The 458678-nt window shown below is 42.9% G+C and overlaps 4 protein-coding genes and 1 pseudogene across 13 annotated transcripts; all 5 read right to left on the bottom strand.

The window, feature by feature from the left end:
* Nucleotides 1-6378: 6378 nt before the first annotated feature.
* LOC128840618 (inter-alpha-trypsin inhibitor heavy chain H4-like) lies at nucleotides 6379-50160 on the bottom strand. 5 transcript variants are annotated; one of them, XM_054034845.1, is made up of 23 exons: nucleotides 50072-50160; nucleotides 40809-40969; nucleotides 40219-40323; nucleotides 38073-38235; nucleotides 37861-37971; nucleotides 36985-37113; nucleotides 35263-35379; nucleotides 33557-33725; nucleotides 32195-32320; nucleotides 30294-30475; nucleotides 29007-29189; nucleotides 28025-28164; nucleotides 27289-27446; nucleotides 26767-26799; nucleotides 25470-25538; nucleotides 17750-17776; nucleotides 17081-17125; nucleotides 16364-16399; nucleotides 12795-12908; nucleotides 11975-12149; nucleotides 9983-10137; nucleotides 7801-7903; nucleotides 6379-7062 (listed from the first exon to the last, which is right to left on the bottom strand). In XM_054034845.1, the coding sequence occupies exons 1-23, from the start codon at nucleotides 50144-50146 to the stop codon at nucleotides 6987-6989; spliced, it is 2652 nt and encodes an 883-aa protein (XP_053890820.1). In that variant the 5' UTR covers nucleotides 50147-50160; the 3' UTR covers nucleotides 6379-6986. The 5 variants fall into 5 exon arrangements, with proteins under 5 accessions (XP_053890820.1, XP_053890821.1, XP_053890822.1 ...); XM_054034846.1 differs by having other exon boundaries at nucleotides 25476-25538; XM_054034847.1 differs by lacking the exon at nucleotides 16364-16399.
* Nucleotides 50161-58587: 8427 nt separating this feature from the next.
* Nucleotides 58588-155319, bottom strand: LOC128840324 (inter-alpha-trypsin inhibitor heavy chain H3-like; annotated as a pseudogene).
* Nucleotides 155320-162338: 7019 nt separating this feature from the next.
* On the bottom strand, nucleotides 162339-168653 carry MUSTN1 (musculoskeletal, embryonic nuclear protein 1). The gene is made up of 3 exons (XM_054034439.1): nucleotides 168376-168653; nucleotides 164034-164154; nucleotides 162339-162916 (listed from the first exon to the last, which is right to left on the bottom strand). The coding sequence occupies exons 1-3, from the start codon at nucleotides 168382-168384 to the stop codon at nucleotides 162810-162812; spliced, it is 237 nt and encodes a 78-aa protein (XP_053890414.1). The 5' UTR covers nucleotides 168385-168653; the 3' UTR covers nucleotides 162339-162809.
* Nucleotides 168654-174971: 6318 nt separating this feature from the next.
* On the bottom strand, nucleotides 174972-269126 carry STIMATE (STIM activating enhancer). Its single transcript, XM_054034438.1, has 8 exons — nucleotides 268881-269126; nucleotides 212835-212883; nucleotides 207213-207308; nucleotides 202664-202785; nucleotides 187116-187228; nucleotides 184597-184674; nucleotides 183760-183909; nucleotides 174972-179148 (listed from the first exon to the last, which is right to left on the bottom strand). Exons 1-8 carry the CDS (start codon nucleotides 269047-269049, stop codon nucleotides 179035-179037), a joined length of 891 nt encoding a protein of 296 aa, XP_053890413.1. The 5' UTR covers nucleotides 269050-269126; the 3' UTR covers nucleotides 174972-179034.
* A 9656-nt stretch (nucleotides 269127-278782) lies between these two features.
* Nucleotides 278783-451294, bottom strand: SFMBT1 (Scm like with four mbt domains 1). 6 transcript variants are annotated; one of them, XM_054034860.1, is made up of 22 exons: nucleotides 451278-451294; nucleotides 351384-351437; nucleotides 350471-350627; nucleotides 332995-333089; nucleotides 318758-318998; nucleotides 316343-316431; nucleotides 314931-315177; nucleotides 312770-312867; nucleotides 311183-311284; nucleotides 308663-308813; nucleotides 306250-306332; nucleotides 304910-305036; nucleotides 303200-303313; nucleotides 301864-301906; nucleotides 300513-300577; nucleotides 296059-296198; nucleotides 292508-292617; nucleotides 290417-290592; nucleotides 289480-289658; nucleotides 288875-289120; nucleotides 287410-287538; nucleotides 278783-284771 (listed from the first exon to the last, which is right to left on the bottom strand). In XM_054034860.1, the coding sequence occupies exons 3-22, from the start codon at nucleotides 350496-350498 to the stop codon at nucleotides 284631-284633; spliced, it is 2604 nt and encodes an 867-aa protein (XP_053890835.1). In that variant the 5' UTR covers nucleotides 350499-350627; nucleotides 351384-351437; nucleotides 451278-451294; the 3' UTR covers nucleotides 278783-284630. The 6 variants fall into 6 exon arrangements, with proteins under 6 accessions (XP_053890835.1, XP_053890834.1, XP_053890837.1 ...); XM_054034859.1 differs by lacking the exon at nucleotides 451278-451294 and adding an exon at nucleotides 435806-435875; XM_054034862.1 differs by lacking the exons at nucleotides 332995-333089; nucleotides 451278-451294 and adding an exon at nucleotides 435806-435875.
* Nucleotides 451295-458678: the final 7384 nt, after the last annotated feature.

Here is a 458678-nt window from a genome sequence, read left to right as displayed (position 1 = left end):
ATCATGTGCCAGCAATGCCCCTCTGCCATGTACATTGGCCAAACCGGACAGTCCCTCCGCAAAAGAATAAATGGACACAAATCGGACATCAGGAATGGTAACATACACAAGCCAGTAAGTGAACACTTCAATCTTCCTGGTCATTCTATCACAGATTTAAAAGTCACTGTCATTGAACAAAAAAACTTCAGAAACAGACTTCAAAGAGAAACAGCAGAACTAAAATTCATTTGCAAATTCAACACCATTAATCTGGGCTTGAATAGGGACTGGGAGTGGCTGGCTCACTACAGAAGCAGCTTTTCCTCTCCTGGAATTGACACCTCCTCATCTATTATTGGGAGTGGACTACATCCACCCTGATTGAATTGGCCTTGTCAACACTGGTTCGCCACTTGTGAAGTAACTCCCTGCTCTCCATGTGTCTGTATATAATGCCTGCATCTGTAGCTTTCACTCTATGCATCCGAAGAAGTGAGGTTTTTACTCACGAAAGCTTATGCCCAAATAAATCTGTTAGTCTTTAAGGTGCCACCAGACTCTTTGTTGTTTTGGAAAAAACAGCAATTTTTCAAAGAGTTTCTAGGTTTTTTATTTTATTTTATTTTGCACAGAGCTAGAGATCAAATTCTTGGTGTGATGCAGGTCAAAACAGTCCAAGTCTGTCAAGTTTTATCTAAGGTAATGGATGGCAACCACTAAATCTTTGGGGGAGACAAATAGAGAATAGCATGCATGTACCAATAAAAAAAAAGAAAACAGCCTTTATTAGTGTTAGATGGGCAGGGCCGGCTCCAGGCACCAGCCCAGCAAGCAGGTGCTTGGGGCGGCCAACGGAGAGGGGCGGCACGTCCGGCTCTTTGGCAGCGGGTCCCTCACTCCCTCTCGGAGCGAAGGACCAGCCGCCGAAGACTGAAGCAGCGGCAGTAGAGCTGATCGCGATCATGGCTTTTTTTTTTTTTTTTTGCTGCTTGGGGCGGCAAAAACCCTTGAGCCGGCCCTATAGATGTGATCAGGGCCGACTCTAGGCACCAGCAAAACAAGCTGGTGCTTGGGGCGGCACATTTTTAGGGGCGGCATGGCTGGCGCCAGAATGCCGCCCCTAAAAATGTGCCCCGGCCGCCCTAGCTCACCTCCGCTGCTGCTGCCACGGCGCGCGAAACAGCTGATTCGCGCGCCGCTACTCGCCCTCCCTCCCAGGCTCTCAAGTCTGGGAGGGAGGGGGAGCAGCAGCGCGTGAATCAGCTGTTTCGCGCACAGCAGCGGCTCGGGGTCTCCCCCTCCCTCCCAGGCTCTCAAACCTGGGAGGGAGGGGGAGATCCCGAGCGGCCGTTTCGCGCGCCGCTGGTCCCCTTCCCTCCCAGACTTGAGAGCCTGGGAGAGGGGGGGAGAAGCGGCGCCTGCGCCGCGGCCACTCGGAGTCTCCCCCTCCCTCCCAGGCTCTCAAACCTGGGAGGGAGGGGGAGATCCCGAGCGGCTGTGGCGCGCGAAACAGCTGTTTCGCGTGCCGCTGCTCCCCCTCCCTCCCAGACTTGAGAGCCGGGGGGGGAGGAGGCAGGGCTGGGGATTTGGGGAAGGGGTGGAGTTGAGGCGGGGCCGGGGGTGGGGTAATTAAAGAAGTGGGGGGCGGCCAAAATTGTTTTTGCTTTGGGCGGCAAAAATCGTAGAGCCGGCCCTGGATGTGATCCTGTGGGAGAGAGTGAATGGCTGTGAAAGGAGGTCAAAAGAGTACATTTAAGTAACTGTGGGGTTGGCAGCGTACAGGTATTTGTGTTAACAGGGTGTATTGGGGCATTGCTTAAAGAGAACAGAGTTAAGGTTGCATAGGCAACATTAATATAGTTTTTTGCCATTGAATTTCCATTCTTTTTTTTAATGGCTAAGAGTCAAATTTTTAATCAGATCAGCTATAAAGGCTGATAAAGATAAATGGAAAGCAGTTGAAAAATCACACTAAACCATATACTAGTCTAAAATAAGTCAAGGGTAAATTTCCCTTCTCTAGTTAGACTAAAGGAGAAGAGGTAACTTTTAGGATTATGTAGGGAGGAAGAAGGGGGTCTGCCACACAACCCAAAGTTTCTGCCTCTAACAACTTGTCAAAGTTAGATTCAGGACTCACAGTGTGTCAGACCACTCTGTTTTATTAGCCCAGTGCTCTGCTAATAACACCCAGATAATGTGAGCACCCTCCAAGACCCACACTACCTTATTTTATACAGATAAAAAGGGAGCGAACTTAACAAGTGGACAAAGAAAGCAGAACTGACACATTTACCGAGGCTAGACATACATATTCAATTTTCTTACTAACTTTTACAGATCTCTGGCTGATGTTCCACCATTAGCTTAAGCTGACTCATTGTTTATGCCTTAGTGTTCCTTTTCCTGACACCTGTATTTCAGCATTCCTTATTTCTGCTTAAAGGTACATATAGCATTTCTTTAATCCATTCTATTTTTACAATATAATTCATTCTACTTTCACAAACTCTAGCCAGTGAAAAAAATAGAAGGAGCAGCACCGATGAACAACCCCACCCCTCCCTTCTATTTTTCTGCCTGCCACCCTTTGTTTTAAAACTTGCACTCTGTAAATCAGGCGTGAAGACTACAGTGAACCAATGCAGTTACACCACTGTAAAACCAGGACAAGAGCAGAATCAGGTTCCCCATATCTAAACTATGCTCCCCTGCTGCTATGTGAGGGATGGGGGGACATGTTTTCTGAGGGCTACTGGCAGCCTAACCTGCAGGAAGGAAGAAACTACCACAGCAGCATTTTCTCTCCCCTGCAGGGAGTGCTGCATGGACACTGCACAGAGCTGCCCCCGGTACCTGTTATCTCTCCCACCCCAAACCCACTTACTTCATCCACTATAATGGCAGCAGGAAGACAGCAAGTGAGGGAGAAAGGGAAACGGGAAAGAGAGGGTTGTGGGTGTGTGGAGTGTCAGGGAATGGTGAGTGAAGGAGAGAGGGGAAACGTGAGAACAAATGCATGCAAGGTGAGGACAGTGGGGAGGGGTGTTGCCAGGCCACATTGAGTGTATATGAGGTGGAGCGAGGGGAGGCAGGTAAGGGAGAGCACATTAGGGCTTGAGAGGTGAAAGAGTTAGGGAGAAAGCCGGTGAGGGTGAGTGCATGCAAGGGCCTTCGGAGAGGGGAAGAGGTTATGCTTGCCGAGGGAGAAACCAGTGAGTGCATGCCAGGCAAAGAGAATGGGTGAGGGTACAGGCATGTGAGATGAGGGGGTTGGTGGTACCAGGGTGTCATGACTATAAAGGGAAGGGGGTAACAGCTGTCCTGTATACAGTACTATAAAATCCCTCCTGGCCAGAGACTCCAAAATCCTTTTCCCTGTAAAGGGTTAAGAAGCTCAGGTAACCTGACTGACATCTGACCCAAAGGACCAATAAGGGGACAAGATACTTTCAAATCTTGGGGGGGGGGGAAGGCTTTTGTTTGTGCTCTTTGTTTTGGGAGTTCGTTCGCTCTTGGGACTGAGAGGGACCAGACATCAATCCAGGTTCTCCACATCTTTTAAACAAGTCTCTCCTATTTCAAACTTGTAAGTAAATAGCCAGGCAAGGCGTCTTAGTTTTACTTTGTTTTCTCAACTTGTAAATGTACCTTTTACTAGAGTGTTTATCTTTGTTTGCTGTACTTTGAACCTAAAACTAGAGGGGAGTCCTTTGAGCTCTTTAAGTTTGATTACCCTGTAAAGTTATTTTCCATACTGATTTTACAGAGATGATTTTTACCTTTTTCTTTAATTAAAAGCCTTCTTTTTAAGAACCTGATTGATTTTTCCTTGTTTTTAGATCCAAGGGGTTTGGATCTGTATTCACCAGGAGTTGATGGGAGGAGGGGAATGGTTAATTTCTCCTTGTTTTAAGATCCAAGGGGTTTGGATCTGTATTCACCAGGGAATGGGTGAAAGGTTTCTCAAGGCTTCCCAGGGAAGGGAATTAGCTTGAGATGGTGGCAGCGGACCAGAGCTAAGCTGGTAGTTAAGCTTAGAAGTCGTCATGCAGGCCCCCACATTGTACCCTAAAGTTCAAAGTGGGGATACAGCCTTGACACAGGGCAAAGACGCAGGTGTGCAAGGTGAGGTGGGAACCAGGAGACCAGGGTGAGTGTATTGGAGAGGGGGGAACTGGGCATGGGGAAGAGGGCTTGGGGGGGAAACCACAAGAGTGTGAGAGAGCAGGGATGACTAGTGTGTGTGGCTATGCGGTGACTAAGTGGTTAGTGCATGTATGTGCATGTGAGGAAGGTGCTGACTGAGGGGTGTGGGTGAGGGGGCTAAGGGATAGGGATCCCAGTGAGGGTGCACGCATGTGTGGTGAGAGGGGGGTCAGAACTGGGTTAGAAATAAGGTGCAAATTGTTAACAGTGAGGGTTATAAATAGTAAAAATAATGGAAACATTTTTAAAGATTGAAATAGATAGAAATCTGGGTCTGAGGGCACACAAGGACTGTAATAAAAACTGAAGGAAAAAAGATGAAAATCATATTATAGAAGAATAAAATGGAGGACAAGAAAAGAAATGGGAAAGAATGAAGTCAGCCATGGAAACAAGAAAGATTATTTTATATTAAATTAGCTTGATTCAGAATTTTGATTCTATAAGTTAATGGTTATTAGGCTGAGGAAAAAAACTAACATTTTCTCTCAGGTGTTGGACTGGAAGGGTTGAGAGTGTCCAAATGCACCCACCCACTCAGCCTGAGCAATTATGGGGCACAAGGCAATGTGGGACCCAACTATATCTTCAGTTTCCTGTTTAATCTGTGGGGATGAATCAGCCTTCTAGAGGTAAGAGGCAAAATGTATGTGTCATCAGCTCATTGTGGCTGAGTTGTCAGGTGTGAGCATATCCTCAGCACCTCTCAGCTGTCTCTGACTAACCTGGAGCAGCCTGACAACCCTTTCCCAGGAAAACGTTGTTATTACAAATTCATTCTCTGGTCTATGAGACATAGGAAAGAACTATTTCTGCAGGGGACTGCTGAACATGACTATGCCCATCTCACAATGACCTTGAGGCAGAGAATTGTTGAGCAGTTTTCCCACAACTGCATTCAACTCTCACTCCACTACCAGCTGATTCAGTGTGGTTTAAGAGGGAAACAGGCGATATCAGAGCAGAGAGAGTACACAGATGTATCAGTGCATGGAGACAAGAGAAGGGTGGGACTTACTTTAATTTTCTTTTCTGCATCAAACAAAAGTTTCTCTTTTCTTTGCTGCCTCCCCCCCAGATCCCCATTTTCTCATTATATAGTTACACCTATGGATATTGGTGTTTCTTGCTGTCAACAGACAGTTAAAGTGAAAGAGGGTCTGTGTTTTGCTAGATGCCCCATATATGAGTGGGAGCAGTGTATTTGCAATAAGTCAATTGATAATATTTCCAGTATGAACTAGTATCAATGTTATGTAATGCACTGAGGTTAATCCCAATATTTCCCATTCTTTGTATTTTTTAGTGAACTTACAGTAGATAAATTGTGGTCTGTTCTGTCAAACTGCATGCTGTTGTATATGTAATAGTTCATTTTGTGCATATTACCATGATTGCACAAGCAGCTCAGGTAATGGTACCCAATCACTGTGTGTGTACATTTCTTAAAATACTGGACCTAAAATTATATCTGTTTACAAAATTATTTGTATCAATGTTTTTGTCTAGAAATTCTCTCTCTTTTTATAAATGATTTTAAAATAATGATGTGTGAAATCTAGCTATAGATTGACTATATTTTGTATGTGATGGAAAGATTGCCTCCCACAAACTTTAAAAAAAATGCAGGCTCATGACAAAGTATTTTGGGGTTCAAGGGTCTGTACAGATTGAAATTCTAAAGACATGATGATTTTGAAATATCTCTACAAAAATAGTTTGAAGAGCTAGGGTAAAATATTCAAAAGTTTCTAAGTGACTTAGGAGCCTATGTCTCATTTTCAAAAGTGACTTAGGTATTTAGTCCTAATGGAAATGGACCTTAAACTCAAGTAACTAGACAGTTTTGAAAATGTTACCTTTACAAATTATGCCTTATTTTAACATGTCCAATAGTTGTGAAACATCTTCCAGTAGTTGTGAAATATCATATCAAACTTTGCCAAAAAATATCCATGCTAGATTGCAAGCCAGAAAAATTATGCTTTTTTGTTCCTGAAAGTTAGAAGGGTGGAGGAATTTGAAATTAGGTTTGAAAGGTGACTAAATAAAATAATTTACAATCTTAATTATTAATCCAGCCTCTACTATAGATTCGTAAGAGATAACTTGTCATCATTCGTGTTATTGCTGCAAAATATCACAATTTTTGAACATTATGTTTAAAAAACTAACTTACAATCAGAGGAAATTCAGCAAAGCTTTGTATTTCTTCCACAGTTCAGTCAATACGAGAGAACTGGTAAAGGCAATACTACTCTTATACTTAGTTCATGTGCCAGGAAGCACTTAGTAATGAGACAACAGTATGAATTATAAGCAAAAATAAAAGCATGAACATACATTTTAGAAAACCATTATTAGTGTATTCCTTGTATTGCAACTCTAGTACAACACTATCATCCCTTCTCAGTGCTACTGAACTCTTGTTTTCAAACACATTTGATTAGCTGGTGTAACTGTTCTTCATTATTACTCCCAAATCTGAAACTGTTCATCATATAGCATGTCTTCTTTTGTCCACTGTTGCACTGTTTTATTCTTTATTCTTTACATACATTTTCAATACATCTTATAACCAAATATACTATAAATCCTTTAAAATTACATAAAAAGCAAACTCCAAGTTCCCAATTATTAAGTATAATTACAATATTTCAGAGGTAACATTATTTTTGACATATATATATATATTAGCAAGCAAAGCTGAAAGATTATTATGTATAAGTGAAATTAAGTCAGAAGTGTCTGAAACATCATCATTTTACTGTTTCCTTTCCCCCAAGTGTTTTTCTTTAGGGAGTTATATGTAATGACCAGCAGGAAATAGTACCAGTGGCGGACTCTAGCCTGTAATCTTTCTTGTATTTTCTGAAACAAAAAGCAAAACAACTGATGAAGAAAACATTCAAACTTTAGGCCACCATACTCCAATCAAATCTGTGTGGGTTGAACCTTATGCCTGCAGAGACTGCCTTTGCAGTCACTGGGGCTGTGTACAGGTACAAGAGGTTCACCCACACCAACCTGATGATAGTACTGAGACCTTATTTTGAATTGCATCTTTCATACAAATGGTATCTCAAAATGCTTGAAAGTTTGTATAAAATAAACAGACCAATTTTGAATTGGATTCCTGAAGCAAGTAGAATGCCAGTGATGAAATGAGAATGGGAGGAGAAATGGAGGGTTTTTTAACTGCATTTATTTGCTAACAAAACTAACAAAAAATGCACCTATTTAATGCTCTGAGCCATATGCCCATTCATTATACATCTACAAACAACCAATATCCAACAAGTTGAAACCCCTCCCAAACTAGGAAACAAATAAGGCTTGTGAGATCAACAAATTCAAGCTGTCGCAAACCATTGGACGACTTACTCTAATGATTCAATTGACATTGTTTAAGACAACTATTACTGCAACCAAACACTTTTTAAATTGTTGAATTTGATCTAATCTCCAGCATGTTTGCCACTGATATGTAGTTTTAACCCACTAAATCCTTGAGGCGTCTCTGATTGAATACAGAATATTAAAACAAATTAAGTCGCATAAATAAAGCATATATTCCTCCCTCTCCCACACACCCCTGGTTCATTTTACCTGGTAACTCTATGCTTTTGTCCATGAACACTGAGGACTCTTTCATCCTCTCCCTGACTTGCTCCAGGGTTACTTTCCAAATGTGTATCAAAATAAAACTGACCTTCGAAACACAAAAACAAAAATATTTAAAAATCACATTTATCAGAAAACTTTTAAAAATATATATTTTAGTTCATTGAATCAGAACAGCTGGTATGGCTCCAGGGTAAGTAGTTGTTCAGTCTGCCTGAGAAAATACTAGCTGCTCCATGTAATTCAATTGTAGTAGTCATACAAACCAACAATAAAAGGCATATGATGGAAGTTTTCTGAATACTGAAAAGCAGCTCCCTTGTTTCAGAAGTCATTCTCTTTGATCCTAGATACTTATCTAGGATTCTTACGATCCCAGGACCAAATGCTCCTAACAGATTCACACATAATATATGGAGATATACCTATCTCATAGAACTGGAAGGGACCTTGAAAGGTCATCAAGTCCAGTCCCCTGCCTTCACTAGCAGGACCAAGTACTGTCCCTGACAAGTTTGTTTGTTTGTTTTGCGCCCCAGATCCCTAAATGGCCCCCTCAAGGATTGAGCTCACAACCCTGAGTTTAGCAGACCAATGCTCAAACCACTGAGCTATCCCTCCCCCCTTACACCCTTACACTCACACAGTACCCCATTGACTCCTATATATACATTTATTTGTCTCTAGCTTTGGGATATACCACGTCTTTCTGTCTGAAAAAGATTTTTGGACAATATATTTTAAGGAAAGGTGTTTTTTTTCTCCTTTAGATTTACATCAGGTTGAGATGTTTGGGTGTTTTCTGTGGTGGAGAAAGGGAAAACACATGATGTGCTCCTAATTTTATTTTGTGACTTTCATAATCAAGAGCCTGCATAGGCAATTAATTCATTATTTTATATCAAAAGTACTTGCTGTACACAGTACATTATCTCACTGTAGATTCAGGAGTTAGGCTTTTGCTGTTCAGAAAGTCTGGCTTTTCTGAAGTTGGCCACAAAAGTTTTATATAAGTCCATCCCTGAATGTACCATTTCTTAAAGGAAATATAGCACTATAGCGTGGTCTAAGGACAAGACTCTGTTCCAGAAGGCTCCAGAACATCACAGAGCTGAGTCTGGATTGCTCCGTTACAGAAGCATGATATTGGGTGATGAAATTAGGTTACTGGACCAAATCCAGAGCTCCTTCCTCAGGCAAACTCCCCTGGACTTCAGCGAACTCATGTTGATTATTCATTGATTTTAATGAGACTTGCCAAAGCACAAACCTAGTAAGATCTGAGTAAGGAGCTCAAGAGTTTGCTCAAGGAAATCAAAGTTAAGGACTCAGAAATATCTAATTGATAGGCACATTTTTAGATGGAATTGACGATTAATCAGAAAATGAGTAAGTACGTGTAGAAATATAGATAAATTTTCCACTTGCCTGTGGAAAAGTTTGCTTTTCACCATTTGAATATCTACCAGATAAAAATACCTTTTCGAACACCAGACATCTGGGCACAAGGACTTTAATAATCCCACATGGGTGCTATCCAAGCACTGAAAGAAGGCTGGAGCACTATATAAACTATTTAGAGATGGCAGATCACTTGTGATGCCTCTTGGCTCCACCTGTACTTAAACCACCAATTAAAAATATAGTATTAGACAGTGTAGTAATTGAGGTGAAAAGTGTCAGATTTTCTAATGCTAAGAGCTAAAGCATTTTGCATTTGTGCTCAGCAATGGGAAACATTAACACCTGGTAAAGAAGAACAACATACTGATACAGTAGGATTTTGCATTTCAGCATTGCTGGATTATTTGTACACACCATTATTATTATTTGTAGGCTATTTATAGGCTTTTCTGTGGTGCTCATCAATCTTGTAACTGAGCACCTCACACACATTGACACATTTATCCTCTATGTCACTGTGACATACAGATGTATTATTATCATCCCCATTTTACTAGTCAGGGACTAGGGCACAAAAGCCTAAATATTTTCTATGGGAAATCAATAAAAGAAGTAAGAAGAGCAGAATTTAGCCCAGAGGAATTTAATGACTTGCCCAAATTGGCTGAATTGGGAACAGAACTCAGATCTCCATTTCAATAATTTAACTGCAACACCAGCTTTCCCTTCCTAGGCCATACTACACTACTTGGATGATACATACCAAGAAGTCCACTGGCTTTGTCAGAAAAATGGTCAGTGTCCATGAAATATAATCCAAGGAAACGATTTGGAGACTTTACAAAAGCAATTTTTATTGTGATGTTGTCAGATGCTGACATTGTAAGACTTCTTTCCTTTTCAACTGCAATCTTCAGCCTAGGAAAAAAAGCAATCCTGTTTTTTCTCAGAAAAATGTTAAGATACTGATATAATGCTTGAGTATTTGGTGGCAGTATTATTATTTGCATTACTGTTGTGCCTAGGAGGCCTAGTCATGCATCAGGACCTGATTTATTGTATATATGCTGCTGTCCTTTGTAATCAGGTTTTTTTATGCACTAAACTTGAACTGAGGTCACAATTTCTATTCAGCAAAATGTACAGTAATTTGCTTCCTCCCACACATGCCCTAAAATACACATAAACTAATATAGTTTACAGAAAAAATGTTAAATTAGCAGGATTTTTTGCTAGTGAACGTGCCTTTTTGCTCATGACAAAAAACTGCTTGGAGAAGAGGGAAAAGAATGTGCTTTTTAATGATTTTAATAATGGAAAAAAGTACAATATACAAAATATGGATGAAAATTTAGAGATTCAGATACTTGTCAAAATTCTCTTGGGTATTTTACAAGAATAGTCTCCCATACGATATTCAGGACCTGACTTTCTTGCTGTAGTTTATTACTTCTGATTCTTACCCTACATGGATTTGGAAATTATAGATGTCCATCATTATTATTTTCTTTTTAAAAAGCCACATGAATTCAAGAAGCTTATATCTGATCTTAACAGAGGTGAGCCTGAACCAAACAGCCATAATCTGAAGACACCCAAAGTTGAGCGGATTTAAATCCAGATTTTCACTTATAGCTGGCCCCTTGCTACAATGATCCAAATGAAACCCCTAAATCCCAATACCTCTAAGGGTTATAAAAATGTAGGTCTTGGTCTAAATGTTGAGAAATCTAGCACTTAATTAAGGGGTCCATCCTGTGTGTGTGACATAAATCCAGCACACTTGCAGGCCTTGTCTAGATAGACTGCAAGGAAATTTTGAGCAACTCACTTTGCAACTTTTGTTCTTGTCCACAACTGGTCTTTGAGATGTATATTAGTTAACCAAAGGAACCAAGAGAATTGGATGTCTAGAGTCTCCTTTTGAATTCATATCTTTTGTGTGTTGGTAAGGTATGCTAACTAAATCAGTTAAACTAAATCCAATAATAAAATTTAAAACACAGTTCTCAAACAGCAGAAATGTATTAAAATTACAGATACTTATACAAAACTATCTGCACCATTCACTCATACTGTCAAAGGCCTAAACATATTTTTTTAGGAATAAGATAGGTTAAATTTTAGGAATGAGAAAATCTCAGCTTTTTTAAAAACAACTTATTTATGAACGTGCATTATACTTTAATAATTGTACTTTTATATGTGATCTCTGATTGGGTGAAGCACACAGTAAATTTGCTATCAACCAATAAGACTGTAATAATACAATAAACACAGAGTGAGAGCAACTGGTTGACTTTGCTGCACCAAAATCCACTAGATGAAAAAATAAAATTGACAGCAATCTTTCAGTAAATTAAGAATAAAGGCTTTTCAAATAAAACGTTGTTGGATCAAAGTCTCTTTCTGGGAAGATAAATATTTTGACTCCTAACTAGGAGTAGACAGAAACTATTTATTACCCTATGAAAATGTTTCATTCTATTGACATGAGGCTGGGTTTTAAAAACCCAATCTCTTCCTTTCGCACCTGCAACGTGTAGGTACAAATAATTACAGGCCTCGGTTAGGTTAGTTAATTGCCTAACTACCAGATATCTTGACACAGTCAGGTAGACATCTAAGATACATAACTTGGGTCTAAGGTTATTTGAATCCAGAAAATCATAACTGTACAAATGAAGACAGAGTTAGGTGAAAATCAGACTCTCTCTCTCTTAAATAAAGGAAAATGCATAAAGACATTTCTTACCCCTGGATTGTAGAGGAAGCAGACTTTTTCCATGGGAGTTTGGTGGTATGACCGCCATAGCTCAGCACAGTGCCTTCCTTTGATACATGGAGTTGCACATGAGGATCCAGGTTGATAATTTCAAACAGCACAAAGTGATTTCTATTTCTCCCAAGCTTACCAGTCACAGAGATTCCTGAAAGTGCCATTAATGTAGACTAGTCAAGGGACACAATATTAATAATAAGTAAAAAACCAAACCAAAACAAAAAAGCTATTGTTACAGCTCTTCTGTAAGTGTGTTGTATTTAAGGGGCCAAAATTCAGCTCCTGGGCTGCATCCTGCTCCAATTTCCTATCCACATTTGCAGAATTTACTCTCCAGAAGTCCTCTATGGCCACAGTAATGGAAAAGTCATTTGGGGCCAACGGTAATGGCCAGCATATATGCCCCCTGACCTGCAGGCATATATGTCTTGCGCAGATTACTCTTGACCTTGGCAGCAACAGGCTGCCTGGCCAATGGTGCCTGGAGGGAGCCATAGCCCATGGGAGCATAAGCCCACATTAATTTGACTGATGGATTAATGTGTGTGCATGTCTGCACTAGAAACATTAGAGCCTGAATCTGTTAAGATATACTGGTGTATAGTAAAGCTTAGGGACATGCACAAGTCCCAGAATTTGTATTCATAACCAGAAGCCTCAGCAGGTTGGCCAGGAGGAGGAGCCTGCAAAGACACTAATCAAACCTACCCTTTTGGTGAAAATGTTTTGTTGATAAGTTCCTAACCAGCAATAGTTACCTGTTTATATTATATGTAAGATTTGGCAATCTCACCTTTGGCAGGATCTGATATTAGGTTTATGTAAGCTTGTGGCTGACCATCAATATTTAAACAAATGACATCATTTTGTCTGGGCAGTTGAAAGAGGAAATGTGGGTATTCGTTGGCTAAAAACAGAGAGAGAGAGAGAGAGAGAGAGCTCTTAATGTTAATAAAAAAAATCCTAATAGTGCTGATATTGCAAGTGTTAGTAGTATTGAGTCAATCGGTTCTACAAAGAATGCCCTTCTAGAATGTGGGGAATGGAATTCTAGTTAGGACTGAGAACAAAAAGGGTTGTGTAAATGAGTAGTTTTCTATAGTTCTGAGGGGCTGGTGTTGTAGAGGGGTAGAATATTTATTTTGTATTTTTAATTTACTACATACGTGCATAATTAAACTTTAGGCAAAGTCCAAAGAATTACAAACACATTATTGTAAAAATCAATATGCAACTAAATGTATAAGGTGGCTACATAGGGTTGCCAACTGTCTAATTGCACAAACCCAAACACCTTGCCCCACCCCTGGCCCACTCCTTCCCTGAGGCCATGCCCTGCCCCTTCTCCGAAGCCCTGCCCCCACTCACTCCATCCCCCCTCCCTCCGTCACTTGCTCTCTGCCACCCTCACTCAATTTCACCCAGCTTGGGCAGGAGCTGGGGTTTGGGAGAGGGTGTGGGCTGGGGGATGGGGCCGAGGGGTTTGGAGTGTGGAAGGGGACTCTGGGATGAGCCTGGGGCAGGGGTTCAGGTGCAGGCTCCGGTAGCGAGTTTGGGTGCGGGAGGGAGCTGAGGGCTCAGGCAGGGGGTTGGGGTGTGGGAGGGGGGATGGGCTCTGGGAGGGAGTTTGGGTGTGGGAGGGAGCTGAGGGCTCAGGCAGGGGGTTGGGGTGTGGGAGGGGGGATGGGCTCTGGGAGGGAGTTTGGGTGCGGGAGGGAGCTGAGGGCTCAGGCAGGGGGTTGGGGTGTGGGAGGGGGGATGGGCTCTGGGAGGGAGTTTGGGTGCGGGAGGGAGCTGAGGGCTCAGGCAGGGGGTTGGGGTGTGGGAGGGGGGATGGGCTCTGGGAGGGAGCTTGGGTGCGGGAGGGAGCTGAGGGCTCAGGCAGGGGGTTGGGGTGTGGGAGGGGGGATGGGCTCTGGGAGGGAGTTTGGGTGTGGGAGGGAGCTGAGGGCTCAGGCAGGGGGTTGGGGTGTGGGAGGGGGGATGGGCTCTGGGAGGGAGTTTGGGTGTGGGAGGGAGCTGAGGGCTCAGGCAGGGGGTTGGGGTGTGGGAGGGGGGATGGGCTCCGGGAGGGAGTTTGGGTGTGGGAGGGAGCTGAGGGCTCAGGCAGGGGGTTGGGGTGTGGGAGGGGGGATGGGCTCTGGGAGGGAGCTTGGGTGCGGGAGGAGGCTCAGGGCTGGGGCAGGGGATTGAGGAGCAGGAGGAGGTAAGGGGTGTAGTCTCTGGCCGGGCAGTGCTTACCTCGGGTGGCTCCCGGAAGCGATTGGCATGTCCAGCTCCTAGGCTCAGGGGCAGCAAGGTGGCTCTGCTCGCTGCCCCTGCTTGCAGGCACCGCCCCTACAGCTGCCATTGGCCCACGGTTCCTGGCCAATGGGAGCTGCGGAGTTGGCGCTCAGGATGGGGGCAGCACACAGAGATCCCCTGGCCACCCCTCTGCCTAGAAGCCGAACATGCCGGCCGCTTCTGGGAGCAGCATAGACCCAGGGCAGGTAAAGAGCCTGCCTTAGCCCCATTGTGCTGCCGACCGGACTTTGGCCTATTAAAATCTCCCGGATTGCCTTTAATAGTCACCGTGAGATTGAGGCCAATTCCAGGAGACTCCCGGCCAATCCAGGAGGATTGGCAACCCTATGGCTATATGGTGTCATTGAGTTTTAAACAAAAGCCATAACTGAAATCAACCATGTATCATCAAATTATAGAGGTGCTGATAAGCAATTCTATAGTTAAAAGACACGTTAATTTTTTTATTTAAAGTAGGATTAAAATCCACTAATTCCACAATTCATTGACAGAATATAGCCTCCACACTTAGCATAATTATTGTTCAATCTATTACTTTTTAAATAAAAGAGTTACTTTTACAGAGAAAGTAATTAAAAATAAAGAAATAAAATATTGTTCAGTGGACACATCCAATTCCTTGAAATCACACATACACAATCATAACTCTAACTTTAGGTGGGGATTTTCTTTTGTTTTCTTAAAAAAAAAACACATTAAAGATTTTTAAAGTAAAAGTCTATGGGAAAGATAACTTAAACTTCAACATCGGCAAGATTAATGTGTGCATTTGACTGCAATTCTGAGGATGCATTGATTATTGGAGTTGAAAGGGAGTTCATTCTGGAGTTGACAAGTCTGAGCATGTGATTGGGTGTTGTAATGTTTGTGTGGCAAAGAACATGCATTAAGGTTGAGCTGAATGTTAATATCATCTTTACTGGTGATTTCCTTGATGTTTAGTGATCACATAGATAGGAAATATATCAAGTAACCTTAACTGTAAATTAGAGATGTTTTTATTTTGGGAAATATAATATTGACATCATCTTTTGGTCTGCATACCATTGTGAACATGCAAGGCAGAATTTATGCAAGTCATGTATACACAAACTGTGTCTCACAATATGAGAGAGAAAATGGAATGATATTACTATCTATTGTATTAGAAATGGTATTTGATCACATAATTAGAAACTGTGCTTCTGATTCTGCTCACTTACACCAATTTAACACCAATGAATTTAAGAGAGCTAGCTCCTGATGTACAGCAGCAAAAGTAAGATCAGAATTAGGCTACATATCATGCATATGCACAAAGGCTAGATTTAGCATTACATACCACCTTAACTTTGGTACATACCACCTTAACTTTGGCATTTCCTGATTTTGGGGGGCTTATACATCATAATCTTTATCAACTCCTATGGAAGCTTGTTTCATTCCATGTGTGCCTTAGGAGATGGGTCTACTGAGGGGAGGGGAAATAAGTATTTTTCTTTTCAGACAAGACAAAAGACCTGGCTCTTCTTTCCACTTAAGTCAATAGCAAAACTTCTGTGACTGCAGAGGAAACAGCATCAAGCTCCAAAATGGTAAGCAGAGAAACTAAGTTTCAAGAATATTTAGTACAAACAGTGAAGAATAAAAAAGATATATAAAATGATAAATTATTATCTGGTTTGAGCAGGGAGCTAAGAGACAGGACTTCTTGGTGATTGACTATTCATGTGACTTTGGACAAACCCCTTAATTTTTCTTTGTCTGAGTTTAAACTATATGTAAAAAGGGAATAATATTACCTAACTCCATTCCAGGGATGTAGTGAAGATTAATTTACTTACGGTTTGTAAAGATCTTTAACAGCTTCATGAGAAAAATGTATTATATTATTTATGCTGAATAAAAGCAAAATCAGCTTGTTTTCCTGATACAATCAAGGTGCCTATTCAATAGGTACATTTCTCAGTGTTTTCACCTTATGGAGTTTTGTTGATGTGTTAATTGTAGTGAGCAACATGTAGCTTGTTTTGTCAACATTTAGAGTTTTAAAGCAATATTATAACATATATTACTTACTAAGAAGCTGTGGGGTTGTTTGAACAGTCCTGAAAACTAAAATGTTTAAAATTTAGATGAACATTCCAGTAAAACATTTTTTTCATTTGAAATATTTAATAAGGGACAATATTGTACCAAAGAATTTTAAGCAGAACTCTCCACTGATTTCAAGAGAGTTCTGTTTAAAAATAAATGCCACAATATGGCCCAAGGAAAAACAACATATCACATTAGACTTTTGATGTTCAGGGCTAAAACCCTGTTAGAAAGGGCTTGGAAATGTTGTATTTGTGCTAGTTCCATTTAGTGCTGGTGAATGGTCCTGGATTAACAGACCTGAAAATTTAAGTTGTGTGTCCACAAAAGAGAAAGAACATGGACACCAACATAGTAATCTACCCCACTAAAGTGTATCTCTCAACCTGATCTGGACAGACCACTGTTTCGAGATGAGAAGGTAGTACAGTGTTCATGCACGTTCCATTCTTTTAGTCTATACTGGGACCGAAACCAATGTTTTCAATTATTGCCAATTGTAATGGTGGATTTTTTGTGATTTGGATTCCTTCTTACTAGGAACAAATAAGTACACCTAAAAACAGAACAGTTACCAGGTGGTGGTAATTTTTGGTCACTGCCACTTGGGATAGATTAGTTCAATGACTAGAAATAAGAGATCACCCATTGTTTCATCAATTCCGAGTCATCCAGTTAAAATTAATTCTTATAACTTACTGTCTGGTGATTGTTCTGTCACGTCTAACAGTATAGCTCTTTGACCTAATATATTGAAAGAAGAGACCAAAATTTAGAAGATTTTTAAAAATTGGCATTAGTATTATTAAGCAAATAGTTTTTAAATTTTCTGTTTATGGCATATTGCCCACATTTCTGTCCCTCTCCATCCTGTAGTTGTGGGTCCGACCTATATTATAGAGAGGATCTCTCAGGGAGAAGAGATGTATTCTTTCCCCTCTTCAGCCCATGGGGCAGCACTGGGTCTGCACCATGACTGCAGCTCTGAATCTGCAATAGTATTTGCAGCTCTTGTTCCCTCCCCACATGAGGAAATGGCTAGTGGATTCACTGATCATCCATGCAGCCCCTTTACAGTGGTCTTGAACCAGGACCCCACTCCATGCACAGCAAAACTGCACCAGATCCACTGAGCTGTGGATCTGAGGACAAAATATGCCACTAAGAAAAGTTTGAAATTATTAGTGATAAAAACAAATAACTAGGTCCACTATGATTAAAGATCATGAACTGTAATCGTGTCCTCAAATAGTCATCTATAAAATATGTCAGTGCAAAGTCATTGAGAAAGGATGATGTTGGGTGGGAATCCTGCTCCATATGTCTCCAGGGTAAAGAAGACAGTAACAACAAAACAAAGTAACTTACCAGTTTTCGGTACTCTCTGAATGTAATCTAAAACATGAGGATTTAAGAACAAGATTCAGTGACCACCCAATGCAAAATATTATGAATGAAGCAGTTTCTATGAGAAAATCTCTCCCACCCTTGCGTGTGTTCATACTTTAATTGTAAAGTACCCTTTCCTCCAAACTTTCAGATGGTCCCCTGAATGCATGCAGACGTTCTGGCTTTTGTGTCCTGATCCTACAAAGCCTCCTGCATAGATCTGAATTCCCTGCACCCTCATAGGCCACAGTGAAAGCTGAGGGCATTCAGCCCCTGGCAGGATGCAGAACAATGGTGCAATTTCTGGTTTTATGAAGCTAAATGCACTCCAGTTCCCACTTGTTTTCTGTATCAATGTCTTTTGCTGGCTTGAATTGCTGTGGCTTTGGGGTCACTCAGCTACTTCAGTGCCTCTGTGATTTAGAGTAACTTGAATGTCTTGCTGCTTACACAGTAGTAATTTCAGTTCTTGATTTTTAAATTACATTAAAAATGATGAACTTGAAGCTGTAAGTTCACTCACCCCTTGCTAGAGAAACATCAAAATATCGATCACTTCTTACTGGCGAGGAAAAGTTCAATAATTTAAAAGAATTCTGCATTCTTTCTTATCAATTTCAGAACCAGAACTCAAGGTGGGTGTGGGATGTTTTTTTTATTCCCAAATGAAGGTCCTTGTGCATTATACAAGAGCAGGGTTAAGGCTGCTGTGGCAATTTAACTCTATATTTCTTAACTTATGTGACTAAACCCTAAAAGAAATTTTCATTAATATAATTGTTGTATATAGCTTATATTTATTTTCTTTGGACAGCTAGGTGACTTGAGGAGCAAGGGCTGATCCAAAGAAATACCAGTGTTCCATATTTCAGTCATTGATAACACATTTTGGTTCCTAGTGTAACCCATTCGCAGGTTGGCAGGTTGACAAGTTTGGTTTTGGTAGCTGAAGATTAAAAACCAATAGCTGAAGTGGCAGGGGCAGGAAGATCTGAATTCTATCCCAGCTGCCATGAGTTCTGAATGACTCTGGCATACAGCAGAGTCCTAAGTGGACATGGATTTACTTCCGATCCATATAGTCTCCTTTTACTGTTTAAATAGTTTTCAGAGCACAGAAGTTGCCATCCCAAATTAGTTCAGCAGTCCATCTAGTCCAATATCTGTTCTCTAATTGTGATCAGTACCAGGTGCTTTGGAGGATGGCATGAAAGCTCCACCGTAGATAACTATGCACCAACATATATCTGCATGGGAGAAGTTTTTCCTAACTCCAGACACCTAATGTCTATATGTCCCTTATATATTTTTATCCTATCACATGTAGCTACTAGAGTTCTCCTTATCTATATAAATGTCTAATTCTTTAAAAAAAAATCTTTCAAAACTCTGGGTTTCAATTATATCTTGTGGCAACAATGCACAATTTGATATGCCATGTACTGTCTTTTCAAGTTGCATGTACAACCGAATCCAGAACTGTGGATGAGTCCTATGTATTTCCCCAGTTACATCTGTCAAAAATAGGTATCCCGAGTGATGTTATATCTCACTTTGTAGACAAGTCTGGTATTCATATAGCAGATGAAATCTATTCCCTGTGTGGGTTAAACTATGTCTAAAACCTTGAATTGTGTTTATTACTGGCATTTATTTTCTTCAACTTACTTGTAAAGCTTTATCGATTTTATTTTCAGAGGTTTTAAATATTAGTAATTTTTAAAAATAGGAAAATTACTTTAAAATACTATTTTGTCCTAAATATATATGCCTGTAGATCATATTCTGTTGGTAAATTAGTATCAAATAAACATCCACAATCATCATCATAAACATGAGACTGAAATGTGTTTTTTAAGCCTGATGTTGATTTAAACCTTTATATGATTATTTTAAGCAAACAAACAAACAGATAATTAAGAGATTAGCGTACTGGTGAGAATACTAACGGGATAAGCATGCAGGCCTCCATCGTTAGTAAATGGAGAAAGATAATACCATGTCTGAATTACATTTCAAGCTAGCATGATGCTTCTTATTGGTAGCATTTTAAAAATGAGATATTTCTTACTACTGTTGCTCTCTTCTTCTCCTTCCCCCAGAAAATACACAACATTTTTTACTGACATCTATTGAGGTTTCATGTGTCTCTATTTGCACTTGTCACTGCAAAATATAGGGTTGACTATGTGCCCACTCATCCCTAGCTAAGTGCAGAAAAGTTGAGGAAATGAAGGTGTCATGAACATACAGCTAAGGGTAGCATAAAATCCCTCCTTTACCTGTAAAGAGTTAAGAAGCTCAAATAACCTGGTTGGCACCTGACCAAAAGGACCAATAAGGGGAGAAGATACTTTCAAATTTGTGGGGGAAGATTTTTGCTGTGTGCTCTGTTGTTGTTCTCTCTGAGACAAAGAGAGAGACCAAGCAAGTAATCCAGCTCCTACTGAAATGATACATCTAATATTACAGAAAGAGTAAGTAATAGCAAGGAAATGTGTTAGATTATTTTTTGTTTTAGCTTGTGAATTTTCCCTATGCTAAGAGGGAGGTTTATTCCTGTTTTTTTGTAACTTTAAAGTTTTGCCTAGAGGGGAATCCTCTGTGTTTTAAATCTTATTACCCTGTAAAATTACCTTCCATCTTGATTTTACAGAGGTGCTTCTTTTACATTTTTCTTTATAATAAAGTTCTGTTTTTAAGAATCTGGTCTGTGCTCACCTTGGTTACCTATTTGGTTGGTATACTATTCTCAAGCCTCCCCAGGAAAGGGGGTGAAGAGGGTTGTGAGGATATTTTGGGGAAACAGGAACTCCAAGTGGTCCTTTTCCTCAATCTTTGTCTAACTCACTTGGTGGTGGCAGCATACCGTCTAAGGGCAAGGAAGAATTTGTGCCTTGGGGAAGTTTTAACCTAAGCTGGTAGAAATAAGCTTAGGGGGTCTTTCATGCAGGTCCCGCATCTGTACCCTAGAGTTTAGAGTGGGGAGGGAACCCTGACAGAAGGGAAGCCTAATCTCTTAGAAGTGGAGAAAGCTCTATTAAATAACACTGTAGGAAACCATTCTGCAGTGAAACTAAATGGGTGACACTCTGTATCTGAGGGGAACACCCTGCATCCCCATGTTCATCCTAATAAAATGATTGTGTGGTATCCAATGCAAAGTTTGTCATGTTGGATGTCTTCGGGAGGCTCATGATGCACTGAGCATTGTTGTTATGGTAATGTTATAGTAACGTTATAGGTTGTAATTTCATGTCTATAGTTATGAGGCTGAAAATGTGTCCTCATGGCTTAAAACAAGCCCAGGCAAAACTCTCCAGGAACAGAGGGGCAGTTCACACCTCATCAGGGCATGCATGGGACAAACTCAGCCCAGCCTCACAGGAACAAAGGACACTGGCCTAGGCAGCAACAAAGGATCTGTTGGATTCTTGAGTGAGTCACCCACCCCCCTTCCCTTGGTCAGTCAGGGACTAATGAGGTAATGCTCATCTGACCCTGAAGGGTGGGGGCGCAAAGTCAAAAGGGAAGAAAAGAACATGATAAAAGGAAGAGACATTTGCCATGCTGGCTCTCTCTTCCACCTCCATCTACAGACCTCACCACCAAGCGACTGAAGCACTGATCAAAGGGGAGAGCTTGGCTGAAGGGCAACCCAGCCAGCCTGTGATGAGAAGCATCTGAGTTTGTAAGGGCACTGAAAGTGTTAATATCAGCTTAGAATGCGGTTTGCTTTTATTTCAATTGACCAAATCTGACTTGTTGTGCTTTGATTTATAATCACTTAAAATCTATCTTTGTAGTTCATAAATTTGTTTGTTTATTCTACGTGAAGCAGTGCATTTGGTTTGAAGCATGTCATGAACAAGCCTGGTGTATATCAATTTCTTTGTTAAATTGATGAACTGATATAAGCTTGCAGCATCCAGTGGACATAACTGGACACTGCAAGATGGACGTTCCTAGGGTTGTAGCTGGGACCGGAGATATTAGCTAGTGTCATTCAGTTGCACATTCCAAGGAGTAGCTTGGTTTGAGCATTGGCCTGCTAAATCCAGGGTTGTGAGCTCAATCCTTAAGGGGGCCATTTAGGGATCTGGGGTAAAAAAAATAGTTGGGAATTGGTCCTGCTTTGAGCAGGGGGTTGAACTAGATGACCTCCTGAGGTCCCTTCCAACCCTGATATTCTATGATTCTATGATATGCCAGAGGCTGTGCGTGAACAGCCCAGGAGTGGGGGTTCTCACAGCAGAGCAGAGTAAGACTGGCTCCCAGAGTCAAGGATTGGAGTGATCTAGCAGATCACTGGTCCTAGGGTTACCATATCTATTAAATAAAAAAGAGGACCCTCCACGGGCCCTGGCCCCACCCATTTCCCCACCCCCAGTCCCGCCCCAACTCCGCCCCTTCCCGCCCCCTCCTCCCTCCCACTCCCAGCCACGGGGAAAGGGCTGCCTGAGTGCTACCGGCTTCATGGTTTGCCGGGCAGCCCCCAGACCCTGCGCCCCCGGCCGGCGCTTGCCCAGCGCAGCTGGAGCCCGGGAGGGGAAGCGCTCAGCCGGGGGTGCAGGGTCTGGAGGCTGCCCGGCAAACTGTGAAGCCGGTAGCACTTGGGCTTCGGGCAGCCCCCTTGCCTCCGGACCCTGCGCGGCTGGGATCCGGAGGCAAGGGGGGCTGCCTGAAGCCCATAGCGCTCAGGCAGCTCGGCTCTTAAACAGAGCCGAAGAGTCAGGGGAGGAGCAGAGCCGCCATTTTCCTGGACATGTTCGGCTTTTTGGCAATTCCTCCCGGACGGGGGTTTGAGTGCCGAAAAGCCGGACATGTCCGGGAAAAAGAGGACGTATGGTAACCCTACTGGTCCAAATAACACCAGGGGAACATCACAGTGGTCTGTAGGTTTTTCCATCGCTTACTTTTGTGGTGCTATAATTTTTGGGTATGAAAAAAACAACCAAAAAAACTAAGGCATGATTTTACATGACTAGTATTGCTTGTTCAATAGGCCCAAAACTGATATAACAAGGGTGCTGCAAATCAGAATAGAGGTACATTGATCGAGCTGTGCAGGTACACTAGGAATGCTGTAAGCCAGGAAGGGGATATATTAAGAAAGAAAAGTGTGGGGAAAGTTTACAATGTGACTAATAGACTATCACAGGCTGACTGGCTGAATTGTAATATGGTGTTCCATAACAAGAGGTGGTAATATGATTTAAAAATAAGATTTATTAACAAATTAAAATAAATCCTAACCAAGCCAAAAGAAACATGGGTAAAGTTTCCCTCATTTACTGCAGAATAATCAAGTTCTTTATGATCAATTTTTGAGATTGTCCTCAAAAAGCTATCTTTTCCTATGTTTTTACTGCAGGAAGTTCCATATCAGAAGACTCGTGCTGCCTCAGGTTCTACTGACTGGGAATTGCTGCACTTGTGACTTTCAGTTAGTCACAACTAGGCTAGCAAGAAGAGACAAGTGAGGAAGGATTTGATAGCAGCCTTCAACTAGCTGAAAGGGGGTTCCAAGGAGGATGGAGCTAGGCTGTTCTCAGTGGCGGCAGATGACAGAACAAGGAGCAATGGTCTCAAGTTGCAGTGCAGGAGATCTAGGTTGGATATCAGGAAAAACTATTTCACTAGGAGGGTGGTAAAGCACTGGAATGGGTTACCTAGGGAGGTGGTGGAATCTCCATCCTTAGAGGTTTTTAAGGCCCAGTTTGACAAAGCCCTGGCTGTGATGATTTAGTTGGGGTTGGTCCTGCTTGAGCAGAGGGTTGGAGTAGATGACCTCCTGAGGTCCCTTCCAACCCTGATATTCTATGATTCTATGATAATGGCTGCTTATAGCTAGGAAGTAAATGGTAGAGTCAAATCCTTTCTACTCCCAGCCACTGAGGAAAACACTATTTCTCTCCACTTCAGAGAAGGGGAAAAAAACAAACCGGAGATAATATCTTTTATATGGAACACAAATCTTTCTTTTCAACTTTAGCTGAGCTGCAGTCCCACTGCACCATTCAGTAGCCCATATAACATGGGGAGAAAGAGTTTAGGGGGAAGTTAAGAAAGAATACAGTGCTGTAACAGTGTAGAGAAAAAGCAAGAAAAAGAGTAAGTCACCTTTCATTCCCATTCTTCATTCCAATTCCTTGCCATGCAAACACATGGTAAACAATTCCCAAATAAGAATAAAAATTAATAATTAATGGGAAAATATCCTCAGTGTCTTGAGGAGAGGAAGGAATAGAAGTCTCATCCTCCTACTTCCAGATCACTACTCTCAGAGTTCCCTAAACAAGACACAGGATGGCAAGAAAACCTCATTCCTTACTCTGCCATGCCCTGAAAGCTCTCATTCCCCAGATAAGTAAAAGTTCCTATTAAGGCCACCTTTTCTATGGCTTGCTTCAAACCAGTATTATTTGTTCCTTGCTTTCGGCAGTAGTAAGTAAAAATAAGTAATTAAAAAAAAATACAAAAATTCTAAAACATATTCTCATGTAACTGCCAAAGTAACTGTAGATGCTACAGATTATATCTCTGAATTGCTTCCAGAAGATAAAATAAGTTATAGAGATTTCCTCTATTCCAAAACTAGTTAATTATAAGACTGCTCTATGTGAGAAAATATCACCATTGCAAATTGCAATGCTGTTCGTTTCAGTTACACCAGTGAAGCAAGATGACAAACAGCACTCACTGCAGGGTTCTCATGGATCCCAGCACAGGTCCCACCAGCTGTCAATAAAGAAGTCACTGAAGACAGTGGAGGGGGACTGTGAGATTACACCAAATGAACCAATGCTATAGTAATGCTAGGACTTAATGGCCACATTGCAGCAGCACAGTATAACCAGATGCAGGACATACAATGTTGGGGAGACTTGCTCTGAATAAGTATTAAGGTGCTGGTAACACTTGTGCACCATCCTGGCAACTTGTGCTTATGGAGAGGAGGGGACAGATTCATATACAGTGCAAAGATTGCACCACCCCAATTCAGGGGATGTGAGAGCTGGTGCAGTCCCCAGGCAAGTTAGGAGAGCCCTGAGAACTGTCCTCCCACAGTTTCACTGCCCTTGTGGTTTTTGCAGAGGTGCAAAATTGCAAAGGCACACGTCTGCCCCAACCATGCCTCCTCCCTGTCCCAATATGTCCCTCCCTTTGGCCCACGCCTGCCTATCTGGCACAGAGGGGTTGTAGCACAAACATCAAATCTGACCAGAAGTGTGTTTGAAATGGTGATGACAGTGGAAAATTTCTCCAGTATAGACCAGCCTAGCAAGACTAGAAGATCTGGGTTGCAATGTAGGGCATGACTATTAAAACAACAGATACAAGTTTTCCCAAGAATGTATAGGTCCAATTCTGCTATTAAAATTAATTTTGACTTCAATGGAAGCAGCACCAAGATCTGTCTGTGCCCTGTGTAAATTAGACCTAAAATCTTGAAGTGTATTGATTAATAGAATTAACTTTTTATGAGCTAGCAAACCCACAGTTTTCATTTGAAACATGCAACTTTCAGAGAACTTTTTAACTGTTTTTAATACAAATGGGTTAAGATTTTAGAACAAAATATATATCTAATTTTTCACTACAATCAGAATCACAAACATGAGATTTAAATGTTTGAATACTTTAGATTATTATTTAAAGAAATAATCTCAATAGTTGGAAAAGTAAGATAACTTACACATACTCTCATCATGAAGCCTTCTGAAACTTAAGGATTTCGCTATATGGCTTTTTGAGAGTTTGTTACCTGGTGGCAGAAAATACAGTCAATACCATTTATCACTTCAAAAGTTTTTTTAACTCTTGTTAATATTCATATGAGTAAAGGCTACAGGACCAGCCCTAAAAGCACTAGAAAGAGAGACTTCCTACTTTGGGGGCTAGATTATTCTTACCACTCCCTATGTGGAGGTTGTTGCTTTCTGTTGTTCATAGTTCACATTTTACCCCTATTTCAATTATACATTTCCCAGTATCAAAATGTTTCCTCAAATAAAAGACAAAACCTCATTTTAATATTTCACAGCTAATAGGACCAAATCTGAGCCTATTCATGTGTCTCTAGAAACAACAAGGGGAATCCACACTTCGTTGCTTCTGTAGGCCAACCTCATTGCACCCCCCAATGCTTCCTTGCATCCCTCCATTCTTCCCCTGGAAGCTCCCTGTCTGCCACCTCCTCATCCTCCTTTATTTCCAGGACTCTCTGGAATGCCCCACTTTCTCATGCCAGCCTCTGTGTTCTCCTGTTGCCCCATGGAGAGAGTCTCTTATCATTATGTCAGATTGCCAGGGTCTGCTATTTTCCTCCACACGCAAGAGTCTGCATGCACAGCCATTCCCCACTTAAACCATACCCCCTAATTTTCCATTTTCCTTCTTTCCACCATACCAGGGCATCTGTATTCTCCCCTTCCCCCCATGCCAGGTTACCTATTCCCCCCTCCCCCGCCCTGTGCCAGGGGATCTTTTGGCCCCACCCTACTCCCCGGCAATTTCCCCCTTTCCCCACCATTATTATTTCTTTTCATTGTGTCTGGGAGATAAATCATTCAGAGTGTCAACATGTTAAACTCTGTTGGGATGGGCAGAGATGAGTTAGGGTGTTGTTATGCTGGATGATGTTAATGGGCACCATCAACCAGTTCTTTGACCTATAGACAGCTGCAGAAGTGCCTTAAACTGCGGCTCTACTAAACAGATGGCAGGAGCTCCATGTGTCCCCCGTTTTCCCTCTTTTGGTTTTCCAGTTTTCCCCCATATCAGTATGTCTGTGCTCATTCATGCCTAGAACATTCTTTGAAATTTTGAAATTAATCAGATGCAGCATTCAAAAGTTAACACTTTACAGACAGACAAATTTTCCTGTGCTTCCCCATGTAGACAAGCCCAGAGAACTGCTATGAAGTTGCGTGGAAAGCCTCAAAAGCTCGGCCAATTAAGGAAAAATTACTTGAAGAGCTGAGATCGCTTACCTGAAAATCCAGTAAATCTTGACTTCTCATTATCTAGACAGAGGAGTGATGACAGATTAGGATCATACTTCAACCACCAGTTGCTGATGTACTCAAATGTGTTTTAGTAAACAGGAAAATTGGGGGAAATAGGAGGGGTTCATTGTCTGAATACCATGGTAAAGAATTTGTTTTAAGAGATTGTAGATGTAGTAGACAAAAGCCCTATAAGAAGTGACATTCTTTCTAGTCTCTCTCTTTATTTACTAGTTTCAGTTTAATCAGAGAGAGAAATGAGCAAGATTTTCTTGAAGTGGGCAGGGAAGGAACTTCAGCAATAAGCATTTGCTCAGTATTAATTCATGTAATTAACTACTTATTTACTATTCCCCCTCCATTTAAATAGTAGTCTGAAATTAGACTTGCGGTGTGTAACCTGGTTTACATCATTACCACTGAAAATTAGATCATGGAGATAATGGATCTGCAACTATTGATTGTATTGTTTGTAACTGAAATAGGATCATTCCAAATTGAATTTACCAGATTCAGCTGGTTTGTTTGCCAGCTGGAGTTTCTGTTGATCATCAGGTTTGGTGACCACCATGGAAGTGAGAGGTGTAACAAAACTGTACTTCATAGATAGCTCCAAAGCTCGAGCCACCTGCAGGTTTTTCTGCTGTTCCTCTTGAGCTGAAATACTAATGTTGGCATTCATGACTTAAAAAAATAAAGTGAACTTTTCAGCTGAGTACTAGTTAGGGGTCCTCAAACTTTCTCCTAGGGATTTTCTAGTAACTTTAAATATGAGTAGTCCCATTAGAATAACTCAAATATTCATGCCTATACAATTATGCCCATGCTCATGTGTTTGTGTGTCAGGGCCTCTGTAATTACAAGTAAACATACAAGTGGACCTTGAAAATGCATGATTTATGGACATACCTCAATCATTTGCAGTTGGCAACACCTACACTAGATATATACTTGACTGTACTATGGAAGCTCAGTATAGTCCATATAAATAAATACTATAGCATTTCACAATAATAATCCCAAACACAGCAGCATATAACACTGTCAAACTGCAAAGTATTGGATCATTATTATACAGTCCTGAAGTATTCTTTTCACTGGGTATATTTTTTAAGGCTATGTGCAGGAATATTCACACTTTCCTTTCCCATCATGTGAATAAAGAATCTATGGTTTGTTTTTATGAAGAAGTTTATAAATTCATAATACACAACATGAGGATTTTATTAGCTTATTAGCTTACGATTTTTCTAGCAGCTGTTGAATGGTTAAGTAAGCCCACAATCTCTCAATGAAATTTCCAAAAATGTACTTCTGATGTTGAAATACTTTCTCCTTTTCTCTTACATTTGCTTCCTCCTTAAAAATCAGGTTACTAGTATGCTGAGAGAGAGAGAGAGATTGACCCTCAAGAGACAATTTAAAGACAATAATATTTTTAAGTTTCAAGACCTTACCCAGTTCAAAAATAATTTATTTAAAAGATCCTGAAAAGACCAAGCAAAAAAAATTGATGTCAGCTATAGGATACTTTTTCCCCAATGAAATTTCTTAGTGTTTGGATAGCAGGCAGCTGGTTACAATATTTACAATAAAACTGCCCTGCCATATTTAAAGTGCACCAGTGTTAAACTATTTAAATTCAATTAGTTATAATAAGTCAATACATACCATCAGAGAGCTACATTCCGTACTAGATGGGTGTTATCTTATTCTCAGTTTAGCTGCCGGAATTATCAAAAAATCTCACTCTTTACACGATTAATTAAAATGATATTTTAACAAGATATATGCCTCAATGGAATATAACAACTTAGATCTCAAATACCCATGAAATAATTTCTAGTCATAACTGAATAACTTTCAGAAGCTCCAGGAAGACTAAAAGAAGGAACAGCTAATAGGACATAATAGATGCTCTATTTGTGCCACATTAGTGATTACACTATTTAATTATACTCATATCTGACATTTCTTCTTCCCAAGCTATTCTTTATAAATAAACCACTGTTTAGAACATGTGGTGATACTTTATGGACCAACAGAACCTCTCTCTGGTCTGTACATATCAGAAGCAGAGGTGAACATAAAATATATACAAGATATTTTTAATTTTTTTTATTGATGTACAGAAGAGACCATGGAAATTTCAAGAATATGCCCCTTACAGTATATGTACAAATTTCTCTTTGTGTAGAAAACTCTCAGGACTTATAAGTACTTACTGACTGAGCTTGAATTTCCACTGGCAAAACATCAAGTTCATTGTCAATTCTTCCAGCTACCACAATTTCAGAACCATCAAAAAACAGTTTGAAACTGTTCTGAGTTAATTCCAGGATGGAATTTTCTGCATACTGTATTTCAATATCCTTTAATATGGGAGTAGCCACTTCTTGATAAAAGCTCTAGAGAGAGAGAGAGAGACCAAGTGATTGTATAACTAACTGTAAGTAAGTAACCTGTCAAATATTTAAACACATCTCAAAAGACCTGGTGTTTATTTTTCTCTTCCTACAAAACTATATTAGGAACTCCCTTTATACTCTGCCTCGTCTATTATCATATATGACTGGATTTACATTGGATTTGGATTTCCATGGATAGCGACACAGGGAATCTGGTGGATTACCTGTGGCATCACAAATTCTGTTTCACCGGTGTGCTACTTTAATTTCAGAATTTAAGGGTGACTACATTTCACATTCTGACTAGTGATGAGGGGGAACTTCAATAGGCTCCAAGGTTCAGTTCAGATGGGCACATAGAAACACAAATACATATCTGATTCACTTGGAGCTGCATAATGGAAACTTCACAAAATAAGCCTTTTTGGCAAGGGTTAGTGAAGTTATTTTTCTGATCAGACAAGCAATTCCACATAAGCTATATTTCTTATGGTAATCTGGTACTTCAGTATCCATCCAGAACTAAAAAATAAAGGCATATGGAGAGGGGTATGGATCAAACTTTTTCAAACATTTAGAAAACTTTCAGGTCAGTTTATTGGTGAAAGTTTATAGTTGAGCTTGACCAATGTGCTCCTGTGCTGTGTATCAAATTATAGGCTGGATGCCTAGAGTTTTGGATAGTTATCTTTTTTGTTTTAGAAACAGAAATAAATAAAAGTAAAAAATCTGAACCAGGAATCAACATTTCTACAGAATCATTTCTATTAAAGAATGTATCTTTCAGAAACACTAAATGACAGATTTAATCTCTTCACACAAAATTAAAATTTTTCACTCATTTGCCTAGAAGAGATGAGAGAATTTCAAGATTTGGCCCTGTGTATGCCACAAACGTTTTCGTTCACTCTAAAAACTGGCCTTTCATTTGGACACAAAATTTGAGGAGAAAACAGATACAACTTTTTGCTCTCTTTGAGAGCCCACAAAGGTTTTCATTTGTGTTGGTCTCACAGTTAAGAGTTTCATGGCATGCCTTTAGTTGATTTAAATAGGCCAGAGTCACTAGTTAATATGTTTCCTAAATTATTAACAGAACCCTACCTGGAGCTGCAAATCTGAATCAGAGTCCTCGTATATACGACGAGCTATTCCTCCATTATCTAGGGCCATCTTCTCAAGGAACTTGTAACTGACATCAAAACCAAAGCCAAGGCAATAGAGGACATATTTTCCTTTGATAGCCTTCTGTATATTTTGTTGAATTATTTCAACATCTTGAACACCTGTTATTAAAAAAATGAAAATACAGTGTGTGTGAATGAGAGAGAGAGAGAGAGAAAGAAAGAAAGAATATGTGTTTGTGTATATATACAGAGAGAGAGAGGGAGGGAGGGAGGGTTTTTTTTAAATATAGAAAGACAGCAATGAGATGTACTGAAATTTTTGCTTCAAAAGTCTTACAAATAATTCAAAGTGAAACTTTAAAAAAAATAAGTTGTTGAATTCTGCTTAGTTGAGGATGAAAATACCACTCTGCTTTCTCAGCAACTGGGTCTAATTCTCCACCTAATACACTCATGAAACACCTATTACTATTATTCAGATCACTCCAGTTACATACAGTGTTTTACAAAATACATGGGTTAGACAAGACTCTGTCTCAAGGAACTTACAAATTGAGTTGGACAGCTACAATACAAACAATTAAAGATGGAGGCACAGGGATGGAGATGGAAGTCATTAACAGAAATTATACATATATATTTATATATAGAGAAAATAAATTAGCTCATAGGCAATCCAGATGAACTGTGATTTAAAAACTTCATTGGTTCTCTAACTGCCCCCATTTAGCCATCACTGTGGTCACTGGATTGAAGCTTTTCATACAACACGATATTCAAAATCACTAAGGGCCAATCCTGGAACCTCTCCTCATGTGAGCAATCCCATTGATTTAGTGTCACATGATGAGTCAGGAACAGAATTAAGGTCTTCAGATTCCCAGTCTCCTGCTTTAACTACTAGACCAGCACTATCTTAAGTTATGTAGTAATATTATGGGACAAAGGTAATTTCCCCATCTTTTTAATCTTTTAATTTTGTTTTTAGTTAAAAAAAAAGTCATTTGGATTGTGAGAGTTAGTAGACAGGCCTACCACTTATGGGTTTTGCATATACAGGGGTCATGGGTTGACTCTATCTTGCAGTCATTGAAAAGAAGCAGATGCCTCATGCAAAACTTTGAAAATCTTTGTTCAGAAACAATTCTGCTCATTTCAGGGCCCACGATTTCAGTGTTTTCTTTTCTAGTTGCTTAAGGAAATTAGCATGAAAACAGAATATTTTGTTTCTTAAGGACTCATCTGAACTTGGTGCATGTTTCTTACATGTCATAATTGCTTAATTGTGTCATCAGAATTAGCTGTTTAATTACTTTCTCACATCATAATCCCCCCATCTTGTGATATCACAGTGAGTTGCTAATTAAGATCAAAATTCACAAAAGATTACAGAATAAAAGGTACTATTAAAATATACAGTCAGATTTTGGGAAGTGAGGAGAAAGTGTTGTAACCTAAGCCCAAAAGGATGCACACATATAGTACACAAACACAGCACTGATGTGTGCCCATGGTTTACCTTTAAGTATGTTGCCTTCAGGTTTCAACCATACACAGCTAGCCTGCCTCACCTCTCACAGACTGTAAATTGCACAAGGGATTGTGTTTAGATTGTGTTTCTTGTCAAAGGGTTTACGCTCAAACATGCAGATTATTGCCACCATCTCAAGTTCAGCTCTTTCCACGTTCCTTTCATGTATAGTTTGTAGAAGTAGCCTTTCTCCAGATTTTGAGTGGACCAAGAATAGGTGAGAATTTCCATCCCACTTCTGGGCGTGGGTTTTCTAGTATACAGACCATGTACAACAACTACCAGAATGTCAATGTAAAAGATGCATAATTAGGGGAAGGGGAATTGCCTTATTGTGATTAACTTACCAACAGTGGGTTGACCATCTGTCAGCAAAATTATCATGGAAATGCTGTGTGCTTGCAATATCTCAGCATAGTTGGCCTTATCCAGCGTATTTGCTGCAGTCAGTAGGGCATTGTTGATATCTGTTCCTGCAACAGAGAAAATACACACGATTCTACATCTAAAAACAATCAAAAGAACCCAATCAGTTCACCTCAGTTTTAAAGAGGCATTTGACTGGATTTAAAAAAATTATAAAAGGTGGCGAATTTTTAGAGAGAGAGGATGATTTGAGCTTTTAAGTTACTTGGTTTGCTAATGATGGGTTATATTGAATTGTACATTAGTTATTCTGGGGTATTCTGTGAAGAGGAACATAGACAGGGGCCCTTTTTTAGAGTTTCAGCCGATCCATATAAAATAACTACCAGTATCTGTGAGACCAGAATTTAAGAAATGTTACTTGGATTCATTTGAGGAGTCTAAGGATTGTGCTGCTCACTGATGGTCTACATTGATAACAAATGCTGAGGCCTGAACATTCAATCAAGTGTAAAACAAAATTAATAGCAGTAGAATAGAAAGTAAAATAAACTTTTGGGCATCACTGTTCACTAATGGTTATATTAACCTTTTGCCTATAAAATAGAGCTGTATGAGAACTGGAATTTCCATTTTACAGAAAATTCTGTGATTTTCAAATTTGTTTTTTGTTGCAAATCAGAACAAAACATCAATTTTCCAAATTTCCTTTGAAACCAACTTTTTGAAAAATTTCTGTTTCAAGTCAATTGAAATGTTGCATTTAAATTGACTTTATTTTTTAAAATTTTATTATATATTATAATGTTATAGAAAATAAAATATACCTTTAAAAGTTCTTTCAAAATGGAAAATTGAAACATTCCATTCTAATAAGGTGAACCTTATCAAAACAGTTCATTTCAATTATTTTTAAATTAAATATTGTGACCATTTCAATTTTGACATATTGGCCTTTTCTGAGGAAAAATGTTCTACTGGAAAATTTTCAACTAGCTCTATTATAAACAATCACATATATAAAAAGGAAAAACTCCCTTATACCTTACATTTCATAACTATAGTGGGACATCTGTATATGTGCATATAACAGTTTACTTGCCAGTTGATCTTATTAATGTAAACAGTCTTCTTGTCCCTTTTCATCCCTAGTATTTGTTAAAAAATAACTAGTACTTCCTGTTTAAAATTAGTGTGTAAACTCTTTGAGACAGGTATCATATCTTATTTGTTCTGAAAAGTGCCATATAACATAAATTAATAACAACAGTTTGTTCTAGGAGTTATTTCACATATTCTGTGGTGAGTGTCTATGTTTAAAAGTATTTAGATATCATCTTTACCTCCACGAGCCATAACAGTTTTAACATATCTTTTAGCACTTTCCACATTTTGTCCAGTTGCTTGTAACAAAGTATTCTTCCATTCAGTAACCAGGCTATTAAAGGTTATTAAACTAAAATGATCTTCAGGTCTGAGGTCTTCCAAAATCTTCAGGAGGGCATCTCTTGTCTGTTAAAAAGTGGGGGGAAAGTGTATTTTATCAGAATTTGAATTTAAAATGGAGCTGCAGCTTATTAAGATACCTTTATTTTTGCTGCATAGTTTATTTTAAATAATGAGGTTTCTCTTCAGAAGAACGTAACATATTACAAGTACAATATTTGTTTGTGTTATACACCTGAGTGCAAATGTTGTAATTCACTTTGTCAGTGGCTTCAAATTTATAAACTTTGGCTCATATATAGTTGAATAAGGAAGAATCTCTTGATATGTAAATCCAACCCTTAGGACAAGGATACATTAGAGACATAATCTAAACTTTCCTTGTACACATCTAGTTTTGCCAACTCTTGCAATTTTATTGCAAGTCTCATCATATTTGATGTTGTTCTTAACTCCCAGCTGCTGAAATCAAGACACTGCAGGAGAATCTCAGCTTCCATTTTAAAACAATTTCTGATTCCCATGGTTGTGGAAAAATTAAAGCTTGAAAACATGAAGTGAATGAACTTAGTAAAGCTTCAGAAATCAGAAGGCAAATAAAAAGAACCCCAATTTTTTAAAATTGTAATTTTAAGCCAGTTTCATAATTTTAGGGGGTTGACTCATTTTTATTTTTTTTTACTTTTTGGGTTGGCAGTACTGCACAGCTAAACACCAACTTCTGTGACAGTGCCATTATCACTTTATTATGCAAATTGTTCTTCTCTCTGATCATCTTTACAGAAAAAAGCATGGGCCATAACCAGCCCTGGTGTAAATCAGTGAATTTGCACCCACTGTATTTGGTCCTGTGTGTTTATTCACTTGAGTAACGGCTAAAAGGATTGGGTCCTAAAATATGCAAAGCTTACACAACCATTTCAGTAACTTATTCTGGAGAAGGAGGAGAAGAAGGAAGTCACTGTAATACTGTTTGTTTCAAGGACTGGTCACTGAAGCTAGGGTGGAATGGCTTTGAAAATTGGAATATGAGGTGGAGGATCAGGGCATTTGTTAGGACTCCATAGTAACTTTATCTTTCAATTTGAGGCCATTGCAGGTGACTTAATCTTGTAACTGTTACTGATGCAAATACTCTACTGAAGCCCAGTTCTGCTCCCAGTGAAGTCAATGAGTAAAACTTCCACTGGCTTCATTCCACTGTGATCTTATTTGTTCCCACTTTTATTAAAAGAAAACAAAAATACTAAAGCAAAATTTTTCATATGCGAACAACTAAGTTAGAAAGCTAGAACTTTATTAAGATGAGATATCTATAACAACAGCCATGTTAGGAAGGGGTTAAACTTTAAAATTATCAAGTTAATAAAGTTGCATGTGCATATTTCCAAGAGCAAGATGGCTTCTAGCCTCTGAAAATGTTGCATGTCTACAGGAGTAGCATGAGTTTTAAAACTGAACATCACTGTTATTTCCTAGCGTGCTGCTGGTACATGAAGCACCTTTAGAAATTACAGTGGAATCATCAGCTTTTATTTATACAATAGCACAGACACTGTGAATAAATATACAAATGGAATTCTGTATTTAAGAAGTGAGTTACCTGTTCAATTTTTCTGCCTGACATAGAGCCACTTTGATCTACAACAAAGATGACATTTTTGGGAAATGTTGGCATTTCACTAGGTGCAAAGTAATGCACGAAATACCCATTTACGATCTGAAACAGAAAAAAGTTAATACATATAATTTACATCTTGCATTATTGTGACACAGCCACAGGATCAGATCCAACATCCGCTTACTAGTCTTCTAGACAAATCCAAACTGTATTTCCTCAAAATAATTGTTGAAACATAAGTTTTAAAGAAAAACACCACCATCTGTATAGTGTAATTCAAAAGACAATCATATCCTGTTTTCTCTACTACATTCAATGGGACTATGCAATTCTTAAGAAGGGTGCTCTTCCATGATAAACACAATTTTATCAGGACAATTAAGGTCAAACATCTAAGCTTTGTCAAAACAAACTTTTACAAAACCCAACATCAAAAAATAGGTTTCCTTAGACTTCTCTTGCAAAACATTAAAAAAAAAAAAAGATTCGTTTTGAAAGACATAACATTACCCTATGGTGTTTGCAACCTAAATTTTACAGTATCCTGCAAACACAGAATAAACAGAAAATGAAACTGACTAGAAATAAAATTGAAATTGACTAGTCTGTTTTCATTGCCCTGACTTAAAAAAAGCAGAGTAAACAAAACAATAAAAATGATTAAATGTAAATTAAGTTTTTAACATTTTGTATTAATAATCCAAGAGGTTGTTAGCAACACTATTGGGGAGAAGGAAGTGAGTCTTGCTCCAGCAGTGGAGCAAGAAGGACCTAGTTGCCTGGTAGAGACAGGGGTACCTTGGACAGAGCAGTACTGGGAAAGGGCAGGCTGAGCTGGGGAGCCCTGGCCTGGCGACCTCCCAGGCTGAGGTCTTGTGGCAAAGGCCTGAGGAGGTATTAGGGCTGCAGGGAGGCAGCCAGGGCAAAAAAAGGCAGCCGGTCCAACCCCCTTGCCAGTGATGAGTGGCCATTTCAGACTGCAGTTTGCCCCTGAGAGAAGGGGTTAGATGACGACTGGCAGTAGCCACTGAGGCAAGGTGGGTATAGGGGGTTGGGGGCTCCCTGGGGAGGGGAGACCCAGAGTGTGGGGACACTGCCGTGGGGCAGCACCCCAAGGTAAGGGGCACTGTGGTCCGGGAGGGACGCGGGGCCTGATCTGGTGGAGATAAAGGAACTGCAGAGGGACAGGTAAGGACAGGGGAGAAACCGGCCAGAGGAGGGCACTCCTGAGCTGGATGAGCTAATTCCCGGACTGGCCAGCAGGAGGCGCCGCACTGGTGAGTGTCCTGCCCTGTTACAAGGGCATGTGTTGGTCCACAAACTTTTTAAACAGATCTGTTCTTTTATAACAAAAATCTTATTAAAATTGTTTTACAACGTAAATAGAGATAAATGTAGTATATACACAAGTAATTACTGTTTAACAATTGTCTACATCAAATTCAGCTAATCTCATTTACAACAAAGACTGGCAAGTAATCCTTAGGTCTGCCAGCATTTGAAAATCCCCTTTACAGAAAAAGAGCATGATGCAATATAAGACTAATTTGTCAATGGATGGTGCTTTCTGGGTTTACTGATTACCTTCAACTCCACCTCACTCTGGATTGGTGACTACACTTTTTAATTGTACTATAGCACTTTCAGAATCTATCAACCCATGATGATCTCTCTCATTTGCACTTCCAGACGTATATTTGTTACCTGTATATCTCCTGCACTGACACTCCTTTTAACATCGTAACGTATGATAAAGTCTCCATCTAGGAGAGTTTCCTCAAGTTCAGGACTCTTCTTTTGTTGAACTATTGTTGGTTTAAATAAAATATGAGCCTGAAAATTAAACACAAAAGCAACTAAACTAAGATTAATCACAAAAATAAATAGCAACTAACAATAACAGATAAATTTCTATTAGCATTACTTGAAAGGTAGAGAAATATGCCCGTCTGGCCGAAACCTTGAGAGCTAAGGGTTACCAGGTCCAGACACATGCACTGATCATCAGAGCCTTAGGGGCATGCAACCCCAGTAACGAGTGAGTGCTGAGAGAATGCGGAATCAGTCAACGCTACGCTCAGCTGATGTGGCAACTCATGGTGTCGGATGCCATCAGGTGGTCGAGGGACATCTACATAGAACACATAACTGGACATTGGCAATACCAGGAGGAATGAGCTGGAGTGCCGATGAGAAGCGCAGTCAGGAAAGTAACAAATACTTTCCTCATGGATTGTATTTTCTAAATGGACAACCAACCTAATTCTCAATTACTGAGGACAATCTTCACTCATTGATATATTTTGCTTTCCACAACCAAATCTCTGTACAACTTTTCATGAGTGATGTACCCAAATATTCAGATTCTAATATCTAAACTGTATTCTTAAATCTATTCACCTAAATTTGGGTTATTGCTGATTATGTACTCTAGGTATCATGTGACTTTTAAAAACTAACTTTATATTTGTGGATAATCTAAGCACTATACCCAGATGTACAGACACTCTTTTCCCAACCTATGTATTATATAATTTTTTTAACGTTAGCTTTAATATAATTTTCCTGATGATGTTTTACCTTGGTCTCATTCTGCACCTTTGTAAGAGCTTCAGTTAACTCATTTGTCATAAAGGTGCTGTCAGTTTCCAGGAAGTTTATACCCTGGGGTTCAAAGATGTGGACATCAATCTGAAGGAAAGAAGGAAAATAGGTTAGCGTCATTTGGCAGCTGCAGGGCTGCCCAAACAAGGTAGCGCCATTTATTCCTAAAGCCTCTAGGTGTAGCTTACCTGAAAGTGTTTAACAAGCTGCTTGGGTCTGACCTTAAATAACAATTCATACCTCCCCAGCTGTCGCTTCAACAACTCCTCATATATCAGCTCAAAGGTAACCTTACTGTCTGATGCAACGTTGACTGAAACATGAAACTGCTCTAGTTTCCTTCCAGTGGTTCTGAAAATAAGCAAAATTGACATTTAGCTTTTTACTGTGATATTTTCAGGGGATATTGCCAAAGTTTCCATTTGTCTGAGTTAAAGAGTGGTCAAGTGGCACAGCCAAGGAGAGAGAGGTCACTTTATTTAATGTAAATAAGACTTGTTCACATCCCACGGAGAGTTACTTACCATTTCAAAGTTTTTAGTGTACAGTATCTATTCTATATGTAGGAGATGAGTTTAGATTTGTAGTAGAAACCTAGAGGCACTGGTGGTTGGAATTAATGCCAGTGGCGGTAGGATTGAATAACTGGAAGCCTAGACTGAATATTCTCCTCCAGTGCAATGTTGCCTAAAGTTCTGAAGCAGTGTTAGGTCTTGAACCTACAATGGGTTATGCCTGCGCATGCTGTTACACCCCAGTGTAGCCCATAGAGCTTTCTATCCAACCACATTTCTGGGTGGACTATGAATAATTCCCCTTGCTGCACTTATTGCTTAGATCAATTTTAATCTAGTAACTCTTTATTCTGTGTAAGAGACAGGGTTTTTTTTCATTTTGCCATGGATTCGAAACACATTTTGGTGGTATCCATTTTTCACCTGAGTGTTTAGCCAAAATTTAGGGTCCTGCAGGTTGCTTCATTAGGAAGAGAAATTAATGATGGAGCCATGTATTTCTTTGATGCAATCCTGTTTATTTACAAATAATGCACCAAGTCCTTGTTCCTTGAACTCAGGGGGAAATCAAACAGCTGGAGATATTTCCTTTGCTCAACTTTCCAAGCCAGTACTTAGCCTCCAAAAGCTCTCTCTAGGCTTTTTCTTAGGGCTGTGTACCCAGAGCTTGTTTTGCCATCTCCTTGGCGTTCTGCTCATTCTCTGAGGCCATGTCTACACTACCACCTATGTTGGCAAAACTTATGTCACTCCGGGATGTGAATAAAACACTCCCCTGAGTGACATAAGTTTTGCTGGCATAAGTGGAGATGTGCCTAGCTACTGCCACTTGTTGGAGGTAGTTTAATTCTGATGACAGGAGCGGGGCCAGCTCCAGGCACCAGTGCAGCAAGCAGGTGCTTGGGGCGGCCCATGGAAGGGGGCGGCATATCTGGGTCTTCAGTGGCAATTTGGCGGAGGGGCCCTTGGTCACTCTCGGAGGGAAGGACCTGCCATTGAAGAATTCAGAGGTGGTGGTAGAGCTGCCGTCGAAATGCCGCCAATCTGATCGCGGCTTTTTTTTTTTTGCTTTTTTTTTGCCGCTTGGGGTGGCAAAAACGCTGGAGCCAGCCCTGGATAGGAGAGATCTCCCCCATCAGCATAGAGGGCTACATGAGAGATCTTACACTGGTGCAGCTGCATCAGTACAGCTGTGCCACTCTAAGGTCTCTACTGTAGACAGAACCTTAGGCTATGTCTACACTGGCAATTGAGCAACAAAACTTTTGTCATTCAGAGGTGCTAAACCCTTCCCCCTCCAAAAAAGACAAAAGTTTTGCCGCGGCGAGTCTCAGTGTGAATAGTGCGTTGTTGGTAGGAGTGTTCCCCTGTCAACAACGTAAACGCCGCTCGTTGAGGGTGGAAGTATTTTGTTGGCAAAAGTGCCAACAAACAACTGCCCAACTTTTAGCAACACGGCTGTGTCGACATGGCTATTTCACTAAAAGCTGTGTAGTGTAGACAAAGCCTTAGTCTGTTTCTGTGGTGTTTCTTGCTGCTTCACCACGCCCCCCTCCAATCCAATCTCCTGCCTCTGAATTTATCAGATCACAGTAGAACTCCCTCACCTCTGCAGGATTAACTCCTACTCCAGCCCTGCATGTGGCTTTGTTTTGGACAGAGCCCCCTATTCAATTGTTTCAGCTATCTATTCCATAAGGGATCTCAATTGCTTCATACATTTCTTCTGAATGCATTAGTTTCAATGCAGTTTAACCCAATCTATAATATTGAAACTGAAAATCAGAGGAAATAATAGTGAATCAGAACTGCTGCTTACTTGACAAGGCCGGCACTTTGACCATGTGAAACCGCAATGTCATATTGCTCTTGTGCAGATGCTTTCTCCTTTATTGTTCCTGGATATGTTTCTCCATCAATTGACCTAAAATGTTTTAAAATATTAAAACAAAGAGGTGGGCTTTGCTGGTCTGTGGAAGAGGAAGGGGGAATACCGAAAACCACAGGGCATCGGGCACAGGAAGCCCTTACGTCTCACCTCCCTCCAATCATCATAGCTCACTAGGGTGCCATGGTGTCATTGTCTTTGTGCCTACACACTCAGACACCCTTTGATGAGGTTAGAGGTCATGCAGCAGGAATATCAAGCAGCATTGACCTCTTGAAATTTCTGCAATAAAATATGCCATCTTGCAAGGATATAAAAAACCTTGCACAGCAGGCAGGCTAATTTATTGAACATCACTGTATTATATCCAACTTTCATTCTCAACTTTTTCAGTCTGCAGACTACACCTGGTTTTTCCACAATGTTACACTCAGTGTATCATCAGAAAGGTGCACTGATGTTTTAATACACCACAGAGGGAGACCCACATTATTAGTATTAGATGTAGCAGAACAGCCTACATGCTGAAGTTAGTGATGAAAGCTGTCTTAGGTAATTCCACTTCAAAAACAGCCTCCTGGGATTCATTAACCTTGTTGACAAGTCTGCTGGTGATAACTGTATGAGCAAATCGAGATGTAACCGTAGATTCCACATGCAGGCTGTAGATTTCAATGGCATTCTGGAAAAAAAAAAGAAACATCTAAATAGACAGGGTGGTGAAATTCAGCCACCACATAATGAAATGAGGATCAAATAGTGAGGGGTTCAGAGGCTGGTGTAATAGTCAGCTCTCTAGAAGCAGCAGTGGGCTGTCAGCTTCCTGTCTGAGGTAAGAGAGTTGAGACTAATGGAAAAGGCAGACTGATCCTATTTTAAAAGGCAAAACAGAATTAATCATCTGTGGCTTCAACTGAGGATCGCACAAGGTGTCATGCTGATGACCATGATCTCTACAAGATTTTCCACTCAATTTGCAATAACAGTGAGTCCTGTTATTTTCCATTCAAAATCCATGATCAAGCTTGCCCTTTATTCACATCCCCATAATAACCAATTCTATTGTACATAAAACTGTGGCCTGTTCTGCATAAGTTATTCCACAGAGGGCGTTAGCTGAACAGTAAACCATTCTGAAATCTCTTCCCTTCTCGGGTGATTATGATGCTGGACAACTACCTGACCCGACCACTAGTAGAGGACTTGGCTTACAGAATTAGACGCCCTGTTGATGCCCCTTTAAGTATTTGGCCCAGAGAGCCAGACTGTCTTCCTTGTTTTTAATCCTCTCTCTCTCAAGTAGGACTTAGCTGCACATTTTGCAACCCAGTAGCTTTTGGTCACATGTGACGTTTGGCAGGTTAGAGCCCTGTGTGGGCTGTCTTCTCTGTTTGCACAGACAGAAAGTGCCCTTGAAATGCACCTATTTCAAACTATTTAACTCTTTCCAAACCAATAATGGTAAGAAAAAAATTGCTGTTTTACAACTTCAACCCAGCTACCTTAACAGGCTTTCCCTGTGAAAATTTCATCAAGGAGCTCCACTGGGAAATTCTTGGGATGTTATTGTTTTATTAAAGATGTTTTTCCATATGTGATGTGGGGCTGTAGGCTGATCCAAAAGAATTTGTCAGTGTGTGGGTGAGAGTGTTTCCGCAACATGAATGGAAAGATTTAAGTCAGAATTCAGCAGCCACAGCATTTTTTGATAAGCAGAGTCATGATAAGACTGTAAATATAAGTTGAATCACAACCAACAGCATCTTTAAGAGTTAGTAGCAAAATTGCATATAAAATAAAAAGTTTAGTGTCTAAAATGGATGCAGATATATCTTTTTACTTCTCCAAACTGAACCTGCAAATCTTTTAAATTGCTAGTTGATTATTAATTAAAATAATCATTCACCTCTATATTTTGCTCACCAATACATAGCATCCATTTTAAAGCTGTCAGTTTCTTCACAGTCAAGGGCATGTCTTCATGACAAGTTTTAATCACATTTGAACATAATTGTGAACAGTTGAGTTAGATAAGCTTACAGTATGCTGACCACAATTTAGCAGTCAGCCAACATCATAGACCCAGGACATGTTGTGCTCAGCATCCTGTCAGCTATAAAGCAATTCAAAACACCCAGGAATAAATAATGTGTTGCCTCTTGCTGGTTCTATAGCTGTTGCCAGAAATGTGTAGACATCAGCTAAGATAATGGTGTACAAACAAAGATATTTGGCAAGATAAACAACTTCAGAATATTTATAGGATGGAGGAGGAAGCAATGTGATTGGCGAATTAAGATTTCAATCCACACTGTTATGGGACAATGACTAGTAACGATCATGCTATCATCTAGAAAGTACATCATGTATATCAACAAATTAAATTGTGATGAATTAACTCACTGTTGTCATAAACAGACTACAAATTGTGCCTGTACCCCTGTTTGCTCCACCTAACAGCAAAGGGTTAAAAACTTTCCCCTGCACTGCCCTCCTGCCCCCCATAGATTGCCTGAAGTGCTGCCACTGAATTCAAAGAATAAGCCAAACTAAGTGTAATCCAGGAGGTATTGGCCGCGTTGCCCACAACATTTTGGCACCTGAGGCGGGGAGCTAAAATTATGCCTCCATGCCCCCTCGCTTAGGCCAAAGCTTTGAAAGGTCTCAATTCTGCCTTCTTCCTGTTCTACTCCTCTCATGGTACTGCTCTGCTACCTACCCCAATAAACAGGGCCGGCTCCAGGCACCAGCATTCCAAGCAGGTGCTTGGGGCGGCAATCTGCAAGGGGCGGTAGTCCGTGTGTTTTTGCCGCCCCAAGCAGCGCGCCGAATTGCCGCCGCGGATGGCGGAGGCAGTCCATGTGCTGTTAGGGCGGTACACGCGTTTCCGTGGCGGCGGCAATTCGGCAGCAGCTTCTATGTTCAGCTGCCCGCAGCGGCAATTCAGCGGCTTCTGTCTTCTGGCTGAAGACAGAAGATGCTGCCGAATTGTCACCGCTGTGGAAACGTGTGTGCCGCCCTAACGGCACACGGATTGCCCCCGCTGTCCGCAGTGGCAATTCGGCGCGCTGCTTGGGGCAACCAAAATAGTAGAGCCGGCCCTGCCAATAAAGGAGAACAACTTAAAATGCCTTGTTCAAAAATTTTAAGTAACACTTAACTTTCAAACGCCTGAACAGCAAATGTAACTTTTCTTGTCTGCATAGTAAACACTGGCATTTTTATCTGTTTGAATAATCAAAGTGGTGCTTTCCGTGCCTTCTTGGTTGCAAAGATTTGAACTCTTCCTGAAGGTCCACAGTCTGGGCCAGCTCATGCTCTATTGAGATGGTTGCAAGGCTGACCAGCCTCTCCTGTGTCATTGTGGAGCGTAGATGTGTTTTTATTAACTTCAGCTTGGAGAAGCTGCATTCTCCACTGGCAACTGTTACAGGAAGTGTTAGAAGTATGCGCAGAGCAACAAAAGCATTTGGAAAGAGGGTGGTCATCTTATATTCCAGAACAGCCTTTGGAGTTGATCCTGCTGAAATGTATCTTGAAAGGGCTTTCAGTTCATCACGTAAATCACTTGCATCAATATCGCGCATGTCATCATGTGTCAACACTATCTCCAGTGCCCTGCATTGCTCGTGTAGGTCTTCTTCAGGTATAGTGAGGAGTTTTGGAATATCATACAACATCCCAAATATACTGCTGTGTTCCTTGAGCTGTGTGAAACGTTCTTCAACTGACTGTATTACACGATCTAGCACCTGGTTAAAGAATTCAACTTTGAATTGTTGTTTGGGGTCTCTTATGGGATTATCCCATGCCTCATAATCAAAATGTCTTCTTCTTCGGTGACTCTTGAAGGGGTGGGAAAATAGCTTCAGTGTGAAGTTCCTCTGCCAACTTCTGTGCACTCTTCAGAACATTTTGAAATCTCTCATCTGACCGGTCAGAGTGTAGGTATGACTTTGCTTTGTCCAGTTGTTCCATTGCTCCAGATATATCAAGGTCAACACCTTGGAGTCTCTTGCTTACAACATTTATTTCAAACAGTATGTCATGCCACAACACTAAGCCACACAGAAATTTGAAGTTATGGATGTTTCTGGTAACTCCATTTCTCTCTGCCACTATTCTCCCACAAACAGTTCCTGTCATAGCATTATCCTCCATAATGGCAACTATTGCATCATCTATCTTCCCAATTTGGTGTCTGATAGGCTTTATCGCCTCCACTCAACTTTCCCATTGTGTGGCACTCAGTGGTTTCAGTGTCAGGGAGGATGTTCCCAGATGTCGCTTCAAAATTTGCCATCGATGAGTTGATGCAGAGAAAAATACATAGATGCTTTGAATTACATTAAAAAATTCAGCAGCCTCACTAGAAGCTGATGCTGCATCACTGACCACCAAGTTCAATGAATGAGAACTGCATGGGACAAAAAAAGCTTGAGGGTTTAACTCTCAGATCTGTGTTTGCACTCCTCTGTTCTTTCCTCTCATGTTGGCACCATTATCGTAGCTCTGACCTCTCATGTCAGCTATCGCAATTCCTGTATCTTCCAGCTTTTTAAGAAGCACATTTGTCATACCAGCTCCTGTAGTATCATCAATGTCAATAAATTCTAGAAAATGCTCTCTGACAGTCACCATTGCAGGGACATTTTCACTAGGTTCTGTTGTTATTACAAAACGCACCATTAAAGTCATTTGTTCCATATGGCTGATGTTGGGTGTGCAGTCCAAAATAACAGAGTAATATCTTGCTGACTTCCGATCTGTCACAATCTTCTGTTTGACTTTTGTTGCCAGTAACTGTATGATCTCATTTTGAATTGTTTTTCCAAGGTAGTGGTGTGTGTACATTTCTTGGGTGGTGACTCTTTTTAGATGCTTCTGGAGCATAGCATCAAACTCAGCCATCAGCTCCACAATTTTAAGGAAGTTTCCATTGTTTGGCACAAACAGCTGATCTGAAGTGCCACGCAGGCTAGGTTTTGGGTAGCAAGCATTCTCACAACGGCAATGAGCTTTTTCAGAACATTTTGCCAGTAAAGAGACTCTGATGCAATCTTCTCTTGATGCTGATCATCTATGGTGGCCTTTAACCTTAGTCTCATCTTTCCATCTATGGAATGCTCTCTGGTGATTTGCTGCCTTCTCATGGTATGCCAGATTTCTACCCAGATTTTTCCAGTCCTTTGTTCCTGTAGAACCCAATGTGGCTAGAACAGTAGACTAGAAGAGTTTGCAACAAAAACAGTATGCAGCATTCTGGGTTTTTGAGTACATAAGCCATGGCCTCTCCACTTTATCACCATTGGGGATTTCATGGCAGTAACATGTTGGATGGAAACTTCTATTTCCATTGTCTTTGGGGAACATGAAGTTTTTCACTTGCTGTGGCCCAGGCAGTACAAGGAAGTCCCTCAGGCTACTGCTCAAGTGGGTCCACAGTCCTGGATCATCTAGACTTAAGGAACTAAACTCAGCAGCAGCTGTTTCTTGCGCCTCCACCACACTATTCTCTGATCTACACTTTTCTTCAGGAATGTGCATGGTTACATCCATTTGAGATGGAGATATGGATGCGGCAGTAGTTGCCAGGTCTCCTGCACTCTGACTAACTGGAAGATCAGGCATCTCCTCACCACTCACATCCTCACTGGGGCGGGAAGGCTCACCGTGAACATTTGTGTCTATGTATCTCAGGAGAGCTCCTTCCTGCTTAGATAGAAAAGCTTCCTTTGCTTGCTTTCTTTTTCTGAATGCTGCCCCAGAGGGGCGTTTTCTTCTTTCACTCATGACTGCTGTTCTGTACCAGCTATAGCGGCTCTCAACACTCAGTTGAAGAGGACAAATAAGCAGGCTGGTAGCAGGGCCTGAGTGAGGGAAGATATCAGCGTCTTAAGGGCCTAACTGGCTCCGACTACTTCAGTTGACTGCCTGTTCTCCTCAAGTGGGTTCAGGGAAGCAGCAGGAAACAGGAAGCTCTCTGAGTAGCTGGTGTTAATCAGTCCAGGCTCCTGGGGGTGCTAGAGAGGTACATAAGAGGCTCCTCCTCCTCTCTCTCCCTGCAGCTACTGCTGCTTTCTGTTATTCCCTTTCACCGTTTCTCCTGTCTGCCTGTTATGTGTCTTGTGCCCTCCTTCCCAGGGCCGGCTTTAGGCCGATTCAGACGATTCGGCTGAATTGGGCCCCGCGCCAAGAGGGCCCCGCGCTGCAGCTGTTCACCCCACCCCCAGCTCACTTCCCCCTCCTCCCCTCCCCTGCACGCCCCGCCCCCTCCCCTGCTTCCCACGAATCTCTGATTCGCGGGAAGTCTGAGACTAAGCAGCAGGGGCGGGCCGGCCGGCAGCACAAGGTAAGCTGGGGTGGGGGCGGGAGAAGGGCTCCGGGGAGGCGCGGCCCGTTCCCGCAGGCCCCAGCACGGCCCCCGTGGCCCGGCTCCGGCCCGGTCCCCGCGGCTCGGGCCCCCCCATCCCCCCCCGCGGCGCGGCTCGGGGCCCCCCCGGCCCCCCCGGCGGTGCGGCTGGACTCGGGGCCCCCCGGCCCCCCTGCGGCGCGGCGTGGCTTGGCTCCGGGCCCCCCGGCCCCCCTGCGGCGCGGCACGGCTGGGCTCGGGTCCCCCCCGGCCCCCCTGCGGCGCGGCACGGCTGGGCTCGGGTCCCCCCCGGCCCCCCTGCGGCGCGGCACGGCTCGGCTCGGGTCCCCCCCGGCCCCCCGGCGGCGCGGCTCGGCTCGGCTCGGGTCCCCCCCGGCGGCGCGGCTCGGCGCCCCCCGGCCCCCCTGCGGCGCGGCTGGACTCGGGGCCCCCCGGCCCCCCTGCGGCGCGGCTGGGCTCGGGTCCCCCCCGGACCCCCCCGGCGGCGCGGCTCGGCTCGGGTCCCCCCCGGCCCCCCGGCGGCGCGGCTCGGCTCGGGGCCCCCCCGGCGGCGCGGCTCGGCTCGGGGCCCCCCTGCGGCGCGGCTGGACTCGGGGCCCCCCGGCCCCCCTGCGGCGCGGCTGGACTCGGGGCCCCCCGGCCCCCCTGCGGCGCGGCTGGGCTCGGGGCCCCCCGGCCCCCCTGCGGCGCGGCTGGGCTCGGGGCCCCCCGGCCCCCCTGCGGCGCGGCTGGGCTCGGGGCCCCCCCGGACCCCCCCCGGCGGCGCGGCTCGGCTCGGGGCCCCCCCGGCCACCCCTGGCGGCGCGGGGCCCCCCCGGCCCCCCTGGCGGCGCGGGGCCCCCCCGGCCCCCCCCGGCGCGGCTCAGGTCCTGGGGGCGGGGCTTGCAGCAAGCCCCGCCCCCAGGAATCGGGCCCCGCTCTTGCTAAAGCCGGCCCTGCTCCTTCCTCCAGCACAGCACTCCACCATCTCTGTGCATCTAGAGCAGAGAGAAGACATGCACCGGCAGCAGACACAATTTTCTACACTCTGGGTCCTAGTGGCGCCCCCCCCCACAGTCTGGTACCTGAGGCGGACGCCTCAGTTCGCCTCATGGTAAGGCCAGCCCTGGGTATTGGACAGTGTTCCAAGCCATCTTCATGAAAAACATGACAGTCAAATAAAAACATATGAGACAATTATGAAAAAAATCACAGGTATATCTCTCCTCTTTCTCTCTCTTTTGGCTGCTGGATATTACCTTTTGTTTCACTGTTGTCCTGTCCCTTAACCTCTGTGGTCCCTAAATTAAAGCAAGTGTTGTGTCAATATGAAGGACCACCCAAGCAAGGGGGGTCCAAATAATTGTATTTAGCAAATACATACAACATGCAAGGCCCAGCTGTGTATACACACTGTTGCTCTGGCTAGCTTCTGGAAGACAGTGAGCACCACTAGAGGGCTCAAACCTTTTAAAGAATTAACAATCCTATCACTACACCAGTGGTTCTCAACCTTTCCAGACTACTTGTACCCCTTTGTAGGAGTCTGATTTGTCTTGAGTACCCCAAATTTCACCTCACTTAAAAACTACTTGCTTACAAATCAGAAATAAAAATACAAAAGTGTCACAGTACACTATTACTGAAAAATTGCTTACCTTCTCATTTTTACCATATAATTATAAAATAAATTGATTGGAATATAAATATTGTACTTACATTTCAGTGTGATACTTGAGCCTGTTTTTCACTTTTGAGCCTGTCTGAAGGCCAAGCCCCAGGCAGTGGGACTGATGCATGTAACTTAGCTTTGCATGGGCCCCTGTGATGTGCGGCCCTGGCAATTGCCCTGCTTGCTGGCCCTGCACTTGCGATCCCCTAAACCCATCCCATGACACCCCTGGGCTGCAACACCCATGAGAAACATTGATCTAGATGAGTTAAATACCCCCTGGAAGACCTCTGCACACCTCCAGGGGTACACCTACCCCTGGTTGAGACCCACTGCACTACACCATCATTGCAACAACTACTGCTCATAAGTACTGTCTTAATTCACAGTCAGTGACAGAGAGATCTAAATGGAACACCACACTGAGGAGAGCAGCTGCTGTGAGATGGTCACAGTTCTCAAATGCTGAGGCCCTTGGCTTCTTGCCTTGCTGCTCACTTGAAGCAAATTCCACCTGTTACTCTTCACAGAAATCAGAGTTACTGTGGCAAAACAAAATAGTCAGTTGCCCCAATGCGCACACAACCTGTTATAGAGTCATGTCAAAGAAAGGAAGGAGCAGGGTGGAGCTCTGCTGTGCCAATCCTCAGATGGTGTATGGACCACCACAATGGGCATAAATTAGCAGAGATTCTCAACCTATTTACCATTGTGGGCCACACCCAATACTACCTCTGTGGCCCTGAGGATGTCACATAGGCCGCAGCTGTGTGCTGATTGGGCTGCAAGTGGCCCATGGGCCACAGGTTGAGAACCTCTCAATTAGAGCAATCCCAAGACTGCTCTAACTCATACCACAGCCAGCACACAGACTGGCCCACAGAACCAGGGTGCTGGTCAGACCACCTCCCTTTGCCCTCCATTCAATGAATCTCACATGCAGAAGAGAATTTAGCCAGTGTCTACCAGAAGGCATCATTAGAGAGCAATTCCTGAACTTTTTTTTACTCCCTCCAGCCACAAGGCTAAGAACATCACCCCCTCTGCAATGTTCCCTGATACCTAGCATCCCAGGAAGCAGAAGGGCAACTTTCACAACCACACCTTCTTTTTTAAAAGCAACCATCAATACAGCATGTTGTGCACTCCACAGGAAAATTGTTTTATAACCATTTGTGAGATTTTCCAATGTTAGGAGTTCATTTTATCATCAGAAATAAAGAACAAACATTTAAACATGTTTTCTAAAATTTATCTTACTTTTAATTAGTCCATTTACCCCACCCTTTGATATATTTGTGACTTTACATTAAACACATTTTCAGCTTCAAAGTAATAAAAGAAACGAATTGCCTTCCTCCTTCACATCCCATGGAAACTAATTATTTCCTCTAAAGAAGCTAGCAATTTAATGGGCCAAATTCAGCCCTGATGTAAGCAGTTGCAACTCCATTGAACTTACTCCACAAGACCCAATAGGTCTCCCTCCAAGACTGGTCACACAAATTGATATTTAACATTTCCAGGGAAAAATGTGATCAGACAAATCTGTAAATCCTTTAATTCCTACTTACATTTCAACAGACCAGAAGAAAGTCCTTGTCACACCACAGTGTATATGTGTACACAGTGTGGCTAATGGTTCCAACATAAATGAGCTGCATTACATGACTGAAAACTGAAAATTCATTCATCACTTACATTCTGTTGAAAAGTTAGACCAGCTCACACATGCTCTCAGTAACAAACAAACTAAATACCTTGTGATCAGTATTTTCTGCTAATACTATAAGTGAGGAAATGACCAGCAGTGCGACAAGTGCTTGCTCTTCCATTTTGGAAACACCAGATCTCAAAATGAAAACCTATTTACTAGATTTAGTTAATGAATAACTAGTATCTGGGTTATGTAGAAATTCTCGGAAGACCGTAAACCTAATATTTACACAATAAACACTGTAAATAACTCGGATCATTAAAAGCATCTTTTCCTAATGGATTTTTTGTTTGGAAGTATTATGATCCTAACATTTCTTTTATGGGACCCATACATCTAGGGGCCACATTTAACAGGTTCCAGTATATTACCTGCTCAAACTTAGCTTTCAAACTGTCTATTAATATCATAGAACTTACACACATATATGGTATCAAAAGGTGACTGCATCTTTTTGTGTGCCTGGATATGTGAAATTGTTATAACCCTTTGCACTTCTATAGCACCTTTCCTTTAAAGGGTCTCAAAACATTTCAGAAATAAGGCATACCACACATGTAGGAGGTTAACGAAATAGTAGGCCATTATTTTTACAGATAAGCTGAGACAACAAAGAAAAAATAACTTGTCAGAGGTCATACAGTATGTCATTAGTAGCGCTAGGAATACAACCAGGAGTCATAACTAACCACTAGTTCTTCATTGAGTGCTTGTTCATGTCCATTCTAATCAGGTGTATGCGCGCGCACGTGCACAGTAGCCAGAAGCAGGGCCGGCTCCAGGCACCAGCCGACCAAGCATGTGCTTGGGGCGGCACCTTGGGGCAGGGCGGCCCTCGATTTTTTATTTTATTTTATTTTATTTTGTATTCGGCAGCGCGGCGCTCGGAGCAGGGGCGGGGGCTTTGGGCGGCGTGGTGCTGGGAGGGCGGGGCTTTGGGCAGCGCGGTGCTCGGAGGGGGGGCAGGCGCTTTGGGTGGCGCAGTGCTCAGAGGGGGGCGGGGGCTTTGGGCAGCGCTCGGAGGGAGGGAGGGGCTTAGGGCAGTGTGGTGCTTGGGGGCGGGGTCTTGGGGGAGTGGGGTCTGGCGCGGTGCGGCGCTCGGAAGGGGGGCGGGGGCTTCAGGCGGTGCGGCGCTTGGAGGGGGGCGGGGCTTCAGGCGGCACGGGGCTGGGGGCGCGGGGCTTCGGGCGGTGTGGCGCTGGGGGAGGCGGGGATTTCGGCAGTGCTCGTGGGAGGTGGGTGGGTACGGCAGGGCGGCTCTCTTCTTTTTTGCCTGGGGAAGCAAAAAAGTTAGAGCCGGCCCTGGCCAGAAGATTTTTGCCCTAGCAGCATTCTTTAGATCGGCCTGTGTGCTCCCTGGAGTTGCTCCTTCATGGTGCTCAATATAGAGCCCTGCTGACCCACCACCCCCTCAGTTCCTTCTTACCGTCAGTGACGGTTAGCTGGAACGCCCCATAGCCCTTGCTTAGCAAGCGCTTTTATCTCCGTTATTGTACATATTTCTTCATGGCTAAGGGCATGCCAAAGAGTGACCCCGATGCTTCTTATTTAAGGTGTCTAGGGGAAGGTCACCAAAAGGACCGGTGTAGGATCTGCCACAAATTCCATCCCAGAACTATAAAAGAAAGGGAACAGCGGCTTAAGGTTTTCCTAATGGAGGCAGCTCTTCACCCCCACTCAGATCCGGGGTCAGGGGATCCCGTACCCAGCATGTCCTCGTCAACATGGAGTGCCCGGGCACTGTCATCTTGGGAACCGGTGCCGAGAAAGGACTCCTCCCGAGATGCTCGGCACCAGTGTGGCTCCTCCCGAGGCCAATCAGCAGCCAGGCACCGGTCTCAGTTGCTGGTGCCTCAGAAGAAAAAGAAGCCAGAGAGGGAGCGTTCTCTCCCAGCCAAATCTAAGGAGCTGATGGCTGTGAGATCCCAGTAGAGCCACAGCACCAGGTCCCCGGGCAGGGCTGCAGCGACTCCTGCCCAGGCAAGGCAGTTAATTTCTGGCCCAGAGCACTCACTGGACCCTACTGGCAGCAACTGCCACTCTCCTCGACACTGGAGACTTTTGAGGCGGCTCAAGACTTGCTATGTCTCACAGCTCCGTTCTCATCCCCTAGGACAGAGGATGCTCCGTCTCCGTCTGCACTACTGTGACCCCAGGTACAATCAAGAGGGAAGCCAGTGATGATGTCCCGGCGCTCTTCTTCTCCACGGCACCCTCTGGCACCGGCACCTCCGGAGAGAGAGCCCAGTCAGTCCCTGAGTTCCCGACAATTGGTGCCCCGAGGCTTGGCTCCTCCATGGTCTTCCTTTTCAAAGACTTCGGAGTTGGAGTAAGACTCTTACCGCTCCGATAAGAGCAGGAACAGGAGGTCCAGGTCAGTGTGAGACACAGGGCCAGTGCAACCATTTAGGCAAACTAGGTGGCCGTTTAGGGCGCCTAGTGGTTGGGGGTGCCTAAAAGCCTGCTCAGGCGAGGAGGTGGAGTGGAGGTGAGCTGGGGTGAGGGGGGTGCGGGGAGGGCCGCCCACAGTAACAGGGGGGCACACAGGGGAATCACTCCCTGACCCAGATCACCTCCACTCTGCCTCCTCTGCTGAGCACACAGCCCTCGCTCTAAGTCTCCTCCAATCGGCGCCGCAAGCCTGCGAGGGGAGGAGAATTAGATCGGCGCCGGCATGCTCAGCAGAGGAGGCGGAGCTGAGGTGAGCTGGGCCGGGCTCCCCAGGCAGGGTTAGCTGCTGCGGCGGGGGTCTCCCCAGGCGGGGTTAGCTGCCGCAAAGGGAGGGGGCTCCCCGGGCGGGGTTAGCTGTCGCAGAGCAGGGGCTCCCCAGGCAGGGTTAGCTTTTGTGGGGAGTCTCCCCAGGCGGGGTTAGCTGCTGTGGAGGCGGGTTACCCGGGCGGGGTTAGCTTCCACGGAGGGGAGGTAGCTGCTGTGGGGTTGGGGGTGGTGGGCTTCCCAGGTGGGGAGCTGGGTTAGCTGGAGGGGTAGGGGGGCAAGGTGGAAGTTTCACCTAGGGCGCGAAACTTCCTTGCACCAGGCCTGGTGAGAGAGACGGGCTTTCCTGGTGCCATGGCTGCTGCAGTGGCAGAACCCATCTCAGTGGCCCTTCTGGACTCCCTGGGCCTTTCACCAGAACCAGGGAAGGAGCCAAGGATCCCGCTCAGCAGCGACTTTGATTGCTTCGGCCACCTTTATTCCACCGGCTGAGCAACCAGCCACTGAACCACCACTACCGATGTCGAAGCCATTGGCTGCGGCACTGTCGCCAGCACTGGCTTCGGGACCAGCTTCGGCACCAGCTTTGGCTTCAGTGGCACCGCTATTACTGGCGCTGGCTCCCGCACCACCAACAGAACCGACAGCGGCGCCGATGCTGACATTGGCACCGAGTTCAGTGCTGACAGCCACAGCACCAAGCACAGCATCATACGCATTGGCACCTGCCTGGGATTCCCCAAGAGTCACAGGACCTCTTGGGTGCAGATGGCAGAGTGCAGTTGCCATGCTGTGGGGCTTCCTCCTTGTCACCAGATGAGGGTCTGGCGGGCACCGCCATAGCTCCAGCATTCAAAGACAATCGGATGTTGCAGAAAAACAACCTTTCGAAGGTGTGATCGAGGACGATGCACCAGAGCAAGAACTGGATCTACCCTGCCTTACCCTTTCGTCCCGACTATCCCCTTTCTACCATGCATGGTCCTGTATCACTTTGGACTGCTGGGTGCTCCGCACAGTAGCGAAGGGATACTCCATCCAATTCTGTGCCATCCCACCCTTCCACTCCCCTTCCCCATCCCTCTTCAGGGACCCCTCTCATGAGCTACTCCTTATACAGGAGGTTCACTTGCTCCTTTTGCTAGGGGCAGTGGAAGAGGTTCCTCAGGAGCAGAATGACAAGGGCTTCTATTCCTGGTATTTCCTAATACTGAAAGCCAAGGGTGGGCTCAGGCCCATCCTAGACCTGCGAGAACCCAACAGGTTTGTGAAGAAACTCAGTTTATCTGGTCTCTCTGTCACCCCTTCTGTGGATCCAGGAGTCTGGTATGTTGGCCTCAACTTGAAGGACACGTACTTTCACATAGCAATAACTCCATCCCACAGAAAATACCTCAGGTTTGTGGTGAACAGCACCACTACCAGTTCACTGTCCTCCCGTTCGGCCTGTCGGTGGCACCTTGAGTGTTCACCAAGTGCATGGCAGTCGTGGCAGTGTTCCTGCGCAGGCGACGGGTGCAGGTGTTCCCATACCTCGATGAATGGCTGATCAAGGGCCAATCCAGGGCTCAAGCGGAGGCACAAGTCAACTTTATAAGAACAACGTTCGATGAACTGGACCTTCCTGTCAGTATGGAGAAATCGACTCTGGCCCTGTTCCGTGGATAGGGTTCAGAGGGGCAGTACTGGATTTGAGACAGGCCAGGGCATACCTCCCGGAAGCGAGGTTTTGGCCTCTGAACAACATCATTCAAAGTCTCAGGCAGATTCCCACCACTACAGCAAGGAATTGCCTGAAATTGCTAGGACACATGGTGGCTTGTACCTACGTAGTACAGCATGCCAGACTCAGACTTCGACCTCTTCAGTCGTGGCTAGTGTTAGTGTATCAGCCAGTCCAGGACAGTTTGGACAGGATAGTAACCCTGCCTCACCTGGTATTAGACTCCTTCCTGTGGTGGCTTAACCCACAAGTAGGAGGTGCAGGAGTCCCCTTCACCAGCGCTCACCCGTCCCTCTTCTGAGTGATGAATGCATCAGCTCTGAGCTGGGAAGCATATTTGGGAGAACTCAGAACACAAGACCTCTGGTCTCAGGTGCAACTCGCTCTCCTCATCAATGCCAGAGAGCTGAGAGTGGTATGCCTGGCGTGCCAGACTTTCCGAGCCCACTTAATAGGGAGATGTGTATCAGTTATGACGGACAACACCACGGCAATGTTCTATATCAACAAACAGGGGGGTGCACATTCCTCTCCCCTGTGCCAGGAAGCCCTCACGCTGTGGGACTTCTGTGTAGAGCACTCAATACATCTGCAAGCATCGTACCTTCCTGGAGTCAGAACGAGTTGGCAAACTACCTCAGCAGGTCATTCCACGGCCACGAGTGGTCCCTTCACCTGGACGTGGCAAACTCAATCTTCCATCAGTGGGGCTTTCCCCAGATAGACCTGCTTGCCACGCAACACAACAGGAAGTGCCAGCAGTTTTGCTCCTTCCTGAACCACAGCCCGGGCTCCATCACGGACACATTCCTTCTCCCATGGAGAGGCCATCAACTGTATGCCTTTCCGCCCATTCCGCTCATTCACAAGGAACTCCTCAAGATATGGAGGGAACAAGCTTCGGTGCTATTGATTGCTCCAGCCTGGCCCCACCAGCACTGGCATTCATCACTCCTGGAAATGTCCAGTGAAAGTTCCAGTCTCCTTGCTGCTCTTCCTGGACTTACTAACTCAGGATCACGGCCATTTCCAACACCCGAACCTCGAGTCGCTGCACCTCATGGTGTGGAAGCTCTATGACTGAATCCCTACAGAGCTCTCTTGCTCGGATCAGGTTAGACAAGTCCTCATTGGCAGTAGAAAACCCTCCACAGAGCCACATACCTTGCCAAGTGGAAGAGATTTTCAATCTGGTCAGCGCAGCACCGCTCACCTCCGTGCCACTTATATTAGACTATATCCACTACCTCAAGCAGCAGAGCTGTCCATGTCATCAATAAGGGTTCATTTGGCCGCCATCTCTGCCTTTCACCCGGGGCAGAGGACCGCTTGGTCTTTGCTAACCCTATGGTCAGTCGTTTCCTTAAAGGTCTCAACAGGCTATACCTGCATGTCCGGCAGCCTGTCCCGGCTTGGGACCTCAATCTGGTCCTTTCCAGACTCATGGGACCACTCTTTGAACCTTTGGCGACATGCTCCCTGCTCTCTCTCATACAAAGTAGCGTTTCTGGTAGCGATACCCTCAGCCAGAAGGGTATCTGAGCTCAAGGCCCTGACATCAGAGACCCCTTACACTATGTTCTATAAGGACAAGGTTCAGCTCAAGCCCCACCCAGCTTTCTTCCTGAAGGTTGTCTCCCAGTTTCACATCAACCAGGACATCTTCCTCCCAGTATTCCATCTTAAGCCTCACTCGAGCACAGGGCCGGCTCCAGGGTTTTTGCCGCCCCAAGTGGCAAAAAAAAAAAAAAAAAAAAAAAAAGCTGCGATCGCGATCTGCGGCAGCAATTCGGCAGGAGGTCCTTCGCGCCAAGCAGGAGTGAGGGACCATCTGCCGAATTGCCGCCGAATAGCTGGACGTGCCGCCCCTCTCCAGAGTGGCCGTCCCAAGCACCTGCTTGGCAAGCTGGTGCCTGGAGCCGGCCCTGCTCGAGCATCAGGGAGCAAAGGCTTCACTCATTAGATGTCCGCAGAACGCTAGCCTTCTACATCGAGAGAATGAAGCCGTTCTGACAGTTGGTCCAGTAATTCATGGATTTGATGAACAGGATGCAATGTCTTCCTATCTCTTCTCAGCAAATTTCCTTATGGATCACGTCCTGCATCTGTGAGTGCTACAGTCTGGCAAAGATGCCCGCTCCTCTGATCACTGTGCACTCCACCAGGGCTCAGGCCTCTTCAACGGCATTCCTGGAGCAGGTTCCCATCCCGGAAATCTGCAGAGCAGCAACATGGTCCTCCATACACACTTTCACCAGGCACTATGCAATCACCCAGCAGGCCAGAGATTATGCGGCCTTTGGAAGAGCAGTGCTCCAATCAGTGGACAATTCCGACCCCACCTCCTGAACTTGGGCTTGTGAGTCACCTGATTGGAATGGACATGAACAAGCAATCAAAAAAGAAAAAAACCGGTTACTCACGTTCTCGTAACTGTTGTTCTTCAAGATGTGTTGTTCATGTCCATTCCAATATCCACCCTCCCCTACCTCTCTGTCAGAGTAGCCGTCAAGAAGGAACTGACAGGGTGGTGGGTCGGCAGGGCTCTATATTGAGCGCCATAAAGGCGTGACTCCAGGTGGCACCCAGGCCGACCCGATGGATACAAATGACCAGCCTTGTTCCCCCAGGAATGTGCATCTTGTACCATCCAGCACACTACTGAACAATGCAAACTCACAGAAAGTCCATCATTTCCTCAAAGGAAAATGATACATGTACCAGCTTTGTTATCCCAAATGGAGTTTCCCACACACTCTAATCCAAACACATTGGTTAAGGTAAAACAATAAGATAAGTTTATTAACTCCAGAAAGATAGATTTTAAGTGATTACAAGTGATGATGCATAAAAGTCATGATTGGTTATAAAAGAGTAATACGCAAGCTAATACCTAATTTAACGAGGTAAGTGAACTTAAAAACAAAGGTTTTGTCTCACCATATGCTGTTGTAAATTTCACAGGCTGGGTCTCCTTTTCAGCCTGGGATCACTCCCCCTTAATTCAGTCGATGTCATGATGTCATGAGCAGAGATGGGAGGAGAAGAGGTGAAATGGATGCCACTGTCTCTCTCTCTCTTATACCACACTCCCATTTTTGAGGATTACCCCTCCCTGGGGTGCAAGTGACAAGTAGTCTCTTGTGGATGTGAGGATTGAACAGTCTCTGTGATGAAATGTAAATTTCTTGTTTATCCCTTCCATTGCTGAAGAATGGCTGCTTAAACCGGTGATAACTTTAACACCTGGCTGGGTTGCTAGTGTTTCTTTGTCTCTGAAAAACTGGTTTGGGCCTGCTTTTCTAACTCTGGAACATGTTACAGCAATGTTATACAGTATAAACTTATAACTTTACATACAATGTTGATACACATATTTTACCAGCACAATAATGTTCAGCAGAAGATGATGTTTTAAATGATATCTCTTTCACAAGGCATACTTTGTACAAAATTTATCATAGTCTTGTAAAATTGATGACCATAAAAGTATAGACTGTCACAACATCCCTTTCCCCATCTTGAATTATTCCAGTTCTGGAACTGCTTAAAGGTTTACCAATGCAATTAAATCTTGTCCTGCAACACCTCCAATTATTCCAGTCCTTCTCCCCTTCCGCAACTCTGCCACTAATGCTCCTCTGTTTAGACCAGGCATCAGGAATCAAGTCACTTTGTATTATCTTGTAGAACACTTGGGAAAACAAGTACATATTTCTGAGTTGTAAAGCCATAATATTATGCCAGTGTTATAAATGATGCATGTATGGAAATTAGATGCATGTCTCTTGAAAAGTAAAGTACAATTTAAAAGTCTTCTGTTAATCTTAATTTTATGTTAAAATTGCGAAATACAGCTTTTATGTTCATGGATGAATGTTTAATGTTACATATGATGTTTGACACTGTGCATGGAACCATCCCAATTGTTGGTGCATGAGGGATTAAACTTTTTCTGAGAATCCAGAAGCCTTGCAGTAGCTGTCAGCTGTCCACCATTTAAGCTTAGTAAGAAAACAGGAGCTCCTGGAAATAGCATAGATACCTGATTCCCAAAGGGGCAGGAGAAAATGAGTGATGAAAGGGTAAGGGATGCCTCTGAACAGTAAAATCTATCCTACATGTTGAGACTTTCATCTAACAGAAGCTCCTTTTCTCTTTGCATAGAAGGCTGTGCAGACATGAATGCACCATGCTGCCCTGTCAGGTGAATAAGAATCAAGTGGTGCAGATTCCTTTCCTGGTGTGACTAGCTACCCACATTGACTGGGCCACCAGGCACAACTAGTGGGCACAATTCTGTTCCGACTGGAGTTTATGCACGTTTTGTCATTGACATTAATGTGAGCAGGAGCAGATCTCACAGTCTATAATCGAAGCAAACATATAAACATTATACTAGATGTACACATGCCGCTGGCCAAATGCAGACAAAATTACTATCCAGATCATAATATTTACTCAAAAGTGATTAGTGAGACATGCCATATGCGTCAAAGTTGGGAAAGTATCAAAGAATAAAAACTGCAGCAATCAGCTTCATTTAATAATGAGTCAAAGCAACTTTATTTCTCTGTATTGTTTTCTTGTAGTTAACTCTTTCTTGGTTATTAGGAAGCATTTTATTTAAAGTATGAGATTGCACATGTAAGTTTGTTGCTTAGTTAATAAATGGTGTGCTAAATAGGTTGGAAACAATATAATTGGTGTGAGCTCTATCAATCAGTCCTGTACCATTGTTATGAATAAACCAACAGGGGATGATTGTTCCATGACTGGGGTCTTTTCCATAATATTTCTCACTAACCCTGAAATAAAGACAAAAAGCATGAATTAACTAAAATAATAGTACTTTGTAATGTGATGCATCTCTGATTCTGAATCTATCTGTGATTTTAGTAATTTTACCAGGTTTGTCTTTGTATAAATTCTTTAGACTAGTATTTACCTATGAATACAGTAGCAGTCTTTGTCTACACTTGCAACTAAACCATGCTGGATCCATTCAGTTGGTACCTTCTAGGCAACAACAGGTAGTTTTTCTAGTGTAAACAGGGTTTAAGTGGCTTTTCCATGGTCAAACAGCAAGTCTGTTGCATAATCAGGAATATGTAGCTAAATAATTGTAAGGAGAGGTTATAATTTTGTTGTATGTATTGCACCTTTGTAGTTGTAAGATTCCTGCCTGTTCACTTGGGGAAGAGTGCTGTGCTGTGATGGAGATTCTTACAGAAGAAGACTCTCGCACTGTGCTCTGTTCTCTCAGGGAGACTACCGGTATTGTGTTACTTGTCTTTTATGGAAAAAAGAACTGAACCCAGTCCTTTACTGTAACAGCTAGAGAATTTTCCTATCTCCCTCTCCCCCAAATTACAGATCTTTTCAGGGTAGGGAAGTATCTCCTAATAATTTGGTTACCTAGTTACTGTCAGTTTATTGTTTTTGACAATCATTGTGGCATGTGGTTTCTCGGGGTCAGATCCAGGACGGATGTCAAAAACTTCAAAATCAATGTGCTGGAAAAACTGTCCTGAAAAGAAGGGGAGAAAATACAATATCAAAAACTGCTGTTAAATTAACTGATGGCTATAAGCTACTTTTGATACATACAAGGAGGTATAACTAGCAGTGAGTGGATGAAATTGAGAGAAGGAAATTTTGAAATTCCCAGAAAAACTTCATAATGGGGAGCTCTGTTAGTCTATGGCATACTCTTCCAAGAGAAGTAGTAGAATCCCATTCTTGAGACATTTAAAACTAGCCTGGACAAAGCACAAGAAAATATACTGTAGGGAAAACTTTTTGCACTTACACCAAGAGGATGAGCTAAATGTGATCTATTAGGTCATCTCCATTTGTAATTTCTTTGAGTTTAAGACATGGGCTATAGACAATCTCTCACAAAACATGTTTTCATATTCTCAGTTTTTTCCATAATGCAGTTTTTTATTGAAGTTATAGCCCTACATCCCATTTTTATTTTTAATATACAAACTAGGACCAGATACAATGAAAGAGTTAATATATAGGAGGTGATACTTTAAAAATATTCTGTACATCTTAGCTCTGAGAATGTGGACACATGATTACTTTTCCCTAAATCAATCAGTTTGGAAAATGTCAGTCTTTTAAATTAAGGTAGTGTTCATCCATTTCAATGGATGTGAATTCCTACCTAATAAGCCATGGGTGTGTTCAGACACCTTGTGACTATCCAGCATGTACAATCCTAGGAAATCGTGGTGTATAGGATGCTTCTTCCACACTCGATGCAAAACGACAATAAAAGTTACACCATCTCTGAATGAAAGCACTAGCTTCTTTCCCCTGTTTATCTCCATAGTCAAACTGCAGCAGGACAACTGTTCATTTTTGGTTTTCAGCATTTAATATTGTGGACAATAAGTTAACTAACAGACCAAGGAGTTTATGGAAAATCCATCTGGCAGAGTAACATGGGTGTTTTTTTTTAACAAAACTTTCTGAAGATCCATAAATCAAACAAGTGATGCTTAATATGTGGTAGCAAAGAGTTCAAGAATGAAGAGACTAAAACCTCAATCCTGCAACTGTATGCACACACACATACTCCTGTGCTCATCTGGAGCTCCGCTGAAGTCAATGGGGTTCCATGCCAATGCAGAGGTCTACATGTTTGTAGGTAGCTGCAGGATCATACCGTTCATATCTTAGATCCTAATTCAGGAAAGCATCCTTGTTTGGGATAGTACTTAAACATATGCTCAACTAAGTGTGTGCAGAAGTGCTTTCTTGAATCAGCGCCTAACAGTATGGAAACAAGCAATTGAATGCGTGAATAGGGTACGTGGCTTCCAAGGATTTGTTAATCAGATTGCCACTGCCATCAGCCTTAATTACATTTACATACTAATGTTTTCATAAGTTTGAACATTCTTGAACAATCAAGAATGGGCTTTTGTGTTGTACTTTACCCTTCTTGTTGTAGGGTGATTGTATCAGCCAGGGAAAAGTGTCTGTCTGCCATTTTGGAGGGTGATTTTTTCAGTCATTATTTCTATTTTTAAATCCAGTTGTGTATTTACAATCCCAAGTTTTCCAATATATGGTTTTTGGATCTGTGCATTGTTGCTGACTTTCTTTTTTCCAATAAGCTGCCCATTAACTGTGATGCCTGTTATAAAGGAACAAAATGTGCTATTACTGTACAGATAGATTCTGATCAGGAAATACTGAGGAATGACGTGGAGAAGGAAAGTACTATGCAGCTGAACCATTTTGTAGAATAATTTCCAATCCTTTCACTGGCTACCAATTTACTACTCCACCTTTCTCTCCTTCAGTCTCTGGCCTGTATTTCTTTTCATTTTGGCCTCTCCTGCACACGAAGCTTTAGACCACTGACATAGCAGTTGCATTAGGCAGCATTAGTTTAGCAAGATTCAGGTGGTATATCACTGAAGGAGATGGATGAGCAGAATGCCTCCAGCTGGTTTAGTGGGTGGGAGACTTGATTGGATCCAGAAGGCGCCAGACAGCTTTGGAATGAAATGGGGAGTGTTTGCAGGAGTAGGCATTTCCTTCCCAGGGACACTTCTCCACCCTTTGACCAGCCAAAGGGAGAAGGGATCGTTCCCCATGATCATCAATTTAAACTCTTGCCGGAGATTTCTCAAGCCTCTTGTCCCATTTTATCTAAACCCACACTCCCTCCCCGTAGTTAGATAGCATAGGAACTGGTTTTTTTAGGATGCCTTGGGATCACCTGTTTTAGGGGGCGGGAAGGAATTTTTCCTATTCAGGCCAAAGGGCTGAGGCCTGGTAGGTTTTTGTCATCTTCCTTACAGTATCATGGAGACACAGTTAATCTGAATAGGAAAAGGACTTAGAAATTGAATGTTAAGAATTGGTAGGAATATTTAGCTTATTGTAACTTGAGGCCAGTGTCCAATGCAGATAAAAGGCCAGCCTCTAGAAATAAGAGACCTGGGATTTTGCTGGTAGACCTTAGGAAAAGGAGAGACCTGAAGTCTTCACAGACCAAAGTCCTTTTTTCTGTCCTCTTTGCTGCAGGGAATGTGAGGGCTGAATCCTAGGGGTAGGCAGTGGAGAGTTCAACTTATTCATAAATGATCTGGGAAAAGGGGTAAACAGTGAGGTGGCAAAATTTGCAGATGATACAAAATTACTCAAGTTAGTTAAGACCCCCCGCAGACTGCGAATAGCTACAAAAGGATCTCTCAAAACTGGGTGACTGGGCAACAAAATGGCAGATGAAATTTCATGTTGATAAATGCAAAGTAATGCACACTGGAAAGCATAATCCCAACTATACATATAAAATGATGGGGTATAAATTAGCTGTTACCACTCAAGAAAGAGATCTTGGAGTCATTGTGGATAGTTCTCTGAAAACATCCACTCAATGTGCAGTGGCAGTCAAAAAAGCAAACAGAATGCTGGGAATAATTAAGAAAGGGATAGATAATCGGACAGAAAATATCATGTTGCCTCTATATAAATCCATGGTACACCCACATCTTGAATACTGTGTGCAGATGTGGTCGCCCCATCTCAAAAAAGATTTATTGGAATTGGAAAAGGTTCAGAAAAGGGCAAAAATTATTAGGGGTATGGAACGGCTTCCATATGAGAAGAGATTAATAAGACTGGGACTTTTCAGTTTGGAAAAGAGACGGCTAAGGGGAGATATGATTGAGGTCTATAAAATCATGACTGGTGTAGAGAAAGTATATAAGGAAGTGTTGTTTACTACTTCTCATAACACAAGAACTAGGGGTCACCAAATGAAATTAATAGGCAGCAGGTTTAAAACAAATAAAAGGAAGTATTTCTTCATACAACACACAGTCAACCTGTGGAACTCCTTGCCAGAGGATGTTGTGAAGGCCAAGATCTTAACAGGGTTCAAAAAAGAACTAGATAAATTCATGGAGGATAGGTCCATCAATGGCTATTAGCCAGGATGGGCAGGAATGGTGTCCCCAGCCTCTGTTTGCCAGAAGCTGGGAATGGGCCACAGGGGATGGATCACTTGATGATTACCTGTTCTGGTCATTCCCTCTGGGACACCTGGCACTGGCTACTGTCGGAAGACAGAATACTGGGCTAGACGGACCTTTGGTCTGACCCAGTAGGGCCATTTTTATGTTCTTATGTATGTTCTTATTTATGGGCTATATCAGAGTTTCTCAAATGGGTCCACAGACCCCTGGGGGTCGCGAGGGTACGCTGCAAGTCAGGCCCAGGACTGCTGGCCCCACTGATCAACTCCTCCTCCTTCCTCCCAGTGCCTCCTGCATGCCGCAGAATAGCTGTTCAGTGCTGTGCAGGAGGTGCTAAGAGGGAGGGGGAGGAGCAGGGATGGGGCGCGCTCAGGGGAGGGAGTGGAAAGAGGTGGGAACGAGGAGACGTGGCGGTGGAGAGGGCGGGAAGAGGGGGGCGGGGTGGCACCTTGGGGGAAAGGGTGGAGTGGGGCCAGGGCCTAGGGCTGAGTGGGGGGGTTGAGGGTCTGCAAAAATTGTAAATCAAAATGGGGGTCCTTCTGTTGCTAAAGTTTGAGAACCACTGGGCTATATGATAGGAGCCCTGTAAACCCTCACTGGACCCACTTAAATGCCTAGTATGGGGATATGTGGCAGATAAACCTCACTCCTGGGAGAAGTGTTAATAAAGTTAGTGCTGCTGCTTAAATCCATCCCTGTATTTGTCCTCATTCACTTGCATATCCCAAACAACACATTTTATCTGGAAGTAGACAGGTACTGGTGGTACTACGTGTTTTTTCTCAGTTCAGAATCAAAATTATTTCTCATCCTTTCCCTCCTGGACTTTTTGCCCTTTTACTTTAGATAAATATTAACTCACCTGTATCAGGGTCTTTTACTAGGTTTAACACCACACCTGGATCTAAATTGATATTGAAGCAAAGATGGTCTTTTTTCTGTGTCACTTCTATAAGGAAATGTGGATCTCCATCAACTGCACACACATTACAATGTCTCAGATTAAATGACTTACAAAAGCAGCCTCTCAGTGATAGAGAAACAGTAAGTTATGGCTGAGATAATTAGTAATTAGACTCTTCACCCAATGACATTCACTGGAAGTGCAACAAAGAAGAACAAAATAGATGTGAACAAAATCCCAGACATCTGTTGGGAAAACAATACAGTACGAACAAAGACTAAACTGGGGGGAAGTGCTGGACCCAGACTAAAGGGATTTTTAGCCTGTGAATGGAACAACAGGGGTTTATAAGCTGTAAGCCAGCACAGCTTGCCCCTTAAGAGCCTGCAGCCTACTTGTATCATCATTTAGGGTGAGAATTTGCTATTCATATCCAATCTCTTTAGTATATTAAGCTTAGTTTGCGTGTTTTGTTTATTTGCTAGGTAATTTGCTTTGATCTGTTTGCTATCCCTTATAATCACTTAAAATCTATCTTTTGTAGTTAATAAACTTGTTTTTGCTTTGTCTAAAACCAGTGTGTGTATATGTCCTCTTCACATTGAGGGAGGGGGTGAATTTCATGAGCTTATGCTGTACAGTTCCCAGTGCAGTGCAAGATGTTATAATTTTGGGTTTACACTCCAGAGAGGAGGTATGTGCCGTAAGAACTGGGAGGTGCCCTAGCTGTGCCTTCCCATGCAGGAGCTGGTTAAAGAACCTGCCGGCATGTAACTGCAGCTGGGTCTGTCCCTACCTGTATGTATTGTGGCAAAAGTGCAGGCTGGAGCCTGGGAGAGCTTGGCAGGCTGGTTACAGCAGTACAGTGTAAAGTGAGCCCAAGCTGGTGGGTCAGGGGGGCTCAGTGGTATCCCAGTTCCAGGTGGCACCCCAAGGGGGACCCATCAGAGAAACAACAACAGAAAATATGGAAATGACAGAAGTGCTAAATGCCTTCTTTGTTGTGGTGTTCACCAAAACGGTTAATAGCAATTGGATGTCTAACATAGTGATTACCAGTGAATGAGGTAGGATCGGAGGCTAAAATGAGGTAGGCTCTGAGGCTAAAATGTGGTTCTGTTCTTAAAATGTACTTGCCTGTAAAAATGGCATTCATGTTTAACATGTTTTAGTGATTCCAAATCAAGTGTGTACAGCTTACAAAGAGAAAGATGTATTTTCTAATTGCCAGATTTGCAACGTCAACCTGAGATCTGAGAGTCGAGTACAGTTCTTTTCAACTTGTGTATCATTTGATTTTGCCAAAAAAATTAGACTGTCAGTTGCACCTGTGAAACCCCTTGACTTCCAAAGATGCACTTAGTGATACCTGCACAACCCCACTATCTTCAGTCGTGTCGCAGAACTGTTACCTTGAAACTTACTGACAAATTCTGTTGAGTATGCACAAGCTGAAGTAGAATCAGCAGCTGACTTTCTTAGCTGTTTGACTCTCCATGGCTAACAGGAGTAACTTTGTTACCAAAGAGGGTAGATATGACTCTGAATACACAATAGGAACAGTTATGTTAAGTAAAATGGTGTAATTTTGCACAGTCACTTTAGAATAGCACTTCAAGCTACATAAATTATGTTACACAGTACAGAAAGTGTGTTATATGTTGTCTTGAAGTGTTTGCTTTTATTTCCCATTAACATCTCTATCTTTGGTATCTAAACACTTATGAATTACATAAGCACACATTATTCCTATAGTTTTGATAATGGTTTTATTGTGCCTTCATTCATGTTGAAAAGTTCTTATGTTACTGGTATCAACATTAACTTGAAGTCATTTTCACAATACCTATACCCCAGGTAAAATTAACTTTCTTTTAAGAGCATTGTGATGACATCACATATTTGTTCTTGAAAAAGGGAGAACTGTGTATGGTTTTTGTAGGTATGTTTAAAAAAAGACAACTTACCAGAGTTTGCCTTTGAAGGGTAACTATACTGAATAGAAGTATCTGACAGATTGGAAAAAAAAAAGTTAGATGACTCAAAATGATTTTAAACTGGCATCTTTTGAAGTTTAAAATAGTCCCCCACCACCACACCCCTTTCAAGCTTCAGACAAGCTTTCTGAAATGGTATTGGATATCATTTTGTCTTGTCTACATTACTGCTTAAACCATTTTTACTACTGTTTCAAGGGGATCTGTTGATGAAAAGCATTTTCTCACAACAGTTCAAGTTGCTAGGGTAAAGAGGAAAGATATTCACCATCACAATCTTAGATGCTCTAACTACATTTAAGATACTAAAATCCTGGATATTCTTTTTTTTTTTTTTTTTTAGTTGCCTCACTAGCTCTGAACAGAATTAAAAAGACAGTAAAAGTTTTCCCCTCTTCAGAGAGTCTTCAGTGTACATTATTTGACATGATTCTCACTCTCTAACACAAAGGTGTTCTGGAGGACCCTTCACAGGTGACCTTGCAAAGGAAGAATAAAAGATAAGGGTTGTGCACACAATATAAGTAAAAATCAGTGTTATGGTATAAAATTTCAGTTGTATAATCACAGACAATACAGAGTGGGATAAACTAATTTGTACCCATCTACTTCATAACATATGGAACATAAAAGAATAGTGGTTAAGATAATGTGGAAGTGGGTGTGTCAAGTTATGATTAGTACTTGCAATAAATATTTGTCATATATCATACAGCTAGAAGGCTGCAAGGAAAATTTTCAGTGTTGCCAACTCTCATGATTTTATTGCAAGTCTCACAATCTCTTGAGGTTTTCTAGATGCTTTCTGGAAGATAGGCTTTAGTCAAACAAGTTATTGGACTCAGTACAGGGATAACTGGATAAAAGTCTATGGCCTGTGTTATACAGAAGGTGAGACTAAATCAACTAATTGTCCCTTCAGGACAATCTGAGAGTCTATGATTATTCAGTCCAAAAATTCATACGGGAAGTACATTATTCTTTATTTCTCCTGCTTCAACAGCTTCAATCATCCAGTCAGTGATGAGGAACAATAAAATTTGCACCTTATTTCTAGTTTGAATTTGTCTAGCTTCAACTTCCAGCCATAGGATCTTGTCATACCTTTGTCTGCTAGGTTGAAAAGCCCTTTATCATCAAATTTCTGTTCCACATGCAGGTACTTATAGACTGTAATCAAGTCACCCCTTAACCTTCTCTTTGTGAAGCTAAATAGATTGAGCTCCTTGAGTCTATCACTGAAGGTATGTTTTCTAATCCTTTAATTATTCTTGTGCTCTTTCTCTGAACCTTTCCCAATAAATTAACATCCTTCTTGAACTGTGGCACCAGACCTGGACATAGTATTCCAGCAGTGGTTGCACCAATGCCAAATCCACAGGTGAAATAATCTCCCAACTCCATTTACATATTTAAGGATAGCATTAGCAAGGCCACAGTGTTGCACTGGGAGCTCATGTTCTGCTGATTATCCACCATGGCCTCCAAGTCCTTTTCAGAGTCACTGCTTTCCAGGATAGACTCCCCCATCCCGTAAGTATGGCCTACATTTTTTGTTCCTAGATGTTTGATCTTACATTTGGCTTTATTAAAATACATATTGTTTGCTTGTGCCCAGCTTATCAAGAGATCCAGACCTCTCTGAGTCAGACCTCTCTGTATCAGGGGCCTGTCCTTTTCATCATTTATCACTCCCACAATCTTTGCATCATCTGCAAACTTCAACAGTGATGATTTTATGTTTTCTTCCACTAATAAAAATGTTAAGTAGTGTAGGGCCAAGAACTCATCCCTGTAGGACAGGGAACACACCCACTTGATGACGATTCCCCATTTACAATTCCATTTTGAGAACTATCAGCTAACTCATTTTAAATCAATTTAACATGGGCCTTGCTGATTTTGGATCATTCTAGTTTCTTAATCAAAATTTGTGTTGTAACAGACTTGCAATCTTATAAAAAAATCAAGTTAATTTGACAAGATCTGTTTTTCATAAAATATGTTAACTGCATTACTTTTTTTCACTCTCCTTTAATTCTTTATTAATTAAGCCCTATGTCCATCATTTTTTGCCCAGCATCAACGTCAGGCTGACAGACCAATAATTACTCGGGTTGTCTTGTTTAAATATTGGCACAGCATGAGCTTTTTCCCAGTACTCTGGAACTTCACCAGTGTTCCAAGACATTGAGAAACAACAGTAACAGTCCAGAGAGCTCCTGAGAAAGCTCTTTTAAAGCTCTCTGATGCAAGTTATCCTGACGTGCTGATTTTAAAGTGTCTAGCTTTACTAGCTGCTGTTTAATATCCTCTTGAGTTAGTGCTGGAATGGAAAGAGTTTCATCACTTGATATGCATACATCATCCGTGTTTTTCCACAGGTACAGAACAAATGTAATTATTGACCACTTTGATTTTTCTCCATTATTGACAATTTTACAATTTCCAATAGGCAATGTGACCTTTTTTCTTGATTATGGGTTTGTGGCTTTTGGGGAAGCTAGTAATCTAGAAAAATGTTCTAAAACAGACCTCAATTAACATTCACATTTTTCTGTTTAAATTCTCTCTCTCAATTGATTTGGCTCATAATTGTTTTCAGCTTTGTGAAAATGGTCCCTTTAAAGCACCAAGTATGTATGTTACTGGTTTAGATGTTATTCTATTTGCACATAACAAATGTAATCAAATCATGATCATTTTTATCTAATTTACCACTTATTTTGAGTTCTGTGATCAGTTCCTCTTTACTTGTCAAGATGAGATCTAATATAGAATTCCCCTGAGTTGACTGCAACACTTTGAGTTAGTATCAACTCATGTGAGTGCAGATTAAAGTTCAGGTTCAATGCCAACCCATCCATAGTCAAGTAATAATAACATTTTTATGTGTTGCAATGGAGAGGTTATAGCCTAAAGTCCAGTAGAGGACAGTACTACACACACATGCATGCACCAGAGAGTACTTTACAGACTATCAGTAGAAGATACTCTGTAAACATGAGTTTCCTATAAAAATTAGTGTTTCTCTTCATTTTTTAGTGGGCTGTTGGTTGTATATGTCTAACAGCTTATTTAAAACAGAGTCTATTGGATCTTTGTTATGCAGTTCTTAACCTGAATAGAAAGACTCACTCTGAATTATATATATATATTGGTAAAGAGCACATGCAATTGATCTATTTACAACAGTTTTTCTGCAACAACATTTAAAAATACAATACCACATGTTCCATTATCAATCTATTTTTATACATAGGTATCTAATGTTATTACACTGGTTCTTGTTTGATTAGTGCTATTCCATTCATTCTACATTCTCATTTTCTAAACCATGAAGTGATATAAAGTAGAAATAGACCTGCATGTTTATCATGCATTTGGCTTCTGTGGCATTGTTCACCTGAGTTAATAAGGTCACCATGAGCCAGTAGTTTCCATTAAATACTAACTTTAGAGGGAAAGCATTTTAGGATAAAGAAAAATGATCAAGCCTGACCATCTATAACAAAGAAATATTTATTGTATTCAGGATTCCTAAAGCCATTGAGTGGCAAAATTATTTATTTCAATTCTAACCTGAGTCTATTCTAAAACGAATAAGTTGCTTGCCTTTAGAAGACTAATAATCAAGCAAAGACATTGCTGTTATAATTGTAGCCACATTCAGAATCTGAATTAGGCATATGCAATAATACATGGGGAGATCTAGAGGTGCTTTGAGTTTCTATCTAGATTTAGTCCCTCATTCTTAGAGTCAGTAGGGAATAGGAAGCTGCAGAGGGGAAGGGGTGAGCAGAGAAGGGTATGTGCTGAACACTATAGGATGAGGAATGGTATTAATGGAACTCAGGGGCTATCTTCCAACTCCCCAAAGATAGTGATGATTACACAATGCATATGTACAGGAAAGTGAGGTTCCAAAACAGGAGAACAATGTGGACCTTCATGAAGGTGCAGGTTGATGCCAGGCACCCTCCCCTTTACTACTCACACCCCAGATTACCAGGCCCACGTCGCTCCATTCACTTATATCCCTGATCTGTTTGGAGTTGTGCCATTCTTTAGCGCCACTTGACAGCTATGGGGGATGGAAATAAAGCACTGAAACTGAGAGGTATGGGGCAGAGGGGCAAAAAAAAAAAAAAAAAAAAAAAAGGAAGGGAAGGATAGATTCAGGACTCTTATGCCTGGCCCACTATCACTATAATTAAAAATGAGTTATATGCACATAGGCTGAATTTGTCCCACATAAAGAGGAATAAAATGATCCAAGTCCATTTCCACTGGAATACAGAGCAAATCAGTGATGGTCAAAGGCGTGTGTGTGTGTGTTTGTGGGGGGGGGGTTCCTTGTCATTTTATTTAGGAAGAATTTAAGTGCTGGTGAAAGGTGGCAGATTGAAAGTCCGAAGTGTTCTATTTATCCACAGAAGTTATAGGGTACAAGTGGCAGCACAAATGCACGATTTCCTATGTTGTCCTTCAAATGTTCCACAGCTCTGATTTGAATGGACCATTTCAAGAGAGGAGAGAATTGTTCAGTTTCCATGGCCCATTTAGTCTCTTGGCCCTTCTCCTGAAATTGACATGCTTTAGTGGATTTCATGATGTGGATACATGTTTACTGGGAACTGATATCACAACAACCAACCATTATCTGATATAATAAGCTTTGGTCACTACCAACACACAAAGCGATTTTAACTGCATACTTTTTTATACTTGGTTACGTTTTTCCAGTAATTGTTGGATGGTGAGATAGGCCCAAAGCCTCTCAATGTAATCCCCAAATATGTATTCCTGGTCTTGGAGAGCTTTAGCTGTTTCTTCAATATCTACTTGTTCAGTAAATGTCACATCATTGTTTGCCTTTTAGGAATTGAAAATCTGCTGTTTACAAAAATTAAAATGATCTCACCACTGCATAAAGGTATTTCAATTAGGGGTGCATTTTTTACATTCAGAAATGCAGCAACTAACAAATGGTCTCTATTAACTTGCAATTAATTACACTGATGTGATACAGTCAGATAAAGAAATTAGTCTGTAATGGTGAAAATAAGACATTTTGGTGAGGCTTTGGGTACCTCTTCCTGAATGTATGCCATGCTCTGACACTAACATACATATTCTGGGACACCTCTGTATTTTTATTAACCCCTGTTCAATGACAGTAGCAGCCAAGTACACCTCAGTGTTACCACATAAGGTAATACAAAGGTAATGCAGTGATATTACACTTAATTTAGATCAAATATGAAACAATGGGGTTATTGAGATATTTAAGTGGATACTCAGATTTCCTTTTCAATCAATGGCATGCAAGAGCATGATTTAACCTCCTTTTCGCTAATTCATAGTAGCTCATCTCATAGTGGGATGCTTTTGAGTTATCACTTCCCAAAAGTACTGAAACACTAAACTACCACTAGGGAATGTTTGGGGAGAGCTAGAACCATCTATCAGATCAAACAACATTGATTTATTTGTCAGTGAGGAAATGGTGGCACTGGCAACCCACCACATGTAGAGAGAGATATGTCAGCGTAACAGGAGCCATTTGATAGACTGTCTACCATTGTGCCAGCAGGTAAACATTTCAAAAGAAAAAAATGTCATTTACTTTCAAAGAGACTTAAACTTTTAAATAAGTTAGGTATTTTTGCAAGTTTACCCATTAACTGTATGGTGGATGTCAAACTTATTTTTTTTAGCAGTGATTATGCAACTGCTATCCATAAGTAGGACCACTGAAATATGTCACACACGTTCCATTTATAGAGTGGGAATGTAGAGTCTTCTTATTTGTTTTTATGTTTTCTCCAGGATTTTTCTGGTATGACTCAAGCCTTGACATTTTATAAAACAGGCTACTGCTTAAAATAAACACACAGCAGAACCAATACTTACACCTTGAACTTTCACATCAGCAGTAAAGCTGTTCAGGTCATTGTCTATAATACGTCCAGCCACCACAATTTCAGAGCCATCATAATAATGATTGAAATTGTTCTGAGTTAATGCAGATGTTGCATTGATAGGGTAGTGCAGCTGCACTTCTCGAAGCATGGGATTGGCCATTTCATCATAAAAACTCTGCAAGGGGAAAAAAGGGATCAAATCCAAATACGTAAGTGTCTGTGCGATGTAGTAATGCACAGGCACTCAAATTTTGCCCAACAAAGGGCTGCATTAGGAGCTAGCCAAGAGTCTGAAAGTTACACCTAATTTGCCCTCTTTTATTCTATGGAGGTATAGCCTGCAGAAAAGAAATAGTTCCAGCATACAAATTTCCATGTTGAATTGACTGGCCAGGCTGCTTATATTAATTCAAAAACTGCATGTTGAAAACTTACATTAGAAGGCAGTGTGTTCTAGTGGATAGAAAACCAGATCAAGAGTCCCAAAATCTGGACTCTATTCCCAGCCTTGCAGATGTGACCCTCTCTAATCCATTTAGCTTCTGTGCCTCAGTTTCCCTGTTTTGGATAATGGGGATAAATAAGGCTTACCCCTTTGTAAAGCACTTCGAGATCTATATATGAGGAATATTTCATTGGATTTTTTACTACTTTCCATAGCTACACCTCTCTATTAAAGATGAGCAAATAATATAGCATGCATATCTGATGTGGGTAACAATCTGGCTACCTCTTTACTAGCAGACAGTTCCCATTAAACTGCCCCCCCCCTCCACCACAATTAACAAGTTTAAATCTTTAGTGGTGCTTCCAGTTTAAACACCCTTTAATTAACTAAATGAAGACTGAGTACCTAAAATTGAACTTCTCAAAATTACAGCAGATATGATGCATAAATTAATTTATCAATCTGTCAATGATACTGTACATAATGAGTAAGGCTACATTTTAGTCACGGGTATTTTTAGTAAAAGTCATGGACAGGTCTTGGGCAATAAACAAAAATTCACGGTCCATGACCTGTCCATGACTTTTACGATATACCCCTAACTAAAACTTGGGCGGGGGGGGGGGGCACGGGTACTGGGGGGGAGTGGCCCAGGACCCTTGCGGGTGCTGGGGCAGGGAGCGGTGCATGGCCCAAGACCCCCGCTGATGCTGGGAGGGAGAAGGCAGTGGCGGCGTGCAGCCTGAGACCCCCGCCGGTGTTGGGGAGGGGTGGCCGGGCACTGGCGCGTGGCCCGAAACCACTGCTGGCCTAGGGGCTGCCTGCCTGAGCCAGCACCAGCTGCTGCACAAGTCCCGGAGGTCCCAGAATCCATGACTTTCCGTGATCTCTGTGACAGACACGCAGCCTTAATAATGAGTAGTAACAAATACATACAACGTGCCTGATTTATTTATTTATTGCCACCAAATCGCTCAGTCTCTTCAAACCTGTACAGGCACTTGAACATTGGCTAAAGGACTGAAGTCACATTCGGTGGCAGAAAGATTATTTCAACTGTAGAAAAATGATTCATATCAGGCATTCATAAGAGCAATGTACCTAAAATTGGAATTCAGCTGTAAATTCTCTATATGGGTAACACACATAGATCAAGTACGAGGTGTGATTGCTTCATAGTTAGGGGTTATTATACTGACAGTGGCTGAATGCATTAATCTCTCTCACTGAATTTAATGAGAGTTGAGGATGCTCAGTACTTTGCATGTTATTCTCAGCACTTTATAGTATTGGGCTCTCATGTTCTCTATCACACTCTGGATACTGAACCAAGAAGATAATACAACGTTGCATTATAAAAAAAATTATCTGTCCACGGGATTAGTGAGACAAGGTGGGTGAGGTAATATCTTTTATAGGACCAACCTCTGTTGGAGAGAAAGACAAGCTTTGGATTAATGTCTCATTCCTTTAAAGTGAACATGACTTTGGATAGTGCACATTTAACAAAGGGAACTCCCCTTTCTCTTCTGCCTTCATCAACATGTATTACATATTCTTTATTTTAATAAGGGGAATAAGACTCCACCAGGTCCCCTTCACTTCACACTCTGAGTTGGCAGACCTATACTTCAAAAATTATCAGAAGACTTCCTAAACACTAAAAGGAAGTAGCAGAAGGTATTTGGCTAGGAAAATACAATTGCACAGCTCAATGCAAAATCACTGTGGCCGACCAGTGAGAGTTTAAAACTAGTGGTGAAAACCAGGTATCTATAATCCTCCATCTATAAGACACTAACTTATCCTCATGATGCACAACTGAGCTGTGTTTTTAATGGCCAAGCACCCTGAAGAGACATAGTGAGTAATAAGCCAGGCATGGTGATGGGTGCAGTTTAAGATCCTAAACAAAATGGAATTGAATACCACTTCTGAATAACCAGAAAAAACAATTTTTTAGTCTTATTTCTTATGCTCAAGTTTTAAAACTTGTTCTTAGAAGTTTCCCCACTGTATATTATGTTTGATACCATTAACAAAGTATGTTTGTTTACTAATGTCACTTGTTAGCTATGCTGGAAAAAGTACATCATCAAAGTACATTAGATAACTCTAATATCTCTAAGAGTTGCTGGCTAGGGTGATTATATTTCTTCTTACCTGTAGCTGCAAAGATGAATCAGAATCCTCATAGATACGACGAGTCAATCCATTGTTCTCCAGTGCCATCTTCTCTAAAAAATTATAATCCATATCATAGCCAAAGGCAAGGTTGTATAAGGAATATCTTCCTTGAATGGCATTTTTCACATTCTCTTGAATTTTTCCCTGGTTCAATTCTCCTGCATTAAAGCACAGAAAACAATTAATTTTTATGGAGAAGAGTCTTTCCCTTTAAAGAGCATGTTTAGAAAAATACTATTATGTGGTTAAAATACATGCACAAAAAATTCATCAGAGAGAAAGTTCAAGCCTAGAGAGGAGAGATATTACAGGTAAATCCCAACTGCAGTTAGTATGGGTCTGACTTTATTTTTTTGATTGGTTCAATTTTTTCTGTTTTTAACTTGGAAACCAGTTAAAGTTCTTAATTAAAATAAAGACAACTAAAAATGAGAGAGACCATAATGTTTTAACTCTTCCAGAAATAGTCTCAAGGTTCAACCAAATAGACAAACTTCAGCAGAATAAGAGTGAATGGCTGCCCAAAATAATTTTTATGATCACTGTATGAGTTCTTTGCTTTCTGGACACTCCTTAGGAGTGGCACCTGACTGATAACATAAGAACATAAGAATGGCCATACTGGGTCAGACCAAAGGTTCATCCAACCCAGTATCCTGTCTACCAACAGTGGCCAATGCCAGGTGTCCCAGAGGGAGTAAACCTAACAGGTAATGATTAAGTGATCTCTCTCCTGCCATCCATCTCCACCCTCTGACAAACAGAGGCTAGGGACACCATTGCTTACCCATCCTGGGTAATAGCCATTAATGGACTTAACCTCCATGACTTTATCTAGTTCTCTTTTAAACCCAGTTGTAGTCCTAGCCTTCACAACCTCCTAAGGCAAGGAGTTCCACAGGTTGACTGTGCGCTGCGTGAAGAAGAACTTCCTTTTATTTGTTTTAAACCTGCTGCCCATCAATTTCATTTGGTGCCCCCTAGTTCTTATATTATGGGAACAAGTAAATAACTTTTCCTTATTCACTTTCTCCACACCACTCATGATTTTATATACCTCTATCATATGCCTCCTTAGTCTCCTCTTTTCCAAGCTGAAAAGTCCTAGCCTCTTTAATCTCTCCTCATATGGGACCCATTCCAAACCCCTAATCATTTTAGTTTCCCTTCTCTGAACCTTTTCTAATGCCAGTATATCTTTTTTGAGATGAGGAGACCACATCTGTACGCAGTATTCAAGATGTGGGCGTACCATGGATTTATATAAGGGCAATAAGATATTCTCCATCTTATTCTCTATCCCTTTTTGAATGATTCCTAACATCCTGTTTGCTTTTTTGACTGCCGCTGCACACTGTGTGGACGTCTTTAGAGAACTATCCACGATGACTCCAAGATCTCTTTCCTGATTAGTTGTAGCTAAATTAGCCCCCATCATATTATATGTATAGTTGGGGTTATTTTTTCCAGTGTGCATTACTTTACATTTATCCACATTAAATTTCATTTGCCATTTTGTTGCCCAATCACTTAGTTTTGTGAGATCTTTTTGAAGTTCTTCACAGTCTGCTTTGGTCTTAACTATCTTGAGCAGTTTAGTATCATCTGCAAACTTTGCCACCTCACTGTTTACCCCTTTCTCCAGATCATTTATGAATAAGTTGAATAGGATTGGTCCTAGGACTGACCCTTGGGAAACACCACTAGTTACCCCTCTCCATTCTGAAAATTTACCATTTATTCCTACCCTTTGTTCCCTGTCTTTTAAACAGTTCTCAATCCATGAAAGGCTCTTCCCTCTTATCCGATGACAACTTAATTTACATAAGAGCCTTTGGTGAGGGACCTTGTTAAAGGCTTTCTGGAAATCTAAGTACACTATGTCCACTGGATCCCCGTTGTCCACATGTTTGTTGACCCCTTCAAAGAATTCTAATAGATTAGTAAGACATGATTTCCCTTTACAGAAACTATGTTGACTTTTGCTCAACAATTTATGTTCTTCTATGTGTCTGACAATTTTATTCTTTACTATTGTTTCCAAGTGGTCCTGTTATAGTTACCTCTTGGACAGATCCTGTGCTCCACTCAGGACTAAATTGAGAATTGCCTCTACCCTTGTGGGTTCCTGTACCAGCTGCTCCAAGAAGCAGTCATTTAAAGTATTGAGAAATGTTGTCTCTTCATTTCATCATGAGGTGATATGTACTGTGACAGACCCAGACCAGTGAGGTACAGGAGTCTGGTAGAGGGCAAATATACTGGTCACTGGATGAGTAGTTTTCTGTTCCCTGAGTGACCAGAGCAGGGGCTGCACTAGAGTAATCAGGAACCTGCTAGAACCAGTTAAGGCAGGCAGGCTAACTAGGACACATGGAGCCAATTAAGAAGAAGCTGCTAGAATCAATTAAGGCAGGCTAATCAGGGCTCTTGGTTTTTAAAAGGAGCTCACTTCAGTTTGTGGTGTGAGTGTGAGGAGCTGGGAGCAAGAGGCACAAGGAACTGAGAGGGAGAGGGTGTGCTGCTGGAGGACTGAGGAGCACAAGCATTATCAGACACCAGGAGGAATGTCCTGTGGTGAGACTAAGGAAGGTGTTTGGAGGAGGCCATGGGGAAGTAGCCCAGGGAGTTGTAGCTGTCATGCAGCTGTTACAGGAGGCATTATAGACAGCTGCAGTCCACAGGGCCCTGGGCTGGAACTCGGAGTAGAGGGTGGGCCCGGGTTCCCCCCAAACCTCCCAATTGACCTGGACTGTGGGTTCTTCCAGAGGGGAAGGTCTCTGGGCTGTTCCCCAATCCACATGGTGAATCTCCGAGGCAAGAAAATCCGCCAATAGGCGCAGGACCCACCAAGATAGAGGAGGAACTTTGTCACAGTACCCAGTCAATATGGGGATAATTGAAATCCCCCACTATTATTGAGTTCTTTATTTTGATAACCTCTCTAATCTCCCTTAGTATTTCATCATCACTATCACTGTCCTGGTCAGGTGGTTGATAATAGATCCCTATTGTTACATTCTTATTAGAGCATGGAATTACTATCCATAGAGATTCTATGGAACATGTGGATTCATTTAAGATTTTTACTTCATTTGATTCTACATTTTCTTTTGCATATAGTGCCACTCCCCCCTCCCCTGCACGACCTGTTCTGTCCTTCTGATATATTTTGTACCCCAGAATGATTGTGTCCCATCGATTGTCCCTACTCCACCAGGTTTCTATGATGCCTATTATATCAATATCCTTTTTTAACACGAGGCACTCTAGTTCACCCATCTTATTATTTAGACTTCTAGCATTTGTGTACAAGCACTTTAAAAATTTGTTGCTGTTTATTTGTCTGCCCTTTCCTGAACACAGGGATGCAGTTACAGATGCTCGAACCAACAGTCCACAGGCAGCATAACTATGAACACTCATCGCTAGTGGGATTGCCATCAGTCAGCATTATAATTGTAGAGGAGCTTCTCTCAGGCCAAACCTTCTCTTTGTGAGCTTCATTCATCATTTCAACTGTTCTTATTAAAGCATCATTTATGTTTGTCGCTGCAAGAGACATGACCACAGAAAACAGAACAAGAGTAAGTACAAGTTTGTATAATGTTCCAGTCTGTGTCAATCCAGAATGTTTCAAGCCTACCAACAGCCTAAAGGCCCCTCTAGGAGTGAAAGATACTGTTGACTGCTTCTACTCACAGCTATGTGACAGCAGCACAGACAGAAAAAAATATGCAGAGTGGTTTTATATTAGCATGGGGTGCTCTGGCCCTCAACAACTTCAGATCAAATGAGGGAGCAATTAGGTTAGTCCTGCAATTGCTTTCTTCATGTTTACTATGCATGTCTTTGAAACGTAAGCTTCTAACAGGAAACCAAGCAATATGTGCAGTAGCATTGAGGTTCATCATACGACTGTGCTAATGGTTGTAGCCATTTTAATTTGGCTCATTGTATAATTTTAATCATGCTAAATGCTTTTTACAAACCCCTTAGAACATTTGAACAATACTGTAGATCCCTCTTTGTTCCATCCTGTTGGCTGGGATCCCCTCTGCCACCATTACATGCTGCAGTCTTTCACCTAACACCAGCTCAGCCAAGTCCTTCTACTCCTTCTTTCTGCTCATGACTCCCTCACAAGCCCTCTGTGGCTCCAGACCCTGTTCCCATGTCCAATCTTTGGCCAGATTCTTTCTTGCCACCTTCCTCTGACCCAGAGATCCCTTCCTAGTCTCTTCTGCTGGAGTCAATTGTCCATCAGCAAACACATCTTCCATTTCCTCTTATTCATATTCATTGTTTGCCAAAGAATGACACCAATTATTTGTTATTTAGCTGACTAGTGAAAACATGGTTTCATCACGCCCCTATTTGAGATCCTTGGAGGAAAGATGTAAATGCAAAGTATTTATTATGAAATTTTTTTTAGAGAAAGATATGTTAAAATTTAGTGATATTTACATCCTGTGGCTTTTATGAATTTAACAAACTTCTGTGCTTCCTTCAAATTCTGTAGGGTAGCCTTGACTAAGTATTCCTTCCAGGATATTATCCTGTTATTAAACAAGATAAAGTTGAAGTGGTCATTCTCTTTGACATCATCCAATATTTTGAGGAGTACTTCCTTTGTCTAGAACAAATAATAATCACTGTTAAAAGAAACAAATGAGAACATGAAATCTGAAGCTTGTTCATATTTTATTATAGAGACAGCTAGTAACAACCCCTATACTTAAATTACCTGATGCTTTCCATAAGAAGATATTCTTGCAACCTTTTTTGAGATGCTCTCCTGCCTCCATTGTTTGCTGAAGAACTTTGCAATTTGGCAGGGAAACAGTGTTCAGGCTAGAGAGATGCCTTTCATTGGTCTCATGACATTCCATTTAGGTATCTTAAGGTATGTCTTCACTGCAGAGTTAACCAGGGCTCTTACCTCGGTGTTACTCCGTACTCCCTCACACCCTCCCATCCATATACAAAGACCTCTCACCCAAGCTTCCTGGTGCTTTAAACCTGGGCTAGTTGTCCCGGCTAGGGTATAGGTTAGAGTCTGGATGCTGCTTTCACTCATCCTCACTTTGCAGTGAGGATGCAGGCTAAACCACTTGAGTGCCAATAGTCCTCCAATACCTTCCCACAATTCCCTACATGTGCTCAGGACAGACAAGTTTTTGCACAATTCACCGGTAAAGGATCATAGAGCAGCTCAGCTTCCTGCAGCACAAAGAATGATGGGATATATCTCCAGAAGTCCTAGCAACACACAAGGGGTAGTGCAATACCAGTGAGGACTCAGTAGCTCAGGTATGGTTTTGCAGCCTGTGGCTGCTCAGACATGGACTAGGTTAACCCAGATACTGCTCACGTGGTCTAAGCTAGTTCTGCAGTGAAGATGTACCAGTAATTATAAACTGTTGAAAATGGTCATTTCCTTTCTCTCAGTAGCAAATTAAAAATCTGGCAGTCTGCCAAAATAATACCTAACCATTATAAAAAGATGGGCTCATGGTTCCCTCACTGTACAGGAAACTCTGCAAACTGCAAGAGCAGCTGTAGCAGAGGTGAGTGTGGGGGTGGGTTAGGTGGGGAAGAGCTTGGCCGGGCTCCTGTTCTCCCAACCATATTCTCTCCAGACCCAGCAAATGACCCTAGCAGTCCATCCCCCGACTCTTTGGGCATTATATGGTGCAGGAGTTCCCCAAACTACTGGGGGTTGGGGAAGAAAAGAAAGGACTGACCTGTTCTCCCCACCTCAGCCACCCATCCAGATCCAACAGATGGTCCCAGCAACCTATTCCCCGCTTATGGGATAACAACATTCTGCTGCTGCCAGCTAAAAGAGTTAGTTTTCTTCTGAGAAAATTTTTGAGATTTTGAAAAATTTTCATGTTCCAAATTGTGACAGAAAGTCAAAAATCTCAAATGTTCACAAACCAATAATCTGAGGAAAAAAACCATTGGTTTCGGTCAGTCAAAATGTTTAATATCTATAATATCAAAATCTTCTAAATTAAAAAGGCTAATCAAAATAATTTTAATTATTTATTTTTACTATAAATTAACTGAAATTTTGAACCAAACAAAGAACCTCACATTTCAAAAATGTCAAAAATAGGAAGTTTTGACAATTTCAAAACATTTCCAAGTTTTTTTTCAGAATAGGAAATTTGTCACAACCAACCTTTTCCCGTGGAAAGTTTCAGGTTAGATGAATAAGCAGTTTTGAATTAAAAACATTTTGCTGAAAAATTCCCAACCAGTTCGAGCAATAGCCTGGTATTACAATGTATGTACTTATTTCAGTTTTTAACACACATGCTAGGAGTGTTCATCCCCTGCTCTGAATGCCTTTTGCAATAATGACAAACACAACCAACAATTACACTGAACTGCTAAACTCCAGTGCCTGCAACAATAATTCATTCCCAACATGACTCCACTACATTACAACTCCCAGATGAGCAAACATCCTATCTTATGTTCTTTCTAGCTCCTTCCCAAATGCCTCAGCAAAAAAGGCAAACCTTACACTATGGTCACAACATTAGCATGGGCCTAAAGAGGAATTCAGACACAAAGATATAAAATGGCTAAAACTGGGAAAGAATATCCATGCAGTTCAGGCTTGCAGAGCATAGACATGAACGGAGTCAGCATGCCTGGATAGCCCAATTCAGATTGTTGCCAAAGTTCCGATACCAGACCTCAGATATGAAATGGCTGAGAGCTGGAAAGTATTAATTACGGAGTTAATCCTAGATTGGAAGAGCATTCTGGGTAAGGATATAAGGAGCGCATAAAACGCCTCTTTTCATTTCAGAATTCTTCTGGCAAAGCAAGTGACTTTTAAAACTGTAGAATATACATAATCCACCTGTGCAACCTCAGATAGTGTTTTGTCTTGTTAGGATTTATTACCATGATACAGTTGCTTAGCTGACTGGAGGTGAAGCAGAGTATAATAGAACAACCTACCAACAGTTGCGTGCTGGTCGTTAAAAGAGCTTTATGGCATTTTGAGCGATAGTAAAGTACTAGCTAGGGTGGTTTATGAATCAGGTTGGGAAAGAACATCTGCAACCTCAGTCCTCACAGATCACTCTTAAGTAATAAAAATAAACTCTGCAACTTTGTTTGAAATTGATTAATCCTGCTTATTTTATTTTAAGAACTGTGCTGTGCCAAGGAGCATCCTTTTTTATGCTCAAGTTTCTGGTAAGTTACCTGTTCCATTTTTTTGACCCAACATTGAGTGACTAATGTCTATTACAAAAATCACATTCTTGGGCACCCTGGGGAGATTCACAGGTGCAAAAAAATGCACAAAGTATCCACTGATAATCTGAAAAACAAAGAACATTATGCAGATGAGAACATGCAGGTTGTGCATATCACCTGCACAAAATATAGGAGCTGACCAGAAAAGACTTAAACATATAATTAACATTACACATGTGAACTCAGTGGGACTTTGCAGGATTAGGGCTTTAACACCCCTCCCTCCCCCAAATCACCATTGAATCTACCTGTAAATTGCTTGCATAGTCTCTTTTCACATCATATTTTATAGTAAAACCTCCATCCAAGAAAGATGTCGAGCAGTTCTCACAGGTTTGCTGTTGATCAATAGTTGACTTGAAAGACACATGGCCCTGAAAAGCAGTAGATTAGAATCCAAAATTTTATAAAATTACAGAAAAAGTAAAGTGAAATATATTTTTCTACCACATAATTTCCCAAAATATATCCAACTATTGTATCCAGTAAGATATGTAAATACTGAATTTTCATAATCATCATATATATTTGCCTTCTTCCTTGTAATTTATTAAATGCGGAAAGCAGCACAACTCATTACTTTAAGACTTAGACATGATTGCAATTTATTATTGCAATACAGTACTCTAGGCATGAAATGTACAGATAAATTTTCATGGATTACCAATAATAAAAGCAAAAAAGACACCTCTCCTTAACAGTAATCCACCAAAAGATTTGCCACATATCCCATCCTCCTACCTGTACATCCTGTGCTTGGATCATTGTATCAAGCTTAAAGAAGAACAGGAGTACTTGTGGCACCTTAGAGACTAACAAATTTATTAGAGCATAAGCTTGTCTCCACTACAAGGTGCTTCAAATGTATCTTGGGAAAAACACAATTTTGAGGTATTGTGATGTATAGAAATTAGAAAAATAGAATATTAGGGTTGGAAGAGACCTCAGGAGGTCATCTAGTCCAACCCCCTGCTCAAAGCAGGACCAACACCAACTAAATCATCCCAGCCAAGGCTTTGTCAAGCCAGACCTTAAAAACCTCTAAGGATGGAGATTCCAGCACCTCCCTAGGTAACCCATTCCAGTGTTTCACCAGCCTCCTAGTGAAATAGTGTTTCCTAATATCCAACCTAGACCCGCCCCCACTGCCACTTGAGACCATTGCTCCTTGTTCTGTCATCTGCCACCACTGAGAACAGCCGAGCTCCATCCTCTTTGGAACCCCCCTTCAGCTAGTTGAAGGCTGCTATCAAATCCCCTCTTACTCTTCTTTTCTGCGGATTAAATAATGCCAGTTCCCTCAGCCTCTCCTTGTAAGTCATGTGCCCCAGCCCCCTAATCATTTTCATTACCCTCCACTGGACTCTCTCCAATTTGTCCACATCCCTTCTGTAGTGGGGGGACCAAAACTGGACGCAATACTCCAGGTGTGGCCTCACCAATGTTGAATAGAGGGGAATAATCACTTCCCTCAATCTGCTGGCAGTGCTCCTACTAATACAGCCCAATATGCCGTTGGCCTTCTTGGCAATGAGGGCACACTGCTGACTCATATCCAGCTTCTCGTCCACTGTAATCCCCAGGTCCTTTTCTGCAGAACTGCTGCTTAGCCAGTCAGTCCCCAGCCTGTAGAGGTGCATGGGATTCTTTCTTCCTAAGTGCAGGATTCTGCACTTGTCCTTGTTGAACCTCATCAGATTTCTTTTGGCCCAATCCTCCAATTTGTCTAGGTCACTCTAGACCCTATCCCTACCCTCTCAGCATATCTACCACTCCTCCCAGTTTAGTGTCATCTGCGAACTTGCTGAGGGTGCAATTAATCCCATCATCCAGACCATTAATAAAGATATTGAACAAAACCGGCCCCCGGACTGACCCCTGGGGCACTCCGCTTGATACCGGCTGTCAACTAGACATTGAGCCGTCGATCACTACCCGTTGAGCCCAACAATCTAGCCAGCTTTCTATCCACCTTATAGTCCATTCATCCAATCCATACTTTTTTAACTTGCTGGCAAGAATACTGTGGGAGACTGTATCAAAAGCTTTGCTAAAGTCAAGATATATCATTTATTTATATATAATTAATATATATACATTATGTGTTATATATGTATACATAATTTAGAGGTATATGACCTAATATATAATTTGTGAAATCCTCTTCTAGTCCTCCCTGTCTTCTATGTTTCAGAAGCCACCAGAACCTTGCTGCAGCAGCAGTGTATATATGTAGCGAGGCCTTGAGTGTTATATGCACTTAATAGACATGGTTATTTGGACCCTCTGTGCTTCCTTCATGCCTCTGTGCTTCCTTCATATTATGTATGTTGTGTAAAGAGCAAAGGACACAACAGATGTATGGTTTGATTTTTCTTGCATACGTAATCAAGGCTAATCTCATGCTTTGTATGGCCTCAGACAAGACTGGCAACCTTCTGGTGTGTGTGTCCATATTTGTGTGTAAGTAAATCAGGCTATCCATTGCTTCCTCTCAATTCTTTGCTGTAGGGAGGTCAGGCTGACCTAAAAGATGCAAACCTTGCAGGGCCTAAAGTAGTCACTGGATTGCTTGTTGTGCTTATGGCCAGACTGGTACAGAATGCAAAAAGCAGAAGTTCTTTGAGAGCAAATGAATCCAGATGAGAAGCCAGTGACAACTCATCAGTTAGATTCTGCATTTCCAGGGACAGCACCAGGGTTTATTATTCTCATGAAAAAAGTGCAGTGTCTCAACAAGTTTAACACATGTATTCTCCATTAAGGTGAGAAAAAGTTATACCTTTTTTCCAGAGAGAGATTTTTCAATGGTCTGAGTCAGATCATTCTTGATAAATGATCCAAGTGCTTCTAGCTCACTGATACCTTGTGGCTCAAAGATGTTTGCCTCAATCTGAAATATTTTGTGAAAACAATTAGTAGGCCAGACATTGGAGGGTGGAATCACATAGCAGGCTGTGTGTAAAGGATGTTTAGCGCGAGCAACTCTGTGGGCAGACCAGGGGAGTTTGTAAGGGGGCAAAGTGAGGATGATGGTGGATCCAGTGAGCAGAGCCTTCAGGAGCTGAGTGGGCTGTCTGGGCACTGCAGCTGCTTGTGCCAGTCCCAATAACTGCCTTTGAGGCAGCTATTTAGTGCAGTGATCCCCAAACTGTGGGGCGTTCCCCACTAGAGGGGCACGGCAGGGCCTGGGACAGCCCCCACGCAGGGGTAGGGAGGGAGCACCACCCGGCTGGAACTCCCGGACCCTGCTCCTGGCCCTTGGCCTGGGGGCGTGGTCACATTCCAGTACTGGTAAGGGGGGGGAGTGTGAGAGGAAAAGTTTTGGCACCCCTGATTTAGTGCTTATGCAGCTGCCAAACTGCAACTCCTCCTCAAAGCAGAGTGTACAACTCTGTGCCCAACTACCATATATATCAGCTACAGCAGTGGAGAGAGGGCATCTGGGGAAAGCCTCTTCCACTCTGCTGTTCTAATGGGACTTGAGAAGGGCTGGGTCCCTTCTCAGTTAACTGATGGTCAGGGATATTTTTTGGGTTGCACGGCCCACACAGAAAACTCTTGGCTAACAGGCCAAGAATAAGAAGGGATAGCACCTTCCCCATCCCTTCACCAGCAACTGGACCAGGACAGAAATACAACCTATAGCTGATTCAATGCAGCATCAATCCACTGATCATGCATGGGTTTTAGTGTTGAACTAGAAAAACTAGCATTTTCTATTAAAAAGATAGATATTATAGATACTTGGACGTGGACAAAATATTGTGGCTGCAATTATTGATTTTAAAATATATGATAATTCATGTGCAAATTAAGACTGGTCTCATGCCCCTGTGAATTGACAACACGGTCCTGGATGTTGTAATGGTTGGGTGCAATTGCCGTGGAATAATCAGCATAAACTGTGGCCACCACAGTTGTCAGTATAAATCAAGCTTAAGCAAACACAGCAGGCTGTATAATCACTGGAACCAGCCACAGGAAGGAACCTTGATCACATGCATTTGTCAATGCATTACAATAACTTCCTGTTTCATATTGTTTTGCAACAGCTGTGTGGAAAAAATGAACAGAAAGCCTTTGATAAAGGCTGCTCAGACAGCTGAAACATTAGTTATTTGTTCTTGTACTCACCTTTATTAGTGGTAAATGGATTTATCTCCTGGAGCACACAGCTTAGTATATAAATATATACTTAGCTGGCATTACCTAGGAGCAGTGCCCTTCTTCGCCCACTGTTTCTACTAGAGTTTTTAACTGCTCTGTATAAACGCTGCTGAATATAAATGAAATCCCAGAGCAATTTACCTGAAATTGTTTGACTAGCTGCTTCGGTTTTACTTTAATCAACATCTCATATTTTCCCAAGTGCTGTTTCAAAAGCTCCTCATAGGTGAGCTCAAAAGTGACTTTGCTGGCTGCTGCAATGTTGACTGAAACAGTGAACTTTTCAGTTTTTCTCCCAGAGACCCTAGAAATGTTAAGCACAATAACTACAAATCAGAAAAACACCAATATAAGAATCCCCTGGATGCTTTTTCTTATCAATAAGAAATTGCTGTCACACTACAAGCATTAAATCTTTTCCCTGGTTTCATTTGTTTTAAGAATCAATATGAATAATGCTCTTATAGTTTTTAACATGCCTAAAACTACAGTTTCAATTCTGACCTACACAGCAGTAGGTATTTTGACTAGACATTCCTTGAAAGTAACTTGGATTGGCCAGCTTATTACGAGAGATTTCATAGTGTGAACTAGAAAGCACTGAGAATTTGGAGCTTCAGCCTAATAGGTGCATTGCAGTCAGTATGGGTTGAGGGTGCTCGGCATCTCACAGGAGTGCTCAGCACCTTGTGGGATCCAGTGGTTAGAGGCTACGCCCTAGGACAGTGGTTCTCAACCTTTCCAGACTATGTCCCCCTTTCAGGAGTTGCATTTGTCTTGTGTATCCCCAAGTTTCACCTCACTTAAAAACTACTTGCTTACAAAATCAGACATAAAAATACAAGTGTCACAGCACACTATTATTGACACAGTGCTTACTTTCTCGTTTTGTCTGTATGAAATTTTAGTTTGTACCGACTTTGCTAGTGCTTTTTATGTAGCCTGTTGTAAAACTAGGCAAATATCTAGATGAGTTGATGTACCCCTGGAAGACCTCTCTGTACCCCCAGGGGTACACATACCTCTGGTTGAGAACCATTGCCCTAGGATATTGATTTGAATTTGGCTCAAGTGAGTAGTAGTAACCAAAAGCCAATTTTGAAATCAATAGCTCTTTGGTGCTCTGTGTAAATGGGGCAGGTTGCATTAGCCTAGTTGTTAATGGACATGTGTCTACATCACAAAAACTCGCACTAGATTTAGCAGCCTCTTTTCAGGCATCAAGGATTAAATAATTATGGAAACTGAGCTACCCTGACAAGAGGTGGTTGCTCCATGGCAGAGTTGAAACATTGATGGAACAATGTGGGGAAGCTTTCTCTGATGCTGCCCTATGTCACACCCACTCTGTGTCTAGATAGGGAAACCAGGGAGTCTTCTTAATGTGAGACTGTTGCTGTATGTCAGTCTGTATGACTTAAATACATGGTGAAAAGCTATGAGATTCTTGGAGAGCAGCAAACTGCTTCTCCAGCAGTGACGGGTACCAGTCACATCACTTAAAGCCCTACTGGAAGACACTCAGGCTTTGTCTTCACTACAGATATAGATAATAATATAAGAACGGCCACATTGTGTCAGACCAATGGTCCATCTAGTGCAGTATCCAGTATTCTGACAGTGGCCAACACCAGGTGCTTCAGAGGAAATGAACAGAACAGGCAATCATCAAGTGATCCATCCCCTGTCTTACACTCCCAGCTTCTGGCAAACAGAAGCTAGGGACACTCAGGCTAGGTCTACACTACAGGGGGAGGGGGTCAACCTAAGATACGCAACTTCAGCTACGTGAATAGCGTAGCTGAAGTTGCATATTTTAGGTTGACTTACCTGGCTGTAAGGATGGCGGTGAGTCGACCACTGCCACGCCGCCATCGACTCCGCTTCCGCCTCTTGCTGCGGTGGATTTCCAGAGTAGATGGCAGAGCAATCAGGGATCGATTTTATCGCGTCTTCACTAGACGCGATAAGTCGATCCCCAATAGATCGATTGCTACCCACCGATCCAGCGAGTAGTGAAGACGTGCCCTCAGAGTATGGGGTTCCATCCCTGACCAGCCACTGATGGACCTATCCTCCAGGAACTTATCTAGTTCTTTTTTTAACCCAAAAAGAAGAACAGGAGTACTTGTGGCACCTTAGAGACTAACAAATTTATTAGAGCATAAGCTTTCGTGGACTACAGCCCACGAAAGCTTATGCTCTAATAAATTTGTTAGTCTCTAAGGTGCCACAAGTACTCCTGTTCTTCTTTTTGCGGATACAGACTAACACGGCTGTTACTCTGAAACTTTTTTTAACCCAGTTATAGTTTTGGCCTTAACATCCTCTGGCAACAAGTTCCACAGGTTGACTGTGCATTATGTGAAGAAGTACTTCTTTTTGTTTTAAACCTGCTGCCTATTAATTTAATTAGATGACCCCTAGTTCTTGTGTTATGTGAAGGAGTAAATAACATTTCCTTATTCATTTTCTCCACACCAGTCATGATTTTATCATATCCCCCTTAGTCTCCTCTTTTCCAGGCTGAAAAGTTCCAGGCTGTTTAATCTCTCCTCACACAGAAGCTGTTCCATACCCCTAATAATTTTTGTTGTCTTTCTCTGAACCTTTTCCAATTCCAATATATCTTTTTTGAGATGGGGCAACCGGGTCTTCATGCAGTATTCGAGATGTGGGCGTACCACAGATTTATATAGAGATATTTTGATATTTTTTTGTCTTATCTATCCCTTTCCTAATGGTTCCTAACATTGTTAGCTTTTTTGACTGCTGCTGCACATTGACTGGGTGTTTTCAGAGAACTATCCATAATGACTCCAAGATCTCTTTCCTTAGTGGTAACAGCTAATTTAGACTCTATAATTTTATATGTATAGTTGGGATTGTTTTCCAAAGTGCATTTCTTTGCATTTATCAACATTGAATTTCATCTGCCATTTTTCAGAGTGGTAGCCATGTTAGTCTGTATCAGCAAAAAGAACAAGGAGTATTTGTAGCACCTTAGACTAAAAAAAGTATTTGAGCATAAGTTTTCATGGGCTAAAACCCACTTCATCGGATGCATGCAGTGGAATATACTGTAGGAAAATATATATACACAGAGAACATGAAAAAATGGGTGTTGCCAGACCAACTGTAATGAGGGTAATTAATTAAGGTGAGCTATTATCAACAGAAGAAAAAAAACTTTTCTGGTGATAATCAGGATGGCCCATTTCCAACCGTTGACAAGAAGGTGTGAATAGCAGAGGGGGAAAAATTAGCATGGGAAAACAGTTTTACTGTGTGTAATGACCCATCCACTCCCAGTCTTTATTCAAGCCTAATTTAATGGTGTCTACTTTGCAAATAAATTCCAATTCTGCAGTTTATCGTTGGAGTCTGTTTTTGAAGTTTTTTTGTTGGAGTATTGCAATTTGAGATCTGTAATTGAGAGACCAGCGAGGTTGAAGTGTTCTCCGACTGGTTTTTGAATGTGTTAATTCTTGATATCTGATTTGTGTCCATTTATTCTTTTGCGTAGAGACTGTCCGGTTTGGCCAATGTACATGGCAGAGGGGCACTGATGGCACATGATGGCATATATCACATTGGTAGATGTGCAGGTGAACGAGCCTCTGATAGTGTGGCTGATGTGATTAGGTCCTATGATGGTGTCCCCTGAATAGATATGTGGACAGAGTTGGCAACTGGCTTTGTTGCAAGAATAGGTTCCTGGGTTAGTGTTTTTGTTGTGTGGTGTGTGGCTGCTGGTGAGTATTTGCTTCAGGTTGGGGGGCTGTCTATAAGCGAGGACTGGCCTGTCTCCCAAGATCTGTGAGAGTGAGGGATCGTCCTTCAGGATAGGTTGTAGATCCTTGATGATGCGCTGAAGAGGTTTTATTTGGGGGCTGAAGGTGACAGCTAGTGGCGTTCTATTACTTTTTTGTTGGGCCTGCCTGGAGTAGGTGACTTCTGGGTATTCTTCTGGCTCTGTCAATCTGTTTCTTCACTTCAGCAGGTGGATACTGTAGTTTTAAGAATGCTTAATAGATCTTGTAGGTATTTGTCTCTGTCTGAGGGGTTGGAGCAAATGTGGTTGTATCTTAGAGCTTGGCTGTAGACAATGGATCATGTGGTGTGGTCTGGATAAAGCTGGAGGCATGTAGGTAAGTATAGAGGTCAGTAGGATTCCGGTATAGGGTGGTGTTTATGTGACCATCGCTTATTAGCACTGTAGTGTCCAGGAAGTGAATCTCTTGTGTGGACTGGTCCAGGCTGAGGTTGATGGTGGGATGGAAATTGTTGAAATCATGGTGGAATTTCTCAAGAGCTTCTTTTCCCTGGGTCCAGATGATGAAGATGTCATCAATGTAGCGTAAGTAGAGTAGGGGCATTAGGGGACAAGAGCTAAGGAAGCGTTCTAAGTCAGCCATAAAAATGTTGGCATACTGTGGGGTCATGCGGGTACCCATAGCAGTGCCACTGACTTGAAGGTATACATTGTCCCCAAATATGAAATAGTTGTGGGTGAGGACAAAGTCACAAAGTTCAGCCACCAGGTTTGCTGTGACATTACAGGGGATACTGTTCCTGATGGCTTGTAGTACATCTTTGTGTGGAATGTTGGTATAGAGGGCTTCTGCCATTTTGTTGTCTCCTCACCCAGTTTTGTGAGAGACCTTTGTAACTCTTCGCAGTCTGCTTTGGACTTAACTATCTTGAGTAGTTTTGTATCATCTGCAAATTTTGCCACCTCACTGTTTACCCCTTTTCCCAGATCATTTATGAATATACTGAAAAGGACTGGGGGACACCACTATTTACCTCTCTCCATGCTGAAAACTGACCATTTATTTCTACTCTTTTTTCCTATATTTTAACCAGTTACTGGTCCATGAGAGGACCTTTCCTCTTGTCCCATTACAGTTTACTTTGTTTAAGAGCCTTTGGTGAGGAACCTTGTCAAAGGGTTTCTGAAAGTCTAAGTACACTATATCAACTGGATCACCCTTGTCCACATGCTTGTTAACACCCTCAAAGAATTCTAATAGATGTGTTTTTACATTGAAATAGCTGTCTTGATGTAGAAACTTAGTGGAGACAAGGCACAGGTCATTTTTACTTTGATGTAACTCATCAAGGTCAACCCCAGACAGGAAGATATAAGATTGACCTAGCTAGCTGAGGTCAGGTATATCCTTCCCCTCATCTGGGGTTGACCTCAACTACCTACACCAAGCTAAACACTACCTGTGCCATGTCTCCACTAGGATTTTTAAACCAAGATAGCGATCTCAAGTTACCTGTCTAATTGTAAATGCACACCTCTTTTTGCAATGACTATATAGATAACACAGAGATGCATGTGGTAGAAGACCTGAATAGGATAGAATACCAATTCCCAAAATGAGTTAGGCATGACAATAAAATGGCCAAAGCACAGAGAACAAAGTTTAAATCCAACCACTGAATGGCTGGAATGAGATTAAATTTGGTCTCTTGACACCATTTCACACAATCATACATCCAACAGTCAAATAATTGCCACGTGGTATTTAAAAACATTCATCTTGTCAAATGGGCACTAAGATACTGTTGGGGGGTTCTCAGTATAAATGCCTATATTAGATTCAGCAGATCAATGCTAATCAAATATGTTATTCAATTTACACCTCCCTATGAGGCAGGAAAATATCAGTGGTGTGATGAGGCACAATTAATGTTTGTCAAGTTTGGCACTTTGCTGAAGTCCCCAGGTAAAAGGAAATGCAGAGTCAATTACAAAATTAATGCCATATCAGGGTGAATAAGAAAAATGGTTTCTTCTCTGAGTCATTGTTCACACAGATTCCACTCTTGGGTGTGCACATGTCCCATGCATGTGAAATCAGATTCTTTTTGGATAGCAATGTCCACTGGGGCAGCATCTGCACACTGGATAGTCTTTGCACCTCCCACCAGAGGGCATACAGGGCGGTACAGGCCCAACTGTCCCTCCATTCCTTCTTACTGATCCTGGCAGCAAGACGGAAATCCTTTAGTGTTCACTTACTCTGACTACTACACGATCTTTTGTTTGGGTAGTTAATAGTGGTTAATAGTTGTTTTTTGTTTATGCCCATTGGCAACACCCCTCATCCCCCTAAAATTTAGAATAGGTTTGGGCATACCCTTGATGCTAGGACTCAGGACTCATAGGGATAGCCTCCTATTGTGAGGCTGCTATCCTGCTCAATGCTGGGCATTCTAGGTACTACTTCTGCCTTGGCCAAGGATACATCCCTGGAAAATGATCGATCTGCTGTTCCTTCTCCAAGAGAATGCAGCAAGAGAGGAAGACCCAGCTCAAGCCCTGTCTTATACAGTGCTTGAGGGCCTCTTCAGAGCCTGAGGTGAAAGATCCCAAAAAGCCAGAATGGTCACTTTTGGCTAGTGCTCCTGTGAACTGCAGCTCTGCATCAAGCTGCCATGTTCATTCTTCATCAAACGGATCAAAACCCCTCCACTACTAAATCGGGCAGAGCAGTCAAGTCTTCCTTCACCTAGTCATCATTGGAAAGAAGTAGGCAGAGCATCACGCCCAGAGTGAGCATAGGTTAAGGTCACCCTTGCCAGTGACCAGCAAAATTAGAAAACAAAACACATCTCTGTCTCTTATGCCCCTCAGCCAAAAGGTGGCTCACGGCCCACATCAGGATCCTCTGATGCCTTAGCACCACTGGATGGTCAATGTATCCTCATGGTACTGCCTGTGACCATGGTGTGCACTTCCCTAGTACCAACTCCTTGGCACCAATAACCTCGGCTAGTGTCCAAATGAACATTTTGAATTATCAGATGTTTCTGTCAAAATACAACTATATGTCCTGGGACAAGATATCACAATGCATAGAGCAGTTTCCTTAGGAACATAGGGAGAACTAAAGTCTCTAGTGTCTAAAAGAGGGTTAGTGGCCCAAACATCTCTGCAGGCTGCTTTAGATGTCTCTGATACAGTGCCACATACAACAGCCACTTCCATTGTGATACACGGGGCTTCACAGTTCCAATCTTCTGGAATACCTAAAGAGGTCCAAATGATAATCAGACCATTGGGTCCTGGAAATTACAAACAAGGGGTATTCTATCCAATTCCAGTCCCTTCCTTTCCCCGTCCTTCAGGAACCCTCTCATGAGATACTGCTAAAATGAATACTGCAATTCAGAGCATTGGAATACATGAAATGCAGACGTAAGGGGTTCTACCCCCATCACTTTTTAATCCCAAATTAAAAGGGGGGCTGGTGTCCTACTCTAGACCTGAGACATCTCAATAGATTCAACTTTCATTTCAAGTTCAGGATGGTCATCTGGCCTCAATTATCCCCTCATTACATCTTCATGACTGGTTTTTGGCTCTCAAGCTTCAGGACACTTATTCCCAGCTGTCTGTATATCCAGAACACAGAAAATACTTAAGATTCATAGTGGGAGACTCTCTACGAATACAGGGTGCTGGTCTTTGGGCTCTTCATGGCACTGAGAGTATTCTCTAAGTCCCTCATCACAGCCAGCTTAAAACAACACAGCATTCAGGAAGACCCATGCCTGGATGAGTGGCTGATCTTAGGAAAATTTCCCCAGCTGGTGACCAACTGAGTTTGTGTGATTTTAGGATTCTTCACCACAATGAGATTCAAGATAAAAATAAACAATGAACCAAAAAAAAACCCACAACACACTTTTGCCAACCCAAAGTAGAGAATAGGAGGTGTGTTAGATTTGAGGTCAGCAAGAGTTTATCTACTGCAGGTGAGGTACCAGACCATAGTGAATCTCATCAATCAGCAGGCTCACCCAGAGATGTCTGCAAGAGCATGCCTCAGGCAGCCTTTGAGTCACATGGCCTCCTGCATCTACATCACTCAGCATGCCAGAGTTCAACCATCTGCAAGGGTGGCTGAAATCCGTGTACTTACCCAGCAAGCACCAGATGGACATGAAGATGAAGGTCCTGCGAGAAGTCTTCTCCTCATCAGATTAGTGTAAAGATCTGCTTCACGTGTGCAGTGGAGCATCCTTTTCTGCACCTTTGCCTACCAAGATATTGATGATGGATGCCTCCACATTCAAATGGGAGCTCATCTGGAGCACCTTCAAACACAAGGCCTCTGGTCCCCCCAGAAAACTCATATTCACATAAATATCCTGGCATTCAGAGCCATATATCTCGCATGCACAGCATTTCTACTTTTGCTTCAGGGATCCAGCTGATAATGGGGAACACCCACAGCCATACATTATGTCAACAGACAGGGATGATCATAATCATCTTTGCTTCCTCACACTGTCTGTAGTCTTTGCAGATAGGGTTAAGGGTCCCACCATTTCCACCCAGTTTGTCTAAATGGGTATCTAACTGTATTAGATCCTATGATTAGATCGCTAGGTTAGATCCACCCAGGTAAGCTAGAGCTCGTTCAATTTCCAAGATCCACCCTCCTTCCTTGCTTATACAGACTCGATCAACAATAGGATTCCATGTTGGCAAAAGAGCGGAGGAATGGCTGAATCTGCTCTGGCCTTTTATGCCCTGGGGTGAGGATGCGAGGATATCCAGGACACAAGGGCAGCCCCAGTGGACATTGCTAGCCAAAAATAATCCGATTTCACATACATGTGGTGCTTGCACATCAGAAGTGGAATCTGTGTGGACAACACCTCTCAAAGAACCACGGTAAGTAACTGCTTTTTTTATATCAAATATAGGCTTCTCAAATTACTCCTATGAAACACAGGAACACACTTTTCCTATGGGACTGGAAGTGAATAACGATGCTATAAGGGTGTACACACTGATCTGAGTCTTACTTGACTAGACCTGCAGTATGTCCACGTGAAACCGCCTTCTCGTACTGCTTTTTGGCAGCTTCTTTCTCTTACCTATTTCCAAGATAGGTGATGCCATCAATTGTCCTGCAAATGAAACAAAAAAACTGTGTGAAGATAAATGTATCTATATTTTATGGGCAAACCTTTTGGTTTGACAGTTTTACAATAGGTCATTAGTACCAGATTTGCACAGAGATCCTAGTAAAGTGCTTGATAAATTATCACCCTTATACATATGTATGAGCTGTATTTAAAGCAGTCTGTTGAGTATAGGATAGTTTATTTACTAAACTCTTAATTTTAATAGCATATTTTTCTTTTTAAACAAACTCCTCTGCTTCTAGGCAAATCTCTTATGCTGGCTGCAAACCTTATGTTGGTTGCAGCAAAGCAAACATATGTTTCTAGGAGGGAAAAAAAGAAAATTAATTATTAAACTTCAATTAACATCATCAAATATCCAATGTTTTGCACACTTATTGGCTTAAATACTTCAAGCGTGAAGGCTTTAGTTTTAATGCTGTAGATCTAGAGGTGCTCTTCTAGTGCACATATCTAGGATCAGATAGGTGTTAAATTGGCTGTACATTGCACTGACATAAGGCCCCAAAAAGGCTTCAGGTATATTTGTTGTTCTAGAAATTCCCCAGTGAAAAGTTTTTATCTAGGAGAAACATTAGTCATTTTCATGAAATGTAAATTCATTCTAAATTGTAGATTAAATTAAAAATAACCCAAAATAAAACAAACATTTTTGGAGCAGACAGAATTTCTGAGACTGAGGTTTAGCACTGTAAATGGCATGACACAGCTCTAACTATAATGAGGCAAGGTAGCTATAAAACACTAGCCCCCACCTTACTCCTGGTACACACATTTTTGCTATGGTATTTGCAATACCTCTGACAAACAAAGAGATTGAAATATCACCAAAAGAAAGCCAATGCTAAATAGTTTGGTCCATGTTTTCAGTGCTTCTTTATTTAAACGTTCATGCTAGGGCTGTCAAGCGATTAAAAAACATTAATCGCGATTAATCGCATTGTTAAACAATAATAGAATACCATTATTTAAATATTTTTGGATGTTTTCTACATTTTCAAATATATTGATTTCAGTTACAACACAGAATACAAAGTGTACAGTGCTCACTTTATATTTATTTTTGATTACAAAAGTGATTTTTACTGCAAAATAAACAAAAGAAATAGTATTTTTCAATTCACCTAATACAAGTACTGTAGTACAATCTCTTTATCATGAAAGTTTAACTTACAAATGTAGAATTATGTATAAAAAAACTGCATTAAAAATAAAACAATGTAAAATTTTAGATCCTGCAAGTCCACTCAGTCCTACTTCTTGTTCAGCCAATTGCTCAGACAAACAAGTTTGTTCACATTTGCAGGAGATAATGCTGCCCGCCTCTTGTTTACAATGTTACCTGCAAGTGAGAACAGGCATTCTCATGGCACTGTTGTAGCAGGCATCTCAAGATATTTACATGCCAGATGCACTAAAGATTCATATATCCCTTCATGCTTCAACCACCATTCCAGAGGACATGCATCCGTGCCGATGACGGGACCTGCTTGATAATGATCCAAAGCAGTGCGGACCAACGCATATTCATTTTCATCATCTGAGTCAGATACCACCAGTAGAAGATTGATTTTCTTTTTTGGTGGTTCAGTTCTGTAGTTTCTGCATCGGGGTGTTGCTCTTTTAAGACATCTGAAAGCATGTGCCACACCTCATCCCTCTCAGATTTTGGAAGGCACTTCAGATTCTTAAACCTTGGGTCGAGTTCTGTAGCTATCTTTAGAATCTCACATTTGTACCTTCTTTGCGTTTTGTCAAATCTGCAGTGAAAGTGTTCTTAAAATGAACAACATGTGCTGGGTCATCATCTGAGACTGCTATAATATGAAATATATGGCAAGAATGCGGGTAAAACAGAGCAGGAGACATACAATTCTCCCCCCAAGGAGTTCAGTCACAAATGTAATTAACGCATTATTTTTTTAACGAGCATCATCAGCATGGAAGCATGTCCTCTGGAATGGTGGTGGAAGCATGAAGGGGCATATGAATGTTTGTTTAGCAAATCTGGCACATAAATACCTTGCAATGTCAGCTAGAAAAGTGTCATGCAAATGTCTGTTTTCACTTTCTGGTGACTTTATAAATAATGCTGCCCTCTTCTTATCTCCTGTACATATAAACAAACTTGTTTCTCTTAGCAATTGGCTGAACAAGAAGTGGGACTGAGTGGACTTGTGGGCACTGAAGTTTTACATTGGTTTGTTTTTGAATGCAGTTACATAACAAAAAAATTTACATTTGTAAATTGCACTTTCATTACAAAGAGATTGCACTACAGTACTTGTATGAGGTGAATTGAAAAATACTATTTCTTTTGTTTATCATTTTTAGAGTGCAAATATTTGTAATAAAAATAATATACACTTGATTTCAATTACAACACAGAATAAAATATATATGTACAAAAAACATCTAAATATTTAATAAATTTCAATCGGTATTCTATTGTTTAACAGTGTGATTAAAACTGCGAATAATTGCGATTAATTTTTTTAATCGCAATTAATTTTTTTGAGTTAATCATGTGAGTTAACTGTGATTAATTGACAGTCCTAACTCATGCATATCTTTTTTACAGTTTACTGTGCCATTTTTAAATGAGAAGGCGAGTTAAATGTAAATTGTGTCACTATGTAGGTGGAAAAAAACAATACAGCAAGTTGGAGACTAGGGTTGCCAAGTGTCTAATCACACAAACCCAAACACCCTTGCCCCACCTCTGCCCTGCCCCACCCATTCCCCGAGGCCCCACCCCACTCACTCCATCTCCCCTCCCTGTGTCGCTCGCTCTCCCCTACCCCCAATCACTTTTATCAGGCTGGAGTGTGGGAGGGGGCTCTGGGCTGAGCCTGGGGCAGGGGGTTGGACTGCAGGAAGGGCTGCGGGGTGCAGGCTCTGGGAGGGAGTTTGGGTGAGGGAGGGGGCTCCAGGCTCGGGTAAGGAAGGAGGTGGGGGTGCATCCCAATCTGTGATGACACAAGAAGTTCCACCCCCCTGGGGAAATCCCCATCTGGCTGCCTGCCTGCCTGACTGGGAAGAGCAACCAGTCAGAGCTGCTGTAGGAAGAGCTCCCTCCTCTGCAGCCTGAAGCCATTTTAGCAGGCGGGGAAGGGAGCAGCAGAAAGAGTCCAGCAGCTCAGGGGAGCTCCGTTCCCTCCTTCCCTCTTTGCTCTTGTGAGCAACAGGAGAGCTCCTCCGCTCCCCTGCATAGAACATGGCATGGGAATGGATAGAGGGGGTGAAAGGGGGAGAGGGGACCCCACTGCAGCTCTGCCAAGCCTGGGTGGGCAGATGAAAGAACTCCAGGGGGATCAGAGGTCAGCTGAACTTATGGGGCTTGAGGGGGACACACAGAAATGCTGGGTGTCCCAACTGATGTGGGGACCTGGGGGAAACGATTGATTTGGAAGTTGGGGGGCCAGAAATAATTGCTGGGCAGGGGATGGGCAGATGTTGGGGTGAGAGCTCCTGCACCAGGGCCATTTGCCTGTAAATATGGGGTGATTCTGGCTCCTTTTCCTACCTCCAAGGGCCCTGCAGATTTTTTCCAAACCAACAGGCTGTACTAGGCCTGGAGGCCCCCTGCTGGAGACCTTGTGGTCCTACCACACCCTGCCCCAGAAAAGGGAAGTTGAGTCCTCCAAGCTGCCTAAAGTGGCTGCATGGGACACAGCCAGTCAGAAAGAGGTTGCTGGGAAGCAGCCAATCGGGGCCAAGCAGGCGCATATAAAAGGAGCTGCAGGGCGCTATGTTCAGTCTGTGTGTAGGGACCAGGGGAGCAAGGAAAGTGTTCCTGGCCGGTTGTTGGGACTCAAAAAAGATAAGGGCCATGGGGAAGTGGCCCAGGGAAATGTAGTTAATTAAAGAGATGTGGCACATGGGTGCTACGTATAGTATCCCTAGATTGGGACCCAGAGTAGTGGGTGGGCTTGGTTCCCTTCCAAACAGTCACTGGGAAAGTGGCTAAGCCCTGAGCAAGGGAGTTTAAACTGGCCCAGAGAACTGCTATATCTGGAACTGGGTTACCCCTGAAAAGGCGCCGAACTGAGACTGACTCAGCGGGAGAGCTGGGGTCCATGAACTGAGTTCAAGAGGAGTGGCTCAGCTGGAGAGCTGGGGTCACTGAGGACTCAAGGGAAGGCAGAGGGATGGACTAGCACTCTAGGAAGGAAGCCCTGGGGCGTTAGTCCATCCCAGAGCAGGAATCTTTGTCAGGTAGCCAGAACCCAACTGAGGGTACCATGATGGAACCTGTTGGACTGTTAAGGGACTGAGCCCATGGAGGGCTGCAGGATATTACTGAGGACAGCGAGATTGTCCTGGCTGGACCATATACCCCAGAAGGGTTTGGTTTGTTTAACATATGGACTGTGTGTGACTTGGCCAGAGGGCTGAGTCACCAAAGACCCATCTGACGAACGCAGCAGCCAATGGGGGGCACCATGAGTGAAGAAACTGAGGGAAAAAACTGCAGGCATGTGTAACACTGACAGACCCCGGTTGTCGCCGGGCAGGATTGAAGCGGGGACCTCTGGAGCTTAGTACATGAGCTTCTACAGCATGAGCTAAAAGCAACCTGGCTGTTAGCTAAGGCTGTACAGCAGACTGTTTTTTTTTTTTTTTCTTTTCTCTTTCTCTCGCTCTAGACGGGACAGAACACCACACCCAAGAAGTGTGTGGGTTACACATGCGCACACTTGACCAGGTGGTGCTCGCATTAAGTGAGTGGACTCTGCTACGCACGCATTGACAACACCTTCAACTTCAGGGTTTGGAAAACCATTACACTTTTATTCAACCTGATTAAACATAACAAACATCACAAGAGCATTCGGTAACCCTTCTTCTTACTGCCAAAGGAAAAGCCTCATCTGATCAGAGCTTGGTAGTGCTTCTCTTCCTGACCACAGACTGGCTCCTCACCCCCATCTGTGATCCTGCTCCCTCTCTCCTCAAAAGCCAGCCAATGACCCTTCTGATTAAAACCCCTCAGCATTTCAAGTGGGGGAGCTTCCATCAAAGAATCCAAACCTCCATCTCTGTGCACCCAACTCAGGGGTGAAAGTAAAATTCAAGACTTACCGGTATGGGGGCCGGCTCCGGCTCCTAGAAGGGACGGGGCCTCGGGCAGAAGGGGTGGGGATGGGGGGTCAGCATCCCCCAGCCAGTCCATCCATGCTGCCTGGCCCGTGCCGCCCGAGGCTCCAGCGGCGCTTTAAAGGGCCCGGGAGCAGCAGCCGGAGCCCCAGGCCCTCATAAATCACCGGGCCCTGGGGCAGCTGCTTCTTTTGCCCCCACTCCCCATTAGGGCTCCAGGGGGGCAAAAAGGGCAACGATGTTAAAGCGCTGCCGCGGCAAAGGACCCCGCTTAAAGCCACGGCATATGGGCCAGTACTGGCGGCCACTTTTCACCGGTACGCCATAACGGACCGGACCGGCTTACTTTCACATCTGACCCAACTACATATGTTCTTTTTGGTCTTTGTTCCACAACATACCCCATCATACAATTTTGTTTAACACTTCTCCTAGAACAGCAGCTCAGATCAAAAAATTCCAAGTTAACATCATCTGTTCTCCACAATAATAAATTTGGAAGTATGTGCAACAGTAATTGTTTCTCTCACTCACACACACACTGAGGGTGGGCATGGGGGATACAAAATCAAGACAGATCAAAGAAACATATAATAATCTTTTTAAAAAATGCATGATTATTTTTGGCCAATCTCATGATTTTGTGTGGTCTGACTCATAATCTTTGATCTTTAGGCTGGTAATGTTATAGTGTGGGCCATCCTCAATCCCCTCTCTTTCCCTATTGGCTTTGCAGAGGCAGAGTCATGCAGAGATCTCAAATATTAATTTCTTGAATAATTTCCTATCTCAGCCCTTGCAGAAGCCAGTTTCAAAATTTACCCAGAGGCAAAGCTTTGTAGTATTAGGGGATTGTTAGGGAGGCAAATGTTAGGACTTAATTTTCAGAACTAATACAAGTTATCAACTCTAAAATACAGGACATGTGTGAGGGTTTTGTTTTAAATTAACAAGATTGTTCCAAATCCTCCTCAAAATGGGACCTGGGTTCAATCCTGAATGTGGGGAGGCTACAACGTTCCATAATGCAATGACCTGACAGCTGACTGGGTGAGGGTGAACAAAGCCACAGTGCACCAATGATCCAGGACTGGACTGTCCCATAGGATTATTGGGAAATTTCTTGGAGGGCCCTGTCACTCAATGACTGTGTCTGTCTTTAAAATTCTCCTCTGTATATTGAAGGAGAGTCCTAGTTTTTAAAATCATATAGAACCATAAGTCCCTCCCTTCTCTTCCTCCTGTAGGGGACTTGCTGGGAAGCAACAGTAGCTGCTCTGCATTCATGACGCCAGCACCTCACATTACCCCAGAATGCACTGCGGGAGCTGGAGCCAGAGCATGAAGCTGCTTGAGCCGTATGCAGAATGGATCTTTGCAGCAGCCTGAGGAGGGTGGTGGTGAAGGGCTGCCTGTCTCTCCACTGAGTCCTGATGGGGAATTTGAAGAGTCTGGCAGGTGGCTGGGTTCAGGAAGCTCCCTGCAGCAGGGTGAGAAGCCTGTGATGGCTCCCTCAGACCTGGTGAAGCAATGAAGAGTTTCAAGTAGCCCAGAACGTGGCCATGAAGAGGAGCCTTCAGTGGCTATGGGGAGAATAGAAATGGGATTTGGTCACAGTGGGTGAGTTTTGTGGGGGAACATTGTATTGGTTTTGGTCTCTGGGGTGTGCAGCAGAGGGGCAGGAAATGTTGAATTGGTTTTGGTCGTTGGGAGTGAGGTATTTGTTTTTTCTTTTAGTGGTGGGAGGCAGTTGAATTGATTTTGGTTGCTGGAAATGAGATTTTTTGGCATAGGGTGTGTGTTTAATTTGTGTTCACTGGGCTGCAGTAAAGAAAGAGAGAGAGGAGTGGATTTGGCTTATGGGGTGCATTTACTGGGGATGATGGATTTATTTGGTAACCCTGGTTCCTCTTCTCATGCAGTGATTCAAAATTCGCACCTCTCACCAGGCCTCAGACTGCTTTGCTGATAGTCCAGCTCAACCAGTATATTGCAATGCTACACAGTTGTAGTGCAATGGAAAAATGGAGGGTGAGAACAGCTTCCAAAGCTCATGCATTCTTACAGGTTCAGCACCATCATGTTGAGAGAGAGAGAGAGAGAGCACATAATGGAGAAGGCAGATTCTTCTGGACTAGAAAGAAAACAGAGAAACACCAGAGAAAGTAGTAAAATGAGTTATTTTATTATATTCAGTGATGTGCCAACAGCAGTACAAAACAGAAGACAGTCCTTAATCTGGGAAGTTCACAGTAGAATCAGGATGTATAACCTTTCAGTTGATGATATTGCAGTTGATTATATAAGGTCTCATAGTAGAGATTTTTCCTGATGGACATGCAGGAAGGGTACAACATCTCACAGGAGATGTTTCCAATAGATGAAACTATAGCTGATTGTGGTTGGTTTTATAGGAGATGTTTCCCATGGATATCTGCCAAATATGTGGTCTCCTAGGAGTTGTTTCTTAGAGATGAGGCTGGAACCAGATGGCGTTTCCAGATGTTTCTTTCTAGCTTGATGATTATTCCATTTTGGACAAACATGGAACCTAAAAAAGCAGCCCAACATTTCCAGTTTAGTTTTCCATATTCTCTTCTGAGAACTTGTAAAAACTCATTCTTCCAGCAATCATAGGAGATATTGACATATCCTTCAGAATATCAAGTAAATTCATATGCTCATATCATTGGAACTAGGGAAAATGTGTAGGGAGGATGTGGGAGATGTTCTCTGGGTGAAGGAAATTTAGTTTTAATTTACTAAACTAGAAGAAAGGAGAAGGTGGTGAGCAAAAGGAGAGAGTTTTTTGAAACCCATCTTACTCTTGCCTGTGAGGTGGGAAGCAGCTATTCTAATATCAGTACAGGTGTTCTTTCCCCAATCAGTACAGCTGGGGATTAGGAAATTCAGCCTTTGTCAGTGGTTCTGCACATGCAAAAAAAGGAAATGAATGTGCAATATTCTAGAACTCTGTTTGGTGGAACTCTTGCAACTAGGCACTGTTTAATATTTCTTTGAAACTATGAAATACAAGGGGCAGTGTGAGGAAAACATATAATCTACCTTGTTCATTGACCATTTGCAGGATTTAGCCAACATCTACTTGTGCCCTGAGCCTGGCTGCCACAGGGCCGCCCGGGAGGGAGTGGGCAAGTGGGGCAATTTGCCCCGGGCCCCCAGGGGCCCCCACGAGAGTTTTTCGGAGGCCCTGGAGTGGGGTCCTTCACTCACTCCGGGGACCCTGGAAAACTCTCGTGGGGCCCGGGCCCCCTGAGCTTCTTCCGCTCTGGGTCTTTGGCGGCAATTCAGTGGCGGGGAGGTCCTTCCGCTCCGGGACCTGCCGCCAAAGTGCTGGGTCTTTGGCGGCAATTCGGCGGCAGGGGCCCCCCGCCGCTGAAGACCCCAGGCCCACTGAATCCTCTGGGCAGCCCTGGGCTGCCAGCTGACATCTTTATCAGATAGGACACCGTATGCTGAAAATACTACAGCATGAGATTTAACATCAGTTAATACCACACTATTAAAGAGGTGTGTGTGTGTGTGTTTGATTAGGTAACTCACCTCCATTACAAAACTTGTAATGATCACAGGGCAATCTGTACAGGTGGTTGGCAAGGAGGAGGTAAACACTCACAATGTGTTTATTGCATAAGAGAGTAGAGCTAAATATGATGTGGGTGCCAGAGGATTGGCTACTTACTGCAGTGTGATTATTGAGAACCATAATGAAAGTCCAAAACTTATTTAAGAGCTGACATGTTTTTACTTTTCACTTCTCTCCTCTTCCTCCTCCTAAGCTCTCTTGCCTCATTCTTCCTTTGGGGGAACCCATAGGCCCAGTGTGAGTTCAGGGGGTTCACAGTTCCCCTCCACCCTCCCTGATCTTTGGGCAGAAGTTCACAGACAATGCTATAATCTCCCACAGCAGAGATACCTGAGATACTAATTGAAAGGTTCAGAATAAACAGATGTTGCTTTTGTGACGGGTTGGATCACAGAAACCCCCTTGGGAGCTGCCACCCGATGTGCAAAGACTACCCCTGCTTCTGTTTTCCCTGCCAGCTCAGGACTCCAGCACCCTGTCTTGCTGAGCCAGACACTCCCGTCTGGCTCCAGACACAGACCCAGGGTCTGAATCACTTGTCCCAAAGCTGCAAGTTTACCTGAAAACAGCTCGCAGTAGCGTGCTTGTCTCTAGCACTCAGATGCCCAACTCCCAATGGGGTCTAAACCCAGATTAAATCCGTTTTACCCTGCATAAAGCTTATGCAGGGCAAACTCATAAATTGTTCGCCCTCTATAACACTGATAGAGAGATATGCACAGCTGTTTGCTCCCCCAGGTATTAATACATACTCTGAGTAAATTACTAAATAGAAAGTGATTTTATTAAATACAGACAGTAGGATTTAAGTGTTTCAAAGTAGTAACAGACAGAACAAAGTAAGTCACAAGCAAAATAAAATAAAATGCGCAAATCTATGCCTAATCAAACTGAATACAGATAATCTCACCCTCAGAGATGCTTCAGTAAGTTTTTCTCAGACTGGACACCTTCCAGGCCTGGGCACAATTCTTTCCCCTGGTGCAGCTCTTGTTGCAGCTCAGGTGATAGCTAGGGGATTCTTCATGATGGCTCCTCTCCCTCTCTGTTCTCTTCCCCCCTTTATATATCTTTTGCATAAGGCGGGAACTCTTTGTCTCTCTGGGTTTCCACCCCCCCTCACTGGAAAAGCACCAGGTTAAAGATGGATTCCAGTTCAGGTGACATGATCACATGTCACTGCAAGACTTCATTACTCACTTGCCAGCACACACATATACAGGAAGACTCACAGGTAAATACAGCCATCTGCAGACAATGGGAGTCATCAAGATTCCAAACCATCATTAATGGCCCACACTTTACACAATTACAATAGGCCCTCAGAGTTACATTTTATATTTCTAGTTTTAGATACAAGAGTGGTAAATTTATACAAATCAGATGATCATACTCAGTAGATTATAAGCTTTGTAATGATACCTTACAAGAGACCTTTTGCATGAGGCATATCCCAGTTACTTACATTCACTTATTACCGTATTTTCTCTAAAACTATCTCAGTTACATTATATTGACTTATTATCAAGTTTTTATAAAACCATATAGACTGCACAACGTCACAGCTTTGATAGTAACGTTTATGTTGGAATTGCCCCAGGTAGTTGCTGGGTTCTTCTCTCCTCATCATTGTGGCCAGTAATGTCGCTCCTTGAGGGTGCAGGAGAGAGAGCACAGATAGACTTCAGGTTCCCCCAAATGTATCTCTTTGGTGCACACTCCTGCAGGGGGCAATAAGCCCAGGGTCATTCTCTTTGATGTGTTTCTACCTACAGGCTCTGCCTTTGTGCCAGGGAAGGAGTTTTTCCCTTCTCACCTAATGCTGTGGCACCAACCTTGTATTTAATGATAGAATAGATGGGCAGCAAACAGGGTATTCATGCAACTGAAATACAGGACAGTCCTGTCGAATTATCTGAGGCTGCATCCTAAGATTATGGTCTTGGGGTCCTTATTATCCTGACCTCACACTAGTAACTGCACCAAAGCTTTCTTGCAGCTCATATGCTGCATTGCTAGACATTATGGGAGCTTCTACAGTTGTGGCCATATCTCTGTGATGGATAGTCCAAATCCCTGTCTTCTGGGAGGGATGAAACCTCTGATCAGTGTCTTGCTGGAGACTCTAAACCTCTTCCCAGTGTTCACTGGGGGAGAATAAACCTCTCTTGAATGATCTGTTGTGTATGGGGGTAGAAACATCTCTCTCACCATGGACAGAATAAAGCTCCAGGAACTTAACTTGTTCTCATTCTTAGCATGTTAATAGAGATGACGTAGATCCTTGTTGCAATATGTTGTTCAGTTGCAGCACCTGCAGTTTCCAAATACAGTATAAGGGACTGGAATAATACTCTTTCCTGCTGAACCCTGAACTCACTTAACTTTCATTTTCAGCTCTGAGTTTTGGTTAGGTTTAACTACTTATGAGCTCTAAGTAAGGATTCCTAATCTTTGTCCTCACTAGTTTTGTACTACTAGGATGCCGGGGTTTGGAGATATAGGACAAGTATTTTTTCGTTTGTATTGTTTCCTGATTGCCGTTGATGAAGGTTCTGGATTCTATCACTGGTGTCTTCTCTGCTACAAGGGAACTAGAAGAAAGGCAGATTCGCTGTTTGGAACTGAGCTGTTCAATAAAAGGAACAGATATACTGCTACCAATCTGACAGTGTAAATATGTTTAAGGGATGAGGAGAACTTGTCTGGGCCCCACAACATTTCTGAAAATAATACTGATCTCAACCCCAAAAACCTGTGTAGCATTTCCATAGCCTACAATAAAGGAAAGGGGGCATTGCCTCCTACCATAATCAAGGAGTAAGGAACTCTGTATAAACATTGCATACATATTAATAAGTCAGCGCTAACAGGCTGGCAAAGGACAAGTTCCATTCAAAGAGAATTGTTGGATCTGGTCATAGTTCAGATAGTGTCTGAGTGAGTCAGGGTTTGGTGCCTCCTTAGAATGGCTGTAGGCTCTAGTTCTGAATTTTTTTTTCAGGATCCAAAGCCCTGTACAAATTGGCAGATAGAAAACCCATTTCTGAGGTACGCTCAGAAGAATGGCTGAGACTCTGAATACTCACTGCGGGGAAGATGATGGTCAGTTGTTATTCAGAAAAGCCCCACTCCAGAATATGAGGTTCATCTGGGGTAAAATAAGGATCTTCAGCTGCCAGTGATGGTTCAATGGCTGATGGTGGAGAGTTCAGCCTTAAAGGAAAAAGAGTTGAAACATCAGCCGCTGAAGAATTATCCCCCTTTTCACACTTTGCCAATCTGTATTTGACTTATATCTGTCTCAATGTTCCTTCTTTCCCTAATAAAAAGCATCTTCCTTGACTCTTTGCTGTGGTTGAGGAGGCAGGAATAGCAAACAAAGAACTATAGGGAGGGGAATAATGGGCTTTACATTTTTCACCAGTTCATTGTCTGCAGAGATTGTAGAGTCTCCAAGCAGGAATCTTGCCTCCATCTAAGGTGACCAGACAGAAAGTGTGAAAAATCAGGACAGGGGGTGGGGGGTAATAGAAACCTATATAAGAAAAAGACCCAAAAATCAGGACTGTCCCTATAAAATCGGGACATCTGGTCACCCTACCTCCATCCTTCTTGTTAAAGCACCGTTGGAACTATATAAATGAGGGGAAAAGTAAGACAGTTCTCACTAATTATACATGTTAAGATGTGGAGTCATTGCTGGAGCTATTTAGTGGTCAGACAGTGCCCAATGTGAGAGAGAGAAGGTGGAGCTTTCTTACAATGCCTGGAATGAAAGAACTGTCCTGCATTTTCAGGAAGGTGGCAGCACTATTCCTTACGTGCATTCGAGTCCTTACAGAGCTTCTCCCACACACCATCCTTAATGTATGCACAAGCTAGTATTAAAGAGAACTTGAATACTCACTGAAGAGGGAAAGGGGATTATGATTTCATGGCCAGGCCAAACTTTATGGGGCCAATGATTAAATGTGAGCATCAGAGCTGTCATACAATGTACAATGAGTCCTAAAATCAGAAAAACAAATACAAATATTAGCAGCTGAACAATTCTCACTTCCACTTGTCCCCAATGTGCCATAATGGTCCCTGTTAATGCACAGCTAAATCCATCTCTGCAATTACAATCTCTTTAAATCCCCACTCCGTGCCTTGGACTTTTAATAAAATCCATAGAACAAAGCCTTTCAGTCCTGGGTGAGGCAGTAGAAAGAAGAAAACTAATTGTGGGGAGGGGAGCCACAAAAACCTTTGTATCCAAATATTTGTTTGTATCACTCCCTGGAACAGAGTTATCATGATCTATCCAAACAAGTAGTGGAAAATAAATATCTTACTACGAATCCCAAAATTATCAGAGGATATGTCTATAGTGCAATTTAGACACCTGTGGCTGTGGCTTGCACCAGCTGACTCAGGCTCATGGAGCTCAGGCTAAGGGGCTGTTTAATTGCATTGTAAACATTCGGGCTCAGATTAGAATTTAGGCCATACAAAGTCAGAGGGTCTCTGAGCTTGGACTGCAGCCCAAGTATATACGTCTATGCTGCTATTAGTCAGCCCCTTATTCTGAGCCTCACAAGCCCGAATCAGCGGGCATAGGCCATTCACTGGTTTCATTGTGCACATAGCCGGAGTGGCAGATTCCAGGCCCTGGGATTCTGAATAATAAGCAACAGGGCAACTCTGACTTCCAGCTAGAACTCCTCTGCCATAACAGTGATTGAATCTTTGAATCATGCATCCGATGAAGTGGGTTTTAGCCCACGAAAGCTTATGCTCAAATAAATTTGTTAGTCTCTAAGGTGCCAAAAGTACTCCTCGTTCTTTGTGCAAAAAAATGTTATTTAGACATTTCTCCTCCATTGAAGTGCAGTGATATAGGAGAATATGACACTCACTAACTAAATAGTAGCAAGGTGAAGTCAGGAGGTTGGGAAAGGTCTATTTGTATTGCAAGACAATGTTAATATGAGAAGGAATGGTTGGAGCTGGTTGTTGGTCAGAAAGAGCCCAGTGGGAGAGAGAATTTGGTTCTTCCTTACAGTGACTGCAGAGAATCTTGTCTTGTGTTTATCTTTTTGGAATGGTGGCAACTGGATTACATGTTTGTTCCCAAATCTCTACACAGGCATATCCCCACACCTCCTCAGTATACACACAAAGAAAGAAGTGAAGGAATCCCAATACTAACTCTGAGGCAGCAGGTGCACTCTGTTCGAGGAAAGCTTCATAAAGAATGAAGAGCTGAGCCTCTGGGAGTACAGGGGCAGACAAAAGAGGATCACCAGTTAAATTGGCCCATGATGGAGCACTCATCCTAAAATATGAATTGAAAGAAACATTAGCATCAGTAGAGCCATTCTCTCCTGTGGCTCCTGTCTCCCTATAGGCCATAATCTACATTAACACCCTATGATCCCACCTTCCAGGAAGATCAATGTTAATCCAACTTCCTTCCATCATATATTAAAATCTCTCTTGTTTCATCAGCATAAATTTCAAACCAGGTTGGGGAACAGGGCTTCTGCTGTTGCCCTTGGTCCTTAAGGGAGAAAACGCTATCTGATCAGGGACGAGACATGACATTACTCAGAGGCAAGGGATCGTCTCCTTACAAGTGATTATTGGGGTCTTATTGGGGTCTTCAGAGGAGCTGGCAGTTCCCCCTTCCCAACACCGGACAGTAGAAATGCCTTTATAAAGACAAAAAGAAGAACAGGAGTACTTGTGGCACCTTAGAGACTAACAAATTTATTAGAGCATAAGCTTTCGTGGACTACAGCCCACTTCTTCGGATGCATCCGAAGAAGTGGGCTGTAGTCCACGAAAGCTTATGCTCTAATAAATTTGTTAGTCTCTAAGGTGCCACAAGTACTCCTGTTCTTCTTTTTGCGGATACAGACTAACACGGCTGTTACTCTGAAATTTATAAAGACACTATCCTCATAGTAGTTGTTGTCCTCACCCTGAGCCTGCCCTACAGTCTGCAGTGAAATACAGACAGTGAAGCTGTCATCACACTCGCTAGGCTAAGGACTTTTCCCAGGTGATTATCACCTCATTACTGACACAGGACAGGAATTTATCCAGCAATGATGTAATTTCTGCAGCATGGCATGGTAGTGTCACGTTATTGATTTGAACCGGGACCATATAAAACATGGTTGCAACCAAAGTCCTGTCGTGGCACCAAATCTTGTATAAAGGGGGTCAAATGAGGTGTCTAAGACAAGGTTAGGGTTTGCTGGTTATGATTATGCTGTCTATATGTGTGTATCAATTTTGTAGTTGAAGTTATGAATATTGGCTCCATACTGTCTGTATTTCAAACTTATGCTATGCTTCTGGGAGACATCCGAGACAAGTTGGTGTTAGCTCTCTCGGCGGCCAAGTTGAGCACTGACTAGAGCTCAGTGCCCCAGTAGCTGTGCTTGGGCCAGGTGATGTCGTAATGAAAGATGTAGCAGAATTGCCATGACAAGCAGGTGATAACTCCCAAAAAGGGAATATACTGGGTCTTACGTATGTGTGCATCCCTGCTTGGTCTGCCCAAGTGTTTGTGATTATCTTGTCCTCCCTATCTCAGAAAGAGAATAAAAGCCCAAACATTAAGGAGAGCTGAGGGTGATTCTTCTTTAGCTCAAGTGACAGGCCTATTTTTTTGGAATTTATGATCCTGAGAGCTTAGCACAGGAAACAGAAAACACCTGGTTTCTGTTGTGTCTATCTGCATTAAGACTCAGAAGCAGTAATTTATCACATATGGAACAATAGTTAACTCTAGAAAAGTTTAGAAGGGGAGACTGAGAATCAGGAGGGCTGTGTTCCCTTTGTAGTTATGCCACTGATTGTCTGTGAACTTGCTTATGTTACTTAACAACGCTGCTCCAGTGGTAGAATGGGGATAATATTTTAACCATCTAGTCTTTTAGCTAAAGCACTGTGGTTTTCATCACCAGGGTACATTGGTGGAGAGGAGACAAATAATTTTGTTCTATGGAGGTGTATTTGGGGCAGAATTATATTGATTTTGATCACCAGGGATAAGTTGCGGAGATGGGGAGAGTTGAATTTCCTTTTGTGAGTGGGGTAAGTTTTTGGGAGGGAGATGAATGTGTTTGTGTTTTCTGGAGTGATTGGGGGGGTGAATTAGTTTTGCTTCTCTGGGTGACAAATTGGGTGTGGTTGCTGGGGATGGGAAGAGGAGTTTAATTGTTTTCGGTCACTGCATAGGACGGAAGAGGGTTGAACTGTTTTGTTCCCTGGGGGTCCATTGAAGGGGGAGTTGAATTGATTTTGGTCACTGAGTGATATTAAGGGGGTGCTGACTCTCTGAGTTGCCTGGGCATGATGGTGGTGTGAAGAATTGAATTGTTTTTTGTCACAGGCCATGATTTTAAGGAGAGATAGTGGCACTGTTTTTTTTGTTACCCCGGAATGTTGGCTGGGGAATTGAACTGGGCTTTGTCAGTGGGGTGTGCTGTGAAGGGGAAAACTGCTTTGGGTTTGGCTATTGCTGTAAGGGAAGTTGAATCGGTTTGGGTTGGTTACTGGGATGCTTTCATGGGTGGGGTAAAGGAGATTGAGGGGGTGGTAATTATGATAGTGAAGCTCATTCCTTCCCCTTTCTCTCAGCCAGCATCTCCTTCTTTTTTTTTTTTTTTGCCTCCATGTCTCCATATTTCCCCTCCAAAGTCTTTTTTTTTTTTTTAAACCCAAAGGAGAGTGATGGACAGAGTAGCACATCCCCTCACTAGTGTGTTTACCAATTAGGCCTAATTTCTGACACCCAAATTTAGTTTATTAATTTCCAGTCCCACACTGCTGTTCTTTACCAGGCAGGGATTTTAACACAGCCTTTGAATTATTTCAGCAGGCCCTTTTGTTTCAACTAATTCAGCCTTTATCTCTGTCATGCTGTCAGGAGTGGCTCACAAGCATTAGTGTCAACCTCAGGCAAAAAGAACAGGAGTACTTGTGGCACCTTAGAGACTAACAAATTTATTAGAGCATAAGCTTTCATGGACTACAGCCCACTACAGCTTATGCTCTAATAAATTTGTTAGTCTCTAAGGTGCCACAAGTACTCCTGTTCTTTTTGCGGATACAGACTAACACGGCTGCTACTCTGAAACCTCAGGCAGACTGAGCTAAGCTAGTAGAGAGTTGCTAAGAGGCTTGTGGAGCTAAGCTGCAGAGGGGGCTACTAGCTGGCTTAGGGAGCTGAGGTAGAAGCCCGAGGCCTGTACTGAAGCCTCTGCCAACTCTCACTTTTTTTTGTGAGCAACAGGGTTTTGGCTGGGGTGGAGCCCAGGCTGGAGATGATGCTAGAAGCTCCAGCCCTCTGGGAAATCCATCTCTGGCTGGCTGCCTGCCCAACTTGCCTGCCTCCTAGAACAGTCAGAGCTGCTGTAGGAATAGCTCTCTCAGGACTCATTTGCCTGTGAATATCAGGTGATCCTGGCTGCTTAGCCTACCTAGCTATCTGAAGGCCCTGCGGGTCTTTTTCAAACCCACTAATTGACAACACCTTTGATGTCTGTGTTTAAAAAAACCACTAAGATTTTATCCAGATTAAACATGCAGAATTTTCTAAGGTTAATTTCTTGAGAACTTTCCTATCTCAGCCCTTGCAGAAGCCAGTTTCAAAGGTTACCCAGAGGTGAAGCTCCGTGGTATTAGGGGATAGTGTTGCGCAGATGGAAGGAGACAAAGGAACATTAGACCATTAGCAAAAGATTTTCGAAGGAGGCTGTGACGGGGGCCACTCACCTCAGTACTCCAACCAGTCGGGTATGTCTGCATCTGCACTCTCTCAATACTTGGGCTGCTTATGGTGACCCCTGCTGGCAGTTAAATTTTTTCCGGCAGGTTTTACTGCCTCAGCCCTCCGGGCAACTCACGCACAATCTGTATGTGAACACACACAAAACAGACCCCTTCCAGGGCGCAAGGTTCAACAGGGCCTATCACACTCAGTACTGTGATTGCCATATTTGAGGTCAGGAAGGAATTTCCCTCCAGGTCAGATGGGCAGAGACCTAAGTTCCCTCTAAGCTGCGTGGCCGCCTATTAAGTGCTGCACAGATGCCCACTGCACCTCCCATAGTCCCTCTTGGGTTTCCCGGATTCCTTGCAGCAGGGACTCCCGTCTCCCTCATGGGTCATCTGCCCCCTTCCGCTGGGGTGCTGATGTCAGGGCCCAAGCAGAGATGGCATAAGCACCTTCCGCAAAGAACATCTCCGTGTATCGGGGATCTATCATCCCTCAACAGTGGAACAACTTGTCCAGTCTCCATAGTTCCCTTTGTATCGGGGTGGACTGCACGTGATCACTTTCTCCACCATATGTAGTAAGGCCGCTGACTCTCCAGCCCGGCGCCTCCTGCTGGTCACCCAGAAATTAGCTGTCTTAGCCCTGGAGCGTCCTCTATGGGCTGGTGTCTTGCACTCTGTTGCCTACCCCTCTGCAGTCCCTTTATCTGCACCATGTATAGGCCCCACGTCCCTCCTGGACCATGGTGCCCCTTACCTTGGGGTGCTGCCCCTCACTCAGCGAACCCCATATGTGCCCTCGCTGTCCACAGGCCCAACATGTCCGTCCCCTCTTGGGTTTCTTCACCCAATGGGCCTTCCCAGGGTCTTGTCCCTTCCCCTGTTCTGGGTGAGGCTCCTGGCCCTCAACCCAGTAGGGACAGTCCCCTCTCAAATGTCCCCACCTCCCACAGGCGGAGGTGGAGCTGCAAAAAGCCCAAAAGGAGAAGGAAGACCTGGCCTTGAAGTTGAAAGAAAGTGAAGAGAAGCGATGAGTGGCCACTTCAGCCTGCAGTTTGATCATGAGTAAAGGGGCTAGATGAAGACTGGCAGTGGATCACTGAGGTGGGGTGGGCTCAGGGGAGTGGGGTTCCCTGAGTGAGAGGCAGCACCCAACGGTAAGGGGCATCCTGGTCCAGGAGGAACATGGGGCCTATACGTGGTGGAGATAAAGGGACTGCAGAGGGGTAGGCAACAGGGGGTGAGACACCAGCCTATAAAGGGTACTCCAGAGCTGAGAGAGCTAATTCCCGGACAACCAGCAGGAGGTGCCACAGCAGTGAGTCAGTGGCCTTACTACAAGGACCTATCAGAGTACTCTGGGAAATAAACAAGAAAATCATGGAAATGTATACACAGTAATGCAGTTTTCACTACATTAATAAAGCACTTTCAAATTGGCTATTTAAACCTTATATAATGCTAATTACCTACCAGATTAACTGTTAGAGTGTAAAATGGTCATTTACTAACAGAGCTTTCCACGATTCTGAAACAGCATGTTGTACATTGCCAGGTTGTCATCTTTGATTGAGCATCTGTCATCTCGCAAGATAACTTTGTAAGGTGAAAATTATCTCTCACAGTCCACACCGTTATTGGGCAGCGATAAACACCTCAAAGCTATTATTGCCAGACTTGGAAAGCGATCATTTAAGTTGCCCCAAAATTCCTGAATGTCAAGTTCCACTTCATTTCAAAACTGCACTGCTGTAGCTACAAAACTGTTTTTAAACATGGAATAGACTCAAATACATTTAGTAATACAAGGTCAAGAAGTTTGGCCTGATTGGGATCAAACACTCGGCAGGGTTTAAGAAAACTGGCAGCGGGTTGACAAAACTGTTCAGAACCAGTCATGTAGGCTTCAATTTTACACTCTTAGCTGACAGGTGGTCAGTCATGCCACTGAAGGACTTTGACCAACTGGCAAGATAAGTCAAGTCATTGACCACCTTATGTGATCTGTTTTTTCATAAGCTGCGAGAGGTGCCATTATTCTTGGTGCAAATGCTTCAATTGCTGCAATATTTTCTTTTATTTCCATTGATTTACTTAGTGATCACATCTGCAGCAGATGAACTATAGCTTCGCTCACACTCCTAAAAAAAATCCTGCAGGTGGCTGGTATGAAAATGGACAGCTTCCTTCGACCAGCTGATGGGTGTGGGGAGGGGAGCGCCTGGTGCTGTGGGGCCATCCTCTGACTAGCTAATGGGCGGCGGGGGGGGGCTTCTATTGCCGCGGGGCCATCCTTCGACGAGCTGATGGGCGGGGGGGGGAGAGCTCCTGGTGCTGCAGGGCTGTTCTCCAACCAACTAATGGGCGTGGGGGGGGGGTGTCTCCTGGTGCCACAGGGGCCATCCTCTGGATAGCTAATGGGTGGGTGGATGGGGTCCTGGTGCTGTGGGACCATCCTCTGACCAGCTGATGGGCAGGGGGGCTCCTGCAATGATGCTGTCTGAGGGCCAGCTGCTTTTACAGCCCTGGGGGCTCTTGTTTAGGGGACTGCTGCACTCCTGGACTGACAGCTGCTCCAGCCCTGCCAGGGTGGAAGAAGTCACGGAATTCATGACTTCCGTGACCTCCATGGCCAACTCGTATCCTTAGTTATAGCCCCTCCTCTGCTAGCTTTCAATGGTCCCTCAGCCCCTCCTGGTCTCTCTTAAGTGTTGTCTCTGTTCTGATATGGAGCAGTACCCTCAGGGCTTCTTCCCTGGAGACTCTTCACTCTGTAGTGAGCCTTACTGACCCCAGTTCTCCAGCTGAGCCACTAGTTCAATTCAATCCCCTCCTGGGGGTTAACATAGTTCAATTAAATGTTGACCCTCTTTGGGGTCTTTTGTCCCCTTCTCTGGGCTTGGTTAAGCTCCCCTGTCTGCACCCTCCCACTACTCCGGGTCCCAGCCCAAGGACACTATAAGTAGCAACCATCTGCTGTTTCCCTTTAACTGCTTGCTGGTGCGTTTACCTGGGCCACTTCCCTTCTCAGCCCCATTTTCTTTCTTGCTTGTCTGGCTTCAGCCAACAAGTGATCTGTCAAGCCCTACAGTTGGCCAGGTGTACAGTTCTTGCTCCCTGGTTTCAGCCAGCAAACTGCTCTGTCCAGGTACTGCAACTGTTGAAAACAGCCAGGAGCACCACCTCTGCTCCTCTGGCTCCAGCCAGAAACTGAATCTGTTCTGTCTAGCAGCTCCTTTTATATGAAACTGCTGGGCTCTGATTGGATCCTCCCTGTAGCCTCTCTCTGATTGGCTGCTTCCCCATAGCCTCTCTAGGCAACCTGGAGGACTCACCTCAACTGCTTTTTCCTGGGGTGGGGTTTGGTAGGGTTGTGAGGCCTCCAACAGGGCTTCCAGGCCTGGTAAAACCTGTCATAGAGGCAAATTTATGTAGTTAATTTTCAGAACAGATACTAGCTACCAACTCTAAAAATCTGAAAGTGTGTGGAGGTTTTGTTTTAAATTTACAAGATTGTTCGAAATCCACCTTATAATGGGATCTGGGTACAATCCTGGATGCGAGAGAGGCTACAACACTCCATAAAGCAATGAACTGACAGCTGACTGGGTGAGGGTGAAACTGTGACTTAAAAGTCGCAGAGCACCGTTAATCCAGGACCAGATACAGAGAAATCTCCTGGGGAGCCCCTGCCAGCCAATGCCTTTCTCTGTTTTTAAAATTCTCCTCTGTATATTGAAGGAGAGGCCTGTCTCTTTAAATCTCAAGAACTGTAGGCCCCTCCATTCTCTCCATCCTGCAGGGGATGAGCTGGGAAGCAACAGTTGCTGCCCCATGTTCATGATGCCAGCACCTCAGATTGCTCCAGAATGCACTGCGGGAACTGGAGCCAGAGAGCAAAGCTGCCTGAGCCCTGTGCAGAGTGGATCCTCACAGCAACCTTGGGGGGTGTGTGTGAAGGGCTGCCCCTCTCTCCCCTGAGCCCTGATGGGGAATTTGAAGAGCCTGTCAGGTGGCTGGGCTCAGGATGCTCCCTGCAGCAGTAGCTGTCTCCTGGCTTGCAGGGAGGGTGGCTGACAAGTGTGTGATGGCTTCCTCAGACCTGGTGAAACAGTGAAGAGTAGCAAGTAGCCCAGGATGTGGCCATGAACATGAGCCTCCAAATAGCTACAGGAAAACTAAATGGGTTTTGTCACAGAGGGTGAGTTTTTGGCATTGCATTGGTTTTGGTCTCTGGGGTATGCTGAGGACGGAGAGGAAATACTAAATTGGTATTGGTCCCTGGGAGTGAGGTTTTTTTTTTCTTTTGGGGTAGGAGGCAGTTGAATTGATTTTGATTGCTGGGAAGGAGATTTGGGGGCGGGGGCGTAGGATATGTGTTTATGTGACTCTATATGGAATATGGGAGACACTTTAGGATATCATGAATACAAATATTGTAAAATGGCAATAAGTGTGAGGTCGCTGCAAAAATGTTATAATTTGCCCAGTATGGTAATCTTGTTTATATGTTTGTATCACCTTTGTATTATGAGTTATAGATATATAGGGTATGTCTGTATTTCAAACTTGTGCTGTGTGTATGGGCAACAGTCCCAGACAGATTGACATTAGCACTGCCTAGCCTGCTTGATGCCCCGTCAAGGGACATCAGCTATACAATTGACCAATTTAGAGAAGGCAAGGGATACACCCTAGGACTCAGCAAGGCATGCAGGGATATGCCTATGGACAGGGGTATGGAATGGTTTCCATATGAGGAGAGATTAATAAGACTGAGACTTTTCAGCTTGGAAAAGAGACAACTAAGAGGGGATATGATTGAGTTTTATAAAATCATGACTGGTGTGGAGAAAGTAAATAAGGAAGTGTTGTTGTTTACTCCTTCTCATAACACAAGAAGTAGGGATCACCAAATTAAATTATTAGGCAGCAGGTTTAAAACAAACAAAAGGAAGTATTTTTTTTCACACAGTGCACAGTCAGTCTGTGGAACTCTTTGCCAGAGAATGTTGTGAAGGTCAAGACTATAATAGGGTTAAAAAAAGAACTGGATAGGACCATCAATGGTTATTAGCCAGGATGGGCAGGGAGGGTGGCCCTACCTAGCTCCTGTTTGTCTGAAGCTGGAAATGGGCCACAGGGGATGGATCACTTGATGATTACCTGTTCTGTTCATTCCCTCTGGGGCACCTGGCATTGGCCACTGTCAGAAGACAGGATACTGGGCTAGATGGACCTTTGGTCTGGCCCAGTATGGCCGTTAATATGTTCTCTCTGTGCTGGACCTAGGTGCTGCACAAAGAGGGCAGTGTGATTTCTTTTTTGCTTCTTGATAACCAGTGTGAGGGATCAGTTTGTGACCAGTTGGGGAGTTTAACTTCAGAGTTACCTACCAGTCTTGGGAGTATCTTCTCTCCCTTTTGTAGCAAGGCCTGACCTGGGCATTTCCAGTGCGGGATGCCCTAGGCAAACCGGGTCACATTGGCGTAATCAACAGGATACACAGAACCAGATCATTTGGGTTTTGGATCAGAACCTCATGCTATTCTAAATTTGAAATTTGATACTCAGTGTTAAAGGTTAAAGTCAGTCAGAATGAGTGATCCACAATCATAACTGCAAACCCTGGAAGATTTGTGTTCACAAAGGACTTTATCCTTTAAGAAGAAAGCCATTGATTGAGAACTGAAAAACCTGCTAAAGAACTTTGACCAGAAAGAGGGTAACCAAATATACCCCAACACTGCCACCTTTTATGTAAATACTGCTACTGTGAGCTCAGGAGGAGGTAATCCCATAAATGGTGCCAATCTTATGTATCCGGGTGGTAATAGGAAATTCCTAAAGAATGTAAAAATCAATGGTAAAAGTTGTTTAGGGCAAGTTACAGCTTCTAACGTCACTCTAGTTAAAGCAGATTTTGACAGAGAAGATGATTACTTACCAGATAAGAGTGTGAATATTGTAATCCTCTATGAGTTTACTGTGTGTCTTTAGTCAGAATCCACCTTGAATGGCATGATATTAAACATGAAGTTATAGTAGGTGTAAGGAAGTTATTTTGCCTACAGATCTTTTGATTGGGAATGATATGAAAGCTATGTTTTATCAGGGTAATGTCATAACCCAACCCCAGAAAAAGTATGAATGTGAATCCTCTGTATTATCTGTATCTAACACGGAGATTTGTAAAGGGGTGTGTGTGTGTATGACTAGGTTGAAGAGCTAACTGACGAAGGAAAGAGAAGATTTTTGGTGGGTGATGGATTGTTGGCAAGTAAAGTTTCTAAAAGTGAGCCTGAACAAGGTAAAAGTAATTTGCTTGAAGTAGCTCAGTATGATGAGCCCCTGTTTGTGAAAAACACGAGTTTATCCATGGGAGAAAATGTCTCCAGTTATTTGTCTGTTGAGAGTGTCAACCTGCCTGTTAAGGAAGCTGCCCCAGTCTCCCAGTGTTTGTCTGTAAACAGCCATGAGTGCTGGGATAAGGGAGAGAAAGGCAAATAAAGTTTAGATTAGCCTAGGCAGCCTTGTGAGCTGATGGCTTTGTCTGATCAGCAGTTTGAGAAGGCAAGGTTAGTGGAACATGAGTATCCCTATACCTTGCCTATTATGAGTGTGGACAATTGTGACAGTGAAGGAAATGTTCCTGTGTCTGTTAGGGGTAATGCCTTGCCCATGGAGGGAGCTACGCCTATCTGCAAGCAGTTGTCTGTGAACAGCCATGTGTGCTGGGACAAGGGAAAGTAAATCTCAAATTGTTTGCCTGTTTAAAAATAGGAGTATGCATCCTGAAGGAGAATATATCTCCAGTCCAGCAGTGCAAGTAGGGCAGTATGGTCCAGTACGCTATACCAGCAAGATATTTATAGCTGGTACAGTGTACTGGAAAGAGGAGGAGCAGAAAGGTGCATCCACTCATGCATTCTCACAGGTTCAGTACCATCATGTTGAGAGAGAGCAAATAATGGAGAAGGCAGATTCCCCCCTAGTGTGGAGAGACAGAGGAAAAAACAAATAAAGTAATAAAATGAAATATTTTATTTTATTCAATGATGTGCTAAGTGCAGTACAAATTAGGAGACGGTCCTTAATCCCAGGAAGTTGACAGTAGAACAAACATGTATAACTTTTCAGTAGATGATATTGCAGTTGATTATATGAAGTCTCACAGGAGAGCTTTCTACTGATGGAAATATAGCTCAATGGTACAAGAGATGTTTCCAATAGATGAAGCTATGGCTGATTGTATGTGGTCTTATAGGAGATGTTTCCCATGGATATTTGCCAAATAGGAGGTCTCCTAGGAGTTGTTTCTTAGAGATGAGGCTGGAACCTGATGGCATGTGGTCTTGTGGATGCATTTCCAGATGTTTGTTTCCAGCCTGATAAATATTCCATTTTGGACAAACATGGAATCTAAAAAGCAACCCAAAACTTCCAGTTATTTTTCCATATTCTCTTTGACACTTTATAAGCTCTCTCTTCTTTCAGCAAACAGAGGCGATATTGACATATCATTTAGAATATCAAGTACATCATTATGCTCATATGAGCAACCCTGGGACTGGGGAAAATGTGCAGGGAGGATGTGGGAGATGTCTGTGTGATGGAGGCTGAGAGGTTAATCGCTGTGGCAAATTGCAGGCACTACTATGATGGGTCTCACGCTTTCTCTTCTTGCCGGGGGGGAGGGGAGCAGGGGATTCAGGGTGCCGTTTCTTGCCCCTGAACTAGGATATTAACCTCCCCACTAGTGTCCTAGAGGAGGGGAGTGGAGAGGGAGGGACCCGGGCCCACCCTCTACTCTGGGTCCTAGCCCAGCGTCCCTAGGGATATTGGTAAACCACTTGAATTAGCAGTTCCTTCCCCTGGGCTACTTCCCTCTCCTGCCCTTCAGCTTGTGGGGGCTTCCTGCCCTCCCTCTCCACAAGCCAGGTGTCCCTTTACCTAGGGTCTTGGTCTTCTAAGCCCACTGCAGCACTTCTCTAAACTTTCCTCTGCTTCCCTCCAAACTGCTCTCTGCTCCAACTCCTTCCACTATCTGATTGAAGCAGGGGTCTTTTATCAGGTGACTGACTTCAGGTGCTCTAATTGGCTTCAGGTGCTCTAATTAATCTATAGCAAACTTTCTTCCCTCTACAGGGAATAAGGCTCCCTTCTAAACCTCTACTGCTGCTCTCTGGCCATGCTGTATCACATCGCTAAAACAGAAGAAAGGACTAGGTGGTGAGCAAAAGAAGAGAGTTTTGTGAAACTGATCTTACTCTTACCTGTGAGCTGGGAAGCAGCTGTTCTAACATCAGCACAGGTGTTCTTTCCCCAATCAGTACAGCTGGTGATGAGAAAATTTAGCCATTGTCAGTGGTTCTGAACATACCAAAAAAAGGAAAGGAATGTACAATATTCTAGAACTCTGTTTGGTGGAACTCTTGCAACTTGGCACTGTTTAATATTTCTTTGAAATTATGGAATACAAGGGGCAGTGTGAGGAAAACATATAACATACCTTGGGTGTTCAGTGACCATTTGCAGGGTTTAGCCAGCCTGTACCCTGAGCCTGGTTGCCAGGTGACACCTTTATCAGAAAGGACATCCTGTGCTGACAATGCTGCAGTGTGAGATTTAACATCAATCAAAGGCACCCAGTTGAAGCGGGGTGTGTGCGTCTGTGTATATTTTGACCAGGTGGTTTATCTCCATTATAAATCTTGTAATGATCATAGGGCAATCTGTACAGGTGGTTATTATATAAGAGAGTGGAGCTCAACAAGATGTGAGTGCCAGAGGATTGTCTACTTACTGCAGTGTGGTTATTGAGAACCATAATGGAAGTCCAAACTCATTTAAGAGTTGACATGTTTTTACTTTTCACTTCTCTCCTCCTCCTCCTGATCTCTCTTGCCTCATCTTCCTTTGGGGACACCCATAGGCCCCATGTGAGTTCAGAGGATTCACAGTTTCCCTCCACCCTCCCTGATCTTTGGGCAGAAGTTCACAGACAATGCTATAATCTCCCACAGCAGAGATACTAGTTGAAAGGTTCAGACTAAACAGATGTTGCTTTGATACTAACGTTTATGTTGGAATTGCCTCAGGTAGTTGCTGAGTCTTCCTCTCCTCATCATTATGGCCAGCAATGTCTCCCCTTGAGGGTGCAAGAGAGAGAGCACAGATATATATTTGGGGGCACCTGAAGTCTCTCTTTGGTGCACGCACCCGCAGGGGACAATAAACGCAGGGTCAGTCTGTTTTATGTGTTTCTACTTCCAGGCTCTGCCTTTGTCCCTTCTGAACTAACACTGTAGCATCAATTTTGTATTTAATGATACAATAAGTAGGCAGCAAATAGGGTATTCATGCACCTGAAGTACAGGACACTTATCTGAGACTGCATCCTAAGGTTATGGTCTTGGGGTCCTGATTGTCCTGACTTCACACTAGTAACTGCCCTGAAGCTTTCTTGCAGCTCATACACAGCATTGCTAGACATTGTGGGAACTTCAACAGTTGTGGCCATATCTCTGTGATGGGAAATCATCTCTTGAATGATCTGTTGCGTATGGGGGTAGAAACATAGATTCATAGATTCTAGGACTGGAAGGGACCTCAAGAGGTCATCGAGTCCAGTCCCCTGCCCTCATGGCAGGACCAAATACTGTCTAGATCATCCCTGATAGACATTTATCTAACCTACTCTTAAATATCTCCAGAGATGGAGATTCCACAACCTCCCTAGGCAATTTATTCCAGTGTTTAACCACCCTGACTGTTAGGAACTTTTTCCTGATGTCCAACCTAAACCTCCCTTGCTGCAGTTTAAGCCCATTGCTGCTTGTTCTATCCTTAGAGGCTAAGGTGAACAAGTTTTCTCCCTCCTCCTTATGACACCCTTTTAGATACCTGAAAACTGCTATCATGTCCCCTCTCAGTCTTCTCTTTTCCAAACTAAACAAACCCAATTCTTTCAGCCTTCCTTCATAGGTCATGTTCTCAAGACCTTTAATCATTCTTGTTGCTCTTCTCTGGACCCTCTCCAATTTCTCCACATCTTTCTTGAAATGCGGTGCCTAGAACTGGAACAATACTCCAGTTGAGGCCTAACCAGCGCAGAGTAGAGCAGAAGAATGACTTCTCATGTCTTGCTTACAACACACCTGTTAATGCATCCCAGAATCACGTTTGCTTTTTTTGCAACAGCATCACACTGTTGACTCATATTTAGCATGTGGTCAACTATAACTCCTAGATCCCTTTCTGCCATACACCTTCCTAGGCCTGGTCTACACTAGGTGTTTATGTCGAAGTTAGCGCCGTTACATCGAATTAACCCTGCACCCGTCCACACTGCGATGCTATTTAGTTCGACATAGAGGTCTCTTTAATTCGACTTCTGTACTCCTCCCCGACGAGGGGAGTAGCGCTAAATTCGACATGTCCATGTCGAATTAGGCTAGGCGTGGATGGAAATCGATGCTAATAGCTCCGGGAGCTATCCCACAGTGCACCACTCTGTTGACGCTCTGGACAGCAGTACGAGCTCGGATGCTCTGACCAGCCACACAGGAAAAGCCCCGGGAAAATTTGAATTTGAATTCCTTTTCCTGTCTGGCCACTTTGAACCTCATTTCCTGTCTGGACATCGTGGCGAGCTCAGCAGCACTGGCAACGATGCAGAGCTCTCCAGCAGTGATGGCCGTGCAATCTCAGAATAGAAAGAGGGCCCCAGCATGGACTGATCAGGAAGTCTTGGATCTCATCGCTGTGTGGGGCGATGAGTCCGTGCTTTCCGAGCTGCGCTCCAAGAAACGGAATGCAAAGATCTATGAGAAGATCTCTAAAGACATGTCAGAGAGAGGATACAGCCGGGATGCAACGCAGTGCCGCGTGAAAATCAAGGAGCTGAGACAAGGCTACCAGAAGACCAAAGAGGCAAACGGACGCTCCGGATCCCATCCCCAGACATCCCGTTTCTACGAGGCACTGCATTCCATCCTCGGTGCGGCCGCCACCACTACCCCACCACTGACCGTGGACTCTGAGGATGGGATATTGTCCACGGCCGGTTCCTCGGACATGTTAGGGGACGGGGAAGATGAGGAAGGAGATGAGGAGGATGAGGCAGTCGGCAGCGCTCACAACGCTGATTTCCCCGACAGCCAGGATCTCTTCATCACCCTTACAGAGATCCCCTACCAACCGTCCCCAGCCGTTACCCCGGACACAGAATCTGGGGAAGGATCAGCCAGTAAGTGTTGTAAACATCTAAACATTTATTTTTAACAGAACAGGAATATTAACAATTAAAAGAATGGGTTGTTCATGATTACTTTGCCCTAGGCGCTTAACGGTTCAGTCATGGGCAGTGCAAGTTTTGAAAAAAAATCTAGCAATGTCCGGTTTTGCATGATTGTCCTGCCCAAGCCGCTCTACTGTTTAGTCCCTGCTACTGCAGCTAAAGTAAAATGCGGTCTATATGTCCGGGGATAGAGCAGAAATCCTCCTGGGACATCTCGATGAAGCTCTCCTGGAGGTAATTGGAAAGCTGTTGCATGAGGTTCCTGGGGAGAGCGGACTTATTGGGTCCTCCGTAGTACGACACGTTGCCGCGCCACGAGACAATCAAGTACTCGGGAATCATTGCTCTGCACAGCAGGGCGGCATACGGCCCTGGTCTTTGGAGGCTTTCCCGGAGCATTCTCTCTTTCTCGCTGTCAGAGATCCTCATCAGGGTGATGTCGCTCATGGTGACCTGCTTTGAATTAGGTAGGGGAATGTTAGTGTTGGGACTGCTTTCCCGTTCCTTTACAGAACTGTAACCGCTGGTTTGCAGCCACGCGGTGGAGGCGGGAGAGGGGCAGCCTACAGGGATCGTTCCCGGGGACAGCCGCGAGGGGGTGGGACAGGGGCAGAGTTCCTGCTTGCCGGATTGCTGGCAGCAGGGACTGACATTGCTTTCAATGTGAAATGAGACCAGTGCTAATATTAAAGTTTTAAGCTGCCACAAGTCTACGGCTTACCATGTCTGCCTGCAACAGAAATTCCGTTGTGCTGCCCCGCTTCTCAAATGTGCTGTGCAAGACCCCAGGCACTGAATGCGAAGGCCGAGAATTCGACCTTGTGCTGAGTGCGCATGTGATAGGTGCTGTGCATGGTCTTGTTCACAGAGAAAGACTATGTTCTTTGTTCACAACTACATTTATCTTTCTGAGGAATTCACTCCCTTTTTCCCATTCCCACAGCCACATCTGCGACTGTCTCACAACCTAGCCTGGCATCACACTCCCAGAGGCTAGCGCAGATTAGGCGTAGGAAGAAGAGGACACGGGAGGACATGTTCTCAGAGCTTATGGCCTGCTCCCGAGCCCAGGCAGCACAGCAGACCCAGTGGCAGGAGAACTTGTCCCAAATGCACCAAGCAAACATGGATCGGGAGGAGAGGTGGCGGCAGGAAGACCAGCAGGCGACTCAAACGCTGCTTGGACTACTGAGGGAGCAAACGGACACGCTCCGGCGCCTTGTGGATGTTCTGCAGGAACGGAGGCAGGAGGACAGAGCCCCGCTGCAGTCTATCTCTAACCGCCCTCCCCCGCCACCAAGTCCCATACCCACCTCACCCAAAGTCCAAAGAAGGAGGGGCGGCAGAGTCCGTGGTAACTCTGACTCCACCCCTGCAGAGAGCACTAGTAGCAGAAGGCTCTCATTCCCCAAAATTTGAAAAGTTTTTTCCTTCCCGCCTGACACAAGCCCCCGTTCAAGTTTCACCTCCCAGTTCCATGTGTAGTTGATAATAAAAAATTCGTTTCTGTTAACTACTGTTTCCATCATGTTCTTTTGGAGGAGGAGGGGAAAGGCGGTTGGTAATTGGACAGGACAGTCACCTTTGGCAGGGTACATTGGCGGGGGCAGGTACAGCAGCAGGGCACATACACAGTGCAGTGACTAGTTACCCTGGTCAGTCTGGGAGGTGGTTTTCGTGTTATGTGGTGGGGGTTGGGTTGCTCTGTGACTTTGTGGCGGGGGAGGGCAGTTACAGATCTTAAGCGGCGGTCCTTATCCTGGATCACAGAGCCACGCAGCAGGGGATCTGTAACCGTCCTCCCCCTGCCACAAAGTCACATAGCCCCCCCATACACACAGTCCCGATCAGGAGGGGTGACAGGCTCCGTTGAAACAAGCAGCTCACCACAGCGGAGCCTGTCAATCCTTGAGTTTAGAAGCTTCAGTTGCGTCACTACACTACACCCCCTCCCCAACACAGTCTGCGTCCCAGTTTAAAACATTCCCGCGAAAACAGTAGTAAAGAAAACGGTGTTGATTAACAAAGTAGAACTGATTTTATTTTGAAACGTGTGTTGGAAGGGGGTGAAGGGGGTATGTAACTGGAGAGGATAGTCAACATTAATTGGGTAAAGACACGGGGGCAGGTTCAGCTTCTCTGTACACAAACGTAAAAGTCACAGGTTACCCTGCTCACTCAGGAACCTAGCTTTCAAAGCCTCCCGGATGCACAGCGCGTCCCGCTGGTCTCTTCTAATCGCCCGGCTGTCTGGCTGTGCATAATCAGAAGCCAGGCTATTTGCCTCAACCTCCCACCCCGCCATAAAGGTCTCCCCCTTGCTCTCACAGAGATTGTGGAGCACACAGCAAGCTGCTATAACAATGGGGATATTGGTTTCGCTGAGATCACAGTGAGTCAGTAAGCTTCTCCATCTCCCCTTGAGACGGCCAAAAGCACACTCCACCACCATTCTGCACTTGCTCAGCCGGTAGTTGAAGAGTTCTTTTTCACTGTCCAGGGCGCCAGTATAGGGCTTCATGAGCCAGGGCATTAGCGGGTAGGCTGGGTCCCCGAGGATGACTATAGGCATCTCCACATCCCCAACAGTTATTTTGTGGTCCGGGAAGTAAATACCTTGCTGCAGCCGTCTAAACAGACCAGAGTTCCTGAAAACACGAGCGTCATGAACCTTGCCCGGCCATCCGACGTAGATGTTGGTAAAACGTCCCCTGTGGTCCACCAGTGCTTGCAGCACCATGGAAAAGTAGCCCTTTCTGTTAATGTACTGGCTGGCCTGGTGGTCCGGTGCCAGGATAGGGATGTGAGTTTCATCTATGGCCCCACCGCAGTTTGGGAATCCCATCGCTGCGAAGCCATCTATGATCGCCTCCACGTTTCCCAGGGTCACTGTCTTTGGCAGCAGTACATCAACGATCGCCTTGGCTACTTGCATCACAACAACCCCCATGGTAGATTTGCCCACCCCAAACTGGTTCGCGACTGACCGGTAGCTGTCTGGCGTTGCAAGCTTCCAGAGGGCTATGGCCACTCGCTTCTGGACAGTCAGGGCAGCTCGCAACCGGGTGTCCTTGCGCTTCAGGGCAGGGGACAGCAACTCACAAAGTTCCAGGAAAGTTCCCTTCTGCATGCGAAAGTTTCGCAGCCACTGGGATTCATCCCAGACCTGCAGCACTATGCGGTTCCCACCACTCAGTGCTTGTTTCCCGTGCCCAGAATCGCCGTTCCACGGCATCAACATGACCCATTGCCACCATGATGTCCTCGGCGCTGGGTCCCGTGCTTTCTGAGAGGTCCGTGCTACTCTCAGACTTCAGGCCCTCACCGCGGTGCCGTAGCCTCCTCGCCTGACTTATCTGCATCTGCCTCAGGGAAAGGTGTATGATAAGCTGCGAGGCGTTGAGAGCGGCCACAACTGCAGCGATGGTCGCAGCGTTCTCCATGCTTGCAGTGCTGTGGCGTCCGCGCTGTCACTGACTAGAAAAGTGCGTGAACTGATTTCCCACCGGCGCTTTCAGGGAGGGAGGGCGGGAGTGATGGACGGATGACGACAGTTACCCAAAAGCACCCTAGACACATTTTTTTTACCCAGAAGGCTTTTGCGGCTACACCCAGAATTCCAATGGGCAGCGGGGACTGCGGGAACTGTGGGATAGCTGACCACAGTGCACCGCTTCGAATGTCGACGCTTTCCCCGTTAATGTGGACTCACAAAGTCGAATTACTGTCCTTAGTGTGGACACACACGTTCGATTTTGCAATATCGATTCCAAAAATTCGATTTAAGTAAAATCGAACTACTCTCGTAGTGTAGACATGGCCTTAGACAGTCTCTTCCCATTCTGTATGTGTGAAACTGATTGTTCCTTCCTAAGTGGAGCACTTTGCATTTGTCTTTGTTAAACTTCATCCTGTTTACCTCAGACCATTTCTCCAATTTGTCCAGATCATTTTGAATTATGACCCTGTCCTCCAAAGCAGTTGCAGTCCCTCCCAGTTTGGTATCATCTGCAAACTTAATAAGCGTACTTTCTATGCCAATATCTAAGTTGTTAATGAAGATATTGAACAGATCCAGTCCCAAAACAGACCCCTGCGGAACCCCACTTGTTATGCCTTTCCAGCAGGATTGGGAACCATTAACAACAACTCTCTGAGTACGATTATCTAGCTAGTTATGCACCCACCTTATAGTAGCCCCATCTAAATTGTATTTGCCTAGTTTATCGATAAGAATATCATGCGAGACTGTATCAAATGCCTTACTAAAGTCTAGGTATACCACATCCACAGCTTCTCCCTTATCCACAAGGTTCGTTATCCTATCAAAGAAAGCTATCAGATTGGTTTGACGCAATTTGTTCTTTACAAATCTGTGCTGGCTATTCCCTATCACCTTACCACCTTCCAAGTGTTTGCAGATGATTTCCTTAATTACTTGCTCCATTATCTTCCCTGGCACAGAAGTTAAACTAACTGGTCTGTAGTTTCCTGGGTTGTTTTTATTTCTCTTTTTATAGATGGGCACTATATTTGCCCTTTTCCAGTCTTCTGGAATCTCTCCCGTCTCCCATGATTTTCCAAAGATAATAGCTAGAGGCTCAGATACCTCCTCTATTAGCTCCTTGAGTATTCTAGGATGCATTTCATCAGGCCCTGGTGACTTGCAGGCATCTAACTTTTCTAAGTGATTTTTAACTTGTTCTGCTAAACCTACCCCCTTCCCATTAGCATTCACTAGGTTAGGCATTCCTTCAGACTTCTCGGTGAAGACCGAAACAAAGAAGTCATTAAGCATCTCTGTCATTTCCAAGTTTCCAGTTACTATTTCTCCCTCTTCACTGAGCAGTGGGCGTACCCTGTCTTTGGTCTTCCTCTTGCTTCTAATGTATTGATAAAAAGTCTTCTTGTTTCCCAGAAGACTGCTCCCCTCTATTATAAATTGACTAGCTTCAGCGAACAGAGTGACTAGGTAGCTTTCCCAGCTCTGACCAGGGAATGACCCATACATATCTGGATCCCATTTCCTAAGTGAAGTCACTAGAGAGGGGACTGTGGCAGAGGCACTAGAAAAAGGCCCAGATAGCTTTTGTCATGTCCAAATGTGCCCCCAAAGGATAACAGCCCATTCTCTCCTTTTAGTTAAAGACGATAATGGGAGACACCAGAAGAAATAGACATTGTGTCTTTTTGAGAGAGGAGCAACTTCCCACACGTTGATTTTAGTGTGATGGAGGAAAATCATTGCAAACCGCAGCTCCTTTACACTGGCTCTGTCAGTTGTGCAGTGGAAATTAAAGATCCATTGCACGCTTTCAAACCACGTGAAAATTTTGGGCCATGTTGGTGAAGAAAACCCTGGTGTCCTGGACCAGCATTTCCTTCTTGCGTAAGAACAGCTTCTCATTTCCACTTGGGTGTGTGAGTCATTGCTGGGTCTGTAATGATAGCAGTGCGGCCTCACAAACTTTACATCAATCAAGAGTTTGACACTGATTAAACAGTGCTTTGAGAATATGACTAAGGTCCTACATAGAGCCACTGCTGCATACTGCGATTATACACGCCACCCAGGGCCGGCGCTTCCCCTAGGCGGAAATTCAGCGGAAATTCAGCGGCGGGGGGGGTCCTTCCGCTCCAGGTCTTCAGCGCAAATTCAGCAGCAGATCCTTCACTCGCTCCGGGACCCGCCACCAAAGTACCCCGAAGACGCGGAGTGGAAGGACCCCTGCTGCCAAATGCTCAGAGGAAGAGCGCTGTTGCCTAGGGCGGCAAAAACCCTGACGCCGCTGCTGACGCCACCCTTCAGAAAGGGGGCCTTTGTTCTGACCTGCGTTGATAGGCACCAGGCTGCATGGTATTCCAAGCCCCGGTTCTGCTCTTATGAGCACAAGAAGCAATGCAATTAGCAGACATAAGTTTTATTCAACTAAATCATGTCATCAGTGTTTCTCTTTTTGAAACAGGTAACGCCTTCTGCTAAAATATCATAAATTAGAGTAGGAATCCCATGAGCGGAACTCTTCAAAAATCTGAAAACTAGATACAAATAATAATTCATGGGCTGGACTGTGACCTATTAAAAATTACAGGAATTAAATGCTATTTCTGTCAGTGTTGTGGGCCTGACTCCCAAAAGTGGCAGATAACAGGAGAGGAATATATTGTCTTCATCCAGAAGGAGGAAAAAATGGTATCTATTAAAATCTCTAGTAATATGCCCATTTACCAGTCAGACCTGTATCAGTCTGCCTTCCTTCCTTCAAACTTCTATTAACATTTCATTGCCTTAAAGGAGCAAATTCAAAGCCTCTTGGTCCAAAATGGGGCAGAAGACACAAGAAACATATGTTGAGAAGGGGCACAACAGAGGGAAACTGAAATAGCCAATCCTAGGATGGCAAGAAGAGAATCCGTTTCAAACCTTCATGTAATTTGCAGAGTGCCTAGATAGTATGGAGACTGGCACCATGGTTTGCTGTGACAGTTTTAGTAAGGCATTAAACAACTTAATTGCATGTTTTAGGCAGTTGAAAAGGGAATCCTTTATGTGGTGTGACTTTGCATAGACAGTGAGAGAAGAGAACTTCAGTTATGTGCTGTGATAAGTGTGTGACTTTGGTTAATTAAGGCTTTAATTGTATTGCCAAGTCTGCAGCTAAATGGTATTTAATATCCAATATCCTGCCCTAATGACTTTTCATTGCCTGTCTGAGGCCATGTTTCAGATTTATTTTATCATTTTATAACTTTTCTGACTAAATCAAAGAATAAAACTATCTCTTGCCTACATGAATGAGCATAAAATTAGTGACCAGGACCCAGATCCTCAAATTAATGTTGTCACCTAATTCCCACTGCAACCAATGGGAGTTAGAGGTGGGATCCACAAAGGTACTTGGGTGCCTAAGTCCAATTTTTAGGCCCCACTGAGATCCACAAAACTCCCCTTTGACTGCTGCTTATGCCTGTATGTTCCTAAACTAATTCAGTGCTGAATCATGTGCAGAGGGAGTACCCTAGGTGCCTACATTTCTGCCTGTGTGCATGTGCTCTACTGCCTCACCGTAGGCGCCCAGACGCAATCTCCTGTCTATGCTCCAGACTGATCCACAAACCAGGGACGACAAGCATTTGTCCACCTAAATTGCATGCTGGGCCTGATCAGGTAGGCATGCCCAGAGGCTGCTTACTGGATTGGGCCCATTAGGTGAGTTAACACAACAGTTGCAGGTGGTGGAGGGAACCTTCCTTTATAACCTTTAGCTTAGTGGTTATGGGATGTGGGAGACCCCCAGTTCAAGTCCCTCCTCTGCCTGATGAGGAGAAGGAATTTTAACAGGGATCTACATCGCTCAGGTGAGTGCTCTAATCACTAAGCTACAGTGTCATTTAACTTTGTCTAGCCCAATTAATATATAATTATTTAATTTAAGTTGAAAAACTTTAATAGAAGAGACTGAGGGAGCCCCATATCAGGATATTCCATACCATAGTGATTAGGGTTCTCACCTCAGATGTGGCAGATCCCTGTTCAAATCCCTGCTTCCTCTCAGGAGTGGGGGGAGGGGGGAAGGACTTGAATGGGTGGGGGGTTGTCTTCCACATCTTGGGTGAGTACTCTAACCACTATGCTAAAGGTTATAAGAAAGCTGCTCTCTGTCCCTCTTCCTCCCACCCCCAGCTAATTTGTGTAAACTCATCTAAAAGTCCTGATCCAGTTGGTGGCATCTGAGCACACCTGTCAAATCAGGCCCATTCACCACCTAGGTGGCCTAATGCCTTTCTTACCTCAGTTCATGGATCTCTAGCAGAGATAGGTGCTGAACTCTGAGAGAAGTGTGGGACTTAGGATACGCCCCTTTTGTTTGCAGCTCCTGCTGGCTGGCTTAGGTGGCTCCTAGCATGCTGGCTTTGTGGATTGCATTCAAAGGTGCCTATCGCTTCGCCTAGGGGCCTAAAAGTTAGGTGTTGTGACACTGATCATCCTATGCCTAAGTCCCTTTTGTATAATATTAGCCTAGGTACCTAAATACCTTTGAGGATCTGGGCCAAACACATTTCGATGTTGGTGAGAGATAACTAGCTGACTTGATATTTTATGGACCTAGTGCTGCAACCCTTACTCAGATCTGAATTGTACTTACTCTTGTGGGCCTTTGCGATGGGGTTTCCACCCCACACAAGGCCTGGAGATGAAGATTAGGCCAATTAGGCCTTAACATTTCCTGGCTTTCCTCCATGTGCTGCCTATAGGTAAATTGTCATAACTTACCCCTTCAGGCCTTTTTGGGGATGAACACCGCATCACAGCCTGCTTGCATGAATCTGCACCACTCAGGAGTAAAAGATGCAAAACCCAGAGCTTTTATTTGAAAGGTGAAGTGTGTAATGTAGCTCTCCTGTCTTATTTTAGTAAAGTCCGTTTGTGTGGAGGGTTGGTTAATTTATGAAAGTCTATAGATTGGAGAGCTCTTTTTTGATGTTTTCCTGTTTGCTGTTTGTTCTCCTACAGGTTTTTGTATATTGCCATTCCTAATATCTGACTTGTGTCCATTTATCCTTTTACGTAGGGACTGTCCAGTTTGGCTGATGTACGTAGCAGAGGGGCATTGCTGGCACATGATGGCGTATATAACATTGGTGGATGTGCAGGTGAATGAACCGGTGATGTTGTAGCTGATCTGGTTAGGTCCTGTGATGGTGTCACTGGTGTGAATATGCTTAAGGTTGGCGGGTTGTCTGTGAGCGAGGACTGGCCTGCCTCCCAAGGTCTGTGAAAGCGAGGGATCATTGTCCAGGTTGGGTTGTAGATCACTGATGTTGTGTTGGAGAGGTTTAAGCTGAGGACTGTAGGTGATGGCCAGTAGAATTCTGTTGGCTTCTTTCTTGGGCTTGTCTTGCAACAGGAGGCTTCTGGGTACATGTCTGGCTCTGTTGATTTGTTTCCTTATTTCCTCGTACGGGTATTGTAGTTTTGAGAATGCTTGGTGAAGATCTTGTAGGTGTTGGTCTCTGTCTGAGCGGTTGGAGCAAATATGGTTGTACCTCAGTGCTTGGCTGTAGATGATGGATTGTGTGGTGTGTCCGGGATGGAAGCTGGAGGCATGAAGGTAGCCATAGCGGTCGGTGGGTTTTCGGTATAGGGTGGTGTTAATGTGACCGTTATTTATTTGTTCTGTGGTATCTAGGAAGTGGACCTCCCATGTAGATTGGTCCAGGCTGAGGTTGATGGTGGGGTGGAAGCTGTTGAAATCGTGGTGGAATTCTTCCAGAGTCTCCTTTCCATGGGTCCAGATGATGAAGATGTCATCAATGTAGTGTAGATAGAGAAGGGGTGTGAGTGGATGAGAGCTGAGGAAGTGTTGTTCCAGGTCAGCCATAAAGATGTTGGCATATTGTGGGGCCATGCAGGCCAGTCATCTCCCACAGACAGCCCGCCAACCTTAAGCATATTATTGGCTGTGGCTTCTGAAGGTTTCTAAAGAAGATGGCATCAACTTGAAATAAGAGAAATGGAAATAGAATATTAGACACAGCTGAACAATCCCCATTTTACCTCTCCCATATGCTTTTATTATCCATGTTAATATACCCTCAACTTCACCAGCCAGCTGAATCTACATGACTCTTCAAAAGGATAAAATACAGAGCCGCCTTCAGAAGCAAGCACAGAACTGTGGGTAGAGAACAGTAGACTCCAGTATATCCCAAAGTGTTTAGTAGAGTGACCCCCACTGATTTGCATGTCTAGCTAATCTGTATTGTTCTGGGGAAGGTTGCAGGAGACAATGCCAAGGAACTCTGGGAAACTAGACCCTGTTCCCAATCTCATAAGCATGAATAATCAGAGTAACTGCTAATGATTGTGTTTGACAAGAGGGAGGAACTAGGCAAGGGCAGGAGAACTAGTGACTCCAGGCCTTAACAGTAAAATTCATTTAATATTGCAGATAACTGAGTCTGTGATAAAGGAAACAAGGCCCTCACTCACATAACAGAGAAGGAACAAGATAGCATGATACAGGGTAAAGATAGGGAGGGGAAAAGGATTTACTGCTGGGGGTATTTATATGGTTGGCATTTTTCTGTGCCCTTGCACAGAAAAATGCAAATAAAATCTACCAGGGGACACGGCCTCTTCCCCAGCAGCGCGTCTGTTCCAGCATGCATGGAGCAACCTCAGAGAGGGAGTTGGAGGGCTGGCCATGCGTGCCACCGGCAGGGAGGAGGGAAGCTGCAGTATGTGGGTGGACAATCGAAAGAGAGAGAGACTGTCTCTCTCCCTCGCTACCATAGCTCACTGGTGTGGAAGGGTAGGGCTTTTTATTATGCACGAGGCAGTCTAGAGGCACAAATGTAGTAGCCCTGCCTGAGTTAATTGATTCATTTTCTGAGGCATTAGCAGCCTGACTATGTAGTTTAGTAACGTCGTTAAAGTTGCTGTTGATGGTTAATTGATCTCATTCTCTGAAGCAGAAATGTAGCAGCCTGACTGTTAAAGTTAATGTTGTTAATGTTGCTATTGTTAGTTAACTGTTCCCATTCTCAGTCAATTTCCTCAGGAACATAAAACCTGTAAAAGTTTTAAGGCCCCTACATTGCCCGAGTGATGTAAAGGAGCCTTATTACAAATGACAGTAAGGGAATCCTCAGCTAGGAAGATCTATGTGCTTTCTCACTTTATTTCTGTGCCAAAGTGGCACAATGGGGTTAGAATACAGCTCAGGATTTATTTTACTTACCCATTAAAAAAGAGACTTTGAGAGTAAATAAAACATTTACAAAAGAGTCAATAAAATGTCAGGACAATCAGAACCAAGCACTTCCCAAAGTACCCAGCCAGGTCCAGGACAATGATTACCAAAACTGTATCACTTTCATGTGTGAAAGTCTGAACAATTTAAAATGACATTCTACTTTTTTTTTTTTTCTGTTTTGGTGTTCTGTAATGTAATTTAAATGAAAGGGTATTAGTTACCAAGTGTTTGTAACTTAACTTTCATGTGCTTAGGAAATGCTGAATAGTTATTGTGATTTTTCTGTATTGTAGTTTAAGTAAATTACCAAAACAGTTGAATCTGGTGTGATTTATATTGCATTATTTTGACAAATAAAGGATGCAGAATTTTGATTTTTTGGGGGTGCAGAATTCCCCCAGGGGTAAAGGATTATTGACTTTTGAAGGAGATGCTAAAATGAAAAGCTATGACCAAGTTTTGTCTTCACTGTGGTGAGTCGGCTGCTGCCGCTCCACTGTTGACTCTGCCTGCGCTTGTCGCGGTGGCCGAGTACAGGAGTCGATGGGAGAGCGCTGGGGGTTGATTTATTGCGTCTAGACTAGACGTGATAAATTGATCCCTGCTGGATCTATCGCTGCCTGCTGATCCAACAGGTAGTGTAGACATACCCTGAGTCTTTGAATCACTCTGCAAATACGTTAAGACTTTCCCCTTCCACTGAAGTGCAGTGATAGGGGAGAATAGGACAGTCACTAACTAGATAGTAGCAGGGTGAAGTCAGGATTGCGGGAAAGGTGTATTTGCATTGCAAGAGAATGTTAACGTGAGCAGGGCCGGCTCTGGCTTTCTGGCCACCCCAAGCAAAAAAAAAAAAAAAAAAAAACCACACCTGCGGGTGGGGGAGAGAGAAGGGGGGCGGCCAGGGCTTCAGCAGGGCGCTGCCACACGACCCCTCCCGCCGTGCCACCTGCCGGGAGGGCTCCGCACCGCTCCGGTCGGCGGGAAGGGAAGGACACGGGCTGCCCTGCCGGGCTTGCTGCAGGGTGCTCCCATCCTCCACGCCGCTGCCACCTACAGGGCGGCCGGAGCGGAACAACAACAACAACTAAAAAAAAAAAAAAGTGGCCGTGCCGCCCTAGGATTGGGCGGAATGCTGCCTCCTACAAACTGCCGCCCCAAGCACCAGCTTGCTCGGCTGGTGCCTAGAGCCGGCCCTGAATGTGAGAAGGAATGGTTGGAGCTGGTTGTTGGTCAGAAAATGCCTAGGGGGTGAGAGAAGTAGAGAGTAGTTCTTCCTTACAATGACTGCAGAGAATATATTATGTGTTTATCTTTTTAGAAATGTGGTAACCATATTGTCTACACCCAAAGCCCTGCACTTGGACATGCACCCTGCTCAATATGCATACAGATAAAGAAGTGAAGAAATCCCAATACTCACTCAGGGGTAGAGGGGCAGGCAGTCTGTTTGAGGAACCTTTCATAAAGCCCAAAGAACTGAGCCTCAGGAAGTACAGGGGCAGGCAAGGAAGAGTCGCTGATTAAATGAACCCATGCTGGAGTATTCATCCTAAAATAACATGAATGGAAAGGAAAGATGAGTATCAGGACAGGAATTCTCTCCTGTATCTCCTGCCTCCTCATATACCATAATTTACATTAATAACACCAAATGATCCTACCACCTGGTAAAATCAATGTTAATGTAACTTTCTTCCATCGTCTAATAAAATCTCTATTGTTTCATCAACAGAAATTTCAATCAATTTGGGGAACTGGGCTCCTGCCAACTCATAAATTCTCATATCAGCTAAATGGGCAAGAGAGAGGAAAAGCAGTGAGCCCCATGACTCTCTAATCCCTATATGGCATCAGCTCTCCTACCATGTGCTTTATTTCATCAGCCATTCTTCTTGGTCTTGGTCACTACCAAAGGAGAAAATAAACTCCATTGAATCAGGGATGGAGTGTTACATTACTCACGGGCAAAGGATTTTAGGGAATAATCTCTTTACAAGTGATTGAGATCTTTGGAGGAGCTCTCAGTTGCCCCTTCCCTAAAGTGCACTGTAGAAATACCTTTGTAAGTACGTTGTCCTCTTAGTAGAGCTGTTCCTCGCTCCCTGCCTACCCTACAATCCCAGTGAAATACAGAGAGCAAAGTTGAGATCACACTAAACATGTATAAACTGCTGCATTTTCTGTTCCTAATTCCCTTCTTTTCTCACTCTTGAGAGCATCATAAACTAGAAAAATGGGTCCCAAGCTCCAGATGTGGGCATTTCCAGACTTTGCTGGGGTCCAGGCAGGACACACTAAGGTCCCCGGCTAAGGAAGAGTTTTTTGAACAGTGCTGCATCCACATTTTCAGAAAGATGGGCGCCCTGTTCCATACATGTACCTGAATCCCTGCAGCCCCCAAAGTACTCTAACCTAGGGCAAGGAGTATGCTCATTGCCAGAATTACCTGATGACTGAGGATGGATCTGGCTTTTTGAAAGGTGAAGAGAGTTCATTTGGCAAGAAAAAGTACGTGAGGGGCCAAAAAGTTGCTGAAAATTGGGTGTGGACACGTGGTCTGGCCCTTGATGGAGCCTTCATCCTAAATGAAATGGAAACAACAAAATGTTAGGAATGGGTAGGGCACTGGGAGGAGTCTATCGATTTTAGGGTTGGAATACACAGTATGTTTATTATTCTGTTCCTCTGTGTAAAATGACAGACAATATCCCAATGAGTTCCTAATAAGAGTATTTTACCAATAACCAAAGCAATTTATTAACCGTGGGTTTAAGGACTGCTGTGAACAGTAGAGGAGCTAAAGGATTGCTGACTCCAGCATTGAGCAGGAAACCTGATTTAAAAGGGTAGCTTAATGAGTTTTTGAGGCACCTAAAAATATTATTTTAGGAAGGGATCTCTGAGAGGAACCCAGACATTTAACCACTCAACTGTTAGGGGGTTCAGAAGAAGACATGTGACACTATACACTAAGCAGAGCTGCCTGCACGATTATGTGTGAAGATGTCAGTGGGCTACATGGTAGTCTGAGGCTTTTTGGCTACACTATGTGGCTCAAACTCTGACCTTTTCCCCTGTCACTCTCCCCCCCCCACACACACACACACTCTCTCTCTCCCATGTGGTACAATGTAAAACTTTTCTTATCTTCTTACCAAGAATCCAACATGGACTTCAGGTAGTCCATCGTCCACTAATGGGTTCTGAGACCTTAATTGAATAAAAATAGAGAAATTTACATTAGACATTAGGGAAATCTTCCATGCGGTTAAAGAGCGATGATCGGACAATGGGAGTATCTTGTCGTCTGAAAGTAACCAGTGCCAGATGCTTCAGAAGGAATGAACATTACTGGGCAATTTCAAGTGTTGTACAGTCCCAGCTTCTAGTACTAGAGGTTTAGGATACCTGGAGCATGGGGATTGAGTCCCTGACTATCTTGACTAATAGCCACTGATGGATCTATCCTCCATGAATTTATCTAATTCTTTTTTGACACAGTTATACTTTTGGTCTTTACAACATCCCTTGGCAATGAATTCCACAGGTTGACTATGCATTGTGTGAAGAAGTACTTCATTTTGTTTTAAATCTACTGCCTATTAATTTCATTGGGTGACCCCTTTTTCTTGTGTTATGTGAGAGGTAAATAATACTTCCCTACTTTGATAGATGGATAGAGAGAAGTTGTGGTGATTTGTGATATATATTTATTTATTTTTAGGCTCACTGGCTAGACAGAGGATTATTATTGACTTTTGAAGATAGGACTGTTTTTCAGGTTGGTACTCATCTCACTAGTGATAGGGCAAAGGAATTAATTAAACAATGAGGTGATCTCTGCAGCTGAAGATGGCCTTAAAACTGTTCCCAATATCTCATACAATATCCCTCTGTTTAAGAGACTGATTAAGTCCTATTTAAGGTTTTTCCCAGCAAACAAACCCAATAAGCTATTGCGACAGTGGAATAGGCTCCGCTGCTTTCTTTAGGACAAGTTCAAAATTAGGTTTGTAGCAGTTGGAAAGGCATTTAGCAGCTGCCTTTTCAATGCAGTTAATATGATCATGAAAAAAATTAAAAGCGGGCATTGTAAACCAAGAGTCAAATAACTTCTGAGCAATTCTTATGACATTAACTCTCTGAGTCCTTATTTCTACAATGAAGTTAACAGTCCTTCAATATAAAGAAAAGTCAGACTGTGAAGCCCTTGGTGCTGCTCCTTGAACAATCCTTTGCCAGATCTACCCACTGTGCCCACAGAAGTGGAAAATACACAGGCTACTGCACTAGGATTATAGTGGAGGTGGTTTAGGTCACCTAATCAATGTCTTTGCAATCCATAAAACAGGGAGTGGGCACAAGTGAGGGGATAGTGAAACAACTAGATTTTAACTTGCAAGGGGTAACCCATCTTATAATGGACACAGATACCACTAATATGTGCATATATGGGATAAAGTGAGCCTCACTGATATTGACTTTATAAGACACATAACAATACATGACATGGACTCCTGGATTAGTATGGGGAGAATTATTTAAGGGTTATACATTTATTTTCCTAGATTATGTCAAGCAGGATGGATTTGATTCTGAGTCTTTTAAAATTTCATAATTTGAAGTAGAACTGATGTTAATAAAATACATTATGAAGAGAACTGAGTGGATTAGGGGATTGATCCTGAGAAGACTGCTCTTTATATGGGCCAGATCAGTATTGAAAGCAAGTCAATGGCAAAGCTGGGGACTAGATCTCAGAAGTCTGGCTCTCAACCCCCAGCACTAACTACAATGAAAATATCCACCCGAACAACAAATGATCCATGTTAAAACCCCCATGACCGAAGGAGTTGAAATCACTGGTGTAAGTAGACAACAGACAGTTTAAAAAAGAATAGACACCAAGTAATGTTCAGGTATGCCTGAAATGTCTTGAAAGTCAAAGCTGCTGTTTGATTCAGCATTCTGTCTATCATTCCTGCCATACTAGGTTAAGATTCTTTTCAGGCTTTTCTTTGTTAGCTTTGTTTTCATTTGAAATCATCTAGGTTCAAAGTTACAGGAATAATCTATCTAATGCCCACAAAGAACTAGGCAGAAACTCCTGTGGCCCCACAACTCCATTCATAAAAAAACTCACACAGTTCTATTATATTGGGTACATGAAAAAATTCACTTACTTCTGAGGTCTGAATGCCAAATCTTGAACTTATGTAAAAAACTGTCAAAATGGCTGCAGTACAGCACAGCACCAACTCTCTCTCTCTGAGGCCAAGTTGAGCACTGACTTTTGTCCATTGCCTCAATAGCTTTGCTTGGGCTAGAGGATGTCACAATGAAGGATGTGGTGCAATTGCCATGACAACCAGGTGTTAACTCACAAAAAGGGGGTGATGTAGTGGCTGTTATGTATGTGTGCATCCCTGCCTGCCCTGCCCATTTGTTTATGATTATATGCCCTCTCTAGAGTCTAGCCCAAAAAGATAAATAAAAGCTCCAATTTTAGGGAGAACTGGTGGTAATTCTCTTTTTGCTCAAGTGACAGAGGCCTTTTTGGAACTGAAGATCCCGAGTTCTGCTTCCCATGCTTGGCTAACAGCTGGCATCTCTGGTGTCTGTCTGCAGTCAGCCCTGGTTCAGTAAAAGTAGTTCATCACATAAGGTGTAGTTCATCACATGACAGGTAGCTATAGAGAGGAGGATAGATCAGGAGAATTAGGAGATCTGGGTTCTATTTATGGTTCTGCTTCGACTGACTGTGACTTGTAGAAATTGCTTAACATCTGTTCCCCAGGGACAGACTACAAATAATATTTCAATTATCTACTTTGTCTTTTTAAGTAAAGTACCTGCTGAAGAAAAGCATTATATATCTTTTTCATCAAGCTATACATTGTACAAATACGTTTATAAACTGACAACTGCTCTAAATATCAGATATTAAAGCAATACCCTAATTAACTCGTTCTGATCCTTTCATCATCAAATATTAAAGTGCCAAACATTAATTAAGCAACAGAACACCCTTGTGAAGTAATTAATTATTATTACACTCACTCCACCAAAATGAGGTTAAGTGGTGTAAGGGAAGTCAGTGACAGAGGTGGGAACTGAATTCAAGTTTTGACTTTCACACCCCTGCTCTAACTACTGAAAAACACTGATATGGTCTTAAGACATTTTGTGTTACTGACTACAGGTTAACTGACCTTACTTTTAAAAATAAAACTGCTCCATGGACGTGATATCTCAAACTTTACTTAGCACATACTACGTAGATATGTAATACTACTATGTACAAAAGGGCTCAGTTACCTTAAGTTCCTTTGGCCATTTGTCATTCACTCTAATTCCCTTAGTGTGGTATGCTACATGGAATGCTGTAGCAAGAGTGTCTCTCTTTTGGCTTTTTAAAACATACATTTAAGCATTGGTCTCTGCTGCTATGGGTCTTACCAGAAGATACAAAAAGATCTGATGTGATTTCTACATTCTTGCCAGAAAGCACCACATATGAGATTGCCGAGCATGATGGGTGTGATCAGAGACGTGAGCCCCACTAAACATTAGTGCCCTATCTTAGCTGTTCTGAAAGCCAGAGGTGCATGGTTCTGCAGTGATTACAAGGAAACTGTTGAAGTAGAACTTGTTGCCATGGAGCTGCTGACACAGAGGTTTCAGGAGTGTTCCAGAACTTGGACGGTGAAGGAAATGGATTGTTGTGGCTGGATTCTTAGGAGGGGTTTTTCCTCAAAGGGTTCAGCAGTCTGGTGTGTTGGGAGCTGTTGTCCTACACTTGTCCCACAAGTGCTTGTCCTAATTTGTGCCCACAGCTTCTGCAAGCAGTGGCTGGTAAAGAGCCTTATCTGCCAGAACCGAGGTCATGTAATAGATGATTCTGCTTCTTTCTGTGCAGGAAAGTAAGTACAGACGTTCATTTAGTCTAGTTGCAAAACACAGTGTGGAGCAGATAGGTATTCTCTCCATTTTAAAGATGGATAAACTGCGGCACAGTGAGAATTAATACTGATAAATAGCCTATTAAATATCAAACATGAAATATATCACCTTTTTATTTATATGCAACACTTTTTATTTATCTCATGTAATAGAACTGTCATATTCACATGTACATTAATTAATGATATAATGCTTCCCTCTCTTAGTTTCTCCAAGTCTTTCTCTCAGTATCCTAGTTTATTATTTATTTATATTCTTTGAAAAGAACACAGAAAACAAGAAGAAACTTGTCTATTTTATTTATCTATCACAACTTAATATTTGTCAAAAAATAACATGAAATCCCTGATAGCACAGTATGAACTGTCATACAGAGCTAGTAATTTCACAGGCTGTTAGTTCTGCTTCCTCTCTCTAGTTTTTAAATTATTTTTTCTGACTCTACATTGTTTTTAGTTTCTAATTTTATTTTCACTTTTTTGTCACTTTTGCAGAGATATGCACATGACCCCTGAAAGCACATATTTGTTGTAGTTGTGTGCTTTTTCAGATATCCAAGTCGTGTAACTTACAGAGTGACTTTGTGTGGTAACATGCTGAAAAACTTAATACATTTTAATTCAACAACAAACTAAACAGAATGACTGATGGCTGCGGAGGTGGGAAGATGGCAGAATGCAACTCATTCATCAGAATAGCTCGATATTAATAGATTATAAACAAATGTTCTCTATTACTAACTGATGTTGGCAAGAGATTTGTGTAGCTGGCGGTGTGAGCATCATGGCAAATTTTAGTAAAAGTCATAGAAAGGTCATAGTTATGTTAAAAATAACCAAATTTGGTTGTATCCAAATTAACCCCTTTAACTTTATAACAATAGTATTCATCAGATACCTTTTCCCTACCAAAGCACTCAGAATACAGTACAACTGTATTGTTCAGTTACATTACATATTTATGTATGCACACGTGTGTGTGTGTGAGTATATATAAAATTAATAAATAAATAAAATTAAAGCCTTTACGAAAAATAGAAATGTAATTTCTAAGATATAAACAATTTTGATTGAAAAAGATGTTGAGAAGATAACAACCCAGAAGAAAAGATGGGAGAATGATTTGGAGAAAGAAATTGATCTGCACGAGTGGGTATATGTGTGGGCAAGGGGATATACATCTTCAATTTGTGTAGCTCATAAATAAAATGTATATAAATTTAGTGTGTAAATGACATTAGACTTCAGTTAAGAGCCATCATATTGTTGCTGCTAGAGAAAAGCTCTGTGAGAGAGATTGTGGGGGAAATGGGAACATACTTGCACACGTGGTAGTTGTGTCCAGGAATTAGAAAGTTTTGAGAGGAAATTATTAGAGATCCATCTTATGACAAAATGCTGGCTTCTTAGCAATCCCCTGACCTCCTTACTTAATGCTCCAGTAAAGAATCTGCATTTTAAACAGAATGACAAAGTATTTTCTTCTTATTGCTAGCAGCTAGACTTTGTATTGCACATTACTGGAAAAATGTGACTCCTCCTCCTATGGAATTGTGGTATATAAATAGGGTGTGTTATATAAGAAAGTAAATTGTGGACTGTCCTTGTAGTGGAAAAGCTTTCACACCGAGTACTTACACAAGAGAAACTCCAGAAAGAGGATAGGTTTTTAGACATTTGATCATCCTTTTTAACACACTCGGAGGAGGAGAACTCAGTCAGCAAACCAGAATCTTTAGCCAGGTTCTCTGAATATTAATCTGATTGTGAATAAGTAATGTATAATTAGTATGATTACAACCAGTAATGTAACTTTGCCTTAATACAAAAAATTCAAAAATACAAATAAATTAAAAGAACCAAAATATTGACAGTTTTTCCAGCACTTATGGAATAAACTTGTCTCCAGTGGTTTCAGGAAGACCATGATGAAATGGTTAAGTCAGATCACCAGTGGTATCAGAACAGTAAGAAAAATGTATGCGCAGTGCTAAAAGTGGTGAGCTCTGAACATTTTCCTTTTCCTAGAAACACTTCTTGGTACAGTAAATCCTCACTTAAAGTTGTCCCGTTAATGTTGCTGATCAATTAGGGAACATGCTTGTTTAAAGCTGTGTAATGCTCCCGTCTAACGTCATTTGGCAGCTGCTTGCTTTGTCCACTGCTTGCAGGAATTGCAGCCCATTGCAGCAAGCTGGTGGGGGCTCGGAACCAGGGCGAACCGGTGGCCCCCCATCAGCTCCCTGCTCCCCTAAGTTCTCTGTGCTGCAGCCGCCCAGCAGGCTATCAATTGCAGGCTATCAATTGCCAGCAGTTCAGCTGTCCCTTCCCCCACTGCCATGGGCTGCTCCTGCACTCTGCCTTGGAGCTGCTCCCAGAGACTCCTGCTTGCTGTGCGGGGGGGTGGGGGGGGGAGAGGAAAGGGAGGGCTAATGTCAGGGTGTCCCTCTCCCCCCTGCTCCTGCACCCCACTTACCCCTTCTCCATATAGAGCAGGGAGGGGACACAGGTGGAAAGAGACAGAGAGTGCTTGGGGCAGCAGCTGCTGTCTCAACTTCCTGATCCTTAAAAAGACAATGCACTTAAGACTGGGTCAGCTTACTTAAAAGGGCAGTGTGCATCTCTCTCTCTTTCCCACAAACAAGGTGTGTGTGTGTCTCTGTCTGTTATGCTGTCTCCCCTCCCTCCTGTTCATGCTGCCTTGTGGGAGATGCTACATTAACAACAATGTGTTAACCCTTGAGGGCTCAGCCAACTGCTAGTTCATCATTTAGCAGCAAGGCATTCCCTGGGAAATATCCCTCTCTCTTCCACCCTCTAACTTCACCACCTCAATCAAGCTTCACAATCATCATAGCAGTGAACAGTATTAAATTGTTTGTTTAAAATGTATACTGTGTATATATCTATATAATATATAGTTTTTTGTCTAGTGAAAAAAATTTCCCTGGAACCTAACTCCCCCATTTACATTAATTCTTATGGGGAAATTGGATTCGCTAAACATCGTTTAGCTTAAAGTCGCATTTTTCAGGCACATATCTACAATGTTAAGCGAGGAGTTACTGTACACCTGGCACCTAGAAAGTGATGGCCATTCATATGTAAGCATTTGTTAACAGTTATTGCATCATGGCATCTGAGATTATTTCTTGGCATCTGTTAACTTTTAGTACTTTCTTGGATATGTAGAAAAATAGAAACAATTAAAAATTCTATTTGGACAATTCCTAGCAAGGCAGCAACAAAATGGAGGATTGTGAACAATCCGGACAAGAAGGGCAATAAAGAAAGCAGACAAATAAATGCAACTGTGATGGGGTGTTCACCCCACACTTTCCTTGAAAGGGTTAATGCAGACTGAGAAGAGGGCTAATGAACCCAATAGGCCACAGCGGAGAGCAATCAGGTGACTAAGCAAGCCACTGATTGAATGAGGAAGCCAGCTGAGGAGGGGATTATAAAGGCTGGCAATTGGGAGCAAAGGAGGGGAAAGTCTGAAGTCACTTCCTGGGAGAAGGGAGGTGTGTTTGGGCTGCCAAACCCAGTGAGAGAAGAAGCCAGGACACGGCTCAGGGAAAGGCAGTAAGGTCTAGAAGGGAACAGGCTTTGATTGCTGGCTAGAGGGTCCCTGAGCCAGAACCCAATGTAGCGGGCTGGCCCGTGTTTCCTTGCCAGCCATTGAGGGAGCGGCACTACAAAGCAGTGAATGGGAAGACTGCTGAAGGAAGTCTTTGGTACCCCAGAAGAAGAAAACAAGAAGAGTGACTGGTTGGCGTCATAAAGAGGCAGCAACAGCTCATAGTGTGATAGAGGGGATGCAGACTCAAAGAGAGGTGGAGAGACAGTGGGCAACTGCAGAAAGAGGTGATGCTTTTGCAAGCTATTCTTCAGAACCTCCAAGAGGAGGTGCCATCTTAGTGGTGTGTGGAACCCCTCATCACAGCATCTTTTATTTATTTATTTAAAGAAATAGTCTTCTTCAAGTGCTTGTTCATGTCCATTCCAATCAGGTGTGTGCACACTGCATGCACGCCAGCCAGAAGATTTACCCCTTAGCAGCATCTGTAGGGTCGGCCTGGGTGCCCCCTGGAGTTGTGCCTTCCTGGCATCCAATATGCAGCCCCGCTGATCTGCCATCCCCTCAGTTCCTTCTTACCGCCAGTGACTGTTAGCTGGAACAACTGTTGCTCTTGCATTGCAAGCGTTTTTGGCAGTGTCCACTTCAGTTTTCATAGTTTAAATAGTTAGTTAGTTAGTTAGTCATAGTTGTTGTAGTTGTTAAGAGTTCTTGGGGATTCCCCCCCCGAACAACATTTTCCCTGGTTCTGGGGTATGCCCCAGTCCCTAGGTTTCAAACTCTGCGAGGACTGTGGCAAGTTTATGCCGAAGAGTGACCCGCAGTCTTCCTGTCTACGGTGCCTCGGGGAGAGCCACCAGAAGGACAAGTGCAGAATCTGCAAGGGATTTCACCCTAGGACCCTTAAAGACATCAAAGGCTGAAAAACCTGCTAATGGAAGCAGCACTCCAAGCGCAATCCGACTCGGGGTTGGCAGAATCCACGCTGAGCACTTCCTTGTCGGTCCGCCGTGCTCCGGTGCTGTCGGTGCACTAGCCGGTGCCGAAGAAGGACCCTAAGGACTCATGGCACTGCCACGGCTCCGCCCCAAAGAAACCTTCTTCTGTCTGGCACTGTTCTCAGTCCCCGGTGTCACAGAAGAAGAAAAGGCCGGATAGGGGTCGCTCTCCCCCTCCAAAGACCAAGGGACCTGCAGCATCGAAGCACCTATTTTGAGCCAGGTCACCTCGTCTCTCCCACCTTCGTTGGCTCCTGCCCCATCTCGGGTACAGTTGAATCTGAACCCCTCAATGGTTCCCGGACCGCCAAGGGGATCACCTCCAGCTCCCCTCAACGCCAGAGGCATTTGAGGCAGCCAAGGACCTTATGGGTCTCATGGTGCCTTCCTCCCTGTAGAGGAGAGACAAGCTCTGCGAGGGAGTTTTGGGTGCAGCAAGGGGCTCAGGGCTGGGGCAGGAAGCTGGGGTGTGGGCTCTGGGAGGAATTTTGGGAGCAGGAGGGGGCTCCAGGCTAGGGTAGGGGTTGGGGTGCAGGAGGGGGTGAGGGTTGTGGGCTCCAGCTGGAAAGTGCTTACCTCAGGTGGCAGTGCAGCAGGTCTAAGGCAGGCTCCCTGCCTTCCCTGGCCCCATGCTGCTCCTGGAAGTGTCTGGCATGTCCCTGCGGGGTGGTGGGGGGGAGGGCAGAGAGCTACACACGCTGCCTGCTCCCGCAAGTGCCGCCCCCGCAGCTCCCATTGGCCAGAGTTTCCAGCCAATGGAAGCTGCAGACTCGGTGCTCGGGGCAGGGGCAGTGCATGGAGACTCCTGCACCCCCCACAGGGGCCGCAGGGACATGCCGGCTGCTTCTGGGAGTGGTGTGGGGCCAGCGCACGTAGGAAGCCTGCCTTAGCCCCGCTGCACTGCCAGACTTTTAGTGCCTAAAATCTTCCAGTTTGGCTTTAGTAGCCTCTGGGAGAGGGGGCAAGATTCCAGGAGGCTCCCAGTGAAACCGGGAGGGTTTGCAACCCTACTGAAACAAGCTATCAGCAAACTACCTACATGCTGAAATTGGTAATGAAGGCCGTCTCGGGGAGCTCCACATCAAAAAAACACTTCCTTAGACACACTGGCACAATTGACAGCTCGACTGTGATGATGTTGTGGGCAAATCGAGATGTCACTTTGCTATCAATTTTCATGCTGTAGATATCTATGCCATTGAAGATCTGAAGAATGAAAGAGAAACCCTGGTTACAGTGAAAAATCTGTGCTAATTTTTCTAACTCCATTCTACAGAATCACGCAACAATGGTAATCACAGAAAGAGTAGCTGTCTTCCAATACGGGGCAAGGAACTTTATTAGAATGAGAAAAGCTAAGTTACCCCTATAGCTACTCTGTCTCTTTATTTGATTGTTTAATGAGGAGAGAGAGATAGGTGGGCAAAAGCCCTGGTGCTTGATGAGTTAAAGTCCGTCTACATTACAACAGCAACCATTTTTGTATAAGCAATTTTTTTGACACTCCTCTAACCTTGTAACAAAAAAACATGGTTGGGTGGTGTCCACAAAATAGCTTTTTTTCCCCTCACAACTCAACCATGTTTGTGTGTCTGCATTAACCAGACTGTTTAGCCATGTTTGGACAAGCACATTCTGGAAAATTCTGGGCAGCTTGCCCATAGTACTTCAGCAAGAGATAGAATGCATGGATGACATACACAGAGAACCACACCAGCAACACCCCGGGCAATGGATTCTGGGATGGTCTCCCCCACAGAGTGCTCAGAGGAAGGAGGCTTGATCAAACTGGCTACACAAACATGCCGGAGCTGGGGGTGCTGCTGTGCCCCCTGGCTTGAAGTGGTTTCCATCATATACAGGGTTTACAGTTTGGTTCTCAGCACCCCCACTATAAAAATCGTCCCAGCACTCCTGTACACCAGTATGGGGAGGAGGTCCTGTCTGCATAGCGAATGCTAAAGAGTTACAGGAAGATAACCATGTGGTACCCTACTCTGCTGGGAAGGGGAGAAACACTGCTAGTAGCCATCATTACTGACTGCATATTAACTGTGTTTTATGTGGAAGTAGATCTCAAGTAGAGCCCACCAAGTCAATAAGGGGTTAAGGACTCTATATCATAACAGGGTCAGATATGCATTATAACTTACTCACAGACTTCCAAATGAGCCAAAGTCATTTCTGATAAAGGGATTTAAATCCATAATAAGAGCATGAGAAGTAACAGCACCTTACACCCCAAAAGGCCTTAAACTCACCCTGTTGGGTCATGGGACCACTTACCACATCACGGGTGCTTCGTTTCTGTAAATTAAAATAAAAAGAAATTAATATAAATTTCCCACAGCTATACTTATCTTGGCCATAGAGGTGAAGTAGTGGAGGACAAGTCACTCCCCAGCCATCTCCTGCATTTATTTCTAACTGCTTAAGTATATAGCTACTCTTCAGTCAGGGCTGGATCTGGCTTTCTGGCAGCCCCAAGCAAAAAAAAAAAACCCTGCGGCGGCCAGAACAGCAAAGCAACAAAAAAAAAAATGCGGCGCGGCCAGAGCGTGGGTGCAGGGGGACTCCCTGCCCTGCAGATGTGCCCCGGCTAGCGGGGAGAGGGGGAGGGAGCGGGGGGAGAGAGAAAAGGAGGGCGGCCAGGGCTTCAGCGGGGCACTGCCACACGGCCCCTCCCGCCGTGCCCCCTGCCGGGAGGGCTCCGCACCACTCCGGTTGGCTGGGAGGGAAAGACGCAGGCTGCCCTGCAGGGCTTGCTGCAGGGCGCTCCCATCCTCCACGCTGCTGCCCCCTACAGGGCGGCTGGAGCGGAACAACAACAACCACAAAAGCAGCCGTGCCGCCCTAGGATTGGGGCGGAATGCCGCCTCCTACAAGCTGCCGCCCCAAGCACCAGCTTGTTCGGCTGGTGCCTGGAGCCGGCCCTGTCTTCAGTAGAACTTCACAAGTCATTTTTGTTTGCTGTGTTTTGTAACCAGGCTGCTCCTAGGAAATTAGAAACACATGGTGGGTGAGGTAATATCTTTTATTGGACCAGCTTCTGTTGGTGAGAGAGAAGTGTTTACGATTACACAGAGCTCTTCAGACCTGAAGACGAGCTCTGTGTAAACTTGTCTGTTTCACCAACAGGAGTTAGTCCAATAATAGATATTACCTCACTCACTTCACTCTCATTTTATCCTCCTGCTTGACCCATAATTCTCACAAGAAAGCCCCTGCAGTCACACGCTGCTGCCTTTCCTGGATTCCTTTGAGGAAAAAAACAACTGATAGGAGGTGAAATGAGTGTAATTAACTTCTGTCTCTACCCCCAGCCATGCTACATCCGCCAAGTAGACAAAATACTTGTCAGTCTAAAGAAAACTAAAAATATGAATTTTCTCTCCCATTATGACTTGTCCATTTAAACAACTGTTGTGGTTACCATCAAAATGTTTGTCATTGCAATTGGGAGGTGAGACAATGGTCTGCATGATCACAAACAGGGAAGTTTGAATATGAAAAACTCATGAGGTCCACTTTAAGAAAAAATTGAGAAGCCCTGCTGCAGAACATTTACTACTGGATAGGAAGTATAAGAAATCACTAAAACTGAACAACACTTGTTAAATAAGGCCCTGAATCACCAAACACTTTCCTAACTTGAAACATGAGCTGTCCCCTTGACCTCACTGGAACTACTCATTTCCTAAAAGGCAAGGATATGCTTCTGTGCTTTGTGATGTAATCTCCCTCATTTCTTAGGTGTTCATTTGCTGCCTTGCTAATTTGCAACATTTATTACTTTACACTGGGTCTTCCCCTTCATTTATACAAATAGCAAGTTCTATTGTATAATGTACAAAGGAGAGAGATCACATCAGCTGTCTTCAAACAACTCTACTGGCTCCCCACAAATTTCAGTAGTGAATTCAAAATTGCCCTCCTGGTGGGTTTTGGTTGTGGTGGTGTCTTCTTCTAATAACCCCACCACCGTAGTCTTACCTAGACTAGCTCATAGCTTTGGCCCCTCATGATTCAGTACACACCAGCTTCCTTTATTGTTCTGCTAACTGCTGTTCATGCACTTCTGTGGTAGACAGTAGCCCTTGAAACAGAGCCTTTGGTACATTGAAGGGTGTTTGCCTGCCTGCCTGTGCTTAATTAGTAATAAGAAACAACTGCCCCAAGCAGCCTGGGCTAGAAACAGTCTGTACAGCATAGAGAGTTGGCTACAAACCTCATAGCTGCAAGGAATAATCCATGGAAGTTAAAACCAAAGCTTTGGAAAAAGGTGGTGAAATCCTCCAGGCAATTAAATAGCCGCTGCTCTTGCATAGGAGAAGAACAAGGGAACCATGGACATTGCTTTTGAAGAGAGGAATAAGGTGCAGACCAGCCCTCAGACTGAGAGATGGACAGTCTTTCCCTGCTTTCAAGATAGTTATTGACTGGACTGGCTAGTAAAGGTGAGCAGCATTTTGAGCTCTACACTGCTAAATGTTTATACTGGGCTGTTGAGCTGTGCGTTAGACCATTTTTAAGCATGTCTTTGCTAGATTCATCTCTCCCTTGTGGATATTGTTAAAAAGCTTATGCCATCTTTAATGTTATTTGTAAATGTAGATAACTGTATATCCCTGTGATATCTTGGGGTTCACCCAGGCCAGAAAGGGGCTTGGTCACCATCTGCCTTGTAACCCGGGGTATGCTGTGGTTGTGCAGCTTTGTTCCAGAACTCGGACCCCAGGAGCCGGCCAGCAGCTAATACGCCTCTCCCTGGCTCTGACCAATCTGACCAGGAGATCTTCAATGATCTAAAACTCAAAAAAGAGTCCTGCAAAAAGTGGAACTTCGGTCAAATGACAAAGGATGAATATAAACAAATAACACAAGTATGTAGGGGCAAAATTAAAAAAGCCAAGGCACAAAACGAGTTAGCTAGGGACATAAAGGGTAACAAGAAAACATTCTACAAATACATTAGAAGCAAGAGGAAGACCAAAGACAGAGTAGGCCCATTACTCAATGAGGGGGGGGAGACAAAAACAGAAAATGTGGAAATGGCAGAGGTGCTTAATGACTTCTTTGTTTCGATTTTCACCAAGAAGGTTGGTGGAGATTGGACCTCTAACATAGTGAATGCCAATGAAAATGAGGTAGGATCAGAGGCTAAAATAGGGAAAGAACAAGTCAAAGATTACTTAGACAAGTTAGATGTCTTCAAATCTCCAGGGCCTGATGAAATGCATCCTAGAATACTCAAGGAGCTGACTGAGGAGATAAAGCAATTATCTTTGAAAAGTCATGGAAGACTGGAGACATTCTAGAAGACTGGAAAAGGGCAAATATAGTCCACATCTATAAAAACAACCTGGGGAATTACAGACCAATCAGCTTAACTTCTGTACCCGGAAAGATAATGGAGCAAATAATTAAGGAATCAATTTGCAAACACCTAGAAGATAATAAGGTGATAAATAACAGTCAGCATGAATTTGTCAAGAACAAATCATGTCAAACCAACCTGATAGCTTTCTTTGACAGGGTAACAAGCCTTGTGGATGGGGGGAAGCAGTAGATGTGGTATATCTTGACTTTAGTAAGGCTTTTGATGCTGTCTCGCATGACCTTCTCATAAACAAACTAGGGAAATACAACCTAGAAGGAGCTACTATAAGGTGGGTGCAAAACTGGTTGGAAAATCATTCCCAGAAAGAAGTTAACAGTGGTTCAATGTCACGCTGGAAGGGCATAACGAGTGGGGTCCCGCAGGGATAGGTTCTGGGTCTGGTTCTGTTCAATATCTTCATCTATGCCATTATCTAAATCATTGAGAGTACACTTATAAAGTTTGCGGATGATACCAAGCTGGGAGGAGTTGCAAGTGCTTTGGAGGATAGGATTAAAATTCAAAATGATCTGGACAAACTGGAGAAATAGTCTGAAATAAATAGGAAGAAATTCAATGAGGACAAATGCAAAGTACTCCACTTAGGAAGGAACACGCTTACAAAATGGGAAATGACTGCCTAGGAAGGAGTACTGCAGAAAGGGATCTGGGGGTCATAGTGGATCACAAGCTAAATATGAGTCAACAGTGTAACACTGTTGCAAAAAAAAAGCAAACATCATTCTGGGATGTATTAGCAGGAGTATCATAAGCAAGACACGAGAAGTAATTCTTCCGCTCTACTCTGTGCTGATTAGGCCTCAACTGGAGTATTGTGTCCAGTTCTGGGTGCCACATTTCAGAAAAGATGTGGACAAATTAGTGAAAGTCCAGAGAAGAGCAACCAAAATGATTAAAGGTCTAGAAAACATGACCTATTAACGAGGATTGAAAAAAAATTGGGTGTGTTTAGTCTGGAGAAAAGAAGATTGAGAGGGGACATGATAACAGTTTTCAAGTACATAAAAGGTTGTTACAAGAAGGAGGGAGAAAATTTTTTCTTAACCTCTGAGGTTAGAACAAGAAGCAATGGGCTTAAATTGCAGCAAGGGCGGTTTAGGTAGGAGATTAGGAAAAACTTCCTAACTGTCAGAGTGGTTAAGCACTGGAATAAATTGCCTAGGGAGGTTGTGGAATCTCCATCATTGGGGATTTTTAAGAGCAGGTTGGACAAACACCTGTCAGGGATGGTCTGGATAATACTTAGTCCTGCCTTGAGTGCAGGGGACTGGACTAGATGACCTCTCGAGGTCCCTTCCAATTCTATGATTTTATGGTTACTTCTTTCAAGCTAACCTCAGTACACTTCCAGCCCCAAATTCACTCCCAAATCGTCCCACTGCAGGGACCATCCCTCTCATTGGACCTTCACAGACAATGTGTTAGCTTCACTCCCTTTACAGAGACAGTAAAACACTCCAACTTGTTAGCTTTCTAGAAGCGCACACTTTACTGCACGTACATAGCACTGATGATTTATAATGAAAGCAGAATAAGTTTATTAACAAAGCAATCCTGGATTAAGCAATGCCAAGTAAAAGAGATAAAGGTAGAGATGGTGACAGGCAAAAAAGTGAACACATACATCTAAAGAACTAAAACTTAATCTAGCAAGATACAGTCTATGTTCAAAATGGTTTCTTTCACCCACATCTCCTTTCCAGCTTTTTCTGGCCAGGACCCATCACCAAGATCTGATTGCTTGGTTCCTTTGTCTCCTAAGATAAAGGATAAAGATGGAGTTTCTCTCTCTTCTTTATATTTCCAAAGGGATATAAGTCAGGAAGGCCTCCTAGGGATTGTGTCTCCTGTGTCTTTCTGAGATGCAGGAGCCATGTTAATTCTGTCCTCAAATTCAGGAGCAGGTTTAGCGCAATGGCTTTATTTACTGCTAATATGTAAATTGAAATAAACCCACATTCCTTTGTCTAGGACAGACCTGTTTATCACCTTTACCTAGGCTAGGCTGTCTGGTCTTCAACATGTTCCAGTAACATCCAAGGGAGGGAATTCATAACTTCACGTATGTTAATACATACATTTTACAATGATCTTAATAATCACTTCTATAACACCTTTTATCTGAGGATCTCCAATCATTTTTATAAATATTATATAAAGCATATGTTTCATCCCAGTGGTGTTGGAAATGCAAGATATATTAAAAATATCCTTCACATTCCACTGGAATACCATGTACAGTTCTGGACACACATGTTAAAGAAAGATGAATTCAAACTGAATCGGGAGAATGGAAGGCCTGTCTTACGATAGAGGACTAAAAGAACTTGGCTTGTTTAGCCTAGCAAAAAGAAGGCTGAAAGGGAATATGATTGCTCTTTATAAATACATGGCTGGCGGGGGGTGGGGGGGAAGGCAGATGGTAAACATCAAAGAGGGAGAAAAACTAATTAAGTTTATAGGAAAATGTTGGTACAACAAATGGATATAATCTAGCCATGAATAAATATAGGCTGGAACTTAGAAGGTGCTACTAAACATCAGAGAAGTGAGGTTCTGGAACAGGGAGTAAAGGGGGCAAATAACCTAAATAATTTAAAAATAGATCTTGATATTCATTTGAGTGGGATTGTATGACAGGGACAGGCAGCTGGGCTCCCAAGGCCTGGGGGTTCCCTTTCAGTCCCATGTCTTTTGTTCCTAAATTTCATGCTTGGTACATCAGCAGTTCACTTGTATGAGTCAGGAAGGAAAATTTTCACCCTGATGTACCTTTTCTCCCTCCTTTCTCTGAAACATCATAGGTGGCTATGGCTGAAGATAGGACACCAAATGGGGTGGGTTGGTGCTTTCAGGCTGTGCAGAAAAATATGTCTGAACCCTGGCTGGTGGGTCTTGCTCACAAACTCAGTGTTGCTGATCATCTTTTTGGGGCCAGGAAAGATTTTCCCACCCAAGTGCAGGATTGGCAGGGACCTTGGGTTTGTTTGGGGGTATTGTTTTTGGCCTCCTGCAGCATGGGGTGCAGGTTGCTTGCTAGGGTTATCTGGGTATAGCTCATTAAATCAATTGCCTGCTATTGCAGGGGCTTTGGGTATTGGTACACTACAAATCATTCCTATTTTCTGCCCACAGTAATTGAGTCTCGTGAGGGCTGTAATACTTTAGTCTAATCCAGGTTATTGGGCTCAATACAGGGATAACTGTGTGGGGTTTAGTGGCCTGCGATGTGCAGGAGGTCAGACTAGGTGGCTGCTTCTTGAACTCTGACACTCTCAGTAATTTTCGTACAGCATAAATCTTTCTTCGGGAATATATATCGTCAACTACGGTAGTTCCATCTCACATAAAACAATTGACCCGACTTTAAAATAACCATTACCTACCTTGATGATCCTGAATTGTGCTACCACAAATTCAGCATTTGTAGTAGTTGCAATAGATGCCAACAAAGCATAAAACAAGACACTATCCATATTGAAAAACGAAAGTTCCAGCTCAGAAAAAGCTAATACCCCACCTTAGTAACCTCACAGTAGGTTTGACGTTTACATTTAGTTAAATAGGAAACCAGCAAGTTCAAACAAACAATGGCTGGAAAAAGTTGTTTACTCAAAGTGGGGACAGCACCGCTCCCTAAGTGGGGGAAGGGATATATCACTTGAGGGGGGGAGGGAGGGAGACAAAGGCAGATGCTATAACAAATGCAGAAGTGGTCAGAGTTTGGGCGAAGCCTGTTTTTCCCAGACTAGGCAGAGCAGCAGCAGAGACCAGAGGACTCTGCCAGTTGGCCTGGAATCACATTGGGTGAGAGGGGGAAATGGAGGGGAAAATCCTCCCCAACCCCAAGTCTAGAGAGGGAGAGGCAGGAGAGTAGCAGCAGAAAGGGTCAGTTAGCAAGATAGCTCAGCACCAGGTCCGATCACCCAAGTACTGTATAGGGACAGGGTGCTGGAACAATCTGTACAGTGGGGGTGCTGAGAGCCATTGAACCAAACTGTAGACCCTGTATATCATGGAAACCAGTTCAAGCCAGGGGATGCGACAGCACCCCCAGCACCCCTAGTTCCAGCACCTATCATAGGGAGAAGGGGGAGAGGAGGGAACATAGCTCCCCCCACCCCTCCATGTAGCAATCGGGCTGTGGGACGAGGTGTGGGGGTTTCACGTTTTTCCAGCTGCTGGCAGCGCTGGGACGGTGGATTAGCAACCCCTGAAATGGTGTCAACAATGTCCAATTGACCATTGGCCATTATGTTTGTCAGTAGATTAAACAGTTACCCAGATCCTTGCAGCAGCTTCTTAGTTTGATGGTTTCTTTGGTGGGGTCATCGTGAACCAATGGCCTGAGGGAGGATACATGATGTCCCATCACAGTTAACATGATTTAGGCTCTGGTGCAGGTGCTGGGAAATAGATGTCATAGTGGACAGGAGGTGGCCTTGTTCAGGGCAGCATTTTTGAAAGCATTTTTTGGCACTTTCAGGATCAGCGAGCTAGTATCTGAGTACTGTAGGGACTCTATTGGAAGGGCTTTGGAACTGCAGGATGTACACTGGTGGGGCAAGCAGTGATACAAAACTTGCAAAAGTCCAAGACTGATAAGGAGGCCAAGGTGACTCCATTATCCTAGGGGAGCATGGCGAGACTGGGGTCTGCCCCATGGAGGCTTTGAGGGCATGAATGGCGATATGACTGGAGAGGGATGGATGGATCCCTCTTCATGCATGGTGACGGAAGTCCTCTCACAACATACCAGTTTGTTATGCTATTGAGACGGGGCCTGATGAGGTTGGGGCTGCCAGCCGAGGAATTTGGTTTCAACTCATTCAGGATCCAGGTGGCAACAGCAGCAGCACAGCTGGGTATGAGGGTTGAGGCAATTGGGCGTTGGCATTTGGAAACCTACAGACCGTATATGAGATCCCAGGTGGGAATCAGTGTTAATTTGTTGTATTTTCATTCCAAAGGTGGGAAGAAGGGCTATGCAGACAATGGTATGGGTCTGTGGGCACAGTATTGTTTATGTGGCACATAGGCGGGCATCCAAGTTGCCCAAGGGTTCGCAGCTGGGGCTCAGTGAAGCAATCCTGAGTTGGCACAGAAAAGGGGGCATGTTATGGGACCAGCTGATGTCACTGCTGTACATCAGCAGGCACCTGATATAATTGTGGTGCATCTCGGGGAAAATGATTTGGGAATTTGCAAAAAGATGGACTTAATGCTCAGAGCTAAGAGGGACTTGAGGCAGATCTTGGAACTTTTTCCAGGAGTAAAAATTGTATTGTCAGATACATTGCAATGAATGGCCTGGAGGGGAGCTGTGAAGCCCCGCCCCTCTGCCCCAGATGGACAAGGCTAAGAGATATGTGAATAGGGAGGAGGCCAAATTCCTGGGGGTCATAGGAAGGTCAGTAATTTTGCATCCTGACCTAGCAAATGGGGCACCAGAGTTATTTTGGGAGGATGGGGTTCACCTGTCAGACTCGGATGCAGACATGTTTTTGGCAGACATTAAAGGGGGCATTAGATGTCTGTTGCGTTGGGGAGGAGGCAGTCAAGCTAATTGCTGGCACCTCCTTGCAGCGGATGTCCCGTGCAGGTACTCGCTAGGAAATGGATATAGTGCCCAGATAAGTGGCTTAGAGAAGGACTTAAGGTGGTGTTTGTTAAAGAAGTGGAACAGGGGGGTTCGGGGCTTCTATGACTGGCACAGCAGGCAGCCAATTCCTCTTTTCTTGATAGCCCACCTTAATCCTCCTTCAAGAGGGGGATGGCAAGGCCCCAGCAGCAGGTTGGCTGGGGACCAGGATGGAAAAAGCAGAAGCCACTGAGTAGATATTGAAATGATCATGGAGTTACCTGCACTGCACACATATCTGCGAGGTAGTCCCAGACATCTAATAAAGTTGTGGCCTGATTAAACCATATCCTGTAGTTCTTCTGGTGTAGCCGGACAACAAGGCGGTCATGATTATATTTTCATAGGAATATAGTTGTAGGATTACTTTACTCTTTTCCATTATTAGGATTGTTCTAATAGAGGCAGAGAATGTATTTATTCTCTCATACCCATTTTTAATTTGATAAGATATTGGCACTATTTCATCAGTGGTGAAGAATCAGGCAAGGCCTAGTAAGGAGCTCTTTATTAAACATAGTGTGTGACCTCTGCTCCAGACTTCTGCTGTACTGGGGCTGTTATCTTCTCCCATGTGTCTCTCCCAGGCTTCTGTCATGAGCACCTGATGCTAATGCACAGTACTCAGCAAGAGTCCTGACCCAATTGTTACAGTAGTACGCCACATGCTACATCTTACCTGTTTTACAAATAAACAGCTGATTAGCATCCAACCTATCATACCTTCCAGACACTGGAAGTTTCTGGCTAGCCTGGCTAAAGTTATTTATCATGTACACAGATAGAAATGTGGTCCTTAAGAGAGGTGGCCGGAAGTGGATGGCATGTAGTTTGGCCTCATTGTGTAATCTCAGGGGTCTAAGCAGCCTCCAAAGTCTCTTCCATGACCCCTTTCTTTGTTGGCATCTAGAGCTGCCTGGTGCTTATATTTCCTGTATGTTATCTGGCTTTTTAGGAGTGCTTCTTGCTCCTTTGCCACGTGTCAACTAGCTTGCAGCCAGCTGGTTCTCTTATTGCTTGTTCCTCCTTTATGATCACTGGGTATGACCTGGGTGCCACTGCGCAGTACTCCTTTCATCTGCTTTTCCAGTGTCGAACGGATCCACAGAGGAGCATCTAGTACCCTAGACAGAAAGCCAAAGAACTGATATGGGGTATTTTGCGGTATCAAGTGTATATGATCTGTACTATCGCCATCTCCGTCACAGTAATTCCATGGTAGCACCATTTCTTTATAATGCCAAGTTGAGTAGTTCGGGTAATTAATTGGTTAGAATGCTCAGCTTGGATAAGAGAGTTGTACTACTACTGATAAAGACTGCCATTTAATGGTAATTTTTACTGGACGTTTTGGCAGAGCTCAGTAGCAAGTCAGCTTCATTTCTTATCTCTAGAAACAAAGGACAAGAAGTTTGATAATTTCCCCTAGTTCCTAGGGAGAATTTTGCCCATTGGAAAAGGTGGTGTGTTGCAGGGTGCACCGGCATAGCTGTAGGGGGAGAGCATGCCCAACACCATGTCCACGCGGTGCCAAGTTGAAGGGAGCACTTTGTCCTTCGGTTTCTTGAGGGTGAGACAAGTGCAGTGCATGCTGATTCTACCATGGTTTTAAAACTTCTAAAGCAAAAAAACTCCACAGTTTCCATTTGATAGGTTTTATCTTCAATTTAAAAAGGCATCAAACTTCCTGTAAATGTACCTAACCATTTGTACAAAGCTGTACTGTATGTGGGAGTGGAAATTTCTTCTTAAGGCAGTCTTATGCCAGGAAGTATAATTATCATACTCTGTGTTTCTAGCTGGCAATAGTATTCTTAATTGTTAACCATTCCAGTTCTTTTTTTAAAATTCCACTATAAAATTTGGCTCAGTGGAGCAGTGAATTCCGCAGGTTGACTGTAAACAACATGAAATACTACAGTATTACCTTGTATTTGTTTTCAGTTAATTGCTTTAGTTTCACCTGGTGACTCCTTGGTTTCATATTATATGAGAGGATAAAAAGAGAAAATGATTAAGAGGTTCATGTGTGTGGAAGTTTCTCTAAAATCACATGTATTCTCTGGGCCACTTTCTAAATACACCTCTACCTCGATATAACGCTGTCCTCAGGAGCCAAAAAATCTTACCGTGTTATAGGTGAAACCACATTATATCGAACTTGCTTTGATCCACCGGAGTGTGCAGCCCCGCCCCCCCGGAGCACTGCTTTACTGTGTTATATCGGGCTAGAGGTGTACCTACTTAGAGCCATCTTAGGCTTTTCTGCAGGATCCCTTGGGAAGTATTTGTTTAGTTTTTATAAAGAGTAAGAAAAGAGCCTAACAATTCACCAGCTTATCTTAACATTATTAATGAAGGGAACTGGATAACTTGAGTTGTGACCTGCAGCAATTCCATCTCTTATGATCCCCATACAGGAAAGCAGGCAAATTAAAACACTATTCCCCTCTTTTAAAACACTAAGGGCAGGTCTACACTATAGCTTAAGTCGATATAACTTATGTCGCTCAGGGGTGTGAAAAAGCCCACTCCCACCTCAAGCAACACAAGTTTTGCACTGTCCACCCGGTGCGATGTTGGCAGGAGACGCTCTCCCATCAGCATAGTGTGTCTTCAGCAGAAACGCTATGGCAGGGCAGCTGTGTTGATGTAGCATTGTAGTGTAGCCTTGCCCTAAGTATCCTCAGAATTCTCCCTAGTTTTCAGATGTTGAGGGCGAGTGGGGGGAGATGAACTTTACAAAATGTTCCTGAATCATAAAATGAAGGAAAGGTGCTTTCCGAGATAATGCCCTGTCAGCAGTTCTCTGTGTTTTCATTCGTCTACTTGAAATTGTGGAAATTCTCTTTAGAAAAGCCCATGCATGTGCAAAGGAAAAAAAGTAATAAAAATCCCCCATAAGTGTTTGTCATCTGAATGGACAGTTCAACAGGCAAGTTTTATATTTCATAGAAGATGAAGTATAATCCTTTTTAGAAAAAAGGATGTGGGGATCTCACAAGGTTAAATGATCTGGAAATCTCCTCGCATGAACAAGTTCTCTAGACAGACTTTTTTTAATTCTAGTCAGGCTGGAAATTCCCAGAGGAAAACCTCAAGCCATTTGGCTCCTTCGATCTGGCTGGAATGGAAAGCTAACCAATGCAGTTTTATAAAAGTGAAAAATAAAGGCTAGAAAAAATGTATTGAATATTCTGAGCCTTAGAAAAACTTGGTTTGGTTCAAAGTTACATCAAACTCTTCTTTTAGCCAAACTAATTCCCTTGAATTTGAAGATATAGCACAGTAGCATGTAATGTATTATTCTAGTATTCCTAGAACAAGAACTTTTGACTTTAGATGTAGCTTGTCTGCTTTGAGAACACCTGCTGCCGTGTGTGTGTGTGACAACTCATCTGAGTAGCAATAGCTGTGCCATTCTGAAAGATTTTGGTGCAGATAAGTTGCACATATAGGGAAGGAGACTTATTCTAGATCAATTTATAGAGGTGTTGCAATATGAGTTAAAACCTCACTCATTCTTTTTTAAATATCTTTTCAGGTGCCACAGCTTGACAGCCATGTTGGTGTAAGTCACATTTTCAGTGCACTGTTTTGTAATGCTGGATGGAACCTAATGTATCTGTCTGTCTCAATAGTTTTTAAATAGTTTTAAAATCCATAAAGCCTCTAGCTTAGGTACTGTGTAGCCCTCATCACTGTAGACATTCCTAGCTTTTGATGTATTTATCCTCATCCTACCCAGTGAAGTAGGGCAGTGCTATTATGCCCATTTTACAAATGGGAGTGAACAGAATCACAGGCAGAGTATGTGACTTTCCCAAGGTCACACAGGGAGCTGGTGGCAGAGCAAAGAATTTAATCTGGATGTCCGCGGTTCTATGCTAGCACTCCAACCACTGAATCATCCTTCCCTCTCTTGCATCCCCATATTCAGTGTTCTGTGCATGACTGGGGCAACCAATCCTTTCAATTTGATTCAGCTCTGTACAAATTGACCCTAATGCTCTGCACAATGCTGTCTAGAGTTGTGGATGTGTGGTATTCAATTTGACATGGTTGCATCTCACTCATTAGCAGTAAGGAGACTAGAGGAGCTTGGGTTGTTTAGTCTGACAAAACGAAGGCTGAGGGGGGATATGATTGCTATCTTTAAATATATCAGAGGGATAAATACAAGGGAGGGAGAGGAATTATTCCAGCTTAGTACTAATGTGGATACGAGAACGAATGGATATAAACTGGCCGTGGGGAAGTTCAGGCTTGAAATTAGACGAAGGTTTCTGACCGTCAGAGGGGTGAAATATTGGAACGGCCTTCCGAGGGAAACGGTGGGGGCGACGGACCTGTCTGGTTTTAAGATTAAGTTAGATAAGTTTATGAAGGGAATGGTTTAGTGGTAAAACATAGTAGCCAAGGAATACCAAGCAATGGTAGGTAAATAGTATAATGGCTAACAGGGGTCAGGCTAGAGACTCTTGCCTACATGCTCGGGGTCTTACTGATCGCCATATTTGGGGTCGGGAAGGAATTTTCCTCCAGGGTAGATTGGCTGAGCCTCTGGAGGTTTTTCGCCTTCCTCCGCAGCATGGGGCAGGGATCACTAGCAGGAGGGTCTCTGCCGATTGAAGTCACTAAAACACAGGATTGGGGACTTCAACAGCAGAGTCCAGGGAAGGGGTAGGGACGGTTTTGTGGCCTGCAGCATGCAGGGGGTCAGACCAGATGATCAGAATGGTCCCTTCTGACCTTAAAGTCTATGAGTCTATAATAACCCATCCTACTCACCATAATCCTTAAGTAAAGTGTGGCAAGCAGAAGTACAGGAAAATATCAGGAAAAAACTACAGATAAAAATGAAGTCTTTTATCATGTTTTTGCAAAATTATGTGGTCAACTGTGAAAATAGCAATAGTATAAAAACATTTACAGTTAGAAGGAATTGTACTGAAATCAAATCCATATCACTCATTTATTTTACTTTTTTTGCACTTAAGATTATATCGAAAATTTAACTAGATCACAGCTCTGGAACAGAAGTCTTAAAAAAAACACATACGTCATTTAAGTAGAAATTGGTCATTACTATGCCAGCCTGTGTCCAGTGACCAGGTTCTTATTGAAACCATTACAGCATGTACAATATAGAAAGAAAATACTTAAACTTATAAAAGGAAGTTGTAGCCTACAAAATGAGTCCTCCTAATTAATGACTAATTTGAAAGTGATTTACTAGTGCAGCAATAAGTTTAGTATGAGCGACAGCAATTTGGGATTAAGTGTTACATTAGGAATCTTTGTCACACAGGTTAAACTTGGTTATCAGCCAAAGACACTCTTTGGTGGTTCTTCTTTAGGCTTCTCAAAGGCTGTTTCACCTCCTGTCCGATCTTGACTGAATATGGAAGGTGCCACAGAGCCCTCTTGTTCTTGAAAATGAAGAACAAAAGGAGACAATCAGTTAAAGATTTATGCCAATAATAGCTGTGCTGCTGGAACATGTACTTTTTCTGTGATGAAATACATCAACCCATTCAAATGCATGGAAATTCAGGACCTGTCAAGTGTACTCAGTGGTACAAAATGTGTGGGTTTGCACCACACACAGTTGGATTGCTCAACGCTATAGAATAGAGCTATTGTTCTGAATAATGTTGTAGACTCTCAAAGGCAGTGTAGTCCAATTGCCAAACATCTTGGCCAGTATCTTTAACTGTTCCCTCTGAGGAGAGAATCCCTGCAGCTACATTTGAAGCTTTCAAAACAGAGTTTTAAATTCGGAGTATGGGATTTCAAATTTAAACCCCATCTTTCCTCATGATCCCCCAATCCTAAAAGAGTGACAAACCATGAGCACCAGGTGAGAGAGATTTCAATCAATCAGAAATTTCTCTTCTTTCTCCCTGTTTATGTCCTGTAGTCCAAGCACAGCTAATATATTCCCCTGACATCCCAGGCATCTCCCAACATAGGATCAAATGCTCTAGTCCTGACTCATTTTTAAACTCAATGCTTATTCAAGGAAGACACACAGACATTAATTAGGGAGTAAGAACATGGCTATCCCATGTTCCGGAAGTCAAATCCATGGCAGTACTTCACAGCCTGTAATGCTCAGTCAGTATAGTCTGGAGGCAGAGACTCACTTTGCTGCAGAGCCTTTCACCTCATGAGCTCCAGCTAGTGAGAACCTAATAGGTGGAAGAAGGGTGGGAAGCAGACCAATTCCCGCCCTTCCTATCAGGTGACCCACACAACCAGGGCAAAATATATGAGCATTATCGTGCCTGCATTTCAGCAGAGGGTTCTGCCAGCTTTACATTTGTGTGCCTTAATGCATATACTGTACTCCTTGGAGACATGAATAAGCTCCATTTATTATTAGAATTTTTTTTTTGCTGTACACAGATGGAGATTGCCTGAATGAAACTAGTTTGGCTGTTCTTTAGAGAGCTTGCACTTCAGCTGGGATTATCAGTTAAATTCAAGTTTTACTTTGAAGATTACAGTACTACAAATGCTAAAGCAAACAGATAAGAGATTTACCACATTGCTTCATGACTTGGTAGGTTTTGGATTTAATTTGCTGGTTGGTGGAGAGCTTTCCTCTAGCCCCTTTGAGATCTTCCTCCTTCACTGGAGGACGCTTCTTTTTCACGGGGGCTGCCTAAAAATATTGACAGATGGGGAGATGTCAGTATTTCAAGTTACAGAACATATAGGAGACAAAGTTGCAACATATAAAACTGTTATCTAACACGTATTCCGTATTCCATCTATACCTACACTATATTGTACACACTAATGATCAGCGGCCTTGTACAGCACATACAGATAACAGTAGGCAGCTACATTGCCCACAGATGGCAAAGAAGAAAAAATGTGCTACCAAAACATTCATCTTCCTGAACTAGATGTTGAAAACACTTGCCCTAGTAACCCGAGAACCATTTTTACGTTATAATTATCTTGAGATGACGTAACTTTTGAAAGACGGAGTGGAAGTGGTTTATAATCATATATACCAAATTTTGCCTTGCGCCTAAAGACCAAACTGGTAGTTAAGGAACCTGAGTCTAGGTTTGGGAAGTAAAGAGGAGAAGAAATAGAGGAATCTAGATCTCGACTTACAAGTATGAAGACATATCCATTAATCTATTATGCTGAGGGAAAGATGTCCAGGAGTGTCAACATACCAACTGACAAAGTTGGAATGGTTCAAACCATTGTGGTAAAATCTGATGTAGGCATCAGACTCTTCACTGCAGAGTTAACTCAAGTGATCAGCACCTGGGTCTGAGCACCCAATTTAGTCTAGAGCTGGTGTGAGCAGCCATCCTGCAAACAGAGTTAGTGTAGTTACACTGATGCCACACTTACCCAGGTGTGTTGCTAGGACTTCCAGGGTCTTCTCACATAGTTCTTAGCACTGCAGTAAACTGAGCTGCTCTATGATTCTTTCCCAGTAAATTCTGGGAGAACTTTTCTGTCCTTCTGGGCACATGGGGGGAATTGTGGGAAGATATTGGAAGACTACCAAGCACTCCAGTGATTTAGGCCTGGTCTACACAGCGTGGGGGTGGGAGAATCGATATAAGTTACACAACTTCAGCTACGTGAATAACGTAGCTGAAGTCAATGTACTTAGATCTGCATACTGTGGTGTCTTCACTGTGGTAGGTCGACTGCTGATGCTCCCCCGTCGACTCCACCTGCACCTCTCACTCTGGTGGAGTACCGGAGTTGACGGGAGAGCGCTCAGCGGTCGATTTATCGCATCTTCACTAGACGCGATAAATCTACCCCCGCTGGATCGATCGGTCCGGAGGTAAGTGTAGACATGCCCTATATCTTCACTGCAAAGTGGGTAGCTTATCAACCCAAGGCAAAGCCTCACTGGGGCTTTGGCCTGCAGCCCAAGATGGGGCACCTACACTGGGTTGAAAGCACCACTAAAATGTGGGTCAGAGGTTTGTGTCTGTGGAGATTAGGGGCAGCACCAAAGTAAGAGTTTGGGATAACTCCGCAGTGAAGACATATCCTGAGTCTAAACTTTCTAAGTGTTCATTATTTATTTCTCTAGAATTTGTTTTATGCATCTTTCTACTGACTTGTGAATCAATAATATTTTGGAGAAAACTTCTGGTTGGACTTCATTGATCCAGATTAAATATAAAATAGTCCATAAAATTATGTCTTTTGGTAACTAAAAGCTCTCTTTCCCATCCAATCTCTTCTTTTGCCTTACCAGAGAGTTTGTATAATTTAGTCGTGAAAACCAAGCAATCAGTGGTATTGGTTACAGGTTCTGAACATATTTACATGTCTTAATTCATAATCTGGAGTGAATAAATAAATGATGAATAAAATCTCAAGTCCTACAGCAGAAACAGTTGTAACTGAGGGTTGCCATTTACCATATTTTTGAAAGTACTGTACGTTGTACAGATCTGATTTTTCTACCTAGACGTCTTCCAGCCAATGAGCATGGTAATAGCTGAATGCATCACCGTCAAAAGAAGAAGTTGTAGGAATGACACAACATTGGTCAGTGTCAGCCAGTCTCACACACACACCATTCCTGAAATTCTTGCCTTCAGGGTGCTATTTCAAGGAATGACAAACATGATGCCACCACTCCCTTCTGGCATGGAGTGCACAGTGATAACTAACATACAGGCATGCAATTCGATTAGTCCAACCCCATCCTCACAAGAGAAGCAATTGAAGAATTAAAAACAATAGCCAAAGTGTTTGATTTAAGAGTAGTTGTGTATTATTTGAGCACCAAAAGCCTGACACACTGTAGCTAGATCCTCTTTCCTTATTTTAACTTTAGTTAGTAATTGCTGACTGACTACAGAGAACTTATTTTGGTGGAAGGGGGACAATGGATGAATTTCTAGAGATTGGGGACCAAAAAAGGAGACCATGTAATTCAGGGAAATGGATTCTCTTGATCCCAAGCGTGAGAATGATTTCAATAGTCTGTTCCAAGCAGCATCCATGCTCAGGACTTTTGGCAGTGGGAAAGTTGGTTGTACTGGAGACTCTTGCATATTCTCTCTTGGCTACAAACACAGAAGAATGCTTCAGCATAGCCTGCAATCAATGTCACTGAAATTTACTGTGGGAACCAAAATGTCCTTAAGGCCTCTGGAGAAAGTGTTATATAGCAGCCAAAGAAAGCAAAGGCATAAAACCTAAAAAAAAAAAATCCTTTTAACAGAGTTTCTCAGCAAATGGTTAGTGCCATTTGTTAACTGATTATTCAAGAGATAGGCTAAGTATCTACTATAGGCACAGGTTTTATGTGCATGTCTGTATTGGTATTTGTCATGCAGTGTAAATTATTTATATACCTCACAGCCCCACAACTGGACAACAAAGAGAGTAATACACAGGCCTTTTAGTGTGGGTGCAGGTTCTAAACCAGAACAGGGGGAAACTGGTTTCATGAACAGAGTGAGCATGAAACCTGCGGAATCCGTTCTTAAATCTTAAATGCCAGGCACCAGGATTTCCTAACTTACCATGGCAGAAATTATTAACTCTAAGGCTTTGTCTTTACTGCCAAAAATGGTGTGTGTTGACAGCAGGGTAATGAATGTACATTAGCTATCCCACTGTAAAACCCTAGTGTAGTAAGGCACCTGTAGTTTTTACCATGTGGTAGGTTGGTAAAACCAACTCTTCTCCTCCCACCCCCCCGCAACCTGTAGTTGATCTCGTGGTAAAAGCTACCACGCCTTGTCTCCAATAGGAATTTACAGCAGGTGAGCTAAAGAACATTAGTTATCCTGCAGTAAACACACTTTCTTTGGCGGTGAAGACAGCCTAAGAAAAGAAGCTTTCAGGCCTGCTGGCACTCCGGGTATTATTGTGAGTGGCAGAGAGTAGAACTATTTTCAATTGCTTGCCAGTCACAAGTGACAGGATCTTAGCCAGAAACTATTCTTAGTAGGCACAACACTCCAGCCTTGGTTTATCTCCAATTGTCAATAGCACCAAATGTTAGTTTACAAGATCTACAACATTGCCTTCAAGTCTGTTTCACTTGGAATAAAGAGAATAAGCAGAACTGAATTTTCTCCTAATGCTTCTTAAGATTCTTTTCTCTAGCCTTGCAGTATTGCTCCTATAAAGCTTTCTTACCGTCTCAGCTCTGTCACAAAACACTGTCCATTAGGAAATCTGTATGCAAGTATACATTCTTTGGGTTCTTTATACATTCATAGCAATCTTGAAATTGAGCCACTCTTAGACATACTTTAAAATGCATAGGGGTGGGGAGTCGGAGAACGATTTTAACCTACTGGTTAAATGGTACATTTGAAGTTAAGTGAGGACTTTGGGTCTTAAACATCTATTTTATCTTTTGTTTAGAATTTTTAGTCCCTCATACTCATTGCTTTTCTGTATTTTGTTAAAATGAAGCCTCATTTTACATAGGGAACAGTACACTTCAAGGAATTCTCTTCCTCAAGGAGACAGAGCAAGAAACAAAAAGTTAAACCTACAAACTAAAATCCCACATTTACACATTTCATAGCCTTTGGGATTAGCCTAAAAGCAAAACAGGAATCACCTTTACATTTAAATCTTTCACCATATCTGCACAATCTAGAGAAAAAAAAAATCTTTCCTTTTCAACAAATGTGGTTTAAGCTAAAAAGTATAGTTTACATTGTTATGTTAATTTGCAGTTGTTCCAGTATAGAAGTTGCTTTTTGGTCACTAGCAAAATCAATGATTTGAGAAAATTTTCAGTAACACTAGGTTTAACAAAGCATTAACTGTCAAACTACTTAACCAGAAGAATCATTAAATAGTGCAATAATTGTCAGATGTGGTGCAACACACCAGCCAACTTAATATCGTTCCATACCTGCGACATAGCTGGGGTGCTCACTCAATATTACTCCTCTCGGAGGCAGTTTTTCCCTTGGATCAGCTCCGAGTGCACTCTGCAGAAGCCTGGTTTTCTCTCGACTTATATAGACCATTAACATGAAGTCATTAGCTGGGTCATTTTCCCAAACCAGATCCCAGAATGATTCAGGTTGACACAGGCTGCTGTTTTGAAAGGTTTATTCTTAGAGATGACTGGGGTTTGTAGAATTTACTGACCTGCCTGCCTGGCTGGAGCTAGATGAAGCTCAGAACTGACAAAAGGAGACAGCTGCAGTAGTGAAACTGAGTGGATGGAAGCTCAGTCCACTCTACTATAACAAATAGTTCTTCCAGGGAAACCTGCTGGGGCTCTATTTATAACTTTAAAAGGCAATGCTTTGTTAGGGACTCTTTTCTGACTCTGTAAATGCGTCTGATGGGAAGGCTGACAAACAAATTTGGAGGGGATTTGGTTTTTTACTCTCCCAGTGTTACCATAACATGTGTTATAAAACCTACAATTAGGAGTATGACAACATCCGATGACAAATAACCTTACTTTTCTGCTTAGGTCTCAGCCCTAATATTTTCTCTTTGTTATTGTTGCATTTCAAATACTTGATATTATTTGATCATTAGAATTCTTCCAATGTCAAAACTTGATTTCCTTGATGTTCCTTTGCTCTTAAGACTGCTAGTATTTTCTCTTTAGAAGGAATTTAAAAAAATTAGAATCCTCACAAGTGAAGAGAATGGGAAGTTAAGTGTTAAGTAAGAATGATAATAACAAAGCAGGGTAGGTAACTATTTTTGTACTTTGTCAGCAATCACAAACTCTTACTTTTAAAAAGATGTCCCTAATTTTTCAGTGAAGAATTTTTATTTATAAATTATAGCAAAAATCATTTCCAATTGTGTTCTAATTCTGGTTAGTAGAATTGTATTGGATTGTATTTATACTAAAGTTAAATTATATTCAGGAGGGAAAAAAAGTATTTAACCTCTGTGTTTGGATCAGCTGCAGGTAAGTATAAAATCTGCAACTTGCAATTTTAAAATGCAAAGTTCAAATCTGCGATGCTACAAAAACATGCTTTTGCTATAAAATAGATATTTACTGGAATACTACTAATAGCTTTAGTTGAAGACAATTTCATTTTGTCTTTTCTCAAGCTTTGTTCATATATTGTTTAGTTTTACTGCCTGTGCTTGTTGTTTACTAATTATAAAAACATTACAACAACATACTATAATCATCAAGATGTGGCAAATCACCACTTTACCTGCCATTCGTATTCCTTTCCCATATCCTTTGTCTGGATTTTAGATTTAAAACTCTTCATGTGAGAGAATGAGACTTTTATGTTAATTTTTTGCCTGGAAATAATGAATTACTAATAGCATCATAAACACTCAATTATCTATTTAAAAAAAAATCAGCGGCTTAGTATAATAAAGACTTTCCATTCCTCCAAATCCTAAGCTTTTGCATCACTGTTAGAATCAAGTAATTCCACATTGGAAAATAAAACTGGTATCAATCCACTCCAGTTTTACCGTATTAAGAGATTTGAAAACTAAATCCAGGATTTTTTTTTAAATCAACAGAATGCATGACCTTACTGATGCAATTTATCCAAAGCAGAGTTTGAGATCACATTAAAAATGGTGATATAATTTTAATAATTGAAAGCAGTAACTGATCTAGTTAAGAATTCAAAACTTGCACTATGAAAGAAATTGTTTTGTTTCTGAATTTGATAAACACCTTATTTAATCTCATTAGGAATTACACCACCCAGCCCCAAACAGGAAAATCTGTGCTTACCTGACAGTTTCCTTTTCTCAACTATTAAGATCCACAGACCAGTTACAATGGGTACTTCAAAAACAACAAGGAGTCTGGTGGCACCTTAAAGACTAACAGATTTATTTGGGCATAAGCTTTCGTGGGTAAAAACCTCACTTCTTCAGATGCATGGAGTGAAAGTTACAGATGCAGGCATTGTATACTGACACATGGAGAGCAGGGAGTTACTTCGCAAGTGGAGAACCAGTGTTGACAGGGCCAATTCAATCAGGGTGGATGTAGTCCACTCCCAATAATTATAATTATTAGAATGGTAATTATAATTATTGGGAGTGGACTACATCCACCCTGATTGAATTGGCCCCGTCAACACTGGTTCTCCACTTGCAAAGTAACTCCCTGCTCTCCATGTGTCAGTATACAATGCCTGCATCTGTAACTTTCACTCTATGCATCTGAAGAAGTGTAGTTTTTATCCACGAAAGCTTATGCCCAAATAAATCTGTTAGTCTTTAAGGTGCCACCAGACTCCTTGTTGTTTTTGTAGATACAGACTAAAATGGCTACCCCCTGATACTTGACACCATGCAATGGGTACTTCAGGCTTCTTGTAGCTTGAGGGAAGAACCAGTTTTGCCAGTCCCTGCCAAGAGAGGAATGCCCAGCCCCATGAAGCTCCCTTCAGATGAGACCGATTCCTTAGCCAGGATAATTCAATTCTACTTCCTAAATTACAGGTTGCATTAAGAAGAAAAAGCACAACAATGTCTCTTGCTTCTGAGTATTGAGATAAGTTTCCTTAACAAAATAAACGTGAATCTTTGGATGTCAATTTTCATCTCTATTCTCAGTGATCTGTTTGTGTGTAGGGTGGCCAGATCTGTGGATCTTCTTATTGGAAGGAAGAAAATGTTCAGATAAACCAATTTTCCTGTTCATCATGCTAAGGTCCAGAGTTGGAAGCAGGATCATCTTTTAAATATGGACATTCTAAATAAGATGAATTTATATAATTAATATCCATCTTTTGCTGGTCAGTGAGGTATTCAGAACACTTCTGCTGAAAAATGGCGTTGGCTAAGCATTGGATGACCAACATGTCTCATGTGAACTCTGGTTCACTGATGCAGGTCTGTGCAGGAGTTCAGCATTCCCAACAGGCTGCACTAAGTAGTCAGTTTGTTTCTGAGCCACCTCATTTTCCTTTATGGCCGTCTTTATCTTCTGTTGACATTCTTCTGAGATGACACCTTACACCTAATAGGATTCATCCTTAGCGCAGCCTATGATTGAGGTGCCTGGCACCATATATCTGTGTTTGTCATGAATCCAAGATAGTCCAATCATGTCATTCTGTGTTTGATCAGGGGAATTTTCCAGGCAGAGGGATGGAAATGAGTTTCCCTCTTCCTTAAAGCTAGTATTAATATCAGCACTATCGTGGAAGAGGCTCTGGGAGCACTTGTCAGATCAAATAATAATGTTGGAGTTTGGAAAAAAACTACCATCCAGATGTAAGTGCACAATATGCCTGTAGAATGGTAAAAATGGGAAAGTGAAGATAAACCTTCTTTAGGGACTTGCTCAGATGTGTCACATGGCACCCTGCTCTGTTACCAGATCTGAGATTAGAAATAGGATGGGGAATGAGAAGTATTATTTTGATGAAGCAGATGGGTTGTTTCATTCATGGCCTGACATTACCATGGGTTGCTTGATATTGGGAATTGGACAAAACTAGCTGTGATTCATCTGGAGCTCCACAGAGTACCCCCTCTGGATAATGCCCAATGACATCATTGTGACCAAAATTGAAAAATATTTGCCCTTTCCTCTACCCTGCCACCCCAATTAGTGCTAGGCTAACTCCAGATAGGGCTGGCTAAGAGTCATACAGATAGGTGAAATCAGTAGTTGCCCTCAGCTGGCTAAGTGCTAACACCCTGGATGTATTCCAGCTACCACTTGTAAAATGGTATTCCCTCTTGTACTTTGTGGACTGTTTCATATTTCCACATGACCTATAATTCTTTCCTACAGAATCTGGCAAGAGTCAGGATTATCAATTTACTTTTCCAGCAGCTCTGAGACTTAGCTTCCCATAAAATTTCCCACGAGCTGGTAACTGATTAGCCTGAGCATCTTATCTCAGTGATAAAAAGCCCCATCTTATCTGCATGAAAGATGTGTCCCCACTCTCTTTTTCAGGGAGAAGCCCTTAGGCAGTGAGAGGGGCCCATACTTCCAATACCACTTGCCCATGTCACCACTACTCGTGAAAGCTAGTAGAGTGTGCTAAATGCACTTTATACTTTATTTTGTTGTTGTTGCTGGGCTGATGCTACCAGAGAGTTCTCATTCCCAGAGGAAGGGCGGAGGTGACACCTGCCCAGGGCTTTATAGCAAAGTGGCCACTGTTTCAGGTAAAAATCTCCTAGTTAGAAATGGTGAATGCCTGACCACCAGGAAAGGGCCATGTTCACATTCAGTAGTGACACAAGGTTGAATTTGGACTAGTGCACACCTAGAACGCTTTTAGCCTTATAAAATAGATGTTGAGGAGGTAGATAATAGTAAATAGTAGACTAAGAGGTCCCTTACTGCCTACTTGTTCTTCCACACCTGGGCTGCTGTCTCCCTTGTTATGGACCCCTGGGCTGAGGGGAAGTGGAGGTCATGGCAACACATGCCAATCTGCAGCACCAGCTGGGAAAAACAGCCTGGATGTGAAGGTGTGGTACCCCAGAATGGCAGGTGGGGCCAAAGTCTGAGGCTTTCCTAGTCTTGTGTGTGACAGGAAATCCCCCATTCCTTTAATGCAGTGGTTCTCAACCAGGGGTTTGGGGTCCCCTGGGGGGCTGCGAGCAGGCTTCAGGGGATCCATCAAACAGGGCCAGCATCAGACTCACTGGGGCCCATGGCAGAAAGCCAAAGCCCGAGAGCCTGAGCCCCACCACCTGGGGCTGAAGCCGCTTAGCTTTGTGGGGGGCTCCCTGTGGCATGGGGCCCCAAGCAATTGCCATTTTCTACCCCCAATGCTGACCCTGGCTTTTATATGCAGAAAATCAGTTGTTGTGGCACAGGTGGGCCATGGAGGTTTTATAGCATGCTGGGGGGCTCAGAAAGAAAAAGGTTGAGAACCCCTGCTCCAATGCAGTATCTTGGCTATAACTTGTGTATGGCAGCTACAGCCCTCTAAAGCAGTTCAACAATACTCCAAGGACTCTGCCTGAAAGTATCTATCTTCTGGTTAGATTTTTTTTTAAACTATTTGTTATTTGAATCTCTAACTGTGATTCAGACTGCTGGCCTTCCTTCTCTACAGAGGAAGGATTTCTTCTCCTCACCCTCCACCTTTTTGTGTTTGTGCATGTTCAGAGGAATCAGCACAGATCTATGGCTTAGTTTCTGCTGCATTGATATGCCCTGAGGCACCCCATTAAGTTGAGCAGGGAACCTAACTAATTTTGTTTGTCCCCATAATTCTGCTTCATATGGGGGGAGTGAAATTGGGCCCTGGGATCACTCCAAAAATATTTCCAAGGGGTTAGTGATCTTGCCCTGAAAGAGGCTGGGGTTGTCATCTTGTCTTTCCAACAGAGGTCCCTTCTGGATCTCTCAAAGAAAGTACTGGGGTTCAAGAATGGAATCCCCAGGAGCCTCTACCACTGGCAGGGATCCCACATGGACGAGTATTTTCCCTGTAGGCTACAGCCTGAGCTATCAGTAGTCAATCCCTAGGAGGGACGTTAGAGAGGTGGCAGCAGAGATCAGAAGCATGATTGCTGGTACAGCTCTAGGGACTTAGGTATGAACTTCCATCTAGTGGCTGACCTTGTGGCTTCACTCCCTTCTTGGAGATGAGACAGGGGATCTGCTTGCCTCTGGCTGCTTGATTCCTACTTGGCTCTTCGTTGGTCATTGGAAGAGGGCCACGGTGACCCTGCTTGCAGCATTCTATGAGGGGGAATTGCACTCAGCCTGGCAAGCTCCTCAACCGGACACACAAAGGCATGAAGCAAGAGAGCTCTTTCCTTTTTATCTTTTGGCATTCTTTGCTGAGTTTGCTTCCTGAAGCCTGCAGGAGCATCAGCCACAGCAGGAGCATCAACCTCCGAAGTGGAGCCAAGGGGACAGATAGACAAATTGAGCCAAATTAGTCAGAGATTTTCAATAAGAGATTGAAATTTGCCTCCAGAAAGCTCTGGCTGAACCACTGGTCACTGTGGAAGCAAATAAAACATGATTGAAGTTCAAGAGGTGGGGCATTCCTCTGATACCAGTGACTGATTTCTGTCTAAAGTCCACAGGTCTGTTACAATAGATACTTTAGCTGCTGACCGCTTAGGGGCAGAACCAGACGCAAGTCTTCACAGAGAGTATACCTAAACATTCATTTTGATTATTTCATGACATAGATATGTTATGTGTGTGTACACTCAAGGCAAAATCTGTGTAGCACAACCACCTTTGCACCTTGTAAGTGCAACTCTTTGAGAGAAATTTTAAATATGTACGACATTTGCAAATATAAATAAAATTTGAAATCTAACATCTCTTGTCTCTCCTTGGAAAATGGATCTTGAAATGTGTCAACATACTGAAACTAATCCCAATGCAGAAGCAAAAACTAATACCAGCAGATCTGAAGTTCAGTGCTTAAACTCTAAATAACAAAATGCGTACCAGAACAGAAGGTAATCAACATAAAGGCACACTGAATACAGCTAATAAGCACATCCATTTTAACATAATAAGGGAGCACAGAACACATGTAAAAATCTGTAATAAGTCAAACTTTATTGTAAACCATTATACAATGTAAGTACCCTTACATCATATACCCTTAAACTTTAATGTAACACCACTGATTAAACAATATGGTTCAAACAGAGGGCAGCAGATTTGTCATTGTTTGCTGACATAAGCTCTACTCCCAATTTACTTATGAACAAATAAATCCAAAGTTCACTTTGAGACACACCCAAGCAAGACAAAAACCCAATTACAAAAAAGAGTCCCTTTTTTAAAGATGGTGTAGTTTTACTTTGTAGAACTGTAGTAGTCATTTTCAGTCATTGAAATGGAGACTAAATATTGTCTAAAAAAAGGTTACACAGCTGTGCTGTAGATCTACTTTGACCTGATGTGGCTGGATTTGTTCACTTTCACTACTGTTTGCTGCTGCAAAAAGCAGAGCACGTTGCAGACTTGGGGTTAGTCAAGCAATGGCAGAAATTCCTTAAGATACTCAACCCTTCACTGCTAAGGCTGAACATTCCTTTCCCCATCAGGCACAGCTGGAAACGGTGCATACACTTGTTAGAAGACCTCTGGAACACTTTGCATTGTTTTAGTTAAGTTCACAACTCAAAAAGTATGAATTTTCCCTGAAGAAAAGCTATAGCACATTTTAGTCAGCAACATTAATATACAGCATTTTACTACATAAAGAAAGACAAGGGGACCTGAACGCATTAAAGCCAGAACTTTAAGACCACATATTAGATGACAACATGTCACAGCGCAGATATAACCGATTCATGTGTTGTAAGGTTGACAAGTTGTGGTGAATCTTGACCTCCAATATTTCTAATTTCTGCTCAACCATACATTTAAAGTTAGAATCCCTGTCTTACTTATTTATACACAAGCTTATTTTAATTAAACAAATTATGGAATAATGACTACCTTTTATAAGTACAGTCTGAATTAAACCTATTGTGAGTTGTCTAAAGGATGGATTTGCCACAGCAGACTAACATTTGGAGGAGAATCACATATGTGCTGCCAGGTCTTCAAATTATCATCATATGAACTCATTAGGGAATAGTTTCTCTTAAACTGTACTGCCAAAATACTCCATCTAACAGCAAAACACAGTGAAGCACTAGATGTTACATGTCTGGGCTTCAAAGAAAAAATGTATAAACTTGTAACTACTGCATGAATTCATTTTTTTTCATTTAAGACTTTTGCAAACAGGGAAATAATTTAATATTTTCCTTTTCTTCATCAAAACTAATGAGCAAAAATTTAACTTCTTGCTGTCACTTGGGGGAACTTTAAGAGTCCAGTATTAAAAAGAGGAGACTATATCAAACAATGCTCAAACAACCTTTTTAATAAAAGGTATTCATTTTCCATGTTATGACTGTGGGAATGTGAAATACTCAAGAGTCTTTGGCTAATAGAATTTCACTATGTCACAAGTACTGTTACAATACCTATAAACCTCGACCCAGAGGTATTGAAGCACTTAAGGGAAAAAAGAGGGAAAAAAAGCATTTTTACCCTTAAAACAATCTGAAGAAAACGGCTCTATGGTGCTTTATGCCATCTTTACTAGGACAGTAAATATGAGGTCTGTACAAAAGAAGCTCTTTTTACATGATTAAGGCCATTTGATGGTTCACAGACTAAACTTGACACTAGAAGTGAAGCTCATTTTGATATTCTGCATAATTTGAACACAAGAAGGAAAAAAATAAAGCTCATAATTTGTGCGCTGTTCAAATGATCCCTAATGACTAAAGTGGATAGGTAAGTATAATATGGTGGAATAAAGAATGCATCAGCTGTTTTATTTCATTACCTCAAATAGAACAAGGCCTAGGTAAATCCCCTCAAACTCCTGACTAAAAATACTGAAGAGTTTGTGAACAGAGGAGATTAGTTCTTAATTCCTATGGGGGTGGCAAAGTTGTACTAGATATACTGTGCATTGAAGTGAATTCCTTAAATTACTGTACTGGAGAGGTTGAACCTGCCTGATTGTACAATAATCAAGACAAGGTGTAAATCAAATAAGCTGAAACATTTACTGAAAATGTAAGCTAATAAATTGATTAGATACACTTCCTTACTTCATACTTCAGAGAAACTCAAATTAGGCAAGTGTCTGTTTTCCTTAGTTTTTAGATTTACTGTAAGAAAAACATTAACATTTAACTTACTGCAAATATTACGTTTTAGCACACAGTAACAGTGATCAGGGGCTCTAGCTAGCTCAAATGTCAGGTGTGGTAAAATGTCCCTTTTAGTCAGCTGGACAGATTGAGGTGTACGGAGGAAGTCCCAGGACATTTTGTTTACCTCAATAGCCAAGCAGTAAACAAATATCTGAATAGTGAAGGTGAGCAAGGGAGTACACAGTATTTCCAAAGGCCTACCGACCCCACTTCAGCAGTATTGATAACATACCCCATTAAGACCTACTAAATATATACAAAATTTAAAAAAATCTTTAAAAAGTTCTGAGCTGTCTTCCAGTGAACTTGTTTGGTTTTTTTTAAGGCTTGGAACACATCTGATGTCTAGATTTGCAACTTATTTCTGATCTTTGCCATCTTTTTGGCACATCACCTCATCCTACACAAGGCTTAATTGAATCAAAGAAAGCTGTCCGAACAGTAGCGACCATTTGGGAAATACACAAAGGAACAGGAGGTCACTGAAAACATGTCTACAAGGGTTCAACACCAGCAGATATATTTTCATTAACCACGGAAAGACGACACTGAAAGCCACAGACATCTTAGATGTAGTAACAGGTGCACTGTACCTCTCAGTTTTATTCCAAATAGAGAAAGGGAGAAACAAATAGGCTTTTTTTTTTTTAGGAATTAAGGAATGTGTACACTGGGGAAGTATGTTTTAAAGCCTTCAAATGAAGTATTGTTATTAAAGGTCAGCATTACACATTTATATTTTAATGGAAAAAATCTTAAGTAAAAACGCAACCCAGAGGAAGAATTATATGTATTAAGGTAGTGCTAAGAGCTCTAATCAGATCAGTGTCTCGTATGCTAGATCCCATATAAGGAATGTAAAGAGAGAATGTTCTGCCTCCTTTGGAATAGTTGAGAGGTACGGTCAGAGACTTGCAAGTTCTTAAGAGACAAATATTGATGAAGTCATCATTAGAAGTTCATTTCACAGATGAGGAAACTATCATAAAAATTTGTTTTCTTTATCTGCTAAAGTGCATATCGCCAAATATGCAGAGAACATGTCCATTTTACAAAATACTATTGTTAAACGACGTTGCCAAAACCACACTTGGGGCTATATTTCTAGTTGACATTTGGTGGTTTCAACAGTGAAAGAAAGCTTTTCCCTTTGTGAAAACATCATTTGCCTTATCTTAATCAAGTGACGAGGATGAATGAGAACTTCACTGCAAATCTTTTGATCTTTTTCCACACAAAAAAGGGAATAGTGTCCTTCTCTCTGACAGAGAATCCTTAAATATAACAGTATGAAAATATAACTTAAATATAAAATAGTCAAATAGGTTAGAGGAGACTTGAAAAAAATCTTTGTTCTGCCTATTAGTTCCATAGGTACCTTGTAGGAAGTAAACATGTACTTAAAAAAATAACATTAAGTTACAGCTTGTAACAATAAAACTATTCTGCTCTAGGTATTAATATGTTGCAATTGCCAGTTTTAGTAATGAAACACACTGGTTCCACTTAGTCAATCCCGATGCCTTTTTCCAGAATGTCTTGCATTGAATCACCACAGGAACCATAAGTGAGTCAACACTGAGTAATCATTTTTCTGTGGCCTTCTCTGAAGTGTCCGATACAAACCAGAATTTTAGTGTCTGGTCCCTCACAATGCTGTGTTTCCATAAATGATGAAAAGACGCTCTTGCATATTTGGTCAGTGTTTCTGTAGTGCAACTGAACTGGAATGCTTCAAACTACCTGCATCCTAATCACAGACCTGTTGCTGAGTAACCGTTAGTAGGAAAAAAGGGATGCTGTTGCAAAGTGAAAATCCACTGACCAAGAAGATTATGCCATGAAACCTGCAAATACACAGGTCAGGAATGCATCATACAGGCAGCCCAAATCGATGCTTCTTCTTAACAGGCTTTAAGTTAGTCAGTCTCCGTAGGTCCTCTTCAACTTCTGACTCCTCCATTTCATCATCTGCTGAAATAAGGATCTAAAAAACAGAAATATAAATAGCATGCTTCAAATGAGAAAAAATAGAGATTGAATCTTTTCTTTGAATCTATTTTAAATAATTGATTCCTGTAAAATGCCCAATTATTCAATGTTTAAGAAAAGACGCTTTATTAAAACTGAAGAATTTTGGATTTGTTAGGTTTCATGTCACTGCCTGGCATTACTATCGGACACTTTAAATATTACATTAGAAATAGAACTGTCGATTAATCGCAGTTAACTCACGCGATTAACTTAAAAAAATTAACCTCGATTAATTCCACTATTAATCGCACTGTTAAACAATAGAATACCTATTTAAATTTATAAAATTTTTTGGATGTTTTTAAATCTATTGATTTCTATTTGCAGTGTTCACTTTATTTATTTGTTATTACAAATATTTGCACTGTAAAAATATAATTTTTCAATTCACCTCATACAAGTACTGAAGTGCAATCTCTTTATCATGAAAGTGCAACTTACAAATATAGATTTTTTTGTGTTACATAACTGCACTCAGAAAACAAAACAATGTAAAACTTTAGAGCCTACAAGTCCACTCAGTCCTACTTCTTGTTCATTCAATCGCTAAGAGAAAAAAGTTTGTTTACATTTACGGGACATAATGCTGCCTGCTTCTTATTTACAATGTCATCTGAAAGTGAGAATAGGCATTTGCATGGCACCTTTGTAGCCAGCCATTGCAAGATATTTACGTGCCAGATATGCTAAACATTCGTATGCCCCTTCATGTCCCTTTCTTTGTCAGGGTAACAAGTCTTGTAGATAGGGGAGGAAGTGGTAGATGTGGTATATCTTGACTTTAGTAAGGCTTTTGATACGGTCTTGCATGACCTTCTCATAAACAAAATAGGGAAATACAACCCAGAAGGAGCTACTATAAAGGTGGGTGCATGATTGGTTGGAAAATCGTTCCCAGAGAGTAATTATCACTGATTCACGGTCATGCTGGAAGGGCATAACAAGTGGGGTCCCGCAGGGATCGGTTCTGAGTCCGGTTCTGTTCAATATCTTCATCAATGATTTAGATAATGGCACAGAGTACAGTTATAAAGTTTGCGGACGATACCAAGCTGGGAGGGGTTGCAAGTGCTTTGGAGGATAGGATTAAAATTCAAAATGATCTGGACAAACTGGAGAAATGGTCTGAAGTAAATAGGATGAAATTCAATGAGGACAAATGCAAAGTACTGCACTTAGGAAGGAACAATCAGTTGCACACATCCAAAATGGGAAATGACTGCCTAGGAAGGAGTACTGCGGAAAGGGATCTGGGGGTCATAGTGGATCACAAGCTAAATATGAGTCAACAATGTAACGCTGTTGCAAAAAAACAAACAAAAAGCAAACATCATTCTGGGATGTATTAGCAGGAGTATTGTAAGAAAGACATGAGAAGTAATTCTTCCGCTCTACTCCGTGCTGATTAGGCCTCAATTCATAGAATATTAGGGTTGGAAGAGACCTCAGGAGGTCATCTAGTCCAAATCCCCTGCTCAAAGCAGGACCAATACCCAACTAAATAAACTGGAATATTGTGTCCAGTTCTGGGTGCCATATTTCAGGAAAGATGTGGACAAATTGGAGAAGAGCAACCACAATGATTAAAGGTCTAGAAAACATGACCTATGAGAGAAGATTGAAAAAATTGGGTTTGTTTAATCTGGAGAAGAGAAGACAGAGGGGACATGATAATAGTTTTCAAGCACATAAATCAGAGGGGTAGCTGTGTTAGTCTGGATCTGTAAAAGCAGCAAAGAGTCCTGTGGCACCTTATAGACTAACAGACGTATTGGAGCAGACGTATTGGAGTATTCACCCACGAAAGCTCATGCTCCAATATGTCTGTTAGTCTATAAGGTGCCACAGGACTCTTTGCTGCTTTTACAAGTACGTAAAAGCTTCTTATAAGAAGAAGAGAGAAATATTGTTGTTCTTAACATCTGAGGATAGGACAAGAAGCAATGGGCTTAAATTGCAGCAAGGGCAGTTTAGGATGGACATCAGAAAAACTTCTTAACTGTCAGAGTGGTTAAGCACTGGAATAAATTGCCTAGGGAAGTTGTGGAATCTCCATCATTGGGAGATTTTAAAGAGCAAGATATACAAAAACCTGTCAGGGATGGTCTAGATAATGCTTAGTCCTGCCTTGAGTGCAAGGGACTGGACTAGATGACCTCTCAAGGTCCCTTCCAGTTCTATGATTCTATGCTTTGGCCACCATTCCAGAGGACATGCTTCCATGCTGATGACACTCATTAAAAAAAATACGTTAATTAAATTTGTAACTGAACTCCTTGGGGGAGAACTGTATGTCTCCTGCTCTGTTTGTTTTACCCACATTCTGCCATATATTTCATATTATAGCAATCTTGGATGATGACCCAGCACATGTTGTTCATTTTAAGAACACTTTCACTGCAGATCTGACAAAACGCAAAGAAGGTACCAATATGAGATTTCTAAAGATAGCTACAGCACTCAATTCCAGGTTTGAGAATCTAAAGTGCCTTCCAAAATCTGAGAGGGATGAGTGTGGAGCATATTTTCAGAAGTCTTAAAAGAGCAACACTCTGATGTAGAAACTACAGAACTGAACCACCAAAAAAGAAAATCAATCTTCTACTGGTGGTATCTGACTCAGATGATGAAAATGAATATGCGTTGGTCCGCACTGCTTTGGATCATTATCAAGCAGGTCCCGTCATCGGCACGGATGCATGTCTTCTGGAATGGTGGTTGAAGCATGAAGGGATATATGAATCTTTAGTGCATCTGGCACATAAAGATCTTGTGACACCAGCTACAACAGTGTCATGCAAACACCTGTTGTCATCTGAAAGTGACATTGTAAACAAGAAATGGGCAGCATTATCTCCTGCAAATGTAAACAAACTTGTTTGTCTGAGTGATTGGCTGAACAAGAAGTAGGATTGAGTGGACTTGTAGGCTCTAAAGTTTTACATTGTTTTATTTTTGAATGCAGTTTTTTTTGTACATAATTCTATATTTGCAAGTTCAACTTTTATGATAGAGATTGTAATAAAGTTTTTGTATTAGGTGAATTGAAAAATACTATTTTGTTTTTTACTGTGCAAATATTAATAATAAATATAAAGTGAGCACTGTACACTGTATTCTGTGTGATAATTGAAATCAATATATTTGAAAATGTAGAAAACATTTAAATATTTTTAAATAAATGGTGTTCTATTTTTTATTCACGCAATTAATTTTTTAATCGCTTAATGGCCCTAATTAAAAAGTAATTTTCAAACATCAAAATGCTTTTTCATACTTCACCTTCTATGCAAGAAATAAATCAGGGTGCCCAAAATGTGTTTCTAACCAAGAGCAGTTTAAGCAACTTGCCATGAACACATTTGCTGAAATTGAAGACTGCAGCCATCATCATCTCTAATAGAGATATGGGCCCATAAAGTCTACAGGTATCATCTGATCTTAAAGAAAGGTCTTTTGACTCAAGAAAGCACTGCATAATGGGACCCCACAAATGTTCCAGTTGTGGGCAGACAGGTTCTCTGACCATCTTTCAGTGGCAGTTTTATTTACTAAACAAAAGAATGGTTACTACTGATAATGTAGAAAACGGATATTTAACAATAGTGACAGAAGTGCTCATATACTCAAGGAAGCTTCTTGTCCTTATGCAAAATGAAAGGTGCTAATCAGAATTTTAAATAAGATTATCTTTAAATCAAGAAAATTAAAAAATTGACTTTTTGGTACTTTTACTTTCAGCGTAATTACTGAAAGTACCATATTCCACAGAAAAATGGAACTAGAGAGCAGTACCTGATAGAACCATGACTCTTACACAGCTGTATGCTTCAGCTGAATGGTCTTTCATAATGGTTAAGTTCTTTTAGTGGGTAGCAATCAAAAGGAACATTTCTGATCCACCTTAATTAGGCTCCTCTGTTAAGGAGAGACTGAGAATAGAACTGAGAGAATGATGTTCTCATCTTATCACAGTTGTTTAAAGTCAAATGCAAGGTTATTTGCAATGTTGAATGGGGAAGCTGCCATGGCACTTATTTGTAGTGTATAATCCTGTACACTAATGACTAGGTATGGTTTTAAAACTCTTGTAGACTCTTTAACCTCACAAACCCTCAAAAAAACAAAAAGGAAAAAAAGCCACCAACCACCCCCTGACATTGATCTTGTGTTCAAATGTGTAAGATTTTTATCATAACAGATGAAATGTCTGTTTTAACAAATCTGAAGTCACCATTTTTAGACATACAATATCCTTATAAGATAGCCACATTAAAGCTGTAGTTCACTGTTAACTGAATTAACTGACACCACAGGATCTAAAAAACAATCCTTTTGAAAATTAGCAGTAGCCTTTTGAGGGATCTCAAACCCCAGGAAAAACATCAGCAGCTTTGTAAAGGGTCAATAAGTGAAGTGAATTAGCAGTCACCGATTTATTCAATGGGGTTTTACGAACAAGTGCTCTATTAATACAAAACTAATCAAGCCTAAGATAGTGTTGTAAGTCAAAGTCAAGAGGAAGGGAGTTGACTCAGGTACAGCAAGTGGTGCATCTACATACTTCTGACTCTGACTCTTCATGTGATGCTGCTCTCCTGTATCGGACTTTACTTCCATTCCTTGAATCTTGCCCCACTTCCTTTTCTTCAAGTTTAGCTTTTGTCTTGCCTTTCTTCATAAGAAAGTTATCCACTACCCAGAACATTAATGCCTGTTAACGGGAAAATTCACAGTTCAGTTTTTCTTTAGGTCAGCATATGTGTTAGTCATTCAGACCTTGGAATTAAGTTAGGGAATAGTTGTACTAAGTGGGATTTGGCCAAATACTGCAAAATCCTGTACAGATTCAGTCACATGACCTAACATACACCCTATATCTCCTGAAACATAGCTGCCCTATTTCCTGCTCTTGCACCAATAAGAAAAAAGCTGCTGCTTAGTGGGCATTTTTTATTCACTCTTAATCTTGACATATGGATAGTCTTGCTCGGTCCAGGGCATTTCAATGGGATGATATTTTTTGGCACTCCAAACAAATTAATGCTTTCCTAAATAAACCTAATTTAACAGGAATTTTCTAACTGGTACAGTCATATCTGTATAGTACATTCAACAATGGGCATTCTGTGCACCATTTCTGTGCCCAATGGCATTGTTGATTATAGATTTTATAGATACATAATCACATTTTTTACACACACACACACACACACACACACACACACACACACACTCTTTCTCTCTCTACACACACACACACGTGTTGAAGACTTTTAACACTAAGACATCACCAAGGCACACTGTGCGATACGGATTCATTTTAACAGATGGAGAAGAGGATGGGTGGGGGAGAGAAACACAAGTCAACCATCTCTGAAAAGCGTACAGTTGTACTAACATTAACAAAGAAGGGAACTATCAGCATGACGATAGCCAGCTCCAACTGGGGGTTCTCTATAGGATTCCATAAAGCTACCTGTGAAAAGAAAAAGATCAAATTCAGACCACAATAGTATGTGTATGCAGTTGGGTTGGAAAGTGTTATAGAAAGTATTAGGCTGGTAGCCAGATGAATTAGAAAGGACAGTTTCATAGGAAAGGAATATCATTTTGTTAAGGAAGGTTTATAAATTGCATTTAGTAAACAAGTGGGGCTGACAAAGCAATCTGCCATCCCACTAATTTGTGATTACAGAAGGAATGTGATGACTTGTGAGTAGGTGAAGCAACCAGATACTACTTGATGAATTAATCACCTTATATTCCTAAAGAAAATGTCTGACACTGTATCACTTGGAGATTTAAATAAACTGGTCAGAATACTGTAAAATATAGTGTAAAAAATCCTGTTTTATTCTACAGGGATGGTCTAGAACAGTGGTTCTCAAACTTTTGTACTGGTGACCCCATTCACACAGCAAGCCTCTGAGAATGACCCCCCCTTATAAATTAAAAACACTTTTTTATAGTTAACACTATTATAAATGCTGGAGGTGAAGTGGGGTTTGGGCTGGAGGCTGACAGCTTGCGACCCCCCACATAATAACCTCGCAATCCCCTGAGGGGTCCCGATTCCCAGTTTGAGAACCCTTAGTCTAGAACACCTAACAGCAGTTATTCAGCTCTAACTGCTGTGAGTAATCATCTTGAATGTTAAATTGTGTATGCTGTACTAAACCAGACAATCCACCTAGTACCTAAATGGCACTTTATTTCACAGTTCAGTTATATAAAATGCTTTATCAATTATAGACAAAATTATAAATTATCCCTTTAAAAGTGTGTGGACTTGTGGTTCCCACTTGATTCTACATTGAGATGAAAGATTCTATTAGCGACATGTCCAAGATGATGTATGTGCTTCCTGCAGTTGAACTAACCATGGCCATAAAAGAGGTTTGACCAAGAAAAACAAAGCATAGGCTATATTCAAATATCCACTCAACCCTTTTTCCAGAAAGCTTTGACTGGAAGAACCAATATCTCGGAAATCGCTTACAAACATATGCTGCAGTTTTAAAGTTAAATATCTGGACATGGGATGCAGAAGTTCAAATATTTTATAAAACAAAGACACTATAAAGGTGAATTAGAATACATTATGGTGACTTCTGCTGTGCCAGGTAAGTGTTGTCATGTTTAGATTATAAATCAGGTCACTTACAATGTTATGATCTTTCATACAGATCTCAGCCTGGGAGTCATTCCTCATTACTGCAACTTCATTATGCTTACTGAATATACTACCATACACTTATTACTATAACTAATAGTATTAGCATAAATTGAAGCTAAGCTATACTGTACCTGTATAAAGGTTCAAAATACACTTTCTGATGCAGTAACTGACTTTTGTTTGCTTATTGGCTAATTTTTTTAATTCAGTAACTCAGCAATGTGTCTTATTGCAGTGTGAATTACTAAAGTTTTACTACAAAAATGTAACAATGTTCTATTATGCTCTAAAACTACAGAAAAGAACGCACAATAGGTTTAAAGTTAGGACTGTAATTTAACTAAAAGAAAGGCTGATGCACTCGGTCTCCTTTTAGGTAGCATTGCCAGCAGATCGAGGGACGTGATCATTCCCCTCTATTTGGCATTGGTGAGGCCTCATCTGGAGTACTGTGTCCAGTTATGGGACACACTCCACGAGGGATGTGGAAAAAATGGAAGTAGTTCAGCGGAGGGCAACAAAAATTATTGGGGGCTGGAGCATATGACTTGAGGAGAGGCTGAGGGAACTGGGATTATTTAGTCTGCAGAAGAGAAGAATGAGGGGGGATTTGATAGCTGCTTTCAACTACCTGAAAGGGGGTTCCAAAGAGGATGGATCTAGACTGTTCTCAGTGGTGGCAGATGACAGAACAAGGAGTAATGGTCTCAAGTTGCAGTGGGAGAGGTTTAGGTTGGATATTAGGAAAAACGTTTTCACTAGGAGGGTGGTGAAGCACTGGAATGGATTACCTAGGGAGGTGGTGGAACCTCCTTTTTTTTTTTTTTTTTTTTTTTTTTTTTAAGTTTTTAAGGTCAGGCTTGACAAAGCCCTGGCTGGGATGATTTAATTGGGGATTGGGTCCTGCTTTGAGCAGGGGGTTGGACTAGATGACCTCCTGAGGTCCCATCCAACCCTGATATTCTATGATACCTCAAGTGAGCATGTGATCTTATATTGTACACGATGCAATACCTACTAAATGCAAAATAGAATGGCGGCATTATCACCAGTGAAATCCAATTAATGGTATCAGGATGCTCCATTACCAGAGGCAACAGTTAAGTAGCACCAACTGTGGACTTTTACATAGCTTGCATGATAGCCTTAGTCTTTTTGGATTAAGTAGAATTAATAGCTTATCACTTTCTGGCATCTATCTACAATTCATTTAACTGTAAAAATCGTATAAAGACTCAAACCTCTTTCCATTGAGGTATTAGGAGGACTATAATGATGATGGTTTTCTCAAACATCATGATCACTATGTACAGTGCACACTGTCCCACCCAAGCACTGCACTGCAGCGGGTCACCTACAAAAAAAGCAAAAGTTTAATACACCGATTTAGCCCACTGTAACTTGACTTAACACATGTTTAAGAAAAGCAAAATTAGACAAGGGAGAAAAACTTAGTAAACCAAAGTAAGACGAAATATTTGATAAGTGATTGCCATCTAAAAATAGTCTAATGATATTTCTGAATAGCAACAACATTCATTGATATCCCTTTGCTTGGATGAAGCTGCCTTCCCTGAGCAGTCCAAATTTTTGTGCTTTGCTGTAGAAAACTCAAAAGAGCATCTTTTGTTTAGTTAGGGAGTACCTTGTTAGTTTGCTTTAGTACATTATTGAACTCAGCAGACAGAGCACAGAATTAGCTTACATCTCACAAGATTTTTACCTTTCCATAAAGCCAGTTGCTATAAATTATTTCCCATTTTGGCAAATAATGATGTTTTCTAAGGCAGAAAATTTACAAAATACTTGGCTGCTGCAGTGTATCTTGCTCTAGCATAGATAACCTTTTAAAAGAAATTAGAATATTCCTGCATTTGTGCTTTTGCCATCCTGTATATATAGGTATCTTATACAAATGTCAGCAACCATGACTGACTGATGGTAATTATAGCAAGAACTGCAACAGATTACAAGAGAATGAGTAGCCTTCAAAAATTTAATTTTGTTCAGAGCTTCCTGCAAGCTAATCAGGATATATCTTCGTTGCACTGATTAAAATAGTATCATATGTAAATCATAAAAAGCTAAGTAATTTTGCTGTACCCCAGGGTAAGGTGCTGTACAATGAATACCAAGCAAATTACTGATTGCTCTGGAATTAGAACTGTCATACAAATATTCCAACAGAAAAAGTATATATCCTGTTATAACTACAACATAACTGAACATGCCTGGTTGCAGTTGAGATAAGAGTGGAGTGCCTGACAAAACATTCAGGTGAATTTTAACCAGCATCACAATATCACCAAAATTTGACAGCTCAGGCGTGCTAACAATTTAAAACAAAAGAAGTTTTTCTACAGATTTCACCATTCACTTTCAAACAACAACTTTTAGAGCATCTTCAAATATGGCTTAATATTTAATATTTTTGATTCTGTTCACCTGCTTTTAGACGTAGGTATAGCACAGATACTGCATGGTTTCTCTGGTTGAGTCTCCTGCTGATGAATGAAAATAAAGTGCCCATAATCATTCTTTTAGGTCTATCAGTGGCTTTGAGTAATCTTGACTGAGGTATTGATTTGGCTGCAGACTCTGCCAAAGACTTGCAATAGCTCTATTCACAAGGATAGGCTTCAGGTGGTAGTGTTAGGTAGGTAAGTGCTCATCTACTCCAGGCTGTTTCATGTAGAGTATCACAGGGTTCTGTTCTCTCACCCTCCTATTCAAGGTATATTTATGAGACTGTGGGAAATCTGCCCTTCCCCACCTGGTAATAGCATTTGAGATCAACTAAAATGAACACACTACCCTTTGGTTTAACTGGAAAGGTCCCTCCACTGAGTAATCTGCTTCCTTTAGTGGTGAATTCTGTTGATTGTCAGGTCATATCCATCTGTTCCCCACAGGCTATTTCTGGGGTGTGGGATGAGCAGATGTGTGGAGTGAATGAAGATTTTGTTTTGAGGGTTACGTGGAGAGAGAGTCTTAGTCTTTGCACGTTGGCCCTAACTTTCACTGTAGTTGTATAAAGATTATATGTCGTCTAATGCAGGGGTCGGCAACCTACGGCACGCTGAGTGGCACGCTGCTGCCCACTGAGAGGAGGAGAAGGAGGAGGGGCCGGAATGCACCACGCTGTGGGAAGAAACAGGGGAGGGGGAAGCTTGGCTGCCGCAGGATCAAGCTTCTGCCTCCTGTCCCCGCAGGGGAGAGCGGTGGGGAGGGGTTCCCGGCCCCACTCAGCCCCCCCACCCACCGCTCTCCCCTGTGGGGGCAGGAGGCAGAAGCTTGGTCTTGCGGCAGCCAAGCTTCCCTCCTCCCCCGCTTCTTCGCACAACATGGTGCATTCCGGCCCCTTCTCCTCCTCCCCCAGAGGAGCCAAGCCGAGCGGCAGCGTGTTCACTGCTCCGTAGAGGAGGCAGAGAGAGGTAGGGACGGGCCTGGGGGAAGGGGGTGGAACAGGGCATATCCCCCCAAGCCCCCTGCCATGAGCCGCTCAGGGCAGGGGGCTGGGAGCACCCCCACGAGCCAAGCACCCCAGCCTTCTGCCCTGAACCCCCCCACCCCAACACACACCCATCCCTCTGCCCTGCACTCCCCACATCCCCCCCAGCCTTCTGCCCTGCACCTCGACACACACCCCAGCCCTCTGCCCTGAACCCCCCCCCCAGTCTTGTGCCCTGCACGTCCACACACCCCAGCCCTCTGCCCTGACCTCGAGTCCCCCCCAACACCCAACCCTCTGCCCTGAACCCCCACACATACCCAGCCTTGTGCCCTGACCTCGAGTCCCCCCAGCCCAACACCCAGCCCTCTGCCCTGAACCCCCTACCCAGCGGGCTGAGCACGCTGGCGGCATAAGATCAGCATTTTAATTTAATTTTAAATGAAGCTTCTTAAACATTTTGAAAACCTTGTTTACTTTACATACAACAATAGTTTAGTTATATAATATACACTGAGAGAGAGACCCCTTCTAAAAAAATGTTAAAATGTATTACCGGCACACGAAACCTTAAATTAAAGTGAATAAATGAAAACTCGGCACACCACTTCTGAAAGGTTGCCTACCCCGATCTAGTGCGCTAGGCAGGATACTTGGCATGCCCTAGATAGGCAATATATCTGTATATGAGCAAAATAGACTGCTGTTTAACATTAACATATAAAATGAATTAGGATCGGAGGTTAAAATATGGAAAGAAGTTTTTCAATTTTAACATTATCTGTCTGTTTCAAGTACAGTGCATAAAAGGTTGTTACGAGGAGGAGGATGAAAAACTATTCTCATTAACCTCTGAGGATAGGACAAGAATCAATGGGCTTAAATTGCAGCAAGGGAGGTTTAGGTTGGACATTAGGAAAAGCTTCCTAACGGTCAGGGTTGGTAAGCATTGGCATAAATTATCTAGGAAAGTTGTGGAATCTCAGTTATTGGAGAATTTTAAGAACAGGTTAGACAAACACCTCTCAGGAATGGTCTAGTTATTACTTAGTTCTGCTTAGAGTGCAGGGGACTGGACTAGATCTATTGAGGTCCCTTCCATTCATACAATCTCCCACAGTATTCTTGCCAGCAAGTTAAAGAAGTATGGGCTGGATGGATGAATGGACTATAAAGGTGGATAGAAAACTGGCTAGATCGTCGGGCTCAACGGGTATTGGTCAATGGCTCCATGTCTAGTTGGCAGCTGGTATCAAGCGGAGTGCCCTAAGGGTCAATTTTGTTCAATATCTTCATTAATGATCTGGAGGGTGGTATAGACTGCACCCTCAGCAAATTTGCAAATGACACTAAACTGGGAGGAGTAATAGATACGCTGGAGAGTAAGGATAGGATACCGAAGGACCTAGACAAATTAGAGGATTGGGCCAAAAGAAATCTGATGAGGTTCAACAAGAAGTGCAGAGTCTTGCACTTAGGACGGAAGAAACCCATGCACTGCTACAGACTAGGGACCAAGTGGCTAGGCAGCAGTTCTGCAGAAAAGGACTTAGGGGTTACAGTGGATGAGAAGCTGGATCTGAGTCAACAGTGTGCCCTTGTTGCCAAGAAGGCTAACGACATTTTGGGCTGTATAAGTAGGGGCATTGCCAGCAGATTGAGGGACATGATCATTCCCCTCTATTTGGCATTGGTGAGGCCTCAACTGGAGAACCGTGTCCAGTTTTGGGCCCCACACTACAAGAAGGATGTGGAAAAATTGGAAAGAGTCCAGCGGAGGGGAATAAAAATGATTAGGGGGCTGGAGCACATGACTTATGAGGAGAACTGGGATTGTTTAGTCTGCAGAAGAGAAGAATGAGGGGGGATTGGATAGCTGCTTTCAACTACCTGGAAGGGGGTTCCAAAGAGGATGGATCTAGACTGTTCTCAGTGGTGGCAGATGACAGAACAGGGAGTAATGGTCTCACGTTGCAGTGGGGGAGGTTTAGGTTGGATATTAGGAAAAACATTTTCACTAGGAGGGTGGTGGAATGGGTTACCTAGGGAGGTGGTGGAATCTCCTTCCTTAGAGGTTTTTAAGGTCAGACTTGATGAAGCCCTGGCTGGGATGATTTAGTTGGGGATTGGTCCTGCTTTGAGCAGGGGATGGACTAAATGACTTCCTGAGGTCCTTTCCAACCCTGATATTCTATGAACACAAATTATAGCTACAGTAAATCAAATTATAGTTTGATTTACTGAACGCATTGGAGTGCTTTGTAGGCTAAGAAGTTAAAGCAAGCAGCGACGACAGAGCAAGATTTAAGTTAGAAACATGGTCATTTTTACTAAGTTGTTCTACACCTGTTGTCTATTCAGAGCAACTTAAGAAATATAACATACAAAGATGGGGAGAATGTTTCTGTACTTGATATATAGGATAAGGTTCCTGTCACTGTGAATTAGGGTGACCAGATTACATGAACAAAATATCGGGACACATGGGGGGGCAGGTCCGGAGCGCAACCAAAGCAAAAAAAAAAAAAGGGGGGGGGCCGAGCCGGAGCGCTGCCAAATAAAAAAAAACAAAACAAAACCCGAGCCAGAATATCAGGACGCAGGACAAACGACTGAATATCGGGACAGTCCCGATTTTATTGGGACGTCTGGTCACCCTAGTGTGAATTTCAGGTGTTTCGCCCGCCCTCTTATGTTCAAATGAATTCTAAATGGTTTTGTGCTTTACATTTATTTCATATTAAAAGCTTGACTTTTCACTTCTTGTACTTGAAAACACAAAGATAATATTAAGATTGAAAAACTACAATGAATAACTATTCTTGGGGCATAGTCATGCAGTTTTATTTATAAAGCACCATACACATCTAATCTGCTGTATAAACAGTAGCCACTTCTGAACATAAAAATTCTGTTATCAGTCCTTTCCTTGAGGCATTTATATCTTAAAACTATCCTCCATATAAAGAGATTCTCAATACAAGCAGTAGGAGTGCTATTTCTGTTGGACAACATCTTAAGTAATGAATCACTAGGGAATAAGTAATAGGGCTAAGAAAAGAGATGATCTCATAGCAAGAACTAACATGAGAATGATTATATAGTTTCTAGAAATACAAACAGCACAGGACAGTGTCATTGGTCAGTTTAAGCAGAGAAGATTTTTTTTTTTTTACTTGCAATCAAAATGAAGTCAAGTATCGGGGGGTAGCCGTGTTAGTCTGTATCCACAAAAACAACAAGGAGTCCAGTGGCACCTTAAAGACTAACAAATTTATTTGGGCATAAGCTTTTGTGGGTAAAAAGCCTCACTTCTTCAGATGCATCTTCATCTGAAGAAGTGAGGGTTTTTACCCACGAAAGCTTATGCCCAAATAAATTTGTTAGACTTTAAGGTGCCACCGGACTCCTTGTTGTAATCAAAACGAAAATAACCTCTTCAGATGAAAGAAGTTCCTTTGTATACCACCAGAGAAATCTTTCAGTAAAATATTGAGGTTCTTGCTCACAGTTCTAGGTCACCTTTAGAGGATTTTTAGTAGGCAGATCTGAGACCCCCAATAGATTGTGTGGGGAAAATATACGTTCAAATTTCTTAATGTTCAAAGGTAAATTTAAAAGTACATGACACTAACAACTGAGTACAGTTTAGTTCATATTTATGTTTTTTTTTTTTTTAAACAGACATGTTATTTACCCTTTTCAGGCCTGGTCTACACTAGGAGGTTATGTCGAATTTAGCAGCGTTAAATCGAATTAACCCTGCACCCGTCCACACCACGAAGCTATTTAGTTCGACATAGAGGTCTCTTAAATTTGATTTCTGTACTCCTCCCCAACGAGGGGAGCAGCACTAAATTCGACATGGCCATGTCGAATTAGGGTAGGTGTGGATGGAAATCGATGCTAATAGCTCCGGGAGCTATCCCACAGTGCACCACTCCGTTGACGCTCTGGACAGCAGTCCGAGCTTGGATGCTCTGACCAGCCACACAGGAAAAGCCCTGGGAAAATTTGAATTCCTTTTCCTGTCTGGGCAGTTTGAATCTCATTTCCTGTTTGGACATCATGGCGAGCTAAGCAGCACTGGCAACGATGCAGAGTTCTCCAGCAGAGTGACCATGCAATCTCAGAATAGAAAGAGGGCCCCAGCATGGACTGATCGGGAAGTCTTGGATCTGATCGCTGTGTGGGGCGATGAGTCCGTGCTTTCGGAGCTGCGATCAAAAAGACGGAATGCAAAGATCTACGAGAAGATCTCAAAAGCCATGACAGAGAGAGGATACAGCCGGGATGCAACGCAGTGCCGCGTGAAAATCAAGGAACTGAGACAGGCGTACCAGAAGACCAAAGAGTCAAACGGACGCTCCGGATCCCAGCCCCAGACATGCCGTTTCTACGAGGCACTGCATTCCATTCTAGGTGCGGCTGCCACCACTACCCCACCACTGTCCGTGGACTCCGAGGATGGGATATTGTCGACGGCTGCTTCCTCTGAGATGTTAGCGGACGGGGAAGATGAGGAGGAGGATGAGGCAGTCGACAGCGCTTACAACGCTGATTTCCCAGACAGCCAGGATCTCCTCTTCACCCTCACAGAGATCCCCTACCAACCATCCCCAGGCGTTAACCCAGACCCTGAATCAGGGGAAGGATCAGTCGGTAAGTGTTTTAAACATGTAAACATTTATTTTGAACAGAACAGGAATATTGACAATGGGTTTTCCATGATTAGTTTGCCCTAGGCGCTTAACGTTTTAGTCCTTGGCAGTGCAACTACTGCAAAAGAAGGTCTATATGTCCGGGGATAGAGCTGAAATCCTCATGGGACATCTCCATGAAGCTCTTCTGGAGGTAATTGGAAAGTCTTTGCATGAGGTTCCTGGGGAGACGGCCTTATTGTGTCCTCCGTGGTAGGAAACTTTTCCTCGCCAGGCTATCATCAAGTACTCTGGGATCATTGCCTTGCAGAGCATGGCGGCATATGGCCCTGGTTTTTGCTGTCTTTCACGCAGCATGCGTTCTTTCTCGGTCTCAGAAATTCTCAGCAGAGTGATGTTGCTCATGGTGACCTGCTTAGAATTAGGGGCATGTTACTATTGGGACTGCTTGCTTGTTCCTTTATAAAACTGTCACCGGCGGTTTACCGCCACGCGGTGGAGGTGGGAGAGAGGCAGCATACAGGGATCTTTCCCGGGGACAGCCGCGAGGGGGTGGGACAGGGACAGAGTTCATGCTTGCCGGATTGCTGGCAGCAGGAACTGGCCAACGATAGGAGCATTGCTTTGAACGTGAAAGGAGGGCACTGCTCTAATTTAAGTTTTAAGCAGCCAAAAGTCTACGGCTTACCATGTCAGCCTTCTACCCGAATTCCGCTGTCCTGCCCCGCTTGTCTGATCTCCACTGCAAGACCCCAGGCACTGAATGCGAAGGCCGAAAACTCGACCTTGTCCTGAGTGCGCACGTGATAGGTGCTGTGCATGTTCTTGTTCACAGAGAAAGACAAAGTTCATTGTTCACAAAAAATTATCTTTGTGAGGAATTCACTCCCTTTTTCCCATCCCACAGCTGCGAATGACTCCAGACCTACCCTGGCATCCCCCTCGCAGAGGCTGGCGCAGATTAGGCGGAGAAAGAAAAGGACACGGGACGACATGTTCTCAGAACTTATGGGCTGCTCCTAGCCGATGCGGCCCAGCAGACCCAGTGGAGGGAGAACATGTCGCAATACCAGCGAGCACACAGCGAACGGGAGGAGAGGTGGCGGCAGGAAGACCAGCAGGTGACTCAAACGCTGCTTGGACTAATGAGGGAGCAAACGGACACACTCCGGCGCCTTGTGGATGTTTTGCAGGACCGGAGGCAGGAGGACAGAGCCCCGCTGCAGTCTCTCTCTAACCCCCCTCACCCAAAGTCCCAAGAAGGAGGGGCGGCAGGGGCCGTGAAAACTGTCACTCCACCCCTGCAGACTGCTCAAGTACCAGAAGGCTCTCATTCCCAAAAATTTGATAAGTCCTTTCCTTCCCGCCTCACCCAAGCCCCCGTCCCAGTTTCATCCCCTAACTGTGTAGTTGCTAATAAAAGATAGGTTTCTGTTAATTACTGTTTCCATCATGTTCTTTTAGGGTGTGTTTGAAGGGGGGGAAGGGGGTTGGTAATTGGAGAGGACAGTCACCTTTACCAGGGTACAGACACGGGGGCAGGTTCAGCAGAAGGTCACACACATATTGCAGTCACTAGGCAGCCTGGTCAGTCTGGGAGGTGATTGTCATGTTCTGTGTGTGTGTGTGTGGGGGGGGGGGGGGGGGGGGGGGGGAAAAACGCATGTGACTTTGTGGCGGGGAAGGGCGGATAGAGATCTTATGCTGCGGTCCTTATCCTGGTTCACAGAGCCACGCAGCAGGGGATCTGTAACCGTCCTCCCCCGCCACAAAGTCACATAGCCCCCACACACAGAGTCCCGAAAAGGAGGGATGGCAGGCTCCGTTGAAACAACCAGTCCACCACTGCGGACCTCTCTAGGAGCAGGAGCCTGTCATTCCTCGAGTTTAGAAGCATTCTTCCCATCACTACGCCCGCTCCCCACCACAGCCTGTGTCCCAGTTTCAACACTTTACCGCAAAATCCGTAATAAAGAAAACGGTGTTCATTAACAAAGTTCCATTTATTTTATTTTTAAACGTGTGTTGGGGGACGGACGGACGGGGTGAACGGGGCATGTAGCTGGAAAGGATAGTCAACAGTAAGTGGGTAAAGAAATGGGGGCAGGTTCAGCTTCTCTGTAAACAAACTAAATAGTCACAGGTTACCCTGCTCACTGAGGAACCTAGCTTTCAAAGCCTCCCGGATGCACAGTGCGTCCCGGTGGGCTCTTCTAATCGCACGGCTGTCTGGCTGGGCGTAATCAGCAGCCAGGCTATTCGCCTCAACCTCCCACCCCACCATAAAGGTCTCCCCCTTGCTCTCACACAGATTGTGGAGCACACAGCAAGCTGCAATAACAATGGGGATATTGGTTTCGCTGAGATCAGAGCGAGTCAGTAAGCTTCTCCGTCTCCCCTTGAGACGTCCAAAAGCACACTCCACCACCATTCTGCACTTGCTCAGCCGGTAGTTGAAGAGTTCTTTTTCAGTGTCCAGGGTGCCTGTATAGGGCTTCATGAGCCAGGGCATTAGCGGGTAGGCTGGGTCCCCGAGGATCACTATAGGCATCTCCACATCCCCAAGAGTTATTTTCTGGTCCGGGAAGTAAATACCTTGCTGCAGCCGTCTAAACAGACCAGAGTTCCTGAAAACACGAGCGTCATGAATCTTGCCCGGCCATCCTACGTTGGGGACGTTTTACAAACATCCCCTATGGTCCACCAGTGCTTGCAGCACCATTGAAAAGTAGCCCTTTTGGTTAATGTACTGGCTGGCCTGGTGGTCCGGTCCCAGGATAGGAATGTGAGTTCCATCAATAGCCCCACTGCAGTTTGGGAATCCCATCGCGGCGAAGCCATCTATGATGAACTGGACGTTTCCAAGGGTCACTACCTTTGACAGCAGTAGCTCAACGATTGCGTTGGCTACTTGCATCACAGCAACCCCCACAGTAGATTTGCTGACGCCAAAGTGATTCGTGACTGACCGGTAGCTGTCTGGCGTTGCAAGCTTCCAGAGGGCTATGGCCACTCGCTTCTGGACAGTCAGGGCTGCTCGCATCCGGGTGTCCTTGCGCTTCAGGGCAGGGGACAGCAACTCACAAAGTTCCAGGAAAGTTCCTTTCCGCATACGAAAGTTTCGCAGTCACTGTGATTCATCCCAGACCTGCAGCACTATGCGGTCCCACCAGTCCGTGCTTGTTTCCCGGGCCCAGAATCACCGTTCCACAGCATCAACATGACCCATTGCCTCTGTGATGTTCACGGCGCGGGGTCCCGTGCTTTGTGAGAGGTCTGTGCCACTCTCAGACTTCATGTCCTCACCGCGCTGCTGTAGCCTCCTCGCCCGATTTCTCAGCATCTGCCTCTGGAAAAGGTGGATGATAAGGTGCGAGGTGTTGACAACGGCCATAACTGCAGCGATGGTCGCAGCGGGCTCCATGCTCGCAGTGCTGTGGCGTCTGCGCCGTCACTCACCAGGAAAGTGCGCGAACTGATTGCCCGCCGGCGCTTTCAGGGAGGGACGGCGGGAGTGACGGTTGGATGACAACAGTTACCCAAAACCACCCTCGACACATTTTTTTCCCCAGCAGGCATTGGAGGCTCGACCCAGAATTCCAATGGGCAGCGGGGACTGTGGGAACTGTGGGATAGCTGCCCACAGTGCACTGCTTCCAATGTCGACGCTTGCCCCGTTAGTGTGGACTCACAAAGTCAAATTACTGTCCTTAGTGTGTATACACACATTCGACTTTGTAATATCGATTCCACATATTCGATTTAAGTACAATCGAACTACTCTCATAGTGTAGACATACCCTTAGACAGGTTTTCTTTTCTTTCACATTAAGAGCACAAATCGTAGACCAAACGCTTTCTCATTAAGACTAAAAACATTTTCTAAAATGTCACCGGAATGTTCGGTGGGAACACCACTCTACCTTCATTATGGACAAAAATATCCAAGCATACAATGACTAGCTGAGTTAAAGGAATCAAATCTTATTTGCACAAAAATAATAATTTTTCAGTTGTAACAACTAGTTAACTACATACAAAATGTTTCCACCATATCAACAGAAATAGTTGTTTAAAGTACAATTTTTTTGTAATGGCACTTATGATAGCTTAGTACAAAAGACAAAAACTAAATTCAGAGGATCTGGAGAAAATGCCTATCAACTTGCAACATTAGGAATCACAGGGCAAGAAAACAGATGAGATGCACATGAATAAAAAGATACAAAAGCTTAAACACAGAAAGTCATCAGAACCTTTTTTAAGTGCTACATGAACTAAAAGATAATCAGATTATTGCAGGCATCAGTTATAGGAACCCAGCTGGAGAAGAACTGCCTAATAAATTAATTTGACGAGAAGCATTCTTAATTTTCGTAAATGAAATTAAATGTGAATGATGACGATATTGAGGAGAAATACTGAAACGATCCTGGTTCCACAATGGGACAGATAAAAATGATCATTCGTTAATTATCCCGATCTGAGGAACATGGTTATAGATGCCAAAAAATGATGAAGTAAAAATTGTTTTTAAAAGGGATACATCAACTTGAAATGTACAGAATTTACAAAATGAGTTTAAAGTAGTTTCAGGAACTCTCCCCACCAACTTTTATGGTTTTGAATAATAGTTTCCCGTTTTAAAAAAAGTCTCTGTTTGAAATAGGGGAAACTGACTGACTACACAAGGGAAAATAGTGACAATGAATATATAGCAAGTACTATCAGATGCAGAGAGTAGAGAGAGATTTCTCTCTCTCTCTCTCTCTTTAATTCTTTGAGCTGCGGTAAGCTTAGTTATTTATAACAGTAGTAGGTTAACAATGATATTTCAGTTTGAAAATTAAGTTGATTGTGTGTGTCCCCTTAAGAGAGACTATAGTTATCAGTGACTATGTGGGCAGAAAGGCCTTGACTTAGGCCATGAGCTCAACCCAAGAGACAAACTTTTGATCCTACTCAGGTTTAGGTGACAGCTAAGTTGCTTATTTTTCCAGCCGAGATGTGAGTTCATCATGGAGTGTATTCTTCTAGGACACAAAAGCAGTTCAGTTAAAACTTAAGGTGGAGAGTACAATAGAACAGAGATGTTTCCGACAAAAATCAGTTGCCTAACAACTACAACTCAATTAGGTGTTCTTGTTTTAATAGAAAGTATGGAGCTAGTTTAGAGATGTGCATACCTGAAAAGTGGGTGTATGAATGGAGAGACAACTACCCATGTATATCAACATATTGACTAATTTCTGGTAATAGTCACAAACAAGAAATGCTGGCTATTAGATATTTAATATGTTAAGTCCTAATGGGATTACTACTAAACTTTGAAGGATGGAGTTCTAACTTCTGTTACATCAACACAATCCCAGTAATGTCACTGGGGTTACAAAGGTGAGCTGGGTTTCCTGAGTTAGATACAAGTACTTAGGTAGAAAAAATTTCCTTCCTTCACCATCACAACCTAAGGTGAGGCTTATTTCAGTGGCACAGGTTCTCTTTTGTGAAGATTTGCCATGTGGTATATGCATGTCCAAAAAACAAGAAAAATGGGCCTATCTAGAATTTTAAATAGGCAAAATAGGGTATGATTTACAGTGTGAAGATGTAATTGTGAATTGGGAGTTTTATTTAGTACTAAATAGTTGCGTCTAGAAATACTCCATATGTAATAAAATTTCAAGTATAACTGCACTGAAAAGTCAATTAAGACCAATGATTCAAAGTATCTAGGGACTTGAGAGGGTGAATCACCATTACAGGAAGCCTAAAGGACACAAATCAACTCTTAATATAAGAATGGGTTTATTGCAGAAGCACTATGTTGTTCCACTGTGCTGTGAGCTTGGCAGCATTTCTATTATAAACATCTGATGTTAGGATTTACCACAAGAAAACCATTTGTTTCGAGTTAGTCATAAAATTCACAAGTCTCCCGATACTTGTATTTCACAAGGTCATTTAATTTTTTGTGCGCTTTTTCATTAATTACCTGTTTTTTTTAAAAAAAACATATGTAGTCAACTGCTAGTTACAGTACTTTTCCAAAAGTTGTTATTCTGTGTTAACAAAAGAAAATTTAATTTTTAAAAATTAAGTATCCAACCATACATTGTTCCTTTCTACATTATTTGTAAAGCATCTGTACTGAGTGTTAGTTCTGAAACTTGGCTAGAAGATTCCCAATCCTTTATCTTTAAATGTGGGTGGCTTAGTTAAGTTAAAGCTTCAATTTAAATTGATCTTTGACTGCAACCTACACAAAATGATCTTTAAAATCAAAATTATGTTGAATATTTTGCAAGAAGACTAGCTTTTTTTTTGGTCTAGTAAGTTTTCTTTATATTTTACAAAAAGGATAATACCTTGCAGACAGGCTTCCATTTGTATTGTATGCCATGCTAACTGAGTTTTAATGTTTTTTTTAAACGTAAGGAAAAAGTTAGGTGCTCCCGTATAATACCCTAGGTATAGCAGCCAATTAAACTGCAAAGGGATTTAGTCCCTGTCGCGCGCGCGTGTGTGTGTGTGTGTCACTTCCCTGGGCTACTTCCCCAAATGGCCCCTCCCCTTGGTACCTGACCACACTTGTTCTCCTGGGTCTTTTACTCCACACCTTCTTTCTCCCAGTCTTCCCATAACATACCTTCCTGCTCCTAGCAACTGGCCTTTCTGAAGGGGCTTCCTTTTAAACTAGTCCCAGCTGGTTCTAAATGGGCTTCAGGTGATCTGATTAACCTGTTTTCTTTGATGGCTTCTAATCAGTTCTTAATTGGTTCCAGGTGTCTTATGGAGTCTGCCTGACTTAATTGCTTCTAGTGCCTTCCTGACTGCTCTAGTGTAGCCCCTGCCCTGGTCACTCAGGAAACAGTAACACCTATAATTGCTTCTCCTATCCCATGGGTTAGGAGGCTTAGCCTCGGAGTTTCCCCACCCAATCCATTCCTATCCTCCTGGATTCCTGTCTGGTCTTCGGCCTCCCTCTTCTTCCACCTAGCGGTTCCCGGGTGTCTGGTCACCTGAACTCGCAGGATTGGCGTTAGTCGCCTACCTCATAAGGGGCCTTCCCTAGGTAGATGGGTCAATTCCCTGGCCATCAATAGTCTCTCTACCAGCACGATTGTTTCGTCGTAGGTGGATGGGTCATGCTGGCCTACCCATGCACCAAGGTCTGGCGGTAGGCTCATCTTAAATTGGTCTATGACCAACATCTCCAAAATTTCTCTGAGCTGCATGCCTCAGGCCATAGCCACTTCCGAGCAATGTGCATCAGATCAAACAGCTGAGATCTTGGTGGCTTGCTCTCCTGATACTTCCAATCATGGAACTTCTGGGTCCATGGATCAGGTCAGGATCTCCATCCTCAGTCGGGGGTAGTTAGCCGTGTCCTTGGCAAGCAGATCAAAATAGGCCTTCTGGGCTTCTACGCACAGAAAAGGGATGAGAATGCTGGCCCACTGGTCCTGTGGCCATGTCTCACGCTGAGCAGTTCTTTCAAAAGACAGGAGATATGCCTCTATGTCATCCCCAGCCGTCATGTTTGGTAGACGGCCTGCTGCCCTTAGGGTTTGTGTCCCTCCAGGCCCTTGGGTTCGGTTGGAGGGGGTCCACTACAGCTCAGAGAGCTTGATCTTGGGCGGCTTGGTTCACTAACAACCTGGTTGGTTTCTTGTTGTAATCGGGTAGATTCCTGCATTCCTGTATATGGGTAGCCTCCTGCTGGGCTGCCGTGGCTGCTTGTACCAGAGCATTCACCAATTTCCCCCCCCCCCCATCCCCCCCGCCCCGACCAGTGGCAGAGCACCAGCCTTGCCTTGGGTGCGGGGGGTCCTGCGCTTCTAGGAGGTTAGGGTTTGCCTCAGAGGTTTCCTGTGACCCTCAATGTAGCCTCTCCCCCCTCCTAGAGGCAAGGGTTACAGCTTACTGAGTCACCTTCATCATCGTTCAGTCAACGGGTTTGGTTAAGAACCCTTTTTAGTCCCTGTCTTCCTTCTCAGGGTGTGTGTGTGTGGGGGGGGGGAGTGGAGGGGGGGAACCCAGGCCTGCCCTCTTCTCCGGGTTCCAGCCCAGGGACCCTAATTGGCAGCAGAAACAGGTAGTTTTTCTATATTACAGGGCTACAGCCCTTCCCTGGGCTACTTCCCCAAATGGCCCCTCCTAGCACCCTCCTTGGTACCGGACCACGCTTGTCCTCCTGGGTCTTTTATTGTGCACCTTCTTTCTCCCAGTCTTCCCACAACACACCTTCCTACTCCCAGTTCCTAGCAGCTGGCCTCTCTGAAAGGGCTTCCTTTTAAACTAGTCCCAGCTGGTTCTAAATGGGCTTCAGGTGATCTGATTAACCTTTTTCCTTTGATTGCTTCTAATCAGTTCTTAATTGGTTCCAGGTGTCTTATGGAGTCTGCCTGACTTAATTGCTTTTAGCACCTTCCTGACTGCTCTGGGGTAGCCCCTGCCTTGGTCACTCAGGAAACAGAAAACTATTGATCCAGTGTCTTCTACCAGGTCTGCACCCAATCAGTCTGGGTCTGTCACAGGATGCAATCAAGTGTTAGAATTGACTATTACACAACCATTTGTGTAATAATGTTTAACTGACCATCTTTAAAAGTAAGTGCAGTGCCACTGCAATGCTCTACTCTCCAATTCATTTAGTTACAAGAATAGAAATATTTACCATATTCACCAAAGCGAAGGGACTCCCATTGCTGCCATTCCACAATGCTGCTGACTGCACGCACACCAGTGTAGATTAGCAGCATCCCTAAAGTTGCATCCAGCAAGAAGTTTATAAGGTACCTGGAGGGGGGAGAAAGTACAGAAGAGAAAACCATGAGCATGGTTTTTTTCCCTGGAGTTAGGGGGCATCATATTGCAGCAACTGACGAAGGGTAAATTTGCTTGCCTCTCTGAAAGGCCAGCATCACTATGAGATTTTAAAAACTTGAACAGTTACGTATTTGCCCGTTTCTGAGCCGAGATTTTAAACAGTTTTAGAACTGCCCCTCTATTTAGTGTTTGTCCTTCCAGTTAAATGTCAAATGAAGTTCCATGTATTTCTGTGTATAAACGCCAATTTGCATTTTATGCCCTCAAGTTAAAACCATTTCATCTTCCACTCTCATTTCACTATTTGGAAAGACTTCATTTAAGTGGAGCCCGAGAACAAAATTTTATTTTAAAAACACCTTGTTTCTTATATTGCTTGGAAAACAGCTCAAAGTGAAAAAAAATCACACTCATTCCAATCATGGAAAATACTGACTCGCTGCATGTGGATGTTATAGTAAGGCACAGCTCTTACATATGTGAGATGCTGAAGCTATCAGTTTTTCTACTGAAAAGTAATGCTTGTAGACCCAGCTATGAACAGCCCGGTGCTGAATACAATACATGTATGGTGTAATAACTATAGAATACAAATTTAAAGTAATTCCACCAAACGTTAGACTGGACTGATTTAATTCCGCCAAGTCAATTACAGTAACTCCTCAAAGTCATCCCGGTTAACATGATTTCGTTGTTACATTGCTGATCAATTGGGGAACGTGCTCATTTAAAGTTGTGCAATGCTCCCTTCTAATGTTGTTTGGCAGCTGCCTGCTTTGTCCACTGCTTGCAGGAAGAGCCTGTTGGAGCTAGCTGGTGGGGACTTGGAACCACGACGGACCGGCAGCCCCCCATCAGCTCCCCACTCTCCTAAGTTCCCTGTGCAAGAGCTGCCAGCAGGCTATCAATTGCAGCTGTCCCTCCCCCCACTGCCATGTGCTGCTCCTGCCCTCTGCCTTGGAGCTGCTCCCCAAGACTCCTGCTTGCTGTGCGGGGAGGGGAAACGGGGCTAATATCAGGGTGTCCCCCTCCCCCCTGCTCCTATACCCCACTTACCCCTTCTCCATATAGAGCAGGGTGGGGACACAGACAGAGAAAGCCTGGGCACCAGCTGCTGTCTCAACTTCTTGATCCACTTAAAAAGACGATGCACTTAAGAATGGGTCAGCTTATTTAAAGGGGCAGTGTGCATTTCTCTCTCTCTCCCACACACAAGGTGTGTGTCTGTCTCCGTCTACTATGCTATCTCCCCTCCCCTCCATTCCTGCTGCCTTGTAGAGGCTACAACAACAACAGTAACAACAATGTGTTAACCCTTGAGGGCTTAGCCGAGTGCTAGTTCATCATTTAGCACAGGGGTTCTCAAACTGAGGGTTGGGACCCCTCAGGGGGTCATGAGGTTATTACATAGGGGGGTCGCAAGCTGTCAGCCTCCACCCCAAACCCTGCTTTGCCTCCAGCATTTATAATGGTGTTAAATATATAAAAAAGTATTTTTAATTTATATGGCGGGGGGTCACACTCAGAGGCTCGCTATGTGAAAGGGGTTACCAGTACAAAAGTTTGAAAACCACTGATTTAGCAGCAAGGCATTCCCTGAAAAATATCCCACCCTCTTCCACCCTCTAACTTCACAACCTCAACCAAGCTTCACAATCATCATAGCTGTGAATAGTATTAAATTGTTTGTTTAAAACGTATACTGTGTGTGCATGTGTGTGTGTGTGTATATAAAGTTTTTTGTCTAGTGAAAAAAATTTCCCTGGAACCTAACCCCCTCTATTTACATCAATTTCCCCATAAGAATTAGATTAATTTGACATCGTTTTGCTTAAAGTCACATTTTTCAGGAACATAATTACAACGTTAAGTGAGGAGTTACTGTACTGTATATAACCATTCTGAATATTGTAATTGTATGTATCTTCAGAAAAAGACTGTCTAAATCCCTTCTCTTTTTAATATATATAACTATTTCAATAGTTATATAGTTGCTACTCTACTGTTCTGTTTTTGTTTTGTTTTTTAAATTTTGGCTGTATGGTATTCACCAAAAGTGGAAGTGATTATTATGGAATTTAAATGAATCATGAGTTATATCTTCACCGGAATGTCACCAGAACATCTTGTAAGTCAATGTATCTCATTTGCTAATCACTCTTGGCTGAACAAGGTAACAGCTCAGGTGCTACCAGTGACATGACATTAAACTGTTCTTTTAAAGGCCACATTGGGTTGAAAATTTTTAACATGAATACTTGAAACCAGTCAGGTGTCTTGATGGTAACTCTTTGTACTGCTACCTGGAATTCTTGCTTCCATGTGGATGGTGTGCCCAAGTACAAAGGGTGACAACATTGTCTGTTTTACTTGCACATTTGCAGCAGGAAAACTGGTGTCTCAGAGAAAGCTATTGGCACTCTCTAGTAATTGGTGGTGAAATGGGTACTATTAGAAAGAGGAGATGGGGTGTAAAGGGATAAAATGGTAGTCTCCCAAACTGAGCCTCAACACCAGTTTTGGGATTCAGAAGAGGCTCAACAAGAGTATAAAAAGAAACCAAAACTTCTGTTGACAAGCCATGTGGCACCCAAGTCTTAGAGACACTGCTTTTTGTGCAGAATTGGTATTTCCATAATCATTTTTTTAAAATGTTAAACACAAGTCTGCTTCAAAATTATGATTAAGAGGACCATATAATCAATGTTTAAGTGTTTAGCAAAGGAACCAACAAGCAACACAAGTATCCCTAACACAAATAATTTTATTCCACACCACAAGAGGGCACTGCAGTCTGAAGAGTGAGAAAATATCAGGTAGGCTATATTATAGTGCTGTTGCTTGCTCCTTTCTAATTGTTTAAATTACAGTCCTCCTTATCTTAAGGTATTTAAAACCTGCCCATAAACTTTGTTCAGAGTTTTTAATTTGCAGCTCCCTGAATTCTGAGTACAAAAGTTTCTTGATGCCTTTTTGCACTCCCAGAAGTTAAAAATGACTCCGTTTAGGTGGACTGTCTAATGTGACAAGGCTCTGGCTCTGCCTCTTACATTCCCACAAGATTAGGAGCTACAACTACACTGAATTTTATTTCATGATACTAGTCTATTTATAAGACTTTTTAAAACGAAACCCTCGTGTAATTATTTAATAAAAATACAATGGCCTTCCAATAATAATTTCTTGATTTGCTGTAGAGCCACCATTTCAAATCAACTAACAACAGCCCACTAAACGAGCTCAGAAGCCTCTAAGCAAGCAGTGTCCTTTGGGGCAATGTGTGGAGCCAACCCTCTAGCTGGGATCCAAGGGTGTAAAACACAGGTCCAAAATTATAGTGGTTTTACAGCACCCATTACCAGAAGAGTTTAGCATGTAAGCTGTCGGGCAGTAGCCCCTTTGAAGAAAGACCCGAAACTATCCTCCATTTGCTTCTGTAGCTGCTGGTAAAGACTCAGGAGCTCAAAATTGTCTCAAAGACATAAATCTTCAGATTTAACATAATGGAATTAAGTGCTTATATACATAGTCACAATGCTCAGAGCATCAGATTGCAAAATTAATATTTTCTGTATTAGCCTCCTACATGCTGAGCAACATTTTTCAGCATTAACAGTGAAAGTAATACTGCATTAGCAAACAAGCATTTTAGAAAACAGACAGGAAAGCCATTATAAAATATCCTCGGACACCACTCTGACTTAATATTCATGCCTGATTGGATTAATACAAGATTTTGGGAGTGTTTATACATGATACTTATTGGAATCATAGAAGATTTTCTTAGCTCTCTAGGATTCCCTACCTCCCTGCCCCCCATCAACAGCCTTGTGTTACAATCTTTCCTTCTGTTAGGATGTGTTTTTTAATGATTAAGGTTAAGATTTTGTCATGGTTATTTTTAGTAAAAGTCACAGACAGGTCGTGCGCAATAATCAAGAATTCATGGAAGCCCACAACCTGTCCCTGAGGTTTGTTAAAGTCACCGAATCCGTGACCTCCATGACTAAATTGTATCCTTATTAATGATGTATTAATTTTGCAAGAGAGGAGGGAATTTTTTGGGCTGTGTGGGGGGAAGGGTGATGTTTCCTTGGAGATACAAGGTGCTTTCTCCCCTCAATCCAAGGTGTCAGGACACTCAATTGCCTCTCAATGTTTCCCAGTTCATACTGACAAGGAAGTGATACCAGAATTCTGATCTTCCATTAGTTATTTTTAAAACGTGAGCTTTCAAAAGCCCCTCATAGAATCATAGATTTATGAAAGCCCCTCATTTAGCCTCAAAATAGTTTCTCAGATTCTTTTTCCAATCATCAACCCCCAATCAAATATTCAATGAATCTCAGAAAAGACCTTTCCCTAAAGGGTAGTTTACTCAAATTCACAGCACTCACAGTGAACAAGGGTCCTCTTCAGTTAGGTCTGATAAATACACATTTGCAAAGTGTATGAACAACATCCCTATGGCTTGTTTGGACGTATCTAAAAACCTGTATAAAATAGAAAGGATTGGATTTTGAAAAGTACTTACATTAAACAATCAAAATACAATAGAACCTTGCTAATTCATACTAATTAGTCAGAACCCAGTACTAATTATGAAATTTTTCAAATTACTGAGTCATGACACATTCATTTCTGACAAAGTGCAGTTTTAAATTTTGTACTTTGTAATGTACTTGTTCTGAATAATCAAGTTCTTTATAACATGAAACTTCACTATCAGCGCCTTCTGTTATAATTTAAGCAGTGGGGAGAGGCTGCTAGTATTTTGTGTGGATTACAGAATAGTATTACCAGGGCCGGCTCTGGCTTTTTTGCCGCCCCAAGCAAAACAAAAAACAAAATACCAAATACCTACACAGCGGCTGGAGCCAGGGTTCAGGGGGACTCCCTGCACTGCAGATGTGCCCTGGCTAGCGGGCGGGGGGGAGAGGGGAAGGAAGCGGAGGGGAGAGAGAGAAGGGGGGCGGCCAGGGCTTCAGCGGGGTGCTCGCCACGTGGCCCCGATCGCCGTGCTGCCTGCTGGGAGGGCTCCGTGCCGCTCCGGTCTGCAGGGAGGGAAGGACGCGGGCTGCCCTGCCGGGCTTGCTACAGACCTGGCACCGGCTGGGGCAGACTGAGCGCGCAGCCCACTCCCCTCCTCCGCGCCGCCATCCCCTACAGGGCGGCCGGATCGGTGAACCAAAAAAACAAAAAAAGCGGCCATGCTGCCCTAGGATTGGGCGGAATGCCGCCCCGTAGAATCTGCCACCCCAAGAACGAGCTTGCTCAGCTGGTGCCTGCAGCCGGCGCGGAGCATTACAGTAACATTAAAGAGTTTAATAGCATTTTGTAAACAAATATAGTACATAATCTTCGGTGAAGTAATATCTTTTATTGGACCAACTTCCTTTGGTGATGGCTAAGCTTTCAAGCTTACACAGCGCTCTTCTTCCTCGAAAGCTTGTCTCTTCCAGAAGTTGGTTGAATAAAAGATAATTACTTCATCCATCTTGTCTCAATTAAATTACAATGTAAGTTATACATCAAATATTACTGGCAAGTAGCAAACTAATTTAGAAAAAAGATCCCTTGCCACTATGGCAAGTTTTAAAAATATGAGTCCTTTACACTAGGTGCAGACTGTCAGTGAGTCCAGATTAAGAACATTCTCTTTTCTTCTGCACAAAATGAGAGGCGGCCAGTACACTTTTTATTCACATCACTAAGTATGGGAAACATGTATCAGAACAGTATCTGGATGAGCTCTGTTCGCTACTTTTATTACTTAATATTTTTCTCCTTCTCTTTCATTTATTGTTTCCTTTGCTGGCTTCTTGCATTAATTCAAAAAATTCTCCTTTTTACAGACCAACACAGTGTTCTTGCCCTGTATTCTTGTCCCCTAGCTCTATTCTCTCATCTTCAGCACCAGATGCAGGGAGTTGAGCGTGGGAAATGAGAAAACAGCAAGTTACCTACCTCATCAGCACCAACAAGTACCACACACATCAGCCTGGAAGTTTAGGAACCAGACGTTATGTTTTAAAAATAGAAAACTACTTGTTGAGGGACATCTACTAGAATTTCAGCTCCCAGATTAATTTCTAATGTGTGGGACGCAAAGAGTTTTAGTTTTTCAATGACAAAGTTTAGGACTGGTCACTGGAAGCAACATTTTTAAGTGCTGAAGCTCATTGCAATTCCCAATTACTAGAACAATAGCACCTGATTCACATCAGCCTCAGCTGATATCAAACATTAAGGGAGATCAAGCTTACTTCATTGTGAGATAGAAACATCAGAAGATCCAATGAACACGTGGTTAATCAGGTCTCAAAGCGGTAGTCTTCAGCCAGTAAGGCATAAACATACTAACTGCCACTTTTTTGCCACGTCCTATCTTTTGTATGATCTTGGCAAGCAGCAGAACAGGTGGGAAGTCATATAGGAAAGATGTTACCAAGCTTCGTGAGAGGTCACTCACCATCTCACATGGTGCACCAAGAGGCCACAGAGGACAGCTGCTGTTTCCAGATGCCAAGTGGAAAAATTGAAACTGCATCTGGAAACTGAAATGAAGTGTCCTGTGGCCTATATGCCTTCCTACCTTTTCCACTGTCCCTGAGAGAGAAGAGAGTATACAATAGAATCTTGATCTCCACAGACAATGTGATAATGCAGAGGGGATTGCAGGAATTACTGGACAGATCTCATGTGTTCATTGATGCATGTCTGTGCATGAGATCAGCATTCCCAGTATGCTCCAACAAAACTGCATTTTCTTCCATGACACCATTTTTCCTTTATGGCCATCTTCATCTTCTATTAACATTCTGTTGAAAAGGGAACTTGTACCTGATAGCATTCACCCTAAGGCCAGGCCTATGAATGACTTCTCTGCCATCGTATGTTTGTGTTTATCATGAATCCAAGGTACTCCAATAACAATATCACAGTGTACTGATGTTCAGGTCTCTCTGTACAAAGCCTTGATCAGTAAAATTGTCTAGGAAGCGATAAAAGTGAATTTTCTTCTTCCTTAAAGCTAGTATTAATACTATATTGATCATGGAAGAGACCTGGAAGCACTAGCCAGGAGAAGTGTTAATAATCAAAGTTAAACAAAACAGTGACATCCATATGCAAAAAGAAAGTTGTCTGTGGGGTAATGATCGAAGCTGGAAAACGGTGACATCCATATGCAGAAAGGAATAGTTGTCTCTGGGATGTAAAAATGGGAATTTCTTTCTACGGTGACTGGCAGAAGCCAGGATTGTAAATCTACTTTTCTGATGACTCTGAATAGCCTCAACTTCCCATAAAGTTTCCCACTGTAGCAATAAGAGCTGGGGACTGATTTGCGTGAGCATCTGATCTCAGTGCTGAAGGCCCCATATACCTACATGAAAGATGTGTCCTATCTTTTTTCAGGAAGACACCCTTAAGCCTTGGGATTTCTAGTTGAGGGCTCGTACTTGCAATACTGCCCACTCATGTTAGTACTGCTTGTGAAAGCATGTGAAGGCACTTAGTGTGTTTGTTGGAAGGGCCTATATAGTAAGGAGGCCATAGTTCGGGTAAAAATCTTCCCCATTTAGAAACAGTGACTCCCTGACAATATGGGAGAACAGTCACTTGCCTGCAAGCTAGATTTTCCCAATCTTACCTGACTCCTTTCCTGCTTGGGGGAGAGAGGCAGAGGCAACCCTGCCTGGGCTGTGGAGACTGTGCCTGTGGGTATATTCACACTGCAATGAAGATATGAGATTGCAGCTTGTACAGGCCCACCCAAGATTGATGTATCTAGATCAAAGCTAAGGGGTATAGTCACTTGGATATGTACCCAGTCCTTGTAATCAGGAGGCTAGCCCCTGCTGCTGCCCCTGCTTCCATGGTTACACTGCTATTGTTGTTCAAGCTAGCTTTGATCTAGCTAGATTGAAGCTAGCTCAGGTATGCCTACACAAGATGCAATCACACCTTCCAGCTGCAGAGCAGACATACTGTGCATCTCTTTTGGCCTCTTCAGTCCAGCCTAGCTTCTTTCGTGCCCAGACTAGGCTGTGGGGGGGAACTGTATTCTCCCCACAGAGCTGGCCAAGCTCCCCAACGAGACACTTGATTGGAGGGAGAGGGGTGAAGCAGGAGGCCAAGATCTTTCCTTTTGCCAATGGTTTTCCCTAAACCTTACTTATCTTCTGATGCCTGCAAGGACAACAGCTGATGCAAATGCCTCCCAAGAAGCAGCAGCACTAACAGGACAGTCTTCCCAAAGGCAAATGCAACCCCAAGACACTGCTGGAAACTAGATGGACAAGTTATTGAGCCAAAATATTATTCAGAAATTTTAAATACAAAGTTGAAAGTTCTCTCAGAAAAGCTCTGCAGCAGAGAGATCTGGCTAGGACACTTGTCACTGTGGAGTCAGATAAAACTGAAGGGAGCTTCAATGGACACGACATTCCCCTGCTGCCAGTGAATGACAGATCTGGTTCTGTCCCCAAGCTATAAGCAGGCTGAAGGAGCATACTCATGTATTTGGTGACCTTTGCACAATGAAGACTGATAAATAAGAAGGGGAAATTAAATATAAGGAATGCACTACATTCATTTTCAGAAGGGAAGTCACGACCCTTTGGATGCAGGTTCCATCAGGTATAAAAGTTATTTACTGAAGTCAAACTATTCCCATGCTGCCTGATGGAGAGGACCAGACTGGCTTCTTTCAGCCATAACTCATATGAAGTTTGCTATAAGTCAGTATGCCATAGGCAACCAAATAATGAGTTCAAACTCTACAAAACAGTTCTCTAGGATTAGGATATGATGAAACAAATAGCATATAAAATAGAGAATTTATTACCAACTTAAACACCTGAATAGCTGCATGTTGATCATTGGATCAGACACTGAAGTTACACAAGATAATGTTAACATCTTCAAATTAAATTTCATGCTCACACAACAGCTGAGAATTCCAGTTATGTGTAATGCAGCTAGAAAATTTACTCTCAACAACCAGAAGCAAGGAATTTACTTTCAAGCAGTGTCAACTTCTTTCATGAAGATCAGTGAGGGTCCCTAAATTGGCCAATTTTGGTGCTCATTTTAGATAGTTTTGTCTGGCATATGCTAAAAATTAAACTGTTTACACTAGGTAGTATATGTATTCAGAATGGTTGGGCCACATTTTTAAGCTTGGGTGCCAAAAAATATCTGGGTCCTAATTTTTTAAAGGTTTAACCTTAGCTGATCCCAAACAGCAGTTGTTTCTGCTCAGTACCACTGAAAAGCCAGGTCCAGGTACTTATTTAGATTTCAGTTTACAAAAAGGTACCTTTAAAATAGCAGTTCTATTTAGGTGCCTTTTGGCACCCAAGTTTGAAAATTTGGCCTGTAATTTGAGACCGTATTTACTTTTGAATGACTTAGTATTTTTCCTGATATTTTTGTTGTTCAATTTCAGTTTAAAGTCTTTTCTTTAAGAAATATTAGACATTTCAATAAATGAAAAAACAGATGACAGAGGAACAAGACATTTTGGGGGTAATCTGAATAGTGTTTATATGAACTCGCACATCAGCTAAGATTCCAAGTTTACCAATCTTTGACAAGAAATTCCGCTTTTCAACATTACGGGCCAAATTCTGCCTTCAATTAAATACATGGATCCCAAAGCCTCAAGAGGGATCACAGGCAAATTTTAGGGAAGATTTAGTTTGGTGTACAGAAAAGGGAGTAAAACAGCTGCTTTAAAAAGGGTACCTCAAGCTTTCACACAAATGTTTTTTGAATCTTTAGCATTTAGACTAAGGTTTCTAAAGGTGTATGTAGTAAGACAGAATGAACAGGAAAAACGTACAGTAAAATAATGACTGTTCATCATTCCTCATGTATTCCCTTGAGTCTGACTATTAAAGTGCTTTCACATATTATACATTATATGCAAGTGATTATTCTTTCATTTTCCATGAGCTGAACATCTAGGATATAAAAAACATTCTAGGAACTATTAATAATTAAAGACTTACCATATCCTCCAAGGACGTCTTTCATGCTTTGGTTCTCTGAAGCGTTTTACTGAAAGAAAATTAAAGAAAATCAGTGATTCCCAACGTAAAAAATATATAAAAATTAAGAAGTAGATCAGCATATGGAGGTGTAATATTCAATACTATAAATTAAGTTCTTTATTCAGAAACATGCTTCAACATATCAAACTCTTAGGGACAGCCACATAAAAAGCAATTGGTTCACGGAGGATAGGTACATCAATGGCTATTATCCAAAATGGTCAGGGACGCAAGCTCATGCGCTGCGTGTCCTAAACATCTGACTGCCAGAATCTGGGATTGGACGACAGGGAATGGATCACTCAATAATTGCCCTGTTCTGTTTATTCCCTTTGAAGCATCTGGAACTGTCCACTCTAAAACGACAGGATATGGGCTAGAAAGACCAATGGTCTGACCCAGAATGGCTATTCTTGTGTTCTAAGCAACTGACTTTTTTTTTCAGTTGCAAGGTTTTCTCTACTTTGATAATCAACTAATACAGATTTTTGTGTATTATGTGCAATTACTTATTTTCATCATCCTGGTGTCCTTAGCTGTTATAGTCATTCATCCAGCAAATAATAATCCTTAATCTAAGGTAGCTTGGCTGGTTCAGGAAAATGCAAAACTTATTGCAGTTGACTTCTTCTGTTCCTTGCTACTTTGAAATAAGTAAATGTATGCAGTATAAAGCATAGCTGTGCAGAACAAAGTTTTTAGACTGACAAGACTAGAAACTGAAAGTATAAGAATTAGTATAATTTACAAGGCAAAGGCAGTCTACTCCTTGCTTGACGAAATGTACTACTTTTATGGCTGGATAGTTTTGATGATCTTTGTGTAGCTTGCGTTACTCAAAATTGAAGCAAAAAGCAAAATGTTCTTTCACATCAGACAAGTCCGACACAACAGAGAGCATTTTAGTGCCATTTACTCCCTACTTACAAAAAATCAAGTATTGAGTGCTGCCAATTATATAAGCCTACAAAAATAAACACTAAGGTAAATTGTTCACCCATTCTACACTGTAATGCATTCAATAAGTGATCTTCTGCTGTAACCTTGAGTTACTAATTTGTTATGTGTGTCTAGATCAGTGTTTCTCAAATGCAGCTATCAGGGGCATTTCTTGCAACCACAGCCTCCTGGGCAGTGATGAGAGTGCAAAGCAGTGGTCCCTCTCCCAGGGCCACCAGCAGTGGTTGGACCCTTCCTCCTCCCCTGAGAAATATATGCTGGAGGAGCAGGCAGCTAGTGAGTTCCCCACCTTCCTGGGGACGGCAGAGTTGGGCTCCAGCCCTGGAGTAGCAGGCAGCAGGCTCTGGCCACGGAGCTGCAACCCCCGGCTGACGGGCTCACCTCCCCCCATCGCCCTTGGCCCCTGCCAGCCCATCATGCATTCCTCCCTACCGACCTTCCCATCCAAGGCTTAATTTGTCCCCAGGCTTGCCATGATTAAGTCAGTCTGCTGCCATGAAAAGTGATATTTATATGTTTGTTAATATAACTTTTCAAAGCAGCAGACTTACTAGCTAGCAAGTCTTTTAAAAAAAGCAACCAAAAAAGCAAAAGAAACAATAAGAAAAAAAAGACAAGAACCTGCAGAGTACCTTATTTGTGTTTCTATTCTGTTTATGTCCAGTAAAAAATAGAGACAACTGTACATTATTCTTATTGAGTCTGATAAAAGATTTAATAAATTGCAATGATTTGAACATGTGTATTTGCATATTTATTTGTTTTTCCTAAAGTTAAGTATTTTAGGAAAAATTGTCCGTGCAGCCACCAGCAAGAGTTGGTGGCCGCACTTTGAGGCCACCAAAAATTTTGTTGTAAGAACCCCTGGTTCTAGATACTACAGATGTCCGAGATAGATGCAGCACACCCAGCCACAGTGAATGATGGGGTTGGTGGAGAATAGATGGAATTAGTTAAGCTTTGTTACTTAGAGAGATCCATTGGTGTGAAGGAAAGGGGGAGAAAATGGAGGAGGCTGGAAGATAATGGATCATTTTAGTTGGATTTAAAGACAGTCAGTCACTCTGTTAGCTAATAAAGCAGAAAATAGCAAGTTAACACATTAAGGGTAAACTCTCAGATAAAGCAAGGAAATTCTGATTTAGTCTATCATAGTGCAAGATTCACCTCATAAATAGGACTCCCACATGGAGACTTTATGTATTGCAATACTTAGATACAATAGGGTTATGCAAAGATGCCATCAATATCCTGGCCAGCCAGACTGCTATTGCAGGTTAAGGTCTTGGAATCAAACAAGCCTAATGCATGGAAATATTGGAAACACTTCACATTTCATTTTTAAAAATAAACTATACTAGTGTATATTTAGTAGTACGTTATGGATTTAAATTAGAACTAAAACACAAATGACCTTGCTTTGTTATGTTTGTTCGCATAACTCATTCACAAATTTCAGGGATTTGCACTGCGTCTCTGGAAAACGAGGGAGGTATTTAAAAAAAGAAAAGAAAAAGAAATACTGATGTCTCTCAGGTTATCTGTTTGATATTCATCTGCCTACATGCCAGAAGTTAAATTAAAGGAGGCTATAGAGGGGGAAACCCACAGTTCTCCCTTTTAGGGCCACTTCTGGTATAAATCTTCAAATATGGTAAGAGATCATCACTGGGAGATGCTGCTTTCAGGTGCCAGTAAACTTAGCAGGATTTGTTTTGCCAAGGCTGAGATCATAAAAGACCCTAAACAGCTAAAATGGTTTCCCTGGTAGAAAAGGAGGAGGAACTGGTCACCGGGATATGAGGCTGACATACAGACTATGAGAGAAATGGGAGCTGCATGCAGGCAGTCTTTAAGCAGGGCCTAGCATCTAGTCCTAAAAGGATAGGTAAGATCCATTCAGTTAGGCCACAGTTATTTTTAGCCTTTCCTCTGTGTGCTTTGTACCTCTGAGGAATAAATAAGTAAAGCTACGATTCTGTCACGGATTCAGTGACTTTTCAGAACCTCTGCGACTTCTGGGTCAGCCCCAGGGCCACCAGAACAGCTGACCAACAGCCAGCCCCAGGGCTACTGGAACAGCGGTCGGGTTTGGATCAGCACCCCCAGAGGCTGGAGCAGCAGCAAGCCCCCTCACTCCTCAGGTATTTTTAGTAAGTCAAGGACAGGTTGCGTGGTTCTATGAATTTTTGTTTATTGTCCACAACCTGTCCCTGACTTTTACTAAAAATACCCGTGATAGAAGAAGAAAAAATAGTTACCTCCTTTTTCATAAATGTTGTTTTGAGATGTGTTGCTCATGTCCATTCCATTCTAGGTGTGTGCGCACCCACGTGCACAGTTGTCAGAGATTTTTGCCTTCGCAGGATCCATAGGATCAGTTGTTGCGGCCCCCTGAGTGCCGTGCTCATGGGCTGGCATATTAGGTGCCTCCGACCCTACGCCTTCTCAGTTCCTTCTTGCTGGCAACTCCGACAGAGGGGTAAGAAGGGTGGGTAATGGAATGGGCATGAGCAACACATCTCGAAGAACAACAGTTAGAAAAAGGTAGGTAACTGTTTTTTCTTCTTTGAGTGCTTGCTCATGGTGATTCCATTATAGATGAGTCACAAGCAGTATCCTCGGAGGGGGGCTTGGAGGTCATAGTCTAACGGCTTGCAGCACTGCTCTACTGAAGCCAGCATCATCCTGGGTCTGCTGGGTAAGTGCGTAATGGGACATAAACCGTGCGGACAGACGACCAGGTGGCCACCCTACAGATGTCCTGGATATGCACCTGGACTTAGAAAGCTGCCGAAGAGGCTTTCGCCCTAGTTGAGTGGGCAGTTACAATCGCTGGGGATGGCACTTTTGCCTGATCGAAGCAGCAGTGAATGCAGGCAGTGATCCAAGAAGAAATTCTTTGAGCGGACACCAGACAACTTTTCATCCTGTCGGCCACTGCGACGAACAACTGTGTCAACTTCCGGAATGGCTTGGTCCTTTCAATGTAGAAGGCTAGTGCTCTCCTAATATCTAGGGGATGCAACCTATCTTATGCAGCTTTGGGGAAAAAAAGACAAATAAGTAAATGTCCTCCCCCATTTGAAACAGAGACCACCCTGGGCAGGAAAAACGAGTGTGGCTACAGCTGAACCTTGTCTTTGTAAAAGACCGCATAGGGCAATTCTGAAGTAAGCGCCCTAATCTCAGAGACCCGGTGGGCGGATGTTATTGCAGCCAGAAAAGCCACCTTCCAGGAAAGGAGAGGAGAGAGCATGAAACCAGAGATTCGAAGGGGGGTCCCATGAGTTATGACAGCACAAGATTCAGGCCCCATGGAGGAACAGGGTCCCTGATGCGCAAGTAGAGGCCCTTAAGGACCTGGCAGTCATGTCCTGGGTGAAAACCAACTTACCCTTGAGAAGCGGATGGAAGGCCGAGACAGCAGCCAAGAGGACCTTGCTAAATGAAAGGAACAGGCCTTGGAGCTTGAGATGCAGAAGGTAGTCCAGGATTAACTGCAGCGAGGCCTGCTCAGGCCGAATGCCTTTATCCAAGGTCCAACAAGTGAACCGCTTCCATTTGGCCAGGTAGGTCCGCTCTGGTGGAGGGCGGACCTACCTGGCCATGGACAGCGGCCGAGCACTCCTGCTCTTCCACATTTAACCATGCAATGCCAAGCCATCAGGTGCAGCGCCGCCAGGTTCGGATGCAGAAGACTGCCGTGGTTTTGGGATAGCAGGTCTGGCCTAAGTGATAGCTGTAACGGAGCAGCCACTGACAGGTCCAGCACCAGGCTGAACCAGTGCTGGCGCAGCCAAGCCAGCAGTATGAAGATTACCTTCACCCTATCCTGATTGATCTTCATGAGGACTCTATGAATTAGCGGCACCGGGGGGGGGGGCATACAACAGAGCTCCCAACCACGGGAGCAGAAAAGTGTCTGACAGTGAGCCTCTGTCGATCCCCCGAATCAAGCATTTCCTGTTTTGCCTCGATGCAAACAGGTCCACCTGGGGAATCTCCCACTCTAGAAGAGGACACTGACCATTTCTGGATGGAGGGACCACTCATTGCGAGATGAGAAGGTCCTGCTGAGGCGATCTGCCAAAGAGTTCCTGGCCCCGGCTAGGTGTGCAGCTATGAGAAGGATGTCGTGTTGTATACAGAAGTTCCAGAGCCTGAGGGCTTCCTAGCAAAGGGCAGATGATATGGCTCTGCCTTACTTGTTGATATAGTACATAGCTGCTGTATTGTCTGTCAGGACCTGGACCACCCTGCTTTTTATGTGAAGTAGGAAGGGTTGGCAGGCCAGGCAAACCGCTCTGAGCTCCCTGCTGTTGATGTGTAGGAAGCGGTGCTGGCGGGCCCATCAACTTTGACTGCTTCTTCAGCACCGGCGAGGAGGAATGGTGCTGGGCGGATTCTGGAGGTATGCTGCACGCCAATGCCAAAGTACCGGGCATGGAGTCCAATCGAGAGGGCTCTAAGGCAGGATGAAGCGCAGCCTCCATGAGGAGGGCCCTCAAGCGAATAGACCGTTCCTTTTCAGTTCAAGGGCAAAAGTTTTTGCAGATCCTGCATTTGTCCTTTCTGTGGGACTCCCCCAAACACTTTAAACAGCTATCGTGGGGGTCGCTAATAGACATTAGCTGGCTGTATGATGAGCACGGCTTAAAGACTAGGGAACATGGCATGCCCCGCTCCGAGGTGAAGTCCCAGCCGGGACTCTAACTCTCAGACTACTACTCTAACACTTAACTTAATAGTCTAAGTACCCAACAACTAAAAACAAAGGAGACAGAACAATGGACTGTAAGAACCGCTAACACTCTTGTGATGCAAGACAAGGCGCTCCAACCAACCATCACGGTAAGAAGGAACTGAGAGGGCGTAGCATCATCAGTGCCTAATATACCACCGCATGAGCGTGACACTCAAGGGGGTGCCACAGTCAACCCTACAGATACCGCTAAGGCAAAAATCTCTGACAACTGTGCACAGGGGCACACTCACACTTAGAATTGAATCAACATGAGTAAGCACTCAAAGAAGAATTTAACCTATGAATAAGTAATACTTTGTTTCGAAGGCAGTTTGTGTACCTGCAAATGCATGCTGCCAGGGGCTCCTGAAGGGAAACTCTTGCAGGTGCCAAAACCAAATTGGACCCGTGTCATTAACATGGTTGGGAATGAGGGGGCTGCAGCACAGAGAGCCAGTCCTAGAGTGCCTGGACTGTGTGATTTCACCTTTAGTGAGGTGCAGGAAGCCAGGCCGGTCACCTAAGGGATGCATATGAGAAATAATAGAAGGGGTGCTAGGCACAGTTGGCCCTGCAGCTGTGACAGTGTCCAATCAATGATAACCACTGAGATTCCACTGGGTAGATCATATATGCTATGTCAAGAAGAATGTTAATGTTGTGCCAATATTCAAAAAGGCCAAGTCTGTTGATGACCCTGATGACTATAGGTTGATTACCTGACATCAATCCAAGGCAAAATAAGGGAAAAGCTGATATAAGATTCTATTAATAAAAAAATATGAATATATTTAATTCCAACTGACAGTTTTAGAGAAATAGATCTTGTCATACAAACCTGATGTACTTCTTTGAAGTGCAAAGGTAACTGCATTGATGCAATATTGACTTTTATAAGGCATTTGACTTAGTACCACACAACATTTAATTAAAAAATTAGCACTATACAAGATCAATCAAGCACATGTTAAATGGATTAAGAACTGACTAAACAGATCTCAAGAAGCAGCAGTCAGTGGGGAAATCACTGAATGGGGGGTGTTTCTATTGGCATTCCACAGGGACTGGTACCAAGTCCGATGCTAATCAACATTTTCATCATGACCTGGAAGTATAAAATCACTTTGTTAAGATTTGCACATCATAAAGATTGGCTGAATGGCAAATAATGAGGACAGGGAAGTCGTATAGAATTATCTGGATTGCTTGGTAAACTGAGCCCAAACATTTAATACAGCCAAATGCAAGGTACATCTAGGAACAAAAATGCAGGCCATACCTACAGAATGGTGATTGCGTCCTGGAAAGCAGTGACTGAAAAGGATTGTGGGATCATAGAAGACAAGCAACTCAACATGAGCTCCCTGTGCGATGCTGTAGCAAAACGGATTAAATGCGATCCTTGTATAAACAGAGGAGGGAGATTTTCTCTCTGTATACAGCACTGGTGAGACTGATCCCGGAATACTGTGTACAGTCTTGGCATCCACATATTTTAAAGGATGTTGAAAAATTAGAGAAGGTCCAAGAAAAGGCCACAAAAATGGCTCAAGAATTGGGGAAAACGCCACACAGTGAGACAGACTGACTATAATCTAGTCACCTGTCAGTAAGTACCTTCATGAGGAGGAAATACTGGGTGCTAAAGGGCTCTTCAATCTAGCCGAGAAAAGCATAGTGAGAACCAGTGGCTGGAAGCTGAAGGCAGACAAAGTCAAATTAGAAATAAAGCACAACTTTTTAAGTGAGGACAATTATCGATGGAACAAACTATCAAGGGAAGTGATGGATTCTCCATATCTTAAGGTCTTTAAATCACAACTCAATGCGTTTCTGGAAAGTATGCATCAGTCAGATTCAAGTTCAGCTATCATTTAGCTGTAGGTCAGACAGTACCTCAGTATGTTGTAATAGGTTGCCATTTCTAAAGCCTAGAGAAACAAGGTTAATCAAACAATAATGCATGCAGATCTTTTCCATACTTATATAGCTTAGGAACCATTGAAAGAGTACTGGTTTATGATCCAACTATATCCACCTCATATAAAAGGCAATTTTCCATACATTAAGAACCAGCAAGATGCTCAAGGTTGCAATCTCAGGTCTTTGAAATAACTTCAAAATATAGTTTCTAGAGGTGAAAAGTCAGGATTTCATACTTGAATTAAAACTAGCAATTTGCTATCCTACTTTCAGAATTTTTACAACTTGTCACAGCAGAGCACTAAACTATATTTGACCTCCCTGTAATATCACCATTAAGTTAAGAATGGACAAAAAAAATGGCAGAAGGTAAAGTTTTAATAACAAGGTGTGCTAGTACAGAGTTCCATATGTGCAGAGCCAGCATTAATGTAAAACACTTGTTAAAAAGTGACATTCATCTAGGTTAACCAGTATGCTGTTAATGAAAAAATCTTTTCAGAGCTATAATGGATTATGAAATCCAGTGTCATTTTGTGAAATACCAGAAAGCCACAGCTAAAATAACTGAGCCTGGAATATAAGAAACAACTTATTCTGAAGTTTGAAGAAAATGATTCCTTTTCTGCAAACATGAGGTAGAAACTATACTGATAACGACTCATTTTGAAAACACTGTCCAACATTAGTTTGTGATCCATTATTTTCATTATGGATTTTTAAGTGCTGTGAACTCATTTGTGTTGGGTAAAGCATCCAAAAGGAATGAGTCCAAAAGTGAGTATTTAAAGATTTGATAAACATTTATTTGGGTTATATCAGCATCTTATCTGAGAGCAAAGACTACAAGATAAGCATACTCCCCTTTGGTCACTTTCTTTTGAAAAATGTACCATTTCATTTGAGGCAATATGTATCACAGTGAAAAAGCTTACTTTGAAAACTTCTAGAGATTTAGCTTGTGGATTCACGTGTGATGTACAGTATATAAAGTCACTGATTCGCACAGTAAGAATTCTGGCCACAGATCTACTGGGGCAATCTAAATACTATTAATTTTAAAGTCTGCTAAACCGCTTAATCCATAATGGCTCATTTGGAGTCCAAGTGACCTGAGATTGGACATCTCAGACTCAGACTTCAAGGACAGAAGGGACTATCGTGATCATCTAATCTGACCTCCTGCACATGGCAGGCCACACAACCCCATCCACCCAACTCCTGTAACAGGCCCATAACCTCTAGCTGTGTTACTGAAGTCCTTAAATATTGATTTAAAAACCTGAAGTTACAGAGAATCCACCATTTACTCTAGTTTAAACCTGCAAGTGACATGTACCCTAAACTGCAGAGGAAAGTGAAAACCCCCAAGAGGGTCTGTCAATATGATCTGGGAGAAAATTACTTCCTGACCCCAAACATGATGATTAGCTAGACCCTAAGCATGTGGGTGAGACCCACCAGACACATACCTGGGAAACAATTCTCTTTAGTATCTCAAAGTCCTCCCCATTTAGCATCCCATCTCCAGCCATTGGAGATATTTGCTAATAGCAGTTGTGGATTGGGCATATGCCATTGTAGGCAATCTCATCAGAACTTCCCCTCTATAAATTTATATCAAGCTCACTCTTGAAACAAGTTAGATTTTTCGCTCCTACTATTCCCTGTTGAAAATTGTTCCAGAATTTCACTTCTCTGATGGTTAAAAACCTTTGCCTAATTTCAAGCCTAAACTTATTGATGGCCAGTTTATAACCATCTGTTCTTGTGCCAGCATGGACCCTTAACTTAAATAATTCCCCTCCCTTCCTAGTGTCTATCCCTCTGACATATTTATAGAGAGCAATCATACCTCAACTTGGCCTTCATTTTGTTAAGCTAAACAAGCTAAGCTCCTTAAGCCTCCTCTCATGAGGTAGGTTCTCCATTCCTCTGATCATCCTAGTAGCCCTTCTCTGTACCTGGTCCAGTTTGAATTAATCTCTCAAACGTGAAGTCAGAACTGCAAACAGTATGCTGGATGAGGTCTCACCAGTGCCTTGCACAATGGTAACATCACTTCACTATCTCTACTGCAAATACCTTGCTTGAGGCATCCTAGGATTGCATTAGCCTTTTTCATGGCCATATCAAATTTGTGGCTCAGTCATTTTGTGATTGACCCATACACCCAGGTGTCTCTCCTCCGTTGCTTCCAGTTGGTAATGCATGACTTTGCACTCTGCACTATTAAATTTCATCCCATTTCTATTACTCTAGTTTTCACTGGTTATCAAATCTTCTTATATGATATTCCGGTCCTCTTCCATATTGCCAATACCTCTCAACTTTGTCTCATCTGAAAATTTTATTGTGCCAAAGGCATTAATGAAAATGACCAAGGGCATTAATGAAAATAAGAGTGGCCCAAGACCAATCTGACAGTCCACCTTTCAGCATCACCCACTGCAGTCTCCTCTTTAACTTCTTCCTTCCCCATCTTTCAATTTCCATATTAATTCCCATCTTCTCCAGTTGAACTAAATATTCCTGCCACTGTCCTAAAGCTCTCGGTACTCTTATTAAAATCTGAGGCAAAGTATTCGTTTAGGTGTTGGGCTTCTTGTTTACAATGTCACCTTGTGCTTCATCACTTGGCAAAGTAACGCTTTCCTCTCAGTAAAATTATTACCAATTCATTCTTCTCACTATCTCTACAAGAAAAGCAGTAACAAAAGCAGACACTGCCAGCAAACGGGTAAAGAGGTAGTTTGCCTTTGCATTCCCTTATCCAGTTTACTTCTTTAGGCAGTCTTAGATAATCCAATTTTCCCACAGTTTCTATACACCCACAATAACTTAAATCAGTGCACAGGAGAAGGAGGAAGAGAAAGGACAACAGAGACATGAACACTAATTCCAGACACAAAGTGTAAAATATGACCTGCCAGTAACTGCTGAATAGTATTAATGCCCTTCACATGACTGACCCTTTGTGAGTTGAAGTATTTAATTCAGAGAATTCACATTTTTTCACTTCATGAACATAGATTGGTTGAACTCCTGTTACTGAAAGGAAGGAAACTTTTCTTTCTATTCTCAGAACTGTATTTGGATTCTGTAGCATTCTTATGAATGCGGTGCACATATACAATCCTGCCTTTAAGATACTAGTTACCCTATGTTGACAAAACCTGAAAACATATGCTTTTCTAGAGCGAACAAAACACTTAGTCTCCCTAGAAAATTTCCTAATAGTGCAATAAAACATTGATGGTAGACTGTTAGGCATTCTTACATTGTTTAGCCAACTGCTCAACTACTATAACAATGTTTTCAGTATTCAGAAGAACACAACCCAGCATTACATGAGTGGATCATGCTTTGTTCTTACAGTAGAAGTATGTGTGGTGGAGACATCACCTCCAGTCAATGGCTGTTACTCTACTATTCATCTGTAATGGGGTCTAAGTTTTCATTGTATAAAAAGCATTGAACTTAAAGAACGTTTTGTTTCAGGAACACCTTTTTAATTAACAATGTCCACTAAGTGGCTTTACCATAACAGAGCCTTTAAAGGCAGGAAAAGCAATGTCACTAGTGTATCTACCTCCCTCTTCTCATTTGTTCCCAAATGCCAAGTGGACATTAAAGAACAAAAATTGACAAACCTACCTCTGAGGGAAACTTTGGTTTTTTTATTCTTTATGCATGCACTTTTAGTGGTTTATTTTACTATACGTAGCTAATCCTCTCAGCTGATCAATGATCCCCTCCCCAGGTGGAAGAGTAGACCTAGACCCCTCTCCTGGCCAAAAAGAGGTGGTGGAAACTCTTTAGAAGTCTGGAAATTAACTCTCTCTGGAAAGACTTCAGCAGAGCAAGATAGATTGGGACTGGGGGGTGGGGTGGGGAGTTGCATGTTGAGTTGTAAGGTGACCAACTTTTCAAAAAGCAAAAGCAGAACATGCAGAAGCCCTGTCCCCTCAATGGCCTTGTCCCAATCCCTCCTCTTCCCCCAAGGTCTAACCCCCTGCTCCTCCTCTTCCCTCCAAAGCCCTTCCCCTGGTCAGAAGCCAGAGCTGGATCATGGTAAGAGTCGCCTGGGGAGCCCGGGTCATTGTGGGGAGCCCCGGATCCCACACCTGCCCCGAGAGCAGCCCCTGGCCTGCGTCCCCATTCCCCCTCATCCCCAGGATGCAGGGTCTGGGGCTCTCTACAGAGAGCCCGGGCAACTTACACTACTGCTTCTGGCCAGGGGGCAGGGCCTCGGGGGGGAGAGGGGGGGCAGGGCCTCGTAACGATAGAGGGCTAAGGCCCACTTCAGCCCCACACCCCACCAGGAAGAGGCTAGTACCACCCCTGAGCGTTGGCCAGGTGCAGAGTGGTGCCACAGGGGATCTCAGGCAAATGCTGTCCCAGAGTCATTCAGCCTGGGACCTGAACTTGAATTCTGCATTTCCGGACTGTCCCATCAAATTTGGGATGGGTGGTCACCCCAGTGAGGTGGGAACAGAGCACAGAGAAGCAGGCTGCAGGGAGGCTGAGGAGATGCATACAAAACTGGAAGCGGACCAAGGCAGCAAGAGCTGAGGAACCACATGTGGAATAGGCTGTGAGTGGCAAACATTCAGGAGGAAGGTCTGTTGCGAATTTTGAGGGGAAGCAGCAGAGAGAGACAGTTCCCAGCTCGGGTAAATATACACACACTAAATCAAGCAGAATACCTATGCAGGGTATCAGGTGGGACTGTACTCAAGCAACAAGCCCAAGCTGCCATGGCCACACTGCTGTTTGATGGGTATGTCTACTTTGGAATTAGAAGCCCATGGCTTGCCCATGCCAGGTGAAAACAGAGTACAGTAACTCCTCACTTAACGTTGTAGTTATGTTCCTGAAAAATGCAACTTTAAGTGAAACAATGTTAAACAAATCCAATTTTCCCATAAGATTTAATATAAATGCGGGGGGTTAGGTTCCAAGGAAATTTTTTTGGGGGCAGACAAAAGGCATTATATATTGTACAGTACTGTACTGTGGTTGGGGAGTGCCCCTGGCTTACCCCACATAGGCACAGCCCGCTGCAGGCAAGGATGCGAGGAAGCACCTTCGCAGGAGCAGCGGCAGCTTCCCCGGAGAAGCATAGGCTTAGACTTTCCTGGGAATGCTCCAGGCCTGCCTCTTCCTGTCCCCGCTCCACTCCAAGCCCACCTCTTTCCACCCCCTCTCCGGAGCCCGCCATATCCCTCCCCCTCAAAGTCCTAAGTGCCGCCAAACAACTGTTTGCCAGCGTTTAGGACTTTCTGGGAGGGAGGGGGAGGAGCGGAGACGCAGCACTTCCCTGCTCCTGCCCCTCCCTCCCAGAAAGTCCTAAGCATGAAGTGTTGGGAGGGAGGGGAAGAAGCGGAGAAACCCCAGATCTCCACTCCTCACCCTCCCTCCCAGAAAGTCCTAAGCGCCGCCAAACATCTGTTTGGTGGGGAAGCGCTGGGAGGGGAGGGAGAGGAGGCAGAGAAGCATAACTCGTGCAATGCTCCCTTGTAAAGTCGCTGCTCTTCCACAGAAGCAGGCAGCCAAACAACGTTATAAGGGAGCATTGCACAACTTTAAACGGGCACGTTCCCTAATTGAGCAGGGACGTAACACTAAAACAACGTTAAGCGGGATGATGTTAAATGAGGAGTTACTGTATACTGATTAGAGAAGTGCATCTTGGTTCAAAGGGCTTGTTTCACATTTACAGTTAAAGGACACAAAATTTCCAGTTTGGAGCAATTTCTTTGATATGCAGTGATTTAAGATTTAGGGATGCAAAAGAGGACAAAAAGTATGCTTAGGCTTAAAAGGATTAGATTTTCATCTGTAACTGTTGGAAAGCTTTGATTTTGCTGCACAAACGGGTGAAAAAATATTTCCATCAACGAAAGAACATATGAATCTTTAGCACATCTGGCACGTAAATATATTGCGACGCCTGCTACAACAGTGCCATTAGAACATTTGTTCTCATTTTCAGGTGACATTGTAAACAAGAAGCGGGCAGCATTATCTCCTGCAAATGTAAACAAACTTGTTTATCTGAGGGATTGGCTGAACAAGAAGTAGGACTGAGCAGACTCTAAAATTTTACATTGTTTTATTTTTAAATAAAGATTTTTTGGTACATAATTCTACATTTGTAAGTTCAACTTTCATGAGAAAGATTGCAGTACAGTACTTGTATTCGGTGAATTGAAATATTATTTCTTTTGTTTTGTTACAGTACAAATAGTTGTAATCAAAAAAATATAAAGTAAGCACTGTGCACTTTGTATTCTATGTTGTAGTTGAAATCAATATATTTGAAAACTTAGAAAACATCCAAAAATATTTAAATAAATGGTATTCTATTATGTTTAACAGTGCTACTTAAAACCCATAATTGTGCATAACTGAAAAAGTAAAAATTGAAAAATGCTTAACACATTGATATTATAAATCAGAATTATAGAAAAATAAAAATGTAATTCTGCCAAGTCTCAGTATACTTCACATGTAGACCCCGTGAATGGCATTTGATGTCTACTGCTTCTCATGAAAAATATATCTAGATTCGTGGCTATACTAATGTACAAATTGTACAATTTGTACAAACGTACAAAAAAAAGTTGGTAGAACACAGGAAGAGTATAATGCAGCTACGCCACCACACAGAACTGATTATACAAACAGGAAAAGGGAAGTTACCAGAGACCTGACATCCCAATCAATGAATTTAAAAACCTATTTCTGGCAAACTGTAGAATTACTGCAAATTTGCATGGTGTAATATGAAGAAATAAAATGAACAGAAGAATTACTGAGCAGCTCAGCCACCACTATAAAAATCTAACAAAATTCCATTTCCTATTCCGAGTGAAAAAGCATCATTATGTAAAGTGAATATGCATTCAGTACTTGATTTTACTAGATGTTTGGTTCATACCAAGCCTGGCAACTTCCAGAAGGTCATTTTAACTAGAAATATTAACTATTCACGCTACTCCTAGTAAGAATGATACACAAATTGCTTGTGAAGTTATGAAAATGTCCAATGACTAACACTGAATAAGGGACTTCCTAAAGGAAATGCAGCTAGCCTTACATACAAAAACCAGGACTAATTGTTTTCACAATAAAACTATAGTAAAATGACACAAGGCTTTGCTTAAGGAAAGGAAGGCTAAACCAGGATGCTCTATGTTTTGTGAATTAGGAAGACCTAATATCCCATACTCCATGTAGAGCTTTTAATTCTTGGCACCTCAGAATGAAAGATCCAAGATAACTGGTGTGCTGAAAAACTAAGTAAGCACAGTACTATGCATGGGTCAATCTCAAATGCAAGTCAATAAGCGCTTCAAACAAGTTCAAGAGCTATTAAATATGATCCTGCTGCCTTGCAAAGATTCTGTGAAAATTTATCAGCCCAGGCACAAAAATCTACTTGCTTACCCTTCATCATCGTTGATAATTGCAATCCCCCGCCCACTAATTAAAATATTTCACTTGTTCATTAAAAAACTAATTACCGAGTTGAATAGAAATTTGTACAGCAGTAGGTAACAGAGGTAGTTACACAGACATAAATATAAAGAATTAGTTTAATGTGTAGTATATACCTGACAAATTATTTGTAGGCAATTTTAAACTGGAAAATTTCTTCAATTAAAGAATGTAGCAGATTTTTTTTTAGAACAATCTGTCAATAGATAGAAAGTTGTGGACATTCTATTTAGCGGTCATGGAAATTGCTTTACTTGTTAGTAATTCCAGCTGTTCTAACAGTTTTTCCTGGCACCTGTATTTCTATTGCACTAACTGGGAGACTCACCACCTTATGTCAGTTGACAGATGGAGCTCAATCTGCCAACTCCCAAAAATGTTTAATAAAGGGGCAGTCTATCACATATGGTTGAAATCTGAGCGTGCTATTCTCTCCGCAGCAGAAGTTACCCATATTGAAGATTATTTGAACTAACTAATTCTGTACAAAATTTGATACGGAGTTATCTGGCAATTGGTAAAAATAGAAATATTGTTAATATGTTTACACATTTTATGCTAGAATTCTTCAAAGGAGGAAATTAAGGAACTTTTGCCAAGCAGTAACATGAGCTGCCAGCTGGACAGAAGTTTGCTGAGAGAAGATAAGAGTTTGAGGCTATTCTTTTAGCTATGGAGTAATTAGTACAAATTCATTAAACTGTTGTAACAATGCATCATTCCTAGAAATAGAATGAGTGACCCAGTAACGCTGCAGGAGGGATTCAAACAGTTACTTTAGAATACGTTCTAAATAAGGCACCTTACTTTAAGTCATGTGGTAAAACTGAACTTTGCAATACTTATGCCAGAAGCTGGTTTCATATGTACAGGAAAGAATGAAGGCCCTTAGAATGGGGAATAGGAGAGACAAGACAAAGTCACTTCATTAGTCACTTTCAGACAGCAAGTGAGCAAATTAGTACTGTAAATTGCATTTAAGATTGCCCTACCAATAACTCTGCATTTTGCTAGCAGGAAGTCATTTCCATACATTTTTAAGTTCAAGTTTATGATTTTTTTAAACACACAGTAGAAGACTTTCCAAAAATGGTAGTTTTCAGAAAGAATCTCAACTTGGCCTAGAAACATGAAACAAGTTTTGTATGTCACCCCTCAGCCAATCTAGAAATATTTTTAATAAGGTCATTGCGGATAATTCAAGAGTCAAAGAAGGGAAAAGATAAACTAAGAGCTACATAATTCTCAGCAGATGATATAAAATTTATTTTCTAGCCTTACAGACTAAAAATGCTCCATGGACACAAACAGGCGATCTCATTTAATAGCCTAAATCCAGTGTTCTAGAATCTCTTCCTTCACTTCAAGACCAGGACTTTGTGATTGAGGAAAAAAATTATGCACAGTTTGTAGTTTTCAATAACCTTATGTAACAGTAAATATATTTGTTACACGTTAATGTATGAATATTTCTCACCCATTTTTCAGTGTGTGCATATAACATATTGGCTTGGAAATTATAATCTTTATTTGATACTAATAGCAGCTTCAGGTTCTGACTCCAATATTGCTGGCTGAACAATTTCCAAAAACCTGTTCTTCCATTTTTAGAACAAAGGTGTAGCTGCCAATGTTAATTTTATAAAGCATGCATTCATGTTGAGGGCGGGAGGAGGGATAGCTCAGTGGTTTGAGCATTGGCCTGCTAAACCCAGGGTTGAGAGTTCAGTCCTTGAGGGGGCCATTTAGAGATCTGGGGCAAAAATCAGTCTGGGGATTGGTCCCCCTTTGAGCAGGGGGTTGGACTAGATGACTTCCTGATGTCTCTTCCATCCCTAATATTCTATGATTTAATGGACATGCTAGCTGGCCCTTAACTTTTCATACATGAAAAACTGTATAGCAAAAAATAATGAAACTACCACCATGCAAGTCAATGTCATCCTACACAAAAGATGTTTGATGACAGTTCTCATTAGTTAAACATAGGAAAGGTTTAAATCTAAACAAAAAAAAAATTTTTAAAGAAATAAGCTCACCACAAGTGGTGTAAACTGTGCCTAATGTGACTTTCAGAGCATCCCTATGCCAGAAGGCAAAGGGCTCACTGGTATCTAGCAGTGAGCTGCAACTGGCCTGACCAGCTCAGTGTACCCCAATTCAGTAATGTTAAAATCTATATTTAAAAAGGTGTCATTGCAATAGGTCACTGGAAAACTAATAATTCTCTGATCATTAATATTGTTGCATGATGTTTATATGGTGTGACGCATGGCTAGAAAGGGTTAAACATCCTGCAAAATAAATAACCCTCAAAAGACACATGGGGAGATAATGTTTGTGTTTTTGTGTATTTACATATGTATGAGTAGGGTCCAACAACATAATCAACAGTCCCTCTCTATGCTGTATTTTGATAATTCAGAGGTCAAAAGATGATCCTATCATGTACATGAATTGTAAACACGGGATATCTCAGTATTCATCTCTCTTTGAAATGTACTGTGAATGGTGGAGGAACAAGCAAATGGCCTTATGTTAATTCGTATAGCTAAGTACTAGTGATGGACCTCCTTCAAAGTCATCCTAATTACCTTTTGTTCCCTGAGGAATTCCAACTTGTCAAAAGACATGAAATTGTATAAAAGATCCTTGGGTCCTGATTCTGTCATTTCAGATCTGCTTAGGCTTCGTCAGGGGAAGTCTGAGTCACAAGACCGAGGTCCCAGTTACACTGGTATGCCTTGAATATGATATTTGGACATTGGACTATGCCCTATGAAATGAATTCTAAAGGAACTCTTTGCAAGTACAAAGCTCACCATCTCTGCTATGAATCTGAATCTCAATGGATTGAACTCATATCTGAATGTATATTGATCTTTTAACCCAGGGGTGGCCAACCTGTGGCTCCAGAGCCACATGCAGCTCTTCAAAAGTTAATATGCAGCTCCTTGCATAGGTGCCAACTCTGGGGCTGGAGTTGCAGGTGCCAACTTTCCAGTGTGTTACAGGGTGGTCACTGCTCAACCCCTGGCTCTGCCCCAGGCCCCAGCCCCACTCCACTCCTTCTCCAAAGCCCCTGGCCCCTTCCCCTGAGTCTGCTGCACACTTACTCCTCCTCCCACTCCTCCAAGCCTCCTACACACCACAAAACAGCTGATCGCAGCAGGCGAGAGGTGCAGGGATGGAAGGTTAGGTGCTGCTGGCAGGTGGGAGACACTGGGGGCTGGCGGGGGGGGGAAAGCTGACAGGGGCTGCTGATGTGTTATTGTGGCTCTTTGGCAATGCACATTGGTAAATTCTGACTCCTCCTCAGGCGCAGGTTGGCAACCCCTGTTTTAACCATATTCTCTCTTGTTTTTTAATAAATTTTAGTTTAGTTAATAAGAATTGGTGTAGTGAGTCGGTGTGGCTCTCCTCCTGCCCAGCAGAGGGAGTGCCCTTACAGACACCCAAGTGGGCGGAGCCACCGATGCCCGTTCCTGCCCCCTGGAAGTCAAGGGGCGGGACAGGAAGTATAAAAGCCGTCCGCCAGAGCTCACTGAGGCCCCAGCCACCGCCGGGAACAGACGTGCGGCCAGGAGACCTCCGAGGCCCTTGCCCTAACTGGCCGGAGCTGCCCCGCGCCCACTACGAGGAGCCGCCACCTGAGCCCGTCCGCTCCAGTCGTTGGGTGAAACCCTTGGAACTTCCCATCAACCCTGAAGGCGAGACGCCACCCGAGCCCCTCCATCCCTGCTGTTACCCGGAGGAGCCGCCCGAGTGTAATTGGCCGCATTTCCCCGAGGAGCTGCTGGACCTGCCACCCAGCCCCGGCCGAGAGGAACCCATGCTGGTGGACTGGACTGGGCTCGGCGCCACGGATGAGGCAGGCCCTGAGAGGGAACTTGGAAGTAGCCCGGGGGTAGCCGACCCCGGTCAGGCTGCAGACGCATGTGAGCGGATGTCAGTGTGTTTCGGTCAGGACACCCCACTGACCCGCAGCGGCAGTGGCCGCTGCTAGGGCCCTGGGCTGGGACGCAGTGGAGTGGGTGGGCCTGCGTCCCCCCTGCCACCCCGCTCACAGGTGGCAGGCTTCCTGAAACATTCATTAACCTGGGAGGTAATGTGTCTGATCCTTTGGGATTGGTAGAACGTTCTTTTTTTATATGATGAAATAAGATTTACAGAAATTTTCATCATATTTGACGTGGGTACCTGGATGGAGGCCTGAAGTTGGATCACTTTAAGGGAACTGTGTTGTTTGGAATTCTGAGTAACCAGTAAGGTAATAAAGAAGCTGTTTTATGCTGGCTTGGTGAATCGAAGTATTGGAATATCCACCAGCTTTTTGGGGTTTGGCTGCCCCATTCTTTGCAGTTCACCCTAATTGAGTGACTATCCTTGGCTCCCCACTAGGACCCCAGTCACATATGGTCAACCCAAAAGGATTATACAGATACGCTGGAATTATGACTAAGGCTAAGATTTTGACATGGATATTTTTAGTAAAAGTCACCGACAGGTCACAGGCAATAAAGAAAAATTCATGGAGATCTCTGACCTGTCGGTGACTTTTACTAAAAATATCCATATCAAAATGGGGAGCGCAGCAGCAGGGTCCCCACAACACCCACAGTGGTTAGGCAGCTGCAGGGGCCCACTTTGAGCTCTGGGGGCTCCCAACTGTTGGCAGGGGCTGGGAGCTGACAGTGGCCAATGCCAGGTGCCCCAGAGGGAGTGAACCTAACAGGTAATGATCAAGTGATCTCTCTCCTGCCATCCATCTCCGTCCTCTGACAAACAGAGTCTAGGGACACCATTCCTTACCCATCCTGGCTAATAGCCATTAATAGACAACCTCCATGAATTTATCCAGATCTCTTTTAAATGCTGTTATAGTACTAGCCTTCACAACCTCCTCAGGTAAGGAATTCCACAAGTTGACTGTACGCTGTGTGAAGAAGAACTTCCTTTTATTTGTTTTAAACCTGCTGCCTATTAATTTCATTTGGTGACCCCTAGTCCTTGTATTATGGGAATAAGTAAATAACTTTTCCTTATCTACTTTCTCTACATCACTCATAATTTTATATATCTCTATCATATCCCACTTTAGTCTCCTCTTTTCCAAGCTGAAAAGTCCTAGCCTCTTTAATCTCTTCTCATATGGGACCCTCTCCAAACCCCTAATCATTTTAGTTGCCCTTCTCTGAACCTTTTCTAGGTGTCAGTATATCTTTTTTGAGATGAGACCACATCTGTACGCAGTATTCGAGATGTGGGTGTACCATTGATTTATATAAGGGCAATAATATATTCTCCGTCTTATTCTCTATCCCCTTTTTAATGGCTCCTTACATCCGGTTTGCTTTTTTGACCGCCTCTGCACACTGCGTGGACATCTTCAGAGAACTATCCAAGATGACTCCAAGATCTTTTTCCTGACTTGTTGTAGCTAAATTAGCCTCCATCATATTGTATGTATAGTGGGGGTTATTTTTTCCAATGTGCATTACTTTACATTTATCCACATTAAATTTCATTTGCCATTTTGTTACCCAATCACTTAGTTTTGTGAGATCTTTTTGAAGTTCTTCACAGTCTGCTTTGGTCTTAACTATCTTGAGCAGTTTAGTATCATCTGCAAACTTTGCCACCTCACTTTTTACTCCTTTCTCCAAATAATTTATGAATAAGTTGAATAGGACTGGTCCTAGGACTGACCCTTGGGGAACACCACTAGTTACCCCTGCCCATTCTGAGAATTTACCATTAATTACCATTCCTACCCTTTGTTCTCTGTCTTTTAACCAGGTCTCAATCCATGAAAGGACCTTCCCTCTTATCCCATGACAACTTAATTTGCGTATGAGCCTTTGGTAAGGGACCTTGTCAAAGGCTTTCTGGAAATCTAAGTACACTATGTCCACTGGATTCCCCCTTGTCCATGTTTGTTGACCTCTTCAAAGAACTCTAATAGATTAGTAAGTCACGATTTCCCTTTAGAGAAACCATGTTGACTTTTGCCCAACAATTTATGTTCTTCTATGTGTCTGACAATTTTATTCTTTACTATTGTTTCGACTAATTTGCCTGGTACCGACGTTAGACTTACCAGTCTGTAATTGCCAGGATCACCTCTAGAGCCCTTTTTAAATATTGGCGTTACATTAGCTATCTTCCAGTCGTTGGGTACAGAAGCAGATTTAAAGGACAGGTTACAAACCCTAGTTAATAGTTCCGCAATTTCACATTTGAGTTCTTTCAGAACTCTAGGGTGAATGCCATCTGGTCCTGGTGACTTGTTAATGTTAAGTTTATCAATTAATTCCAAAATCTCCTCTCGTGACACTTCAATCTGTGACAGTTCCTCAGATTTGTCACCTACAAAAGCCGGCTCAGGTTTGGGAATCTCCCTAACATCCTCAGCCATGAAGACTGAAGCAAAGAATTTGTTTAGTTTCTCCGCAATGACATTATCGTTTTTAAGCGCTCCTTTTCTATCTCTACCATCGAGGGGCCCCACTGGTTGTTTAGCAGGCTTCCTGCTTCTGATGTACTTAAAAAACATTTTATTACCTTTTGAGTTTTTGGCTAGCCGTTCTTCAAACTCCTTTTCTTATTACATTTTTACACTTAATTTGGCAGTGTTTATGCTCCTTTCTATTTACCTCGCTAGGATGTGACTTCCACTTTTTAAAGGAAGTCTTTATCTCTTACTGCTTCTTTTACATGGTTAAGCCGCGGTGGCTCTTTTTTAGTTTTTTTACCATGTTTCTTAATTTGGGGTATACATTTAAGTTGGGCCTCTATTATGGTGTCTTTAAAAAGCGCCTATGCAGCATGCAGGGATTTCACGTTAGTCACTGTACCTTTTAATTTCTGTTTAACTAACCTCCTCATTTTTTCATAATTGCCCTTTTTGAAATTAAATGCCAGTGTTGGGCTGTTGAGATGTTCTTCCCACCACAGGAATGTTAAATGTTATTATATTATGGTCACTATTTCCAAGCGGTCCTGTTATTATTACCTCTTGGACCAGCTCCTGCGCTCCACTCAGGACTAAATCTAGAGTTGCCTCTCCCCTTGTGGGTTCCCATACCAGCTGCTCCAAGAAGCAGTCATTTAAAGTATCGAGAAATTTTGTCTCTGCATTTCGTCCTGAGGTGACATGTTCCCAGCGAATAATTGAAATCCCCCAGTATTATTGAGTTCTTAATTTTGATAGCATGTCATCATTATCACTGTCCTGGTCAGGTGGTCGATAATAGATCCCTAATGTTATATTCTCATTACGGCATGAAATTACTATCCATTGAGATTCTATGGAACATGTGGATTCACTTAAGATTTTTACTTCATTTGATTCTACATTTTCTTTCACATATAGTGCCACTCGCCCCCCCCCGCCCCCGCACGACCTGTTCTGTCCTTCCGATATATTTTGTACCCCAGAATGATTGTGTCCCATCGATTGTCCTCAGTCCACCAGGTTTCTGTGATGCCTATTATATCAATATGCTCCTTTATCACAAGGTACTCTAGTTCACCATTCTTATTATTTAGACTTCTAGCAAAGACAAAGAAAAGCATTTTTGCATGCCAGGCAAACAACGCCATCAGGAGAGCAAGTGGGGAAGAAAGTGATCACAATCTCAACTGGGGGTGGGGGCTGTGCCCCCAGGATGCGTTTGTGCCTCTTGAAGTCAACAGATATACTTTTCAAAGGTTTACTGGGCTATAAAAAGAGGGACAGAGAATCCATAAGTTATCCTTCATCTGAGGAAAAAAGGAAAACCAGTGCCTTGGATTTTGACTAAAAGTTAGTCAGCCATTGCTGGAAAAGGAAGAATTGATGAGGAAACTACCCTGATCAAAGATTGTAGCTTGTTAAATTAGGTCTTAGCCATTAGACAGTTTATCTTTGCTTTTGTTTATTTGTAACCCTTTCTATCTTTATCCCTTATACTTGAACTCACTTAAAACCTCTGATTAAATAAACTTGTTTTACTTTTTATCTAAAGCAACCCAGTACTTTGAATTGAAGTGATCGTCAACGCCAATCAAATTAACAAGCTGCTGTTTCTGTCTCTTTAAAGGAGCAGTGAACCTAACTTGTGAGAGTGTTCCAGTAGAGGGCTGAACACTGCAAGGGGAGAATTTTGAGGAAATCTGGGATGGGGTGATCTTGGGGTCATTCTGCAAACAGTAACTGGACAGTGGAAGCCAGGGTGGAATCTGTATGCTTATAGGCTGGTTACGGTGGTGTCCCACCTGTGAGCCACAGCAGCATAGCATTTAAAGCCCCCAGAATTGCAGGGCAGGTGGTGACAACCCCTTATTGATCTGGATTGAACCCCAAAATGTCACACCTAGTAATATATGTAGTTTTAGAGCCAAAACATTTTCCCCCAGAAGCTTTTTGAGCTGGAGGGGAAACCCTAGACTGTCAGACTGTCTTTTTCTGCTCTAGTCTCCAGAATTGTTTTATCAAAGGGTGGGAGCAATAAGGTAAGACACTAAATGGTTTTAATATACACACACCAAATGTGGGGAGAAGTTAAACAGTTTAAATAATTTACTTCAAAGAAAGTTGAGAAGAACTAAAAAAACCCAGATGCACAGTAGAAAATCATTGTGAGAGCATTCAGAAAGAAGGGTGGGGATGAGCAAGATGGCAAGGTACGCAGTTCTTCGATTTTAACACTCTGAGAAGGTGCTACAGAAATTTGAAGTACTGTTGCTAAATACATTAGATATTTGCTTGGGTCTTCAATAAATATACACCTATAGCCACCTTTACAGCCACATTTAGAAAACACATCTTAACTGATCATATATTAAAAAGGCTTGTAAGAAGCCAGCGACAAATTGTCTGACTGAAATCTACTCTGTCTTCCTTCTCCTCAAGCCACTTCCCCTCTCAAGCAAAATCCTGAGTGAAATGGAAAGTTCTTTCAAGATGCTCTAAAGACACTCCCCAGCTTTTTAATTTGATTTTAAAACCTTGCTAGTTGTTGTAATTAATGTATACATCAAACTTACAACTCACTTCTATAGCTACAGACTGATGGCATTAACATAGGTTAGGGCCTTAACTGCAGGATTTTATAGAACAACAAATTTAATTGGGAAAACTCAATTGTTTGAACATGTGGAAAATAAGGTTACTAATATATAAATATTTTCTAACCTTTGCTGTAGTATGAAAATCCCTCTAAAACTTTTTAAAAATCTTTAACAACTTCACAAGTGCTTTTCTACAACAGCTCTTGAACAAATATCTTTCCCTGATGATAATTTTAAAGGAGAGTCCTCATGCAATAAAACAAGCCAATTAACAGGTTGCTAAACCAGCCTTTTATTTACTTGCAGATAGCCGTATTATAGCACTTATTGCCATGGTTTGATATGTTTAATCTGGCAATTTGAACACACAAGCACATCTGCTGAGGTGGTGCAACATGAAAGAGAAAAATTCCACTTGTAATCGTATGCATGAATATTCAATACCAATCCACATCAAGATTCAGAAAATTGGGTTGAGAGAGAGCTCTCACAGTCAGATCACGTTTGGATCTCCAGCTGGAATGAACTTGGCTTTTGGCATTAACAAAATATATACATTTCAATTTACCATTCATATCACAATCACTGGTGTTACACAGATTCAACGACCTCCACTCGCAGTAATTATGTGATTAAATACACATACATTTCAAAGCAACTGAATTTATATAAAAAAAATCTCTCGAGAGCAGCAGAAAGTGGAATGAAGGCAGCACACTGAGCACAGAGTTATAACAGTGCTTTCAGGGTGAAAGAAGGGGAATTGAGCCCCAGCCACACACTTTTCAATATTCTAGTTTTAAACATGGAAAGCCAAGGGGGAGGGGAGTTTTAAACCATTAGGTATAAACCTAAATAACCAAGGCACCCAGCTTACACTAGAGCAGACATAGGAAGGTTTGATTATACATAGCTACTTCTTCCTGCTGGAGAGCAAAATAATATCCTAATGGGGTGTTGTATCAAGCAGTGGATTATGGATTACATAACTGCAACTGAAATGACTGGACTAGGAGTAAGGACTCCAGTTCCACAATCTGCCATTAGCATGTTCTGTGATCTTTGGTTTGTTGTTTAATCTGTGGCCTTAGTTCTACTATACAAGGGAAACCTGGAACTGGCTGTATGTGTGGATTCTCTTCCCCCTCTCCCCAAAGAATGTTATCATTAAATTTGAAGAATGATCCATTCTTCTACATGCAGTGAGTAAGAAGGATGGAAGGGTGGTTTTGGAACAGACTTGTGCAGATGCCAAGAACCTTGACATCTTTTAAAGATGACAGCATAATGCAAGCAGCCAGAAATAAGATCAAGACACGAAGGTTGGGAGGCTTAGGGTACATCTACACTACAGGGGGGAGTCGATTTAAGATATGCAAATTCAGCTACGTGAATAGCGTAGCTGAATTCGACGTATCGCAGCCGACTTACCCCGCTGTGAGGACGGCGGCAAAATAGGCTTCTGCGGCTTTCTGTCGACGGCGCTTACTCCCACCTCCGCTGGTGGAGTAAGAGCGTCGATTCGGGGATCGATTGTCGCGTCCCGACGGGACGCGATAAATCGATCCCCGAGAGGTCGATTTCTACCCGCCGATTCAGGCGGGTAGTGTAGACCTAGCCTTAGTCTTCACAGTTATTACTGAAACACAAGCAAAGGGTTGTGAACTAAAGAATATTCAATAAGTTGTCAAAGCTATAGAGATGGCTATATGCTTCCACCATAATTACTAGAAAGGAAGTGAATAATTTTGACAAAACCCACAGACTGCCAATAGAAGAGGATGAAAGAAAATGTTATTCCCCTGAGTTAGAGCATTGCCTGTTGATTATTTCTGGATTAATTTCTATGAAAAATCCTAATTTTATTTAGTGAACCAGTTTCAAATAGTTTATGTTTAGAAACTGGAACTTCAAAATTAAAGTATTATTGCATGGGGTGCTCCTTTACATGGTACCAGTATAGTAAAGAAAAACAACTAATTTTAGACTGCAAATTTTAATTTTTGGAAAGTTAAATTTTATAAAACCTGATTTTAACACAATTTTTAATAAATTAGCCCAAACCCCATTTAATATTTAAACATTTGCCTGTAGTGTTGTGAAGTCAAACAGGTCAAACTGCATCAATGCAAACGGAACAAAGTGAAACTCATTAGTAACAGTCTAATTACACTTTCACTTTTCACAATTTAAATTTGAATAGTATTACATTGAAAGTTGTCAGTTTCAATAATTTAAATACTAGTAACACACCAGAAAAAAGGTTAAGCATAGATTTCTTTACTGAATATTCTCTCTGATTAGGCTCTGGGGAACAGTCAGCACAAAATTAGTATTTTTAACAACTGGCTTTCTGAAATCCTTTTAATATTTCCTGTTTTTTTGAGGATAGCCCCAACTACATCATTCTGTGACATCATAAACATGGATTGCAGGTTTTTTTTAAGAATATTAGGATTGGAAGGGACCTCAGGAGGTCATGTAGTCCAACCCCTTACTCAAAGCAGGGCCAATCCCCAGACAGATTTTTACCCCAGTTCCCTAAATGGCCTCCTCGAGGATTGAACTCACAATCCTGGGTTTAGCAGGCCAATGCTCAAACCACTGAGCTATCCCTCCCCTCGTGCAGTGTCACCGGTTGGGATACTGCCAGTGAGCCAGGAAATATCAAAAGGTCATACATAGGATAAAAGAAAATTTAAAAAAGCTAGTTGAAATGTTAAATCCCCAACTATTTGTGCTTAATTCAACTTTTTCCTCGTATTACACCTTTGAAATTAACAATATAGTGGAAGCCTCACTTAAGCGAACATTTCTTTTTTCACTGCAAAAATATGCTCAGTTTATATATCTAATACTCTTAAGAGCATCTCCATATAAATTAATCTTCACTTACAAAGACAAGTGTCACATCAAAAAGTTTCAGCTCCCCTAAACTTCAACACAGATCTATCACCTCAGCACTATACTACTACAAAATTACAAGTGAGCTGGTAGAAGAATTAAGCCTCCAAAAGTAAGAAAGTAATGCACTCTCTCTGCTAGCTCGCTCAATTCACACAAGCAAAAACTAAACTCAGATCACAATGCCAACTATAAGAGCTCTGAATCTTAAGCCACTATCCAAGACCTAAACACGTCCTAACTCAGCACACTGCATCTATAAAAAATATTAAACTTCATGTTAGTACCAAACTGCAGCATTTACTATTGAAATGGAAATGAATTTTCTCCAGTTCATTATATTACACTGTGACTAAGCCATTCAGATTGAGGCCAAAACTGTACTGAAAGAGGGGCAGTAGTGTCATGCACCAAGGCAAAATGAGTATTTTCAGTTTGAGGCCTTAAATCCTATGAAACTGCTATCTGTCATTGCCTGACACCCCATTCTACTGCTGCAGGCTGTCTATGAAGAAATTGTGCCTGAACAGAAAGGACAGCCTTGGCTCCCTTTCCAGCATACATCCACCCAAAATGGTGCTAAATCTGGAAGCCACTTGCAAATAATCTAACGGCTGTAAAGTAAAAACTTCATTGCAATACACATTCAAAATGAGACAAACCATGGCAGGTACTGACAGCAAGTTTGACGTAAATCAACCTGATTATCAGGCAGCCACAGGTGTTTTATATCACTAACTACCAAGGTCCTTAAGCAAAATTCAGTATCATCTTACTATTAATTATTAGCTGTATTGCTATCCTGTGCTAGGTGCTGTACATACACATTGCAAACTCTCTAGGGTGGGAACGTCATTGCTATCTAATTAGGCACAGAATGGGAGACAAAGTATACCGATTTGACACAGAAGAAACTAGGCACTGAGACAATAAGGGTGGTATTTTCAGAAATGGCTAAGTGATTAGGATATTTTCCCTAATTCACTCATGTGTTTTTGAAAATCCCATCCCAAGTGACTTGCTCAAGGACACAAAGGAAATCTATGTAGAGCTAGAGCTCCTAAAAGTTCCAGTCCAATGACAATCATAAAACCACCCTTCCTCGCAATGTTTCTTTTTTGGAAATCCAACCTGCAGGATTACAAGTTTTGTTTATTTTGGTTTAGTTGGCTTGCTATATTTTTGCCAACCATCTGGTACTGCTTTAACACCTAAAGGAAGACTAATGTGGACAGAGCTACTACTGTTCTATGCATATGCTGTATTAGGCTGTAAAATTATCAGAGCAGGACAGTACATGCAAATGTGTACAAAACTTAGTGCAATGGAGGTGTCAATCATGATTTTGGCCACTGTACTCTACTGCAGTGGTTCCCAAACTTTAACCACCTGTGAACCCCTTTCTACTAAAATGTCAAGTCTCGTGAACCCCCTCTTAAAAATGAATATTTCCAGGGATTTTCTCCTTTACCTGAGTATAAATTATAAAAGCAGTGATCTTGAAAATATAAAATTTGTTTGTGACATGTTTATTACACACTATGTATTATTATTATTCATCATTACAGTATTTTTATTGCATTATGAAAACGGCAACACTCTTCCAAGATCTCACTTTTGTAGCTTATATCACTTTGAATAAGCCTGTTATAAGACAAGGTTCCTATGTTTCATCAAGGAGTATCAGATGTGAAACAGCATGAAGGTATTTAAGAAGCCAACTCAAAGAGTTCCTCCTACACAAGCATTCAGGTCTTGAGCAGTCCAGGCAAACAACGCACATTACAACAAAGCTTAAATTTGTTCTTCATAATAGTTTAAAAAATACTAGCTGCCTATTTAATTTTAAAAACAGCAAAAAATATCCACCTCCCTTTCCATTTCTTATAAGGAGCCTTGAAGGTTAAGTCTCCTCGGTGTCCCATGCTGCCCCGGGTCCGTAGGGACAGCTCTGTCCACCATTACGGAATTTTTCCCCGAGAACCCCCGTAACATTTTGTGAACCCCCAGAGGTTCATGAACCCCCGTTTAGGAAACACTGCTCTACTGCAATGCAAAGAGAGAACATTTTACCTACTAACCTTCCTGAAAAGTGTATTGCTACTAGTGCTCAGAAGCACTGATGCTAGTAATCAGATCAACTTGTTTTGAGGGTTCACACTCTCGCCAATATCTATTGAGGCAAACCTACTAAAACATTTGGAAGCCCTGTTTGTTTTACTAGCTGCCTATATACTGAATACTGGCCAAAACAGCTATTCCATATCCAAAGCCCCTTCCTAGAAACTAAATCAATACACTAGCCTGCAAGCATAGGGAGAAAAGCTTATGTTCAGGTTTTAAAATGACTACTTAGACTGGGCTGCATCTTTTCCCGTTGCAGCTGATAACTCAGAAACCTTCAATAATCATCTGTGACTTTGCAATTTTCATGATGGCATAATCACCTGGTACATTTGGGACAGAATTTAGGAGTAAATTACCCAATATGAGATTAAACCAACTGTGTAACCTAGCCAGAGAAACTAGTTTTTAATTATACTTGGGAAATATAGTCAGAAAGACAGTTCAGTTTCTGTTAATAGCTTTCCTCCTCCCACCACAGTGTGGCAATATTGCCTTTTTATAAAGGAGTACCCATACAGTATGCAGTGTAGTTGTCTCTCACATCAACAGAAATCGGTCCAATACTCATACAGTAGTAATTCTTTAAAACCCTGCAAAATTAAATGATTAACAACCATAGTACTGCAACTGTAATTGAATTTTAGGCTGTTCTATGATCTTTTTCACATGCCTGAATTCATCTGTTTTTTTTCAGATAGGGCACACCATCACAAGGGTTTTAAATTGTTTACATTTGTAGTTTCATTTTTCCTCAATTACTTTCTTGGTGACAACTAAGAGTGTTAAGAAATTTCAGGCTTTCCTAGGTCAAAGGTTCTCATTTCACTGTCCTTACATGGGAATCTACTCTTAGCAGGACTTGACTAGAGCAATACCATTATAAAAAGATATAAAAGTATGTCAGCCATGCTGCCATTGTTTTGTGTTACTTGATAAGACCTCTTTATAAAGATATTTTTGAATGCGATAGTGCAGAGTGTTTGCTCTTTGAAAGAATATGAACAGCGTACTAATCAATCTGTCACATGAAGAGACAGCAAAAGCCAGATAACTTCTGCTTGATGCATGTTTCCAGCAAACAATACGCTCTAGGATCTTGACAACTCAACTTCTGTCCCACCCTCACTCTCCTTCCTTTTATTCTGTTGGATCCACTCAGCACAACATAGCTGAGAAGTTCTCCTCCTTCCCCCACCCTCCACAAAAGGGCACATCAAAAGCCTTGCTGCTTATTTCTCATACAATAACTCCAAATACTTCCTTTTTCATCCTTCTCTCCCTACTGCCCAGTTTAGGCCACACTCTTGAAACATAAGGATTACCATACTGGAGCAGAACAGAGGAACCAATCTCCAGCTGTAACCAGTACCACATCTACTTCAGAAGCCTTGTAGAAAACAGTTATGGAATAACCTCACCCACAAGGAGAGTTTCTTCTTAACCTGCATTAACAGTTGATTTATGCCATAAAGAGTGAGGGCTTATACCTGCTCCAAAATGCTTTTTAACTCCTTTCTATAACACCTCAGAATCTTCTTGTTATGCATACAACCACCGAGTCCCTTTTTGAATCTTACCAAGCCTTTGGATCTCAATGATATTGTTATGGAAGAGGTGTGACCCATTAAGGGTTAATGGGGTAGTCACACAGGCAGAAATTTCAGAAAGAATGGCCGCAATGCAAGTAATGACCCAGAGAGCTGTTCAGGAACACAGTAAGGTTAATAGCCCAGGCTTGCCTCATGGCCCCAGCAGGGGAGTATGAAGCTAATATTGTTTTCTGGGTTCTAAATGCAAAGGGTAGAACAAAGCTGTGGCTATGTCTTCATTACCAAAAAAGATAGTTTTATTAGTTCTCTTACTGTAAAATCTCGGGAGAAGACACAGGCAGCTTTTACTATGCTGAAGCTAAGTGAGAGTGTCACCATATCCCCCCCACAGTGACTGACTTCACCTAGCCACATCACAGTAAAAGCTCCCTGTACCTTGTTCTCTACTAGGGTTTTACAGCAGGATACTTAACGCATGTTAGTAATCTCATTGTGAAAAAACATTTTTTGGGCAGTGAAAACATAGTCCCACTGTTAATCAGTTGGAAGGAGAGAAGAAGTGGTCCTTTTAGAAGCAGCTCGGTGTAGAGACACCGCAGTAACTAGATTTAGCTATGTCGACTTCAGTTACTGCCATTAAATAATTATTGTCTTATCCCGCTATTGTCTGACCCTCCCCCACATAATTTCTTGCAACTGTGAAAATTTAAATAGATTAAAAATAAAAATAAATGCTTAAAATGAATATTGGTATTATACATCAAAATTAAAAAAAAAAATCAAGTTCTGCCAAACATATTTAGGCTCCACCATATTACATTTAAGTGCCACCAAATTAGATTTTAATGTTTTTATTGATTTAATTTTCACAGGTGTGGGAAATTATTGGAGGTCAGAGAACAGGGGATAAAAAATATTTCATGACAGTTAAAGCTTTATAACTATTAAAACACCGTCAACATCACATCAAAATATACAAAGCAAATAATCTATTTAAATTTTAAGTTCTCAAAAGCTGCATTTCTCTTACTTTCATACCTGTAAATTTTGAGTCTCATAAATGGAAATATTTTTGGATCAGTCTGTATGTGTATGGGGAAACCTCAGTTTCCCAATAAAAATCTAATTCTTCCAAGCGTAATTCTATTGTGGCAGTATCTAGAGATCAGGGACCCATTGTGCTAGGCACTGTACAAACATAAAAAAGCAGTCCCTACCCTTTACTTCCTGAGTTATACCAGGAATAGAGAAAATGTTACAAAGAATGTTTTCAAGCAATAGCTTAACAGTTCGAAACAGCACTACTCACTAAGGAAGCATTTAACCAAAGATTAATTAAGGAAGTGGCAACGAGGTACATACTGTCTCATATCTACTCACAGCATCATTTATGTATGAAAGTTCAAAACTATTTCTCTCAATTCTGGTCTCCACAGGCGACATGGTACCAACCTACTCCAATCATTATTACTAAAGGAAGGCCTGCAAAGGATTTTCCACTGCACCTTAAAGGTGGCATGACTTGGGCGCATCCTGATGTCTGTGGCTGAGGGCTCCCCAAAGAGGAGAGCCAGCCATAACTTGTCTGCTGATTGCAGACAAGAAAAGAAAGCTACTGAAAACTCATTGGACAGCTTTATAGCTCATAGCCTTGAAAGAGGACTACCCTGCCATAAAACCCTTTTATCAGTAACAGAATCACTTACATCTGCATTGCATTCAAAGGGAAATGTTCAAAGGTTACTATGCTCATGATGTAAATGTTTGTTTTTAGCAGACTGGTGATGGAATAAAGCAATACTTCTGAACGAAACATGTGCCTGGAGATTGTTTTATGTGCCTCGTTCCCTCTAAGTTTCATAAAGAAACAGTAAGAAACAACACATACTACTTTCTTAAACTACACTTTATTCTACCTTAACAGGTTTCCAAACTCTCCCACTGTCAAAGTAATCCTATACTGCATAAGTACTTGGTCCTATGGATAGTTAAGTTCCTCAAGCTCCACCACCATGTACTTTGAACCTGCTGGTATATGGACTTGTGATAGGTTAGGCCTGCTCCACACCAGAAAATTTTACCGGCAAAACTAGCATCTGTCAGCACCCTTGAGTGTGGACTCAATTTTGAGTCCTGCAAACAAAACAGCCAACTTTCACCGGCAAAGTTAAACCAATTTCCTGAGCAACATAAGCCTCTACTAGTATATTTCCTCTGGCCTAATGTCTGTGGGGATGCAAAAGTACTTGTAGTCCTTCAGCAACTGTTCTGGTTGACAGGTTTCAGAGTAGCAGCCGTGTTAGTCTGTATCCGCAAAAAGAACAGGAGTACTAGTGGCACCTTAGAGACTAACAAATTTATTAGAGCATAAGCTTTCGTGGGCTACAGCCCACTTCTTCGGATGCATAGAATGGAATATATATTGAGGAGAGATATATACACACATACAGAGAGCATGAAAAGGTGCTCAAATAAATTTGTTAGTCTCTAAGGTGCCACAAGTACTCCTGTTCTTTTTGTTCTGGTTGAATTCTTGACCATTGCTGCTCAGGTGTCGTAGTGCTGAGAAGCCTGCTTCCTCTAGTGTACTTTCCTGCTATTCCACCTTTGCAAGCACAGCTGCACAGGCCTGGCTCCTCCTCACCCTTGTGCTGCTGCATTGTCAAAGAGAAAGGCCCTAGATTTCCTCCGCCTGTGCAGAGAAGGAACATGTGCAGGTAAAGCTTTGGAATTCCCACAGAATAAAGATGCGTATCGGCAAACTGCAGAGGCACGGACACCCAGGAGTACAGCAAGGATGAGGGCCAATGAGAAGGAGCTGGAGAACGCCTACCAGAAGAGAAGAAGCTCAACTTCACGTTCTTATCATGAATGGCTTGATGCCATACTGAGCCGGGACCCCACCACCTTCCTACCAACAACAGCGGACACCTCACAGCATAGAACTGGTAACAGAGGAGGTCATCATAGGATGGGGACATGGAAGGTGCCAGGATGAACAAGAACACTGACCCAGAGAGCCAGTTAGTCACTGAGGAAGGATACTCATGTAGATGTAGGGCTGCCCCATTAACGCAAGTCATTTTGTTTACATTCTCCAGGACAGCCAGAAACATAATGCCTCTGCTTCTCCCTTGGACTCCTCTTCTCAAAAATAACTGCTAAGCACATGTGGGAAAACAAGAATTAAGTTTTGAACTACCTGCCTTATTTTAAGAGCATGAAATTAGGCAATGGTCAAAAAAAAAAAAAAAAAAAAAAACGGCCACAAAGCATTCCCAACAACATACTTTTGCACAACAGAATCAAAGCACTTGTAAAGCACTGATTTTAAATTACAGTGAAACCATGAGTGAACATGCACACCTTTGCATCTGCATGCACAGTTTCACAAGATGTTTCCAGCAAGAGTATTTCATCTTGCCCAGACATTTCTAGCCAAAGCAGCCTTGTTTCTCCTGTCACAATAGGACAGCTTCCCCTGGCACTGTAAGGACCTTTTGGGGATCATAGCTTTGAACAGTCCAGCAACACATGGCCATAGGTGACTAGCAGCCCTCTCAAGCAGCTTCCTTCTATGGCCCTTTGATATCACGATGATTGATACATCCTTAAGAATCATGACTGCTTGTTGTAAGTTTAGCATCTTTAGTACACTACCCCAAAAGTTACCCAGCTCCCGCAGACTACTGAGATCAAAAGGCCCCCTCCACATACTCACCGTTCTAAGTGAGAATTGAAGGTGAAAGGCAGCTTGGGTGAAAGTCATCATGAAATGATGAAATCATTAGGGCTATCAGGCAATTAAAAAATTAATATCACTGTTAATAATAGAATACAATTTAAATGTTTTTGGATGTTTTCTACATTTTCAAATATATTGGTTTCAATTACAACACAGAATACAAAATGTACAGTACTCACTTTATATTTATTTTTGATTACAAGTATTTGCACTGTAAAAAAACAAAAGAAATTGTATTTTTCAATTTACCTAATACAAGTACTGTAGTGCAATCTCTATCATGAAAGTTGAACTTACAAATGTAGAATTATGGACAAAAACTGCATTCAAAAATAAAACAATGTAAAATTTTGAAGTCTGCAAGTCCACTCATTCCTACTTATTGTTCAGCCAATTGCTCAGACAAACAAGTCTGTTTACATTTGCAGGAGATAATAGTGCCTGCTTCTTGCTTACGTCACCTGAAAGTGAGAACAAGCATTCTCATGGAACCGTTGCAGCTGGCGTCGCAAGATATTCACATGCCAGATGCACTAAAGATTCATGCTCCTTCATGCTTCAACCGCCATTCCAGGGGACATGCGTCCATGCTAATGAGGGGTTCTGCTCGATAACAATCCAAAGCAGTGTGGACCGACGCATGTTCATTTTCATTATCTGAGCCAGATGCCATCATCAGAAGGTTGATTTTCTTTTTTGGCGGGTTGGGTTCTGTAGTTTCCACATTGGAGTGTTGCTCTTTTAAGAATTCTGTGAATGTCCACACCCCATCCCAATCAGATTTTGGAAGGCACTTCAGATTCTTAATACTTGGGTCAAGTGCTGTAGCTATCTTTAGAAATCACACATTGGTACCTTTGTGTTTTGTCAAATCTGCAGCGAAAGTGTTCTTAAAATGAAGAACATGTGCTGGGTCATCATCCCAGAATGCTATAAGATGAACAATATGGCAAAATGTGGGTAAAACAGAGCAGGGGACATACAATTCTCCCCCAAGGAGTTCAGTCACAAATTTAATTAACACATAATTTTTTTAACAAGTGTCATCAGCACAGAAGCATATCCTCTGAAATGGTGGCCGAAGCATGAAGGGGCATATGAATGTTTGTTTAGCATATCTGACACATAAATAACTACAAAAGTGCCATGCAAATGCCTGTTTTCACTTTCTGGTGACATTGTAAATAAGAGTAATATTATAACAACAATAATAATAATAATTAATGGAGATATCCCATCTCCTAGAACTGGAAGGGACCTTGAAAGGTCATCAAATCCAGCCCCCTGCCTTCACTAGCAGGGCCAAGTACTGATTTTGCCCCAGATCCCCAAGTGGCCCCCTCAAGGATTGAACTCACAACCCTGGGTTTAGCAGGCCAATGCTCAAACCACTGAGCTATCCCTCCCCCACATATTATCTCCTGTAAATGTAAACAAACTTGTTTGTCTTAGCGACTGGTTGAACAAGAAGTAGGACGAAGTGGACTTGTAGGCTCTGAAGTTTTACCTTGTTTTATTTTTGAGTTCAGTTACGTAACAAAAAAAATCTACATTTGTAAATTGCACTTTCACGACAGAGATTGCACTACATTACTTGTATGAGGTGAATAGAAAAATATTATCTATCATTTTTACAGTGCAAATATTTATAATAAAAAATAATATACACTGATTTAAATTACAACATAGAATATATATGACAATGTAGAAAAACATGCAAAATATTTAATAAATTTCAGGCAGTATTCTATTCAACAGTGCGATTAAAACTGCGATTAATTTTTTTAGTTAATCACGTGAGTTAATTGCGATTAATCGACAGCCCTAGAAATCATGATTCTAAGGAATGGTAGGAGGGAAAACAGCAAAATAAAGACAGAAGACTTCAAGAAGACAGCAAACTTCAGCAAACTCAGAGAATTGGTAGCAAGATCTCGTAGGAAGCAGCCTAAAGGAAAAAAGTTAAAGAGACTTGGCAGTTTTTTTTAAAAGACAACATTAAAGACACAAGAGCAAATTCTCTTAATGTGTAGCAAAGATATGAAGAAGGGTAAGAGATCACTGTAGCTTAACCGGGAGGCCTTCAATGACCTAAAACTCAAGAGAGTCATTCAAAAAGTGGAAATTAGGTCAAATTACACATGCTGAATATAAAAACCACAATACAAGTATGTAGGGAAAAAATATAGGCCAAGACACAAAACAAGATTAAGCTAGCTAGGGACATAAACGGTAACAAGAACATGTTTTACAAATACATTAGAAGCAAGAGACCAAGGGCAGGGTAGGTCCTTTACTCAATGAGGGAAAGAAAATAGCAGCAAATGGAGCATGGCCAAAATATTAAATGTTTTTCCCACCTTCCCCCAGTTTTCACTAAAAAGGTTAGCAGTAATCGGACAATTAACATAGTGAACAGCACTGTGAATAGGGTAGAATCTGAGGCTAAAATAGGGAAAGAACAAGTTAAGAATTAGACAAGTTAAATGTCTTCAAGTCAGCAGGGCTAAACAGTCATTCTAGAATACTTAAACTGGCTACAGAGATTTCTGAGCAATTAGTCATTATCTCTGAGAACTCAGGGCGGTTAGGAGAGATCCCAGAGGACTAGAAAATGGCAAATGTAACAAAGGGGAATACAGGCAACCCAGGGAATCATAGACCAATCACCTTTACTTCGGTACCGGAAAAGTTATTGAGCCAATAATCAATTTGCAAGCCCCCAGAAGATAATAAGGTGGTAATAGTCAATATGGATTTGTCAAGAACAAATCATATCAAACTAACCCAAGTTTCAGAGTAACAGCCGTGTTAGTCTGTATCCGCAAAAAGAAGAACAGGAGTACTTGTGGCACCTTAGAGACTAACAAATTTATTAGAGCATAAGCTTTCGTGGACTACAGCCCACTTCTTGGGCTGTAGTCCACGAAAGCTTATGCTCTAATAAATTTGTTAGTCTCTAAGGTGCCACAAGTACTCCTGTTCTTCTTTTTGCAAACTAACCCAATGTCCTTCTTTGAAAGGGTAACAAGCATTGTGGATAGGAGGGAAGCAGTAGATGTGATCTCTCAAGATCAGTAAGGCTTTTGATACTGTCTCACATGACCCTCTCATAAACAAAGTAGTGAAATATACCCTAGATGAACCTACTATAAAATGAATGCATTACTGGTTGGAAACTGTACTTAGACTAGTTATCAATGGTTTACAGTAAAGCTGGATAGGCATATTGAGTGGGGCTGTCACAGGTATCTGTCCTGGGTCTGGTTCTTCATAAATAATTTGGATAATGGCACACACAGTGCACTTATAAAGTTTGCATCTGATACCAAATTGGAAGGGGTTGCAAATGCTTTGGAGGACAGGATTAGAATTCAAAATTGGAGAAATGGTCTGAAATAAACAGGATGAAATTCAATGAGGACAAATGCAAAGTACTATACTTAGAAAGGTATACTCAATTGCACAAATACAAAACGGGAAATGACTGCCTAAAAAAAATGTACTGCAGAAAATTATTGGGGGGAGGGGTTATAGCAGACCACAACATAAATGTCCCCCTGTCCCCCCTCCCCCCATCAAACATCACTCTGGGATGTATTAGCAGGAATCTTGTAAGCAAGACACAAGTAGTAATTTTTCCACTACTCAGCACTGATAAGGATTCAACTGGATTACGCTGTCCAGTTCTGGGCACCACAATTCTTGTAGTATGTGGACAAAAAGTCCAGAGGAGAGCAACAAAAATGATTAAAGATCTAGAAAACATGACCTACATGGAAAGGTTGAAAAAAAAAAAATGGTTTGTTTTCTGGAGAAGGGAGGACATGATAATAGTCTTCAAGTAGTAAAAGACTATTATAAAGAGAAAAGTGATAAATTGTTCTACTTATTCATGGAGTGTAGGACAAAAAGCAACTGTCTTGTATTGCAACAGGGGAGATTTAGATTAGACATTAGGAAAAACTTCCCAATTGTAAGGGTAGTTAAGCACTGGAACAAGTTACCTAGGGAGACTGTGGAATCTCTATCATTAGAGGTTTTGAAGAACAGGTTAGAAAAGTCCCCATCAGGAATGCTCTAGATAATAATTCATCCCGCCTCAGTGCAGGGGACAGAATTAGATGACCTACTGAGGTCCCTTCCAGTCCCAGATTTCTAAGATTCAATTTCATGAGCATTTTCAGATAGAAGACTGTTCTGTTGGAAAAATTTTGACCAGCTTTAGTTATGAGCACTAAGCACAGGATGACAATTCCTGGCAGATACACAAATCTAGGAATTACATTTGAAGCCCTTAAGATTTAAAGATGCTAGAAGTTCCCTCTCCTGTGCATCTTTAATTGTTACCCAAAATTCCAGCATACTGATTTTGATTCTCAGTTCTCTCCATGACAGTTTGGGCACAGTAACCGATGAATGTATATATTCAGTTTAACCAGTGGCCATAAGCTACTCCTTAATGTCAATCTTTAAATAACACAAAAAAGAACACAGACAACCTTAATGCAATGACTATGAATACTAGCCATCAGTTACAATTAATGTGCTATGCAACATAACATCTCTTGATTCAGACAATGAGTGCCAGTGTGTGGTTTGTGCATGTCACTTATTGTATTCTCTGCCCATCAGAGAAATGACCAAATGCATGCTCACACATTTCTGATAGCACTAGAACTTCAGGTAGACCTTAACACTAGGAAGTCAGAGCCTAAAGTTAATGTGAAGGATTTTAACCAGTTCTTGTGTATTTAAGTGATTCTGCATAACTGGAAATCGAGAGGTATTCCTTTTCAACTCCTTTACTGAAATCAATAGAGCTATTCTATATTTACCTAACCGTAAAAAAGCACAATTTGGCCTTAGGGCCTAGGCTAGTCACTGACCAACAAAGCGTGAATGAATCTTCTTCTTAGCATATGTGCAACATGGCACGTGACCAGGATTAATCAATGAATCTGGTCCGCTGGTTGGATCATTAGCTTCCCCGGCCTGGGCAAGGTACTGACAGGGAGTGTGACGTGAATGCTGATCCATGCCCCTCCAGGAATGAATTAGGTAACAGAAAGCAAAATATTGGTGCAGTATTCAGCACTATAACACTAAGCAATATAAAGCCACTGTGAACTCTAGAAAGTAGTAAGGATTAAGGAGCAGGTTCTGGAGATACACAGTAGTAGCTTTAGTGTTTTCATGACCCCTAGAATACCTTGGCTTAGTAACTGAAAAGCAAACATGTCACATATAGAATGACTGTCAATTTTAATAATTCCAGAATAACAATTCATTACTTCACTATATCACATGCATACCCATCCTGATGTGAATTGTAAACTTACACTCAGTTCACTGAAAGAAATACGACTCTCAGTTATACTGGGAATAATTTTGCAATGTTGACAGAATAGATGAGCAAGACTATGCTGTGTGACAAGGCTAATGTTTCAAGCATTTATTTTCTTTGCACATTCAATCAGCAGGCAGTGGTGAACAGATCCATTTTCATTTTGTCAAAAGGATCCACACAGTAAATACCTTGATAAGGATTAGTTTAAATCAAATCTTATTAACCATGAAATTAACATCAGAGCAGAAGCCAAAAATGCATTATCTACAGTTGTACAAGCCAACCTCTTGAAAAATAAATTATAAAATGTTAAGAAGAAATACAATCTCTTTCTGCAGTTTGATAAGTGAGTATGATCAGCTGATAATCACTGTTGAGAAGTTACCTGAAGTTAAACACTGCAAATCTCTCCTCAACTTCTACTTAACCTACCAAGTGCTAACAATTCACAGATGTTTTCCCCTTATACTGTGTATTATTTTGTATCAAATACTAGCAAAAAAGAAGATATGTTCTGTCAATGTTGCACATTTAAAAGATTTTACAAAGTTAATGATATGCAAAGTTATGTTTAGAGCAATCTTATTATCTGGGAGCATAATTATATCCAGCAATCAACTGAGCAATGATGTGCAAATGCTTTACATTTTCCTAATGGGATAAACATGGGTCTCAGATCATTAGTGACAGGTGTAATTTAGGCACAGTATTCAGACCCTGTTTTAAAAAGTTTATTTTTACTCTTACATACCAAAGTGTTATCTGGAAGAAATATGCTGCATTTAACAGAACTAGACCATTCATGATATTCCACTATCAAGACATTTACCAAGTAATTAAAGTACTATAAAAACCTATACTAAAAGCAATGCTTTCAGACATCACACAAAGAATTTCAAGTGAAAAACAGCTGTTATAACTGAAACAAGACTGAATAATACCAAGTTACTTTTAGTCAATACTGGCAGAAATGCATATTTTCCCTAAGTGTGCAATATATAATGCTGGTCAGTCATCTCTGCAACATCATTTTTAAATTCTATACTGCAGCTAAGTAAACAGGATTAAGAGGCTAGCTACAGGATCTCCCCCAAACACAAATAACTCAAGGATCACGTATTTTCCTAAAAGTCAATATATTAGTATCTAGGATGTAAATATACAATAAGATGCATTATCTTCTATGGGGCCTGTAAGTTTCATATTGGAACCTAACACCCTTCCACCTCCATATTTTATATAAAAATGCTTAGAACATTAATATAGTTAGTTACGGGTAGCCACCCACTTACTTTGACCAGAGATTACAAAGTTATTCAAATGTATCAATTGTACCAATATCAATCCCCATCCCATGATCATCCACCTATTGAGTCTTGTCTTCTATCCTAGGTCATGAGCGCTCTAGGGTGGTGAGTTTTTATTCTACTTTTCTGTACAATGGAGTCCTGACTGGGACCTCTGTAAGCTACTGTAGTACAAATACAGAAACTGGTTCGGAGGTCCCAATGTAAGCGGAGCTGTCCATGGTTCTCAAATAGGGACACAGCTATGAAAAGCTCTAAAAAGAATTGAGAGAGCAAATGCAGTAATTCCTAGGGAAATTTTTAAATAGAGCATGTTTTATAGCATGCTGTGTAGCAGATTTATCCACTTGTCTTAATGAAGACAAAAGTTATGCCACTTTTAGGGCTTCTGCATTAGTCAGCATATTTTCAATAAATCCACACTGTTATATGCCCAAAGCTTTATATATGGAGATATGCCTACATCTCATAGAACTAGAAAGGACCCTGAAAAGTCATTGAGTCCAGCTGCCTGCCTTCACTAGCAGGACCAACTACTGATTTTTGCCCCAGAACCCTAAGTGGCCCCCTCAAGGACTGAACTCACAACCCTGGGTTTAGCAGGCCAATGCTCAAACCACTGAGTTATGCCTCCCCCCCAACAGTACATTCCATTACTCAATCCATACTGTCTTCTACTCACCCAAAATTGTTTTTTTAAAAACACCACAGAGTTAGGAAAAGTCAGCAAGAAAGCTACTATGAAAAACACCTAAAAACAAAATGCCTTTGAACAGAGGTGGGCAAACCACAGCCCGCGGGCCACATCCGTCCTGCCCGACCGTCCTGCCCGGCCCTTGAGCTCCCGGCTGGGGAGTCTAACCCCCGGCCCCTCCCCCGCAGCCTCAGCTCACCATGCCACCAGTGCTCTGGCCCGCAGCTCCTGCCGGGCAGCATGGCTCTGGCCAGGCAGCATAGCTGCCAGACATGCTTCTCTGAGTGGCATGGTAAGGGGGTGGAGGGGTTGGTAAGGGGCAGAGGGTCCCGGGGGGCAGTCAGGGGACAGGGACCAGGGGCAGTTGGATGGGGCAGAGGTTCTGGGGGGGGGGTCGGTCAGGGGATGGGGAGCAGGGGGGGTTGGATAGGCATGGGAGTCCTGGGGGGGGCCTGTCAGAGGGCGGAGGTGTGGATAGGAGTCGGGGCAATCAGGGGACAGGGAGCGGGGGGTTGGATAGGGGTTGGAGTCCCAGGGGAGTGAAGGGTTCTTGGGGGGGGGTCCCCGGGAGGCGGTGGTGAGGGGACAAGGAGCGGGGGGGTTGGATGGGTCGGAGGTTCTGAGGGGGACAGTCAAGGGGCGGGAAGTGGGAGGGGGCAGGGACCAGGCTGTTTGGGGAAGCACAACCTTCCCTACACGGCCCTCCATACAGTTTCACAACCCCAATCTGGCTTCAGGCCAAAAAGTTTCCCCACCACGCCTTAGAAGGTTTCTGAAACCAGTAACTCTTCATGGATCATAAAAAAATTTTTGATTTCTAGTCCGCTTTCCGTGAGATAGGGAATCTCACAGGAAGCCTAATGGAAGTCTAGTTGTAGTAGATGACTTAAGTAACAGACAAACTAGCAAACTAGCTTTGTTTTAGTTCTATTTGTCCCATTAAAGTTGCTCAGCAAGTGACACTCAAATGAACATTCAACAGTACATAGACACAATGTCATCTGTTAAATTTTCTAGATGACAAACTCTTAGAAAAAGTTATGTTAACTATTAAGTCACAAGATTTTCAGTCAGTTTACATAGATTTGAGAGAGATGCTGGATTACCTACATACAGCTCTCTCCCCCCAAACAATATTATATAGAAAATATTTTCCTAATTGACCAAAATTATGCAGACCAATTATTAATTTGTAGGGCTGTCGATTAATCGCAGTTAACTCATGTGATTAACTTAAAAATTAATGGCAATTAAAACAATTAATCACAGTTTTAATTGTGCCATTAAATAGAATACCAACTGAAATTTATTAAATATTTTGGATGTTTTTCTACGTTTTCAATTTATTTCAGTTCCAACACAGAATACAAAGTGTACACTGCTCACGTTATATTATATTTATTACAAATATTTGTAATAAATATTTGTAAAAATGATAAAAAATAGAATTTTTCAGTTCACCTCATACAAGTACTGTAGTGCAATCTCTATCTTGAAAATGCAACTTACAAATGTAGATTTTTTGTGTTACATAACTGCACTCAAAAACAAAACAATGCAAAACTTTAGAGGTTACAAGTCCACGCAGTCCTACTTCTTGTTCAGCCAATCGCTAAGACAAACAAGTTTGTTTACATTGCTGGGAGATAATCTTGCCTACTTCTTATGTACAATGTAACAAGAAAGTGAGAACAGGCATTCGCATGGGACTTTTGTAACCGGCATTGCAAGGTATTTACATGCCAAACATTCGTATGACCCTTCATGCTTTGGTCACCATTTCAGAGGACAAGCTTCCATGCTGATGATGCTCATTAAAAAAATAATGTGCTAATTAAATTTGTGACTGAACTCGTTGGAGCAGAACCGTACGTCTCCGACTCTGTTTTACCCGCATACTGATATGTATTTCATGTTACAGCAGTTTCAGATGACGACCCAGCACATATTGCATCTGAAGAAGTGAGGTTCTTACCCACGAAAGCTTATGCTCCCAATACTTCTGTTAGTCTTAAAGGTGCCACAGGACTCTCTGTTGCTTCCAGCACATATTGTTCCTTTTAAGAACACTTTTGCTGCAGATCTGACAAAATGCAAAGAAGGTATCCATGTGAGATTTCTAAAGATAGCTATAGCACTTGACCCAAGGTTTAAGAATCTGAAGTGCCTTCCAAAATCTGAGAGGTATGAGGCATGGAGCATGCTTTCAAAAGTCTTAAAAGAGCAACACTACAGAACCCGAACCACCAAAAAAGAAAATCAACCTTCTGCTGGTGGCATCTGACTCAGATCATGAAAATGAACATGCGTCGGTCCACACTGTTTTGGATTGTTATCGAGCAGAACCGGTCATCAGCATGGACGGACGTCCTCTGGAATGGTGGTTGAAGCATGAAGGGACATATAAATCTTCAGCGTATCTGGCATGTAAATATCTTGCAACACTGGCTGCAACAATGCTATGTGAACGCCTGTTCTCACTTTCAGGTGAACCAGAAGCAGGCATTATTTCCTGCAAATGTAAACAAACTTGTTTCTCTGAGCAGCTGGCTGAACAAGAAATAGGACTGAGTGGACTTTTAGGCTCTAAAGTTTTACATTGTTTTATTTTTGAGTGCAGTTACTTTTTGTACATAATTCTACATTGCAAGTGAAACTTTCATGATAAAGAGATTGCACTACGGTACTTGTATTAGGTGAAGTGAAAAATACTTTCTCTTGGACAGTGCAAATATATGTAATCAAAAATAAATATAAAATGACCACTGTACACTTTGTATTCTGTGTTGTAAATGAAATCAATATATTTGAAAAAGTAGAAAACATCCAAAAATATTTAATTGTTTAACAGTGTGATTATTCGCATGATTTATTTTTTAATCACTTAACTGTCCTATTAATTTGGAAAGCATATTGTGACCAAGTTGCTTCAAGTTTTCCTATTGAGATTAGTTTAAAAAAAAATAAAATAAACGAAGCAGGATATCCCAGAATCCACTTCTTCTGGAGACTTTAAAGAGGTCCTGAAATCAGAATACCATACACTCCCTTTCTAGCAAATGTCATGTTCAGCCTCTTATGAGATGAAGAAAAATATATTTTACTTGCAGGTGACCAGTTGGAAAATGTTTGCTGTACAATGACATATCATAGGGTAAACTAATTCTTGTAAACACTTTTCCTTAGGCTGTTTTCTTTTAAGTACTACATGAATTACAGAAGCATAGAGAAAGCACCTCTCACACACAAATTAAGGAATAAATGCATCCATTTTATAGGGAAAATAGGTTTCAGAAAGAATCCTTACTTAACTTTGACCCAATAGTGATACCCATTACCTACCAATTAACAATAAGCCAGAAGTCCTTACCTAATATACCGTAAATATAGTAAAGATAAACAGAGTCACTGACCATAACTTCAGTATGTTACATGTGGAACTACAACCACCCTCCAACTCCCCCAACATTGTTACAAAAGGATCCAGGGACCTTTCTCCACTCCAACCATTCATTAACCGGAGCTACATCTTGTTTCTTACTGTTCCTTAATGTCCAGAAAAACTCAGTCACCATTTCATTAAATATCAAAGAACCCAACAATTTATCCACCCTCCAAGATGTACAATGAATGCATATGCCATATATTTTTAATATAATCTGATAGAATTCAGACACAGCAAATTAAGATAGTTTGTCATAGGTAGGGATATGAAGTCAATAAGGTTTTTTGTTTTTAAAACTTTAGTCTTTCATACATTGGGTTTTGTATAATTACAAAGGCCTAATAATGTTGTTTAAAAAAATTTCAACCATACCTGCATGTTTCATTTGTCTGGGAATAACATAATAAATTACTCACCACACCACTTGCAAGCCCTTTATCAGTAAGAAGGCCTAGTGAGAGACTGCTCTTGAAGCTGTTTACAAGTAAATTTAAGATCATAACATGAAAATATTTAAACAGCTCTACAGTGTCAACAACACAAATACAATAGTTATATAGCTTTAGCCTTAATTACTTTTGATTTCAGTTTAGCTAGCAGGTGCAGAGAATACTTAATTTGGGCTAGTACATTCAAAGTTGAGAAACCAATTGGGAGTTGCAAAAATAAGAATGTGTTTTTTTCCCCTTCAATCTATTAATAAAAGCCAGGAGGGAGAGGATGAAAGCTAATTCTAAAAACTTGAAGGACACGGGCCAGATTTTCAAAGGCATTTAGGCACCTGAAGATGCAGACAGGTGCTTTTGAAAATCCTACTAGACACCTATCTGCATCTTTTGGGGACTCAATACTTTCAAAAATCTGGCCCATAGTGACCAGAAACAATCCCTTTATTCACTAACTACAGTTAATACTTCTTTTAATAAAACAGTTAATTGTAAGACATGCTTTAATAAGCTTACTTTTTGCCTTATGTGTCCAACACATTTAAGGTTGTTTTATTTAACTAATAAAAACAAATTTAAAATTCTGCTTTTGTGCACTTCTAATCAAATTCCTATTCCCATCCAAATATAGCTTGACAAAGCAAACAAATATTATCTAGTAAATAAGAAATGCATCAGACACCATTTTATAATAAAAATTATAAAAAGCAAGAATCTGAATTTAAGTAATTATATAGCTTCACATACATGTATAGATATCTTATATTCCTAGTTAGCAAAAAGTAAAACATGTAATATAAAAACTATATTTATTGGCAAATTAACATGTTTTAATAGTTATAGGAACCTATTAGAACGAACCTTTCTTTAGAAAAATAATTAAAATATACAAATGCAAAACATGATTAAAATCAAACAGGAAATCTTAATTTTAAATAATGGATTTTAATCATGATTAGAATAAGTTATTTAAATCAATTCACGTTGGTAATCTCTAAATGGTGTCTAAGTAGATCAGGGGTCTCAAACTCCTGGCCCGCGGGCCATCTGCGGCCCACGAGCCTCCCCAATGGGGCTCCAGCAGTTTTGGGGCAGGGTCTCTCCCTTGGCCCCACCTGCCGCCCCCGGGTGCTCCCCCTTCAGAGGCCCTGGCAGCGCAGCTGAGCCGAGTCTGCCTGCTCACTACAGTGGCTGCCAGCCCCTCATGGCAGCCGTGGGGCGGGGCGGTGCCTCCGCCTCCATGCACTGCCCCTGCCCTAGTGCCCCTGCAGCCAATGGGATGCTGCGAGGGCGGTGCCTGGGGGCAGAGGCGCGCGGAGGCCCCCCGGTCCGCCCCACCTTTAAGCCCCAGGTCAGTGTCACGCCCCCAACCCCCTCCCAGAGCCTGCACCCCCACCCCATCCCCACACACCCCAAACCTCCATCCCAGAGCCTGCACCCCAGACCTCCCCCGTACTCAAACTCCCTCCCAGAGCCCACCCCTTCTGCACCCAAACTCCCATCCAGAGCCTGCACTCCAATCCCCCACCGCAGACCTCCTCCCCCACCCAAACTCTGTCCCAGAGCCTTAGGCAGGTGGGGAGCAGAGTTTTTTGGGGGTGGGCTCTGGGCAGCATGAGTGACATTGGCCTGCTGGAAGGATTTGAGGACTGGCCCTAAGGTAAATTGAGTTTGAGACCCCTGAAGCAGATAACACTGCTCTACAGCCAAAATGCTTCTGAAATAAATGTAGTCAAACTTTACTAATTCTGGGTCACTGAGAACAAAAATGATGCTTAAAATTGTTGATTGGCTCTAGTTTTCAAGATATGCTATTGGGTCAGTATATACGACCCTTGACTTGGGAATGGTGGAGGATAAGTGAGTTATAAAGGGAAGGGATCTCAATTTAAACCAAAAATGACTAAAATACATCTTTGACTGGATCTAGGAATAAATCTATGACTGGGTTTGGACAGTACTTGCTTTTTAGGCAAAACAATGAATGATGCAATCTGAAGCTGGTATTGCATCATACATGATATGAATTGCATCATGTTATTCCTAGAAGTCATCGATGATGCAATCATAACGAAGCTTACATCACTCTGCTGAACAAATTGCCCTATATCAGCTCTAGAAATCATACAGTGTCGTGCTCTCTTATTTGTCAGTGTTTGATTTTGCAAAGGGACACATTTCTGTTTAGCCAAGGTGAGCAGAGATGCCTCGTACTTATGTGAACAGTGCAGATAACTTCTGCTCTGTTTGTGGTGAAGTGACTTTTGCATCACAAAAGCGCAGTATAACCACTATGGTTACGAAAGCCTATCACCTTTATTTTGGCTGCAAAATTGGAGATCAAGACAAGAGGTGGGCCCCACACATATGCTGCAACACTTGTGCAACAAATCTTCGCCAGTGGTTGAACAGGAAAAGGAAATCTATGCCTTTTGCAGTGCCAATGATTTGGGAGAGCCAACCGATCATACCAGCAATTGTTACTTCTGCATGGTGCCTCCAGTTGGGAAAGGTGTGTCAAAGGAGAAAAAGTGGACTGTGCATCATCCAAACATTCCATCAGCTATACGCCCAGTACCCCACGGAGAAGGACTGCTGGTTCCTGATGCACCAGAATCATTCTCACTTGAGTCAGACGAGGAAGAGGAAGAAACTTCTGGTCCTGAACCATCAATGTCATAGGACCCACATTTTCTCCCATCCTCCTCCTCTGAACCACACCTCATAACACAAGGTGAACTGAATGACCTTGTCAGGGATTTGGAACTACCCAAGAGTAAGGCAGAGCTGTTGGGCTCCAGACTACAGCAGTGGAATCTCCTGGCAGGTGATGTTACGGTTTCCATGTTCCGTGACCGTCAAAAGGATCTTGTCCCATTCTTCTTCATGGAAGGTGATCTTGTAGCCTGCAACAACATCGATGGTGTGATGGCAGCCCTCAACATCGTTCACAATCCAGATGAACGGAGACTGTTCATTGATTCTTCGAAGACGAGTCTTAAAGCTGTTTTACTGCATAATGGCAATATTTTGCCATCAATTCCAGTTGGTCATGCAGTCCATATGAAGGAAACCTATGACAACAACTTTTGAGGTGCATAAACTATGACCAACATCAGTGGCAGCTTTGTGGCGATTTGAAGGTTGTTGCTCTCTTGCTTGGTCTGCAGACTGGATATACAAAGTACTGCTGTTTTCTCTGCGAATGGGATAGTCGTGCAAGAGATTCCCACTACATCAAGAAAGATTGGCCACTCCGACAGTCATTGGAGCCTGGGAGGAAAAGTGTTCAGCATCCACCACTTGTTGAATCAAAGAAGATTTTGTTACCACCCTTACACATCAAGCTGGGTCTGATGAAGAACTTTGTCAAGGCCATTGACAAAACACAAGCAGCTTTCAAGTACCTCCGTGGAAAATTTCCAAGGTTAAGTGAAGCTAAGATAAAGGAATGTGTCTTTGTTGGTCCTCAGATTCGTGAACTTCTTCGAGATGATGCATTTGACCATGCACTGCATGGCAAGGAAAAGACCACATGGAAAGCCTTCCATTTAGTGGCAATACATTTTCTCGGAAACAACAAGGCGGACAACTACAGGTTGTTGGTGGAAAACCTCCCCAAGGCATACAAAAGCCTTGGTTGCAACATGTCACTAAAGATACATTTTTTGCATTCTCGTCTAGATTTTTTTCCACCGAACTGCATAGCAGTGAGCGACAAGCACGGCGAGTGATTTCACCAGGACATTGCAACAATGGAGAAACGCTATCAGGGCAAATGGAGCCCATCAATGCTTGCAGACTATTGCTGGACAGTGACAACAGATGCTCCATTTAATGAATACAAGAGACAAGCCAAGAAGCGCCGAGTAGACGCTGAATAGGACTAAACTATGTACATAATAGTTTTTTGCCTTTTGTTTCATAATAAATTTTATTTATATAACCCTTTTGCTGATTTTTAAAGTGTTACATAAACAGGACAGGTGAAATATCATGTAAAGCAACCACAAACACATGAAAAGACCTAGGTTTACAATTTATTATAAAAACTCTACTATCTACACAATATACATACATAAAATGTAAAAACTTAAATATCTTAGAAACAGTAGCCAATCAGTTGTTTTGTCATATTTGAATTCAGCACATCAAAATACATAATAAATAGCACATTTTATCTCTGAAGCAGACGACTTCTCAAAAATTGTAGACCAGTGTAATCCGTGAATAGAACTCAATACTTCCTATGGGAGTTGAGCTAGGAGAGAAGGTAGCCCATGAATGTGTCCCTCCCACAAAATGAAGAAATTAGAGAACTACTGCCCTCAAGACAGTCAATAATTGAGTTGTTTCTAAAGCAAATTCATATTAAGTTATTACATGAATAAGTGAAGTCATGTCCTGAATATTTCTACCGGCTGGCTTTTATCAAGGAGACTTGTAGAAGTCAACACTGTCCCACAGCTAGAGAGATTTTCACTGGAAGTTAAGAGTTCTTTGAGTGATAATTGCTACTTCTTCAGCACACTTGGCCCACAGCTCTGTTGCCAAAGATGCCCCAAAACACTCTGAAGTGGAAGGTGAAGTGAAGAATACTAGAACTGTCAAGTCTGGAATATGAACTATCCTTTTATTTTTATTTAAAATGTTAGTAAGTTGTTACTGTTTTGACTCCTGCTTCTTAGAAATGCGGATTCCTTTTATCACACAAGTATGAAGAAACTTGCAAACACTGGTTTTCCCCCTTCCTATATGAATGAGAACTTTGTTGACATTCCTACCTTTATTGAGAAGCAATTTATGGTCAAACATGCATGACTAGAGGGAATTCAGAAAGTGTGACCAATGATTAAGCTTTTGTCCTCGCCCATAGCTCCTTTTCCCGATGCTTCCAGGGAGCTCCAACATTCCCATGAAATAAGAAAAAGGTTTTAAGCAACATCTTAAAAAAATGTACATTTCAAGTTGGAATATTTATTCATGCATCTTACACACAGCAATTCTGGTTTCTTTTGATATATAGCTTTTTGTTGATAAGAGCCAGAATGAGTATTTCTCACTAATGCACCTAGAATAACCAAATGTGACTTTAGAAAGAATGTCAGTAATTTAAAAAAACCCCACTAAGATTACTACCCCTTGTAAAAGTGAGAGAGAGAGAGAGAGAGAGCGAGAGCGCACGCACACCAGGAGCACTGGGCCTGGTGCAAGTTCTGAGGCCTGAACCAGAGGCTGTGAACTAAAATCAGGCCATGTATTAAAACAGCTGTTTACAAGTTCACTGTCCGGTACATGAACTTGGCAAAGTTGTTGTTAGTGTACTAGGCACTAGATAGTTACGCAAATATATTTTAGCTAGTACAGACATGTTAATCTAGTTCAAGATAAAATGGTTTGCAAGAACAATAAATAAGGATATTTTGTTCAAGATATTAGGAAGAAGGGGAGTAACAAATAGATGTCATGAAATACATAAGGTGGTGTGTAAGTTGTGTATTCCAGTTGTTCGTCTCAGCTGATAAATGTCAGGGTACTTCTCTTTAAGCCTCTGTCCAGTCTAGGGAGCAGTGGAAAATCCCACCACTGACTGAGCTGAGTCCATTGCAATGAGCATGCATGTGTTAGTGTAACAATAGACATTGATTAGGGGAGCTAGTACCATGCTTCGTTGACAATAAACCTGGCCCAGCACCTTTGCCATTGAACTGTACCTGTGGTCTTCCTTTATGAGTAACTTTGAGGTCTGCTGAACTAACATGCTGCACTACTATTAACATTGAAGCTCCAAAGACAGAAGCACCGAGCAGTCTAAACAGTGCTACTGAGGCAACGACATTCAAGCATCCAGTACTCAACTACACAGGACAGTACTATCAAGGTCTGCTGAACCAGCTATCTGAGCAGAGCTGGGGATAGTACATGGAAAGTGCACACACATACAAGCTCACTGATAACATCCCTGAGGTCCCTGGGCTAGCCAAAGCTGGTAGTGCAGTTATTTTGTCCCAGTCACCCTAATAGCAACTTCATGATCAGTTAAATAATGGCACTGAAGGCTACAGTCCAGTCCTCAGCTGACAGGATACTGGGTACAGTACAGGTTATTATGAAAGACAGATTAAGAATTAATGCTTCCACTACATAAAGTCCACCCCTCCAAAAACCTTGCAACTACTCTGATATAGCTTTAAACCAAGATACTATTAAAATCCATAGGAAGCCCTTACACATTGGTTCACTAGGATCTGGGCTGTATTTACAATAGAAAAAACTCACAAAGAAAAGTATTAAGGGAAGTATGAGACACTGGCTATTAGTTACAGAGTACACAGAACAAGGAAAGTAACACCTAAGCACACCAACAACTGGGCACTGAGCTGAAAGCACAAATTGCAGGGGTCTTAATTATTCACTACCTATGGCCATATTCTACCCTTGATCTTCGTGCAAACCTTCCAATATCATCCCTGGGAATTCCACTGAGATAAAGGGTAGTATATGGTGCTAAATTTACACATCCCCTGGGCTAGATTATAAAAGCTTTTCTAAGATGATTCTATGCCTGTACAGTCCTTAGACTGAGAGATTTCCTGTTAATGCCCCTGTTCAAATACCTCCTATTTGACTTAGTTTATATGACTTGTGCATTTAGAATAAGATGAAACTTTATTACTTAGAAACTTAGAACATGTAGGATGTACGAGATACACATTTGGAAAAGCATACATACAAAGCTCGTACATTCAGTTCCCATTCTGCAAAGACAGAAGGTCTCGTTCCATTGCTTGCTCAGTTAGTCAGCTGACAACTTTTTTTTTTCCCCCATAGTAAGTAGGGCTGTAAATAAGAGAACACTGTAAAATCCACAAAACCACTGTAATTGACTTAATATATAAATAATACAAAACACAGGTTATCTAGAATATATTGCTATAGCATGCTTCACTCTCCCACTCAGTATATATTTCAATATATACTACTGTCCAAACGATGAGCAAGATAGTTAAAGATGCAACTTCTTAGACCTCAGGTCTCAGAAGTAGAATCTTGTTGAGAAGATTAGGACACATCACATGTCAGAAATATTGTTGTTTATCTGAAGACTCAGACATCATTGCATCTGTTATGCTCCTCACAAACATAAGGGATAGAATATGGTTTTAAATTCTCCAGAAATTGTTGAGAAAACCATGGAAGCCTGGTACAGCATCTGGCAGCGTACCAGTGCAGTCTGCTAAGGACTCATAATGAAGTCTGTCTCAGAGGTCATGGATTCCGTGACTTCTGCAACTGGCCCGGGGGCTGCCTGAGCAGCTCGGACAGTCCCAGGGCCAGCCACACCAGCTACTGCTGGGGCAGTCTCAGGCCACCATGCCCACCCCCACTCCAACAGCAGCAGGATTTTGGCTGTGGGAGTGGGCTCCAAGCTGAGGCAGGGGGTTGGGGTGCAGGAGGCGGTGAGGGCTCTGGACAGCGCTTACCTTTGGCTCCCGGCAGGGCCGGCTCCAGGCACCAGCCCTCCAAGCATGTGCTTGGGGCGGCACCTGGAGGGGGGCCGCCCTCCTCCCGGCGCTCTGGCTGGCCGGGGAGAGCGAGGCCGCGGCCGGGCTCGCCGCCCTCCTCCCGGCACTCCGGCTGGCCAAGGAGAGCGGGGCCGCGGCTGGAGCGCGGCTCTCCTCCCGGCGCTCCCCCGCCGGGGGGCGGCGGGAGGCTTTTTTGCCTGGGGCGGCAAAAAAGCCAGAGCCGGCCCTGGCTCCCAGACAATGGGAGCTGTGGAGCAGGCGCTCAGGCGGGGGCAGTGCGCGGAACCCGCCTGGCCACGTCTCTGCCTAGGAGCCAAGGGACATGTCACTGCTTCTTGGGAGCCGCATGGAACTGCGTAGGAAGCTTCCCAGCCTCGCCAATCCCCCCCCCGAGCACCCACAAGTCCTCAGGCTGGGCCCCCCCAGCACCCACTGCCCCAGCTGCATTTCTCTCCCCCTCCCCCCCCAGCACCCGCAGTACCTCCCGGGCTGTGCCCTCCCCCCCGAGCACCTGCAGCATTTCACCCCTCCCCCCCGCCAGAGTACCCAAGTTTTAGTTAGCCATATATAGTCATGGACAGGTCACAGGCCGTGAATTTTTGTTTACTGCTCGTGACCTGTCCATGACTTTTGCTAAAAATACCCATGACTAAAACATAGCCTTATTCATAATTATTAAACCTGGAAAGGCTGCTGCTCCAAACAATTCACAGCTAACATGATAAATATCAAGAAACCATCACCTAAGTTTCACCAGTCACTCAGAAATTACTTCAGTCTATTACTTACAGTAATTCTCAGTAATACTGAAGTGCTTTTTCTAGATTTGATCCTCATCTTGAATGCCAAAGAAATCTCAGCATTTCAAAGAGAATATTCACAACAACCTGCAAATCTCAATCCTGCATGGTGTTGAGTGCTCTAACGTCAACGGAAGTTGGTGGTGCTACACATATGAAAATGTGATTATTATTGCAAGAGTGAAGTCAAGCATTCTTACTAAGGTATGGGTAAACTTAAGATGTGTAAAAAAATGAAGGCACACGAGTACTAAACAATTATTTCTAACCTGCGCTTATCTACAGTTTTTTTTTCCCCTCGCCTGAATGAGAAATATACATTTGACAAGCCCAGAAACAAAATAGTCTCAGAACAGACTGCATGTGTCACTACATCAAGACCCAATACTTCAAGCTGACATCCTGTGGTCATTGAGGCAACTGCCCCATTTTCATTTGTAAGCAACTTCTTCTTCTGCATTACAGCAGCTGTTCAGGGGCTAATCTTAAAAACTGCTAGTGCAAACATTTACTTAGTATCTTGCTGCGGTAGGTTCCTTCAGACAAATAAAGAACCAAGATTCTTTATCCAGTAGATCAAATAGAAAAAAAGGAACTATTACAGACCACAGTGGAAAGGAAGAAGATTAAATTTTAGGTATGAAATACCAACTTTTGGGGAAAGTGTAATTTGTTCTTTGGAGAAGAGATCACATCATTCTGAATTAGGAAACACACTTCAATCATTATTACACATTACATTAAGCAGAAGCACATGCAATCCACAAAGGGACATATAGTTTCTGCAAAAAACTCCGCTAGATTATCAATACTTAAAAAGGAAACCAGTGATGGCATTTTCTGCATACAGTACTGGAGAAAAAAGTGGCAAACACAAATAAGAGGAGAAGGCAGCAGACAAACAGTGGCACCATCCTTTATATTCACAGAATCATGACAACAGCATATAAGAGACTCTTTAGATTGGAAAAAAGTCTGACCAGATTTTAAATCCCCCTCACAAAGCACAATATTATGCAGGTGCAACTGATTAAAGAGACTGTCACCCAAGCATTGTAAAACAGAACCCAAAAGCAAGACTCAATCTAAACAAGTGACACTGATTGTATTGATTTCCTTTATACAAACAAACAAATACAAGAAATAAAGTGAGCATTAACAGCACCAGGCAAACAGGATTTTTAAAGCTTTTTACTGCCAGTGATAGATGTTCTTAGTATAATAAGGAATACATGCATTTTTGATGCATGAGGCTGGTGGATGAGGACAAGGAGATGAGTAGTTGCTTGAAGGGGAAAGGGTGGGAAACCCGAACCAGACCTCAGTTGTGGAGAGACATTTATACCAAGGGATGCTAAATGGGAGAAGAGCCAAGGCAGGGGCAACCCTGGTGTTTGCGGGGAAGGTGTCTCACTCACATAAGAGGGCAATGGGTGTGTAAGCAGTGCTTGATGGATGTAGCTAGACCTGGTGCCATGAGCAGTCCTGGAGACAGGCTCATGAAAAAGGTGATACAGGAGACCAGACCATGCTCTGGGATGGGGGGAGAGAAGGAGACAGAACGAGGGGGGAGGGGAGAGGAACCAGGCCTGGGTCCCAAAAGTCACTCACACACAAGGGTGTTAGGAGGGGGCAGGGCATCTGGGTCCCCGAAACCACACATAGCGGGGGTTGGTGGCGGCGGGGAGGTCGCCGGGGAGCCCGGCCCGGTAAGGGGGGGGGGCGTTGGAGGGGGTTACCAGGGAGGTCGGTGTAGTGACTTAAATGGCCGTAACCGCTACGGGTAGGAAAATTGGACGGCTGCCGTTTTTGCCATTGCACCGGGGCCGGAGGGGCTCTGTTTATGCCAGAGAGGCCAGGCCCGGAGGAGGAAGAGGTCGCGGAGCCAGGCCCGGGGGGGGGGGGGGGGGTGTCACTCACGCATGAGGGTGCTGAAGGCCACGACGCCCAGGAGCCCCTGCAGGAAGATGCCGAAGCTGTCCATGAGGGCCCCGTTCTCGCAGCCCCGGTAGCCGTCCCCGGGCCCGGCCCCCGAGGACACGGCGGGGCGGCTACTGTTGGCGGAGACCAAAGCGAGCGGTCCCCCCATAGCGAGGCCCCCCGACGCGCGCCGGCCTCAGGGACTCATGACACCGACCGAGCACCCCGCGGGCGCCTCGCGCTTCCGGTGCGGGGCACCCACCAACCCCCTCTTCGCGCGGTGCGTCACCACCGACGTGTGACATAACAACCCGCCCCGGATTGGTGGAGGCCGCACCTGAGGGGAGGAGCCAACCGGAAGACCAGTCGGGGCGGGGCTTAGCAGCCCTTTAACACGGCGATGCAGAGGTGAAGATAGGGGGCAACAGAATGGTTCAAGCGCAGGTGGGGCGGGGAGGGGAGCGCAGCTGCTGCTGCTGCCTGGCGCCGGCTCCTCGCGGGTACAGATGAGCACAACCCGGGGGCTCAGCGTCCGTGGGGGCAGCTGCCGCCCTTTCCCTTCATCGGGCCCGAGCCGCCCCATGTGCAGCGGGCGGGGAGTCTTCCTGCTCCGCGCTGTACCGGCAGCGGGAGGAAAGCGAGAGGCGCCCCCCACACCCTTCGCACAGGGGGGGATTTGCACGCTCTGCCCCGCGGGGGAAATTCTGCCAACACGTCACCGCAAAGCGAACGACCCCGCGGAAGGGAATCCCTTCGCCACGCCACGCGTCCGCCCAGTCCCGGGAAACCCAGCTCACGGTCTCAGCTTTAACTGATAGGCGCGGCGCCATTAAACACATGAAAAATTTGTATTAAAGAAACCGCCTCCATCATTTAGTTATGAAGGGGTCGCTGTCACACCGGGAGGGTGTATTCCGTGGGGTTCTGCCAGGAGGGGTTCAACATTTTCATTAGCAAATTAGACAAGAGCAGATGCTTATAAAATTTGCAGGTGACACCACGCTGTGAGAGGAAGCACCTTCGAGGACACGATTAGACTTTAGCATGATGACAACAAGTTAGAGAATTGGTCTGAAGCCAACACAATGAAATTAAATAAAGAGCAGGGCACAGTACTGCACTTAAGATGACACAAATCAAATGCACAACTATCCACTGGGGAATAAGAGGTACTGCTGAAATGGAATTTGGGGTGATAGCTCACAAACTGAATATGAACGAATGTATAATAGAGCTGTAAAACAAACAAAACCAAAACTAATATTCTAGGGTGTATCTGAGCCAGAAGGGCTAATTGTCCTGCTCCACTTGTTACAGGTGAGGGTGCAGCTGGAGTAATGTGTCCACTTTGGGGCACCCTCCCCCCATTTAGGAAACTTGTGGACAAATTGGAGAGGGTTTAGCAACACACAACTCCTCTGAAAAAAGGATTAGAAGGGAAGGTTAAAAAAAGCTGGGTTTGTTTAATCTTGAGAAGAGATGACTAAGGAGGATCTAATTATAGTCTTCAAATATGGTAAGGGAGTTATAAAGAGAAGGGTGATCAATTTTCTCCATATCTACTGAAGGAAGGAAAACACAAAACTGCTGTAAGCTACAGCAAAGGAGATAGGGATTAAATATTAAGAAAAACTTTCTACCAATACTGGTACAGAAGGGAGGCTGTGGACGACTCATCAGTGGAGGTTTTAAAAAATAGATTAGAAAACACAGTTGTCACAGAGGGTCTAGATTTAGTTGGTCCTGCATCAGCACAGAGCAGTAGACTTAATGACTTCTTGAAGGCCCTTCTAGCCCTACTTCCCATGATTTTCTTTCAGAAGGGAAATTGTATCAATTTTAAGAATAAAACCCAGGCTCAGCACGTATTAAGGAGAGTAGAAGCTGCACAAAATCTATGTACTTAAGCTAACCAATGCAGTCATTATTAAAAGGTGGTAGAAGTGCTATTTCTTCCTGAACTAGCTGGTCTGACATTCATCATATTTTCATCCTGTTCACAGTTGTTTTATATGTGCATTCATACAATCTGATTTTACTAGCGTCAATGGTCTTAGAAAGTAAACTTCATCCTGCCTATTCCAAAATATTGCAGAAAAAAATACCACTTTCTGTGATAAGTCACATTAGAAGCCTTGAGTTACTCATCCAATCAAGGCACTTTCATGACCAAGCACATCAAAGCAACAGCTCAAATTCCAAATGGAAAGCCAGGGTTACAATTATGTAGGAATCACAACTTTTGAATTTCTTGACTTGTTTGACAGCTCACCCTATACCATTTTAATGAGCAAGGAACAGAGAAGGGGAGATGGAGGTACTATTGAGGTCTAATCTTAGGAATTAAATATAAACACAACTTTTGGTTGATGAATTTATATAGAGAATATATCATGATTAAGGCTACATTTTAGTCACAGGTATTTTTAGCAAATACCTTAGCACAGACAGGCCACGGGCAGTAAACAAAAATTCACGGCCCGTGACCTGTCCATGACTTTTACTAAAAATACCCATGAATAAAACTTGGGTGGGGCTGCCCGGGGGCTCAGCGCATGCTGAGGGAGGGCGGCCCAGATGCTGAGGGTGGGGAGACGGGTAGCAGTGTGTGGCCTGGGACCCTTGCTGGTGCTGAAGGGGGGATGAGTTGGCAGGCTCCCTACCTGGCTTCACACCTGCCCCCCAGCTGCAGTAGAATTTGAGTGTGGGAGAGGGCAGGGGCATGGGATGGGGTGAGACAGGCTCTGAGCAGTGCTTACCGGGGGACTCCCCAGAAGTGGCATGGCGACATCCTCCTCGCTCAGCTGGTAGGCAGAGGCTTAGCCAGGCTGCTCTGTGTGCTGCCTCCGCCTGCAGGCACCGCCCCCACAGCTCCCACTGGCCACTGTTATATTGTTTTCCATGCTTTCTACACGTGACGGGACCAGCTAGAGAAACCCCACAGCATGAGGCAGGATTACAATCAGACACTATACTTGCAAATCTATTAGTATTATGGTAGGACCTATAAGCCTTATTCAGGATTGGTACTTCATTGTGCCTGGACCTGTACAGCCTGTAAGATACTGTCCCTGATATAAACTGGCATAGCTCCATTGAAGCCATAGCAGCTAAAGGTTTGGCTCATTCTATTTTGCTCAAAACTAAGTTTGGAAAATGTATCATGTGATAGTGATGGTATGTTATCACTTAACTTCAATAAGCCAAAACTCCTATTGAACTCAATGGAAATTGGGCCACTCTAAAGACTAAGAAAAACAGGATGAGGACTTGAGAATATGCGTAAGGGTTTTGGAGCATTTTTAGCAGCCACTTACTGCACTGTACTTACCCAAGATATTTTCATAATAATACATTATTTAAATGAGTATATTGAAAAAAAGATTTAAGTTTGCAGATGAAAAACTGGATTCTTAGCAAATGAAGTACAGTCAAGCCAGGTCAAAAGATTACTGATTAGACCAGCAGGTGGCAAAAGTAGATCAGTAGATGAAAGTGTTAGACTGTAAGTACTCTGAATAGGAAGCTATCCAAGTAAACATGATCAGTGTTGGCCCTAATCCAGAGGCATATTTAAGCACATACCTAACTAAATAGGCGAGTAGTCCCCTAAAGTACACTGCCTTATTTAGGCTTTGATTCATCAATTGCCCAGCATGTTGATTTGTGGATTGGGGAAAAATTATTAAAAATACTGAGTGCAATGCACAAACATCTGCAGTAAGAAGGCAGGCAACAAATTAGACTGTAGATGACACCATCACCTTATAGCTTACTGCCCCTCCTTTAAAAATTCAGATGTGTATGTTGAACCTAATCTCCATATTCAAATAGTATTTTTTTAAAGCTATGGCTGAATTTGTACAGACAATATTTAACTGAGTTTTGAGGACATTGCCAGAAGCAGAAGAAATAAAATATTCTTAATCCATTTGTTTAAGACTTTTCTGAAACAAAACAAAAACCCCAAACAAAAAAATAAATACAACTGTAGAGTAAAATTGTGCACATTTGGGTTGTTTTTACCAATTTGTCTAATAACTTTTGAAAATTTAGGATGACTGTGACGTTGTCTGATTAAAATATAACCACTGTTATATAATTGTAACAAATCTTACACAAAGTATAACTCATGGCCAGAAAGGGTTAAACAGCTTGCAGGCTAACTAACCCAAAGCTGACCTTTAAAGACATGTTAGAAATGTTAATTAGGGCCGTTGCATGCTAAATAGGTTTGCATTTCAAAGTTCTAGCCTAAGTTGTTAGAAATTAGAGGTAATATTAATTGTGTGCATCTAAGATGCTACCCATGTAAATGGACAGTTCCTGTCTGTCACTGTAGCTACTAAGTCAGAGATCAAAAGGGAATATTAACATTTAGATGAATCTTGGGTGAAATAATATTGTCGTCTATATGTCTCTGAAGTTTGTGATAGACTGCCTAATGGATAAATTGCCCTATGTTAATTTGGTTAACTAATTACTGGTGGTGTTTAGGAAGCAGATGGTTACATCAAAAGCCTATTGTTTACCAAGGACTATGCGGTCAAGTGGATGCTAGAACACTGTATAAAAGATGGTTGGGTCCGGATTCTGTTATCTCAGATCTGCTTAAGCTTCATCAGGGGAAGTTTAAGTCGCAAGATTGAGGTCCCAGTTATGCTGGTACTCCCTGAAGGTGATACTGGATATTAGACTATAACCTATGAACTAAATTCTAAAATAACTCTTTGCAACTACAAAGCTCACCATCTCTGCTATGTATCTGAACCTCAAGAATTAAACTCATGTCTGTATGTATATTAATTTTTTGACCACTCTCTCTCTTTTCTTTTTTAATAAATTTTAATTACTAAGAATTGGCTGTAGCGTGTATTTGGGTAAGACCTGGAATATTTATTTACCTGGGAGGTATGTGTCCGATCCTTTGGGAGTGGTAGAACCTTTTTCTTTTATATGATGAAATAAGATTTTCAGAAATCTTCATCATATTTGACCTGGATACCTGGATGGAGGCTTGAGGCTGGGTACTTTAAGGGAACTGTGTTATTAACTTCTGAATAACCAGTGAGGTAATAAAGAAGCTGTTTTTTTTTGCTGGCTTGGTAAATTTAAGTATTGAATTATCCACCAGCTTTGGGGTCTGTCTGCCCCATTCTTTGCAATTCACCCTAATTGAGTGACCTCAGCTGGCCCAGTGACCCACTGGGACCTGTCACAGTGACAATTATGGACACATTTCCCACATAGCTTCTATACTTAAGTAATGCAGAATCTTTTTATCAGCAATATTCAGTTCCACATAGCATATGAACTGAGCACTTAAAACATGAAGTTCTTTCCCTGCTTCACTACACAAGGACAGCACGAAGATACTGAAGCAGGGCTGACAACAGAATCCTTATTGCTGCTCAAGTATCTGGATAGCAGTTCTGTTCTGACTGACAATTGAGTCAGAAAAGCAGTAAATTAAATCGTTTCATCCATACCATATATCAGTATGACAATCATTTCAGCCTAGTTGGCAAAACCTCAAGCATTCACATTTTGTTCTCCATTAGTTTGAAATAATATATACAACCATTAAATAGGAAATTAGAAGAAATTTTCTTTGAAATAGGAATTATTACAACATGGATATAATTCTATACATTGCCTGAGAGGCAAAGTAAGAGGTGATTCCTGTCCCAATCTATGAAAGACAGGATACCACATAGCATAACAGTTCAAGAGGGAGGATGTGAGGATTATTGGGGAGATGAGCAAACTGGAGAGGATTTTATGGATAAATTTAAAGGAGGTGAGAGGGCTTGGGTGGTAAATGCGGAGATTTCCTTGGGGGCAGCCATGAAGCTGAACCTGGGAGAAAACCAGTAGGTAGGTATGTAATTATGATCTTGTTTTCACTGTAGTGCACTTTTAAATTCCTAAGGAGTCGGCTGTTGCATTGTTAGCATTGGATCATCCACTCAACACCTTTCACCAGCACTTAAATACATTTTGAAATGAAGTACCAAATTACAGTATGTTTCTTTTATCCATCCCCTGCACCTGAAAGCAGGGCCGGCTCTAGGATTTTTGCTGCCCCAAGCAAAAACAATTTTGGCACCCCCCCCTCCCGTTTTTTTCTTACCCCACCCCTGGGTCCTGCCTGAACTCCACCCCTTCCCCAAATCCCCAGCCCTGCCTCCTCCCCCAGGCTCTTAAGCCTAGGAGGGTGGGAGGGAGAGGGAGAAGCAGCGCGTGCACTGCGGCCACTGGGGTCTCCCCCTCCCTCCCAGGCTCTCAAATCTGGGAGGAAGGGGGAGATTCCGAGCAGCCGCGGTACGCGAAACAGCTGATTCGCGCGCCGCTGCTCGCCCTCCCTCCCAGGCTCTCAAACCCGGGAGGGAGGGGGAGATCCGGAGCGGCCGCGGCGTGCAAAACAGCTGTTTCACGGGCCGCGGCTGATTGGGATCTCCCCCTCCCTCCCGGTTTGAGAGCCTGGGAGGGAGGGCGAGCAGCCGTGCGCGAGCGGCAGCAGCGGAGGTGAGTTAGGGCGGCCGGGGCAGATTTTTAGGGGCAGCATGGCCGGCGCCAGAATGCCACCCCTAAAAATGTGCCGCTCCAAGCATCAGCTTGTTTTGCTGGTGCCTAGAGCCGGCCCTGCCTGAAAGTCTTATGTAAGTCTTCATGTGCATTGGCCTTATGGATGGTAGTTCTCAGTGGGTTACAGAGGGTATGGCAGCCTCACAACCAACAAGGCAAATGAGTTGGGCAGCTTCTGGCTTGGTTTTCTTTTCTTAGAGCCAGCAAGACACTCTCATTCTGTTGACTTGAATCTGGAAGCTGACAGCTCTTTGCATTTTATCAGAGGATTGAACATTCTGGGTCATTTAGCCAATTGATCATACACAGTAATTCAGGGAGCCATGAGCTGGCAGCAGCAATTTTACTGTCATGTTCAAATTGATTGGGAGAGTGTTTGGGCTAAATCATGGTACTAGTGGCAAGAAAGATGAATTCTCCTTGCAACTCTACAGACTAGCTCTACAACCATGGACTAATCACTTGATTGCTAGTTCTTCAGCTTCAGTTTCCCCATTTTTCAAGGAGAGGTAGGAGTACTTTTCATAGGAGCGTTGTGCAGCTTCATCCGTTAATATTTAAGTGCTTTATGATCTTTAGATGCTAGGGAAGAGGAAAGAGATATAGGAGAACTGAAAAACCCTGAGCAGTAGAAAGCAATATTTAACATGAGCCATGAATTAAACACAGATAGAATGGAGGAAAATGTCTCCAGTTCCCTGTGACAAAAAATATCAACAAAGTTAAAATGCAGAGTATGTAAAACAGTAATTCAATCCATTTTAATGTATGGAACAGAGACTTGGCCAGCCACAAGAAAGGAAGTCAGTATATACTACACTATGGAAATGAAGATACTGAGATAGTCAAATGGTTGGACACTCCATGATAGGAAATGAAATAAGGTTGTAAGTAGCCTAATGAAGTTGCTCCAACTGAAGACACGTTTAGCGAGGCTAGGCTACGTTGGTATGGACATATGCAGCAGAGACCTGAAAGCTATACTGGTAGGATGGCTCTTGCGATGACTGTGGATGGAAGACGACCAAAGGATAGGCCAGAGACTTGGTACATTGACTGGATATTGATGGACGGTACACACACTAATCTACATGACAGATCATGAGTTTTGGAAGAAGGCTATAAAAGTCACCGACCCCACATAGGAAAGGGGCAAGGAATAATAAGAAGTTTGGAGGAGAGAGTTCTTCTTAAGGAAAAAGATTAAAAAGGAATAAACTTGCATTAAGGGTCAGATTATGACACACTTGGTGTGGTCTGTCTCTCTCTGTTAAGAATAGTTCTTGATAGCAATGAATCATTGTGAAATGTGTGAAAAACTAATATCCCCATCTCCTCCCATACTGAACCTCATACACCACCAGACAATGATGGGACATCTGCTTTGCTGAGGCTAGAAATAAAGAGAGACACACACACCATTTTTTTTGCTAGCTGTCTGCTAGAGGGCAAATAAACTCTTTCTCACAAGCTATTTTTGCAGACAACTTGAAATGAAACTCAAATAATCATTGATTTTCTGAATATTAACGATGTAAGTGACAAATGCTTTCTCTCCTCCCTTCTCCCCCAAGCTTATACCTAGAAAAGGAATCTCTCTTGAACTGTCGGAATTTCCAGGGTGCATGAGTATGGGAAAAACCATGTATGGCATGTTGCCTCTCCATTCCAATTATCATTGGGTCACTGCTATTGTGTTTTGAGTTGCACTGAAAGGATTTCACTGTGCGAATTTGAGCATGGCTAGTGGTTCAGTAAGTAAACAGCCCAGGCAGTAACAATTTCCTGTTTGTGACCGGAGCAAAGAGAAATGATGTCTGAGTGGAAATGGGGTAGCAAAGGCTGAACAAGAGAGCTTTTTTTCCCCTTCTGAGTGCTTTGGAGCTCAAAGCACCTGAAGAAATAAAGAGGACTCCAATAACAAATATAATTTTTCAAAAGCTAGGGTAAAAAGGATTCAAATAGGGCACAGCTCACCAATCAGCAGCTCACCTGGTAGGGGTAACATTCACACACATCACTGCCACAAGGACCACAGTACTGTCTAGCACCGCACCCCCTTAACAACAGCACTCTACATGCATAAGTACACTGTATTTCATCAGTGGTGCACATGCAAGTTCCATGCTCTGACGACTCGGCTGGTTATAAGGTTATAAACTCCATTAGGCCTTTGTACCTGTATTTTCCATGAATATGGAATTCCATGAATAGGATTCTCAGGCTGGTTAAACTTACACAGCATCTAGCATGCACAGAACATTGGACACCTCACAGAAATAAGTTATAGCTTTGGGACCAAGTTTTTACTCACAAGGAGCCCCACACTCCAGGCTTCCAATTGAGCATCTCCCATAACACCTCCTGTAGGGCTCACAGCAGTTGCAAGCTGACATGGCTCTCGTGGGGCTCCCCTCTGACAAAGCTCAGAGTTTAAAAGGGCAAAAGACAGTCTTCATTGAATACACAATTTGCAAAATATGCTTCTGTGATTCAAGGTGCTATATAAGCAAATATTGATGTAACTTAAAAATATCTTTTAATATACAGGATTTCAGTTGAATTTAGGAGAAGTAATTCTATCCCACTCCCATTGCTACATCTCACTTGTTTTAAGTGTGTGGTGCAAAATTTGTACAGGGCAATTAAGCTGTACGCAGGGGAACAAACTGTAGGGCAGTCATTTAATGAAAACCAGTATAAAAACCTCATGAAAGGAATGCTATTTTTTAAAATCAGAGTTGCCCTGTGAAACTCAGTGCTACAGGATATTGGGACAGAGCTTAGCCAGATTATTATTATTATTTTTTTTAAGTGTAGACTTACATGAATAAAAATAAATTCTGTTCTGATGGAGTGCCAGCAGTAGCATAGTTAGGCTACGACATGGTTTGCTTTTAATTGTACTTTAACAGCACTATTGTGCTCAGTTAAGGAAAGCGATGAAGAATATGGGTCAGAGGACTCCTAAGGTTTTATTTTCATCTCCACCACTGACCTACTGCGTGATCTGGGGAAGCCACCATCCTTCTCTGCCTCAATTTTTCCAACGTACAGAACACCAAAACTGTCCTCCTTAAGGAAGAAAGCATAGGTAAAGAACAGGACTTGGCACTTGATGGGGTTGCACAACCTCAGAAAAACTACTAACAGAAGAATTGTGTGGCTTAGCAGTTAACTTTCTTATAAGTTCCAAAAATAATATATTGGAAAAGGAAAGCAGCATTTTTTTTTTCCTGATTTCTCAGATTTCCATCTTGTGTACTAAACATTACTCCCAACTGCAGGAAAAACAAAAACAACCCGGCAACAGCTGTGTTTTGTTTTGTTTTTTAATTTTCTTGCAACCACTTAAAACTGTCATAATATACCACAAACTTCTGTACACTCTTATTTACAGAGAAAGAAGCAAAATATTCATCCAAAATATTTTTAAAAACCTTTTGATTAAATTGCTATACCTATCAAAAATGATGGGAATAGATAGGTATATTTTCTTGTGCATATTTCTTCTCCATTTCATATTTCACTCTCAATGCATATATTATATAAAAATGAAAAAAGCAAGCAGGAGGGACACAAACACAATATGCATTTAAATTGGGTTTTGTTGTTGTTTGTTGGTAGAAGAACAAGCAGCTAATTTAAAAAGGCAAAATACAGGAAAAGTGCATCAATTCCAATGATTTAATATAAGAAAGAGGCCTATGCATGGTGATGATACTAGCCAGGACGGAGTCTCCCAGCAGACCTCTGATTGTCTGCAAAGGCTTTAACAGAAGTAAAAACAAACAAAAGAACAGGGAGGAGAAACATGAGACCTCAAGAGAAACACAGAAAATATCTTTCCATGAGGCTTCTTGGAAACTGGAGCTAGACGACTTCTGGAAGGGGCAGGTATTAATTTTTGCCTGGACTTCACAAACTCATCTATGCATTTACCCTGCTTGACCGAGAGCTCCAGCCTCACCACTAAAGCCAGATCTGCGTTGTTTTCCTCACGCTCGGCAATGCTGGAGACTTTCACAGGTACCCATGAGACAGCAGAGCCAATCACAGGTGTCAGTTTAATTGTGCTAAGTCACTTAGGCCTTGGCTACACTTGGGGATTAACAGCGCTGCCGTGGCAGCACTGTGAAGCGCGAGTGTAGTCGCGCCGCCAGCGCTGCGAGAGCTCTCTTACAGCGCTGCGAGAGCTCCACCTCTCCGAGGGGAATAGCTTGCAGCGCTGCATGCTCGCATTACACTGGCGCTGTACAGCGCTGCATTTGCTGCGCTCAGGGGGGGAGGTGTTTTCACACCCCTGAGCTCAGCAAGTTGCAGCGCTGTACAGCGCCAGTGTAGCCAAGGCCTTAGATCCTCTGCTTCTGAAGTTTGTCAGAGTGAGATCTGCTGACTTCCATGGCGTAGGGCTCAGCCTCTCACCATTGGTGTCAGACTAAACAGACCACGTGTATCTTCTGATCAAGCAATTCCATCTGCCGTGTGTGATATGCTGCAGCACATTGACAGAGCCAACTTATGGTGAGCTAGAATCCAGCATGGAGATACTCAAGTCCCACCAATCTTATACTCCATTTTTGCTGGTCAGTTTAAAAATATGATATTTAAAAAAGGCAAATTACAATAATGAAGCTTATACTGTAATTAGTGTATCCAAGACCTACTCTAACCTTTCACCCATAAGGCTGCCTTCAAAAACAAGGCTATTTGTATGATTTGGGAAAAGTCAGGCAACACACTAAAATGTGGCTCAGCATATCATTAATTTGAAATGGAGTTTTCAACCAACATTTAAGAAGTCTTCAGACATACTCAGTTACATTGGCCCAGATCCTCAAAAGGTATTTAGCCTCCTAACTTCCACTCATTTCAATGGAAGTTAAGAGCCTAAATTCCTTTGAGGACTGGGCCTTTGTGCTTAGTGAATGTATTCAAAACTCACAGTAGGGCAGTAACCAGTCCTACAGCAGCTGGTTAGGAAGAAGCTATGTATAGTATCATATTTTTGGCTTTATGATAAGGTTACCTAATCCAGTGACTTTTCTTTTGCCCACGTACTTGCCTTGCTCATTTGTCCTGAACACAACAGTGGGGTGGATTTGCGAAGGCATCCATTTCCTATCCAATCTTAAACTGCAGAATTTGATGGGTTTGATTTGGCTGCCATCAAGATCTCATAAGCCAATCAAGCCTCATGCTAGTTATACATAAAATCTTTGTACATCATGTGGAAAAATGGAGTGCTAAGTCCTGCAAGTAATAAATATATTTATATTGCTTTGAACTTAGCAACTTAACAGTCCTCTCTTCTCTATATACATCATTAGAATTGGGAATAAGAAATCTAGCATCAAAGTCTGTCACCACAACAGAGAACTCTTAGTGTTGTGATGGGCAGAAATCTAAAAACTACACCTGAGTCCCATCGAACATGCTGTCTTTATCAAATCCATAAGGGTCTGGAAAGCTCATTGGCATTCTGTACCATCCTCAAATGTGAATGGCTTTCTGCCTGGTTCCCCAGACAGTTACTTGCTTTTTTTTTTTTTAAATGCTAGAAAAAAATTGGAAGTAGCTTTAGATCAGTATGATCAGTCGTGTACCTTTTCCTTTTTGGAAGGGTCTCTTTCCTTTCATCTCTGCCTGTTTGGGAGAGTCGGCTAAAAGCTGCTCTTGAACCAGACAGTAAATGTTCACTTGCCATCCAAGGGATGTTATAACATTCACATTTTTAGAGACCAAGCACCTCTCTGCTATTGGCTCATTTTCTACTAGTGCAGGGAGTACAATAAACCAGCCCGCTAATGAAATCTGCTTGCTCAACATGGCTAAATGTAGCCCCATAAGTAAATGCTATGCGGGTAGCACCCCAAGTTTTCTAAAGCTATGATGTGCTAAACTCAGACTGTATAATGCAGCCACTCAAGTTTATAATATTAAAAGAAGTGAGGGAGGCAGGAAAAGTAAATCCTGTGCTCCTCAACTGGTCAGCCATGGAAGAGCCTCCTTTACCTCTGTATATACACAACGAGTGGTACCTAATAAGGAGCTCATTTTCCTGTAGTGAAGATTCCCTAGAGACTTGCAAAACACCATTGCCCACCTCCCATGCAACACTTATGGCAAGTGGATACAGTATAATCCCTGAAGCCAGTTCAGGTCACAGCAACTCCTGCTGATGAAGATATGATTAGCCTAATGCCAAGATTCACCCAACAAACTACTCAAAGCTATCTAATTCTGCAGAAACAAAGGAACTTCCATAGCATGTGAGCCTATTTCAAGTCATGTCAGTGTAAGATCAACAGATATAAGCCAAAATACCTCTTCGTATTGTAGATGGAAAAGGATCTTTTAAAACAGTATCAAATGAAAAGACCATCCATAGGCAATCCCCAAATATCCCCTTTAAATCTAGCAAAAAAGACAGAGTGCATTTTCCCCAGGAAGTGAAGTGTACAAGAACATGTGCGCAGCATAGAAACATTATACACAAACAATGGAAAACATCCCTTTTGAAAACTCAAATAAAAGTGGATCCCATTGGGACCAGACTGCAAATGCCTTCCAAAGTGAGGCAGAAAAATCAGCCTATAAAACATGCCCAAGGTGACCTGTAGCTACTTCATTGGCCTCTGAAGCAGCTGACAAATGGAGTATGAAATTTATACTTTAAAACAAAATCCTAGACTTTGTGATAAAAAGTTTGTTAAATATCTCTTCATGTTTAAGTTCTGTACTTTTCTGACATCTACCTAAATACACCCATTTTTATCAGGAGGGAAATGCAGCAGTCTTGGCTACAGAGCTGTCAATAGAGTTTGGAATCAGCTTTTCCTTCAATTAATAGAGGGCCTTGGAAACCTTGTTCTGTATGATCATCCAGCCTGATGTTTCCTGTTGGTCAAGTCTGTCAAGGTGAAGTGCCAAAAGTCACTTCATTTTCCCAAGGGAAATATCAAAAACCAAAATTTCCATTATTAGATGCATATTGGGAGGAGATTGGGACAATTTCAATAAAAATACGTTTTAAACCTCACTAGCTATGGATTGAAAAACAAAAGAAAGGAATGTGCATCTCATTCTCAAACCTCCCCCCTCCCAAAGGATACTGTTAAATAGTTTGTCTTACATTTAGATTTTTATTTTAGGGTGAAGAAGGATTCTTTGGAATTTAGCACTTCTCTAAATATTTTTGCCTTGACTGAACTATTCTAAGGAACCTGCAGCAAAAGAAACCCTCTGCTTATCCAGAGCTGCTCTCAGTGAAAGCTGCTTCACTGCATTCACTTCCCCTCAGTGTCTTGGATGGGCCAAGAATGGACACTAGGAGAAAGTGAACCCTACACTTTTCAGTTTACAAAGGATTCCCTAACTGAACCCTACAGTTTGGGTCATACAACATCCTAGGAACTAAACCCAGTAGGCTTGCATGGAGCTCAGACTGGCTCTATGGCAAGCCTCTAGCTACCTTACATCTTGGAACCCACTAAACATTTCTTTCCTGCACTGCCTCCTCAAATAAACTCCCTTAGCAAGCACCAGCATCCCCTACTTTCTTCAAGTGTCCTAGTGCCTGTCTCAGGGCTTTCTGCAGGAGTTTGAGTGGAGGGAAAAGCAGGGAAGGCATGCTTTCTGATTTCCCACCTGTATGTAAAATCTTGGCTCATGTTCCCCCAGACATTTATGAACACAGGCAGAGGTTGATGAATGCATAGTATCTGGAACTGAATGCTCCTTTTCAAGTGGGTCTGAGGTTTGATGCCATTTCACACAGCAGTATTAGACAGTAAGGTTGGCTCTGTTGCCCACTAAAAGCTTATGAAGAGAACAGCTGTACAGAGCTCCTTATGATGGCTATCTGATTCCATTCAGGCCTGACACACAGTTCACCACTAGTGCAGCTCCACTAGCAGAAGTTAGTGTAGGCAGGGCTTAGTTTTCAATCACTTTTGCCAAATGGCCTTGTCTGAGGCAAAAAAACCTGAGTCATGTCCACACTGCAGCTCCCACTCTTGCCTTCTCTGGTGGAGCTGAACGGATGGTGAATTTTCCTAGTTTACACATGGACCTGAGATTCATGTAGTGGGGGCAGGGAGAAGAGCAGCATTTAACATGCTCTGCTATGATCCCAGCTACTTTGTACAGGTAGAAAAGGGACAAAGAGATTCAAGCCATGTTTTTAAAAGATAGGTCCAGTAATTCTACCTGACAGGCAGTATGCAGAATAGGGAGCCCTTTCTCTTTCTCCCACCCTCAACAGGGAGAGAAAGAGTGCAAAGCAGTATATTTTCCAAACTCCTCCTAAGGAAAAAGACGATGCTCCTGAAGTGCCAAACAAATTTATGTTGTTTTCAGTCAAAGCTTTGGAACAGAGCTTACCTGGAGAGCAGAACTCCATGGTGATAAGGTTTTGAGCTTTAGATCTCTCTAAGGAACAGCAGCTGTTGTACAGCTACCAATGAACTTCTCAAAAGAATTAACCCCCTCCCATCCTCAGTAACCACTTTTACTGTGCAGGCGGCAGAGGTAGTTTAAAAAAAAAAAAAAGAGAATCCAAAAACACTAATATAAAAGAAACAACTCTTGCTATATCGTACATTCAGAACCCTGTGGCCACATCGTTGTCCTGACAATGAGCTAATTTAAATTAAAAAAGCGCTGATTGGTAAAGAGCACATCCCAAAGCCAGTGCTGTCTTAAAGCAAATGTTCTCTTTCAGAGAAAGGAAATGGAGTTCTTCTTGATTGGTTAGGAATAGGAAAAACATTTTCCAGTAGCTGTCTTCTCACTTACATGGCATCTGTCTCTCCTTTACCTTTTCTAATTCTGCACCACCAGAACTCTTGAAACATCTGTCTCCTTATAGGAAAGTTTCTGTAACCATTTTTAAAAAATTAAAAAAAAGACGTGATCAGAGTGAGAGACTCGTGTTCCCAAGCTAGCAGCCAGCTGGTAGGGTAGCTGCTATGTTTGATTGACATTTTGCTCCAGATGTTGTCTTCCTTCCCTCAAAGTGCAAAACTGTGGCTGAACAGATGTTTGTAGGTCACCAGAACTGGAGCCTCAGTTTAACTCCATTTGGCTTTCCCCGCCAGAAAGGGAGGAGCATGTTGCTGCAGTTGTGCTTCCAAAGGTCCACTTCCATTTGGCCACCCCTCAGTTAGCAAACTGCTGATAAAAAGCAAGTTTGACCCTTTCAATGTGATGGCAAAGTTTAATGGCTGGCCCAAGTTTCAAGTCCATGCACTCCTGAACAGTGGGGAGGGTGAGCAGGAGAAGCGCCTGACCATCTATTTCCTGTCAGGAGACAAACAACATTGATAAGGCAGAATTAGTTGCTCATTTACTCCCATTCAAATTTTGGCTTCCTTAAATTTCAGTTCATGACTCTCTACCCCTAGGAATTTGCTCTTTCACTTGTGCTGCTTCATTTAGCTAGAAATCTCCCTCTCATTACTTACTTGCTTCCTTCCTTCCTCATCTTGAAGTGCAGGTCCATTCTAAATTGTCTAAATTAGGTATCTCATGGTTTCACCCTTACTGTCTCAATGGTTCCAAAGAAAATGTATTCAGTTTACAAGTAATGGTATTTCCCCCCCTAATTTCTAGCCCTACAAACTCAATCTGTGTTCAGAGAAGCAATCTGGGTTGTGTTCTCATGCATCCACATTGTAATATAGGTTGTACAGGCCAAATTACACCCTCAATAACACCTACAGGAGTGGACACCCGCTCCTGCCCTGAGGGGCTGGAAAAGCCCTGCAGAGGGCTGGGCAAGGTAAAACCCTGGCTGATTGGGGGAAGTGGCTGCAGCTGGGCCACACCCTAATCAGAGCCCAGATGGCCTGTATAAAGAGGCTGGGAGCCAGGAGCTGAACAGTCTCTCTCTGCCTTCAGAGAGAGATGGGCCTGGCTGCAAGGAGGTAGACACAAGGTACTTGAGTGGAACAGGGCTGGGGAAAGGCTGAGGAGCTCCAGCCTGGAAAGCCCCAGGCTGCGGCCTAGGAGAAGGCTAAGGGGTACTGTGGGTTGCAGAGGGCAGCCAAGGTAGCAGGTCCAAACCCCACCTTGCCGATGATGAGTGGCCTATACTGCAGTCTGCCTCAGAGAGTGGGGACTGGCAGTGGCCTTATCCTGAGGTGGGGTTAGTAGGTGGGGGTTCCCCTGGGAGGGGAGACCCAGCATGTGTGGGTATTGCCAGGGGGCAGCACCCAGGGCAAGGGGCACCCGGGTCCTGGGAGGGACACGGGGGGCCAGTACAGATGACAAGGCGGATCACCGGCCTGCAGAGGGTGCTCCAGAGGCTGGTGAGCTAATTCCCTGGATGACCAGCAGGCGGCACCGCAGGAGTGAGTCCAGACCTTCTACAATGCCCTTAGCAAAATTTGTGTTCACCACTCAGGAGGGACCTGGCAATTTGTAGTACTGAGCACTTAACAGGCAAGACTGGCAAAATCTACCTTTGAAAAATAGATGTAATATGAAAAAATACATTACAAGGATTCTCACTTTTGTGCTGTGTTTTTGATACCCTCTTAAATATGCATTAAAGTTTCTTTCCCTAATGACTCCCTGTGATAAACAAGGCTGAATCTCCAGCTCTGTCACTTTGAGTGCAGAAAGTGGGGGCCTGCAAGGATTCTAAAAATTAATACTTGCCACTCCAGGCTTGTATTAAACTCTGCAGGATACAGCTTTTCTCTGACCTTGGCTTGGTAAATGCTGCTGCCACCACCCAAATGCAAACCCAGGAGGAGCACTTGAGAATTCCTTCCTGTGGGGTACCCTCAAGCCCTTTCACCGCCTCCAGGGAAGAGCTGAGAAAGCCACAGCTAATCTCCTTCGTTTTCTATCAGCTAATTGAACATGGACAAACCTCTTAGAGCACCAAAAATCCAATCCTGTTAATTTTTTTTTTTAATTATTAAAACACAGAAAATACATCTGGAACATAGGCATTTGCTAGCTTTTAAAAGAGCAATTCCAAAAATTAAGCACTCAAACTAGCTTCTTGGGGGTTTAGCTTAAAGGTTACAAGCAAACAAAAGCATCAGGGGTTAGCACAGAGGAGAGCTACAAACCAAAATAAGAAATAAACCTGATAGTGTTGGTCTAAACATTCCCTATCCAAATTATTTCTTCTAGCTATAGAAAATACTTTTTCATACCTGGTTCAAACCTTACACAGCATTTCTGCTGCTCTGTGTTCCTGCAGCCCAGAGAACAACAAAGGGAATCCCCCCCCCCATTTAAAACAGTTCTAGACTTCTCATTGGCTCTTTTGGTCAGGTGCCCACTTTTTTTCCCCCTCCTTTACCTGGGGGACTTTAACCCTTTGCAGGTAAAGCAAGTAAAGAACAGCTACCAAGAGGGATTTTACAGCTAACTGGCTGGCTGGGTGCCCATCAAAGGGAGCTATCCCCCACTTTATTTATCACACACCCTCTTTGTTAGTGCATTAGCAAAGCACTGTGTGATGCCTGGTAACAAATATTTAGCAGTCTCCAAACTTTAAGGTTTACAAAGCACTCTGCAAGTGTTATTTATAGTAAATGGTACAATATTTACAAATCATTTGATATTGGGAGTGCTATTTGGGTCAATATAACAAGCTCTATATCCTCTTTCAAACAGGCCACTGAATTCATTGTGACCTGTTCTAGTTGCTACATATCAGTTTTCTCCCAAGTCAGTTTTGGAAATCAAATGCATCACATAGCAAAACATTCAGTAAGCAATGGAACATAATCGAATGCCTCTATTCTAGAATGAGCTGTAAGAAACAAAGTGTAAAGTTTTTTGCCATATCAAAAACATTATAAAAACTGCAGTAACATTTTTTACCCTTTAGTAATTAAAACTGGTTTCATATGGTCAGTCAATCAGCAGATAATGCAGCAGCAGGTTCACGTATTTTAAAAAAAGTGTTGCATACCTGATCCAGGAAAATTCTGGCTAACGGGGCACAGTCCGTGGATTTGAGGAACCGCACGACGTCAGCCACGCTCCATTCCAGAGGGTTACTGTCCAGTTGCAGCTTTTCAGCAACTTCAATCTTTATTTCCTAACCCACCCGCCCCCCCCCAAAACCCCAAAATGTTATATTTGCCATGTCCAAAAATATTGCCATGTTCACATAGCATGTTCCTAAAATAACTGAACTTGAGAGGCAGCATAGTCTAGCAGAATGCTAAGAATCGGAAGTCAGGAAGTGCTGAGTTCTAAAATCCCAGCTCTGCCAACAGCTTGCTGTGCAGCTTTTGGAAAAATTCTCAAAAGTTGTTTTTATATTTTTTTAAAATTGGGGTAGTATCCTCTCCTCCCTCCCAGACAAGTTGTGAAGATTAGTAATATTTGTATGCTGCTTTGAGCATGGGAAATGCTAGTCCCCTCAAGTTCATGGTCCCTGCCTGACATCAGGCATGGTGGTGCACAATCTCAGGCTTTTACTGGATTTCTCTCTGCTCCTGGATTCCCAGAGAGCAGCAGGGCATGAAAACACTTATTTTTGCACGGCCAGGAGAATTCATCTTTCCCATTCAGATGCAGAACTCCCCCTGGTTATCACTGTATCGCACTAGAAGTCTAGACTAGCATCACATACAATACACAAGCAAAACCTTAGCTGTGTAACCTTGGCAATATTAGGGCAAAGTAATTTTCCAAATGAATAGATTTATGAGATGATCTGAGAATATGAGGTTACCATTAAGGTTGTGTGGAAGTGAAAGTTGTGGTATGTATTGCTTTTCAGCCTGTATTGGAGATGGAAGTGAAAACTTTATGGAGTGCTTCTGATAGCATTTTAAGCAATCTGACAATGGCACATTGGTCCTTCTTATTTTCATGCTACTTAAGCTTTGGGTGGGTCCTGATACAATCAAACTACATTTCATTACAGTTATGTTAATTTTAAGTTTTAATAATTGCAGACTCGAGTTCTGAAGGAACAGTTTGGTACAGCAGCAGCTTGTCACTTCATCACAAATAGGCGTTTTTATTTTTAAGAAATACCAAAATTTGCTGATAATTTTGGTAATAATTTTCCAAGATAGGATCCTCTTACAACAACATTTTGGCCTGGGTTGAGTGAATAGATTAGCCAGTAAGCTGCTATCACAGCTGCTATATTAACCCCCTTTAGAGCCAACATTTGCTCTATCGACCCTTCTTGCAATTCAAGGAACATCACCTTTGCATTTAGCACTGGGAAGACAGGACACAGAGTGCATCCGGTGTACATTGGAAATTAAAAGCAACTTTCAATCAGGGTGATGAGTGAAATTCACAGCAAACTGCCAAATGGAGGAAAATTCTGAATTAATGGTATCTCCCTCCCCACGCCTGAGGAAGTGACCAAACCACTGAGAAAGTAAGAAATTTTGTATTTTAAGAGGTACCTTTGGTGAAGGGGGTTTATTTTCATCATCAGAGAAGGAAAAGGTCCGGAGCTTTCTCTTCCGCTTGTCTTGATCCTGAGCCAGGCAGTGGGACAGTTCACTTTGCGTGGGAGAGGAGGACCGTGATTTCTTCTCTGACACTTCCGACTCTTCAAGCAGTTCATCTTGCTGCTCTGAGGTGCTGTCCTCACTCAATGATTCTTCATCTAGATCATCCTGGTCATCCTCTTCCTCTCCCCCACTGCCCTGAAGGAGAAGAGAAATAATAAATTTGGAATGGGAAATTTAATACATAAAAGTCCTATGATAGTCTCTGATCTTTACACTCCCAATTGCATGCAGTGCTATTGTAATGATTTTGGTCCCAGGATATTAGAAAGACAAGGTTGGTGAGGTAATATATTTTATTGGACCAACTTCTGCCAGTGAGAGAGACAAGATTTTGAAAGATACTACCTCAACTACTTCGTCTCTCTGATCTACAGTAACTTTTTGGCTGCACAGAGTCTAAAGGAACTGGTAACTGCCTTGGTGTTGGAATAGGACTCTGCACTGCCAATCTATGAAGATGCATTGTACTGTGCAAATTGCCTGTAGCTGCATACCTGGGGAGATCCAACTGGAGAGTTGTCCACTGAGGTGGAAGAACGTTTTTTCTTATGGACAAAGAAGTGTTTTCGTCTCTTCCTCCTCTTGCTTGGTTTCTTCATAACTGCTTCCAGATTACTGTGGCCACCTGGTGGTCGGCCAATCCTTTTGTTTTTCCTCTTCCCATAATAGTGTGCTACATGGACAAAAGCAAAGGGTGTGTGCTTCACATGCACTGTGTTGCAATGGAACTTCAGCATCATTAGTTTTCACTTATCAGCCCTCAGGAATGCAGAATCGTTCACAGAAAGCTTTCCAACAGAAATCCCAACTGTGGAGAACATCAACATGAATGGGTCTATTCTTTCTTTCAATACAATACATCAAGTATGCGTTTATTAATAAAGTTAATCACCCAAAAAAGGGAGATTATTTCTTTAGTTCTGAGAAAGGCCTCAAATGAACAGTTTTTGGTGCAAACAATGTCATCAGCTATCGAGTGGCAGATGGTGGTGATGGGGTTCTGCAGGATTTGGCATGGTCTGTACAGATTTATTGAGATGATGCACAATCTATTCTCACTGTGGCCAGGAGTTCAAATTAGTAAAAGACATTATGGAGTAGCTTGTTCTAAAGCAGAGTGGCAGGAGTGAAATAACTTTTAATGAAAGTTTCCTGGAATCAGTTTTTGTCCTAGAAATCAGCAGCAGGAATTAATACAACATTATGCAGAATAGTTAATAGTTGGTTTTATGATGTTGCAGTTCACTGTTAGATACTCATATCTTGGATCAAAACAATGATTATCTAGGTCTATATCATTAGCACTTGGGCTGCTCATCAGGATGAATGAAGTGATATACAATTTGTAACACACTTTGAAATCCTTTTGGATCAAAGGAATTGTCTAAATGAAGATCATTACATTGGCAAAAAACCCTGGTATCTACTCACTGTATTTGGTCTTTGTCAGGACAGAGCAGTTCTCTGAACACTTATCTAGCACCATCTGTGGGCCAAAGAGATTTGGACAGCATTCCAGTTTGATGCAGGTTGTTCTACAGAAATCTGCCACCCGATCTGCTGTTCTCACAACCTCCACAGTGGCACGGTAACTCTTCCCTTTGTACCTGCCGTTGGGAGAATATCATCATAATTTAGCTTTCCTAATACTGTTATTCACTATGATAAATGTGCTATATTACATTATCAATATCAGACATTACATATTCAAAATAAGTTTGAAGAGAGCTCGTGAAGGCCAAAGCCCAAGTCCTCCCTTTAGCAACATAAAATGACAGATGCACATGTGAATAAATATTAACAAGCTAGTACAGCAAGGGCAGTTGCTGTGCCAAGGTTCTGCACACTGCCCTGCTAGTATGTTTCCAATATAATTTGGAAGAAATATTCCCATAGTTTTTGTGGGCATGGAGACTAAACCATCTAATCTAAGATGGTAATGCAAAAATTGCCAATTAATGTCCATTAGCATGTAGACACCTGCTTACTAGGATCTGGACTGACTCCACCAACTCATTGCAGAGGCCACTGAACCGCCATTAAATGGATAACTTACAGCCCCTAGTGAACTCAGCTACATTTGGCAGGTTATCTGGATGTGGGAAGCTATACATCACCTTACCAACCCCCTATGCCACCAACCACTCTTCCTCAACCTACTCAGCAACTTATCAAGGAATGGAAAGGCTAGTAACACCATGGCTCTATGTGCCAGAATGACAGCTTCTCTTTTGACTAAAGACAACAGATTAATGTTTTCCCTGGTGCCAGTGGACGATGAAGCAATAAGAAAAGGCATCTTCTATTTGTCCACTAGCCTTATATGACGCAGACAGATTTTATGGAGGAACTACAAGTTGTGGGGGTGTTGTGTATAGCTGAGTCAAGCATCATTCCAGAGCTTTGCTTTTTTAGTACATCCAGTGATATATGCTAGTGAGTCTATTGGAGATACCTCAGACCACAGTTGTTCTACTTAGAATTGCATACTGGCCCTAAAATCTGAAACATGGAGAAAAAACAGACAGTGATTTCCATAGGTAGCCTGCCTACCCATCTCTGACCTCACTGTTATATCAGATGAATATATTTAATAATTGCAATAAGCCACTCAAAACTGACCTTTCCTTTCTCACGCTATTTATTTTATTTACATAAGCTTTTCTATGGACTCATCACTATATCTGAGTACACAACTCCCATGAGGTAGGTAAGTATGTCCATTTTACAGATGAGGAATGGAGGCAATGCGAGAGTTAGTGACTTGTTTAAGGTCATGCAGTAAATCTGTGGTGGAGCTGGAAACAGAACCCTGATTTCCTGGTTGGGTAAAAGTCCAGTGCCTCAACTACAGGACCATCTTTCTTCCCTTTTGGGTAGTTAACCAAGTGGCTCAAAATTGCTGGGTTTAATAATTATATTAGGTTAACATTATCACAATATTCTTTCAGTGTGGTTCCTAGCCACATATTGGTTTCTCAATAATAGAGAAATCATGGACCAGTAAGGCCCAGCAGGAGCACTGGGCAGCATATTTGCATCAAAAATGTAAAATGGATTCCCCAACCAAGGTCTTCCCAGTGTCTGACTCCAGCTCTGTAAATAGGCTAATATTTAAAGGGAAACCTTTTTCCACTATGGAATTTGGCTGAAGCTGCTGAGAGCCTGAAAACCTTCCCTGACACTTTCAAAGCAGAAACACAAAACTATCTTCAAATTACAAATCTTTTACCCGTTTGCTGCTGATCTGCTAGTGCACATGCCATGTTGTACTCGTTACTCCAGTAATACTACACTGAAATCAAAGTAGTATCAGAGCACACCTGATACAATAAGCAACACCATACCAGCTGCACTCTGCTGGATGTTCCTGAAACATTTTGCATGAGTTGGAGGGTTAAGTTTGTCTTGAACAAACCACATGTCATTTTCCTAAAAGGCAAATAGTTAAACCAAAAATGTAGATTGTAGAAGATATTACTACTGGGATCAGTTGGACTGGGATGTGGGGCAGGAATTTACTTTGCTTTCAGGGTCTCTCCATGCCCATGCCAGGCAGCATCCTCATCCAGCTGGAGTTCTCGAAGGACACGGCTAGGTTTGTAGGCTGCATTGATCAATAAAGTGAGAACCTGCAAATGGAAATGAAGAGAGGAGGGAAAAACCCATTAGGTTATTCATACAGTAAATATGTTTTAAAGAGCAAGGGTGGATTGGCAGATTAATTCCATTTATCTGAATTAACCGGCATCAAACCACTACTATCTGAGATTGAAACTCATTCATAGTGGGATTTGGAAAAAAAAAAAAAAAAGCAACTGCTTACATGATAAATCATAACAGACCATAAGTAGGGTCTTGCCAAGTCTTCAGAATTTGACTGCCAAGAGATTACTGATTTCAGCAGCTCCCAGAAATTTTTAGAGATTCACTGTCCTCATCTCATATCACCCAACTTAATTCAAGGGTAGACATTATAAAGCTCAGGCAGTCCTGGGTAATGCCAGTGACATTTTGCTGCCTATACATGCTACTTCATTCCTGAACTTTTACTATTAATCAGGTTTATTATGGTAGTTCCTAAAAGACAACTAAGAATGCCATTGTGCAGGGCATTGTACGAAGAATAGTAGATGGCCCTCCCCAAAAAAGCTTGTAATCTAAATAGATAAGACACACTGGGGGGTAAAAAGGGTATAATTCTGGGTCTCACCCAAGGGTATGGTCCTGTGTAATCAATGACTTCTTGGCTGTGGAATCAGCCATGTGCTACAGAACGGGGCACCACAATCTAAGGTTTCATTTAAAAAAAAAAAAAATTTCTAGCCTTTGTTGCAGTGATCATCTGCTCACATTTGCAATTTTATCAATGCAGTGTTGCCTTCCTGATTCTGCAGACAACCTGAATAAAGAGCTCTAAGAAGAAGTGTTAGCAACCTCATGTCAGTGGGGTGTTAATCACCTTGACATTCAACCCATCTTTAGGTTTCATAGTTAACTATTTTCACGCTAATCTTTTTAGCAGAAAGATCTAGATAGGATGCTTATTCCTATAGTCCCAAACCACCTCCAAACACATCCCCAGGTGTCAAAGGCCTCAATTTGCGAAACATCCAGCTTCACCCCATCAGCTTCCACAAGGCGATTATATGCATCAGCTCAAAACTCAGACACATCAAAAACTAAAAAGGAGGGGCAGCATAAAATATATTGAGCATATCAATATAAACACAAGGGCTACTATATTGATTGTAGTATTTATTTTTGTAATTAAACTCCTGGGTGGATTTTCAAAGATGCTGAACGCCTGTAGCTGCTACTGACTTTGGTAGGATTTGTGGGTATTCATAAGCCCTTCTGAAAGTCAGGCCTTTTTTAATTTAAACGAAGCTGCCACAGAATTTCCAGTCTGCCACACTGGGAGTACTGCAGAATCCAGAAGCCTTGCTGTACAGATAGGCTCAGCTTGCTGTGGAGTACCCTGAGCCTTGCTCAAAAGGACTGTACAAGTCCACAGTGAAGCAAATTAAACTATTCAATTCACCCTCTACAGAATGAAACATCTGTATCAACATAGCATAGAATCTGATGTGGGAAGAGGTAGCAACATTTGCAGTTTAACAAGCAAAGAGACAAAAACAAGGGTCATTACTCCTAGAAAGGTTGCAAAAGCACCTCCACAAAGGATCTTGTGCAGTTGTACCATATTCTGTCCACGAGAGAAAACCATTTCTCTAGTCAATGAGCACAAAAGCTACTACTTAAAAAAAAAAAAAAAAATTAATGACATTTAACATGCAACAAAGGTCCCTCCCAGAGGCAGCTTCTATAATCTGGTGCTTTCTCACAGGAATACAGATTTGTCATGACAGATAAAACCAACAGTTTATCAAAGCCAGCGTCCTGCCTTGGGCAGTTGCTGATGCCATATGCTTCAGAGGAAGATGACTTCTGTGCCCCCATAATGCTGCCTGGCCAACCGTACAACATAAGTTACAATGAACTATTTCCCAAGCCTCATGGCAGTCACCTTACACCCAAAGCATACAATTTGATTATCTTTAACCTTCTTAGCTGCAAATTTATTGAGGGTATTAGTTTATCTAACTCTGAAAACTCAGCTACAGTATTCACTTATGGCTTACTCTTTTTTCCCCCTCCAGTTCATGCAAAGTGTTTACACACACAAAGTTGCTCTGCATCAGAAAAACGTACATTTCTGCAGTGGTGCAGTTCTACAAATGCTAACAATAGTAGAAGCTGTAGACAGGGTTCAGATCTTTTGACCACCATGTTGTCTGTCACCAAAGGACAGGCAAATGCTTACAGATTTTCCTAGTGTATGCAAGACTACTGTGATTTTTATACAGGGCAAGGTTTGAATTTTCTATTAAAATCAAACTCAGAAGTGGCTGTCACAAGTGGCTTGGTTGCCAAAAAGTCTTCCCTATGACCTTTGCTTCCTGATGGTTGTTTGATGCAATAAAGCAGAGGACTGAAAGTTAACTCCACACTTAACCCACATTCTGTTCATTTTGGGAGAGTTGTACTGAAATGGGGAAAATATTCTAGAGAAGCTTCCCAAGAAAACATTCACCATTTCATTTCAGGAGATATCGCACCCAGACATATTGTTGCGGAAAATTCAGCAAAATGACTATTGTCACAAGGGACATTTTCATGTGATTTGCTGTATAATATTTTCTTGAAACGAGGCAGTTTTCAATTGGAAAATGTCTCCATTTTCACTCACAATGCTCCGTGTGAGTGAAAAAGTCATGAATCTGGCAGATTTGCATAGACATAAGCCCAATTAAGTCCCTGCAACAAAATACAAAAAACTATTTCAAAAGAGAGCTTTCCCATTCAGTTGGAAATATTTTGCACCTCTCTACTTTTTTTCATAGGACAGAAACCATATTTCACATATTCCAACACAACACAATAGAAGCTTTTTGGGCTGCTTGAAATGCTTTTTTTGTGTGTGTACAAAGAAAAAAAAAAGTGCTAAAATACTATGAACTAATTGGACGTTCTAGGGATTTTAATAGGACTGAACTATTCTAACATCAGCTGGTAGTTTTCAGTAATGTTAATTAGGGTTTACTTGACATAAAAATAAGAAATGCACTAATAATGAAATGATTACATGTCTGGTGGATCAGACGTATTTTACCACATCTCTAACCACTCAATACCTTATGCTTAATTTTAGCCAAGAAACAGAACACTCACCAACAATAATCATTCCCTTATTCAGTGGTTCCTAAACTTTTGTACTGGTGACTTCTTTCACATAGCAAGCCTCTGAGTGCAACCCCTTTCCCCTTATAAATTAAAAACACTTTTTTATATATTTAACACCATTATAAATGCTAGAGGCAAAGAGGGGTTTGGGGTTGAGGCTGACAGCTTGTAATCCCCCCATGTAATAACCTCACAACCCCCTGAGGGGTCCTGATCCCCAGTTTGAGAACCCTTGCCTTATATTGATTAGTTCATTACCTATCTCTAATTAGAGAGTCACTCTGGAGTTTAAAATGCAGTATTGCACACACTCATAACCCTCTCACCTCTTTAAGGACAAGAACGCAGTTCCCAGGTCCCACAGACTGAGGCAGCTCTGCAATTCTCCCTTTGTTAAGGTAAGGTCCTGAGAAACACCGGTGGTTGAAGTAGATCTTTGGACAGCAGTACTTTCCATTAATTACAACTGAGAAATGAAAATCAGCAGCAAAGATTTAGATCATGCAATGCAATCTCCCCAGCCAAGACTGGCTTCTTGAAAAGTTTAATATTTTGTAAAAAAGTTTAAGCCACATACATTTTGGGAGTTAAAGTGTCACATTTGCAATGATAGCATTGACTGTAATTGATGCTGCTGAGATGTACTTCTTATATTTTACATGCATACTCACACCCTGTTTATGTATTGGCAATATAACCACACCCATATAACAAAGTGAGCCCAAAAACAGATCCAGTCATACAGCTCTGCAATTTATCATGAGCCTTTGACTGCCCACCTCATCTGTGCATTCCCAATGATCCATTCCCTGCAAATACTTCTAACATTCTAAGCAGCAAAAAACACTTGAAAAAAAATCAGCAAGAGAAAGGTTGCCTCCTTTTCCTATGAAGAGTCAGTATTCTGAGGCCCATAACAGGGAATATTCATTCCCAGACCAGTTACAGTCTTAGGGTCACATGTATTCTTATCTAGGCTAGAGATGGGAGTTTCATGCCATTAAAAATGGCATATTACCAACTTTCCACTGGAATACCCAGCACGGTAACTACAGGCCTGTTAGTTTAACATCTGTAGTGTGCAAGGTGCTGGAGAAAATTCTGAAAGAGAAAGTAGTTGAGGACCTTGAAGTTAATGGCAAGTGAGATAAATTACAACATGGTTTTACAAAGGGCAGATCGTGCCAAACGAATCTGATCTCCTTCTTCGAGAAAGTAACGGACTTATTAGATAAGGGAAATGAGGTGGACCTAATATACCTGGATTTCAGTAAAGCATTTGATACTGTACCCCATGAGGAATTATTGGTTAAACTAGAAAAGATGGGGATCCATATGAAAATTCAGAGTTGGATAAGGAATTGGTTAATGGGGAGAATGCAGCGGGTGGTATTGAAGGGTGAACTGTCAAGTTGGAGGGAGGTTACCAGTGGAGTTCCTCAGGGTTCGGTTTTGGGACCCATTTTATTTAATCTATTTATAACTGACCTGGGAACCGATTGCAGGAGTGGACTGATAAAGTTTGCGGATGATACGAAGGTGGGAGGCGTTGCCAATTCGGAGGAGGATAGGGATATTCTGCAGGGAGACTTGAATGAGCTTGTGAATTGGAGTATCAGAAATAGGATGAAATTTAATAGTGAAAAGTGTAAGGTGATGCATTTAGGGATGACTAACAACAATTTTAGTTACAAGCTGGGGATGCATTGGTTAGAAGTAACGGAAGAGGAGAAGGACCTAGGGGTTCTTGTAGACCGGAGGATGACTATGGGTCGACAATGTGACGTGGCGGTGAAAAAAGCCAATGCGGTCTTGGGATGCATTAGGCGAGGTATATCTAGTAGGGAAAAGGAGGTGCTGCTTCCGTTGTATAAGGCGCTGGTGAGACCTCATTTGGAGTACTGTGTGCAGTTCTGGTCTCCCATGTTTAAAAAAGATGAACTCAAATTGGAACAGGTGCAGAGAAGGGCCACTAAGATGATCAGAGGAATGGAAAACCTGTCGTATGAAAGGAGACTGGAGGAGCTGGGGTTGTTTAGTCTGACAAAACGAAGGCTGAGGGGGGATATGATTGCTCTCTTTAAATATATCAGAGGGATAAATACAAGGGAGGGACAGGAATTATTCCAGCTTAGTACTAACGTGGACATGAGAACAAATGGATATAAACTGGCCGTGGGGAAGTTTAGGCTTGAAATTAGACGAAGGTTTCTGACCGTCAGAGGGGTGAAATATTGGAATGGCCTTCCGAGGGAAACGGTGGGGGTGAGGGACCTGTCTGGTTTTAAGATTAAGTTAGACAAGTTTATGGAGGGAATGGTTTAATGGTAAAACATATTAGCTGAGGAATACCGAGCAATGGTAGGTAAATAGTATAATGGCTAACAAGGGTCAGGCTGGAGACTCTTGCCTACATGCTCGGGGTCTGACTGATCACCATATTTGGGGTCGGGAAGGAATTTTCCTCCAGGGTAGATTGGCTGAGGCCCTGGAGGTTTTTCGCCTTCCTCCGCAGCATGGGGCAGGGATCTCTAGCAGGAGGGTTCTCTGCCAATTGAGGTCATTAAAACACAGGATTTGGGGACTTCATTAGCAGAGTCAAGGAAAGGGTAGGGACGGTTTTGTGGCCTGCAGCATGCAGGAGGTCAGACCAGATGATCATAATGGTCCCTTCTGACCTTAAAGTCTATTGTCTATTGTCTTGACTTTTCTGAGCCATAGAATTTTTGGAGAAAGCAGACATAAGAATTTGCTATTTTAGGTCATTTTTAAAAGGTTCCAGAGTGCATAGGCTTTCAAAAGCCTTACACTAGATAGAGTAAATAAGATACCTGACTTGCATATCTGTCTGCTTCTAGTTACCACCAATACAGTTCAAGAGGTTTCTTGAAAACGGCTACAAGTATATGACACAATCACATTAAAAGCAGGCAGTTTCCCTTTCCAAAAGGTATAAAGCACACATTTCTAGTCTTGATGGAAAATACTGGAGCTTACCACTAGTCATTGGTCCTGATCACTTGGTGTCAGAGACCTATGGCCATTGTCATTTTGGGGAAATTTAATATTGTTCAATGTGGGGAAAGTGGAAGAGGGAGGAGTTGAAAGGGGATAAAAGGGACAGTCAGGAAACATTTCTATGGCAAATTTATTACAAAAACATAAAACACAAGCTGGCTATTTAAAGTTCTTCATATGTTTGAAACATTGGAAGTCCCAGTCGAGGTGGATTGGAGGGCATTATACAGGTGAAATGGGCATAGAAGTATGACAAACCTACACTAGTGAGTGGCTCTGCAACATATGGTATGAGATTATATATTACATCTCAGGCAAGTCTATGACTCTACACCCATGCTATCTTCTTCTGGGAAGGTGTCAGAAGAAGCAAGGCAGGGTCAGACCGGGTCAGACCACAAAGAAACTCCACCGTACTGAAGGAAATGGTGCTGGTGATTTAACAGGAGATATTCGTTCTTCTAAGTAAGCCTGATTCTAAGGGAAACTATGCAATTGGAGGGGGAAAAAAAACAAAGGTCCTAGACACTTGATATAATTGGAGAAGATTAGTAATTCAAGCACCAGAGTCCTCAACAAATTCCAAGTCCAGTAATTACTGCTCCCTAAATTCTCCTTGCAGTTTCAAGCGGAAAAACTATTTGCTACTTCCTAACCTAAACTGTTGTATAATATCGCTTTGCATTGTTAAACTGCTATTTTTTTCCACCAGCAGTTGCTGCACTTTAATGTTGGATGAAGTAATCCTTGTTTTTAGTTTGCATGTCAGTTAAAGTCTGTAAAACGCCTTGGCATCCTTCAGAATTTAAGCTGTTATATATCAATATATTTATGGATGTATAAATACAAAAATAAAGTCATTTTACTCTAGTAGTCCTATAATTTTGATTGAAAAGCACTTTAATCTAAAAAGGCCCTAATTCCAGTGGTTTATAAACTGATAAACAGATGAAATCATATTGACATTATATCTCCATTTTAAAACCAATTAATATGCAAAGTAGAACAACCTTAGACATGCATTTTACTGTGTGGGAAATAGATCAATTTAGGGTTAGATACTATGCGGCTAGAATTGTATAGCTGTTTCATCAGCAGATGTACTTATATACATTCTTTCAACACTTCAGAAAATGAGTAGATTTCGCCATTTGGCACATGAGTTATTTTACACTTTGAACAGTCTTGCTTTATAGTGCTGATCAAGTTATCACAAAGACAAACAAACCTGCACATCAATATAGTTTTCTAACAGTTCAGTGTGGAATATGACGTGTTTGTTATAACAGCCCAACCCAAGCACCAGAGTTTTATGCATCTCTCTCAATATTATTTTAATGCATTTTTGCTGGGGGATGCTTAGACATTAATTTGACAAGAATTTCCTTCTCACACACAGCATATGGGATTTACTGGTATGTATACCACTTATATAGCTCAGAGGAAAGTGTTTTGTAATTGGGTGGGTGGGTTATTAAGACTAAATATTTCGGTTCCAGGTGCTCCCAGCACATCCATTGGTGGGAGAAAAGATTAGGTGCTACAATAATCCAACTTTCAGCATCAAGACATGCTCTCATTGTACCATGTGCAGCATTAATTGTATGCTGTTAGCGAGTTAAATCTTCCTTGCCATTTGAAAGATCCCTCCGAAAAGTTTTTACCCTATTGTACTAATTCAGGACAGATGAAGTTATTGAGCAGCTAGACAATAATGCCATAGAGATACAGAACTCTCCTACTTTCTTAACAAGACGCTTACCTGAGTCAGTGGAATTCAGTTCCTGGTTCTTCAGCCTCTCATGGACAGTCCTTGAAGACAAAATTCTGAAATGGAGAGAGGATGTTGGGAAGAGACCAAGGTTGATACATCAACATCCAGATTGCAAACAGGCGAGATCCTTTCTCACTCCCAATTTAGTGCGTCAAGCCTATAGTTTCAATTATCTTTGTAGTATTTAACGACTTTCCTCAGGCTGTAGGAAGAGCCAGTTGTGTTGATCTAGCTCAGCTCTATGCCAGTGGTGTTCTTCCCTTGTTTGAAAAAGCCAGGTGCATGGTAACACAGCCCACTCCACCATGGAGACACCATCACAGTTTTTACATGTCACATGTTTGAAAAGATGTGGATTCAAACAAAAACTAAAAAACACTTCTAATGGTCTCATTTAAAAAAACAGGTGGCTTGGCATGTTAGGAGAGAGTCTATTTTACTGAAAACAATGGATCAAGTATTGGGATGTCCAACCATGAAAGATCTGATACCTGCAATGATATCAAGGTCAGCAAGACTAACTGTATCATTGTGAGTGTCACTTGAACAAGCTCATGCTACATAGTTTCACAAAACCTTTGAAGATGAGAACACAAGGATGGTCTCTATTTGAACTATTTTTTCTCCCATTTTCCATCTGGTAAGCATCTCATGTAATACAACTCCCACTCTGGAGGAACACACTAGCTGCACACTATTTGAATGAGAGCTCTCACATGGAACAGCTGAACATTCCCATCAAATAATGTGGAAATCTCAATTGCACAACAGAACACTAAGGAAGTCAGATTCTGTTCCTCAGAGCACATGTACACTGCACTCACATTAACACTAATGAAGGCAGCTGTGTGCTCTGAAGGGAGAATGAATCTGAAAATGAACTGAAAAGAGTTGAAGCAATCATCCCAACTCAGGATAACCATTACAATAGTTCAAAGCTTCCATAATGAAATCCACATGATGACAATGCTGACAAATATTTTTAGACAGCAAAAAACCCCTAAATGTCCTCCAATACTGGAAGATCGCTCAGCTTCTTAAAACAAGGGATGAAGCAACAACTAAAATCTCAGAGTGAAATGATCTATTAACCATCAGTGCAGTCTATATGCACTAAACTGTTAAAACCACAGCTTCCCACTCAAAGAGTGTCCCTGAACAGTGCTGTAGCTCTCAATTCAGAAGGTCAGAGATTGTTTTGCAAGATCAGTGGGAATTAAGTATAGATATAAACTCAGGCCCGACAAACTTCACTGTCCCTTTTCCATGAAACCAAAGTTGCAAAGACAAATCACAATCCACACTGATTATAATAATAATTAATAAACTTGTTACTTACTGTTTCTCTGGTTGAACTACAGCAATTTTCCTCTGTTTGTTCACTGTAAATCCGGATTGGGGTGGGGAGAAAGGAGAAGAGAAAGGATTTTAAATAAATAAATAAATTAATTAATTAAATAAATAAAGCCAAGCAAGTTAAACTTCCATTACAAAATTTTTTTTATGGCAGCACATCCTCTAAATTTTAAGCCAAAGGTATCTACATGCAAAAATTGCTGCAATCATTTAACAACTGACACAAGGTTTATACCAAAACAACAGAGAGTATGGTTGACTCCTTGTTGTTTTTGTTGATACAGACTAACACTGCTACCCCTCTGATACGAGATTTATACCAGTCATCTGGGCTGATATTATCCAAAAATGTTTAGGGGATTTGCATGCCCAATTTTCATTGAAATTAATGAAAGTTGGGCATCAGATCCCCTAGCCAGCTGTGAAAATCTCAGCTTTTGTGCACAGAATTATCTTCTTCACAAACTTGTACGTTTCAGGCCAGTCATCAGAGTATGTATAACAACAGCCAAAAATAAATAAATCTACATGACTGCCTTCTCTCATACCCATCAATACTGTGGTATTTGAATATTTTACAGGTCTAACTGGGCAATCTAATGTCACCAAGAAGTTCTAGACAAGAAGATGTTACCAAGATAATGCTGTGAAGTTATATAAAAATAGCTACATGTTAAGTGCAGTATTCAACTACCAATACAGGTTACAATCCAGGCATTTGCCACAGTGAAAACAATTCTGCTATAACAGAAAGACAGACACCTGGATTTAGTGAAACGTGGACCTACGCTTGTGCTTGGAGGAGCTAGATACCTCGAAGAGCTGTTCAACAGAGTAATGAATTTAAAGCTACATGGACTGACTGATAGATCATGTTTGAGATTGCTGTGTATTCTATACACAAACTGTGTTGCAATCAAGAGTAGTGTGGCTGGGGGTAACCCCTCTGATATGCCCCTTGCATTCCTTTAAATCTCATTCTGAACTGACTAGAAGGGTTGTACGCTGCCTGTACTACTGTATTCCTAGTCATTTTGCATTGCATAATACATATGAAGTATATGAATGTATAAGTTTGTACTGTCTCTCACTTTTCACCCCACTCCCTACAAGTAAAAGATTCTTAAACATATTTCATGTTCATATTTTATGTAGACACTAGTAATTGCATACATTTTAAAAAATGGGATGACACTTTCATTTGTAGTTTCATGAAGTATGATGGGTATAATTCTGCAGTAGATGCACATGTTAGAGCTTCAAAGACCTTCCATCCCCATCTTGACTGCTAGCAATTACAAAGAGAACAGAACTGGTACCTATTGCTCTGCGAGGAGGTCTGAGCTGGTATCCATTGGTCTCACACCAACCCACTGGAAATATATTCATCGAATCCACACTCAGTATGCATTCAGGAACTGGCCTTTTGGAGCCTGTTCAGTTAAAAGAAACAAAATGTAACCGAAACAGCAGTTTTCAAAATTCTGTATTGGGACCTGCTATCTGTATGTCAACATGACTGCAAAATAGTGCCACTGGTTTAGTATTTTCCCCTTCCTTCATTTATCAGCAACTATTTCCTGATTTCATTTGTTCACTTCTAAAAGCTGGAAAAGAAGGAGTTTGTCATCTTTCATTCAGCAGAGTAGCACAAGACATAGTAAATGCACCTTGATGTTCTTTAAATAAAATCAAGGGGGGCATGGATCAGTGTTCACGTGATGCTCCTCATCAGTACCCAGTCCAGGCCAGGGAAACTAAATGATTCAACTAGAAGACCAAATCCAGTGATGAATCCTAGTCACGTGCCACTTGAAGCACGTTGTGCATACGCCAAGAAGAATATAGTACAACCTCGCCGTTATGGATACCATGGGAATGGAGGTTGTCTGTAACTCTGAAGAAGAGGTTATAGATGTCAGCCACATGGGAGGTTGGGACTGCAGCCAAAAAACGGGAGGGTGGGAGGGTTCAGGACTCCGGGCGCGGGTGAGAGTCAGAGCTTCAGACCCTCGGGACACCAGGGCTCGGGGCGGGGGGCTCAGGGCTTCTGCTCCACGGGAGCACTGGGGCTCAGTGCTTTAGACCTGGGGGGAGCACACCAGGGCTCGGGGCTTTAGCGATGGGGGGGGGGGGGAGTGCTGGGGCTGAAACTGGTGCTCCCCTCATAGCTAAAGGCCCAGCACTCCTTACAGGGCTGAAGCCAGGTACAGAGCCACAGGGCTGAAACCCTGAGCCCCAGCACCCCCATGAGACTGAAACCAGGAGCAGAGCCATGGGGCCAGCACTCCCCCAACCCCATCTAAAGCACTGAACCTTGGTGCTGCTGAGGATCAGAAGCCCTGAGACTCCCCACCCAGCCTGGAGCCCTGATTGCCCCGCTCCGCGCCATGGCTGCTGCCCAAATCCTCCGTGGCTAAAGCCCAAGGCAGTACAGTATTGGTTGCATTTTTTTTGGGGGGGGTCTGCGCTGCTGCCTGATTGAGGATTTCCAGTTCCACAAGGTGTCTGGTTGACCGGTAAGTCCGTAACTCTGGTGTTCATATCTTTGAGGTTCTACTGAAAAATAAAAGGAATATAAAGAACCATGCAAAGGCCAGCTCTATCTTGTTAGATTTTCTGTTGCAAATTATCTTCTACAGGTGCCAGGCTGCTCAGCTTGAGTAAAACCTTCACTTAAGTGAAAGTCACCCTGTGCAGAGATATAGCACAAAGCCCATGCTCTACTTAAGTCCCAGAATTTTTTTCTCTCTCAAAATAATGCTGAAAAAAGATTTACATGGTGATTTGTGCCAACTCTCTGCATAGGGTGATTTTAACCCCAAGATAAGATTTAAAATGGCAACATTCACTTAACTAGGAGAAGAGCAAGAGAAAGGGCTAACAATATTGTCCTTCAATTACATTTTTAGCAGAAAGTGTCTGCGGTTAATGATTTATGACAATCTCCCGGTGAGACTGGTGTACTAACATGACTCATGGCAAGGTTAGACTGGGGCAAGTCTCCTGTTCTCTTAAGGTGCACTTACCCTCCAATTGAAGCCAAAGGTAGGACTCTTTCACCTTGGTGACTGTGGCAATGCAAATTTCCCCTGGATCAACAGGGTTCACAGCCTCAAGCTTCATGTTCTCTTTAAATCCATGGTTGGAAGTTAGCTAATAAAAAGATGACAGATCAAGGGAAGTTTGGAGAAAATATGTGAATTTACCAGCCTATCAGATGTAAACAGCCATGTGGAGGACTAAAACATACAAACTTGATTACACGACCATGATGGGGGACTTCGAACACGTGTGGGTAATCAAAGATTCAGAAAGAATTTTCAGTGTAATTAACAGATGTCGGAATATGTAACCATATTTCAGGTTAAAGGGAATTTCAGATAAGCAAGGCAGAATAGTATGTAATGACACACACACATAGGGTTGCATTTGCACTGGAGCATGAGAAAAATTCAGCTGAGAGACTCACTGACAGGATTTAACCAAAACTAGAATCAAGAAACTCCTCGCAGTTATCTACCTGCTAGTAACACACCAGTAGCTAGCAAACTGAAATAATCAGACTGACAGGCAGAAGGCAACCCACCTCTCAACCCACTCCTCTCAGAAAAGCCCAGCGTCTGGATTTTCAGACACTGAGGAGAGAGGGCAAGAGGAGGATAAGCTGCAAAGAAAAGCTTTGCCAGCATCCCCCTTTTCTAAACCAGGAAGTTTGAGTGTTTCCCTGATGACTAAATCTGCCTCAGTGTTTTCCAGAGAGACGGTTGGCAAGGGCTAAGGAAACAGCCCTCTTGTGATGCTTTCACAAAGTGTTCAGCAGTTCACCACTGTGGTACAGAATGACAAAACCCCAACTCAAGTCCTAGCAGTTTACTTTTAAAATTAGCTCAAAATGTTTCAATGGGAAAAAATTATATTGAATTTTCAAGTCAAATCATAATGACAGTGAAGGAAGAAGAGTGGGGGAAAAAACCCTAGATAGGTGGCAAGGGCTAAGCAGGGGAAGGGTACCATTTTAACACAGATGCACACATGAAGGACCAGTGCAGTGGCAGTGATTCCATGAACAGTTAGATCTCACGTGAAATGGCCTTTTACTCTAGATTCACACTGCCACTGACAGCAGCATCTGGTCTGTAATCTGTGAACTCTGAATTGTTTTGTACAAGCACTTCAGTTCACCTTTATTACATTCTCTAGACACTTCTGTTCCATGAACAACTATGAGCTCTGTTTAGGTCACAGGGTCAAAAGCATTATGTGTCCACTGTAACAATCACAGGAAGCAAGGGTGTTGTTTATGTAAGTGGACATCATGTGGAGTAGCCACCAGTACAAGAAAAAGCATTATTCTGCAAAAGCTCACCAAAGGAAAGCAGCTCTGGGGAGCAGCCTCAGCACCGCACTGTTTGAGGTAGTCCGCCCAATCAAAGTCCTGCCCGGGATAACCTGAGCAAAGAGCAAGCAAAGTGGTTGCTTAATTGTATTACACCAAACAGATGACTCCAGTCAACCAAATGCTTGCATTATGCAAGATATGGATGATTTAATTCCCAATTGGGGCATGTGGGTTGCACTGTACAATGAAAGGCCTAATCCAGCACCACTCCACAGAAGCGGTATAAGGAAATCCACAGCTTTGCCAAGTAAGCAACACAGGATCAGGCCCTGGGTGGTTTTGCATGTTTTAAGTTATGCCCTACTGCTTGAGAGTTTGTCTTCACTGCAGCGTTAGCTCAAGGTATAACTCAAGTGCTGCCCCTAACTGGACTCCCGTTCACACACAAAAGTCTCTAGCCAAATTAAATGGTGCTTTAAACTCGAACTAGCTGGCATGTCAGGCAGTGTGGTTTGAAGTTTGAGTGCTGCTAACACCGGAACTAGTAATGCAGTGAGAACTCAGTTACTCTATGCTGCTAATGGAAACACTATGCTGTTCAAGTGTTATTTTCCACTAACTCTGTAGGAGATAACTTGAGATAACAACACTGCAGGGAAGACAAACCTTACAATGTCCTTGCATTAGCTTCTCTGTTAATACAACTGAAGCTGTATTACGATATGTTCAACTGCATCTTAGAAGCTTGCCTAGATCCCTTTTGAAAATGAGATGTAGGCTTCTATATCAGTTTGGTGTTACAACACTGAGTGCAACAACACCTAAATACCTTTACAAATATGGGTCTTAGTTTCTCTTTAGAGACTGTCTACTTGAAGATAGTTTGGACATGCTAGGCATGAGAGGGCATTAACCAGAACACGTCACTGCAGGTTGATCACATTCTAGAGAATGCAGGAGGACTTCTTGAAAGGTGTCACACAAGCTCAGACTGCACAGCTGAAGATTGTCTCACTTTTAAACGAAGGGTTATAATCCAGAAAGGCTTAGATTTAATAGAAGTCGTTATTATTTACATAGTGCCTTAAATTTGCTAGGCACTGATGTACTGTATATTAAATAAATGACAACTAGTGAAACGAGGATGAATCACTATGCAAATCCACTATATAGCCATTAAGCATGGTAGTTAATCTATTTTGTTATTCCATAATTATTATTTTAATAAATCTATATTAATTTGGGATATGGGAACCTTAATGCAGAGCTGTAGGGAGCTCCAAGTCCAAAATCTCCAGTATCCAGGCAAAAGAGTTTCTTTTTGCAGCAGATATTCCCTTCTCCATCTTGTTTAGGCAGAGTACAGAACATAAAGGAAGGGAAGCAGGGACCAAGAAACTGTACTGTTGTGCTATTCTGCCAGCATAGGATACTGCATGTGATTGAAAACAGCAGGGTTTCAACAACAGAAGAACTATAGCACTGCTGTAATACTTCTTCAAAGTGGATAACTAAGGTATTCCATACAGAGTACTACCATGACTCGGGTTTAGGAATTTATAAAAGATAAAAAGCTACACATGAAACAGCATCTATGATACTGTTTCAGGTTAAATTGCAGTAATTCCACCTAACCTCTCCTGGGATTAACCAGGACAGGGGCTATTTATGTTTTTTCTATTGTGTCAGTCAAAGCTATGTCCAGTAGGAATCTCAAAGGCACCACACTTCCTTTAGAGGAGAAACCATTTCTGTGCATGCTGCTTAGAAGAGAAGCCTGAAACCTTTTAATGGGCTCTGAATACAGGCCTGGGGAGCTAGACGGCTGGAACAGCAGTGCTGCTTTGTCCACAGTACCTTAGTACACCTAGGGTAAAGACAGGGAAGAGACAAACTCATTACACTTTCCGCTCCTATTAACCAGTGAAAAGCAAATATGAAGCTCAGACACTATGCTGACGGGGGTAGTATAAAACCCTAAGATCTTTGCCCTCTGCTGTACACATTTCCATCATTGAGCACTTGGGGAGTAAGAAAATAAAGCTGAACAGGCAGGATGAAGAAGAAAATTCCACAGCCATTGTACTGGCTACAGCATTCTGATATCACAGGAAGCGAGGCTATAGCTCACTAACTCCCTGCACCCTGGAATGCATGCTCCCTCCAAGGATAACCAGATGCTTTCATTCCAAGCCCAGCATGGGGTGCCCACAGCCCTCAAACCCAAGTACATCTCCATGAGAAGCCCAGACTCCACCAGCTTAATGCTGCTGATTTCTTGAATTTGGATCTTTCCCTTCCTCCTGCTGGTAGCACACACCTCTTCTGCAAAAATGCTGTCCCAGCTTGTAGATTTTTAACACAGTGCACTGGGGGATAATAATCTCTTCCTTTCAAAGAGCCCTACTGCAGTGAGTCAGACAAAAGTGCAGACATGTACCTGGTGGAGGGCTGAGATGCAAACCATTTTTCAGACTCCACTGCACAGGAAAGATACCAGCACTGTTGACATGACAAATGTATGACCGGCTGGTTGTGCATTCTGGTCGCAAGTCATCAATTTCCACCAAGAAATATTTTTCATTGAACACCTGCAAAGTTATCCAAAAAGAGAGACACAGATGGCCTTTAGGGTAGCAGATACACTTTCTTAATTTTGAAAGGCTAATCTATTGTCAGGTATTTTCCAAATCCCACATCTGCAAATATTAGAAGGGGGAGAGGGGGGAGAGAGACAGGATGATTTACAGAATCACAGACCAGCAGACTGCATGATAATATCTGGAAATGTAATAGAACAATTAATAAAGCAGTCAATTTATAGGCACTTAAAAGACAAATGAGGTGATAAATAGCTAGCAATAAGTAATTGCCTAGAGAGCTGTATGACTCCAAGTAAATAAAAAGGGCTCATCAAAACAATCCATATCAAGGTAACTTAATTTGTTTCTCTTTGATGAGATAACAAGCTTGTAGAAAAAAGGAAATAGAGTGGACATATATCCTGGCTTCATGTTCCTCACATTACACACAAGATATATGGATTATTATTAAAAAAAAAAAACAACAAAAAACCCACATGCTTTTAGGTTGGTTCTTTTTTTGTTTTAAATATCACAATAATGAACTATTTAATGTGTGACAATGTTGAGTAGGATCCTAGAGAGGCTAGTTATTTCATAAGTTCACTATTTTCAATAGTGACTGACGACGAAAGACAGTGCGAGAGAAGATTAAATTTATGTGTGATCCAAAGCTTGGAGAGATGTGTCCAATATGTTTTTGGAAGACAGGCTTATGAGACTAAAATACAAATTTAAGAACTGAGAAGTCCAAGAAATATTTAAAATCAGACACAAAGGTATAACATCTTGTAAGGAGTAAACAAAATACATAAATAAAGAATGAGGACTATGGTTAGGAACCTGAGCCACAGAAAATCATATGTTGAATGATAACCAGGATGGATCAGCTATGCAGTGCTGCCCCCCCCCCCCCCCACACACAAAATCAACAAGTGCCATAATGATTCTACTCCATTCAGAACTGGCTGTACCTCAGAGTATTAGTATTGCATATTTAAAGAGACTGATAAGTTAGAGTTCAGAGGAGAGAGAAGTAAAATGTCTGTAATGTAAGACATGATGTAGGAGCAAAGATTCAAAGAACATTAATTCTATAGTAAAAAGCAAAGGGAGCACAACATTTGTTTGAAAATACATAAAGGAAGACTAAATACGTTGTATAATCTCTTTGGAACCTGCATAGTATGTGGATGTACAGTCTTCTGGAACCTCTTAGGTGTTTACTAAAACATAAAGATGTTGGTAAGTGCTGTCAAACTCAGGAGGCTAAAGCTGGGCTCTCAAATCCATACTTGGCATCTTTTGAAAATCATAAGTATGCACAAATTCCACTGAAGTTAATAGCAGCTATAAGGATTCAGCATTGTGTGAAAATCAGGCCATTCTAAGTTGCATGGATGCGATGAAGTGGGGAATTTTTATATGAATGCTTTGTGCCTCAGTTTCCCCTATGTGCTGCATGTTTAATGAGGTGGTAGGAAAGGGTGTTTATTGTTGCAGAGAACCAAGTGTGACCCTGCCTAGCAGCTGGGACCCAGACAGCCAGGACACTTTGTAACTTAGCAACTGATGGCCTACCCCATCTTGGAAGCCAGACGGCTTTGACCAATGGGAGAACCAAGGGCTAAAGAGAGACATCAGGAGATCTGTTTGCCCAGGAAAGATGACAAAGGATGGAGAAGGGGCCTTGGAGGTGTTACAGAGTGGGCCGCTGGAAGGAGTGGTTGCTTCTGGACTACGAAGAGCAGCCTGAGCCCAACTGGATGCTGGACAGTCCCAGATGGACTTTGCTAAGATTTTCTATGCTTGAGGCCCCTGAGAACTTTCTGTGCTGTGTTCAGACATACAATAAACCTTTCTGTTTTTATGCATAGTTCGTGGACTCTCTGGGGAGAACGTGTCTCACGGATAGAGACAGGTATGCTGAAGGTGTAGAGGTGCGGTTCCAGGAGGTGGTGGAGCCTAGGGCTTAAGTTCCAAGAGAGTGTGACTCCCGAGAAGGGCTGTCACACCGAAGGGGGTTCCTCCCAGGGACTGTACGGAGCCAAGATAGCACTGCCCCTGTGATTCCGTGACACATGACCAAGTATGGATTTAGGAGTCAAAGTTTAGGCACCCAGCTTTGATCATTTTGGCTGTTTATTTTTTCAAGCTATGATTCTCACTGCACCAATTTTTAACTAAAAAGCGTTCACCACTGGGATAAAGTCACCTGGCAGCTACCTGACCCACAAGTGATCTATGAAAATTCTTCAGCTTAAACTCTAATGTAAGATTTAAGAAAGCATGCAGAGAATTCTCAATCAACAAGTACAGAACAAAAACTGTAACTGAGCTTCAGCCATAGCTGGAGAATTCAGAATGACTCCCGGTACCTTAACAACTGTAGCAGGAGAGAGGACAAAAGGTGCTACTGGATCCACAGCCTCTAACTTCATGCTTGCAGTGAATGAATGCACTCCAATCACTGGCTTGTCCTGAAAACCACAAGATTAGAGCACAGATTAACCATGTTTCTTAATGGAAAAGAACTGATAGTTTTCACCTTTAAGCACGTAGAAGTTAATTAAGACTTTTTTAGCTCATCCTGTCTTGTTCTCCTAAATCATAAGTTTGGCACAGGTGACCAAGTACCAGCAAGAATTGTATAATGAAAATAAAGGGCAACTGTCCTTCCACTGAAGCTGTGAGTTTTTCCACAATATCAGGGGACCAGGGTTGGGCCCAGTCACAGGGTGGCCAGGCCCTGTAAATGAAGTAGGTCCAATGCTCCTGAGCCAGAACAGGTACTTCCATTTGGCCAATTAAGAGGGTGGGGCAGCAATTGGGGCTATATAGGATCAAAGCGAAACAGAGGGGAAAGACCCTGTGAGTTATTCAAGAAAGGCAGGTGAGAGTTGCAGGAGACCAGGAGACTGAGGAAGGCCCTGGAAGGATGCTGTAGCTGGTTCCTGGGAGAAGGCTGTAGGCAGGAGAGCAGCATGAGGGGTTTTGCTGGCTGCTATCTCCAAGCCAGACTTCTGGGGAAATGCAGGCTGGAGAGGGATGAAGGCGAGAGAGAGCAGTAGAGGGAGTTGTATGCTGATTCTTTAGCTGGACAGGAGAGCAGCAGAGGAACTTAACCTGCTGCTATCTCCAAGGCTAGAAAGCAGGAAGTAAGGGAAAGTGTTATGACCAGGGGGAATGAGGGATTATCACCCAGCATAGCAACTGTGGGAGGATTTCTCCTGGGAAGATCAGGGTTGCACTTTAGTTGGAAGGGCTCGTCAGAGAGGCATAAGAAGACTGACGAGGAGCTTTGGGGGGGGGTGTGTGGAAAATGCTGGCATATGGTATGTGGTGTGTTGTCATGGGATTTTAAGGACTCTATAAACCAGCGTGATAAAGGGACTATGTAGGGACTTTTTTATGGACTGATATGCACTATAGTTTTGATAATAAACTGGCCCCAAGGAAGGTTATTTTTGAAGCAAGAGAGACTGAAGTGGAATCCTTGGGTTGCCTGAGAGGGGAAACTGAGGCAGGCGCACTTGTGCCACAGTCTGCCACAGAAAGATGCTCCATGTGGGACAACCCTACGACAGGCCCAAAGAGATTTCCCCCAGGAGCTTTGCAAACTGTGGCTTGATCTTGCAGCAGAATGTGGCCACAGGCCAAACAAGTCAGTTAAAATATTTTTCTAATCCTCAGTACTAAACAAAGCGAGACAAAAAGTGGTTGATCCCTAATTTTCAGCCACCTGAATGGGGAACATCAGAACCTGCATCAAATGGCAACACTGCTCAATAAACATCTGACCCTGACATGATACATCATTTTAGTCAGCAGTAGCAAGCCTCATTCAATTTGCTCTAATGGCTTACTCTCCTACATTAATTCTGACAGCTATGACAAAAGCCAGCAGTTTTCACTACACTATCTGGAGCCTTGCTTGATCAAATTCTGTGCACTGGATACTTTACCTTAAAGAGATCAGTGGGTACTGAGGACCCTTCTTCTTCCTCTTTCACCTTTGTCAAGATGTCCTGCCATTCTGCCTCACTCTTCAGGGACCGGATAGCTTCAGCAAAAAAAGGTAGCATAGTGAATGAGCAGAGTCCTTGTATCTCCCACAGAAAATGAAGAGGGTGAAGCTAAATTATTTTTATTTTTGACCCATGCTAAGCAGAGCATCCATTAAAAAACCATGTTACTTTACCTCAGAGCTCCAGCTAAGAACTCTCAGCTTTTCTAAATGCTTTAGGATACCTTGTGTATGAAGAGGGACTACATAAATCAAGTTCCACTGTGTGAGCTATATACTTCTACATCTTTAATTTGATGGAGAGCTTGGGGTCATACTGATCACACCCATAGTGTAATAAAAGAATGTACAATACTGAATTTACTAATGAGATGAGATTTATTGCTGGTCATTTCCTCTATTTTTATGGCTGCAGGTTAAACAGACAGCAAGCAATGAAGTATCGCAGAGTGCAGCACAGTTAGGTGGGGCTATTTCCTTAGTATGCCCCATCACAGGTTGCTACCACCTCCAATGGGGAAGGATAATTTGGGTTCCTGCTAAGATTTATTAAGGGATTCCTGGAACTGGATACCAAAGGCTTTTCTCACAGAATATCAAGGACGCAGCCCAAAACTAGATTAAGAAGATAGTCCATATGCCCAGTGTTTAAAAACTGCACTATTTAAATCCTTAAAGAGAGAGAGACTGATGACATAGAATTTTGTTTATTTTCCATCAATACAGTGATGCCGGTGAAACAAACAGAATATTAATTTTTCAGTGTGATTCCAAATCCTCCTGTTTGGGACTTGAGACAATTATCAACAAGGGAAATGCTCTCATTGCCGTCAGCAGGAAGATGGATTGGGCTTCTACTCTAACTGCTTAAAAAGATTGACTTCTAAAAAACTAAATTCACATGCACTGCTTAAAAGTTAGAATTTAATGTAAATGCCCATCACTGAGACCACGGGCACCTTGTGTTTCTGAAGTAAATTCTCTTCTGCTTTTGCAGGTAAGAGATAGGTAAGATATTAAGAGAAAAGCCCAACACTTTTCAGTTTATATCAGAAGTGTCACTGGTGCTGGTGACCAAAACCAAGAATTACTGTGATTCAGGGGATAATTTCCAAGGCAGAGGAAGGATATACGTTCAAAAAATCAGTGTGATTAATCACTCCCAACAAATGTTAAGCCAGCTACACCACATAGCAAAATGTAATTAGCAGGAACAGTACCCCTTTGGGGAAGTTGCGGCCACATACCCAAAACCAACAGAGGAGTAAAATACTTGGCAAAACAGCATCTTTGGAAGCTTGCTTCTGTTTAGCTAATCACTGCTTAAGCTGTGACCCCCGATTATAGTGGACAATCAGTTCTCATAATCAGTTTAATTAGCTCCTCTTTTAAAATATATATTATGACAGATCATCTTGTGTGGTTTTGTTAATGGAGGAGGTGCTTATGCTGAAGTGGGAGTGGCACCATCTCCACTTCCCTGAACTTCAGAGCGAGTCATTTACATTGACAGGCATTTGCACTACATGCATTGTCCACCCCCCCACCCCCCCCACAATTCCTTAGGGTGTACTAACTTTCCAGGACAACCTACTATGCACTGTTGTACTCCTACTTCAGGCAGAAGTCTAGGTATCATAGTGGGCTGGGAAGTCTCTACTGACCTGGGTCTAATAGAGGTGTGCTGTTAAGGAGCAAGAAATGGGGACCTTTGTGCAGAGCTCTGGGATGGAGTCTCCCGAGAGATGAAATATAGCATTGCATTAGTTACACTTTATTACAAGGATTGTTTTCCTCCTACCAGAACCCAAGGCCATTAAAATAAATGTCAAAAGACAATCCTTCCCCCACATTCAAGTAGGTTAAAGATGGTGACAGGCAAAAGCAGCTATGAACATTACAACAAGCGGGTGTAACCTCTGTCATACTATTTAATGAAACACTCTTTCATTAAAGAGTGGGATGTTTGTTAGTCTCGTGGTGTGTGCACACATGGATCTGGAATCCAGATTTAAAGTACAAAAGAGGGGACTGCAGTCTCAAACTCATGATCACCAGCTCTATCGACAACAGATTTAAAATGACAGGTTACTTGGTACCTGCTGGAGGTTGGAGGTCATATCCCTGTTGAGCTGCCCAGCCCATTTGATGAAGAAATGGATCCAAGTAGAACATCCACTGATCAGACTGGTCAGAATCTACCAACCCTTCGTAGCGCAACTTGAGCCTCCCGCCAACGTTTTCCACCACCTTGACAATCCAGGCTGCCAAGGAGTCTTGGGAGTTTTGACATTCTAGTCTGGAGCCTGGTGCAATGAGATCCAAGGGATTCTTCCCTCTGTGAAGCTGGAGGCCAAAATGGACAGAACAAAAAAAAGGAACATAAGGAAAGTGACCCATAAAACTAGTTCAGAAGAGACTGAGTTATGTAGATTCTGCACTGTCACTGATGCTGTGTCTTAGACACACCTTCGGGCTGTGGACCACTTGTCCAACTGAAGCATGAATATAGGAGTCAAATAGCATAGCACCCCTAACCAAAGAGATTACAGAACTCACTAGCCATGGTTGCTTGCATCAGAGCTCCTGCGGTATCTGCAGTCATGGTCATAAAATTATGGGGTTTTTGCAAAGGCATGGGATCAGTGTGCTGTTCATCTGTTGTTTCAAAGGCATTTGCCAGTTGTACATTCAGGGCTTGAAGTGGAGTAATACAGCCCACCCTTTAAAAATTCAGACATCTTTTTAATATGTAAGAGGACAGGACAGAAAAGAAGCAAAGATGCTCATGTTAAAAGGTGGAATATAAACAATGTTTAAATGGTAAGCATATCACTCATCTTCCGAAGTGTAATCACACTGCTCTGTATGGGGAACAGATTAAGATTAGAGATTAAATGAGGTGGCCAGGTTTTTGTTCTTGATTCTATTTTATTCAAACCAAGAATCTAGCTACAGAGAAATGGGTGATAGTTAGGTTCTGAATTTGTCCCATTTCAAGCAGAGGTACATGAGTTAAGGAGGGAGACAAAGGAATGCAAAAAAATTCTGTTCAATAATAAAGAGAAGATTAACAGGGGACATGACTAAGGAAGGAGGCATTTTGAAGGTCAGACAAGGAAGAGATTCAACACAGCTATCTGGAAGGAGGAACAGGCCAAGAGAAAGGGCTGGGCACTAAGGGAATTTGTGAGGAGCTCCTTTACGCTGACAGGTGTTAATGGGTGGAAGAGATAATCTGAACGTGGAGTTACAAACACTGTTCAGGAAAGCATTTGACAACACACACATACTACACAGATACCAGAAGGTGGACCGAACATATTTTTTTGAATTTCAACAGCTTACAGCAATAGCACTTAAAATTAAGAAAGATCTAGAAATGATTCACTTACAAAAGGCTTTACTTTATATACTGTGGTTAAAGATGCTAAGAGTGTCGTAGCCCTAAAAAAGAAGCCTCACTGTTGTTTCAAATGAGTTAATTCAGTCTATTTGAATAAACACTCACACCCTCTAGCAGGTTAGCAGGAGCACTGCATGCTCCTGTCAGTGTCTGTCGAAGGAATTCTTCCTGGTCAGATATCTTATCCTTGATACCTAAACAAAAAACAAGGGTGAGAAATTACTTCTGTGGCCAGCAAAATGCTACTTCAAGCAACAAATCATTTGAGTGCCCTAGAGACATTTCATTCAGGAGGGTACATTTCTCATCCATACATCAATAAGAAGGCCCATATGCTCCTACATCAGAATGTGACTTTACCTTAGATTACACTGGTCTACAATTTTTGAGAAGTCGTCTGCTTCAGAGATAAAATGTGCTATTTATTATGTATTTTGATGTGCTGAATTCAAATATGACAAAACAACTGATTGGCTACTGTTTCTAAGATATTTAAGTTTTTACATTTTATGTCTATGTATATTGTGTAGATAGTAGAGTTTTAATAATAAATTGTAAACCTAGGTCTTTTCATGTGTTTATGGTTGCTTTACATGATAATATTTCACCTGTCCTGTTTATGTAACACTTAATAAATTTTATTTATATAACCCTTTTGCTGATTTTTAATGAAACAAAAGGCAAAAAACTATTATGTACGTAGTTTAGTCCTATTCAGTGTCTACTCGGCGCTTCTTGGCTTGTTTCTTGTATTCATTAAACGGAGCATCTCTTGTCCAGCAATAGTCTGCAAGCATTGATGGGCTCCATTTGCCCTGATAGCGTTTCTCCATTGTTGCAATGTCCTGGTGAAATCGCTCGCCGTGCTCGTCGCTCACTGCTCCGCAGTTCGGTGGAAAAAAATCTAGACGAGAGTGCAAAAAATGTATCTTTAATGACATGTTGCAACCAAGGCTTTTGTATGCCTTGAGGAGGTTTTCCACCAACAACCTGTAGTTGTCTGCCTTGTTGTTTCCGAGAAAATTTATTGCCACTAACTGGAAGGCTTTCCATGCCGTCTTTTCCTTGCCACACAGTGCATGGTCAAATGCATCATCTCGAAGAAGTTCACGAATCTGAGGACTAACAAAGACACCTTCCTTTATCTTAGCTTCACTTAACCTTGGAAATTTTCCACGGAGGTACTTGAAAGCTGCTTGTGTTTTGTCAATGGCCTTGACAAAGTTCTTCATCAGACCCAGCTTGATGTGTAAGAGTGGTAACAAAATCTTCCTTGATTCAACAAGTGATGGACGCTGAACACTTTTCCTCCCAGGCTCCAATGACTGTCGGAGTGGCCAATCTTTCTTGATGTAGTGGGAATCTCAGTGACCCAGAATTAGTGAAGTTTGACTATATTTATTTCAGAAGCATTTTGGCTGTAGAGCAGTGTTACTTAATGATAAGCAAGATTTCACATTAGTGTTGTTTCAACAGATAGGGTCAACTCAGAACTTTCCTTCATTTCAATACAAGAGTACAACCCCTTCAGATAACAGACAAGAGTTGGTGAAAGTGGACGGGTCTGAAGTTTTAAATAAAATCTATCATGAAGTGAACTTTCTTAAATAACTGATCTCTGTTTCACCTGCCTTGAAGTGTGAGCTTCAACCACTTTGATAAATAGGTTTCACAGGACCCAGTATGGGAAGCTGCTCTTGGGGCATCAGGTCTCAGCAGTTACCCAGAAATGATGCGAGGGAGCAAACAAGCCCCTCTTGGGGATGGCCTATCAGACATTCCATTCCACAGGCAGGCACCCGGTGAAAACCAAGAGCATGACCCCAACAGCATCTTCATATCAAAGATCATTCTCAGGCTGGTTTCTTTCCAGACTCTGGTAATGGACATCACTGGGAGAACCATATGGATATGCGGCAATGAGGAGGAAAGAGTGTTAAGAAGGAGGACGAGGTTCTATGTAAAAAAGACCTATAATGGAGTGGTTGTACAGAGTTTGTTACAAGGAGGGACAGCAAGGTAGGTAAATGTAAAACACTGATTGTGCAGCTCAAAATTAACCTGGTATTTGTTTTCTCTTATTTTTTGTACATCACGGCCACTGATATAAACAGCTTTGAGAATGAAGCTTATGACAAGCACAAGGCACAGTCATTTACAGAGTAGGTTCTATGTAAAAACAAGTGGTTTTATGAAAAGAAAAAAAAGTCTCAGTGGCAAATGCCTAAAAATAGCAAAACCAAAGAATTTGGGTGGCAATGGCTAGTGAGTACCAAAAATCTATGTTTTAAAGGCAAGTCTAATTTGGGTCCAAGCTACTGGTGCATCTCAGAAAATAAAAGAATTAATTACAACTGCAAGTCCATAGAAGTTTTTGAGATGAAGCCGGCAGTCAAATTAGCTCAACAGTTTGAGATGTTTTATAGCAAGTGCAAATTGCTTCTCATAGCTGTCACAAAGGGCAAAGCATACATGAAAAAGTAAATTCCACACTCCCTCATTTCCATGGGGAGTTGTTACCTTCAGGCACTTTGAGAATCTTTTTGTTCTGCTCACACCAACCAACTGGGTGTAAGTCAGCTGTCATGATGTCGCACCAAAAGTCTGCCTTGCGGTCTTCCCCATAGCCATCGTAGCGTAATAGGAGCAACTGCCCACAGGTAGTGATGATGGTGGCTACCCAGTAGGTGTTGTGGTCAGACTTGATCGCAACCTCTAGCTTCATACCAGGGGCAAAGCCATTCTGCAAACTAGTATCCACCTGAAAAAGGTAAAAACAACCACAACTCAGTGGCTTATACAAACTCTATGGTAAGGGAGGTAAAGCACACTATTTTCTATTTGGCCAGCAGCCCTACCAAAGCTCAGACAACTGTCACCTCCCAAAATGCCAGTCTGCCTCCTCAGGGACATATAAGATCATCTGAATAGTTAAACATGATCTCATTTTAAATGGTGTGAAGGTATCTTTTTATCATTAATTAAAATAAAACCTGCTCATTGCAGTACATCATCCTTTACCCAAGAGCTCAGTAAGTCACAACTGGGCATTCAGGCCAGTCGATGCTAAAAGTAAAATATTTCAACACACTTTGATCCCTGGTGTAAAAGAATAACATTTTCATTATTCCTCATTATTTTGAAATATCCCACTTGGCACCTCTAACAAGGTCTGACTCAGCTGCACAGCAAATTCCAGGCTTTAATGACTTTTCTGAGGCTGCTCCCTCTGAGTGCTGGTTAGCATACTGTCCTGTTCTTTCACTAAACAGATGGCTTCTCCTCTGTCAACAAATTTTACTCTTAATGTTTTGCTTGCCTTCAACTGCACTTTGCTCTCTGTTTGTTTCTGTCCTTCACCCCAGTCACTGCACCCCCTTATTACTTCTAATATCTTAGAGGTTTGGAATGGTTTTACCATTGCATTCCAGTAATGTCCACATAAAGCCTAAGACTGATGTACACAATTTGTAGAACATTAAGAGCATTGAGGAGCCTCATTTTATTCACCCTGTTAGCACCATCATTAACTTCTTTCCAAGATAAAAAGAAGTCTGGCTGCACAGTCTTCCATACAGAAGCTTCTATCCTTTTCTCAAAATGAGAATGCAGTACAGGATGCTTCCCTTCCAGTGGTTGAAGTAGTTCTGACAAGGCAGGAAGACCTTAACTACTTTACCACTAGTACAGTATACATCTGAGCTACCTTTTATTCTACATCTCTGTTCCCAATTTTAATTCAAAATCTAGCATTCAAGCTCTTTTCCACAGCCGAATCGGAGTTAATTGGTGCATATACATGGCTGGTCTCAAGGCCCCATTTCTCTTGGATAACTGCTAGAAATACTTTGCCACGAGTCAGACACAAGTTGATTGATTTTTTTTTTTTTTTTTTTTGCATGTGTGTGTTATTGACTACCAACCTTCTTGTTACTGGCTGGCCTGTAATTACTTGGATTATTAGATTTTAATCAACCATCCATTTAAGCAGAAGTTTATTATACATAGAAATGTCAAGAACACCAAAAGAAAACCAAGGCATAAGTTTATAGATGCCTATTATTAAGTGCTCGGCTTAAGCTCTTGCTCTTCACCTTTGGAGTTCTTGGTCTGTCTATCTGACATTCAGAATCCTTACGAAAAAAAAATCACCTAAAACCTGGGCTATTTAAAATAAAAATTTAAAGAGAACAATATTTTACACTCTAAATCTTGAGAAGAAAGCCACAAGCTCACTTCTCTACTGCAGCTGGCAACATCTTCTGTACAAAATCTGAAGGAGGCAAAGCAACTCTGTATTTCCATGACAGTGTATTACAGAGATAATCACATGGCATTAGAAATGAACACTCTGATAGAAGTAGCCACCAGTGGAAGTACTGTAGTGCCATATTAGTCCCATGTAACTGCAATAAAGGTTTGCCCATTCACCAGAGGATCCCTTGGAGCGAGAGAGGTGAGTGCCCTCTTCTGGTAGAGAAACAAGTCTGCAACAAAATTAAATTTTGTAGACAAAATGTATGGTATGGCCACTGACGAGATTCTGACGGGTGAGACACCCTGGGTAACAACTCCGAAAATCTGTTAAACTTTCAAGCACAGAATTTAGAGAAGAGAATGTTATGTCCTGCAAGTATAAAACTGAGTTGCCTGACTGAGGATACATCTCATTATTGTTTGTATTGCAATAGCACATAATGGCCCCAGTAGGACAGTACCCCATTGTACTAGTTGCTTTACAAATACAGAAAGACTTTCTCTGTCCTAAGAAGATAACACTGATTAACAACAAGATGTAATACGTATAACAGGAGGAGGGAAGAGGTGTTGTACAGACAGAATAAGGGAACACAATCATGTGGGTACATAAGGCAATGATGTGCTCAATTTCATGGCCATACACAAGTTACACATGCAAAAAACATGGGAGCAATAGAGCTTCTCAAAGAAAAAGGTTGCTAGAGCTGGGAGGGAGGGGTTAGTTGGTTTTTCTTTTTTTACATGGACAAAACCACAATTTTTCTCCAAATCTCATTCTCTGGAGCTGATAAACTCTTAACTTAAAAGCTTTCCAACAAATTTCAGTCAGAAGCAGACACCTAGCAGGGAAATTTCAGCCAGAACAGTTAAAGTTTAGCAAAGTTATAAGCACTAAAAACAGTCTTATAATAGAAAGTGTCTGGCAACAGGCAATGCTTCCAAGTCTTCCTATAAAAATCCAACCATCTCCAATTGTCAATCAGCCTAGCATCACTATCTGACTATCATCCCAACTATAGCGGAATGAGAAAGAGTGGAAGGGAATGCATAGGCAGAGAGATTAACAGATTTATTAGTTCAAGGAAAATAAGTATAAGAATGCACAGAGAAGCTAGACACCTGGTCACAGAGTACACAAGTTAAAATAACCTTGTTCACAGTCCTCACCCTCCCAGTCAATTGCTATTAATTGCATGTGAAGAGGAAGCAAAATGCTTCCAGGTTCCTGAGTCAACTCAGTATGTGGACTAGAATCATTTGCATGGGGCCCATGGACTTATTTCAGGTGTCACAGACTAGATCAAAGGTTCTCCATCTGTACATATGCTAGTGATAATGGTATATTTGCATGAAGAGCTTAGTTACATGGTGCTGATTCCCTTGTTTCTAGCTGCAAAATCATTCATGGATTCATATATTAATGCTAGAAGGGACCATTATGACCATCTAAGTTTGACCTCCTGCATAATACTGGCCTTGGAATTTCATCAAGTGGTCTGATGATTATTACCCTCACTAAAGAAACTTCACCTTATTTCTAGGCTGAATTTGTCTAGCTTTATCTCCAGCCATTACATCTTGTTATCCCTTTGTCTTGTAGACTAAAGAGTCCTCTACGATTAGAAGTTACTGCCTATGTAAGTACTTATGGGCTGAAGAAGTCACCTCAGAACCTTCCTTGTTAGCTAAATAAATGTAACTTCTCAACCACACAGTAGAACAGGTTTTCTAGACCTCAAATCATTCTCATAGCTCTCTTCTGAACTCTAATTTGTCAACATCCTTTTTAAAGCGTCTATACTAGAACTGGACATAATATTCCAGGGATGTTCTCACTAATGACATATACAGTGGAATAATACCTCGCTACTTCTCATTGACAGGCTCCCGCTTATACATCCAAGCATTTGCTATCTTGGTCCTTTGAGTCACTGCTTACCAAAATACAGTCCCCCATCTAGTAAGGGTGACATATATTTAGGGCCCTTCGTTTTCATTTATTTTATTTTATTTTCCTGGCAATTTATCACTGTTTATTTCCACAACAACTAAAACAGGTGAAAATCAGTGTAAAAACCTATTAATAATTTTTCTGGGTAAATAACAGGGTTGATTTTGGTGGACAGAAAGGGAAAAAAAGTGTTCAGTAGATTAATGCTTTGAATTACGTTCATCAATGCGGTTTGCTTCAGAACTAAAACAGAACTCAAAACACAATGCCAAGTCTGTTGCAGACTTAGAACTATTAGCCTATAAATATTTGCATTTAATAATTGGGCCACACCATTTACAGCGCATACACTCAACTTCATCCTTTTCTCCTGTTTTTTTTTTTTTTTTTTTTTAAACTTTGAATAGTTTTGTGACGGGTTGGATCACAGAAACCCCCCTGGGAGCTGCCACCCGATGTGCCAAGACTACTTCTGCCCCCTGCTTTCCCTGCCAGCTCGGGGCCCCAGCACCTTGTCTTGCTGAGCCAGACACTCCCGTCTGCTCCAACACAGACCCAGGGTCTGAATTACTTGCCCCAAAGCTGCAGGTTTACCTGAAAGCAGCTAACAGAAGTGTTCCCGTCTTTAACACTCAAATGCCCAACTCCCAGTGGGGTCTAAACCCAAATAAATCTGTTTTACCCTGTATAAAGCTTATACAGGGTAAACTCATAAATTGTTCGCCCTCTAGAATACTGATAGAGTGATATGCACAGTTGTTTCCTCCCCCCAGGTATTAATACATACTCTGAGTTAATTAATAAGTAAAAAGTGATTTTATTAAATACAGAAAGTAAGATTTAAGTGGTTCCAAGTAGTAACAGACAGAACAAAATAAGTCACCAAGCAAAATAAAATAAAATGCACAAATCTATGTCTAATCAAACTGAATATAGATAAGATCCTCACCAGTTCCAGAATGCTCCTTTTTACAGACTAATCTCCTTTTAGCCTGGGTCTAGCAATTATTCACACCCTCTGTAGTTACTGTCCTTTGTTCCAGCATCTTTCAAGTATCCGGGGGGGGGGGAGGGAGAGAGAGAGAGTGAGAGTGTGTGTGTGTGTAGGCTCCCTTTTTAGCCAGCTGAAGACAAAATGGAGGGGTCTCCCAGGGGTTTAAATAGACTCTCTCTTGTGGGTGGAGACCCCCTCCTCCCTCCTATGCAAAGCCCAGCTCCAAGATCGAGTTCTGGAGTCACCTGGGTAAGTCACATGTCCATGCACAACTCTCAGTCTTTACAGGCAGAAGCCATTGTCCACATGGTATCTTGCAAGTCTCCAGGAAGATTTCTTATGTGGATTGGAGCATTCCAAGATGCATTGTTTCCCAAGTGCTTCCTGATCGGGTACTTAACCTTGCAAATTTCTTCCTAAAGAAGCTGACCAAATGCCTCACAAAGCTTACTTAGAAATCAAGCAAGTATACAGCCAATATTCTTAACCTCAAGTACAAAATTATATATATATGTACAAATAGGATGAATAGATATAGTAGACTATAACCTTTACAGAGAGATGTTACATGGCACAGGCAGCACAAAACATATTCCAGTTATGTCATATTCCCACAAAGCCTTATGGGAGGTACCGTCACAACTTTTGTGTTTCTTCCCATTTTAGTGTGTCAAATCTTTAAACAGTTATCTGCTAACAGCTTGAAATGTGCATGTGGTGGGAGTGAGATTCATCAGTATGTTCAGATGCGCACGCACTTCAGAACATGTGTGCGTGTTTGTTTATTGTGTCTCTCTTCTAGACTAATACATAGCCTTACTTCAACAGCAGCTTTGCATATACACGCAGATTAATGTATTATCGTAATACATATACCTTGTGCAATATATTGTACTTTCCTAATAAAACAAGATTTTTAAAAAATATTTGAATGATACATAAATAGGATGAAAACTCAGAAAAAAATAAACACTTTTTGTAAAACCAGAGAATTTTTTGGTAAAAATTGGTTTAAACTGAAAACGAAGGGGCTTGCATATACTTTTGGTTCTTAGACGACCTTGCATTCAGCTATATTAAAATGCATGTTGGTTCAAGTAAGCCTAGCTTTTCATGTGATCCAGATCACTCAGTAGAAGACCTTTTTTTTTTTGTTAAGCATTATGTTTTCTTCCTATGATTGGTAAAGGTATTGAATTGCATTTGGCCAAAATCAGATCACTGTGGGACCCATTATAAATACCCACACTGGATGATTCCCCATTCGCAATTGCTTTGAGATCCATCACTAAGCCAGTTTTTAATATGTGCTGCATTAATTTTGTATATAGCGTATATATTTATCATCAGACTATTATGCATATAAAATCATACTAAAAGCTAGAAAATATATTACTTTCCATTAAAGTAATTGCTGTTGTTACCAAGTGATATTATGAGATCAGAGGGGAGATGTCCCACAAGACTCTGAATTTGTGGAGGGTAGAAGAAAGGGAGAGTATGCATGAGGTACTATTAAACTTTTTCCTAGGGTGTAGCACATCTTAAGAATCACTTAGTAGCTCACCAACTCATGCCATTCTAGCCATGGTGATTTTGTAATGTGTGCCATACAACTATATTCTCTTAAACTGAATAGCATGAACACAGCTAAAAGGCAGGACAACAAAAAACCCTGGAAAGAATGCCATGCAGGAAGACAAATGGACTGAAGGAAACTTCACAAAAGAAGCAATTATTGATAATTAAAATGGCAAAGGAGACAAAAAATGGATTAACGAGGGCTGCCGCAAAGTCCTGATAGCATGAGACAACAAGGGTGGGCCTCTGAGTTACCTTTTTTAAAAAAAACGTACTATAGAGTATTCCTAATATTAACCACCACACTTGAGTGGGGCTTCCCACTACAAGAGTAGGGGTGAAATGAACTCCTTTCCCACCTTGGGAAAATGTTTTATGGAACTGTAGTTGAAATCCGTAGTTTACAAAATATTCTTTAAATACAGACTTGTTACATTATATAGGGACTTAGTTGTGTCTCGTTCTTTTATTATTTAATTTTAGTAACTAAGATGTCTCCAAAGAAATGTGTCACCACTACAAATGGGGTCAAACATAGTGAAGTACGTTATTTCTAATGTACCGATGCGGGAGTACGACAGATGACACTGGTCTGTTAAGACAGCTTTGAGCCTTGTGAAGCACACAACAGTGGGGCCTTCCTGATCTGTAAAGTACTAGAAATGCAAAGAATCGCCATGTTCACTTGTGAAAAACCTTGAAAACCCAAACTGATATAAACCAGTGCTTAAAAAGGACCAAAAAAAGGGAGTGTGGCTCCCATTTCTGCAGAGGGATAGCAGAAAGGAAACAAGAGAGCCCTCCAGACAGCATAGAAGTAGTTCAGTTCAGTCTGAGTACAGCACAACGAATCATTTTTTAACTTTCCCCCCAAATCCTTTGGCTCATGTGATTGTGGACTGGAATCAGGTACATGTGTTGGAGGCATAAGGTGGGCGAGAAGCGACTGTTGGAGTATTTTGCAGGCCCTCCCAAATATGTCATTAGCTGTATCTGCTTGCTGTCAGCTGTCTTGTCAGCAAACAAACAAACAAACAAAAACAGTTTTCCCTTTACTCAAGTTTCTGTGAAGAGGACATCAAACATCTCACTTTCTGAGATGCCCTACGGTAACACTGATTAGAGTCCAAGCTATATTCAGTGGGATGTAAAACTGGTTTATTAGGAAAGATGGGTGAGCAAGGTTTTTTTTTCTTTTTTTTTAATAAAACACAAAAAATGGATTATATGAAGTATTTGCATGACCAAGGTAAAAGCCTTTTATTGGTTCCTTAAAATATTTCTATATAAATCATTCATCTTGGTGAATTAGGGCTCCCAGAAAGTGCTGAAAACATGACTCATGATATTTCTAACACTGAATGAAAAACTAGGTCTGAAGTCAGATTCTTTATCACATTTTGAAGTTTAGAGGACCATTTACACTAGAACCTCAAGAGTTAGGAACACCAGAGTTATGAACTGACTAGTCAACCACACGCCTCATTTGGAACTGGAAGTACAGTAACCTCTTACTTAACGTCATCCCAGTTAACGTTGTTTCATTGTTACATCGCTACATCGCTGATTTATTAGAGAACATACTCATTTAAAGTTGTGCAATGTTTGCTTAGAACGTTGTTTGGCCGTGGGGGCTTGGAACCAGGGTGGGCCGGCAACCCCCCCCCATCAGTTCCCCTCCACTCCCCCACAGTGCCTCTCGCCCGCTGGCAGCCCTGCGGATCAGCAATTCCCCCCTCCCTCCCTGCACCTCCCGCCTGCAGCAATCAGCTGCTTCACGGCATTCAGGCTCGGCGGTGATGGGGTAGGGTGAGGGGGGAAGAGCTAGGACATCTCCCCAGCACTTTGGAAAGAACAGCAAGAGGAGCAGACGGACGATCCACCCTCTTTCACCCTCTGACTCACCACCTCAACCAAGCTTCACAGTCATCATTGCTGAATGCAGTATTACATTGTTTAAAATAGTTTTAAAATGTACACTGTATATGTATATAATGTCTTCTGTCTGGTGAAAAAAATTCCCTGGAACCTAAGCCCCCCTATTTACAATAATTGTTATGGGGAAATTGGATTCACTTAACATCGTTTTGCTTAAAGTTGCATTTTTCAAGAACATAACTACAACATTAAGGGAGGAGTTACTGTATACAAGCAGGCAGCAGCAGACACACAAAAAAGCAACCAGCAAATACAGTACAGTACTGTGTTAAATGTAAACTATTAAAAAATTAAGGGAAAGTTTAAAAAAAGATTCAACAAGATAAGGAAACTTTTTATGCTTGATTCATTTAAATTAAGATGGTTAAAAGCCTCATTTTTCTTCTGAATAGTAAAGGTTCAAAGCTGTACTAAGTTAATGTTCAATTGTAAACGTCAAAGAACAACCATAATGTTTTGTTCAGAGTTACGAACAACCTTCATTCCCGAGGTGTTCGTAACTGAGGTGCTACTGTATATCACTGTGCCTCCATCTGACTTACTCTTCCACTTTATAGAACCATTATTATTGTTTAGATCTGTGACTGGGAAGGGAAGGCTCATAAGAGGTCACAGAAAATTCTTAAATATTCTGGGGGAAAGTTTACAGAGACTCATCTTTAAAAATCTATTTCAGCATGTAGGGAGGAAATGAGTCTTGAGGTATTACTGACATCACTTCTTTATCCTGCTATATTTTAAGCAACACCCCCCGCAAAAAAAACTTGAAGATCTGAAAAGCATCAAAATCAACTACATACACAAAAATGAATTTCTACTAATAAAAATTAGAAATAATGAATGTTCTAAAAATTCACCTGCAAATTCCATTCTGCCTGCATTTCACTCTGGGCAGTTTCCATGCTTCAGTTAGGCATTTATACAGAGCCTCATTCAGAAGGCAATAACTGCAGCTTCAACTGATGTCAATGGGAGATGTGGGTACTCAGCACCTCTGAAAAGCAGGCCACTTGGGTATTTAATTTTAAACCACCTATATTTGAACATTTTTGGTGGATGGATACACATTTGGGTGCACCCAGGCACACATTTTGCTGCCTCTTGAGGTTATTTGTGGACTATTCATATTTTCAAAGTTCAACAAACTTTTGTATTAAAGTGATAGAAAAGGAACTATTTACCAGCCACAGACTACCTACACATATGTAAAACTGGTGAGAAAAATCTGACTCAAAACACTGGCTTGGGGGAAAAAAGATTTTGAAAGTTCATCATTATGAAGATGTGACAGCTATAAAGATATAGCCAGAGTGCTACATGTTGAAATGGTCAACTTAGAAAAGACAATTACAGCAAATTTTATTCCACCTCTCCTAGGCTTCATATACCTATGCAATGGAGCTCTGAACAAGGTGTGTGTGTGTGTGTGTGTGTGTGTGTGTGTGTGTGTGTGTAGGGGGGTTAGCCCCCTGTTTCAATTATTTGAGTATCTAACACTTGATAGTCTAGTTTGTGTTTTAGAAATATCATTTTTGTGTGGTTGAACTCTTATCCTCAAAGATATTCACCTCATCCATCTTGTCTCTCATCCTATTTTTTTTTTTTTTAAATGCACACTTTTATAAAGCAAAAGAACTGCTCTAGAAGGCAGTGGTAAAAGTCAATCAACAACTGTAAAAGAAAGTAAGTTCACAGAACTACTATGTTAACAAAATCTGAATTCAGTTGTAATGCAAGTTGTTTAATAGAGTCTGCTTAAGCTTGTCTTCAATTAACTTACATGACAAGGTTACTTACTTGGATCAAGACATTATCTTGACCACAACAGGGCACCCATTTAAACAGTGTTTACACTGATGAAATGGGAAGTAGAATTAGAAGACACTTTAGGCCATATTTAAACTAGGAGTATTTTGCCAGTAAAGCAATACTATACCTGCAATGTGTTCATAGTGAGGACACAACTTATACCAGCAAAAAACTGTGCTTTTCCCAGTATAGCTTATTCCAGAACCCACCCTCCCTCGCGACCCCCAGCAAAATATGCTACATTGGAAAAGGGCAGTTTTGCTGGTATAACTGCAGTTTCATCAGGGGCTTTTGCCAGCACAGCTATGTTGGTCAGAGATCACTCCTCTTCACACCCCTGACAAACATTGATATGCTGGTAGAAGTCTGAATCATAACCATGGCCTTAATAAAATTTCGCAAGCATACTGATGAATGCTTGCATTAATGAACACTAACATGCATGTACAGTCAACATAACCAAGTTGCTACATTTACTGACTCAGCCCTACACTGACCCTTGACATCAAAGATCACCCAGTTAAAGTATTGAATCCCATAACAGAGAACAAATAGACAGGAGGTACCTCAGAAGCATTAAGGAAATCCACTTCCAATAACTTTCAGAGTACCAAGGGCCTGATTCCTTATCAAGTTCAGTTCTATAGAAAGTGTGCTCTTCTAACTTGGATTGAATCAGTACTGTAACTCTCAATAAGCTCAGTTCATGCTATAACCCTAACATACTGGAAATTAAAATTCATAGTTCACATTTTTAGAGACCGGATACCTGAACTCTTACTCAGCGATCTGATTGGTAAGTATTATTTTCAAAACGCACGGAATAGACTTTGCAAAGGCTAAAAAACTTTACTGTATATAAAAAGAAAAAAAATCTAAAAGAAAGCATGATCTGAATTTTAATGTTTTCTAGTGTTTCACACTTCTGCAGCACTTATCTACCTATTTTGAGGCTTCAAAGGACTTTGTGAACATCCATGAATATAGCTGATCAAAAGTTGTCAAAATTTTGAACAAACAGGAGTGGGGGGAATTTTGCAAACTTTAATTAAAGTTTCCCTTGCTTTTTGAGAACCTTTATTCATGAATAGAGACTCAACAATCTTATTAAGCAGGTAAATATCCTTATTTTATAGATGAGGAAACAGGAATAAAAAGAGATTAAGGGTCAGATCCTTGGCCTCTGGCCACGAACCACACAGCACAAAGGAGGGAGAAGGGGATTAGGTGGTAGATAGGGAAGTGCAGATGGAGAGCTTTACGTGCAATGAATGTTGCACTTCAGAATGGCTATAATACATGGTGATGGGGATTGAGTGCAGTGGTTAAGGATCGTATCTTTCAGGGCTGGGTGGTGAAGCTACAGATGTTGGAGGCAGCTGGTGGCGATAAGAACCCAGATGTTGGGGAAAGTGGGTTGGAGGTGGGGGCACCAGGGAAAGAGTTATGGGACAAGGGCTGCGGGGGGTGGGGGGGGGAGGAGGAGGAGAGGAGAGATGGGTAGGTACGGTAGTGCTCCGCCTGCATGGCTACCAGCACCTGGATCGAGTCCGCTTGGCACTCCATGATGCTTATCAGCCGATCCGTGCCTTGTTGCTGGAGCTTTGCGCTTTTGTGCCTGCGCTCCTCATTCTGCTGGAGGATCCTCCTTTCACACTCCCTCCACTCCTGAGCTTTTAGATTCTCGTTAAGGGACTGCTGCATTACTTCATGCAGCATGTCTTCTTTACTTCTACGTTGTCTCTTCCTAATTCTTTGCAGTCTTTCGTATGGTGATAACACGGAAGGCTAAGATCTCAAGGTTGCATCTGTAAAGACAAAATGCAACACTTAACAGAGGCAGCATTGTTCATACCAGACAGAGCAATGATCCCCCCATACTTAAGGGCAAGCACAGTCTACACAATAGCATAATTTGCCCAACCCAAAGTAAGTGCACATAACCCACGGGAAAAAGGGTGAGTAAGCACAGGGTCAAGGGGAACTGATTGTTTCATGGCTGTACTGTCCTCTGGGTTTCTGTGCCTTGGGGAGAGCGCAACAGCTGCAGGGGGCCCCTATACTGAACACAGTCCCCACATTTTCCACAGAAGTTCATCCTGGAAGATATCTCACTGCTGAGGGTGACCTGGGAAGCAAGGGAGGGTCTTCTACTGCAATGTGGCTTCCGCCGTGGCCCATATGCAGCTTGCCTGTGTGCAGCAATGGTCCCCTCGCGGCACAGTGGCGCGGACATGTTAGCCTGACTGGAACAAGGACCACAGTGGCTCTCCCAAGAAACCTGTGCAAGCGCATTGCCCAAGTTCTGGCTGAGACCTTTGAAGAAATTACTGAGGCCGATTACTGCGATGTGAGAAAGAACATCAATGCCCTATTCCGCATCTAGGCATGCATGCAGCCCTAACCCTCCTCGCCCCAAGAGCCCGCACTGAATAACTTTCCAAAATAAAAGCTGCTTACCGTGCACCTCCTCTGGTGTTTGTCCTTCCCCAAGCACCGGCCGCCACAACTGGCTTAAAAACAGCTCCTGGCTGCGTGCATCGAGCGATTCCAGGGTGTCTTCCTCCTCATCAGCACCCTCACTCCCGCTTTCGTCCTCCTCCTCCTGCCTTGTTGAACTGGGCTCTGAAGTGTCCATGGTGGTACTCGGAGTGGAGGTGGGGTCGCCCGCAAGTATCACATCCAGCTCTTTGTAGAAATGGGGGGCAGCACTGGTCGCGGGGGGCAGCACTGGAGCGGCGGTTTGCCTTGCAGGCTTTGCAGTAGGCATTCCACAGCTCCTTCACTTTAACTCTGCACTGCAGTGCATTCCAGTCATGGCCCCTTTCCATCATGTCCCTTGATATCTGCCCGAAGATATCGTAATTCCTATGGCTGGAGCGCAGCTGGGACTGGACAGCTTCCTCCCCAGAAACACTGATGAGGTCCAGCACCTCGCCACTGCTCCATACTGGCGCATGGAGGCATGGCCACCTACAAAGATTCGCTGAGAGCACTCCACGCCTGGCTTAGCAAACAGGAAGGGGATTTTCAAAATTCCCAGAGAATTTAAAGGGCGGATCTGACAGTTGGTCACCTCAGGGCAGGGCAATAGAGTTCAAAGTGATGACCAGAGTGGCTAGAACAGGCATTGTGGGACACTTCTGCAGGCTGATCAGAGCGCATTAACAGCTCCAGCGGTGGCACATCAAATGTTATTCCACTTGCTGAGGTAGATTACCAGGAGCGTTCTAGCCGTGGCGTCAGAGCGCTCTACGTGCCTTGCCAGTGTGGACGCATCATGAGTTAGCACGCACTGGGCTGCTTTAATGCACTAACTTGCAAGTGTAGCCATGCCCGAAGTTATGTGAAATGCCTAAGGGACCAAAACTGCAGCCAGATAATGGAATAGCATGGGAGGAGGAAGGGACTTTCCTCTAGTTAAGTTTCCTATGTGGGCAGCAGGGGGTGGCTGGCATAGGAGTCTCTATACCTGCACTGATGCCCCACCCAGGGCCAGATACACAGGCTCTACACCTCAGATTCCAGCAATGATGTGGCGCAATGTAACCACATCCAACACCAGGGATCTGCTGTAAATGATTTACTCATCACCACCCAGGAAGTCAGGGGAGAACCCAGGCATCCCCTCCCACCCCACACCATCCCTGTGCCCTGTGCCCTAAGGGACTCTTTACTGTAATCAAGACAGTGTTTGTAAAGCATAACATAATTCTAGTATATTTTCTGCCAATTCCTTTGCAGTCCATCATGCAATTTTCCCCTTCAGAGCACACCTGGGTCAGTTTCAAATACTTTGTATCCCAAGAACTGCAGCTCCTATTTTCCAGAATACAGCTCCCTTAGAGCACGTTCTCACAGCAAAAGACAATTCACTGGCACACTGCATAGGGAAATAAAGGGATTGGGCAGACCACACTATCACAGAAGGTGCTGAGATCCAGAGTTAATACTAAAGTGCTCAAGAGTCTCTAGATCATTCCATTACCACCAGCTGGAAATGAGGTCACCTCCTGATAACCAAGGAGATAGGAAAATCCAAAGACCAGCAAAACAAAAAAACAAAAAACCATTCTCCACTGCTCTCAAATGTATGTGATCAACAAGTCTTCCATTGGCAAGACAGCTTTTCAGGCATGCTAACTCAAAGAAACCCTATATATTCAGGATGCTGGAAAGAAAAAAGGCGAAGAAGGAGGGAGTTGAGAAACAAAGAGCTCTTACATGTTTAAAAGATCCATGGGGGGCTGCAGTTGCTCCAGTGTCTTCTAGATACTCATCCCAATTGAATTCTGCTTCTTCCACACCAGACCCAGCATCTAGAATAGAACAACCAACCTCAGTCTAGTATCTGACATGGATGTAGTACCTCTCTGAGAAAGTCTGTTACTTGATTTACGACTTTAACCACCAAACTCTAAATATATTTTTGGTTTCTCTTCATACACCACCTTTTAATAGTTTCTATTGTGAATGCATTAATGGAAAGATCAAATGACAAGTCTGTGCCCAGTGAAAAGTAACTTGTAAATTGCAAGGGAATCAGTAGCAGCAGGTGTGGATTTATAGAGGGACTGGTAAAACGTCTATTTAATTAGCAAATAACCTTACTGATCTGCTAGCAATTTTCTAGGCAAGCTTACAAATGGAGCAGATACCAGGAAAAAATTAAAGGGATTCTAAACAAGCTTGATTTTTGTATCACAAACACTAATAAGCAAAGGGGCTGCAGTAGGCACTTTGCAACTTGACTTTACAAAGCATCTGATGAGGTGCTTCAACAAAATCTGATTTGGCAGAGATTCAATCATGGGCTTTGATATGATCACTGTCAGATGGACTGAAAACTAGCTGGAGAATGATACAGAAGCCATCAGATAAAGCAAAGTATGAAATGCTCCAGGGCTTGCTGTTACGTCTGATTTTGAACAACATCTTTATCAGTGATTGGGAATTTAGGCAAAAACGCATCATTTATCAACACTAGCAAGGACAACAGGTTTTCAAATGGATTGAAAAATTAAAATGGAGCTGGGCAAATAATAAAATGGTAATTACTCTTTTCCCTTCAATTAACGGGTATATTTAGGCCAGCTCTAGATAAAAATACTGAGAACGTAAAAGGAGCCTCACTCCATAAAAAAGGCCTGGAGAAGGAAATAGCCCAAAACATTGATATTCATTCATTTATAGAGTTACATTTACATCTGGCACTATTATGATTACTGCTTTCAAACTACTACGCATTTCTAAAGCGCCAACAGTTTACAGACAGAAAAAACAGATGAGAGTTTGCAAAAAAAGTATGTACACGTAATTTGATTCTGGGCTGCATGCAAAAGCTGTCATGTGGCAGGGAGGCTACGGGCCCTTTCCATGGGACATTAGTGAAGCAGTACTAAAATACCTAACAGGATCCTGAAAGACTGTTGGGTGGTTGGACCTTTGATCCACATGGGTGACCCTAGTCCAACGGTCTAAATTTTTCTAGGATACAAGAGCAGACATGGAAGGGTTCAGTGTAGAGGACATGGAGCGGGGATCCAAAATAGCTGCAGCACTAAAATGGAAAACAACAAGCATAGTTTGTAAACTAAGGCCACTTTTACTTCCAAATGAGAGCATTTAAATTCACAGCATTAGTTAATCTAGCTTAATTTTCTTGAGTGTAGACAAGCCCTCAACTAAAAGTGTCCTTCACTTTGGACTATTTGGTATAACTCAGAGACACAAGGTGGGTGAGGTAATATATCTTTTATCAGTCCAACTTCTGAGAAAAACTTTCACGCTTACACAGAACTGACCTGAAAAGCTGTGTAAGCTTAAGGGTTTGTCTCTCTCATCAACACAAGCTGATCCAGTAAAAGATACTACCTCACACACATTGTCTCTCTAACATCTAACAGTTACAACACTGCAAACAACAACAGTGGTACGCCTCATGCAAGGGAAGATCTGGAGTGTTTTGTTGGTGTACAGACTGGCAAAGGAGAGTTCATACTGATGCAGGCACTCAGAACAAAAACAGAATTCTAGATGCATCCAGCCTTAATGATGTCAAGTTAGGGAGTATTCAGAAGATAGCAAGACAAGTGATGAATGGTCTTGAAAGGAAAGATTCGAAGAACAGATTCAATATTGATTGAGTAAACAGTGGCTGAAGAGGGTAAGGGGAGGGAGAAGCACCAAGGAAATGTAAGTGTGTCAACACCAAGGAGAGTGAAGAAAGGAATTAGAGTGGTTTCAAGTGAGCATGGCTTGATACACCATCCAAGATGAGTCACAGGAAACACTGCCTAGTCATGAAGTCTGTTTGACAATGGAACAGCATCTTCAGAGAAGCAGGGAAGTCCCCTTGCTAGAGGCATTTTAAAACTAGAATGGGCAAGAGACACTTGAGTACTTGTAATGAACACTGCAGTGGTAAAGGAATGACAAGATGACTAATACAGTAAGTGGGACCTTCCCATCTCCAATTTTATAACTGATTATATAAACTGAATACCATGGTTGCCTTTTATAATGTAACTAAAAGAACATCAGGGAATTTTATATCTAGTTTGTAAACTAAATGCACAGGAAGAAATATCATTTAGTACCTAGTTGTTATAACAAATATTACTTGTTTGGTAAATTCTGGGTGGAGCTCATTAAGGTTCTTTAGCACTAAGTATTTCCACACATTCAGCTCTTTTAAGACAGGTAATAAACACTCTTGTAGACAGAATGGGTTGGGTAGAGAAAGCCACTTGTCCTATAAGTGATGAAACAGTAAGCTTTTAAAACCATCTTATCTAACCCATTTACATCATCATCTTATCACACCTTTCTGCCCTGAAAGCCCACATAAATTCACTTCTTAAGCAATTTTTGTTCATTCAAACATAAAAAGGCATAGGCTTGTCCAAAACGGAAAGCTGGAAAATTCTTTATGTAAAAAACACAAAGAATATACCAATAATGTCTTCAGTCTAACTATGAGGTTCCTTTTTTCTGAACTGAGTAATAGTGTTAAGGGAGATGTTGAAAGGGTGGTACTTTGTTTTAAAGCACTTTAGCGGTAGATATTCTATAGTGCTAGAAAGTGGGATTTCTTCCAGGTTTAGAAAAGCACATCTCATTTGTTGATTGCACTTATTTGTTGATGGCAATACCTGCTCCAAAGGAACCTACCCCCAATCCGATTTTGATAATGGAAATAATCATAAGCTTTGAGAAGCTTTAGAGTTCAAAATGCTCAGATACTGAATATGAACTCAGTGGGGAAATGGGGTCATGGTTACTGGGTGAACCCTTAGGTGACAGGCCTTCCTTCCTACCCCCATTTTGGGTGGAACTAAGGGGGCCAACTACTCAGACTGGATCACTGGGCTACACCTGATTACCAACCATATTATAACATAGGTCCAACTCAGTTTTGGTACCGGTACGAGTTTCCCTGAAGGAGGTTATGAAAGGATACGTTTGCAGTGATACAGAAACAATATCTACAAAACAAAGCATTATTTATTAATCTCTCAAAAGGTACAAAGTACAATTAGCCGGGGGAAGCAAACGGCATCTGCCTATAGCATCTATGTCTGTCTCCCCGTGTGACTTTTTCTTCCTGTCAGCTTTTCATTGACACAGTGGCGAGCATCTCCCAGCTCACCCAAAATCCTTCCCTTTCCCAGGATCGTTGAGAGTTTAGAATTCCCTTTGATCCCAGACAGCCTTGGGCAGAGTAAAACTAGCCTGGATGGAGTCAGTTTCTTCCCCTTCAGTGGCCCAGCCACTGTTATCTGAATGGAAGATGTGTACTGGAGGTTGCCTGAAGCTTGCCTATGAATTTCCTTATTTACAACCTCCTTTGATTTAAATACATAGCCAAGTAACCCTTCATAACCAAACAGAGGCCTGCAACTCAGAAATTTCCCGGTTTGTCACAAATGGGTCCTTATTTTGAAGGCACTGGTTGAAACCTGTAGGCAATAGCTCCCATTTGAAGACAGACCTAAAACAAACTACTTTTGAACTGGCTAATATATTCAAAGCAATCAAAGTGGTTTAACATGGGAATACTAGATGGGTTTTGAGACTATGCAGCCACACTAAACTCACTGCTGAGCTGCTTGCAGCACCAAGTCTTCTATAATGATGATCATCAGATAACTGTCTAAGGGGCAGTTAAGCTCCTTAGAAGAGGCAGAGGTCACTTAACACACTGAAAGGGTCAATTAGTTTATGTTGCTACCTAATTATTACAAGGAACTCCAGGAAAGAAGCAGTGTTTGCCTGCTTTTTTAGGGCCTTGGCTACACTTGCATATATACAGTGCTGTGAGTGAAACCTGACTTGGTGCAGCTGAGTAGGGAAAGCGCTGCAGTCTGTCCACACTGACAGCTGCCCAGCGCACTATCGTGGCCACATTTGCAGCATTTGCTGCAGCATTGGGAGCGGTGCATTATGGGCAGCTATCCCACAGAGACCTCTTCCCATTCTGGCGCCGTGGGTTGTGGGAACAAGGTGTGAGTGTGGGGCATTCTGGGTCCTGTCCCAACCCCCTGTGATGCATCGCTTCGCATCCCAGAAATGCCTTTGTTTCTGTCCACCTTTGGCGCCATCTTGCAACGGTTTCTGTGCAGCGTGATCTGTTGTCTGCGGGAAATGGAGCCCAAACTGCTGAGGCGTATGCTGACTTATCTCGCCAACACGTCACGTTTGGCTGTCGAACTATTCCTTAAGATCCAAAGTGAGAGTGAGGATGAGGAGTCAGACGATGCTATCGAGCCGCATAACGCGTATGACACGAAATTGCTTGTGGCATTCACAGACATGCTCAGCACTGTGGAACGCTGCTTTTGGGCTTGGGAAACAAGCACCGAGTGGTGGGATCACATCGTCATGGAAGTCTGGGATGATGAGCAGTGGCTGCAGAACTTTTGGATGAGAAAAGCCACTTTCATGGGACTGTGTGAGGAGCTCGCCCCCACCCTGCGGCACAAGGACACGAGATTGAGAGCTGCCCTGCCAGTGGAGAAGCGGGTGGCTATTGCAATCTGGAAGCTGGCAACTCCAGACAGCTACCGGTCGGTCGCAAACCAGTTTGTAGTGGGAAAGTCGACCGTTGGAATCGTGTTGATGCAAGTTTGCAGGGCCATTAATTGCATCCTACTCAGAAGAACCGTAACTCTGGGTAACGTGCAGGAAATAGTGGATGGCTTTGCACAAATGGGAGGGGCGACAGATGGGACGCACATTCCTATTCTGGCACCACCCCACACAGGATCCGAGTAGGTTAATCGGAAGGGGTATTTCTCTATGGTTCTCCAAGCGCTTGTGGATCACCGTGGGCGTTTCACTGACATTAACACAGGCTGACCCGGAAAGGGGCATTATGCACGCATCTTTTGGAACACTTGGCTGTTCAGGAAAATGCAGGCTGGAACTTTTTCCCCCAGAGCGGAAGATCACGGTAGGGGAAGTTGAAATGCCCATTGTCATTCTTGGAGATCCCACTTACCCGTTAATGCCGTGGCTCATGAAACCGTACACAGGGAGCCTTGACAGCAGCAAGGAACGGTTCAACTACAGGCTGAGCCGGTGCCGAATGACTGTGGAGTGTGCCTTTGGCCGTTTAAAGGACCGCTGGTGATCTCTCTATGGGAAGCTGGACTTGGCCGAAAATGACATCCCCGTGGTTATATGCATGTGCTGTGCCCTCCATAATATTTGTGAAGGGAAGGGTGAAAGCTTCACTCAGGCATGGACCTCTGAGGTTGAACACCTGGAGGCTGAATTTGCACAGCCAGAGAGCAGGGCTATTACAGGGGCCCAGCGCGGGGCTGCAAGGATTAGGGATGCCTTGAGGGAGTAATTTGAGGCTGAAAACCAGCAGTGATATCTGGTGCCCTGCACGGGAGTGAAGTGCAGTAGTTCCAATCTTTAGGAATCAGTGTTTGCTAAGCAGACAAGCAGACTTGCAGTGCCTGTTTATTTCCTGGGCTAAGAAGTCTTTTACTTTATGCAATAATAAAGAATGTTTTCAAAGCCAAAAAATCCATGTATTGAAAAGAAAAAAAAAAATTAAGGGGGTGGAGTGGGGAACGGTACAATCACAGATTCGCGCATGTCAGGTCTGGTGTGCTGTGCAGTGAGTGCTGCACTTCAGGATAGCTATACTGCATGGTGATGGGGGTTGAGTGCAGAGAGTAAGGGTTGTGGTTTTCAGGTCTGTGTGGTGAAGATACTGGTGTTCGAGGCAGCTGGTGGTGTGAAGAACACGGCAAAGTGGTTTGGAGGTGACAGTGGGGCACAATGGAAAGAGTTTTGGGACAAGAGCTGTGGGGGGGGGGTGTTTGCGCTTGCAGTACTGCTCCTTCTGCATGGCTACGAGCTCCTGGATAGCGTCTGCTTGGCGCTCCAGGATGCTTATGAGCCGATCCGTGCTTTGCTGCCGCTGCACTGCGTTTTCCTGGCGGATCCTGCTTTCTCTCTCCCTCCAGTTCTGTGCTCTCTCTTTACTAGATTGCCGGATCACTTCTTGCAGCATGTCTTCTTTGCTTTTTCACTGTCTCTTCCTGAGTCTTTGCAGTCTCTGAGCAGGCGATAAGAGGGTTGGCTGAGGTCTCAAGGTTGATGCAGCTGTATAGGCAAAATGCAACATTTAACAGAGGCAGCATTGTTTATACCAGACAGAGTAATGATTCCCCCCACACTTAAGGAGTAGAAAACACACAGGATCTACACAATAGCATAATTTTCCCGTCCAAAACAGAGCACACATATCCCACAGGAGCCTCAAAATGGTGAGTAATGGGGGCTGATTGTTTCAGGGCTGCACTGTCCTCTGGGTTTCTGTGCCTTGGGGAGAGCCAACAACTTCAGGGGGCACCTACACTGAATACTGTTCCAACATTTTCCACAGGAGTTCGTCCTGGACGATATCTCGCTGCTGAGGGTGACCTGGGAAGTAAGGGAGGGTCTTCTACTGCAATGTGGCTTCCGCCCTGGCCCACATGCAGCTTGCCTCTGTGCAGCAATGGTCCCCCCACCACCCCTCGCGGCACAGTGGCGCGGACATGTTAGCGTGGCTGGGACAAGGACCACGGTGGCTCTCCCAATAAACCTGCGCAAGCGCATTGCACACGTTCTGGATGAGACATTCGAGGAGATTACCGAGGCCGATTACTGCGATATGATAAACCACATCAATGCACTATTCTGCATCTAGGCATGCATGCCTAACCCTCCTCTCCCAAAGAGCCCGCACCGAAAAAAAAAATGCTTACCGGGAACCTGCTCTTCTGTTTGTCCTCCACCAAGTACCGGCCGCTGCGACTGGCTACCTTCCTCCTGGCTCGAGAAGAGCTCCTGGCTGCATGTCTCCAGGGATTCTGGGTTGTCTCCATCCAGCCCACCACCCTCACTCCCGTTTTCCTCTTCCTCCCCCCCCTCCACCGGCTCTGAAGGGTTCATGATGGTGCTTGGAGTGGAGGTGCGGTTAACCCCAAGTATCGCATCCAGCTCTTTGTAGAATCGGCAGGTCACAGGGGGGAGCACCTGAGCAGCCGTTTGCGTCGCGGGCTTTGCGGTAGGCACTCTGCAGCTCCTTCACTTTAATCCTGCACTGCAGGGTGTCCCGGTCATGGCCCCTTTCCATCATGTCCTTTGATACCTTCCCGAAGGTATCGTGATTCCTACGGCTGGAGCGCAGCTGGGACCGTACAGCTTCCTCCCCCAAAGACAGATGAGGTCCAGCAACTCGCCATTGCTCCATGCTGGGGCCCGCTTGGTGCGTGGAGGCATGGTCACCTGGAAAGATTCGCTGATAGCACTCCACGCCACGCTGAGCAAACAGGAAGGGGATTTTTAAAATTCCCGGGAAATGTAAAGGGTGGGACACATGGTTGGTTACCTGAGGCCAGGGCAGTAAAGTTTGAACTGATGACCTGAGTGGCTAGAACAGGCATTGTGGGATACTGCCGAATACTTCTGGAGGCCAGTCACAGCGCATTGGGCGGCCACACTGGCGCCGCAGCAGCAGCGCAATACTCGCTATTCCTCTCAGGGACATGGAGTACATGCAGTGCTGCAACCACGGAGATACAGTGCTGCAAATGCCTTGCCAGTGTGGATGGGGAGTGAGTTACAGCGCTGCAACTCGCAAGTGTAGCCAAGGCCTAGGTATCATATGCCCACTATTACAGTTCTGTCAGAAAGAGTTCTGAATGAACTGGAACTGAGAGTTATGTCTATTTTATTTTGCTAATATACATTGTCTGCTCTAAGCTGCATATGAGCTGTTCACTCATCACACCTGTAGTAGAAAACCAGAAGCTATTATCTTCTACATTATATTCATATATCACTATTTTCAGCAATGCATAACAAGCACAAAAAATTACTGAAACTGAACTGTAATTACAAACTTTTACTCTCACTTTTGTGGAAGTGAGTTTAATACTTTCTCTCCAATTTTTATAACTAAACCCTGAATGTTGTACTGCTTTAAACTCTAGTTCACCATGTGACAAATCTGTCTGCCTTGTACCCATGTACTGTCTTTCTACAGTGCTGAAGTTTCCAATTAATTTACTGTAGCTGTTACTGGGTGAATAAGAAACATGAAAAGCTTATTGAGTAATTTCCCATGCTAAAATGCCACAATATGTTAAATGGGGAGAAAGGTAACAATGGCGGGGGGAGGGTGGTAAATTAATAGCTATATTATGCATGAATATATTCAGTGAACAAGTGTCTTAATTTCTGCATTTAATTTCAGAGAATTCAGAAATACAGTAGAACCTCAGAGTTACGGACACCTCGGGAATAGAGGTTGTCCATAACTATGAAATGTTCGTAACACTAAATAAAGCACAGTTCAGGCTCCAGCTCCAGTAGCTGACACTCCAGGCCAGCAGCTTCCTCCCCGGGGGTTGGACTTAGTTTGCAAGCTAGTCCCCCTCTCAGCCAGGGGAGGGGATGAAAGCTGTGCAGACCCCAGCGCTGCATCTGCTCGGCTGGCTCCGGCTGCCATGGGCTGGCAGCGTCAGCGTCTTCACCTCCTAGCTGTAAGTGACTGTCACATGCATGGGAGTGGGGATGAGGGTGGTAACAGGCAGCCCAGATGTGCCTACCTCTAAGATGCAATACAGGTACTGTACAGTATTTGCTTTCTTTTGTCTCTTCCGTTGCTTGAAGTGTCCAGTTGACCAGTCAGTCTGCAACTCTGGTGTACGTATCTTTGAGGTTCTACTGTATTTAGTAAGTTTGGCTGAAGTCTGTCCCACTATGAAGGCTTAAGGTAATAGGAAACAGTCAAATGTCAGCATTCAGTTGCTGTTTTATTTTTTGGCAAGGTAGTTATGACTGAGTAGGGCCCCATTTAAATTAAATATTTTGATCTAATCAGTTGGTGCATATAGGACCAGTTGAACTCAATTTGCATTTCAGGGTTTATTATTTAATGGGTTTACTATTTAATGTACTAATCAGTTTGAATTCAAACAATACAATAGAATCTTATTTATTTGTACTAATGGGTGATACCAACTGTGAAAAACTGAAAATCAGAAAGGTATTTAGGCATGGCTGTGCTCAGCATTGCAATGCCTAACTGGTTTTAGAGCCTAAATTTCAGGAATTAGAAAAAGAAGTGGGAAAAGACAGCTTTTTTTTTTGTGTGGCCAAATTACGTGTGTGGATTAGTAGTGTCAAATCAGCACAGTACTATTGTAGATCACTTACTACCCAAAACTATTTGCATTAGTGTTGTATTCGGCATCAAATGTTTCCGCATTAATTCTGTCATCTTTTTGACTATCCATCCTGTGATACAACAGGAACATAGGAATATTGAATTCTATCACCGGACACTGTTAATCTGTGAATAAGGTGGTGAAATGTGACAAGTTTCATTGAAGTGTTCCCAAGGAATGAATTCAACTACAGGTGCTCTGCTTTAAATTTGGACCTTTGCCCCATGTTAATTCTCATTGCCAATAACTTCCATGCATAATTAATATGGTTTAGTTAGAAGACTGTCACACAGAGACAGTTAAGTACATCATACTACAGTGTGCAAGACCTGCAATTAAGGCTAACTTCGGACTCTCTCAGTCTACAACTAGGTTTTTCAATCTGGTTTTAACTATGGTTAATCTCCTTGATTAATATAATCAGTTAGGCCATGATTAAGTGAAGTCAGGTTGGGATTCTGGTACCTGAAAAACAAAATGACAAGAGTAGGCATTGTCTTTTCCTCCTGTGGCATGGGGGAGCATCCCATCTCTCTTATAACTGTCCACATTCACACACTGGAAAAAGAGTTGGTAGGAAAGAAAATAGCACAGAGGCTATTTTCAGTTATCTTAAAGGAGGACAGGTAAAGGAGAAAACAATTTTAAAAAGTCATACATAAGAAAAATTAAATCAGTCAAAGGAGAAGATGAGGGGGTGGTCCCAAGAAAAATCTGTCACATGTACATTTACATTGTAGCAACCTACAGTTTATAAACGAACTCAATGTGCTATGAGTGCAGTAAGGGGACTAGGGTGCGACTAAAACCAGTGTGATTGAACTCCTGAGGTTAGCATATCTTGTTAGTTTTATTATTTGCTTTTTCTGTGGGGGTAAAGATTTTCAATTAACTATTTTGTTAACACTTCTGAAGAGAGGACGAAGGTGGAAATGTCTTTTACAACAAGTGACTGAAGGAAGGACCTGGCAGAGGTATTAATTCACTATATTCTGTTTATATTTTTCAAAAAATAACAGTTATTCTCAAATAAATAAAGGTGGATAAATAATGCAAAAATAAACATGTCTTTAAATTTTAAAATAAGTTTGCTTTGACTATGTGACCATGTTTGCATCTCGTATATTTAGTTTGTGAGCATTCCAATAATTGGGGTATTAGCAAAAGTGTTCATTTAAAAGTGAATTTCAAAAGTTGCATGTGAAAGTATTCATGGAAACGCAATTTGAAATTCATGCCAGAACTTCTCACGTTTACTGTATTCAAAACAATACTATGTGATTCAGACAAAATCACAACCAAGTAACACCTTGAATTTAGAATATTTGCAATTGAGCCATAGAGAATGATCTATGGAAAGACAGAAGATTCAAAAAACAGTGAACTGTTTACAGACATTCCATAAGTAGCAGAGGCTAATAACACTTACCTTTTTTTTGCAAAATAAAAATCCAGTGTGTGATTTAGTGCACAGACATGGGTTTTTAACCTCTGTACAGCCTTAACATGTTATGATCTATTCAGAATCAGATAACTATTTTTACCCTCTCCTTTTTGCACATGACACCGGTTTATGCAAGTGCTTTAGAAATCTTTGGCTGCTACTGCAAAACTGGTTTGTATATGCTGGGTAACACTTACCCCACTTCTGTGTTGCTCTTTTTTGCTCATCTAAGGCCTGGTATACACTACGAGTTTAGGTCGACTTTAGCAGCGTTAAATCGAATTAAGCCTGGACACGTTCACACGATGAAGGCCTTTCTTTCGACTTAAAGGGCCCTTTAAACCGGTTTCTTTACTCCACCTCTGACGAGGGGATTAGCGCTAAAATCGGCCTTAGCGGGTCGGAATTGGGGTAGTGTGGACGGAATTCGACATTATTGGCCTCCGGGAGCTATCCCACAGTGCTTCATTGTGACCGCTCTGGACAGCACTCTCAACTCAGATGCACTGACCAGGTAGACAGGAAAAGGCCCGCGAACGTTTGAATTTCATTTCCTGTTTGCTCAGCGTGGAGAGCACAGGTGACCACGCAGAGGTCATCAGCACAGGTAACCGTGATGGAGTCCCAGGATCGCAAAAGAGCTCCATCATGGACCGAACGGGAGGTACGGGATCTGCTCGCCATATGGGGAGATGAATCAGTGCTAGCTGAACTCCGAAGCAGTAAACAAAATGGCAAAATATTAGAAAAGGTCTCCAAGGCCATGAAGGACCGAGGCCATAACAGGGACGCACAGCAGTGCTGCGTGAAAATTAAGGAGCTATGGCAAGCCTACCACAAAGCCAGAGAAGCAAACGGAAGGTCCGGGGCAGAGGCGCAAACTTGCCGCTTCTACGCGGAGCTGCATGCCATTCTAGGGGGTGCAGCCACCACTACTCCAACCGTGTGCTATGACTCCCTCACTGGAGAAACACACAGGGAAAAGGGTTCGGGGTACGAGGAAGATGAGGATGGAGGTAACGTAGATAGCTCACAGCAGCAAGAAAGCAGAGAAACCGGTTTCCCCAACAGCCAGGATATGTTTATCACCTTGGACCTGGAACCAGTAACCCCCAAACTCACCCAAGGCGTGCTCCCAGACCCTGAGGGCACACAGGGGACCTCTGGTGAGTGTACCTTTGTAAATATTACACATGGTTTAAAAGCAAGCATGTTTAATGATTAATGATTCATTTGCCCTGGCAATCGCGGCCAGTACAGCTACTGGAAAAGTCTGTTAACGTGTATGGGGATGGAGCGGAAATCCTCCAGGTACATATCCAGAAAGCTCTCCTTCATGTACTCCCAAAGCCTTTGCAAAAGGTTTCTGGGGAGGGCTGCCTTATCCCGTCCGCCATGGTAGGACACTTTACCACGCCAGGCCAGTAGCCCGTAGTCTGGAATCATTGCATAACAAAGCATTGTAGCGTATGGTCCCGGTGTTTGCTGGCATGCAGACAACATCCATTCCTTATTGCTCTTTGTTATCCTCAGGAGAGTGATATCATTCACGGTCACCTGGTTGAAATGGGGCAATTTTATTAAGGGGACATTCAGAGGTGCCCGTTCCTGCTCGGCTGAACAGAAATGTTCCCCGCTGTTAGCCACGCAGTGGGGGGAGGGGTGAAGTGATCATCCCAGAGAATTGGGTGTGCGGGGAGAAGGGGGTTAGTTGGGTTTGTGCTGCATGTTAACCCGGAAACCGCAGCCCCTCCTTTTACATTGCAAACCCATTTTAAATGGCCAACCCAATTCATGCTTGATATGGGAAATGAGGGCGCTGCTGTTTGAAACCATTCCCACATGTTAAGAAGGTTAAAAAAGCCAAAAGACTGTGGCTTACCATGGCTGCCTGCAAGCCGAAATCTGTTGGCTGGCTCTGCATGAGTGATCTCTCACATGAAACCGGCAGGCCCTCACTATAAGAGGAAAAATGTGACCTTGTAACGAAAGCACATGTGCTGTGTAATGTGAACAGCAAAATTTAACGTGAAAGAGTGTACCCATTGTTCTCTAAAATGTGTCTTTTTTTAACCACCTCTCCCTTCTCCTCCACCAGCTGCAAATGTTTCTCCTTCACAGAGGCTAGTGAAGATTAGAAAGAGAAAACAGAGGACGCGGGACGATATGTTCACGGAGCTCCAGATGTCCTCCCACACTGAAAGAGCACAGCAGAATGCGTGGAGAAAGTCAATGTCAGACTTCAGAAAAGCACAATATGAACGAGAGGAGAGGTGGCGGCTGAATCACAGGATGAACAGAGCAAGTTGCGGGGCTGAAGATGATAGGTGGCGTCAGCTTGCAGACAGAAGTCAAGAGTCGATGCTCCGGCTGCTGGAGCATCAAACTGATATGCTCCAGCGTATAGTTGAGCTGCAGGAAAAGCAGCAAGAGCAGAGACCGCTGCTACAGCCCCTGTGTAACCAACAGTCCTCCCCAAGTTCCATAGCCTCCTCACCCAGACACCCAAGAACACAGTGGGGGGGCCTCAGATGATTGCCCGAGCATCAGAAGGCTGGCCTTCAATAAGTGTTAAAGTTTTAAACTGCAGTGTGTCCTTTTCCTTCCCTCCTCCCCCACCCATCCTGGGCTACCTTTGCAATTATCTCCCTAGTTGTGTGATGAATTAATAAAGAATGCATGAATGTGAAGTAACAATGACTTTATTGCCTCTGCAAGCGGTGCTCGAAGTGGGGAGGGGAGGGTGGGGTGGTTGGTTTACAGGGAAGTAGAGTGAACCGGGGGGGGGGGGGGGGGCGGCGGAGGGTTCATCAAGGAGAAACAAACAGAAGTTTCACACCGTAGCCTGGCCAGTCACAAAACTCGTTTTCAAAGCTTCTCTGATGCGCACTGCGCCCTGCTGTGCTCCTCTAACCGCCCTGATGTCTGGCTGCGCGTAATCAGCGACCAGGTGATTTGCCTCCACCTCCCACCCCGCCATAAATGTCTCTCCCTTACTCTCACAGATATTGTGGGGCGCACAGCAAGCAGCAATAACAATGGGGATATTCTTTTCGCTGAGGTCTGAGCGAGTCAGTAAGCTGCGCCAGCGCGCTTTTAAACGTCCAAATGCACATTCCACCACCATTCCGCACTTGCTCAGTCTGTAGTTGAACAGGTCCTGATTCCTGTCCAGGCTGCCTGTGTACGGCTTCATGAGCCATGGCATTAAGGGGTAGGCTGGGTCCCCAAGGATCATGATAGGCATTTCAACATCCCCAACGGTTACTTTCTAGTCCGGGAAGAAAGTCCCTTCCTCCAGCTTTCGAAACAGAGCAGAGTGCCTGAAGACGCGAGCATCATGTACCTATCCTGGCCATCCCACGTTGATGTTGGTGAAACGTCCCTTGTGATCCACCAGGGCTTGCAGCAGCATTGAAAAGTACCCCTTGCGGTTTATGTACTCGGTGGCTTGGTGCTCCGGTGCCAAGATAGGGATATGGGTTCCGTCTATGGCCCCACCACCGTTTGGGAATCCCATTGCAGCAAAGCCATCCACTATGACCTGCACGTTTCCCAGAGTCACTACCCTTGATATCACCAGGTCTTTCATTGCTCTGGCAACTTGGATCACAGCAGCCCCCACAGTAGATTTTCCCACTCCAAATTGATTCCCGACTGACCAGTAGCTGTCTAGCGTTGCAAGCTTCCACAGGGCTATCGCCACTCACTTCTCAACTGTGAGGGCTGCTCTCATCCTGGTATTCTGGCGCTTTAGGGCAGGGGAAAGCAAGTCACAAAGTTCCATGAAAGTGCCCTTACGCATGCGAAAGTTTCGCAGCCACTGGGAATCGTCCCACACCTGCAGCACAATGCAGTCCCACCAGTCTGTGCTTGTTTCCCGGGCCCAGAATCGGCGTTCCACGGCATGAAGCTGCCCCAGTAACACCATGATTTCCACATTGCTGGGGCCTGTGCCTTGTGAGAGGTCTATGTCCATGTCAATTTCCTCATCACTCTCGTCGCCGCGCTGCAATCGCCTCCTCGGCTGGTATTGGTTTTGCTTTGGCATGTCCTGGCTCTGCATATACTCCAGAACAATGCGCGTGGTGTTCATAGTTCTCATAATTGCCGCGGTGATCTGAGCGGGCTCCATGATCCCAGTGCTAGCTATGGCGCCTGGTCTGAAAAAAGGCGCGAAACTAGTATCTGACGGACCAGGGGAAGGAGGGAGGGAGTGCCAAGTGACGACATGGCGTACAGGTACAGGGAATTAAAATCAAGAAAGGTGGCTGTGCATCAGGGAGAAACACAAACAACTGTCGCATAGAATGGCCCCCCCAAAGATTAAACTCAAAACCCTGGGTTTAGCAGGCCGTTGATTTCACGGAGGGAGGGGGAAGCAAATGAATACAGAACAAATCTATTTTTTACATCTTAAGCTGGCAGACGACGGTGCAGCATGACTGATAGCCCTCAGCATCTTTTGGGTGCTTGGCAGAAAATACTGGGCGCTTGGCAGAAAATAGCATACTACGACTGATAGCCATCATCATCGAGACTGCCCAGGTGCCCATGATTGACAGCCACTGCAGTACGACGACGACGGATACCAGTTGTAATATACCATCTTCTACCAAAAGGCAAGGGGCTGCTGTTGTGTGCAATGCAGCCCCACGTCTGCCAGCACCCAGATCGCCGATGAAGGCTACCAATCATACTGCACCGTCTACTGCCAAAAGGCAATTAGCTGCTGCTGTGTAGCAATGCAGTACCATGTCTGCCGGCACAAAGATGATATATGGTGACGGTGAGCTGAGCTGAGCTGAGCGGGCTCCATGCTTGGCATGGTATGTTGTCTGCACAGGTAACCCAGGTAAAAAGGCGCGAATCGATTGTCTGCCGTTGCTCTGACGGAGGGGGAGGTGCCTGACGACATGTACCCAGAACCCCTCGCGACACTGTTTTGCATCATTCAGGCATTGGGATCTCAACCCAGAATTCCAATGGGCGGCGGAGACTGCGGGAACTGTGGGATAGCTACCCACAGTGCAACGCTCCGAAAGTCAACGCTAGCCTCGGTACTGTGGATGCGGTCCGCCGACTTCATGCACTTAGAGCATTTTATGTGGTGACACACACAATCAGCTGTATACAACCGATTTCTATAAAACTGGCTTCTATAAATTAGACCTAATTTCATAGTGTTGACATACCCTAAGTATACTTCAGAGGGAACAAGGTTGGCAGCAGGCTGTCTGTCTGTGATCATATTTCATGGTCAGGTAAAACATTTTTGCATGCATTGTATGTAGTCTTTTTTTGCATTGTAACAGTAACAGTAATTATACTTTCCTAAAGCAATGTAGGAAACTACAAATAGCAATGGTAAAGGGAAAATATTTTCTTGGTACTTTTCCATTAGGCAAAGAGAAATGTGGACGGTAACCTGGTCCAGTGGTTTGACGATGGGACTAGAAATCAAGGTTAAAGACTACCCAAAGCTCTTATTATTTTATTTGTATTAATATAGCTCCTAGAAGCCCTAGTCCAGGACCAGACATTGGTGCCACGTAATGTACAAAGACAGAGGAAAAGGATGGTCCTGGCCAAGGGTGCCAGAACAGGGGTTGGGGGAGGGTATGGCTCCATCACTTTTAAAAGTGGGGGGGCTACACATACATATACGAAGCAAAATAAACTTAAAATATACTCTCAATACAGGTGACTTTAAACCTTATTAAAATATGTAGAATCTGTTTGGCCCATACAAGGTTGTGCTTAGGTTTGTGTGGCCCTCCTGTGTAATAAGGCTGGGCACCACTGGTGTAGACACAGCCTAAGTACAAGACAAGAGACAACAGATGGGTACAAGCAAATAGAGGAGTACAAGGAAATGAGACAATATTGGTCTGTGTGATAGGCAATGATCTCAGCACACCAGTGGCCTAACTTAAGTGTTTTTTTTTTTTGTTTTTTTTTGTAGGCATCATGGCAGAGGGCAGTTTTGAGGAGGGGTTCAGAAGAGGATAATGAGTGACTGAAGCATACCACTCAACTTTTGTAGTTCAGCTTATACAAGGATAAACATTAAATAATTTGGACTTACTTCCAAGGGTATCGGGAGACTTAGTTTATATTTGCTGTGTGCTTTAAGTGTGCAAAATATTTAATGTAATTGCTCTGCCCTTTTCACTCTCCCACCACCAGACGAGCCTTCTCTGTTCTAAAATCGAAGCAACATACGTGAATAGCCCATATTTTCAATACAAAGGAAAAGCTCACTTTTTAAAATATCATTTATTAACAAAGGGCCAGATTATTGTTTCCTTGGTACTATTTGGGGACTAAGGCACTACTGAATATATGCAAGGAAATTGGAATCTATCCCATTGTAATTGTAATGTGAAGCTACTCCCTTATACACAAAAATTAGGTCATGCACTTTTACTAAAAACATTTGCTGATCCTATTCAGCTTGGCTGTAACATCTCTGTGCAGAGAGAACCTCTAACCCTGGGCTCATCAGCGGTACTACCTGCATCATGCTGCTGTTCTCCATTCATTTCCACAGCAATCCAGCAGTAATGCGCAATAGCAGGAAGTCTTGGGAGCCAACCCTGTCACTGTCTGGTGCTCATGTGCGGTTTCCCACCTTTGCTTCTACAGACATCCAGGGAGTTCAAGCAAGAACACTAAAAAAAGAAAAGAAAAGAAAGGAAGCTCAAAAGCTTTAAAAAAAAAAAAAATCATCACTTTTTTTTCCAGATGCAAGACAAGTGTTTAGCTTACTGCTGAGGAACAATAAAGGGGGAACTGTTCACTTTCACATCTTTTCAGCTAGTGGCCCTCATTTTTCTCATTAGTAAGGCCAATTTGACATCATGAATTTGTGTTGCGATAACACATACAAAAAAATCTGATCCCCAACCCACCTTCAAAACAGATTGCAAGAGCATGATAGATCCCAGACAGCAGCATGTGGTATGGGACTGAGCAAGAGATATGAACTAGCAGCACAGATTTTTTTTTTTTTTAAACTACAACTGTTTATCAAACCATACATATCACATCTGTAATAACAGCTCAACTCCTCTCCTGTTTCCAATGGAAAGGCTGGGCAGGGCCATCTTCTGTCAGTTTCTTGACTTTGATACCTAGATTGCCAACCACTTCAAGCCAATGCCCATTTTACTGATGGGAAACTGAGTGGGGTGAGTGACTTGCCCAAGGTCACACAGAAAGTCTGTTGCAGATCAGGGACTTGAACTCAGGTCTCCCATGTCCCAGATCAGTGCCCTAACAAAAAGGCCATCCCTTCCTCCCTCTGATCACAACTATACAAATGAAATGGACAAGTAACAGCACTTAAGTCAGTGTAACTGAGATCAGAATTTGGCCCACTATATGTCCATTTAAGAATATTTATTTTGAACATTTTAGCAACACACCTTTCATAAGTCTTCAAAGGATTCAGAAATGCTGGTCTTCTGTCACTTTAGGAGCTACAATGTTATTAAACAAAAAAAACTGTGTGAGAGTTAATAAAGCATCTGACTTGCTGTACCCAAACAAATAGTGAGAACTCTGTTTTTCTCCGACAACTGCTTAAAGACCTTAGCCTATGAGCCATCACTTCCTCACTTTAACAGGATCAACAGAAATAAAACTAGCAAAGCTATCTTGCTGCGAATAATCTATTAGGTCTATTACCTGAATACTGTGCCTTTTTATACAAATTTAAAAAACGGTTACATTTCCATGCACCAGGATGGAGTACTTAATTGCCTTTTCATATATATTCTTTTACCAGATCATTTTTAATGATTTTATTATCTTCCTTTATATTTGATGGTATTCCTTTAGCAATTCATTTAACTATTATATTTCACTTTGTGATGCACAAAAATGTTACTTTAAAATATTAATTTCAGAGGGATCTGCTGTCCTGAAACACCTTTGTTCAGCTCTGTGCATAGAAAGTTAATATATTTTATTTTTCTGCTAGGGTGCTTCGAGGGGTACTCATTTTCATAAAAAGCCTAGATCACCATTCTCAAAAGCTTAGATACTACTGTTATGTTTATCAGTGACTGGGAAGCCATCCAATAAAGTACTAATTTCTGAAGAGACAGGTGTCAAACTTCTCAAAAGATGACAAACTTTTGTCTCGCCTTACGAACACACTCCATGTAAAATCCTGATGGAAGATAGCCAATAATTACCCAAGTTCTAATGCAGTAAGGATAATTATATTTTCCTCTGTAAACAGAGTGAAGTGTTTTCTTGCTAGGTAAACTGAAGTCCTCTCATAATCACCAGTGAAGCATGAAAAGACTATGCAAACTGCCACAAAACACATCACTGTCTAGTTTAGTTATGTTAAAATTATAAGGGCCAAGTTTCCCACTGGCATAAGTGGGCGTAAATCCACTTAGTCAATTACTTGAAGGGACTTTTGCACATCAAATCACTGCCTTTACTAATTGCACTCTGTCAAGAGTTGCTTATGGAGAAACTGTAAGGATAGCTTCATTTAAATGTATTATGTCATGCAGTAAGTTACTGCTTCAAACTACTGTATAATACACAAAATGTATCACATTTTGCTGCATATGAAAAACTCCCAAAGGATATAGCTCCTAACTGTCTACAAACCTTGATCATTTTCTCACCAACCTTCGCAGTTTTCAGCAAAGCACTTAAGAATGAGCTTAAGACTCACTTGAGTAGGATTTAAGCATGTAACTATGATTTGCTGCACTGGAGCTCAATTCATGAACCAGTTCAGAGAAAGGAATGACCTACTTGCCTGCCTCATAGCAAGAACAAATGAAACTACATTTATTTGAAGAATCAAGCTGTCACCTTTTCCCCCTCTAAGAAGGAAATATGAAAAACACAGCTTTAAGAATGACTATTTAAAAAAAAAAAAAAACCTTTTAATACTGAAAACCCAGCGAAGAGATACAGGTTGGATAAAGCAGCCAGAACCTTAACACCCACCCAATGCAGTAAAACACTCATGTAATTCAGGAAGTGTAACAGAATCAACCAGTAAGATTGGTTATACAGTTTTGTTAATGCACAAAATAAACTGAAAAATAGAATATATTTTTCCTCATTAAGTATTCAGTTTCACTAATAAGCTTGTAAGTATAGTAGGTAAAAAATAAAAAAATTAAAGAAGGCAGAAATGGCCATGTTCACGTGTCCCTCTACAAGCAATTTCCAACAGTACATTAAGTATTGTGAAAAAACCCAAGCATCCAAAATGCATCCAAACCCCCAAATCTTAACTGACTTCTAAATCAGAAAACATTTTAAAAATACACGAGAGGTACTTTTTATTTGCATTCTGGTTTGAGTTTTAGGGTGCCCTTGATTCTCCATAACCATGAGTACTAGAAACTTACTTTTAAAATGAAAGCCGAGAGTCTCACCTAGCCACATACCTCCAGAAGCTGGGGCTTTAAGGAAAAACATTGTGAGAGTTGGCAACTCTATGTCTGCCCCAGAGACAGCCCTACCATTCTTACAATTAATTGTTTAAATGTGCCTTTTTTCTATACTACTGGGTGAAAGACCCATACAAATAAGTGAAACTGACTATCAAGAAAAAAAGAATGAGGAGTACTTGTGGCACCTTAGAGACTAACAAATTTGAGCGTAAGCTTTCGTGGGCTACAGCCCACTTCATCGGATGCATGTAGTGGAAAATATAGTAGGAAGACACACACACACACACACACACACACACACACACACACACACCATGAAACAATGGGTGTTACCATACACACTATAAGGAGAGTGATCAGTTAAGGTGAGCTATTATCAGCAGGAGAGAAAAAGAACTGTTTGTAGTGGTAATGAAAATGGCCCATTTCCAGCAATTGACAAGGAGATGTGAGGAACTGTAAGGGGGGGGGGGGGGAAATAAGCATGGAGAAATAGTTTTACTTTGTGGGAGTGATAATAGCTCACCTTAACTGATCACTCTCCTTATAGTGTGTATGGTAACATCCACTGTTTCATGTTCTCTGTGTGTGTATATATATATATATATCTTCCTACTGTATTTTCCACTACATGCATCCAATAAAGTGGGCTGTAGCCCACAAAAGCTTATGTTTAAATAAATTTGTTAGTCTCTAAGGTGCCACAAGTACTCCTGTTCTTTTTGCGGATACAGACTAACACGGCTGCTACTCTGAAACCTGACTATCAAGAGGAAACAGTAAAATTGACTTTAATCAAGATCATGAAAATCACTAATTAAGCCTTTTAAGGTGCTACCACTTAAAAAAAAAAACCGAGTTAGTAAAAAAAAAAAATATTATAAATTAATCACAGGAAGTTTGCACCCTGGACATCTATAAAAAACAAACAAACAAACAAAACAAAACACATATTTTCCATGGGACTGTCATTATAACATTAAGTCTGAATGGGACTGAATCTTTACATAGGCTACAGTTTTAGCCATGTTTTAACGAGTTAATTGTCAACTAATCAAGTTAACATGATTGTGAATTAGAACTGGTTGGAAAAATTCAGATCAAATTTTTTCATCATAATTTGCCAGTTTATCTACACCAAAATATTCCATGGAGATGGTTCTGTTTTGACAAAGTTTCTGTCTGGAGCTTGCCTGGTTTCCTTCCAGCTTGTCTGTCTATCTCCTTGGCAGTCCAACTGGGAGCTCTCCTAGGGCCCTTGGCTCTGAGGCAGCCTGTCAGGCAGATTGCCTTGGAGTCAGGGACACCAGGGTTTCTGGGATGCCTGGCTCTCGGGTAATCCATCACGTTGACTGATTATGAAAGGAAATGGTGCCTTCATTCAGAGAGTATTTTGAAAATGTTGGTTTTCATTCTTAATTGGAACAAACCCAGATTTGAAGGTATCAAAATCCTCCATGAAAAGGAATTGACTTTCTCTGCCCAGCTGTACTCTGAAGGCAAATCTAGATACTTCATAAGTGTGTGTGTCCTGAAACAACCATTTGTTGAGTGTTTAGATTTACCACTTGATATTGAGTACAATGCTCTCAATTAAACTTCAGTTACAACTCAGCTAAAAACTATAGACAAAACCTAGACAAAACCATAAAGAGAGCTTGTCTACCCTGTTTGTAGCAGTTTTAGAAATAGTTAAATTGGTATAAATAGTTGTGCGCAGACAACTTTTCTGTATCAAATATCTATTCAGGTTTGAATGAAGTTGTTAACAGATAATAAAAAGACATACATTTAAGCTAAGAAAGAAATAAGACAATTAAAACTGTTTGATGGTGTTCTACTAGTTTGGAGGTACAACCCAAAAAACAAAACTAGCCCAATTTTTTTTATATAAGTTTACTTCTTCCCAAAAGGTGATGTGCCAAGATTTAAAATTCAGAAACAGCCCTCAGCACATATCAGTTTCTCTCTACAGAAGTGTAACTTTCTACAATTGTAAAAAAGTACATATAGTTACCAAAATTCAGCATGCTAATGCATGTCATTTAAATGGCAAATTCCTGCTACAATACTTCTACTTCGTCTAAACCATATCATTTATCTCCATATGCCTGAAGTGGTGTGGGATGCTGGAAGATGAGGCTACCCCATGGAAAAACTATAAAATATTTTGACTCTACTGTAGAGTGCCAAACAGAATACATTTATCATATTTTCTTGTATGCCAATATACTTCTTGGGATTGTCAAAAACTAGTAATACATTTTTGTGTACAAACTGTCACAGTACAAAACCAAATGGGGGACTTTGCACAAGATGGAGTGCTGTTAAGCACTACAGTCTCATATGCTTTGAAATGCAGCCCTATTACCTTAACACCTGACCCTGGAAGCTCTAGTCACATAGATGGTTTAATTTAATTAAACTTCCAGAATTTATATTACCCAGCTCTCCAGAGTATCTTCCACAACTAAAACAGAGCAGAATACATACCAAAATGTGTATAAGCTGATATTTTTAAATTTTGGCATCTAAATTTAGGAACCTAGTAACATGTAAACACCTAAATCAGGCTACTCTTTTATTTAAGAGATGCTGAATAGCCACAACTCCTACTGAAGTTAATGTGAGCTTTGCCCTAGTAAAGTCTGAGTAAGGTCCTCTTTATTTAGCAAGAAGCACTGATTTTTTTTTTTTTAATATAGACAGAACTGGAAATCAGCTGAATTACCAATAGGCAGATGAAGTTCAAAACCCCTAAAATATCCCTTTGCTAAATCTAGACTAGACATCCAAAAAAAGAGATTACAAATGACAGAACAGAACCCAGCCTCTGGAAGTAGACTGCAACATACAGCATTTATTTCAGGATTACAAACCTTCCTAGAACTCTATAACTGCATATTCTGTGACACATGAAACATTCAGTGAGATAGCAACAACTGGAAGCAACATTAAAACCCAATTACAGTTCATTAAAGCCAGATGGCTCACTTGAATATGAAAAGAAATCCAAGTTGGATGCTGAATTAAAGTAAATTGGTTGGTGTTTGAGGTCTAATATTGTTTTTAAAATGAGGGGATAGGTGGAGAACAATGAGGTAGTGTATCTGGCCAGTGATAGGTGTCTGAGGGGGATGCTGTTAGTACAGTGGGAATGTACAGTCATAGAGTCATGAAAGCAGTTGCACTGCTGAGAGGCAGATTCTTGGACATGGAAGTGGCATCATATGCAGAATCTATTTCTGCAAACCCAAGAAAAGAAATGAAGATACCAGACCTATCTTAGTTTCATTACTGCTTGATTCAGTGGTTCTCAAACTTTTTTTTCGTGGACCACTTGAAAAATGCTGAGGGTCTCTGCGGACCACTTAATGATCTTTCCAAATGTTGTTTGTACCGTTAACTAACTATTGTAAAGCACTTTGGATAAAAGCGCTACATATATAAAAAAAAAAACCAACAATTGTTTATTCTATAAATAAAAGCACACAACTCATATTTTAATATCAGTAGTCTTTCTAATGCAATGGATGTGCCCTCTCACCCCCGCCACGGCAGCCCCCGAGCTGGGGCTAGGAAGGAGGGGTCTCTCCCCCCTGCAGCAGCCACAGAACTAAGGCTAGGAAGGAGGGCCGTCTCTCCCCAGCAGCTGCAGCCCTGGAGCTGGGGAAAGTTGCCTCTTTGGGATGTGCAGGGTTGCGGTGGTCAAATTCCCCCCACCTCCTCTTTTCATTCCACTGCCCCCTCCCACCTACCCCCATTCACCCTCAGGCCACCACCTTACCTTACGTGTGTCTTCTCCAGGGTCCCGACACCTAATTAGTGGAGCCACACCTGCGCGGCTCCACTAATTAGGTGGATGGCCTTTCATTCTCTTGTGTGTGGCCACCCAGGTGCACACCTTAGAAGGAACTATCTGCGGACCACCTGAATGGCGCTCGCAGACCAATGGTGGTCCACGGACCGCAGTTTGAGAACCTCTGGCTTAATTAACTTGTTAGAGATTCTTCTGCTTCTGGAAAATACCCCGTCCGTCCCCACCCTCCAAATAATGATGGTCTGCAGTGCCTCAGAAATTTAGATTCAGATTGATCACCCAGATAGAGGCCCTCATTAAAAGAATAAATCAAAATCTGAACGGTCTAAAACTAGGATCTTGGCTACACATCTGACAATGTCCACTTGTGGCTGTAGAGGAAAAGTGAAGCTGTTGGGTTCTTCAGAGCCTAGGTCTATACTCCCTGCTAGCAAAGGATAGGGTTGTTCTGCCACCACAGCAGAACACAAGGTCACCATAGGACCTGTGGACCCTGCCTTGCTGAAGTATGGTGAAAGAGTGTCCATATAAAGCTAATGCCCCCTTACACTAACAGTGTTTCCTCTGAATGAAAGGGCTCTGCTAACTAGTAAGGTTTTTTTTTTTGGTGGCAAAAACATAAGCACTTAAGTTTAACAAAACTTATTTTGTTTAAAAGTAGTTTTTGTAGCAGAGGTTCTTACTTTCTTGTCTACACTGGCACTTTACAGTGCTGTAACTTTCTCACTCAGGAGTGTGAAAAAACACCCCCCCTGAGCGGAGTCCTTCTCCTACTTAACCATTCCTCCATTATGTTGCAAGGAAAATGAAAAAACAAAAACAAAAACAAAAACTGCACCATGTCTGCCGATTTGGCCCCAACAGGACAAAACAACAACATTCCTTCCTGACCCCCAAAACAGGCCAGACCCACAACATTCTAAAAATACAGCTCCTGTACGACGACTACAGGGACGCTAAAGAGGAGCAAGAGGCTCAGGCAGAGGTTTAAATTAATGATGCGGGGAGCCAGGGGCCAATCCACTCCTGGCTCCCCATCTGGAGTTGGAGGAGGAACTCCAAGGCATGCACTCCCTCATCTTCTTACTGGGCTGCCCATCTCGGAGCTGCTCGGAACAATCTTCCCACCCAGTGAGAGGGAGGGGAGAAGGATGGCGATGGCAGTATTAGAATAAAGGAGTTCCTCACTCTCAGACTTGTGCACACTAGACCATGCTTCCTCTTCTATTACTTCAGTTACTGACTGAAATTTGAGAACCAATGAACAATACACATAAACAGGGTACCCAAAAAGCCTTCTCGTATTTCATACTTGTTTCTCCAAGCAGAAATTATATTCTTCAGAAAAATACATTCAAGGGAAATGCTGGCCAAATAACTGATGTTTAAGAAATGTGTTGAAATTTAAATCATAAAATTACTTGTATCCTGCCATCTGGGAACAGCAATTCTCTAGTTGTTTCTGTAGATGAGCTGCAAGTGATTGCCTGGTTGGTACAAGAGACAGAGTTAGAAGGTTTTTTAAGCAGCCTAACCCCTGCTCTATCCAGCTAGTTACTACAGCAGAAAGGGCTACAAAGTGCACTTCTGTGGGATTGTTTGGCAGACATATAGAAACCATAAAGAGCAGATTTAATCAGTTCTATATCTAATGAAGTCTTATTACCTACATTACCGCATGATTCCAAGCAACTGCATAAAGGATAATACATTAATGCTTCTTTAAAAAACAAACAAACAGTAAGAGAATTTGCTTTTGGATCAAAGTGCCAGCTTGATAGTCCTGAAAACGGATGTCCTCTATGCGAAGAAAAGAATAGGCAAGTTTCTTCACAGCACCCCATCAATATGCATCATGTTGTGAACAGGCCACCTGTAAGGGCAAAAAACTAATGCAGTCTCCCTCCCTCACTGAATCCTTGATGTCTAATGAGATTCCCCAGTTAGTATCAACTGTGGTGCCTGTGATATGGACTACTGTCCAATTTAAACTGGATTAAGATCCCTATCATATGCCATTGAAATTAGCATCAGAGTTAAGAAACTCTGGTTGCTGTCAGCACAAACTAAAAATGAACAGCTCCATTTACACTACAGCACCCTGAACTATCCATTTCCTTCACTTCTACATATCAAGTGCATGCTTGGACTAAACCTAAAACTTGTTTAAATGGTTGCTGCAATCAATTTGGCTCTTCACCCTGGAAATGCAAAAGCAGAGAAAGTACAACTAAAAGGCAATTTGAGGCCAAGGTGTGACCTCAGCAGGTGCAACCACTAGGGGAACTAGGCAGCCACCTAGGGCTGCAAGTGGTTGGGGGCGCCCTGGACCATTCTCAGGCATAGGCAGCTGGGTAGGGCACCTGAAAATTTGGGGCAACACTGGGTCTTAGTGTCCACCCAACTGGTTTTCTATCCCTGTTCTGACCCTTCCTGCAGGCTCTGAGGCCTGGTCTGCACTAGGAGGTTATGTCAAATTTAGCAGCATTAATTCGAATTAACCCTGTACCCATCCACACAACGAAGCTATTTACTTCGACATAGAGGTCTCTTTAAATCCATTTCTGTACTCCTCCCTGACGAGAGGAGTAGCGCTAAATTCGACATGTCCATGTCGAATTACGGTTAGTGTGGACAGAATTCAACGCTAATAGCTCCGGGAGCTATCCCACAGTGCACCACTCTGATGCTCTGGACAGCAGTCAGAGCTCGGATGCTCTGATCAGCCACACAGGAAAAGCCCCAGGAAAATTTGAATTCCCTTTCCTGTCTGGGCAGTTTGAATCTCATTTCCTGTTTGGACATCGTGGTGAGCTCAGCAGCACTGGCAACGATGTAGAGCTCTCCAGCAGAGGTGACCATGCAATCGCTGAATAGAAAGAGGGCCCCAGCATGGACTGATCGGGAAGTCTTGGATCTGATCGCTGTGTGGGGCGATGAGTCTGTGCTTTCGGAGCTGCGATCGAAAAAACGGAATGCGAAGATCTACGAGAAGATCTCAAAAGCCATGACGAAGAGAGGATACAGCCGGGATGCAACGCAGTGCCGCTTGAAAATCAAGGAGCTGAGACAAGTGTACCAGAAGACCAAAGAGTCAAACGGACGCTCCGGAGCCCAGCCCCAGACATGCCGTTTCTACGAGGCACTGCATTCCATTCTAGGTGCAGCCGTCACCACTACCCCACCACTGTCCGTGGACTCTGACGATGGGGTATTGTCGACGGCCACTTCCTCGGAGCTGTTCGCGGATGGGGAAGATGAGGAGGACGAGGCAGTCGACAGAGCTTACAACACTGATTTCCCCGACAGCAAGGATCTCTTCATCACCCTCACGGAGATCCCCTACCAACCCTTGCAAGGCGGTAACCCGGACCGTGAATCAGGGGAAACATCAGTAGGTAAGTGTTGTAAACATTTATTTTGAATAGAATAGGCATGGTATGTTAGCAATGGGTTTTTAATGATTAGTTTGCCCTAGGCGCTTAACTTTTTAGTCCTTGCCAGTGCAGCTACTGGAAAAGTCTGTTAACATGTCTGGGGATAGAGTAGAAATCCTCCAGGGACATCTCCACGAAGCTCTCCTGGAGGTAATGTGAAAGCCTTTGCATCAGGTTCCTGGGGAGAGCGGCCTTATTGCCTCCTCCATGGTAGGAAACTTTTCTGCGCCAGGCTAGCAGCAGGTACTCCGGGATCATTGCCTGGCAAAGCATGGCGGCATACGGCCCTGGTGTTTGCTGGCATTCACGCAGCATGCGGTCTTTCTCTGCCTCCGTAATCCTCATCAGCGTGATATCACTCATGGTGACCTGCTTTGAATTAGGGGAATTTTAGTATGGGGACTGATTGCCTGTTCCTTTAAATAACTGTAACCGGTGGTTTACTGCCACGCGGTGGGGGTGGGGAAGCGAACCGTTCATGCTGAGCGGTTTGCCAGCAGCATGCAGGGATCTTTCCCGAGCCCAGCCACGTGGTGGGGGCGGGAAGGCAAACCGTTCATGCTGAGCGGTTCGCCAGCAGCATGCAGGGATCTTTCCTGGGGACAGCCGCGACAGGGGTGGGACAGGGGCAGAGTTCATGCTGGCCGGATCGCCGGCAGCAGGAACTGGCCAATGCTAGGAGCATTGCTTGGAACGTGAAAGGAGGGCACTGCTGTAAATTAAGCTTTAAGCAGCCAAAAGTCTACGGCTTACCATGGCCGCCTGCTAGCAGAATTCCGGTGTCCGGCCCCACTTCTGTGATCTGTACAGCAAGACCCCAGGCACTCAAGCTGAAGGCAGAAAATTTGACCTTGTACTGAGTGCGCATGTGATAAGTACTGTGCATGGTCTTGTTCACAGAGAAAGACTATATTCATTGTTTGCAAAAAACGTATCTTTTTGAGAAATTCACTCCTTTTCCCATCCCACAGCTACGAGCGTCTCCCAAGCTACCCCAGCATCCCCCTCCCAGAGGCTGGCGCAGATCAGGCAGCGAAAGAAGAGGACACAGGACGAGATGTTCTCAGAACTTATGGTCTGTTCCCGAGCCGAGGCAGCACAGCAGACCCAGTGGAGGGAGAACATGTCACAATACCAGCGATCACACAGTGAAAGGGAGGAGAGGTGGCGGCAGGAAGACCAGCAGGTGACTCAAACACTGCTTGGACTAATGAGGGAGCAAACGGACACGCTCTGGCGCCTTGTAGATGTTCTGCAGGGCCGGAGGCAGGAGGACAGAGCCCTCCTGCATTCTATCTCTAACCGCCCTCCCCCGCCACAAAGTCCCATCCCCCCCTCACCCAAAGTCCCAAGAAGGAGGGGCGGCAAGGGCCGTGAAAGCAGTCACTCCACCACTGTAGACTGCTCAAATTGCAGACGGCTCTCATTCCCAAAGATTTGATACGCCCTTTCCTTCCCTCCAAATGCACATCACCCAAGCCCCCGTCCCAGTTTCATCTCCTGTGTAGTTCTTAATAAAAAATACGTTTCTGTTAATTACTGTTTCCGTCATGTTCTTTTAGAGGACAGTGTGTTTGAAGGGGGGAAAAGGGGATTGGTAATTGGAAAGCACAGTCACCTTTACCTGGGTACAGACACAGGGGTAGGTTCAGCAGAAGGTCACACACACATTGCAGTCACTAGGCACCCTGGTCAGTCTGGGAGGTGGTTTTCATGTTCTGTGTGGGGGGAGCTATGTGAGTTTGTGGCGGGGGAGGGTAGCGGTCCTTAGCCTGGATGATAGAGCCATGCAGCAGGGGATCTGTAACCACCCTCCCCCGCCACAAAGTCACATAGCCCCCACACACAGAGTCCCAAAAAGGAGGGGTGGCAGGCTCCGTTGAAACAACCAGTCCATCACTGCGGACCGCTCTAGGAGCAGGAACCTGTCATTCCTCGAGTTTAGAAGCGTCCTTTCCATCACTATACCCGCTCCCCACCACAGTCTGCGTCCCAGTTTCAACCCTTTACCGCGAAATCCTTAATAAAGAAAACTGTGTTAATGAACAAAGATTCATTTATTTTATTTTTAAAGGTGTGTTGGAAGCGGGGGAAGGTGGTTGGTAACTGGAGAGGATAGTCAACAGTAAGTGGGTAAAGAAACAGGGGAGGTTCAGCTTCTGTTTAAACAAACGTAATAGTCACAGGTTACCCTGCTCACTCTGGAACCTAGCTTTCAAAGCTTCCCGGATGCACAGTGCGTCCCGCTGGGCTCTTCTAATCGCCCAGGTTTCTGGCTGGGCGTAATCAGCAGCCAGGCGATTTGCCTCAACCTCCCACCCCGCCATAAACGTCTCCCCCTTGCTCTCACAGAGATTGTGGAGCACACAGCAAGCTGCAATAACAATGGGGATATTGGTTTTGCTGAGATCAGAGCGAGTCAGTAAGCTTCTCCATCTCCCCTTCAGACGTCCAAAAGCACACTCCACCACCATTCTGCACTTGCTCAGACGGTAGTTGAAGAGTTCTTTTTCAGTGTCCAGGGCGCGTCTATAGGGCTTCATGAGCCAGTGCATTAGCAGGTAGGCTAGGTCCCCGAGGATCACTATAGGCATCTCCACATCCCCAACAGTTATTTTCTGGTCCGGGAAGTAAATACCTTCCTGCAGCCGTCTAAACAGACCAGAGTTCCTGAAAATGCGAGCGTCATGAACCTTGCCCGGCCATCCGACGTTGATGTTGGTAAAACGTCCCCTATGGTCACCAGTGCTTGCAGCACCATTGAAAAGTAGCCCTTTCGGCTAATGTCCTGGCTGGCCTGGTGGTCTGGTCCCAGGATAGGGATGTGAGTTCCATCTATAGCCCCACCGCAGTTTGGGAATCCCATCGCAGAGAAGCCATGTATGATGACCTGCACGTTTCCCAGGGTCACTACCTTTGAGAGCAGTAGCTCAACGACTGCGTTGGCTACTTGCATCACAGCAACCCCCATGGTAGATTTGCCCACTCCAAATTGATTGGCGACTGACCGGTAGCTGTCTGGCGTTGCAAGCTTCCAGAGGGCTATGGCCACTCGCTTCTGGACAGTCAGGGCTGCTCGCATCCGGGTGTCCTTGCGCTTCAGGGCAGGGGACAGCAACTCACAAAGTTCCAGGAAAATTCCCTTATGCACCCGAAAATTTCGCAGCCACTGAGATTCATCCCAGACCTGCAGCACTATGCGGTCCCACCAGTCCGTGCTTGTTTCCCGGGCCCAGAATCGCCATTCCACAGCATCAACATGACCCATTGCCACCATGATGTTCACGGCGCGGGGTCCCGTGCTTTGTGAGAGGTCTGTGCCACTCTCAGACTTAATGTCCTCACCGCACTGCCGTAGCCTCCTCGCCCGATTTCTCAGCATCTGCCTCTGAAAAAGGTGCATGATAAGGCGCGAGGTGTTGACAACGGCCATAACCGCAGCAATGATCGCAGCGGGCTCCACACTCGCGGTGCTGTGGCGTCCATGCTGTCAATCACCAGAAAAGTGCGCGAACTGATTGCCCGCCAGCGCTTTCACGGAGGGAGGGCAGAAGTGAGGGTTGAATGATGACAGTTACCCAAAACCATCCTCGACACAGTTTTTTGCCCCAGCAGGCATTGGGGGCTTGATCCAGAATTCCAATGGGCAGCGGGGACTGTGGGAACTCTGGGATAGCTACCCACAGTGCACCGCTTCCAGTGTCGACACTTGCCCCGTTAGTGTGGACTCACAAAGTCGAATTACTGTCCTTAGTGTGGATACACATGTTCGACTTTGTAATATCGGTTCCACAAATTCGCTTTAAGTAAAATCGAACTACTCTCGTAGTGTAGACATACCCTTAGTCTTCCTGGGAAGGGGATCTGGTAGTTAAAAAGAAAGTCTCCAGCCTGCCAGACCTATTAGCACAACACTGAAACTGTTAAAGAGCCATTCAACGGGTAATGAAGACATATAACAGGCATTTGCCAACCCCCAGGTATCTACATCAGTTTCTGAATGTACTGACAAAAACAGTTGTGCATGACTGTAATGTTTACTCAGAACATGTCAGTCTACAGGACCTTAGTTTAAAATTTGCTTTAAAAATATTTCATTAGTGAGTTGGTGAAGATTATAAAATCACATCTCTAAAAAAATCCTTACATAGATTTTTAGATGCACAATCATCTTTAGCCTTAAATGCTTGGATCTTCAGACATATGTTTTTTTAAATAAATTCTTCAAAAGACCACCCTTATCTAAAATACACATTTTAATTACCATAGTAAAAAAACTTGCTTCCAAAGTCTTCCTGTCCATCCATTTCTCCCTTCATCCCCTCTCCCTCCATTGAAGGAAGCAACAGCCCTTTGCTTCCAGATAGCTGGACAAAGTTTCCCTTTCTTTACTTCTGACTATCTGATGAACTAGTTTTAAGCAAAATCAGTACCTTAGTAAGATATAAAATCCTTTGTTATGCCTAAAATCTTTAAAAAAATGTTTCCAAAGTTGGTGAAATTTCATAAACATGTGCATTGTTATGGAGATCACACACAGTAAATTAGTGTTCCCTTTTTCTAAAAGCAATGAACATTGTTATGAACATACTAAACCTCCGTGACTGATTAATTTAAAATAATGTCTGTTTCAGTGAGTTAAATATGTAGTAATCTGGAATGATTACTTTAAGAAGGCTTAAGAGTACATTTAAAATATAAAATCAGCTTAGAAATATTGATTAAGAAAATGTAAAAAACAGAGAAGAGCTGCATCATGTATTCCATAATATTTAATGTTGTATTCAGCTGACTCACCCTTACTACAAAGTTTTTGCAAATAAATGTCTGACAAACTTCAGGGCATATCAAAAAACCTGTGACTGACATTTTTTATTCCCAAGTTTAGTGCTTTTACCTTCTGCATGTCCATTCTGCGTGAGGGAGAGGGTACAGGGGTCTCTGCGGGAAACTGTGACTCTCCACCACCGTGAAGCGGGCCGGGCATCTTGTTATTCTTTCTGCCTTGTCCCACCACCCCCGCCGGGCTGCAAGCTCAGGCTGCTGTCGGGCATAGGAGCACCAGTTTAATAATACTGCATAGGGCCCCATAAATCTTAAGGATGGCCCTGTGGGCGCCAAAAAGCGATGCCCTGGCTCAGCAGGGAGAAGCTGCCTTCCGGAGGCACCGGACAGCCAGAGCGTCGGCTTGCGGGGGCAGTGAGCCCTAGCCATGGAGGAGCCGGCGCGGCGCAGGGGGGCAGGAGCCCTGCAAAGGCGGCAGCGCTGCTAGTGGGAAGCAGTCACACTCCCTGCTCCTGCTGCCCAGGCTGTGGCCTGGTGCCCCCCTGGGGGCTCCTGCAGGCTGCAGCAGATGCATGCAGGCAGAGGCCCCCCGTGCATCCCTCAGCTCCCCCCTCGCCATGCTCAGGCTCTGTGGCTCCCGGGCATGTGAGCCGCCGCCGGGGCGCGAGGCCCTGAGCCTGCTCCGGGAGGGGGAAGTGCTCCTGCTCCATCCAACCACCCCTTCTCCCTGACCGCCCCTGGAACCCCTGCCCCAGACTGTCCCCCGGGACCCCTGCCCCCTTTCAACTCCTGTTCCCTGCCCTCTGACCGCCCCGACCTCTATCCACACCCCCACCCCCTGACCACCACCCCGAACTTCCCTGCCCTGCCCTCTATCCAATCCCTCCCACCCCCCGCTCCCTGACCATGCTGCTTGGAGCACCGGTGGCTGGCGGCGCTGCAGTTGCGCTGCCCGGCTGGAGCCAGCCACGCACTGTGCAGCACAGAGCACGGGTCAGGCCCAGGCTCTGCAGCTGTGCTTCCCCAGGACCTCGCCGCCCTGCCACCCAGAGCATTGTGCTGGTGGCATAGTGAGCTGAGGCTGCGGGGGAAGGGGAACAGCGGGGAAGGGACTGGGCGCGAGCCTCCCTGGGCAGGAGTTCAGAGGCTGGGCAGGAGGGTCCCGCAGACCATAGTTTGCCCACCTCTGCTCTATAATATTGTGATATGGCTTGATTCATTCAAGTGTGTCCTCTTTGTCAAATTCCCAAGTTCTAGCACAATATACATTCAATAAAATATTGAAACAGTGCTTTTAAGTCATGTAAAGGAAACATGAATGTGCAATATCTACCTAATTCATCCCCTGAAATCAAATTACTCCCTCCAGAAAATCCTAGGCAAATTGCTGCTTCTCCTGAAGGTCTCTAAATCCAAGCAGTGAAGTATCAAGGGGGAAAAACTAATTGTATGTATGGGATGTACACTGTTGACTTGATTTTACGGTGCTTTAACATGTAAATACATACTCCTGCTTATTTCCTTCCTGCTCTGCACTAAATACTATTTCAATCAAAATGCTAAGGTAACACATTTCACCACTTCTCAGAACAGCTTTTAAACCATAAACTATATGCCTAAACCAGGCAACTCCCACAAAAAACAAAAAACAAAAAAAAAAAAAACAAAAAAAACCCCCAACCACTTTGCACCGAAGGTGCTGAAGTGGAGGAGCAACTAGCATGTAGCCATGTAGACCACAGGACACACTCAGATCTGGTCAGTCACGGATATATTTGCAGTTGTTGTACCAGGTCTGAGTTTGGTGTCTCATGTTTAAATGCTGCTACCTCTATAATGATAAACATTAAGGGTTCAGCCTAACCTTCAGTCATGATTATCAAAAACAGGAACAAAGTTTGGCTCCTAAAGCCTAAAAATGGCGACCACATTTTCAAGCGTGCTGAGCACTCAGCAGATTCAGCTGACTTCAATGGGAGCTGTTATATGCTCAATACTTCTGAAGAACTGGATACTTTTCAGCTTTCTAAATATGGATTCAATAGTGCAACTTTAGGTCCTATACTCTGAAAATTTTGGCATCACTATGGGGGGGGGGGGGGGGGGGGGGGGGAAGAAAGCTGGCCACATTCAAAGGCTGATTCATTTTTAAAACTCTCCAAATTGGGCCCCAATCATGTCCTGCTGTTTATTTACGCTAAAAAGTCACTGACTTGTAGCCTGTTACTGTGCAAGTGACTGTTACTAACAGGTAATTAGGCAACTAATTAGAAGGGAGAAGAGTTCCTCACTAATAATTGGGATGTTTGTCTAATGAGTCAGAAGAGGTCTTAGAAGTTTGTTTTCAACCTTCTCATAGTTCTGTGCTCCATTTAATTAAGGCAGGAGACCCAGATATCTATACAGCAACGAAACAGCCCCTCAGCCCAAGCCCCACGCGGCTGGCATGGGTCAGCGGCGGGTGTCTAGTTGCTGCATGGACATACCTTAAGGGACCATTCAAGATGAAGTGGCCCATTAACACCCCTGCAGTCACAGGACAAAAAAGGGCAATTAGTGGAATACAGATGGTTTTAATAGCCATAAATCCAACGTTCTTATTAAAATCGTGATTTTTATTGTCTAACAAAGTTATGAATTTAAGCTCCCAGGCTTGTCTTTGAAGGTGTTGTGCAGGTTTCCTTTGAGGATGGAGAACAGATAAGTCAGATATGAAGGGATCATTTTGTGAAAAGCAGATTTATTTGGGCATAAGCTTTCGTGAGTAAAAACCTCACTTCTTCGGATGCATAGAGTGAAAGCAGTGAGGTTTTTACTCACGAAAGCTTATGCCCAAATAAATCTGTTAGTCTTTAAGGTGCCACCAGACTCTTTGTTGTTTCTGTAGATACAGACTAACACGGCTACCCCCTGATACTTGTGAAAAGCGTTCACCCCCACCCCCTGCACCCCCTGCCACTCCAGCCCTAGGCTCCCCCCCCTCCCCAAAGGTGCTGACTCCACCCACTCCCCCCTTGCCTCCAGCTGGTCCGGCGCTGGCAGGGTTGAGGTAAGCAGCGGGGCTCCTGGGCCGCACTTCAGCCCAGGGTCCCTCCAGCCAGGGCTCCCACCTCCAGGACCGGCCGGGACCCAGGAGGGGAGAGCCGGGGGACCGCCCCGGCAGGGAGCCCCGGAGAGCAGGATGCGAGCCCCGCACGGCAGTGCCCCGCCCTCTATGGTCCCGCTGCAGCTGCTTCTGGCTGCCCTGCTGCTGCCCCTGGGCAGTGGCCACCCCGCAGCACCTGCAGGCGGCCCCGGGCGCCTTGCGGGGTGGCCCCCAGCCAGAGTGTCCCCCGCTCTGAGCTTGCTCAGCCCAGCCACAAGGTGCAGGTGCTGCTCCTGCAGCACAAACCGCAGTGGTCCCAGGGCACCCTCTGCGCACGAGGCGCTGCTGCTGTGAGGGCCGGCTCTAGCCTTCTGCCACCAGAAGCGCGTGCACACACACACACACACACACACACGGCTGTCCAGTCCACAGGCGCCAACTTCTCCTGGCGGCAGTGGGTGCTCAACCGACCACCGTCCCCACCCCTTCCCCAAAGTCCCCACCCCAACTCCGCCCTCTCCCTGCCCCTATTGGATTCCTTCCCCAAATCCCCGCCCCGGCCCCACCTCTTCCCCTGAGCATACAGTGTTCCTGATCCTCCCCCCTCCCACAGCTTGTTTTGCCACAAGGAGGAGAAGCGGGACGCAGCACACTCGGGAGGAGGTGGACACGAGGTGAGCTGGGGCAGGGAGCTTGGCTGCTGGTGGGTGCACAGCACCCACCGATTTTTCCCCATGGGTGCTCCAGCCCCAGAGCACCCATGGAGTTGGCGCCTGTGGTCCAGTCCCAACTCGCTCCAGCTGTAGGAATTAGGATACCTAGGGGCAGATTTCACAATGCAGGACAGAAAGAGGCCATGACCGGGACACACAGGGTCAAAGTGAAGAAGCTGCAGAATGCCTACCACAAGGCGCGGGAGGTAAACCACCGCTCCGGTGCTGCGCCCACGAGCTGCCGGTTCTACAAAGAGCTGGACACGATACTCGGCGGTGACCCCACCTCTCGGTGGCTCGTGTGCCAGTCAAAAGTGGACCGAGTCAGGAGGAGGAAATCTTGGAAGAGGGGAACCCAGAGGCAGAGGATGACTCAGAGGCCAGAGATGCACGCAGCCAGGAGCTCTTTTTTACCCTGGAGGAGGCTAGCCAGTCACAGCTGTCGGATCTTGGCAAAGCGCAAACAAGAGAGGAGGCCCTGGTAAACAGATTTGATTTCGGGAATCGCTGAAGCGAGTTGTTAGGGGCAGGAGGGTTGCAGAAAGCAGGTTTGTCTCCCACTGCCTGCCTAGTCTGAGCGGCAGAACAGGCCGTTGATTGACTCCTTCTCTTCACAAGAATCTCCCTCAGATCTCCAGGAAACTCTCGTAGAGATCCTGGGCAATCTGCTGCCGCAGGTTCTTTGGTAGAGCTGCTTTGTTTCTTGCCCCATTAACAGTAACTGTCCCGTGCCACTGTGCCATCACAGGAGGGGGATGGGGGAGTGAGAGGGGGGGAAACCATTGCGGCACACAGGCGAGCCACACAGGGGTCAGGGCGGAAGCTGCAGTCTTGGAGAAGACGCCTCCCTTGATTCCCTGCTCACCCTCAGCAGAGAGATATCTTTCATAATGATCACATCCTATGGAAAGTGTGGGGACAGGAATGATTATCAGCCTCCCCCGCCCCCCATGCTGGCTCTTCCCAAGAGCTGTGTGCCCTGTGTACAGCATGGTCTGGGAAGAGTGATTTACCCTGCCCCTGTGGCTCCTCACCATTTTGGGGGTCTTGTGGCTCACATGTGCTTGCCTGGGATCAACCAGTTAGTGAGAGGTGTGAGAGAACTGGCTGTGTTTTAAAGCATCGAATCAGCGTTCTGTGTGTTGCAAACAATACTGCTTCTGTAAAACGTTGCGTTTAAACTTCAGAGATGACCTTGGGAGCCCAGCCTCCCTCTTTAGTATCTGCAGCTGAACGGCTGTGCAGAATTAGAAAGCAGCCAAGAAGAACTAAGGAGGACTTTCTGCGTGATGTTATGATGCACTCCGCTGCCAAGAAACAGGAATTGAAGGAGTGGCGGGACAGCGAGTAGAGGAACCGAAAGAAGAACGCGGCACACCAGAATGAAGCTACGGAGCGGCTCTTAAAGGTCATGGAGTGCTAAGCATACATGTTCCAGGCGATACTAGCTCTTCAAACTGAGCAGCTCCGCACCTGCCCTCCCCTGCAGCCGCTGTCGCAAAATTCTTTCCCATGCTCCCCCCCACATTGCCAACACACTCTTATCAACCTCCTGGCGGCATTCCACTCCTCCCCCTCACAGTCCAGCACTGCAGACTCCCACTACCCACTGCACTCAATACCCATCCCTCTTCAGTTTGGCCCTGCTGAAGCACAGTACCCGCTGCATTGTACCCTAAAGGAGAAGGTTGGATACGATCCCTGGACATACACAAATCTTTAGCCATGCCGAGACCCTTCCTCCTCCTGGGACCTTCCTTTTCCCCATCCCCCTCACTGCTGATTTTTTTTTTTTGGACTCTCTCCTCCAGTTGTTTTTTAATGAAGTAACTGTGTTGGTTTGAAAGCAATTTTTAGTCTATTAACTGAAAGCAAAAAGAGCCCTGCAAAGCAACATACGATTATGTTAAACCCCTCATATTGCATTGCCTCCACCAACCACCTCCTTGCATTACAAGCACTGCACTACCAAGCATAACAACAAATATTAGTGGCTTTCGGCTTCAAATTGCTGCCTCAAGGAATCCCTGATTTTTATGACCCTGTGCTGCATCCCTTTAATAGGCCTGCTCTCTGGCTGTTCAAACTCAGCCTCCAGGCACTGAGCCTCTGGGGTCCAGCCCTGAGTGAAGCTTTCACCCTTCCCTTCACAAATATTATGGAATGTACAGCATGCAGCTATAAGCATAGGAATATTGTCATTGGCCAGGCCCAGCTTCCCATAGAGGCAGCGCCAGCAGGCTTTTAAATGGCCAAAAGCACACTCAGTCATTCTGCACTTGCTCAGCCTGTTGTTGAACCGCTCCTTGTTACTGTCAAGTTGCCCCATGCAGGGCTTCATAAGCCACAGCATTAAGGGGTAGGCGGGGTCTCCTAGGAGCACAATGGGCATTTCGACTTCCCCTATGGTGATCTTCTGGTCTGGGAAGAAAATCCCTGCTTGCAGCTTCCTGAATAGGCCAGTATACCGAAAAATTTGTGCGTCATGCACCTTTCCGGACCAGCCTGCATTAATGTCTGTGAAATTGGAGGAGGGATAGCTCAGTGGTTTGAGCATTGGCCTGCTAAACCCAGGGTTGTGAGTTCAATCCTTGAGAGGGCCATTTAGGGATCTGGGGCAACATCAGTACTTGGTCCTGCTAGTGAAGGCAGGGGGCTGGACTCGATGACTTTTCGGGGTCCCTTCCAGTTCTATGAGATAGGTATATCTCCATATAAATGCCCATAGAGATCCACAAGCGCCTTGAGATTAATATAGTCAGTGGCTAAGTAGTCTGGTGCCAGAATTGGAATATGCATCCCATCTATCGCCTCCGCAGTTAGAGAAGCCCATTTGTGCAAAGCCATCCACAATGTCACACACGTGGCCCAGAGTCATGGTCTTTTGGAGCAGGATGCGATTAATGGCCCTACAGACTTCCGTCAACATGAGTCTAATGGTCGACTTTCTCACTCCGAACTGGTTAGCAACCGATCGGTAGCAGTCTGGAATATCCAGCTTCCATGATGCAATCGCAACATGTTTCTCCAATGGCAGGGCAGCTCTCATTCTCGTGTTCTTGCGCCGCATGGCTGGGGCGAGCTCATCACATAGTCCCATGAATGTGGCTTTTCTCATCCAAAAGTTCTGCAGCCACTGCTCGTCATCCCAGACGTGCATCACAATATGATCCCACCACCCAGTCATAGCTACTACGCATGGAGAGACCAATGTCGCACTCCTCTAGCCTTTGTAGTTTAAGGAATAACCCACTGCCACTTGTGACGTGTTGGTCAGAGCGAGCAGCATACAGATCAACAGTTCAGGATCCATTCCTGCAGCCTGAAGAGGCAGGGCATGCAATACACAAACCATTGAAAGATGGCACCAAATGCGGACGGAAGCACAGGGATTTCCGGGATGTGAAGCAATGCATCATGGGGCATTGGGACAGGACCCAGGATGCCTTGCGACCCCCTCCGCCTTCCCACAACTCTTAGCAGCAGAAGAGAAAGAGGTGCTCTGTGGGATAGCTGCCCAGAGTGCACCGCTCCGAATACCTCTGCAAGTGCCGTAAGTGTGAACACGCTATTGCGCAGGCAGCTGACAGTGTGAACACACAACAGTGGTTTCCTTTCAGCGCTCCCTGAGTGGCACTGTAACTGCCAGTGTAGACATGCCTTAAGGGCTTAGCTACCCTTGAAACACTACAGCATTACACCTACAGCACAGCAGTTGCACTGCTTCAGTGTAGACACTACCTACTCTGACAGGAAAAGTTTTCCTGTTAGTGTAGGTAAATCCACCTTTTTGGGAGGCAGTAGGTAGGTGAATGGAAGAATTCTTCCGGCAGCTTAGCACAGTCTCCACTGGATGTTAGGTCAGCTTAATGTCACTGAGGGGTGTGGATTTTTCACACCCCCAGGTGACATAGCTAGGTCGACCAACATTTTAGCATAGACCAGACTTAAGCAAATACATTCTGCCAAACTAAAAACAAAACAAAAAAACTGTAGGGATATTAAAGAAGGTGCTAACAGTGATTCCCCCAAGAGACAGTGACCCCCTCATAATTTGGTCCCCACACTTTAAAATCCAACAGTTTCACCAAGTACAAAAATCTCTTGGGTCTTCTGTTAAAACTTGTAAGCTACTGTCTGTAGAAACCATTGATTGTATCTGTCCTGTGAAAGATACTTTTCTACTATGTAAAACTTACAAACAAGTTAACTGACTTTGTTCTTGAAGTAATTGATACAATGTAAACAAACACTATAAGCTGTTAAGTGACTTTCACTTCATTCAACTGCTCCTAGGACAGACCCCCACCCTCTGTGATTAAAGGGCCGGGAGTCTCAAATGAATTAGCACACACTCTGAAAGTGGTGGAGACAGTAAATTAAAATATGGTTAAGGGATGGAATGTATGCTGATGAATGCTTGATATACATGGATGGTTAGGGAGGTGCCAGCCTAGAAAAGGAGAATCCATCGGCTGAAGAATGTGTCAAGTGGTTGACCAGAAACCCCCAGAGGGTAAACTGGGATCCACGCCATCACCTGGAAGGATGAGAAACACAAACTTTGGACAGTGTGGAGCCACCAGGAATGTGCCACTTTGGACAGGAATGTGCCATCTGCTGATTGAGTCAGCAACAGCAGGATGAAACAGCTCCCATAGACTAACATAGGAACTAATTCCTATAAGAATGGACTCTAAAGACGGACGACTTTGAGTCTCTGGTTCTGCTGCCAGCCTCCAGGAGCATCAGGTGCACCTGACACAGACTCGGCTCCATCCTCATGACCAAGATACCTGGCCAGTAACTTGGCATGAGCAACTTCTAGGCTGGTAACTATAACACCTATACAGAACTTGAATGAATGATTGTGTGAATGAATCTCTCTCTCTCTCTATATATATATGTATGTGTGTATGTATAAGAAATAAGTAGTCAAACAACGTTGTTTACTTTTATCTTTTGCTTTATCAGTATATTTACAATAAATGTGGCATCTTTGCCTTATCCCTCTTAATAAGATCCTGCTGGTTTTTATTCTATTGGTATAACAAAACCACATCCCCCCTGAACTTTCAGTTTCATAGTCAATACTTTACTTAGTGCCCTTATCTGTTGTACAAGCTTCCTGTTAATCAGCTGCAATTTTCCCTCCCCAGAACAACATCCACCCTCAGGTACTCAAATCCCTCCCAAGGATTTTAGTTAGTGTTATGATTAGATTGCATAGTACTTGTAAAAATATAACTTTATAAATTGTCAGTATAAGCATTTCAAAGTAATCTAAGTTATGAGTATCTCAAAGTGCTTTGCAAATGATGCAGTAAGCCTCAACAATCCTCAGATATATGTGATGTTTCACTCTATATTCTTTATGAAAATATGCTTAGGATATGAATATGACATCACTGAGATATACTTTATGCAGGAGGGCTCATGTGAAATATCACTAGAAAGGTTATGATTTACTGAATAGGATTATCCAATTTGTATGCCTGCATCATTTCTGTATCTGAAGCTAGGAATATTAACTAGTATGTGTATTTCAAATGTGTTACTTTGGGTGTCATCCCCAGCCAGCCCTTCAGGTACAACAATGGAAAAGCCACACAGGGCTAACGGACCATTAGCAGAGACTAAGCCCTTTCACAGTCCATTGTCTTCCTGTGGACGCTGAAGACAGCCTACAAGCAATGGCTGCCATAGCCTTACAGAGACATGGGTCCAAGTCACGTGGTACTGGATATCCCTCCACCCCTTTTGGAATGCCGGTGGTTTTCCACTAGAAGACAAAGGGTTCCCGCCTTACACAAGAACTATACAAGTCAGGGGAGTGACATGATCATGGTTCTCCTCTTCCTCCCCACCCAAAGAGGCAGAAAAAACACCTGGAAGCAAGAACTGAACTGTTGAGCCCAAGCTGGAAGGGCGTCCAGCTTGTGAGTAATAATAACTGAGGTTTCAAGCTGGAGACCAGTGCATCTGCTTTTCAAGACTTTCTGTAATCTGCCTGCAGCCAAATCTAGGGTGAGAAATTACTATTTGTAACCAATTTCTTTAGTGAAACAAGCTTAGTTTGCATGTTTGGCTGTATTTGCTTAGTAATCTGCTTTGTTCTGTTTGTTACCCCTTTTACCACTTAAAATCTGCCTTTTGTAGTTAATAAAATTTGTTTCATTTTTTATTAAATCCAGTTCCTAATGGGGAAGGAGCGAGTTGTGCATACCTTCTTCCACATTGAGGGAGGAGGCGGCTTTCATAATATATCTTTGGGTCTGCACTCCAAGGGAGGTGGACACCTGTGTGCTGGGGCAAGTCCCTTAAGCTGAGCATTCCCAGAATGGATATCAGTGTCTGTTTCGTTCTGTTGGGGGTGTGTGTGTGTGTGTGTGTGTGTGTGTTCAACCTGACTCAGCAAGACAGGTAAAAACAGTGCCTAAACTGGCGTAACAGGCGGCCTCAGGGGTATCTCAGTACATCAGGTGGCATCCTAAGGAGAGCAACCTGTCACAATATATATTAGCCCTACACAATAGATGATGACACTGCAAAAGATGGTGGGGGAGGGTGCATGCAAGGAATCAGTGACTGAAGTGCTTAGATATTATGGTGATGTAAACCATATAGTACCTACCAGAAAGCCCAGCTCCTGGCTACCAGTTCTGTGCTCTAGCCCCAAAAAGCTGTCAGGGGTGAGAGAAGGCAGAATGAAACAACAAACTAGCCTTGGTATAAGGAGGAAGGGGAATTCTGAGTTCCTGTGCATACCAGACCCTTCTAAACTGGAGTATGCATCACAAGGGCCACACAAATGTAAGTAGCTCAAAATGTTTCCCTAGTCAGTTTGGTCCATAGTTGTGGAACACTTTTTAATGTAAATGAAAGTGGTTATATTAAAAGAGGATGATCACTTTCTGCCACTGTTAAAATCTTCACTCATCAGATCTTTACTTCCCCTACTTTAGTTCCTTTGAGACATTACAAAATAAAGTAGATTTTTTTCAGACACCTCAGAGGAAAAAAAAAAAAATTGTACGAAAAAGTGTACTTTGTCCACCTCTTCAACAGCAGCACTGAGAGGAAGTTTGAGCACTGGGAGTGTTCTTTCAAAGCGAGATTTTCCACCTCATTTAACTTACAAAACTCTGTGCCTCTTGCAAATGACATTTTATTTATAGCAGTAGTATTTTCTGTATAATAATTGATTGGGGAAGGCTGTTAATGAGCATCTCATTCCATATTTTTTTTTATAATATATATATATATATATATATAGAAAACAATGATAAAGCAGTCATCAAAAAGCTACAGAAGATTTAAATATTCAAATAAGGCAATCTGCATAAATCCCCCACCTGAATTTTAATTTTGAAATACTTATTTCATAGCTTTGTGCTAGCATGAGGTAAGTCACTATGGAACATTTCAGCAAGTTGTTCCTTTTCCATCAGAGGAAAACGGCAAGCTGCCCTACAAGAGGGATCTTATTAGCTGACTGTCTCTCACATGTAAGTTTTGGACTGAAATACAGTAAAGGTGGAACAGGGCGGGGCACTGGTTCTTCATGACAGGGGACACAGATGAGGAGCTATCACAAGCTTCTAGCTCATAAAATTAACAGTGTTGCGGACCAAAAAGGCAAGTGTGATGATGGCTGATGATGACCCATGCCGGGAGCACATTGGCCCTGGACTGAAAGAGGGTTATTCACCTGCCAAGAGAAGTGACAGGATGTTTTGCAGTCATCTAAAAAGCAAACAATTTCAGTGGGGCGGGGGGGGGGTGGAAGGTGAGGGGGAAAATAAACAAACAAAAAACAGTGCTCCTTGTGTAAGGTGTTAATAAACTCAAGAGATCCCATTTGAACTGGCATCTGTGTTAGATTCTCCCTTGCAAAGTCTTGCCCTATAATTTGATATGGAGGAAGAGAAGAAGAGAGGTTGCACCAAACAAGCCACAAGATATATTCACAAACTAAATGCTTAATTTAACACACTGGTGTTATGTGATTCATATACAATCCATGTGATAAGGAACCCAAAGCTATGGTCCAGGCTAAGAATCAAAAACAGTGCTTGTGAAGCCTCCTGGGGTGATGCATTGCTGAGGGTAGGAATAAGGGAATGTATTAGGTTGGACTTTAGCTGTGAGCATGTTGGGGCGAGGTTAGTAATAACAGGTTTTATTCTCCAAACTCTTTACTTTAAAATTCTCTCTAGAGCAAGTTAGATTTTGAACAGTCTACTCCATAACACACTGGACATGGGTTTCAAAGCACATTTTATGTAGACTGTGCTTGCTTGGAGATAGTAAGAAATTTTCTGTATGTTTAAATCTTAGAATTATTCTGATTATAGGGGTTAAAGGCAGCCACTTCCCAAAGGATTTTCCTCACTGTTGATTGCAATGATCCTCAGCAAATAAAGGCAGTGTCCTTACTCAGTATTGATTCTGCCACTGTGTTTGTATTGTATGGTTGCGAGTACAGATTTAATAAAGCAGTATGTTTAGGAATGTTTTCAAATAAACTGCAAGATAATACCAACCTTACCTTGTTATGGTTGTTCTAAGCCCAAATTTAAACCAATAGTATCTGCTAAATACAAACAACCCTTAAACGAGGTGCCTGCATTACAGGAAACAAGGCACTAAAAGCATCAGAATACACAATGCTCAGTCAAGCCAAAGATAGTGGGAAATGTTGACTATCCCCTGATAACTATCCCCTGATAACTTTTTCCAGACTGCAAATTACACATCGTCCCTTGAAGATGCACATTAAAAATGTGTGTTTTAATGGTAACGGATAGAACCCCAACTGCACTAGGGACCAAGTCAGAAGTTCACATCTATATCTCACAGGTTATGGTAATCAGGAATTAGAATAATCAAGCTTTTCGGGACAGATTTCATTTTAGGGTTTGTCTATAGGGGGAATTATTGCAGAATAGCTACTGCTGATTAACTTCATGTGTGAACACTCTTATTCCATTATAAGAATGCTTTACTCTGAAGCTTTTACTCTGGAAGAAGAGTGCTTTAATCTGAATTAGAATTAACCCACTTCCCAAGTGGGTTAAAACTAGTTTAGAATAAGGCACTCTTATTCCAGAAGAGGAAGTTACTCACCTTGTGCAGTGATGGAAGTTCTTAGAGATGTGTGTCCCTGTGGGTGCTCCACTTTAGGTGTCGATGCGCCCCTGGACTCATAGCCGGAGATTTATGGTAGCAGTGCCCGGTCCCCATTTCGTGCCGCTTCAGGCGGTTATCTGGCACTGTGTGACAATCCCACCCCCCTTTCCTTGTCTACTACAGAGTCTGGTTGATAGAACTCTGAAACAGAGCGGAGAAGGGAGGGTAGTGGAGCACCCACCACAAACAGGGCTTTGGAGCTCCACTCCAGCTCCAGGCAAAAACCTGCAGCTCCACTGCTCCAGAGCTGCTCCACGCTCCAGTTCCGGGCTCAGCTCCAAGGCCCTGATCCTCAAAGGAGTAACTTTCTCTTCTTCTTTGAGTAGTGTCCCTGTAGGTGCTCCACTTTTGGTGACTTCAGAGCAGTGCCCTCGGGTGGAAGGAAGGGGCTTCGGAGTTGAAGTTGTATCAGATGAAAGCACCATGTAATCAAACAAGGTATCGGAAGATGCATGTTGTTACAATACATAGTGTTGTGTAAAAGTGTGTGGTGAGGTCCAGGTTGTGGTCTTACAGATTTCCACAACAGGGATGTTAAGAAATGCTATGGAGGTTGAAAAATTCTCCTAGTAGCATGTGTACAGATCCCCGTATGGGGTTGTTGTTCATACTGCAGATAACCGAGTTTAATGCAGTCTGATATCCATTTGGATAGGTGTTTGGAAAAAGCATTGCCTTCAGATCATTCGGTGATGGAAAGGAACAGTTTTGGAGACTTGTGAAAAGATTTTGTTTGGTCAATATAAAAGGCGAGAGCCCTGTGGACATCCAAGGAGTGTAGTCTGGATTGTTGACTGCCTGTATGTGGTTTCGGAAAAAATGTAGGTAGGTATATAGTTTGGTTAAGGTGAAAGGATGATGCCACCTTAGGTTAAAAGCTTGGGGTGGGGTCTGAGAGATACTTTATCTTTGAAAAAGACTGTATAGGGTGGGTCCATCATGAGAGCAGCTAGTTCTCCCATCCATCTGGCAGGTGTAATGGCCACTAGGAAGGCAAACTTCATAGAGAGAGGTGCAGTAACAAGCTTGTGGCTATGGGCTTGAACGGGGGCCCAGAGAAGGTGTGAGGACTAAGTTGAGGTCCCATGGCAGGGTAGGTTTTTTCACTTCTGCATAGGAGTTGGAGAGACCCTTTAGCAAGTGTTTAGTGATCTGATGTGTGAAAATAGAGAATCCGTCAACTTTATGATGAAATGTCCTGATGGCCCACAGGTGTACATGGATGGAACTCAGAGGCCCGTTTGTTTCAGTAGATCATCTATGATAAGAGATAAGGAGGCTGATGCAGGTGTAGTCTGTTTGTTCTGGCACCATGATTCAACTCATTTCCACATAGGTCCATATATACATGGTGGGTAGTTTTCCTATGACTATTTAATAATATGGTCTGTACTTCTGAGGAACACATCATTTCGGATCCTGAGAGTCATGTAATAACCAGGCTTTGAGATGAAGCATTTGGGGATCCCGATGGATGATGCGACCTGAATCCTGCGACAGAAGCGGGAGTGTACGTTGGAGACAGACCCATATGTGGAGAAGGTAAGTGTGACAGGTTAGATCACAGAAACCACCTTGGGAACTGCCAAGTAATGTGCCAAGACTACTTCTGCCCCTGCTTTCCCTGCCAGCTCGGAACCCCAGCACACTGTCTTGCTGAGCCAGACACACCCGGCTGCTCCAACACAGACCCAGGGTCTGAATTACTTGCCCCAAAGCTGCAGACTTAACTGAAAGCAGCTTACAGAAGTGTTCCTGCCTTTAACACTCAGATGCCCAATGCCCAATGGGGTCTAAACCCAAATAAATCTGTTTTACCCGGCATAAAGCTTATACTGGGTAAACTCATGAATTATTCGCCCTCTATAATGCTGATAGAGAGATATGCACAGCTGTTTCCCCTTCCTCCCCCCAGGTATTAATACATACTCTGGATTAACAGGTAAAAAAAGTGATTTTATTAAATACAGAAAGTAAGATTTAAGTGGTTCCAAGTAGTACCTAAAGACCAAAATGGAGGGGTCTCCCCTGGGCTTAAACAGACTCACAGAACAAAGTGAATTACCAAGTGAAATAAAATAAAACACGCAAATCTAAGTCTAATACAGTAATACAATTGAGTACAGATAAAAATCTCATCCGAGAGATGTTTCAATAAGTTTCTTTCACAGACTGGACGCCTTCCTAGTCTGGGCACAATCCTTTCCCCTGGTACAGCCCTTGTTCCAGCTCAGGTGGTAGCTAGGGGATTCCTCATGATGGCTACCACCTCTTGTTCTCTCCCACCCACTTATATCTTTTTTGCATAAGGTGGGAATCATTTGTCCCACCTTTTTTAATGGAAAAACACCAGGTTAAAAATGAATTCCAGTTCAGGTGACATGATCATATGTCAATGTAAGACTTCATTACCCACTTGCCAGCACACACGTATACAGGGAAACTTACAGGTAAAACAGAGCCATCTGCAGACAATTGTCCTGGTTAATGGGAGTCATCAAGATTCCAAACCACCATTAATGGCCCACACTTTGCATAATTACAATAGGCCCTCAGAGTTATATTTCATATTTCTAGTTTCAGATACAAGAGCGATACCTTTATACAAATAGGATGACCACACTCAGTAGATTATAAGCTTTGTAATGATATCTTACAAGAGACATTTTGCATGAAGCATATTCCAGTTACATTAGCATATTTTCATAAAATCATATAGAGTGCAACATCACAGTAAGCATACCACGTTTGTCGCAGCCATGTGGAGGCTATTAGGATCACTCTGGATCCATCTTATTTTATCTTGTGGAGTACACAGGCTAGGAGGGTGGGGGGCGGGAAGGAGACAGCTTTCAGCAGGGGAGCATTCCACTTGATGAGGAAGGCGTTGCCCAGTGAGTTGCAACCGAGTCCTGCTCTGCAGCAGAACTGGGGACATTTGGAATTGTGTGTGGTTGCGAACAGGTCTATTGCTGGGAACCCCCATCCTCTGAAAAAAGTCTCTTGGATGACTCATGTGTTCAGCTCCCATTCATGGTCTGAAAACTTCCTGCTCAGGGTGTCTTCTGTGTTGTTCTGGCATCGAGGTAGGTATGATGCTATAACATGGACGTTGTGTTTGATGCACAACTGCCAAAGACGCATGGCTTCCACACATAGAGAGTGTGACCGCACTCCCCCTTGCCTGTTAATGTAGAACATACTGGCCACACGGTCTGTGAGGATCTGTACTGTTTTGGATTAATGGTAGGAAATAAGAACAGGCATTTCGAACCACTCGTAGTTCCAGCAGGTTGATATCAAGCTGGGACTCCACTGGAGACCAGCCGGCCTGTATAGAATCTGCCTATAGGTGTGCCCCTTGCCTAGGAGGGATGCATATGTGGTGATGGTGAGTGCTGGTGGATTCTGTAGAAATGGCATGCCCCTGCAGATGTTGTCTGGATTGGTCCACCATAACAGGGAGTCCTTGACTGCATGGGCAGGGTAAGGAGTTTGTATATGCTATGCCTGTGGGGGAACATGATGTGTCCATAACCAGAGACCTCATGTGTAGCTTTGCATGTTGGACGATGAAGGTCATGGTGGCCATGTGGCCTAGGAGTTGTAGGCATGTTCTGGCAAACACCTGCAGACTGTTTCGCACTGTTGAGATCAAGATGGTTAGAGTCTGGAAATGTTTTGTTGGAAGGGAGGCAGTTGCTTCAAGGGAGCTGAGGGCTGCTCCAATCAATTCCAGGCGTTGGACAAGTGTTAGAGTGGACTTTAAGTTTATTTGAAGTCCTAAGGAGATGAAGAGATTTATCGTACGTTGGGTGGACTCTATGGCTGCCTGTAGCTTTGGTGCTTTCAGCAGGCAGTCATCTAAGTATGGGGATATTATTCCCTTTCTATGTAGGTAGGCTGCTACTACAACTAGTACTTTAGAAAATACCCGCAGTGCAGTGGACAGGCTGAAGGGTAGAACTTTGTACTGGAAGTGGTCCTGTGCTATTGTAAACCGTAGAAATTTCCCATGTGAGGGATGGATTGATATATGAAAATATGCATCCTGGAAGTAGAGGGCTGAGAACCAGCCCCTCTCTCTAATGCTGGGATTATGTTGCTTAGCGTAACCATTTTGAACCTTTGTTTTTACAAACTTGTTGAGTTGGCATAGATCGAGAATAGGTCTCCAACCTCCTGTTTTTTTCTACGTGAGAAAGTAGTAGGTTGGTATGGGTTCTACTGGTCCCAGAGATACGAGATGGTTTACCTCTTCTTGCAGTAGATGTTCATGAGAGGGATCCGTGAAGAGGGATGGGGAATGGAGGTGGTTAGGTGGCTTGCAGGTAAAGGGGATGAAGTAACCAGTTTTGATGATTTCTAATACTCATTTGTCCATGGTAATGGATTGCCAGATGGGATAGAATGGCGATCTTCCAAAAATTCTGCCAGTTGTAGATGGTGCCAGCATTGAGAGGGATGGGGTTCTCGAGCCCTTGACCAAGGCTTCAAATCTGTTGCCTAGAGGTTGATGGCGGAGAGGCAGTGGTCGAGGAAGCGGACTGCCATCTTCTCAAAGTTTTTTTTTGTTTGTTTCCGCCCCTGTTGATCATAGTACCTATTGTGTTGTGTATATGGAGGAGGCCAGAATCATTGAGGAGCTTGGTAATTGGTCTGCCGTCTCTTGTTCCTAGAGTGTGGGTGCCCAAAGACCACAACGTGGCCCTTGAGTCTTTCAGGGTATGCAGTGACTTGTCCGTTTTGTCCATGAATAGTTTGGAACCTACGAATGGTAAGTCTTCAACGGTGGACTATACTGGCTTTGGAAAACTGGACAGATGATGAAGACAGGAGTCTCTCCTCATAATGACCGCTATTGCTATGGATGTTGCTGTGGAATCAGCAGAGTCAAGGGCAGCTTGTAACACTTCTGGTAATAAAGGCGGCCCTCTGATGAGTGCTTTGTACTGATCCTTTTTGTCTTCTGGAATAAAGTTGATAAATTCCAAGAGACTTGCGTAATTATTGTGATCGTACTTTGCTAGTATAGTAGGGCCTCATAGTTGGCAATTCTTAACTGTAAGGTCGCAGCTGAATATGCTTTGCGGCCAAACAGGTCAAGCCATTTCCAGTCTGTCATACAAGGTGTTTCTATAGTATTGTTGCCTACCCGGTTCATTGACTGCGTCGATAACCAGCGAATTAGCATTGGATGTGAGAAGAGGAATTCAGTGCCCTTTGCTGGCACGTAATACTTCTTATCAGATCTTTTATAGGTAGATGGAATCGTTGCTGGGGTTTGCCAGAGCAGCTTCACAGGGTCCATAATCACATCATTCACTGGAAGGGCGATTTTAGAAGTGGACATGTGTAGTACATCCACTAACTTGTGTCGAGATTCCTGGACCTCTTCCAAAGACATCCAGTGAAGTGGCCACTCTCTTGTAGAGATCCTGAAACTGTTTGAAGTCATCCACTACGGTGGGAGGTGGAGGCATAGTTGTGTCATCCGGTGACGAGGATGAAAATTGAATATCAGTTGGGTCCTCAGGGTCCGAGAATTCCTCTTGTTCTTCGGCTTCTTGTTCGGAAGCACCAGACTGTGCCTGTGAGGTCAATATGGGTTGTTGATGTGCACCAGTTACAGGCAAATTGGTGAGTACTCCCTGTTGCTGCAGTTGTGGGTATGGAGTCCATCGCTGCCAGAATGACCATTGCGGTTGGAAAGGCATGGTGGCCATCCAGGGTTGGCTGTCCCAAGGCTGGTTTGTAAAGTTTGCAGGGAAGCCTGTGCCTGGTGGGGCCTGCGTGGCAGGAGTAGCCACAAGAGAGGAATGTTGTGGCAAGTGTCCTACATCCTCCTCTCCATCATCCTCTGCACTATAGAATAGTGCTGAAAGATGTGGACAGCTGAACTGGCTTAGTACCATGGGTACCATGGTACTGTCAGTGCCTAGGAGAGGAGACTGCGGTACTGGTGAGACAGATAAGTCTTTGTGGCAGAGGAACTGCTGTGACCGGTCTCGCTACCGATCTCCCCCAATACCATGTGCTGGAGTGTGCTCATCGGCGCTGGTGTGCGGCTGGAGTGCATAATACCAGCATTAGGTGGCAGCACAAGTGCTGGAATGCTCAGTACCAATGGCTTGCTGACAGTTGCCGGTGCCGTGGCATGGGGTTTCACTTTCCCCTTGTTGCCTCTGGCGGAGCTCGATCGTTTAGGAGCGCTTAGGTTTTTGGTACCATCAGTTCTGGAGGGACCCGCTCTGTCGGCCATTGATATGGCCGGTGTGGTCAGTAGTGGGAGCGTTTGGATGCTATCAGAACGCATTTTCTTGGTTGATTCTGGAGTCGGAGACATGGTGCCCCTTTTTTTGCTGCCTTTTTGGCAGGTTGGTCAGGAGTCCTTGTTCTGGAAGAGGGGCCTTTGTCTGAGGCTGCAGTCTGTGATTTCTAGACGGGAGGGATGCTCAGATGCCAGGCAAAGAGATTTCTCCATGAGGAGAGGTTTTAGCTCAAGAACTCTTGCCTTTCTCGTGCGGGCTTTCAAGTTTTGACAGTGCAAGTACTTTTGCAGAATATGTCCCTCACCGAGACACTAGACACACTGAGTGTCCCCGTCTGAGAGGGGGTATTGAAAGCCTGCATGTAGTGCAGCATTTGAACTCTGGGGAGCCAGGCACGTCCCCGAGGAAGCATACTCTCTCAGTAATGGGGAAAGAGATACACGTATAATGCTGCTGTGATCAAGAAGAACGGCAACTTACAGTCCTATGAGGAATTTTTGTTGTTGTTTTTAAAGGGACGGCGATAAGTAGGAAGGGAAAATAGTTTATTCTATGCCAACTAAAAACGATGAACTAAACTAATGGGAAAAAGGGTTATTTCTAGCTGCTGAGTGCTCAGACACGAGACAACAGCGGTAGAGGAGGAACTTGGGGGCGGGAGGATTGATTGTACAGCACAGTTAACCGCCTGAAGCAGCGCGAGACGGGGACCGCGCATGTGCGACCCAATTGGGCTCTGCTACCATAAATCTCTGGCTATGAGCGCAGCGGCGCATCGACACCCGAAGTGGAGCACACACAAAGACACCACTCAAACAAGAATAAGAGCTTTCACACATGGAATTTATCAGGAATAGTTCATCTGTTTTAAAATTAATACCCTACATCAGAGGTTCTCAAACTGTGGTCCGCAGACCCCCAGTGGTCTGAAAGCTCCATTCAGGTGGTCCTCGGATAGTTCCCTCTAAGATGCATTCCTGGGTGGTCACACACGAGAGAATGAAGGGCCACCCACCTAATTAGTGGAGCCATGCAGGTGTGACTCCACTAATTAGATGCCTGGACCTGGAGAAGACGCACATGTAAGGTGAGGTGATGGCCTTGGGGTGAGAAGAGGGGGTGGGGGAGAATTTGGGATATGCAGAGCTGCGGCGGCCAGAGAAAGAGGCAACTTTCCCCAGCCCAGAGGCTGGTGTAGTGGGGGAGACCCCCCTCCTTTCCTGCCCCAGCTCAGGGGCTGCTGTGATAGGGGAAAAAGGGAGAGACCCTCCCCTCCTTCCCAGCTCCAGGGCTGCCGCGGCATGGGAGAAAGGGCTCATCCATTGCATTAGAAAGGCAAGACTACTGATATTAAAATATGAGTTGTGTGCTTTTATTTGCAGAACAAAAATGTTAATTAAGTTTTTTTATATAGCGCTTTTATCCAAAGCGCTTTACAATAGTTAGCTAATGGTACAAACAATATTTGGAAAAAAATCATTAAGTGGTCCACCGAGACCCACACCAATTTTCAAGTGGTCCACGAAAAAAAAAAAAGTTTGAGAACCACTACCATACATTATTCCAAATTAAGTACAGTAACTCCTCGCTTAACATTGAAGTTATGTTCCTGAAAAATGTGACTAAGCGAAACGGTGTTAAGCGAATCCAATTTCCCCATAAGAATTAATGTAAATAGGGGGTTAGGTTCCAGGGAAATTTTTTTCACAAGACTATATATAGATATATTATAGACACACATACACACAAAGTTTTAAACTAGCAATTTAATATTGGTACACAGCTATGATGATTGTGAAGCTTGGTTGAGGTGGTGAAGTCAGAGGGTGGGATATTTCCCATGGAATACCTTACTGTTAAATGATGAACTAGCAATTGGCTGAGCCCTCAAGGGTTAACTCATTCTTGTTAATGTAGCCTCACACTCTACAAGGCAGCACGAATGGAGGGAGGGGAGACAGCATGGCAGAGAGAGACACACACACTTTTAGCAGACTGATGTGTGTGTAAGAGAGAGAGATGCGGATGGCTCCTTTAAGTATGCTGACCCCACTCTAAGTACACTGCCTTTTTAAGTTAATCAGCAAGCTGAGACAGTAGCTGCTGCCAGGAAGTTCCCTCCGTCCTGAGCCCTGTTGTGTCCCCCCCACTCTATGGAAGATGGGATAAGCGGGGTGCAGGAGCAGGGGGGAGGGGGACACCCTGACATTAGTCCTCCTCTTCCCGCCCCTCCCCAGCAAGCAGGAGGCTCCAGGGAGCAGCTCCAAGGCAAATGGCAGGAGCAGTACATGCCAGTGGGGGGAGGGACAGCTGAACTGCTGGCAATTGATAGCTTGCTGGGTGCCTGCCGCACAGGGAACTTAGGGGAACAGGGAGCTGATGGGGCTCTGCCTGTCCACCCTGGTTCCAAGCCCCCACCAGTTAGCTGCAACAGGCTGCTCTTCCTGAAAGCAGTGGACAAAGCAGGCAGCTGCCAAACAACGTTATAAGGGAGCATTGCACAACTTTAAATGAGCACATTCCCTAATTGATCAACAATTTAACAATGAAACAACGTTAACAGAGACGAATTTAAGTGAGGAGTTACTGTAAGTGCTTGTCTAAACACGAAAGTTAAATTGTTGTGTATATTGACCATTGCTGATATCTATGACAATAACCTTCCAGTATGCTCCCAAAAGGAGGCGGAGCCCCCACCCCAGGGCAGGGAGGAATCCAATGCTATATACAAAGACTAGCCCATTTATGCATTTATACCAATGTACCAGGTTGTAATGGCCCATGGTTTCAATGTCTAACATTCCTACCCTGTAGAACAATATTAAAGATGAAACCCACTTGCTGTCACTTTAAGGCCGAAGGGGTCTTTTTTTCTCTCAATTTGTTCCCTTCTAAGGTAGCCACAGAAGGCTTTTTACACAAGTGACTAAAAAGGATAGCCACAGATCATACTTTTTACTCTGGCAATAGTAAGACCCAACTCTCTGCAAAAAGGACTCCCTACAGGAATAACCCTGAAGGCTCAGGTCCAGCACTGTTTCTTCAAATTCTTTAACAACTTTTCTCCACTTCAAATGCAAAACCCCTCCACCTCCGTGAGAGGCATAGTGCTTAGGATGATGTAGTTAGGTCGACGCAGTTTCTGCATAGACACTGTTGCTTACATCTGCTTTTACTGCGCTGCTGCCTCCCACAACACCCCAAACTGACCGTTAACCCTGTCTAAAACCCACACCTCTAAAAATATCGTCTGGAGGAAGGGACTCAGAACCGTTCCTTCAATTTCTTATTCTCTTTCAGCAGTTTTGTTGGTGCTCAAATGCTACAGTAATGGAAGTGTTAGAATGCTGTAGATATTTCTAAGTTATCTTAAGATAGTAAGAATCAGACTTCAGCTTTAAAGAATTTTATTATTTTTTTATCTTTAACTTGCCCATCACATTGCATTATGATGAAAAAGGTCAAGTGCTGCTATCAAGACCCTTGTAACAACTTAAGCAACAACTGGGTAAAATTAATATGGTAGTGTCTGAGGTAGTTAATTTAATTGATCTCAATTTTAAAGTCAGGTCAGCCTGTCAGTTACCATAATGAGAGTGGATGTACCTGTACCGGAGCTTAAGTATTCTTATTTTAAATGACAAATATTTATTCCCATCAACCACTATGTATGTTTCAGTGGTTAACATGTACTTCCTGCTTCAGATCAAGGCACAGACCCACACGAGTGAAACAGGATAAAGGAAACTTTTATTCCATAAATACAAATTTCAACAGCTGAAGTAAGCTAAGAGGAGCACTTGCACTGATTTAACTGTCAGCGTGGGGCATTGTGGGAGGCAGCAGAGCAGTAAAAGCAGATGTAAGCAACACAGTGTCTATGCAGAAATTGCGTCGACCTAACTACATCATCCTAAGCACTATGCCTCTCACGGGGGTGGAGTTAAGTTGGTGTAGTGGGCGAGTTACATCGGTGGGAGCTACATTTTAGACTAGATGGTTACAGAGTTAGGCTTACAGAATAAGGTGCCTTACTTCGACCTAACTCCATAGCGAAGACGAGGCCACAGTCCCACTTTATCTTTCTTCAACTACGTAAGCAGAATCACTGAATGAAGAAGGGGCATAACATGAAGGCCAGGTCCGCAACATGAAAAAGCTCAGCTAATACACTTGCAATGGAATACTGAAAGAAAGAAATCAAAATCAGCATGACAGTCAAAATCCTGCCTAATAATAGGCATATGTTCTCTCCAACCTGTACTATGAGCAGAATCATTGAGCTTAAGGAAGAATAGTGGAACATGAAGGCAAAAGCAAGGCTTGCCTTGGAGAACAGGGCTCATTACGTCACAGCCTTAGTGTAGGACAAGGCAACCCATTTAGGAACAGGTTCGCTCCCCAGACTGTATTGCCTCCTCCTTAAAGATTCCTCCCAGCAGTTATACACTAAACATCCCGAGAAATCAACAAAAGCAGCCCACCGTTTCCTGGTCACTTTAATCAGATAATGGATTTGTCCAAATGAACTGCTACTTTATAGGGAAGAGGCCAGTTACTCCAAAGTTTGAAAGCTCTTCTGCAAATGATTAAAGCTTAGCTTCAAAGTTACAGCTTTTAGCAGACTGTGATGTTCTGTACCTCGGGGGAATACCCTGCACCCCATGTTCATCCTTAGAATAGGATTGTGTGGTATCTAATGTGAAGTTTGTCATATCAGGTGTCTTCGGAAGGCTCATGATGTACTGAGCATTGTTGCTATAGTAATGTTATAGGTTGCAATTTCATGTATATAGTTATGAAGCTGAAAACGTGTCCTCATGGCTTAAAGCAAGCCCAGGCAAAAACTCTCCAAGAACAGAGGGGCAGTTTACACCTCATCAGGCCATGTATGGGACAAACCCAGCCCAGTCTCACAGGAACAAAGGACACTGGCCTAGGCAACAACAAAGGATCTGTTGGACTCTCGAGTGAGTCATCCCCCCTTCCTTTGGTCAGTTTGGGACTGCGATGAGGTAATGGTCACCTGACTCTGAAAGGGAGCGGGGCAAAGTCAAGAGGGAAGAAAGAACATAATAAAAGGGAGACACGTTTGCAATGCTCTCTCTCTCTCTCTCTCTCTCTTCCACCTCCATCTACAGAGATCACCACCAAACAACTGATGCACTGATCAAAGGGGAGAGCCTGGCTGAAAGGGCAACCAGTCAGCCTGTGGTGAGAAGTATCTAAGTTTGTAAGGGCAGTGACAGTGTTAAGATCAGCTTAGAATGTGTTTTGCTTTTATTTCATTTGACCAAATCCAACTTCTTGTGCTTCGATTTATAATCACTTAAAATCTATCTTTGTAGTTCATAAATTTGTTTGTTTATTCTACCTGAAGCAGTGCATTTGGTTTGAAGTATGTCAGACTCCCTTTGGGATAACAAGCCTGGTACATATCAATTTCTTTGTTAAATTGACAAACTCATATAAGCTTGCAGAGTCCAGCAGGCATTACTGGACACTGCAAGATGGTGGTTCCTAGGGTTGTGTCTGGGACCAGAGATATTGGCTAGCGTCATTCGGTTGCAAGTAGCTGGGAGCAGTTTACATGCCAGAGGCTGTGCATGAACAGCCCAAGAGCGCGGGTTCTCACAGCTGAGCAGGGTAAGGCTGGCTCCCAGAGTCAAGGATTGGAGTGACCTAGCGGATCACCAGTCCAGATAACACCAGGGGAAAGTCACACAGATATCCCATTTTTGTTTTGTTTTCATTTTAACCTAGTTAAGCCTGTCGTTATAGGAACACCAATTTATCTCCCTTCCTTAGGGAAGTCCCAGAGGAGTTGATGCTCTGTACAAACTGCAATCAGCCCTCCAACAGGTCAAGTGCACTAACCTTTTGAAAGTACTCACATCACCTTCATCCTGGAACAGAGTCTAGAAAGCTTTGCCCCAAGTGCAGCACTGCAGATACTTTGCCTCGGCTTAAACCACTGAGACAATGGCTGCCAGTGAAGACGCCTCCAAAATGAACAAGGTCAGCTAACAGAAGGCCACTGGTGTTGCCTGCCTAAATCTAGCAGATCATATTGCAGAGTACTAACATGTAGGCTCTAACCTCAGAAAAGGCTGGTCAGTTTTTGTCCCAGTAGATTCAATAGTAATCTGAATTTTGTCTTAAGGGGATCTGTGTTAAAATAATCTTCAAATGCACTCTGTATTCAGTGATTGGAGACCAGATAATTCCAGGGACGGACAACTGCAGACTAATACAAATCAACAACTTCTAGCAGACAAAATACACCAAAGCTCAAGAGTTTTTCCATTTTCCACAATACACATTTACGCTGAAATATTTATTAATGTTATACACAGCACAAGAAACTGAATTGAAGAATGTCTGTATAAAGGCAATGGTTTATTATTTTAAATCTTTAGTCAGTTTGATGTGTGGGAGCCAGAAACGGAACACTAACTAAATAATAAAGATGACCAATGCTGGTTCTGCTCAGTTACAGCCATAAAGTCTCTAACTTCAACAGGGAAGCACAGATGTAACAAAGCAGAATTTGTTTTTTGTGATCTTAATCCCCTGTCCTACTGTGGATTTCAGCACCCGGTAGCTGTGAACATCTCCAGTTGTCCTGCAATTTCACACAGCAGCTGCCTGGTGCCATGGACAGGTGGCTTTGTCCAATGTGGTTTAAGTTGGAAATAAGTATACTGTATGTCTGGTTTTAAACACATATCTGTAGGTAAAGATTATTTCACAAGTATTTCCTAAGGCTCAAGACTAAACTTTAATAACCAACACACTCCACTGGAAAATCTGACAAAATGGGTCTCATTCCCATGCACCATATGTAGGGCACTAATTTAAACTACTATATTATCCCTCTATTCATCCTTGGTTCTCTCTTTGATGCCACCTGCTCCAAAAGAAGCTGTAAGTGTAAAGGACAGAATTGTTACATCTGACACATTCCAGCATGTTTCATAACAGAAACTAACCACTTTAAAAACATATTGTACCACAGAATAAAAATAGTAACAGCCATACAGAAATAATTTAATGAGCACTAAAATTTCTATCACATTTTCCATTACCTTTCGCTAGCCCCAAATGAATACTTTGTGAAGAAAATTATTTTTAAAAAACAATTGGTTCAAAAAACCTGGCTGCAATCAAACAGCACAACAGATTCAGAGGGAGAAAAAAATATCAAGATGGTTAGCTAACTAGAAACGTTAACATTCATTACTCAGCTTGTTAAAGCTTACATTTTTTTAAATCAAAGTTAAAGATAGTTATTTTTCTCATTTCTTCAGTACATAACTCACCTCACAAATTATTCTAATGGTTACTCACAATTTGCATTATATTTTTGAAGTGAAATTTCAGCTCCTCTTTTGTTAACTGCCTATGCAATATGGAACAAGAGACTAAATCTGCCAATAATCTGACAGGTTGTAGCTCAACCATTTACTATTTCTTTTGTATAGCTTGGGTAGGTAGCAACAACTACAAATTTAGCAAGACGACAACCTTCACGTTTTACTTCTGTTAAGTGCTGGTGGTTTTTTTGTGCTCTATGTTTTGTGCAAATCCACCAACATACCAATGTCGTCAATTGGCCACTGGACATCGTTTTACTGACCTCCCAGTGAACATAGTGTAACCATTTACTAATTTAATACCAGTAGCCTCCAACTTTTCAGGATTGAGGCCCCATTGTGCTAGGCATTGCACAAACAGAGAAATGCAGGTCCCACTCTGAATTATTCCTATTAAGAGAGCATTTTCCGAAGAGACTTTGAAATCTAACAAGTGTAGAATCAAATCCTGCAGGCTTCACTCAGGGAAACTCCCACCTGCATCAATAAGAGTTTTGCCTAAGTGAAGACTGCAGGATTTGGTTTGTGCTATGTACAAACAGGCACTTTTTTTCTTTTTAGTATCTACTGTGTCTATTTTTGCATTTCATCTTCATTTGATTTCTGAAGTACTGAGCTTGCTATTAAATCCTGGACCTATGCCAAAATAGCATTGTAGGCTGAAGGTCTAGTTACAGCTTTCATTGTTTAATTTCTCATGCACTATCACAATGCTAGAAGGATGGATACAAATCAATTTAAAAGATCAGTTATTGACGTACAGATTAAATTTGAAATTAAGAGTACCTACGTCAAGGCCTAAAGTTACTATAATCTATTAAAATGAAATTAAAAAGTACTAAGCAGTACATGTTTGCTGCCAAAAAGTTTTAAAGAAAATCATGGAAGTCACCAGCCAAGCACCCAGAACCCAAGTTTGTTGAAGTACTAAAATCAGCTTTGGACAGCAGTAGCCTCTTCTGCAGGTACTGTACACGGAGAATATTTTCTTCATCCAGTTTATTCAGCTAGTTCAGTTCAAAGTTGAAAAAGCAAGAAAGCTTGTTTCCTCTTTCAATCTCCGAATAAAAATTACATATGGGAAGAGGAGATAATTAATTCTAAAATCTTGAAGGGCATGTTAACCAGAATCAGTCCAAGTCACTAACTAAAAATACTTCCTTTGTTTAATTTAGTAGGTTAAATAAGAAAAAAATTTAAATGTTTGTGTATTTTAACTGAACTCTAATTTCCAAATACATCTTGACACAAATCAGAAGTAAAAAATTAATCCTCTAATAAACAGGAAATGTATATCCCATTCACTATTAAAAAAAGAAAAATTAAGAATCTGTATGTAAGTTAAGCTATACAATTCCATACTGATGTGTATGCTCCTACTTAGCATAAAGACACATCAAACTTAATGTAAAGGCTATACAGTATTTAGTCACAAATAACATCTTTTAATAGTTACTAGCCCATTAGAGTCAATCTTTCTTTAAGAAGAGAACTAAAAAGTATCAACATAAAACCACATTAAAATCAATGACTTAATCAAGGTTTCCTGCTTGCTGATTAAAATTGGAGATTTAAAAATCAATCCATTATGACTGTTACTATACCCTATTGGAGATCCTATTTTTCTAGTGGTGTACAGCGCTCATTTCTTGCATCAACCATGAACGAGATCTCATACATTCAGCAATTTCAGTCATTAATGTTACAGGTATTCAGACTGATGTAACCTGTACAGATGGGACAGAAACTGTCTTAGTGTGTGTGGTATAGCACTTAGTACAATGGGGCCATAATCCCTGATTAGAGCTTGTAGGCACTACCATAATATAAACCATGACAACCTTTACCCCACCAGTCTTGTCCCTCCACTTCTCACCTTATTCTCAAACAGTTCAGAGGTTATTTGTGGCTACCACCTTCAGACCTGTTAGAGCTAGAATTAATGCTCTATATCTCAAAGTCTCAAACTCCAACTTTCAAATGTAATGAAATATTAATCCCTGCATACGGAGTTCTAGAATGTTGGAGTTCATGCTTAGGGGCGGGGGGGGGGGGGGGAAGGCCACTAATCAGAGTAACTGTACTTTAAAGCACATGTTAAGCTCATTATCCCATCCCCCACCTATCTATATTAACAAGCTTTATTTTCACAAAAATTAAGAACTTTAATATTCAAAATTTTGCTTCTGGTGAGTCCTATGCTGATGCAGTCATAAGCAACTCTTTTACATTCACGTGTGATTGCACAACCTAATTAACCTAATTAAGCTCAGTCAAGAAAATATTGGACTTGGAATAAAAAAAAATAAATAAAAGTCTGATATTTTCTTCACTTGACTGAGCTACTGAAACTCTTCTTGAAGAGCAAAAACTGAAACTACTTATGACAGTCACAGCAAAGCACCACAGGACCCCAGCCAGCCACTCAAATTTTATTGAGGGGAAAACACAGCAAAAAGGTACAGATGTTAGCAGTTTCTTATTAGGGCTGTCAATTAATCACAATTAACTCAAGTAATTAATTAAAAAAATAATCGCAATTAATTGCAGAATTAAATCGCACTGTTAAACAATAGAATACCAATTGAAATTTATTAAATATTTTGGATGTTTTTCTACATTTTTATATATATATATTGTACTCTGTGTTGTAATTGAAATCAAGAAGTGTTCAAAACCAAAACAATGTAAAACTTCAGAGCCTACAAGTCCTCTAAGTCCTGTTTCTTGTTCAGCCAATTGCTAAGACAAATAAGCTTGTTACATTTACTGGAGATAATGCTGCCCTCCTTAGAATCACAGAAGATTAGGATTGGAAGAGCCCTCAGGAGATCATTTAGTCCAACCCCCTGTTCAAAGCAGGACCAACACCAACTAAATCATCCTAGCCAGGGCTTTGTCAAGCCAGGCCTAAAAAACCTCTAAGGATGGAGATTCCACCATCTCCCTAGGTACCCCATTCCAGTGCTTCACCACCCTCCTAGTGAAAAAGTTTTTCCTAATATCCAACCTAGATCTCCCCCACTGCAATTTGAGACCATTGCTTCTTGTTCTGTTATCTGCCACCACTGAGAACAGCCAAGCTCCATCCTCTTTGGAACCCCCCTTCAGGTAGTTGAAGGCTGCTATCAAATCCCCCCTCACTCTTCTCTTCTGCAGACTAAGTAAGTCCAGTTCCCTCAGCCTCTCCTCATAAGTCATGTGCCCTAGCCCCCCCAATCATTTTTGTGGCCCTCGACTGGACTCTCCAATTTGTCCACATCCTTTCTGAAGTGGGGGCCCCAAAACTGGATGCAATACTCCAGATGCGGCCTCACCAGTACTGAATAGATGGGAATAAATTACTTCCCTTGATCTGCTGGCAACACTCCTACTTTTGTAACCAGCATTGCAAGGTATTCACGTGCCAGATATGCTAAACATTCGTTTGCCCCTTTGTGCTTCGGACACCATTCCAGAGGATATGCTTCCATGCGGATGACGCTTATTAAATTTGTGACTGAACTCCTTGGGGGAGAACTGTATGTCGCCTGCTCTGTTTTACCCGTATTCTGCCATATATTTCATGTTACAGCAGTCTCGGATGATGACCCAGCACACATGGTTCCTTTTAAGAACACTTTCACTGCAGATTTGACAAACGCAAAGAAGGTACCAGTGTGAGATTTCTAAAGATACCTGTAGCACTCGACCCAAGATTTAAGAACCTTAAGTGCCTTCCAAAATCTGATTGGGACGGGGTGTGGAGCCTGCTTTCAGAAGTATTAAAAGAGCAACACTCCGATGCGGAAACTACAGAAATCGAACCACCAAAAAAGAAAATCAACCTTCTGCTGGTGGCATCTAACTCAGATAATGAAAGTGAACATGCGTCGGTCCACGCTTCTTTGGATTGTTATAGAATAGAACCCGTCATCAGCATAGATGCATGTGCCCTGGAATGGTGGTTAAAGCATGAAGGGACATATGAATCTTTAACACATCTGGCACATTAATATCTTGCAGTGCAGGCTACGACAGTGCCATGAGAATGCCTGTACTCACTGTCAGGTGACATAAACAAGAAGAGGGCAGCATTATCTCCTGCAAATGTAAACAAATTTTTTTGTTGAGCGACTGGCTCAAGAAGTAGGACTGAGTGGATTTTCAGGCTCTAAAATTTTACGTTTTATTTTTGAATGCAGTTTTTTTGGTACATAAGTCTACATTTGTAAGTTCAACTTCCAAGATAAAGAGAGATTGCACTACAGTACTTGTATTAGGTGAATTGCAAAATACTATTTCTTTTGTTTTTTTACAATGCAAATACCTGTGATCAAAAATATTAAATGAGCACTTTACACTTTGTATTCTGTGTTGTAATTGAAATCAATATATTTGAAAATGTAGAAAGCATCCAAAAATATTTAAATAAATGGTATTCTATTATCGTTTAATTGCACGATTAATCTTTTTTAATCTCGACAGCCCTATTTCTTATACATGAAACTTCTAAAATTTTATGTAATTCACCTGGAAGAGTACAGAAATTGAAAGCAGACACCAGTAGATTAAAAAAAGTTATATATTTCACAACATGCCAAGTTGAGAAAAGACTTTGCCAGACCAGGACAAATGCTTTCAGAACAGTGCTTAAGCCCCGGTTCTGAACCAATAATCAAGAAGAAAACATGTCCATCAGTGGACCTCTATTTTTTATCATCCTTATCTGGCAATTTATGTATCAGAAGCAAAAATTCACATTTATTTAACTCTTGGGTTAAACACTGCTTTTCAGCTGGATATATTATATTAGTTCCAAAAAGTTTACACAATGTTTTCCAGACAGAAGACAAGGACACTGCCCTTTTAAACCACGAAGTCCTGTCCTGTAACCACTTCCCAATGAATACAGTATTTACAACCTTGGCGTAGTCCCACTCCCATCAATGGAGTTATTTAGGATATTAAGTACCACACTTGGTAATAAGTGGAATACTTATTCATGCAAATAGTGCAACTGAGGTCAGTCTGTGTCCACAGTGAAGTATGGACAGAAATTTCACACCATTGCTACCACTAATGGCCTGTAAATACAGTTGCATTAGTTTAGTTCAAGTTGTGATTTTAACTTGATTTGGTTATAATGGTGCAATATTGAATGCAAATATTAATGATTTAGTTAAGATAGTGAAAGCTCCTGTGTGGACACTTATGTCAGTTTATTCCTAAATTTATCTGTTTAGCTGGCATCTGTAACTTAGATGCAAGCTAAACTCAAAATGAGGTTTAAGATGAAATAAGCATATTCACACAGGAGTTTGCACCCGTTTAACTCAATCACAGTTTAATCCAATTTGATTTCTCTCTCTGAAATTGGGATTAAGAAAAGTTAAATCAAAAGTAAGGGTTTAAGTCAATTGGGAAAAGGTTTAAATGAAATCAACCTAAGTGTTCACAGAGATTTAACTAAACTGGTATAAATTTGTATGTAGACAAGGCCTGGGGCTGCTCAATTTAAACCATGATCATTTGTACCTTATGTTGACACCTGTTACCACCAATGGGTAATGTAACTAGTGTATGCAATTTGTTCTATGTTAGATTATAGTTGCTCATAGTACTACACTGTAAGCTCTTTGGGAAAGGAGCCCTGTATTTGTCTGGTATATGTAATGTTGCCTGACGTGACTCAAGAGCATTATACTAACCTCAGGACAGACTGTTAGGAAGCAGGGCACAAACCCCCAAGATGGCTTGGTGAAATCTAACTACAGAACTCATAAACACTATCAAGCATGAACTCTTCAGGTAGTATAAACAACCTAAACATGAAGTCACAGATTCCAATCTATCTTGCCACTAAGGTGAGTTTACCTTTGTGACAGATGGTCTCTTTCACCAAGAATCACAGCAATATTCAGGTTACTTCCTGTCCCAAAGTACCAGTCACTCATCCCACGTCAATTGCACCTTAGATCTCACACCAAAGACAATTATTTTTAATCAATCCTATAATAAACTATATAAAGATTTATTAAATAGAAAAACAAAATTAGAGTGTTGTTTACAAGGTAAAGGCAGGTAACAGATACACATACATACACATGAGTTAAAATCTTAAGTTTCAAAAGATAAGAGAAGCTTCTATATAACCAAGCTCTATATATTTAACCCATGCTAAGCAGCTGGGGATCTCTTGCTTATGTCTAGGAAACCCTTGCCCCCCTCCCCAAAGTCCAAGCACCATAGAGATAATCAGTTCCTTCTTGTTCGGGGGTTTTAATCCCCTTCTGGCCATGTGCTCTGAGCTGCAAACTCAGCTGATGGAAGGAATGTTCATGAGGGGGACATCAGAACAACAAAGTCTTCTGTCCTTTTTAACATCCCACAATACTGTGCCTGGTGTTGATGGACCTTTTCTAGTTGGGAAGGACATAACTTCTGTTGTACATCAACACCTGACACTAATTAATATCTCTCTCGTCTGGTGATTTACATAGGGCTTGTCTACACTTAAAATGCTACAGCAACATGGGTAGTTCATTTACCTGAGAGGTGGTAGCTAGGAACAGTTCTTCTGTCAACATAGGGCTGCCTACAAGGGAACTTAGGCCAGTTTAACTACATCACTCAGGGATGTGGATTTTTCAAACCCCTGAGTGACGTAGCTGGGTTAACTTAATTTTCCAGTATAGATCAGTCCGTAGTCAGAGAGGTTCACAATACAACCACTCAAATATTGCCTTACAATAAGGGATACAGATCTTATGAGTGAGATTAATACATGCAACAACTAACACAATGAAGTCTAAACACATTCTAACAATTCTAATACCTAGGTGAGCCAGACTGATTCCAGCTATGTATTTGTCAGCATTCAATTGAAACATGGGGACTTTGGCATGAGCTGATACCTCGTCTGCCAGCGTCAAAGCATAGTTCAGTGTGAATACCAATAGCATACCCCCAGTATAAGCAACTTGCAGTTGCCAATTAAGCCAGTAGTACTCCAGAAAACCACTCTAAATTGTTTGGCTCCTTTTACTGATAACTAGATTGTACAGGTGGCACAGTTCATGATTTTATAATTGGGTAAGGAAGTAGACAGAACTAGAATAAGAACTAGAATAAAATAAGCATGTATTAGTGCACCAACATCCAATTGAGAGCTGGTCTACACAAAGAACTTACAGTGGTATAGGAGTCTGAAAAATCCATACTCCTGAGAGACCTAGCTATGGCAACATAACCCCAGCGTAGACCATGCTAGGTCGACGTAATTCTTCCGTTGACCTAGCTACTGCCTGTCGGGGAAGTGAATTACCTATACCGATGGGAGAACCCCTGCCATAAGTATAAGCAGTGTCTACACTGACGTGCTAGAGCAATGCAGCTGCAACGCTGTAGCTATGCTGCTGTGGCAGTTTAAGTGTAGACATCCATAAATTTTAAAGGCAAGACTGAAAGCTATTCCACTCTACACTAGGGTAACCAGATGTCCCAATTTTATAGGGACAGTCCTGATATTTGGGGCTTTCATTACTTCACGCCCCCTGCCCGCCCACCCAATTTGTCACACTTGCTATCCAGTCACCCTATTCTATACCAGTTGTATTTACACTATAGTGTAGTCTGGAACCTCTGAAATCTTAATGAGTAAACTTGGTCCCTACAATTCTTACGCTTGGTTCCAGGGAGAGGAGTTCTTAAAAACAACAAAACAAACAAACAAAAAAAAACCCACACAAGCTTAATTAGCTTTTTTGTAGAGTCAACTAAAATTCTTAGTTTCAACAACATTTAAGAATACCTCTGCCACTTCACTCAGGCCTTCTCTACACTTACAAAAATAAGTCGACTTAACTGAAATAGATGTACAGCCACTGCAGTAATTAAAGCAGTGAAAACGCTATGCTCCTTCTATCGGCAATGCATGTCCTCACCATGAGCATTTCCACCAACTGAAGTGGGGGGTACTGACAGCTAGAAGGCCTCCCCGCCCCGGGGCTGACAGTCTGAGCTGTGAGCCTGGTGGAGGACACTCAGCTGGAGCCCTCCTACCCTCGGGGCTAATAGCCTGGTCTGTGAGTCCCATGCTGGGCTGACAGCCAACAGACAAAGTAAGTAATGCAATGTCTATATGTACATTTTATTACCCTACCTACAGTGACCTAAACTGTATGCCTCTTGCAGAGGTGGAGTTAAGTTGACGTACTGGGGGGAGACTTACATTGGCAGGAGACCCATTGTAGCATAGACACTTCCAGAGTTAGGTTGATGTAAGCTGCTTTATGTCAACCTAACTCTGTAGTGTAGACCAGGCCTCAGTAATGCCAACAAACAGAGATTAAAACAGAAGAATATATTAAGTGAAAGTGACTGTTTTCTCTTGCTCATACACTAGCATAATAGGAAAGTCTATCTGTGCTTACCAGAAAGTTTCCTCTCATTGAATAAGGTCTGAAGTTCCATTCCCAATGGGTACTACAGCCTGCCCGAAGCTTGGGGGAAGAACCAGATCTGTCAGTCACTGGAAACAGAGGACTGTCCAGTTCCCACAAGTTTCCTCCAGTTGAGATCGCTTCCACAGCCAGGATAATTCAAATCTACTTCCTAAGATTACAGACTGTTGAATAGACTGAGGAATCTGGCTCTTTCCTCAAATTGCACAGCATGGGAAATTCTTTTTACCAATAACAACCCAAGTTCAGGAGGCTGGGCATTTCCCTATTGCCTGCGACTGACAAGTCTGGTTCTGTCCCCAAGCTGTAAGTATTCATTGTAACAAAACTTAGCATAATTAAGAGTGCCGCTTTGTGGCTATTTCCTGCATTTCAGGAAAGTACTTGATAAAAAGCAAGCCTTAGCATTTAAAAAACAATATCTGGAAGTATTTAGTTCAATTTAGTTTCTAACTGTCTCCCCCACCCGACCCTTAAGGAAAAGTTCATTTTAGGTCTGAACACATGGCATGTCCTTAATGTGACTAAGCCTTGGAGTCACCTGTAATGTCTTGACTGCCCACCTCCACCCTCACAAAATTTCACAATAATGCAATGCCTCCTGATAATTTTGCTGCTAATGCATTTTTAGTGGAGTTAAGCCATAGCCAATTCTTGCAAGACAGATGATGATTTTGGTTAAATGTTGCACTATTACTATGGGAAAACACTTGCTACTCACTGAAAAGGCCTAAATGAACTCCATTCCTAAATAAATGTAAGAACTGTTATGGTTTCATAGGAAAGTCTCCAGATTCTATACAGATTTTACAAAAAACCCGAAGACACTACCAAAGTTTAACAAAACAAAAACAGAAGTAGTCATCACCTGTAATATTTTGCTGTGGTGAAGAGACAGCCAGAGGGCACACACAGTTTATTTCTGCAACTGTGCATTGATGCTCAAGATGACAAATGCAGTATCACAACATTAAATATTGTAAGAGTAAAACTAAATGTGGTAAGGACTCACCAACCTCTAAAACAGTTCAAAAATCTACTGAGCTTCAGGGGACAATGCAAGGCACATCTTATGAGGGCTGCTCAAGATGCAGATATTTCTGGGACGATATTTAGGAAAAGATAGGAAATTTGGTTTATTTTTATGATGCCTGTTTTTTAGTATTTTAAAATGTTATTTATTGTATGTTTAAGTATTTTGTCAGATGTCTAGTGTTCAGGGAGGCATTTCCCATTTTATAAAAACTAAAAATAACTATTCTACTGCAAAGACATTTATTTGTGTCACAAGAGAGAAGAAAATATGGGAATGCTCTCTGTTAGAGAGCAAGAAGAAATACTTGGCAGCTTTCAGTGGCTTCCATCTGAAGTGATTATCCAAATAAAAGAAGGGGAAATGGAGAAGGAGGTTAAGTAACTTGCCCGAGGTCAGAGAGGAAAGCAATAATGGAATTTGCAAGACAAACCAAGAGTCCCAACACCTAATATCTGATCAAGCCGCTCTTCCTAGAAGTTCAGACTGATTATTTAAATTTATTTATTTTAGGGCTGTTGATTAATTGCAGTTAACTCACATGATTAACTCAAAAAAATTAATTGCAGTTTTAATTGTGCTGTTAAACAATAGAATACCAATTGAAATTTATTAAATATTTTTGGATGTTTTTCTACATTTTCAAATATTTTATTTCAATTTACAACACAGAATACAAAGTGTACAGTGCTCACTTTATATTTTTTTATTACAAATATGTGCAGTGTAAAAATGACAAACAAAAGAAATAGTATTTTTTAATTCATCTCATACAAGTACTGTAGTGCACTCTCTATAGTGAAAGCACAACTTATAAATAGTAAAATTTTACAACCTACAAGTCCACTCAGTCCTACTTCTTGTTCAGCCAATTGCTCAGACAAACAAGTTTGTTTACATTTGCAGGAGATAATGCTGCGCGCTTCTTGTTTATAAAGCCACCTGAAAGTAAGAACAGGTATTTGCATAGCACTGTTGTAGCTGGCGTCGCAGGATATTTACATGCCAGATGCAACAAAGATTCGTATGTCCCTTCGTGCTTCGGCCACCATTCCAGAGGATATGCTTTCATGCTGATGATGGGTTCTGCTCGATAACAATCCAAAGAAGTGCGGACTGACCCATGTTAATTTTAATCATCTGAGTCAGATGTGGCCAACAAAAGTTTGATTTTCTTTTTTGGTAGTTTGGGTTCTGTAGTTTCCACATCGGACTGTTGCTCTTCTAAGACTTATGAAAACGTGCTCCACATCTCGTCCCTCTCAGATTTTGGAAGGCACTTCAGATTCTTAAACCTTGGGTTGAGTGCTATAGCTATCTTTAGAAACCTCACATTGGTACTTTCTTTGCATTTTGTCAGATCTGCAGTGAAAGTGTTCTTAAATCGAACATGTGTTTGGGTCCTCATCCGAGACTGCCAGAACACAAAATATCTGGCAGAATGCAGGTAAAACAGAGCAGGCGACATACAATTCTCCCCCAAGGAGTTCAGTCACAAATTTAATTAATGCATTTTTTTTTTAAATGAACGTCTTTGGCATGGAAGCATGTCCTCTGGAATGGTGGCCAAAGCATGAATGGGCATACGAATGTTTAGCATACCTGACATGTAAATACCTAGCAATGACGGCTACAACAGTGCCATGTGAACATGTTCTCATTTTCAGGTGACACTGTAAATAAAAAGAAGGCAGCATTATCTCCTGTAAATGTAAACAAACTTGTTTGTCTGAGCAATTGGCTGAACAAGAAGTAGGACTGAGTGGACTTGTAGGCTCTAAAGTTTTATATTCTTTTGTTTTTGAGTGCAGTTTTTTTTTTTTTTTTTTAACACACATAATTCTACATTTGTAAATTCAATTTTCACGATAAAGAGATTGCACTACAGTACTTGTATTAAAAATAGTATTTCAAATCACTTTTTTTACAGTGCAAATATTTGTAATAAAAATAAAGTGAGCGCTGTACTTTTTATTCTGTGTTGTAACTGAAAACATATTTGAAAATGTAGAAAACATCAAAAATATTAAATAAATGGTATTCTATTATTAACAGAGTTATTAGTCGTGCAATTAATTTTTTTAATCGCTTGACAGCCCTAATTTATTTGCATTACAGTAGTGCCCAGAGGCCTCAAGAGAAGTTGGGGCTCTACAATGGGAGGCACTCTACATATAAACAATAGTCCCAGCCCCAAAAAATTGACAATCGGGAAAAGACAAGACAAGGGGCAGTGAAAAGGGAGCGTTGTTCCTGTTTTATAGATAGGGAACAGAAGCAAATAAATTACTTGCCCTACAGCATGGCGGAAGTCTGTGTAAGAGCCAGGAATTGAACCAATGGTCTTTTGAGATCCAAATCCAGTATTAACCACAAGATTAATAAAAAAGGTAAAGGAGAATACTCTTGGACAATGGCAATAATTAGAAGATAAAAAAAATCTAAATTAGAGGCGTTTGGGTTTTTTTAAAGTCAAACTGTGGTACAAGTTTTCATAAAAACCTACCCCAAATGGGCCTTTCCTGACACCCGAAAAGGCAGAATGAGGTTCTGCAAGAGATGCCTAATTGCAGGATGGCAGCATGTTGCACTGTCATGCAGGAAACTTAAATTTAAATTGGAATTTGGAGAAATCTCAGTTTTCATGCTGGGAGGAACTCAGGGCATTGGGGTAGATTCTGTGAGTGACAAGTCAGCACTTAAAAAGTCCACTACAATAACTCATCCCATTTCCACTTTACTGAATATTTCTATGTCAAGTTGTCTTCAGTAATCTCACGGAAATGTTTTCTCCACTAATGAGCTTTTATTGCCCTCCCACTTATTAAAATGTTTGTGTTAACGTCTTCACCTCAAGTACCATAATAAGCAAAGAGAAAATGATCTAGATTTTCACCTGCTCCCTCAGCTGTCCACAGCTTCCTTTTGCATTTACATTTAACACATTGGATAGAGAATTCTCATAAATACAGAAGGAGAAATAACATACAAACCAAACCACATCTTGGGTCAGACAGGCTTCCCACTGTTTTCCCTCCCTGGGGACTCCAGCAGTGTCTTCCAAGGGCTGCCCTATTTCTTACAGGTCCTATCTCAGGACTTCCCACAGAAACCTGGGGTTTCTACCCCAACTTCTTTCTATCTGTTCTCTTAAGTAATTTTTAGTATGGTGACCAGCAGCTGTATGGTAACTCCCTTAGTCCTGGCCTCTGATGCTGAAATGCAGTTAATTATGGCACAGGTGGGGGTGATTGAACAGGCCTGGGTTTGCCCCAGGTCTCCTGGCCCTTAAAGGGCAGGCCACCCTGTTACATGTGGCCTATGTGACATAAGTTAAATGTATGTCCACTGATATCCTCGGTCACAAAGCCATCTCAAGAGCCACCACAGTGGCAGAGAAGCCATGAACAAAATAGACTCATTTAGGGATGACAGTAACCAGCTTGGTGGTCTGCACTACCCATAGTGCAGTGGAGAGAGTTTCAGCCTCCAGAAGTAAAACTACTTCTAGCTACTTAACCATCTTCATAAGAAAAATGATCAAGATCTTCAGTGATAAAGAGCTCACAACCAGTCAGCACATAAAACAAGCTACCCTTGGTACAGTGTTCAGTTTTGATACATTACCGGTTGGATTGAACCACTGACATCAGTATGCTGCTCCAAGCAGGTCCCTACTCTTGTGGGCCAAATTAGGAGTCTGTTGAGGATTCCCAACTCCCAGAAGTGAAACAGCAACCTTAACAAGATGGCCAATGGGATGGGAGAGATCCTTTCTGTACATAAGCACCTTGTTCCACTCCTGGGAAACAAAGACCCAAAGAAGAATTTAAGCTCCAGCAGCACCTCTTTAAACTTTAGCCACGGAAAACACACTGATCATTATGGACAAACCTGCAGGAACTCCCCGACTTCCCCAACTACTCTGTGTAATTTCTAAGGGGGCACAGGATAAGTATCTTCTATTCTACTTGGACCTACTCTGATTTCAATACCAGATAATAGTCCAAAACAAGAGATCCATTTAAAAATGCATTCAGTTAAAGTTGAAGCTGAAGGAGTTTGACAGAAAACCCACCAAATCCCAAAAGTTGCACCACAGAAATCCAACACTTCTTAGCTGCTGGAACTATGAACAGTACTTTTACTGTGAGCATTGAGGGTTTTTTTGTTTTTTGTTTGTTTGTTTGTTTTTTTCCCCCCCCCAAAAAAAGGGGGGGAAATTGGGTTTGTTTGTTTTTGTTATGGCTTTTTTATTACATGGAAAGGCCCAAGAGGTTTTTGTTTGCCCACAGTTCCAGTTTTTTTTTTAAACTATTATTAAAAATTCTAATCTTCTCTACTCTCCAAGACAATGGTGATCAGAAAAGAAATAAAATTATGACATCACAAGACTACAAATTTGTGGGCATGGGATGCAACTCAGACTTTTTCTTTAACTCATTTAATTTTAGTGCCCAATGAAAAATTAGGATAAAACGCTCGTTAATGTTTATCACCCTCAAGAAGCGTACCAAAAAAAGCAAGGAAGACCAGGACTTGCCATGCCACTTATTTCTTAAGTTTTTGTCTATAACAATAACCAAGTTAAATGATTATAGGCCAATCATGTTACAGCCTAGGTGACCCAAAAGTCTTCTACAGTCCAGATAGGCATACAGTTCAGTTTGTTTAAAGACTTCGGTTCCATCCACATTAGCTAGTTTAGCTCTAATTGAGGGCTTGACTTTACTTAAAACGCTATGGCAGCATAGCTGCGCTACTGCAGCCGTAGTGCTTCAGTGAAGGCACTAGCTGCACCGATGGGGGGAGGGGTGTGTGTGTGTCTCCCTTCACCTTAGGTAATGCACTCCCTCAAGAAGCGGTAGGTAGGTCAATGGAAGAATTCTTTTGTTGACCTACTGCTGTCTACACAGGGCTTAGGTCATCTTAACTACACATTTCAGGCACATGGATTCTTCCCACCCTTGACCAACACAGTTAAACTGACCTAATATTCTAGAGCAGACCAGAACTCAGACTGTTTATTGGAGGGCCAGGTAAGTCCTTAGGCCTGCTCTATACTGGAAAGTTAGCTTGGCAGAACTAGGTCTTTCAGGGAAAAATCCACACCCTTAAGCGGCATAGTTAGGTTGGCTTAAGTCCACATGTAGACGTCACTAAGTCAACAAAAGAATTATTTTGTCGACCTAGCTATCACCTCGCAAGGAGGTGGATTAGCTATACCAATAGGAGAATCCCTCCCATCAGCACAGGTAGTCTCTACACTGAAGAGCTTCAGCAGCACAATTGTGTCGCTGTACTATTCTGAGTGTAGACAAACCCTTAGATTGTTTAAACACAGCTCAAGCACTGATCCTTGATTTGGTTGAACCCAAAGTGGGTTTTGGCCCTAGATATACTAGATGAGAGTTTTGAATTTTTTTGGTGGGGAGAATAGGTGAAAAGTAGTGAAATGGGTAGAAAGTGGCTCATTTACCCTAGATTTGCAGTGGAGATAAGGGACCAGGGTAACACTATTCTATTCAGGCTATGTGTACACTACGCAGCTGTCTCCGATCGGCATAGAGCATGTTCACCAGACGTGCTGCAGCAGCACAGCTGTATTGGTACAGCTGCGCTGCTGTATGTTTAGACATGGCCTTACTAGTGTGACACAGGACTTAAGGTCATTGGAACTATGTTATCAGGTCACCTCAGTAACTAGTGTAAATGGTTTCAAACATAATATTGATCCTGCAAATACTTCAATACATACATGTGTGCAGTCCTATTGATTTCAATGGGACTACTCATGTGAGTAAAACTGTGATCAAAACCAGTGGTAATTGTAATTAGGCTTCAGGATTAACATCACATTGAGAAAAATGGGGAAATTTATACTCTGCTAAAGTCTACGCAAGTCTTTGGAGCCTTGTTTGCATGGGTGCTCACAACAATGGAAACAATGAAACAAGCCTAGAATAGAAAAGGGCATTAGGACAAGGGTTAATTAGTTCACATTTGAAGGCTTTCACAACCAAAACAGATTAAATGAAACTCTGCTGGAAAGACCCTAATCTTTGGAATTAGCAGGCCTTTTGCTGCTGCTGAGCACAAAAGACGGAAAAGTCCTATGTGATGGCAAGAACTACACCCTTAATTCAGTGCCATTAGAACCTTTAAGATCAACCTATTCATTATCCAAAACATCCGTCTCATTTCTCTACTGCTTTTCTTCTTTGAAAGAGGATCTTGGGGCTTGTCTACATGGGAAAGTTATATTGTTGTTTGCCAAGGCATGATTTAATCTGCTGTAGTTACACCAGTGTAACTCCTTGTGTGGACACTTTCTCCAGTACGAGAGTGGCTTTTTTCAGTTTAGCTTAAACTGCTTCAAAAGCAACATAAATTAAACTGAAAAGAGTCACTCCTAGTGAAAAAGGGTCCACACAGGGAGTTTTAACGATATAACTAGAACAATATAATTGGTGTAAAAAAAAACAAAAAACAACACTTACCCACGTAGGCACACCCTTACCTATGTCTTAAAATCCCCCGTTTCCAAGTCTTAATAAACTGGGAACTTCACTTCTTGCAACTAAAATTGTATCTACACTAAGCCAAATAAGAAACTTTCCTCTTCCAAAAAAAGCCTTCTGTGGTCACAGATATAGCCATATGATATTATGCTAATACTTAACTCCTTCTAGAGATGATTCTTTATACTTATCAAGTTCAGTGCATTGTTGATGCTGGATGAATCTTGTAAATATAATTGGGTGCCTAATATTAAATACTGTATTTGTGCAAAACTATACTCTAGTAATCATCCAGGGCAAGTAAAAATATTATTTATCATCCTTCATAATAAAGACAGGCAAGTAGATTGTGTACCGAATCCAAAAATTTCATAGAAAATTTCCATGGGTGATTAATAATTTATGATTCTGCCTTTGACTTTTAGACGCTTAGACTTTCCCAATATAATGGCTTACTGATATTCTCATTCCACTTTGGTTTAAATCTGTTGACCCCCCCCAATCATTAATATTCACCAAATTCTTAGAGGTCACAAAGCTGAATTTCTAGGGGTATTTCTGAAAATATATTTTAAATTTTTACAACCCAAGAGATGATCACACTCCAGTCCCAATTCCAAAGTGAGAAATGCACAGACAGATCACTGTGGTCCAATGAAGCCAACAGGTGGTCTGTCCATGTGGTTCTCAGAGCAGGATCAGGGCCTAATATTCCATATTCACTTAAGTATTCCATAGTGTTTTGCATTGAACAAGGACACTATTTGAATTTTTAGACTGAGACAGTGAAGTGTTGGTCCCTCATTTTCTGATTTTCATATTAAATAGAAATTCTGCCTAAAAAAATATATTTTTGAATATCAATTTTAGCCAAGAGTTAAACCTGACTCCACAGAGCTCAATAAACAGATTCTTAGTCTGTTAAAGCAGTGGTCTCCAAAGACCATCCATTGGGGGCTGCGGCTGGAGAAGCGCCACCCAGGGGAGCGGGGGGGGAGAAGAGACGCAAAAAGGGCGGCCAGAGGAACTCCGCCCTAAGACTGGCCAGAACGCCGACCCTTACAGTGTGCTGCCCCAGGCATGTGCTTCCTACGCTGGTGCCTGGAGTCAGCCCTGCAAGGTATCCTGAGGGAAGAGTGGGAGTTCCACAATGCGGAGGGATTGACAGTGGCGCCCTCACTCGTTCATTCACTTTCAGTGTATTGCAACGTATTGCAGTTTACGTGTGCCCGGTTAAGTGGATTTACGGATTATATTACCTAGTTTTAACTAAACTAGCTCTCACAAAATGGACAAGTGGCTTAAAAAGATTCCTGGAAAGAAACCGCGGATTGAAGAGAATACTAATAATACAAGCACAAGCGAACAACAACAACAAAAATGGCAGAGCTGACAGTTCTACTCCTAGTACAGGCTCTTCATCAGCCACATTATGAGGTTAAAAACGATGATCTAATCAGATCTGACAAGAAGTTGGCCAAAAAAATTTGAAATTATCAAGACAACTATTTGACGTATGGATTTACATCCACTATTGTTAACGATAAACCTCGCCCTAACTGTATATTGTGCCTTAAGACATTAGCTAATGATAGTACGAAGCCATCACAATTAGCAAGACATTTAAAAACTAAGCATCCAGAACATGAACACAAACCTCTACAATTTTTTCAGCGATGTTTAAAGTCATGCAATACTCAATCCAGTACTTCAGAAAATTTCACTAAACTTAATGATAAATGGTTAGAAGCCTCTTTTGAGGTTTCTTTCTTAATAGCGAAAGTCAAAAAGCCACTACCATTGGGGAAACACTTCTTCCTGCTGTGGTAAAAATGGATGAAATAATACACAGAAAATAATATGAAGACAAATTAAAATGCATTCCTTTGTCAGCAAATACTGTTGGAAGACGCATAGAAAACATTGCTGAAGATTTGAAGGAACAAGCATTAGAACAAATTACGTAGTGTGGGAGGTTTGCTATACAGTTGGATGAAAGTACAGATGTTTCTAACGTGTCTCAGCTTATGGTATTTGCTAGATTCTGTTTCAGTAATGAAATACACAAAGAACTACTTTTTTGTGAGCCACTAAAGGAAAGATGTACCAGAGAAGATATATTCAACAGTAAATGACTTTTAATAAAAACAACGTTTTATGGAAAAACTGTGTAAGTGTAACCACTGATGGAGCGGCTTCTTTGACTGCAATAAAGAAAGGATTCTGGAGTAAGGATACAGAGATAGCAATTCTATGAAATTCATTCACTGCATTATTCATAGGCAAGTTATTGCAGTAAAGAAGTTGGAGCCAGAAGTGCACAAAGTGCTACAGGATGTCATCAATGTGGTTAATTTTATAAAAACAAGACCTTTAAATAGTAGAATCTTTACAATACTTTGTAATGAACTGGGGAGTGACCATGAAAATCTTTTGTACTAGACAGAGATTTGCCGGTTATCTCGTGGCAAAGTGCTTAAAAGAGCTGTCGAACTTAAAGATGAGTTACGCATTTTTCTTTTACAAAAAGACAAGTGTTCCAAATTTGCTGACCTTTTGTTTGATGACAAGTGGTTGTCAGTAGTATGCTACCTAGCAGATATTTTTGAAAAAATAAACACACTTAATCTGTTCCTTCACAGTAAAGGTGATGTTTTAACAATGAGTGAGAAAGTAACTGCTTTTCGAAAGAAACTCGTGCTATAGAGAGAGCATTTTGAAAATGGATGTTTGGAAATGTTTCCATCGTTATGTGATTTTGTTGCTGAAAACAATGCAAGTGTCACCTATAAAAACTCTCATATCTACACGCTTAAAAAACTTGTAAACAGGATTTTCTAACCTATTTAAAAATCTTCCAAATGAAGAGTTTCAGTGGGTTTTGAACCCATTTGTTAAAAATATAAAAATGCAACACCTTCCGATTAGTTTGCAAGAACTAATTGACATCAGGGAAGATGGAAATTTACTAGCTGAATTTCAACAAAAACCTTTGCATAATTGGTGGATGGGATTGAAAAATGAGTATCATGATTTAGTAAGCGCAGCCAACGATGCACTTCTTCCATTCGGATCTATGTATCTGTGTGAGGCATCTTTTTCAGCTATGACAGCCATTAAAACCAAGGGGCGAAATAAACTGAACTTAGAACCAGACCTTTGAATCACTGCATCACGAAGTGTTAAACCAAGATTTTCAAAAATAATGAAGCATATTCAATCACATTGCTCTCACTAAAAAATTAATATTGCATCCGAAGAAGTGGGCTGTAGTCCACGAAAGCTTATGCTCTAATAAATTTGTTAGTCTCTAAGGTGCCACAAGTACTCCTGTTCTTCTTTTTGCGGATACAGACTAACACGGCTGCTACTCTGAAACCTAAAGAAAGCATGATTGCCATCTGTAAAATCAAATTTCAAGGAAACTTTTAAAATAGTAAATAAAACAATACATGTATGGTATTCATATAGCCGTTTCATTTACTTTTATACACATCCATACTGTATCTTATTTTAAATGAATGTTACATAAAGACTATAGTAGTTTCAGAATCTCTACGGTGCCACAAGTACACAGAGACTAGTGTCTATATGTGCCACTGCCCTCTGCTGGTTTCTGTCAGAACTGCTGGTTTATCATAGGCACCACACTACTAACAGAATATTCTTTAGCTCAAGTAGAAGAATCCTTTGCTTTTGAAACAAAACAGGCAGAGATGCACTCTACCTCTGCTGCCATCATGACACTGAATGACTATGATGTGCAGAAGCCTGGAGACTAAATGGCTGTGGATTTGTTACAATATGATAGTTTTTATCACTTAAGCTGTAAAGAGAGCATAACATTTAACATGAGAGAATAAGAGCATGGAAGGGCTTAAACTATTAGACTTTGAGAAATAAGTGCAAAAAGGGATCAGTGTCTTATGAAGGAGCTGCCTCTGTTCTGGCTTTAGTTTTAGCTGCTGCTTGCCAGCTGGAAGATGGGTAGTGCTGGCAACTGCTCCTCTCTCTGGTAGTTATTAAGGGAAAAAGCGGAAGCCACTCTTCAATTGCTCCCCCCACTGTGGTGGGTTTTTTTAAGATTGAGGCTTGAGCAATAAGTGAGATACAGAGTTCACTTTATTGACCTACCCAAAAGCACAATTCTTTGGGCCAAATTATGCTGCAAGAGGCACCCAAGAACAAAATATAGCCTTTTAATTATGTTTAAGTTTCCCTACAGCAAACAATCGTAAACAAAAGCCACTGCAGCAAGAAGATTTTTAAGTATATTAAGGAAGGCTGTTAATGTTGTTCTTCATTAATGATTTAACTACCTTCCCTTTGTCCCTTCCTTGCTTCATAATTGCATTTTCTTTTATTTCCAAAAAGCTGGATTTATTCATAAGAGGCTCTGGAAGCCACAGAGTTCAATCCTTTCATGGCAGAGTTCTAGGATCTCCCAGTGCTTTCCAGGGATTCTTTCACATTTTCTTTTCAGGACTTCCAGTCCAGGCTGGTCGATAATTCCCATGAAAAACAATGAATAATGGAAGATTATAAAGATAACAAAATAAACAACATCTCAGGGGACCCATAACAGTTCCAAACAAGGCCCTCAATAACATAAAGGTTCATAACACTTTTACCTTAGAGCTTAGACACAGCTGAATAGAATTTTTCCTATTAAATAGAAAGTTGCAAGATCTTGCACTTACCTGCAGTCCATGTTTTTGTTTGGTTGTTTTTTCTCCCCTGTAGAGTTCACCATGTCTCAGAAAGTCACACAAGTGAACTTATCACCAATAAATGCTACTGGCACCCAATTTTATGCCACAACACTGAGTATTTTTGATGTATAAAAAGAGGAAACATTTTCTTCCTACTGTTCTTATTTACACCACAAAAACGTATCCATCCTTTCAGTTCTCACATCAGCACCCTCCTCAAATCCCTTTCCTACCAGCTATCAGATTCAGATGCTCATCATGTAGAAGTAATGCTGTTACTTCTCGCCACACGGGCTGGATTACATAACACACGTAGCATCCATATGGTACAGCACAAGCCCTGCAACTGAGCATAAGCAAAGTTCCACAACAGTTTCAAGAAGTCCCCACACTAACCACCATGTCTTGAGTACTGAATTTTTAAATCTAGAGAGCTGAAAAAACCCATGTTCTTAGAATTGGCTATGAAGTCAGAAAAAAATCTCAACAGATTTACCCTTCCCCCCCCCCTTAAGTTTTTTAAGTAATCCCATATAGTTCAACTCCTCCCGCTCACCAGCTTTATCAGCTGCTCCATGTTAAGTGACATGACAAGATCAGAAATGAAGATATTCAAAGCCAAACCCAGCAACTGCCTCTATCAGCACTGGTTTGGTTTCGTTGGCTTTCTTGAACTGGCCATATTATTAACAGAAGACCAATGTACTGTGAAGTGTGTTTACCAAGGAATGCTGCTACATGACCAGAGAGCACATGGGTGCCAAAAGCTTCAAAGGTCCAATAAGATTGCCAATGATGGACATAAACTAACATCCAACCAGGCCACCTCAAGAACCCAGCCAAAGATCAACCAGGTGGTGCTTGATCTGCCAGGACTATGATAACAACCACATTCAATATTTTTGTTTCACCTAGCAGGACTTTCAAGCTCCTTGACAAGTGGATCAAAGGGCTACCTAGTTCCAGCATAGCTTATGAAATGTTTTTGCATCAACCACTGAAATCTTACTTTTAACTTCTTGGTAAAGCAGAGCTTCACTGTGAATCACAACCAATTACCCACCACCTTCCATAGTTCCCATACAATATGGGGATCAGTTCTTCCTTCAACCTCTTGTTATTTTAGTGGAATCACAATATTATCAGTATGCTGTGTTACCTCAAGAAGCTGTCTCTCTCCACACAATGGTCCTAAACGCCTAAAAATGTATTGCAATGTCCTGTTATTTCCCATTATTAGATTTAAGACACATAAGACTGAAAATTGACAAGTTACAACACACTTTTTAAATCCCAGGCATACTGCCAATTAGTCTACAGGCCAACAGAATTGGCAGCTCATGATTTTACTGCAAGTCTCACAATATTTGATCGCTTTGTCCAAGCCCCAGGTCCTAGAGTGATGCAATTACACAAGGATCTGCTCTCATTTTAATAAATTTCTAGCCCTCAGTTACAGAGAGATGTTTGTACAGCACCTAGCACAACTGGGACCTGGTCCATGACTAGGGTTCCTAAGTGCTATGGTAATTCGAATACTAAAAATGAAAACAATATTGTCATTTACATTTTTGTAAAAAAAGTGTTTTAAAAATCTAAAACGCTAAAATTTGTAGAATAAAATGAAAATGAAACTCCATGCAATATTTTAAGTCACAGCGCAGCACTATGCTGGTGCATGAGAACTTGGAAGTGAGATTGACGAAAAAGTTACATCCATTATTATATTGCTACTATCTAAAAGATAGGACTTCATTTTTTTACGATTATTCATTTTTTGTATTTAATTATTAGTAACACCAATAAGAGCACTTTCTTAAAAAAAAAAAACAAACAAACAAAAAAGACATGGCTACTAACTTCACAGCATTGCTTTTGGAAAAAAATACAGCCCCAGTGTTTTAGGTACCCAAGAACATGACTCCTCTCCTTTCAATACTTCCTTAAAAAGCCCTTTTGTGATGCCTTCTTGCATTCCTCTCCTTATCAACTTTCTGCATCTGAACAGGTCTCATATATATTAGCAAGCTCTTTAGAGAGCATTTAAAAAGCATGGTCCCTACTTCAGAGTGCTATATATACAGAATGCTGTACAAATACACTCATTTTATTAGAAAATATCTTTGCTGATGGAAGGTTTAATTTTGAATAACCTCTTTTGTACAGTGTTTTTTTAAAAGACCTCTCTGACGCTAAAAAGCATAAATCCCCATCTGATCTGATTTGAGTATATCTTTAACTGCTAACAGAACACAAGTGGAAAGTGTGGTCTTGTGTGCAACTTTAAAAAATGAGAGATGGTTTAAGCACTGCCCTCAACTCCAAATGAAAAATGCACAGCTGAGCAATGCTATGAACATTTACTTCTATGAGTAGCAGGAGGTTTGTTTTTTTTAAATAATTACTTCAGGCCTTATCATACCTACACCCAAAGCGTACATTCAAAATGAGTAAAGAACAGGGCTACAAAAACACCCAGGAATTTTTCCCCATGGAGATCCTCACATTCTTCAGAATCTAAGCTTTCATTTTTAAAAAATAAGTTTCTAGCCCTTATGGTTGGGGAGATAACTCTAGAAACACAAACCAAGATTAAATCCATGCAGTGCTGTCTATCTAAATTAGGCAAATGTAAACTCAGAAGGAGCTGAGCAAACTGTCACAAACGGAAAAGGAAACCATGCAGAGTACAGAGAGGTACGAAGCGAATTTTACGGAGACTGAATAGATACACTCATTAACAGCAAGGAAACTCATTTCACTGGATTCAGCCAGGCTAGTATGTTTTTATAAGGCTGCCTAACAACTCTCCCTTCACTTTTACCTAGGGTAACATTTTACACTTGCTTTGCTCAGGTGTAACTAACTGCAAGACATGAAGTAGCAGCAAATCAGGCCCTCTAAATTACTCCGTCTTTTGCAAGAGTATTTCATGTAGGAGATGTGGCCCTTACTTTAAAAATCTATCAACATATTGCTATGATTAACCTAACTGAAGTCCAAGACCCATATCCTTGTGCTCATATAAGAGAAGTGTTGGGGATGTGGGACTGTAACAGGGATTGTGTAGAGAGCTAAATGTGTTATCTTTATGTTATCACTAACTTAGTTACTTTGATCAAATAAATGATGGATGTGTTTATTGTACATTGAAATGGTTGCCAAGCAGAGCCGGCTTTAGGAAGTGCGGGGCCCAATTCGAACAGTTTTGACGGGGCCCCGGCAGGGATGACTGAAAAAAAAAAAAAAAAAACACACACACGTAAAAAAACATGTGGGGCTTGTTCTCACCGGGCGGCACTCGTAGTCTTCAGCGGTTTGTCCTTCACTCGCTCCGGGTCTTTGGTGGCACTGAAGGACCTGCTGCTGAAGTGCTGCCGAAGACCCAGAGTGAGTGAAGGACCCGCCGCTGAAGTGCCGCCGAAGACCCGGAGCGCTGCCAGGTGAGTAAAAATTAAAAAGGAGCCTCTAGCCAGGGAAGGGATTCTCGGCCACTTGCCCCCACCCCGGCGGCCCTGCCACTGGGCGCGGGGCCCTCTTAGGCGCGGGGCCCGATTTGGGGGAATTGGTGGAATTGGCCTAAAGCCGGCCCTGTTGCCAAGCACTGGGTAGGTGCTTTTATTCTGGTTTAGTAAAAATGTGCATAAGTGAACATGGGCTCTAGAACATTGATTCTCAAAGCTGGTCCACTGCTTGTTCAGGGAAAGCCCCTGGCGGGCCGGGCCGGTTTGTTTACCTGCCGCGTCCGCAAGTTCGGCTGATCGTGGCTCTCACTGGCCGCGGTTTGCCGTTCCAGGCCAATGGGGGCTGTGGGAAGCGGCCCGGGCCGAGGGATGTGCTGGCCGCCCTTCCAGCAGCCCCCATTGTCCTGGAGCGGCGAACAACGGCCAGTGGGAGCTGCGATCGGCTGAACCTGCAGACGCGGCAGGTAAACAAACCGGCCCGGCCTGCCAGGGGCTTTCCCTAAACAAGTGGCGGACTGGCTTTGAGAACCACTGCTCTAGAGTATAACAGGCTCTTCTAGCAGCCAAATCAGTGTTTAGTTAAAATAGTCTGTGCTTCGCAGCACAACTCAAGGATGCTTTATTTCATGGTTGCAGAGACGGAGGTCATTTTATACTGAACACAAAATATAGGCACCAAAGTTAAGTGAATAGAGTAGATGAAATCAAGTCTGAGGACAAACCAAAATATATACAGGGACAGAAAACAGGTGTTCTCAGGATTTCTGTCATGCACTCCAACCATTCCACAATTAAAATAGAACACCTTTACTAATTAAACACAAACAGGAAATTCATTTTATATAACAGTTGCCGGTATTAGAATCTTCTGCACATAGGAGCATATGGGAACAATTTTCCAGTATTAAAATAATTCCATTTAGACTTCATCTGCTAAATTTCTTGTTTCAGAATATATGGGCTCATGAACATTAAGAGACTGACAGCAATAGAAACTGAAGTTCCCTCTGAATAAGCCCAAAGGCCAATACCCATTGTACAGCTGCGCTCTTGGCTCCCCTATATTGTTCCCCATACCCTCTGTTAATAAACACCAATATAACTTATAGACCACTGTGACGGGGCAGCCCCGCCCCGCACTGGCCCCAGCGACGTCAGACCAGTAGCTCTGACAGAGGAAGTCCCGCCCCGTTCGTACTGGGCATGCTTCAGATGCTCACGGAGTATAAAAGGAAGGAACTCAGCTCAGTCGGGGCTGGCGGCCTCAGGGGAAGGACCTAACTGGGAAGCTCCTGCAGAGGACCAGCCAACGCTCTTGAAGCTGCCAGGAACCCCTATGGCGGGAGGAACCAGAGGAGGCGACTGATCCGGGGACTCACGGAGAACCCTGGGATCCGTGGGAGACCCCCAACTCCCCAGCCGGTAGGGAGCAACCCGGGGGAGGTGACAGACTGGTACCTTGACCCCGGTAAGCCTCAGCGTGTTTCGGTAGGACCCCATCGCTGAGCCAGTAGTAAGGTCCTATGGCCCTGCAACCCGGGGCGCTTATATGGACTCTGGCCACTGAGCCGTGCTGCCCTGTAAGGAGGGGCGTAAACCCTCACACGTGGTGGAGAATGTGGGCAGCGATCCGGGCCTGCTGAAAGGTCCGTGAGAACAGGGTTTAACCGTGGAAACCCCATTAAACCCCAAGATGGAGACGGAGAAGCTCCTAAAGTGGATGCTGGACCGGCAGCAAGAGCAGGCGGCCCAACAGCAACAGGTGCAGTTGATGCAGCGGATGGCCAGCCAGCAGCTGCTGATATCTCAGCATCAAGAGCATCAGCAGCAGCTTCTCCAGGACTTGGCGATCCAACAGCAGGCACAACAAGAACTCCTTGTGACGTTGTGCAGTCTATATGGTTTTATAAAAACTTGATAATAAGTCAATATAATGTAACTGAGATAGTTTTAGAGAAAATACGGTAATAAGTGAATGTAACGTAACTGGGATATGCTTCATGCAAAAGGTCTCTTGTAAGGTATCATTACAAAGCTTATAATCTACTGAGTATGATCATCTGATTTGTATAAATGTACCACTCTTGTATCTAAAACTAGAAATATAAAACGTAACTCTGAGGGCCTATTGTAATTGTGTAAAGTGTGGACCATTAATGATGGTTTGGAATCTTGATGACTCCCATTGTCTGCAGATGGCTGTATTTACCTGTGAGTCTTCCTGTATATGTGTGTGCTGGCAAGTGAGTAATGAAGTCTTGCAGTGACATGTGATCATGTCACCTGAACTGGAATCCATCTTTAACCTGGTGCATTTCCAGTGAGGGGGGGGTGGAAACCCAGAGAGACAAAGGGTTCCCGCCTTATGCAAAAGATATATAAAGGGGGGAAGAGAACAGAGAGGGAGAGGAGCCATCTTGAAGAATCCCCTAGCTACCACCTGAGCTGCAACAAGAGCTGTACCAGGGGAAAGAATTGTGCCCAGGCCTGGAAGATGTCCAGTCTGAGAAAAACTTACTGAAGCATCTCTGAGGGTGAGATTATCTGTATTTAGTTTGATTAGGCATAGATTTGCGCATTTTATTTTATTTTGCTTGGTGACTTACTTTGTTCTGTCTGTTACTACTTTGAACCACTTAAATCCTACTGTCTGTATTTAATAAAATCACTTTCTATTTAGTAATTCACTCAGAGTATGTATTAATACCTGGGGGAGCAAACAACTGTGCATATCTCTCTATCAGTGTTATAGAGGGCGAACAATTTATGAGTTTGCCCTGCATAAACTTTATGCAGGGTAAAACGGATTTATCTGGGTTTAGACCCCATTGGGAGTTGGGCATCTAAGTGCTAAAGACAAGCACACCACTGTGAGCTGTTTTCAGGTAAACTTGCAGCTTTGGGACAAGTGATTCAGACCCTGGATCTGTGTTAGAGCCAGACAGGAGTGGCTGGCTCAGCAAGACAGGGTGCTGGAGTCCTGAGCTGGCAGGGAAAACAGGAGCAGGGGTAGTCTTTGCGCATTGGGTGGCACCTCCCAAGGGGGTTTCTGTGATCCAACCCGTCACACTCCTGGTGCAGCAGATGGCCACATTACTACACCTGGCAGGAGCCACAGCCCTCGTACCTGCCGGGGCCGGACCCAGGGAGAATGTAGGGGAGTTGCTGGTTCGTCTCACTAAGATGGGGCCAGAGGATGACCCGGAGGCGTTCCTGGTGATCTTCGAACGGGTGGTGACCGCCGCCAGGTGGCCCCCCCAAGCACTGGGCCACTTTATTAGCTCCCTATTTGACGGTGCAGGCCCAGGCTGCCCACCATAGCCTCGACCCCCGGGAGACCCTAGAATACACCCGGGTGAAGGCGGCAGTTTTGGACCACAACGGCATTAGGCCGGAGACCTATCACCAACGCCCCCGCAAAGAACAGTACCCTCCTGGGGCCCGGCCCCGGGCTGTGGCCCAACGGATACGGGACCATTGTTGGGGGTGGCTGAATCCGGAAGACTTAACCGGACCCCAGGTAGCGGAGATGGTGGTGCTGGAGCAGTTTACCCAGATCCTGCCCCCGGGAGGAAGGGCCTGGGTACGCCGACACCGACCGGCAACCCTCTCAGCGGCAGTGACCTTGATGGAAGACTACTTGTCCGCTGAGGGGACCGAAGTGACATCCCGGACAGCAGGAAGCTATGGACAACAGGGCGGACTGGGCAAAGGGAATCCCCAGAGAGCAGGAGCTCGGGAGCCATCGTCCGGCGCCGGTTCTGTGACCTTGAAGCTCCCCAGTCCAGAGCCCAGACACAGGGCAACCCGGGTAATGACCCACAGGGACCCGCTCCCACGAGAGAGAGGGAGCCCACCTGGTGGAAGCCCGGGACCCGCCGCGGCCCGAGAGGGGTGCTGGGAGTGCGGACAAGAGGGGAACTTTCGGCAGAATTGCCCGTTTATGGACTGCAATTATGGACAAGCCTGGGTCGCCGGAAGAAGGGCCCATAAGAGAGGACTGGGAAAGCTCGTGGTCCCCGTCCAGATAGAGGGGATCCTCACCAATGCCTCGTGGACTCAGGGTGCAGCCAGACCCTCATACGTGAGGGGCTGGTCCCCAACCTCAAACTCTCTGACACCCAGATACATCTACAGTGTGTACATGGGGACATCCGCCCTTACCCCTTGGCCTGGGCAAAGATAGAAGTCTGCCACCGGGCGGGGGGCCTTCGCATGGGCATGGCCCCCAGATTGGCCTACCCGGTAGTCTTGGGATGAGACTGGCTGGGCTTCAGGGAGATTTTCCAGAGGTACCAACCGCCCGACCCACGAGCCGACGGCTTGAGGCCCCCACAAGTGGGGCTGCTTGGATGCATGCCACGGGATGACCCCGGAGAAGGGACATCGGCTCCGGGAGAACCCCACGTGACCAACCCCCCTGTAAGGGCCCAGTCAGTCGAGGATGCTCAAATGGAACTGGAACGGGATGTGGACTTTGTGCAAGAACAGAGAGAGGACCCGACCCTAAGTAGGGCCTGGGAACAGGCCACCAGCCCCGGTCCCAACGAAGGCTCGACCCCTGGGCCCCCACAGGGTCCACGCTTTGAGACATGGCAAGATCGCCTGTACCGAGTAGTACAGGAACCGCAGGCCCAGGAAACATTCCGCCAGCTATTGGTCCCTCGAAGGCTGCGACAAAGCCTCCTACGTCTAGCCCATGCTAACCCCTGGGCTGGGCACCTAGGGCGGGAGAAGACCCTCCAGAGGATAGCTAGTCTGTTCTTCTGGCCTGGCATACACCGAGAGGTGCGAGTCTACTGCGCATCTTGCCCAGAATGCCAACTGGCAGGACCAAAAAGTGTGGCCCGGGTACCCCGATCCCTATGCCAGTCGTCGGCATACCATTTGAAAGGATTGGGATGGACCTGGTCAGACCCCTGGACAGAAGTAAGACAGGAAATCGCTTCATCCTAGTGGTAGTGGATTACGCGACACATTACCCTGAAGCCGTACCCCTGAGGACGGCCACAGCGCCGGCGATCGCTACCGAACTAGTGAAGATTTTTTGCTAGAGTTGGGATACCAGTGGAAATCCTGACGGATCAGGGCACTAACGTGTCCTCTAAACTGATAGCGGAATTATGCCGCCTCCTCCATATACGAGCCCTCCGGACATCTGTCTATCATCCCCAGACAGACCGCCTGGTGGAACGTTTCAACGGTACACTCAAATCCATGTTAAGGAAGTTCGTGGAGGAGGACCCTACGCATTGGGACACCCTGTTGTCAGCCCTGCTGTTCGCCATCAGGGAGGCACCCCAGGCATCAACGGGATTTTCACCCTTTGAACTCCTGCATGACAGGCAGCCCCAGGGGATCCTGGACCTCCTGAAGGAGGAATGGGAAGCCCAGGAGACCCGAGTCCTCGGGACCACCCAATACGTGTTGCAATTCCGAGAACGACTACGAACGCTAGGTGCGTTCGCCCGGGAGAACCTAGTACAGGCACAAGCGAACCAAGAACGCCTCTACAACCGAGGAACTAGGGGACGGAGTTTCGGTCCCGGGGATCGGGTGTTGCTCTTGTTGCCGTCGGCCAAATCAAAACTGCTAGCCAAATGGCAGGGACCTTACCAGGTAATCCGGAGGATTGGACCAGTACACTACGAGGTCCGGCTACCGGGGCAACAAAGGGAGACGTGCATATACCATGTAAATCTTCTGAAGGCCTGAAAGACCAGGGAAGCCCTGCTCATCGGCCCATCCACTCCAGAATCAGAACTTGGACCCCTAGTAGGAGACCCCCTGGACCCGAGGCCGGTGATATTACGGGTGGGCCTCGCCCCTATACAGAGAAAGCAAATACAGCAATTTACAGGGGAGTTCCCCGATGTTTTATCTGCCCATCCTGGGCGAACAGCTCTGACGAGCCATCATATAGCAACCACTCCAGGTCAGAAGGTAAGAGACCACCACCGGCCGTTACCCCGGAAGATGTGGGACACCATCCAAAAGGAGATGGAGACAAGCTGGAGATGGGGGTTGTGGAGGAATCAAAGAGTGAGTGGCGCAGCCCCATCGTCTTAGTCCCAAAGCCTGACGGGACTACCCGTTTTTGTATTGACTTCCGAAAAGTCAATGTTATCTCCCGCTTCAACGCATATCCAATGCCGCGGGTGGATTAATTGTTGGAGCGGCTCGGGGGAGCAAGGTACCTATCAACCTTAGGCCTAACCAAGGGATACTGGCAGATCCCCCCCCACCCCAAACTCCCGGGAGAAGACTGCCTTCTCAACCCCGTTCGGCCTCTTCCAATTTATAACGATGCCATTCGGACTACATGGAGCCGCGGCTACATTCCAACGGTTGATGAATAAGGTCTTACAGCCCCACGACCAGTATGCGGCGGCATATATAGACGACATCGTAGTCTATAGCGACAACTGGGAGGACCACCTCCGCCATCTGGCTGGGGTGTTGCAGGCCCTTCGATCAGCCGGCCTTACAGCCAACCCGGCGAAGTGTCACCTCGGGAAAGAAGAGGTAGGGGGTGGGAAAATGACGCCTCTAATCAGCAAAGTGCAAGCCCTTAGATGTACCCGGCTCCAAGACGAAGACGCAAGTGCACCAGTTTTTGGGCCTAGCTGGATATTACCGTCGCTTCGTGCCAGACTTTGCATCCATAGCTGCCCCCCGTCGGACCTTACAAAGAACTCACAGCCTCAACAAGTGCAGTGGTCGGAAGAGTGTAATAAAGCTTTTGAAGCTCTGAAAGAATGACTCACTCACGAACCGGTCCTGCGACACCCAGATTTTTCAAAAGAATTTATACTTCAGACAGATGCCTCGGAAGTAGGCCTGGGGGCCGTACTCTCACAGGAGTTGGACGGGGAAGAGCACCCGATATTGTATTTAAGCCGTAAACTGTTCCCCCGGGAACAACGGTACTCCACAATAGAGAAAGAAGTCCTGGCAGTGAGATGGGCCATCGACACCCTACGTTATTATCTGTTGGAATAACTTCAGGCTGATCACAGACCACGCCCCCTCACGCTGGATAAATAGTATGAAGGACGCGAACCCCCAGATACTACGTTGGTACCTCTCACTGCAACCCTATGACTTCCGCATATTTCATCGCCCGGGTAAGGCACACGCTAACGCGGACTTTTTTTCCAGACGGGGCGGAGGGGGCAGACCAACCAGAGGGGTCCCTCTTAAGGGGGAGGGTGTGTGACGGGGCAGCCCCACCCCACACTGGCCCCAGCGACGTCAGACCAGTAGCTCTGACAGAGGAAGTCCCGCCCCGTTCGTACTGGGCATGCTTCAGATGCTCACTGAGTATAAAAGGAAGGAACTCAGCTCAGTCAGGGCTGGCGGCCGCAGGGGAAGGACCTAACTGGGAAGCTCCTGCAGAGGACCAGCCAACGCTCTTGAAGCTGCCAGGAACAGAGACTTTTATAGGCCGGCACGAACCCCTACTGCGGGAGGAACCAGAGGAGGAGACGGATCCGGAGTCTCACGGAGAACCCTGGGATCCGTGGGAGACCCCAACTCCCCAGCTGGTAGGCAGCGAGCCGGGGGAGGTGACAGACTGGTACCTTGACCCCGGTAAGCCTCAGCGTGTTTCAGTAGGACCCCCTCGCTGAGCCAGTAGTAAGGTCCTATGGCCCTGCAACCCAGGGTGCTTATATGGACTTGGGCCACTAGGCTGTGCTGCCCTGCAACCCGGGGTGCTTATATGGACTTGGGCCACTAGGCCATGCTGCCCTGCAACCAGGGGCGCTTATATGGACTCTGGCCACTAGGCTGTGCTGCCCTGTAAGGAGGGGCGTAAACCCTCACAACCACCTATTCTAGGAAGTTTCAGTACAATCAGAGGGAACACAGTCTATCACCTGAGTGCCAGCTTCTCCAGCACACGTACCATCAATTGTTCTCAGTTATGGGTCTGATTCTGTTCAGTGCTCAGCACCCCAAATTCCCATTCAGCGTCTACAATACAAAGGAGCTGAGCACCTTGCAGAATTGAGGCCTATATTTGTGGGGTGAAAACATTATCTAGTATTTGTTCTTCCACTGTTGACTCCTCTCCACTGTGGATGGAGCTTAGACCAAACTTATTTCATTTATTAACATATGGCTTCAGTAGAGACTTTATGGCAGTACAGCTGTACTGATGCAGCTGCACCGCTATAACATCTGTTAGCCACTCTATGGCAACAGGAGAGAGTTCTCTCAACATAAATTAAACCACCCCCAACAACAAGCGGCAGTAGCAATGTTGGTGGGAGAAGCTCTCCTGCTGACATAGTGCTGTGCACACTCCCACTTATGCTGGCAAAACTTGTCGCTCAGGGGTGTGACTTTTTTTCACACCCCTGAGCAACACAAGTTTTACTGACTTAAGTGGTAGTGTAGACATGGCCTAAAGCTAGACATGAAACAAAAAATGCCTTATTCAGCTCCCTGCAGTTCTTCTTCAATGATGGCTGTCAGACTCTCCCTAGTATTTTTCAGCCTATGCGGCCACGGGGGGGACATAGGCAAAGCATCAGCCCCTCCCCTTTCCACCCCCCACACCGCCTCTGGAGAGAAGTGGGGCACAATGCTGCAGGAGCAAGGTGAGTTCTTGACCCACCTTGGGGGTGGGGGGGGGATTTTGGCACCAGGCTCCAACGGTGGGATTTCAGGAGCCTGGCCATGCAACCCCAGGCTCCAACTGTGGGGCAGTGGGTGACACCCCCAGCTCTGGCTGCAGGGCTTCAGCCTCTGGGCCCTGGTTCCAGCTTTGTGGCAGCAGAAACTGGCTCCCAGCTCCAGTCCCAAGCTCTGGTTGCACAGTGGCGGGCACTGGCCCCAGATGCAGACAACCCACAGCTGCACGGCAACAGGCTCCAACCGCGGGGCTTTGGGTGCCAACCCTCGGCTCCATCCATGGAGCTGCAGACAGCCTCTAGCCCCCAGTTCTGGCCGTGCGGCCTCAGCCCCTGGTGCTGATCCCCTGCCCCAGCTACAGGGCAGCAGGCGCCAATCTACAGCTCTGTTCCCAGGCTCTGGCCACATAGTGGCAGGAGCTGGCCACAGGTGCCGACCCCAGCCCTTGCCGTGCAGCAGCGAGCGCAGGCTCCAGTCAAAGCAGCAGGCGCTGAATCCTGGCTCCAGCCACGCAGCCCTGGTTTCTGGCCATGTGGCAGCAGGCACTGGCCCAGGGTGCTGACCCACAGCTCCAGCTGTGCGGACTCCCATCCCTGGCTATGACCATGCAATTCCAGTCCCCGGCTGTGCATCTGGCATGTAAATATCTTGTGATGCTGGCTATAACAGCGCCATGAAAACACGTGTTCTCACTTTCAGGTTACATTGTAAACAAGAAGTAGGCAGCATTATCTTCTGCAAATGTAAACAAACTTGTTTGAGCAGTTTTTTGTACATAATTCTACATTTCCATGATAGAGATTGCACGATGTGAATTGAAAAATACTATTTCTTTTGTTTTACAGTGCAAATATTTGTAATAAAAAAATTAAGTGAGCACTGTACATTTTGTATTCTGTGTTGTAATTGAAATCAATATATTTGAAAACGTAGAAGACGTCCAAAAATATTTAAATACATGGTATTGTGTTATTGTTTAACAGCACAATTATTATTATTATTTTTAAAATCGCTTGACAGCCCTAATACAAATATCACTCCCGAATAGTGAGGCAGCATTATTTTTATTATTGAGGCTGCCAAAAAACCCTACAAATACAAATTACAATGATTTGGATGTGTATCTGTGCATACTTCATTGTTTTTCCTAAAGTTAATTAAGCATTTTAGGAAAAAGTGTTACTGCAGCCACCCGTGAGAGCTAGTGGCCGCACTCCAAGGCTGCCAAAAAATTTGTTGTGAGAACCCTTAGGCCCACTATAAAAGTAAGAGTTTGCAAAGAGTTAAGTAGAGCGCAGAAAATATTCAACAGTACACCAAAATCCAATTTCTCAGAAGTAAGGTTTTTTCCCCTTCATGATTGGATGTACTTATCCCTCTACAGGAGCTGATTCTGAATTCCTACACCAGCAGTCTATGGATTCTGAAATACATTTGGAAAATTCCCTGAAGCAGTCCAACTTATTACAGTTTGACTTTCTGAAGAAATGACCACTTGGAAATATCCCATGCTGATATTTTTGCCACAGATACAGTATATAGTTTGTATAAAATTGTTATAAGCCATTGTTACCAGGTAAACTAAAAATGTTTTTACATTTGCCAAGCGTTAATGATAATTAAGTGAAACTGTGACTTAATATCTACATTCTACAGTACTAATACTATAGAAGTGGCAACCTGCTCCGGAGCCTCAAGGCAATTTGATGGGATGCTGGACCAAAGCACCTCACCAATAACTTTGTTGCATCTAGATTTGAAAGGCAGCAGGAAAAAAAAAAAATCACTGACTTTCTATACCTTGGGGGAGCATCCTGTAACCCCTATATTCCTCATTTTTATATAATTGTGATCTTACCTTACAAAGCATGCTTTATATGTATCGGGGAAATGTTACGAGCTGCTGAAAGACATTTTTCTATCCATATATGTATATGAAGTTATGAGAATTCTGTTGTATGGTTGTCACTAAAACATGCTGTATGTTGGGGAATCAGCCAGATATCAGCTCTCCAGAGCCAACAGCAAGGAAAGTAACCAACACCCAGGCAGGGTGTCAAACAACCCATGAACAACCATTGTCCAGCAATAGAGCTACAATTCAGAGACTCACCTGCAGGAGGCCGCACCAGGGGAATTGCTCAAGCTTGCCTAGAGACTCAGTAACGCCCACCAGACATGCCTGGACTTGTGTGTTCCCCAAGCACATGGGACTGAGGGTATAAAACAGAACACAGCAGGCCCATGCTTTGCTTTTCTCCTGCCCGCACCATGCTGAAAGCAACAAGGACACTGAAGACTTGAGACTCCAAGAGAGGAGACTGGCCCAGATTTAAGGGACAAATCTGTACATTAAGGACTCCAATATCCAGTAGGGTGAGAAAAACTGCTTAATCTAGATGTTGCCCAGTCTAGTAGGGTTGAGAGTTTAGACTGTGTGCTTATATTTTAGGCAAAAAGTCAGTTAGTTACCAAACTATTACTTACCTTTTGTAATCCAACTTCTTTAACTGTTTACCTTTACCAGTGAGTTTGTACGAAGTTAGGGTTACCATCCATCCGGGTTTCCCCGGACACATCTGGCTTTTTTAGCTTTAAATGGCTGTCCGGGGGGGATTTTTAATAAGGTAGAAATGTCCAGGATTTCCTCCTTCCCCTCATGCAGAGTGCGGTGTGGCTGATTGGATGGTTGTACCTGATTGAAAGCCGCTTGCAGCCACTGGGGCCTCTAGCAGCCAGAGTCCCTCCCCCTCCCCCATTCCCGCCTCCCCCGCAGAGCAGTGCCTTATTTGTTTGGCTGCAGGTGGAGCCTGCAGCTCTCCCTCGGCCTGGGGGGGGCAGGCAAGGGACAGGGAACAGGGGGTTAGATTGGTCGGGGGTTCTGGGGGGCTGTCAGGAGAAGGGGCTGTAGAGAGCGGTTGGGGCAGACAAGGGACAGGGAGCCTTAGATAGGGGGTGGGGTCCTGGGGGCAGTTAGGGTGGGGGGAGGACAGGTAGGGGGTAAGGGGATTCTGAGGGGGACAGGAAGTCGGAGGGGGCGGGGCTGGGGCGGTACCCAGTGTCCTCTTTTTTGATGAAGTGTGCGACAAAACTGCTCAGGTTTACAAAGGCTGGTGTATACCCACTTTCCATAGATGAAGTGGCAAACCAATTACTGAATTTGCACTGCCCATCTGGAGCAATGCAAGATGGTATATTCCTACTCTACAGTGCTGGGAGCTTGGGGGGGGGGGGGGGGGGGGAGGATTTGGCTAGTGCCTTGCCCTGCCTGATTCATGAGTGGCTCTGGGAGCATTCATACAATCTAGCTGGGTGTAGGGCGCCACATGCTGTTGTGCTGAGTGATAACCGCTCCTAGAGAGTTTGCTGCTCATCACTAGCAAGGCATTTTGAGAAACAGCCCAGGCTGGAAAGTTTAGGGGGCACAGCAGTCCCCAGGGGATCCCGTCACAATCACCTTAAAGGCTGGAAGAGATACTTCGAATGACAGGCCTCAAATCTTAATGAGTTAAAAGAGTTCAAGTCTCGTCCAACTGGCCAATTAGTGTTCTATGATTAACTGGTCCTACTTTGGTTCTGAGTTTTATTCATTAGGCAGTTTTAACCCTCATGAGTCACACTAAACTGAATTAACCATAAAATGAACACTTGCTTTCTTCAATTATTTCCTCTATTGAAGTTTGTGTAATAATTGCATATCTTGTACTGAGGAGGTGGGTGGGCCAAACTGCAACACACACGTCCAATAGTGTTTGGTGAGAAGTTGTGCACCTATTTTTATATTCTCAAATTCTTAGTATTTGGTTAGTTCTTTATATGATACTGTGCAACTATGTAGTATACCTTATTGCAGTAAGGCTTTATATCCATTAGATATCCTGCCACGCAGAGTCAGATATTAGAAAAAGTGAGTGTATATGCGTATTTCTCAGGCTTACAATATAGAAGAGTTTTAAAATTTAGAAAGGCAGCTGTTTTTTATGCAATGTATCATCTAACCTTTTTCAGAGTAAATCTGGTCATGAAAGCCAGAGGCAGCCTTTCTGCAAGAGAAACAGTGTTGGCAAGATTGGGAAACTTTTGTGAAATGTCCCTAGTTTAGACAAGTCTTTACAGAGTAAGGCAGTTTGCTAGCAGAAATTCTGAAATAAGCCAATCACTAAACTTTACATAAAATGCTTTCAAAATGTAATGGCCCTTAAATGTATCTCAGAAGACAAAAACCTTATTTCTAAACATGAATTGTCAGTGCTTCTAATGAGAAAAGCAATGCATTTAATGAAAGTACTCTAGGGATGAATTTGGACCATATCTGAACCTTCACAATTCAACTCCCAATTTTCAGATACCTAGATAATCCTTTATAAATATATATCTTAGTAGGATACTATCGCTATGCATTCAGGCTCTTTTTAGAGAAGAAAAAAAATCTTACATTTGACACCTCAAATCCAAAAGGACACAAAGAAATTGACATTACACACACTGACAAACTACTTAACCAAAAGCTGAGAAACAGTCACCTCTGGAGTGAAACATGACACCTCTTATGACAGTGCAGGACAACATTATGGGGAAGTGTCTTCACTTTCCAACTCAACTGCATTGTTTTGGGGAAAAATGAAGGTTCTGTAAATAGCATGATCAGAATTCACCTCTGCTCCCAAAAGAAGATAAGTCTTGAGATTACATTAATTCAACACTGTTCCCCACAAATCATCTACTGCAGCATTCCTGCTTCACTCACCTCCACTCCTGGAAAATACACCTCTACCCCGATATAATGCGACCCGATATAACATGAATTTGTATATAACGCAGTAAAGCAGCGCTCGGGGGGGGGGGGGGGGGGGGGCTGCGCAATCTGGTGGATCAAAGCAAGTTCGATACAACATGGTTTCACCTATAATGCAGTAAGATTTTTTGGCTCCTGAGGACAGCATTATATCGGGGTAGAGGTGCATTAGCAATGACACAAACATCAAGAGCCTGCAGGATTTCTTTCTACCAAATTCCACAATTTCTACTGTTATTTTCATACCAAAGACCCAATCCTCCAAGATAGGTGCTCTTGAGGCGCACTGAGAGCCCTCAATTCCTATAAACTAAAATGGGAGATGAGAATGCTCAGCACTGCATAGGATTTAGTTCTAAAAGCCAAGATCTATCTTCTCCACCTTTCATCTGCGCACACACAGGATATCAAAGTTGGTTTGATATCTGGAAATGATGTGGCTAACATCAGATTCATCTCTTTCTTATAAAGGAAAATCCCTTCTAACTGATGTCTCTGAAGAAAGGAGGGTTTTTTTTGTAATGAAAAAGAGTGTCCTAAAATGTAATGGCAAATAAACCAAACCACTATAAATGAAGTGACACAGTAGTACTAATAGTGACCTTGAATATCAGCAAGTTCTTGCCAAAGGTGACCCAAACAGAGAGCAAAGGACTGCTTATGGTCCATTTAACCCCCACAAATTGTTAAGATTTATGATACTAGTCAGTTGCTAGATATAGTGCTAATAACTAATTAGCTGCAACCAGGTTAATTTACCAGGGTTATTTGTGCCAAAAGTTGCCAGTTACAATAAGAATTTTTGTTAAAGAGTGAAAATTTAGGGACCTCCTTTTTAGCCTAAAAGGAAGGTATCCCTCAAAAGCGGATTTGCAGTCCTTGCACTACCTGCCAATAGTACTCACTGCAGCAGAAAGTTAGCAGCCATACACACAGCTATGTTTATTATCAATAAATACATAAGGCTTGAGAAAGCTGAAATCTTAGTGTTTTTCAAAGTACATTTTAGAAAGATTCAATTCTTGCAAGCCTTGATCATGCTCTCTTGTTGCTATATACTAATAGTCACATCACCAGCCACTTTTTGCAGGAACTATCTTTTAAGTTTTGTCTTTACTATGGCTAGTACAGTGCCCTGCAATTCAGATTGGTGACTCTAGGCGTTACTTCAGTAGTGAAAAAAAATAAATAGCGAAGTATAAAGCTACCACCACTTAGCACTTATACTGCACTTTACATCTTCAAAGTGTTTTACAAACACTAATCCACACATTAACCATATGAGCATATCCCTAATATTACATATGTTGAAACAGACAGGAAATAAGAAGCTTCACAGTGCCACATAGAGAGTCATTGCTAGAGGTGAAATTAAAATTCAGGAGATTCTGGTTCTGACTTATACTCAGATCACACTGTCTAAAAGAAAGTCACTTTCTAAATTTTTAAATAGTGGGTTCCCATAAATTATACCATATTAAGAATGCACTGTAGTATTCCTACAGCAGTAATCAATGTCATGTACTTCAGGAGAGATATTTCTTTGAGAGCTTCAGAATAAGTTTTAGAACTATGACCTCACTCATCACAAGTTGAGCTTGTTTAAAAAAAAAAAAAAAAAAAAGTGCTTTGAGAACACTGATTTCCCTTTTGCTCTGCAAGTGCGTTGATTTTCCCTCCCTTTTTGGCTGACAGTTTTATGGATCAACATGCATCTTACACACCATTTTAATGCGAAGTGAACAGAACAGACTTTATATATTTTGTGCTGTTGTAACTCACATTACTCACTTAGCTGTAAAGCATGGAAGTTACACTTTGATACCTCTTTTGTACATTTTTACAATATTTGCCTCATATTAGTGAGAATAGAGTATCTTATGGATTGTTAAGTCGTCAGTCATACAAAACTCAGTTTAAAAAGCACATCTTTGCTTGTTACTAAAATGAGATTATTAAAAATTAACATTTTTTAAATTTAATTTTCTTTTCACCTTTACTCAGTTCGGAAAAAGTGGACTAATGAGTTTCACTTTTAGGATCCTACCTATTAACACAATGTTAGTCTTCAGAAAGAGTCAGGAAAATGTATATTTTTACTTAAAGCCTGTTTCGATTAAGATCTATTGTATTTTGTAAAAACCCTTGAAAACAAACAAAAGCCTGTCACATCTAAATTGGGGGCCTAAAACTAGTTGAGTCCCTCTCTAACTTTACAACCATATTCCAGCAGCACTGGGGAAAAAACAAAATAAACAGAAGAAACTGAAATTCACCACCAGTCTATCACAGAAACATGCTACTGCCCAAACCACAACCAGGCAAATATTTAAAATCCATTAGACATCAAGTAGTATCCCTGTTTGCTATTCCACGTAGGTACATTAGATGTACAGTGTCTAAACACTTCACTTCCTCATAACCCATAAAACGTCTGTAATTTTAACTTCTCTTACTCTGTATCATACATAATTAACTTATGTTATCTTACTATGAAAATATGCGCCTGAAAAGAAAACTACCTAGTGGTCATTTCCCTTTTCAGGTTGTAAACAATAAACTTGAAGGATAACAAGACAGTCTACCTATTCTTCTGTAGTGTTAAAATTATTGTTAGCAGTGCTAATTGATACAGGAAGATCACATATGACAAGAATTTCAGTTACGTAGTAAGACTGATGTTTAGATGTGCGAGAAGGAACTTCTCATATGACCTCACATAATACTTTCCCCATGTTCAATTTTCCCTGCATTTACAGCACATTTTAGTAAGTTTAATTTACTCCCTTCAGTAAGAACATGCTCATGTAAATAAGCTCCCAATCCTTTGAACTGCATTACTTTAAGTCTGGTTACTTATGTCTGGCTACCAGAAGGTGACAGTATCAATGTCCGCATCATAGCAGCATATTACTATGGTAGAACTTAGTACACAGAAGCAGTGCTGTGAAGTTACAAGTGACTTGCAAGAGTGTAACAGTACGGATTTGGAAAAGGAGTGTATGGAAGGGCACAGGGACTGAAAATCAAAAGGACAGGGTGCTATTCTTAGATCTGCCACTGGTTTGCTGAGGAACATACCACCGCCAAAAACTATCTGTAAAATATTAACAAAATCCTTGATTGGCAACAATTGTGAGGATCAATTCTTTGTAAAGCCCTTTGAAAACCTCAGATGCAAGGTACTGAAAAGGTGCAGAGAATATAAAAATCAGAGCATCCAACCAAGAATACTGTCAGGTGCTAGCTTGTTTTCTTACACTCTATTTTCCCCATGCTGTAACCAGCAGTCTACTAAACAATTGTTCAGTTAAAGAATCAGATAAGATAATTCAACAGTAGCAAGTCAATGAAGAAGCATAAAAGAAAAAGAGTGATGGATCAATAATTATTAAGTCACTCGCTCTAGCTCTGTTATTTATTCTGTGCAGTATTTTTCTTGTGGTGAAATCTGTGCACCAGCTTTAGGGCCATGGAACACTTCACCGTTCTGCCAAGTGAAATTAAGTCACTCAGCAAAAAGTAAACTAAAAATTAGTAAACTGCATTCTCCCCCGCCCTTTCATTTTAAAGCAACACAAACCATAAAAGGTGTTTGAAGTGAGCTCTTTCAGTTTTACAACCACTGAAGTCTAAGTTGTTCCATAACTCATTCAAGAATCTCTTCCTATTACTCCACTATTAATGGTGCTGGAAGAGACAGATCGCATTCTCATTGTCCAACCAGAGTGGCAAGAAACCAATCACAGTAAAATGCAATTATTTTGCAAAACCTAAGCAAACTGGAATTAAGGAAAGAGACAAACAGATGTGTTTCTGTAGCAGATCATTTTATAATGCATATTTAACATTTTAAATTGTAAAGATTATGGCTAGAACACCAACTGTAAGTGAATCCCTCAAAATATTCACAATTTATTAGCTTACTGCCATCTTACATTGATTTACTTTACTTCAAAGAATGATTATATTGCAGTAACACTATAGGCCTTAACTAAGTCAGGGCTCCATTGTACTAGGTGCTATACAAGCAATAAGTGATATTCCATGCTCTGGAGAGTTTATAAACTTTTATTCTTTGTCATTAGAAGCCAACTGCTAACCAACTAATCCACATTCACCAGAAATCTACTGTATGTTGCAATACAACGCTATCTTTATAACTTGCAAGATAGATCTTAGTTTTTCCAGTGATTTCAGAATCATGCACCTTACACGGTGGATTACTAAAATGTTCACTATGGTAACCTCCCAGGCTACTGACAGCAACAAGCTCCCCGGAGAGAACTGACATAAGAGAAGTAGCAATGTAGGCCTTTTTTCTTCACTACAAAACCACTAAAACATCTTACATTAGAATTCTACTGTCAAAGTGGGTAAAACTATCAGACATGAATGTTACTGTTTTTAATCACCTTTTATGATGGCAACAAGTTTCTCCAAAGTACATGTAATCATCCCACTAAAGCCCACCTGGGACCATTAAACAGCCATCACCCTGGCCTATTATGTAGGCTAAAGGAAGGCCTTGTGGGATATTAATAGCCCACCTTGTTAGAAACTCACAGTAACTGCCAGCTTGTTTTTCTTTTCCTTGCCCTATTTCTACCCTAGACTCCTTCCCATACCCCAGCCAAGAATTTTTTTTTTGAGGGGGGCGGGGGAAGGGGAGAGATAAATGCTGCTGATGTCTATGGAAAACTTTCAGAATCTTTCCCATTTAGGAACAATTGTGCTTGTGTCACATTTTCTTCTCTGCAGTTTACTTTTGTTTCCCCTCTATCTTATACACCTAAAGTGAAGTTGAGTCCTATGGCATCATCATAATCTCCACAGCAACCAACTGCTAGTATCACTAATGGAGGATTTACCACTTCAGGGGTAGAATAAGCTACCAAGGCAGATGAACTCCTAAAGAAACAAAAATCCCGTTTTCTTGAGCACATCCCATTAGTGAAAGAAAACGGGGCTGGGGAGACGCAGCAAAATATAAAATGGGAAGGCAGTAAGAGCAGTATTGTTTTTAAACACAGTGCAAAGTCCTGAGGGAGCTGCCAGCAGTTCCTACATTCTGGGGGGAGGGGAGGCCTCATACAACTCTGCAATTGAAACAACATTTACCAAAACAACTGGAATCTGCAGATGTGGCTTCTCTCGCTCTCACCACAGAATAAAAGCAGTGACCTCCGTGTCAGTGATTTAAAGGCCAATTCACGGAATGGGGCAGTGCCCACTGATCCCCGTGGAACTCGTCTCAGCCCGGGAGGGATGCACTAGCCGACTGGAAGACACATGAATAGCGCGGCCCCACGGCATATTGCACTGCTGTTCTTCAAGGGGTGGGGTGGGGTATCCAAAATATCCCCGCGTTTAAAGATCCCCTTCCACACGCCATTTTGTCAGGGGAGGGGGGAGGAGTGGGACAACTAGGAGAGCTCACGTTTTTAATGACCTAACTTAATTATTTGGAATGAGCAGGAGGGGGACAAACTACCTGAGTTCAGGCTGAACTAAAAACACACCGCCGCACAAAGTTAGTGAGGGAGGGGGAAATACCTCCAGCGGGATTGACCCCCCTACCGCGCCCCCCAGTCTGCAGAGCAGACATAGGGCCAAAGCTTTAGGGAAAGTGGCCGAGCAGCAGCGGAGAGACCCAGCCCCCGCGTGGAAGGCTCCCCGCGCGAGGCCGGGGCATAGAACAAGAACAGCCCCGGCCACCAGGGGGAACTTTGGCAAGCGGCAGCCGCCCCCGCTGCGCGGTCTCCCTTCACCAAGGGGCGCGCAGCCGGTCACCTCCTCTCGAGCGGCAGCCGGCTCCCCTGCGGCCGGCGCGCCCGTGCGCACGGCGACTTTTGCGGGGAGTTGCGGGGCCGCCCGCTGCGCGCGGGGCTGGCGCATCCGCAGCGGCCCCTCTCCAGCCCGCGCATCTCTCCGGGAGCCGCGCTCGCCGCTCCCTCCTCCTCCCTGCGCTGCGCCTGCCGCCCTGCCTGGCCGCCTCCCGCAGCAAAACTTCGGGAGGCGAGAAAAAGCCGGCGGGGCCCGCAAGCGGCCGGCAAAACGCGCCCAGCAGCTGCGGCCGGCCCCGCTCTGCCCGCAGGGGGGCTCAGCCGGCGCCCGCCTTACCTGCGGCGAGTTTTTCCAGCCCTGCGCCGCTAGCTGCCGGGGCTCGGGCTCTCCGGCGCTCCGCTCGCCGCCTCATTCCAATATGGCACGGCCAGGCGGAGCGCATGCGCCCGCCACCTCCCCCCGTCTGTCCTCCCCTCCCTCCCGGCTTTTTGGGCGCTCAGGCGCCCCCGCGCAGCGACTTGCTGAGCCTTGCGCGGGGTGGGGACGGGCAACCACCTGCGCCGGCACCGGGCCATGCAGCCCTACTCCTCGTCCTGATCCCCGGGGCTCAGCCCAGTCCGGCACGGGAGGACTTTCCGCAGCTGCTCGCTGCTGGGCATCCCCCGCCCTAGCACCCGTTCCCTGCGGCGTGAGCCCTGGCTCTGCCCCGACACCTGACTCCTGGGGAGCAAGGCGCCATACAACGCGGGGGTAAAGGCAAAAAAAGGCTAAGGGGTGCCCCCATTTTAACCCACTAAGAGCCAGCTCTCAGCCACGCTCCGGGGGGTAAATTAACAGAGAGGGGTGGCGGGTGGATGTGTATGACACATGCCCTCCGGAGCCTTTCACCCGGCCTCTTCTTTTCATTGCAGGACTTTGTCTACAGCAAGGAAACACGGTGTATTCCATTCGATACCAGGATACACACAGATCTTCCCCCCACACTCTCCCCTTTGATGTTGTACTGCCGGGGTTTGCTCCGTGACGCTTGATTTCACTGAAATCAGTTCGACTTATTTTTTTTTAATACAAAAGAGAATGCAGAATTGTTCTTAGTGGTGGCACTCAGAGCTGGCTCCAACATACACAAAATACACCCCATGGGTTTATTTCCCGTCATGATTTCACTGGAACGAGGCCCTGGTGTAGCAGCAATTGCTCCCGCGAGTAAAGATTGCAGGGAGCGGGCCCTAAATTGATCTACTCTTTTGAAAAGGGTAGGCAGAAAGACCGCGTACGTTATTTTTAAACCCCCGATAAAAACACCGAAGCACAATATAAAACAGGAAGAAAAAGGAAGCGGATTGTGCAAGACCAAGATCCTCATGGCCAGATGCCTGTGCAATGAGGGAAGGGTGGAAAAGCAATCGACTTCCACAGCGCACAAGCGATTTAGACTGGGAGACTAATGCAGGCAAGAAGTATTTGAACTCCTAATGGAAAATAATCTTCAGAATTTCATTAGAAAAAAAGTGGAAGCTAAATCCTAGATCCAGTTTTACTTTGGATTTCACCACGTTGCCCAAGAAAGAAGACATTGTCCATCTAAATCCCAGCGTCACTGATTTAACTGCATGCTCTTTAAGAAGTGGTTTTAAATACTTTACATATCCAAATTACTGACAACACACCGCTTTTATTCTAATGTCTACCCCGTTCATTAGCACATTCCATTGAATGACTCGCAGTAGGGCTGTGTTTGGAAATATCAAACCACCTTAAATGATCTGCAGAATGGAAGCTACCAGTGTTAGTGTTTAGGTAACATTTACTAGGGAGACTATGCATTTTATATATTCATCCCATTATAGTTGACATCAGTTGATAGCATATACAAATAAGTGTTCAGAGGTGAAAGACACAGGGAACAGAATAAGCTATTATCATCTGTCCCTGGAGCAGAGATGTGCCAAGAAATAAATAGACCAAACAGTGCTGGAACTCCAGACAGGAAGAACAAATGTAAGCCTAAGCAGGATAATTAGGTATCCAAGAGGCAAAATGTATGTTGTTCTTTATTCTCTCAAAGGAGAGGTATCTGAGAGATACAGTGAAATCAAATTATTCCAGATTTGTATTTTATATTAAATGGAATTTTTTTCAAGGGGAATTTTGATAACCAACTAGCAAAGGCAATATCCTTTGGTTAAAAAAAAATTCCACAGACATCTTGACTAACTCATGAAAATGCTTAAAGAATCCGCTGCTGGAGAGAGTTGGAACATATTTATCAAAATACGCTTTTTTTTTTTTTTTTGGATATGTAAAGGTTATTGCACATAAAATAAAATGAAGCACCAAGATTGCACAAGGGGACCTGGTGTCTCACTGCCTCTGCCTCATGTTTGGAAAACTCACATTTAGCATAAGCAAAGCTAAGTGAAAGCTATCCCCAGGAGTGGCGAAGGTGTTAAGTGAGAAAAGGCCTACCTTATCTCACTTCAATTCAATTTCATGCTTATTACAAACACTTCCAGATATTGGGCTGCAGCATGCATAATTTTTCTTCCTGTAAAGCATAGAAATAAGTGACTGGAGAGTGAAATACTCTGTCTGCCCACTAGAGGGTGGTCTCTCCATGTCAGTTTAGGACCTGTGAGCAAAACTTGAAGAGTCTGCAGTTTAAAATCTTCATGAGCTGTCTTTGACCTGTGGGCAATTAGGACTTCATTATTTGGTACTTTCAGTCTCTTACTGTTCTGGTTTAAGTCTAATATCAGATAGCATGCACCTAAATATTAAATATCACATTTAAATTGTTCTCCACAACTTCCTCAATAGAAAAAGCATCAGTAGCTCATGATGCTGGCTTTAACAACTGTTAAAAACAAGTGGCAATTCATACAGGCTCTCCTTGATGTAAGGTATTTTTGTTCATGTTTCTCTTCTCTTTGGTTGGCAAGCAGATGATACAACCTAAGTGGCTTGAAACCAGTTTAAAAGCATGCAGAAATTTAAAATGAAATAAGCATGCAATAAAATATTGATCATTCAAGTTTCCTAAGTATGTTTAATCTTTTTAAAAATGAACCATTGAACCTATGCAGACAGTCCTCCTATTTTGCTAATGCAAGTGCTACCTTTGCTTCAATGACAATACTAAGTAGTAATCCTTTCTATGAAGTTAAACAATAAAAACATCTTCCAAAATAAAACACAATATTTTTAAGACCATGAGCAACATATTTAGGAGAAACACATGTTCAACTAATTACCTTAATTATCAAAGGGGTAGCCGTGTTAGTCTGGATCTGTAAAAAGCTACCATCCGATGAAGTGGGTATTCACCCACAAAAGCTTATGCTCCAATAAGTCTGTTAGTCTAAGGTGCCACAGGACTTTGTTGCTAATTACTTTAAGTGACTAGAAAGTGCTCCTGATTTTGTCCTAACTCTCTGTATTTATCTTGGCAGGCCACATGAACATTAGATAACTAATGAGACACCCAACATATCCTTTTGTTCCTTTCATCATAATAAATAAAGACCTTTTTGGAGTTTGTCAACATGCTGTTCAGGCTGTGGAGTAACCTAAAGTCATTCAAAGTCTCCAAACACAAATGCCAGCACCTGCAGGCTATGCTTAGGCAAAACTTCCATTATAAACTAACGGAAAAAATGTTTGAGCACTGACTACACTTTTGTTAATATTCCTAACTATCAATGCATCTTACATTTGTTTAAGTTACATATAATGGCGCAAGTCTGAAATCCGTAAGTATCCAGACGCCCCACTAACTTCAATGGAAGTTTTGGAAGCAGAAATAGAAAGCTCAAGCCCTATATCGAATGATGCAGCATGTTGAACATGAGATTAAGATTTAGGTTTCAATCGTGCATGTAACTGTGTGTACGAGGGTAACTTCATGCAGTTGAGGACTCCTACTCAGTTCAGCGGGAGTATTCAACAGCACAAAGAGTTTAAGTGTCTGCAGGATCAGAAACATTGCCAGTGAAACCTTGGGTCAATTAATTACTTTTAGTTATGTATATCCAATTTAATATTAACTAAACTTGTAAACTAATGATTTGAATTATCTGCTTCAAGTAGGTGGAAGACTCATTTAATTAAGGGCTGCAAGATTGGGCCTAGTAAAAGCAATTTAGTGCCATATCCTGCTCCTGTTGGAGTCAGTGAATTTAACCCTTCACTGACCTGGGAACAAAATAGGTCCATAGTCTGCTTCCAACCCCTGTGTAGTTATCTACAAAAACAGCCACAGCACATATAAATGTGCAGCACATTCTGCAGTAGTATACATTTCTCCCACAATGTGCCTTCAACATACTTCAGCACTGACAAAGACCACATTTAGAGGCAAGTGCAATTCGTATTGTTTTCTTCATTGGCCTGGTCAGTGACACTGCCAGCAAAGATCCCAATAGGTGCCAGATGTGATGGTTACTTTTGCAATGTTGACATTAGGGGCCAATCCTTACCGAGACATGTCTCTCATTTGCATCAACAACTCATTTCAGCCTTCACATATAAATCAATCTTAGTAGGAGTGCATTCATGCTGAAGCAGATACAGCTATACCAATGGTGCAGGGGGAAGCTAAGACCCAGTTGTGTTTACCCTTCCACAGTATCCTCAGAACCAGAATTGGATAGTGGGGGCCCCAAGACTCATGTGGCCCCATCCCTCTCTCCACTCCAGCCACATTAGCTCAGTGATAAAAACAGCTACAAAGAACCAGCCAGAACAATAAAGGACATCACTTGCAGACTCTGAAATAGGTGCTGGAACTAGGGGCTGCTGCACCCCCTGATTTGAAGTAGTTTCCATTATATACAGGCAGGGCCGGCTCCAGGGTTTTTGCCACCCCAAGCAGCTCCCCTCCCCCGCTCCCCTCCCCGCCCCTAAAAAAGCCGCAATCGCGATCTGCGGCGGCAATTCGGCGGGAGGTCCTTCACTCCAAGCTGGAGTGAGGGACCCTCTGCCGAATTGCCACCGAATATCTGGATGTGCCGCCCTCCTCCGGAGTGGCCTCCCCAAGCACCTGCTTGTTAAGCTGGTGCCTGGAGCCGGCCCTGTATATAGGGTTTAGTTTGGTGCAATGGAACTCAGCATCCCCACTATACAAATTGTTCCAGGACCCCTGAACTCTGATGATGTCAGCAGCATCCAAATAGTTTTTTTGTGTATTAACAACTCTCAAGACATTCTCTCCCCTCTGACTAGCTGCTTGCTCCCACTCTCTGACCGTCAGAAAATCATAGAAATGTAGGACTGGAAGGGACCTCAAGAGGTCATCTAGCCTGGCCCCCTGCATTCAGGCAGGACCAAGTATAGACCATCCTTGACAGATGTTTCTCCAACCTGTTCTTAAAAACCTCCAATGACAGGGATTCCACAACCTCCCTTGGAAGCCTATGCCAGTACTTAACTATTCCTGTAGTTAGAAAGTTTTTTTCCTAATATCTACCCTAAATCTCCCTTGCTGCAGATTACTTCTAGTCATACCTTAAATGGACGTATAGAACCATTGATCCACCATCCTCTTTATAACAGCCTTTAACATATTTGAAGACTGTTATCATGTCCCCTCCTCAGTCTTCTTTTCAAGTCAGGTTTTCTAATTCTTTATTATTTTTGTGGCTCTCCTCTGGACTCTCTCCAGTTTGTCTACATCTTTCTTAAAAGTGACATTCAAAATCGGATACATTACTCCAGCTCAGGCCTCATCAGTGCCGAGTAGAGCAGGATATCAGCCTGTTTTGCAACTGTATCACATTGTTGACTCTTCAATTTGTGATCCACTATAACCCCCAGATCATTTTCAGAAGCCCTTCTGCCTATCCTTCTTCACTTCATCCTCACTCCACCTTCCCTCTGTGTTCCCCTTCCTCTTTACCCTCTTACTTTAATATCCACTGTACCTTACATTTCTCGTTTCACCTAATTCTCTCCCAACAAAACCCCATTCAAAATATTTTAATAATTTTGATTTATAAATGCAACTATCATGACATTTGCTAACCCCCCACCATAACATTTTTCATTCTACTCGTATGCTATATCCTTCCCCCACCCCAAGCCCTTTGTTTGGTCTATTTAGACTAAGCTGCTCTGAGCAACGTCTTTCTTATTCTGTTCGTACAGTGCCTAACATAATGGGTCCCAGGCTTGGTTGGGGTCCTTAGGTGCTACTGTAATACAAATAATATATGCATGTAACTGAGAGCAGATATCCTTATAGGAATTTTTCCTGAGCAAAGACAACAAAATTAGGTCCCTACATATGAAGGGAATAAAGGGACTGATACAGTGTTTTGTAATAAAAGTGACTAACACTAACACTTGCATAAGTGTTTGCAATATTAAGCCTGGTCTACACTAGGAGGTTATGTCGAATTTAGCAGCATTAAATCGAATTAACCCTGCACCCGTCCACACAACGAAGCTATTTAGTTCGACATAGAGGTCTCTTAAATTCGATTTCTGTACTCCCCAACAAGGGGAGTAGCGCTAAATTTGACATGGCCATGTCGAATTAGGTCAGGTGTGGATGGAAATCAACGCTAATAGCTCCGGGAGCTATCCCACAGTGCACCACTCTGTTGACGCTCTGGACAGCAGTCCGAGCTTGGATGCTCTGACCAGCCACACAGGAAAAGCCCCGGGAAAATTTGAATTCCTTTTCCTGTCTGGACAGTTTGAATCTCATTTCCTGTTTGGACATCGTGGCAAGCTCAGCAGCACTGGCAACGATGCAGAGTTCTCCAGCAGAGGTGACCATGCAATCTCAGAATAGAAAGAGGGCCCCAGCATGGACTGATCGGGAAGTCTTGGATCTGATCGCTGTGTGGGGCGATGAGTCCGTGCTTTCAGAGCTGCGATTGAAAAGACGGAATGCAAAGATCTACAAGAAGATCTCAAAAGCCATGACAGAGAGAGAATACTGCCGGGATGCAACGCAGTGCAGCGTGAAAATCGAGGAGCTGAGACAAGCGTACCAGAAGACCAAAGAGTCAAACGGACGCTCCGGATCCCAGCCCCAGACATGCCATTTCTACAAGGCACTGCATTCCATTCTAGGTGCGGCCGCCACCACTACCCCACCACTGACCGTGGACTCTGAGGATGGGATATTGTCGACGGCCGCTTCCTCGGAGATGTTAGCGGACGGGGAAGATGAGGAGGAGGAGGAGGAGGCGGCAGTCGACAGCGCTTACAACGCTGATTTCCCAGACAGCCAGGATCTCTTCATCACCCTCACAGAGATCCCCTACCAACCGTCCCCAGGCGTTAACCCAGACCCTGAATCAGGGGAAGGATCAGTCGGTAAGTGTTTTAAACGTGTAAACATTTATTTTGAACAGAACAGGAATATTAACAATGGGTTTTTCATGATTTATTTGCCCTAGGCGCTTAACGTTTTAGTCCTTGGCAGTGCAGCTACTGGAAAAGAAGGTCTATATGTCCGGGGATAGAGCTGAAATCCTCATGGGACATCTCCATGAAGCTCTCCTGGAGGTAATTGGAAAGCCTTTGCATGAGGTTCCTGGGGAGAGCGGCCTTATTGTGTCCTCCGTGGTAGAAAACTTTTCCTCGCCAGGCTATCATCAAGTACTGTGGGATCATTGCCTTGCAGAGCATGGCGGCATACGGCCCTGGTTTTTGATGGCTTTCACGCAGTATGCGTTCTTTCTCGGTTTCAGAAATTCTCAGCAGAGTGATGTCGCTCATGGTGACCTGCTTAGAATTAGGGGAATGTTACTATTGGGACTGCTTGCCTGTTCCTTTACAGAATTGTCACCGGCGGTTTACAGCCACGCGGTGGAGGCGGGAGAGGGGCAGCAGACAGGGATCTTTCCCGGGGACAGCCGCGAGGAGGTGGGACAGGGGCAGAGTTCATGCTTGCCGGATTGCCGGCAGCAGGAACTGGCCAACGATAGGAGCATTGCTTTGAACATGAAAGGAGGGCACTGCTATAATTTAAGTTTTAAGCAGCCAAAAGTCTACGGCTTACCATGTCAGCCTGCTACCCGAATTCCGCTGTCCTGCCCCGCTTGTCTGATCTCCACTGCAAGACCCCAGGCACTGAATGCAAAGGCCAAAAATTCGACCTTGTCCTGAGTGTGCACGTGATAGGTGCTGTGCATGGTCTTGTTCACATTGTTCACAAAAAATTATCTTTGTGAGGAATTCACTCCCTTTTTCCCATCCCACAGCTGCGAATGTCTCCCGACCTACCCTGGCATCCCCCTCGCAGAGGCTGGCGCAGATTAGGCAGAGAAAGAAAAGGACACGGGACGACATGTTCTCAGAACTTATGGGCTGCTCCCGAACCGATGCGGCCCAGCAGACCCAGTGGAGGGAGAACATATCGCAATACCAGCGAGCACACAGCGAAAGGGAGGAGAGGTGGCAGCAGGAAGACTAGCAGGTGACTCAAACGCTGCTTGGACTAATGAGGGAGCAAACGGACATGCTCCAGCGCCTTGTGGATGTTCTGCAGGACTGGAGGCAGGAGGACAGAGCCCCACTGCAGTCTCTCTCTAACCACCCTCCCCCGCCACAAACTCCCATACCCCCCTCACCCAAAGTCCCAAGAAGGAGGGGCGGCAGGGGCCGTGAAAACTGTCACTCCACCCCTGCAGACTGCTCAAGTACCAGAAGGCTCTCATTCCCAATAATTTGATAAGTCCTTTCCTTCCTGCCTCACCCAAGCCCCCGTCCCAGTTCCATCCCCTAACTGTGTAGTTGCTAATAAAAGATAGGTTTCTGTTAATTACTGTTTCCATCATGTTCTTTTAGGGGAGAGTGTGTGTGAAGGGGGGGAAGGGGGTTGGTAATTGGAAAGCACAGTCACCTTTACCAGGGTACAGACATGGGGGCAGGTTCAGCAGAAGGTCACACACACATTGCAGTCACTAGGCACCCTGGTCAGTCTGGGAGGTGGTTTTCATGTTCTGTGTGTGGGGGGGGGGCATGTGACTTTGTGGTGGGGGAGGGCGGATAGAGATCTTATGCAGCGGTCCTTATCCTGGATCACAGAGCCACGCAGCAGGGGATCTGTAACCATCCTCCCCCACCACAAAGTCACATAGCACCCCCACACAGAGTCCCGAAAAGGAGGGGTAGCAGGCTCTGTTGAAACAACCAGTCCACCACTGCGGACCGCTCTAGGAGCAGGAGCCTGTCATTCCTCGAGTTTAGAAGCGTTCTTTCCATCACTACGCCCGCTCCCCACCACAGCCTGTGTCCCAGTTTCAACACTTTACCACGAAATCCGTAATAAAGAAAACGGTGTTCATTAACAAAGTTCCATTTATTTTATTTTTAAATGTGTGTTGGAAGGGGGGGGGGAACGGGGTGAACGGGGCATGTAGCTGGAGAGGATAGTCAACAGTAAGTGGGTAAAGAAACGGGGGCAGGTTCAGCTTCTCTGTAAACAAACTAAATAGTCACAGGTTACCCTGCTCACTGAGGAACCTAGCTTTCAAAGCCTCCCGGATGCACAGCATGTCCCGATGGGCTCTTCTAATCTCATGGCTGTCTGGCTGGGCGTAATCAGCAGCCAGGTTATTCGCCTCAACCTCCCATCCCGCCATAAACGTCTCCCCCTTGCTCTCACAGAGATTGTGGAGCACACAGCAAGCTGCAATAACAATGGGGATATTGGTTTTGCTGAGATCAGAGTGAGTCAGTAAGCTTCTCCATCTCCCCTTGAGACTTCCAAAAGCACACTCCACCACCATTCTGCACTTGCTCAGATGGTAGTTGAAGAGTTCTTTTTCAGTGTCCAGGGCGCCTGTATAGGGCTTCATGAGCCAGGGCATTAGCAGGTAGGCTGGGTCCCCGAGGATCACTATAGGCATCTCCACATCCCCAACAGTTATTTTCTGGTCCGGGAAGTAAATACCTTCCTGCAGCTGTCTAAACAGACCAGAATTCCTGAAAACACCTACGTTGATGTTTATAAAACGTCCCCTATGGTCCACCAGTGCTTGCAGCACCATTGAAAAGTAGCCCTTTCGGTTAATGTACTGGCTGGCCTGGTGGTCCGGTCCCAGGATAGGGATGTGAGTTCCATCTATAGCCCCACCGCAGTTTGGGAATCCCATCGCGGCGAAGCCATCTATGATGAACTGGACGTTTCCAAGGGTCACTACCTTTGACAGCAGTAGCTCAACGATTGCGTTGGCTACTTGCATCACAGCAACCCCCACGGTAGTTTGCCGACGCCAAAGTGATTCGCGACTGACCGGTAGCTGTCTGGCGTTGCAAGCTTCCAGAGGGCTATGGCCACTCGCTTCTGGACAGTCAGGGCTGCTTGTATCTGGGTGTCCTTGCACTTCAGGGCAGGGGACAGCAACTCACAAAGTTCCAGGAAAGTTTCCTTCCGCATACGAAAGTTTCGCAGCCACTGTGATTCATCCCAGACCTGCAGCACTATGCGGTCCCACCAGTCCGTGCTTGTTTCCCGGGCCCAGAATCGCCATTCCACAGCATCAACATGACCCATTGCCGCCATGTTCATGGCGCGGGGTCCCATGCTTTGTGAGTGGTCTGTGCCACTCTCAGACTTCATGTCCTCACCACGCTGCCATAGCCTCCTCATCCGATTTCTCAGCATCTGCCTCTGGAAAAGGTGGATGATAAGGTGTGAGGTGTTGACAACGGCCATAACTGCAGCAATGGTCACAGCGGGCTCCATGCTCGCAGTGCTGTGGCGTCCGCGCTGTCACTCACTAGAAAAGTGCGCGAACTGATTGCCCGCCGGCGCTTTCAGGGATGGAGGGTGGGAGTGACGGTTGCATGACGACAGTTACCCAAAACCACCCTCGACACATTTTTTCCCCCTGCAGGCATTGGGGGCTCGACCCAGAATTCCAATGGGCAGCGGGGACTGCGGGAACTGTGGGATAGCTGCCCACAGTGCACCGCTTCCAATGTCGACGCTTGCCCCGTTAGTGTGGACTCACAAAGTCGAATTACTGTTCTTAGTGTGGATACACACGTTCGACTTTGTAATATCGATTCCACATATTCGATTTAAGTACAATCGAACTACTCTCGTAGTGTACACATACCCTTAGGGCCTAAATGAGTCCTTCACTATCTGAAGCCTAGTATCCTTTTCAGAGCTATACAGCAGTTAGGGGGGACTAAGTGTCTATAATCTCTCTCTCTCTCTCACACACACACACACACACACACACACACACACACACACGCTGTCACATGATAAAAAAATGAATTGCAATTAATTGCAAGATTACAAAAATTAATTGTGATTAATTGCCGTTTTAATCGCACTGTTAAACAATAGAATACCAATTTAAATTTATTATAAATATTTTTGCATGTTTTTCTACATTTTCAAATATATTGATTTCAATTACAACACAGAATACAAAGTGTACAGTGCTTATTTTATATTATTATTTTTGATTACAAGTATTTGCACTATAAAAAAGATAAACAAAAGGTAGTACAATCTACAAATTGAAGCATGAAGGAGGATACGAATGTTTAGCTTATCTGGCACGTAAATACCTTGCAACTCTGGCTACAACAGTGCTATGAGAAAGCCTGTTCTCACTTTCAGGTGATGTAAATTAGAAGTGGGCAGCATTATCTCCCGTAAATGTAAACAAACTTGTTTATCTAAGTGATTGGCTGAACAAGAAGTAGGACTGAGTGGACTTATAGGCGCTAAAGTTTTACATTGTTTTGTTTTTGAGTGCAGTTATGTAAAAAATATAATTCTACATTTGTAAGTTGCACTTTAACGATAAAGATATTGCAGTACAGTACTTGTATGAGGTGAATTGCAAAATACAATTTCTTTTATCTTTTTTACAGTACAAATATTTATAATAAAAATAATATAAAATGAGCACTGTACACTTTGTATTCTGTGTCATAATTGAAATAAATATATTTGAAAATATAGAAAAATATGCAAAATATTTGTAATAAATTTAACTTGGCATTCTATTATTGTTTAACAGTGTGATTAAAACTGCGACTAAATTTTTTATCTAGTTAATTGTTTTGAGTAAATCACTTGAGTTAACTGTGATTGACAGCCATAATATATATATTTTTTCTTAGAGAGGGGAATTAAGAAATAAAATAAATATTTTCTTCACCAAACATATAATTTACCAGCAAAACAAGGGCTCTCCTTTTAATGTTACCTTTCTGGAATTTTACATTGATTTAATTTTTTTTAATGTGTTTCGTTTTGTATTTGTAGCCCTTGAAACTGAAGTCCTCTACTTATTTATTGAGGAGGGAATGTGCAAGTAGACAGCTGATTACGTTAGCCCATTGTGAGCTGCGATAATCTTTCAGCAGAAATCTGCACCTGAGTGTGGATAAACAGAAGTGTTGCTACATATGCCTAATTATATAACCGAAAATGGTGGGGAGAGGGAGAGAGGTTAAGAAAACCTGGTTGTACACTTGCACACACAATGCCCCCTTATTACGGATTCTGCTGAATGAGAGGGAGTGCAAGTGCAGCAATCTGCATCTTCCCCAACACGGCAGCCACAGCTTTATGATATCTTCAGAGGGTGTTTCTATTCATGCCCACTGCTGGTTACTTCAAGCATTTTTCTCATGGCTGGATATTTGTATATGAACTGATTTATGCAGCTCCTTTTTGTAGTTAAATATTTGAAGATTATAGTATACACATGGCATTGCTAAAAGTTCGCAGGAGGGCTGGAAATTGCCCCTTCTGATGGGGAAAAAATCCATGGGGTACAGCTTGAGAGGGGCAGGGGAGAAAAACTGAGACTCTCCTTGCAGTTTTCCGTGGCCTTTTAATGAAAGGGATGGTTGGCTCCCGCATTGCCATTGTATACGCAGGTGTCTGCGGCCAGACTGCAGATCTGGGTTACTGGCAAATGGCTATCCACAGAGATGCCCTGTTCCTCCGTACTAGATCTGCCCCCTTTTACTGCTCCCTGACAGCCAGTGTCCAATAGAGCCATGCTACCTGGCCTTTTCCCATCTGCTGCTTCTCCCGGGAAACTGCCTTAAAAGATTGCTCCTGAGCCTGGAAGGGGACTCCACATTTCTACCCCACCTTGCTCTTGCTCTACATTGCTGTAGAGGCAGCTGATCTTCAACTCCCCATCTGTGAGGCAGGGAGAAAATGTGCAGTCAGAGAGGGGACAGTCTCTTAATAATGACCTAATGAAACTGCCAGCTAGGGCACAATTATGAAGGTGGTGTTTGATGTGAGAACCTGTCCTCTAGAATTTGTTTAAATACTCTTTGTTTTTGTTAGTTTGTTGTGCTGAACAAAATTAAAATGTATTTAGTGATGTTTACATCACTGTGATATATAGCTGCTGCACAGCTCCTAGAAACATTCTTTAATAGTTTATTTAATTTCATGCCTGCATGTTGAGATGCAACAGGAGGTTTGGTTCTAGTTAGATGGGCAAGATATTTTTCTGGAATTTGGACTTCTACATTTAAAAAAATGCAAAGAAGAAGGAAGATTACATCTTTCAAGCACTGCAGCAATCAGTCATCATGTGTTCAGCAGCTATGGCTTGCTGCTAGTTATCTAATGAGCGTGTGGCCTGGCACAAAATGGTTACTGCCTACACTAGAGATGTAGGAACGTTGTTAGTCATCACAGCACGTACTGAGTGTGAGCAGCAGAGTACACTCGGTGCTTATGCTGCAGAATAAGCTGTTCTGAAGCACGAGCAACTGGCACAGCAAAGTCATTGTCTTCACTGGAGATATTATTTAACCCTTTTACAGCCACCCAAACATCCTGGCTGATTCTCTGGTGCTTTTAAAAGTAGAAGCAATTCACATATAGGAATAAGTATACCTGTAACCTCACTTATTTAATATAATACTTTAATTTGCTATTTGTTTATATATTCAGATACTTTGATTTCTGGAGTAGATTTGTTCCATATTTTTCAGAAGATCGGGCCTTTTAAGTGGCTGGGCAGATTTATGTTTTTTACTATTTTGTCAAGTCATATTTCTCATTGTTTCATCAATTTTTGCCTATTTGCTTTATTTTGAAACAAATAGATTAAACTGGGTAGAATTTTTCTGTATAGTGATGTTAAAAACAATGTAAAGAGAGCCCAGTTTTAACTCCTTCAGTTTCTCATGAGCTGTTCAATCAATAGATAATAAATATCACAATAGAAAATACAGGGAAAAGAAACACATTTCAGTACATACATCAGTCTAAATATGTTGTCAGAGCCTCAGCTGAACCAGACCACTTCCAGGCACAAAAGGTGAAGTTCTCAACCATCACAAAGACCTAGTAAATGGTCTTTGCACAGGGCAACTACATGAGAATAGAAGAGAAATGAAATGAAGTGTTACCATCCAGGAGGTAAACATCCAGACTCTGCCTGCTGCTTCAGCGCCCTCATGGCTCATATGATCCTGCACAGAGAGCCACTTCATTACCTAAGCCACCATAGTGAAACTTACATCAACTTCAGTGGAAATAGGGTTGGGCCCAATAAGCACAGAATAAAAAATTACATACAAGGGCTACGATTAGTCTCAATACAATGAGTAGTTAAAATATATAATACAGGGGTAGGCAACCTATGGCACGGCACGCGAGCTGATTTTCAGTGGCACTCACACTGCTCGGGTCCTGGCCACCGGTCTGCATTTTAATTTAATTTTAAATGAAGCTTCTTAAACATTTTAAAAACCTTATTTACTTTACATACAACAATAATTTACTTATATATTATAGACTTATAGAAAGAGACCTTCTAAAAACGTTAAAATCTATTACTGGCACACGAAATCTTAAATCAGAGTGAATAAATGAAGACTCGGCACACCACTTCTGAAAGGCTGCCAACCCCTGATATAATATATGCTCTGGACAAGCCCCTTTTAAAATTAGAATATTGCAACCATGTAAAAAAGCAAAGTAATGTCTATTTTTACTATAAAGTACTAATTTGCATGTGTATAATGCCCTTCTGAAAATTTATAAGCACTTTGCAAATATCAGTAGGTTAAGCCTAACATCCCTGTAAGGTAGTTGTTATTAAACCCCCCAAAACTAATACACCTTATATTTAGGTAAGGCCACCACATTCTTATGATGATTAAACACAAGAGGACATTGAAGATCCCATATTCTACTATAGTTCTGCCAACAGCTTTTAGTAGATGTTAAAGAGACATCAAGGGATCATCATTTACTAGTGAGAATCTCTCTGATATTCTAGTAAGGGCAGGGCAGCATGCAGTATCTAGACAGAATTAAGACCCAAAGTAATGTGCAAAACACTTAACATATTATGAAATCTAGTAATAGACGTGTCTATGAATTTGTAAAAGTTTTAATTTAATTTAAATACAAAGAGGTATTTTTAAATTTATATGTTCCTTTGCAATTTTGGAAACCAAGAACAGCATTGTGCTAGTGCACAAGAAAAGAATAGGTGTGCAGATTATAAACAGAGTTAAATTGACCTGTCTAGTTTCATTATCAAACTGAATGAAATGCACAAAGTAAACCATGACCATGAGAAGTTAATAAGACATACTCCAAAATTTCATTAACAACAGATGAGGAAGTATGATTATCTTATTTAGGATAAGAACAACCATACAGAAGCTCTGAGCATGATAACAATAATTAAACTTCCACTAATGACAACTACTCAGCAGCATTAAATACAAATATGCCAATAAATTAACTGCCAGTCAGAAATATCAAATAATCAAATGGAAAATTTAACTCTACCAGCTAATAAGTCAACATATTCAGAAAGCCTCCTACTTTATCCAGGAACATACTCTCATCCTTCTTCCCAAAATAACCTATCAAATAACTTACCTTGGCTGCATCTTTTAATTTCCCTACTTGCACCACCCTGGATAAACCATGTGACCCTAAATAACAACCTGTCCTTCTTCCACTGATGAAAATTGCTTCTTTTCCAAAAATACATGCAGCCATGCAGAAATATTTATTTCTGAGCCAAAGTAATGGACATTCAAGTACAACCTTTGATATGCAGAATCTTGGAAACAAATCAAGATTAACTTTAAATAACCAATTTATACCATTAACTTTTAATACCTATGAACCTTGTTACAAACCCATAATATAACATTATGGAGCAGCCAAGCCTGTTTAAATTTCTCTTTTTGGCTTGTGGATTTATAAATTTTCAGGCATCAGGAATCCTGTTATTAGTGGGTTTCATTTTTTTTTATTGGGGGGAGGGAGCGGGCAGGCCCTAACATTTTGGAAATAGAATCTCCTGAATTTTTGCAATCTCCACTTTAATTAAGTTATTTTGTGTGTCTTATGAGAAGGCTGCAGGTCTTTCAGTACTGGCATATATACCCCTTATACTGTATTGCCCTCAGTTTGTGCATGCAACCAACACCAACATTAGTGAGTTTTGCAGGAGTGAAGTTTAAATGGCAGATATGGCCCTATATTTATTTTACGCGCATGAAAACAAACAGATCATATCTTTTAAAGTACTATCAGGAACAAAATTACTAAGTGTAACCCTTCTACCAGTCTGAGTTGGCAGCAACAAGGGCTGGGTTCAGCATCTATAATAATAATAATAAGAGGAGATATACCTATCTCATAGAACTGGAAGGGACCCTGAAAGGTCATTGAGTCCAGCCCCCTGCCTTCACTAGCAGGACCAAGTACTGATTTTTGCCCAGATCCCTAAGTGGCCCCCTGAAGGATTGAACTCACAACCCTGGGTTTAACAGGCCAATGCTCAAACCACTGAGCTATCCCTTCCCCCCAGAATAAATACATGGGTGAGGTGTGTCCCTCGGTTCATCAGGGAAGGAAGTAGGTTATTTCCCTTGTCGGTGTTCTCGGTTACTCGACCTGGTACTGCCGGTGTCCCGTGATGTGTTCTGTGTAGATGTCTCTGGACCACCTGATGGTGTCAGACACCATGAGCTGTCTCATGAGCCAGGCATAGCGTCGACCAACTCCACACACTCTCAGTACCGGCTCGTTGTAGGGGTCCCATGCGCCCAGGGCTCCCACGAATAGGACATGTATCTGGACCTCATAGCCCTGGACTCTCAGTTAGCCATGAGACCAAGAAGTGATGGGTTCTGTTTCACTAACACAATGCAAAACCGGCTTGAGCCCCCACCCAGTGACCTGGGACAATTACATACCACCCCCCGGGCACCTCTAAGAGGCAATACTTCCCCTCTCGCAAGCACAGAGTCTGAGTGTAGCGAAATCTTTTTAATAAAGGAAGGAAACAATGTGGCATTATGTTGGGGAAACACCACAAATAGGATTCATAACACAAACCATGAGCAAAAAACCCACCCCTAAATAAGTTTGGCGGTGTCCTTTTACCCTCAGGGTCTTAAGTCCAGCAACCCCAAAATCCCCCAAAGTCCCAAGAGTCCAACAACCCAAAAGTCTCTGTCTCTGGTCAGTGCAGCCCCAGAGTTCAAAAGTTTATCTGCAGAGTTTTACCTCCCAGCCTTGGTGGAAATGGGGGGGGGGGGGGGGGGGGCAAGAGTATTAAGAGGCACCTTACATGGTCTGAGGCCGACTGCCCCGCCTCTCCATGGGGTTCTGCTGCAGCCTTCACCGCGAGCCATTCCGCCAGCCATCCTGTGAGCTGCTCCAGTCGTCCTGCGAACTGCTCCGCTCCACCAGCTGCTGAGCAATATATCTTCAGGCCCCCCACTACTTAATACAACACTCAGTGATTTCAGCTCTTAGTAATTTTAGTTCTTTAGTAATTCCAGCTTGTAGTAGGGGAGCCTCGATGCTGGTACACTATAGGCCCAAAATTAATTCAGCTCAGCAGCCTATAACTATGTCTCCTCTTGCATTCATATTGGTTAGCTCCCATCTTTTATATTATATATAAAACATATATCTATATATGAGAATGATAAGACACCTATATGCATAAAGACAGAATCAAACCCTTTTGGGACACAGAACAAGACGAGAAACAAAAGCCAAGAACTGAAAGGTGCACAGAGAATGAACTGACCTCTTACCTTTACAGATGCGCCCTCTGGGGTGGGAAAAGTTTGAGGCATGTTAAGTTGATATTCATTGGAAACTTCACTATTGTAGCTCCTCCTGTACCTATTCTGGGAGTAAATAGGGGTGTTCAGTCTCCAGGGCTGCTAATCTGGCAGTTTTCACTACTATTAAAGTCACTTAAAAAGTCACTGTAAAATATTACTGGTTTGAAATGGAAAGATTTCCATTAATTCAGGGGAATCACTTGAATGTTCTAGGAGGGTATCTCAGAAGCCAGATTTTGTTCTGGCAACATGTCTGTTTTTTTTGCTAATGGGATGCGTGGAGGAGAAGACAGAAGTAAGACAGCAGGAGGAATTCTAGGTAAAAGGATCCTTGGATTCTTATCAGTCATACTTGGCACGTACCACCACTACCTGTTGGTTCAGCACAGGTTTGTGACTATATTAAAAGGACAATCCAAATTAATGGAAGTTTTAAATATTCATTGATTTCTTTTCTTATTTAAGGGAAAGTTACATGACATGTAATATCCCATGAAGAAGGAAATTTAGAACATAAAAGGTGCTTCACACTATAGCCAGCACAGCCACAAAATGTTATATTATAGCTGTTTAAAAAAAAAAAAGCTAGAGAAGTTTAAGAACAAATCATATCATGCTTAGGATAGAAACAGTCAGTTCTAATGCTTCAGTGTGTAAACTGATGAGCACTACATGATCAGAAAGCAATCTCTTCCCTCCCAATCTAAGTCATTGTACAATTGGGTAGGCACATTTTTGCTGGTTTTGTTCTGTCTTCTTTTAAGTCATCTGTTAGCAACCACGACTGGAGGCAGCATACTGTATCAAATGGACCAATAGTCCGATCCATTATGACAAAGCCAATATTCCTCAATTAAGATTTTAGTCTTCAAAATTAATGTGCCTTATAGTTTCTCTTTCCTTGTGACTGGAAAGATTTATTATCATTTATACTCCACCTGAAAGTGTGTTGCCATTAGATGTATTAGGATACCCACAAGGTGGTTTCTTGTCACCCTATCACTGCAGCAGGAAGACAGCAAAATAAATCAATAAACACTATGTGCTGGGTAATGCTTGTGGCAACCAATCTGTGTTTGAATGCACAGCTCAGCTACAGATTGCCCTGTATGCAGGCAGGCTGCATTAGGTACCATGTTAATTTGTTGTGTTTAATATGGAGTGTTCACAGATCTCCAGAAAAGTTCCTATTTCTTGAAATCCTCATTGCTTTTCATTCAGCTTTTTCCCCCACTACTCAAGTTTGTATATAATCCTGTGTCTTTTAAATAAGAGCTCCTGCCCTCTCTTTTTGGGAACACGCTGGAATGAAGATTTTTTTCCCATAAGGTCATTTTTTGCTGAACTTAATTTTGTTTGAAATGGTACCTTTGATGCTATAGCCCAATATAAGGCTGATCTTTGGGTGCCACTGTGCTATGTGTGATGTGTTGCTTTCAAGGATTACATGAAAATCACAGCCAGTGTCATTCTCTGCTTAAGCTCTCAGTTTTATTTTCTGTTAAGAATAATCTTGAAGAGTTGAAGTCCATTTAGATGGCCAAGGCGATTGCAACAATGGTTATAACAGGAAAATTTTTGTTAGAAAGGTAAGTGTTGTAGGACTTTGTTAACATCACTCATGTTCTGAAGGGATGGGAGGGGGAAATACGGGGGGAGGAGAGAAGGCCCCTGATCAGCAGCATATGATTAAGTCCTTCCCTGTCCAGTAATGCATGTGCTCAACTGGCACTATATTGGGGATGGGAGCAGGGAATGGTACTTTGTGAACATGAAATGATGTAGACAAACAAATAGTTCTTTATCTTACAGTAATTGGGGTTCTTTAGAGATGTATTGTCCACATATATATGTTCCAGTCTTGGGTGCAGATGCACCCCACACACTCGAATCAGAATCCTTTGTTTAGCATTGTCTGTTGGGCTATGCCTGCACCCTGAGTACCTCAGGCTCCCCACCTGAGGGCATACTGGGCAGAGCAGGGCCAACTGACCCGCAGAATCCAGGTGTCATCAGACTCCATAGTAGCAGAGAAGATGGGGCATGTCACAGAATATATATGGACAACATTTTGAACCATAGTTACTGTAAAGTAAGTAACCATTTTAAATGTTTGTCCATATCTATTCCACTCTTGGTGACTCACAAGCAGCACCCTAACATGATGGAAGCAGGTGCTTGGAGCCTACCTGAATAAAGACTGTACAATAGCTCTGCCAAAACAGGCATCCAACTTAGATGCCTGTAAAAGGGAATAGTTTTTTGGTAAATGTATTAACCAATCCCCCCGCAGGCAGGAACACCCATAAAAGAAGCTGCTTGTGGAATGAGCCTTGATCTGACCAGGAGGTTCTAAATTAGATAGTCTATAACATAGCCTAACACCGTCAGGACCCATTTTGATAACCTTTGGGAGGATATGGCTTTTTCTTTTCTTTCTCTCTGCAAAGGCAATGAACAGCCTCACCAAGACCTGAATGATTTAGTTCTATCAAGGTAGAGTGAGAGGGCCCTGAGAACATTGAAAGTGTGAAGTCTTGCTTCCCCTTGGTTGCAGTGAGGTTTAGGAAAGAACACAAGCGAATGTAAGTTGGAAATCACCTTTGGAAGAAATTTTGCAGGGGGTCTAAGCATAACCTTGTCTTTGTGGAAAGCAGAGAGTAGTAGACCTGCCATACATGCTTCTAATTCCCTTGCCCTGCGGGCGGAGATGACTATCAATAAGATATCAGAGGGGTAGCCATGTTAGTCTGTATCCACAAAAGCAATGAGGAGTCCGGTGGCACCTTAAAGACTAGCAGATTTATTTGGGCATAAGCTTTCGTGGGTAAAAAACCCACTTCTTCAGATGAATGGAGTGAACATTACAGATACAGGCATAAATACATGAAGAGAAGCGAGTTACCTTACAAGTGGAGAACCAGTGTTGACAAGGCCAATTCAGTCAGGATGGATGAGGTCCACTCCTAATAATTGATGAGGAGGTGTCAATACCAAGACAGGGAAAATTGCTTTTGTAGTGAGCCAGCCACTCCCAGTCACTATTCAAGCCCAAATTAAGGGTGTTAAGTTTGCAAATGAATTGTAGCTCTGCAGTTTCCCTTTGAAATCTGTTTTTGAAGGTTTTTTGTTGAAGGATAGCTACTTTTAAATCTGTTATAGAATGTCCAGGGAGATTGAAGTGTTCTCCTACTGGCTTTTGTATGTTACCATTTCTGATGTCTGATTTGTGTCCATTTATTCTTTTATGTAGAGACTGTCTGGTTTGGCCAATGTACATGGCAGAGTGGCATTGCTGGCATACATCACATTAGTAGATATACAGGTGAATGAGCCCCTGATGGTGTTGCTGATGTGGCTGGGTCCTGTGGTGTCGCTAGAGTAGATATGGGGACAGAGTAGGCAATGGGGTTTGTTACAGGGATTGGTTCCTGGGTTAGTGTTTCTGTGGTGTGGTGTGTAGTTGCTGGTGAGTATTTGCTTCAGGTTGGGGGGCTGCCTGTAAGCGAGGACTGACCTGCCTCCCAAGGTCTATGAGAGTGAGGGATCATTTTCCAGGATAGGTTGTAGATAGTTGTTGATGTGCTGGAGAGATTTTAGCTGGGGTCTGTACATGATGGCCAGTGGTGTTCTGTTATTTTCCTTGTTGGGCCTGTCCTGTAGTAGGTGACTTCTGGGTACCCATCTCACCCTGTCAATCTGTTTCCTCACTTCCCCAGGTGGGTACTGTAGTTGTAAGAATGCTTGATAAAGATCTTGTAGGTGTTTGTCTCTGTCTGAGGGATTGGAGCAAATGCGGTTGCATCTTAGGGCTTGGCTGTAGTCAATGGATCGTGGGATTTATCCTGGATGGAAGCTGGAAGCATGTAGGTAAGTATAGCGGTCATTAGGTTTCCGGTATAGGGTGGTGTTTATGTGACCTAAGATAAATCTGTTCGATTTTAAGGTGCCACCGGACTCCTTGTTGTTTTTATCAGTAAGATGGCTGTCTTCATTGACAGATGGGATAAAGAACATGATGCCAGTGGCTGACAGGGGGGAAACACATCAACTTAGCTAGAACCACATTGCAATCCCATTAACTAGGGGGGTGCTGTATCAATGGGAATACATGCATTAGCCCTGTAAAGAATCTCATTATTCAACAATGTGAAACACCATGTGGTCTTGTATAGGAAGATGATGAGCTGACCCAGTTACCAGGTGCACTCTTATGGAGCTGATTGAAAGTCTTAAACTTTTTAATGAGAGGAGATAGTCTAAAATGTGAGGAATAACAGAGTATGGGAGAGAGCTGATGTTGCTCTGCTCACACAAATAACCTTTTCCACTTTGCTGTGAAGGTTTGTTTCCTACTAGCTTCTTCTAAGGTACATATACTAAATACTATGAAAGACAACATTTCACATTGTGTCCATGAAATCCTCCTGAGAGTTCTAAGTGCTCAGCACCTCCAGCATCAGAACTCAAGACATCCAAAAATCACTAGCAAGATTTACATTTTTCTAATGTTCAATAGCAAAGCTTTTCAAAACCAAGCAAACACTCATCTTCCCTGACTCCAAAATGAATGCTTACGCTTCTAAAGAATAAAACAGATGACAAGCTAAGACAGATTCTCAGGACTGATTAGAAGTGGGTGAACTCAATGGAAAATCTATTATATCCATCCCTATTTCTGTTAAACTATTTCTGCCAAGCAAGAAAGAAATTGAGAGAACTTGTGATTCCAGACATATTTGCAGTATTTTGAAGAACACCCACATTTTTGGGCACTGATTTAGACACAATCCACATACAGAACCTTTTGAGGACCAGTCAGTGTTGAAATACTTACTGTACACCAAAAATGAAAGTACCACCACTTTTCTCCCCAACATGAGGTATACTGGAAAACAACAGTCATGAACTGGGGTATAAAACATGACTGAACCCCACTTTGACCAATCTATTTCTATATTGTACTCTTTTTCCATTATTTCTTTCTGAATGTCTGCCATTAGACTGAACTCTTTGAGGCAGGGTCTATACTTTGTTTGGAGCTTTATGAGCACAACCATAAGCAATTAATACTGTAGAATGCTCAACTCGGACTTTGTAACAGAAGCTTATATCCAAGACCAATAAG

The sequence above is a fragment of the Malaclemys terrapin genome, chromosome 7, assembly GCF_027887155.1.
Source record: "Malaclemys terrapin pileata isolate rMalTer1 chromosome 7, rMalTer1.hap1, whole genome shotgun sequence".
NCBI classification, from domain to species: Eukaryota; Metazoa; Chordata; order Testudines; family Emydidae; genus Malaclemys; species Malaclemys terrapin.
This window is presented reverse-complemented; position numbering and strand designations above follow the sequence as displayed.

What these genes read in the sequence shown, in the direction of transcription:
- LOC128840618 (XM_054034845.1), bottom strand. Translation starts at nt 50,146, where the DNA reads ATGGAAGAGCAAGCACTTGTCGCACTGCTGGTCATTTCCTCACTTATA. An exon ending in TGGAAATTCAAGCTCAGTCA is followed by an intron (nt 28,165 to 29,006) that starts GTAAGTACTTAT and finishes TCTCTCTCTCAG; the next exon opens with CATACTAGTAACCTGATTTT. An exon ending in TCAGAGAGTACCGAAAACTG is followed by an intron (nt 17,126 to 17,749) that starts GTAAGTTACTTT and finishes TCAATATATTAG; the next exon opens with GTCAAAGAGCTATACTGTTA.
- SFMBT1 (XM_054034857.1), bottom strand. Translation starts at nt 334,226, where the DNA reads ATGTGGATCAAAGGTCCAACCACCCAACAGTCTTTCAGGATCCTGTTA. An exon ending in CCCAGAGCTGCTTTCCTTTG is followed by an intron (nt 305,037 to 306,249) that starts GTGAGCTTTTGC and finishes TCTTTTTATTAG; the next exon opens with CTAACTTCCAACCATGGATT. An exon ending in ACTGAATTCCACTGACTCAG is followed by an intron (nt 296,199 to 300,512) that starts GTAAGCGTCTTG and finishes TTCATTTCTCAG; the next exon opens with TTGTAATTAATGGAAAGTAC.
- STIMATE (XM_054034438.1), bottom strand. Translation starts at nt 269,049, where the DNA reads ATGGGGGGACCGCTCGCTTTGGTCTCCGCCAACAGTAGCCGCCCCGCC. An exon ending in TAGTTCCCTTCTTTGTTAAT is followed by an intron (nt 183,910 to 184,596) that starts GTTAGTACAACT and finishes TCCCGTTAACAG; the next exon opens with GCATTAATGTTCTGGGTAGT. An exon ending in ATGAAGAGTCAGAGTCAGAA is followed by an intron (nt 179,149 to 183,759) that starts GTATGTAGATGC and finishes TCTGTTTTTTAG; the next exon opens with ATCCTTATTTCAGCAGATGA.
- MUSTN1 (XM_054034439.1), bottom strand. An exon ending in CCAAGTCATGAAGCAATGTG is followed by an intron (nt 162,917 to 164,033) that starts GTAAATCTCTTA and finishes TTCATTTTCAAG; the next exon opens with AACAAGAGGGCTCTGTGGCA.